At 57.2% G+C, this 547,031-nt stretch overlaps 3 protein-coding genes across 7 annotated transcripts; 1 reads left to right on the forward strand and 2 right to left on the reverse strand.

Moving 5' to 3' along the window:
- The first annotated feature begins 17,026 nt into the window (after positions 1 to 17,026).
- AGAP1 (ArfGAP with GTPase domain, ankyrin repeat and PH domain 1) lies at positions 17,027 to 435,865 on the forward strand. Of its 5 annotated transcripts, XM_040972350.1 has the most exons (24): positions 17,027 to 17,226; positions 164,389 to 164,447; positions 169,263 to 169,350; positions 182,667 to 182,752; positions 184,710 to 184,851; positions 187,547 to 187,681; positions 217,874 to 218,001; positions 218,919 to 219,074; positions 225,543 to 225,635; positions 276,618 to 276,722; positions 291,224 to 291,361; positions 300,603 to 300,649; positions 305,260 to 305,267; positions 305,586 to 305,630; positions 307,630 to 307,633; positions 310,252 to 310,318; positions 318,860 to 318,879; positions 325,807 to 325,839; positions 334,093 to 334,208; positions 381,728 to 381,882; positions 384,813 to 384,903; positions 391,018 to 391,240; positions 434,426 to 434,681; positions 435,617 to 435,865. In XM_040972350.1, exons 1-24 carry the CDS (start codon positions 17,064 to 17,066, stop codon positions 435,815 to 435,817), a joined length of 2,559 nt encoding a protein of 852 aa, XP_040828284.1. In that variant the 5' UTR covers positions 17,027 to 17,063; the 3' UTR covers positions 435,818 to 435,865. The 5 variants fall into 5 exon arrangements, with proteins under 5 accessions (XP_040828284.1, XP_040828282.1, XP_040828280.1 ...); XM_040972348.1 differs by lacking the exons at positions 300,603 to 300,649; positions 305,260 to 305,267; positions 305,586 to 305,630; ... (1 more) ...; positions 318,860 to 318,879; positions 325,807 to 325,839 and adding exons at positions 291,891 to 291,914; positions 297,327 to 297,356; positions 325,875 to 325,909 and having other exon boundaries at positions 291,224 to 291,411; positions 334,078 to 334,208; XM_040972346.1 differs by lacking the exons at positions 300,603 to 300,649; positions 305,260 to 305,267; positions 305,586 to 305,630; ... (1 more) ...; positions 318,860 to 318,879; positions 325,807 to 325,839 and having other exon boundaries at positions 291,224 to 291,392; positions 310,188 to 310,346; positions 334,047 to 334,208.
- Positions 435,866 to 459,154: 23,289 nt separating this feature from the next.
- On the reverse strand, positions 459,155 to 461,066 carry GBX2 (gastrulation brain homeobox 2). The gene is made up of 2 exons (XM_040972479.1): positions 460,504 to 461,066; positions 459,155 to 459,696 (listed from the first exon to the last, which is right to left on the reverse strand). The coding sequence occupies exons 1-2, from the start codon at positions 461,024 to 461,026 to the stop codon at positions 459,158 to 459,160; spliced, it is 1,062 nt and encodes a 353-aa protein (XP_040828413.1). The 5' UTR covers positions 461,027 to 461,066; the 3' UTR covers positions 459,155 to 459,157.
- A 19,521-nt stretch (positions 461,067 to 480,587) lies between these two features.
- Positions 480,588 to 524,988, reverse strand: ASB18 (ankyrin repeat and SOCS box containing 18). The gene is given in 10 exon segments (XM_040972429.1): positions 480,588 to 480,773; positions 481,563 to 481,676; positions 490,350 to 490,759; positions 490,762 to 490,823; positions 503,335 to 503,445; positions 503,447 to 503,600; positions 507,346 to 507,468; positions 522,101 to 522,162; positions 522,164 to 522,288; positions 524,974 to 524,988. Coding segments are annotated over 10 exon segments (1,362 nt in total).
- Between the last annotated feature and the right edge of the window lie 22,043 nt (positions 524,989 to 547,031).

Consider the following 547,031-nt stretch of genomic DNA (forward strand, 5'->3'; position numbering starts at 1 on the left):
ATCACATTATCCCAGAGGATTTGGGGTTCCCCACCCGGGGCTGACACAGCCCCAACACCAGATAGCAGAGGCAGGGCTCAGTGGAGTCACCCAGGCCAGGGGAAGGGCCAGGAACAGGTGTGGAGAGGCTAAGAACGCAGCCCGCTCCCCATCGCCTGGATAAAGCTCCCCATCCAGCAACTCCAAGAACTCCAAAGTGGGCGGAGGCCGGCCAGAGGCTTCCCGGCCCCAGCTGTTCCGTCTCGTTCCCAGGGGTACCAGGAGGTCCACAGTAGTGGGCTGCATCATCTCCCAGCGCAAGGCCAGTGAGGAAGGACGCCTGAGGCTCTCCAGCGAGGCCCCAGGGCACGGGTGGGAGGCTCGGGACAGGCCACGAAGGTGCACTGTTGGTGCTGGGGGCCCAGAATGTGCAGCGAAGGGTGCATTCCGACACTGGCAGCTGGGTCTCCAGATGACCTGCAGAAAATCTGGGTGTGTGTGATGGGTATGGTGTGTGTGTTGTGTATATATGTGTGTGGTGTATGCTGTGTGTATGTATGTGGTATGCATGTGGTGTGTATATATGTGTGTGCGGTGTGTGTGTGGCGTGTGGTGTGCGGTGTGTGTGCGGTGTGTGTGTGGCGTGTGGTGTGCGGTGTGTGTGTGGCGTGTGGTGTGCGGTGTGTGTGCGGCGTGTATGGTGTGTTCATATGCGGTTGTGTGTGGTAGGGGTTATGTATGGTGTGTGTAGTATGTGGAGTTATGTTACGGTACACATGTGGTATCTATGTGGTATGGTAGTGTGTGTTGTATGTAAATGGTGTGTGGTTTGGTGTGTGTCTTCGGTTAGCTCTTAATCACGCATGCGGATCCTTCAATTGTTCTTCCACGTTCGCTGCCACCCCTGTTAGTTAAACATTAAAGTCAAAAATAGAAGGCACAGCGAGCAGAACGAAAGCCGCCCTCCTGCTCAGGCGAGCACGCAGCTGCCTGGGCGCGGGAGGCGGGTCTCCCAGCCGGGTGCCCAGCGCAGCTCTCTGCTCTTCGCGGCTTCCCGTAATCAGCCGGGCTGAGCAGGGTGTCCAAACAGACCGGACACACAGGGATCGAGCGTGTGCAATGGTGACATTTCCCGTCCAGTGGAGACATGGACGCCGTGGGCGGTGGGCACGATCGTAGGGTTGTCTGCGGGACAAAGAGCGGATCCGGCCCTAGCTGTCTGCAGGGATGGGCATGCCGGACCGTGCCCACTAGTCCGTTAAGCTCATTAAAGTCTCGGGTGCTCCAGAGCCATCTGTGCCCAGCGGCTGCCCCCTTGGTGGTGCAGGCTTTCCCACATCCCAGGAATCTCAGAGGAACGAGCCGTTCTAGGTGACCGAGCGTTTAAATATGGAAACTGACTTGACTGAAGCACTGATGGAAAAATGAAAACAAGCCCCCACATCCTGCCAGGGAAAAGCAAAAGCCTCAACAAACACTGCGGCCGGGTGGGGGCCGGGAGGGGCGGGTCGTGACGCGCCCATATGCCAGTGCCCACCTGGGAGGCAGGCAACGGACCCAGTACTTGGTACCTACCACCACCTACTGGTCCAGCCCTGGCCACGGAGGGCCCTTGAGGAGTGGACAGACGCACTGGCTTTCGAGTACAGGGAAAATAAGAAACATTTTTAAATAACTGAAGACAGCATAGAACATGTGCTTATTATTGGCAAGTAAAACTGTCGGGTATTCTCCGTTACACAATCAAATAAGGTCCAAACAGGAAAAAAAAAAAAAAAAAAAAGAGGAAGATGTTACAACCTATAGCAGATACAGCTAATTGCCTTCCTGAAAATACTAGGAGACCAAAAAACTCATGTGTCAAAGGATAAACACCTCAGAGAATCAAATACATAGCCAAGAGACGCAGCAAAAAGTGCAGGATCGCATACTCTTGGTGAAGGGATACATTGCAGCAGACTTTTCCCGGGCAGCCTGTCAGCAGACATCAAACTTTAAAATGCATGCTACCTTTAACCCAGTATTTGTGTTGTTAAGAATTAATCCTACAAATATATACTTTCTGGTCTCGACCTGCAGTGCCAGCATCCCACAAGGGCACCGGTTAGGGCAAGCCAACTCAGCTGCTCTACTTCGAATCCAGCTTCCTGCTCATGTGCCTGGGAAAGCAGCAGAAAGTAGCTCAAGTCCTTGGGCCCCTGCATCCACACAGGAGACCCAGGAGAAGCTCCTGGTTCCTGGCTTCAGATCGGGTCAGCTCCCGCCCTAGTGGCCATCTGGGGAGTGAGCTAGTGAATGGAAGACCTTTCTCTCTCTCCATTTTTCTCTGTAAAAATCTGCCTTTTGAAGAAAAATCAGTAAGTCTTTAAAAAAAGATGATATGAGTATACTGTGAAAGTCCATGGGAATGAACAGTGGGCTCATTTCGGGAAGAAAAATGCTGAAATCCACACATAGTTTTCATAGTCAGCATTTGTCGTGAACTAAAAAAAAAAGACATTTATTTTTATTGGAAAGGCAGATCAGATTTACAGAGAGAAGGAGAGACAGAGAGAGAGATCTTCTATCTGCTGGTTCACTCTCTAAATGGCCTCAGTGGCTGGAGCTGAGCCAATCTGAGGTCAGGAGCCAGGAGCTTCTTCTGGGTCTCCCACACAGGTGCAGGATCCCAAAGCTTTGGGCCGTCCCCTGCTGCTTTCCCAGGCCACAGGCAGGGAGCTGGATGGGAAGTGGAGCATCCGGGACATGAACTGGCTTCCATATGGGATCCTGGCACTTGCAAGATGAGGAGTTAGCCACTGAGTCATCATGCTAGGCCCTTGTTATGAACTTTTCAAAAACACCTCATTGCATGGATTTCAAAATGTTTTGCACCAAAATAGACTCATGCTTTAACTGCCTTTCCCATGAGCTTTTTGAAGCACCTTCCTTTGTGTAAATAAATAAGATTCCCAAGATACAAAAATGAAGAACATGAGGCTGCAATGGTGCATCACGAGGTCCTAACTTGAGGCTGTTTCATTTTCAAGTCAAACGGAATGTTAATGTAGATTCTCAGAACGTGCTAGATCCAAGGCGCCCAGCGGTCCCTCCCGGCCAGGAGGAGTGAAGCTTCGGGTTTCCCTCCAGATCTCCGTGGTGCATACCGTGTGCTTTCCTTTGTTTACATAAGGAGGAGAGTGCAGAACTGAATAAAAGCACAGTGTACACGGAACAGGTACCACTTCTATATAGACTTAGTTGCCAAAAGACAGTGTACACAGAGAAAAGGGGCTGGGACTGCGAGTTTGGGGGCTGGGGGCCAGAATGTGTCCTTGCAAACACAGAGCAGGGGCTGCTGCTCCCAGCCACCAGGGGGTGTCACCCCGCTCCCAGCCTCCGGGTGGGTGTCACCCTGCTCCCATCCACTGGAGACTCTTTCAGAGGCTTCACCTCTGGCTCAAAGGAAGCTCTGCTTGCAGAGGATGCTACCTGAAGAGAAACCGTGTGACCCTCCAGTGTGGGAAGCAGCTGCCTGCTGCCCGCTGCCATGCTGAAGAGGATTGACCTTGGTCTTCTGTCAGGCAAGCTCAGGTGTGAGTTTAATGGAAAGGTGCAGAAGGCTGCTGGGGTCTGCTGTGGCTGTGTTCCCGGCTGCTGAGGATGCAACATCCAGGGCAGGCGGCTACTCCATTAGAAAGCAGGGTCCCTGGGACCACCACGTCCAGGTCTCTTGCATGTCTGCAAACTCAGCCCTTGGGGGCGGGAGGTGGGGAGGGACGAGCGAGATACCAGCTGGCAAGTGGAAAATTTGCTTTGCTCGCTGTACAAACTTGTTTCATTTTGGCATATTCTCTTCCCATCTGCCTTTCTATGAGGACATAATGCTCACATTTCTGATGAAAACAATCTCCAAAGGTGGCACTTTTTAACCTACATACAATCCATTTTCCACGTCTCCATGGAACCCTTCTCCCATGGTCTCATCACACCATTTGTCACCAAGTGGATATGTTGCACGTGGTTGGACATATTTGATCTGGTAACCAGACAAGCACAGCTCCGGTGAGCACCCTCAACACATCAGGTTTCCCTTCCGGCACACTCATTCTCAAGGCCAAAGTCACAAACAACGTTGCCGCACGTTGGAAGGTGGCACTCCACCCGGGTTGCAGCAGTCAGTGTCTGTCTTCTAGGAAGTGCTGGAAGAAACAGCTCAGAGCAGGATGCAGCCGGCGGTCAGCCGACAAGACTACGGCCGTCTGAGTCCCCAGGGCCTGGTGATGGCAGTCGTGCCATCAGAGCACACGTGCACCATCCACAGCCTGGACGCCAGGAGCCAGGGCGGCAGCATGGCCCCCAGCCCCATCCCCGATACAGCAGTCCACCCACCGGCCCCTCTTCTGCAGGAAACTCAGCAAGAGGAGGCGTGCCAGTTGGCCTGCTAGCAGTGACAGTTCCTGAGATCCTGGTGTGGCGTCATGAAGGCGGGTTGTTGCTTCAGCGAGAGTCTGGCACCTCCACCCGGAGCCTCTGTGTCTCTGAGGCAGCTGATGCAATGGCTGCTGCTGAGCTCAGAGAAGCCAGCTTCCCCAGGCTTGTTCATGTTGCATCACCTGTCTCAAACTGCCTGCAAGGGAGTCCCTGTACCCGCCCACTGCCACCACCAGAAAGGGGCTCTTGGTTCCCAGGCCAGGCACCTCCTCAGGTGGCCCCACCACTGACTCTAGCGCTGAATGGTCCCTCGGGTCAACACTTTCCTCCCGAGACCCCACGTGGTGCTCCTGAGACCAGAGACACTGTTTCTAGCTGCTCCAAGGAGGGTGGCAAGGCTACCTGGGCATGGCTGGGACCCCTCACATCCACTATCCACAGACGCTGGAACTGTGGGGAATTGAGCTCGCTTGCTCAGCCCCAGCTCTCCTTCCCACATGGAAACACCTACACCCAGTTCCAACACATGGGCAAGCAAAGCGGGTTTCAACGATTTTCAAGAGAAAGAACCCCATACAATGAAAAAGACTGAAAGAAGCATGCTGCGATCGGATCAAGATGTGACTCCTCAACTGATTAAGACTGTTCAGACTTTGACTGTCGAGGCCCAGAGTCACGGATGCATGGCTAGGTCCAGGAGGGGGCCCGGGGTCGCGGGGGGCACAGGCTCAGTGATTCGTGTGAGTGGAGTCCAGTGGTTCTCTCTGCTTCAGGACCACACCTGTGACAGCCACAACCTCTGCACACAGAGGCTTCAGCAGTGGGACTGCTTGTGGACCATGAACCTCCAGAAGGGTCAGCAGAAGTCAACCTCCTTCACAAGTCCCTTCCTGGGCATCTCCTTATGGTGATGAAGTAAAAGACCACGTGCCACACGTTAATGAAACTTGCTCTTAGCCACACTGTTTCTAAGCTTTATTTTTTAAAATTATTTATTATTTGAAAACCAGAGTTGCAGAGGGAGAGAGAAAGAAACCTTTGGAGGGTCCCACCTGCAGCCTGTCGAAGGGCAGGCTCTCAGATGCCCATGACCTTATCAAGAAGACCAGAGGTGGGCTGGCATTTGGCACGGAGATTAAAATGCCACTCAGACCTGGATCCTGGGTTTGAGTCTACTCTCTGCTTGCAGTTGCAGTTCCCTAGTCCCGTACAGCCTGGGAGGCAACAGGAGAGGGCTCAGGCAGCTGGTGTCTGGCCCATACGGAGGGCTCGATGGAGTCCTCACGTTCTTGGCTTTGTCCTGGCCCAAACCTCCACGGCTGTAGGCATTTAGGGAGTGAACCTGTGAACAGAAACGCTTTGTTTTTGAAATTTAATAACTGGGGAGGACCAATTACAGATGAATTTGTGTGTACATTAAAGTTCAAAAACACAACCCAGAGGACATAGGAAGTCGGTGGCTGTGCCAGACTAGTCCCAGCCTGGCTATGCCCTGGCTGCCAAGACCAGCTCCTCTATGGCTTCTGCACCCTGCTTCTCGCCTGTGAGACTTGCGGCAGTTGGGAAGCCTCCTCCACAGCAGCCCCAGGGGCCGTGCACCTGCTGCCAGAGAACAAAGGGCAGGGCCTGACCGGGCTGGAGGCCTCAGGGTGCAGGGAGCTTGTGGGGGAGGGAGAGGAGGAGCAGAACTAGGCAGGTGTCAGGAATCTTCCTCTGCCTTTCCTTGGCTCCAACTCCTCATGGCTGTAGGGCAGCTGGAGAAAGCCCCTGCCAACCAGGAAGACGTGCGAGGGACAATCAATACCAAAATGTCACTGTTCCTCCTGTCTGTCGGTTCAAAAATATTTTTAAAGTATAGAAGTTAGGGGTTGGCTCCTTAGTGTAGCAAGCTAATCCTCTGCTTGCAACACCTGCATCCCACATGGGTAGCAGTTCTAGTCCCAGCCTCTCTCCCTCTGATCCAGCCCCCTGCTAACTGCCTGGGAAAGCAGCAGAGCATGGCCTAAGTGCTTAGGCACCTGCACCATGTGGGAAACATGGAAGAAGCTCCTGGCTTCAGCCCCACTCAACCTCAGCCTTTGCAGCCATTTGAGGAGTGAACCAGCCAATGAAAGAGTTCTTTCTCTGCCTCTTCCTCTTTCTGTAACTCTTTCAAGTAAAATATATATAGATTTTTTAGAAAATACAGAAGTTTCCAAGAGGAAAATGTTCAGTTTGCTACACTCGGAGTGTGCCACTGAATCCAAAGAATGATGGGATATGTGATTCTCCCTCCCCAGGCCCGCTCTTGCCGTCTCCCCAGCGTCCCAGGTAGATTCCTGTGGCTTCATGCGCCTGGTCCTCGTGGCTTCAGCATTGTTTGCCTCCTGTCTGGTTTGTATGCTCTGTGACTAAACCTATGATAGCTGCATCTGTACTGAAGATGTGTAGACCCTTCGTGTCACAATCCCCGAAATAGCACAGCATAGCAACTGTTTACCTCGTATCAGACACCGTAACCTAGAGGTGACTTGCAGTTACAGCAGGGTGTGTGTACAATCGCGGTGCCATTGGTTTTGGATACAAGGGGATGACTGCGTCTAGGGGGGACTTTGACATCCAGTACTGTCCTCGTTAACTTCCCCTTTAAAAGAACCAAATTAGAGTTGGAGCTTTCATCGGGGACATGAGGGATGTAGGGTACCCCATGAAACCAGCCTGACCACCTCTATTCTAGGAGAAGGAGGAACCACTTGCAAACGGCTGGCTGCTGCTCCCTTCTCAGGCACCCGTGGGTTCCTGGGGTGTGTGCAAAGTGTCAGAACTGTGCTGGATGAGCAGGGTGCGAGGAGCCCTGAGGCTCATGCGGGTGGCTTCTCCACTGTGCACAGAGCCAATGCAAGCAGACTGTCAGCTTGCCTGGATCTGGCTGGGTCACAAGGCTCGGTCACTCCTGCCGAGTGGGAAGATGAGTGAGCGTGGAAGGTGAGGGCGGGAGGAGTGCAGTCAGGAAGCACGCATGCTGGTGTGGTCTGCAATGGCTTCTTCCGTGTGGATGGTCTATACTATAGAATAGCACTTTGCCATAAAAAAAGAGGGCAATTTGAACAACGGAGTAAAAATGGGTGAACTAGAGGACGTTGTGTTAAGTGAAATAAAGCAGAAGCAGATAAGTATTGGATGCTCTCAGTTGCATGTGGCAGCTGAAACAGCAGATCCAAGCCTGGCGCAGTGATGGTTAGAGGCGTGGCAGGGGTGAGGCAGAGGATGAAGGGGGGTTGTAGCAGCACCACCAAAACACAGCGAGAAGGCATGAGTCGTTCCCCTCGGCACAGTGGGGAACACGGGATCGCAAGGCGTGTGCAATGTACCACAAGCAAATGGACGATGGGAGCCATGGGAGCCCCTGGCTTCCCAACCAGAGACCTGACCAGTGAAACCAGTGAAAAGATATGCTCAGTGAAACCAGCCAATCCCAAAAGGACAAATGTCATATGCTGTGTGGATATAAGGCAGCCTTCATGTAAAACCTAAGATACATAAAGGTGTCTGTATTCATCCAGAGGAATTGTATAATAGAGACTAGCATACCTAGAAGTGAAGACACGTTGCAGAATGCATCTCTGCTTCCACATGAAAGATGCACTTCCAATGAAACTGTGAAAAATATCCTGACTATAGGATGCTGGACTTACTATCATTGTCTAGACCTATGATGACAGGATAGACTTAAATTGCAGAATCATGGACTTGTAACTGTTGTTGAAGAACTACCTTGTTGTAATAATATAGGGGAGATCAGCCTATGCAACTGTATCATTAAAACTTTAAAAATTAACACATAAATTTAAAGAACTAAAAGACACACTCTCATAGCACAGTGACACACAGAAGGAGGCATCAGTCACATGGGTTTGGTCAGGTCTCCGGGCATGTGCTTGCTGTACCCCAGAAGCAGGTTCAGATGCTGAAGGAACCAAACATTTTAAAAACGCTTAAGGAGATGGAGATAGTGTCTCTGTGGCCCTGTGGACGCCATAGCCCCTGGTGTGGCTAGAATGAGTTGGGAGGGAGCACAAGGGACCATACCCAGGAAACTGCGCTGTTCTGAGGGCCACCCTGAGTGAGGCATTGCCAGGGAGGACAGAATCTGTGGGCAGAGTAAGCTCCCTGCAAGGTCGCAGAAAGCTACACGAGGTTCTGCTGGCAGGTGCCTAGCGCAGTCCTCGGGGGCAGTTCCATAAATATTTAAGCTGAGTCTATATTTGGAAACCAAGTGAAAAGTGAAGAGTGGAAGAGCAGCCCCCTCGCGGGGCAGCTCTGGGCATGCTCCGAGTGGAGAATGTGTCCAAAGAAGCCATCTGCCAGGTGTGTCCAGCCCTAACATTTCACAGTGACCCCACAGGTCACGGAGCAAACCAACCCAAGCTGAAGTACAAAGACGGCTTCAAGAGCCAACGCCAAGCTGGTGAACATTACAGAAGCTGCCATTCAGCTGCTTCCACACACCCCTTCCCAATCCACTTCTTGGATTTCACAGGGGCCGGGAGACAATTAGGCAATTTCAGATGCGTCTGTAAACTACTCATTTGCATCTGATTTCTCAGTGTCGACTTTATCAGCCAAAGCAGTGTGTGTGAAACCAGCTTTTAATCAGCTCGCGGAATGTGTGTCAGCAAATTAATCTCCCTTTTAGGAGAGGAAGAATTCAGACGCTGAAAAGGATCAGGTGCTTGGCACTTGGTACATGGAGGAGACTGTGTACACAGTCGCGTCAGTCTGTGTCTATGTGCAAACCCACACGAGACACTGCCTGGAACCCAGGGTGGAGGTACAAATCCTGGCCTTAGCCCCCATCCCCCACCCCAGGCTGACACAGCTGCACACCTGTGTGTCCCTGGCACAGAAGCAAGGTGGTTGGAAGAGCTATTGAGAGGCTAAGCTGTCTTGCTCCCTGTCTGCATTTGGACGAGGAAGGGGACTGTTGGAGAGGGCAGCAGATGAGGCTGCGTTCCCATCAGACATTGGGTGGGCTGCTAAGCCCAGGGATCAGCACTGTGGTGGTCCTGCTTGGAGTGCCACCTCCTTGGGGGCCTGTGGGTGCTGATTTCCACTGCTGTCAGATTGCTTCAGCTTTTGGTAGCTTCACGGGCTGGGCTCCATTCTGCCCCGGAACCCACGTCCAAAGGCATGGTGCCCTGCTGGAAGAATCTTGTCACCTGTGCAGCCTCAGCTTCCTCCTCCTCAAGGAGTGGAGGTGGCGGTGAGGTCCCTTACATTCTGTGGCATCCTTTAGCTCAGAACATGCAACTTCTTATCTCAGGCGAAATCCCAGGAGCTGGGTCTGGTGCAATGGCTCAATTGGCTAAATCTTCACCTTGTAAGTGCTGCCATCCTATATGGGCACCTGTTCCGGTCCTGGCCACTCCATCTCCTATCCAGCTCCCTGCTTGTGACCTGGCAAAGCAGTCGAGGACGGCCCACAGCCTTGGGATTCTGAACCCACATGGGGGACTTGGAAGAAGCTCGTGCCTTTTGACCTCGGATTAAGTCAGATCTGACTGTTGCTGCCATTTGGAGAGTGAGCCAGTGGATGGAAGATCTTTCTGTAAATCTGCCTTTCCAATAAAAAAAATGAATCTTAACAAAAACAAAACAAAAACAAAAACAAACAGTTCAGGGAACTTCCCTAAGTTTTGTACACAGGACAAACTCGGGGAAGTCTTTCTGAAGCAATATTCACTTGCCTTTCCCAGCAACATCAATTCTTTTGGAAAGACAAGAAGTTCGTGCAAGACATCCATGATGAGAAAATGAAGTACAAATTTCAAAATTGTTCACTCCCAAATAAACATGCCACCTCTCCACGGACTTTGTGAGGCGCTCCGCTATATTCCAAAACTCCAGGGCAGTTCTTGGGAGAAGTTTTTATATTCATGCACACAGGGCACAGTTCCTGCTTGTGGTATAGGTATCCCCCATGGCTACTGGCTTGACTCCTGGCTGCTCCCCTTCTGATCCAGCCTCCTGCTAATGCCCCTTTGGAGATGGCCCAGTGCTTGGGTCCCCGCACCCATGTGGGAGACCCGGATGGACTTCTCGGCCCTTGACTTCAGCTGGGGAGGCCTCTACGGACTGAACGAGTAGATAAGAGATATCTTTCTTTCTGTCTCTGTGTAGCTCTGCCTTTAAGTAAATAAATATATCTTCTTCTTCTTCTTTTTAATAACACCTGTTTTCGAAGACCCAACTCTGCATGGGTCAGGTACTTTTCACTGGGTGCAGGCCTCACACCAGGTATTCTGTGAATTTGATGGGAAAGTGTTCGCATTTCTACTGTCACTCACTGAAATGTCACATTTAATGGAGGTGACCGACCATAGCTGGGTCAGCAGGGTGGGGCTGCTCTCACATCTGGATCTCGTAAATACCTTAAAATATCGTTGAGGCTTATTACTAGTTCAAAGTTACCGTGGTGAGTGGGTGATCTGTTACATCTGGTTAATTAATCTGTTAATAAAGAAGCATGTATATTCCCATTCTACAGCGTTAAGTGTCTTGAAAATTACATTTTAATGCAGTTGGTTTCCTTACTAATCCCATGTATTTCATTGACTGAATTCTAAAGCCCCAAATTAAATTTCCTGCTTTAAATGAAAACGAGGAAAGCCCAGGGTGCTTGGATTTTCCATAGACGGGCTGGTTTCTGATAAGTCTGTCACTAAGAGTCTGTTGGTGCAAATGTAACCAGGGGCAAACTGGAACGCACTTCAGTGAAATATGCAAAGTGCATGCCTGTCTCTGCTGCAGGGAGCACAGGTCCCTAGAGAGGCCCACATGCCAATGCCCAGGACCTGCATGCAAAAGGGACTGAGCAGATCCCCTTAGGATCTCCAGGGAGGCTGGGTTGCCACGAGCGCTCCGGGTCCAGGCCATCACAGCCCTCCTTGTTCGTACATGAGGGAGGCAGGAAGGACATGGGTTGGAAGATGCTTTGAAAAGAGGTAGGGCCACGAGCCCAGTGATACAGATGGCCTCTAGGAGCTGCCCACATCCAGGAAACAGGGTGGTTCCTCCAGCCGCCGGAGAGGAAACCAGTATTGCCTGCATCTTCATTTTATTCCAGGGAAGACTGTTCACAGGTGTGTACAGTGTGAGACTCCGTTGCCCAGTTTACCGCATTCTGCTAGAGCGGCCTTGGGAAACTGTTACGATGTGGGAACCCTGGAAGGAGGCTCAAGAGCCTTCTCTCTGCTCACTGAAAACAGGCTGCTTGGAACCATAGTGGGCCCTGGACAGTGCTGGCGCCCCTGACCATGACGCCCCGGGGTGCTCCCCGCGCTGACTTAGCTACTGATAAGGATGATCTCCCACCTGTGAGAGCATCGTCAGTGTGCACATCCTCTCCAGGAAACACTCCTTCAGTTAGCGAAAGTGTGGCAACTGACTAGCTTTTTACTTTGCACCATTGCCAAAGTGGAAAACTATGCATCATAAAGTATGATGCTTTGGGGTGAATTCTTTCCAGGAAATTCAAGAAGGTAGGCATCGTGCAATGGGGGACATCTGTCCTAAGGAAAGAGGAGGGTGAGGGGAAAATGAGGAGCTGGCTATGAAGAAAAAACACCAGGCAGCAACAGTCACACCAATCAGAGACCAGGAACGACTGACCACAACCAGGGACCCAGCACGAGCTGGCCACACAGGAGGCCAGGCACGACACGGCCACGACCAGGGACCCAGCACGAGCCAGCCACACCGGAGGCCAGGCACGAGCCGGCCACACCGGAGGCCAGGCACGACACGGCCATGACCAGGGACCCAGCATGAGCCGGCCACACCAGAGGCCAGGCACGACACGGCCACAAGCAGGGACCCAGCACAAGCCAGCTACACAGGAGGCCAGGCACGACTTGGCCACGGCCAGGGACCCAGCACGAGCTGGCCACACCGGAGGCCAGGCACGACACGGCCACGACCAGGGACCCAGCACAAGCTGGCCACACAGGAGGCCAGGCACGACTTGGCCACGAGCAGGGACCCAGCACAAGCCAGCCACACCGGAGGCCAGGCACGACATGGCCATGAGCAGAGACCCAGCAGGGGCCGGCCACACCAGAGGCCAGGCACGACATGGCCACGACCAGGGACCCAGCACGAGCCGGCCACACAGGAGGCCAGGCACGACAAGGCCACGAGCAGGGACCCAGCATGAGCCGGCCACACAGGTGGCCAGGCATAATGCGCCATGACCAGTGAACTTCTCAGAGAAAGTGTGCAGTGTCCAGGTTTTGTTTACCCCACCCCACCCTCTGCACCCTGAAGCCTTCTGAATGCCCTAAAGACTCCAATTCAATGTAGAGATTGCTGTAAGATTATAATTTGGATTTTGTAGCAGGCATTCAAGATGCCCAACCTCCACACTGGACTGCTGGGGTTCTTGACCCAGATCCAGAACCCTGGAGGTAGCAGGTGTTGGCTCATGCTCCCACAGTGGAAACCTGGACCAGGATCCTGGCTCCCCGGCGGTTAGAGGTATTTAAGGACGAGCCAGCAGATGCGCATGCTCTGCCTTCCCCTCTCTTTATCCCTCACCCTGTGCTTCTCAAACAGAACGTTCAAGAACCTAGATTTTCACCAAGGGTTATTTGCAGTTTCAGTGAGATTTCAGAAATCTTGCAAAAAGCCACAGAGTCAAGTGCCTTCATTCTTAAGGCTATGCAATAAACATGACACTCCTTTATAAACTAATTTAAAGATACATAGTACAGTTGCTCACTTAGTTTATATATTAGGAATAATTTTTTTTTTAAAAAAAGCTTATTCATTTATTTGAAAGAGTTGCACAAAGGGAGATACAGTCTTCCATCTGCTGGTTCATAACCCCAGACGGTTGGAATGGCCAGGCCTGGGTCAGGCCAAAGATAGAAGCCAGCAGCTTCTTCCAGGTCTCCCACATGGGTCAGAAGCCCAAGCCTGTGGGTCGTCTTCTGCTGCTTTCCCATGCACAGTAGCAGTGAGATGGATTGGAAATGGAGCAAGCGGGACCCAAACCAGTGCCCATTTGGGATATTGGTGTTTTAGGTGGCAGCTCTATCTACAAGCCAGTGCCAGCCACAGGAAGATTGACTTTTTAATCCTACAAGCAAACCCTGACCTAAAAATGTCAGTGCAGAGAGATGAAGGCAGAAAACCTTTAAACACTGCATCTGCCTCTGTCCCTGCTTCACGTGACTGGGGAGCAGGGGCATGGGGACTCAGATGGTAGAAGTTGGTAGAAGGTGACCCACCAGGTCACACAACACTCATGAGTTCCAAGGGACATGAGTGGGTGCAAGGCTGATTCTGGCTATTCAGTGTTTCCTTTAAATAGTCAGCCAGTTATCGTAGATGTGGATTTAAATGTAGCTGTGACGTCACTGGATAAAACAGAGGCAAGACCTCATGACTGTGTCACAGGCACAAAGTGTCCTTGCCACCAAAGATGTCCACTTCTGTATCCCTTAAACCTCTGGCAAGGGGAAGGAAGGCCACAGGAGGAACAGACAACCTGGAAGCTGAGATAACCCTCAATGATTCATGCGGGCTCCATAGCATCCCAGGGGCTCTGAATGGAGGAGCAGTGGGCACAGAGGGGTCCCACGTGATATGAAAATGACTGAACTCATTTGCTGGTTTTGAAAAGCGTGGAGGAAGGACCACAAGTCAAGACACACAGGCCAGAGGCTGGGAAAGCCCAGGGAATAAATCCTGCCAGAGCTGACTGAACAGCATGGCACCTTGTTGATAGTTTGGCGTTGGTCTGCGGGGGCCAGAGTCAGACCTCTGGCCTTCACAACTGCAGGGCAATGCATCTGTGTTGAAGCCACCAAATTTGTGCAGCAATGGAAAAGCTAATGTACTGAGCCAGCATTGTGGTATTATAATCTATCAATAACAAATAAGGAAACTGGAGGTCTTAAAAGCTCCCAGCTTTGCAATACTGTAATAAGACTTGTTGCTGACAGGGTGTCAGCCCACCTGTTCACTGTGGGCCAAGTGACAGCGAACGTGACCTTCAGCCTACCAGCTTCCTTGCACGGTCAGTGGTGATGACACAGGCTGGACCAGTAGCCCATTCTGCACTGCCTCCCAGAGAGGGGAGTGTCCAGTTACCCATCGTGGAGCGCTCTCCTGGGTGCAGGGTACACTTCCCTGACCCTGCTCTGGGCTCAGTCTCGTGACTGGAAGGTACCGCCCACTGGCTGTTCTGCACGTCTGCCACCAGGGAGGGATGGACATGCCTGGTCTAGCCCAACAGTGCGAGCAGGAGAACGTGAGCTCCATGGGCTCGAGCTGAGCGTCCTAGCGGAACCCACTGGACTCTTGGCTGCCCCAGAAAGGTGAGCCAAATGCTGCTGAGAGTGTGACTGTTCAGTGGTCGGAGTGAACTGCTGCTGCTGGCATAGATGCCAGTCCATAGCTGATGGCCCAAAGTCTAAGACTGCAAAACACACCTGGGGACTCCAGTCTTCCTCATTGCCCCAGAGAAGAGACAAAGGTGGAAGAGGATGTTTATCTGCGGCACTTTCTGCATTTTTCCTCCTTCCTCCTTTCTTCTCTCTTGCCCCCATAGGACGCTGCCCATCTCCTGGCTACCTGGAGCCCACACCTTCGTCACTCCTCCTTCCCTGCCCCTGCTGGGAGAATGAAGACAGGTGGAAGGTTCCACACTAGGAGTCAAGCTTGGCCACCTTCCAGTCCATGCACCGTCCTTGGCCAAGCGTGGAAGGGATCCTTGCAGCCCAGGCAGCTGTGTCAAGCACACAGAAATCCAGGGACAGACACGCTTTTATCCCTTTCTTAGAAAGGTGGCATTGTGCCATAGCTGGTTAGGTCACTGGTTGGGACATCGGCCTCAGAACGCTTGGTCTGAGTCCCAGCCACTCCAATCCAGCGTCTTTCGAATGCACCTGGGAGACAGTCACTCAAACGGAGGACCAGGATGTAGTTCCTGCCTTCTGGCTTCAGGCCAGCTCGGCATGGGCTGGCTACTGTGGGTATTTCAGAAGTGGGCTAGTTGATGAAAGATTTCATTCTACCTTTCAAAAAAATAAATCTTTACAAATTAAACATGATGTTGCTAAGAGACATTGGGGTGGGACGGCTAGGGGTAGTGTGGGAGGCAGTGCTGCAGCTCTGGGGGCTGGGGAACATTCTGATGATGGCCTGACGATGGGAGAGCATGCTTCACTCCACCGGCTTTTAGGAGATCATGCAAAGGTCAGCAGAGGGTGAGGCTGTGGCTGGTGGTCGGGGCCCTGGACTCTGCCCAGGCGTCAGGGCCCAGGCAGGTGAGCACGAAGGCCCACGAACCTCTGGGAATCTGGCAGGGCCCAGACTCACCAGGGTGCTCAGGTCTCAGTCATGCTGCCTGGAAACAAGGGCAAGCCGTGGCCCAGCGTCCAGCAGGAACACCCATGGGCCGAGGGGGTTTTCCCAAGTTCCACTAGAGGCTGGGGTGGGAACTGGCCCAGCACCAGCAACCAGGGCCCCAGGGGGGCAGTGGCCGCAGTGTGGCTCCGCTGCGCGGGGGTCTCGGGGATGGGGCGTCCCCTACAGTGCTGCAGTCGGAAGCCCGCAGCACAAACCCAGAGTGTGGCCCGAACGCGCCAGCCCCGCTCCCCTCCCGCGGGAAGAATTCTACAGCCACTTTCCAGAGAAGCAGGCAGAAAGTTTACCCAGGGGGCAGGGAGACGCCAGCGCAACGGGCCAGCCCTGGGGAAAGCAGGCGATGCGCGCGGCCGGCCGGGCAGGAGCGGAGCGCGCACCGGAGCGCCGGCTGCACCGCTCCCCAGCCCCACACCCCGGATCGCCGGCCGCGCACCGGACAGCGAGCGCCCGGCGCGCCTCCCCTCCGCCGCCCGGCTCGGACGCCGACGCGGCGCGGACTACAAGTCCCAGGAAGCCCAGAGGCGGCGCGGGGCGGGGCCTGGCGCAATTCCCCGGGATCCGGCGCGCTGGGAAGCGCCGAGGAGGACGCAGCTGCGGCCGGAGGGCGGCGAGCGCGCGGGCGGGCGGGCGGCCGGGGGCGGGGCCGACGTGGGCCGGGGCCCTGCGTGCCGGGGAGGGGGCAGGCCGGCCGGGCAGGCGGCGGGCGGCGCTCGGAGCGGGCTCGGCGGCTTGCACGGCGCCTGCGGCTCGGTCCCTGCTCGGCGGACGGCGCGCAGCGGACTCGGCGCGCAGGGAGGCGCAGCACGCAGCGCGCAGACCCACGCCGCGGCCGGGCGCTCGGAGCGGCGCGGCCACTGCCCGGGGGCGGCCCTGGGCCCCGGCGCTCGGTGCGCGGCGCCTGCCTGGGCTTTAATGGCTGCTCGGCCGGGCAGCGCCTAGGGCTGGAAGGCGGCTGCGGCGCAGGAAGGCGCCCGAGCGAACCTCCTGCCGGGGCCGGCCGCGCCCGCCGTGGCGCGCTCCATGGGGGCCCGCTGACCCGGGGCGCCGGGGCCCGCTCGCTCGCCGGCTGCGCGTCCCGGCCATGAACTGAGCCCCGCGGGCCGGCCCCGCGCCTCTTCTCCGCCTGCGCCTTTCTTCTCGCGTCTCCTCCGCGCGCCGCCGGCGGGCCCGGCTCCCCGGGGGCTGCGGCGCCCCGGGCTCGGAGGCCCGCGGGCCCCCGGGGCGCGGGGCGGCGGCGGCGGGGGGCGCGCGCCTGCACCATGAACTACCAGCAGCAGCTGGCCAACTCGGCTGCCATCCGGGCCGAGATCCAGCGCTTCGAGTCGGTCCACCCCAACATCTACTCCATCTACGAGCTGCTGGAGCGCGTGGAGGAGCCGGTGCTGCAGAATCAGATCCGGGAGCACGTCATTGCCATCGAAGGTGAGAGCCCGAACGGCGCGGCGGAGAGCGCGCGGGTGCCCGCCGGTGGCCACTCGCGTGTCCCCCTGCCTCCCTTCCCTGTCTACGCGCGCACGGCCCGGGTAGCTGGCCGGGAAGACAGGTCGTCAGCGTTAATTTGGTAATGGACAATGGAGTCTCCCCGGTGAGAAAGTGGCTCCGTGCTAGCGCCTCTTGGGCAGCGCGAGTGGCGGGGCCCAGCTCATTCCTGGGCTGGACGCAGCTGGAGGGGTTGGCACTAGCCCACGAGTGACAGGCAGGTTACCGGGCTGGGGTCTGAGCATCTTGCTGGACGTGGAGAAACGCGTTCAGACAAATGGGTTTCAGCTGCTGGAGATAAGGGTCCGGCCGGCGAGTTTGGGCAGAGCGGAGCTGTCCCTCTGATGTGTCAGCCAGTTTTAGGGGTGCGGTGGGAGCTGTTGAACTTTGGTGCTGCAGGCAGCTAGCTGAGAGGCAGCGATGTGGCCAGGGCCCCTGTCTGCAGCGTGTTCTGGGGTCAACCAAGAATGCTGCCAGGCTTCCGGGTGACCCCATTGAGGGGCTCGTTTCTCTGAGCCTGGTGTGAAGGATGTTGGCTTGGGAGCCCGGCTCCAGGGCCCCTGGCTGGAGCCTGGCAGGGGAGATGCAGCAGCAGAGCCCAGCCTCTGGTGTCTCCTGGCTCTGCTGCCGGGCACCTATCCGTTCCTTGCTTTGTCCTCGAGACTCAGCTGGGGAGAGCAGGTGACCCGTCACTGTAGGACGTGGGGCCAGCCCCAGCCCACCGGCAGTCCAGTGCTGGGAGCAAGCCAGCAGGGGAACTGGTTGGACAACCGTGGGGGGTGGTCTGAGGCTGGCAGCAGTGACTGGAAAGGGTGCTCCCGGCCCGCCCCCTACTTAGGCTTCGCTTTACCCTGATGCAGTTTGAACTATTGACCCCAAAGTGTTTTGGTTTGAAACTCAGCCAGAAGGTGGGGAAGGTGAACGTTGGTGTTTGGCAGCCCCGTTGGACTTGAACCAGGTCCTGGGCAGCCCGGCTGTGGCTGGAACGTCCCAGCAAGCTCTGAGGGCCCGGCTCCCAGGGTGCCCCCTCCCCCCCCCCCAATACACCTGCTGCCCTCTGAGACTTGAGAGGAATCCAGATCTGGGCAGAAGCAGGGGCTCCGGTGATGTGGCTGCTGCACGCCTCTGTCCAGCCCTTCCTGCGTCGAGGTCTGGCGAGGCATCCAGAAGGCCGATGCCCGGCTGGAGCCCACCTGGAGCCCGCCTGGAGCCCGCCTGGAGCCCGCCCGGCCGAGGGCACCTGGTGGCTGCGCAGAGAGCCCTAGCTGAGTTCTTACTGTCTCGGGTTCGTGTCCTGTTCCCGGAGCCTCACTCTGGGGCTGCTGCACTTCCAGCAAGGCAGTTGGATTTTTCTGGCAGAAGGATGTGGTTACATTTTTTTCTTATTCTTTAAGAAAAAAAAAAATGTTGTGTTTCTTCAGTGCTGCCTGCTGTTTCTGATAGCTTGATGCCTTCAGTTTATGAGCAGTGGGCTATGAGGCTCTTCTTGCCGGAATCCTGGTTGTGATGGACAGAGCCCGCTGGGCGGTTCGGTGATGCTGTTTATGTGGTGTCAGGGCTGCAGTGACTTCAGACAGGCTTCGGGCTTGCACACAGCCCTGGCAGTCTTTGCGGTGGCGCCCACGGCGATGCTGTCGCCGGTGTTGAACATGACTGAGGGTGTTGTGTGCAGCTCTCGCTCTGGTGGCTCGAGCGCTGTGGGGAGAGGGTAGGCCGGCTTCTTAGTCCTCTGATTAGATAGTGGAGGTGTCGGGGGCTTGGAGGGACAGTGACCTCCTCAACATGTGACACCAGTGCTCAGGGTCTGGTTTAAACACTGGGATCACTGGAATGGCTCCTAGGCCTTCTGACCCCCCCCACCCCAGGCAGGAGCCCCTGTCTTCCACCCCGCACCCTGGCTGTGCCAGCTTTAGGATGTGATGGCAGCTTCGTCTGTGCAGGTGTGGCCAGGATGTGGCAAGCTGAGCAGAAAGTTAATGCAGTGGGAATTTCGGGGAGTGAGTGGTTGGAGGGCAGGGCCGTGGGGGAGGGGGCGTGCACTCCGGACCCCCAGTGGGCGTCACCCCGCTGCTCCTGCCTGCCAGTGAACCCGGTGAGGTGTACCAGCAGGATGCCCATGTTTCTGGACCGTTTCCACTGTACATCTTCTGGGTACAGGTGCAGGCTTGGTCCCCCTGCCAGGCTGCAAGTCCTGTGCATGACGAAGCTCTCGTGCAGATGTAATTTCCCTTGCCGGCCTAGCACCCTGACCTTGGGCTGAGCCATGGTTTGGTGGGGCCTGCTGTGTTTCCTGGGGTCCCCTGGAGGTTCTGCTGCTGGAGGCTGGCATGTCCTTGTCTGAGGGAAGGGTACCTGGGCTGGAGATCATTTCTGAGTGAATCAGAGTGGGCCTGGGTTGGACAAGTTTGCCTTGAAGAGCCCGCCCAGATTGCCAAGTGAAAATGCGCTGGTCACCTGGTGTAGACAGAAAAGATGTGGCGTCTGGCTATCAGTCTTTCAAACATGAGCTTCTCAAAAAGAGAAAGCTGTGTTTCAGTCTTCATTTTATACTGCGAGAGAATAAATTTCCCTCCAGATCTCTGGAGTTTGAGGAAGCTGTGGGTGCCCTTGAGATTTCTGCGGTGTGCCTGTGAAGGAGTGTGCCGTGCCTTGTCACTGGAGCCCTCACTGCCACCCTGCCCTGGACCGAACCTGGGACTCGCTCTGTAGCTTAGCTGGGCTGGCTGCCCTCAATTCCCCTCTGTAAGTCTGTCTGGGGAGAATGGAGTCTAGGTAAATGAGTCGACTGCCCTTGCTGTTGAGTAGAACTTGCTGTGTTGAGCTAAGGCCTCTGTTGGCAAGTGCACGTTGCCTTTCAAAGTGCCAGCAAGGGTTCATGCTGCTGTGAGAGCCCAGCCAGCTTGCTCAGGCCAGCTGGGGCAGTCTCGGTTCCTAGGTACCACCAGCGACCGTGAGCGCCCCATCCTGCCGGGCCAGCTTCGCTGCCTTCACCGCCTTCCTCCTTTTGATGGCCACGGAAGCCCAAACTTCCCCCTGGACTGGTCCGACCCATGGTGGGACCACGATGCCTTTTAACTGCCGTAGTTTGTGCAGGGTGAATCTAAGATGTCAACCATGGCATCTTCGGGATCTGAGAAAGCAGTGCGGAAGCCCGCTTAGTCCCTTGGTGGCCAGTACTGGGCTGTTGAACCTATGAATCTTATTTCATTCTATGTCCATCCAGCAACCCCGAGGCCCAGAAAGTATAGGGAGCTTGTCCATCGGTGCTGGGCTGGGCCAGCCTGAGCGCTGGCTCTGTGGCCTCTCGGGAGGTGGACAGGGAGTGCTGTGAGCCATGGTGGCTCGTGCAGGCCTTGCCAAGCCGCCCAGGTCCATGGCAAGGGGGGTTTCCACATGTGCCCAGTAGCAGGCTGTTACCGTGCTGGTGGAGTTGCTCACTGCAGCCAGCTTGCTGTGAGCGTGTCTTAACGGTTAGCCTGGTCGTCCTGCGTGCATGCGGGGGGCACAGGTGTCTGCTTCCTGCCGCCAGGGGCTTTTCTGTCACTGTTTGGCATGTTGGTATTACTCCGTGTTTTAATCGAAGGCTGCAGATGTGTGATCTTAGTGCTAGCGTTCATCGTGGTGACGCGCGCTAGCAGCTTGTGTCGCTCACACGGCCTCTTGGCTGAGGCAGGCGCATCCCTTCTGAAATCCCTCCTTTTCTGCCTGCTGCTTGTCCATTGAGGCCCAGCCTGTGGCTTGATCCCTCACGCCTGCCCCTTCATGGCTGGCCTCCTCATGGCCAGCCCCCTCACGGCCTCCTCCCTCTCACGCTGACCCCCTCATGGCCAGCCCCATCACGGCCTGCCCCCTCACGGCCTCCTCCCCCTCACAGCTGACCCCCTCATGGCCAGCCCCATCACGGCCTCCTCCCCCTCACGGCTGGCCCTGTGTCTGCATTCTCAGCTCTCTTTGGCTCACATCAGCTCCTCTCACTTGCAAATCCTGCATGGTTTGAGCATCATGACTGGTCCTTGCAGCAGAGCTGGGAGTTGTGTGTTGACCGGTGGAGTTGCCCCTCATTGGCCAGATGGAAGGGTATTTTGAAACTTGTTGAAGGTGCACACAAGTAAAGGATCGGGGTGCCTTTTGGGTTGGTGGGTTGCTTGGAGGGGAGCTAAACAGTTACCACATGCTATTTGGGCGGAAATGAAATTTCTTTAGTGGAAGAAAAAGAATCCATGTGCTAAATACTGGTGATTATTTCAGGTTGACCATCTTGGCCTGTTTGATGCCCATTATAGAATCGGAATCTTTGAGAGGGCGCAGTGAGTGGGAGGCTGTCAGATGGAGAGCAGCGGTTCCTAAAGAGTGTGCCGGCACAGAACGTTGAGGGGTGCTGTTGACAGTGGTGGGGTGCCCCAGCCCTCGCCACAGTTAAGACTTGTCTAGGTCTGGCGTGGAGCCTAGGAATGTGCATTTCTGGCAGGTGTTGCATGGATGCAGGTGCTCTGGGCACTGACTGTAAAGGAAGTGCTGCTATAGAGAGAGAGAGAGAGAGAGAGAGTTCTCTGGCCATTGCTGAGGCTCAGGGGTTTGTGATTGAGAGAGAGGGAGAGAGAGAGAGAGAGAGATACACACACAAACACACACACACACCTGCTGGTTCACTCCCTGTTTGCCAAATGGCCGTAATGGTCATGATTGGGCCTGGCTGAAATCGGGAGCTAGGGGCTTGTCCAGATGGGTAAGCCTTGTACTTGGGCCACTGTCTGCTGCTTTTCCAAGGGGAATCTGTAGAGAGCTGGCTTGAAAGTGGAGCTGCTAGGACACGAATTGGGTTCCCATATTGGATGTCCATGTGGCAACTTTAGCTGCTGTGCAGCAAACCCGAGTGGAAGTTGATGCTGTCTTCACGTCCCTGTTGGAGATGGAGCATGTGGGGCCCGAGTTCCTGGCAGGGGACAGGGCAGGGGTGGACATGGCTGAGGTGGTCCAGCGGGGAGGTGGAGCGTGCCGCTCTCCCTGTCCTTGGAGGCACGGGCTGCAGTTCCGTGGGTTTTCCCATGTCTGTTGGAGAGCGTGGTTGCCTGTGCACCTCCGTGTGTTAGCTGGGGAGGTTGTCACTCAGGAGGATTTGCCAGATGTGTTTTGTTCTTGTGTCTGCAGGCTGGAGGGGTTTCTATGAGAGAGGAGCAGCAAGTTATTAGTGGCTTCAAAGAGCTCTTGCAGGAAGTGACTCAGAGGGCCACGGGACCGCTCCAGCAGCTGCAGGGGCCTTCTGCACAAAGCTTGTGGCCCCAGGACCGCCACCTCTGCTTTCTATCCCGAGCAGACCTTGTATGCAGTGTAGCCAGAATACCTCCCTCCCTGCTGCCCCGCCGCGCCGCGTGCCCCACAGGTGTTCACAGTGTATCCCACTCTGGCATCTTATGTTTCTGAACACTCCAGCAAGTCTCTGTCCCCAACCCCCCATCTTCCCCCCAAAAAACTCCAGAACCTCCCGGTCCTTTGGCTGACGCGATTGAGTATGGCAAAGCCGGATGAGGCTTTGGTTATTTTTAAAATCCAGGGTTTGGGGTTCTGATCTGGTGCTTAGCGACATAATTCCTTCCCTTTGTTAAGCACCTTTCTCAGGGGAGCGGAATGCGCCGCACAGATGTTAATCTCTACTCGCTGCAGCATCTGTTATTTCTGTCCGGGCCGGGGGTGGGGAGGTGGGATTGAGTGCAGGGCTTTGTGCACGCTGCCTGGGCCCTACTGCCCTGCCTCGGAGGAAGTTCTGCTTCCTGGTTTGTGGAGTGGGAAGAAGCCAGCACTGGGCTGCTCCTTTCCCAAGAGGCAGGCCTGGCCTGGGCCTGGCACTGTCCTTTGGGGCCACTCCCTCTGTGGTCTGGTGTTCCTCTGACCGAGGCTGGGGAAGGGGCGTGTGTGGGCATCTTGGTTGTGTCTGGGGACTGCTGGTGGGGGAGGGGAGGAGAGCAAATGCCTACCTCCCCCTCCCCACCGAGGCAGAAGAAGCCGTTTAATGGATCCTTTGAAAACCCAGCCACATAGCTTGTTTGTGTGCAAGGTCGGGACATTTTCCACAAAGAACACACTAAATATAGGCATGCGGGTGGGGACCTAACCCCCCGAGGGGGCTGTGGCCGTTCCAGCGTTGCTTCTCCCTTGGGTCGTCCCTGTTCTTCCCCCAGCCGGAACAGGTGGCCACCCCGAGCTCTCCGGGAACAGATTGGTGTTTTTGTTTAACCAGGGGCTCATTTGCAAATTTTCACACTTCTCCTGCTGTGTGGCGGGGATTGTCTTTTTTTGGGCTGCCGTGTTGGAGTGTTTGCACGGTGTTTCTCCACAAGCAACTGCCTAATCCTTGGAGCTGCTCTTTCCGTGGGGTGTCAGCATCCTGCTTAGACGCTCTCGCTCTTTCTTTTCTTATTTAGGGGTAGGAAACACTTTTCATGGACTGGCAGAAGAATTGCAAACAATTAGCGGCCGTTGCTGGCGGTTTGCGCCTGGCTTTGGGGATGCCCGCACGCAGCACGCAGCGCGTGGATTTGCAGCTGCTGCTGCGTCCTGTAGTGGAGGGTCGCGGAGTCTTAGTGAGCCAGCTGTGCCTGCGGGACGGGCCATCCTTGGTTGGAGGATGCCAGAATCTTTCTGTGTCTCGGCCTCTTCCTCCCGATGACCCCCAGCGAGACTCACGTGGCTTGGGAGCTTTTGCACGTGCTGTGGAGGAGCCCACCCGGAGCCCTGTGCTGTTGACTTTCCAGGGAGGGGACTTCCAGGAAGCCTCCTGCCGCTAGCCTGCTGTTGTTTTCCAGGGCTGGGTACCACTGGGAGCTGAGATCCTGTCTGCTCCCTTGGGTGCTCTAGTCTGAAAAAGGCGGGGGTGGGGGGAGAAAGGTTGCATTAATTTTAGTGGAGACAGTGGAGACAGAGTGTGTGTGTGACTTGGGATTGGGGTTGAAGCTGCCTTGAAGGCCTTCACCTTGGGAACTCTTTTTGACATAAAATATCAAGGAAGAAATCCAGAGTTTGTTGTTGTTCTTTTAAGATTTTTTTATTTGAAAGTCAGAAAAAGCGAGGCAGAGAGGTCTTCCATCTGGTTCACTTCCCAGATGGCAGCATGGGCTGCTCCAGGGCAGGCTGGCAGGAGCGTCTTCCTGGTCACCCTCATGGGTGCAGGAATCCATGCCCTTGGGGCGTCCTCTGCTGCTTTCCCAGATGCTTAGTAGGGAGCTGGGTGGAAGTGGAGCAGCCAGGACTTTCATCAGCACCACAGTCAGTAGCTTAACCCGCTGTGACACAGTGCTGCCCCGCCCTACCCCCCATCAGAAAGTTCTGGACTGCTCACATGCATCGGCAGCATGCAGATCCAGCGAGAGAAGCTGGCGTGGGTTTTGGGCACTGCTTGGGAGGCCCGCATCCCCTACTGGAGAGTCTGGGTTCAAGGCCCAGGGCTGCCCCCAAACTCCGGCTTCCTGCCAGCGTGCAGTCTGGTTGCTGCTCCACTGGGAAGCCTGTATGGAGGTCCTGGCTGTTGTGTTTGGGGAAGTGAACCAGCAGATGGGCCAGCGCTCTCTCACAGATTGAGAGAAATGACAGCCCGTAAGCGGTTCACCCTGTTGCTGTGGCCTTGCTGTCTTACTGGCAGCCTGCTCTGCCCTGGCAGCTGTGTGCTTGCCTGGGTCTGGCTGCTCTGGTGCCCATTGGGGTTCTGTGACTCTTGGCGTGGCAGCGTCAGTGTTGCCTCCTGGGCTTTATGTTCTTCAGTCTGTTCAGGAACCACGGTGCTGACCGGGGGGTCAGTGCGTTTAGCCGCCGTGGCTGCTCCTGGCCCTTCTCTAGCAGCAGCAGGTCCTCTTTCCCTAGGACGAGGGTGGACCCGTCCATCCAGGACTGAGATGGTGCCCTTCCTGTCCCTGGCAGGGACCAGCCCCACTCGGCCTCTGCTCTGCCCCCGTTTCCGGGTATGGGTCTTGGCAATTGCATATCAACACCCTCTGGTTACTGTTGGCTTATGGCAGCGATGCCCAGGACACAGGAGGAGAATAAAGCCCATGTTACCAGCTGCCGGGGCCTCTCCCGGGGTTATTTCCTTTGTTCCTGGGCTGCCCTGGGAGTGCCCATCCCCCTCAGCAGAGGCCAGCGCTCAGCAGGGACAGGCCGGGAAGGACGTGGCCTGCCGTGGGCCATGGGTTGTATGCTGTGTTGGCGTGTGGGAACTTCCCCAGTGGCTGTGCAGAAGACAAATATTTATTTTGAGGGCTGGTGATGGGAGGGCTGCGTTTATACCCACTTTGGTATGGGAAGTGGCTCATGTGAGGAGTCCAGGGGTGAGATTTTTAAGCAGCCTCTGCTGTGGGCAGAGATGGGGCAGAGATGTGGGGGCGGCATAGATGTTTACCCCTCCTTCAGACCCCTTCGCATCTCACCCAGCGGCCACAGGAGTGACAGGGAAGTGTGGAGGGAGGCGGGGTTAGGCAGGTATGGTGTGGAGGGGGCTGGGTGCCTTGCAGGTCAGCCGGGACAGTGGTGGAGCACACCTGGGACAGGTCTTTGCCTGGAGACAGCTGGGGTCAGGAGGTCACCGTGATGGGGCAAGAGTCCTACAGGCCACTGCAGGCCAGGATGGACTGGGTGGTGGCCATAGCGACAGTGTCAGGCTGTCGGCTGGGAGGGTCAGGAAGCAGAGCGTACCCCAGGGGATGTCCACTCAGGTTAGGTTGAGGCTGCCTATGAGCCTGGGGGTGGAGGGAGGGGGAGGAGGAGCCTGGGGACACCAGGAGAGGAGATCCCACCCTGAGATTGGCAGAAGGCAGGGAGGGTGTGGAAATGGCTCTGTGAGAGGTGGGCGCTGGCTGGAGGGACCTGTCACCCTTGGCTGTGGAGCGTGAGCGGTGGGCGCTGGCTGGAGGGGCCAGTCACCCTTGGTTGTGGAGCAGGCCTAGCCTGGCTGGAGGGACCTGTCACCCTTGGCTGTGGAGCGTGAGCGGTGGGCGCTGGCTGGAGGGGCCGGTCACCCTTGGTTGTGGAGCAGGCCTAGCCTAGCTGGAGGGGCCGGTCACCCTTGGCCTGTGGAGCAGGCCAGGAGGCAGGCAGGTGCATCCTGGCTGATACCCCTGCTTCCAGCACGGGCACCTGCGCCAGCGTTAGCATCCCGCAAGTGGGCTCCTTCTCTGCCTCCTGAGCCCTGGGATTGTAAGGCTCTGTCCTGGAACACACAGGTGTGTCCTGAGAGCCCAGGGGGCAGGGAGGGCCTAGAGTTCCCACTTCAGCATGCTCCAGGCTTGTGACCCAGGGTCCCTGGAGGCGTCTCAGCTGAGCTCATCCAGGCACAGGCCAATTCTATTTCTTGGTTTAGAAAATTGGCAGTTCTACCCAGGCTTCTCAATCACTATTTACCTTTCTGGGTAAATGCTGGGACTTTAAAAAAAAATAGTATTTCTTTCTGCTGGTCATCTACCCTGCACAGATTCCTAGGCCCCAGGCCGTCTCCCCCGAGAATGCAGCGTTCTGGCCTGGGCCTCTTGGATGCTCAGGGTGTCAGGGACCACACTCCATGCGGGCTCCCCAAGGTGCTGTTCTTGCTCCCAATAGAGCCGTTGTGTCTCTGAACTCCTGGCCTGCACCCCTTAACATCCAGTGTGGGCCACGGGGTTTGTGGGGATCCTGATGAGCTCAAAGGTGGGGGCGAGGGCAGGAATCCTGTCTCCTGAGGTTTATTAAGAAGCTCAGGGAAGAATCGGCAGAGGCCCGGAGTGGTCCTTGCTCGTGCGGTCAGCTTGCCCCGTAGTACGAGGTTTCCCTGGGATGGGTCCCGTTTGGGCTTGGAACCCCTCGGGGTCTGCAGCCCCAGCACAGGTTGGGGTTCATGAGTGCTGTGCAGGCAAGGCAGGGTGTTGTGTGCGCGAGGGTGGATGGGGGTTGGTCCTTGTCTCGTTGCCGTGATGTGGCTGGAGTTGGAGGCCAAGGCAGGAGTCTGTCAGGCAGTTGGAGCTCTGCTTCTGCGTGCAGCCCCTCACTCGGGCCTTGGCGGTTGTGGGGTGGAGTGAGCGCAAAGTCCAAGGTCCCTGAGCTTTGCTTTTAGGATTAGCTGATGGGGTGATAAGGAGACAGATGTCTTTTTGTTTCACTGTGACTGAGTTCTTGCAGTAGTGATGTTGTGGCGGCTCCCAGCGTGCGTGTGTGCGGGGTCTCTATGTGACCAGGGTCTGTATTCTGTGTCTGTGTGTGCACATGCACGGGGGTGACCGGGGTCTGTATCCTGTGCCTTCCCAGGGCATGTTTGGCATTGTTGTCTTGGTCACAGCTCTCTCCTGTTGTGCTGTGAGCCTCTGTCTAGGTCCTGGTCCTTGCAGGCCGCCAGCCCACGTTCTGTTCTGGTTCCCAGCTGATCCCCCGTTCCTGGCAGCCACTTCCCATTCATAAAGCAGGTCCCCAAGTGTCCCTGCTCTGTCGTCATCCCCTCACTCACTGCCACGTGTCCCTCCCAGTGTGCCTGCTCTTCTGCTCCTGAATGAGCCACCTGCGCCCAGCACCTGGCTTCTTCCTAGAAGGGTGCGCTGGCCTGGCTCTGGGGGTGTCGTGCTGGGAGCGGTGGAGGGACCCTCCGACCCTGCCCTGGCTGACCTCCACAGCACAGGGGCAGGATTCTCCTCTCCCTGCTCTCAAGCCTCTGCTTCCCAAGGGGGGGTGGTCCCTGTTCTTTCCCACCCAGATGCCCTCGTGACTGCTTCTCACACGGGGAAGCTCAGCATGGAGACAGAGAGAGAGAGAATGTGTGTGTGTGCTGCGTGCAGCCTGGCGCAGCAGCAGCGGCACATGCTTGTCCCTGGATGTGGGGAGGAGGAACACAGGAAGGAGCTTCTTGGCTGGGGTCTGCACCTTCCAGGGTCAGAGGTCAGAATCCCCGTGTTGCCACAGCCACCGGTGGGTTCCTGCTGGGATCCCTGCCCTGTGCGCACAGGTGCGAGGGCCCCACACGAGGCTGACTGAGGTGGCGTCGGGGAGAATTGGTGGAGACCTGTTTTCCATGGTTACGGTTACCTTGACTCCTGTTACACAATTCTCTGTCGGGTTTTACGCCTGGCTTCTAATATTAAAAAAAAAAATAGCCATTGTCATGTCAAATGTGGTACCTTCAGGGGACTTTCTGGATACAGCTAAACGTGGGAGGACATGGGGCTTGTCTTTGGTTAGGAACCCACAGACCCTGGTTCCAGGGTACTGGGTACGTTTTTCCTTGCCGTCTGTCTGCTCACCACACAGTAAGGTGCCTGGCTGGCTGGTGCTCAGCACCATTCCCTGAACTTGACCTGGCTCTCTCTTCTGGAATTCCTGAGGGCAGCCCCTGCTGGGCAGCCCCTCCAGGAGGCTCCGTGCCCCTGGTCTTTCCCTTTGCAATTCCCAGAGATCCTTCTGCACATGAGCTGTGTGTCCCGACTTGGCCCAGAGCCCGGCAGCTGCTCCGAGGCTGTTGTGTCCAGAGGGGCTGCTGGCAAGGGCCCTGTATGCCACACCCAGCACCCTGTGCCTCCTTGGGTGACCCTGCCAACGGCTCCCTTCAGAGGACGTGGCTGGGGAAGAGAAGTGGCAGCCAGAGGGCAGGGGCCACTGGGCAGGGAGCCTGGGACCTGTGTGGACAGAGCCACAGCCTGCTGCAACACCAAGAGTGGCGGTGCGTGGCCAAGGACGCTGTGGCCTCCGGGCATCGCCAACAGCTGCGCCAGCTCCGGATTCCGGAGATTTCTTTGAAGCCTTCAGGACACACCCTCTCAGCTTTGGCCATTCCCCTTGTTCAAGAAGACGCCTGGTAGCACCTGCTGTGCCTGTGTGGAGGGAGGGGCATGCCTGCGTCGTGTTGCCACCCAGGTCGCAGGGGCAGAGCCCCGTCTTGCGGGTGGGGGCCTCAGGCCTTGCCGACACCCCCATCTACAGCTCTGATACACGGTGGAACCTGACTTGTTTCAGCCCGGCCCCAGGGTCTGCAGAAGACCTGTGGCGTGTTTGCTGTCCACTCCTGCTGTCCGGTGTTGTGGTTCAGAACTCAGGGCCACCCGGAGGCTTGTACTCACTAAGGAAGTAAGGCAACTAACAGCTGTGGGTTCCCTTTTATTCCCGTGCATCTGGTGGCTGTGGGGACACAGGGTGGAGGATTCCGTTGCAGGGGAGGCGGTGTGAGGGCATGCCTGATGCCTGGGAGGGCAGGCTCCTTGGTGGGGGGGATGGGTTTCTGAGCAGCAGTGTGCCCTTGGCTATTCACCTGAGTGTAGAAAATCAGGCAACGCCTTTTGTCCACTCAGGTTGCAAACCCGACTCTTAAAGCCACACACACGCGGTGACGTTTTAATCACAGAAAGGCTAGTGGGAGGTTAATTTGTTACACCTGTTAATAGAAGTTCCTTTTCCCCCTGAGCTGCAGTTAGCACAGTGGGCACATGGGGACCCTGAGAACCAGGCCCTTTGCCTATGGCCACGGAGCTGGGGCTGGGCATCCAGTGTTGGGACTTGCTCCTGGACTCTGTGCTGCTTTGCTGGGCAGCGTGCGGTGGTCCTGCTCTCTCATCCTTACTTGCAGGTTTCCTGGTGGCACAGGGAGCCCTCACCTGCCAGGGCAGCCCTCACCCGGAGGCTGAGCTCAGGTGGCCAGCAGGGCCCATCACAATTGCTGGTAAATTTTATAGCTGCCCTCGGGTGATTTTTTTCTCCTACAGCTTTTTTGTTTGTTTTGTTTTTAAAAGCTTTTAAAAATTTTTATTTGGAAGAGTTACACAGAGGGAGACACAAACCTTCCATCTGCTGGTTCACTGTCTAGGTGGCTGTAGTGGTTGGAGCTGGGCCAGGCTGAAGCCGGGAGGCGGGAGCTTGATCCAGGCCTCCATGGGCTCTGGAACCCAGCGCGTGGGCTTTCCCCAGGCCGGTAGCCGGGAGCTGGCTCCCAAGTGGAGCAGCGGGGGCACGGAGGGGATTCTGGCCCCGGGGGTGGCGGCTGTGCCAGCCACGCCCGCAGTGCCTGCCCCAGCTACGGCTTTATAGGTTTGATTTCCGTAAGGTAACGGCAGCTCTCGGAAGCTTAGGCTTGATGTGCTTGACAGGTCCCAGCTGTGGCCTGTAGCTCACCCTGCTGACCTTTCACGAGTCACCTTCTGCCCCGCTCGGCCTGCACAGATCTGCTTTCTGTCTCTGAGTGTTCCTTTGCGTTTTCCAGAATTTAGAGGGAGTGACCCCTTACTTGACCGGCTGCGTTCCCTCGGCGTCGTGACTTTTTTTTTTTTAAAGATTTATTTTTATTATTTTTTCATTGGAAAGGCAGATATACAGAGAGGAGAGACAGAGAGGAAGATCTTCCGTCCGATGATTCACTCCCCAAGTGAGCGCAACGGGCCGATACTATGCCGATCCGAAGCCAGGAGCCTCTTCCGGGTCTCCCACGCAGGTGCAGGTTCCCAAAGCTTTGGGCCGTCCTCTGCTGCTTTCCCAGGCCACAGGCAGGGAGCTGGAAGGGAAGCGGGGCTGCCGGGATTAGAACCGGCGCCCATATGGGATCCCGGGCGGCAAGGTGAGGACCTTTAACCACTTGCGCCACCGCGCCGGGCCGGCGTCGTGACTTTGAGACCGAGCCAAGCTGCTGAGTGCGTCAGTTGCTTCCTCTTTTTTTACTGCTGAGTAGTAGTCCACGGTCGGTCAGCATTTCCCAGTTCCGCTTGTCCTGTTGGTGGCTCTCGTTAATGGATATTGGTTAAGTTCTTTCCAGCTCCCGACTTTTACACGTGAGGCTGCTGTGAGCATCCGTGTGCCAGTCACCGAGTGGGCACCTGCTTGTGGGGGAATTCCTGGGCACAGGATGGCTGGGTCAGGTGGCACATGGCAGGTGGCCTGGGTTACTTGCTTAGAAGTTGTACCTGCAGAGGAACCTCTGTCGCAGGTCTCAGCAGGCTCCTGGCGGTGCTGCCTGCGGGTTGCCCCTGGAAGTTGCTTGGCAGTGTCTGGGGTAGGTTGGCTTTGCCACAGTTTTGCAGGGGTGGTGGAGAGCAGGGGTGCTGCCCGGCGTCTGCCGAGGTGGTGGAGAGCAGGGGTGCTGCCCGGCGTCCGCCGAGGTGGTGCAGACTCCAAGCGGTGCCAAAGCAGAGAGCACAGGCCCCCTTGGCCTGGGCTCTCAGAGCTCAGCGCTGCTGCAGCTGGGGCCTGCAGGCTTCCTAGACAGGCCTGCGTCTGCATGTCCAGATGAGGCCAACCCTGCCTGCTAGTCCCAGGCCTGCCTCAGGCCTTGGCGAGGGAGTGCTGGGCACTGCCAGGGGCCCCGCTGACCCCTGCGGTCTGTTTCCTAAGGGCCTGACTCTTGCGTGGGGGGTCGGACTTTTCACTCCCTTTGGCTTCAGGAGGCAAATTCCACCTCGCTCTGCGTGACCAGCCACCCAGCAGCCCTTCGTGAACTTCTTTGATTATTAACCTTTGTGTGGCTCAGGGCGGTTACTCACCCGTTCTCTGGCTGAGAGGGAACCTTCTGGAAACTTCTACCTGTGGAGCTTGATACAGAGCTTATATTCAGGCGATTCCCTGGCAGGTCTTTTCCTAACTGGGTAGGGACAACACCCTTTCTGCTTTCCCCAGTTTGCGTTCTGTTTCTGTAAAGCTGTTCGTGGGAAAGCGGTCCTCTGTCCGCTGACTCCCTCCCTTAATGACAGCAGCAGCCCGAGCCAGGGAGCCGGGAGCATCTGCTGGACCTCCCAGGAACTTGGACTGTCCTCCACCGCCTTTCCGGGCACACTAGCAGGGAGCCGGACGAGAAGTGGATTGGCAGCCGTATGGAATGCTGATGTTGAAGGCAGGGCCACAGTACCAGCCCCCATTGCCTTCTTGGGGGAGGCTGTCAGGACAGGAAGTGGTCCTTGCTCCCTCCCGTGCGCTCCCTGGTCCTGGTCTCGGCTGAGTCTGGGGCAGTGTGAAGTTTGTGTGCCTACTGTAGAGCTTAGCTTGGGCTCCCTCCCAGGAACCTGTGGGACGCACTAGCGAGCGTGGCCTATTAAGTGCTTTGCATGTTACACAATGCCAGCTTGTGGCTGGCCAAAGACCCCCTTGCTGATGGTTCTAGTCAGGGTCCCTCTGGGTTTAGGACTGCTGGTTCTGGCCAGCTCTGGTCTGGTCACTTTCTAAGCAGTCTAGTTGATAGTAGCTTGCGTGATTCAGTTTTGTTTTCTTTTTCTTTTCTCATCTCTCTCCTTCTTTCTTTTTCTTCTTTTCATTCCTTTTCTCCTTCCTTTCATTCAGTAGGAAAGGCAGAGAGAGTGAGGGAGTGAGGAAGCATGCGTGGTTTATTGTCCACTGATTCCTTCTCTAAATGCCCACGCACGGGACACCAGCCTGGAGCTCGTGGTCGGTCTCTGGTGTGAGAGGCAGGGATCCGGTGGCTCCTCCAGCCACCCCTGCTGCCTTCTGGAGTGGGTGTCAGCAGGGAGCTGGGGTGTTCGGGAGCAGAGTGGAGATGGAACTCAGGCATTCCCAAGGAGGGTGCACGCTTCCTAGGCACTTTGGCTGCGGTGCCTGTCCCCGGCTCACGGCTTCCTCAGACTTGTCTTGCCTTTTATTCAGATATGTTTCTCAGTCCCAGAGGATCTGCATGGTGTGAGTTCAGGATGTTGCAAAGACGTCATGCGTCGTTTTCTTCCTTCTTCAACAGTGCCCTGAGGAAGGCTGCTGCTGTAACTGTGTGCCGTGTTGCCGTGTGTTACGGTTGCCCTGGCTACAGGTGCCTGTGCTGATGTTGCCCTGTGGTGCTGCTGCCATGTCTGGCGTTTTACCTGGTGCTGGTGTTGCCACGTGCTACAGCTGCACTGTGCTGCAGGGCTACATGCCCACGGGCATGTCTAGGCTCCCCTTGCCAGTGTGTTCACATGTGGGCACCCTGGGGCTTTTGCAGCCACAGTTGGAAACACAGTAGGTATACTGAGCACGTAACAGCCATTTTCCCATGCTGTGTCTAAAGAATACGGCTGCACGACCGTGTGACAGCCACCTAGCATGTGCGTGGATTCTGAGCCACCCGGAACGATCCCCAGTGAACGGGAGGACTGCCGAGGCTTCTCTGCCCTGGGTGAGGGCTCGGTCATTGGCAGGTTTAGGTGCCTGAGGGGGCCCTGTGCCCCTCCCCTGTGGGGAACATGGGTTGACGCCTGTGCCCGTCCAGTCCCCAGCACCCACCTCCAAACCAGGAGGTCCAGGTGGGGGCTGGGAACTTCCCTCACGTAGATGCTGCTGCTTGTGTTGGTTGGGGTACCACACTCAGGACCGCATGTCATGGGGGGGATCTGTGGGTGAGTCCTGGGCTGGGGACAGTGCCTATGGCCACTTTCCTGCTTGGTGGACAGAGGATCCCCCCCTGCCCTGTGTCCAGCAAGGAGACCTCAGTCCCCCAGGTGGCCGGGCAGGGGGCTTCTTTTTCTTTTTGAGCCTGTTCTGAGTGAGGACCTGAAGCCCACCCTCGCCCAGCTCCACTTCCAGCTTGCTGAGCTCTGCCAAGAGGTGGACGCTGTTGGTCGTTGCCTGGAGAGCCATGCCCCTCTGTATGTGATCCCTGCACTGGGCTTGTTCACGCTCCTCCCACCTTGGTGGCCAGCTGCGGTCCTGCCCTCGGGGGACCCACAAGCAGATCCTGGAGCACATGCCAGCCAGACCATGTGCTGCTTGGGCATCCTGAAGGGCACACTATGGCTTTCGGGATGGGCTTTGCGTTCCTTGGCTCACCCTGGATCTCTGTGGGATGGGTCTCTGGGAGAATAATGATGTGGTGATGGGTTTCATCCCAGGGCCCCCTGGGCCAGGCTCCCTGTTTGCCAACCCAACCTTGCCTGTTGCATGCCGGCGCTGTGGCTGCTCCTGGCCAGTCGCCTCAGCTGCCGTGGGCCTGGGGCTCTTGGTCATCCAAGCGCAGTCTCCTGTTGGCCTCTTTCTGCCCCAGCCTGCTGTTTGCTAGTAGTCTTGCTGTAGAGTGTCCGTGCTTGTGGCCATGGAGGCAGCCATGCTGCCCCTGGGGTGAAAGGAGAGTGTGGCGCGTGTGTGGGACAGGATGGGCATCAGCTGATCTCCGAGACATATGCTGGCGTCCCAGACCAGGCTGTGTGATTACAAAGCATGGGGCTCCACTGCACAGAGAACTGCAGGACGTGTTCTCTTCAGAGGCTTCACAGAAACTGCATGCTTTGCAGCCTGGGGGTGGTGGCTCAGGCAGAGCTCAACCGAGGGTGGCAGGGGCTGCTCTGTGGGGGTTGCCCCGTGCTCTGTGCCTTCCAAGGGGGTGTTGAGGGCTGGAGGACTGCCACATGCTCAGCCGGGCCTCTCATCCCTGCCATGAGCGTGCTGTGGCGGCTCCCTCTCACCTGTGAGTCCTTGCTCCTCCCTGACATCTTTGTCACCGTGTGTGCGTGTTCCCGTGTGTACACAGGGCCCTCCTGCCGTGTGTGCCTGGCTGCAGGAGATGCCCGTGCCATGGCTGTTTCCCCCTGCACACCGAGGGGCCTGTGGTCTGGGCTCGGCTCGTGGCCTGCGTGTCCTGCCCACTGCGTCCTTGCTTCCGTTGGGCAGTTGCTGGCTGAGAGCAGGCACCTGGTAAGTCATGGTGCAGAGGAGTTAGAGCGGAGTCTAGAGCTGTGGCTCTTGGCAGGGTTCTGTGGACAGTTCTCTTGTCCAGCGCAGACGGGGAGAGCTCCCCGGCCCAATCCTGTCCACCCCTGTGGCCCATCGTCTTGCGCATACAGGCTCCCATCATACCTGGAGGCACCTGTGCACGGCAGGTGCTTGCTGAGTGGGTGTGATTTGACTCAGTTCTCTTGGAAGGCTTGGGGTCCTCCCAGTCTTCCTGCTCCCGGTGCTGTAGTCGCCCATATGAGATTGCAGCGTGGGGTGGGGGCCCTAGCTGGGCCCTCCATCTGTATAGCTTGTGCTGTGGTTACAGGTGTGGAGGCTGCAGCCCAGGGTCGAGGTGTTGGCAGGTGTTGGTTGGTGTCCTGAGCCTCCTTGGCTTGAAGGTGGTGTGTTCTTATAGGGTCTTTCCCCACAGGAACTTAATGTGGTCTCTCCCTTCTCCTGGGACAGAAGTCCTGTGCAATCACAGCCCACTCTTACAAGCTGGTGTTTCCCTGGTGACTCCTATACCCTCACTCTGAGGAATGTCAAGGCTTTGCACAAGACTGGGGGCACGCGGGCACGGGACCATGACCCGCTCCCCACAGCATGTGGGATTTCCTGGGACCTGCGGCTGTGGCTGTTCCACTATTGAATTGCTTTGCAGCTTGGAGGCGTGGCTGGGTCAGGGGCTGCCAGCAGGGCATGGGAGGAAGCAGCTGGTGAGGCTTCTGACCCTGAGCTGAACTCCATGTTTCCTGTCTTCATTGTAGCTTGTTCCTATTTCTTTATAATGTTTTAATATCCTTTATTTCTGCTTTGATTGAGGTTACAGAGGTGGGAAAAGTGTAAAAAAATTTCAAAATTCACATTCAGATCAAGGCATTTTTTTTTAAAGTTTGAAATACTGCAGAAGCAGAGAATTGGTTGAAGCAGAAGGCTAGGGAAAGGCGGGAGTCGTGTTCACATTGAGGCTTGCCTCCTCCGTGACTCGCGCTTGGGGTCCTTGTCCCCATATGCAGAGCAGGAAGTTCGAGTTTGGCTTGGCCAGGTCGTGGCAGGCACAGGTGCTGGCCTGGGAATCGGGGAAGAGGTGACCTGTGCCTCACGGAGCCTGGCCTGGGGCTCTCCTTTCTCTGCCCTCCCTCAGGCTCATTCAGACAAGCCCCTGTCACCGCTGGATGCAGGAGTCCCCGACAGCTCTGCTTCCGACAAGGTTTCCTGTGTACAGACACAAAGTTACCAGCCGTCACACCTGCTCCTCTTCCGACCTCTCTCAGAACCTTTCCTGGTGATGCCATTCTTGCCCCCAGCCCGGGTTTCCTGGGATTCCCTCTGATGCCAGGGCCAGGTGGTACCTGCAGGCCGCTGTGTCAGCTGCTGCCCAGTTGGCCTTACGCGTGGCTGTGGGGAGCTCTTGTCAGCTGATGTTTTTGGCTCTAGGTCAAGGGACAGGAGAGACTGAGGCCTCCCGTCTGCTGATTGCAGTTCCCAGATGCCACAGTCAGGGTGGGGTTGGGGCCAGAGCCAGGATCCTGGAGCAGTATGCTGCCTCCATGGTCAGCCTTAGCAGGAGGCCGGAGCCAGGAAGCCAGCATGTGCTCTGCTGTGGCCCAGTCGTGTCCCTGCTGATGTCTCAGCTGCCAGCCCAAAGCCCTGTCCCTGGGATCACCTTTTAAATCGTCCTGCCACCATGTCGTAGAGCAGCTGAGGGTGGTGTGAGTGGCTGGTCACTCCGGTGGGTGAGACTGCCCTGCCCTGAGGTGCCCTGACAGTGGGCGACTCGGGGCCAGCTGGTCCTCCTGTGTCCCATGGTGGCGGGCGACTCGGGGCCACCTGTCCCTCCTGTGCTCCTGAGAGCAGCACTGGGCAGGCAGGTGGGGCCAGCTGGTCCTCCTGTGCCCCTGAGAGCAGCACTGGGCAGGCAGGTGGGGCTACCTGTCCCTCCTGTGCCCCTGAGAGCAGCACTGGGCAGGCGGGGCCAGCTGGTCCTCTTGTGCCCCTGAGAGCAGCACTGGGCAGGCGGGGCCAGCTGGTCCTCCTGTGCCCCTGAGAGCAGCACTGGGCAGGCGGGGCCAGGTATTAGTGACTGCAAGTTGTGTGCTAGGAGTCACATCGATTAGTTGATTGATTGGCTTAATCCTTGCAGCCATTCGGAGGGATAGTTTTCCCTTTCTAGGTGTCAGAATTTGAGGCTGAACGTGCTGTTGGTAATTATTTCATTCTTCATCCCCTAGAAGTACTGGGTGCTTGGATGTGTGTGTTCAAGGGGCTTCACAGAGTATATGGCAGATTTGCATTATTTTGTAATTCCATTTTTTATCCCTGTTTTGAAGCCCACTGCGTAGAAAGCTATTTCAACAAGTTTGTGGAAAAATGGAGTTAAAATAAGTTGATTTTGGTATGTGGTTGCAAGGGGTGTAAAGGCTTGGGCCGTCTTCCACTGATTTCCGGACCGTCAGCAGGAAACTGGATTGTAACTGGAGCAGCTGGGACACAGACTGTCACAGCAGTGGTCCCTTGGGGAACTTTTGGAAAATCTCTCACAGCCACGGATTTCAGAATGTTTTTGCATCAGAATGAATGTCCTGTTAACTGCGGTTCCCGTGCGCCTGCCTAAGTGTGATATGGCAGAAGAAACATTGAAGTTTGGATTTTGAAGCACATGTGAGTGTGCGGGTCAGCATGGCAGCCTCCCACGTGCCCGGCAGTCTTGTTAGCTGGTTGTCAGGTCGTGGTGGTCTCCTGCTCCTTGTAGGGTCTGCCATCTCTTCATGTTACTCTGAAAAGGTCACCCCAGAGAGAAGCGACACCAGCTGTCTGCCTCGCGTCCTGGTTTCTGGTCTGCCCGCGCTGCCCTCATTGCTTGTCTCTGACTCGGGGACCCAAGAGGTGCCTGCCTGGCGTCTGTCCGGGGCCCCTTCACCTCTTCTTCATGTCGTGTGTTGGTTGCGTTGTGGTTTCTGAGGTCTGGACTGGGTTGGACCATGTCCCATTTGGGGGAACCCTGAGAGCGGGTGGTGAATTGGAGGTTTGCTCAGGGCTCCTGGCTGCGCCTGGTTCGACGGCTTCCACAGCGCATGACTCATCGGGCGAAGCACACCTGAGTTTTTCTTTTCTGCGGATGTTAGCAGCACACGGTGACTGCGTCAGCGTGCTGGAGGTTGCCACATGATGCTTTTCCAGCGGTAGCATTTGTTGTTCTTGGCTGCTGCTTGTGCCATGAACTCCTTCTGCAGCAAACACCTTTGGGCGCCTGAAGAACGTCGCGCTCACCCTGTGCACCCACCGATCGTGGGCAGGGCCGGCTCTGGTTTGCCGGAGTCTCGCCCTAGGTGACCACGTTGTGCGGCATCCCTGTAAGCTTAGGGAGTTAAGCGGCCCGATGTTTTCCTGGAGTCACTGTCCTTCCTGGCGGTCGCTGCAGGAAGGTTCAAGAGTTCTGCCGTGGCACTGACTGCTTCCTGCTTGCTGATGAAACGGGCGAGGAGGCCCCAGGCGCCCTGGGCGTGTCGGCTGCCTCTCTGCACGTGCAGGCTTTTCAAGGTCGCTCACAGTCACCAGATTGTTTTGTCCTTGCCTATAGCAGGAACACCGACGTGTGACAGCCAGAAATAGTGTAAGAGTTTTCTCCCCCTCTCTTTTAAATCTTTTAACATTTGGACTATAAACTCCAATTATTTAGGGATTATTTTAAAAATAGGCACATAATTAGGTGAGTTTAAATTGTATCAGTGTCAGATCATCCAAACTAGTTGTAAGAATCCTGGCATTGATCCTTTAAATTCCAAGCATCTTTGTTTTTCTTCACCTTGTTTCCCTCAGAACTGTTACCTACAAGGGGACGTAAAGAACTTCTTGGAAAGTTAACTTTGGTGCAAAAAAGTTTTGAAATCTGAGTCTCATTTGTTCATATGTGTTTCCTGGGAACTTTTACAGACCTCTTACAGGTATAGATTTCGGTTGTTTTTTTTTTTTTTTCCACCAAAGAGAACTTAACCTTTCAATTTGATCTTCCCTGAACTTTCTAGAATCAGCTTGTATAAGTAAACGCGATGGCTCAGTTGGTTCATCCTCCCCCTGCAAGTGCCAGCATCCCATATGGGCACTGATTTGTGTCCCAGATGCTCCACTTCCCATCCAGCTCCCTGCTTGTGGCCTGGGAAAGCAGTGGAGGACGGCCCAAAGCCTTGGGACCCTGCACCCATGTGGGAGACCTGGAAGAAGCTCCTGGCTCCTGACTTTGATCAGCCCAGCTCTGACCTTTGAGGCCACTTAGCGAGTGAACCAGCGGATGGAAGGTCTTTCCCTCTGTCTTTCCTCTCTGTGGAAAAAATAGATAAATATGTAAAAAAAAAAAGCATTTTTTTTTTGGAAAAATACGATGTAGCTGTCGTTTAAAAAGCTCAGTGTGTACGTGGGTGTCCGTGTGATAGCTTTTCTGGATCTAACACATCTTCAGTTTTCCTGTCTGCCCGCCCCCCGTGCTGCCCCAGCTTAAGTCCCGAGGTAGAAGATAGTTGGACTGAGCTGGGTCGGAGATGGAGCAGCTGGGACACGAACCGGTAGCCGTATAGCATGCTGCCAGCGCAGGCAGCAGCTTCTCTGGCTACTTGCAACATCAGCTCTTCTTTCTCCTGTCACTGGCATATCGGCCTGAGAGTGGCATGCCAGCGTCAGACGGGTGGCGTGCGTGTGGGGGTGCCAGCGGGTGCTGCATTCCCATCTCCAGCAGGTGCATCACCAGCACTAGTCCTCGGGGCCTGCTTCCCCACCGACGGCTGCTGGGGTACTGGCCACATGGTGCTGGGCATAGTGGGAGGCTGCTGGGCTCTTTAGGCCCTAAACCGTGTCCTCAGGAAGCTTGCAGTGGGGCAGCTGCCCTTCAGTGCCCTGCGGACAGCGGAAGCCTGCAGCCACTCGAGGCTCTTGTGTGACACGGCGTGGGCCTGCTGTTAAAGCACACAGATGAGCTCTAGCTGATGCAGCATCAGAGCTGTGTGGACGGTCGTCACGCTGTGTTGTTGAGGACGAGCAGGAAGAAGCCTGCCCATGTGCAAACGTGGGTTAAAGCAGGTGTTCTGGGTCCTCTGGTTGAGAGCTAGGGAGGAGAGGAGCCGTTCTGACGACTCAGCCAGCATCATCAGCAGACACCGTTTGTACGCAGTGGGCATCGCTGGGAGGCCTGCCTCGTGCCTGCTCCAGCAGATGGAGTGGTGGGGCCAGCAGGTCGGATGGCATGGAGAGGCTCCTGGGCTTGACGGGATGGTGGTCCCAGGGCAGCAGTGTTTCCGTTGCTGTCACGGTGGTGGGTCGTGCGAGCTTGGATGCTTGGCTGGGAGGGGGCAGATCTCTGTGGATTTGCTTGTGGTTGGCTGTGGGCAGGGTGGCTGAGGTGTGCATGGGGTCTCAGAGTGGACACCCTGAACCACAGGTGTTTATGTGTGGACTGCAGGAGGCCAGTGCTCATGGTGCCCGCTGAGGGCTCTCCTGCTGGTGTGGAGATGGTGGGAGGCGGCGGCTGGGCAGCTGCTTCTGATTGCGGCTGCAGACAGGCTGCTGGGCCTGGAAGCACCACCCTGAGGCCTCTGTAAGCAAGAGGGAGCGAAGGAGTGGGTTGACACTGGCTGTTACTCGCCGTCTGGGCATTGTGTTCCAAACGCTCTTTCATACCGAGTCCAAGTCTCCGTGCTCGTGTAGGACTTTTCCTGAGGAGCTTTCAAGTGTTGTCTGCTCCTCCTTAGTCCGCAGTACGTGCGTGTTGCCCGGGTTGCAGTTCTTCATATTTCGCAGGTGCGACAGGTGTGAAAATTAGTGAAGAAAATTGAAATTGCTTGCCTTGTTACCTTCCCCTTCTGGGGGTGGTGACTGTTGAATGCTAGCTTGTGTTCGATGCCAGCGCAGTCTCCGGACGTTGAGGTGTGGGTGTGATTTCCGAGAGCTTGTTTTCAGTGGGGCCACTCAGTCAGGGGGCTCCTGAGGCTCCTTGGGGACCGGCCGTCTGCTCTCTGTCCTGTGACCACCTATCCTGGCCGTTATCCCCATGCGTGCCTGGGGCGTGCCCGTGTGCCTGGCTTGTAACTGAGCTTTGCTGACTGGGAGGCTATGAGCTAGGTTTTATAGCTTTGCAGCAAGAAAATTATTTGAAAGTGCAAACTATCCCTTCCCCCTTGCAATCCTGGGTCTTAAAAAGATGCAGCCAGTCTCCCATGCATAAGTTAGGTGACCAGGAATGAAGGAAGACGGTTTAAAACTTGGGCAAACCCTCTTGACCAGTGAGCATAGCAAAAAGACTGTGTGGATGCGTGTCAGGCAGGGACGGAGTGACGTGGTTGATGTGTCACAGGCGGGGACCTTGCTAGGCAGGGGATTTGGGGCACCTGTGGCCTCTTTAGAAGCAGGTAGGATTTGTAAAGCTCCGTAAGGCTCCAGCAGCCCTGTTCTTCGATCGTCTGTGTGTGGGTCACTTGTGAATCTCATGGATGCAATGAAGCCACAGCACAGGTGTCACCATGGCGCTTGGTGGCACCTCCACCGTTCGCCTCCCGGCAGTGACACACTGCGCTTGGTTTTCTAACTTTATGGAAACCGATTGGAGCTTTCCATAAAACGCAGCTGGGCAGAAATGAAGTGGGGGCTGCTATAGGCCACGTTCATGTCTTGTTCTGGGCACACAGAGTTCATCAGGAGAGGATGGCTAAGGGGTATTGCCAAGTCCCTGGGATGGGAAAAGGGGGACATGTGGTTGGGGGGTGGTGGCCGGGGGCAGCCTCTCCGTGTGGGGCGTAACCTGCACTGGGGAGTGGTCAGTGAGCAGGGCTGTGGCCCCCCAGGCAGCACCCCAGGATAGAGGGCTTGCTGCTTGTGCATGTCACGGCTTCAGCACTTGCTCTGGCATTCGCATCTTGGGGCAGGGGGCCTCACAGCCGTGGGGGTCCCCTCACCCGGCCACAGAGTGCTAACCGGAATTACAGCTGGGCTGCATCGGAGTGACCGGAGCTGCCCGCTGAGCCCTCTCTGTTGGATGTTGGAGCTGCTTCCAAGTTTCTGCTCTTGCAAACTGCACAGGCAGGGACATCTTGGTAGTGACCCTTTGTGGTGTCCTGTGGGGTGATGGATTGTTCTGGCACAGTTTCTTTAAAAACAAAGACGGTGTTGTTGTAGCAGCTGCAGGCAGTTAGCCCCCGTTAGTCACCCTTGAAGGAGAGTAGACCCCTCTCTCCTGTACTTGGAAGCTGTGTGATTTGGAGGAGAGCTGGGGGGATGGCAGGATGGCATTCCCAGCTTTCAGGCAGGGCGGGAGCAGACAGAGTGGGGGCACATCCCCAGTGCCCTGCCCTGCCTGGCTGTGGGCTGCCCACTGTCATGGGCCCACGAGCCCAGGCTCCTCTGTCCTCTGCACTCTCAGACTCCTATTCCAGCCATGGAAGGATGTTTTCCATAGATCTCATAAGGACATTGGTGCTGCGTGTGGCTGAGCTCTGACAGAAAGCTAGGGGGATTGGGGTCCTGTGTGGATGTGGCGTCTGAGGCGTGGCCTCTCACCTTCACGTCACGACAGGTCAGCGGTTTGGTAGAGATGTTCAGTCCATCTTAGGCGCTGGCTTTGGGGGAACTCGGCTTTCTGGGCTTTTCCTGAGAGCCTGAGGGTGTGTGACCTACGGGGGGGTGCCGGTGGGCTCTTGGTTATGTGACCTATCTGAGCGGGCACCGGTGGGCACTTGGTTGATGTGTGACCCACCTGAGCAGGCACTGGTGGATTCTTGGTTGATGCGTGACCCACCTGAGCGGGCACCGGTGGGCTCTTGGTTATGTGACCTATCTGAGCGGGCACCGGTGGGCACTTGGTTGATGTGTGACCCACCTGAGCGGGCACTGGTGGATTCTTGGTTGATGTGTGACCCACCTGAGCGGGCACCGGTGGGCATTTGGTTGATGTGTGACCTATCTGAACAGGCACCGGTGGGCTCTTGGTTGATGTGTGACCCACCTGAGCGGGCACCAGTGGATTCTTGGTTGATGTGTGACCCACCTGAGCGGGCACTGGTGGATTCTTGGTTGATGCGTGACCCACCTGAATGGGCACTGGTGGGCTCTTGGTTGATGTGTGACCCACCTGAGCGGGCACTGGTGGATTCTTGGTTGATGCGTGACCCACCTGAATGGGCACTGGTGGGCTCTTGGTTGATGTGTGACCCACCTGAGCGGGCACCGGTGGGCTCTTGATGGGTGACACACCTGAGCGGGCACTGGTAGATTCTTGGTTCATGTGTGACCCACCTGAGCGGGCACTGGTGGGCTCTTGGTTAATCTTGATGCTCCTGCTGAAGTTACCGTTTGTCCTTGTCGATCCTGCTGGTTGTTTTAGAAGGTTTCTTGCCCAGGCTCTGGCTCTGTGCTGGGTGGGACTCCCAAGCCACACCTCTGCTGCCTGGGGACCCCTCTGGCTTCTTGGTGCCCCGTGGCTGTGCAGGTGGCCCACTGCCACTCCTTGGCAGGTGAGGGTGCAGAGGCTGTTGAATGATGGTAAGGGCTGTTCTGTGCCCATGTGCCAAGAGCTTGTGTGCCTAGTCTGCCTCCTGGAAGGAGCTGCAGAAACCATGCTGTCATCATTGTACGGATGGAGACGCCCCGTGGTGGCAGCTGGTGTACCCAGCTGTGGACAGGGAGGGGGCTGGCAGAGCTGCCCCTCACATGAGTGTGTCAGGTGAGTGTGGGGCAGCACCCACAGCACCCGGGAGGGGCCCACGAGCATCTGCCCCCCGCTGTGTGGTCCCTGCTGTGCAATGCGCACATGCTTGCCTCTGACTCCTCCCGGGTGGAAGGAAATGGTGGGTGCTGGGACTGTGCAGGGCTCTGGTTGCAAGCCCCTGGCTGGGGGGTGGCAGTGGGCTACAGGAAGGTGAGGAAAGGAAGGCTCACGGCCCCAAAGTGTTACCCTCACCCATGTGGTTTTGGGTTGGTATGCAGTGGGGAAGGGAGGAATGAACCCTGTGGTCCTAAGATGAGCAGGCCCAGGGACACCGACACGGTGCTGCGCAGGGCAGGGCCTGGGGTCCCGGGAACTGCTTGTTGTGCCCGCCTCTGGCCCCGTGCCGCAGGGCTTTTCCTGCCGATCCCTGCAATGCATCGTGAGTGAGTCCGTTTCCCGTTGTTCCTATGACGGTGTCCTCGGCTTCTGAACTACACACTTCCTGATTCTGGAAGTCAGAGGTTCCAAGAGGGGTTCACTCCCTTCTGGAAGCCCTGAGGCAGAACCTCATGCCAGGGGCTGCCCACCTTCCTCTCTGTCGCCTCTTGTTCACAGCCAGTTGGGTGGCGTCTTCCACTCTCCTCCTGTTCCTCCTCTGCTTCTGTCTGGATGGTCTGTCCTTGTTCACCACGGTAGCCGTGGGTGACATTGTGGGCGAGCCCTGGCTCTGCTCTTTGCCCCTTTTCTTGCAGATGCTCCTTGCCTCCTCTGCATGCCCTTGTTGGTGCCAGGTGGGCCACACGGCAGGGCCAGCTGTTGCAGTCCTGACTGGCTGAGGAGGTGTGGTTCATAAGCTTGTAGCTGAATGGTGGTTTGGGGGCGTCTGACACAGCTTGCTGATGCACCAGGCACCCAGCCCACGCAGGCAGGTCTGTGGTCACGGCTGCCCTGGCAGCGCAGTGGTGAGCCTGGGGTTCCGTCCTTCATCGGCATGAGCGCCTGTGTTCCTGGAGAGGCAGCCGCCCCGCACCCAGTCTCACCTGCTCTGTCCAGTGCTCTGTCCTGGGACTCCCATGGGGCTTCCTAGCCAGGCTGGCACTTGCCTCCTCAGCCCAGGGGGCCCTGTGTCCTCATTGATGTGGCAGCCACATGGTAGGTAGTGTGCCAGCTCCGTGGGCTTGTGCTGGCTTCTCGTTGAAGCCACGGACAGGTGCTCCCCTCTCCCCCCGCCCCGAGAAGCGGCCCTCTCTGTCAGTAGGACCCCCTGACAGACATGTGCCTGAGCTTCAGATCCCAAGGCAGACCCAAGAGGAAAGAAGTAGGATTTGCCCGGCGAGTGCACCTGTCGGTGGAGGCGTGAGCATGTCTGGAAGGCGGGCCTGTGGTCCTCCCACCTGCAGAGATGCTGTTGCTTCTGGAGCCTTCTGCTTTTCTGCCTCTGTTCCACCAGGGTGGGGTGTTTTGCCGGTGCTGTGTGACAGCCTGGTTTCTTCCGACTTAATCTTCGATATATTTCCTGAGTCCCTGTGTGTTCACTAGCAGTCCTGCTTGGAATGGATGCGTGGCTGTTAATCGCACCGGAGGCAATGAGGTTGACTCATCCCAAATCAGATCTGTTTGAACTTTAGCTTTAAGTAAAGTGACGCAAGTTTAATGTGTGTGTATGTGTTTTAATTTGAAAGGCAGAGTTACAGAGGAGATACACACACACCCCTTCCGTCTGCTGGCTCATTCCCCAGATGGCCGCAGCCACCACAGATTGACCGGTCCAAAGCAAGGGCCGGGAGCTTCATCTGTGCCTCGCCTGTAGGCACAGGGAGCTGGATTGTAAGTGGAGCAGTGGGGGGACTTGATTCAGCACCCGTATGGGATGCCTTTACAGAGGGAGAGATGTGTTCTGTCCGTTGCTAATCACCCACAAGCCTACAGCGGCCGAAGGCCTTCCTCCCGGGTCTTGGGTGTAGGTGTCAGGAACCCGAGCCCAGGAGCCATCCTTGCCACCTCCCCGGGTCTGTGGAAGCCAGAGCTGGCTGGGACCTGAGCCAAGGCACTTCCTGGTAGACGTGGGGTCCTCACGATGCGGCCAAACCCCACTCCTGATGCCGGCTTTGTGGGCCGGCCGATACTGGTTTTACTTTCCTTGGTTTGCGCCTGTCATTAATGTGTCTAGCTAGTTAGGGCCTTGTTGAAAGGAAAAGAAGTAGACATCTGTGAATTGCTAGTCAAGGAGGACTACCCTCGCCCACGAACCTGCACTGGGGGTGAGCTGTGGCGGAGCAGACTGGCCGAGTCTGCGCGTGCTTAGACACACCTGCCCACAGTGCATGCTTCGTTGTAACGGGTAAGTTCCTTTCTCCATGTGAACTAGCCCAGTAGAGCTCAGAAACAGGCTCTCGAAGCACCCCTGTCAGCCACACTCTGATAGAAGAGGTTCCAACTTTCCTTTGAGAACCAATGAAGATCCAAATGTTTGTGGCAGGCAGGAAATCAAGCAGGTTTTATTAGATTATGTAAGGAGGCTTACTGCCTAGTTTCTCTGGCTTAAGGAAGAGTGGGCTCGGGGAGGTGTGTACCTGCGTTGCTTGTGGGTTGAGGAAGCCCATGCGATCATTGGAAGGCGGGTGGCGCTTGGCCCAGTGCATCTGAAGGAAGGCGAGGGTGCTGCTGGAAACGGTGGGCGGAAGACACACCGGACGAGATGAAACGTGTGGCAGGCGGCCCACTTGGCTTTTGAACAGCCTCGGCCAGGCATCGTTGTTATTTATTTGTGCTTCTGTCTTTTGCTCTAATGACAAGGAGTGCTTAGGAGGTGCCTCTGGGAGGCCAGCTAGAAATCAGAATTTTCTTAAGGCCAGGCAGCTGTTCTTGGTCCCCTCCCTGTGGGTCACCCCGCAGCCCTGCTCAGGGGACTGGCCCTCTGCCCTGGCCCGTGTGTGTCAGGGGTGTGGAGACAGTGGAGGGGCTGTGGACTTGGCAGCTGCAGGTTGCTTCATGCCTTGGGCTTCCAGCCTTGGAAACCAAACCAGTGTTTCATAGACCGAGCTTTCCCTGGGGACAGGGATGGGAGTGGAGGAGCTGGGCAGGGCTGCAAGGGGAGCCCCCCAGCCGACGCTCCTGCAGCTCTCGGTTGCTGCAGCCTGTTCTTGCTCTTGGTGTTGTGTGGACTGCAGGACAAGTCCCTCGTCAGGACCTCCCTCCCGCTCGTGAGCAGCTGGGCGTTGTGTTCCGGTTCCGCTCTGCTGCCGCGGCCTGGGCGGAGCGTCCCGCGTGGGCTCAGTGTTCCTGCACAGTGAGACAGGTCAGTGCTGGTGTGGGGGTGTGGTGAAGGCGAGGGGAGTCACAGGTGACACATTGTTGGCACCTAACAGGGGCTTCCCCGATGGGCGCTGCTTAGATGTTGGCAAAGCCGGAAGGACAGTCCCACCATTCTATTGTTGCTTATTTTTAAAGGTTGATTTGTTTGAAAGGCAGAGAGAGAGGGAGAGACACAGAGAGATCTTCGGTCTGCTGGGTCGCTCTTCAGGTGGCTGTGGCAGAAGCCAGGAGTGACGGGGCCCATGTACCTGAGCCACGTGCTGCCGCTTTTCCAGGCCTGTGAAGGGGGCAGGGGAGGCTGGAGCACGCGTGAAGCAGCTGGAATTCCAGCCAGCACTCCTGCACCTGGCTGGCTTTCCGAGTGGTCTGACTTGCCATGCTGCAGCGCTGGCCTCACCTGCAGTTTCTGGCCAGCTTTCATGGAGGGCCCTGTGAGTCATGCGATGCCTGCTTCGTCCACAGGCCCCCGTGCCGCCCCGTGCCACAGCGCCCCATGCCGCAGCGCCCTGTGTCACAGCACTGGCCTCACCTGCAGTTTCTGGCCAGCTTTCATGGAGGGCCCTGTGAGTCATGCGATGCCTGCTTCGTCCACAGGCCCCCGTGCCACAGCGCCCCATGCCGCAGCGCCCCATGTCACAGCACTGGCCTCACCTGCAGTTTCTGGCCAGCTTTCATGGAGGGCCCTGTGAGTGATGCAATGCCTGCTTCGTCCACAGGCCCCCGTGCCGCCCTGTGCCACAGCGCCCCATGCCGCAGCGCCCCATGCCACAGCGCCCTGTGCCACAGCGCTGGCCTCACCTGCAGTTTCTGGCCAGCTTTCATGGAGGGCCCTGTGCTGGCCGGCCTGATGCTTTCTGGAAGTGGACACTGGGCTGTGTTTGTAACCAAAATCCATTTCTGCTTCATGAACCACTTTATTTGATGGATGTCTTCATCTGAGTGAAGTTTATATTTCCTGTATAAATTATTTCATTGTTTGATTACGTATATATATATTAAAATACATTTATTTGAAAGCAAGAGTGATAGGGCGAGAGATCTTCCATGCCCTGGTTTAATCCCTGGATGACTACAGTGTCTGGGGCTGGTCCAGATGAAGCGGGCAGCCTGGAACTCCACCCGGGTCTCCCCTGTGGGTGTCGGGGGCCAAGCACGTGGGCCGTCCTCCGCTGCCTCTCCAGTTGCATTAGCAGGGGGCTGGATGGGAAGTAGAGCAGCTGGGACTTGAACCCAGCTACAGCACTTCAGACAGAGGATTCGTGTGCTATACCAGCACGCCAGCCTCATAGCAAATGCATTTTAAAGATCCGGGAGCTACCTTGCGGTTGGCAGAGTCGGGCGTGAAGCTCATCTACTGGGTGCCCCTTGCTCTCAGTGCTGTTGAGTGTGAACCCTGTCCAGCAGCTGTCCCCACGGGGTACCCTGGGGTGGGGTGCACAGCTTGGATGTCAGGGCAGGGGGCTCCTATCGGGGGGCTCGCTGCTGGCAGCACTCGACTGTGTGTTTTTCTCTTCACTGCTCTGTGTTCTGTCCACGCAGACAGCTGCTCTGTCATTAGAAAAGGCGGCAGGATTTCCTCGTAACAGCGCCGTGAGGAGAAGAGGCCGTGTATCTTAGTGACTAGTGTTGTTGGGTCAAGAACCCACTAACCCGCTGATGTACAGCCGGTCTGAAGACGGGCACGCTGCCCTCCCGGGCTGTGCAGGAAGGGCCTCCACCATGACAGGGGTGTGTGCATGCTTGCATGACTGAGCTGAGCGGCCGGGCGATGCACCTAAGCCAGGGGTCCCCTGACTTGCAGAGTCCCTGCTCGGGGCGTGGGGCCCAGCGTTGCCCGCTCTGCGGGAGCCGTCCTCCGCCCGTTGGGTCCAGCCTCAGGCATCCTCTTCCCCTCCTCCTCACGTGGAGTTTGCTCCTGTCTGCGGGTTTTCCTGGCGGAGGGCACTTTGCCAGGTGTGTTTTTGTCTTCCCGAGCAGGGCCTGGGTCCCAGGGCGGAAGCAAAGTTGTCGTGTCTCCTTACGATGACTTTATTACGGCCGCTTTTTAAAGCGAGTGGAAGGATGTTTTCTGAACCTGTTATTACTTTATTGTAGAGTTTTGAAGCCGTTCCCCGCCCTGCTGGTAGGAAGCAGAAATAAAAACTGTCACGTCTCGTTTGGCGCTCTTTACAGTGTGAGTTCCCGTCACACCGGGTGCTTCTGGGTCGAGCGGCAGCTGCCTTGCCTCGCACGGACCTCAGAGAATGAGCCGGCACCTGCAGGTGTCCAGGGTGAGCGATGCAGCTCCGAGGCCTCAGTAGCAGGGGCGGGGGCGGGCAGGGGTCGGTGGGCAGGGACAGCTTCTCCTCCATGAGGAGGCTGTGTGTTGGCATCGTGTCCACCGTGGCTGGACCTTGAGGACTCCTGGGAGTCTCTGCGCAGAGAGGGAAGTACTGCCTGCGGCTGTTCTCTGGGGCATGGAGACCTGGAGGAGGCTCTGGCTCTTGGCTTCAGATCGACTCAGCTCTGCCCATTGCAGCCACTTGGGGAGTGAGTCATCGGACAAAAGATCTTCCTCTCTGTCTCTTCTCCTCACTGTGTATCTGACTTTCCAGTAAAAATAAATAAATCTTTCTTAAAAAGAAAGAAAATAGGGCATCAAGACTTGAACCAGTGCTCCAGTACAGGATGCCAGCCTTGCAGTGGCAGCCGATGCAGTGTGGGAAGGCGACCTTGGGCGTGGCAGGCGAAGCTATGGTGTGGCATGGCGGCCTTGGGCGTGGCAAGTGGAGCTGTGGTGTGGCACGGTGGCCTTGGGGGTGACAGGCAGTGTTGTGTGGCACGGGCGACCTTGGGTGTGGCAGGCGGAGCTGTGGTGTGGCACAGCAGCCTTGGGCGTGGCAGGTGGTGCTGTGGTGTGGCATGGCAGCCTTGGGCGTGGCAGGTGGAGCTGTGGTGTGGCATGGCGGCCTTGGGTGTGGCAGGCAGAGCTGTGGTGTGGCATGGCAGCCTTGGGCGTGGCAGGCGGTGCTGTAGTGTGGAATAGCGGCCTTGGGGGTGGCGGCCTAACCCTGCTGTGTGAGCGTACTCCTATGGTGGTTCTGTTTAAGAGTAGCCACTGTACCTGGCGGGCAGGAGCGGGCAGCAGTCTGCACAGACCAGGGGAGCAGCTGGTGCCTGCATGGGCCCTTCCAGCAGCAGGGGCATATCATGAGGGCCTCTGGGGGTTGCCCTCCCCCCAGCATTGCACTTGCCTCCTCCCCTTCTACAACCCAGCCACCACCAGCTTCCTGAGTATTTGCTTGCTTTTTTTTGTTATTTGAAGACTGATTGATTTACTCATTTGATATTGGAAATGCAGGTTTACAGAAAGAAGGAGAGACAAGGAGATCTTCTGCTGTTGTCCGTTGGTTCGCTCGGCAGGTGGTCACAGTAGCTGGAGCTGAGCTGATCTAAAGCCGGGAACCAGGAGCTTCCTCTGGGTCTCCCACACAGGTGCAGGGTCCCAAGGCTTTGGGCCGTCCTCTGCTGTTTTCCCAGGCCACAAGCACGGACTGGATGGAAGTGGAGCAGCAGGGATGCAAACTGGTGTCCATATGGGATCCTAGTCGATGCAAGGTGAAGATTTAGCTGCTAGGCTACTGCCCTGGGCTCTGTCTTGATTTCCGCCATGTGACATGTGGTTCTGTGAAACATGTATCATTTACTTGGTGTCACCGACATCTCCTGAACGGAACATCCCCATGTGTGGAATGTCCCTGTGTGTGGCTGTGTGGGTCGTACGTCCCCTGATCAGGCAGCTTTCCCGCTTGGGAACTCCGTGGTGTGTGTGCCTTTGTGGTCTGTTGTAGCTTCCCCACGGCTCGGGGTGTTTTAATGAGTGCCGGATGTTGTGGGACGTTTTGCGCAGGCAGGGCCAGTTGGGAGTGACCAAGAATGGAGCTGGGCCTGGAGTGGAGACGGGGCGGCTGCTGTCTGTGTGGGACCTGGGGTGTGCGTCAAGTGCGCACCCCGACTTCTGGAGGGGCCCCGGGAGCAGTGGGTGGAGACTCCAGCTTAGCAGAGAGGCCGGAGCTGCTGTTGCGTCCACTTCCCAGCACCCTCCGTGGTGCTGCCCGGCGGGTAGGACCCTCTCTCCTCCTGCAGCCTCGGGCCATGCCACCTGCAGCGCCCAGTCCCTCACCAAAGGGCAAGCCCCGGTTTGCTTTCTGCTGATTCCCCGCACTGCTTTAAGTGCACGCCAGAAAAAGTCTTCCTTGCCTGGTGCTGGCACATTCATTTGTTCATAAAGCTGTATCCTGTCCATTTAAAATAGTTTGTAAAAATGCACCACTCTGACCGCTGTTTGCAGCGCGCTCTGAGGGTGTTCGTCTTGGAGACGGCTAGCAATTTGCAGTGTTTTCCTCTGTGCGTGTGTGTGCATACGTGTGCATGTGTGTTGTTTGTTGAAGAGGCAGGGTTGAGAGGCACACAGAGCTCTTCGAACCACTGGTTCATTCCTCGATAGCCATGATGGTTGGGGCTGGGCCAGGGCACAATGCCAGCATCCCAGAACTCCGTCTCCCCCATGGGAGGTAGGAAGCCAAGTATTAGAGCCTGCCCTCTGCTCCCAGGGTCTGTTAGGAGGACGCTGGAGCCAGGTGTGGGGACCCGGAGGTCCTGAGTGCTGTGTGTGCCTGTCTGCTGAGCGTGTGGATGTGGCCTCCAGTGCTGTGCCGGCCTGCCGAGCGTGGACCTTCCCGCAGCCCCACTCCAGAGCCCTGTGTCCGCTGGGTCAGCTTGGCCCCGGGAGCTTGCCCTTTGCTTTCTGGGTTGCTTGAGGGAACCTGTGGCTAGGGAGCACTTCCTGTTTACGGAGGGCAGGGACCTGTTGGGCCAGTTGGACCGGAGTTGGTGCCTGGGCCTGGCCTGTTCAGGAGTCTCCTGGGCCTGCAGGGGCTGTCTCCAGGCCCAGGGAACTCAGTGTCCCCTGCAGATCCTGGGCGGGGCCTGGGTTGAGCTGGACAGCTGTGTGCCGAGGCATTCATGGGAAACACCCGCCCCGGGCAGGTGTAGCCATTGCTGGGGACGGAGGTCGCCTGCTCCATTGCGGTTAAGTTTCAGGCCCCGTGGAGCTTAGCCAGTAGGACGGGTCTGCAGTAGAGTCTGAACCCAGGTGGTCCACATCACCACCTCTTCAGGGAGGAGTTTCTGCCTTGGAGTCTTAAGTGGGAGAGAGAAGATGCCTGGGCACCTGATGAGCAGCTGGGGCTTGGCCTGGACACGTGGAAGGCAGGCCGCTGGGCTGGTCTCTGGGCCTTGTGGCTGGGGAGCTGCTCCCAGCCTGGTAACAGGGGAGGTTAGAGCAGGCTAGTAGCTCTCCTGGGGCCGTGGTGTGGGGAGGCAGCCCTTCGGAGCCCACCCCTGTCGTGGCAGGTGTCCTCTGAGGCAGGGGTGTCCAGCACCTTTGCCCGTGGCACCCTGGGGCCCTGCATGGGGCTGGGTGGGCAGGTGACATTTCCATGAGGCTCTTTGGGAAGGAGCTGTGCTGCCTTTCCTTTGTGAATGGCCATGATTTGGAAGTGACCCTGGTTTTCAGGAGGGGTCTGCTCTTGCCCCGCCAGGCGGTGCAGGCCAGGTACGCCCCCCCTTCCCTGTGAGCCGTGTCTGTGGTTTCTCTTGTGTGAGTGTTAGAAGGTGGTATCTTACCTGGAGCTGGAGCTGCAGCAGCCCCCTGGGGTGGGCAGGTGGTCCGCCCCGGGCCCTCCCCCGCCCAGGGGCCGGCAGAGGACTGCAGCACCCCTCCTCTGCTCCTGACTGGTGATGCTTCCTGGGCGTGCTCAGGGTGTCCAGGGCAGCGTGGAGATGGAGCTGCATGCTGGTCGCCATCCTGGATGGTGGGTGCCCTGCCTGCATGGCGCAGAAGACCCTGGTGGGAGTCCTCCTACACACTGCCACAGAGTTCCAGTTGATTGAGGGGGCAGTGTCCTCCTCCTGGGAGGCTGGTGTATTGGAGCCAGAGGTGCTGCTGGCTCGTGGTGGTCCAGTGTCCTCGGGGTCGCTGGCTGCATCTTTAAATGCCAGCAGTACTCTGGCAGTGTGAGCGGTCGCTTTGGCCCGTGGAGAACCTCCCAGGGTTGCTGGCCTCTCCCCTTCGGCTGCCGCCGTGTGCCCGAGTAACTCAGCCTGGATGAGAGGCAGGGTCCATGCCGTCCTCACAGGGGACTCCCGGGCTGTTCTGTAGGCAGGGCTGGTGAGCCGGCGACCTTTGTCCTCGCCCTCACTCCTTGCTGACCATGGTGTCAGTGCTGTCCCGTGCTGTCCGTGTGACAGTTCCTCCTGTGTCAGCTGTGCCCCGGGTGTGGCCGTGTTGACTGTTCTCACCGCCGTCCTGCAGGGCCAGGCTGGAACCTGTCTGAGTCTTGGAGCTGTGAGGCGGAGAGGGGCAGCTTGTATCTGCTGGCCACTTGGCCGTCTCAGGGCACCGTCCAGGCCATTCCCGGGGGCCTCTCTGCAGGTACCATGTCTGTCCATCACAGCGTATCAGCTCCATTCTCCTGCAGGTAGCTGCTGCTTGCTCAGCCATAGGGCATTTTTCTCCTGTCTGCCGGGAGGTGTCGCTGCCCTTGGCCCTGTCCAGTATTGTACCTGATCGACGGAGCTGGGCAATACCCAGAATCCTGCCATGGGGCCCTAGCTTGTTCCCAGCTAGGACTGGGACCCCTTGGCAGCAGGGGTGTTGCTAGCGCTGTGAGGGTGGGGGTCTTCAAATGACCCCCTTATGGGGAGGACCAGGAGCCATTATTGTGAGACGTCTCAGTGTGCTCGCCTGCTTGCCTTCAGTTTATTTACTTAATTTGAAATAGTTACAGAAAGAGGGACACCATACACGCAGACACACAGAGAAAGCCACCTGTCATTCATCGGTTCACTCCTCAGATGGCGGAAACGGCCAGCCGTAGGCCAGGTTGCAGCCAGGAGCTTCACCAGGGTCTCCTGCACAGATGCGAGAGCTGCCAAGGAGTTGGTCATCTTCTGCAGCTTTTCTAGGCTGGTAGCAGGGAGCTGGCTGGGAGGCGGAGCATCCAGGACCCGCAAAGGAAGGCGGCATCATTTAACCTGCATCGCAGCTTTTCCTGCGTCATGGCAGCCTGTTCCCCAAGCGCTCCTTGGCCAGCGGGTCCCTCCACCGCAGTGGTCCTCACTTCCTTGGACGACATGAACAGGTCTTGTCTGGATGCCACTGTGTGTTAAAGAAAGCCAGGTTGTCTGCCAGGAGTGGGAATGTGCCGGCCTGGTGCCGCTGGGCACACGTCACAGGAGGGGCAGCTTGCCAACGACACCCTGCCCTGAGACCTTGGTGCCTCTGGGGTTTTTATACCTCGTCAGGGAGGCGCCGTGAGGCCCCGCTCTGGGGAGCTGCTCTCCGCCCCACGACAGAGTGTAGGGGACAGAAGCTGTAGGTGGGGGCGTCACCAACCCGAGAGGCAGCCCCCGTCTCCAGGTCCTTCGGACATATTTTGGTGAGTCTGTGCCTCGTGACGTGATCCGAGCAGAGCTCCAGGCTGCGTCCATGTACCTCCCTGCATCCGGGCTCTCTGAACGTGGCGCCGCTTTGAGCAGCCATGTAACAATGAGAGGAGCTGCAGTCCCTGGCGGTTCCACCGCAGTCCTGGGGTTCCTGAAGGAAGATCAGCGAGACCACAGGGCCCTCATCCAGCCCAGCAGAGGCACAGAACCCAGTGTGGTCTCGGCTGCCGGACTGAGGCGGGCGGGTCTGGCACATCCTGAGTGTGCCTGAAGTTGTGCGTGGGCTGAAAGCAATGTTGCAGTGACCATGAATCACGTTCTCCCTCGTGAGAAATCTGTCCCCGCTGGGAATCGCCCTGCACCCAAGGGTGTGGGGCTGGTGTGGTAGCACAGCAGGCGAAGTGCTGCTTGAGGCGCCCAGTCCTGCTTGCTCTGCTTCGCACTCAGCTCCCTGCCGAGGTGCCTGGGAGGGTCCCTGCCACTTAGCTGACCCCTTTGGTCGTGCTCTCACTACTGCCCGGGCCAGCTCTCCTCTCCGCTCGTGTGGAAATGCACCTGTCCATCGCTGTACTCTGCCCAGTCCCCCCATCCTCCCCTTCCTGGGCTGTGATTAATGCTTGAAAGTCCTTGGGAGCTGCTGCCGAACTGGCTCTCCTTCCCCTGTCTGCCCTTTGTCCACGTTCAGGTCTCTCTTACTGCTCTGCAGCTTACGTGAGGACCACCGGGGTCAGGGAAGCCCCGGGTTGCAACAGGCTCCCCTCTGTGTCCACATGTGTGCACAAAGGGCGTCCCTGAGCAGGGGCCTGCCGCTGTGTGGGAGCCTGCACGTGTCCCCTGTGCACAGGAGCCCAAGCCAACGGCTGCAGGCATTTCCAGGCTCCTTCCCCCCCACGCTGTCCCCGGGTGCTTGTTTTCCTCACCCTGACCCTGCTTAGACAGGCTCCCGAGGCCCACTCCCACAGCCGTGTGCGTTACTGGGGTTCACCAGAGGTTAGGAAAAAGGGTTTGAACTCAGGTGGATGCCTGGTGTGTCCAAGGCAGGCCGGGTGACCTGCTCAAGTGCCCCTGTGGACGGTACAGGCATTCCTTCATCAGCCTCTCCCTCGTGCTGCCTCGGGCACGGTGCTTGGCTAACCACAGTGTCACAGGTGCTGCTGGGTGGTGGGCAGGAGCACCCCCAGCTGCTGTGGGTGCTGACGCTTAGCCCCTTGTTGTGCAGGGGGGTGAGCCCACCTGGGGCCTCCCGTGTGTGTGCCCCAGTGCTGAGTGCAGAGGCAGCCAGGTCGCAGTTCTCACCAGCACCCTGGCTGTGTAGCTTCTCTGAGCCATAGGGAGCATTTAGACCTGTCTGCCCAGCTGGTAGGATGAGCTCAGAGCTCATGTAAGCTGTCAGCCTGTGGACAGTGCTTAGGAAGCTGCCGCTGCCCTCTTGGCCTTGGTGGTGTGAGAAAGGCAGGTGGCATCCCGGCATTTTGGTGCTTCCCTCTGGAGGCAAGCAGACGCTTTCTGTGTAAGGTGGGTGGGGGCTGGTCACTGCAGGCATCAGTTGGAAGGTGACCTCTCATGTTTGGAGAGCTGAGGACAGGGCTCTGCATCCACAGGTGTGGGCGGGACTGCAGAGCAAGCAGCTCTCCCAGCCCCTGGGAGCACAGGTGCCCTCTCGTGCTGACCAGGGGAAGCAGAATTTCCTCTTGATAGCTTGGGGATCTGAAGCTGCCGCTTTGGCCTGCTGGCCACGGTCAAGGGCAGCCCCTGGGGGCTCCCTCGTGGGCGGACCCCTGCTCTTGTGTGAGTCAGCTCAGCGGATGGTCAGGAGTGTCACTGGCCACTGTGCAGCCCAGCCACAGAGGACACGCTGGGGGTAGTGCTGGTCAGGAAGCCTGGCCTTCTGGGAGAGGGCCGCGTGCTAAGTGGCCAGGTAATCAGGAGCCCCAGCTTGGGCCATCCCGTTGATTAGCAGGTGTGGCCAGCCCGCAGTATTTAGACTCAGGTCGATTGGGGGTGCCTGCCTACCTTGTCCTCACCCGGCTTCATTGAGGTTTCCTAACCTGAGTTTACCAGAGCCTGGGTGCACATTCCAGGGGCCATCCTCAGGGAGCCCAGAGCTACCCTGATAACAGCCCCAAGGGGGTGGGCACCATCTCCAGGGAATGCTTCGTGTTTTACACACCTGGACCAGCTGCCCCTCAGCCAGCGGCCCCTCCCCGCCTGCACCTCTGAGGCTCTGCTCCCAGGCGGCGTCTGCACCAGGCCTGTGGTTGGAGGCTCCAGGGCTTCCTACAACCCTGGTGCCAACTGGAACTCCCACATAGCACCTCTGTCTGCCAGCGGAGCTGTAGATGGAGCCTGGCTGGCTGGCGCCGAAGAAAGGGTTCGTCTTCTAGGAAGGAGCAGTTGGCGTCCCAGCACTGTGAGCCTTGGCCAGGTCACGGGTGCTGGGTGGGGCAGGACGCTGGTGCAGTGACCCTGGGTGCTCTGGTGGGGCTCTGGCAGGGCCTGAGTCTTCTCCAGGTGGGTGTCTGTAGGACTGTAGGCTGCTGAGAAGAGCACTTGTGGGCCAGCAGCTGGCCTGCTGTGCAGGGCCACCTCTCCTGCTGCCCCCACCTGCGCTGCTGGAGGCCTGCTGCTCCACCCGCTCTTTATGTAGTTGGGCTCTCTCTCTCACTTTTATTTATTTGTTTTAAAGTCAGTTACAGAGAAAGAAGAGACAGAGATAGATTTTTGTCCGCTGGTTTACTTTCTAAACGGCTGCAGTGGCAGGGGCTGAGCCAGGCTGGACACTGGAGGCAGGTGCTTCTTTCAGGAAGCTTGGTGTGGGGGCAGGGCCATCTTCCACTGCTTTTTCCAGGCCGTTTGCAGGGAGATGGTGGGTCTGCTGGGACACAAACCGGTGCCCACATGGGATGCAGCACTGCATGTGTTGCTTCAACCCCCGTACCGTAGTGCCAGCCTCCAGGCTGTAAGTGTCTGAAGGTGGTTCGCAGCTGCCTCTGCTGCCCGTTTGAGCTGCTCCTGTGGCTGTGGCCCCTGCCACTGGCATACCTGGGCTGAAAGCAGGTGGGTGGGCACGTCACATGGTCCACAGTGCTCCAAGGCTGGACCCCAGCTAGAAGGCTCTGTGACCGTGCACCAGGGGGCTGTGCCTTGTGCTCCCCACCCCCGGCCGAGTGTGTGCAAGCAGAGCACGTGGCTGTGTTCTGTCAGGGTCGTGTGTGAGCGCATCGGAACTTGTGTCTTTTCATTACACTGTATATTTTAAATCAGATTTTCTATTCCAGTGTTTTTCATTTTAAACAAGATTTATTTGAAAATGAGAATTACACATACAGAGAGACGCGGGAGGGGAGGATTTTAATCTTCATTCACTGGTTCATTCTCGAGATGGCCGGAAGCTTCCTTTGTGTCTCACGCATGAGTGCAGGGACCCAAGCATTGGCTGTCTTTCACTGCCTTCCTGGGCTTTAGCAGGAAGCTGCTGGGAAGTGGAGCAGCAGGGACTCAAACTGGCATCCGTATGGGATGTCAGCACTTTCGGAGGAAGTATTAGCCGCTTGAGTCATTGTGCAGGCCCCTATGACAACTTTTTAAACACTTTTATATATTTGAAAGGCAGAGAGACAGAGATCTCTCCTCTGCTGTTTCCCTCAAATGCAGACAGAAACTGGACTGAGCCCAAAGCCCAAAGGAAGGACCTCTGAGGTCCGGGGCTTGGACGGCCAGGTGCAGGGACCTCTGAGGTCCAGGACTTGGGCAGTCAGATGCAGGGACCTCTGAGGTCCAGGGCTTGGGCGGTCAGATGCAGTGACCTCTGAGGTCCAGGGCTTGGGCGGCCAGGTGCAGGGACCTCTGAGGTCCAGGGCTTGGGCAGTCAGATGCAGTGACCTCTGAGGTCCAGGGCTTGGGCGGCCAGGTGCAGGGACCTCTGAGGTCCGGGGCTTGGGCGGTCAGATGCAGGGACCTCTGAGGTCCCGGGCTTAGGCGGGGGCTCAAGCTGCGGCCAGATGCAGGGACCTCTGAGGTCCGGGGCTCGGGCAGGGGCTCAGGCCGCGGCCAGGTGCAGTGACCTCAGCCTACAGGCCGGGGCTCAGCCCCAAGACTTGAGCTTGTGGCTGACTTCTAAGGATTTGTCCTAGCAGGAAGCTTGAATCAGGAGCGGGGCTGAAACCTTTGCACTGTGAGAAGAGATATAGGTGTCTTAACCACTGCCCCCAGGACTTACCCCCCATGCAACTGCTCCTGAACAAAAGCAGGTTGCTCTCACCTGTATGTGTGCTGGCACGTGCATGTCTGTGTTGTATCTACACGCGTGTTTGCATGCTTGTGTGTCTGTATGCATGTGTGTGCTTGTGACTGTCTACATGTGTGTATCTGTGTATATGTGTGTGCCTACATGTCTGTGTGTGTCTTGCTTGTATGTGCATGTCTGTATGCGCCCCCTCCTCCAGTCCTGGTGGCTCCCCGCTGTGTCCCTCGGTGAAGTCACCGTTGGCTGCAGTGCTCAGAGGAGGACTTGGGAGCGTCCTGTGCATCCGTGAGCTGCTGACGTTAACCCCTTGGCCAGGTGCTGCCCAGGTATCTGAGGGCCATGCTGGCCACTGTGGGCCATGGGTGGATTGGCGGGCCATGCTGTGGTGCATGTGGGCACGGGCCTGGGAAGCCGCATCTTAGATTTGTGTCTGAGCGGGAGCTGCCTGCTGAGGGAACTATGTGTGTGTGTTGGGAAAAACGGCTTTGCACAAGAGCCCGTGCAAACCCAGGTGAGCTTTCAGACACTTTGGGAGGAGGCACAGGTTCAGTAAGATCTGGAGAGGGATGTGTCCAGCTGTGGGCTGCACCTGCTCACTGGCTGCTGGCCAGCTCCTCAGAGCTACTTCTTCGTGGAGGCCTTGGTCCTCACAGACCCCAGCTTCTGCGCAGACCCCTGGCCAGAGTCCAGGTCCAAGTACAACCCTGGGAGCCCCAGGGCCCCTGGGCCGTGCAGGAGGGGAGTGTGGCTGTCTCGGACCCTTCTTCCTCATGTGTCTTGTAAGAGTCTGGGGTGACCCAGAACAGAGAAGGGCTGCAGACACAGCCAGCCGGGAGAGCCAGAAGCCCCTGCACCTTGCAGAGACGGGCTCCAGGGTGAGTGCAGAGTGTGGCCTGGGCAGGGCTGGCTGGTGGATCAGGAGGCGTGCTGCGCTCCTGTGTTTGCATCCCTTCCCCACCCATGCTGGAGAAGCTTCTGCTGCCCAGCTTGGCAGGCGGTCTGCCGAGCAGTCGCTTCTTTCCTGTCAGGGCCCTAGTCCAGAGGTTCCTGCCTGTGGCTCTGAACTGATGTGGCGTGAGGGTCACACATCCTCTTTTGAGCTCTCTCTAGGCTGCTGTGTGTGCTGTGAGCCTCTCAGTACAGGGCCAGCACAGGTCCCTGTCAGCCTTGTGGTCACGGGGCTAGCCACAGGTCAGGATTTGATGTATTGTAAAAAAAAAGTTTGAAAGAGATGGGGAGAGAGATCTTCTGTTTGTTGGTTTACTCCCCAAATGGTTACAAAACCAGGTCTGTCAGGTCAGAGCTGGGATCTCAGCGTTTAATCTGGGGTCTCCTGTGTGGGCACTCGGTCCATCTTCCACTGCCTTCCCAGGAGCCTTGGCAGGGTCCGGTGTGGGCACTCGGTCCATCTTCCACTGCCTTCCCAGGAGCCTTGGCAGGGAGCTGGAGTGGAAATGGAACAGCTGGGACTTGATGCAGTCACTGGGAGAGGTTTACCCTGCGTGTCCCAGTGCCTGTTCCTCTGTGTGTCTAACTTGGGCTGCTGCGATGGGCCTGTGTGTGTGGAGGTCTGACCTGCTCTTAGAGCCCGCTGCACACACCTGCTGTGAGTATCCTTCTGGGAACGCTGCATTGGTGAAGCCGCTGGCACAGCTTGTGTGGGCTGCTGCTCTTGCCCACGGAAGATGTGGATGCAGAGTGTAAGCGGAGGGCTGTGTGAGTGTGGACGCTGCCTCGGTCATGTTCCTGAGTGCTTCCTAGAAACAGGGTCCTTGGTGAGGGTGTGGGGTGAAGGCAGCAGGGGCAGGGCTGGGGGCCTCGGGAGGGTGGGGGTGAAGGCAGCAGGGGCAGGATGGGGCCTGGAGTCTGCTCCCTCCTTGCCTGCAGAGCAGAGCCAGGGGTTGTGACACCCCTGGGTTCTGATCCTGGAACTGCAGGCCTGTGAGGTTTGGGGAAAGCCAGGCCCTGCTCAGGCCGCAGTTCCTGCCTGGGGTCCTCTGGGACACCGTGCTAGTTTTCTTTAGGAAGGGAAAGCATTGCTTGTTGACCACAGTGGTAGTAACATTAACACAATGATGGGAGCTAGGACACATTTCTGAAGACGGTGGTGGCGGATAAGGGTTGGGTGATTTTGAACTGGTGGAAGTCATGGAATCTGAATTCACTCTGAGGCCCTGGCACCTGCGGGTGTGTGCGCTGTGCAGCGTCCGGCTTGGGGTGCCTGGGCCCTGGCACCTGCGGGGGTGTGCGCTGTGCAGCCTGTGGCTTGGGGTGCCTGGGCCCTGGCACCTGCGGGGGTGTGTGCGCTGTGCAGTGTCCGGCTTGGGGTGCCTGGGCCCTGGCACCTACGGGGGTGTGCGCTGTGCAGCGTCCGGCTTGGGGTGCCTGGGCCCTGGCACCTGCGGGTGTGTGCGCTGTGCAGCGTCCGGCTTGGGGTGCCTGGGCCCTGGCACCTGCGGGGGTGTGCGCTGTGCAGCCTGTGGCTTGGGGTGCCTGGGCCCTGGCACCTGCGGGGGTGTGTGCGCTGTGCAGCGTCCGGCTTGGGGTGCCTGGGCCCTGGCACCTGCGGGTGTGTGCGCTGTGCGGCGTCCGGCTTGGGGTGCCTGGGCCCTGGCACCTACGGGGGTGTGCGCTGTGCGGCGTCCGGCTTGGGGTGCCTGGGCCCTGGCACCTGCGGGGGTGTGTGCGCTGTGCAGCGTCCGGCTTGGGGTGCCTGGGCCCTGGCACCTGCGGGGGTGTGCGCTGTGCAGCGTCCGGCTTGGGGTGCCTGGGCCCTGGCACCTGCGGGGGTGTGCGCTGTGCAGCGTCCGGCTTGGGGTGCCTGGGCCCAGTGAACCAGAGGACGTATGGAGTATGGAAAGGGTGTGACAGTGGACATTTATTGGCCTTTTCCTTGTGCTGAGAAACTTGGCTCAGCCGGCACCCCGTGACCGTTCTGCTTGGCCTGCTGTCTCTCTGGCTGGGGGAGCAGAGACCCAGAAAGTTCGTTCATAGGCTTCTTGTGGTCAGCAGTAAAGTTGGATCCACTTGGACAGGGTCCAGGATCCACTCAGCTGGACCCTGGAGCGGGTGCCTTAGGCTCTGCCCACCACCCGTACACCTGTTGCAATGCCTGATGAAAATGAGCCGTGCTGGGCCCAGCGCAGTAGCATAGTGGTTAAATTCCGTGCCTTGAAAGCGCTGGGATCCCATATGGGCGCCGGTTCTAATCCCGGCAGTCCTGTTTCCCATCCATCTCCCTGCCTGTGGCCTGGGAAAGCAGTCGAGGACAGCCCAAAGCCTTGGGACCCTGTACCCGTGTGGGAGACCCAGAAGAAGCCCGGGCTCCTGGCTTCGCATTGGCTCAGCTCCAGCTTTTGTGGCCGTTTGGGGAATGAACAGTGGATGGAAGATCTTCCTTTCTGTCTCTCCTTCCCAGTAAAAATAAATAAATCTTAAAAAAGAAAAACAATTTGGGAAAAAACAGGTGCTCGGGCTCCGTGTTCCTTTCGGTTAACTGGGTTGAGCGTCCAGTTCTTGGCTTTGGTCTGACCCCACCCAGTGGCTGAGGGCACATGGGCCAGTGAATTAGAGCATGGGGGCTCCCTCTGTGACTGAGCAGCATGATAGATAGCTTTGGACCAAGGACGGAGTTGTCAGAGCCAGTTGCGCTTGCCCAGCAGCGTCCCCGCCTCGCACTGGGCACTGGGCTGCCCCGTCCCTGATCTGTAGGAGGGAGCAGTGTGGTTCCCCTGACCAAGAGGCTGGGGTTCCTGTGGCAGGGCCTGGCTGTGCCCCGCCAGTAGAAGGCCTGTGCTACATACAAACGGCTTCTGGGAAGCCATGGGGCTGCTGCGTGCTGGTGCGGTAGGGGTGATGGCCCTGGCCCTGAGCTGTGTGGCACCCGCGCCCTTCAGGGGCTGCCCCCTCCCCTGGCTGGCTTGCTGTTCCCTCTGGAAGGGCTTTGCTTGTTGTTGGCACCAGCTGGCTGGCTTTTGTCTCCTTCCTTCTCCGTGCAGCCCCCAGGCTGCTGTTCCTGTGCGCTGCTCGGCGTCTTTCACGTGGTCCTGGTTTCTCTCTCTCCTGGTACCTCTCATGCACATGATTGAGTCTAAGAATAGAGCGTGACCCAGAAAGCCATATGTTTTGGAATCTGACCCCTGGAGCCCTCGGCTAGCCTCGGAGCCCTTCCAGGGGGCTTCTGAGGTCCCCTTCCTCAGCCTTTCCCCGTCTGCTGTGACCCAGCGACCCTCGCCCCAGCCTGGGCCTTCTGCAGAAATAAGAGGGCCCTGGAGGGCTCAGGCCCCTCTCCCCCACGCCTGGCTTTCCCGCAGGAGCCGGGGATGGAGGGGGTGGGGGCACCGGTGTGACAGCAGATGCTGCCGCAGTGCGGAACCTGTGCTGTGACATCATCGCCAGAGACGCCAGAGTCTGTTTTTAATAAGGAAAAATGCAAGTCCACAGCGTGTCTCATCTCACTGAAGCTTGTTTTTTCTTTACTCTGTCAGTTTGGGCTTGACCAACCTGTGCCACTCGGGTGGTGGGGCAGTGGGCCCGCCGTGGGGCAGGAATCAGGTCCCGCCTCGTGCTGGGCCTCGGTTCTCTGTGTGTGGCTCAGTCCCCGAGATGCCAGGTCTGCATCTTGCCATGAGCAGGAGGGCTGCTGCCCGAAGCAGTTAACGTCCAGACCATGCTCCTTTGTGATCCCTGGTAACCGTTGTTAGGCCACATGATGTGCCGGATCCTTCTGGAAATTTCTGTGCCCGTGACATCAGCATATGATGTCGTATTTGAAAAGCCTGCCATCACCGTCCCTGTCTGGTTTCTGCCACCCCTGTGCCCTAGGAGACATTGCCGATCCACCCTCCCCTGAGCCCCGGGTCATTGCCTGCTCCGGCTGCGCTCATGCTGGCTGTCCCCTGCAGGTGCAGTGGTCTGAAGGGAGACGGGCACCCCCAGGCCCACCCTTCCTATAGCTCGTGTTGGGTTCCACTTTTCCTCGAGGCCCAGGAGTGTCTTCCAAGGCGTGTGCTCCCCGTGAGCTTTGTCGTGAGCACTGCTGGGCCGCCATTGCTGCCGGTCCTTTGGGTTGTAGCCGCCCTCGTGGGAGTGGGCGTGGTTTGCATTCCCCGTGATGGGGGTGCTGGGTGCTGAGGACACCTCCTGGCTGTGCTGGCCATTTACCTGTCCCTGGGACATCTCCCGCTGAGCTTGGCTGGCTTGCTCTGGCGTTGTGTGGGAAGCCTTCCCTGTGCTGTGTTGGTGTGTGATTTGCAGCAGCTGCTTCCTGCTCTCCAAGGTGCGGATCTCACTGAGGCCGCTTGGCCTGTTTGTCTTGGGCTCTTGGTCTCCTACGTAAGAAACCACCGCTTAGGGACTGGAGCTGTGGCATAGTAAGTCAGGCTCCTGCCTACTGTGCTATCCTCCCATTTGGGCTCCATGTTGATTCCCAACTTTACCTCCGCTTCCTACCCAGCTTCCTGCAGAAGCACCTGGGGAAGCAATAGAGGATGGGTCCCAGTGCCCACGTGGGGACCCAAGGGAAGCCCCGGGCTCCTGGCTCTGGCCTGGCTCAGCTCTCGTTACAGTCATTTGAAAAAGTGAACCAACAGATAAAAATCTCTCTCTCTCTCTCTCTCTCTCTCTCTACTCTTTCAAATAAACCTTTCAAAAAAAAAAAAAAAAACCCTGTAAACCGTGCAGTGGAAAAGATACAGGCTTGTTGTGTGAGCTGCACGGCTTTCTCGAACACTCAGGTCCTTGCTGTGCTGGTACGTGGGTAGGTGGGGTGAAGGCAGGGGGCCGGTGTCGGGGTGCCTTCGGGTGGTGGTTCTGCCCCCCACGGTGTGTCACCGTCTCCCGTGGGGGTGTGCCTGCATGTCTGTGTGTCTTATGGAAACACTGCTATTCTGCTGTCCGCTCAGCCAGAGCCCAGCTGGGGCTGCCTGGCCTGCCCCCAATGTCCCCACCCTCCAGCCTGTGCCGTGGGGCCATTGTAGGTGTCAGGTGCAGCCCTCTCTGCCCCGTTTCTCTGTAAGGTGGCGGGAGGCCCTCTCTGCTCTGCCCCGTTCCTCCTGTAAGGTGGTGGGCAGCCCTCTCTGCCCCGTTCCTCCTGTAAGGTGGCAGGAGGCCCTCTCTGCTCTGCCCCGTTCCTCCTGTAAGATGGTGGACGGCCCTTTCTGCTCTGCCCCGTTCCTCCTGTAAGGTGGTGGGCAGCCCTCTCTGCCCCGTTCTTCCTGTAAGGTGGCAGGAGGCCCTCTCTGCTCTGCCCCGTTCCTCTGTAAGTTATGCTTGTATTCATCCTCAGACCCAGTGAATTTTTTTCTTTATAAAGATTACTGTATTATTATTTTTTTAATTGGAAAAAAAGAAGGAGAAGGAGAGATAGAAAGGTCTTCTACCTGCTGGTTCACTTCCCAACTAGCCACAATGGCTGGAGCTGAGCCGATCCAAAGCCAGGAGCCAGGCGTTTCCTCCCCGTCTCCCATGTAGGTGCAGGGTCCCAAGGCTTTGGACCATCCTCCACTGCTTTCCCAGGTCATTAGTAGGGAGCTGGATGGGAAGTGGAGGAACCGGGACACAGTGCCCATATGCGATCCCTGCAGCAGATGCAAGGCGAGGATTTAGCCACTAGGCTAGTGCGGTGGGCCCAGAGCCTGTGATTTTATGGCAGAAGAACTTGAGACGTGATTCAGGTTAAGAACTTTGATGTTGCTGATCCTTTGGACCTGGTGGGACCCCAGGGGTTCTCAGATACAGAAGACAGATGGGGAGAGGGAGGGGAGATGTGGACTCTGGCGTTGATGGTGGAGAAGGGGCCAGAGAGCACAGGGGGTGGTGGCCCAAGCTGCTGTTAGCATGGGATCCTTGTGGAGGAACTCCGCCCACGTGTGCGGCCTCCGGGGCGGGAAGGCAGGGACTCCACGTGTCCAGTGGCCGTGCTTGTGGCGCGCGGTGGAGGCTGCACGGGGCACAGAGCCTGGCGCTTTCAGCTTCAGGTGGTGTCTCCTGCGCCAGGCCGCCTGGTGCTCCTGGTACCCCCGTCAGGAACCCGGGCACTGCTTGCAAAGCCACCGTAAGTACAGGCCAGACCTGCTCCCTGCAGAGGCCTGGGGAGCTCCCGGAAGGAAGAGGTGGCAGTGTCAGACCCCCTGCTCCTGGCAGCCCACAGCCCAGGCAGGTTGGAGGCCTTGCTGTGGAGCCCCCAAACCGGGTCCGCTCGCCTCAGTGTGTAGAAAGGAGAGATGGATTGCAAGGTGCAGAGCAACGAGCCGGGCAGCCATTGCTTAGTTCCTGGGCTCCTCAGGAGTTAGGGGAGGGGTCAAGAGGTGCGTGATCAGCTCATATCCCAAGTTTCTGGTTGGTCAGTGGAGTGGGTGACCCTTCTCTGATTGGTCAGTGATGCCATGCTCCTTAAGGCGTTTATGATGGACGGGGTGGGGGCTCCAGGCAGTGCAGGGGCTATGTGGAGGGGACAGTGACACTGCCCAGACCTGGAAATCCCTTACACGGGTCATCCCAGGTCAGCACTGACCTGTGGGAGAAGCAAGTGATGACTTGAGTCCAGTGATGAGAACCTGCGGGGCCTGCTGTGTCCCTCCTAGCAGGGGCCACAGGCAAGGACGCCCTGGGAAGGGAGGGACACGAGAGGCTGGCTCCTCCTTTTACCTGGAGGTTCAGTCCCCCTGAGGGCCTCACCTGCGCTCGCGGGTCCCTGCGGCCTTGGCACTATCTCCTCGTGGTTCTTACATTGTGCACACTGCTGATGAATGGTCTGCCGAGCGAGAGAGAGGCCTTGCTGGGCTGGTGCGAGTCCTGGCTGCCGCTTCCAGGGCCCCGAGTGTCCAGGTGGCCTTGGGTGCCCTGTAGGCATTTCCATTCCTGCTGGTTGATTCAGGTGTGAGGCCAGGGGAGGAGGGAGGTAGAGCAGAGGGGCGGGGGCTTGGAAGGAGTGTGCCCCAAGCCTGGCTGCGCCCGCCCCCCAGCACCACCCTGGCTGTCTGCCTACCTGGTGAGGCTGTGGCTAGGGATCCGTGTTCCGAGAAAGTAGCTGGAGCCCATGAAATGCCCTTTTCAGATCAGAGCTGTAATTGATTAGCTTATTAAAGCCCGAGGCCTTTGGTTCAAGAATCGACAGGTTTGAGGCCGCTGAGTGGCTTCTGTCTGCAGGGAGAAGCCCTTGGCTCCTGGTCAAGCTGGACCGTAACTTCCCGGGACCCTCCTGAGGTCGACTTGGGTGGTGTTCAGCAAAGGTGGAGGCATTTTATGTTGATTTAACTGCCCTAGCTTTTGTCCAGGGCAGACCGGCCAGTCTTGAGCAAGGCCTGGGGTCTCAGTGGACGTTGAGGGAGGAAGAGCTGCGTGGACGTTGGGGTGGCTCCTCCAGTGGAGTCAACGTTGACTCAGCTGCTCGCCGCCAGCGACAGCGGCTCCTTGGCTCGTCTGTCACACCGCGGGTAACTGGGGCTGTCCTTGTGCTTTGTCATGCCGCAGGAAGCGAGTGACAGGCTGTAATCCTGACATACATGTCCTTAAATCAGGCGATTGGGGGTTCTACCAGGGCTCGGCCATGGCCAGCTGTAGCCGCAGGAGACCATCCCTGGCTTGCTCGCTCGCTCTTCCTCTCTCTCTGTCCCTCTCTCTTCCTTCTTTCTCTCTCCCTGTCTCTGTAGAAGGTGTTACCAAGGCTGCCCTGGGCCCCAGCCTTGGTTTGGGGGAGGGCTTGTTCTCTTCCACCAGCCCCTGCCCCATGTCTTCATGTCCACCTGTCATCTCCCTGCCTTCCAGTCCTCACTGCCCTCCCCGCCTCCCAGTCCTCGCTGCCCTCCCCGCCCTCCTCCGCCCTCCGCTGCCCTCCCCCGCCCTCCCCACCCTCCCCCGCTCTCCCCTGCCCTCCTCTGCCCTCCTCTGCCCTCCTCTGCCCTCCCCTGCCCTCCCCTGCCCTTCCCTGCCCTCCCCCGCCCTCCCCCGCCCTCCCCCGCCCTCCCCTGCCCTCCCCTGCCCTGGGCTTCCTGTGTGGAAATCCTCTGGCCCTCTAGGCCCCTGCTTCTTGTTGCCTGTGATCTTGTGCAGGTATGGGTGCCCCTGTGCTCCCAGCTTTGAGGATCAGAGCGCATTTGCATGCACCCCTTGGGGTTCTACCCAGGGGTCTGCACACAGAACTCAGCCCGTGCTCCTCCCAGACCGGGGCTTGCCAGCTCAGGCCCACGCAGCATCCCCAGCATCTCACTTCTTTCTGACCTGCCCCACGTTTTCCCCTTGTCTTTGTTCAGCTCCTGGCATCTGCCCACGGGCCCTCTACTCATCAGGGGTGGCCTTGGCACACCCCCACTCGGCCCTGTGCCGGCAAACTTTCTGAACCCCTGTAATCAGCCCCATCCCCCACGCCAGCTGACTGAGATGCAAGGCGGAAATGAAGCATTAATTGGATCCAGGGTCTTCATCAAAACAGGGCTCTATTTTTATCACTGGACAGGAAGTTGTAGTTTTGTAACTTTCTCGCGTAAATTAGAGCACTGCCCTGGGCATGGGTCAGGCAGACTTGGGTTGCTCCTCAGCCCCGACCTTGTTTTGATTGCTGGGTAAATTCTGGGAGTTGGGTATGTTCTCTGGATGCTGAGGCTTGGGAAGGGGCCCGTGGATGGAGAGGGGGAGGCGGAGGAGGAGGAAGGAAACGCGTATTCCTAGAGTGTCTGGTATGTGTTAGGCACTGTGCCAGCTGCTTAATTAGGCAATTATCCTTCATCCCGGCCGTGGCCCCTGGGAAGTGGGCATTGCTTCTCCCTCAAAGACAGGGAAGCCGAGGCCCCTGGGCGAGGGGGTCAGCCACGCCTGCTCCAGCTGCCTTGGCAATGGCTGTGGAGGGAGTGGGGCGATAGTGTGGGTCTCTCTGGGTGCCCTCATGGGCTGGTGGCTCAGGGTCTCTGCTTAGAAGTGCTGTCCTGGTGGGTCAGTGTGTGTTCCCGTTAGCCACCATCTTGCCACATGCACGCGGTTCCCCCGCCCACATCTATTTAGGATCACGACCCTGGCCCACATCCATGGGTTCTTAAAGTGGGCCAGCGTCTAATGACCAAGATGTGACATCATAGCAGGCTGGCCTGGCCCGGAAAACTGGATTTAAATGACAGTGGCTCATGAGCAGGCAGCCTCCCCAGGGGCGCTGCTACTATTACCAAGTGTACTTTTCTACGGAAATTGGTTTTGCTTGACATGCGTAGGCAGAGGAGGCCTCGGGGGTGTGCAGGGCTGGGGAAGGTTTCGGTAGGGTTGGTTGGCCAGCTATTGGAGAGTGGCAAGTTCTAGGTCAGTATTGCTGGTGTACTCCTCAGGGGAAGGTCCCTGCACCGTGGGAAGGCTGGGAAAGCTGACAGCATCTGTAGGGTGGGGGTGGGGTGTGGCTTCTGAGTAGGCGGGGCATGCTCATTCTTTATTACTCCAAAGGAGGCATTGGGCCCTAGTTGAGAATTTTCTGGAAGGTGGCTTTGGAGCCAGCCAGGGCTGTTATTCCAGAAGTGTTGGGGCAGGGGGGCTGTGGCACAAGGGACAGGGCTGGGTGATGGCCTTGCTAGTGCCTCTGTCCGCAGTGCAGTGGCTCAGCAGGAATGTCCACGTGAGCCTTGTGATGACCGCCATGGCCCGAGGGTCGTGGAGAGCTTCCTGAGCAGGGCCCTGCACCAGAGGCTGGTGTTACCCAGCAGCTGGCCGGAGGGCGGAGGTGCAGATCCCAGCCGGCGGGGTGTGGACCACAGGCATGGTGCACTTGGAATCTGCCGCCCACCCCGCCTCCTGCCCTGCCATGATTGGCCTAACCACCCGTCTTGGTGGAGTTTTCCTTAAGTGTGTGACTGCTGGGAGGAGGGGACATGACCCATATCAGCCGGGTCCCATCACTGGGCGCTGCGGCCCTGTCCCAGCCACTGCTTCAGATCCTCTTCCCCTCGAAGGGTCCCTTCCTCCCAGCTCGGTGGGATGTGGAGTACAGAGGTGCACTGAGGATCTGCCCTCACGTTCCTGGCTCCTGTGCCTTCTCCAGCCTGTCCTTTTGCCCCAGTTCAGGCCTCACCTGTATGGGAAGAAGCCACTGACTTGCCCCCAAGTCCCATCCTTGCTTTGGCCGCACAACCAACAGTTGCGCCTGGAGCCTGCAAGAGACCTGCAGTGTCCCGGTGGGCGCCAGGCTCAAGGTGTGCATTGAACTGGGCTGAAGCAGCCAGGGACATGATGGGCAGCCTGAGGCTCCACGTTGGAGTGTGCGTGCGTATCAGACGCCGGCCCTGGGTAGAGACCGCCCCATCTGTAAACCCGCCTGGCCTGACTGCTTTCAGGGGCCATTAGGTTCCTACACTCTTCTCAGAGCATCCTGTTTTATTTTCATATGAAAACAGTGCTGTTGAAATTGTCTAAGCAGTGTGTGTCATTGTTTAACCAAATGATGCAAGTATCATCATCTCGTTGAAACTCCCGTTTAATTGGTGAGTGTGATGTTTGGTGGTGTAATGCAGTTAGTGTTGGGAGTAGGCAGCTGGGGGAAGGTTTGCCTACAGCACTGAGCTCCGTGTGGCAGGTGTGTTCAGGAGGAAGGGAGAGAGCCGTTTAACCTGGAGAATCAGGTGGGGGTGTTTGGGCAGATACTAGTTAGCATATGCAATGGGCATTCTGTTTTATTTACTTAAATTTGAAAGACAGAGCAAAATATATAGAGAGGGAGCAAAAGATTTACATATATATATGTATATATGTGTGTGTATATGTGTATATATATATATATTTTTTTTTTTCCGTGTCTTTGCTTGCTGGAGGTGGGCCAGGCTGAAATCAGGGGCCTAGGGGCCTGGAACTCACACGGGTCTCCCACTTGGAACTCACACGGGGTCTCCCTCATGAATGGCTGGCAGAGACTCAAGCACTGGAGCTGTCGCTGCTGGCTCCCAGCTAGGGTCAGACACAGAGATGGGACTTGAACTCTGGTACTTTGATATGGGAGTTGGGTATCTCAAGTCAGTCTCAGTCTCTCTGTCTCTCAGTCTCTCAGTCTCTCTCTTGCGCTCTCAAAATATTTATTTATTTTTATTGGAAACTCAGATTCACAGAGAAAAGGAGACAAAGATCTGCTGATCACTCCCAAGTGGCCCCAGCGGCCGGAGCTGAGCTGATCTGAAGCCAGGAGCCTCTTCCGGGTCTCCCACATGGGTCCCAAGGCTTCGGGCTGTCCTCTGCTGCTTTCCCAGGCCACAGCAGGGAGCTGGATGGGAAGTGAAGCAGCCAGGACATGAACTGGCACCCATATGGGATTCCAGTGTGTGCAAGGCGAGGACTTTAGCCACTGGGCTACCGTACCGAGTCCCCAAGCCAGTCTTAACTGCAGCCCCAGATCCCTGCCCCTGGAAAGTGTGTCCCTTCCCTGTTGAGGCTGCTTCCCTCTCTGTGCCAGAGCTCTTGCAACTGAAGCAGGTTCAGAGCGGGATGTTCCAGCCCGCTGGCGTTGTGTCTAGCTTTCCCCAATGGCTGGCACAGCTCGGCACAGCGTGTGCTGGCCCGGAGCCCTCTGGCTTCCCTGGGGCCTGTTGGTTGACTTCTCAGGAGAGCAGGGTCAGGGCTCCTGGGGCATGGGTTCGTGGAGCCGCTGGGCCGGGCTGGCAGAGGGCAGAGGCCGGGGCATTGCCTCGTGTTCTGCTGAAGTTGGTGCTTCCAGGTGCTGGGACTGTGAAGACAGTCTGAAACCAGCAGTGCCTTGAGCTGCGTGATTGCATTGCTGAATTCACCTTGGGAGGCTCATCCGATGCCCACTCGTGCCACGGCCGTACATCTCAGCAGAAAGTCTCCCTTCCGTGGAGGAGACATGGCCCGGGCTCAGTTCCTCTGTGTCTGCGTTGGGCTTTTCGAAGGGCTCAGCAGGGTGTTGGTGAAGCTGTATACCGACGACTGAGCGTTGCTGGCCACCAGGCCCACTGTCCCTCTCGGTAGGACAGTGCTCGTCCACACCGTGACCTCTGCTCACCCCTGCAGCCTATGGCTTCCTTGGAGTCAGCTCATGTCCCTTCAGGTGTGACCGGGAGTGCAGGGCACAGTGGAGCGTTCGTAAGCAGTGGAGTTGCAAAAGGCCCAGTGTGTTCTTGAAGTCCTTGCAGACACACACTGATGGAAAATGTGCCGTGAACAACTGTGTGTGTGTGTATTTCCATGTATCCAAATAAGCGTATCCCTTAGTTCCCATCATCCCACAGGGCTCTGGATGTGTCCCTTGTAGCCGAGTACCTGGTGCTTAGAAGGCTATGCGGCCTCTGGGAGGGAGCAGGTGCAGAGAACAGGCCGGTGAGGCCAGGAGGAGGACCCACAGGAAGAGGGGAAGTGAAGCCGGGGACCGCTCTGCGTGTTTTGTGAGACCTTTGGTTTGGGGTTGAGGGTTTTGCACGGGTGACTTAGAGGAGGAGGAAGTGGCTGGGTTCTGTAGCTCAGCAGTACAATGCTATTCCCTAAGCTGATGTCGCATACAGCGTTTGTCACTTGTTTATATTTTACTGTGCGTTGGAAGGCGTTGAGGGTTGGAAAGTGTTATTGCTTAGAATAAGCTTCAGGACTTAAAGTTGGGTTAGAGCCTGGGCGCGTGATGGTATAGGTGGGTCAGAGGAATGGTGCCCTCCGGGAAGTGTGGTTCGGGCTTCACCCTTTTGGAGGTCGCCTTGGTTCTCTGCTATCATGGAAGAGTCCATCCACCCTGCGTTGCTTCTCTGGTTTTGGGTCAGAGAGCTGTGCTGGCCGGCAGCCCAGGTGTGTGACACTGGTTGTCTCTCTCCCTCCCTCTCTGTCACTCTCTCTCTGCCCCTGGGGAAAAGGGACTCCCAGAGACCCATGCCTGAAAGAGGACAGAAGGGACTGTGGCTTTTTTCTGCTTGCGTGCTGTTCCAGTGTCTCCTTCCTTGAGCAGGTAGCCAGCCTTCCCTGGGAAGGAAGCTGGTCTGCTGTGAAGAGCTGTGCCTAGCAGAGAAGCGCCTGTCTCTCTTCCTTCAGGAGAGAGGACCTGTGGAAGGCGGTGCACTGACGGGACACCCTGGCTCACAGCGGTCTCTTGGGGAGCATGAGGGGTCCGCAGTGCTCTGGCGGTCACTGCCCAGGCTGTGTAGGCTCACAGCAGCAACTGGCCCTGCGGCAGCAGGTGAAGCATCGGGCTTGCGGGACCCCAGGACTCAGTTTCCCCACTGGCAGAGGTGCGGTTGGGGCTTTGGTCCCTTCCGTGCTGTAGGTCGTCTTTCCAGCCCGTTGACCGCCTGTAGTCTCCTTGTGCCGTGAATCTGCTGGGTGGGGGCCGGGTGGGTGTCAGAGTGTGCACGTGGCGTTTAGCGCCAGCCCTGCAAGCTTGGAACTTCCCAGGAATGGAGCCGGCCCGTGCCCGGAGGACTCCAGCTCTCTGCATGGCCCGGAAGAGTCGGCGTCACGTGGGGTCTAAGGCCTGTGGCGAGTGTATGCATGAGAGTGTTCCTCAGCCGGCATGCTCTGCACCACAGGTTGTGGGTGGGCTTGAGGGCCCATCTCGGGCAGCGCCCTGGCTGCAGCCCCTTCAGGGAGAGACCAGTGCAAGCCTTGGCCTCCCAGGCCCTAGACCAGGGACTCGACCCTGCCAGGGTGGGGAGGGCTTGAACGTGGCACTGTCATCGCCCTCTGTGGGACAGCCTCCCTCCCCGGACCGTGAATGCCAGGCCCCGCCTGTGCGTCCTCCCAGGGGGAGGGATTGAGGCTGTCATGATATAGTGGTTTTCTCTGCAGCGTCTCTGTCGGTGGAGATCAGATGCAGGCTGTGTGGGTCACGCACAAAGGTACCGAGAGAGAGGCAGGCTTGACTTCAGTCACTGTTGATTCCAACTCGTCCCCAGTTGTTGGCAAGTTGTGGCCTCTTCCTGGCTCCCAGCAGGTGGAGTCCACTCTCAGCACATCCCAGGTAGGACGGGCCTGTCTCCAGTGCTCGGTAGTCCCCCGGGTAGGACAGCCTGTCTCCAGTGCTCGGTGGTCCCCCGGGTAGGACGGCCTGTCTCCAGTGCTCGGTAGTCCCCCGGGTAGGACGGCCTGTCTCCAGTGCTCGGTGGTCCCCCGGGTAGGACGGCCTGTCTCCAGTGCTCGGTAGTCCCCCGGGTAGGATGGGCCTGTCTCCAGTGCTTGGTAGCCCCCTGGCTAGGACGGGCCCGTCTCCAGTGCTCGGTAGTCCCCCGGGTAGGACGGCCTGTCTCCAGTGCTCGGTAGTCCCCCGGGTAGGATGGGCCTGTCTCCAGTGCTTGGTAGCCCCCTGGTTAGGACGGGCCCGTCTCCAGTGCTCGGTAGTCCCCCAGGTAGGATGGCCTGTCTCCAGTGCTCGGTAGCCCCCCGGGTAGGACAGGCCCATCTCCAGTGCTTGGTGGCCCCCCGGGTAGGACGGGCCCATCTCCAGTGCTCGGTAGCCCCCCTAGGTCAGCGCTCAGCATACAGGACGCTGCAGCCTTGGGGATTGGGCTCACACCTGACCCTTTGCTCGGAGCCTTGCCATGGGCACTGTTTCTCGCTCAGCACCTGCTCAGTGCGACCCCTAGGGTGGCTTCGGAAGTCCTCTGGCCCTTTGCTTGGCATTGGGGGGTGGGCAGTTTGGGTTCACACCTGACCCCGACCTGACCCAAGGTCTTGCCGTGAGCGCTGCTGCTTCTGGCAGTCCTCTGGCCCCTTGCCTGTCGGGGGGGCGGTGGACAGTTTGTTGTCTCTCTTCCCAGTCGTCTGCCCGGCCAGTTCACTGGGAGCATTGTGAACCCGGGACCCAGCGCGGAGCTGGTGTCGTCATCCCCTCGGTGGCTCCGCTCACGGAGCCCGCAAACAAAAAGTGCATTCAGCCTGGCCGAGTCCGGCTGCTGGCCGCTCCAGGAGCGAGTGGGTTTGCTATTCCTGAAATTTAATCCCTCTTTCAGTACCACACAAAAGGCCCATGTCTACGGCGGGGACCTGATAGATTGCCTTTGTGCCCTGGGAGAAAAACAGCAGCGAGAGAGGCTGGTCTCCGTGGGGCCGCCGGGGGCTCTTGGCGGGAGCGGCGCCCGAGTCTGCACCTGAGACCCTCCAGACACCTGCTTGTCCCGACGCTTCAGCCAGGCCTGGCTCTCCCGAGGAGCAGGTGACCACCGCTGGAATGAGAAGTTGAGGGGACCAGCGTGAGAGCAGCTTCAGTCCTGGCTGCCGTTGGCTCGGGAGAGGAGTAAGAGACAGGTCTAGCTCTCCCTGTTCTTTGTTTGTTTGGGAGTCAGAAGGACACACACACAGAGGCCCCACATGCTGACAGCATCAGGGGTTGGCCACGTCAAGTGAGGAACTGCTAACTCAGTCCTGCTGTCACAGGCCGTGGGGTCCCAGTCACTGGAGCCAGCACCGCTCCCCCAGGGCCTGCGTTAGCAGAAACCGCAGTGAGGAGTCAGAGCTGGACGTTGAGCCCGGACACTGACGTGGGATGTGGCTGTGAACCAGTGCCCTAGTTGCCAGGCTGGGATGTTGGTGCTGATGAAACTGCTACTGCCAGGGGTGAACAGTGCCACATGGCGCCCATGGCCTGCTGCCCGCCGCGGCGGGAGGTGAGGAATGTCCTGTGGCCCGTGAGATGTCAGTGAGAGGAGTCCCTCTAAGCACACGTGGGATGTGTGCGACACTGCTGGCTGGTACACATGAATGGAGCGGATGGCACATCTTGCCACAGTTAGAGTAGGCTGCTTGTCTGTTTTGGGTCACCGCTGGCCGCCGACCCCCGTAGGTACAGTGGCAGGTTCCTGCTTTGCTGCCAGTCAGCCCTTCCGGGTGAGGAACGTCCTGTGAGCCACCTGACCGCATCTGCTGAGCATCAGCAGAAATGCAGTGCGATGGCTGCTCCTCCATTCCCTCTGACGGTCCATGCGTTGGCAGGGCAAGGGCTGCAGTGCTGCTGGCTGCAGCTCAGAGGCACCCTGGCACCCCGGCCTTGCCCGCTCCATCACTGTGCCTGGGGCACCGATGTGCGTGGCCCCTCTGTCCTAAAGCTCTTGCTGGAGCCTGCCTGGGACGCCCTCACACACAGACTTTGCGTGCTTGCCACCGGCCACTTCTGTGCTCCGTCACAGAGTCCAGGGGTCCCCTCTGTGCTGCAGGACACCCAGGCCACTGCCCTGAAACCCCCTTGATGGCCCTTGCATGTGATGCCTTCTGTGTCCCACGGCTTCTAGCCACTTCCTTCCTCAGATTTTATTTGGGCACCGCAAGCCTTTGTGGGCCAGCCACTGCGGGTTGGGGTTCCAGGAGATGAAGTCACTATTCTGTTGTTGTTAAAAAAAAAACGACGTAGGGTGGCGTCCATGCAACATGAAGCATGAAAGCCGCTGTTTCCGAGGTGGCACTTCATTGTATTGTGGGTCACCATCACTGCTGTTCCCAGAACGAAGGCATCGCCCCAAAAGGCAACCCGCAGTTCCTGCTCCATCTCCTTGGAACGTGCGCTGGCGGCGGGATCGGAGCCCTAGTCTGTGTCCCGTTCTGACTGGTGGTGGATGTTTGGAGATGGCTCTGTGTTTGCTGAAAAAAAGCGTGTGCATAAATTTGGAGAAGAGGTTATTTGGGAAGCAGAGAGAGGGAGAGACACCGCGCCTGCCTGCTGATTAACTCCCTGAACGCCTGAGACAGCTGGGACTGGACTAGGCTGAAGCCGGGAGGAGCCTGGCTCTCCCATGGGCGTGCTAAGTGCACGCGTGTCCACCGTGGACAGCACTGCCATGAACGTTGGTTGCAATTACTAGTTGTTCTGTGCTCGTCCTTAGGCACTTGGCAGGTCCATGTTGGACTCCTGGGCCACCTTGCCGCACAGGCCAGTGGTGCTCCATGCGGCAACATGGGCTGTGTCTTTTGCCATTGCCACAGCTCCTGATGCTGGCAGTGCCCTCTGAGGTCAGGTCATGGGGTTGGCCCTGTGGTCAGGTTTCAGTTGGCAGCCCTGAGATAAAAAAGGCGCCAGGTTTGGAAGTTCTCGGAGATAAGGATCCTTCAGGGAGACAGAGATGGTTTTCAGATGTGATTGACAGCGAAGCTTGCAGTGTCTGGGGGCGGTGAGCTGCCTGAGCACTGACCTGAGGAGCCCGGGAGGGGCCAGGACAGAGTGGCTGGTGATGCTGGGCCCGCCTGTCCCGTCCTGGCAGCAGCATCTGTCTCACTCCCCCGCATCACACTTGTCCCTCCTGACTGCGTCTTGTGGGCCTGCTTTCTGGGTGCCCAGGTCGGAGGCCGTTCTGGCCAGGACTCGGGTAACACTCTGATGGGAGCATGTTTCTGGCATCTGACTCCTCCCGCAGACCTCTCTCTGCTCCAATAGGCTCTGAACCTGCTCGTGTGTGTCGGAGTGGAAATAGCTCCCTGGTTAATAGTCAGTTCGCCATCCATTTGTGCCTTTTTCAGGATGACCTGGAGCCGTGAAGGTGCAAGGTCAAAGCCAGAGGGCAAGATGAGACCAGTGGGCTGAGGTCCGGTGGCCTCTGGCCAGGCTGTCCCAGGCGTTTGTCCTGGGTGTCGCTATCTGGCCACTGGAGAGCTGAGGAGGTGTCCTCCCGCTCTGTGGGCAGGGTCACGTGTCCCCAGCTGCCCTGCCAGTGGGGCTGAGAGTCTGAGGATTTGGCTGAACCCCTTGGCGTCCCTTCCTCCATCTCGGTTGTCTGGTGTGGGGCTTCAGGCAGGGGCCCGGTGGCATGAGCGGCAGCCGAATTTCTATACTGCCACTAAGTGAGGCCATTCCGAGGGACGCTGGGCAAGCCCCCTGCGCTGTGTGACTGTCCCTGAAGAGATGGCCTTGTGCAGGCCTGGCCTAGAGGCCAGGAACCAGCCGTACATGCCCCGTGACTCATTTTGTGTCTGGTTTCTTTGGGCCTGTGGGAACAGCCAGGGGAGACTGAGGCAGGGACTGCCTGCAGCCCATACCCCCGGTGCAGCTGTGCCCCTCCGTGCAGCTGTAAGGAGCTAAGATGAGGTCCTTTCTCCTTGGAGGCCTGGCTAGCCCTCTGTCTGCTGGCCTTTTAACAAGAGCGGGGTTTGAACTGGGACACAGGGAAGGGCCAAGGGACACTGGAGGGCAGAGCTCGGAGTCCAGGAGTTCCAGCCAGGAAGAGAGCCGGTGGGCCACTCACCCAGCCAGCAGATGCCTTGAGCTGGCACTTCTGACTTCCAGGATGGCTAAGGTGCAAGTCCTCTTCTCACAGCCCACCTGGGCTGCCTCCTGGGGCTTTGTCACAGTGACCCTCGAAGGCCGTGCTGTCCTCCACCCCAGCCCTGCCTTGCCCCCTTTTCCTTCGTGGCCCATGGTCCCTCTTGGTGGCCACCAAGTCCGTGTGGCCAGGCTCTTTTTTACTGGACTTGTAGTGGACAGTGTTCGCCTGTGCTCTCTCCAGGTTCTCCTGTGGGCGCGAAGTCTAAGAGCCACATGGCTGGTTTTGTTTTTGTTTTTGTTTTCTCATGCTGTGCATTTTTCACAAACTTTGAAAGACCCCCTCATAAGCATGTTTGTTGGCTTATTTCTTGTGCAACAAAATAGACATACCTTTTCATTTTTCCACGAGTTTTTGCAAGCCCCCACTTGCTCCCTCTGGCTTCTCAAAGCCCTCTCTCTGGTCGGCTGGTGGTCTCTGGATTTCTTGCACCCGGGCGTTTATTTTTTCTTTAGTTCTGGTCTTGCCTTTTTCCTTGGCTTCCTGATTCTGACATAACCAGTCACTACGGACTTAGCCACAGTGCGACTTTGTTATCTGGAAGTTCAGGGGCTTGGAGCCGCCGCTCCTGGGGCCTCGAGGTGCAGCCGGGGAGCCTGTTCCTTGCCCCTCCTGGCATCCAGGAGCTGCCCGTGACCCCTGGCTCCCAGCCCTGCTCGCTCCGACCCTTCACCAGTGAGGTCACCTTCTCTGGCCGTAGCCTTCCTGTCCTCTCCTGGCAGGAGGAGGCCTTGTGGCCATATTGGCCAACCTGTGCAGTCCCATCTCATGTGCTGTGGGCTTTTTTTTTTTTTCTTTAATTTTCTTAAGGTTGATTTTATATGTTTGAAAAGGCAGGGTTCCAGAGAGAGATGCTCACACAGGGACAGGTCTTCCATCTGCTGGCTCCTCATAAATGAACATAGTGACCTGTACTGGGCAGGCCAGCAGCCTGGGGCTGGGAACTCCTTCCGGGTCTTTCACGTGCATGGCAGAGGCCTAAGGGGTCATCTTCCGCTGCTCTCCCAGGCCCCTGATAGCAGGGAGCTGACCAGAAGTGGAACAACCAGAGCTTAAACTGGCACCCACAGGGGATGCTGGCATCCTAGGCAGTGGCCCAGCATGCTGTGCCCTCTCTAATTCTGCGTTCATTTTTACTCTTAGATGTTTAGCTGGAGATTTGAGGTGGGTGCTTTTCAGCTTGGAAAAACAGCACAGAAATTTACATCCACTGTGAGTTAGACCCACCCTTGCCTTTCTCAAACACACGGAGGTGGAAGGCAGCAGGTGGCTTGCCACGTGTCCCTGCCGTCTTGGGGTGCCTGCCAGGGTCGTGCTTCTGATCTGGTGTGGACTGGCAGTGAAGCTCATCTGGGGGCTTGCTGTGCATGGAGCGGTGTGGGGAGTGGGCACACCGAACCATGTGGGGACGACATGGCATTCTCGGATGTAGCCCCGCCCAGGGGTGCCACAGGAGACAGGGCCCGGGGGCAAGCAGGAAGGGGCTGTGGCACTCTCCGCCAGAGGGGCTGGGGAGTGGTGGTGTAAGAAACATCTCCTGGTAAACATAGTAGGCATAAGGATTTTAGGCAGCTTTTAGCTAATGGTGAGTCTACTACCTCGGCATGCACAGGCAGACACAGACACACACACACAGGCACACACGCACACACACACACACACACACACACACACACACACACAGAGGCAGACACAGACACATACACACACACAGGCACACACGAGTTGAGAAAGACCCGAGGCTGCCCTCCCATTGAATTGGGTAAATAGAGAGTGGCCCCTTGCCTGGCCGCAACCACCTTGCTGACCTGGGAAGTGCAGTGGTGACCTCTGGTGGCTGGCTCAGCTGGCAGGGCCCCATGGGTCTGGAATGGTGGAGGAGGTGGGACGGTGAGTCTGGGGGACAGGCCTGACTTCTCCCGATACTCAGGATCTCCAGGAGCCGGGTGGACGACACCGTCCCTCTGAGGGCCAGCCTGGAGTCCTGGGCGTGGGGCTGTCCGATGTGGCCGTGGGGGAGCCTCCTGCCCCCATGTGTCCCTGGGAGCTGTGCCTGAGGCTGCCTAGCCCACTCTGCCAGGCAGGGGTTTCTTGTCAACCAGCTGCTGCCCCCCTGTGTCCTGTCCTCGTGAGTGTGTGCCATAGGCTGTGCCGGACTCCTCGTGCCAGTGCTGGGCATGTGACCGACATGGCCCAGTGCAGAGAATGTGTCTTGGGGGGCACGTCCTCTTGGCTCTGACAGGAGGTGGGGGCAGTGGCTCGGGGTGGCTCGAGACTGGCTGGGGAGGAGGAGCAGCATTTGCAGGGTCCTTCATGTACCGTCCCTGGCCTGTTAGTGGACTGTGTGCGCGAAGGCGTGCCAGTGACCAGTGCCAGCCAGGGTGCAGTGACCAGGGGGCGGATTGCAGTTCTGTGAAGGCTGACACGCGGGCCGTGCAGCTGTGTCTGACAGCCGATTCTTCCACTTGGCTATGGAGAAATGCTCGTTTGGCCCTTCCTGGGGCACGTGAATTGGGGCCTCAGTTGGAGCATTTTCGAGCTGTTTGTTGGGAAATGGCATTATCCAGATATAAACATGATGGTCAGAATAGCACTGAAAGTTTTTTTTTTTTTTTAATTTTTATTTGATGGTGATTGGCATGGTGACACTATAGGACAGTTCTCTGCCTGCCAGCACCAGCATTCCGTATGGGCTGTGGACCATGTCCAGGCTCTTTCATCTCCGATCCAGTTCTTTGTTTACGGCCTGGGAAAGCAGCAGAGGATGGACCAAGTCCTTGCCCATGGGGGAGACCCGGAGGAGACTCCTGGCTCCTGGCTTCGGATCAGCTCAGTTCTGATTGTTGCAGTTATTTGGGGAGTGAACCAGCAGGTGGAAAACCTCTCTCTGTCGCTCCTTCTTTCTCTGTAAAAGCTGCTTTTCAATCAATCAATCAATCAATCAATCAATACATCTTTAGAAATGCTGGAGCATGCGGGTGAAAGTGCTGCCATGCACTGGCCTGCTGCGTAGATAACTGCGTGCTGTGAGCTCGGTGCACGGCACCCTTGGGGGACAGGGACCCGAGCAGTTGGGCCAGCACTGCTGCCATCCAGGGCGTGGCTCAGGAGTCAGATCCAGGCCCTCCAGGTGCCCTCCCCGGAGTGCCCTTTTCTTTACTGGTCAGCTGAGCAGAGGCCTGAATGCCCTCATCACCCCCAGTGCGCACTGGGTGGGAGAGCGGGGCAGCAGGCCCGATGGGCCACCAGGAAGCCTTTGTTTTCTGGCTGTGGAGTGACCAGAGCTGTGTGTCTGCCTGGCTGCAGGGTGGGGTCAGGGTCTCCAGGGTGACGAAGAGGGGGCCGTGCTTTGGCTTGGTGGGGGGCGGTTGGCTGAGTGAACCTGCCGGCGGCCGCTGTGGCAGATGGCACAGTCCAGGCTCAGCCCAGAGGGTCCTGTGGGCCTGCTGCTCGCAGGCATCGGACGCGCTATTTTCGGCATCAGAGGTTTTGGTCTCCATTGTTAAATGGAAATTGTGATGGGGGAAGGCAGTTCTCAGAGTTCCCCATGGGAAGAACATTAGTGAGTGGAAGGGAAGTGGGGCTTTGTCCGCCCCAGGCCTCCTGCTCACCACACGTCATGCCCCTCGCTCGCACCACGCAGCCCTCCTGGCCGAGATGCCGCTTTAGACGGCCAGCTGCGCTCGGTCACATCTGGCCTTTGAGGAGAGCAAAATCTGGACGGACATGGCTGTGGTACGGAGCGCAGCAGTTAGCGGCCCCCGCTGCCAGGTCCGTGGGAGGGCATGCTGCCCTCGGGGGTCGTGAGGGTCCTTCCACTATGGACAGTTGTGCCTTGTCCGTTGTCCCTCCCCACACCCCCTAAGGGGGTCCTGGCACCGTCAGACCAAGATCCGCAGAGGGGTCCCCACAAGCTTGTATTTTGGCTGATTCTGGAATCTTCATTGGCCCCGTGCTCACTGGTGGCTGGGATTCCTGCTGTTTTGTATGTCTGGGCTTGTTCCACGCTGCTGGGTCGACCGGGGAGTGTGGCCTCCCCAGGCGGTGGCACGGTGGGCGAGGACAGGCCCTGCTGTTGGAAGGCTGGCCTGGCCAAGAAGCTACATGCGATTTTATTTTTAAAGCTTTATTTGGAAGGTGGAGTTAGGAAAGGAGAGAGAGCAAGAGCTGAGGCTGGGCCGGGCTGAACGCAGGAGCCAGCAGCTTCCTCTGGGTTTCTCAGGCGGGTGCAGCGGCCCGGCACTTGGGCCGCCTTGCGCTGCGTTAGCCAGGTGCACCAGCTGCCCTGCGTTAGCCGGGTGCACCAGCAGGGAGCCAGGTTGTAAGTGGAGCAGCTGGGACTTGATCTAGTGCTCCTGTGGAATGCTGGTGTTCCATGCTGAAGCATGGTAGTGGGCTGGAAACAGGAGTGTGTCTGAGGCTTGGGGTGGCGCCCCTGCGTGGGGTTGGGCCAGGGCTGGGTCTACAGCCCTGCAGCCCATGGCTTGGCTGGAGTGGGCGTCTGTAGTTTCCGGGAGCAGAGGTGTCCCAGGAGACTTACTCTGTGTAGCAGCTCCAGGGGTGTTCCCGTGGGCAGGGAGCGCCTGGCAGGGCGGCCCTGTGTACCTGGCCTGGTGTGAGAGGGCTGGAATGGCTGGGCTCCAGCTGTCACTGCAGGCCTGTGGTGTCACCACCGCGACCTACGGCACTGCAGCTGGCCTCTACGTTGGCTGCTTTCTTGATGGGGGAGGAAGGACCACCCGGGTACAGGTGAGCTCTCTGTGTGCTGGGGTGGGTGGTGGGCTTCAGAGACACAGGCCACCCAAGGGAATCACACAGAGCAGGGTGCTTTCAAAACTTAATGTAATGGCCCCAGTGCGGTAGCTTAGCAGCTGAAGTCCTCACCTTGCATGCATCAGGATCCCATATGAGCAGTGGTTCTAATCCAGGCGGCCCCACTTCCCATCCAACTCCCTTGATGCACCTGGAAAAGCAGTTGAAGACTTGGGATCCTGTGCCCATGTGGGAGAAGAGGCTTCTGGTTCCTGGCTTCGGATCAGTGCAGCTCCGGCTATTGTGGTCTCTTGGGGAATGAATCAGTGGATGGAAGATCTTCTCTGTCTCTCCTCCTCTCTGTATATCTGACTTTCCATAAAAAATAAAATAAATTAAAAAAAAACTTTAATGTCGTTTTAAGACGATTTTCGGTGTGTTACAATCTCTGTTGTAATTCTTTGGTTCAGTTTTACCTGCCTGATTTACATGTTATATTTCTGAAAAGCTTTAAAAGAGAAAAGCCTCCACGACTTTTGGTTTTATGGAAGCAGGTGTGTGACGTAGACTATGTGCGTGTGTGTAACGTAGACTGCGTGCGTGTGTGTGTAACGTAGACTGCGTGCGTGTGTGTGTGTAACCTAGACTGCGTGCGTGCGTGTGTGTGTGTAATGTAGACTGTGTGTGTGTAACGTAGACTGCGTGCGTGTGTGTGTGTAACCTAGACTGCGTGCGTGTGTGTGTGTAATGTAGACTGTGTGTGTGTAACGTAGACTGCGTGCATGTGTGTGCGTGCGTGTGTGTGTAACGTAGACTGCGTGCGTGTGTGCGTGTGTGTAATGTAGACTGTGTGTGTGTAACCTAGACTGCGTGCGTGTGTGTGTGTAACCTAGACTGCGTGCGTGTGTGTGTGTAACGTAGACTGCGTGCGTGTGTGCGTGTGTGTAATGTAGACTGTGTGTGTGTAACGTAGACTGTGTGCGTGTGTGCGTGTGTGTAATGTAGACTGTGTGTGTGTAACGTAGACTGCGTGCGTGTGTGCGTGTGTGTAATGTAGACTGTGTGTGTGTAACGTAGACTGCGTGCGTGTGTGTGTGTAACCTAGACTGCGTGCGTGTGTGTGTAACCTAGACTGCGTGCGTGTGTGCGTGTGTGTAATGTAGACTGTGTGTGTGTAATGTAGACTGCGTGCGTGTGTGTGTGTAACCTAGACTGCGTGCATGCGTGTGTGTGTGTGTAATGTAGACTCTGTGTGTGTGTGTGTAACGTAGACTCTGTGTGTGTGTGTGTAACGTAGACTGCGTGCGTGTGTGTGTGTAACCTAGACTGCGTGCGTGCGTGTGTGTGTGTGTAATGTAGACTGTGTGTGTGTGTGTGTGTGTAATGTAGACTGTGTGCGTGTGACGTAGACTGCGTGTGTGTGTGCGTGTGTGTAATGTAGACTGTGTGCGTGTGACGTAGACTGCGTGTGTGTGCGTGTGTGTAATGTAGACTGTGTGTAACCTAGACTGCGTGCATGCGTGTGTGTGTGTAATGTAGACTGTGTGTGTGTAACGTAGACTGCGTGCGTGTGTGCGTGTGTGTAATGTAGACTGTGTGTGTGTAACGTAGACTGCGTGCGTGTGTGTGTGTGTAATGTAGACTGTGTGTGTGTAACCTAGACTGCGTGCGTGTGTGTGTGTGTAATGTAGACTGTGTGTGTGTAACGTAGACTGCGTGCGTGTGTGTGTGTAACGTAGACTGCGTGCGTGTGTGTGTGTGTAATGTAGACTGTGTGTGTGTAACGTAGACTGCGTGCGTGTGTGTGTGTGTGTAATGTAGACTGTGTGTGTGTAACCTAGACTGCGTGCGTGTGTGCGTGTGTGTAATGTAGACTGTGTGTGTGTAACGTAGACTGCGTGCGTGTGTGCGTGTGTGTAATGTAGACTGTGTGTGTGTAACGTAGACTGCGTGCGTGTGTGTGTGTGTAATGTAGACTGTGTGTGTGTAACGTAGACTGCGTGCGTGTGTGCGTGTGTGTAATGTAGACTGTGTGTGTGTAACGTAGACTGCGTGCGTGTGTGTGTGTAACCTAGACTGCGTGCGTGCGTGTGTGTGTGTAATGTAGACTGTGTGTGTGTAACGTAGACTGCGTGCGTGTGTGCGTGTGTGTAATGTAGACTGTGTGTGTGTAACGTAGACTGCGTGCGTGTGTGTGTAATGTAGACTGTGTGTGTGTAACGTAGACTGCGTGCGTGTGTGTGTGTGTAATGTAGACTGTGTGTGTGTAACGTAGACTGCGTGCGTGTGTGTGTGTAACCTAGACTGCGTGCGTGTGTGTGTGTGTAATGTAGACTGTGTGTGTGTGTGTGTAACCTAGACTGCGTGCGTGTGTGCATGTGTGTAATGTAGACTGTGCGTGTGACGTAGACTATGTGCGTGTGTGCGTGTGTGTAATGTAGACTGTGTGTGTGTAACGTAGACTGCGTGCGTGTGTGTGTGTAACGTAGACTGCGTGCGTGTGTGTGTGTGTAATGTAGACTGTGTGTGTGTGTGTGTAACCTAGACTGTGTGCGTGTGTGCATGTGTGTAATGTAGACTGTGCGTGTGACGTAGACTATGTGCGTGTGTGCGTGTGTGTAATGTAGACTGTGTGTGTGTAACGTAGACTGCGTGCGTGTGTGTGTGTAACCTAGACTGCGTGCGTGCGTGTGTGTGTGTGTAATGTAGACTGTGTGTGTGTGTGTGTGTAACGTAGACTGCGTGCGTGTGCATGTGTGTAATGTAGACTGCGTGCGTGTGTGTGCGTGGTACAGGTCAGCACCTCACGGTGTTTTTTGGCTTTGAGGGTTTTTCCAAAAATGTGTATTCCAATGACATCAGTATGACAGATGAATCAAAAGGTGGATTGGATTCTCAGGTTAAGGACACTCGGAGTTTGGATCTTGCCGCAGTCGTAGGGTCCTGTGCCATCGACGGAATATTCCTGAGGCGGTGAGAGCGAGTCAGAGCACAGGGAGCCCAGCTTGGTGCACCGTGCGGCCAGGAGTGCGGCCAGGAGTGGGGGACAGTGCTGCTGCTGCCACCTGCACGTCCTCCCTGGTCTTTAGGATGCTGCCCCCTGCTGGTGCGTGGGAAGACCCTGACCGGCCTGTCTCTGTCCTTACACTAAGTAGCTATCCTCATCTCTCCCCTCCCCCAGTTTAAGCATCTTCTTATTTCACCTAAAGAAGCCAACCAGAGTCAGAGATGACCTCCGCCTCTGTCTCTCCTGGGCAGAGGAGCAGGTCTGAAGCGGCTGCCGAAGAATCATAAACACGAAGAATATTTTAGATTCTTAGTTCATGAGGAAAAAAAAAAGTATTAAGAAAAACAAAATACCTGTGAGTGTCAGGACTTTTATGTCCCCAAATTTCTCTTTAGCTGCATTTTGTTCTTGAATTTCTTGTATTCCTCTTGATCTGTATAGCTTTTCGGGTTGAGTTTATATTTTTAAAGTTTATTTATTTGAAAGGCAACATTAATAGAGAAAGACAAAGGTGTTTCATCTGCTGGTTCACGTCCCAGATGGTGGCAGTGGCCGAGGCTGCGCCAGGCAGAAGCCGGGAGCTGGACCCGGGTCTCCCGTGTGGGTTGCAGGGGTCAGACACTCGGCCTGTCTTCTCTGCTTTGTCAGGCTGTTAACAGTCTGCCGGGTTGCCAGTGGAAAAGCCGGGACTTGAACCAGTGCCCATGCAAAATATCTGTGTCAGCCGCTGTGGCTCTACTCGCTGTTGCACAATGCTGGCCCTGGGTTGCAGTTTAAATCACAGAAATGTTAGTGTGAGAGAATCTGCACGTTTCTAAAAAGGATGTGACCTCACCCCACCTTGAGGAGGTAGCTGGACTCAGAACTGTGTCCATGGTGATGGGAGGGGTTGGGCAGCTCAGGACTATGGGAGGCAGGTGCGGAGCCTTGGAGCCCAGGGCAGTTCAGGCGCAGGGTACACCCCAGGAGCTCAGGGCACCCCAGGAGCCCAGGACTGCTCAGGTGCAGGGTATCCCAGGAGCCCAGGGCAGCTCAGACGCAGGGTACACCCCAGGAGCCCAGGGCAGCTCAGGCGCAGGGCATCTCAGGAGCCCAGGGCAGCTCAGGCGCAGGGTACACCCCAGGAGCCCAGGGCAGCTCAGGCGCAGGGCATCTCAGGAGCCCAGGGCAGCTCAGGCGCAGGGTACACCCCAGGAGCCCAGGGCAGCTCAGGCGCAGGGCATCTCAAGAGCCCAGGGCACCTCAGAACTCACAGTGATGCCCTGATAAATTCCTCCACCTACTCAGGTTAGAAGTTTGCTTCGGAAAGAGAGTGGGGAGGCTCCAGGAAACCGAGGGTGCCTGAGGAAGCTGGTGAGGTTTTGCTCCTGGCAAACACTGCTCCACTCCCCATGCAGCCCTCAGAGTGGGTGTTCGGGAAAGCTGGGCTCTGGGGAGCAAGCGCCCTGCCCAGCCAGATGTGAGGTTAGCTCACAGTTTGTTACACGGCTTGCAAGGATAGATGCTCTTGGAGGATGCCCTTTCTGAAGTTGGGCGGCACCTCACTATCACACACATTTCCTGTTGCCCACATACCTGCTCAGGTTTCTGCTGTGACAAATACGCCTGGCACAGGAATCCTGCTGTTTGTAATTTACAAAAGCATTATAGTGTGTGGATTTGGCTGTGCCAGCTATGCATTTCTTGGGGATGCATTTTCAGCAGGCACCAGTAGATGGCGGGAGTGAGATGTGCAGATGCTGGGGACATGCACTAAATCCGCCACCAAGGTGGACTCACTCTAGGAGATTGTTGGCTGGGCCCGCCCGGAATCAACAGCTGATGCTTTGTGAGAAATTGACAAAAGCTAACTCCGGAAAGCAGGTGAAGTGGCAAAGGCTTTTCCTGAACATTTCGTAATTAAAGGATAGTAAGTTACAGTTGGATGTAGAGGAAGTTACAGTGTTGCCTGAGAGTGACTGATAATAGCAGTGCCCTGTGTCTGTACTTTTAAAGATTTATTTTTGGACCAGGGGGCGTGACCTAGCAGCTAAAGTCCTTGCCTTGAATGTCCCAGGATCACATTATGGGCCCCGGTTCTAATCCCAGCGGCTCCACTTCCCATCCAGCTCCCTCCCTCCCAGCATCCATCCACTTCCCATTAGGCCTGGGAAGGAAGTCGAGGATGGCCTAATGCTTTGAGTTCCTGCACCCGGGTGGGAGACCTGGAGGAAGTTCCTGGCTCCTGGCTCCTGAACAGCACAGCACTGGCCATTGCGCTCACTTAGGGAGTGATTCATGAGACGAAAGATCTTCCTCTCTGTCTCTCCTCCTCTCTGTATATCTGACTTTGTAGTAAAAAAATAAGTAAATCTTTAAAAAATAAAGATTTATTTTTATTTTTATGGCTGGAACTGTACTGATCTGAATCCAGGAGCCAGAAGCCTTTTCTGGGTCTCCCACGCGGGTGCAGGTTCCCAAGACTTTGGGTTGTCCTCGACTGCTTTCCCAGGCCTCAAGCAGGGAGCTGGATGGGAAGTGAGGCTGCTGGGATTAGAACCGCCTCGCATATGGGATCCTGGCATGTTTAAGGCAAGGAAGGACTTTAGCTGCTAAGCCGCTGTGCCGGGCCCTGTGTCTATACTTTTAAATGCTCACCTTGTTATAGCCATGATTACAGACACTGCATGTGACACCTTGACCCCATTGCTACTGTAATCACACACCCCATGCATATGCTCTGCTCACGCACAGCCATGTGCACACCCTCCAGCTCGGGCCTTGGCATCCTGGGTGCTTGCACCTCGACTGTTTTCTAGCCTGCCTCCTGGGCTGCGAGTCCTGAGCTGAGCCCATGCCGTCGGGGTCCTGGGTGCTGAGCCCGTGCCGTCGGGGTGCAGGGTGCTGAGCCCATGCCGTCGGGGTCCCGGGTGCTGAGCCCATGCCGTCGGGGTCCCGGGTGCTGAGCCCATGCCGTCGGGGTGCAGGGTGCTGCAGCTCTTATTAGGCTGCAGTGCTCTGGGCTCACAGGTTCCTGGGTGAAGTGTTCCACATGAAGCTTGTCTCCACTTCCCTTTTGGGTTACTCAGCTCTGGGATGGCCGAGAAAGTGTAAGGGCTGGGCAGGAGCTGCTTCGCTTTAGCTGTGTCTGATGCCCTGTCCCTCCGGGTGTGTGGTGCCGTAGCTGTAGTGGCCCAGGCCTGAAGGATGCTGAGGCCTGTTTGCCAAGCACCTCCTGGGAAGGCCCATTTAGGGCACTTCCTAGAGTGTCCATTTGCTGTCCTCACTATGTGTCACTGCGGAAGGACAGGCTCTGAGTGAAAAAGATCCAGGACCCCTGTGTTTCTGCAGAAAGTTCCCAGGGGCTGGTGCATATAGGGGGACGTGGGGGGGACAGGCGTTGAGGAGTGGTGTGACCATGTGCTCTTGGCAGTCCGACCGCCTGCACAGTGACCGACAAGGCAGGCTCCTGGTCAGTAGGTGTGGCTCTGACCCAGCTGCCCCACAGGTGGTGCAGGAGGTGGGGGTCTCCTGGGGGAGGCAGGAGCCGCTCACCGTCCTGAGGCTGGAGCCACTGCGTCGTGTGATGCTGCTGCAAGCTGGGGAGCCCGTGGGCCTGGGCGGGTGGCCGGACGCAGCAGAGGCCTCCCCTCCTCCTTTCTGGGTTGCTGCTGCCCCCTGGGGAGCTTCGGGTCCCAGAGGGAGGCCTGGCTGAGTGTTGTCTCATTTATGGGTGGGGAGTAATCCTGGACTTGCTCTGTTTGCTAGACCAGTGGCTTCGTCCAGAAAGCACCTCCATGTTGAGCTCTTCAGTGCATGCTATAAATATTTAACCCTGGGGCTGCGGTTCAGGCCCGGGAGCCTGTGGCCGCCCTGGTTGGTGTCTGTAGGGCTGGGTCCTGGGCCTGGGAGCCTGGGAGCCTGTGGCCGCCCTGGTCGGTGTCCGTAGGGCTGGGTCCTGGGCCTGGGAGCCTGTGGCTGCCCTGGTTGGTGTCCGTAGGGCTGGGCCTGGGAGCCTGTGGCCGCCCTGGTTGGTGTCCGTAGGGCTGGGTCCTGGGCCTGGGAGCCTGTGGCCGCCCTGGTTGGTGTCCGTAGGGCTGGGGCCTGGGAGCCTGTGGCTGCCCTGGTTGGTGTCTGTAGGGCTGGGACCCGGAAACCTGAGGCCACGCTGGTTGGTGTCCGTAGGGCTGGGCCTGGGAGCCTGTGGCCGCCCTGATCGGTGTCCGTAGGGCTGGGCCTGGGAGCCTGGGAGCCTGTGGCCGCCCTCGTTGTTGCCTGTGGGGCAGGTACAGTTCTGATGCCTTCTGATCCTTGGCCGGATTCCACTTGCTATACCACTGCTTGTGTTTGTACCCATGCTAGGCTGACTTGATGCTGCCATGAAAGCTTCCAGCTGCCGGGCAGAGGGCCACCCAAGGTCACCACAGCCAGAGGGACATGTGGGCTTCCGGGCTGGGGGAGGCGCTCTTTCTTCTCCCTCAGCTTTACACAGCAGGAATCAGATCATAGAGAAGATGGGGTGCTAAGGAGACTGGGAGAGGGGTCCCCGACTCTGCTGTGTTGCCCTCTTCCCAGGAGGCTGAGCTGCGGAGGACCCCGGGGGGTATGTGTGCCACATGTGCTTGGATTGGCTAACCAGGTATGTGGGCAGTGACATGTGACACGGGGCCTGACTGCAAGGTAGATTACAAAAAGCTTCATGGTCTTTACCTGGGTTTCTGCATCCCCTGCTGTTGCTCATGTGCTTCTAGAACCTTCCACAGATGGCCGTGAGATAGGCTTATGGGGGTGGGTGACTGGTTCCACTTGGGCCTGTCCTCTCAAGGTGGGGGCTGGCTTCTTGAGGCCATGCTGCGAGGGCACTTGATGAGTACCTGTTGCCATCTGGGCAGCCCTGTGCCGTGGACGTGGGACCAGGAAGAGGCTCAGGACAGCAGCTGTATCCAGGGTGAAGGAGGTCAGAGAAGCCCATGGTGCAGCCACAGTCACCTCCTGGATGCCAGCTTCAGAGATGGTGAGGGGAGCCCCCGATTACTGTCATCCACTTCCTTGTTTGTCCCCACGAAAGCCCTGATCTTCATTGGTCATCTACTCCTTCTGCAGGTGCAGGTTCAGTCCCTTACCCAAAACCCAAAGGGCTGCTCCAAGCCTTGGCCACCACACACGGCTCTGCCAGCTCTCACCCTCAGCTGGGCAGCGCCAGCACCACTGTGGGGGCTGCCCGCTGGCTGCGATAATGGCAAGGCTTTGTTTTCTCAGAGTCCGGGACCAAGGTGTCATTTCTGGGGATGCGTCCCAGCTGCCTCCCCGTGTCCTCGCATGACCTTTGTGTGCTGGGGGAGAGGAGGCGGGAGCTGCGGTCCCGTTGTCTTCCCGTAGGAGCAGGGTCCCTGGAGCTTCCTGTAGTCACACTGGGGGCAGGGCTGTGGCATCACAGCAGATCCCGGGTTTCTGCCCACGCCTCTTGGCTGCTTGCCATCTGTCACATCCATCCCTGAGGCCCAGGTGCCATCACCTTGGGCTCTCTGTCAGCACCCTCCTGGCAGGGCCGCCCTAGTCGGTGCCTTGCGTGGTCCCTCTTGGGCACTGTTTTCTGTTTTCCACAGTAGTCCTGTGTTTGCTCACTGCTGCCTGCTTGAGGCTGCTGCCCTGCCAGCTCCCCAAGGGCACTGAGGTATACCAGGTGGCACGTGCCCTGTAGGAGTTTACCGAGTGACTCAGTGCAGGACAGGTCAGTAGCTGTCCCAGCTGGGAAGCCACAGAGGCCAGTGTGGAGTGTGGCGAGCGCCCTGCGGTGTAGTTGCGATGCCTTCTCTCCTGTTCCAAAGTCATATTGGATCCTGTAGGTGTGGCTCATTTTGGTGGTGGTTTATGTAAAGAAGCGGCTCTTTATCCTTCCCGCTGAGTGTGTCTCTCTGTGTTAGTGTGGCCTGCTGTCTTCTCTTTTACTTCACAGCGCGATGGTCAGTGTTGGGGCCGTGGAATGCTCGCTGTGGTTGGTGCCAGCGTCCCCACGGTTCACCAAGTCCAGGTTAAGCTCGCGTGTCAGGAAGAGGCACGCGACATCCTGGTTCTCCCCTATACGAGACCCTCATGGCGTGGACCACTCACTGGTCCTTCTAAAGTTCATGGGTGACGGCCTCGTCTCAGGGTCCCTCCTTCTGTTCCTCCCTCCCTCCCTTCTTTCATTCCTTCATTCATTCCCAGCAACCTGCTAGAAAAATTGGACAACAAAAGCTGTGTTCCTGGCAGGTGGGTCTCAGTTCTTTCACTTGTTTTCATCCTGTGGGTTTTTGTTTGTTTGTTTTTTCCTTTTAAGGTAACTGGACTCCCCGGCCCTCACTATCTAGGCAGTTTGCGGAACTTGAGTCAGGAATGTCATTTCAAATGCCGAGTTTATTTACACTGACCATTCCTTGTGCAGTTGGTCTATGCCAGCAAACGTCGGGAACCATGTGAGCAAGTGGAACTGAAGGAAAAAAAATGGGTTACGAAAAAAAAAAAAATCAGTCTGCACATAGTTTTCTAAAACCCGCATTTTCTGTCAACTTCTTAAAGGGCCCTTCACTCCTGATCGCTTCCTGGGTGAGAGGCCCCTCAATCCTGGGTCATTTCCCGGGTGTTAGGGCACAGGCTCCTGTTTGGGCCGGTGGTGGAACTTCCTCTGGGTCTCCTATGTTACGGCAGGGGCCCAAGGCCTTGGGTTGTCCGCTGCTGCTTTCCCAGGCCACGAGCGGGGAGCTGCATGGGCAGTGGAGCAGCCGGGCCTGGAACCAGTGCCTGTATGGGACGCCGGCTCTGCAGGTGGAGGGTGTGTCAGCCGCTACTTCTAGGGATTTTCTAGACTTTAGTAAGTGCTTGTTTTATCACAACGTTTTGTGAGATGAACTCTTGGGCTTTCTGTAGAGGCTTCCCGAACCCTTGGGTTGGTGTCATCCCCGCCTCCGGCCCTTGCAGTGTCAGTGTGGCCCTTATGGGTCTTGGGCTTATGTCAGTGTCGTCCCTTGTGAATGCAAAGTCGGTGTCATCCTGCGTCCGGCCATTGTGCAGTGTGGCTTGTGTTTGGCCCCTGGGCGCCCAGGTGTTTCCGTGTGGGTGTGAGTCCCGCTCTCCCCTTCTCCAGCCCCTGGAGGGTTAGGCAGGAGACAGGGAAGTGAACTGCTTTTCGCTGACGCGTACTAGGCATCTGGGAACTGGTAATGTGTCAGTTTTGTGTTTGTTTTTCCCCAAAGATTTATTTATTTTTATTGGAAAGGCAGATTTACAAAGAGAAGGAGAGACAGAAAGATCTTCCACCCACCGGTTCACTCCCCAAATGGTCACCAACAGCTGAACATGAGCTGATCTGAAGCCAGGAGCCAGGAGCTTCTTCTAGGTCTCCCACACTGGTGCAGGGTCGCAAGGCTTTGGGCTGTCCTCTGCTGCTTTTTCAGGAAACAAGCAGCCGTGTGGTATCTGGCAGCCATGCGGGATCCCGGCAGTTGCAAGGCGAGGATTTAGCCACGGAGCATCACGCTGGGCCCTGTGTCTGTTCTTGAAATACAAGTCAGGGTCACAGAGATCAGGAGCTGATGCTACAGCGGCCCGGCTGTGCAGGCCAAAGCCACGGGCCTCCTCCACATCTCACGTGGGCCCACACACCTGTGCCGTCCTCTGTTGGCTTTCCCGGAACACCAGCAGGAGCTGCACTGGGAATGGAGCAGCTGGGAGTTGAACCTGGGGTGTTGAGTTCCCTGCACGGGAGCCCATGTGACCCCATGTGCACATGCCCCAGTTTTACTGTTTTCGTGACAAGAATCTTACAAAGATTTAATAAAGTGTACACACTTATATTTCCTGCTGCACTCTGCATGCCTGCATGGCAGGGGCTAAAGTGGGGAGCGGGGAAACCAGGCCAGATCTTCCCCTGTGGGTGTCAGAACCCAGGGACGTGAGCCAGCCGTGCCTGCCTCGCAGGGAGTCCGTTAGCAGGAAGCTGGCATCGGGAGTGGAACTCAGTACCCACGGGTGGACTGGGAGTGTTGTAAGTACTAGGCTAACGTGAACCTGTGTGATGTGTGCCTGCCCCTGGGCCCTGCAGAGCCTCTTCTTGTGAGGTGAGACAGCACTGCAGGCTGTCCCCCGAAGGATTTGGGGAGGGGACAGTGACTGGTGACCACGCTGCTGGGCAGACAGGGATCACGTGCCAAGGGCAGCTTCCACCTAAGCAGCCCTTGGGCTCTGTCTCTGAACGTCCAGCGCCACAGCCGGGCAGGCCTCTTTTCTAAGATCACCGGCCACTAGGATGCGTCCTGCGCTTGTGTACCTGATTCTAAACCCAGCTCTGAAGCGTTGAGGCCCAGACCGCTCCTGAGCCAGTGGCAGTACTTCCGTTTCTTACACCTGCTCACACACCTGCTTCCCACACGTGGCCTCGCCTGGCCACGGAGACAGACTGGTGAGACGCTCGTTTCCTTCCCGGCAGACCAGCAGCAGGCTCTGGTGGGTCAAGGAGCAGAGCTGACCATGCAGCGGGGGCTCCAGGGTGGGACGGGGACGTGATGGAGGCCTGTGTGTGACATAACCAGTCCGTGCTAGTGTCCTGCTCTGGTCCGTGGGGTCACAATTGTCACCCTTAGTGCTCCCCCGGGAGTAGTGACCCCCCGCCCCAGCCCAGGGCAGGGACGTGGTCTCACAGGAAGCTTCACGCTGCTGTCTGTGGCCCACCGGTGGCGTTACAGACTGGAGGTTGGCTCAGCTCCCCGGCCGAGGTTGGGCGGTTGGGCAGTGGCATTAGCTTGGCTTCTGATGAGTTCTGATGAGGGTTCAGGCAGTAGAGAGGATGAGCCGGCCCCCTCCTTTCAGCTTAGGACTTCAGGGTTTGACATCCTGTATCAGTTCAGAAGCCAAGCGATGCCCACAGGGTTGCAGCCCCCAAGCCTTGCACAGCCCCCTCCAGCTGGCATGCCTCCCCAGGGCGGTGAGGACCCCCGCTGTGTGCTCAGGGGGGTTGTGCATTCCCGAGCCTTGAGATGCCATGAAGGCAACATTCTTGCAGGTTTTGTTGCTGTTCTGGAATGTCTTGGACATAGATAAGATCTAGGTGCAGTGTTCCACCAAAACAAACATTGCTGGTCGGAATGGGACCGAAAGATGCACCTTGGCCTTTTCATTCCCACTCAGAACTGCCTGGCCGGAGTGCCAGCCGCTTCGTGGACATGAGGGGGCTGTGGCGCGCTGACCCCGGAGGGGCTGTTGCTGGCCATGGAGTGGCGCCTTGGGCACTCTCCCGCCTGCACCTGGACTGGAGCGTTTGCCTTTGCTCACCTTTAGATTTTGGCTTGTGTTTTGCCTCCTCCGGATGGCCCCGAGCCTCTGGGCTCCTCTGGGTCTAAAAGGAGGCTGTGCCTTTTGGCTGCTCAGCCAGGTTCAAGAGACACCCACGGGGTCTCCCCTCACCTGCCCCAAACTCTGATCGCAGTCACCGGCTCGGTGGGCTTGGCAGGGAGGGGTTCTGTGGGTCCAGGGGTACAAGTGCAGAGCTGTCACCACACTGGGAAGTAGGAGTGGCTCAGGAAGGGGGCAGCCAGGTCCTGCGGCCACTGTGGCAGTGACTCCTGCCCCCTGGAGGCTTCAGGGGCCAGAGGGTTGGAGCAAATATGCCAGAGGGCCTACCTGTTTCAGGGACCCCTCCCACATCACAGACCCAGAGTACTGCAGGGCACAGGGCTCCTGCTGGCTGCAGCCCACCTGCTCTGGGGAGAAAAGAGTAGTTTTTCCATGCTGTGTGACTGGTGGGGAGTTGGGGGATCTTGAGGTCAATATGCAGGCCGTGAGAAGGGCAGGTGACCACTGAGTTTGTGCTGGCTCTGGCACTGAGACCCCGTGATGGGGGTGGCAGGACTGATGGAGGAGGTGGGAGGGAGGCAAGGGCTGACCACAGGGCCCAGAGATCTTGTTGTTCCGAAGGGTGCTTGCTGCAGAAGTCTTGGTGGTCCTCTGTCCTTTTTAAAGATTATTTGAAGGCCAGGAGCGACAGACCCTCCATACATGGGCCCGCTGCCTGAACAGCTGGGGCAGGCCAGGCAGCTGCTAGGATCCCAGAGCTTCATCTGGGCCTCTTGCATGTGGGTGGCACTTGGACCATTTTCTCTGCTTCCCCAGGCGCGTTAGCAGGAAGCTGGATCAGCAGGGGAGGTGATCCAGGAGGTGCTGCAGGAGGTGCTGGCGTTGCAGGCAGCTGGCACCACAGCGCCTGTCCGCCCAGAGTCAGTGGAGGCTGGTGGTGGCTGGTGGTCGTGCCAGGCAGGGAACATGATTGGGTCCCCTGTAAGGCAGTTGGCAGAGGTGTTCACTTTGATGAATTGCCATCTGGGAGCTGCGGGAAGGTCGGGGAGTATGAGAACAGTGCAGCTACAGATGCCAGGACTGGAAGACTTGCAGTGAGGCTGTGTCCCCTCCCTACACCCAGGGACCTGGGAGCCCCAGCAGCAGGCCCAAGAAGCGGCCAGGGATGACTGGACTCGGGCATTTTAGATTTAGAAAAGTAGAGGGGCTGACGCAGTGGTTCAACAGGTTAATCCTCTGCCTGTAGTAGTGGCATCCTGTATGGGTGCTGGTTCTAGTCCCGACTGCTCTCTTCCAATCCAGCTCGCTGCTGCGGATAGCTCAACACCACGTCCGCGCTGCAGCAGCTTTATACATAGGTCAACCCCTAGTCTTCCACCATCACGAAATGTTGCTAAGTGGACAGAGCCGGGGGAAGGCACGAGGTGCAGGGCCAGCCCCTGGGCCCGAGTGAGGCAGGCTGCAGGCACACAGGACACAGCCTGCTGAGCTCATCTCCCCACCTCCTGGTCCACGTTGCTGCCCCCTCCCTTTGGTGCCATTTCCCTGCTCGCCCAGGATGTAACACAGGCAGCTCCAGCCAGCCAGTGGCCAGTGGGAGGTGCCAGGCTCTGGTGGCCAGTAGGCGACCTTGAGTGCACTGCATTCCTGTCAGCTGGGACTTTTGCAAGACAGTACTTCAGGCTGGGGGTATTTTCTCTAGAAGCTGGAGGTGCAGGATTTCTGGGGGCGCTGGCATGGCTGGCTCCTGGGGTCCCCTTGTGTGTGTGTGTGGACATCTGTGTACCTTCCTTTAGTGGCACTCGTCTAACCATGAAGATCTCACCTTCATGCGGTGACTTCTCCCACACCACCACAGCGGCAGGATCGTAGGAGCCGTGGTCCAGCCCACGGTGCAGCTTCCCGCCTCAGAGGCCCCCTGGGCTGTCCGCTCCAAGGGGGCCGAGGGAGCCGATGTCCTGTCCTGTTTCCAGCTGCCTCCTGCTGCTGGCCTCCTCTTTGCTGGCCCTTGGAGGAGCTGTGCAGGAGTGTCATGGCCCAAAGTCTGCTGTGTCTCTTCCCACTGCCGAGTCTGCTGGTGGCCCGCTGCCCTGTGGACACTGTGCCTCCCTGGGCCTGTTGGCATTGGCCTCTGCCAGGGGACGGCTGCATATCATGGCATACTGCCAGTCGCTGTGCTCCCATGCCCACCTCAGCCCCTTGCCCCTCCTCCAGCATCCTGGGTTTAGCTCGCTTGTGGCCCAGGGAGAGAGGAAGATTGCCCCCTTGAGACAGCAAGCCCTTCAAGTTGGGACACTGCATGAGTGTAAGACCCAGCTGGGGCTGCTACTTTAGGGTCAGTCCCTTCTCAAGTTCACAGCGTGATCAGTGGTCTCTAGGTGGCAGTCTTGGCAGTGGCACGCCTGGGGGTAGCTGTACTGCACCCTGTGAGGGGCTGGGCTTGCCCACACCTGCCCACCCTTGGGGCTGCCCTGGGGTCTGGGTGTGGTGGGAGGAGTCCTCTCCGGGTGTGGTTTGTGACCTGGGTGGGTGTCCAGGGGCGCTCTGGTCTCCTGTCTTTGCACAGTAGCTGACGGAGCCTGTGGTGAGTGCACGTGTCAGCCTTGAGCATCTGCTCCGGCAGGATCGGGCGTGTCTGCTTTGCTTCAGAGCGCCCTCAGCTGTGAATGTAACCTTAACTAAATCGGAGATGGCGAAACCCTTTCCCTTCTGTAACACTGCACATTTTTTAAAGCATTGTTTTCCCATTTTATTTGAAAGAGAGAGAACTTCATCTGCTGCTTCACTTCCCGAACGTCTGGGCTGGGCAGGGGCTCCCGCGCAGGTGGCAGGGGACCCAAGCACTAGTCGCTCGTCAGGGGTGGGAAGCTGGGTCAGCAAGGGAGCCGGACACTTCCCTGTGGACAGGCCTGTCCCGAGCAGCAGCCAGTCTGTCCCCTGTGTTTGTCACGTCTCGTGCTGCTGTCGGAAGCCAGGCCCGGTGGCCTCCTGCCTGCCCAGTCCTCCGGGGAACGCTGGTGTCAAGAAGAAGGTAGAATTTCTGCGGTCTCACTTGAGCACAGAGCGGCTTTGTTTGGCATTTGAGCGCAATTTCATGACTTTGTTTCCCAAGTTGCCTATTGTTCCTTGGATTCTTGGCCTCGGGATGGCGGTGGTTTGGGGATGCAATGTTTATTTCTGCTCCTCTCTGCAAGGTGCCCGTGAATTGATCACACCTCTCACTAGCCGGGGAAGGGAGTCCTGAATCTGAGCCTGATGAGAGTGGGGCCCAGGTGCGCTTGCTTAGCGGGAGGGCCAGCACGGCAGTCAGTAATTCACGCCAGCTGGGGCTCCTGACGCTGGTAATGAGCTCTCAAGGGGCAGTGCCTCCAGTGCGTGGGCCCTTCCGGGTCATCTATGAATTGGTCTTTGCCTTTGCGCTTATTCAAAGTGACAACACGCACCCCACGGCGACTCGCAGCCCGGTGCTGGGGCACAGGAGCAGACTCCGTGGGCCTTTGCCTGTGCAGATACGGGAAAGCATTGCAGCGGGGAGCCCTGGGCCTGGCAGGTAGAACGCAGGTGCCTCGGTCATCGTCCTTATTGTCACGGTGTTCGTGCTCACCTGGGGTGGTGTGGTCGCTGTGCAGGGCGTGAGGGGACCACCGCGGTGGTGAGGCCCCCTAGGGTGTGCGCTGCCCACGCACACACACATTCTTGGAACCTCACATCCGCCTCCAGGGAACCTCCCAGCGAAGGGCGTCATCGTGGGCTGCTCGTGCGTACTGGACACTGGGTCTCTGGGGGAGGAGCACAGCTTGTAGAGGTCCAGCAGCGAGTTCTCCCAGGGTTTGGGACACGCGGCCCCAGAGGTGTAAGTACCTAACACTTGGCAGCTGCTTCTCTGTCTCCCGGAAGCCTCGCACCTGCTCTAGCACGGACTGTGGACTTCAGAGCAAACAAGACACCTGCCTCCCCTGAGGATTTGAAGAGTGAGGGGGAATTAGCCCGCCCCCCTGTATTCTCACCTCTGCCCATCCACCCTGGAAATTGGAAGGAAAAGCAAAGGGGCCACAGGTTTCCTTGCTGTATGGTTTCAGGTGATCTACTGATAGGTTTAAAAAGGGAGGGGGGGTTTGGAACAAACTGGTAATTACTTTAAAATATTCCTTTGTGAGTGTACCTAATTGGCGGAGCCCTCCCTATAGAACGGGCTCGCCTCCCGGGCTCCCAGCCGAGGCCGTAATTAACAGGGAATTAGCATGGAGCAGTGCTGTGGCCCCAGCAGGGTGGCCGTGTCCATCTGGTGGGCAGGCAGCTCTGCCGACACCTGGCTAGCAGTGGCCCTCAAGCGTCTGGTGTCAGCTGCGGATGTTACGGGTGAGTCAGAGCCGCTGGTGGTAGTCTTCCACACGTATGTGTTTGCACGTGCACCAGATAGTCACAGAATCCATTTCCCCCTTCTGTTCTTTGTGTTGAGGTCTGTCCGTTCATTCATTCGTGAGAAGTTCAGAGACATCTGCAGAAGCGCTGGGCATCCTGCTGGCGAGCAAATGCCGCTGAGGTGATGATCCGTGGCTCCAGGACAGTGGGAGCTTAGGAGGGAGCGACAGTGTGCGGTCCACAACCACGGAAGCCACGTAGTCGGTATCACTTAGAGGGGAAGTGGCTGGCACTGGGGTGAGGAAAGAGCTGTGAGGGGCTGGCGGTGACCTCAGAAGCCACTGCGCCTCCCTCCAGTCTCAGCGGGGACAGGGAAGGCTGTGTCCTCACGGAGGCCAGCGGCCATCAGGTGCTGGGATCCTGTGCAGGGAGCCGCCAGAGGGGCTGTAGCAGCACAGGGCGAGAAGGCAAGAACTTGGGACTCTTGGTCCCTGTGCAGCGGTGTTACTGGGTTCCCAGGGTGACTTCAGAACACCCAGCTCCCTGCGGGGGCGTGTGTCAGCACCTCTCCTGCCAGGGTCACGGGTCTGGGGAAGGGGGAGGTTTGGTCTGACTCACTGCCCAGCGTAACTCCCTCCCTGGGGGAGAGGCCGAGGGTGTTGTCCCAGCCCTGCTAGTTCTTGCTCCTGGGGAGTGGATTGCATGCAGTGGCTGCAAGTTGTTGAGCTCAGATAGCGCTGTGTGTGATGACTTGGCGACAGATCGGGATCCCTTGGCCTCGGCCACCCTCCAGGCGCTGTATGTCTGCGTGTGTGCGTGTGTTGTGGCTGAAGCAAGCCCTTGGAGGCTCCTCTGTGTCATCAGAGCCAGTGCCCACTGCCCCTCCTGGCGGGCACTCTGCACGGGGACATCAGATCATCACAGCAGCCCACAGAGGTGAGCCTTGACCTTGATTGGGGATTGTCCAAGGTCAGAGGACCCTACTGCCTGGTCTCACTGGGCAGCTGGCCGGCCTGGCTCATGAGAGGCTGATCTGAGATGACCACAGGCTGGAGTGGGCCCGTGTCCCTCGCGCAGCCCGAGATGTTTTCCTGAAGCCATCTCTTGGCTTCCAGCAGGGAGTCACGTTTGCCTGAGTGTATCGGTGGACATGGACCATGAGTGTGTTCTTATTATCTCTGTTTCCATGTTGGGAGAAAGCATTTTAAGGTAACGAGGGCGGCCGTTTCCTGCCTGCCTGACCTCACAGGATTGCTATGTGTCCTGTCCCTTGGCGAGCTGGCTTGTTGTGAAACTGGGTCAAGCGATTGTTTTCTTTTTTCCTTATAGCCATTCCAAAGATAGGATCTTTCCCTCCAAAAATGAATCTTCTGAAATGTTTGTGTGTTCTCAGAATGGATGTGAAATTCAGGAAACACAGAGGCTGGCTGTGGACCCGTCTCGGAGCCCGTTGAACCTGGGCACTCGAAGCAGAGGAGAGAGGCTCAGGAGAGAGCTGGTGATGTGTATTAGCCGTCATCTTTTCTATATAAAGAGTTCTTATGAAGCAATAAGAAAAACTCCACCAACCATTCAGATGAATAGGTGGCCTTTTCTTTCTTAAGCCTCCTGGTTTAGAACAGTAAATGTCTGGTCTTGGAGATGGTTCCCCTATTACATTAGTGGAAGGCACAGAAATTACCTCCCCCCTCCCAGCTTGCCTTGGAAAAAGTTTGTAACCTTTGACCTAGCTGTCCTGCGTCCACCTGCTCCCCCTTTACGCCTGCAGATGTGGGAACACCCCGAGGGTGACAGCTGCCAGCCCCAGTTTGGGTCCCACCTCGCCTCTCTGTGTTCCATCCGAAACTTGTCCTTGCTTCTGTACGGCTCCAGGTCAGTGTTCCAACAGCTTTTTACAAATCAGAGTCAGCGAGACTGGCAGCTGTCACAGCGTCTCTCCAGGGGCTGGGCAGGGCTCGCGGCTTGAGTTTGCAGAAATGAGGGGAAAGTCTACTTTCATTTTTGGCTGAAGTAGCCTTCCCAGGGCAATCTTATAATACACAACAGATACATGTGAGTTGGTGAGGAACAGCCATGAAAATAAGTTTCAACAACTAGGTTACACTGTGAGAGACTCGGGTTTGTCCTGTCCTGAACACAGAAGGTTCCCATTGTACAAGCAGTTTGGAAGAACATCTTGGGTCGTGGTGGAAGTGGGAAGTCTCGAGTGGACACTGCGCTGCCCACTGGGTGGTCGGCTCCACTGCTGTGAGCTGCCCCGAGCCGGAGTGGAAGGGCGTCTTTGCCTTCAGGAACTTTCTGCTCTCCTCGACACGCTGACATCTGATTTCCTGTGTTAAGTGAATGCGGTGGGTGGCTGCAGGATATGCAAGTGGCTCTTCTGAGCTCCAACACGAGCCGTTGATTTGGGAACCAAGCTTGCTTTTGTGGTGGGGAGAGTTGGGAGGGGCTGCAGAGGGGTCCTCCACCTGGAGTGTGTGACATGCCTGATTTGGAGTAAACTACGCACGGGCCAGTTCAGGTGGACGCCGTCGTGGGCCTTGGAGACGTGCAGGTGCTCAGCCTTTGGTGTTCATGGCGTTCTCAACTGTGATTCTGTGTCAGTGGCTGGGTTCTGCTTGGTGCCCCTGGCTCCAGTGTGGCTGTCCTGGAGTGGTGGGTGGTGTCCCGGGCTCCAGTGTGGCCGTCCTGGGGGTGGTGTCCCGGGCTCCAGTGTGGCCGTCCTGGGGGTGGTGTCCCGGGCTCCAGTGTGGTCGTCCTGGTGGTGGTGTCCCATGTCAGATTCTGCATCACAGCATGTGCAAGTAGCAGACGCACATCCTCCCACCTGCTGTAAGTGCTCGACTCTGAGTTACTTCTGTCCGATCTGGCAGTTACTGTGAAATGGTTTTTCCTTGGTAACACCTAGGAGATGATGGCAAGACCAGAGTCTGCTTGTTTGGCACAGACACAGCGTTGCTTGACAGGTATTTGCTGATTGTGCCCTTGGTAGAGTCCAGCACAGAGCCTGTGGAGGGCAAGCAGCGACTGTCCAGGGCACTGAGGGTTGGCTCAGTGGCTGCACCACAGTTCCTGATGGACTGCAGCAGGCAGGTGTGGGCAGTTTGGGGGGCAGTCAGCACTTGTGGCCCCACACCTGGCCGGCTGAGTAGATGTAAACTGCTTCGGTCGTCTGGTCTGCTCTTGTGGTTTTTAACTTTTTGAAGTTTTGATTATTTGAGAAGCCAAGTTACAGAATGAGGGAGAGTGAGCGAGATCTTGTTCACTCCCCATATGGCCAGCAGAGGGCTGTGCGAGAGCCAGGGGCTTCATCTGGGTCCTCCACAGGGGTGCAGGGGTGCGAGGGCTTGAGCCTTCTTCCACTTCATTCCCAGGCCGTTGTCAGGGAGCTTGGATCCCTGCAGGTGGAAGCTTATCTTAGCATGTCACAATGCAGGTCCCTCTCTTGCTCACATTTTACGAAGAATTTCAGACCTGAAGCTCTGCAAATTAAGATAAAATACTGGTCTGACATAACACAAAAGCTTCAGTCTTTAAAGGTTTAAGAGTGGCTGGGATGGCTACTACTAGTAAGTTGTTGATGGTACTGTTTCAAGTGTTGAGCCCTGGGTTTGTGGTGTGTGTAATCATTTAATCCTCACGGTGGAAAGGAGAGCCAGGGAGGGTTGACCTGAGTGCTTGGCAGCCCCGGGGAACGTCCATGTGGGAATCCTGGTGGCCGTCCAGTCTCGCGTGGGACTCTGCATGGAGGAGTCGATGAGATTTCGATTCTGGGGCCCAGGGCGGGGAGCAGTGTGGAGGTGTCTCCCGTGGAGCTCCCGGGAGCAGCACAGCCCTGGGGAGGTGTGTGTTGTTTCAAGCTGCCCGGTTTTCAGTCATTTGCTAGAGCAGATAAGACAGGAATGCGTCAGGTGGAGCTGTCACCTCCTTGTACAGGGAGAGGAACAAGGTGTGCCACTGGGGAGGCAGGGGAGCTGCTGTGAGAAGGGGCTCCGTGGGGTGCCCATCCCGTACCAGCCTTGTTCATGGCCTGGGCTTCCTGTTGGCCGCAGGCTGCACCACGCAGCAGTGGCCTCAGGCCTGCAGCGCTGTCCACGGCCCTGGGACACTGCAGGTCTGCAGGTGGTTCACCCTGAAACACAGCAAGGGGCCTCCTATCTAGAGTCTTTTCTGTTTGTGTGTTGCTTTATTAAAGGTTTATTTATTTATGGGCTCAGCGTGATAACTGAGCTGGCGAATCCTTCCCTTGCAAGCACTGAGATCCCTTGAGTTGATGTCTGGGCTGCTCTGCTTCCCATCCAGCTCCCTGCTCATGGCCTGGGGGAAACAGCAGAGGATGGCCCAAGCCCCTGGGACCCTGTACCAGCGTGGAAGAGGCTGAAGAAACTCTTGGCTTCAGATCAGCTCAGCTCTGGCCTCTGGGGAGTGAGCAAGCAGATGGAAGATCTTTCTCTCTGACTTTGCTTCTCTCTGTAAATCTACCTTTCCAATACACATTTTAAAAATCTAAAAAAAAAAAGTTATTTGTGTGAATGTCAGGCAGAGCTGGAGAGAGCGCTTGAGGGAGAGAGGGAGTGAGCTTCCATCCTTGTATTCAGGCTGCACTGCCCGGATGACTGCAGCCGTGGGCCAGGCTGACGGCAGAAGCCAGAGCTTTCCTGGGTCTCCTGTGAGGGTGCAAGGCCCCAAGGGCTTCGGTCACCCTCCACTGCCTTTGCAGGCACATTGGCAGGGACCTGGGTCTGAAATGGAATAGCCTGGACTCAAACTGGCACCTGTATAGAATGCCAGTGTCCCAGGCAGAGGTTTTCCCCACAGTGCCACAGCGCCAGCCCCTTCTGTGGGAGTTGGTCCAGGATGCGTGTGTGTGTGCTGGGTGGGCGCTGAGCCTGGCCTGGGGGCCCTGGGCAGTCTGTCTCCGGCAGAGCTGCCTCATGTTCTCATGATTGCCTCTGTCCCCAGGTGTGGCATGGCCTCCCTGGGCTCTGTAGCTCCTGTCCCTAACTCCCAGGACCTGCCGTGTCCCATGTGAAGGAAGCATGTCACAGTTCTTCACCTGCAGGGAGGGAGGCGTGCGACTCCGTCCGCTCCATCCCCTCCGTTCCCTTCTGGGAATCAGTGGGTCCTGGGCCCTGGCTTTCGGTTGGTTGTGTGCTGAGCTTCGCCTCCTGCCCTCCTGGATGGGCACTTGGCACAGCAGCCAGAGGCTCCCCGAGTCCCAAAGCAGGGCTTGAGCTCTGCTGAGAAGGCTCCTGGCTGTCAGGGTGCCAGGCTGGCCCTGGCTCCCTAGCGCTTGGGCACCAGCCTTCATCACTTGCTGCCATGGCTCAGGTGGCATCAGGCCTCGCTGACACCAGGACCTGCTCCCTGGCCACTGCCTCTGCCCCTTGCCTGCCTCTTCCTGGGAGGAGCTTCCAGGCCGGGCGAGTCCTGCTTGCTTCTTTTTCCTCGCTGGATGGAGCCTGGGGTCTGGGTGGGCTGCTCCTGGCTGTGTCCCCAGCACCTGCCCTGCTCCTAGTGGTTGTGCAAGGGATGACCGAGTGACTCTAAGTCTGCTCTGGCTTCCTTCAAGGAGTGGTTCACAGCTCCAGGACCTCCTCTGTTACTGCTGTGACAGCTGACGGTTCATCCAGTCTGAGAGTCGGGTACGAGTGCCGGCGCCAGCGTGACTGTGGACAGTTCATCTCAGTGCTTCCGTTTCTTCTGTGTCAATAAAACGGGCCTGCTGGGCATCCCTGGCTCCCAGGGTGTTGGAGAGGATGAGTGAATGTGAGTGTCTAGGACCTTGCCAGACTGCAAGGTGATACTTGAGTTAGTAAAAGCCACTGATGCTGGCCCTGGCCATCCCAGGCTCCTTGGGTGCCTGGCTCTTCCAAGTCTGTAGGGATCCCGTTGTGGTTTCTCCTGATGCTGATAACTGTTGTGCACTCAGCAGACCTTCCAGACCCACTCTGGTGCCCCCTCTTCTGGGGCTGGCCATTCCCGGTGCCCATCATCTGCTCATACGCTGGAAATCGGGGGTGCCTGCGCTCTGTGCTGGGCTCATACCCCAAGGGTTTGCAGATGGAAGGGCCACAGCTGTCACATCGCAGGTGCACACAATCCAATGAGAGGAGCTGGCAGGCAGGCACTCGCCCCGGAAGCAGCTGTTGGCTTCCTGGCTCTTGGCAGCAGTGGGGGTGGAAGCTGTGAGCTCAGGTGCCGCTTACTGCAACAGTGGTACCAGGGGATTGAAGGGACACTGCGAGTTCCCATGGCTCCCGTGGCCGAGTGGAGATTCGGTCCTTTTTCTTAAACTGGGTGGGTGGAGGAGGATTCAAATCAACAGGCCCCTGAGGTCTGCCTGGTGCCACCGAACCCTGACTGGTTTATTCAGGTTAGCCTAGGTCTCCCAGCCACCTCCCCCAGCCCAGCATGGCTGGGCGGGGGAGGGGCAGCCGCAGCCGAGGCTGCAAGGATCCACAAGGAGGACAAAAGAAGCGCGAGCCAGAAGAGCCAAGGGAAGGGGCCCAGAGCCCAAGCCCCTCAGTTCTTGTACATTTCAGGCTATTAATTATACAGTCATGACTTAGCAGGCTTCTATTGGTGGGTTTGAAACAAGCAACTTTTTTTAAAAATTTTTTTTTAAAGATTTATTTTTATTATTTTCTATTGGAAAGGCGGATATACAGAGAGGAGAGACAGAGAGGAAGATCACTGAGGATGATTCACTCCCCAAGTGAGCCGCAATGGCCGATGCTATGCCGGTCTGAACCAGGAGTCTCTTCCGGGTCTCCCACACGGGTGCAGGGTCCCAAAGCTTTGGGCCGTCCTCGACTGCCTTCCCGGGCCACAGGCAGGGAGCTGGAAGGGAAGCGGGACTGCCGGTATTAGAACCGGCGCCCACATGGGATCCTGGGCGTGCAAGGCGAGGACTTAACCACTTGCGCCACTGCGCCGGGCCCAACAAGCAACTTTTAAAAAGTACAAATTGATAAGCTATTGGTTCGTGAATCTTATCAAACACCAGGTACCTCCTTCCTGAGGAGTGGTCTGCCTACGTGACCTGCCAGGTGTCCTGCCGGGTATCAGGTAGACTATCAGGCCTGAGGTTCACACAGCCCCCAGCCAAGCCATTAAGGCAGAATCACAAAAGGCAGAAAACGCCTAGCTTAACTAATCAAATCTTTGATTTAGTAACATACTTAGTAATATAAGTAACAATGTACAAGCATCGTTGAAAATATTAACATTCAAGAATCTCTCAGTGCCAAGGGGTTACATGTATACAATTTCACCAGGAACCGGAGACCCTAACTGCCTGTCATCCCATCTGGCTCCTATATGTCCAAACAGAGGACTGAACCCAGCTGCTTTTAAGGAAAGGGGCCGTAGTTGTCCGATCTTGGCTGCTTCCTGCTGAGAGGGGACGCAGTTGAGTAACAGCAGCAGTGGGGGGGGGTCCATCTAACGGTTCCCGATAGAAGGTAGACATCATCAGGTGTTCGATGTACAGCCTGGCACTTGAAAGGCTTCTCTTTGTTGAAGTCTAGATGACAAAACATAACATGGTTATAATCCTTCCCAACCTAGTAGGTCGTGTGCTCAGTTAGAAACTTTAGTTTGAATACTTGAGCTCAACATACTCATGAACTCCTTGGAACAGGCAAAACTCCTTTTGAGCTGCATAAATTGCTGGTCTAGATCAACCAGAAGGCATAGCAACTATGCAAGGATTAGCATATAGCATCAGAATATAAGCCCATTCATTACAGGACAGGTAAATGCAAGCTGACTCCTTGGCAATTATTGCATTTGACATTTGAAAATACAGTTTTACATCTAGGTAGATGATGTCTATCGCAGGAGGGCAGAGTTTGCCTCCAACCAAACCAGGAATGGATGGCAGAACTCTGGCAGGCCTCTCAGGGTGTTGAACCACTGTTGCCCCAATGAGGGGGACAAACACATATCACTCCACCAAGTAAGGGCCTAGGTGACCCTCATTTCAGCCTCTTTGTCAAGCAGAGTCCAAAAAGGTCCTTTCCTCATCACCTCCATGCCCTTCTTCCTCCACAGCATTCAACTTCAGGTCTGTCTGCTGCCTGGGGACTGGAGGCCCATCTAAATTCTTTTACATCCATTTTGCAGTTATTCTTTCCCTCGAAATCGGTGAATTTAACAGTGAGGAACTGGCAAGTGTTAGATTTTTCAAAACAATTATACTTTACCAATTGTTGTAAGCCCTAAGAGTTTCAGGATGACACAGATAGCCTAGAACATAAAGCACAGCACTGAAAACATTTTGTTGCAAGACCTACTAGTCACACTGTAGATGGCAAAAGATTTAAACAGGATTTCATTTACAACAACTCAGCAGTTTGTAGTATTCTGATGAGAATTTGCAGAACTTCATACACTTTAAGGCAGAGGCAAGCAATCTGCTAGTTATAGCCCAATAAGCCATGTACTCCCAATTGAAGGATACAAGAATCTTCCCAAGCAGGCGCGAGCTCTGCTTTTGAGCATTCAGGGTGTCCTACCCCAGTAAAGCTTAGTCGTGGTACTGGTTGAGCAGTCATAGGCCAATTAACTTACAGGCCACTGGTAGCCACTGTATTCCAAGCTCTTCTTACTAATAAGGCTTTTTAGATCCACAAGACACTACTTGGAAACATCTATGGATATTAATAACATCTTTTTAGTATAACTCTGAAGCTATAGGTCCTGCATGGGAAGTCAGTACACAGTTACTCTAGTGAATTTAACAAATTAGCACTCTTATGTGTGACGTCAATAATCACCTGCGGCTCTTGACACACAATGCTTAGGCTGTGGAAGCCTCTTGAATCCACAACACCCCCAGAATTCCTTAGACAAGGCCATACACGAAGTGGAAGTTCTCTCCTCCATTGAGAGAAGAGCACAACCATCTTTGATGGCGACTTCTTTGCACTGGGGCATGGACCGCTGAGGTCCTTCACAGAGGACACTCTTCGCAGCAGTGTCCTGGCTTTCCACACCTGATATGCTTGCTTTCTTGTTGGCTCTCCTGTCAGACCAGAATGCCTTTGGGCTGATTCTGAGGCCACTGAGTGCTACTCAAGATCGTCAGTCTATGAGTCTGCTTTAAGAACCGTTTCCCATGTAGGAGCATTTTAACATTACCTGACATCTGACTCTTCATTGAACACTTTCATACATATAGCCATACATTTTACCACCTAGTTCACAGGGATTTGGTGTCCCATGGAGTCTTGAAACTGTGCCCTCAGCACTAAGTCCATTTGAATACATTCAGAACTATTCAGCTGAACAGACTTGTAGGTCCTGAGAAAACAGACACAGACATGACTCTCCAAGAGCTTAATTGTGCATCTAAACATTTTCAAATGGATTTGGCTTAGCAATTCTCATTCATGAGCATTTTCATCTATAAGTGAATCAAAACAGACTACATAGCTTGCCACATTCAGATAGCACTGTGAAACCACCTGTAGGATTTTGCACACTCTTACCACAACCAGATGGTCACTTAGATATCAGGAAGAAAGGTTTGAGGAATTTACATAACAACAACAAGAGGGAGTATACTAGTAAACAATTTGTTCCTCTGGCAGGTGCCTTTTCCTAGTGTTAGTTTCCATTCCCCTACTTGGGGAAAAAAATCACCTCTTTTTGATCTGCTATCTAAACTGGGGACCAAGGAGTTTCTCTCACTGATGTGTATATCTTTACCATTCCTGGAGCCTTTCTGGTGGCAGGATTGCAATTAATCCTGGCTCTTCACTTACAGGGCTTCCAAAAGTCATTTCTATAACCAAATTTTTCTGCGCAATTATCTTTACCAACCAAAAGATGCAATCTTTGACGAATGTTGTTCTGAATTTGAGACTCCTAGGGGCCCATCTAGGAATTCCAAAAATCAAAAGAGTCAGGTTGATTCAAACAGTAACAGATCAGATTTTTTGTCACTTATAAAATGACCACACAAATATTTCTTGAAAAATGCAGCTCTTTTAAACCATGAGAATTTAACAAAGATAATTAAGTTACCTTACTGAGACACAAAATGTGTATTTCTTTGGCCAGTCACCAACATTGAGATATAACCTTAAACACAGGAATTAGTGCATAAAATCATCACATGACTTTTTAAGAATTTAACAAATTCAAGGGTTGGAATAACAGCTTACTGAAAATAGGCTGGATAGACAGTTGACAAAGTTACCAATTTGTTTCCATTAACAGTCCTCAGAACTTGAAACTTCCATTGTCAGATACTCAGGAGCACTTCCATAGATATATACTTCAAAGGCATTTTGCAAACACATATCAGTTCAAATGTCATCATACGTTAGATATTAGTGTCAAATACTTAAACAATGTTATAACAATATCTTAAAAATTATAGCCAGATTCATTTCTGAAATTTCATGACTTTTATCTTTTTCTTAACATGCTTGAACCTTTAAGTATTTTGCATTACCTTTCCCTTTGCATCTTATGATAGCCATACTCCTGTAGGACAAAATATTTTCACAGCAATGTTCTTTCAGTAACTCCTTTATAACCTTCTCACCAAGAACATTCTCAGGCTTGCAACCATCCTTTATCTGCCAATTCTCTGGATCTCCATTCTGAAACAAACAAAACTGCAATCCAATCCATTTTTTAAAATAAAAGCAGGTTAAATTTTTAAACACAGTTGCTTCAGGCAATCTTCAATTATCTTTTATATATATAGCCAATCCATGAAAACATTTTAAAATGCAAACCCATTTCAGAACCAGAAGCCGTTACTTCCTCCTTGCTGACTTGGGAACATCCCCCTTCTTAAGAATCACAATGGCAGGGACAAAGTCAAGGTTCCAAGCTCTTCAAAGGCCAGGCTCCAAGCATGCCCCTCCCTTTCTCAGGGCCTGGAGCATCTTCTGTTTTATTGAAGTCAAGGGCATGGAAGAACTTCAGTTTGGCTGTTGTCTTAGGAGGCTGCCCAAGAGTTTACTGAACTTAGTTAGCAGGTTAGTCATCAATAAGATGAAAATAACTTAAAAGGAAATGTTATGACACTGCTGTTCTCTGACAAGGAATCAAACTTCAATTTTAATTTGTTCCTTTAAAGGTTAAATACTTAGCAAATGCACACAATATAAACAATTTTACCACACATCCTTTAAGAATGCGTTGTCTTCCTGTAAGACAAAATCTCAGAAATAATACTTTGTAAATAAGAACACAGATAACTTATAACCTGAATCAATTTCGTGATTAAAAAGGTATTTTGACCAAGACATAAACATCAGTATCCATTCTCTGTAATCATGTAAATATTAAACATATGCAGCAACCAACTTGGCAGTTTCATAACATTGTGCAATTATAATCCAAAATATTTCAAATAACAGTTGAATTATCCAAATGTTGTCTCTGTTTTTGAGAGTTCCATGGATCCTATGGAATTCCCAAAGTCAGGAGATTGGTTCAGACTTTTGAGCAATTTAGAGATTCAAATAAGTTGGTTAAATGTACATTTAACTGAGCATGCTAGCAAGTAGGCTGGATTTGATGGCAAAGGCAAGAAAATCTCTCAGGCCAGATGGAGTTAAAGCAAGTCAAACCTCTCCCCAGCAGGGGGGTGAAGAGTTCCCTCTCAGCCAGGCCCTCCTAAATATGCATATCAATGCCCAGAAGCTAAACTGAGGCTGACTGGCAACACCAGGAAGTAGAGGGAGCTTTCACAGAGTTCAAGCCCAAGATGAGAGCAGGGCTACAGAACAAAGACACGCAACACACATCCGATCCAGGACAAAGACATCACAGCCCCTCGAACCCGGAACCTAGGTGGAAAGGGCACCTCTCGGGATTCGGATCCTGGGCAAAACAGGTGGTCCCTCTGACCTGGCACTTGGACACTGGCTTTCCCCCTCGAGCTTAGAACTTATAGTGTTGTGCCGGTTTTTTTGAAACCCCCAGATAATCATCAAGTCTGAAGTCGGTGCTGAGGCAAAAAGGTGGTTTATTCAGGTTAGCCTAGGTCTCCCAGCCACCTCTCCCAGCCCAGCATGGCTGGGCGGGGGAGGGGCAGCCGCAGCCGAGGCTGCAAGGATCCACAAGGAGGACAAAAGAAGTGCGAGCCAGAAGAGCCAAGGGAAGGGGCCCAGAGCCCAAGCCCCCCAGTTCTTATACATTTCAGGCTATTAATTATACAGTCATGATTTAGTAGGCTTCTATTGGCGGGTTTTAAACAAGCAATTTGCAAAAAGTACAAACTGATAAGCTATTGGGCTGTGAATCTTATCAAACACCAGGTACCTCCTTCCTGAGGAGTGGTCTGCCTACGTGACCTGCCAGGTGTCCTGCCGGGTGTCAGGTAGACTATCAGGCCTGAGGTTCACACAGTCCCCAGCCAAGCCATTAAGGCAGAATCACAAAAGGCAGAAAATGCCTAGGTTCTTCATTAGCCCCTTCGAATCCGGAACCCAGCTGGGAGGTCGCCTTCACTATACATCCCTTCGAATCCGGAACACAGCTAGAAGGTCGCCTTCACCATCAGACTCGGAACCCAGGCAGAAGCCCCATCGAATCTGACGCCCAATTAGAAGGTTGCCCCCAACCCATCAGACTCGGAACCCAGGCAAGCAAGTTCGTCTAGCTCGGAACCGGGGAGAGCACGCAGTCCCTCAGGTCAGGCACCTGGACCCAGGGACGTCGGCCTTGGGGACCCCAGTGTCACCCAGAGATCCCAGCCGACAGAGCCGAATTACGCGTCCGCCCAGACTCTGTAATGTCAGCTGCTGACTCCCAAACTCTCCGGAGACTTTCGGCCATCCTGCTAGCTCAGAAAATTAATTTAGAGAAACTTTCTCGCTGTATTCAAATTAGAATTTAGGCGCGTCACTCATAGGTCCAATTCAATCTAGGTAAGAGGCCTTCTTACAAAGTTGTCACAGTTCAAGATTTTGCAGCCAATTTAACTATCCTAGCAAGCGTTTAACTTATAGCCGGCAGACACAAAAACATACAACAGTTTCAAGACAAGACAGACACACGGTTAACAACGTAGGCCTACTAAAAGAAAAATCATTCGGAGGGAACGCACCTACTCCTCCTTAGCAAAACGGTGCCTTACCTGGAGAGGCCTTTCAGCCTGCTCACCAGGCAAACGCTTAACCCATTCAGGGCTTTCTGACCCCATACTGGGCGCAAAGGCAAAATTCAGCTGAAAAAGGCAACTGATCAAATAAAACTGGCTGGTAAAGAAAAGTTAGGTGACACTCACCACACACGCCATTAGTCTTGATGACCTGGGGGTCCCGGGCGAGCCCCCAAATGTTGTGCCGGTTTTTGAAACCCCCAGATAATCATCAAGTCTGAAGTCGGTGCTGAGGCAAAAAGGTGGTTTATTCAGGTTAGCCTAGGTCTCCCAGCCACCTCTCCCAGCCCAGCATGGCTGGGCGGGGGAGGGGCAGCCGCAGCCGAGGCTGCAAGGATCCACAAGGAGGACAAAAGAAGTGCGAGCCAGAAGAGCCAAGGGAAGGGGGCCCAGAGCCCAAGCCCCCCAGTTCTTATACATTTCAGGCTATTAATTATACAGTCATGACTTAGCAGGCTTCTATTGGTGGGTTTGAAACAAGCAACTTTTAAAAAGTACAAATTGATAAGCTATTGGGCTGTGAATCTTATCAAACACCAGGTACCTCCTTCCTGAGGAGTGGTCTGCCTACGTGACCTGCCAGGTGTCCTGCCGGGTGTCAGGTAGACTATCAGGCCTGAGGTTCACACAGCCCCCAGCCAAGCCATTAAGGCAGAATCACAAAAGGCAGAAAACGCCTAGCTTCTTCACTCCGGTCTTGGGGTGCTCTACTCTCAAGGTTGGGTGTCTGTTGAGCACTCACCTGTGCCGGCCGTTTCCAGCCGGCATCACTGCTTCGCTGGTGGTGGCGACACAGGACCAGGACAGGCCTAACCTCTCAGTGAGCTGGGATCCCCACCCCTGCGCTGGGAGAGCTCAGAGGCCACCGTGGACTCTCTCCCTGTTGATGGACACTCTGTGGGGCCCAGCGTGTCTGCGGAAGCAGTGTCTCTGAACTGGAACCTTCTGCATGCTGACCCCTGCCTGTGGATGCAGAGGGACAAAGGGACCCGGGGGTGTTAGCCTAGAAATCCTGGCCAGCTGTGCCTCGCTGTGTAAACACGTGTGCAGCCCGTTTGGGGAATGGAAACTTAGTTAATGTGGAAAGGGCAGGCCGCTGGATCGTCACTCTGCAAGGCACAGAGCAGCAGCTCTGAGCTTGGCTGCTCTGTGCCTTGGGTCGCCAGGAGCCAGTGTTGGGTCCCCTTGGCTGGGTTCCTGTGCATGGGCCCACCCTGGCCCCGCTGGGAGCGGGAGGTCCTGGCTTGGAGAAATCTTGCCAAGTCCTTTGTGTTTCGGGTGACACGTCTCTGCCTTCAGACTCCATGGGTCGGAGTTCTTGGGGTGTTGCTGTAAGGACTTATTCCAATATCCCACCCTGAACCCTGCGCCATTCCTTCTTCCTCACTGCTCATGGAATTCGCGCCAGTCCAGCCATCCACCAATCAGATGTAACCTGGCATTCCACCTGAGAATCCCACCCCCAATCTCCCAGTCCCTTCCCCAAACCCGCCCACTCGCCAATCATCCTCAGGCATTCACCTGCAGGCACCAATCCCCTGGGGCCTTGACCTCAATCCCTCCGAATCCCCGCCCCCCCACACCTGGCAGACAAAAAAGGCCCCCAGGTGCGGTTCGCCCCTTCTTGCTCTCTTGCTCTCTCTTGCTCTTGCTCTCCTTGGTTCCTCTCCCCTGCTCTTCCTCTCTCTCTCTCTCCTTCTTACCCCCGTTCCCTCCCCTTCCCTGTTCCTGCCCCACTCAGTTCTCTCTCTCTCTCTCTCTCTTCTTCCTTGCTCCCCCCCTCCCCCTTCCCCCCTTCCCCCCTTCCCCTATTCCTGCCCCGCTGGAATAAACTTCCTAAGATATGTCGTTGCGTCTGGTGTTTTCAGCTCACGGCAAAGAACCAGGTTGCAGGAATTAGCTGTGCGTAAAGTATCTTAATATCCTATAACCTAGAACTAGAACACTTCAATTCTTTTAAATAACTAACAGTTGCAGTGTTTGCTGTGTTGGCCCATCATGGGTGTTTTGCTGCAGCAGGAGGTCCTGCTCAATGAGATTGTAGTGCCCAAGGGGAATAGCTGCCTCTTCTTCCCCAGCTGGGCTTTCCCCTGGATATGTGAATCACGCTGAGGGTGGCTGGGAGCCATGCTGGTCACTGAGCAGAGCGCCCGCCTCCAGCCGGCCAGCCGGTTGGCCTGCTCCTGCTGGCGGAGCTGAAGGCCTTCCGACAGCTTTGTAGTTTCTGTTGCGGGGCCTTTGTGGGCTGTTGGTGGCGTCTGCACCCTTTGCTTCCCTGTGCCTCCCTCTCTCTGGATATGGAGCGACGTCATAGAGGTGCAGTGAAGTCCCCTTCTACTCCGATGAGGCTGGTGTCTGGCATTGGCCCACATCTGCGTGGGGCTGTAGTGTGTGTCCCTGGACTTTGGGTCATGTTCTGTGTGTGACCTAAGGGACAACGGGCTCAGTTGTCTGCTGTTTTGCCATCTGTTCCTCTTGGCCTTTCTGTTTTCCTGTCTAGAATATTCCATTTCGAGCTTTGTTTCTGCCCTGCGTCTGTATGAGCTGTGGAGTGTGTACTCGTCCAGGAGCGAGGGAGAGTTGTGCTGTTGGTGTGTGTGGATTAAGGGAGGGTGGAAGAGGGCGTCTGGGTCCTGCCCAGGGGGCTGGCCTAGCCCCTGTGTCGTAGCGGGGCCCAGCGCCTTGCTGCAGCTCCCAGCCCAAAGCCCTTCTCTGTGACCTTGAAGTATCTCAAGGTCAGCTCGTGTGGGCTGCTCCAGGATGCCCAGCTCTGGAGGGAGGGGATGACGCTCAGGTGACGGCACGCCTTGGGCCGTGGTGCAGCAGGTGGGAAAGGTGGTGTGGCTGAGGTTGGAGCGGCCCTGGGTGTATGGGAGAAAGGCCCCTTCCTGTGAAACGGGTGTCATCCTGACGCTCGCCCACGCTGTAGAAGCCTGGTTCACTCCAAAGCGGCTCAGGAGTGGTTTGTGCTGCCCACAGGCGGGCCCCCGGTTGAGCTCCTGGCTCCTGGCATCCGCCTGGTCTGGGACCGACCCTGTGGGTCCGTGGAGAGAGGGCAAATGGATGGGAGCTCTATTTCAGGCTCTTGCCTCGCAAGTCAGCAAGAATAAGTGAGAACTTAGAGCGCAGTGACAATGTGAGTGAAGACAGGTGTGCCTTCAGGAGGCCTTGGTGCTAGTGTGGTGGGGGGAGTGGGCAGACTGTGCCAGCGTCTGCTCGGCACCCAACAGGGGCCATGTGACCTGTGCAGCTCGGCCACGCCTCAGCCACAGGTCACTGGTGTGGCCTGCTCATGCTGGCCTGGCGGACACGCGGGAGAGGCCCCTAGAGTGGAGCCAGGGTTACTGTAAGTCAGTGTTACCGTGCACAGACATGTGGAAGGACATGCAGCAGGGTGATAATGATGACGTGTTTCAGCTATGTTTGGTTTATTTATGGTTGTTTATATAAAAGGCATGCAGCTGGGGCTGAACCAGGCTGAAGCCAGGAGCCATGAACTCTACCCCGTATCCCACGTGGGTGTCGGGTCTCGTCCACGTGAGCCGTCACTAGCTGCCTGTCCAGGAAGTGGAGACTGTGGGATGTGAGTGTCCCTAGGGTGGCTTAACCCACTCTACTCCCACACCTGCCCCACTGGAAAGAGTGATCTCACTGATACAGAAACATCCATTGTGGAGGGAAAGTACATTCCCAGTGATGGTTCCAGTGCGTTAGCGCGTGCCTCTGGCAGGGAGCCTGAGAGGAAGTACGTTCCACACAACAGCACGACCTTGGTGGACAGGGCCGTATTCCAATAAAACTTTATTTACAAAAGCAGGCCGTCGGTGAGTGCGTTGGCCTGGTCCAGCGGTTGCACTGTGGGCGTGAATACTGGCGTTCCTGCAGGATTTCTGTGTCGGGCCGCTGGGGTGGTGCGTTGGGTATGTGTCCCGTGTTCAAGCCAGACTTCATCTGAGAGCAAATTCTGTGGGCTGCCGTTGTCACTGACTCCGCGGATTCTCGTCCAGCAGAGACAGGTGGGGCGGGGGCTTCATTCTCGGGATTGGTGCACGGGCCGGGGTGGGGGTCTTCTCAGCCTGGTGTGCCCGTCGTGGTCCTGAGCCCACTGCTCCTTGGACGACGTGACGGGGAAGCCGCAGCACACAGGGAGCTGGGCTCCCTGCACCCCAAGGCCCTGCCTGCAGCACGTCCTGTCCCCAGCCTGAGCCAGCCTCCTCCTCCCACCACGAGAGCCTCATCGCGGCCCCATATTAGAGCTCACGTTCTTGGCTGAAAAAAGGAAGTTGTTCTTCCTGGAGGTTTTGTCTCAGTGGTTTGTGTTATTTTTGAGTTCAGGCCAGAGGGAGATGAGGACGAGGTCAGAGCTTCAAATAGAAAAGAAATGGGTCCCCAGATCTTCTAGACGGGGAGGAGAAAGACTTGTCTCTCATGAGGAGGGAAGAGGTGTCCAGGGCCGTGACTGTCCCAGCTCCCTGCTGACGAGTGGGGCGTGTCCGCTGCCCACGTGGCCTGTGTGCGCGGCAGATGGGAGCTGGCTGAACCTGGCTGGGTCGGTGGTGAGTGCCCCCTGCCCCCAGGATGCGCACACATGAGCACTGGGCCAGAGCCCACCACTTGCTGGCAGTGTAGCTATGCTGCAGGAGCAAGGGCTCACACCTCCCCCACTGCCCTGTGCTGGTGCCCTGGGGCAGCAGAGAACAAACAGGTGGAGGGACCCTTGGATCGGAAGGCCCAGGGGTATCTCGGGGGGACATGACGGCACGATCGGGTAGGGCCTCAATTGACGGCACAACCGGGTAGGGCCTCAAACGCTTTTGACAGGTGCAAAGTGTGAGACAGTGAGACTGACAGGAGCGTGTGGAGGACGATGAGCCCAGCACAAGGCAGCAGGTGGCATGGGGATCACGCATCCTGTGTGTGGGCATCTGCTGTGAGGGAGTGAGCACCGAGGCACTGCAGTCCTGGCTGCCCGGCTTCTCATCTGGCGCCCTGCTAGTGTGCTCAGGAGAGCAGCAGAAGATGACTGAAGTGCTCAGGCCGCTGCACCATGTGGGAGCCTGGGAGAAGCTCCTGGCTCCTGGCTCCTGGCTCCTGGCTCCTGGCTCCTGGCTCCTGGCTTTGGTCTGGCCCAGTCCTGGCCATTATGACTATTTGGGGAGTGAACCAGTGGATAGAAGATCTAGCTCTCTCTCTGTCTGCAGCTTTGCTTTTCAAATAAAAGATTTCTAATGCAAAAACAATCAGAATCACTCAGATGTCGCGTTTGAATGTGGATCTGGTACCCAGCATGGATCTATGTGGGGATTTTGTAATAAATAAATAAATTAATTAATTAATTAAAAATATGGCTGTGTTTTCAGTGGAGATGTGCTTTCATTGTCCATTTTTTTTAAAGATTTATTTTTATTGGTAAGTTAGATATGCAGAGAGGAGGAAAGACAGAGAGGAAGATCTTCTCTCCAATGATTCACTCCCCAAGTGGCTGCAACGGCTGGAGCTGAGCTGAGCCAAAGCCAGGAGCCAGCCAGGAGCTTCTTTCGGGTCTCCCATGTGGGTGCAGAGTCCCAAGGCATTGGGCAGTCCTCAACTGCTTTTCCAGGCCACAGGCAGGGAGCTGGATGGGAAACAGGGCTGCTGGGATTAGAATGAGCACCCATATGGGATCCTGGGCATGCAAGGTGAGGACTTTAGCCACTATGCTACCTCACCGGTCCCATCGTCCCTTTTTGCGGGTACACAGTGGACTGTGTCAGTGCACCATCTGTACAGTGTGTTAGGAGCAGATCATCCACAGGTGGTGAGAACTGTCGGGCGTCAAAGTCATCACCCGTGTTGGGGTGTGGCTACACTTCGCACAAGATGGAGGAGACAGCTGTTCCTCAGGGGGACCTTCCCTGTGTGTTGTTTTTTTCCAAGTCATATTGCCGGCAGCGGCAGCCTGTACCGGATGGAGGCGTGGGAGCCAGCTTGAGGGAGCCGTAACGAGTGATGCTTCCGTGTAGCTCCCGGAGGAGTGGTTCTCGTATCCACCCCACTCCAGCCAGTGCCAGCATGGGCACGGCGCACGCGTCCTTGGTAGAATGTGACCGTGGGTTCCCGAGCACCATGGCAACGCCAGCCTCGTGCTTGGCCTTGTTATTGGCAGTGAGGCCTGCGCGCTGGCCCAGCCCCTTGCAGACAGGGGGGAGGCGGGGTGTGTAATGTGTGAGCCCGTGTGGCAGCAGCCACAGCCCCGTCACAACAAAGCCGCCACTGCGAGGTGGGCCGGCTGCGGGAAGGTCCTCACCGCCAGCTGGGCTGTCGGGAAGTGACAGGCCCCTCAGCCTCCTTCCTTCCTGTGCAGATGCAGTGCCTGAAAGCCCGGCACCAAGCTCCAGGGAACTCTGCAGAACCTGGCCCCGGCTGTTGGCATCAGCGTTCATTGCTCTCACAGACAACACGTCCGAAATGCTGAGTGTTTTCCTTGCAGTGTGCGGAGAGCAAACCTGAAGATTCCAGTGCTGTCCGTCCGGGGGGGCTGGGCGCCTCTCATGGTGTCCCCCAGGACTCAGGAGGGTTGTCAGGAGAGGGTCGAGCAAAATTCTTTGCATTGAGAGCCTGGTGCCAAGAGAGGAGGACAGGCTGGCTGACTGATTGGCCAGCTCGTGAGAAACAGACGAGGAGAGGTCGGGCGAAGGAAGGGCCAGCAGGTGGTCTGGGCTGGCCATGCCTGGAGGACCACACCTGGTGGTGCCCACCTCACTGGCTGCTCATGGAGGGTCAGTCTGTCACGACCCCTTGTTACGAGGGGGAATGTACCAGCTCATAGTCGTCCCCATCCCGCCATGGTCCCTGGACTCACTGTGCAACCTCTGCAGCTGGGCTTCCTGGGCTAGCCTGCTGTCTTAGCAGGCCACGATCCTCTCGGTGCTTTGGTGTCCTAGGCTGGCAAGAGGGAAGGGGAGAGAGCAGTAGCTACTTTGCACTTAGGCATGGAAAATCCAGTAGATGGTGTGTGGATGTGCCTCAACAAAGCCTGTGGCAGGTGCACAGAGCTGATTCAGTGAGGGCGGTGGTTCGCACAGGTCCTCAGCCAGCTGCCCTGGCTGCCAGGTGTGGTCACTCCTGTGGACTGGGCCTCGAGCCTTCATGTGGCAGCTTTGGGAAGATCTCATTAGAGTCAAAGTCCCTTTGCCCCTGCATCCCTGCTTCTCCATCTGTCACCTGCAGGCCTGTGTGGTAGCTGGCTGGTCACGTGGGAGGGTCCAGACACTGGGGCTCCAGTCCAGGCTCCTAGGATGGGTGTTCCAGATGCTGGGGTTCCAGGCTCCTGGGATGGGTGGTCCAGACGCTGGGGCTCCATTCGAGGCTCCTAGGATGGGTGGTCCAGACACTGGGGCTCCAGTCCAGGCTCCTGGGATGGGTGGTCCAGACGCTGGGGTTCCAGGCTCCTGGGATGGGTGGTCCAGACACTGGGGCTCCAGTCCAGGCTCCTGGGATGGGTGGTCCAGACGCTGGGGTTCCAGGCTCCTGGGATGGGGTTACCTGTGGGAGACGGACAGCCTTTTTTGTCTCATTGATGCTGCTGGCGTTTGGGACCCACATGATCCGGGCTGGGACACAGCTGAGAATGTCATCTCAAAAACGAAAGAACACAGCTTGCAAGGAGTTCATCTTCGGACTCCTGGGCGGCTCCGGTCAGGCCCCTGGCACCTTGCAGTCACCTGACCGGCCCCCACTGGAGGACCTGGCACTCCCCTAGTCTTTGCTCTCTGCACCTGCTCTTTCCTTGCCGTCTCTGACATTTGTTGCAGTGGCCTCAGCATACATCCTGAGCTGGTGACCGTGAAATACTTCTGGGATCCCCTAGTGCTGTGCAGTATGGCCCAATGTGGTGGGGTTTGCCTTCTGAGCTGACGTCGGGCAGAGGGTCTGCAGGTGGTGGCTGTGGCTGGGGACATGGTGGCTTCTGTCTTTTCACATTTTTAAGAAAGTTTTATTTTATTGGAAAGTCAGATATACAGAGAGGAAGATTTTCTGTCTGATGATTTGCTCCCCAAGCGGCCACAACGGCCAGAGTTGTACCGATTTGGAGCCAGGAGCCAAGAGTTTCTTCCGGGTCTCCCACCCAGGTACAGGGCCGTCCTCGACTGCTTTTCCAGGCCACAGGCAGGGAGCTGGATGGGAAGTGAAGCGGCCAGGACCAGAACTGGCGCTCTGGGTGTGGATGCCAGTGCCCCTTCCCTGTGATTTTGGGGATGATAGTGTAGGCAGTGGGCATACCCCCTGAGATTTGGGGAGGGCACTCACTGGACTCCAGGAAGCTAAGCTGAAAGGGGAAATCCTGCACTGGCTGCAGGAAGTGGGCTTGGGGTCCCTTCCTGGGCTCCTGTGTCAAAGTTGTGGATGTTGGAGCTCTCTTCCACAGGAGAGGTCACGGGGCCATGCCTGCAGGTGGCCTCCGACACCTCTTCCCTGATGTCCCTCAGCCTTGGGACCCCCTCTCGCGCGGCTTTGGGGCCGCCACCGACTTTCCCGGGACTATGCTGCCTGGCTGACTTGACTGCCGGTGGGTGGAGCTGTGGCCCGCACAGGCCCACTGGGCAGTCCTGCGTCCCTGGGAGCATGACCTTGCAGTGGGGTCCCGGCAAAAGTGATGGTTGGGGGAGGGACTACACTAGGCTGGGCCCGCAGCCCAGCAAGGCTGGTGTCCTCCTCAGAAGGGGAGGTGTGGACGCCGCCTGGCCAGCATCAGGTGGTCCTCAGGCTCCGAAATGTTGCCAGCCAGTCACCAGCTCTACTGTTCACAGCCCTTGGTGAGCCAGCCCTGCCAACACCTGTGCTTCCGGATTCTGGCAGGAGTCTGGGAGGGCCAGTGGGGCTGCCTCACCTCTGTCTGCATGCCATTGGGGCCTCAGTGGATCAGGTGCTGCCCAGCCAAGGCTGTGGCTTTGCCCACTGGGCTGATTGCAAGTGGGCTCTCTGGGGACATTCCAGACACACCCAGGGATGACGCTGTCCGGGCAGTCTGGGCATCTCTGAGCCCGGTCTGGCGGGCACCTTCCGGTCAGCACATGGTGATGCTGGTTACTGCTGTCACACATCAGCTCTGGGCCTGCCCAAGCCGGTCCGACCTTCTAGTGCTGCAACATCCTGGGCCGTGAGGTGGAGTTAGGCCTGGTGCCTGCGATCAGCCACTCCCAGGTGCCTCTGCTGAGAAGCGGGCGTGCAGTTCCTCAGCAGCAGCTGTCGGCAGGGAAGCCCCTGGAGGCCCCATCCTCAGTGAGGTGTGGTGCCCTCCATGCAGACAGCATCATGGGAAGAGAGCCAGAGAATGCCAGGGAAAGACGAGGACAGAGGCGCCAGCAGTTAGCATCGGCACTGTAGTGGAAGCAGTTAGTTCCCGTCATCCCCCACGAGCTTGGCTGTGATCTCAGCTATGGAAAAAACCCCAAAGAACTCAGGCCACGCCCGGAAGAACAGGCCAGCGTGGGGCTAGTGGGGGCGTTGGGAGCTGTGGCTTTATTCCCAGGGGAGGTGGGAGAAAGAAGAGATAGGCCCTGAGACTGGAGGGAGCTGCGTGCGGGCTTCGGGCAGGACTTTTCCACTTGGATTTGGTCCGAGAGGGTGGCAGCCTGTGCCCTGCCCACTGAGGTCTTAGGCATTTTCCAGGACCAAGCGTCTCTCCAGGGCAGAGCCACCTGCTGAGGGAAGAGCAGGGATAGAGAGCTGCCTCTCAGAAGGGTTTCCCTGGGACTTGGTGGAGGCCAGGCTAGGCGGGGGGAGGGCCAGGAGGATTTCAGCTGGGGTTCCTGTGTGAGATCGAAGCCATGACTGGGAGACCGTGGCGTGGAGGGTTCCCAGTTTGCAGGCTGAGCAGTGATGTCCTTGAAGGTTATCTGGAGAGAGGAAGCCAGGCTGTGGGGGTGGAATGGGACTCTGCAGTGGGAAGTTGGCCCAGCACAGAGCCCTGGGGAATCCATGTTTCCAGGGTGGGCAGAGGAAGAGGAGGCACGGAGGGAGTTTGTTTCTCAGGCCAGAGCTGTTACTCAGCAACTGCTGGCCAAGTAGCAGGAGGCTCAGGAGCAGATGTGGAAACATGGGCGATGAGCTCATGCCGGGTGGGGCTTGTCCATGCTGGGCTTGAGCAGGGGGCATGGGCCCTGCTGCTGGCGGTGCGAGTGAGGTGCCTGCTGTGGGGGCTGTCTCGCCGCCCCCATAGCACCTGGTGGGAGTGTGGCTGGCTGCAAGCACCCCCGTACCCCAACTCCCAAGCCTGCTTCTGGTACTGCTCCCAGCACTTGATGCTATCTTTTGGAGAAACTCTGTCTTGTTGTTTTGTTTTTTGTTTTTTCTTTCAAAAAGATTTGTTTGAAAGGCAGAGTGACACCAAGAGAGATGGCCTCCACCTGCTGTTTCCTTCCTCCGATGGTCACAGCGGCCACTGCTGGGCCAGGTCCAAAGCCAGGAGCCCTAAACCCCATCCAGGCCTTTCCAGTGCTGCCCCAGACACATTCGCAAGGAACTGGGTCAGAAGTGGAGCAGCCAGGACCAGAACTGGCGCCCTGGGTGTGGGATGCCAGTGACTCGGGCGTGGCCTGGAGACACTTGAATCGTGGGTCCAGTGCAGTTCCTGCTTGCCTGGAGAAGTCGCCTGGGTTTTTGGTGTCCCTTCCCTAGTATGTGACTCTTGGCCTTTAGCACATCCTGGCTGTGTCTCCTCCCTTCCTCTCTCCTTTTCTTTTTAACTTATTTATTTTTACTGGAAAGGCAGATTTACAGAAAAAAGGAGACATAGATGTTTTCCATCTGCTGGTTCATTCCTCCAGCTTTCCACAATGACTGGAACTGAGCTGATCTGAAGCCAGGAACCAGGAGCTTCTTTCTGGTCTCCCACATGGGTGCAGGGTCCCAAGGCTCTAGGCCGTCCTGGACTGCTTTCCCAAGCCACAAGCAGGGAGCTGGATGGGAAGAGGATCAGCTGGTATTAGAACTGATAGCAGTATGGGATCCTGGCAGCTGCAAGATAAGGATTTACCTGGCTGTGTTTCTTTGTGTACAAGCACCTGACCGCTCGGAGTGGCACAGCAGCAGCTGTGCTTCAGTCCCCCTCTGAGGTCCCTGTGGAGGGTCAGTGTCAGAGCCGGGGGGGTGTGGAGGGCTCACCCTGCCGTTTAGGACCAGGGTTATGCAGGTTTGAGCTGCTGTACATCCTGCCCCCTCTCTCCATGGCTGCTGTCCTGCAGTTAAAGAAAAGTGGTTGCTGATGGCGGCAGCGACCGCAGGCCAGGCGGGAAGGTGCTGTGCCTTGGGAAGTTCAAGGGTTGAGCGGAGTCTGGCCCAGCTCGGGGCTAAAGGATTGCCTTCCAGAAAAGGAATCCCCAGTGTACTACCTCCCTCCCAAGTCTCCAACCCCGTCTCCCAGCTGGGAACAAGGAAATCCTGCAGCTCCACGCTGTGCCATTCACTCTGGCCTAATTAGAGACCGGGAAGGTTTGCATTTCCTGGTTGTTTACTGACGGATGGCGTCCGTGAGCAGCATAGTCTGTAATTAAGCTGTCTGATTGGGAATGGCTGCAGTGGAAACCCTGAATGGGCTGGCCAGCCCCTTTAACTCACACGTCTGCGCTGCCTTTCTCGTCATCCTTGAAGAATGGTGGGAGGGCTGATGCTGAAGAATGCCAGGCAGGCAGACCCCTGCGGCGTGGGAAGGAGCTGTGTGGGAGGCTCAGTGGGTTGGGAAGGACTAGAGAGAATGGTCCAGTGGCCCTGGCCCGCATGCAGCCCTGCCGAGTCTGCTGCCCAGTAGCTGTGGCCTTACTTGCCCAGTGGGTGGCACCCATTCTTAAGCCTTTGCCACCAGAGCTTTTTTCTCCTTAGAGTGTAGTTCAGGGTATATTGGAGGGTATTTCCTAGAAGTTATCAGAGCACCTGCCCTGGCTCACAGTGGGGTAGGAGGACACACCACCTGCTCCAGGAAGTGTCCCAGGACATGCCCACCTGCTCCAGGAAGTGTGCCCAGGATACGGCCACCTGCTCCAGGAAGTGTGTCCAGGACACGCCCACCTGCTCCAGGAAGTGTGTCCCAGGAATGGAGACACGCCCACTTGCTCCAGGAAGTATCCCAGGACACGCCCACCTGCTTCAGGAAGTGTGCCCCAGGAGTTGGGCACTGTGCCACTCAGCCATCTTTCAAGTGCCAAGCAGGTGGATCGAGCCACATGTAGTGTGTGCAGGTCCCCACGTGCAGAGCTGCTCTGGTTCTTCATGGGTCCTGGTTTGTGTTCTCAGAAGCTTGTGGTGAGCCAGGCAGCACAGCGGGCCTCTCCCATGCCCTCTTCTGGGTAGCATGCCTGTGTGCATCCCAAGGCAGTAACTCGAGCATATTCTGGTAAATGTCACAAAGTTGGAGCTGCGGGGTTGAGTCACCCGCCGTCTGAGCTGTGGGCTCCTCTTGCTGCCAGCGTGGCCTCCCTGCAATCCGCTCTTCCTCGTCCTGAGCCCTAACGGGTGTTCCCAAGTACGTGCAGAGTCTGCAGTTTATAACTGTATGCTCTGTTTGCCAGCACTGGGACGCAGTTGCCCCATGGTCCTGCCGTTGGGGCACAGCCACTTGAGTCACTGCCTGCAATGATGGCATCACCTTTGAGCCACCATTCTCATCTGGGCTACTCTGCTTCTGGCCAGCTCCTGGGAATATGGTGGACGTCCTTGGGTCCCTGCTCCCATGGGGACTCCTAGGCTCCTTGGGCCTTGGTCCTGCTCAGCCCCAGTGGTTTACTTCCAAGAAAGGATTTTTCATATCTAACTCTGCCACTCTAAGATACTTGTATTTGGGTCTCTGCGTCGGCTTCCTAACTCTGGCTGTGCACAGGTGTCCTTCTAAGAGCTTGCTTATGCTGTGTTGATAGTGATGTGAGTTTCCCAGGCCATGTTTTGCCTTCCCCTTGGGCACACATTCCTCGTGAGCCCTAGCTACTATCCAGAGGGTCAGCCACGGAGGGTCCCCTGTGGTGTGTGGCGCCGGCTCCATGTGTCTTGCCCAGCCCTGGGGATCTGTTCAGCCTGTCTCCTTGGCTTGCTGCACACACACTGGGGTCTGCCTCCTCGGAGTGCCCGTGAAACTTGAGGCTCAGCGTCTGCTGTGCTCGCTGCTCTGGGTCCTCAGACTGACCGCCGGTGCTAATGGAAAGAGGGGTTAGTGGCTGAGGCCAGCCTGCCCTGCGGGGGCCTCTGAGCTCCCGTGCATTTATCTGGAGGGGCTGACCACAGCAAGTTTGTGTGTGTGAGTGCTTGGGTCTTAGTTTTGCTGAGATCCCAGGTGGGCAGTGATGCCTGAACATGTACTTCTTGCCTCTTTTCCTCCCCACAGCTGCTGAGAGGTGTCCACGGGGCTAGGTGACCAAAGGCAGCCCCGTTGAAGGCAGGCTGCTCCCACTTCCCTGCCACCTGTGTGTGTCGGCAGGTGTTGGGACACTGCTTTCCCAGGCCCTGGTGTCTCCAGAAGTTAGCCCTGAGTTGAAGCCTCTGTGGGAGGAATGCAGGCACGGTTTTTGATTCTAGAGAGAACCACTTGGGGCGCCTCTGAGGAGGGTGTTAGCTCACTGGAGCAAAATCACTTTGCTTGGTGAAGATGAAGTGAGTGGCCGTTTGTGGCATCTGGGCTTGAAACCGCTTTGGGAGGCACAGGCGTGCGGGGATGACAGCGGGCCCGGAGGGGTGCTCCCCTAGAGGTGCCGCCCTCGAACGTGCCACCGCGATTTGACTCTTCTGAGAGTTTCCAGAAGGGCCAAGGGTGCAGCCGACTTCAGACATCAGCTGGCCGCATGCACAGGGCAGAGCAGGCATCGGGGGGTGACCGAGGCACTGTGGAGTCCCGGAGAATGTGGAGGGTGTAGACGAGGTGTCCTCGTCTCGTGTGTGGTGACAGGAAGCACTGGGAGAGTTCCCGTTCCCCCACGTCTCCCCTGGGCGTCCTCGGGAGTCCATTGGCAGGTGCACATCCCTCCCGCTTCGCCACATCCCTGCCTTTGAAAGAGAGGGAAGCTGGAAGCGAGCCTCTCGCTGCTGCAGCATGGCTTTGCAGACACGCCCTGCAGAAAACGACTTAGCTCGCTCATGATAACATCTCTCAATGGGGGCCTGGTATCTGTGCCAGCACGCTCATTTGACTCTTCGTGGTACTCCCCCCAACCGCTTCCATCTTCCTCCGAGAGAAAGCTGATTATCTAATCAAAGGAAGCAGATGACACAGCCTGTTCTGCCTTTGTGTGGTGCTTCCGTCATGGAGGAGGTCTGAGAGGAGCAGAAGGAGGGCTCTCCCCAGCTTCTGCACGCCACCCCTGTCCCCCTCCGGCTGCGGAGCAGTGTGGCTGCTGCTGGAGCAGGGGGAGTTTGGAGCCAGGGAAGGTCAGCCTTACAAACTTGCAGCTGTCATGGAGTGCCTGGAGCTGCTTCCGCTGCAGGTGGCTGGGTGTTGCTGGTGGACTCCTGGGAGGACGATGAGAGGCTTGGGAGAAGAACCTTCCGGAGGAACAGTTAGATTTCTTCATGATTAGATAATACGGAGAGAGTGGAGCCAGCACTGTCTCCTTCTGCCTCGCCACGGCGTGGTGTGTTCACAGATGTGTGCCTGTCGTGGGATTTCTCCCTGAGTCCCTCGTTGATGCTAACCCTTCATGGCTGGTGCCTCACCAAGTGTATTCCCAAGGATCTGAGCAGGGATGCACCTGTCCATCTGGGAGGAGCTCGTTGGAGTTCTCTGTGCTGGACTGCACAGCCCCTTTGCCAAGTTTTCATCTCTAGAGCCCCTAGGGTCCCTCCACCTGCAGGGAGTGGCTGCAGCGTGCGCGTGCAGTGAGCAGAGGGGAGGCTGGTGCACTGGACATGGGGCTTTACCAACGTGGTCTGAGGCTTTGTCACGTGGTGGCACATCCCTTGATGCAGACAGCTGTTCTAGGCAGCTGACTTGGGCAGAAATCTCCCGTGCATGCGTGTCAAGGACGGCCTGCCTAGGACGTATCTAAGGTGACGGGACTATGCCGATCAAGCTGTAAAAGGAAGATTGCAAGAGCGGTTGTAGGATTGCTCAGATGCTGGCCTTAGCCGTGGACAGAAGGGGTGGTGAAGGAAGCTGCAAGTGAAGTCTCCGGCTGGCCGGCCATTTGAGCTCCACTCTCAGTAGATAAATTCTCCAAGCTCAGTGACTTCAGATGTCTGCTGCCCTTCTCATGAAGTTCCCAAGAGATGGGGCTGGAGTTGTGGTATAGTGGGCAAAGCCTTACCTGAGACACGGGGTGCCCCCATGGGCATTGTTTGTGTCCCCGCTGCTCTGCTTTCCATCCAGTTCCCTGCTACTGACCTGGGAAGACAAGTGGAAGAAAACCCAGGTGTTTGGCCCCTGCCACCCATGTGGGAGACCCAGAAGAGGCTGCTGGCTCCTGGCATGACCTGGTTCAGTCTTGCAGCCACTTGGGCAGTAAACCAATGGATGGAGAATTTGTGTCTCTCCCTCTTCTCCCCCTAGCTCCAACTTTCAAATAAATCAGTCATTTGAAAAGTTCCAAAGAGATGTTTCTGCTTTGTGGGGTACCCCTTCTGTAATGGTTTCAAACATCTTTGGTCACTTGCCTGAAAAGGGAAAGCGCTCTGGGGTGATGCCAGGTTAGAAGGGGGCGCAGTGTGCACATCCCCCACCCCCAGCTTCCAGGGGTCAGGGCTGGGTGACCACCCCTTCTGTGCAGAGGGAGTCTGCCTGAGCACCTGCCGGGAGAGGACTGGGTGCAGGGGTGGGGGCCGGTCTGCTGAGGATCCCTTCTGTCGGGTCTCATTGTCTAGCAAGGCATTTTCCACTTCTCTGGGGCTTTAGTGACTTCTCGGGGGTTTGTCCAGGATCCCGGGCAACAAGTCAAGCAGATCCCTGCGTCAGTGCTGCACATGGGAAAGCCAGCGTCGCAAGCGTTGGGTGGGACTGACCTCAGCAAGCGTGTAGGGGCCAGATGATGGGTCCTGGGGAGACACTCACGAGCAGCAGTTCTGGCTCCCAGGGTGATGTGTTGCAAGAAGTACAAGTGTCTGCTGTCCCAGTCTTGTTAGCAGAACCCGAAGTACACGTGGTTGGCATGCCTCTGGGAATGATTTGGTTGCCTGAAATCAGATCTTGGCTTGCCCACTGGCCTATTCTGCCTGTCCGTGTTGGAATGGCAGGCAGTTCTGTAGCTGAGCTGTGCTGTACTGGATAGGTAATGGGATTCACTTGAGTCTCCCGCCCTTGGGTCTTGCTTTCCTACTCTCTTCCTCACTTCTCCAGCCTCCGCAGCCTGGAATAGCCACAAGATGCCTGCCTGAGGTGTGTGCTGAAGCCGTGGCCTGGTTGTTCTCACTCAAGCTCTCTGTGGGCCTCAGGAGCTGAAGGCCAAGGGCCCCACGCACAGCCGAGGCGGGTCTGGAATGCCAGGTTGTCCAGCGGGCCTGGCGAGAGCAGGGTCATTCGCTGCTTGTGGGAAGTGGCTGTGGGGTTTGAGTTTGGAGGTGACACACAGGACAGCACCATGGATGGGCTGGCCAGGCACTGTCAGGCCGAGCAGCTTGGGTCTGTGTGGCCTGAAGAGCCCTCTGGATGTGCTTTGCAGTGTCCTGTAGCTGGGAGGCGCCTTACGTCTTAGTTGTTTGAACAAAACCTGTTTTGAGTTCCCAGGCAATGCTGGGGACACAGCACAAAAGGGAGACCCCAATCCGGTCACTCTCTTACTGGAGCTGCTTTGCCTTACGGGTGCCTGGGCATCGTTGCACACGAACTTACCTTCCGCCCTGTTCCTCTGCAGAGTCCTCGGCCATCAGAGGCCAGCTCAGCCTGAGAAGCACAGAGTAGGAAGTACGGTTTTTATGAATTACCGAGCTGTGCCGGTACCTGAGTCGGGAGCCTAGCAACGCTTAGCAAAGGAATGCTGTGTGGAAAGTGCTTGCATGTGCCCTGGAAGAAGCAGGCTACCTAAGAGACATCTGTGGGGGTGGTGACCACAGGCTGGGGGAGTGTGGTGGCAAGCTGGGGAGTGACTTGTTGGATAGCACCAGGTTGGCAGGAGTGCTGGGGCCATTGAGAAAACTGTGCCCCAGCCAGCGCTGTCAGCAGCGTCCACGCTGACCACGCTGGAAGGACACGGGGCTCCTGGGCGGTGACCACGCTGGAGGGACACGGGGCTCCTGGGCGGTGACCACGCTGGAGGGACACGGGGCTCCTGGGCGGTGACCACGCTGGAGGGACACGGGGCTCCTGGGCGGTGACCACGCTGGAGGGACACGGGGCTCCTGGGCGGTGACCACGCTGGAAGGACACGGGGTTCCTGGGCGGTGACCACGCTGGAGGGTGGGGTAGTGGGCTCCCACCTCAGTTCAACGATGTTCACTCCTTTCTAAGGGGCAGTGCAAAATGTGAGTGAGAAGATACCGTGCTGAAGTCAGGTATCTCACTTCTAGAAAGGTGAAGAGATTTCCACAGTGGGTGACCAATTAACCAGTTTTGGGCAGTTAGGTCTCTTCATGTGGAATTTCTAGTGTTGGAGCATCCTTTTTATGTTTGGAAGAATTAATTATTTAGTGGTTATTTAATTGGCTGGCCGTGGTGAAGGGGGCTGACACGCCTTCCTTTGAACATAACCTACTTCTGGCAGGCTGGCCAGCTTTGGGGTGACATGGTGGGGTGTCTGGAGTGAGGTTCCTGAGATTGACATGCTGCTCCAAGGTCCTGTGCCCCGTGGGAGTGAGCAACTCAGAGGGCCCAGGGGACACCACCCTGGCCGTGCGCTGGGCTCTCGCCTTCTGTCCAGCCAGCTCGACTCTGTCTTCTGGAACACCGTTTTCTGGGCTCCTTGTCCTGGGTGGTCCATGAACCTCAAGAAACCGCCCCACGCTGAACTGATTGCCCCTCTGTGCGTGACTCTTCTGCGTTAGAACTGTGATGGCCGCTGACTTTGGGCCTCTGCACGTGATGGGAGAGCTGGAAGAAGCTCCTGGCTGCAGCATGGCCCAGCTCCGGCGTCTGCGCCGTTTGAGGAGTAAGCCAACATATGGAGAATCTTTCACTCGCGCACTCTCTGTAGCTGTTTCAACAAAAATAAGTAAATCTTCAAATACGTTTGTATTTTCCTCCAAGTTGGAGAGCCAGCCTACATCTGCATTTAAAAATCGGCATTAGCCTTTCATATCAAAATGGTAAGTAACTTTAACAAATGCAGGTAGAATGCACAGAGGAGCCAGGCAGGTCCCTAGCGGGGAGTCTGGTCCTCTGGGTTTGTTTGCTGGTTGTGTCAGCCTGCGTGGTGATGAGAGGTTGGAAGGCCACGAGGGCGTTTATCTGTAACCACGTACCTTAGATGACAGGGGTGTCTCCGCCTTCCCTCTGCCTGTTGTAGCCTGGGGAGTCTGGACCGGAGCCCCGTGGATTCTGTGAGCGATGGTGCCTTCACTGCCATGGCATTTCCTGGGCTTCAGCAGGGGTTGCTGGACTGAGTGACTTCAGTAACAAGGAGAAGGTAGCGTGTGTCTGAGTTGCATATTTTAGTGCAGGGTAGATTGGAACAGCAATGTTTGCAGTTGATGGAGTGATGACAGGGAAAAGCAGAGTCGCTGCCTCCGTGCCCTAGCATGGAGCCCAAAAGCAACAGAAGGGTTTGGTCTGGCTGAAGGTTGTCCCGTGTGCCTGCGTGTGCATGTTTGGGTTCATGGAGCTTAAATGCTCTCAAGCCTGTGACGCTGTGGCAGTGACGGGCGCGCCGTCTCTGTAGTTATTAGCAGTCAGCTGTCCCCCTGGCCAGTGCTGCCGTGGGCGTTCTCCAATCACGTCCACGGGAGTGTTGCAAGGTCTTTGTGTTCTAGAATGACAGTGCTTGATGCAGATTTCATCTGAAAGGCCCGCTGTCTCGGGTCTGCTTTCGTGCAGGCACATGGTCTCAGGAAAACTAGAATAAAGATATTGAATATGCATGGCTTGGAATGTGTTCCCCACACGAGTCTGGACCGACATGGAACTGGAGGAGTAGGCGCCCGTTTTTGGTTGCTTTGTCTGTGGTGGTCACATGATTTGCATTCATGTAGGAAACCCAGTGAACTTGAAAGGAAGCTGACTTTCTGATTGAATCACACCGTTTCAAAGCTCTTCCACGGAGAAGGAATATTAATTACTCTAACCGCCTTTTTTTTTTTTTTTTTTGCTTCTGAGTTGTGCGTTAACAGAAACAGTTGTGCTTTTGGTACAAGGTCAAGTTGGATTTGAAAGCAGGCCTAGGCTATGAGAATTGATTCATGCTGGAATCGAGAACATGGAATTAATTAAGTGTACAGAAGCTGGGAACCGGAAGCGTCGCTGGCTCCGTGTTTGTTCTCCATGAGGCTCTGTTCCCTGGGCAGATCACAACCTGGTGCCTGACAAGTGCATCCTTCCTGGCACACATGAGTGAGTGGAGTGGGTGAGAACAGAGGTGTGGTCGGGAGAGATGTGTTCTGAATTTGTTCCTGGGTGACTAAGGCGGCCAGTGTCCGGGGACGGCTCTGGGAGTTGCAGACTCAACGCCTGCGTGACCGGTCTGGCTCCTTAATGCACGGTGCTGTCCCTGATCTGTTGCTTTGATCTTCTCCCTGTATTTCACCAGTGTTCTTCCTGTCCACAACTTCCAGAGCCAGCGTGCTCACGGGGCCAGCAGAGCAGCATCAAATGCTTTTATCTGATCAATTAAGAGCAATTAGAATACCTCTCTGGCTGAGCTGGGCTGCGGGCAAGCGGAGCAGTGGCAGTGGAGAGAGCAGGGGCTTTTGTGCCTCTGCTGGTGGTCCTGGAGCAGGGGTCCTGGTCTCCTGAGCCCCCTCCCCTGCCACATTCCCAGAAGTCTGAGATTGCTCCTGCTAGAATTACCTAGTACGCATTTCCAGGGCTTCCCTGGTCTCTGTGCAGTGAAGGTGCTGGCCTGGGTGCTATAGGGGTAAGGAGAGACTAATAGCAACCCTGAGACGGACTCTACTATCCTGGACTCAGGCCACCTTGAGTGCCTGGAATGCCGCCTTACCCGGTACTGCCTTAAACCCCCTAGGTCTTGGCCCCTTGAATACCTGTTTACCCAGCACTATTACCGTAAATCCCCTATGTCTAGGCCCCCTTACGGCCACTTGTCTAAGTAAGCCTAGAGACCTTGGGTTTAAACCAGGTGCTCCACCAATCCCCTGAGGCGTTTATCCCTGGTGCCCGCCTGCAGCCGCACCTGCCAGTCCCTGACCTGCACTCTCCCTGCCGCCTTGAGGCTGTAGGGAACTCTCCCCTTCTCTCCTGTGTGCTCTCTGCTCATCTGCCTATCTCTGCTCTCACTTTCTCTCTGCCCACTGCTACCTCCCCTGCTGGAATAAAGCCTTTCTCGTGGCTCATTTGCTGCCTCTTTCGTCTTGGGTTTGTGGAAAAAAGCTAACGAATGGGACAATATGTGCTCTGGTGAGATGCTGGGTTTTGATCTAGAGAGTTATGGAAAAGGAGGATGGGCCCGTGAGGGGCTGGGCAAGGCAGTCCTTGGAGGGGTCATGTGGGTTTTGATGCAGTGTTTGAGGAAGACACATGTAGCTTTAAATGGAAAGTGGAAGCCACAGTCAAGAGTGGCTTCCACCCCAGCCCTGTCCTGTGCAGTTGCTGTGAGCTAGGTTGGGCCCAATAGGCTTTTTCTAGGTTCTTGCCTTTTGTTTAAGAAGCATTCTAAATCCAGGCACAAATACAGCTGCTGAAGTGATAAGGTTTGTTTAAAAGGTAAAGAAGTTACTGACTTTGTGGGCGGAGTTCACGGACAGAGCGAGCTGAGAAGGGGGAGGTGGCAACCTCTGTGTCTGCAGGAAGAGTGAGAGTGAGCTGCCCTGCTCGATTCGATGCCAGGCTTGGGTGGGAATGGTCCCTTTACGCGCTGAGGAAGGAGTCTTGTGACTGCCGTGGGGTGTGACTTCCAGTCTGTGACCCTAAGGTGTCCCACACCAGACCTGTCTGTCCCATAGCACAGTGAATTTCCTTGAGAAGGACCTGGTGGGATTGGTTCTGCTCAGCTGGTTGGAGAAGATGCTGAGCACCTGCTGCAGGTGTAGGCAGTGTGGTACTGCAGCCTTAGGCTTGCTGTGTTGGCGTGCTAGCTGAGGGAAGGGAATCCAGATGCTCTCGTCAGATGTAGGGGAGGGAGATGGGAATGGCTGTGCCCTGAATCATACCCTCAGGATGCGTTCTAACCCTCCAGTGGCCCCCTAGGTGACTCATGGTGGAGATAAGGTCTGAAAAGCAGGGGTGGAGTCCACTGGAGTGACACTGGGGCCTGTCATCCAGTACAGTGGTGACCTTGTGAAAGGAGGGGGGTCAGAGTCCAGACCCATGCAGGGGGAAGACCAGGAGAGGACATAGCACAAGGGCAGCCTCAGCAGAAGCCAGCTTGCTGGGGCCGCTGGGGCCTGGAACACACACACCCAGAGAGAGAGAGAGAGAGAGAGAGAGTTGCTGTGTGTGGCTGTGTCCCCATAGCTGTAGCTTGCTGGGGCCTGGACCACAGAGAGGGGTGTGTGGCTGTGTGTGTGTGTGTGTGTGTGTGTGTGTGTGTGTGTGTGCGCGCGCGCGCGTGTGTGGCTGTGTCCTCACAGCTGTACCCAGCCAACCCTCACCCTTTCCAGTAGGATCCGAAGCATCACAGTGAAGGTCATTAACATGAGAACCTTCCTGTTGACACCCGGGATCACCAGAACCTTAGTGGCCAGTATTTGCAGAGCCTGTCCTGCGGCCTTCTCTCCATCTGTGAGCCTTGTCCCCTAGGACCTGTGGCTTGTCCCCACAAGGGCAGCATCCTGCCTTAGAGATTTCTCAGGATCTCGGTATCTTCTGAGCCAGTTCATGAAGCACCCTCCCTTACCTTTGCATTGAGCTAATTGTGTCTGGAATGCTTCTGGTGGTGGCAACCCATGGCTTTGTCAGTGGGAGTTTCCACCGTAGGGCAGGGCAGTCCCTGGCTGCTGCTTTCCGGAATTGAGGTCAAGAGGTCAGGAGCAGGTGCGGAGGCAGCAGGGGTGTGGGGGGCGGGCGCACGTGCACACGGACTCGCACATGGGAGAGGAGGAGCCCTCTCCAGGGCGGTGCTGCCCGCTTCACCCCCGCGGGGCCTGCAGGTGCCCAGATGCTCCTCACCTTGGTTTCCTTCCTTCCCTTCTTCCTCCTCCTCCTCCTCCTTGCCCAGGCACAGAATACAGTGATTTACACTCTGTCTTCTCATCCTTGGGTTCCACTCAACCCACAGTTGAACTTTTTTGGGAAAAAAAAAGTCGCTTCTACCCCACACACATCCACGTGTTCCCCCTGCTTTTGCTGACCCCTGACAGCAGCAGCCCGGCTGCCTGCTCAGCAGTGACATCGGCCACCTTTGGAGGTCACGTGGAGTGACTGTGTGGGAATAGGTGCAGAATCCATGCCGTGTGCTCTCCTCTGGCCTTCCGTTGAGCATCCACAGGGGGCTTCTCCTCCGTGGGGAAGGCCCTTTTGGGGCCACCCTCGATCAGAGCCGACTTTTCTCCCTGACTCTGGTGAGGGGAGTGAGGGCTGCTGGGCTCAGTACACAGTGCATACTGAGGTCTGGGGCCTCTCCACCCTGTGGCTGACTTTCTGCCCACACAGGTCATGGGCAATAATAGTGCCTACCTGGGGCCCAGGGAGCGGCAGAAGGAGGCACCAAATCTACAGCTGGGCCTCCCAGGGCGCCTGCGTGGAGCTTTGGCCATCTCAGAGTGGGTGCTGAGCTCTGGGGAGTCCTGGGCTGTGGAGGGCTGGCTCCTTGGAGTCTGAGCTGAAATGCCAGGAAAGGGACCGCTTGTCCCTGCTCGATGATGACCTCAGGGTTCAGGCCTTTCTTGTTGATGGGCTCCATGTTTGTAACTGGAAGCATTTTGCTATAAAATGCACTGTGTGACCATTCAGCTCCTGCAGATTAAGACCCCTCCTTGTGTCTTGTTTGCAAGGGAACAAGGGAGTCCATCTCGGCCAAGTCCTGGCCAGCTGGGGACCTTGAGCAGGCAGTGCCAGCAGTCAGGCTGCCTGGCTGCAGGTACAGGAGAGTTCCTGAGCAGTTCTTGGGAGCTTGCCTGTCTGGGAACTCCTCAGCCATCCAGGGTGTGGTGGTAGGTGATGGGCATGTGCTTGGGGGAGCTCCTTGGACCGCCCCAGCACTTTGCACAAGGTCCCCCCCGCTGCTCCCTAGAATGTTCTGGAGATACACTGGCCGCTGCCCTGGGAACCTCTGCAGTGGTAGGTGCCAAGAACTGAGGGGTTCTTCCTCAGCTCCGGGCACTGCTCCTTCCACAACGCTCCACTCACCCGACACACTCGTGCATCATTAAGTCTCGCCTGTGGCCTAGGCATTTGTCAACCAAGGCCGGGTCCTCTGCAGAGGATGTGAGCTCAGGGTCAGCCATGGTCAACCAGGGACCACCACATCAGGGATCCTGAGGACTCACAGGTGAGTCAGCCCTCTGTCCCTCAGAGCTCTGTACCCTCTCCCTCCTAAGCAGTGGCCCGCTCAGGGCCAGCTGTCTCCCACCTCAACCTGTACCCCCAGTGCACACAGGGAGCATGTGTGTGCTTCCCAGTGCTGGGGGAGGAGGGGCAGGCCAGGCTGTCGCAGAGGGCGGCCACCCAGGATCAGCTGCAGCTGAGGATTTTTGTGGTCGGGGGAAGAAATGAGTCACCCTGTCTTTTTTGTGTCTTTCTCTGACTTCTGGAGACTTCATGGGTTAAGTGTATGTGTATATGTGTGTAGGGGTGGGGTTAGTGTGAGCCAGCTGACCTTGTGTGTGCAATGACAGGTATGCCTGAGGGCTTCCAGAATGGGTCAAGCATCAGCTACTGGGCGAAGTCCGCCACTAGTCAGAATGGTGCCAGGGCTGGAGCTGTTGTTAGCTGCCACTTGCGAGGGGAGGCGGTAGAGCAGCGAGAAGTGTCAGGGCAGGGTGATGGACGCCCAGGAGGGGCACCTAGGTGTGCACAGGTGTGAGGCAGGAGGACCGGCTGAGGCCAGGAGCTCCTGTGTCCTGTCCCCTGCGGGGTGCCCGATGCACCTGCTGGGCCTTGGGCGTGGTGAGCTGATGCGGAGTCATTACTTATCAGGTATGATGGGGGACCCAGTGCCCTTCTTTCCCAAGCGCCCTGGTCTTAGTCCTTTTGGGGTTTGCTGCTCCAGTCTCTGTAAGGCTTGTCCCCTGAGCCTGGGGTGCACACGCAGGTGTCCAATCCCCTGGCACTCTCTGCAGAGCCACCTGGGAGGATGGTAGGTTTCTGAACAGGCATCCCTGGTGCCTTTTTTTCAACATTTAGAGAGAAACAAAAATACCTTAAATCTTCAGATCCCCTGGGCACAGATCAAAGATTTCCAGATGTGTCTGCATCCAGATCCCGACTGGGATGCAGACGTGGTAATCCCATGAAAAGAGGCTGGGTGAGGCAATGGTGCTGATCTCAGTTCCCAGGGGCATCATCGGTGACCTTCTCTAAATCTGTTGGATCTGAGTGGATCCTGATAAAAGCTCGGTGTGTCTTTGAACCAACTCCCAGCACTTATTCCTGCTCTAGGAGATAATTAGGGCTCTTCCCAGAGTTCTCTGGAGACTAGGCTGTGCGTGGGCAGCTGTACAGATGCACTAGTGGGAGAGTCCCCTGCCGCGGCTGTCACAGCGGACCATGTGACCTGCACGGGCTTGGACCCCTGTGCTCTCAGACCAAGAAGCTCAGAAAACCCATAGGAATCGCTGCTTTTGTTTTCCATATGCAGGCGCTGCCTCGTTGCAGCCGCTTGGGGACTAGTGGGTGGCATCCTCTGGTCACGCTAGCATGTGACCATCAACAGGAGCCACTTGTGGTGTTAGGAGCAAGAGTGGTTTGTGTTTGTTTCCATCAAGTGCTGGTTCACTTCTGAGATGGTAATCAGCTTTGCCTGATACCGAGAAAAGCCACCAAGACCTTTCCAACATTCTCTCTTGCTGAGGAGCGGGAATTGAGGAGTGAGGCTGACCTGTTTGAAAACCAAGCCTGACTTCTCATTGGCCATTTGCTTTTTGGTGGAAGTCACAAGACGGGGCCTGGTCTGCCTCCCCGCTCCCCTCCCCTCTCCCCTCCCTGCTCTCCTCCCTGCTCTCCCCTCCCCGTTCCCCATGCAGCAGGAGAACTTAGATCTTTCCTCCTGTCACTTTGCCGGTCCCTGTGCACAGTGAAGCTGCAGGTACAGGGAGGAGTAGTGGAGAGACAGGCCGCCTGGCTCAGTGCCCTGCGCCTTGTAGCTGCCCTTCACCCGCCACTGAGCGGGGGTCACTGGTGTAGAGGGAGCCTTTATGCACCCCTCCTAGGATGCTTCCTACTGAAAACCAACACGGCGTGCCCTTAGACTTTACTGTTGTTGCTTTGTTTTCATCAATGCCTGACCTGTCACAGGAGGACAACGCTGCACCGAAGCCACCTGCTGTCCCTTCTGTCCAGGGAGAGTCCTCACAGTGACCGCTGCTCTAACAGGGACACTGGGTGTCACGGGAGTGTGTGCAGAGGGGAGGAAGAGGTAGGGTCAGAACAATAGCAGGGAAAGATTGGAAAACGTGGTCTGACTGTGGCGGTGGAGTGGAGCCTCTGCCCCCCTTCCAGGGACGTCCTTCTAGAGCTGTCCTGTCGGCTGCTGGCCCCTAGTGAGCCATGGCCAGGGATGCTGCCGCGCATCTGACTGTGACTGGGGACAGAGGGCTGTGCAGCCCTAAGGGAGCTCCCTGCTCTGGGTGGAGGCCACACGTAACCCTCTCAGGAGGCTTTTTTCAGTGCTTCCACCGGAAGTGGTCATTTTCTGCCTTCTCTTAACCACACACGTAACCCTCTCTTCTGACACCTGCATGATGGAGGGGCCTCGTGGAGACACTCAAGTCCAGTGGCCGCCAGGGCTGATGACCTTGCCCTGCCTGCAGAGTCACTGTCATCAAGGAGTCCTTGGGAAGGCTGCTCAGGAAAGCCCACGTTTGGACCCGGGTAACCCCGGGACGGGGAGGCCTGGGGGGCTGGTCACCCACACCCAGCTCTGCCCGTCCCCCTCCTCCATGGCTCTCAGTTGACTGCAGGTCCTTCCTGGGGAGGTGGATGGATGAGCCCTTTGTTAAGTTAGGACTTTCTTGGGTTCTGCTGAGTCGCCCCTGACCTGTCCTCATCCCTGTCCTGTGCTCACTGAGGGGCTGCTGTGGAGCGCCCAGGAGAAGCAGGGCACAGGTGCAGCCAGCCCTGCCCTGGCATGGTCTTGGGAGGTGGCTTCAGTCTCAGGCTCTTGAGGAGCTAGCGGGGAAGCATGCGGGTCTCTGGGGGTCTCCCCATGAGTCTGCCTAAGGAGGGAGCGTCCTGGTCCTTCCTGGGCAGACCCTGCGAGGGTCACCCAGCAAGCTGGGGATCAGCAAACTCTGCCCCGGAAGTGGCCTTCACTGTACAGCAGTGCATCATGGGAAACCACGCTGGCCTCAAGGCCAAACACAAAATGGTCAGTGAAAGGTGAAATGTGCATCTCTTTGCTTCTCCAGGGCAACTTTGGGGCAGGTGGCTGCCAGAAGAGCTTTAAGTGACTCCTTGGAGGGGGTTTTGTTGGCTGCTGCCAGGCTGGGCGTGCGGAAGCCAGGGCAGGACTGCCAGCAGTCGGGGGTCTGTGATTCCTGGCTGGCAGGGTGTGCGATGTGGAAGCAGTGTGTAGCAGATGGCGCTGCTGCGGAGAGCAGGGTCTCTGGCGGAGGTGTGATGTGCAGGGCTGCTGTCCGGTGGGTGCCCTGTACGACTGCTGGGACCCTTCTCTGCAGCCCTCGTGGGATTCGGTCATGGGCACGGGTTTGGATGCGGAGACTGACTCCAAGTTCATTTTTTTAGGCCAAAAATAGGTGATAGATTCTGCAATATGGGAAATATTCGAGCAATAACAGTCCTGGTGGGGTCCATTGAAAGAGCTCTGGCCAAATCAAAGCGCCACAGCATAATGGACTGGAGGGAGCGGCCCTCGGACGCTGTCTTTTTGAGAAGGCCAGGTCTGGCTTTGTGGAGGGGGATTTAGGTCAGCAGTGACAGGAGCTCCTGGGCCTCCTTGGCATCGGACGAGCCCATGTCGGGGTGGTGGGGATCCTGGCTCTTCAGGCAGCTGCACCCCCCGTGATGATCAGACCCCATGCAGCACCCTCACGCTGCCGTGGAAAATCAAGGCCTTCTACTGGGGCAGGATGCATGCTGGAACCCTGAACGCACACTGGCCAGGGCTGAAAGAAATTCCCTGGAAGATTCCCATCTATGGCTCCAGTGGGTTCTTCTGCTCTGCAGCCCTGGTCCTGGCACGGCTTGGCACAAAACCTGGGGCGGATCGCAGAGCAAGGTGTACTGACTGGGAGCCGGGGCCGGGCAGCCCGCTTGCCACTCAGAGCCTAGGCTGCGTGCTCTGCAGGCCGTACAGGGTGGCGGACCCGAGTGTGTGCCTGGCTCTGCAGACCTGCCAGGCGAGCCAGGCGCAGGGAGGCAGATCGGAGTGCAGAGCAGTGCTTGCAGGTTACCACGGTCCCGTGCAGTAAGATGGGCCCACGTCCAGGAGTCTGGAGCCCTAGGGGCTAGTCCCTCTGTGGCTCCCAGCAGAGGCCAGGCTGTCCAGGCCCACAGCCTTCAGTGATGTAGCTGGTCTACCCGCTGAGGTCCACGTGGCTGGTGCCAAATCCTTACAGAACTCACTGACTAGACACAACGTGGGGCCCCCGGCTGTCTCTGGGTTGTTTGCCCCACCTTTTTCTCTAGCTCTGTAGTGGGCTCTCCTCTCCCCCATGGCAAGGTCACCTGGCCGTAGGGGTTCTCGTGGGTTTGGGAATCTAGAGGCACCTGTTGGGCAGGCACCAAGTACACCATTAGGAAAGAGCTAAGTGGGACTTTGCTGGAGATGCCGGCTGGCCAGAGTACCAGGTGGCTGTGCGCTTCCCACTGCTCTGCCTCGTCATCCAGCACGATTCCTGCCCACAAAGAAGGCACAGCCCTGGAGCCAGGGGTGGGCACACAGGTGCCGGGAGTGCACCCTGGGGAGGGGCCGCCCTCTCTGAGCCTTAGCATCTCTCAATTATCTTTCCATCCTGTTTAGTGCCGGATCATAGCAGGTACCCCCAGTGTTGAACCATTTTTGCCTTTATGGCATCAACCCTGCAGGGCGGGGCTTTGGCCTCACCACGCCTCCCTTGGTCTGGTGTTCCTGTGCCTGGAGGAGGTGCTGGAAGCACGTGGCTCCATGTGTCGCATTTCCGACCATCCAGAACAGTCTGGGTGGCACGCAGCATGGGTGGCTGTGTTGACCAGACCTGCTGTCACCGAGTCCCCCATGTTTAGAGTCTCGGAGCCCCGAGGCAGCAGGTCGAGGAGTTGGACAGCAGTCATCATCTTTGCGGGGCGGGGTTCGCTGTGTGGCATCCCCAGACTGTCCTTTCAATCCCAGCTCCTTGCTTCCCATCCAGCTCCCTTGCCAGGGCACAGTGCCCATGGTCCTGCCGTCTCCAGCTCCAGGTTTTGGCCTGCTCCATCCTGGGGAATGAACCTGCAGTTGGAATCTCTCCCCATCTCCGTCCTCTGCTCCTTCCCTCCTGCCCTATTTCTGTTACTACCCTTCAGATCAGAGTAGATTAATGCCCACACAGTGCTCAGAGTTCAGCCCAGCTTTACAGGTGGAGTACCTAGGCTGGCTGCTTCAGTGCCCACACCTGGCTCCCGCAGGCAGGTCGAATCTCCTGCGCCTTACCACAATGGCTGCAGCTGGCCTGTAAGTGACCTTCTCCCCCCCAGTACTGGGTGGTCTCCTGGATCTTTCTGGGAGTTCAGGGTGACAGGCAGCAGATAACATTTCTTTACGGAGTCATTTGTTGTCACAGCGCCCTCTGCGAAGCTGTGTGTTAAAAGCCAGTGGCAAAGATGCACCCGCACCGTGTTTCTGGTCAGCCCTGGGCTGCCTGACCAGTTGGAATGCTGCCTGCACCCCAAGGCTCCCGTCCGCGCCTCCGCAATCCAGGCCTGCGCTTGGGCGCGCCGCGCTCGCCACCGCCGCGCTCCCGCACTCCGGCAGCTCAGGCTGGGCGCGCGCGGCTCTGCTGTCCCTGCTCCTCGGCCCCCTCCCGCCCGCCCCGCCCCGGCGCGCATTTCCATTTTAAACCACCTCCTGCCCGCCCCTGCACCGAGAGGCCGGTGCAGCTGCCCGCGCCTCCCGGAGCCCGGGGAGTGGCGGAGGCTGCCGGAAAAAAAGGCCCGGGAGATGCGAGCCGGCCCCGCTCAGTAGACAATGAAGCCGCGGGCGCTGCCACCCGCCCCAGGCCGTGTGCGTCGCGGCCGCACCTGCCAGCGAGGCTGTCCCTGCATCTGACCGCTTGCCAGACCTCGCCGTCCCATGGCTCGGCGACCCAGGCCCGCACCCCCACGCACGGGTCGTGCCGCGCACGGGCCGGCGGGCAGCAGGGGCGCCGTACCCGCAGCCTGAGCTCGGCCGTCACTGCGCGGGGGGCGTGGGCCCCGCTCCGGCCCGCCCGCCGGCGCTGCCGGCTTCTCAGCGCCTCGCCCGGGAAGCCACCACTCTCGCCTCCGGGTCCTTGGGCGCGCTGGCTGAGGCCGGGGCCCCGGCGGGCTGCGTGGTGGCTGCGGCAGGGGCACCATGTACCTGCTGGACAGCAGCAGCGAGCCCACGTCGCCGCCTGCAGACGCGATGCCCCGCCGGCCGGCCCCCAGGAAGACTGTATACCGCATCTCCGTGACCATGGTCAGGAAGGAGCATCTGGCTGCTTCAGGCCCCGGAGGCCCCGACCAGCGCCCGGCTCGGCGACCTCGGCAACCGCGCTCCCCGGGCACGCATGGGCGGCTTTTGGAGGAGGAGGCCGAGGAGGAGGAGGAGGAGGAGGAAGAGGAGGCAGCCTTGGAGGACGCTGAAGATTCGGAGGCCTGTGAGCCACCAGCATGGGACTTCCGCACTTTCCGGACCCGCAGCACTGGGCAGCTGGAGCTGGGACGGCTCCGGCCCTGCGCTCGCAGCCCGGAGCCGGTGGACCTGGCCAGCGACCCTCCGGAAGCAGAGGAGCGTCCTAGCAGCCCGGAACTGGAGGGGGCCCGGGCCGCACCCCTGCGGAGGAGCCTCAGCTTCAGGCACTGGAGCGAGACTGAGGAAAGCCCTGCCCTGGACGTTGGGAGGAGGCACAGCAGCTCCGGGAGCCTGACCTGGGATCCGGGCGATGAGGCCCTGGACCGGACCGCGCTGGAACCTGCGGCCATGGCACAGCCGGCTCAGGAGAAGCGCAACACCCTGGACGTGGGCGAGGTGCTCAGCAAGAACGAGGTGCTGTCGGACACTGAGCGCTGGGAGCGCAGCAAGAGCAAGAACCGCACGCTGGACAACAGCGACCTGCAGCGGCTGGAGCGCGCGCGGGCTGCGGCCGGCTCCAGCGCTGGCCCGGAGCACCGGCTGCTGCGCTTTTTCAGCGGCATCTTTGCCCGCAGGGACGGCGCACCCGGCTGGGGGCCCAGTGTCCGGAGCAGCCGCACGGCCCGCCAGCGGGGCTACTTCAGCAGCCTGCGGCGGGCCCGGGCCGAGGCACACTCTTCCAGCACAGAGAGCATCGATGGTTCCCCACGCAGAGGTGGGCAGCGTGGGCCGCTGGTCCCTGGGCGCGGTGAGATCTGGTCTGGTTCCCCGGCTTAGCCCGCGGTGGGGGAGAAGGGGACTCAGGAGCAGCTGCGGGGCTCTGCCCTCCCAGGTCAGGAGCGAGCAAACGGCCAGGCCCCTGCGGGCTTGCACATGCGGTTTTCTGCAGCAATCCTGCAGCATCCTAGAAACCAGCGTGTGCCGCTGCCCTTTGCTCTGTGTGCGTGTCTGTGTGTGGTGTTCTTTGAGGTGACCGGCTGGGCCAGGGGGAGGATCGCTTTGTCAACCCAGCCACTAGCCAGCAGGTGCCGGCTCAGCCTTTTCCTTGAGCAGGCAGTGAGCATGCTCCGTTGCAGCCCCTCTGGTACCTGTAGGTTGCTCCGGCTTGCCATGCTTGGTCTGGGCGGCTGCAGCACAGGTGCGTGCTGGGAGAAGCCGACCTTGGCCTTGGCGGATCCTGCCTCCTCCCAGCCCTGAGCCTGGTCTCTCTGTGGGTGCTACCAGCTGTGAGTGCTGTGGGGTGGGCTCAGCTGAGCTTATTAGGCAGTTCACACCTGCTGGCTGAGGCCGCTATGCGCTGGGCGGGTCTCTGGTCTCTCAGCTTCTCTGCTGGCAGGGGTTTTCAACTGGCCAGATTCTGGTCCTCAATGAAAGTGTCCTTGGCAAGAAGGCATGATTGACTCAGGTCTGAGGGTCGTTTGCAGGGAGCCTTGAGGGGGTAGGGGTGGAGCAGCAGCCTCCAGGAGCCCTGAACCATGGCCTGGCCTCCACATTGCTCCAGGGAAGAGGCCACTGTGGGGGTGTGGCTGGGCGTGCTGTGAATGGGGACATTTGCGTAAAGATTCGTAAAAGGCCTTCCTGTGTGCCAACCGCTGGTGATATCCTCTCTGCTCACGCCAGTGCTGGTAGAGAAAAGACAGTGGAAACACTGGAGTGTGGGTTTGGATTTTATTCCCCCTGGGTCACCATCCAGATGCCAGGAGCCTCTGGGCCTGCGCCAGCTGAATCCCAGCCAGAGCCGAGTGCCTACTCTGGATTTCCTGTGTGGTGGCAGGAGCTCAGGTGCTTCCAGGGAAGCACAGCAACTCTGGGGGCCTGACCTGGTCCCCAGTTCTGTGGGACTGACCTCGCAACCCCTGGGGTGTGGCATTGGTCATAGCACCTTGCTCACTCCTGGACACAGTGTTTCTCCGAAGTGGACGTTGTGGGTTAGCTGCCTGCTGCCCTAGGGTGTGTATTAAGCCAATGCAAGCGAGTCACCGCTGTTCCCCGATGCATTAATGGTGGACTGAAGCTGGGATGACCCTGGTCTGTTAGCTTCTCGAGAGCACCCTCGAGGGCCGGTCGAGGATGGTGGACACCCAGCAGCCGGATGGATGGGTGGCAGGTGTTGTCCCGGGCTGAGAGGGTGATGCCCAGGTCCCCTGTTGCTGGGCTTGCTTTTGCCGCCATCCTCGTGTTGTTTTAACCTGCCTGGGAGCAAGCACGTTCTCAGGAGGCACTGTTGGTTTGACTCCAACTGTTACCCATCCCCCTGCATCCTCTTCTAGCATTGGAAGTGGGCGGGAGTGGTTTTGTGAAAGGCTGGTTTGCACTGCGCTGTTTGTGCCCTCCTGGGTCTGTGGAAGCTCACTCAGAGGTGCCACTTCCCCCTAATAGCAGGCTTGCCGCTCTGTTCTTGCGGACTTCACAGCACGCAGTAATTAGCTGCCTGGGTTCCAGACAGTCTCCCCTTTCCTGGAGCTGTGGGGCGGGGGTGGAGAGTGGGGGTGCACAGACGGGATTGAGAGCCAATGACACAACTGAGGCTGAGCTGGGTCCTTCCTCCGTGGCCCAGGTTGAGAGCAGCAAAGCTGTCACGCCTGTTGGAGTGGTTGTCCCTGAAGGGCAGTTGATGTTGGCTCGGGCTTGTCTGTCCCTTGCAGCGATGCTGCTAGCACTGTGGGTTGTGTAGAAAGCTGAAGCACACGGGGGGGGGGGGGGGAACCCTGGGGCCACACTGTGTCCTCAAGTTCTAGGTAATTGTCTTCTGTCTTGAAAAGCTGCACCTGTCATCTGGGTAAATTTTACGCATGTGGCTACAATGCGCAGAGCACCAGTGTCCGCCCCATTTTTGCACGGGTAAGTTGGAAATGCCCTCTGCTTCTCAGGGCTTCTCATATTTGCTTCTTCAGTTTTGATGTATTACATGCTTCAGAAAGCAGGTGGTCTGTAAAACTTTCCGTCCTAAGGCAGCATGGACCACAGTGGGGTCCATGCCGTGCCTCCCTGTGGATGTCCAAGCCAGGTGGGTCTGAGGGTCACAGCAGGGTTGAGGTTGTCACAGGTGAAATAGTATGTATTTCAGGCCCTGTGTGTGAGGTCCGGCTGAACCCTGCACTCTCACACACCGTGTGTTCCCAGGGAAGCCCAAGCTAACACACTCAACGTGCTACGTGATGATTATAAAAGCAGCCAGGTGCTGGTTCAAGTCTGGCTCTGCCACTTGCGTAGTTTGCCATACCTCTATGAGTAAAGTTCTGTTCTCAGAGCTCTGGGTTCCGGACATAGAGCTCAGGCCCTGGAACCTGCTAGCTTGGGGCACGATGCAAGGTGCACCACTGGCATTCCCTGTGGCTTGGCCAAGAGCATGGAGAATGTGAGGTTGTCACAGCAGGCAGGAAAGCGATGGTGGCATCGGGCAGAGTTGGTTTTCCTTTTGCGAGAGTCTTTGTGTCTTTCTTCACAGACAGCTGGTGAAGTGTTGTATTGGCTGGAGTTAAAGTACCTTCCCAAGACGAAGTAGTTATCAAGCAGTCTGCCTGACTCCTTAGACTAGACTGCTTAGCTTCAAGTCTTGCTTGGAAACCAGTGTTCCTGTCTGTGTGGTCTCACTGGGGATGGCGGGACGATGGTAGCGCTTCGTTTGTAACGCTCTTCGGAGCCTGTCTGCCGTCGCTCTTCTCGCACGGGGCTGTTGCCTCCGCACAGCTCCGGCCCGGCTGAACCCAAGGCACTTGTCTGCAGCACACACCCGTCAGGAAGACCTGCAGAGCAGGGGCCGAGGTAGGTTCCCTGGGACTGTGTTTGGATGGGGCTGACGAGACACAGCGTGCTTTAGTGCAAGCACAGATCGACTTGTCAGTCATCAATGCATGTAGGCTGTCATGCCCATGGGTGCAGCAGAGGCCGGCGCACCCTCACTTCTGGGAGCCAGCCTTGGCCTCCCTCCGTCATACTTGAGGGCTCCCTTGCTGTCTGCGAGGATTGATTATAACAATAAAGTGATTCATTGATAGCTCTGGCTGGGGGTAGCTCTTTTAGATGAGTAATTTACAGCCCATTTCTGACAGCGCACAGTTATCAAGTGGCTGTGTTCTTAGGGTTGGCTTTCCCTGATTTGTAGTGCTCGGATCAGTGTAGGCTGATAGACAAGACCAATCAAAGACGACCTTCAGCCTAGAAAGCCAGGAGGCAGCAAGGAAATGAAATGTGGTGATTTAAATAAACTTTGATACATTCTTATTTTTAAACTTGGCTTCTAACCACCGTCAGAAGCACTGAGTAAAGAAACCATGTCATTTGAAGCATTTTGAAGTGATTTCATCAGCAGGCCAGTGTTACTAACAATGCTGCTAGAGTTCCTTTGCTTTCTGTCACCAGTCACTAAGCCGCCCTTGTTACAGGGCCCGGGCACTCGGGGTGCGGGCAAGGGGCTTGGGTCGGGTCGTGTGTCAAAATGGAGCTCATGTTTGAGGTCTTCCATTAGCATCTTCCTTTGTGACTGCCTGCGCTGGAAAGCCTTGCCATCACAGGGGTGGAGGGTGCTTTGGGAAAATGGACTGGAAGCATATTTTTATTCCTGTGCAGGAAACAAAGAAGTCCATGTGTGGGGTTGTCATGATGATGTGGTTTTCTGCACTCACTTGCAGAAGGCACCTGCCACCCAGGTCCACCCGGTCCTCCGTTGCTGACAGAGGCTCCTTTGCAGAGATGCTTACACAGCTCACGGGTGTTTTGTGTTTGCAAACATGAGCCCCAGCATTATAGCGTGTGCGTGTGTGTGTGTGTGTGTGTGTGTGTGTAAGTCCTCTTGGTGTTTTCTAGTGCATGAAGCAGCACTTGCTGGTGGTGCAAGCTGCATTTTCCAGGCAGCACAGAGCCAGAGCTAACTAAAGCACAGATTCTGTCCTCTGAGGCCGTGAGCCTGCCGAGGTGCCGGCAGATTGAGAAGCTCTGATGATTTCCCAACTGTGTAGGGCGCTTGAGGGCAGATGGGACTCCGACGGAGGAGCGATGGTCCCAGTGTGTGGTCAGGAAGCTCGTTTGCTCCAACAGCAAGCTGAAGTGTGTGTGCTTTTCCCTGTGGACTGGAGCTGAGATGGCTCTCGGTATAACCAGGCAGAGACAGAAGAGGGAGCAGGTGCCCCTGAACCCCCCGAGCAGGGGCCCGCAGGCCTGCAGGGCCCAGCGGCTGGAACCGTGCCCAGGCTCCTGCACCTTCGCCCTGAGCTCAGAACTCTTGCTCTCCCCAGATCCCCGTGACTCCGACACGGAGCGAACCAAGGATGCTGCTGTGCCCTCGATGAACATTTTCTTGGAGAAGGAAAAAGAAATTTTTGTGTGTGTGTGACGGAGTTGTTTTTGACGGGACCTCTCCTTTAGGCCTTGGTTGGTCATGTGTGAGCCAGTTGTGTTAACTTTGAGTGATGTCATTGTCAGTGGCGAGTGGGGCAGCCTCAGGTTGGAGCTCTAGGGCGCACAGCTGCAGCCGTGCCTCGAGGTGATTAAGGGCAGAACCCGTATTAAGGCCACCAGCTTAGCAAAAACGGGACAGATTATTGTCTTTTCATTATTTTGCAGGAAGTGCCATCTGCCCCCGTCCTTCAGGCCGGTCCCGGCTCTGTTCATCCCGAAGGAGAATCCCAGCTGTGGGCCTCGAGGCGTGGGCCTTGGGGGTTCTGTGGTCTCAGCATGCTGCCTCTCCGTTGTCTCCTGGGAGTTCGCCCCACGTGGCACTGCTCAGAGCTCAGAGCTGCATCCCGGCTTGGTTTGCTTGCCATCCTTCGGTATTTCTGTCTTGGTGCCTGGTCTCCAGCTTCAGAGGGGTATGCAGGGGGTCAGCCCCTCGTTAGGGATCCCACTGAGCAGCTCAGGCTGGTTTTGGGAGGTGCTGGTGGTCGAATGGGCGGGCCAGAGAGAGGCCCACAGTGCTGTTAACTGTGCTGGGTGTGTCTCTGCTGTGGCCCCGAGGTCGGAGGTCTTCGGGGCCCTGTGCGTGGCTTTTGAGGGCCAGCAGGATGCTGACTTGTCCCCAGAGTGGGCGCTCTGGCTTGTTGAAGGGCCTGTTCCCAGGGAACCTTGTGTTTGTCTTATCCTCTGAGCCTGTGGTTGCAAGGGCCCCTAGGAGCACGGCCCTCTCACCGTCGCCTGCTTAAGAATCCGTTCAGTAAACGGTGGCCCAGCCATCCTCCGAGGCAGCCGTGTCCCCCGCTGCTTGCACCACATCTGGATGACTCAGAGGCCACTCAGATGGCGGTGCGAGAGGGCCGTGGGTGGCCCTTTAAAGGACAAACCAGGCAGAGTTGGGTCCGATGTGTGTTCACCACTTGCAACTCTTGTGACTTCACTTCTGCATCCTTTAGAAACGGGCCCCTTCTGCCCAGGGAGCTGTTGGCATTTCCTGACATTGCAATATGCTGGTGCTATGCTGCCATGCAGTGCCCTTCTCCAGGATTCAGGTGCCCAGGGCACCTTCCCCAGGCTGTCACCACTCCTGAATGAGAGCTTGGGGTACTGGGCTTACCAGCTGCTGCCTGTTCCTGCTTTTCCTGATCTAGCTCATAGAGGCCAAAGCTTTAGTGGGGGAAAAGGGGCACCTGTAAAAGAGGAGACTGGGGGCAGGGAGGCATCCCCCGCTTGTCTGCCCCCGCCGTATTTGAGAAGCAGGAGTGCAGTGGACACAGGTGGATAGTGGTGACCTGCTACTGAGCAGGAAGGGCTGGCCCTGAAGGAGGAGGCCGTTTCTGGCCAGGCTGCCCCACTTTGGGGTGCGGATGGGAAGGTCAGCGTGGGGCTCTGGCCATGCTTTCCTTCCTCCAAGGGCTGCAGTTCTTTCAGGATCTCAGATTTTCAAACCTTTCCGCCTGGAGTGGGCTTCTTCCAGACATGAACAAAGAGAGAAATTCCTGGGCTCCCCCTTGCGCTTCCCCAGGCTGACGTGAGACTTTAGCCAGTGGTCCCCCCGCCGGCTGCCAGGTGCTGGTGGGCAGCATCTGCTGCGACCCCCTGACTGCTGTCCCCGGGGTGCTTCCTGCATCAGCGGGACCCCAGCCCCTCAGGGAGTGCTAGGGGTGGGCTTTGCCTGGCCTTGCCCTGGCCTTGCCCTGCTTCTCTCCCAGCCCCCCCTGACCCTGGTGTTGATTTCAGCAACGGCCACGGTGGCAGGAAAGGAGGTGTCTCCTCCTGGAGTCGCAGCGCCCTGGCCAGTGGGTGTCCCTACACCCTGCTCATTGTGCACCTGTCTGAATGGATGCTGCACCGTCCAGCCGGGCGTCTGCTGTCTGCTGCCTTTTACTTGCACCTTTCACAGCAGATCTGAAAGGGAGCTCTGGTTGGTGAACCTGCTTGGCTCTGCTGGGAACCTGGGGACACACTGCTGCCCAGGTGTGTGTCCTTTGCCTGGGAGCCGCTAGAATAAGTGAACTTGCTCTGCTGGACTCCCTCCTCACTTTCAAGGTCACCCATCTGCCTCCTCTTCTCCCTCTGCCAGAGGACTAACAGGTCATCTCCTTCCTGGCCCTGTTAAGCAGGTGTTTATGTCTCTGAGCCAGCCTGCCCGCCGCGTCCCCACCTGTCCGCCGCGTCCCCACCTGCCCGCCGCGTCCCCACCTGCCCACCATGTCCCCACCTGCCTGCCATGTCCCCACCTGCCCTCGGTTTCCTGCTGTGGGAAGGGCGGCCATAGGGAAGCCCTGGGCAGATTGCAGCGACTGGTATTGGACAACTGTCATTGCAGGGAGCGAGTGGGCATTGTGGAGAGTGAGCCGGGCCCCAGCACAGCGCCTCCATCGTCTGAGAAGTGGCGTGCACTGAGGTCGTCTTCAGATGGTCGCGTTTTCCATCATGACGACGCGGGCAGTGGTCTCAGTGGGAGCTAGCGGGGAGCTGGCGTGGTCACTGCATGGCCGACAGCTCTGTGGCCTGCCCATGTAGACAGTTGTCTGTCCCCAGTGCCAGCTAGGAACCCCTGGCGAGGGGCGCGATAGGGTCACTGTCAGAGCTACAGTGCACGGCCCTGAGGCTGGGCTGAGGGGACCCACTCCCCGATGCGGTCATGGGCTGCTGACACGTGCAGAACCTGGTTGATGGACAAGGGATTCGGGTGTGAGGAAATCAGGTGCCCATGGGCATTGGGCTTTGATCTGGCAACAGGAGAAGTGCTGGTCCTGAGCCCACTGGTTGGGCAGTCCCAGGGACTCAGCGGGGGCCCCAGGGCCACCTATGCAAGCCGCGTTTTGGGCAGGGTAAAGGAGCCAGGTGGCCTCTGGAAAGTTGTGCCGGGTAGCGCTGCAGGCCGAGGGCTGACTCCCTCCACCCCACCCTGCCTTCATCTTTGGAGGGGAATGGGCGTTGTTCCTTGTGGTGAATGCCACCGGGCATGGCGTGGGCTGGTGACTGCTTGGGCTCTGCTCACTTAGCATTGTCCCCCCGGGGCACCTTGGAGACCGTGAGAGCTCCAGGGTGGAGTCTTGGAACAGTGAGGAGCAGTGTCTGCCTTGGGGAGGACCTGGCCATGAGCGCCCACAGCTGCCTTCCCCTTCTCCTGGGTCACACCGGGACTGAGCCCAGGAGGCGTGACCCGTTCTGCCTGTGGCCAGCTGAGGGCCCTGACGCTCAGCATGCCCCTTCTGCGTGCCGTATGGGGTCACAGTTACTGCAGCCCTGGTGCCTGTGGCCTGCAGTCATTTGCTCTGGCTCGGCACCTTCTGCAAACACAGCCATCTGCAGGAGTGCATAGGGAGGAGTCTGCGTTTCCACGAACTTTGCTGACATTGGAAGATGTAGGTGGCCAACACCGACCGTTCTGCAAAGGTCTCAAGTTCACTAGATAAGAAAAACATCCCATAGGACAGGAGCTGGGCGTTGTAATGGCCTCACACGGACGCTGCCATCGCACGGAGCAGGGCGCGTCCTCAGCCACTCCCCAGAGTGCAGCCTCCGTGAGCCAGTGGAGAAGGGCGTGTCGGTGGCACCTGTTTCCCATTGCACAGGTGGCGGAGCAGCAGGCACCTGGGGCCGGCATCCTGCCTGTGCCACAAGGGGGTGTCGGGCCCCTCTCCTTGCTTCAGTTCCCTCACCTGAAACACCAGGGTCCATAATAGCCCCTGGCCTCCAGGGCAGGTGGTGTGAGCACGCTGTGTGTGTGTGTTGAGTATGGAGCTGTACAAGACTTAAGGTTGCACCATGCGAGAATCCAAGGCTCTGTGTCCTCCCTGACAACTCCATTCCACGTTTCTGCTACTGCTACTTTTTAATATTTTGTTGTTGTTTGTTGGAAAGGCAGAATTAGAGAGAAAGGAAGAGAGATCTTCCATCCACTGATTCACTCCCCAAATAGCCACCACAGCCAGAGCTGAGCCAATCCAAAGCCAGGAGCCAGGGGCTTCCTCTGGGTCTCCCACACAGGTGCAGGGTCCCAAGACTTTGGGCCGTCCTTGACTGCTTTCCCAAGTCACAAACAGGGAGCTGGATGGGAAGTAGAACAGCCAGGATGTGAACCGGCACCACAAGTGGAGGCTTAAGCTACTGTGCCACGGTGCTGGCTTCTTAGTGTTGTCCACCTCTGTCCCACCCAGCAAGTGGCAATGCTTGCTCTGGAAGGACTTCCAACTGCCCTGGCCGGCTCTGGACAGAGGGGCAAACTTGCTCGGAAATAGCTTCTTCCTCTTTAAGGTGGAATGGGTAAAAATAATGACACCTGAGAAAGAAGGGCTGTTTTGGAGTTTGCTGATCATCCGTATTTTCCAAAGCGTCCTGGCCACTTCCTGCTCTCTCCCAAAAGTTGTTGCCATGTCATGTGCTTTCTGGGAGTTCTTACCCATGCGGGTCACTCTGAGCCCTGAGCGCCCTCCGGGGTGGCCACTCTTCAGATCCTGAGTGCTCAGTGTAAAGACTCCAGCTTCCTCCTGCTTTCCGGGGGCTCCTGTGCCTGCCCTGGGGAGGGGAGCGCCCTGCCAAGGCCAGGCCAGCTGGGGGCCGGGCCCAGCCCTCACCACCCCCGCTGAGATAGGGAGCTCAGGTTGGGACAGCCAAAGGCCTGACCAGCACCTGGACCTCTCTACTCCAGGCCTCCGAGTTTGGCTGATGTGGCCAGACCCGCTGTCAGCAGGGGCTGTGTCTGAGTTGGCTAGGCAGCTATGGAGGGCGCTGATGGGCACGTGGTAGGTGTCACTGGGTCACTCATTTTCTTGTTGGGAGCTCGTTGCTTCCAGAGTTGGTGTTCCAGTGTTACCTGCCACACGTTCTGGAGGTTAAAGCTGTGCCTCTTTTGTGAGACCCTATTCAGGGACCACTACTGATGGACTCAGTCCACAGCCACGCTCCAGTGTGGGAGTGGAGCAGCCCGAGAGGCCGCTGTCCATCCTGGGCTTCCAGCGGGCTGGCTGACTCAAGACCTCTGGTGTGCCGGCTGAAGGTCAGGCATGGCTGGGGGTGGGGACAGTCTGTCCTCAGCCACTGCCGCCTCCTCTGTCTGACGCAGAGCTGAGCCCCAGCCCAGGGCCGTCCTGTTGGGCCTCAGTGGGTGATGGCTGCCAGCCAGATTGGCGTTCTTAAGGTTGTTAATTTGGCACACTGCAGAGGACCGGTGTGGCCATGCTCCTCTCTCCAACAGCTGGGACCGACAGGCATCATGGGCAAGGGGTTGACGCCTCCCAGCTCCCAGCAGGGCAGCAGGCTCCGTTCCTCCGTTCCTAGGTGGCTAACGTCTGCCAGACCTCTCCCCGGGCCCTTGAGCTCAGCTTTTCATTGGTGGAGGACAAATCTCCGGGGTGTGATGTTTATAGAAAATATCAAGTCAGTTATGAAACAGCCATTCTTCTTAGGTACCGGCTTAGTCTTTGTCAGCTGAATTTGCAAGCCAATTTATTGAAATGTCTGTCAGTTTGATAAAACCCCATAGGTAGAACTGGATCCCATGAAAGTGGCTGAATTGCCTTGGAGACCAGTGCTGGGAACCAAGATTGGTTTACGTGACCTGCCGGCAGTTTGGTTTCATCTGTTCACAGAAAATCAACAGCAAGGCTGCCTTCATTCAGATCAGATGGAGCTCTAGGAGCAGGACAGGGCCAGAGCTGTCAGTGGACGGGGGACAGTGGCTTCAGTCATTCATTAGGTGTCTCTCCCGTGGAGGAGGCTGATAAGTACCCACTCCCAGGGCAGCTGGGTGCAGTCCTTTCCCTCCTGCTGGGTATAGGCTGTGGCGCCCTCTGGCTGGTCTGTTCCTACAGTCCCTGTCCCCATACCATCCCTGCTCTTCCGTGACAGAGGCCTCCTTGCCAGCCACTCTACACTGAACACATTTTCTGGAACTTTCTGCTTCTTTCAGTTCCTTGTCCTGTGGATCCGAGCTGCTTTCAAGGAAGAGCAGGGGTCCTGCCTTGTGGAACGCTGGCCGGCTCTGGGAACTCCACGTTCCATATTCCTGATTTGAGCTGTGGCGCTGGGTGTTGGACCTTGTCCCATGCCCTGCTGTTTGCAGAGCTAAGCCAGTGCTCTGGTGTTGAGGCTGTGGTTTTGTGGCTGTGCCATGACCTACAGGTGCAGTAGTAGCAGCTGCAGCCGTGTTCGTGGGGGCCGGAGCAGGCTGGATGCGCAGGAGTGCATGGTAAGTGTCCACACACTGCCATGTGCTAGATGGCTGTGCTGTGGGGGCCACTGGGGTGCTTGTGCGTGGAGAGCTGTTCCGTGGTGTGTAGGTAATGCAGGTATGTGCGGGGTTGAAGAAGGAAGCTGCCCTGTGGGCCAGGAGCTCCCTGGCCCCTGCCCTTAGTTGCCTCCTGCACTATTGTCGGGAGTACTGCCTGCCTACCTTCCAGCCCTGCCCCTGCTGTTCTCTGCCATGGTGCCTGGCATGGGCACCAGGATGTCAGACACAGCAGGGGAGGAAAGGAGAGGCCTTGGGGAGGTGAGGTGCCAGTGAGCCATGCTTCCCACACTCCAGCACATCCCTCAGCACCTTCACTGAGCAGCCAGCAGGAGTTAATTTGTGAATTTTCTGTGGGACCTCTAGAGTATCCCACTCTGGGATGGCAGAGAGAGAGGCAAGGCCGAGTGGGTTGTACCTGAAAGTGGCTGTGTGCTTGGAAGCCAGAGGGAGTAGGTGGCGAGGCAGCTGGGGTCTCATCCTGACCCCCACTTGTGTCACTTCTATCACTCTGCGCCCCGGGCCTATTGGGCATTGGCTTTGGGGAGTTGGTGTGCTGTTTGGAGTACGTGTGGACCTCGACTGGCATTTACAGCAGTTTCTTTTAAAATGCTTCTGTTATTTCCTCTGGACTGCATCTTCTCCCAGTGATTCGTTCATCCACTTGTGCACGCTTCGTGAAAGTGCTGTTATAGGGAGTTCAGGGGTGCCTGGAGTGGGGTGCCACGAGTCTCACTGCCTGCACTCCCTTCTCCCCAGCTACTGCAGTGTCTGCTTTGTACTACGTCCCCTCCGTGTCCACCTTGAACTAGGACAGCTGTTGTGACCATGTGCTTGGGCTAGGCCAGTGGCTTCACTTTTACTGCTCAGAGGACCTGACCCTCCCCTCTGCTTTGAAACCCCTCTTGAAGGGGGAGACAAGCTGCCTGGGGGCTAGCCCCACACGGGGTGCTGGACACAGGCAGGTGCAGAGGGAACCTGGTCCAGCTACCCTGGATCACACCACTTGACCTGTGCATTGTGAATGGACGCAGCTGGGAGCCCAAGAGCCTCCGCTGCCCTGTGGGAGGCTGGTGATTCAGCACCAGAGCTGGCCGGTAGGTCAGGCCCTGTCTGGTGGGCTGTGCGCACCAGGCCTTAGGACACCCTGGCTACTCGCCGTGCCTGGCTCGGCCCTGGGCGGTGGTGCAGGCCTTTCCAGCCTCCCGCAGGTTGGGACAGGTGTCCATGGCCTGAGTCTTGTGGTTCTCTCCGTGTTTTTGTATGAAGTTAACGTGTTTCTGTTTATATGATTTCTTTTTCTCTCTGGCCTGGTCATGGTATTGGTTTTGAGAAGTGGAAATCAATGATTTTATTTTCAGGAGTTCTAAAACCAGCTGAGTAAACACTCAGGGTCTGGCACAGATTACATGCTGCCAGAACCTTTATGAAGTTGCTTGCCACCCAGTTCTCTGCAATATAGGCGGGTGCGTGGGGTCCCGTGCTACTCCCGTGGGAGCGACAGAAGCGCTAAAGGGAGAGGGGCCTTCTTCGGGACCCTCCGGGGCCCAGGTCCACACCTGACCCCCTTCTGTTGGACAGGAGGGGGGCCTTCACACCACCAGCACATGTGACCCATGTCCAGTGTCAGAGCCAGTGCCACTGTGGTGCCAACCCGGATGCTCCGTTCCTCCTGGCACCCTTGATGATGACCACTCTGTCCACCCCTTCCCAGGCTGGCCCTCAGCCTCCAGAGCCCAGATTTTCCATGTCCACTCCTTGGAGCCACCTCTCCTTCCTGCCCCTGTCCCCTGTCTTTCCTGTGTAGCTCAGATCACACCATAGGGTTACAAGGCACTCCGTGCACCTGTCGGGACTGGTGCTTCCTGGAGGCGGGACTCTTAAGTGGGGTGGTTTGTGGGCGTCTCCATGGTATGTGGCCCAGTGCCTAGCCATAAACCACAGGGCGAATCATCAGGTCTGGGAGCTAGCAGCGTCCACTGTTGTGGGCTATGGCACCCGTGGAGCTGGCCAGGTGTTCGGGCTGGGAAAGACACTGGCACCCCAGTCTCATGGCTCCCACCCAGCACCACTTCCGATTCCCCCCATCCGCTGCCATTGCACGACCGTCTGCTCTTCTGGCCACGGTTCCGGCACACCAGGGAATGAGTTAATTGTAGCCACTCTTTCTTGCAGAAATCTTCCGGACTCATTTGCTCCTGTTATCAAGCCTTTCCTTGTTGTGTAGCTGTGTGAATTGCCCCCCACCCCACCGCTGCCAAATTTAGAAACGAGGCTGCCTTTACCCTTCTTTACGGAGGACTGGCAGGTGCAGCTGTAGATTGCAAGTATCCTCTCTCGTGACTTTCCCACTGTTTCTTTTGGCCCGGGGAGGTTTCTGGATATATCTCAGCCTTGTGCAGAGCCCATTGTTGGAGCAGCCTTCCAATGCGTGGCTTCATCCCTGCTCTCCCGCCCCCTCTCCCCCCAGCTCCCCAACCCCCACGCCTGGTGGAGCCCAGCGGCCGGCTGCTCTTGCATCTTGCAAAAACAGATTTCGTTTTCTCTCACAGCGTCTGACTCATACCTTTCTGTGATGTCCTTGTTTCCATATTTTCACTTCCAAGAATGCTGCGGTGTTGGCGTAGGTGATAAAATGTTGGAAAGCATCCCCATGAAAGAATGCTACGAGGCCAAAGACTGGTAAATGCCAGCTGGGCCTCGGTGGTGGTGTGAGATGACCTGTCCCTGGCTTCCCGGAGGGAGCTGAGTCCCTGTGAGAGGCAGGCTGTGCCCCCTTAGCCTCTGCTGGTGCCCTAGGGGTGGGGCCCGGGGCAGCTGAGTCCCTGTGAGAGGCAGGCTGTGCCCCCTTAGCCTTCGCTGGTGCCCTAGGGGTGGAGCCCGGGGCAGCCGAGTCCCTGTGAGAGGCAGGCTGTGCCCCCTTAGCCTCCGCTGGTGCCCTAGGGGTGGAGCCCGGGGCAGCCGAGTCCCTGTGAGAGTCAGGCTGTGCCCCCTTCCCCTCCGCTGGTGCCCTAGGGGTGGGGCCTGGGGCATTCTTGCAAGTGTTTCCAAGCACCTGTCACTGTTCGCATACCTGGTGATTCTTCCAAATCCTTTTCTCTATCCCAGTCACTCAGGCTGAACAGACACTCCTCCTGGGATGCAGGCCCAGAGCAGGCAGGATTCTAACCAGCTCCCTTAAGGCTGCTCTCTGGGGAGCAGAGGAGAGATAGAGACCCCTCCCCTGGCCGCTGTGTGGGCCTGAAGGCACCAGGCAGGCCCTGACCCCTGCCTGGCTCACTCAAGAGGGACAGGGCATCTGGGAAGTGAAGGGCTGTGGTCAGGCAGCTAGTCTGACCGCTGCAACCTGCAGCCTGCCCGCCCTGCCCCTCGGGTGGCCATGGGTTACTGCCCTGATGTAGGAGCGGGGATGAGCTGAGGCTTGTGGGTTGTAGGCCCCTGGAGTCCAGGGCGGCGTCCTGCGGGCCCCGGCCATGTCTGGCAGGGGCTGCCCTGGTGCCCAAGGCTGCACAGCGCAGGTTGTGCGTGGCAGCGGTCAGGCGGTTAGTGGTCTGAACTGGGGCCGATTTTTTCTAGCATTTGTAACTCTTACCATCCTTACCCATGAGGGTGCTTGGAAAAGTTTGTGGATAATGGAATTAAAAGAGATTCATTTTAGGTGTGAGGAAGAAAACTAAAGCCTGCATGTGTTTTTTTGTTTGTTTGTTTGTGTTTTTTTTTTTTTTTTTTGCATCATGCTCAGCTTCCTGAAGATGTGTGTCTCCGTGGACATTGAGGCTCTGAGAAGGCCAGTTCCGCACCACCTCCCCTCTGCAGGCAGTCTCAGCGCTTCCTGCTTCTCCCTGGGGTGGGGGTGCTTCTGTGTGGAGCTGGGAGACCTGCCCCAGCTTGAACACCAGGATGGAAGTTGCATGGAATTAGGGCGCAGGCTCTGGGGCCCGAGGCCAGAGGTGTCTAAGGGAAATAAAGGGCCCGGGGTGCCTGGGGTTGTTGCTCGATGTCTTCCATTCCCACATGTTAGGATTCCATCTCCAAACCTCACACCCTCTCTTGTTCACACGCTCACATGGTCTGCACTCGCCCTCAGCTGTGGCTGTCGTCAGAGAAGGGGTGTCTTGAAGGACTTGGGAATAGCTTTTGGGGGGATGGGAGAAGAGTATTTAAGAAGGTAACATACGCAGCCCCTCCCCTAGGACTCCCCAGCTGGCCGCATTTTAGCTGGAAGGGAAGTGGGGTAACTGGGACACAAACCAGCACCCATAGGAGGATCCTGGTGCATGCATGGTGAGGATTTAGCCACTGAGCCACCGTGCCGGGCCCTAGGAGGATTCTGGGTCTCTGGGACTGAGGGACGAGCCAGGAGGGACAGCCTGCCTGGTGTCCCCCTGCCCTGCAGGTGCCCTGGGCAGAGGAGAGAGCAGGCAGTTGGTTTATCCTTGAGGCTGCTGAGAAGCAGCCCACCTGACTGCTGTGCGACTGGCTGGTCTTCTGCCCTTCCTTGTGGGTCTGTCCGAAGCAGCCTGCCTGGTCCCTGAGTGTACCTGCTTGCTTTTTTTTTTTTTTTAGATATATTTTATTTTACTTGGAAGTCAGGGTTACAGAGAGAAAAGGAAGCAGAGAAACAGATATTCCATCTGCTGGTTCATTCCCCAGATGACTGTAACATCCAGAGCTGGGGCAGCCGGAAGCTGGGAGCCAGGTACCTCTTCCGGGTCTCCCACGTGGGCGCAGGGCCCCAAGGACTTGTGGCATCCTCTGCTGCTTTCCCAGGCCACAAGCAGGAAGCTGGGTCGGAAGGGGAGCAGCGGGGACACGTGGAAGTGCCCCGGGGCCTGGACACCCGGGGCAGGTTAGGGTGATACACCAGAGGTGGGCCCTTCTGCTTGCTTTTGTCCATTTTCTCTCTGTTTTCTCTCTGCGGGCTTCACAAAGGCTTTAAACTAAAAATAAATGTTCCTGCATTGTTTCTGTTACTAAAAAGGTTAGTCTTAAAAGTTACAGTGAAATTTTAAGGTTTTCTGTAAAAAGGTACCAGGTCCTGTCATTTTCCCATGCCTTCCTTAACCCTCAGGCGTAACATCACAAGTTTTGTCTGGAACACGCCTTTGTGGTCACAGCAGTGGGGTAGGGGGGTGAATTGCACCACTCGGGACTGTGACATGGTTCTAACTGCTGCCCTACATTGTGCTAGAAGTCCCCGCAGCTCTGTGGGGACCGAGCCCCCTGGCCAGGGCTGTGGAGTGGGGTGTAAGGCCACCCTCATCGCAAAGGCCATAAAGCCGGAGTCCTGATAGGAGCAGAGGCGGACCTTCTTGGACCTTGTGTAGCCAGGGTCTTGCAGCTTGGATGCTGGGACCAGGGAGGCCCAGGCCTTGGCAGCACTCACTGTTCCCCATACTGGCCTTGCCCTGTTGTTTGGATAGGTGGAGAGGCTCAGGTGTGCTGTTGGAGGAGTTGTGGAGTTCCAGAACTCTCTATGGAGTTTAAGTGACCAGATCCCACGCCTGCCTTTTCTCTCTCTCTCTCTCTCCTCCCAACCCCCATGCTGTGATGTTTGCTATAAATGGCAATTTAGCAAGTTGCCATTCTTCCTCAGTACTGACGAGCCTGTGGCCGTACCGTGTCACCCGATGTGCTTGCTTGTGGCTGGGGCGACGACCCCCTGCACCGTATGTCTGCCCCGCTGTGGAGTTGGGGGCCACATGAGCTCTCGGGGCTATTCCTGTGTGCGTTTCAGGCTGTCTGCCCAAGTCTCTATCCTCACCTTGGCCCCAGCATTGCCGTGAGAGAGCAGGAAGCGCAGGTCAGGTCCCCAGGAAGCACCGCATCAGAAGCCATGCTCTTGACAACATCAGGTCCAGAAACTCCCAGAAGGAAGGAGGCCTTCCACTGTGAAGAGTGGGCCTCTTCCACGGATGCCGGGGTTCAGGGCTAGATGCAAGGCCGCCATGTTGGGGTCAGGGCCTGTCCCGTCCAGCAGGACAGTCAACGGGGGTCGCAACCACCTAGGAGAGATTGGGGGACAAGAGACACGAAGAATGGACAGCAAGACAGGATGTCTGATGCCTCAGACATTCATTCACTGAGACATGCGCCTCAGTGAATGAAGGCCCCACTCTCCCTTCTCATGATATTTGCAAAGTTTTGGAAGTCCTGTAGCTGCGGAGTCAGAATGTGGGCTGAGAAGTTTTGTGTGTGTGTGTGTGTGTGTGTGTGTGTGTGTGTGTGTGTGTGTGTGTGTATGTGTGCACATTCACTCTGGAGGGAAGTTAGGTCTAATACAGATTCCGGCACCCGAGCCCGGCAGCTCACCCTTATGACCTGTGATGGAAGGAGTGCACGGCCCTGCTTCTGTTACAGGGAGCCCTGAATCTGTGGTATGCTCGTCCTCCCTGTGGGAAGCCTTCCAGGCCCTTTTGTGGGATGCCCGGGCTGGCCAGAGGGGCGGAGACGGCGAAGGGCAGCGTTTGGACAGGAGCTAGCCGTTAAGATGGCTGCCTCGCACACCCCAGTGTCCTGGGTCTGAGGCCTGGCTCCACTTCCGGCCGGTGCTCCCTGTCTCCAGCATGGGTTGAAGTTTTTAAAAACAGAACATGTTCCCTTTGTAAGTGTTCCAGCCCCGCTGAGAAGTTACCCATAATATGTTTGTGAAGTTGGAAGTTCTGTCTGCAGGATACAGGGTTCAACCTGGAATGAGAAAGGAGGGGCCAGCCTGCGGCCCTGGGGCTGGAGGAACTGCCAGCTCCAGCCCCCGCTCCCCATGAAAAGTAAGGGGTCAGGAACAGGCGATTTCACCATGACCTTGGTCCCTGGAACCTCAAGCAGCTCTGAGCATGCCCCGTTCTCGCACACACCTCAGCTGTGAGTGCGAGAGGCTGGACCAGTGCAGGCTGGTTTTCACCTACTTTGCCTAAAGCCCAGTCTCAAGACTTGAGTCCTTGGGTTCTGAGAGATGGCAAGCAGAGGGCATGGAGCACACAGTGCTGTAATGACAGAGCAGCCCCAGGGCAAAACACACAGAGCTGCTGGGATTTGCCACGCTGGGCCAGTGCTGGGCCGCCTGTGCACCTGCGGGCCAGCGCTGGGCTGCCTCTCCACCTGCAGGCCTGGTGCCTGAGAGTGGCAGGCCAGCGGACAGGCCGTCCTGAAGCAGGAGGGCAGTGAGCATGTGTGCCCACTCACTCTCCCACCCAGGCGCTGTTCCCTAGGTGAAGGGTTCTGGTGTTGAAATCCAAGCACATCTTCTGTGCAGAGTGTAGTGATGGCCTCGGTTCAGCCGTAAGAATGGGGGATTGAACACACAGCTAGGATAGGGCTGGTCCCTGTGGAATCCGCAGGCTGGAACCCTTCGCAAGCAGAGGGCGGAGGGGGCATGTCGGCGTGGTGAACTTAAAGGAACTCTGGGCAGTGACACCAGAGTTCTGCCAAGAAGTAAAAATAAGCCACTGACGAGCCTGGTGGTTTTGTTCTTTACTTGTGTCTTCCTGCAGCTCCTTGCTCCACCCTGTCTTTCATGTTTGACCTGACAGGTGGAGAGCCAGCACTGGAGGTGGCCCTGGGAGGGCAGATGCCCAAGGCAGTGGCTGCTGGCCCCGCTTTGCCTTCTCTGCTTGCCTGGTGCAGAGGGGGCAGAGCGTGGCTCTGAGCTGAGCCTGAGTCCCTGGCAGCTGTGTGCTAAGCTCAGGGCAAAGATGCTTTCTGAGGACTGCCTGGGATTGTTCAGCGCAGGATGCAGCCACCGTCCTGCGAGTGTGCGTGTGACTCTGACCGCTGCTCTGGGCCCCGCTGGCTGTGCTCCTGAACAGCCCTCTGCTTGTCTGCTCATGTCTAGCCTGCGGGGTCTCTGTCCCTTAGTCGGAGGGACGCTTGGGGCACTTGCCTTCCATACACATCTTACAAGGTGCGATGCAGCATGAACGGGGTTCGTGTCTGCCTGGTGGAGCTGGCTGCACCAAGGTCCTGTTAGGAAGGCAGCTGCTGTGGGTGCCCCGTAGGTGTCCGCTTGCAGCTGAGCCACAACCTTTCTCGTCTGCTCCGGTAATTGCCACTGGCTCTGCCGTTGGTGGGGCAGTGCTGTCTCCGGGGTGTCCAGGTGCTCACCACCCATAGGACATTGTGCCCTGTGTACCTGCAACACCTGCATTCCTGGAGCTGAGCCGGAGTCTGAGGCCAGGTCACTGCAAGATGAGGTCTCTGCACATGGGCATGTGCTCATGTCCACACTGGGCCTTGGGCTTGCTGCCCTGCGACTCCTGCTATCTCAGCTGTCCCAGGAGCACAACCAGGGCTTCGTGTTCCAAAACATGGCGTCAGTCATAGATTTCACGTCTCTCCTTGTAACACCATCCCTCTCCCACCCGTGACCCCTGCTGTGTCCTCATTCCTGTCCCTGCTGGGCCATGTCTGTACGGCCACCCCTAGAGCTGCCTGTTCTGACTACTGTCTGATTTCTCTTCCAGAGGAGCGGAGAGCTTGGCATCTTACTTCATCTCCCCTGTTGGATTTAGGATTTCCATGTAAACAGTGAGGTGCAGTTTGGATTTCTGCTGTGTTGTGACCCATCAGGATTGACTAGCATCTTGGCACTGTGTGCGGGACAGCCAGGCACAGCCTGTGGCCACAGCCCCAGTGCATTGAGTTGTATTGGATGTTCAGAAGCCGCTTATGGGTGGCTGCTGGCCCTGCCTTAATCACAGGGCTGCACGCTGACAGCCTGGCCCCTGACAGAGGCCCCGCCTCCCAGCTCAATGCCCATCGACTTAGGGGAGCAGACCTCTGGTGGGCAGGCCTCAGTGCGGGCACTGTGCCTTCTGACTCCGCATGGGCATGGTGGCCCGGCCATAGCAGGCTGTTGGGAATTGGGGTGATAGAACCTTCTAAGATAAATGCTTGTGATTTTTTAAAAATGTGAGATGAGAATTTATCCTTGCCTGATTATGCCAGGCACAGATGCGATGTTTGCAGGTCCAGAGAAGTGTACAGGCCTGCGTGTGTGTTTACTGGCAACCCTTCTTTGTTTACGATTGAAAATGTTGCATTGTGATGATTCTTGGGTTGTTTCTGTGCAATCAACCAGGAGTGCTTTCTGGATTGTTCTAATGTTTGTTTTTTTTTTTTACCATTAAGGCCCATTTGAAGACCTGGTGGCTTTACCTTGTAGGTGTCAGCTGGTTTGAAATCTAAAAAGACCCAAAGATGGCAGTGAGAAGGCCTCACTGTCCCGCAGCCATGCTAAGCCCGCAGCGGTGAAATGTCGGTCCCACAGGTGCTTGTTAGGGTCCTGCGCGTCTGTGTGGTGCCCTGGCATCTTCACCACACGTGGCTGGAGGGTGCAGGGCACAGTGGGGCATCCATGTGCGGAGCCCTTGTGGCTTCTCTTCTGCTCTCTGCTCCCTGGCACGTGACGGATGCACCATCACTCCCTCTCCAACGTGCTTCCGTTAACAGAGCAGCAGAGGGTGTGTTCCCAAGCAGCCAGCATCTTGTGGCTCTCAGGGTCCGGGGAGTCTTGTCACTCACCCCTCACCTTCATCCCATCATCCTGAACCATTGAGATGACCCCAACACCTGCATCCTGTGAGACCATGCGCATGTGTTCCTGCGGAAGCCATTGATGGTCAGAAAGGAGATTTTTAGTCCTGGGGCAGAACCACTGGGCTGGGAAAGGATGGTTTTTCTTGGGCTTTAGACAATCTGTAACTCTCTTCACCTCTTCTTGTCTTAGACCTTGGGCTGGATGTGTCTGGGTATGGGATGGACCCTACCTCGGTTGGGCGAGAGCAGGCACCGCTCTTCTGTAGCTGCCCCTGCCTGGGTGACAGCCCCAGGAGCTGGTACATCTGCTGCCCTCACTGATGACAAGACATGGCACTCATGGGCACAGGAAGGCTGGTTGCAAGCACACTCATCTATGTGGAGTGGGTTAGTGAGGCTGTCACCAGGGTGCTGCCTAGGGAGGTGGCCAGCCATCGTGCCCTGTTGGCCCCTGGTCTTCCTGGCACTGTCTGACCCGTCTCGTTTTGGTCTTAGAAGGATGGAGACTCCAGCACAAGGTTTCAACCCTGGGGTGTGGTTCAACCTAGTGTCGTGACTGTGTGGGCACAGTCTAGTCGCCTGCTTTCCTTTCTCTATGGGAGTTCAGAGAAGTGGTCCTTTCCAGAGCGGCCTGGAGGACCGGTTCCAGCAGTCCGGGCAGCGCTGTAACAGCACTGGCCGTGGCTCTCTGGTTAGACTCTGGGCATTGGGAATGCCTGTGGCTTGTGCTGGAGGAAGTTGCCAACTTGCAGAGCGTGTTGCTGACCCCAGGTTTGCAGTCTGACTTTGCCCAGCTGGCGTCAGGGCAGCTCCTGAGCTCTCTGGGGTCATCTGTGGGCCCGGGTGTTGGGGCTTGTCCTTCTGGGTGCTGTGCTGTCTCACCCATCCCTGCTCTTCTCTCTGCAGATGCCTTCGTGAACAGCCAGGAGTGGACGTTGAGCCGGTCGGTGCCAGAGCTGAAAGTGGTGAGTGTCCCTCTTCTGGCCTCAGCATTTTGGTCCCTCTCCTAAAGGGGCCCAGAGGTGGAGCAGGCTGAGTTGACTGTGGGCTGGGCTGGATGTGGTCTGAGCTTAGCAATGATGGCCCGGGCAGCCACCCAGCTAAACTGGGGAGGACCACACACCCGCACTGCTGCCTCCCCCACCCAGCTAGAGTGGGGAAGGCCACACACCCCGCTACCCCCATCCCTCCCTCCTCTACCCGTCCTCATGCGCACGTGGGTGCAGGTGCTTAGGAGTTCTCAATGCTGAGTGTTCACCTTTTGGCTTATGCAATATCACTGTGGGCCCTATTACACAATGTTGGCATAAAATTTAAAGTTTTGTTCTTTATTAGAACTTTTCCCCTTTGTGGAAGTTTTGTAAACACTTGAAATCGGGTCGTGTGTAGGGTGATCTGTTGCAGCAACCCCTGGGAGGTCCTGTCCCCCGCCCACCACACCCACCTTGCCCTGTATCCCTACTTTCTTATCAAGGGGGGAGACAGATTTTACTCTTCCCACATTGCACACTTGGCCCTGTGAGGGTGTGTGTGTGTGTGTGTGTGTGTGTAGCCCACAGACCACTCCGTCCTGCAGTGCTTCAAGGACAGGGCTGGGGACGCTCGGGTGTCAGCAATGAGTGTTGAGATCATTGGTGAGAGCCGGTCTGACTTTTGCCACCAGGAAGGACACCTGGTTTTTAGCACCACAACTCAAGGACCTTGTGTGGGCGGTGCCTGATCTGGGAGACTGGGCGCTGGGCCTTGCTGTCCCCTGCAGGTGTGAGCCGTGGTCACCTGTGTGCGCTCCTTCCCCTGTGCTCTTGTCGCTCTCCCCACAACACGTGCCTCCTGTGCAGCGCTGGGTTTCTCTCTGGGTGGGAAAGAGAGCACCCCTTATCCTGGCACCCCACTAGGAAGCCCGGCATTCCATGAGACTGCGCTGGCAGCCACGTGTGTACATTCTGCAACCGCTGCACCGGACACACGGTGTTCTGGTCCAGTGAGTGGTGCGGGCTGTGCTTGGGGAGACTTTCCTGGTTCAGGTGCACCTCCTGAGGCAGCCCAGGGCACGAGGCTCTGCCAGGAACCTAACACCACAGGCCTGGGGTTTTCCGACATTGCCCACCTCTGTGGGCAGGGCATCCTGGCGGGTGGGGCTGGGGCTCCCCAGGCCGGGTGAGAGCCAAGGCCCACAGACCTTGCCCAAGGAGAGCTGGCGTTTGACCTCAAGTCAGTATTTCTGCCTTCTGTGAGCCCCGCCTCCTCTCCGGTGATTGCTGTATGCCCTGGGCCGCTGCGGGACTTGGGTTCACCTAGGCCCTCACCCCGCTGATCTGCAAGCTCATGTGAGTCCTGGGTGGTTCTACAGTTCTCTCAGGGACGTGGGGATGGAGAGCCCCGTGGGCAGCTCCGGGCCTGCACGGAGCAGAAAGCGCCCCCTTTGTTCTTTGTTCTAGACTCAGCTTCCCCGTGCCCACAGGGCTGCCGTTGTTCCCCAGCCCCGGACAGGTGGCCTGGAAGTCCTCATGCTGGGTCCCCCGCCCCTGCCTCCTGAGCGATGAGGTCACAGCGAGCCTGTGCTGGAGTCTCTGGAGCCTTCCGCGACCAGGCTCCTGGGCTGCTTGAGAGAAACACATTCAGTACCCGTGCTGCCCACGGGCGGTGGTGCCAGGGTTGGGCTTGCTCAGACGGTGGTGGTGTTGCGTCATCAGGTGCTTTGGTGTCCGGCCATGCAGGCTCTCTGCCGGCGACAGCAGCCTCCTGCCCCCACAGAGGGGTCCTGCCAGCCGCTTGTCATCCCTCCTGTCTCTCTGTCCGTCAGCGTTAAGTTTCCACCTGCCATTTTCACTTAGAGGCTTGGTTTTCCTTCCAGCCAGCCTCATGTGTAACAGGTGAGTGGCCGAGTGCAGGGCACTGGAGAAAGCTGATCTAAAACCCCCACGCTCCTGTCTCTGTGATGCACAAATGGAAAGTTCACAGCCTGCTGCCCCGGTGATGGTAGTGACAGCCACGTCCACCCAGCAGGTGTGGGTCCCTAGCACACCTAGCCACGCCCCCCAGCCTGTTGGCCCATGCTGGCGCTTCCTCCCGGTGGCGTCCAGTGCAGGGCATCTGACCTGTCCATCCTCTGCCCTCTTCCTTTGTCCATGGTCAGCTCTTACCTGCCTCCACTGCTGCCCGTGACTCAGTGGTGGCCCCAGTGGTGTAGGGCAGGGAAACCTTTTTCTTGTTAAGGCAATTGAGATGTTTATGCTGTTACAGCATTTTGAGTCTGGGCCATGATTGGATAGGTCTCAGGCAGCCTGTGGGCCTGGACGGGCCCCAGCCCTGGCTGACCGTTCGAGCTGAACAGAATGCTCTCCCACCTGCCCCCACGCCTGCACAGCAATGGCCTCCCCCAGGGGAACGCAGTACCCTGGTCACACAGGGAGGGAGGAGGCCGTTTCCAGGCCAGCAAGGCACAGGCTGGCCAGGGATTTGACCTCACACCACTTTCTTCCCGGGAAGGAGAAACTCAAATCTTAATTAAAAATTTGATTCAGTGGCATATTTTTTCTGGATTCTTTGCATGAAGCTGACAACAGCAGGTGCCCTCAAGCCAGAAGAATAATTAGCGGGTTAGACATCCTCGGATTATAGAGGCCCCGAGGCCGGAGAGGCAAGAGGATGATGGCAGTCCATCCGGGTGGGGGACGGCTTCATTAGGGTTTGGTCCCCAGGCTCTGGCTCTGCATCTGGCCATGGGCTGCAGCCACAAAGTGCCCCACGTCTCCTCCGCGGTGCTGGCATCTGTCGGTCACTCGTTCATACAGTGACTCAGGCACAGCCGTGACCGTCCACCTTGGGCTGCGGAGGACAGCCAGGCCCTGTCCTGGGATGTTGTCACAGCTAGGTACCCAGTCATGTGTCCTGCCGAGCAGGGATGCCTCATGTCACTGTGTCCCATGTGTCTCTTTTCTCCCTGTGTCCTCGTGGGTCTGTCTGCCCTCTCTGCAAGCGCACTAGTCCCCTGCGAGACGCTGCACTCTTGTGACCATATGAGCTCCCCAGGGCCCTGGACCCACACTCAGACCACACCTGCAGGCTTCTGGGGAGTGACGAGAGGGCCAGGCGGGGAGTTGTGAGGCTGAAGGGTGGCAGCTGTGGTGGCAGAGGGCCAGGGCAGGGCGACTTCAGAGAGGTCACCCTCACCAAAGAGTGGACCCTGAACCATGGGGACTGGACAGGAGGAGGACCTGGGAGCTATCAGCCCACTTCACCACATCCCGTACCAGTCTGTCCTCTAGCTGTTCTGCCAGTGACTGGCACCCGCCAACCTGCCTCTGCCCTCCACTTCTCCATCCTTACTTCCACCTGCCCACCTACCTGTCCCTCCATGTGTCCGTTTGTCCGTCCATCCATCCATCCACTATTCCCAGAGGTGGAGAGGAAGTACCCCTGGGGGGATGGCTCCAGGGTGGTGTGGTGGCCACAGTGTTGGTGAGGTTTCCATCACGCCTGGCTGCGTAGACTCAGGGGTGGCTTCTGCATGGGGCGTCCCTGGTTGAAAGGCTGGGCAGGATGTACTCATACAGGGTGAGGGGCAGCCTGGGGAGAGAAGGGTGAAGTTTGGCCACATTGAGGTCGGAGCGTGGGCCTAGTCAGTACACAGGTATTTGTGGCAGACATGTATGCTTCCCGCAGGGAGCTGCAGAATCGCCGTGGGTTGGGGTGGGCTCAGTGGAGAGCGAGGGTGCCTGGTAGTGGGGAATGGCGTGTGGCTGGCTGAACATGGGAGAATCAAAGTCGGGGATCAGCGGCAGGTCTGGGGCGTAGGCCCTGCACAGCACGTGGGCCACAGGATGGTGGTTGTCGCGAAGAAAGTTGCAGAGCACTTGTGGATAGCTCCTTGTAGTCTTGGAGTTGAACTAGCGGGAAGTGGACAAGGGACAAGGGACAGCGCAGACCGAGTGTGAGGTCTGGCTGTGCTAGGAGAAGTAGCAGGTGGCTGGGGGGTGACCTGTGCCTACGGCTGCATTTCTGGTTCATGTTTTCCAAGGTGTGGTGTAGTTGTGGGGAGGAAAGCAGTGGAGGGGTTGAGATTGCCAGGTGTCGGCCGTGCTGACATGGCCACCCTTCCTGAAGAAGCCCCTGGCACTCAGCTTGCCTGCCCAGGAGCTGGTAGTGCAGCAAGCCCTGCTGTTGCCTGACCCTTGAGTGCTAGCTTCTCTTTCCTGGAAACATTTACTTACATGTTGGAAAATCAAAGTCATGCAGAGACGGAGCAATCTTCCATGCGCTCATTCACTGCCCCGCTGGGGAATGGAGCAGCTGGGACCTGAACGAGCACCCACAGGGATGCCAGCTGCACCACTACGCCAGCCCTGAGGATTAACTTCTAACCCATCACCAGCACCCATGGGCTTGCTGTCCTCATCCCGAGGGGCCCGTGCCTCCCCCACCCACTCTGCTGCCCTCTTCCCCCTCCAGCCCTGCATCGGGACTTTACCCCAGGGTCGTCTTGCTGGGCTGCACCCCACCACACTGGCTCACCTGGCACCCTCCCAAGTGTGTGCCGGGCGTGAGACCTGTGTAGGCAGCGGGTGAACCTTGGGTACCGGCATGCAGAGCCCGGATGTGTCCCAGCGGCACAGGCGCTCTTACCTCGCCCCCCACCCCAGGAGGCCTCCAGATCCTGTGAGCACTTTCGGTGGCAGCTGCCGACATTGGGCTTGATTGCATTCGGAGAGCCATGTCTTACCGTCTGCTGAGCTGCGTGTGTTAACGATCTCTAACTGTTGTCCCGTTCTTTGTTGCAGGGCATTGTGGGTAACTTGGCCAGCGGCAAGTCTGCCCTGGTGCACCGGTACCTGACTGGCACGTACGTGCAGGAGGAGTCCCCCGAAGGTATGCTGTCTGTGCGCCAGCCTCCTTGTAGGCGCGTAGGGTTGCACATGTCTCTAAATCATCCCATGAATGGATGCCATGCGAAGAGAGTTGTAAGACGCACGGGGCAGGAGACGTGCCGTGGGTACCAGTGGTGCTCCGTAGGACCATTAGCTGTGGTGCTTAGAGGCAGCAGTGAGGAACCACAAGTGCTCTTGAATTGAGGTCTCACCTGTGAATCCGCTCCTTCCACACGCTAATCCCATAGTTCTCCTCTAAGTATCGGGTGGATGTTTCTCTGATATGGGGAACTGAAGCTATTCCTAGATCCTATGCAGCATTCCTTAGCTGTAGGTAGGAACTTTTTTTTATGGTAAGACCACCAACGTGCGTTTGAGTATGTTGCCCCCCACCCCGCCTGCCCCTTATATCGTATTCTAAGCACGTAGAAATCATTTTGCATGCAAGAAAGACATTTGCTTTTTGCCATTAGGCGTTTGCTTCTTTAGTTAACACATCCATGTTTTGTTTCTTGCCTGAAGTAAGGCTGACGAGGAGATGGCAGGCCACGCCGTGGCTGCCGTGTCCCCGTCCGGGTGTAGCTTCTGGAAATGCTGTGTTTCTCTCCGTGTAACTGTTGTCAATGCGACTGAGACGCTGAATCTCTGGTTCCTTCCTTCTCTCACTGGCTGTTCCCTTCTTTGCAGACTCGGACGCAGGTAACTACACCTCCCGTCACGGCAGTGCGTGTCTTGTTCCGAGAGCGCGAGCAGAGGCACCCTGTGCTGTCGCGTCCCCTCCCCCTCGTTCCGTGTGCCATCCTGTTTTCCTTTTCATTTTTACCCTTTTCTTTGCTTTTGTTTTTTTAATTTTTCAGTTCAGCATCTCACCCTGTTTTGTCCCTTAGCTGTCTCTTTAGCCGTAGCTGGTCCCGAGTAGTCCCCACATTCCCTGTAACACGTGTTCTGTGCTCACCTCTCGTCCTGGAGCCACGGGGCCGCTCAGGAATGCGCGGAGTCCTGCGGCGGGCTCCGCGGGGTGCTGGCACTGCGGGCACACTTGGTGCTGGGGCAGGCCTGCTTCTGCTGTTCACGCCCGTCTGTGGGGTGGTGACTTAGGGGCATGAAGACAGGAACCCCGCCTACGCGTGGGCGTGGGGCAGAGGCGTGGCGGTCTGCTCAAGGCCAGTAGAGGAGCTGGGGCCGGGAGGAGAGGTCCACGCAGCTCCTCTCTGGGATCTGGGCTCGTTGCTGTGTGTGATTGTGTGTGATTGTGTGTGTGTGTGTGTGCGCGTGCGCAGGTGTTTGCCTCTGCCACTGCAGTCATACCGAACATCATGGAGCTGTTTTCTAGAGTTTTCCAGTCCCTAATAAAGGCAGCTGGTGAGCGTCTGTCTGCAGATTCCTCAGCTCCAGGCAAAAGGGTGCCCTTGGTCGAGTGACTGGGCCTTCGGTATTCCCTGGGATGCTGTCTGGGGTCACAGAGTGCTCTAGCCAGCACCTCTCTGATCTTTCCAGGAAAGGCGTGTGTCCCTTGGTGCTGCCGGGGGACCTGGCCACCCATGCGGATGCACCTGCCCTCATGTCTGGACTCACTGGGTCCAGTTCCATCAGCACACGCCTGAAGCACACGAGGGACTGGCTCTTCCCACATGGGTACCGATCCCCCTGTGGACCCTGACGTCCTTGTCGGCTGATGTGTCCAGCCAGGAGGTGATGGTGTCCACGGCGTTCCTCACGTGCCAGGAATGGCTGATTGCGTGCCTGTGGACAAGGAAGCAGGCTGCGGGATTTGGGGTCATTCTGAAGGTTGAGTTCAAGCACGGGGGACGGTTAAGTATGTATTTTTTTGAGTCATGACTTCACGGTGCCAAAAGCAGGCAGCTCAGTGATGGCCCTGTGAGTCCGTGGGAGTCGTCCCCAGTGGCCTCCTGTGTGTGTGTGTGTGGAGTCATCCCCAGTGGCCTCCTGTGAGTCCGTGGGAGTCGTCCCCAGTGGCCTCCTGTGTATGTGTGTAGATGGTGGCGGGCCTGTGAGTCCGTGGGAGTCGTCCCCAGTGGCCTCCTGTGAGTCCGTGTGGAGTTGTCCCCAGTGGCCTCCTGTGAGTCCGTGGGAGTCATCCCCAGTGGCCTCCTGTGAGTCCGTGGGAGTCGTCCCCAAGTGGCCTCCTGTGTATGTGTGTAGATGGTGGCAGGCCTGTGAGTCCGTGGGAGTCGTCCCCAGTGGCCTCCTGTGTGTGTGTGTGGAGTCATCCGCAGTGGCCTCCTGTGAGTCCGTGGGAGTCGTCCCCAAGTGGCCTCCTGTGTATGTGTGTAGATGGTGGCGGGCCTGTGAGTCCGTGGGAGTCGTCCCCAGTGGCCTCCTGTGTGTGTGTTTAGATGGTGGCAGGCCTGTGAGTCCATGGGAGCCGTCCCCAGTGGCCTCCTGTGTGTGTGTAGTCTGATGCAGCACTGTACAGTGAGAGCTTCCAACAGACGTTCTATCTGTCCAGAGGCCACCCCCTCTGCAGGCGCTGGGCACAGGGCTGTCCACGACCCCTGAAGCTTCGCAGTGGCCAGCAGCCCTGGGTTGTGGCTGCCTCCCTGCCACGTCCACCTCTGTCATCGTGGACATTGTCCTGTGTTAGTGTCCCCTCTTCCTACAGGGTGTGGGAGCTGCAGGGAGCCACTTTTCTTCCATGATGACCTCATCTGGACTCCATCCCATCGGCAGAGGCCTTTCTCCTTCCTTTTTCTTTCTTCTTCCTCCTATTTATTATTTTTTAAGAGAGTTTCTTTATTTCAAAGGGAGAGTGAGAGAAAGAGACCTTGCATCTACTGATGTACCTACCTATTGGCTATAACAGGCAGAGCTGGGCCAGTCTGTAGCCAGGATCCAGGAGCCAGGGCTGGGCCAGTTTGCAGGCAAGAGCCAGGAGCCAGGGCTGGGCCAGTCTGCAGCCAGAAGCCAGGAGCCAGGAGCCAGGGCTGGGCCAGTCTGCAGCCAGGAGCCAGGAGCCAGTCTGCAGCCAAGAGCCAGGGGCCAGGGCTGGGCCAGTCTGCAGCCAGGAGCCAGGAGCTTTGTCCTGGTCTGCAACACAAGTGGCAGGGGCCCAAGTACTCGGGCTGTGTGCTGCTGCTGTCCCAGGCACGTCAGCAGGGAGCTGGATCAAAGTGGGTCAGTCGGAACTCAGACCTGCCCTCAGGAGGTCGCTTTACTGGCCCCACCACAATGCCGGCTCTGCAGTCCCTCACAGAGCCCCAGGATTGGGGCCTCTGCATTCCCTTTGTGGGGCAGGCACAGCCACGGCCCCAGCAGAGCAGAGTTGGGGCACATCGTGGTTCTCCTGTGAGGTGCTTACAAGCCCTGCTGGGTGTCATGGGACCCCACGGGACAGATCGGCCTGCACTGACCTTCCCGCCCCGGGGAACGTTTCGTAACAGACATTGCCTTCCAAGAGAGGAGCAGCTGAAAGCTGCCCCCCCACCCCCCCTTTGCCGCCAGGCCCTGTTCACGCTGCTAATTAGGAGCACAAACCACACTGGCCGTGTGATCTCCTATCCCCGTTTAGGCGTCAGGACACGTGATACGTGCGGGGCACACCACCTCCGGTGACCCCACACAGCTCGGGACACTCTCCTTGGGGTGATGAGCTGGGCTGCGCGGGGGTGAGCGCGCATTTCCGGGCCCTTGCAGGGCTGCCGAAGTCACAGCACACAGTCCTTTCATGGCCATCTGTCCCTGTCTTGGTCCTAGAGGGCCACACACCCCACTGGGCTGGGCTTGGCTGAGTTGCCCTGTGGCGGGAGTTGGGAGCGTGGATGGCTCCAGGTGGGCAGCTGCGCCAAGCGAGTGGACAGTGCCTCCTGGGTTTCTCTGGAGACTCTGGGCAGCCTGGTGGATAGAGGAAAGTTGGACAATGCAGATGGAAGGATGTGGGTAAGGCCTCCTTCCCTGGCATCCTGTGCTTAGCTGCTCTCAGCTGATTCTTCGCCGTGAGCTGTTAGGCGGGCTGACAGTCTGGGCATCACAGCTCTCTCTGGCCGCTTCCACACGCAGTAGGGCGGAGGCGGGCAGTGGGCCAGGCCTGGAAGCCGTGACCCTGCCATGGCAGGTCGACAGGAGCTTCCTTCCCTGGGGGTGTGTTCCTCGGGGGTGCAGAATCTTTGATTGCTCCTTGCCTCTTTAGCACCTCTGCTCTGGGGTGCGGACAGCCAGCAGGTACTTGGCCCAGAGCCTGTGCTGGGGATGGACGCCTGGGAGGCTGGGCACGCCCTCTCCCTGCCCTCCCTGAGGCCTGTCTCCCCGTCAGCTGCATCTTGCCTGTGGTGCCCACGCATGGTGACCAGACAAGTGTTGCAGGAACCTGAAGTCCCAGCAGTAGCCCCACTCAACTCTGGTCCGGCCTGGTGTTTTTTAAAGATTTATTTTTATTATGTTTTGATTGGAAAGGCGGATATACAGAGAGGAGAGACAGAGAGGAAGATCTTCCGTCCGATGATTCACTCCCCAAGTGAGCGCAACGGGCCGATGCTATGCCGATCCGAAGCCAGGAGCCTCTTCCGGGTCTCCCACGCGGGTGCAGGGTCCCAAAGCTTTGGGCCGTCCTCGACTACTTTCCCGGGCCACAAGCAGGGAGCTGGAAGGGAAGCGGGGCTGCCGGGATTAGAACCGGCGCCCATATGGGCTCCCGGGCGTGCAAGGCGAGGACCTTTAACCACTTGCGCCACCGCGCCGGGCCCCGGCCTGGTGTTTTGACAGTGGAGGAGACTAAGGCAGTTGGCAGAACAGCCCCTGCGTGGAAGGCGAGTTTGCCACTAGTGAGTTTGCTCACTGGAGGTTCTCCCGGTGCCTAGAGAAGAGAGCCCGAGGAAGCCAGCCAGGCGGCAAAGGCCCTGGGTGCTTGGTGCAGGAGTGGAACAGGGCGAGCTGAGAGGGAAGGTCCACACAGCTCCAGATCGGGATGTGGCTGCGTTGTGTGGCAGTCCCAGGGAATCCTGCAGCTCTTCTCTCCTCTGCGGAGTCAGCAGTGCGGGGCAGGGACGGCTCAGTTCTCGGGTCCAGTTGGAACGTGGCCCGACTCCCTGGGTCCCGCTGTCACATGGGAGACATGGCCGAAGCTCCTCACTTTTGGCTCTGCCCTGGCCATTGTGGCGTTTGGGGAATGAATTGGTAGATGCAAGATTCTCTCTGTCTGCCTTTCACATAAATGAAATCTTAAAAAGGGCCCGGCACCGTGGCCTAGTGGCTAAAGTCCTCGCCTTGAACGCGCCAGGACCCCATATGGGTTCTAGTTCTAATCCCGGCAGCTCCACTTCCCATCCAGCTCCCTGCTTGTAGCTTGGGAAAGCAGTCGAGGACGGCTCAAAGCCTTGGAACCCTGCATGCACGTGGGAGACCTGGAAGAAGCTCCTGGCTCCTGGCTTTGGATCGGCATAGCACTGGCTGTTGCAGTCACTTGGGGAGTGAATCATCAGGCGAAAGATCTCTCCTCTCTGTATATCTGACTTTCCAATAAAAATAAATAAATCTTTAAAAAATAATAATAAAATTAAAAATAAATAAAATTTTTAAAACGTAGGTGAGGTTCAGCCCTCCTGCCTGGACTGGGCCCCTCTCACGCTTGTCCACAGCTCTCAGCCCGTCTCGGCAGCTTGATAGGCAGCTTGGTAGTCAGCTGTCCGCAGTTCCAGCCTGCCCATCTGCCTCATGGCTGCAGCAGGACCCTGTGAAGAGAAGGCAGGCAGCTGGGTTCAAGGCCCTGGCAGTGCCATTGGTGCAGGGAGGATGGCCCCGTGGCACACGGGGCTGCCCCTGGCAGTGTGGCTCCGGCAGGGTGGCCCGTGGCCCCTCTGCTGCTGTCTGCTCTGCCCTGATCAGCCCCAGTCTGCAGTGGCTCTCGAGGTGTGGCCTTCACTGGCCTGTGCTCCAGGGCTCTTTCCAGCTGTGCAGAGCAGGGCTCCCAGCAGGATCGTTGGGCTCTGTGCTTTGGCAGCCGCCTGGAACCTCTCTGGAAACTGGAAGAAAAGGGACATAACTCTGCCAGGACTCCTGGAGGTGGCAAGGTCTTAATCCCCAAGGTCTGACTGCTCCGCAGAGGAAACAGCCCTGGGGTTTTCCAGGGCAACTTCAAGTCCTGTTTGTTCTGAATGCGCTGGCCACTCGCTGCGGCTCTGAGGACCTGCAGGCCACAGGACTCGGCCAGCCTCACGAGGGCCTGCTCCCGGCTTCCTGCCAGCGTGCTGGCCGCAGGCTCAGGAGCACACGCGTCTCCAGGATTTTGTTAATGCGTGTTTACTGTGTTCCCTGGAAACATCCCGCGTGGTAAACACGCAGCCCAGTTCCTGAGACGCCACAGTGCGCTTAAGCCGTCAGCTCGGAAAACCCTTTCCAAGTCCAATAAACTCTGCAGAAGTTATGTCAGCTACCACAGCTGCACAGATGTGAGGTTGTTTCTGAAACCATTCTTGGGTCCTGTTTAATGTTCTGCTGCGGGGGCAGGGAGCAGGAGCCACAGACCCAAATAAAACTTAAGTTTTTCAGCATACATTTTATCTCCTTTATGACCAGGAGGTGGTAAGCATGGGACAATTTTCTTTGGAATTTTTTTCCCCTAAGCCTTCAGATTATGCAGCTGTTTACTGGCAGGCAGCAGTTGTGTGATTGTTCCTGTGCTAACCTGCCCGGTCTCGTAACCGTGAAAACGTCCCTTTTCTCCTTGCGGTCTGCATGCCGCTGCCCAGGGACTGCACCTGGTAACCTGTGGGCTGGGCTCAGGATCCGGGGGTATCAGGTCTGTAAAGCAGGTGGAACAGATGGAACCGGTCCCGCCACGCTCAGGAGTCGTGGAGGAGAAGCAGGTTCCACTTTGTGCGGGACGAGCTCCAGGAGCCGCAGGCAGACCCAGAATCAGGAGGCCGCCCTCATGTTCTTGGCTTTGGCGGGATTGGCAGAACAGTGTGTGTTTCTGACTTGGTCGTTTGGAACTCGGAACACACCGTCCCAATTTTTTTTATCATTAATCCAACAAGAAATCCAGGGCTTACTGAGCCGGGTACTGGGCCTGCAGTTGGCCTGCATGCCCGAGGGAGGAAGTTTCTGGATAAGTCTCCATGATTCACACCTGGCCAGATGAGGAAGATGACAGGGCCCTCGCTGCAGTGTGGAGTATGGGGCACATCAGGAGGGCCCTGGGCACAGGGACCCACCCGAGGACCCCTGGGTGCCTGTGTCCTGAGAGGGAGGGGCTGATTGGTTCTGGTGGAAAAGGAAGGTTTGGAGCTACCTGAGGGGCCAGGACACCCAGGTGTGACGCACCTGCGTCGTTTGGAAGTGGGCAGGCGGCGGGAGCATGATCCTCCGCATAGCCAGGGTGGTGAAGACCCAGGACAAGTAGGAGGCTGGAAAAAAGGAGCCAGGGACCCGTCCTCTCCCCCTCCCCAGGCAGGTGCTTGGCTGGTGCACCTGCTCTGGGGATGGACCAATCAGAGGCGTCACCGACGGCCTCTGGACCTGGGAGCAGGTGCAGGCCTTCGCAGGGATTGCTGCGCAAGCCGTCCTGGCTCTCGTGCCTGTCAGGTCACCGGCTGCCTCTTCCAGCGGAGGGAGCCTTTTCTGGGGTGTGTTTGGCCATTCCAAGGCCACATGCTGGCACCGTGTGGGCACGAGTCTTAGCTGGGGAGCCCTGAGGAGCCCACTGATACGAGAGGTGTCTGTAGGAATGACCAGCCTTGTAAGATGCGGTTCAGCCTGGTGGTCCCAGACCCCACACCCCTTACCTTGTGAGGAGGGCTCAGGAGTATTATCCTCCTGGGCAGTTCCACCGGGGTGGCTGGGGCAGGTCCTAGGTGCTCCCCAGCTGGGGCCTTTATCAGAGCAGTGGCTGGTGGGTGCGTGGAAGCACCCAGCAGAAACACATTTACATGGGTCTTGGCTGTTGAGATCAGCTCCTCCCGCAGCTGCTACTCGCCCCATTCAGTCGCCTGACCCAGCACCTGTTGGCCCTCGGGAGATGTGAACAGACAACCACGAGCCAGCACATCAACAGATTTGATGCCAGAACCCCATGTTTAAAATCAGAGTTTGTGCAAACACAAGTCGTGTGTGTGTGTGTGTCTCGTGTGACACTCTTTGCATGGGTAAACTGCCAGCTGGAATGGTGCGTTCCAGGGACTAGGACCTGTTTGGTGTTGGCAGCCGAGTGCCTGGCTGGGAGTTCGCTGGTGGCATTGTACACAGCCCCCATCCCCAATGTCTGTTCACTCTGTGGGCTCTGGGGTCGTGCTCGGGGACATGTGTCCCATGGAGATGGCTCCTGGAGGCCTGGGTGTGACCACATGAAGTCGGGAGCTGGGGCTGTTTGCCTTTTTATGTTGTTGGCGGAGCTTAAAATAAATGTGTGCCATATTAAAAATAAAGCACATCACCTTAAGTGCCTTTTCTCAATGTGCCCAGCTCAATGTGCTTGGTTTACCCAGCCAGCCACTGCCGGCCTCGTGTGTGCTGGAAAACTCAATTATAGCCCACAGTGACGGGCACTGGGGGATTCTGGACAAGAGCTTAGCTTATTTATTTCTATTTTTAAAAAATTTATGTTGTGTTTATTTGAAAGGCAGAGTTACCAAGGGGGAGAGAGAGCTTCCATCTCTGATTCACTCCCCAGAGGGCCTGTAGAGCTGGGGGTGGACCACACTGAAGCTGGGAGCCTGGAATTCCATGTCTGTCCTACGGCCTTGGGCTTTCCCAGGTGGGAAGTGAGCAGCCAGGACACAGCCTGCACGCATGTGGGAGGGGGCATCCCAGATGGAGACTTCACCCACTACACCCCCACCGGCCCCCAGGACTTCACTTTCCCAGCCCTCATCAACCTGGCTGTCCTGGCCCTGTCTCAGTTCCCATCGGGCGTGCTGTGCCCAGCAGAGCTCCATGAGCCCAGACTGTCTTCCCGACACCTGCCTGGGCCTGGCACACGTCGGGGCTGCCTGGTGGTTCATGGAATGGCAGTGCCGATACCTGGCTTGGGATCCAGTGCAGGCCAGAGCAAAGAGGGGCCAGCCGAAGTGGAGGTGCTCTTGAGGGCCCGCCCCTGCCACACCCCCTCGCGGGAGCCAGGCTGTGGAGCTGACTGCGTGCAGAGCACAGTTCGTGTTGCCGTTTTCTCACTGCCTTCGCCGGAAGCTCTGGTCTGAGGCTGGAAGTGTGCCACAGGCTTGGCTAAACACTCCATTGCTGGAGACTTCCGGAACTTTCCCCATGGACCCATCTGAGAAGCGCTTGTCACAGACTCACTATTTCAAAAGAACAAGGATCCCGGATCTTCCGGAAAGCCTGGGTTGGGGATTAAGTTTTGGGAGCAGGCCTAGTCTTGCCATGGGAACGCCCCGGCCAGCAGCGTGGATGCTTGTGTCACATTCTGCTTGGAGCGCCCCGTGCTCTGTGCTCCCACTGGGGAGAGGCCGAGTCCTTGCTGCAGTTCTGTCCTCGGCTGAAGGGCAGTGAGGAGCGGACGGTGCGGATGAATGCTGCTGCACCCCCGCCGTGGCAGCCCACGTGTGGGGGCTCACCATGTGGGCTTGACTCCTTGCTGTGAGGGTGCTGCAGCTGCTCTGAGAGCCCGCGTGCCGTGACAGGGCTTGCGTGCTGTGGCTTCAGGTGGCGTCCGTCCACAGGGAGAACTCCACGCCGTCTTATGGCAGTGTGGTTGCTGCTACGGCCAGCTGCTGTGGGCGACACCCACCACAGCACCTAACCCCACACCAGTGCGGGCCTCCTGGCCGGAACTTTGGTATTTTATTGTTAAAAAGGCATCGTTTGGGCCAAGCACAATGGCTCAATGGCTAAATCCTTGCCTTGCATGCGCCAGGAACTCACATGGGTGCCAGGTTGTGTCCTGGCTGCTCTGCTTGTGGCCTGGGAAAGCAGCAAAGGGTGGCCTAAAGCCTTGGGACCCTGCACCCATGTTTGAGACCTGGAGGAGGCTCCCGGCTCCTAGCTATGCATTAGCTCAGCTCTGGTCATTGCAGCCGTTTGGGAAGTGAACCAGTGAGTGGGAGATTTTTGTCTCTCCTCTCCATTCATCTGATCTGCCTTTCCAATAAAAATAAATAAATCTTTAAAAAGTAGGCCTTGTTTGCAGGTTTGAGAGTGAGCTCTTAGGGCTTCGTGTTGAACTGTCAGTGTACATTTTCTTCAAAGCTGTCCGAAGTTCAGAAGTCAGGAAATTGGATTGAACTCTTGGGCCAGACGTCGTCTTCAAACACCACTTTCCCAGCAGGATCCGGTTTTTCAAAACCATGTGAAGTGGCTCTCCAGGTCCCACCGGCATTTCCTAAGGAAGCCTCCAGGTTCCTGTGGAAGCTTCTGCGTTAGGCTCCTCCTGGCTGCATTCCCTCCCATTTTTGTCGCGTTCTGGTCCTCTGTCTGAGCCATCCCATAGACATCTCCTCCCTCCGCCGCAGCTTGTCACCTGCTGGCATGTTAGGACCCCCTTCAGTGAGACAGAGAAGCCCCAAACAAGGTTGAGCAGTGCTGCTTCTGAAAGCAAGTTGAAGCAGCCCAGGCCGCCACCTCGCCCGGAGCCGCAGGGATCCCGCGGGCCAAGCTGAGAGAGGCCTGCGCCGAGCAGCAGCTTCCCATCACTCCGGCGCAGGTCAGGACCAGTGGGAAGCGCTGCTTGGGGTGCTGCATCCCCACGGCCTCCTCGCCAAGGCCCCATCCCGGCTTTGGTCTGGTCGCTCTCAGCGCGGTCAGTGTCTGCCTGTGTGTGCCGAGCCCGCGTTGTTGTGGCTCTGAGTGCATTTGAGGCGAGTTCCTCCTCTCCTTGTCTTGGCGTCATGTCCTCAGGGTTACATGGTCAGGGCCTCTGTCCATCCTTCTGGGGGCCTCTTGCTCATTCTTCAGGCCCCTTCTTTTGAGGACCCTCCTTGTCCTTGTGTCCAAGTCAGCTCAGCGCCCTGCCCCGTATCCTCCAGGTCAGTTCAGTGCCCTGCCCATGGCCCCCGGGTCAGCTCAGCGCCCTGCCCAGTGGCCCCTGCTCGGCTCTGTGTGTTACCTCACTGTCCAGGCCTCTGCCCTGTTGCTTTGGCCCCCTTTACTGGAGGCTCAGTTCCGCCCAGCGCTGTTCCAGGCCTGCCCTGCGGGGTCCCGTCTGCTGCAGGAGCGGTCCTGGGGAGGGCCTGGGGCTGGAGTTTGCTACCGCTCTGTGCTGTGGAATCTGTGTTTCTGTCTGCCCCCGCCCTGTCTTCCCTTCTCTGCTGGGAGCCTCCCATTCTTGCTCAAGCTTCTGTCCCATGCACCTTGGGGCAATCCCCTGAGCCCTCTTTCTGCACCCCGTGATGGGCAGACATTCTAGAAGGAAACTGCATATGGGGTTCAGTGGTGTCCTGGTCGGTGTCTTTGGTGGCGCAAAGATGCTACGACTGGGATGAGGTCACAAAGGTGACATCATGTGTGATGAGTGTGTGTGATGTTAGTGCTGCTTGTGGCCCAGGCAGTGTCCATGCTTGCTGGACAGTTGGGCACCTGTGGACGGCCAGCGATTCCCAAATACCACCCACAGGGCACTTGGGGGCTCAGTCTGTACCGCCCACCGGGGGCTCTACCCTCCTGTTTCTCCTGGCTGTGGGCAACAGGTCACAGCTGAAGGCACGTTGGCCAAGGGCGCTGGCGGCCAGCTCTGCCCTGCCAGTGGGGGGGAAGGGCTAGTTCTGTTCTGAAAGTCTGTGAACTGCCTTGAATGTACTGGTAACTCCTGGCACAGGTGTGCTCTGGCAGTTGGGGCTTTCACAAAGCAGCACGGGAGCTGCCCTTCAGCGGGGCTGGCTGGAAGTGGCCGCTCCTCCACACGGGCGTGAGAGCTGGGCGCCTGCGCCCTGAAAGGGTCGGAATCATCTCATCTCCCCACGAACGGCAGCATCATGGCTTGACGCTCAGAAGGCGCTGCTCTCTGGGAGGTGCTGGAGGCGTGACTGTCACCTCTGGGCATGCCAGCCATGTGTTAGATGTCTCCTGGCTTGTCACCCGTTGGGAAGGTGGTGTCCTTCCGTTTTACCTCCCCTCCCCCAACTGCACCCAGGCACCTGCACCTGGGGGAGCAGCTCTGGCCCGTCGTCCCGGGCCGTGTCCAGCAGCCCCAGTCGTCCCGGGCCGTGTCCAGCGGCCCCAATCGTCCCGGGCCGTGTCCAGCGGCCCCTGTCATCTTGGGCTATCCTACTCACCTGCCCACCTCAGGTGGCTCCAGGTGACTGATCCCCAGGCGCTCTGTCCTGCCTGTTTGGGGACTCGGGGATAGCAACATCCAGTTGCGAGTTTTCTCTGCTTCATTGAAAAGTTTTCCTGGTTATTTGTTATTGAACAAACTGCCCCTGCCCCGCCGTGTACACTGTGTGTGTGGTGTGTGTACACACGCGTGCGTGTGCGTTTATGTGTGTGTGCACGTGTGGTGTGTGTATGCGTGCGTGTGTGTGGTGTGTGTGCACGCGTGTGTGGTGTGTGTGTGTGTGTGCAGCTTGCATGGGAAGTCAGCTCCCCTGAGTAGGGTGGTGAGCTTTTCTGGCCTCCGTGGTTGCTGTGTCATCTTTGGGGTGGGTTGGGGTGAGGTGACACGGTCTCTGTTGGCCAGACACAGGCAGTGGTTGCAGGAGAGAGCCAGATGTGGCTCTGGTGCCCACCCCCCCCACCCCGCCCACAGCGTTGTAGTGTGGGACTTAGGTGGTGTTTCCGGGTGCCATCTTCACAAAGGAGCAGAAAGTGAGAACCAGGGGCTGGTATGTTCTGGGAATCCATGAGGGTCAGCTGAGGGTGGGCCAGGACCAGGCTCCTGAGAGGCCCTTTGGGGTCCTGCCGGCCGTGCCCGTGTCTGCACCCCGTGCCAGTGGTCCGTTCCCGCCGCTAACCCTGCGTGCTGCCGCGTGTCCGTGCGTGCTGTGTGCGCGGGCACCCCTCGTAGTTGCTGTCTAACCCACGTGTAGTAGCCCAGCACCCCTCCCTTACTTGTGACCTGTGACTCCGGAAACACCATCCTTGTGCTGTTGTGTGTTTTCCCGCCAGAACTGGGTTTCTCTTGAGGAGAATACGGGGCCTCAAGCCCAGCTCCTGCCCCAATGCCGCGGCCAGCTCACCTCCGACGAGGCACACTGAGTGACGATGGCCGGGTCCTGTGTCCCCAGCCAGCGAGTGGCCTGCAGGACCAAACTGGCACGGCTCTTAGAGGTCCCCATTGGGACTGTCACCATTGCCACTGCTAAGTTGCAGGGAGGGGCCGTGTTTTTCCACAAGCGAAGCCCACGTCTTTGCCTGGCCTGAGCCTGGTTGGCCCCTGCGTAACCAGCCCTTCTGTGTGTGTGTGTGTGTGCGTGGCAGGTGGCAGGTTTAAGAAGGAGATCGTGGTGGACGGACAGAGCTACCTGCTGCTGATTCGCGATGAGGGAGGGCCCCCGGAGGCGCAGGTGAGTACTGCCACGCAGCCCCTGGCGTTTTAGGGTCCTGCTTGGAGGGGGCGGGGGCCCTGCCTGGTGTCCTCCCAGGAGGGGGCGCAGAGAACCCACAACGCCTGGGCCTTGATGTGCCATCTCGCTTCAACAGCATCCATCTGCAGGTGGCTGCCGTTTTCCTTTCCCTTTCCGCTGGAGCAGCGTGGTGTGGCCAGCTGCCGGGCGGGGCGTAGAATCCGCTTCTGCTCCTGGTGGCTGACTCCAGGCCACTCCCCCAGCTCATCTGCTGCCCGTTATGGCCGACTGTCAGGATTCCTTGAAAGATGAGCAGCCTTGCAGACTAAGAAGGCATGCATGTGATGGACTGCTGGCTTGGCCTGCTAAACCAGCTTACCAGCCTCCTCCCGGCATAACCGGCTGCCTGTGAACAGGGAGGCGCCAAACCCCACTTACGGCCGTGGTAGACTCAGTCTTACGCACGTCCTTGGCACTGCTTCTGGAACTTTCCTTGTGAGAACGAGAGCTGGGGTGAGAGAATGATGTCCAGAGAGCTGTTGGAAATGGGGCTGGTGTGGGTGTGGTGGGTTCAGCTGCTGCCATGTCATCTGGGTGCCGGCTGCAGCTCCTGCTTTTAAACCATGGGAATGATGGCTTACATGTGCCTGGGAAAACGGCGGTAAATGAGCCGAATATGTGTGCCCTGCCACCTGCAAGGGAGGCGTGGCTGGAGCTCCAGGCTTCTGCATTTGGCCCGGCCTAACTCAGGCCATGACCGTCATTTCAGGAGTAAAACAGCAGGTGTGAGATCTCACTGTCTCTTGCACCACCTGTGCTCCACCTGTGCCTTTCAAATAAATAGTCTTTTTTCCTGAAAAACTTTATTTTTATTTGAAAGGCAGAGTTACAGAGAGAGAGAGAGAGCGATGAGTTGTGTACCTGTTGCTTCACTTCCCCAGTGGCTGCATCAGCCAGAGCGGAGATGATCCGAAGCCAGGAGCTTCTCCTGGTTTTCCCCTGTGGCTGCGGGGACCCAGGCACTTGAGGCATCCTCCGCTGCTATCCCAGGCTTGGGCGGGGAGTGGGGCAGCTGGGACACAGGACAACGTAGCTATGGGATGCCTAACATTGCACTGGCCCCAGCAGATAAACAGAGATGGTTGGTGCTGGAGTCAGGTGACTCACGCGTGGGAAGGCTGCACAGCTGTTCAGAGTGTGTCAGGGTTTCACATGGCCCCGCTGGGATGAATGAAACACCACCGAGTGTAAGACGTACCAGGACTGAAACGCCAGCACCGAGCAAGTATGTTCTGCTGCCAGAGGTGTGGTGTTGTGGCTACGGCAGTGCCGCCCACTCAGGACAGGGAACGTGTGTGCAGACACGGCACGAGCGTAGAGTGTGGCTGATGGCGTGGATGTGTCCGTGCTGGGTGGACATCAGCGAGGCAGGATGTGGGCCCCGGAAGGGCCAGAACACCGTGTCCTTGTCTCAGTGGCACCCAGTCACTGTGTGACCCACCACAGCAAGGGGCTCTCGCACCCACACTCCCATGCGGCCAGCTGGGCAGCAGGACAATGCGGTGGGCAAAGTGTGGGTCCCAGGGTTCCTTCCTGTCCACAGGGTGACCAGGCATGCACCGCCCCCTCGCATTTGAGCACAAGCCTTGGTAGAGTGGAAGAACCTGCAACAGCTGAGTTGGTGGTTTCTGGAAGTGCTGGGCCCCCGGTGGGGCTGGCAGAGGCCTGTGGCTGACCCCAGTGGACACAAGGCGCTAGGGATGCCCAATCTTTGTTAATTTGCCTAAGGAAAGAAAATGGCAGTGTGCTCTCCAGGCGTCGGTGGGAGTCCAGTGACCACGCAAGGGGAGCAGCCAGCACCCGGGGTTCCTGCAGGCGCCCCCCACTCCCGGCCGGCGCCCAGATTCTGTGCAGCCCAAGCCCCTCTCTCAGCCCTTGTCCACTCCTCTCTCCCCAGTTCGCTATGTGGGTGGACGCGGTCATCTTTGTCTTCAGCCTGGAGGACGAGATCAGCTTCCAGACAGTTTACCACTACTACAGCCGAATGGCCAACTACCGCAGCACGAGCGAGGTGCCGCTGGTGCTGGTGGGCACCCAGGGTGAGTGGGCACCTGCTGGCTGGGGCTGCGCGTGCAGGAGGGCTGTGCGGAGCTGTCTCCAAAGGCATGGTTCCCCGCCGGCGGCTTGCACGGCGAGCACCCGTGACACTGTGCTGTCCTGTCCGAGTGGCCCCGCCCCCAGCGCCCCCGCTCCCCAGCGCCCCGCTCCCCAGCGCCCCCGGCCCCCCAGCGCCCCCGGCCCCCCAGCGCCCCCGCTCCCCAGCGCCCCCGCTCCCCAGCGCCCCGCTCCCCAGCGCCCCCGGCCCCCAGCGCCCCGCTCCCCAGCGCTTCTGCTCCCGGGCCTTAGGCAGAGCGAGGTGTGTGTCGCTTCCCTGCAGCAGCCGCCGTGCCGTTAAACTCTCCCTCGGACACAGAGCGTGGGTTTGCTTGCTTCCTTCCTGTGTGCCGTCTTATTTTTAATCCAGCAGAGCTCAAAGGAGCGTTTAACACCGGGTGCGTGTCTTGTTCCAGGTCCCTTTTTTAGAACTTGGCCTCGTGCCCCAGTGACCCTCGCGCAACGGAGTGGGACACCAGCTCTGTGCGTTGCGTCCGTAGGGAGCTGGCGAGGCAGAGGCAAGGCCGTCTTGACAGCAGCGTCGCTGGCCGTGATGCCTCGTGACACGCTCACCGCCCGGGGGAGCTGCGTTATGCTTTCATTCTTTGTGTTTTTTGCGGGGTGGGGCGTCATTTCTTCACATCTGGTCTGTGCTGTGTGCGCCTCTCCCTGGGGAAGGAGTCAGCTGTGTGGAACAGACAGGAAGGGTTTTTTAAATGCCTCTGCTTCCCCCTGGTGGCGACAGTGCACCAGCCACAGCCCGAAAACCAGGTCCTTGTTTGCCTTGTGCAGACTTTGCATGTTAGATGGGGGCGCTTCAGAATTCTTCCAGAGCTGCGACATGGGACTTCCCTCTAGGGGGCCCTGCCTGAAGCTGCCGGGAGCGTTCGGAGATCCGTTCCTGCAAGCAGGAATTATTGAGACCCGCTAGGCAGGTCCCACCCACTCCTTGTCTAGGAGAGGAGGAGGCCAGGTTGTAGGGGCAGGGCCTGGCATTGCCCACCCCGCCAGCTTGGACTAGAAAGAACTGCACAAGCAGTTTCTGTTCCTGAGGGTGCCGTGCCAGGGGGCTGCGTGGATATGCTGTAGGACAGGAAGGGGCGAGGGGCGGGACAGGGAGACTTCATGGCCAGGAATGGCAGCGCCTGTGTGCTGCGATGGGCAGGTGTGCTCCCGTGAGGTCCAGCGCCAGGCACAGACACGACACGAGTGGAGTGGGCTTCCTACCGACGGTGGTGGGGGTGTGGCAGCCCGGGGTCAGGATGACAGGGGGCCGAAGGGAGCAGGGGGCCTTGCTCCCACTTCCCATGAAAGCTCTGGAGAGAGAGGTTGGTAACATTGTCCCGCTGCCGCCTCAACAAGCGCCCCCACCTGCTGTCCATGCTCAGAGGTGCCTTGGTTAGCACAGCAAGCCGGGAACAGCTGCCCGCTGGCTTGCAGGCCTGGCTCTGCAGCAGGTACAGCAGAGACCTGGATCGCTCCCAGTCAGTGAGGAAACACTGGCGTAGGCTCCCGTGGGAGTTCCCAGAGACACCTGGGCTCAGGAAGGCGCCTCCGGCAATAGGCTAGTGGCTAAATGCTTGCCTTACATGCCCAGGATCCCGTATGGGCGCCGGTTCATGTCCCATCCAGCTCCCTGCTTGTGACCTGGGAAAGCAGTCAAGGACGGCCCAAAGCTTTGGGACCCTGCACCCACGTCGGAGACCCAGAAGAGGCTCCTGACTCCTGGCTTCGGCTCTGGTCGTTGCAGCCACTTGGTGAATGAACCAGTGGGTGGAAGATGTTTCTGTCTCTCTGTTCCAATAAAAATAAATAAATTTTTTTTAAAAGGTGTGGAGTCTTTGGGAGACGCTGCCCCTGTCACTCCTGAGCGTGACAGTGTCCGTCAGTGCCGGAGCTCACCCCTCTGCTACTCAGATGCCAGTATGGGGCACGAGTGGGGTTCCCTCCTGTCCAAGTCACCCGGGACCAGTGGGCCATCTGGAGCCCTGGTGGCCTGCATGGCCCTCCTGCAAGTCCTGGACCCTCCAGGTGGTCTGCTGCTCGCACAGCCTCACTCCCACGATCCAGTCCCTGCCCCTTCAGGCGCCCACTCTGCCCACAGCCCCTGCAGGTGTGGCTGCCCGCCCGGGGCCTGCTGGTGTTCCTGGTTGGTCAGGCCTCAGATCCGTCCTCCTGGGTCCCGCCCTCTCCCTGGCCAGCCAGACCACCTGCCTCCATGCAGGAGCCAGCCTTCCTGTGTTGATAGCCTGGGTGCACGGAACAGGCAGGAGGCAGGCGGTGGCATGAGAACCCGTGTGACATCGTGCAGGGCAGTTAGCCGGCTGCACGGTGCCTCCTGTCCGCAGGAACAGGGCTTCTCTCTCCCTTCAGCCTTGTCTTCTGGCCCAGTGTACCCCAGCCACCTCCCCACCCCTGCCATTCCTTGCCTCCATGCTCCCAGGTCATCCCTGCCCGACCCCGTGGCCACCCGGCTCTGAGGTGGGTGGGGTGTGGGTGCAGAGCGGAAAAGCTGCTTACACGGTGACGACCCCCACCCCTGCGACCCTTCCAGACTCCCTCATGGGCGTGGGGACGTGGTGGTGTCGTCTGCACGGGCCGCCCCCCGCACTGAGCTGTCCCGGGTGTCCTCTGTTGCAGACGCCATCAGTTCCAGCAACCCACGGGTGATTGACGACGCGCGTGCGCGGAAGCTGTCCAATGACCTGAAGCGCTGCACCTACTACGAGACGTGCGCCACGTACGGGCTCAACGTGGAGAGGGTCTTCCAGGACGGTAAATGGCGGGTGGGCGGGCTGCGGCCCCGGGGTGGGGCTTCCGCCGGGTTAGAGAAGGGAGGGTGAGGGGCAAGATCGGAGGAACTAGTTGGGGAAGCCCCCCCCATCCCTGTGCAGAGGCACGGGGCCTGGCAGGGGCGTCCCCGTCCCACCCGTGAGGGGGTCCTGTGGTGCGAAGGGACCTGAGGGGGGCAAGGGGTCATCTACAGCCCCAGGGCAGAGCCACCCACGCTGTGCAGGCCACGTGGGGCCCAGCCCTGGTCACACCGGGCCACTCAACTGGGGTCTGCCAGCTCACTCTGGCCAGCTGCCTCTCCTGTTAAGAACTTTCTGGAAGCCCCGCTAGGTCCGTTAGGACGTTCATGGGCTGCTGCCCGGCTGCCACAGACGTGGGAGCCTGGAGGACCCCGTGTGGACCCCCTGGCCTCTGAATAGGGTGTTTCCACCCCCCTGGGGCTGGCAGAGCTGAGCCTGGGGGCACGTTTGTCCTCCATGGCTGCCTCGTAATGACATTTGTGATGGCTCTGCATAAATAAATGAACTCCTGAGTGAATTAATTTGTACCAGAGGCTGGCAAGGTCACATTGTTCTACTTGCTGGCACCCCAGCTCTGTGAGATGAACTAACGTGGGCTGACAAGTGGGCTGGGAAGGCCGCGGTGAGCCCGCTGTTGAGCCAGGGCCTCTGGCTGCAGCGTGCCGTCGGGGCAGGGGCCACCGCCTCCGGTCTCTGCCCGTGCGGACACTGGACGTGCTGGTGGTGGCCCCACCCCGTGACGTGGTCACCCCTGAGAAGCCCCACCCCAGGAGTGCCACACCTGAGAGTTAGCAATGTGGTGCAGTAATTGGGTCACCTGCTGAGGATGTCCCAGGCGGTGGGGGGCAGGAGCACCCCGGACGCCTTCCGGTCGGGGCGCTGGTGGGAGGGTATGGCTCCAGCCTGCCGTTTGTAGTATCCGGACATCAGCTGGCACCCACAGGTGCCCGTGGGGCTGTGTGCCCTCCCTGCCTGTTCTCAGCCCTCCCTTTCTTTACATGAGGTATTTGGGTTTCATGGATTCTGACAAGGACGGGACATCCATGGCAAGTTGGTAGCTGCGATTGTTGTAAGTTGCTTTGAGTGAATATGGGTCCTTCAGATAGTTGCATGAAAATGTCCTTGCAAAGGAGGCCGCTCTGCGGAGGCTGGGTGTCACTCTGCCACGCACACTGCCTTGGTTTCACTAAGTCACAGGTGCTTCTGCCATCCGCACTGAGAGCTACCGCCGGCCGAGCAGGTGTGCTCTCGGGGCTTTGTCAGTCTTGGAGCACGGCCAAGCAGGTGTGCATTCGTGGCTTTGTGGGTCTTGGAGCACGGCCGAGCAGGTGTGCGCTCGCGGCTTTGTCGGTCTTGTAGCACAGCCGAGCAGGTGTGCTCTCGCGGCTTTCTCGGTCTTGGAGCACCGAGCCTGAGCCGCGCCTGGGCGCTGGAGGCTCAGGGGTGACAACGTGGCTGCTTGTGACAGCTCTCGTCAGAGCACCTTCCCTGTCCTTCCAGATCATTTGTCATGTGAGTGACAACGGGCCAGGCACGTGCCCCGGCACGCCGGGTTGGGATGTCCCGGTGAGCTCTGTGGTCTGTACTCCAGGGGCCCCCTTGGCCTTATTCCTCTCTCATGCCTCTGCATCGTAGAAAGGGAGACCTCCACACCGTGTGTGAGTGGCAGAGGGAAGCGGAGAGCGGTTGCTGCAGGGGCACCTCTGCCCGCCCCCCACCCCCCATGCGGCCCAGGCTCCTTGCTGGCTGTCTGCCCCACTGCTTCTCCAGGAACCAGGAGCCCCTGTGTTTGCCTCTTGGGTTTCTCAGGGTCTCCATGCCAAGGATGGGCTGTGATGCTGGGGAGGAACGCCCCCTGGTGTCTGGTTGGCTCCCAGCAGGTGGCTGACAGGGCACATCTGACCATGAAGCAGGCTGGCTTGCCTGTCCGCTCACCTGTCCCTCTGAGCGTCAGCCTGGGATGCAGAGGCACGGAGGGCCCATCCTTCGTGAACTTGGGGTCCACCAAGGGTGCTATGAAGGATAAACCGTGTCTTGTCCCCTCTAGGGAAGTGTGGCCAACCAGCTTGGTCCCTGGGCCTCCTTCCTGGCCGGCCCAGGCAGACAGGTCATGCTGTAAGGTGACACGGGGAGGTGGGTGTGCAAGGGCCACGTGAAATGGTACGAGTCGAGCATCGGGCACAAATGTGAGTTCTCCCTGTGGGAGATGAAGCAGGTTAGAGGTGGGAAACAGGCCCCGGGAGGCACCCGCTTTAGGAGGGGAGTACATGGCTCTCCATGCCTCCAGGATCTGTGTTCCTTGCAGTAAGGTTACCGTGTGACCCTAACCCCAGGAGCATCCAGGACCCAGGTAGCCGTGTCAGTGAGCACGTGTGGCACCTGACGGGGGCGCAGGAGCACCACTCTGGGTTCTCTGCCAGGCGTACAGCGCCTGGCACCCTCAGGCATCGCGTGTGCCGCCCGTCGAAGGGCATCTGGGTTGGGCTTTGGCTGTTGCGTCCCCGTGCCAGCCTAGTTGGTCTTGTTGGGGTGGCTGACTGCGTTACTTGCTGTTTCGCTCCTGTCCTTGTTCTCTTGGGAATTAGGTTGCAGTTCATACTGCACGCGCACACGCCTGCTGGCTGGCAGAGGAATGCTTTCACAGGAAGTTTCTGATATTTAAGCGCACGTCACGGGAATGTGTCTGTTCCCCAGGTAATACTGCGTCTGTGGGACAGGTGAACCGGTGGGCTCTTCATGGCTAATTTTAAAAAATGGAATGGTGTTCTCATAATATTTAGTCAGTTCGAGTCTGTGCCAAAGCAGGGTGGATGTGACCAGGCTCAGCTTCAAGCTGGGACCATGTTGTCTCTAAGGTATTGTTCCCCAGGGTGGCGTGAGCCAGCGTGGGCTCGGGGCAGCTGTCCTCTTTGGCTGCTGCCCCTGGTGGGTGCTCCTCTGCCGCTTACTGCCGCTGCTGCCCGCCACCACTGCAGCCCTCCCCGTCGCGTGCCTGCTCTGCCCTGGAAAACTCATTTCCCACGTTTCCTGGGCTACAGGCCGGTGGCTTTGGTTTGGGACGTGGTGAGAAGGTGCAGTTTAACGTGTCTTAGAATGCTCAGGGAACAGCTGATGTGAAAGAGTTGCTCGGGCCCAGCACAACGCTTCAGTTGCCTAGTCCTCCCCCTGCAACTTCCGGCATCCCGTATCAGTGCCAATTTGAGTCCCGGCAGCCCCGCTTCCCACCCAGCTCCCTGCCTGTGGCCTGGGAAAGCAGGCGAGTACGGCCCAAGGCCTTGGGACCCTGCATGCCTGTGGGAGACCCGGAAGAAGTTCCTGGCTCTGGATCGACTCAGCACCAGCTGTTGCACTCACTTGAGGAGTGAACCAACAGATGGAAGAGCTTTCTTTCCATCCGTCTGCCTTTCTAATAAAGATAAATAAATCTTTTTTAAAAAAAAGACGCCTCGCCTCTGCCGGGTTCCTGTAGTGCTGTGTGGCGCAGTGGAGGAGGGGAGAGAACGGGCATTCTTCAGGTTCCTGCAGAAGGACTGGCTGAGTCCCGGGTGGCCTTGGGCCTGCTTTGGTGGCTGCCCCACTGCCACCTCCTGTGAGCCTCCGAGGCCCAGGCTGTCTGATTAGGGACTGCAGGTGCCCCAGGTGAGAGGCCCCCTTGGCGGTGTGGGCCTTGAGCAGACTCGGGTGGCCTGTGGGGTGTTCGGGCGTGTGCGTGAAGAAGGCTTTGCAGTTTCTGTGTGCCTGTCCACCTTGGACTGACTCATTTGAGAAGCACGGGGGCCAAACGGGGCTCCATCCGCTAGCTCACTCCGGCAGAGGCCTGGCAGCTGGAGCTGAGCTGGGTGAAAACCGGAAGCTCACAGCTCCATCCAGGCCTCCCACGTGGGTGTCAGCAGCCCAGGCACTGGAGCTGTCGGCCAGGGCAGGCAGCTGGACGCCCCGGTGGAGCCAGGGCTGCAGCCTGGCACTGTGGGAGGCAGCTGCCCCGACTGGGGCTCTGACTGCTGCGTCTGGTGTCCACTCCTTCGTCAGGGCTGGGGCCCTGGTGCTGTGCCTGGGAGAGTGCCTGACGTGTTGGAGCCATTGCTGGAATGATCCCACGCAGCAGGGTGTAATCAGACACACACGGGGGCCTGCGATGCAGAACTCACACCAAAACTAAGATACGAGGTCTTTGTGTGGGCTGCATCGTGTGCAAGGGCACTTGTAAATATTGATGGGGAAATGCTATTTAAAATAATTATATATTGGTGCAGAAACAATTGAAATCCACACATTTTGAAGGTCTTCAGAAAGTCCATGGAAATCTGTATTATGAGAAAGTATCGATGCCTTTTGAAAGTTCTTAGGGCAAACCCACTCTATTAATCATTTTTTTAGAAAATTACTTATTTTTATTTGAAAGGCAGATTTACAGAAGGAAGGAGAGACAGCGAGAGGTCTCCTGTTTGCTGATTCACTCCCCAAGTCGCTGCAGTGGACAGAGCTGAGCTGAGCTGAAGCCCAGAGCCAGGAGCTTCTTCCAGGTCTCCCACACGGGTGCAGGATCCCAAGGCTTTGGGCTGTCCTCGCCTGCTTTCCCAGGCCATAGCAGGGAGCTGGGTGGGACGTGGAGCAGCCAGGCCATGAACTGGCGACCACATGGGATGCCAGCGCCTGCAGGCAGAAGATTGGCCAGGTGAGCCATCACACCTGCTCCTAATCTTTCCTTCCATCAACTTTCTGAACCATGTGCGTATTCCGAGGTTGCGGTAAGGCAGCAACGAAGGTGGAGGCTTTGGGCGCTACGTTTGTGACAGCTAGAGTCCCCAGCTGTGCGGGCAGTGAGCTTCTGATGAGCTGAACCGTCCTTCCAGCCTGCAGCCTGCTCCGACAGCCTGCACTGCGTTCAGAGGCCCCCGACCCCGGGCTGTTCCTAGGCTCTGTTGGGGTAACCTTTCCTGACCATCACCCCTTCAGATGCTACAAGGGGGGATTCAATTTGTCAGTGCCCATTGCTGGTGCCTTTCCAGGAGCTGCGCTCTGTTCTGTTGAAGCGTTGAGCAGTTCCAGAGGCCGGCCCTGGGGTTGGTTCTCTTTCCCATTCCAGAAGGACATAGGGAGGAATGGGGTGGGGGAAGGGCTTCAGTGTCACCATGATCCCTGCCTGGCCAGAGGGGGCTGCAGGTCCTGCCTGCCCGGCCAGAGGGGGCTGCAGGTCCCGCCTGCCCGGCCAGAGGGGGCTGCAGGTCCCGGCCGCAGTCAGAATTGAAGCTTGTAAGTGCTTAAAATCGTCTTGCAGACAGAAGGAGCCCTCATGCACAGAGGTGTCTTGGTTTCTTCTTGAAACAACAGGAGGTAGTCATCTTCAAATCCTCCCTGGGATGGGCACTGGGCATGGGGATGCCCTGGGATGGGCACTGGGTGCTGGGATGCTCTGGGGTGGGCACTGGGCGCAGCACCCCTGGGGCAGGCACTGGGCACAGGGACCTAGATGCTGCAATTTCACGTTGTGAGGGCTTGGGTTCCAGTCCTGGCCCAGTTCGCCAGGGCAGCTTCCCGCTGGCCAACAGCAGAGAGCTCATGGCCAAGTCCTGCTCCTGTGGGAGGCCTGCAGTGACGTCCCCAAGCCAGTCCTGGCCACTGCAGGCAGTTGGGAGAATCCCTCCCTCTCTCCCTCTCTCTCCCTCCCTCCCTATCTTTCCTCCTCATCCCCTCTCTCAGCCTCATTGTCTCTCAAAAATGAAACAGGAACAGAAGCAGAAGCAGAAGCAGTCCTTGGTGAAGGTTGCTGTTCCCGTGGTAGCAGGAGACAGGCAGGTGGCGGTGGCTGTAGGTGGCTGTAGGTGGCGGTGGCTGTAGATGGTGGTGGCTGTAGGTGGCTGTAGGTGGTAGTGGCTGTAGGTGGCTGTAGGTGGCTGTAGGTGGCTGTAGATGGTGGTGGCTGTAGGTGGCGGTGGCTGTAGGTGGCGGTAGCTGTAGGTGGCTGTAGGTGGTAGTGGCTGTAGGTGGCGGTGGCTGTAGGTGGCTGTAGGTGGTGGTGGCTGTAGGTGGCTGTAGGTGGCAGTGGCTGTAGGTGGCGGTGGCTGTAGGTGGCTGTAGGTGGCGGTGGCTGTAGATGGTGGTGGCTGTAGGTGGCGGTGGCTGTAGGTGGCTGTAGGTGGCGGTAGCTGTAAGTGGCGGTGGCTGTAGGTGGCTGTAGGTGGCGGTAGCTGTAGGTGGCTGTAGGTGGCAGTGGCTGTAGGTGGCTGTAGGTGGTAGTGGCTGTAGGTGGCTGTAGGTGGCAGTGGCTGTAGGTGGCTGTAGGTGGTAGTGGCTGTAGGTGGCGGTGGCTGTAGGTGGCTGTGGGTGGCGGTAGCTGTAGGTGGCTGTAGGTGGTAGTGGCTGTAGATGGCGGTGGCTGTAGGTGGCTGTAGGTGGCGGTGGCTGTAGGTGGCGGTAGCTGTAGGTGGCGGTGGCTGTAGGTGGTGGTGGCTGTAGGTGGCGGTAGCTGTAGGTGGTGGTGGCTGTAGGTGGCTGTAGGTGGCAGTGGCTGTAGGTGGCTGTAGGTGGCTGTAGGTGGCAGTGGCTGTAGGTGGCTGTAGGTGGTAGTGGCTGTAGGTGGCTGTAGGTGGCGGTGGCTGTAGGTGGCTGTAGGTGGCGGTGGCTGTAGGTGGCTGTAGGTGGCGGTGGCTGTAGGTGGCGGTGGCTGTAGGTGGCTGTAGGTGGTAGTGGCTGTAGGTGACGGTGGCTGTAGGTGGCTGTAGGTGGCAGTGGCTGTAGGTGCCTTTCTTCTGCCCCGCGTCTGGGACTTTGTGCACGCGGCACCAAAGCACTTGTTGCGTTGAGAAAGTCGGATAGAAGCGCGTGGAAGAATCCGAGTTCACTCTCCTGCTGCCCAAACCAGATCATTAAACACACTCTTGGCAAATGCTTTGTTTTGATTGCCATGTTAGGACCCATCTCTTTGGCTTGTAGAATTAATTTTTATCAATGACACAGAAAATGGCTATGCTAATGCTGTGGTGCCCCGCGGCCTCGAGGCTGCGTGCTGCCCCAGGACTCCTCTCTCGGTGGCGGCAGCCAGCTTGAGTTAGCGTGATGTGTCATTAATGCGTACAAATGGCTTTTATTTTTGCTCATAATGTGTTCATAATGCACAGCACGCTGCTCTTGCTAATGTTTTTAGAATGATTAAGCGGCGCTGTACTTTTTGACCTATTTAGCGTTCCTCAGAAGTCTCTTCGGATCACAAGAGTGAGAAAATCCCTCGGAGGGTCAGATGCTGCTGCGGTCCTGGTTCGCCATGTCCCGTTTGTCGCATCGTAGGCTCCGACAGAACAACCCCACTCCTCGCGGGCACCGCTCGGTCAGGTCAGCAGAGAGCGACACTGTCGCCCGGAGCTGCTGCACCCCGTGGTGCCCACCCTGTGCCCGGGGTCTGACCTGGCACCTGCGGGACGAGCCCGTTTGGGGTGGGCACCAGGAGTGGGGTGTCTGTGTGAGGAGGAGCACTGGCAGCTTAATCAGAGGAAAGCTGGGGAGAGGGGATCACCAGAGGGTTCGCAGAGCATAGGATGCCAGCCTAAGAGTCGGGGACGTTTCCAAAGAGAACGGAGAGATGGCTGTCACAGGATATGAAATGCGAAAACAAAAAGATAAACCAAAACTATGCCTAACCAGACAGAAGCAGACAGTGGCAGCGGCTGTGTGTGTGTGTGGCCCCCCTGAGGATTGGCTCTGTTTGGCTTGTTCTGTAGGACCCAAGCGTGGTCATCTAATGCCACAGCTCTGTCCCTGGCCAGCACCTACAGCAGCAACGTGGGAGGCTTGGGCCGCGCGGCATCCGGCCTGGGAGTCACTCAGGTCCCAGCCAGGCCTCCACCAACCAACGTCTTTGTGCCTGACCACGCTGGAATGTTGTGTTTTATAAACCGTGTTGGTCTACAGATAGAGAAGAAAATGGAAATGGTTCTCAATAGGTCTTCGCTGCAAGAGGCAGCGTGTTGCCCTTCTTGGGATGTCTGTGCTGGTTCCTGCTCTTGTGCATTTGAGTCTGGCTCCCGGAGGGAGGGCCAGTGGCCTGGAGTCTCCCCGAGGGTGGCAGCACCAAGGGGTGTCTGGAGGTTGCTCTGTGCGCACCATGCCAGCGCCTGAGTGGCCGGCAGGTGTCTGAAGGCCACAGTGGCCAGAGCTAGGTTAGGGGCAGCAGCATGCTTGCAGGGCTGTGGAAATTCAGCAAGCGGCCACCGGGGGGCACTCAAAGCACACGTAAGGATTACTCTGTCTTTCTCTCCCACCACCTTTTTCCCCTTGTCACTATGGAGATACAGACATAGTGGAGCTAACATCCTGGTTTAAGAGACCGTTTAGACCCGTAATAAGATACACTCCATAAAGTGTGGGAAGTACGGGATCAGCACTGTGGGCCGCAGAAGTGACAGGAGAATTCAGAGCCGTCCCAGGGTCCCGACCCCTTCTGCACTTCCCTGTTTGTCCTGCCTTGTAACTGCGGGAGGATCCGAGGAAGTTCGGTAAAGGGCCATTCCCTTGTGAGGAGTGAGGGATGGGTTGATTACTCAGCCGTCCAGGAGGCTTGCTGGCCGCCCAGGCCTCTCCGGGACACCAGCGAGCAGGTGGGGTGACCTGCTGAGCCCCGTCTCTGCCCAGCCCCTGGTCCCCGGGTCCCCCTGGGCTATGTGTTAGCTGGGCGGCATGCACGGAGAGCAGAGGTGGGAATCAAGGTAGGCTGCTTATTTGGCAGAGTAGAAGGAGCAAAAGTTAGGAGGTGGTGGGCGTAACACTGGGGGCTGTGGGCCGGGGGCCGGAGGGCTGTAGGCTGTGGGCTGTGGGCCATGAGCTGTGGGCTGTGGGCTGTAGGCTGGGGGTGGGGGGCTGTGGGCTGTGGGCCGTGGGCAGGGGGCCGGGAGCCGGAGGGCTGTAGGCTGTGGGCCATGAGCTGTGGGCCGTGGGCTAGGGGCTGGGGGCTGTGGGTTGGGGACCGTGGGTTGTAGGCTGTGGGTGGGGGCCGTGGGGGGGCGTGGGGGGAGGTGTGGGTTGCAGGCTGTGGGGTGGGGTCCGTGGGTAAGGGCTGTGGACACACCCGGCTCAGGCTGCCCCAGGAGAGCCTTCCAACTTTGTTTCTCCCCAACTTGCCTGTAAGGGGGTGCTGGCTTCCACTTTGCTTTTCAATCACTTTTTGTTTTTAACTTTTTACCATTTATTGTCTCCCACATAAGTCCATCAGAATTGCAGAAATCGTAGCATCTTAGAGCAGAACTTACTTGTAAACTAGGACCCATGGCACTTTCAGTGCCTCAAAGAGGAGACTCAAGGGGGTACTCCTCAGAAAGCAGGCGTGCCAGCGGAGATGGGCAGAGGCTCGAGAGGGTCAGTGTGGCAGGTGCTGTCCCCTGGGAGGGCCCCTCTCGCGGCAGCCAGGCCTGGAGCTGGGGCTGGCCTTGCAGCCCAGCAAAGCCGGGCACTTCCCAGGCTGGGAATGTGGCTGCCTGCTTGTCCCGCCTCCTGCTCCCTCGTGCTGCCTGGCACAAGAGCTTGCGGCCATGGTCCCCTCAGAGTGAGCTGTTTGTGTCCAGCCACTGGCTGGTGCATCTGACGACACGTTGGAAGGCCGGGGCAGGGCAAGGGAGCTGTCCTCACGCCCGGGCTTCCTGCTCGAGTGTGAAGCACAGCTGGTGCGTTGGTCCGCTTGTGGTGGTGCGGAGTGTAGTCCATGGGAGCCCTCCTGAGGAAGTTAGGCCATCGGGGAACCGCTCCGCAGAAGACGCAGTCCGAGCTCTGAACGGCCACGGTCAAGTTGGCGTGCGCACCTGCAGAGCCGGCCTGCTGCGCAGCATCCCCGGTGCCGCCCTGGCCGCTTGGCCCATGCTGGGAGCCTCTTCTTGCCCTGGAGCAGTTGTGGAGGTCACTGGGTCTGCACTTGAATGTGTCCTGCGCCGGAGGCCACGGGAAATGCCGTCCACTGCTTTCTAGGGGAAGGGGAGAGGAAGGTCGTCATTCCTGCCGTGGCTGCCCGTCCGGGAGGGCCAGGCTGGGCCACGTGGTCAGGAGCCCAGTCCGCCGCTGCCTTCGCAGGTGTGTTAGCAGGGAGCCGCGTGGAAGCAGAGCGGCCAGGGCCCACACAGTGCCCCAGTGCTCGCTGGGGCATCACAGCGAGCCACCGGCCCTGCCTTTCTCTAAGTCTCGCATGCCACGCCTCCATGCCCAGCCCCTCCGTGATGGACCCCGCCGAGACTTGTTCCCAGCACCCTTGGTAATCTCAGACAAAAGCCAGATGGGTCCCGTCTCACTTATTTCCATGAGCCCAGCTCATTGTATGCTCTGCCCAGAGCCCTGGCCAGCAGGTGTTTGCTGGGTGCGGTGTGGGCCCAGCGTCACCGCTCCTGTGGTCTGTGGCCGCTGGAGCAGTCAGGGTGTAACCTCAGGCCCCCGGTGCTGGCCAGTGAGGGTGGCCTTGAGTCCAGCCTGAACCTCACACACAGGAACTCATTCATTGGAATGTTGTGGGCAGTCCCTTCGCTCCTCCCTGTTCTCTGAAGAATAGTAAAAATGTGAGGTTTTAGAGAAAAAGAAGGCAGAGGGGAGGCCATGCCTGGCGTGGTCAGGTATGGTGGGGAGCTGCCTGGGCAGGACCTCCTGGGACACCACACTGCTGTCGGCTGAGTGGCACACTCGTTCTTTCCTTTCTTAGCATCACGCCTTAACAGAGGTTAACGGACCCGTGTCCCACCCGTGGCTCAGTGCGTGGGTTCAGGTGGTTAACGGACCCGCGTCCCACCTGTGGCTCGGTGCATGGGTTCAGGTGGTTAACGGACCCGTGTCCCACCCGTGGCTCGGTGCGTGGGTTCAGGTGGTTAACGGACCCGTGTCCCACCCGTGGCTCAGTGCGTGGTCGTGCTAGGACGTGTCCCACCCGTGGCTCGGTGCGTGGGTTCAGGTGGTTAACGGACCCGTGTCCCACCTGTGGCTCAGTGCGTGGGTTCAGGTGGTTAACGGACCCGTGTCCCACCCGTGGCTCGGTGCGTGGGTTCAGGTGGTTAAAAGACCCGCGTCCCACCTGTGGCTCGGTGCATGGGTTCAGGTGGTTAACAGACCCATATCCCACCCAAGGCTCAGTGCCTGCGTCCTTACACCATGGGGCAGTGGGCTCCCTGCCCTTGAAGCAAGCTTGGCATCTTCAGCACTGTGCTGGGTGCGTCGCCATGGAAACCTCCTAGGACCGCAGGGCCTGCCACGCTCAGCCCCCATCTCGCCCTGCCTGCCCAGTGTGCAGGCCGTCATCTCTCCCACAGGTGGCTCAGCTCCCCCTCGCTCACTCCGGCCTCCCGCTTGCTCTGCCTCAGTCAGATGGGTCCCTTTGCTCAGAAGCCTTTGTCCCTGTAGTGCTACTTGGCTGTGACGTGGGCCCCTCGTCCGGGGTTCCTGAGGCGGACAAGGGGACACATGCAGATGCATTACCTCTGACCGCAGTGCGTCCCCTGACTCGCGCCCAGCCCATGCCCCCTCCACGGAGCCTGCGTGTTCCCCTCTCCCCTCTGCCAAGCAGCGGTGCTGGGCTGTGCTTGCTCCCCCGCTCGGTCCCCTCCGGGCCCTGTCCCCGGCACGTTTCACTCCGTGTGCTTGCCCCTGGGGAGGGACGCTCTGAAGCCGCAGAGAATGGAGACAGAAGGGGTCCAGACTGCAGAGACGGGCTCGACTGCCCTTCCCCGGGCCAGCTCCTGCGCACAGCCACCTCTCCAGCCTGGGCAAGGGCTCCTCTGTGTCTCCTGGACTCCTCCCTGCTGAGACGGTCACGGACCGGCCTCACGGGGCCTCGGGCAGCAGCCCTGCAGCCTCGGGGTCCAGGGCCGACCACAGGCTGCTCCAAGCCTCTTCTCTGATGTACCTTGCACCTCACGTGACCCCTGCGCCCTGGCCCGAGACACTCCCCTCTGCTGGCTTGTTATAACTTTGGGCCCGCTCAGCCCAGCCAGGGGCTTTCCGACGACTCAGTGCTAGTCGGTCCCTCGGTCCAGTGCCCGACTCCGCGTCTCCATCATAGCCCACCTCCTCTGATGTCCTGGCCTCCTCCCGGCTGGCCTGTGCTCCATCCCTCCCCAAACTCCTGCTCTCTTTTTACTTTTTTTTGTTTAGATTTATTTATTTTTATTGAAAAGGCAGATATACACAGAGGAGGAGAGACAGAGAGGAAGATCTTCCGTCCATTGATTCATTCCCCAAGTGAGCGCAACAGCCAGAGCTGAGCCAATCTGAAGCCAGGAGCCTCGAGCCTCTTCTGAGTCTCCCACGTGGGTACAGGGTCCCAGGGCTTTGAGCTGTCCATGTCTGCTTTCCCTGGCCACAAGCAGGGAGCTGGAAGCAGGGCCACTGGGATTGGAACTGGTGCCCATATTGGATCTTGGCACGTGCAAGGCGAGGACTTGAGCAACTAGGCTACTGCGCTGGACACAAACGCCTGCTCTGCCTTCACGCTGAGGCTCCAGCTCCAGCTGGGATGCTATTTATCCGCCCATGCGTCCTACTTGCACCTACACCTTCCCTGCCCTGCCTCTCTCTGACATGGCCAAGGAGCTGGCATTGTCACCTGGGAAGCAGGAAGGAGCAGCCCATTTGTGCCACCTGCTGATGCCAGCTGCCAGGTTGGAGTCAGGCACAGGGGTAAGCATGGCTGGCCATGGTGATGTCACTGCGTGGGCTGCAAGCTCTCAGTCATTGTCCCTGCCATGGTGCCACATCCCCTTCCAGGGCAGGTGGCCATCACCCCGCGGGGCTGGCACGTTCTCTGGGCTGTGTGAAAGTCATTTGGCTGAGTTGGTCCTCACCATGCAGGCAGGGAAACTGAGACACTGGACAACATCCCCAAGATCCCGCAGGCCCTGGATCGCAGAACCTGGGCTGGGTGCCAGGGCACCCCAAGATCCCGCAGGCCCTGGATCGCAGAGCCTGGGCTGGGTACCAGGACACTCTGTCTCTAGGTTCCATGCCCGCCCCTGAGGGGAATGGTACATACTCCCTGGAGATCCACAGGGAGCGGCCAGCGTTGCTGAGACTCACTGAGGGGAATGGTACATACTCCTTGCAGATGCACTGGCGGTTTTTGTTGGCGGGAGTGACATCTTTGCTGAGATGTGGTTCATGTGCTGCTCGAGTTAGCTGTGTGCTTTCCAAGTACAGTGTGTGTGTGTGTGTGTGTGTGTGTGAGCCCAAAAGGCAGACACAAAGACCTTCCCTCTGCTGAGTCACTCCCTAGATGACGACAGTGGCAGGTGCGCCCCGTGGGGGCAGCGACCCTGGGCCATCCGCCACTGCTTTCCCAGGCCATTGGCAGGGAGCTGGGTGGGACCCGTGGGGCCGGCCCGCCCCTGCTCACTCTTGAGGTTTGCCATTGGCTAGGCCTTTTCCTCCCTCCACCTCTCTCAGGAGGCGTTTCTTGGTCTGAATGCTGTTTGAATGTGGGATACTCATCATGACAGCAGGCTCCCTGCAGGCCCTGCCCTGTAGCACCTGCTGGCCGCCCTGCAATTCCCTCAAAACCTGCAAAATGTTCCCCTGGCGCAGGTCCCAGCGGAGCCCACTAGATGGCAGCGCTGCCCCGCCTGGAGCCGGCGGGCCGGCATGCCAGCCTGCAGGTGGGCTGCGCTCGGTGGGCTATGCCTGGTGGGCTGCACTCGGTGGGCTGTGCTCTGTGGCCGCGAGGGGCGGCCAGTTAGTGGTGCCCATCAGCCTCGATCTGAAAGATGCCAGAAGTGGAGGGAGAAGCCGGAAGACCACAGCTGCAACGGAGTCTGCCCAGCCCTGCCTCGTGGCAGTTTCTTGGGCAACCTGCCTTTGCCACCTACTCCCCTAAGGTGCAGTCAGCTCCACCTGCTCCTATAAAATAAAAGGGGGGCCTCGAACAGCCAGTCTCCTCGGAACTCGGGGGAGCTGCTCCTGCGACATGCAGTGATAAACGGCCCCAGTGTGTTAGTGTAACATTCCCGGGGGCCTCCCAACCCCCACCCCTGCTGCTTCTTAATGGCTGTGCCCAATTTTCTTCCAAGAAGGAAACAGCTTTTTTTTTTTTTTTTTAAGAAAGCGTTTACAAACTATGTTGAGGAATTCCAGTGCTTTAAAAAGAGATTTTTTTAAAAAAATGTAATAGCTACAGGTAACTGCAAAAGATGTTATTGGCAGATGCAGCAAAAAAAAAATTTATTTCTGCAGAAAATTAGATTTTGCACATAAAACTTAGTAATACTAATAAAGACAGGTCATTACGAGTTTTAAGTCAAATAAGCCCGGCTCAAAGAGACCAGCTGTCAGTGGGATCCTCGGTGGATTTTTATTTTTTTGAGCCACGTAAATCAGCTACAAGTGCAGCGGGCGCTTGGTGAGTCCGCTGCAATCACGCCCGCTGCTTCCGACATGGGCTGAGCTGCCAGGTCGGTAATTTACAGTCCCACGGCAAGGTGTGTTTCTGTTGAAGCCGCCCGCGCCGCCGTGGCTAATGAGAAAGAGGAGACTTACAGCTCCGTGTGATTGATGCGATTACTTTCTGGGCATTAATTGAAATCGGAGAGCTCGCTGCTCCAAACTTTGGGTCTGCACCGTTCCCACGGGCAGCCCGTCCTCCTGGCTGGGGACACGGGCCGTGGCCAGCTGCTCAGGGATAATGATGGACCTTGCGCTGAACTCCGCCCTGTGAGTGGTTTATAAGTGTTGGGGGGGATTAAATACTGTGGGGTTTCTAAACAGCTTAAAAATTTCACTCCTGTGATATTCAGACTGTGGCTACTCTCCAGTAAATACGGTCTGTTATTTAAGACATCGAGAAAGGAACGGAAGCCGTGCGGCGGGGGCGAGCCGGGACCCCCGGCGTGGCCTCGGTCCAGCCATCCGCCTGTGGCTCCCGCTGAGCGCCCAGACCCTCTCCACCTGTGCGTTTTCTCCATTCTTGTTGAAGCTGAGTCTTATGAAAATGTCTAAATTTTCCCATTAAGCGCTTAAAAAGTAATAAAACTGAAGCCATTAGGCCTCACTCATCAGAGCCCCATCAGGAGAGAGACTCTTCGGTGTAATAAATCTAGCCAGGGGTGCGACATTCATATCCGTTGGATTCGTTCCCTGGCAATGGACGTGGGGAGGTAAATTGCTTAAGTAGGGCCGTTTAAATTTTTAATACAATCTTATTGTAACCGTTAGCGAATGATTAAAGCGCCGAGGAGCCTTCTGTGTTTGGCGAGATTGATGGCAAGGGGCTGGTGATGGCACGGGTGCCATTCTTGGACACCGGCCCCTCCTCCATGCCCCGCAGTCTCCTGGGGCCTCACGGCGTTGCTGCCACGTCGGAGGGCCTGCCCAAGGTCACGGGACGTGGACTTGAAGATCCATTGAGTCACAAGCAAAACTAGAAACCAGGAGGGAGCAAAGGTCATGCCAAGCTAGGCTCTTGTACCTACTGGTCTGCAGGAGCCAGGGACACAAAGCCACAGTGTCTAAGGCAGAGGTCGGGACAGGTGAGGAGCTGTGCTAAGCTGAGTCAGAGCAACCACTGGCATGCGAGTGATCTATCGCTGGGAACAGACCCGGTTGGGGTGCAAAGGGGACAACCCTAGCTGGGCTGAGGTTCCCACAAAGAGGCGCGTGGCCTGGAAGGGGGCTGCGTTCTGATCTGGATACAGTTGTAGTCTCCCTTGGCACAAGTGTGGACTGGGATTGGATGCACCGAACCGGGCTGGACCCCGACTCCCCCTGGTGTTCTGGAGGACCAGGGCAGATGTGTGATAGACTAGGTAAGGTCTCAAACCCCTACTGAGCCATGTGTGAGCCATACGTAGGTATGGACAAGCCATGGCTGGGCTGGAACATCCAACAGCAAGAACCAGATTGGGTGGAAGGCCAGTCAGGAAAAGCCACAGTTCCTGCTATGACAGGAGGTGGACTGAGTAGGATTGGCTCATGGACCCACTGGTAAGCGTGTAACCTGGCATTGGGAGAGGTTCTGATGGAGGAGCCTGGGCAACTCCTCTGGCAGGACACAGACCCGGCAGGTCAGCGCAAGAAACATGATAGGAAACAGCCCAGAACAGGCCATGGAAAGCTACCCACAGGCATACACTTGGCAGACGTAGGGGCAAGACCAGGCTGAATCTGTCCACGTCATCCACTGGCAAATCCAGGCACCAGTGTGGGTCGACCTAGGTTCGGTTGCAACAAAGACTAGTGCACAATATGGAATGCCGAGGTGAGGTTGCCTGTACCGGAGGGGACCGCAGCGCCCAACCAGCCTGAGAACAAGAAAGGAAGTAGGCAGAGCCAGCAGGGGAATAAGGGAGGGTTCCTTTGCTGGACAGCTACTCCCGCAGGAGAGCATAGGCTGGGATGGAGGCAGACCAGACTAGGCAGAGCTACCACACCTGTGCGCCTCATGTGGACTAGATTAGGGAAAAGCCAGGCTGGGCAGATTATCCCTACTGGTGCAAACAGAATTAAAGTGGGCGAGATTTGTTTTGGGCAGCTGGAATCTGGGAGTGGGAGAGGCCTGGGAGGGTAATAGTGGGCTCATCCCTCTGGGGTTACCACTTCCACGGGAGGACATAAAACTAAACAGTGGCTGGGGTGGAATGGGGTGTGGGGCAGACTGGATTACTGCTACACTTACTGGCAAACCAGGGAAGGGGCGGTCCTGGTGGGGGTTATTGTGGGTCGCTCCAACTAGGCTGCAGCTCCCACTGGTTTATGTGAGGGCCAAATATGTGCGGGGCAGAACCAGGCTGGACTGCAACACCCATTGGTTCCAGTGGAAGTCGGGAGTGAAAACAGAACCAACCCAGCAATTACAACCACCAGCTGATTGGAGCGATGGACGGTGCCTGGCCCTGTACTTGCTAGCACATACAAGAAGTTTCTTTGGAGATCTTCCTAATCTAAATGCTGGACTCAGAACCCTAACGAAGAAAAGAGAGAGATCCATTTAGAGGTCCTCGTGACCCAGTGGCTTGTCACTGCGTGCCGATCCTGGCCCCAGCCGCTCCGTTTCTCATCCAGCTTCCCGCTCATGCTCCTGGGAAGGTGGCAGAGAAAGGCTTGGGCGCCGGGCCCCTGCTGCCGGGGTGGGGCACCAGCCGGGCGGGACCGTTTGGAAATGAACCAGCAGAGTGCCTCTCTTCCTCTCTCGCTTTCTCTGTCACACTTCCTTTCAAATAAATAGAAAAGGATATTTCTTAAAAGATAAGCATATTTTGGTACCCTCAATTTTGAAATCCATACTTTTTTTAATGTGTTTTCCACGGGCGTTTTGAAGAGCCTGTGTATGTGTGTGGGCCCCACCGTGGACTTTTGCTTGCACAGCCCCCGGCTGTCTGAGGTGCCGCCCGTGTCCATTGCCACCTGCTGCCGTGCAGTGGACTCTGGGAAGGGGGCCGCCTGTGATCAAGGGAAGTTCTTTTCAGAACTACCTCAGTGGCATACCCGCACTGCTGCCTGCTGTGTGCCCTGTGGGGTGTGGGCGCCGACGGCTGAAGCCGTGGGTCCCTCCGTGCCGAGGGAAGGCCCGGATGCAGCCATGTAGCCTGGCTTTCCCTCTGCACGGGGACCCACAGCCATGACTGCCTTCTGCCGGCTGCTCTGTCGCCCACTTTGGTGCCCTGGAGAACAGCCTGGCGCCAGACTGCAGGGGTGGCTCAATGCTGTTAAAGGGGCCTGGCTCCCTTGAGGGCACAGGTGCAGCTGGCGGGCACTGCCCTCTGCGTGGCATGGCAGTGTCTCCTTCCAGCTGCCGTGCAGTGGACGCCGAGCCGCAGTAGTGCATTCTGTCCCATTGCTGTCGGCTCCGCCCTGCTGTCACGTCTCTCATGTCGGTGACGTAGTGCCCATTGGAAACGCCCTGCGCTGCCCCGGCCCTGCCTTGTCACCGCGGCCCTGCCCAGTCACCCGGCCCTGCCCAGTCACCCGGCCCTGCCCAGTCACCACGGCCCTGCCCAGTCACCGCGGCCCTGCCCAGTCACCCGGCCCTGCCCAGTCACCGCAGCCCTGCACTGCCCCGGCCCTGCCCAGTCACCGCGGCCCCCAGCCGTGCCCAGTCACCGCAGCCCTGCACTGCCCCGGCCCTGCCCAGTCACTGCGGGCCCTGCCCAGTCACCCGGCCCTGCCCAGTCACCGCGGCCTCCCCGTGGGCGCTGAACTCCCACAAGGTCACTTTGTCCTGTTCCCAGGCGGAATGAGGCCCTGTGTTGTCCGGTTTCTGTCTCCACTGTGCGGCGGCCGTGGGGCCTCGGCCTGTGTGTGCCCACATCTCCCGTTGCTTGTTCCTGCACGCGGGCGTTGGACGGCTCTGAAGAACGGGGCTGCTGTGGGCCTTGGCATGCTTCCAGCAGGTGCACCTTGTAGATAAGCTGGGCGTGGCTCTCACCCCCCACCTAGCAGAAATGTGTTGTAAAAAACAAAAGCAGTGTGTTTATCAACTTTTCTTTATGATTTATTGATTTTTGTTGGAAAGGCAGATATACAGAAAAAAGAAGACAGAGAAAAATCTTCCGTTCTCTGATTCACTCCTTAAGTGGCTGGAGCTGAGCCGATCCAAAGTCAGGAGCCTCTTTCAGGTCTCCCACACAGGTGCAGGGGCCCGGGGCTTTGGGCTGTTCTTGACTGCTTTCCCAGACCACAAGCAGGGAGCTGCCAGGACACGAATCAGTGCCCATATGGGATCATGGCACATGCAAAGTGAGGATTTAGCCACTAGGCTATTGCTCTGGACCCCTATTTATTAATTAAGGAGGTAAATGCCAGTCTTATAGACTCTGTGCTGCGATGCCCTCTGTGGCCACGTGGGAGTCTGCTGGCTGAGGCTTGCTTATACTGTATCAGTCTTAATCTAGAGGCATCAGAAGTGACTGTGATGATTTGGCTCAGTTCTCAGCTGCACGGGAGTTGGGGTGTCCCTTTTGCTCTCTCAGAATGTTCTAAGGGAGTGGGCAGGTGGCTGTGTGGCTCAGTGGGAAAGCTGCGTCTCACGTCAGGGTGTGTGGGTTCAAGCCCAGCCCACTCCTGACTCCAGCTTCCCATCATTGTGCACCTCACGGTGCCGAGTCCCCGGGTCCCTGCCCGCCACACGGGAAGCTGGCCGGGTTTCCACCTGCTGGCTTTGGCCTGGCCCTCGTGCTGTCACAGGCTGTTGGAAAGTGCTCCAATAGCTAAGAAGTGCCTGTGACTTTCCCTCTGTGCTTTTCAGATAAATAGATTCAGAAAACATGTGTGCAGGCGTGGCTGTGAAACCTGCACCAGTGGAATAGACACGGCCCGGGGAAGGGCTGTCCTTTGCTGCTCAGACAGTAGTTATGGGTTTGTTGTTTTTGTTTTTAAAGCTTTATGTGAATGAAATCTTGCAGCCTGTTCTGTGTGTGCGTGTGTGTGTGTGTTGCCGTTGAGGATCTAGTTTGATTCTGTGGATTTCTTTCTGATTCATATGTATTTTTTTTAAGCACTGAATATTGTCGATGAGTGTGACATTGCACAGCTGTTATATAAGTGTGTGTATGTAGTATGTCTTCCACCACAGGTTTACTCTCCAGCTCACCCCAACAGCCAGGTCTCAGCCAGGAGCCAGGAGCTGCAGCAGGGTCTCCCACACAGGTGCAGGTGCCCACACATTGGGGCTGTCTGCTGCTGCTTTTCCCCGAATGAGGAGCTGAACAGCCAGGGTGTGAACCCATATCCCAGCACCGACCCCAGTCGGGGCAGCTTAGAGCAGGGGTGAAGAAGAAAGGGTTTCTGGTTCATGGCCTCTGATCACTCCAGCCTGTTGCCTGCAGCGTCGCCTACCACAGGCCAAATGCATTTGGATATGGACGAGGGTTCAGGGACATGAACTCCCTCCCTGGTCATTGGAGGACCAGAGGAAGCAGGCTGTCACTGACTGGGAGAACAGTGCATGGCCCAGAGTTCCCTGCAGGGGAGGTGACGGGCCACTCGGGGGCCTGAGCTGCTTTGAGTCCTGGTTGAGGCTCTGTGTGCACAACACCCCGCTGTGCGGGAAGAGGCATGCTCAGGGACCAGTTCCCTCGGGAGTAGGGTGCAGGGGGCTCTACAGCCTGCCAGGCTGGTGCAGGGCATAAAACTCTTGAGGAGTGATGGGGTGGAGCACTGGGCTGGGTGGGCTTTCCCATCCCCTGATGGCATGGCGCAGCTGAGGTCGTGGTGTGGCGGTCAGGGGGCGGAGACAGGCCACCTGGACCACATGTGAGCAGCACTGCAGTACGTGGAAGGGACGTGCGGCACCCCGGGCCCAGGAAGGTGACAGCAGATGCAGCTCGGGCCAAGTCCAGACAGACAGGCATTCGGAACGTCCCATGGCTGCTTCTGTGCGGATGGCTGTAGAGGGGCGTTCGTCTGGCACACCCGGGGTCCTGTGGTGCTGCCGTCACTGGGAAAGGAGACTTGGCCGTGCCCAGAGGCGTCTGGGATTCCCGGCAGGGGCGGCTGTAGGGGGCACGGCGACACCCTTTGCTTTGTAGCCCCCGGTCCCGATCCAGGATCAGTGTGTTCTCTGCTGGGCTCTGATTACAACATTTGAACAAATCCCTCACAGATGGGAAGTTTTCATCAGAGATGACCTCAGGTATCGTAAATAGATTTAGACCCTTTAATTACCTGAGCTGCTCAAGTAATTACGGCGAGCGATTTGATAAAACGCAATTTCTTAGTAAGAGCAGAGGAAAAAAAGTTTCCCTCCATTGCAGTTAACCCCCCCGGCAGCCACGGTCAGCGCGGAGGACAGGTGGCGAGCTCTGATGCTTACACGGAGCAGTGCGTCATTGCTTGCTGGGATCCGGCGTGCCGTGTGTGGCATCCCCACGTGGCTGATGCTGCCTTGATGTCAGAGAAGCCAGCACCGCCCTCCGAGGAGGGGAGCCAGGCTTTTTGCCCCGGGGACGGGCGGCAGGGGCGTCACACACAGGGCCCTGCAGAGGGCTACTAGGAGTCTGTTTTGTCATCTCGTCCTTCTTCATAATTGCGTCACGACCCGTTGCATGGTTCCACCTGAGTGTCACTGTCCCTGCCTCCTGAGGCGGCCTCATGTTGGGGGGCCACTGCGCCTGGCTCCTCATCAGGGGCCTCATTTTCTTGTTTCCCAACCGAGGCCCCTCGTCCCCCACCTTAGGGAGACAGTGTCTTCGTGGAGGCTGTGGTCCGGGTAAGGAATCTCCGGAACCAGGAAAAGTGAGAAGGACCCTGCTGGAGGATGTGCTTGGGACAGGTGGGGAAGGGGATGCTTCAGGGAACCTCCCCCCCCCATATATCATAAATCTGAAAATAGGCAGCTACTGAGACCACCTCTGCGTGCTTGCGCCCGGTCCTCTAAGTTATTGTAAGTTACCGCGCTGAACTGTGTCTGCCTCAAGGTTCCGGATTTCAGAATCTCCTGTGTGCCCTGCACGTTTCCAGTTGGGACATTTTCCATCTCCATTTCCTTACCAGTCCTTGCTCTCCTCATCTATGTTTTGTAAACATTTTGTGCCGTTTCTTTGGCTTGAGCGATGGGACATGATTGCCTGGGCAGCGTGTCGCGGGCGTGCGCACGCGACGTGGGCTTGGGTTCACAGCCCTTGCTGCAGTCGCGTTGTCTCTGTGCCCATCGCGGTGTTGGGATGGCACTCCGTTTGTCGCTGTCAGTGTCAGGTCCTTCCACCAATCGGCCACATTCACCTGTAATTTAGCCTTTCCACCAAACGGGGGATGGAAAATACAAGCCCTGAGCCCACAGAATGACGGCTGTGCCAGGCGGCGAGAGCACGCCCTCCGGGTGTCAGCCGCCTGCCTGCTCCACAGCCATCAGCTCCATCTGCCAGGCCCTGCGAGCATTGAGGAGAAGTGACAGGTTCATTTTTCCCCTCTTTGTTTAAGCCATTTATCTTTCGGATCCTCGCCTGCCACCTAAATTGTATTGCCAATTTATCGGGATATTCACTTGCCTCGTCTCGGAAGGCACTGATTTGCATCCAATTTGAGAAGGAGAGAGAGAGGAGCTTGTGTTCCCGCAGTCCCCTGGACGGAGTTGGCCGGCTTAATTGCAGTGTTTGCGGGGCCCAGGTGTCCCACTCCGCTTGCCGGGGTTGGCTCTGTGCTCGTCTGTTACAGGGTGTTAAATTGCCCTGTTTCGTGAAGCACTCTCTCTCTCTCTACAAAAAAGAAGTCATTAGGCTTTTTTGCATACCTTCCTGCACTTAAGGCTGACTTGGCTAATGTAGCTCATTCGTGAGAGTCAATGTTTTACTTTTGTAAATTTTCCTTTACATCTGCTCACGTGGCTCGGACTCGTGTGTTCCTTGGTCACTCTCTACTCCTCCAGGCTGTGGCGTGTCTGACACTGGGTAGGGAAGCAGCCGGGACCCTGCAGAAGGCGTGGGGCTCTAGGGCAGGTGCAGAGGAGCTGGACACTGTCGCTTCTGGAACCTCAGTGCAGCCACGGAGGACAGGCCATGTGGAGTGGAGGGTTCAGCCACCACTGTCCTTCAGTGTCGCATGTTGCGGTGTCGATTTGAGTCCCAAGGCCTCTGCTTCTGATGCGGCTTCCTGCTAACGTGCCTGTGAAAGCAGAAGGTGGCCCAGTCACGTGGGAGCCAGGATGGCGTGCCTTGTCCCTGGTTTCAAGCCTGGCCCCTCACTGACCATTTCAGCCATTTGCAGAGTGAATCAACAGATGGAGGATCTCTCTCTCTCGCTCTCTCTCACTCTCGCTCCCTCGCTCTTCCTCCCTCGCTCTGTCTTTCAGGTGAATGAAAGTGACTGGTGTTCAGACTCAGTGGTTAAGCTGCTGCTTGCAATGCCAGCAACACATTTAGAGTCTGAGTTCACGTTCCAGGTACTCCCCTCATGATCCAGCTCCTTGCTGATCTGCCTGGGAAGGAAGTAGAGGATGGCCCAAGTCCTTTGGCCGCTGTCTGCCATGTGGAGATCAAGATGGAGTACTTAGCTCCTCCTGGCTTCCACCTGGCGTAGACCTGGCTGTTAGAGCCATTGGGGGCGTGAACCAGCAGATGGAAGATTCTTTCTCTCCTCCCTGTCAGCCTTTCTCTTTATTCATTCAGAAAAATCAACAAATCTTCACAATAGAAAATGAAATGAAGGAAGTTATGGGCCGTTAGGAGGAATGTTCGTCTCCCACAGTGTGCCAGCAGTGAGGGTGCGAGGGGCCCCCGCCTTCCGCGTGGAAGGTGGCTGTTCTCTGTGACAGAGCTGAGAGAGGTCTCCCAGGCACTCTCCCTGCCCAGCAAGCTGCCTGGTGCAGAGCAGGGCTCGCTGGTGTCCTGACGGAGCGTGTGGACGAGGAAGAGAGAGCAGCCAGCCGCACGCACTGGACGTGGGGAAGGTGGCAGCTTGCTCTGTTCCCTTTGGGTTGTTGGCCAAGAGCGTCTGGGACCAGGAAGGCGAACAGGTGCGTTCTGAAATGAAGAACAAGATGGAGAGCGTGGCCACATGCGTACCCAGACGAGGGCCTTGGGCGAGGGTGGTGGTTGGACTTGAAGATGGAAGATGGGCGTGAGGCTGGAGCCGATGAGAGAGCCAGGGAGGGTTGTGGAAGGCCCCGTCAGGGTCCTCGGTTCCCGTCAGGCTGTCTGGGACAGCACACCAGAGAGTCCACACTGGCGGAGACTTCAGGCCATGTCCCTCGTGCCCCAGGAATTGGGGCAGAAGTTTGGAATGAAGTAAGACTGAACCCACATACGGAAGGCCCACGTTCAGACTGGTGGCAGACACAGCTGGAGGGCAGTGCCACCTTGGGAGGGCGGGCTTGTCGCTTATAGGGGCACGTGTGTGCAGGCCTCTGGGTGTGCGTGTGAGGGTCAGGAGCCCTTGGAGCCTGAATCCCAAGCAGGCAGTCGGCATCATAGTCTCTGATATCTGGCAGCCAGACATCCTGGCTGCGGTACCCAACTCTTGAGTAGAAGGTTGGGGACCCGCCGTGCTGCGAAGGGGTGCCCAGGAGGGGCGTGCATTTGGGCAGCATGATTGGTGTCCCCTTGCCACAAAGGGAAGTGTCCAGGAGGAGAAGGGTTTGAAGAAGCATTTTGTGCTCTCCCACCGGTTCTCCTGGAAGGGAAGTGCATTTCTCTCTAGACACCGTGGCAACTTCCCCTGGTTCTGGGATTCCTCCACGGCTGTCGGCCCCTTGACTTTGCTGCGTCCTGAAGGTAACTGTTTATTACGGTCGGCATTTAAATCCCCGATTAATAGGAGCAATTAAACAATAGCTTCATTTCCAGCAAATTAACAACCCTAATAGGTAATTGCGACATAAATGAAGATAAATTTGTTTTAATACACCGAGATAAAAAGAATACAGACAAGAACTGAATCTCAGATGAAGAATTCAGACTTACTTCAGAAGAAAGTTGAACGCTTCCGTTGGAGAAGTTAAAGGAGGTTTGTCCTCTGAGCCAGCCTGTCATAGATTATGGATTACTTAAAAAAAAAAAGATTCCTGCTGTGACACAACAAGCTAATACCTACAAAAACTGGCATTCCATGTGCGTGCCAGCTCCTGTCCCAGCTGCTCCACTTCCCATCCAGCTCCCTGCCTGTGGCCCAGGTCCTCGGGACCCTGCATCCACGTGGGAGACCCAGATGAAGCTCCTGGCTCCACCCTGGCCCAGACAATCCTGTGGTGCCCATGAGGGAAGCAGTGGCAGGAATGCCTCCCACAGCCTTGCTCTTCATCGCTTGCTTAGAGCAGAGCGACCATGGGAGTTGATTCTTGACCCTGGGCCTCGTTAGGTTTTTGCTGCCGGGGAGCCGTACGGTGGGCAGGTGGAAGAGCATTTCCGTCCACACATCCCAGGATGTTTTATGACCTGCTGATGTGCTGGACGCCTGACCTTTCTCACTGGGAAATGATGCAGATGGTTCCTAGGCTTGTGGTTGAAATGTGGGCGTGGTGAGGACGTGGAGGCGACGCCTGAGAGATAGGTGGTGGCAGGGGTGGGGGGTAAGACAAGAGACGGGCGAAGAGCTGGCCAGGGCATTGGGTCAAGGTCAACACCTGCTCCCGATCAGACCCTACCGCTTTCCCTGGGGGGTCACAGTGCCCTGGGGTCAGCGCTCTGTGAGGGTCTGTGAGTGTCACCATGCTAGGGCTCTGCAGCCTGCCCCGATGTTAACCAGCAGTGCTACACGTGGGGGTGTCAAAACAGAACCTGTTGGAGCCCCTCAGAGGCCTGGGAGCATGGCACTGCATCGCAGCCCCATGTAGCCCCGCTGCGCATGGCCGAGCATCACCCATGGGCATGGTTCTCCCACCTGTCCTGGGCAGTTGGACAGCCCCCTGCAGCCTTAAAGAGAACACCCACTTTTTTTAATGTTTGATCAGGAGCTTTGCAAACCAGGTACTTAAAAATGTGTCTCGAGGTCCCTGTTTTAACTGCGCTCCCCCGCCGCCCCGTAACCACCTCCCCTCCGCCCCATCGCTGGGTGCTCCTCCGTCATGCGCTGCCACAGCTGCAGCTGTGCCTTTGAGCATGGCAGGCCCTGAGTAGATCATGGCATTTGGAGTTTCCCAGGGAGTTCTGAGCTTGGGAGACGGCCCCCTGTCTCGAGGCGTGAGCTGGCCATGTTGATGTGGCAGGCTCTCCTCGGGTAGTTAGGTGTCCGGCTGTGTGTCCCAGGGTTTACTGGTTGTCAGGAAGCAGGCTGTTGTAGTCGGGCAGCTGTGCACATGTCTCCTCCATCCACGTCTACATCTGAAAGGCAAGTCTCGGAGAGAGAAGTCGGTCTTCCTTCCCCAGTGGCTGTGACCGTCAGCACTGGGCTGGTCTGACACCAGGAGCATCCTCCGGGTGTCCCACGTGGTACAGGGACCCCAGCACCTGGGCTGTTTCCTGCTGTGTTACAGGTGCACTGGCAGGAGCTGGACCGGAGGTGGAGCAGCGGGGACTTGAGTCAGAGCCCACGTGGGGTGCTGGCGCTGCAGGCATGCCTGGCCCGTGACATCCTTGTACTTAGTTCTGCAGCACGGATCCTCTGCACTCACAGTGTGGCTGGGGCGCAGCCCATCCAGGAGCCTGGGCTGTGCTCGCCGAGACTACCAGGCTCACCTCCTTTAAAACGTTTACTAGCTTGGAGGTGAGCATGGCGGGAAAAACCCCACTTCAGATTCCTTTACACTCCTGAGTCCCACATTCAGAAAGATCACAGGTAATTTGGTAATTAATTTCTTCTTAATTAATAAGCCGGCTTAATGACCAGTCTACTATAATTTACAGTGCTTGAAGGTTCCTGTTATTTATGGGCTTTTTCCAGGTGAGCCCTGCCCGCTCTCTCCCGCACCGTGGTTCTCCTGGGAGAGTCTTCCAGCGCCAAACATGCTAGATGGCGCCTTTGGGTGCCAGCACCCAGGGTGGGCTAGTGTAGTCTTGTTGGGCCAGGCGATGTTTACAAGCGTATCCGTTCCACACATTGCAGGTACTGTTTCGGATCTTCATCAGACGGTAAGTCCCAGTGTTGCCTCCATGGAACTTTCTCCCCTCCTGCATCCCGATGCTGCTTTATCCAGGGGCGGACGACTCGTCTCCCTCAGCCCTAACTCAGTGTAAACCAGGCCACACGGGGCATCAGCAGCCGTGGCTCTTCCCTGTCGGTCAGACCTGGGCACTGCACAGCACCATCCTGAGCTTGCTGCCCCCTCTTCCTCGTCCCCCTGGTGCCACCCAGCCATCTCCCACTAAGCTTGGGGCATATGGGGCTCCTTCCAGGTCTAGTCTGCTGGGGGTGGGGCCCACAGTGGTGCTGACGCACAGCAGTAGCAAGAGTCCAAGGAGCCGCCCACTGCGCATGGGCAGAGCCTGGCTTTGAGGGCGACCAGAGCTACCGTCTAGGAGTTGTCACACAGCTGGTGCGTGTCTGGGGCTCCAGGGTGCTCAGGATCAGCTGGGGCAGGCCTGGCAGTGCTGTGTGGGTGCTCTGCAGAGGTGGTGGGGGATGGGGAGGCATGGATCTGGGGTGCAGGTGGCATGGAAGGTGGAGCTGTTTATTGTGTTGGGAACTAAGGGCAGGTATAGGGCCTGGCAGTGTGAGGAGTCAGCAGGGGTGGGGACTGGGGAGCAGCAGTGCCCAGCTCTGCTCAGGACGCTGCTGGTGACCGCCATGACTACGCCGGGGTGCACAAGTGGACAGGTGTGGCCAAGGGCTGGCCTTCCCAGAGGGCACCAAGTGAAATGCAGGTCCCCAGGCCCAGCCCACAGTCACTGTCCAGCTGGGGATGTCCAGTGGGGATGCCGCCCGATGCCAGCACGAGGCATCACGGGGCCAGGCTCGCCACGTCCGAACCCTGGCCTCTGGTGACGTCCCCGTGACGGGTGCCGAGAGTCTCCGTTTGGTTGTGTGTTTAAACGGGGATGTGTCTCTCCCTCGTGACGTGAAATGTTGGAGAAAGTAGGTGTAGCGCTGTTTGTGTGTGCTTGCTTATTTTCACGTCTTGGTAGTGGAGACGTGGAATTCCGCACAGGAGTGAAGAGATACTTAGAAAGTGGGGCTGCCTCTCCCAGCCCAGCCCTCCCCCTTGGACCTGCCGTTCCGTCCTCAGCTTGCCCTGCCTCCGCTCAGGGTGTAGCTGCGTGTGTAGGACCTAGGAGCTCACTGATCTGTGAGGGTACTTGAAAAGTTCTGGGAAAAGTGGGGTGAAAAGGCATGCGTGGGGTTGGCATCGTGATGCCGCAGTTGAAACCATCCCCTGTGTTTTGGGTTGTTCAGGGGTGCCTTTCAGGGAGGCACCCCCGATACCATCCCTCCTAAGCCGTCAAGCAAGCAGCAGTGACCCCCCACTGGTGGCTGTTGGGGTGCAGGGCCGGGAGGAGTGGCCACGGCACTGGGGTGGCCCCTGCCCACGGCAGCCTCTCGCCCCTTCCTTTCCACCCGAGACCCCTAGTTCTCCTTAGCGTTTCTCCTCCACGTAAGGTTGCCCTGGGCTTCCGGGCTGTCCCATAGTTCTGAAGTAGTCGGTGTGTTTAAGGGGCAGAGCACTTGTCAATTGTAATGGGTAGTTTAGGGAAACACGGACAGAAAAAACAAATAAAATTTTAAAAACACAGATATTTCCAATTACTACTAGCAGTGGGTGTATTTTTGTCTTAAAAAAATTATTGGTTTACTTATTTGGAGAGCAAAGTGTGAGTGAGAGAGGGGGAGATAGCTTACAGGTGCTGGTTCACTGCCCAAGTGACCGCAGTGGTCAGGGCTGGGCCTGCCTGGAGCCTGGAGCTGCTTCTGGACCCCCGTGAGGAGGGCAGAAGGCCGTGGCTTGGGCCATCTTCCATTGCCTTTCCCAGGCCATCAGCAGGGAGCAGTCTGGGGGCAACAGCCTTGTCCCAGCACCACCACGGCGGCCCGTGTTGTGACATGAGAGTGATGGAACGCCCACCGGGTGGACAGAGCAGTGGCACACCCAAGCCATGCCTTGCTCTGCGCCTCGCCGCGGGGAGGGTGGGTCACTCCCACGCCTGTGCGGGGCCGCAGAGAGGGTCCCACTCTGGACTCATCTGTGGAGGCCTCTCAGCCTGTCCAAGGAGCGCGTGCCAGGGCTTGCAGCACCCTTGCTGTCCCGTTGAATTCTGACCCCTGTGCATTTGCCAAGAGAGTTTAAAGATCCTTGCCCATGTGGGCATCCCACCAGATGGTCACGCCTGGTGCCCAGGTGAAGCTGCCATGTGGCAGAGCGGTCATCAAGACCTTGTGGCTAACCTGGCCACTTGGGCAGCAGTTGGGGCTTCAGGCCAGTCCCTCCTGGCTGCTCACATGTCGCACCTCATAGGTTTGGGGTTTGAGTCCCTCGCCCCACGTTTGTTTTTGAGAGGCCTCTGGCTTCGAGATGAGTGGGTGCTGCGGTGTTCCTCTAATTCCAACGTGATTAGCTGATGAAGACGTTAATACAGGGGAGATGAGTTAACGGGTGAGATGCGGCTGTCGAGCCCACCCCTCATTCTAGGGAGCCATTTGTCACACGCCGCCCCTTCACGCCCTCTTCTTGGTGGGGTCGTTCATCAGAACCATGAGCTGTGGACAGCAGTTCCTTATTAAAATTATGTTTGGAGAAGAAATTAACCAGGATCCCAGTACATGCCCCTCGTGCGTCACAAACCTATGCCCCAGGGAGCAGGAGGAGCTCCTTGTGGCCCTGGAGTCCGGAAACTGACCTCCTGCTGTGGGCAGAGCTGGGATCTGAGTATACTTGAAGGTCCCCACAGCCAGGCCCACCCTAAGCACATGTCCCTTCAAATGAGAGCCACAGGCCCCCTCCTGCCCTGGGCCCCTCCCGCCCCAGCCCCTCCTGCCCCAGGCCCCTCCCATCCTGAGCCCCTCCTGCCCTGGGCTCCTCCCGCCCCCGACCCCTCCTGCCCCTGGCCCCTCCTGCCCCGGGCCCCTCCTGCCCCGGGCCCCTCCTGCCCCGGACCCCTCCTGCCCTGGACATTGTTGGTGTAGGAGGAGATTTTTCATTGTTAATTTGCTTTCCAATTAAATCCAGTATGTTTTATCAGTGAACCTATTTGCCAGGAGAAGTTATGGCTGGTTGAATTTGAATCTGCATTGATTAAGATAAACTTCTAATGTGTTTCATGTCCTTAAACATTCAAAAAAGAGAAGGTCTTGGGTACAGTTGCACATTGCTGGAGGAGTTAACGGACAATTCTTTAAGTTGTGCAAGAAAGGTTATTGGCTTTCAGAAGGGTTAGTTAAATTACTCTGACTTAGTTAGGACTGTTCTTGCTCGGAGCAGCTGGGAGGAACAACCATTCTTTAGAATGACTGGCTGAGATAAGTGTGTGTTCTTGGTTCAAGTTCCAGTCCTCTGCAGTGGTCTGGGTAGGGCTGTGTGAGATCAGAGGACCGGCTCCTCTCTCATCTCCTGGGTCACCAAGTGTAGCTTCCATTCCAACATTGGGGAGCTGTGGGGGCTGTGGGGGCAGCTGTGCGTTGCCGGCAACAAGCAGGCAAAAGCAGGGGAAAATGGGTGGGGGGCGGTTCTCGTTGCCCTCACCTGGCTCCTATGCTGTGCGCGTGCATGGCCGTGGGGGGCAGGGGCGATGCGAAGTCGGGCGGCCCTGTCCCCACTGAGGAGAAGGACTCGCAGAGCTTCGGGGCTCGCCCGCGTCCGGTCACGTTGACTGCGCTTCAGAGCGGCTTCACGTTGCTTTCCTCTGTCCTGTGTCCCCAGTTGCCCAGAAGATCGTAGCCACGAGGAAGAAGCAACAGCTGTCCATAGGACCCTGCAAGTCCCTGCCCAACTCCCCCAGCCACTCCTCTGTGTGTTCGGCACAGGTGTCGGCCGTGCACATAAGCCAGGTACGTCAGGGCGCACGCGAAGGCAGGACGCGGGGCTGCGGGAGGATGCGCCAGCACGCGGGCACTCCACGGCTTGCTGGCAGGTGTAGTTGAAACGCAAAACTGTTGTTACTGCAAAAAAAAAAAAGTGGAAAACGTGCACATGGAGCCTTCGGAAAGTTCATGAAAAACTCCTGTTAGGACCAAACCCTGAAATGCTTGGTACCAAGGTCTCTTAGGTCTTGGTTCCACTCTCCCCCCGAAAGCTTGGGTGTGCCCTCACAGTCTCCCCAGGCCACAGAGCACTGATTGGGTTTCTTTAAATGTTTCTTTTCAGCTTTGTAAATAGCTGTGTGTTGTGATTGCTTTGACATTCCCTCTGGAAACTACTGTGGCCCTGTGCTTTCGACGGGACACATTCCATGATGGATGTCCCTGCCCTCCGCCGCGTGGCTTAGGAGGCCTGACTGCTCCGGGGCCGGGCAGGATGCCTGCCAGCCTCTCTGCTCTCAGTTTAGACCCAAAGCTAAGGGCCTGGTCTAGTCCATGTGTAGGTTAAAGGCTAATCGCACTCCAGGCCTAAAGTCGGTGGTGGCCTTTGGGTGTAATTACCGTCTCCCTTGGGCACCCATAGAAACTGCCATCTTTCCCTGGCAATGTTTTCGCTGTTACTCAGAAGCAAACGAGATCGTTGTCATGCTGAAGAGCTGAGCTCAGAGCCGTGAAGGCGGCCACTGGCCTGCTCTTGCCTGGCTTTGGCTGCTGGGCAGGAGTGGGGAGGTGCTGCTTTTCTCCTGTGGTTGGAATACTCTAGAAGGATACGCCGTGTTAGCCTGTCTCCCAGTTCTCTCTGCTGTGTGAGGCCCCCACGCGTGGGCTTGGTGCCTCAGATTCCCCGAGTGTGACCTTCATAGATCCCTGGTCTTCCCTCATTGCAGACCAGCAACGGAGGCGGGAGCTTGAGCGACTACTCCTCCTCCGTGCCGTCGACGCCGAGCACCAGCCAGAAGGAGCTGCGCATCGACGTGCCCCCGACGGCCAACACGCCCACGCCCGTCCGCAAGCAGTCCAAGCGCCGTTCCAACCTCTTCACCGTGAGTGTCCACCCAGGCAGCCCAGGGTGTCTGCTGCCCCGAGCCCGGCCGCCAGGCGGCTCAGCCGTGGCAGAGGCCCCAGAGCGGACGCGTTTCTGAGAAGGGCACTGAGCCCGGACAGCTGGGAAAGCGAGCAGGAGCGGAGGTTCGGGTGCTGAGTGGCATGGGCAGGTGCCGAGGGCGTGTGTGAGAACGGAGGAGCAGGGAGGCTTGGGCGAAGATCATTCCTGGCGCGTGACGAAACACGTTGCGTTCCCAGAGTCCTGTGAGGGGTGAGAGCCTCGGAAGCCGGCACAGTCCCTGCCCCCCAGCTTCTGCTGAGGGTGGGCAGGGCTCTAGGGAATGATGCTAGGCCGGCAGCACCCCCAGCAGCCCCCCTGTGTCGGCGGGGCCCCACCTTCAGCTGGTTGACTTCCCTTTGGGGTTGATTCCTGGTGATTAGATCTGAGGGACTTGGGCACTTTGTATGTTTGGTATCTGGCCCACTGCCCTCACTGATGCGGGTGTCTGCTGTGCCAGTGGGCACCTTTCCTGCCCTCTGGGTGGCCCTCTCTCATGGGACGGTCATGACCCTCTCCTCGACCAGAGCCTGTGGGAGCCAGTGGCTCTCCCCTTCCGTCGGCTGGTTGCCCCCAGCCACAGCACTGTGGGACAGATTCCAGGCTGCCCCTGGCCTCCGGTGAGTAGCTGCACCTCTCTGAACCAGGACGGGTGGCACTGACACAGGGCCTTGCTCATTGCTGCCGGTGGAAGCACTGTGATTTCTGAAAGCAGAAAGGACAAGTGGCTCTGGCCTGTGACTGGGGAGGGAGGCGTGCAGGTCACTGCACGTGGGTCAGCCACAGCGGTCAGCCGCCCGGCTCCCCGTCTCACCCATGTCCTAGGGCTGGGGCGGGGTGACACTCCCACAATGGCTCTGTGCTCCTCATGCCTCGTTGAGCTCTGCCAGCCCAGGGTGTCGCAGGGTGGCAGGGGCCGCAGCTGCCACTTGCCGGCCTGGGTTTAGGTTCTGAGGGAAGGAGCTGACAGTGTCTTCTCCCACCCTCAGATGGGCGGCTCTGCACTCTGCCCGTGCTGGTGACTGACCGCCCCGGGCACCCACAGAGCAGTGCTTCTGTGCCAGGTGGCCGGGATCTCAGGGATTGAGTGCCTGGCTGGGGACCTGCCGCTTGCCGTGAGCTCATGCTGTGGACATGTCACCAGCCGTCCCCAGGAGCCTGGCCTGGCCGTGCGTCTGGGAGGGGCACTTGACCAGAGTCAGGAGAGCATGGAGTAGAGGGAGAGAGGACAGCAGAGAGGGAGCTGAGACAGGCCGATGGCTTCTGGTCCAGCCGCACAGGCCAGTGTGTGTGCACACCTCCCATGCAACACACACCTGCCCAGGTGCACATACTGCTCATAGTCACACAGACAAACACCTGTCCAGGTGCACACACACTGCTCATGGTCACACATACCTGCCCGGGTGCACACACACCTCCCATGCAACACACACCTGCCCAGGTGCACACACACTCTCATGGTCACACACACACATGTCCAGGTACACACACACTCTCATGGTCACACACACACACCTGCCTAAGTGCACACGCACTGCTCTCATGGTCACACACACAAACACCTGCCCAGGTGCACACACACTGCTCATGGTCACACACACCTGCCCAGGTGCACACGCACTGCTCATGGTCACACACACAAACACCTGTCCAGGTGCACACACACTGCTCATGGTCACACACACACACCTGCCCAGGTGCACACACACTGCTCATGGTCACACACACACACCTGCCCAGGTGCACACACACTGCTCATGGTCACACACACACACCTGCCCAGGTGCACACACACCTCCCATGCAACACACACCTGCCCAGGTGCACACACACTCATGGTCACACACACAAACACCTGCCTAAGTGCACACGCACTGCTCTCATGGTCACACACACCTGCCCAGGTGCACACACACACTGCTCATGGTCACACACACAAACACCTGCCCAGGTACACACACACTGCTCATGGTCACACATACCTGCCCAGGTGCACACACACCTCCCATGCAACACACACCTGCCCAGGTGCACACACACTCATGGTCACACACACAAACACCTGCCTAAGTGCACACGCACTGCTCTCATGGTCACACACACCTGCCCAGGTGCACACGCACTGCTCATGGTCACACACACAAACACCTGTCCAGGTGCACACACACTGCTCATGGTCACACACACCTGACCAGGTGCACACACACTGCTCATGGTCACACACACACACACCTGCCCAGGTGCACACACACTGCTCATGGTCACACACACACCTGCCCAGGTACACACACTGCTCATGGTCACACACACCTGACCAGGTGCACACACACTGCTCATGGTCTCACTCACACACACACACCTGCCCAGGTGCACACACACAGCTCATGGTCACACACACACACACACACACACACACACACACACACACACACCTGCCCAGGTGCACACACACACTGCTCATGGTCGCACACACACACACCTGCCTAGGTACACACACACACAGCTCATGGTCACATGTGACTGTGTGTGTGCACCGCCTGCTCAGGTATGCACATGCGCACACACACACACACACACACACACACACACTGCGCACATAGCTTTGTGCCTTTGTTCGTACATTTGCCTTCTCTCAAATGTCCTGTCGTCCAGGGGAGGGCCAGGGTCTGTAGTTGCCTGGGGCAGGTGTAAGAGCCCTTCTTGTGGCTGGGGACACTGCTGTGGGAGACACGGCCCTGTGTGAGTGCCCAGGGTGAATCGTGGCTGCTCCTGTTTGTTCCAGCTCTGGGAGGCAGGAGTGCTGACCCTGGGACTTGGTCGCTGCCATCCATATGGGCGACTCGTACAGTTCCAGGCTCCTGGCTCCAGTCCTGCACCATGCTGGGTTCTGTGAGGCAGCAGTTGGGAGCTCTGCCTCCCTCCCTCTGCCTTTCAAGTAAGGTGAATGTAAATAAAGGGATTGGAAGCCTCTTGTTTGTGGTGATGGAGAATTGCCGTTGACCGTGTGCTAGTTGGTACCAACAGCCTGTGTGTCTTTATGTCTGAACATCATCTGATAGGGGACCGTTTGGGGCAGCTGAGTCCAGCGGTCATTAGGGGGACAGGCATGAGGGGACGTGAGAGAGAAGCTTGTGCTGGCTGCAGAACTAGGCAGTCCCTCCCGTTAGGCAGGGTGTCTGTGAGGTGAGGGTGATGCTGGGGTTGCCCCGTTCAGTGGAGAGAAACCTTGGAATGGCAACTCCACTAGAGGTCAGTGTCACCCAAGGAATGAACTGAAGGCAGCTTAGTTTTTGAAGTGGTCACCATCAAGTAGTTAAATTGGTATTGTTATCATTTGTTCCTCTTCTGAAACCTGTGACATGTCCCAGCCGTCTCATCCCTGGCCATCGTGGTGGTTACCGGCTGACGCTGTCAAGGTGTGTGTTTGTCTAGGAGAACAGCTCTGCCCCCATGGAACAGTCTTGGTTAGGGAGAAGGCGTGCCCGGCCACAGGCTAGGCTAGCCCACCCCGCGGAGCCCAGAGTCAGGTGACACAGCATAAAGCGGGCCTGCAGGGCATCACTCGGGGCCCATACCTCATGCCCCCAGGTGTGGGCTCTTGCCACACAACGCAGTATTGTTATCTCTGCCATATGGATTCGGCCTCGCTGATCCAAGGCCAGATTAGCACATGGCATCACCTTACCTGTTGGCAGTGATGGCGTCATCCACATGAGAGGTCAGATGCCACCATCACCAGATGGCCAGGCATGCCCGGTGCCCGGTGCCTGTGGGGGTGGCACTGCCCAGCTCGTCACAGCTGGCAGTGGGGTCGCCACTGGGGGGAGCAGGTCTCCGGGTGCCTCGCTGTGCTGCTCTCTGCAGCCTCGTGCGAGCTGGTGGGAAGAGAAGCCAGTCTCCACTTAGATGCTGCCAGTCCTGTTTGCAGGTGCTGCTTGACAGACGTGTCTCTGTGGCCACTTCCAACACAGGTGTTGGACTTTTCTCTAGGAGAACAGATATCAGGCTGTCTTAACCTTGCTTTCCCTCGTGGAAGCGACACGGTCCCAGGGCTGGCTTTCAGTGTCCAGACCTTACATGAGAGTGTAGGCCGCTCCGTTCATGTCCCCAAGCAGCAGGTAGCCACCGCGATGCTGCCAACATGTGCAGCAGCTCCCGAGGGCTGCTCGCATCTGACGGCTTCTCAGAGCCATCAGCAGCTGGGGAGGGTGCGGCAGTGGCAGGGGGCCGTTCCCCGGGGGGCGGGGGAAGGAAGAGACCTTCCTGGAAATCGTATGTGTTGCAGCGTCTTTAGGCGCAGTGCGTTGGTGGTGGTTGAGTTGCTGTGTTGCAGTTTGGAGATGGAATAGGGAGAGAGGGCCCACAGGAAGTCCTGTGCCACCATGGCACTGCAGCTGGCTGCCCCCGGGCTGGAGTGTCAGAGCTGCCGGGAATTCTGTGGCTCCATTTGTGCGTGACAGTCTGCCCTCTGCACGCACTCCTGTCCCTTCGAGACTCAGTGTGTCGCATGGTCCCTGCTCCGAGGGTTTGCCGCCGCGCCTTGGGCCGTCCCCTCTCGTCCCCCGGAAGCTGGGGCCCTGTTCCCGGAGCACAGTGACTGTGGGGACAGATGTGCTGCCTGGAGGAAGACAGGAATTTTTTTTAACGTTTGTTTTGTTAATTGTTCTGGTTAATAGAGAATAATGAAGATGGATTTCCAAATTTGGAATGTTAGTATTCATAAAATCCCCGAACTGCTGTTCATGGCTTTGCCAGTTGAGGCTATTTTTAAAACCCCGCCACACTGAGCTTTGACGTGTATTTGACAACTGGAAAGCTCGAGTGCCAGCTTCCCACGAATTGGAGTGTGGGGAAGAACGGGAGATCCTCCCTGGGTGGCTCCAGCTCAGCGTTCCTGGTGCAGGATTGCTCAGTTGGAGAGGAGCATGCCCTCCCCTCCTGGGTGTGTGCCTGCTGCTTCCTCCGCAGCCCTGCCTGCCCTCCCTAGCGGGGAAGCCTTGTGTGTTTTCTGCTGCACCTGTTAGTTCGTTGCTTGCTGGCTTCACTTCCTGGCTTTCTACCCTCCGAAGGAAAGAAGGCCCTGAGCGCCTGGCACACAGTAGGGCAAACCTCACCTCCTGAGGCCACATACATGGCTCGTTGCTGGTGGGCACCGTGCCGCTTGCGCCCCAGCCGTGCGGCCGCCCCACGGGCGCTGTCCTCCTGTTACGGCCGCATCGTGGACCCCGCGTGCCACCACCTCCTTTCTGTTCGATCCCTGGAACTGCCGCTTTTCGCACTTAACCACACGCACGCGGCTGCAGCTGACGTCCTCTGAAGGCTGGCTTCCCGTTCGCTTGCTGCCACAGCAGTGGACACGCGGCTGCAGCTGACGTCCTCTGAAGGCTGGCTTCCCGTTCGCGTGCTGCCACAGCAGTGGACACCACCACATCACTCCATTTCATATATCATCTCAGATTTGAAAAGCACATGAAAGTGTTTCTCCATTTTCAATATTGCGTGAGTAATGTTCCCATTGAAAAGTAATGGAGTGAAGTTGTCACTTGTCAGCACAGTTATTAAGGAGGACGAGTCTCTGATCTTTTTCTCTTATAATCAAATAAATCTGTCAGAAAGCCATTGTGCTCACACTGCCTCATGCCATCAGAAACGGAGACTTGTGACGCCGGAGCCCGTCGGCCCCCGTTGCTGGCCGCCCCGGCCGAGGCAGCGCCACCGCCTGCGTGCCACCGCCTGCCCGCCACCGCCTGCCCGCCACCTGTACGGGTAGTTGGCATTGCGTCACGGGGCGGCCAGGCTAACCGGCTGAGGGAGGTGGCAGGCAGAGCTGCTCCTGACCCCCCAGCCTGCCGTTCGTCAGGGTCGTGTGCAGTGTTCCTGCCTTCATCGCTGTGTGTGTGCGTGCTGGCATCATCCACTGGGGTAACTTTGGGCTGTTTGGTAAGCGGGAAAGCAGGCATTCGCTGCCTTGTGGCAATAATCGGTGTGCAATGACACAGCTGACTAGCTAATAGGAGTTTTAATATCATCAAGACATTAATGAAGAATATATAGGTGGGCAGTAGATTTCCTGAACAGCCAGAGGCCCCTGCTTGACGGCGTCCGCGCAACCTTGGAAAGGCTTTCCTGTGTGATCCGTCGCTTTCTATTCATCGGATTTTGAGCTCTAAAAAAATAGTAATTTAAAAATATTTTACAGAATAGAAATCGGGCAAGTTTAAAAAATTCTCCTTAAAATGATGAGTCATTGGAGAACTCCTCTCCCAATCCGCCTGGAGTGTGGGGTTTGTGTGTGTGTGTGTGTGTGTGTGAGATCAGACAGTATGCACAGCACCTGTGTGTGTAAGGCAGGGCCCCCACCCCACCCCCCATCACCCAATTGCGAACTTTCCCTTTGCTTTTGCAGTCTCGGAAAGGGAGCGACCCAGACAAAGAGAAGAAAGGGCTGGAGAGCCGGGCGGACAGCATCGGGAGCGGGCGAGCCATCCCAATTAAACAGGTACGCCGCATCCCTCCTCCCGTCCCCGCGCCGGAGCCGCACCTCGGGTCGGCCAGCGCCGCTGCCGGCCCGGCCGCCGGGGTTTGTTTGATGTGCCCTGTTGATGAATGTAGGAGTCTCTCACTTGACATCAATTAGGAGAGGTTCCTGTGTGTATTAAAATGGGATCATTAGAATAAGAAGAGGGAAATGCGACAACACGTCTAATGAAGTGCAGTCTGCCCGGCCTGCATATGGAGTGCGCTTGCAGGCCGGGCCGGCTTCAAAGGCCGCCTTTGTGGCGTCTTTGATTGGGCTGCTGGCCGCCAGGCGACAGGGCTAAATCAGATCGCCGTACAAGAGCCCCTTGTGATCACAGGACTGGCCCGACGTGGCCCTAATTTGCTCTAGCAGACGGACATCTGAACACTGTTCCGGGCCGCTCTGCGACAAGGAGGCAATTAGTCGCCATAATCATGGCCGGTGTGTCAGCTGCGCGTGCTTGTTTGTAATTTGCTAATGAAGGAATTGTAACTTTGATTAGGTTCAGTTTCATTTAGACCTTATTATAGAAAGGAACATTTACAGCTGTAATGTGGGGGGGGACCTTAATTAAACTTCCTCATTACACAACAGGACTGGAATTCAAGCATTTGCTTTGGCCTGCGTGGCTAGACTGGAATAGGTTTTCATTAGCCAGAAACCAGATCCTATATTACTTTGTGTCCTGAGCAAAAAAAAAAAAACAAACAAAAAACTATGGTTCATGCGTGACGCGTCTGTGGCTGTTTGTGCTTCCCAAACAGAAAAAAGACGCCCCGCTCCGGGACTGGCTTCCGGAGGCGTCAGCCTTCGATGTGTGGATGTGCTGGGTTGGAGGTGCCTTTGGCTGGCATGGGGGTGCAGTGTCAGCACCAAGCCATCACGGTCTGTCCCCTGGCTCGTCACGCCACTCTTCTGTAGGGGACCTCCACAGCTTTTTCAGGAGCCCGGACTGGCCCTGGGTGCCCCTCGGAAGGGGCAGGCTCTTCCTGCGTCCGATCAGCTCTGGGCTGCAGGTTTGCCTGCCTGACTCCTGTGGGAGTGCAGCCCGCAGGACAGGCCCGGCGATTGCAGTCCGAAGATGCTGCTGGAAGGGCATAGGTTGCGTGAGGCCGCGGGGGTCTGGCTGGGATGGGAAGGGGACACTGAGGCTTTCCTGCGAGACCCCGGAGTGGCTGAGAACACCCTTCCTGCCTCACACTGGTCCCTGGCCACTGTGGGCGATGGTGCCTTTGGCAGTAGAGGAGAGCCCAAGGCCTGTGCTTTAGCACCTGCTCAGATACGAGGGGGCAGTGGGTCCGTTGGCATGAAGTACCCTTGAGAGTCTGTCCTCTGCCCGTATGAGACATCTTCAAAGTTGTGTGTGAAAATAGAGTTAAAAAGATAACTATTTTGGTTCCAAAAGAAAGCCCATGCATCTTTTTTTTTTTTAACAATATGTGTTTTTTTTTTTTATTAGCTTTTCTAAGACACTTTGTACGCCTGCATTCTGCAACCAAATACAGTTGTCTTTGAATTCCGTTTCCAGCAACTTTCTGAAGGTGCCTGTAAGACAACGAAACAACCTCCTCTGTGCGGCGGGCGGCACTTTCTTTCCCCTGCTCAGCTAGGCCAGGGGCGGCCGGCCGCAAGTGGGCCTCTCTCAGAACATAGCTCTGCGCGTGTCACAGGTGTGACAGAGCCTGGACGTGGAAAAGTCATTGAGGCAGGGTTTTATTGATTCTCCCGCGGAAAGCCTAGTGTCTGGGCGCCTGGTGCTGAGGGACAGGCCTGCCCAGCCCTAGGCGGCGGTCACCTCCGTGCTCACAGACCCAGGAGCCCCCCGCCTGGAGCCTTCCTCGGTTTGCGGCTTGCTCACAGGGCATGGGGGCGGGCGGCAGGCTCAGTGTGCGTGGACTGAAGTTGATGGCCAAGTGTAGAATGAGTGTGATCCATCTTGCATTGGAAATGCTCCGGATCACCTTGAAATCTAAATCTTGGTCCTGCGTTTCTGTCACCCCTGATCAGAGGGGTTCCTTCTTTAGTGCCCTGTGCACACAGAGCAGCCCCTTCCCGGGGTCCTCCCCCACCCCTCCGCCCCTCGGCCTGCTCTCGTGGCCCTGGCGTCCTTGCCTGTGATGGGACCTCGGGGTTTGGCAGCGTTGAATTCCTGAGACGTGGTGTTTCCACTGGGAGCCTTCCAGCTCATGCGGGATGGGACTCGAGGCTCAGTTGTGTCCGGGCGCGTGCTGCAGCCTTGGGGTGCGTCCTGCAGATGGACATGGGCACGCGTGCTGCAGCCTTGGGGCACGTCCTGCAGATGGACATGGGCACGTGTGCTGCAGCCTTGGGGCGCGTCCTGCAGATGGACACGGGCGCACATGCTGCAGCCTTGGGGCGCGTCCTGCAGATGGACACGGGCACGCATGCTGCAGCCTTGGGGTGCATCCTGCAGATGGACATGGGCACGTGTGCTGCAGCCTTGGGGCGCGTCCTGCAGATGGACACGGGCACGCATGCTGCAGCCTTGGGGCGCGTCCTGCAGATGGACACGGGTGCACATGCTGCAGCCTTGGGGCGCGTCCTGCAGATGGACATGGGCACGTGTGCTGCAGCCTTGGGGCGCGTCCTGCAGATGGACACGGGCACGCATGCTGCAGCCTTGGGGTGCATCCTGCAGATGGACATGGGCCTGGAGCCTTCGCCTCCGTCACTCCTGTGTTTCTAACGGGACATGGATGGTTCCAGATCATCTCCTGTGGGGCGTGAGAAGATTGTGAGGGGTCGCGGCATATTCCTTAAACTCACCAGAATGGTTTGTTCAGCACGGGAACAGCTCAACGAGTGCTTTTCTACCAATGCCCCATTTTATTCGCGGCCTTGCTGTGATGGTGGGTGCCGGCTTGATGTCAAGCCCAGGACGGCGGATGCTCTGCAGTCTGCCCCGGAGAGCTGGCTTAGCCCGAGTTCCCATCTCCAACACCAGCACCCATCACTGCCAGTGGGAGACATACCCTCGGCATGCTCAGGGAGGCACTACAAGGGGTTCGGAATTATGTGGGTGTACGGGGATGGCTCAGACCCTTATAGGAGCAACTTCTCACACTTTGTGCCTCCCAGCTTCTCCCTCCTGTCGGCTCCCAGGTGGAGGGGCCGTCCCTCTCTCTCCCCAGCACCCACGGCTTACACTCTGAATCTAACTCGGTCCCTGCCTAAGACCAGTCTGCGTGATTGCGGACCCCATGCCTGGTGCAGGGCCCCGCACCTGGAGGAGGAGGGAATTTGGCACCCCTTGTGGCTTGGTAATGGCCAGAGTTTCCCAACCCACTCTGTCTTGGACACAGCAGACCTCCTGGGATTCTTCCAAGCCGTGTCCAGGATCGCCCAGCCTATGTTCCTGACACTCCTGGGTGCCCCGGAGGGGGATTTCAGCCAGTGTCACGGGTGTCTGTGACGTAAGCCCTTGTTGGGAGCGGGAAACAGCTCCACTTCTGGCAGCCCTGGCTTCCCCTTTCCCGTCCTGGTCCTTTCAGTGGTCTTGGAGGGGATTGGTCAGAGAACCGGCTCTCCTTGCTAACAAGACGAGGCCCATTCAAATCCAAGTGCAAAAGCAAAGCCAGGAAAATAAAAGCCAGTGGCCCGGCGCTGCGACGAGTGGGCTTGTCCTGTATTAATTTTTCATTGCTGCGCAGAGTTGTACATACATAATCGCTTGATTGCAGTGGGAGTTGGGGAGCTCCTGTGGTGTCATTTGCATAAATCTTGTTAAGTCAATGGCAGTTAATGAAGTACAAATGAGCCCGGAGAAGGTGACATGCAAATCGTGGGTGGCAGATGGGAGGTCTGTCGGGGACGGCAGCTGTGTGCCCTCCTTTCTTGCTTTCTCTTTAGCGTGTTTTAATCTCTATATTTGAGTTCAGACGCACAGCCTTGAGCGCTGGCCTCCTCTCCCTCCGCAGACTCGCAGCCAGGCAAGGCCATGTCCTTTCCACTCCTGACGGACATTCGGGGCCACACCTGCCACTGGGGGGACTCTAGAATGGATGTGCGTTGTTTGCACAACTTGATCAGTTCATGGTGTCACACGACTGAGAAAAGATGCGTAGTTATTTCAGTTTTACATCTTCTGAGATGGCGTGTTGCCTGTTGAGGCTTCCAAGGATTTTAAAGGCATGAGCATTTTTGCTGTGATACCTTCTGTTTGGGGTCACTTCTGGCCTCTCCAGACCACGTGTGTTGAGCCCACCTGGGGCCGAGTCAAGCGCTGGATCACCACTCGTCGGGTTAGTTAGGGACACAGGACGCAGACGGCAGGGCCTGGCCGCGGCAGGTGCCGTCCGCCTCCGAGAGCTTTGGCCACGGCGTCTCGTGTGGGTGGACTTGTTGGTGAGGGTTGGTGCTGTGTCATGTACGTCGCGCTGGTTGAAATGCAGGGACAGAATTTGCACTTTGAAGCTTTTGAGATTGTCTTTGTCGTCCTGTGGTTGATTCTGGGAGAGCCCCGGGTCTGATGGTATTGAGGACTGGTAGAGTGAGGGAGCACTCCCCCAAAGCAGCTCGTGGCGGCCTGGGCGTTGGGTACAGGGGTGAAGCGGCTGTTCGGGGTGTCTGCACCCTCCGTCGAAGTGTGTGGCTCGGTGCTCTGACTCTGTTCCCGAGGTGACCCTCCTGTCACAGCACAGCCGGAGAGGCAGTACCGGAGGCAGCAGTCTCGTGTCGCTGTCACCCTTGTGGGAGATGCTCACGGAGCTTCGGGCACCGGGCTTCAGCGAGGCCCAGCCCCAGGCGTTGCTGGCATTTTGGCAGTGAGCAAGCGGATAGAAGTACTCTGGGAGTTTGTGTTTGTGTCTGCCTTTGAAGTTTTAAAAGTTCACGAGAAGTGTATTACATGACTGGCTCATTCGCCAGAATGGACCCCTCTCTTAATTCCATTTTCCTTGAACCTCCGGAAGTCCTTTCCTAAGCAGGGAGCCGTCGGCCCTGCTGCTGCTTTGGCCACTCACAGAGCTGCCCCCTCTCAGGACCCTCCCACCCCTGGTTCTTGTCCTTTGGGTTCTGACCAAGGCATCGTTTCTCAAATCATGGCCCGTGAGGTCCAGTTGAACGCCTCGGATCACATGAGCTCATGTTGTGACACTTGGTAGACACCCCAGAGCATGGAGGTCTTCACACAGATTTTTTTTAAGTCTTATTTTGACCTTGAACCCACACATGGGCAAGTGCCAGGGTCACGGGTTAGCTAACATGTGTAGCCACTGGAGATCTTGGCAAACCCTTGGCCAAGCCTTGGAAGAGCGGCCTGGCTGGGCGATCCTGTCAGCCCGCGTGGGGCTGTGAGCCGTGCATCAGCCATATACGGTTCTGAGAGGGGCCCACAGGGTTGACCCCCTCCCCTGGGCTGCCAGCCTGTGCTGTGTGCTCCATGGGGTCATTGCAAAGGTCGTCGTGTGTGGTGTGGTGTTGGGGACCCCGCTTCCTGAGTACTTGTGGCCCTCACTCAGGTGAACGGCCCCGCCAAGATGTCACAGCCAACCACAATGCCACATGGGCGAGGGGCGCCACATGCTTTTACCACTCCCCAGATGTTGAAATGTCGCTGGTAGAGCAGCCCAGAACTCCTGGACACCCACATGTGAATGCGGATGCCCCCTCCCTGGCTCCCTGCCCTTGTGGCAGAGTAGGTGGGTGGCAGAGTGGTCCCACTCATGCCCAGAGTGTATAACCTGGCTGTCTGACACCTTGCGGGGCCACCAGCAGAGCCACCTGAGGCCGCATGGGGTGACATGGGGTGGCAGTTTACGCTGAGGCGCCACGCACCTGTCGGTCGTGGTGTTACTGTCATGTACATTTCAAAGTAGAAGGCAGGTTTATGACTGAGCGATCTCCGTCCGAGGACTGGAATTGTATCTGATGTTGCGTTTCTGTGTGTTTTGTTTTCTTGTAGGGCTGGCACTGTGTTGTAGAGGGTAAAAGCATTGCCCGCAGCGCTGGCATTTCATATGGGCAATGGTTCGAATCCTGGCTGTTCCACCACCACTTCTTTTTATAAAGGATTTGTTTTTTATTGAAAAGACAGATCTATAGAGAGAATGAGACATGGAGAGAAAGATCTTCCGTCTACTGGTTCACTCCCCCAAATAGCTGCAATGCCCAGAGCTGAGCCAATCCAGAGCCAGGAGCCTCTTCTGGGTCTCCTGTGTGGGTGCAGCGTCCCAAGGCTTTGGGCCGTCCTCGACTGCTCTCCCAGGCCACAGGCAGGGAGCTGGATGGGAAGTGAGCAGACAGGATGCAAACTGGTGTCCATACGGAGTCCTGGCACTTGCAGGGCAAAGATTTAGCCATAAGCCATGGTGCTGGGCCTGGCTGCTCCCTTCTAATCCAGTTTCCTGCAAAAATGCACCTGAACAAAGTGGCAGACCTGGCCCGGGTGCTTGGACCCCTGCTGCCCACATGGAAGACCCAGAAGGAGCTCCTGGTTCCTGGCTTCAGTCTGGCCTCACTCCAGCTGTTCAAGCATCCAGAGGGGTGAACCAGCAGATGAAAGAGCTTCTGGTTACTCCCTCGTTTCTTTTTTTTGTCTGACTTTCTGATATATTAACTCTTTGGGGGAGAAGCAGAGTTCAGTAGTGCCTGTGAAGCCTGCCTCCCCACAGCTTGGACATGGGCGCTCAGGAGCAGGCCGAGGGTGACAGCTCAGAGCTTATGCCGGCGCCTGCATCACGGCTGTGCAGAGCCTGGCGCGCTGGCTCCCCCGGGCAGGACGGCCACGGGCCCAGCAGCTCCTTCCTCCCAGAGCTGCGTCAGATCTCATCACCTCCAATCCCCCTGCCCTTGGGTGTGGCAGGAATGTATGTACATAATGGTGGTCACCAGGGCTTGCTGACCACTGCCCTCACCCAGCACCAGGATCCGTGCTGTGAGGCTGCCACTCCTCGCCCCTGCAGTACATAGGTCGCCGTTTGCAGAGATCAGCAAGGCCCGGGAGGGTGTGGTCACCCGACCAGCAGCATCGCACGGTCCGCCCACGCAGAGAGGGCAGCCGACACAGCAGCCTCGCTGGACATGGTGGCTTCTCCGTGTGTCCTCATGTGGCTCTCCCTTGGGTGTGCACTGTGGGCACGTCTGCCTCTTCTTGCCAGGACACCTGTCCCATTGGATCAAGGTCCTGTCCTCACGGCCTCGTTTAACCTTGAGTGCTCTGAGTATAGTTGCACTGGGGTGAAGACTTCAGCGTGCAGGATTTAGGGCACGTGACTTGCCTCTCAGGCACAGCTGCTGCGAGCAGATGCAGCAGGTGCCCCCATGTGGTCCCAAGGCCATCTGTAATGATTTCCATCTTGGGCCTTCCTGGGATTGCCAGTGAGGCCAGCGGCTTCCCGGGCAACGTGTGTGTGAATGGAAAGAACCTATTCTAAGAGGCTCCATGTAGGGGCAGGCAAGCGGACTGAGCGCTCTGACAAGCCAGGCTTCAGCTGCAACCCTGCTGGGCTGAGTGAGCTGCAGCCACACACCCAGGGCACCGTCCGCTCAGCACTGGGCTGCATGACCCGTGGTGTCCCAGGCATCTGCACGCACCCCATGATGGTTGCACAGCAACATGTGTCATGCCTGTGTTGTTCTGTGGAGTGCCTGCTATAATGGTCCTGCTCGGTGGAACCCTCCTGCACGTTGCTTTTGAGAAGAAAAAACAAATCTCTTTTCCCTGCAGAGGTGGTGCCCAGCCGATGGCCTGTCCGCAGATGGGGCTGTCCCAGAGGAGCCTGTGTGTGTCCTGCAGGTGGCCACAGTCCCAGGGTTTATCTCCAGCGGGCCTTCCCACTGCCCCCCAAACACAGAGTGTCCCATTTGAAGTTCCCCAGAGCGCAGGACAAGCCGCTGGTCGGTCCTTCCCAGAGGCTGCACATCTGTAGGAACTCTGCATGCAGTGGCCAGGCTTCCAGGTCCCCGTCGTGCCCGAACCGGCAGTCCTGAGGATGTCTGACCTCACAGTTGAGCCATCCAGGCTGGGAACAGTAGCAGTCAATATCGTTACTGATACAATATTGACTTCCTTGCCTCAAGTAAAAGTGTCATTTTGGGGGAAAATAGCCTTCGCCATGAACTTCTGTTTTCAGATTCAGTGTGATTTTCCTCACCTCGTCAGTTCAGCGCAGTGCACACGCTGCATCAGGCTCCACACACGGGAGGGCTTTCCACAGACGCCAGCGACGCTCGCCTGTTTTTGTACTTGAACTAACTTGCGTGCCGCTCTTCTGCCTGCATCAGCTGCAGTCCCCGCACTATAACTGGTGTGCAGACCAAACTCCTGCTGGCTTGAGGTGATGTTCTGTAGAATTCCTCGTAGCAGTGTGAGCAGGAAGTCGGCAGGGACCAGCACAGGTGGCGGAGAGAGGGCAGAGGCGTGCAGAGGAACGGGGCTCGCGGATCTGCTCAGGAGAAACGACAAGCGACGAGAGCTCGTGTCCTGCTAGGCGTGGTCACTTGGCACGAGCCTGCCCTGGGAATTCGCCCAACTCCTGCGCTCGCCCCAGAGGCCATGCCATCGCCTCAACTGGACTTCCTGAGGGACCCAAAAATAGGGCTGCCTCTGACCCAGCACTCTGTGCTCCAAGTGTGGCCACAGGAGAGCGGAGGAAACCCCGGGGACAGAATCAGTCGGTGTAGAGTTGCTTGTAATAGTGTCAGCAATAGACTCATGATAGCCCCGAGAGCTGGGCCGGGCCAGCGACCGGGCGCCTAGCAGGCCTGGGTGCTCGGCCGTCGGAGTGGCCGAGGAGACCAGATTGCAGACAGAGCTTGGGCCTTTGGCGATGTTTGCTTTGAACTGGTTTTGCAGTGTGTGTTTCCTTCCCCCGGCTTCCTCCGATGTCAGTACTTTCGCATGGCCTTGGCTCAGCTCTCAGGAGCAGGAAATCAGACCTCGGTGGACGTGATCACGCGTCCACCGGACCCACGCAGGTGTCACCGGTGTCCCTCAGTCAGACCAGTTACCTTCTCATGTCATCCCTTCACTCCCAGACCCCCATCCACAAGCCCCTCTCGCCCGCCTGACCGCGCGTGCGGGCCAGTTACTTCACAGAAGGACCCGGGGGCAAGCATCTCCGGCGGATATAGCTCGGTCAGAATGGAGGCAGCGTGCCCTTGCTGGCGCGCTCAGCTGCTGGCCCAGGCCGGTGCCTCTCTGATTTCTGCAGAGTGAGGTGAGGCTCGCTGACCATCGCCCCTCAACTCCTGATACTGGAGCTAGACTTGGGCTGGAGGGAGGACCCCATGTTCCCGTGTCAGAGTGCCTCTTATGCCCGACACTGGCTGCCAAGTGCAGCTTCCTGCCATGCAGGCCCTGGCAGCCAGTGTGGTAGCTCGAAGAACGGGGTTCCTGCCCCCACGTGGAAGGCCTCGTGCATTGATTTTCTGCTGCCGGTTTGAGCCCGAGCCTCGCCTGCTGGTGCCTGTTCCGTGCAGCTGAGCGGTGAGCCGTGATCTGGGCACTCTCTACCTCTCAGATTAAATATACATATAATAAAGTTGCAAAGGAAATAATTTTTGCCCTTTTTAAAAATAAATAAATAAAGATTGATTTGTATTAAATAGTTACAGAGAGATCCAAGGCGTTCTGCTGGCTCACACCCCGAGGGCCACGGCAGCTGGGCCCGGCCAGGAGTTTTGTCCAGGTCTGCCATGTGTGTGCAGCAGCCCAAGAGCCTTGGTGCTTTCCCAGCGCCTCAGCAGGGAGCTGTATGAGGTGGGGTGGCCAGGACTCAGCCCAGCACTCCCGTGGTGCACCGAGACCGCAGGCCCTGTATGAGGTGGGGTGGCCAGGACTCAGCCCAGCACTCCCGCGGTACACCGAGACCGCAGGCCCTGTATGAGGTGGGGTGGCCAGGACTCAGCCCAACACTCCCGCGGTGTACTGAGACCGCAGGCCCTGTATGAGGTGTGGTGGCCAGGACTCAGCCCAGCACTCACGCGGTGTACTGAGACCGCAGGCCCTGTATGAGGTGGGGTGGCCAGGACTCAGCCCAGCACTCACGCGGTGTACTGAGACCGCAGGCCCTGTATGAGGTGGGGTGGCCAGGACTCAGCCCAGCACTCCCGCGGTGTACTGAGACCGCAGGCCCTGTATGAGGTGGGGTGGCCAGGATTCAGCTCAGCACTCCCGCGGTGTACTGAGACCGCAGGCCCTGTATGAGGTGGGGTGGCCAGGACTCAGCCCAGCACTCGCGCGGTGCACCGAGACCGCAGGCCCTGTATGAGGTGGGGTGGCCAGGACTCAGCCCAGCACTCGCGCGGTGCACCGAGACCGCAGGCCCTGTATGAGGTGGGGTGGCCAGGACTCAGCCCAGCACTCCCGTGGTGCACCGAGACCGCAGGCCCTGTATGAGGTGTGGTGGCCAGGACTCAGCCCAACACTCCTGCGGTGCACCGAGACCGCAGGCCACGGCTTAACGTGGCGCACAGTGCTAGCCCCAAGTTATTTTTCTTTTTACGAAGGTAGTAATGAATGCATTTTGGAAAGATGCTTTGGGACTGTGTTGGTAATTCTGTGAATTGTTTTTTAAGAACATAAATTGTTTCTGTAATTCTTTTAAGGTGAGGTAAAGATTTCTTTTTTCTTTTTTTAATTGTTTTTGGTATGCATACATCAAGTTAAATGAGAAGCCCTGGACACCCTGTGTGTGTACGTGAACAGGCCAGCTGATTTTCCCCGGAAGGTCCCGAGGGACAAACGGAACTCCCAGGAAAGGCCCCTCTGATCGAGGCGACTTGGGGGGGAGGTGTTAACCCTGCCCCCCGCCCCCCACCCCCGGCCTTAGAGGAGCCTTTGGCTAGCAAAGTCCTCGAACCCCGTGGGGACTATTTCACAGCCTGATTGGCCAACACTGACATAACTTTTTTTTTCCAATTTTCTTTGCTGTCCTGTTGATTCACTGTCAGAGGACATGGAGCTGACTGCTTGTTGAGAAAAGGGGTGAGCAAGGACCCTGGCCCCCCAGAGCAGCTGGGGCACGGGAGTGTGTGGGTGAGAGACTGGGACCACAGGCAGGTGCCCAACACATCCCTAGGGAGGACCGGAGCCGTCCAGCCAGCCGTGTCGGTGTGGAGTGCTGCTGGGCCCCGCTGCGGACTCCCGACGACAGAAGGAGCCAGTGCTTCTGACGGGCACATCGCACCCCAGGCCACCACGTCTTGTGAGATTTCCTGTGTGAGAATTGAGAAAAAGCTGCTACTTTGGATGTACAAATTTTTGTTTAGAAAATAGATTACATCAGTATGGAGCCACTTCCGCTAGATCATGGGAACTAGGATTCAATGAGAAGTTGACTTTGGTGCAAAGAAAAGTTGAGATCTGTGTGTGTGAGTCTTTGCAGAACTCATGGAAAACACACGTTGTGATAAAACATGGCGTGGACTGCAAGATGCTTCATAGTGACTTACCTTTTAAAATGACTATCTTTACTGGAAAGGCAGATTTACAAAAAAAGAAGGAACGATCTTCCATCCACTGGTTCATTCCCCAAGTGTCCGCAGCAGCCAGAGCTGAGCCGATCCGGAGCCAGGAGTTTTCTTCAAGTCTCCCACGTGGGTGCAACCAGTGGACGTAGGATCTTGGCACTAGCAGGTGGAGGATTAGCCAGTTGAGCCATTGTGCCAGGCTTTTAACTTGCCTCTTAAGCGTTTTGTTTGTTGTTTATTTTTTATTTCATTCGGAAAGCAGAGACACAGACGTATTCCAGTCTGCTGCTTCACAGCCCCAGTGCCTGGCTGACTCAAGCTGAAGCCAGGAGACCTCCACGTGGGTGGCAGCGACCCAGGGATCAGAGCCGTGGCTGCTGCTTTGCTGGGAGCACACTAGCAGGAAGCTGGACCCCAAGAGACTCAAATGGGGACTCTGATGGGGCGAGGGGCTCCTGGCTGCCCCAAGTAAACCTCCTGTTTTCTGCCCTTCTCCATGAACTGTGTGAAGCCCCCTGATGCGCCTGTGTGGACTCCCAGTCACGTGTGTTTCTGACATGTTAACACAGGCAGTACCTGGTGTGATAGTGACAGATATGCATTGATTTTTCCTTGCAGTCCTTCCATTGTTGCGCAAAGATCTAACTCCTTCCCCGTGTGCATGCCAGAACTGCGGCGTCCCTCGCACACCACGCCTGTTCTTTTACAAGCTGGGGAGGAGGGATTTCGCTTCGCGTATGGCGAACACACATCCCAGGAAGCCACAGTGATGTGGGATGGGATCCAGGTCCCTTGCCTGTGCGAGCTGGCTCCCATGCCCCATCCATCACACACGCTGACCTCTTCTCTGTCTGTCCTTCTCGGGCATTTTTCGGACGTGGCAGTTCGTGGTGGTTTACCCATGTAGTTGGCAGTGCTTTAGGAGGCAAACCCTCAGATGTCGTTCTGTTTGTTGATGAAGCTCGGAGAGCCAGTGGACAGCGCTGTGTTTGCAGCAGGCGTTAGCCTCCCGGGCCGGAAGTCAGCATCCCGCAGACCTGCTTCTCCCGTCCTCCCATCCTCCAGCTACCAGGCCAGGGCCTGCCGCAGCCACGCTGGAGAGCGCTGGTGCCCGGGGCCCTCAGTTGGTGGCGTCCGCGTTCCATGGCAGAGCCAGCCCGCAAGCCCTCTCCTCCTTAATGCAGGAATCCACTCAGTGTATCCGGCAGCCGTTGTTTGTAATTGGAGTATGCGGAATTCACTGTGGTTTTAATTAGTTGATTACTAGTTCTTTAAAATGTACTGTACTCACTGTGGGTCTTGCAAATTGGTAACTGGTAGCTACCGGTATAATTAAATATTTCAGAGCACTTGGCTACGGTAGCACTGAACTGTGAAGAAATAATGGCGTAGAGCCAATCAAAAAGAGATACTTGTAAACTCATTTACAGCGTCAGGGTGTGTGAGGGCTATCAGAGAGATGCTTAGTGCAGGAGAAATTAAAGATACAATTTTGTGCTAAGAGGCAATATAGAAATTAGTTCCTGAATTACTTGTTAATTGATTTGGTAATTCCCTCGGGTCTGCGTGCTCTTCTCTCCCCTTTTTGTTGTTGCGTTCAGTTAACAACGACTATTCCCGGAGCAATAAAAACATGTCTACGCTTAGGTTAGAGATGCCCTTACTGCGTACGGCCCATGCTCCTGTTCGCAACCCACGGGATACCTGCCGTGCCAGCTGCTGTGTTCTCCCCAGCTGTGGCACTGTCGTGGGCACACCCAGTACAAGCCCCTGCGGCCCTGGGTCCAGTGCGCACGGGCGCCTTGCCTGGTACTGGTCTGCTGGGAGTGGTGCTTGGGGGACACTCCATCAGCCATGGAGAAGACCCAGGAGACATGATTGATGGAAGTCTTGTCTTATTGTTTGCAATTCAGCAAGAATAACCACTCAAAAGACCATTTGCAGGAAAGTGCAAATTGCTACTGGAAATGATATTGGCAGAAAATGGGACCTGTTTCCCATCGCAGAAACGGCGTGTGGATGAGAGAAGCAAAGGGCGCACGCTGGCTGGGCAGGGCTCCCTGCCTCCTGTGAGGAGGCCGGGGGTGGCCGTGGGACAGGGGCAGACACTGCTGGCCTCCAGCGGCTGCCCTCCAGCGGCTGCCCCCGCTTCATCTGCAGGAGTCATTTGCTAGACCTTGGCGGCTGCGCAGAGCCTGCAAAGCAGCGGAAAAGGGTTCTTGAGAAATGGCATTGCATTAATTTGAGGCCAGCCTACTAATTTTTTTCCCAGAGTTTGCCACACAGTCTCTTACATGTATATCATTATGAATTTTGGTTTAATTAGGGCAATTAGTGTGCTTTATTTCAGTGTCTGCTTTTAAAAATATGTGCTCATATTTTATTTGCAGTTGGGAAAAGCAGAAAGCCTTTGCATTGAGCAATGCCTCTAACAGAACTAACTCATCATAAATTTGGCAAGTAATAGGAGGTTTATTTCCCCCCAAAAATCATAGAAAATGGCAGTAACCCTATGCAGGTTTCTCAGCGCTGTTTTTTAAAGGAGCATATGGAAACAAGCAACATGGGAAGATCGTGCCTAGATTTCAAAACTGTTTGTACCACCAGAGCAAACTCATGCTTTTCAACTCTACTTTTCCACTAACTTTTTGAAGTTTCTCTGTAAATGTTTGCCGCCTGGTCTATATATGCAAATAAGAAATAATGGTTTCTTCTAAAATCTAGCTGTGTCAGTTCCAGTGAGGTCCAGCTGAGCCCGAGGAGCTGGAAGCTGGCGATTCCTCAGCATGAGAGGAAGGCGCCTCAGGTCCCAGGGCTGCAGCTGAGGGCTGCGGCCACCTCCCTTCCTGCCAGGGCTCATGAAGCGCCCATGGGTTCTGGCCGCTGCCCAGCCCGGTTGCTGCGCAGGCAGGTGAGAGGAAAGCTCCACTCCCCCGTCTTCACTGAAAACATCTTTGCTCGCAGCCAGCCACTCCTTACGTCATACAGTTACCATGGCAGCAGCGCTCTGCATCCCTGTTTAGCCAGACGACCCCAGAATGGCGGCTTTATGCTCCTTCGTAACCCACTGTCCTGAATAGGTTCACGTTCAGCTGGCTGGGCACCCGAGTGTCGGCTCCCTGGTGGAATATTCCAGATTCCGTCACTGACCCTGAGGGTGCGGCCCCGGCAGCTCTCTGCTTCTCCCCGCATCACAGAGGAGAGGAGGTGCCTTCCTTTTTGAGAATATGACCCGGATCTATGCTTTATATTTTAAAAATATTCTCTCGGGGCCGGCACTGAAGCATGGTGGGTTAAACCACCGTCTGTCAATGCCAGCCTCCCGCAGGAACGCAAACTGAAGGCCCAGCTGCTCCACTTCCGATCCAGCTCCCTGCTTGCACTCCTGGAAGGCAGCGGAAGCAGGACCCAGTGTTTGAACCCCTGCCACCACATGGAAGACCAGGTCCCTGAACTGGCACCTGTTTGGGCTTGGCTCGACCGAGGCCACGGTGGCTCGCTCAGGAGTGAGTCAGCTGATGGCAGGAGTACCCGTCTCTACTCCTGCCTGTAAGATCAGTAGACCTTGAAAAGCGTGTCCAATCGGATGTGTGCACACCCTCTTGGGTTCAGTACGTAGATGGGAAGATGGGCTTGGAGGTGCGCTTGGGCATCAGTGTGTGGCGCTCTTCCCTCTGCAAGGTTTTTGAAGACGTCCTCGGCCATGTCTCTCGCTGCTTCTCTGCTCCCGTGCGATGGTTCTTCCCCAGGTGGCCACAGGACATTGGCGCTCCGCCCGGATTCCCCTTCCCGCGGGCTTTGGGCTCCAGTCTGAGGGTCAGAGCAGAGGACTCCTCTCCTGCCCACCTTGCCCAGGGCTCGGAGCACAGGGCGCAAGCCCCCAGGGACACCCCAAGGTGATGCCCAGTGCGCCCCGTGATACTTCTGTGTGGTGAGGACAGTTTCTGCCAATATTGTACTAATAATTTTTAATGATTCACAGGGAGTAGATGACATTTCGATGCTTCAATGAGTCTTAGCAGTGACTTCTAAAAGTTCTTCTGTGTGCAGGATACCTTGCTGTGACCCCCCCGCCACGCCACCAGTGAAGGCGGAGGGAACATGGCTGTGGCCTTGCCGTCCCCCATCCCCAGGAGGTCCTGGGAGTCAGGCCAGCAGTGACCTCCCTCGCTGAAGCCCTGCGTGGTGCCGGAACCTGCTCCCCGGGACGATTCTCCTGAGAACCGTCTGCCTGACAACTGGAGAGCTGCTTGCCAGCCCTGGCCACTGCCCTGTGGGTGACCACTGAGCCCTGCCAGCACACCAGGAGGGAGGCTGTGGAGCGAGGTTGACCAGGTGGCTGGGGACGCTGGACTTGCGTGTGGACTTGCTATGGGTGAGACTGTGCAGTCACGTCTGTGCCTTTAAGGGTGACGCTCTGGCGGGGCTGCAGGGCCAGGGAGGGCTCAGGCACAGGTGTCCTTCCGGAACCCGCTGCCTGTCTGAGAGGAGCTCAGGGAGAGAATTCTAGAAGTTTCTGCTTGCTTTGCATTTACCCGAGCACTTTCCAGGACTGTGAGATCATCTCGTTAACTTAGGTGGGCTCATGCTTGAGTCGAGGGGGTGCCGACCGCACAAAGATGCGGGTGTCTGGGCCTTGGCCGCTCTGTGCAGCCAGCACTCCACCGGCTGTCCACTTTGGGGGTGTCAGTCCCCAGGAGTGGTTGATCCGCACCGATTTTTACCTCTGGGCTCCCGAAGGGCAGGGAGGGCAGCATGCATGCTGTATGCCACCCGCGTTTCCTTGACCGCCTTCCCTCAGGCTTGGCACAGAGCTGAGCCGCCTTCAGCTGACCGCGTCCCTGGGAGCTGCAGCGGCCCCCATTCTGCGCTGCAGCCGTGGCCTCACTGCTGGCCAGGGCGCAGTCATTTCCCAAGCAGGCCGGTGGCCAGAGTCCTGTTTTATTGAGTGCACGTGTGTTTTCTTTGTTTCTGGTGGGAGCAGCGTGGGCCCTCTGTCCCCTTGGTTTCTGAGGGATGGGGGTACCGTGGTCCATCACCCTTGTTTTCGCAGTAGCAGCCCTGAGAGCGCCGTGGGCGGGGACAGGCGGCTTCTTGGCGTTTGATCAGTGAGCCAGACGCTGCGGCCCGGACGGTTCCTGGGTCACAGCGTTGGCTTGTTGTGGGTCAGGAAGATTGACTTTCCATGCGGACGAGAGGCGCGCCTTCTGCTTGGGGCCTCTCCATTTCTGCCTCTTCCTGTGGGAAGCCCACCACGCTCTCCGTGACGAGGCTCGCCCTTGCATTGCCGGCAAGCTGCTGTGCCCTCGCTGGTGCTGTGTGGCCAACACAGGGGTGTAGGAAGCTCCCTTGTCCCCAAGGAGTGAGAGGGTGGGGAACAGACACAAACTACAGGAGAGGCAGAGACAGGTGACCGGGGAGAGGCAGGTGTGCGACCTGCCCCTGTGGGGATGGGAAGGGCTGCAGCGCCAGGAGCTGACCCTTAGCCAAGGAGGCACCTGTGTGAGGAATCGTTTTCTGGAAACAGCTGGGAGAGGTGTGGGGCCTGGCCCTAGGATGATGGGTGCAGGGCCTCCATGGCAGCTCAAAGAGTGGTTGAGTTGTGGGGTTGCATACCCTAAACCTTCCCGAAGGTGTTAGCACCCTGAGCCAAGGCCCCTCCCCACCTGCGGCACCTGCCGCCACCCCCGCGACCCGCAGCACTCGCCCTGGAGAGACCCAGACTCAGTGGAGGGTTCCCCGTGCAGGTGCCGTTCTTACCGTTGCAACGTCCCAAACCCACCAGTGAATCCCACATTAGGTAGGCCCGTCCACGCTGGGCCACAAGAGGCATTTGACCTCAGCTAGGAGAAGCTCTAGGGACGGAACCGGGTTACACACTGGGAATTCTCGTTGACACCTGGTGGCCTAGACAGTCACTGGTTGGATACTAGCATTGGGCTGTGTAGAAAATGGCTTGCAACGTAAGACGTGGCTTGGTGATCTCAGAGGTTGGCATTTTCTTGGCACATGGGTGACCCCGGGGAGGAAGGCTGTGCCTCAGCTGCCTGTGAGCGTCAGCCTCCTGTCAGGTCAGTCCCTCCCTCCTTCGGGTCGCACTTGGGAGCAGCCCTCTCCGTTCCTGCCTTTTCTTCCAGAACATTCATTCACTCACCCAAGCTGGAGCTCTTGGTGGGACACCAATGGGGACCTGGAGGAGGCAACTTGGAATTGGCTGAGAAAAGCCGTGTTGGGAGGGCTAAGGAGGAGGGACCCTCCGAGGTGTCCAGGCAGCTGTGGAGGTCTGCTGACCCCAGCTGTGTGCTGCCTTGGTCCTGGCGGGGCGCTCCCAGCTGTGCCTCACGGCAGGTGTTCAAACTGCTGCAGGATCACAGCATGGAGAGGGACGGCCAGGATGTTCGCCACCTCGCCACGGGGGATGCGCCCACGGGCCTGCCACGCACAGCCCCCTGTTGATGACACTCTTGGTGTTGCACATTCTGCAGATGTGAGGGTATATACAGGGACCAGGGTCCGCCGTCGTGGAGTCCTTCGGTCGGCTTGCTGCTGGGAAAAGCCCGCTGTGCTGTGCCTGGTCACCCCTCCCCTGCACCCCAGCTGTGCTCTGCCTGGTCACCTCTCCCTCCCCCTGCACCCCTCTGCCTGCTCACCCCTCCCCCTGCACCCCAGCTGTACCCGGGGCTCCACCTTTTGCAGCGTGTGGCAAAGTTGAAAGGGCTCCATACACAGCCGTTTCCCACCGGCTGCTTTCATTCGCTGACCTGTGTTCAGGGTTGCCCTTCGCACGGTTTGGCAGCCTGAGTGTTTTTAGTTTTAGTGCTGAAATGCCACCGTGCGGAAGTGCCTCCGGCTTGGTTAGTTTTCTCACTGGAAGAGCGTCTCGGTGCCCCCATGTTTGGGCCCTTGATGTTAGTTGGCGGGCAGGAGTGCACAGGCGGTTAGAACGTGCCTTAAGGTAAGAGTTAACAGCAGCATTGCCGCTGGGAGTGCCCGTGGCCGCACGGTGTGGCACGCATTTGGTGTTGTCAGCGTCAGATCTGGGCCGTCCTCCCCACCCCCATCTCCCGGTGTTTGTGGTGTGGCATTTCCTTGTTTGGTGCGAGTCTCCTTCATGGCTGGAGATGCTGAGCACCCCACGTGGGATGGGGCCGCCTGGGGGAGGCTTCAGCCGTGTGTGCTCTCCTGTTGTATTTGGGTTGTTCATTTCCTCGTTGTTGACCTCGGGGTCCCTCTTGGTGGTGAAGGTTCAGGGGGCTTTGGAGAGCTGTCCTGGGCAGGTGTCCCCACTGGCCGGCCCAGTCTTAGTCTCATCAGCCATAGTAGCTGGTGTCTCCACAGCGCCCCCTCCGTCCTGCGGGAGTGCACCACTTCGTTCTGATCTTGGATTTGTCTCATTTTTGTCTGCTTTTCTTTACCGGTTGGTAGCATTCGTTTCAACCAGTTGCACATCCTCTAGAAGCCTTTGAATACATTCTGAAAATCGTTAGCCCACTTGATGAAATAACTGCTCTGGTGTATTTACAGTTATTTAAAAGCACTGTCATGTGTTGTGTTGCACTTGGAATGGGCGATGCATTTTGCAAGTCACATATCGTAGAGATTCTGAGCTTCATTAGTGGGACTTTGTTCATGAGTGTTCTGGGGTGTGTGAAGTTCTTAGGAATGACAGTTCTGCACGTCCATTGTCGGTACCGGCGTCTCTAAGCCCGGGAGCTCTGGGCATCTGGCATCGTGGTTATTGGCCGCTGTGGCCAGGTGCACACCCAGCCCCCCACTTTGAGCCTTGGGTGTGGCGTCACTCCGCTCGGGTTCACCTGCTCTGGGTTCCGTGGGGAAGGAAATTTGGACCCCCGGATACAGTCAGTAAGAAGGGTGCTGAGTTTTCGTGAAAGGGTGAGCAAACAGGGCAGCGACTCGTGTGTGATGGTGCTGGTGTCCTCTTGTGCCCGGTGTGTGTGCGTGTGCCCGTATGTCACTGTGCCCCTGTGCAGCCGTGCCTGGCTCCTGTCTCGGCTTTGCTGTGCGTGAGAAAACCCCCCCCCCCACGCTGCCACCATCCTCCCTCTCGGGCCTGTTGGAACTCTAGGTGCCTGGCACACAGCCCTGGACTGGGCACCCTGAAACAGCCACATGTCTGCCCTGCAGGAAGTTGTGCTTTGCGTGAAAGAGCGTCACGGGGCTTGCTCGTCAACATGTGTGGCCCGATTAGCGCAACGATAGGGCTGCAGAGGCCAGGCTGTCGCCGCGCTTATTAATACATTGCACAGACATTTTGGGGACTCCGCCATATTTTGTATGGTTGCCAACACAACGCTGACAGTTGTATTGTGGTTAATAAATCCATTTAGATTTATAAGCATTGTTTACAGAACCTGTTCGCCTGCCGAAACTCCAGCGGCATCTGTTCCTTCTTACTAATTAACTGCTAATTACGAATGAGCTTTGTGTGTTTGTCAGTATAACTGGCTCATGCATTTTGTAAGGAACATTAACAAATTGATTTACATAGCGACAAAGCAATCAAAAGAGTCAGCCAGACAGCGAGATTCCGAAGCCCCAGAGCTGGAGTCTGAGGAAGAAACAAACTTCAGATGTCGTAACAAATCACCTGAATTCCCGTCACCTTTGCTCTTCGGGAAAGGTGCAGTGATGGGACCCACGGGAGCGCTGCTACCAGTGGCCAGGAGTGCCGGCCAGGAGTGCCGGCCAGGTGACCCTGAGGCCAGGGGCGGTCCCCAGGAGCCTGTGCCCCAGAGGGACATGCTGTCCCTTGGGAGGATGCCAAAGGAGTTGTGACACTTGTGACTGGGGTGGCTTCAAGGCCATTGTCTGAATGCTGGTTCCCAGGCCCTGCAGTAAGCCACAAGGTGCTTGGGCAAAAACATGGAGCCCGGGGTGGGCTGAGGCTTCCCCAGTCATTTGTCCTCACAGACGGGCACACTCGCTGCCTGTGCCACGGACGGGCATCTGTCTGGCTTGTAGGGGCAGCTGTTCAGAATGGAGCCTTTGTCTATCACCCCCAAGTGCAGGCCTCGTGCACCCTCCCCTGCTCCTGAGTGGCAGGAGGAAGCGAGGGCAGCCCTACCCTGTGGGCCTACCCAGCAGTCCCCAGGAAGCAAGCCCCGGGGTGGGGGCGGTTTGTAAAGCTGAGAAACAGAGAAAGCGGGCGAGAGAGGCCGAGCACCAGAAACGAAAGGAGCCAGCTGCAGTGGGGAGTGTGTCCTGGCCTCGAGCTTCTCGCAGCCGCACCCAGAGCTGAATATTCCGACGTGACACTGGCTGGCGTGTGGCCGATGGTTTGGGCCCTTGAGACGGGCTCAGGTTAAATAAGATCCACAGCAGTGACGGGTCACGGAGTGCTGCGGAGTCTTCACTGGGAAGGGTCCAGCGCGTGGTGCAGGGCTGGAGGAGCTGGGGTGGACACTCATGTGCCGTTCACAGGGCACGAACCCGAACTTTGAGGTGAGTTCCCAGAGCACAGCCCACTGCCCTGCACCTTGGTTAACTCACCTGGAGGAAAAGTTCGACCGAGCAGGGTCTTGTCCAGGGTTGCTGGGCGAACGTGGCAGTGACACAGCTACCCGTGTGACATGGCTGTGGGTGCAGCAGTTCCCTAAAGCGCCAGCAGCACCGTCCCCGACTCTGGGCTGTGCGAGGGACTGCACGTGAGCCCGAGCACGCCCCTTTATCCTGGGTGGTGGTGATGTTGAGGGACCCAGTGAGCTCACTGCTGCCCATTCCAGGTAAATAAATTAAGTTTTTAACAAAGGGCAGCAGCCGTGAAAGTGGCGTAGCAGGAGTGGAGGCCTCACCGGCAGTCGGGAGGAAATGCTGTTTTATGAAGCCATGGTGCTTGTCCAGCTCGTTTCGCTGGCGGAGAATGCTGCTTAAATGTCACTGTGAGGAATGGGCGTGGCCAAAGATCCACCTCCCTGGGTCATTTTGTCCGAAGTGCCACGTTTCGTGTGTGTGGGGAAAAGGTTGAGAGCTGGGCTCCCTGGCGTGGCCATGGGTTTGTTTTCCCTTCCTGGGAGTTTTTCCCTCAGAAGTGAGTGTCCGGACGATCCAGTGAATTCAAACTAGTTGGTGCAGAGTATCATGGTCAGATCAAGGGTGGACCTCCCCAGCCAGCCTTTGCTGGCCCTACGGGGCTCAGCTGCCACCACTACGGGCCCAGTCTGCTCCAGCCCAGCCCGGAAGCCAGGCTTGTGTCTGTCCCCAGGGTCTTCACCCGCAGCAGGAATCCCTGATCCACAGTGCCTGCTCCTCCCCCAGAAGCCCTCACTCCGCTCTGTAGGTCCTGCGCCATCGCCCACCTTCAGGTGTGTTCCGCAGGGAACGTTTACTGGAACCCTAATGTCATCTAAGACATTAAAACGAATGAAAAACATAAGTGAACACATTTTTTTTCTGATTGCTTGTGGCGATCCAGTTTCCATGACTTTTTCCAGGTTTAGCTTTGACTACTCAGGAATTTGAGTTTGGAGCGAGAAGCCGCTCTCTGAATGAGCTCAGCAGACACGTCATTGGTGTCTGCTGTTCAGACCCGTGTTGCTTCCCACGATGGGGCACCAGGTGTCAGGTGTGCCCTGGCCTCTCTCCTTCCAGGACCTGAGCCTACACTAAGGACAGAAAAGGCTTAAACCAAGCGTTGAAGGAAGCAGGGCTCAGGGCTGTCCGTGTGCACTGCGCGTGTGTGTGCACTCAGGACCACGTGTTTTCTCTCCGTCCTGGGTGGGTTGGACTCGGTCACTTGGCCCCAGGTGGAATGGGGTAGCTGTTTTCTGGATCTCTCACAGCAAAAAGATGTCCAACAGAAACACCTGGAGAATTAAGAACCCATCACGGCGCTGGGGGAAGGGAGGCAGATGCAGGCGGAGCCTCCTGGCCGGGGTGGCCGAGCGAGCGGGCAGGTGAGGCGAGAGTGTCTGCCTCTCCACCTGTGAACTGCCTCCTGGCTTGCAGGTTATTATCACCAGAGGACACTTGTGTAGCTTGAGTCCCACTCAGAAATAGATGTCACCGACACAGGATGAGAGAAACTTAGAAAGAATTATGAAGTTCTTGTAAAATGAGAAAGTCAATGAAGGGAGGCAGCATAACCAGAAAAGGGGAAAATTAAAATCTGAAATAATTTATGAGCAAAATAATTTTCCCGCTAAGAGTGTATTAGCTGTGTACTCAGAGCACTTGAGAGGGGCATTTGTAATCAGGTTGTGTGATGATGCTGGAGGCGCGTCCCTTCCTGGGCTTGGGGAGCAGCGGGCAGGTCGCCCACCGGGGGTCTACACCTGCCGGCAGCCAGTGTCACGTGGCAGCAGGCCTCCCACGCCAAGCAGGCCACCGCTGTCTGAGGAAAGGTGAGGCCTGGAGTCCTCCCCACTGCCCTCCTGCCCTGCCGCCAGCCTCTACGCGCTCCTGTCGGACCCACACTGTGCTCTGTAATCCTTGGCTCATGCGCAGGGGCCAAGCGGGAAGTCCTCAGGATTGTCCTGTGGTCGCACACCCGAGGCTGGGTCCCAGGGTGGGGCCCCCAAGGAGGGAGGCAGTGGGCAGAGGGGTCTCCCAGTGAGACAACCTGCAGAGCTCAGGTGGGTGAGGGTGGGCATGGAGACGGGCAGACAGGGGGCGCTTGGGGAGTGACTGTGGGCGGACTGAATGCCTAGATGAGGAGGACCAGGGAGAGAGGAAGACCCCATGTTGGGGTTGCTGAGAGAGGAAGGGACCCGGCAGGATGGGAGGATATGGAGCTGCTCCCCACTTGGGGCGCCCGTGCAGTTCCCAAAGCACACGTGTACACACAGGGGAGACCTCAGCCCGGGATTCTGCCTCCGGGTCTCACGATGTGGAGATGGCAGCAGGAGAGCCGAGGTGAGGCACACCCGGGTAAGGGCACTGATGCTGAGAGTTGGGCAAAGGCAGAAGTGCCAGGGAACTGGGGCGGGGGGAGCCAGAGGGGCAGGAGGGAACCCAGAGCCTGCTGGCAGTGCCACAGGGCAAAACCAAAGCTGAAATGGCCCTTTGTTTATTTTCATTTTATTTGAAAAGCAGAAAGAGGGCACGCGAGCAAACACACACTTCCATCTGCTGGTTCACTCCCCAGATGGCCACAGTAGCTGGGGCTGAACCGGGCCAAAGCCAGGAGCCCAGAACTCTGTCCGGGTGTCCCACATGGGTGTCGGGGACCCCAGTCCCTGAGCCGTTGTCTGCAGGACTGGATCCCAAGGCTTAATCCCGGAAGCCCTGAGATGGGGGTGTGGGTATATCCCAGTGCCTGAACCAGCCGTGCCATGGCTGACACGTCCCTGCACAGCAGTAGCTGGCTGACCCGTTTGTCCGTTAGCGTTGGCATTAGTCATGCCCCGGTCAGCCTTGCAGTGCAGGTCACTTTCGCCAGTGGCCAGCTGAGACTCTGTCCTCTTCCCGACACTGCATGTTTTCAGGCGCATGCGCAGGATATCCTGTCTCCTCACCCACACCCCACCCCCAGCACTCTCTCCCTTCCCCACGCAGCCGTGGGCAGCGGAGCGGCCTTGAGCTGCCACGTGGAGCAGGTCCTTCTGGGCTAGCCCAGGCTGGCTTGCTCGCTCGCCCTTCCCTGCCCTGCTGCTCCTGAGTGTGGCTTCAGAATGCAGCCAGTGTGTTCTAGAACACAGCACGCCAGCTCTGCGGGTGGCTGTGAGCAGAGGGCTTACCTGGTTCTGTAGTGTGGTTGAACAAGAGCTCCTTACACGGAACGTGCAGCCAGGGTTGAGGCACAAGCCTGTGTCTTTCCGCTCAGCTCCCCTAAAGTGTGCTTCCCGTTCCCTTCACCGAGCGTTGGCGACAGCCCGCGGCCTTGCTGACCAGGCCTGGGGCCTTGCACCACACTGACAGTTCCCTGGGAGCCCAGGAATGCACTGTGGCTACTCTTGGGGTGCCCCACTGTGCGCCAGGGCCTTTCACACCACAAGGGCACCAGAAGGATGTGGGGGCAGCTGGGCAGCCCTAGGCCTGGGCTTCCCGAGGGCGACTCTGCTGGGCCATCCACAGCAGGCCCCTACTTCTACTGCTCATTTCCTGATGCCCCCAGATGGGCCTGGAGCTGCCTCTTAGCAGGAGCCTGGCACAGTCTCAGGACTCCAGGCTCGCTCTTCCCCACCCACAGTCCAGTCTGTCCTTACTGCCCAGTACAGCACCAGGTGCCGGAACTGTGCCAGTGCAGTGTTCCTGGGCACACCTGAAGTACAGTGCTCACCCTGCACCTTGCCTAGCCTCCCCCGATGGGAGCATACTTGTCCGCCCCCTGGCTCCACCTGCCTCCCCCTGGCCAGCCCGTGCGGGAGAAGCAGCACCAAGGACCTGTGTCCACTGTCTTTGGAGGGGCTGCCTCCTTCAAGGTCACCTAGGTGGGTTTCTGTGACCCACGGAGCCTCAGCTTGCTGTGCAAACAGTGTGGTGGTTTGAACAGGATGCCTGCTCTCTTTTAGAGAGTTGTAAACTTGGCATCTGCCAGGCTGAGGGCGCTGCCCAACCAGCCCAATGAAAGACTGGGGAAATGAAGGTTGCCCCTAGGGGATGGCCCCCGGCCCTGCTGCCCCTAGCCCTCACCCTGTGCACCCGCTTCCTCTGCTCACTGCTTGGCAGCCTTCAGCGGGTCCATCACAGGTGTGAATCCAACCGTGTGCTGAACCCCAGGAATTCTTCCAGGCCACCATTCAGCTGGGGAGATGTTGCAAGAACCCCCAGGGGAGACCTGGCTGTGGAGTCCGTTGGCCCTCCTGTGCTGAACGTACCAGACTTGGCAGCATTGTGAAATACAGTTTACTGGGAATTCACAGTAATCCGGTCGTTGAGACCGCTACCAAGTGACTGGCAGGCTGACTGTGTACTGCATGGAAACATTGGATTAAAGTGATTTAGCACACAGATTGTATATGCGGTGCAGACTGGGCAGTAGTAACTGGCACACTTGGGCAGTGCATACAATGTAGATACATCAGACGGAGGTGAAATGTGAACCCCAGGCAGGATGGAGAATGGCCCGAGGTTTGACTCTGCTCAGAAGGTTGTGTGGTTTAAAAGTTACGAATTGTTTGTTTATGGGAAATTGCACTCCATGGCTTGGGATCAGTTCAAACGTACCAGAAAGGAGACCACAGATAAAGTGGGGTGCTGAGCAGGTGTCTTTGTGTAAGCCAGGGAGTTTGAAAGAGGCATCCTATGAAATACTTTCCTGGGCAGTCAGAAATGTGGATCTGGGACTCAGGAGGAGAGATTTTCAGGAAAACCAGGGGGAGCTTGTAGGCCCTGCTGCTGGAAGCCGACATGGAGTGTTAGGGCTCTTGTGGGTGTCGGTTCTCAGAGGAGGGTCCACAGCTTGGGCAGGGGCTTGCATCCCCCCCACCAGCAGATGGTAAGCACCAGTGCTCCGAGCACGTGGGTGGCAGCAGGTGGAGCAGCACCCTAGGATGCAGCTGGGGGTCTAAAGGCAGCGCAGCGGGCGAGGCTTTGGCCTCAGGTGGGGGCTCTGTTAACCGGACCCTGGAGAAGAAAAGCCAGTTTGATGGAGCGGGGCGGGGGGCTCTCTAGGAAGTAGACGGAGCAGCAGAGCCGTTGCTGTCCTTGTCCCCCGTGGTGTGGCCCTGCTGGCCAGACAGGGAGGGCCCCTTCCGTTCCCCACGACTCCCACGTTCGCTTTTTGCCCAAAAGAAAAAAAAACGGTTTACGATGAAAATGATGTTGTTGTACCCTGTTACATCCGCCGTATTAAATTCATAAGTGACGTGAACCACTTCGTACGTTATTTAGCCCGAAGTTCATTTTATACAGAAAATTACATTTCTGAAAAGAGATGACAGGGTTAAAATGAGTCAAGTTTATCTCATAAAACTGTTCCAGCCGTGGCAGTTCAGTCTGTGTCATTTCATCAAACAAGAAAATTCTCAATATTTGGAGCACTCATCGCTCAGCACAGCCAGTACTCCAGCTGAGCCCACTGCCCCTGTCCCTGGTACACCCACTGCCACCGTCCCATGGAGGCCATGGAGGCACAGCCAGTGCTCCGACCTGGCCCTCTGCCCCCGTCCCGTGGAGGCCATGGAGGCCATGGAGGCACAGCTGGTGCTCCGACCTGGCCCGCTGCCCCCGTCCCGTGGAGGCTTGTGGCAGCTTGCACACTCATGCACTCTGCCCACCCTGTTGGACAGGTGCTCCTGGAGCTGGTGCATCAGAGTACCCAGGAATGGCAAACCCCCTCCCCCAGCTCCAAGTCATTCCTGTGCTGCGTAGCAGCCTCTCCTGGGTGGCCTTGAGTGTCCCTTCCCGGTCAAGGGCTCCGAAGTCCTGTTCTCACTGCAGGGCTAATACAGAGGGCAGTGGCTGGTCAGACCTGGGAGCGGGGGCTGCCTCCCAATGCCCTTGACAAGTCACCAGTTCCGTGTCCACTAGCCCTGCCTCCCATTAGTCGTACGTGTGATGGGTGCAAAGGCCCCCTGCTGGGGCAGCATGCTCGACCCTGGCTTGGCCTTGGCTGAGCTGTGGGTGCCTGCTCACCCAGCAGAGTCATGCCCAAACCTCTTCAGGGAATGATCCAGCCATGGCAACCGCACCCGCTCCCCACCCAGCACCTGGCACAGAATGAAGTCACCCTTGGGCAGATGCCTCTGTCTGGTGTGGGGAGCTCTCCAGGTGCCTTGGCTGGGACGTAGGTGTAGCAAAATGAAAACTAGCGGAACTTGCAAGCCGTGGATTGCATGCGCAGTGAGGTGGTTACTCTTGCGCGTGATGCCATGGTTTCCTGGCATTCACTTGCCGGACCGTTGTCTGTTATCTTCCAAGTCCTGCTGTGTGTTTGTCAGAATGAACCCCTTCCCCTCGCACCCAGCACGCAGCACCCAGCACGCAGCACCCAGCACGCAGCACCCAGCACGCAGGCAGCATCTTTCCCCTGGGAACAGGCAGAGTGTGTGAGGTCCCCTCCCTGCCTGGGCCTTGCCCCAGCCCGGCTGTGAGTGCCTTTCCAGCACTGAGGGAAGGTTTCGGGGGCTGTGTCCACACTTGCTTCCTCCTTGCCCCTTGTCCGCACACCACACACTGGTCCTGCCTGCGTGGGTTACAGGTATGCTGGCCATGCTGTTCCTCAAAGCCCTGAGTAAAAATGACTTTGTGCCACGGTGCTGTGTTAAATTGGCTGCTTAATTCTGGTGTTATTTACCCTGTAATTCATTAGTTTCACCCCACCATTGGCAGCTGACAGCCTGTAATTTCACGCCTTGCAATAAAAGATGTCTCATAATCTGCTTCATTTAGCAGCAAGAGAATTTAATGAAATTAACTGCAGTCCTAATTATGCCAGTGAATACTAAAGACCGCCATCCGGTTTTCTCCGAAAAGGACGAGGTCCATCTCATGGAGGATTTAGAATATAATTTCCTGGGAAAAGTTGCAAATGTCTTCTGCGTATTGGCCGACAAGGGCCAATTAGGACTACGCATCCTCCTGTCATTAACTGGTGGGGGTTTTTTGCCGGGGTGGGGGGGGGAGGTTGGTTTTTTGTTTTGTTTTGTTTTTTTCCCCAGGATGCCTCTCTAAGAACTCATTGTTTCAGATCAGATTTAAAGTGGACACCTCTGAGCGGTGATGAGGATATAGGGAGACCGAGTCGTGCGTGCCGTCAGGGCGACTGGGCGTAGCTTTGCCTGACTCGACGCCCCGTGTGGACTTCTTCCGCCTGCTCTCACAGCTGGGCCTGTGTGCCCTGGCTTGTCCCTGCTCTGTACCCCCGTGTACCCTACCTGTCGCTGCTGGGCCAAGGTCGCCCCGAATTTCACCTTCCTCACTTGTCCCCGCCACCCTCTCTCCCCAGTGGGGGAAGCGGGGCTGGATGTTGGCACCCAGCACACCTGTCACATAGGCCCTTTGACCCCCTGAGCTGCTCTGCTCACTCTCCAGCCCTCGCTCTAGGTCCCCCCTCTCCCTTGCCTGCTCCTGCCTATGTTCCCAACAGGGAAGGGACGCCAAAGTGAGAAGTCCCACTGCCCCAGTGCCTGCCTGGACTGCACCAGCACACACAGACACACACAGCACTGCTCTCACGTATCGTACACACATACATACATCCTGCTGTCCTCTCACGTCTCCTGCCTGTCCCCTGCCTCCCCTCATGGGGGTACCCACGTCCGCTCCACTGCCGTGCACAGCAGCCCCTCACACAGGTTGCCCTGTGTCAGCCAGAGGCATGCAGAGCTCAAGACGGAGAAGCGTACGTCACAGCCTGTAGGGACATACACAGAGAGACCTCCGTGGCCCCAAATCGTCATCTCTTCCTGATCTTGCTTTACATCCAAGAGAGGAGTGTACCCCATTTCCTGCAGGGCTGCTGTGGGTCTGTGTGCCTGACAGAGCATCAGCTGTCAGCTGTCTTAGCAGAGGCAGCGTGGTAAGCAGCTGCCCTGCGTGTCTCCCTTTGGGAGACTGGCCTGGAACTTGCTGCTGGTGCCTGTGGGTAGGAAAGCAGTGTAGGTGGGGTGAGGTTCAGTCACGTGCACCACTCCTGGAAGTCGGGGGAGGGCACTGTGGCCCACCTTGGGCAGGGCTTGGCAAGAGAAAACAGCCAGGGTGTTCCCTGGGTTGGCGTTCACCGGTGTCTCCTGGGAAGGGATGCTGGACAGGGAGGAGCCGCTCAGCATCCTCCCCCCTGCTTAGGCTGGGGCACTGGTGCCCGGGGCTGGTGGCCGCTCAGCATCCTCCCCACTGCTTAGGCTGGGGCACTGGTGCCCGGGGCCGCTCAGCATCCTCCCCACTGCTTAGGCTGGGGCACTGGTGCCCAGGGCCGGTGGCCCTCCAGAGTCCCCAGCTGGGTGGGTGGGAGAGAAGCAGCTGCCTGTCGCCCCAGGTTTGGCTTGGGGGTGGCCTGTTCCACTGCCTCACCCCTGCTCCCTGCCCTTAAACTTCATCCCGTTACCCTGCCGAGGTGCTCCAGGCAGTCGGGGGTTTCTGAAGGCAGGATGTGGGGTCTCTCCTTGCTGCTACTTTGCCCCAGTCTCTGTCCGTCACCCCCCTTGGAGCCAGGGCTGCAATATCTAGGTCTTGGCAGCCGCAGTGTCCAGAACAAGACCAGGAGACGACCCCTTCCCCCTTCAAAACACCACAGGGAAGGTCCCGTGCGCAGCAGCACAGCATGGGGAGACGCATCCCAGCCCTGGCTGTGGAGATCGTGGCGTGGTGTTCGGAGTGGGGGTGCGGGCGGCCCCTGGTGGGGAACGGATCAGAGTATTTTGGTGCACAGCTTGTTCCTGTGCACCGCCAGCCACCGGAGGTAATGCCGGCAAGGAACAGCAAGGAAACCTCAAGTATTGCTCTCCCGGACCCTCCCAGCTTATTAAAAGAACTTATAGACATGAAAATACATTAAAGTGGGCAAAGCGGAGGAAGGTGAAAGAGATTAACAACCTCCCCGGAGCAGAGCCTGATGAAGCGGGCGCTGCGACGCCAGGAGCCTCACGGGCAGGACAGGCCCCACCACGGTGCAGGGGGAGGGGAGCCACGCGGAGAAACACCGGTGCCTGTGTGCCTGCCGTACCCTTTCCCGCTGGGAAGAGGGAGAAGGGCCGATACCCTGCTTGCAGTACCCAGAGGGGGAAGATTCCTGGGAGATGGCACCACGTGTGTGGCCAAGGGGCAGGTGCAGTCCTGTGCTGGCTGCTGTCCTGTGGCCCAGCTGGCAGGCTGGGCAGTGCCAGGGCATGGCGGGGCTCCAGTGTGCGGGACCAGGGAGCACCCCGTGAAAGCTTGTCCCAGACGAGCTCTGGGTGCCTTTGGAGGTGTTTAAGGGAAGTGGGTGTTGGTGGGTGGCAATGAAAGGCAGGCTGCTATTGCTGTGTGTGTGCACACTCACACACACACACTCATGTAGGGGCGTGTGCATGTGTGTGCAAGAGAAAGCTAGCCGTCAGTCAAGTTTTATCTCTTAATGAATAGAGACTGCTGAAGTAAGGGTTAGGTAATTGAGTTTATAATTAATTAGCCATAACCCTCATCAGATAAAGCAGTTGTGGGGGATTTTTTTTTATCTCCTTTCTCTCCCCAGGGCCTGCCCTTCTTTGTCCTTGCACTGACAGCCAGCACTTATCTCAGGCACCGGAGTCCCTGCCCGTCAGCCCTCCCCCTGGCTGCGGCCGAGGGCTGGTCAGCGGGCCGCATTGTGCTGGAAGGCCGGTCATCAGCCCAGCTGTCCGGGCCGTGATGAATTAGCGGTGGGAGTGGACGCCGCGCAGGCATGACTCGTGGCTGCCACGTCTGTCCCAATGCCAGCGCCTTGCTGACAGACCCCTGACACCATGCAACAAAGAGGTTAGCGCAGGAGCGTCCCAGGAGTGGGGGCAGCTCACAAAAGAATTTCTATAGCAGCTAGCTCAGGTGATGAAGGAGGGATCATTGGGGTTACATTGAGGCACCTTTTCCTTAGTAAGAACAACAACAACAATAAAAGTCCTGCACCCTGGAGGGCAGCCTGTCTGGGGTGCAGGCAGCATTAGGGCGTTAGATGCTATGGTTGCGGCCACATACATGTACGCGCTGACCCCCTTCCTGCTCTCGGAGGCCGGGACGACAGCTGGGCCAGTGTGTGATCTCTTCAGGAAGGAGGCTGGGGACCGCCTTTATCCCTGGCCGTCAGGCTGGTCAGCTGCCGTGGGATTCTCCCAGGATCCGCTATGGCCAGGCCCAGGCAGGTCAGGAGGCGGCCCCCGGGGAGGGTCCCGTGTTGGTCCCTGTGACCTGCAGCTGCCGTCATTCCAGGTGGGCAGAACAGCCGTCTTGGTTCATCCTTCAGGAGCAGGAGTCCCGCGTCCTGAGACCCCGGAGCCGTGATGTGGGAACTCAGAAGGCACAATGTCTCGTCAGACACTGTGACTGAACAAAGATCCAGAATGTGAATGAAAATTTAATCAGATGAATCCATTACTCAGCCTCATTTAGGGATGATAAGTGCATTTTCAAGTGCTGAGATTTACAGAACAAGCCGGTTCGCTTGGGCCAGGGGTGTGGTTAGGGACTGGCAGATCAGGGTGTTGTGATGGGGTGGGTGGCTCTGAGCCTGATTGTGGGGCAGGTTGGAAGTTGGCACACTGTGCCCAGAGTTCCTTTGGGGAGTACCGGGACAAACGGCGACTCTCGGTGAGCCCACTCTAAGATAGAGCTGCGCCTGATGACTCTGAGTCTGTAATGAAGCAGAGTTGGCCAGTGTGTCCCTCCCAGGTTCCCTTACATGTAGGAAAGAGAGCTGGGGGCACCGGCTCGCCGAGCACTGGCCCTTTAGCTGTGGGATCCTGCGCCCCGACCACCGGGGAAAGGCGGAGCTGCTCCATGCAGGCAGGTGCACCATCCGCTCGGCCTCTCCTTCCAGGGCTCATGGCATCAGCTCCAGCATGCTGCACACCAAAGCCAGCCAGCCAGCTCCATTGGCTACGGTCACAGCTGGGGACACAGAGCCCCTGAGCTGGAGATGGGCGTCTGTCCTCTACAGCAAGGGGTATCAAATGGGCCTCGCCATACTGAGACTCTGCCCCTGTTGAAGAGGCGATGGGCTGATCTGTGGTCTGGCTTCCAGCAGCCCATCCCAAGTCTGTCCACTTCAGGTACTGCTTCTCCTAGGCGCACAACAGTTGGCATTCATGCCTATGAGCATTGAGAAGCTCTGGGCACTGGCTGGAGGGGCACAGGGTTGCCAGTCTTCCATGAGCCTCGCTCGCCTCCAGCATAGCAATGGTAGTGCCCTTTCAGACCCATGGGCCCAGGTGCCAATTCCTGTGGAGGTCTCTCCACCCAGAAGAGAGCTCCCCCAGCAGGTGACGGCTGTGTCAGGCTGTGCCTCAGAGGCCACGCTCCGGATCAGGACGCGACAGGCGGCAGGGATGGATCTGCCAGGTGACAATAGCTAACCAAAGCCACAGGCAGACCTCCGGGGGGTGGTGCAGGGTCCAGAGATTGGAGTGGGATGAGGCCGGAGGCTTTGAGCACAGCCAGCCTCCTGGCCCTCGCTGGGCTGAGCCAGGTGCCTTGCCCTCTCCAGGCCCCGCCTGCTTGATGTGGCCAGCTGTGGGCTGATCCTTGCCCTCTCCAGGCCCTGCCTGCCTGATGTGCCCAGCTGTGGGCTGCGTCCCTTGGGGCAGCAGCGGAAGCTAGGCCTTGTCTCGCGGGGCAGAGAGGGACGGTCAGCCAGGAAATGGCCGTGGGAGCCTGTCAGGCACTTCAGGACCCCTCATTAGTGGAGTTCCACAAATTAATACGCTGAGTAGAAATCTGAGTTCTCTTTGCTTTGTATGTTCACCAGTAAATTTTTTTAGGATGCGCTTATTGAATCCATTACAGAGGTGTCTTTCTTTATAGCCAGGCACTAAATAAATTCATTAGACTTTGGGCATACTTTTAAAGTCATAATTTACAAGGGATGATTCTTGGTTGGAACCTGGTTAGGGATCAGCATTTCCTTTGAACACGTGAGTTGGTGTGTTGCATGCATGTCGGCTGGCATCTCATCCTCTGGCTTACGAGGAGGCAGAGTGGCTCCGTGCAGCTCACACAGACACAGCAGCCATGTTTGTGTTCGAGGCCGGGTAATGACGCACCTGTGTGGGGAGAAGACACCCCTTGCGTTCGGTCTCCCCCACCCCTCTCCTGCCTTGGGGGACATGTCTTACGGTCCTTTGGGGTCTCTGGATGGATAGGCCTTGCCACCTTCTCTAAGGGCCAGCCTGGCGCAAGAAGATGGAGAATAGTTGTTTAAAATTCCACTGTGTTTTATCCCCGGGGTTATAGCTTCTTGTTCTGTGGCTCAGTGGTTTGCGTTACGTTGTCTGGGTTTTGTGTGCAAGCGAAGGGGACCCTGTGGTTCCTGGAGCCCCAAAGAGCACGTTGGGCACCTCCTCCATTCCTTGGGCCGGAGCCGCTGCGGGACGAACACGCCAGGCCCTGCCCTCTCCAGTGTCCTGCTGTGGGCCAGTGTGCACAGCCTGTCCGACACGCCCCAGACCAGGCCCCATGACGCGGGTGAAGTGGGTCAGTTGCCTTGGCTAAGGCCATGTGTCCTCTGCCCTCCTGAGATCACTCTCCATACAGCATCAGAGACCTGTGCTGTGAGCACACGGGTCTGAGGCAGGGCAGCCACCAATGTCCCCTGCACAGAGCTGCGATGCCATGAAGCGGGGCCGCTTGTCTGGTGCATCCCGCAGGCCTCCCAGCAGCACTGGGCCCATGCTGGTGGTCACTGCGAGCTTAGGTGTCCTGGAGCATTCATGGTTCCTGCAGTGCAGTCTAGGAGGTTGTGCTCAGTGCGCGAGCACAACACATGGCCACTCTCCCTTTAGTGGGAGCCAGACTTGGACGGTGGGGTGGCCCATGTCCCCATGGGAGCTCAGCAGGCTCCCGCATGTCACTGGCTCAGGAGGTACCAAGTGAAGGAGGGTGGGTTCCCTGCAGGCTGTACTCTGGAGCCTCGTGGAGAGCCACGTGGAGGCGCCTCTGCATGGAGGCCTTAAGGGACAGCTGGTCCTCATCACTGTCCCTTGTGAAGTGGAGTGGCAGGTGTCGACATGCCCAAAGACACAGATGTGCTGTATCCCGCTCCCGTGTGCCCACCAGGTAACGGTGACATATGTGGGCCTCCTGGGCCAGGCTGAGTTAGTGGTCGGGAGCAGGGGCCCGGCGTTTTCCGTGCACCCCTGTAACAGATCCCAAGAGTGCCAGCCTCGACTTTTGGGAGTTGGTGAGCTACCGAGAGAGCAGCTTTCCGGTAGACAGCATTTGGAGAAGCCCACGTCTGTTGAAATAGGCCTTTTGCTGTGTGCCCTGTTTTTTCTGCACTGTTTTTCTGGTTGTCTTGGCTGCCTTCAGGGCAGTCTCCTTGTTCTCGTACAGACTACAAACTTCACAAAATGCCACAATTGTCCAGCATTTAATTTTAGTATGCCACACTTTGGGGAAATGTGCGTGTTAATGGCTAAAACCTCCCATTCTGTACAAATTCCAATTGAGAACGTAATCCAGGCTCTGTAGCAATTGAGCCAATTCCATCATCAGCATTACTACAGAAGGAGAAGTTAAGCTGGGCATGTAAAATTGTTGCCCATTAAAATTTTCTTGAGTTGTTAAGCAGTTTGCGGCTTATTGTTAAAATGGATCCAGGATTTTGGTGGCTTTAAAAAAAAATACGGATTAGGCCACAGAACGTGAGCTCGACACTCTTAAAGTTGTCCATCAAACTTTGTAGTTTCCAAATTCTACAGGATAGTTCGCATAATCCAAGCGTTTTCCTTCTTTGTTTCTTAGTTTGTGGGGCAAGGCCATCGCCTTTAAGACGAGGCATTGATCTTGTCCGCAGATTGCTGGGCATGCACACAAATACACACACATTCCTGATGCCTGCTCATAGCACACCATGCATTCCCACTGCAAAATATGATCCTTTATCAGGAAATGATTTTGCAGCTGTATAAAGTTTAGGCGACGGACCTCTTAGGCGCTTACTGTGTCTGTTAGCCAAAAAAGGAGAGGAAGGGAAAATGGAATGAGCCCGAGGGCTTGGGCAGTGTGGGGCTTGTCTGTAGTCAGAGCTTGCTCCTGCATTGTCACTCAGTTACGATGTATCCATCTACTGGGCAAGGTGGCTTCCCCCCGAGCCTGTGAAATTGATGAGCTGATGAGCCGGGAGAGACTCACTCATATTTTAATGCCAGCATTAGTGGTGTTCTCACATGACAACGGGGGCCTCAAAGTTGGTGGTAGTGAGGAGCATTTGCCACTGTAATTGACAAATAATACCCCTCATAAATACTGCCAGTCTCTTCAATTAGTTTTCATCTAGAATTCAGTCTACAAAATGATGGCCTGTCAACTGACAATGAATGGCAAAAATTAATAAATTGTCTTCTAAATAGAATGGACACTTAAGAAAAATTGGGCAGCCAATTTAGCACAGCGTGAAGCGGAGGGACCTTTAGTACTGGTGCCGGGCACTAATGTTGTCTCGGATCTTTATTAATGGTGCGCCCCGGCTGCTGACAGTTTTGTTGCTACTGGCAACTTTCTTCATTAAAATTAAAGTCAGCATCAGATTCCATCAGCCCTACTCTGGGCACCTCACTTTTTTTTTTCTTTTTTAATACATATTGCTTCTTAGATTAACTCCCTCTCCTCCCATAAGAAGTTTTTTAAGAGAAGTTAAATGGGAGGGGTAGTCTGCCAAGGGCCATGCTCTGTCACCAGGCAGGGTGGCTGGTCCTGACCCAGGTGGTGATGAGGGGCTGCGTCCTGCCATCTGCATGCCCCCGTCCCCTCCCGCTCCAGCGGGTTTGCCTGAAGGGAGTGCCCGTTTGGGGTTGGCTTTGGAATGGAGGGGTGATTGGCACCAGGCTTCTCGGTCCACTGTTTCCTCCGAGCGGTGTTCTAGAAAAGGCCGTGGTGTGTGTGCAGCCCTAGGGCTGGCCGTACTGCAGTGCTGTCGCTGGATGCTCTCAGACTGCGTCCTGCAGCGTGGCCTCACTTTCCACCACAGAGCAGATCGCCACCTTCCAACTTAAGCCCAAGCTAGCTTTACTGAGTGAGCGTCAAGCTGTTAGCAGCAAAGCTGATGCCTGCTCTGGGCAGCGCAGCCTGGGAGCAGGGCCTCCGTGGGCAGCACCTGGCAACGCCGGCTCAGGCGCCAGGGCAGCTGGGGCCTTGGCCCGCTCCGCTGCCACCCCACAGTGAGGCTTGTGTGGCTAGAATGCCAACCCCACGGCTAACTTACCCTCCCTGCCCATGTCTGCTGCTTCCTGAAGCCCTCGTCGCCTTGTTGTGAGCTGATGTCCTCAGGGAGAGACACCCCAGTGCCCGTTAGGACAGGCAGCTGAGGGTTTTACCCCAGATGGTGGGCCAGCAGGGATCTCCCATGTGTTGTATCTCCTAGCACCCTGGCACCCAGGGCAAAGAGGGTGTGCCTGCCCAGATCTGAGCGCTGACTTTTTGTCTGGCGGCTCAGGGAGCTGATTTCCCACTCGGTGTGTGGGGTCACCCTCTTCTCCTTGCATGGGCTCCTGACTCCGCAGCCCCTGGTGCCTCCGGAGCTCACGCCCCAGACGCACAGTGTCATGGACGCTGTCCAGGATGGGCGGCCTGTGATGGAGGCCATGCAGGCCAACAAGTGGGCTGTTCTTGTCTGTGTCGTTCGTGGTTTGGCAATTCCCTGGAACTACAGCAAGCAACTGAGATCCCAGTGCGAATTTTGTTTTGTTTTTTAAGTTTGACTTATTTTTATCTGAAAGGCAGAGTTAGGGAGAGAGAGAGAGATCTTCCGTCTGCTGGTTCAGAGCTGTGAGGAGTGATTCGAACATCCCATCTTGGAGCCAGCATCACTTCCTGCTTTCCCCTTCCCACAGCTTGGAAAGTCAGAAATATAGAGAGGAAGATCTTCTGTCTGTTGATTCACCGCCCCCTCCCCTGAAAGCAGCTGCAATGGCTGGAGCTGCGCTGATCCAAAGCTAGGAGCCAGGAGCTACCTGCACGCAGGCTCAGGGTCCCAAGGCTTTGAGCCGTGCTTGACTGCTTTCCCAGGCCACAAGAAGGGAGCTGGATGGGAAGCAAGGCTGCCAGGATACGAACCGGTGCCCATACGGGAGTCTGGCACGTGCAAGCCGAGGACTTTAGCCTGTAGGCTACTGCACCAGGCCCAAGAACTTTAAGAACTAACTGCATTTTAAAACCTAAATATAACCCTCCACCCAAAGGGCTTCGGTGGCTGGGGCTGGGCCAGACTGAAGCCAGGAGCCCGAAACTGCATGTGGGTCTGCCATGCTGGTGCGGTGCCTCCAGCACCTAGACCGGCCTCTGCTTTCCCAGGCTTTTAGCAAGGAGCCGGCTGGGGAGTGGGGCAGCCAGGACTTGAGTCAGTGTCCATCTGGGCTCCTGGTGTCAGAGGTCATGGCCTAACTGCCACAGCTTGCCGCCCATCCCCACACAGTTCCCGGCGGCGGGGTGGTCCGTTGGGCAGGGAGTGGTGGTCCTACTTCTGTCTTCTCTGGCCGTCTAGCTGTGGGTTGAGTCAGTCGGATAAATGCCGGCAGGCTCTCATACGGAGTCGCCTTTTTCAGTGATCTTAAGTAATTAAATGAAGAAAAATGCACCAAATGATGCCTCAATTAGTTGTGTAAACAGTAAGTGTTTACTGCAGACTGCATTGTTTGCTACAGTGTAGAGGAGCCATTATGTGCACTTGCTGACAGCCCCATGACTCTCCCTGCACGTGTGCGTGTATGCACATACGTGTGCTCAGCCCTCCTCTCCCCGCGTCCCCCACCCTGCAGCACGTCAGCCGGGGGAGGGGGGACCGTTGTTAATTGGTGGCTGAAGCCGCTAATATGCAGCAGTCAGCGAGGCGTGAAATGCAGTACTCTGTGTACAGTGTCCGCTGCGCCGTTCCGCCAGCGCTGCATGGCGACAGCAAGGCTGTTTTTAACTTGCTGACACAATATTTGCAGTGTTTCCATCATTAGACTGTGCTGATCAACAGTCACCTTCTCCAGCGTGTGACCGTTCAAGTAATTATTTTAAATGTGATGAATCCAGGGATTGGTGCAGCACCCCTCGAGGGCCCATCCCCAGTGGCCGGGGGTCTCTGAGGGCTTTGGGGTAGCGTGAGGTGTGTGTGGCCTGCTCCCTGGGTCACGCCCTGGCACGGGGGTGCACCAGCACAGGCCTCCAGAGGAAGTGGGGAGAAGTGGAGTCCTCTAAAGCTGCCGCCTCTGTCACTCACTGCGCTGAGCTCCTGAGCCCCAGGATCCGCAGGACGTGTGAGCCTGCAGCTGTCCCCTCCCCAGCGACAGGCCCGTCACTGTGAAAGTGGGGAGGGGCCCGTGTTGGGCAGCTGGGACCTCGGCCTTCCTGCCCTCATCCGGGGGTAACTCGGGCTGACCCCAGAGTGCTGTTTCCCTCGGATCAGCCTCCCGAGCTTGGCGTACACACCCGTGTAGACACAGCAATCTACACAAAGGACTTCACTGGCACTTGAGGTGCAGCATGGTTTTCAAAGCTCGGGCGCAGGAGCTGCCAGGGCCCCTACCCTGCGGCCGCTGAGCTTGTACACACCTCTGCTCCAGGGCCGTCCATGCGGCAGGCCGAGAGCACGGGTCCTCAGCCTGGCAGGGGACACCTGAGGAGGCCCGATCAGTGGGACCCTGCTTCCTGGGCACACATGAGATTCCCTACACTTGATCCACTGGCTAATCCTCCACCTCCAAGCCCGGCATCCCAGCTCCTCCACTTCCCACCCAGCTCCCTCCTGTGGCCTGGGAAGCAGTGGAGGACAGCCCAGAGCCTTGGGCCCCTGCACCCGCGTGGGAGACCCGGAAGAAGCTCCTGGCTCCTGGCTTCGGATCAGCTCAGCTCCGGCTGTTGTGGCCACTTGGGGGTGAGTCAGAATGCCCTCTCTCTGGAACTCTGCCTTTCCAATAGAAATTAAACTTATTTTAAAAAACAAGCATTTTTATTGGAAAGGGAGAGTTCCAGAGAGAGGGAGAGACAGAGAATTTCCATTTCTGTGAGTGTGGATCCTAGAAAAAGAAGCAGGTAAGATTAATTTTAGTAATATATCCTCTGTAGCCCAGTATTCAGCAATGAATCATCTCAGCATGCCTTCTGCCCAGAAAGAGACCGTTTCTCTTACTGAGCTCTTAAAACCGGCTGTGTGGTTTAGATGTACAGCACGCCTCTGGACCGGCACGCATCAGGTGGCTTGTGGTGGCCTCCCTGGACACATCCGGGGGCAGCTTCCTCTTCAGGATGTCAGTGAGCTCCAGGGCTCAGCCTTCCCAAGTGCAGCTGCACAAGCGCCTTGCCACCTGCCTGACCTGAACAAGGGCCTCTACTGTCCCAGCACGAGACCTCTGTCACCCAGCACGAGGTCTTCAGGCAGAAGGGGAGGCGTCCGAGAACAGTGCCTGACAGGCGGCACACGTGGAAATGAGAAGCTCCCCAGAGGAGTGCCAGAGGCGTGTGCCAGGACGTTCTGTGGTTAATAAGGACGTGCTCCAGACCTCCTGAGTGACTGTGTCATTTCAGCTCCTGTGGGGGACAGTGTAGTGACTGTGGTGTGACTGCTGGGGGACAGTGTAGTGACTGTGGTGTGACTGCTGGGGGACAGTGTAGTGACTGTGGTGTGACTCCCTGGGGACAGTGTAGTGACTGTGGTGTGACTCCCTGGGGACAGTGTAGTGACTGTGGTATGACTGCTGGGGGACAGTGTAGTCACTGTGGTGTGTCTCCTTTGGCTCAAAGAGCGTCTCTAGAAGGTTCTGCAGCACAGAACCCCAGCAGCATGGGAACAGGCTGCCTGCCTGATGAGTCAGCGCCGGCCTTTCTCTGGCCCCTGTCTGCGTGCACTGCATGGCCGCGGCCTAGCTTCTCCACATGCCTGGGCTGTGGTGTGCTGTGCTGCGCTGTCTGAGTAAGGAAGCAAGGACAGGTTTGTATTGTACCACAGACCGCCATGCAGCCACGATGGCCTCACTCTGGGCAGCGCAGACGCCCAGTGTGCCTCCCAGCCATGCCCTCCACTGCTGGGCAGGTTATGGCCGTCACCTCCACCTCCACTGGCTGCAGCAGCAGTCGCAGCGCGAGCCTGTGGACTGGGTGCGGGAAGGGAAGGGGCGGTCCAGCTGGCCAGCAGGCAGGGACTGAAAATCATGTGACAGGGTGACGGGGAAGAAAAATGAGGCGGTCATGAGATAATATTAACTGGAACCAGCAAGAAGGGGTCTGCCAGGCCTGGCAGGCGGGGCGAAGTGTTTGTTTTGCTGAGTTTTGCTTTCCTTTGGATAGGGAAGGTTAGCCCTGCCGTGCATGGCGCTGCTCCGTCATCCCTCCTGCGCGCATTGAACATCTCTGCTTAAGGCTTGGCTGTCTCCTGGACCTCATCATGCGGAGCATACCTACCCTGAAGTGCCCCATCTCTTTGACCTCACACACTGCCAACGAGATTTTTAAACGCGGGGAGGGGGTGCAGGGGGAGGCCACAAACTTTGTTTGCCTACCCTGTCCTTGTTCTCCGTCTTGTCACTCGGTTGACGCTGCATTAAATTGGATTCGGTGTCCATCATTATTAAAATATGAAGTGTGCCAGCCACAAGGCATACATTTCAGGGCAGTTAGCTGAATAATTCTTTTCTTTATCATCCCAAATTACTGCTGAGCTCTGGAGAGGGGACCAGTTTAGCCAATTATTGCCATTTGAGCTGGATTTGTGGGTGATTAGCTCCTGGTCGAATCCAGTGCCGGCCGGCCCTTTGAAGCCGGGGCCGTGTGATTTTCTCAGCAGTGAGGTAGGAATAGACGCGGCTAATGACAGCAAGGTCGCACGGGTGAGCTGACCTGTGTGTGGCGCAGGTTTGGCTTGCGCAAACAGGGCGGCCACAATAACAAGGGTGTCACTAACCCCGCCGTGCATAATCGCGCCTTTATAGGATTGTTGGAGATGCTGACAGCTCAATTAAAGTGTAACCCTTTTGTACCCTGCAACCTGGCAGAATGACAGAAATATTACGAAGCGGAGAGCAGCGGGGTCACCGGGGAGCTGGTTAAAGATTCAGATCCCGGCCGTCCGCCTTTGCCCCTCCCCCAAGCCCGTGGCACAGGAGCGTCCAGCAGCAGGCGCTCCGGAGGGGTGCCTGCTGCGTGCAGACGCACTTCGGCCAGGACACGGAGTTAAATGACCAGGAGCGGGGCTGAGTCCAGAAGGCTGGGGCCTGGGCACCTCCTGTACAGAACTTCCTTCGTGGTTGCGAGTTTGCCGGCAAGTCTCCTGTTGGAGGTGGCTCTATCAAGTCACTTCGTTGGGGCTGTTTTCTGGCCAGGGACAAGTGACTTCTGTGCTACGTGGCTCACCTCTTCCACTCAGAAGTGTCTTCTCCACCATGAGTGGCCTGTCACTCTTGCTTGTTCCTGATCAACCTGCAGGTGTCACCCTGTTCTCAGTGCCATGGGGACGGTGTGGCAGCTCTGACGCCCGCCCCCTCGGCTTTTGGCTGCAGGTTTGGTGGTGAGCCGCTTGCTTTCCCTTGCTTCAGCATGACAACTGTCCTGCTTACTGAGAGATTGGGCAGTCCTGGCCCCCCAGACGCCCTCTGTCTGTCGCAAGGGCTGCTGGGATTGAGGTCCCTCCAAGACCCTCGACATTGAAGGACACTGAGGGTGGTGGTAGTGTGACAGTGGGGACCCATAGGGCAAAGCTGGGGTGAGTCCGCAGTGGCCTCTCCCGGGGCAGCCGCACAACCCCTCCACATGACGGGTGTAGCATCCTCAGGCAACAGCGATGATGTGGGCAGGCCAGCTCCCCCTGAGGCCTCGGCCCCCAGATCTGTGGCCGTGCTGCCCCATGGGTGGGGGTGTCCCCATGTTCTCTCCAAAGGATGCCGGCACTGCAAGCTGGAGGCTCACCTGACCACTTTATCCTGAGGTTGTGGGCTTGGGGCGGGCGTTCAGCCCGGAGCTGAGGAAGCCAGTAAGCATGCCCACGTCCCACATTGCAGCACCTGACAGCCATGCCTGGCTCAGTTCCTGACCCTGGTGCCCCTGGCGGGCAGTGGCGATCACTCAGGTGCTGGGGCATCTGCATGGAGCAGGCTGCGTTCCTGGCTCCCAGCTGCAGCTGCTCCTGGGAAGTGGAGGGCATCTGGGGAGCGACAGTAGATGGGACCTCTCTCTCTCTCTCAAATATGTAATAGACATTTACAAAATTACAGTTAGCTCTATGCAGGTCCTGTCTCCACAGGCTGGCTTCTGAATGGGGTGAGGCGCAGTCAGCCCTCCTTAGCCATTATGAGGTTCTGATTTAAAAGCAAAGTGTGCAAAAGGAGGCAGACAGCGAGCTCCACACCCCAGGTGAGAGGCTCCCTGCCCAGAGCACCTGCTCTGCAGGGGCCAGCGGGTCGTGGGCCTCTCCGCACAGGGAGCTTGGTGGGACAGTACCGAGGAGTGCCCATGCACAGTGAGGACCTGGAGATGGCGGGCAATGCCACAAGCAAGGCCGTGCCCACCAGCCCCCACAGCGGCGGGGGCAGCATGGAGGACTATAGACCCCAGCTTTCCTTGTGGCTGCTTATGGAGGAAATCCCACCCATCCAGATGCACTTGCTGGGTCTCAGTCGGACATGAGCCAGCCACAGCTGTAACGTCTGCTGCAGGGAACACCTCAACTAGAATGAAGCCATGAGCAGGAGGCATGGGAGGTGCCTGATTGAGGGGTCAGCACTCACAGTGCCATGTTTGGGTTTTCTTCTCTGTCAGTGGAGGAAATCCTAGGAGCCTTCCAGAAGGGTTATAAACGCATGTCACAGGACGTAGGGGGAGTGGTTGACATGGGGAGCCACACAAGCCCACAGATGTCTCGAAGCTTTTATTCCTGCATTTTACTCTCAAGGCAGTGAGCTCCTGTTGCCTGGCCATTGCTCGGTAGCCAGGTCCAGATGGACCCAGGAGGCAGGAGCCCCTTCCAGGGCTTTCCTGTGCAGGCGGCAGGGACGCTGCTGCTTGAGCCATCAGCACTGACCACAGGTGTGTGTCAGGGAGAGAATGCCCTCTCCCCGTCGGAACGCACTGTTGACTGGAGCTACAACGCTGAACATCTGAGCTTGCACGGGTGGGTGCTTTTGTTTTATTTAAGAGGTTTTTTTTAAGGATTTATTTACTTATTTTGGTGGAGGTGAGGGACGAAGACAGAGGACAGAGATTCCAGGAGCCAGCAGCTTCCTCAGGTCTCTCACTTGGGGTCAAGCGTCCAAGCATGTGGGCCATCCTCTGCTGCTTTTCCCAGGCACGTTAGCAGGGAGCTGGATAGGAAGTGTGGCAGCCAGGACAAGACTTGGCACCCACATGGGATGCCATCAGCCTTACCCACCATGCCCGTGCGTGGGTGTTCTTTAGTTGTGGCCAAAACCATGGTCTTTTTGAACTTGGCAGTTAGGAGACTGCTATCCTGAGCCTCCAGGGCAGGCTGGCTGGAGTCGGGTCAAAAGCAGAGATGTGGGCACACAGGCACGGCCTCCAGGACTGTGAAGGCGGCCAGCAGCCCTGCATGCAGAGGGCAGCTGTGTGCCTTGGCCGAGCCGGCGGATGCTGCGCGGTGGGGGAGCCTGGCTGCTTGGCGTCACCGCTGTGTAGGCGTGTAGCCCTCAGACCCCCAAGACCGAGCTGCCTGCGTAAAGACCCCCAGTCTCTCACGCAGTCAATATATCTTTGTTGGTAAGTAATTGCTATTGAGCCGAGTTTTAATATAAATTTATGAGTGGTGTTTTATCACAGCTCGGGGCTGCGGCGAGCACTGAGTGATGGGTTCCAGAGCACAGTTGCATTCGTTACATTAACTTTGTAAGTTATTTAAAGCTTGTACACTTCACATTGCTTTTGGCTCCCAGTGACCTCCTGGGATTGAGACAGAGACTACGCATGACGAATATAGAAACAGCAGCCACGGGACGCCCTGGCTGGCGCCTGGCACTGCAGCAAGGGCACCTCTGGTGAGGTGTGAGACACGCCTGGTGGGATTCCTGATGTCATAGCTGTACGTCATCCAGGTCCCAGTTTGGGAGAAGCATCACGAAGTTAGCCAAATGTTAGCAGCGAGATCGGCGTTTGCCACGTGAGGTGCCACAAGGCCCCGCACTGCTCACTACCAACAGGGGCACGGTGGGTGTGGTGTGTGGCAGTCCGCACCACCAGCTCCGCTGTGGGCTGCGTGTGGACTGTCAGTCGCCGAGTCATGAGCCCAAGTTGTGGCGGCTTAGAGTGCTATACTGGCCATGTTTTTGGTTACTCTGTGGGCCAGGTCTCCGAGGACTGCTTGTCACTGCCACCCAGGTGCTGGGTAAGGTCGAGTGTCTCAGGTCTCTTTCCATATGCATCTGGTGACCTGGCCAGGGGAGGCGTGCCAAGGCTGATGGACTTGTGTGTGACAGCTCGGTCTGTCCGCCCCTGTGGTCACAGGGTTTCCCCCAGCACAGTCAGACTGCTCAGGGTGTGAGGGCGGGACCTGCTGTGCACACCTGCTTCCAGCTGCGGTCAGAACTGGCCTCATGGTATCACCTCCTCCACATTCTTTCCATGCAGTTAGAGTTTACAGGCACACACGGGGTGTCAATGCCAGTGGGGGAGCATGGGTCGCTGGAGATGAACAACCTCCTCCAACCCCTGCCAGCAGAGAGCCCAGGGCCCGCAGGCTTAAGCCTCGAGTCCACCATCCACTGTCCCTGTGGGCGGCACGCGTGGAAGGGGCCAGGGTGACCAGGTCCACCATACTTGGACCTGCACACCACAGAATGGTGACAGCCACCCCGACATCCAGCGAGACACTGCCAGTCAGCCTGCCCTGTGTGGGGGCAGCGTCTGCTCCTGCTGGACGGCCTGTGCCGTAGAGCTCCTTGCTTTGCTGTAGACTCGGGGACCAGACCCCTCTTTCCTTTTGAGCATGCTCGTGAAGCCCAGGGCAGTGTCACGGCTGTCATGCCAGCCTGCAGCTGTCCAGTCCTGATGGCACTACCTGGGCCCTCCACGTTCCCAGGGAAAACATCCCACTTGTTACTCGGGCTTCCTGCTGGGAGCGGAAGTCAGGAGTGTGAACAGTTCTGGGATGGATCCAGCAGGGCTCTCAGCAGGAGGTGTCTGCTCAGAGTCTCCCTGCAGTGGATGTGTGCCGGGGCAGGCGGAGGGGGTGTGCATGGAGGGCAACCTTGCCATGCAGTGTGCTCATTCCCACAGGCTGTGATGTGCCCCGTGCCCCAGGGAGCATGCTGGGGTCCCCTTCTGTGGCAGTTAGCCGCGTCATCCTCCCGGCGCCCACTGAGGACCCCAGGCTCCTGAGGCATTGGCCAGCTGCCCCTTCCAGAGCCGGAGTTTGGGGGCTGGGGCTTGTGCCACCCACATCCCGCACCGCAGTCCCTGGGTAGCCTGGCTGCTCTGCACTTTCAGTGTAGCTCGCTGGAAGACGGCCCGTGTACGTGGGAGACCCAGCTGGAATTGGGCCAGTGCTGACTGTCGTTGGCATTGGTGGAATGAACCCCTAGATGAAAATTCTCCCCCAAAATCTGCCCCCATCTTCAAATAAGTCAATCCCTTTTTCCGACAGTTTTTAGAGCGGCACAGGTGGCCTGTTTTCTCTCAGCTACTCCTGGATATGAACCCACCCCGAGACGGCAGTGTGAGCGGACAGCGCTTCGTTACTGCTGGTCATGCCTCGGTCGAAGGGTCTGCCAGAGCTCCCTGGAGCTGCAGCTGCCAGCTGGGGACACTTCCCTCTGTGCCATTTCTTAGGTGATACCTCAGGCAGTACAAACTGTGGGAGATGACCGATTTCTGCTGAGGGCTGTGGGGGTGGGTGCTGGAGAGCAGCCCTCACACTGGTGGGCAGCATGGAGGCCCCATTCGCTGGTGGTTCCCATGGGCAAGGTGAGGAAGAGTGTGGTTCCTTCTGCCTAGCCTGTGGGCCGCTTAGAGAGGCACCTGCCTGTGACGGAGCCAGTATTGCCCTGGGACTTAAGAGGGTGTTCAATAAGCATTTCGGTCCACAGAGTCGGGTACAATGACTGCCCCATAGCTGGTCCTCCAGGAGCCCTCTGGGGCTGGGATTGGCTTGCCCTGTGCAGACAGGGCCCTCGACGCTGGAGCTGGGTACCCCTTTGCCCTGAGGACCCTGGCACCCCTGGATGGGAGCCAGCCCCCGTATGTCCAGATGGGAGAGGGTCTCCTTTATCCCCACGCTCCGTGCTTCCGAGGGAGAAGTGGGGCTTTCGTAAGGAGAGGGTATGCTCATTGTGAGTGGGCATAACGCGTGTGTGAGGTGGCTGCCGTCTCCGAGTGTCCCCTGGGCCCGAGTAGGCTTGCTCTGCTCGTCTTCCTCCTGGTTGGTTCCCAGGATTCCGAGTGCTCTTCATCTTGGGTTGTCCTGAGCGAGCAGACCAGAACATCCTCCGAAATACTTTTTGATGGTGACCAACACTTGTAAATATTTTAGGCAGTTGGTAAATGTCCTCATTTCACTTCAAAAGTGCAGTGTGGGGTCGGTGTACAAGTGGCAGGGATCTGTCCAGTGAGAATTAAGTTTTGCCACGTGTGGAACGGGTGCTGGGGAAGTCACTGCTGCGCCTGAGCCCTGGCCCAGTGAGGCCCCGGCACAGGACACTCCCGCCCACTCCTGGGAGTGTAGAGTGTGTCTCTGTTTTGGACACCGTGTGCAGTTCTGTAGTTTGCTTTCTTAAATCTGCTTTGTATGTATGCATCTGTTTCTGCAGTTCTCGGAGCTGTTGAAGACATTCTTGTGCATTCCTTCAAGGAGGAGCTTTCAAAAGCCGCCACTGTGCTGGGAGGGGCTTGCCGGGGGAGGCCGCTGTCCGTAGTTTTCAGGGATTCAGGTCCTGAGGACAGTGGACAGACCAGGCCAGGCTGGCCCTGGGGGTGGGCAGAGCAGCTTGCCATGGGTGTGACCCTTCCACCTCGCACCTGGCTCTGCCAACCCTCGTGCTGGCACCTGCCGTGCTGCACGCAGATGCTGGTGTGAGAGAGAGAGAGAGAGAGAGAGAGAGAGAGAGACCTCCCTTCCTGGTCATCTGTGCTCTAGTTCAGGTGATGTCATTGACCACCACAGCGACTGCCTGGCTCACTCGTGTCTTCCCGTGCCTTGTCCCCACGTCACCTCCACCTGTCCGTCCTCTCCCAACCCCTCTTTCCCCTAGGGACGCTCCACATCAAATCTTTGCTGGAATAGCCATGGCCAGCGGTGCGCCCTTGAGAGAACAGAAGCCTCAGCTGAGGGTTCCTCTGTGTGCCTTTGGTCCACAGTGGTCCACCCATGGTCACTCTTACTGCTCTCGCGCAAATGGAGTGCCAAGCATTACAAGTAACTGCAGCTAAGTGCTCCCCCTCCCTTTTGGAAAGATGAAGACATGAGTGCCAGACTGGTTCGGGTGGGGAGCGTTGCTGTGTGCAGGCTTCAGTGTGGGAGTTCGGAGTCGTTTGCCCATGACTTACCCGTGGTGACCAACGCTCTCTGCTCCGCTCATGTTGAGCAGCCACTTGGTCATCTGTGGCGTGCCATACATCTGGCCGTGCTGGGTCATTTGTGCCCCAACTGTCCCCATGCGCTTTGCTCGGCAGCCCCTGTGGTGACCCATGCAGTCCTAAGCACCCAGGTCGGGGGTCAGTTCTTGAATCACTTTGCAGGTGGTCATAAAGTTGAGAACGGCCTTGAGAGAAGTTGGGGTGCCTGAGGAAGCGTACTTAGACCTCCTGTGGGTTTTGTTCTGGTCGCTTTGGTCCCTCTCCTCTTACTCGGGTCCCTGACAGTAGGTGGTTTGCTGGAGTTTGAGCATCAGACCTGGAGTCCTGCTGGGAGTGGGAGAGCTTGCTGGGGCCTCGATGTTGTAGCCGAATCTCCTCACCATGGTCTCCAGAGAAACTTAACCCAGCTCACATCCCCTGCACCCTCTCTCAGTCCCCTCACCATGTCTCCTGTGGCACGGCCAGCCAGGAAGTGGGTATGTAGATTAGAAAAGCCAGGTTGGGGCCCCCCGGGCAGTGTGCCTCCCAGCACACCAGGCTGCCTCCCTGTGTGACCTGGTGCTGCACCTGCTACCACCATCTTATCCAGAACACACTAACAGGGCCAGGCTGGCACCACCAACACCCGTGACACAGCCAGACCCCTCTGCGGCTGCCCTCACACATGTCCAGTTTGACCCGTGCTGCATAGAACACACAACCTGTTGGCAGTAATACATGCAGGCAGCCGTGCTGGCATGTGAATTCGGCTCTTCTCCCTGGGAGAGTGTGAAGCGGATGGCAAGGACCTTCCTGCAGTGGTCAGCAGGTTGCCTGCCTCTGGCAGCCCATGGCCAGCCCAGGGACTCCTCCCACCGACTCAGGCGGCCTTGCCCCCTTCCCAGTAGCTGGGGTCAACCGTTCCTGGAATTTATTGGGCTGAGGTTTGCTTCCAGAAATCCTTCCCTGTGTTTTCCATTCCCCAGGCCCGCATAGCTCAGGCTTCCCTGAGCGCACTCGACGTAGCACACGGGAAACTGTACTGGAGCCACGTGCATTTGCTTGAGCGTGGCCTCCGCAGGTCCTCTCAAGACAGAACCCCTGTCCGTCCCTGTCCCTTGGCGGAATGTACCTTTTGGGAGTTGGGGAGAGTTGGGCACCTGCTCTGTAAAGCTCACGGTGCCACGTGGGCATGCTTCCTGCACATCAGGCACTCGCTTGCTCTCTCTGCAACCATGCCTTCCCACTGCCCGTTTTGGTGATGTTTTGGGCTGGTAGGAGTCCTGGCAACCTCCCCTAGGGATGGTTGAGGTGATGCCGGCACATTTGGTGCTGCCCAAAGCCGTAAGCCCCAAGCAGGGAACTGTAGAACATGGCAGTCCAGCATGGCAGGAGGGCTGCCCAGCTGCTTCCTGCCCTTTCTCTGAGGCTCACTGTCCTGTTTGTCGCGAGGAGCAAGGCAGAGAGGGGACACGACAGTGCCCGTGGGGCTGAGATGATGCCTCTGGCCACTTTACACAGGCCTGCCCTATCTTGCAGCTCCACAGCCAGCTCTGGGGTGTCTGATAGCAGGCCCTTAGGTAGTGGGGCTCCCAGGTCCTGGGGAGCTCTGAAAGGGTACATCCCCCCACGCACACCCCACTTGGGCAGCACGTGGCGCTCATGTCCGCTGCATTCCAAGATCTGTTACAGATCCTCGGCGTGGGATTCTCCCCTCCCCAAGACAGGGAGTTTCCCAAGCATCAAATACATCAGCCTGAGTTAGTCCCTTGGCCAGCTACGAAAGCTGGTCCTTCCCACACCTCCTAACTGGACTGGTTCCCTTTTCTCCCCCTTATGGGCTTCCTCAAAGGAGGGGTAATTACCAGGCTAGGATTTGCTCATGAAAGTAGCCACGCACCGGCCGGCCCGAGTTGTTGCATTGAGTCCATCTGTGCGGAGCCCCGGGGGTGAGGCATGGTTTGCCAGCGCTGGTCAGAGCTGAGCGGGACAAAGCCTTCTGAAGCTCCCAGCAGCGCTCCTGCACCAGGGACACCAGGGCGACCCTGGCCCTAGTATTGTCGGAATTCTGTCTGAAATGGCCTGTGGAGAACCCTGAGCCCTGGAGGACTTGTATGAGGTTTTGTTATGTTAATTATAAAAACCGTAGGAATCCCTGCTGCGGGGGAGGGTGGGGAGGGATTAATTTACACTATTGCTTCTGTAGTATTGCATCACCAGGAGCAACTGTCCGCTGCTTGGGACTTATCAGGCGGAGCAGCGGCCCTGGTCCTCAGCCTGCAGCTGGGCGATGCTTTGCTCCGGCTTGTTCTCTAGATTGATTGATCTCAGTGCTTCCGTTCCAAGCGATGGGGCATGGTGGATGTGTGCATGTTGCCACATTTGTCCTGAAATCGTGAGGACTTACAGAGAAACCAGCGTCCCACAGGTCTGCAGAATGCCGCTGGCTTCTTTCAGACCTAAAGTGCTTCCCCGAGCTAGTTCTTGGTCCCCTCGGTGTTGGTGAAATCAGCCACGCGTTGAGAATACTACAGAGCTGCACTGTTACAGTATGGGTAGTTGAATTTGAACTTGGTCACCTCACACACAAGTGGTTAGTGAACTGTGCCTCCCATTGTGGTTCTCAAAGGAGACAGGCCCTGATGGGGGTGGGTCAGGATGCCCGTGGCCTTAGGACCCAGGGATCAGCCGGAGCCACATGGTCTCTTGGACACGGTCAGCGTTGGGTCGGCTCCCGGAGGGAACACCAGGAGCCAAGGGAAATCTCCCATTTTCCTTACACCGTGTGAGAAGGGGTTGGAAGATGGCAGGAAGGGAAGGCGACCAAGAAGCATGGAGTGGAGAGCCGAGTGCAGGTGCCCTGCGCAAGGCAAGGCCGGAAGGTCCCGAGGCTGGGCTAAGCCAGGCCAGGCCGGTGGTCGGTGTTCTGCACGAGAGGGGGCGCCCATTCGCCCTCCCGGGATTGCAGCACTCCCCTGACTTCCGCTTCTCCATGGTTCTCGCCACATCCGAACGTGAGCTCATTACAAAACGGTAGAAAGTACGTTGCATGCAATTCATGGCACGCACACGGTTACTGAACTTGGCAAATGGAATTTGTGTTATAGCACATTAAAATCTGAAACTGAAAGAAAATGGTTCTGACTTACAAGTGTGGCACGAGAACATGGAGGGGAACGTAGGTTTTCTTCTGGAGGGCGTCCGCCCTCGGTGTTCCTAGAGGTGCGGTGTGTGGAGCGCGGTGTGTCCCCCAGGCCTCGGATGACCGCTCATCTCCTCGCGGCCACTCCTGTTACACGTGTGAGTTCACGTGCACGCTCCAGGGAGAAGCTTGTTGAATCTGTGCGGTGTATACAGAGGTGGTGAGAGAGGCCTGAATTCACCCAAAACAAATGTCTTCTGTTGGAGACGGCCGAGGCATGAGGGAGGCTGGAAGGGGCCCTGTGCCTGCTGTCTGCCTTCGCGGGGCTCACCCTGGCTCCCCTCTGTCTGCAGGGCATGCTGCTGAAGCGGAGTGGCAAGTCGCTGAACAAGGAGTGGAAAAAGAAGTATGTCACCCTGTGCGACAACGGTGTGCTGACCTACCACCCCAGCTTACACGTGAGTCCAGTCCCCTGGGGCAGCCAGCAGGCACTGGGTCGGGTGCCAGGGGCAGGCTTGGTAGAGGATTTGGGCTTCTGCTCGGTGGAGAGAGGTCACATTGTCCCCCACCTTCCTCTGAAAGGTGTGTCACTCCACCGCCGCTGCCCCCCATTCCCTTCGCTTACTGCTGACTCCTGAATCCCACAGAGAAGTGCAGGAACACACACAGACCAGGCAGGGTGTGAACAGAAAGCAGAGTGACCCGGGCGGGCGGAGGTGGCGCCGCAATCAGGCTGCCCTCTGGGTGCCAGCATGCCCTAAGGGCCCACCTGCTGCAGGTCCTGGCTGCTCCCTGCAGGTGCCCCGGGAGCTAGCAGGTGATGGCCAAAGGAGGAGAGCTCCTGCCTCTGTCTTGGGAGACCCAGAGGGAGTTTGGGCTCCTTGCTTCAGCCTATCGTGTCCTCTGCTGTTGTGGGCAACTGGGGAGTAAGAGTGGGGGAAGAGAGAGAGAGAGAGAGAATATGAGAATCTGTCTGTCTTTGCCTGTGCCTTCCAAATAAGTAAGTGAACCTTTTCGAGAGAAGAGTGTGTGTATCAGCAGGCCCTCTGTGGAGGAGGAAATTGCATCTGAGCCCAGGGTTCAGCTCTGTGTGGTTGAAAGCCAACAGGGGAAATTCTGTGCAGACTGGACTTGGTTTCTCTGCCAGTTCGCGAGGCAAGATAATAAAACATGTTACGCTCATGAGTTCTGTAGGATGGAGTTATAGAGATTAGTCGTCATCTTGCGGAGGCCGCGTGCCCGCATCCGCCCTGCACGCCATTCCCCTTACAGCGGAGGCGCGGCGCTCGCTCCCACAGCAGCACATCCCAGGATCTCTTGTCTGACGTGCAGAAATAGTAGATTAGGCCTTACATGTGAGTTGACCATTTGATGTTACCACCGTGTCCAGCAATATGTTTTAAAAGTTTTTTCAAGTACTTTTTGAAATTGCACGGTTAACATTAAGACGTTGGAAATATGCACCTGGAAGGAGACCAGGAGTCACTCCTGGAGTCGCACCTGAGGGCGTGACTGTTCCCGCCAGCTGTGCCCTGCTGTCCTCGCTGCCCGTGTAGCTTGCCCTGCCCACAGACATGTGCCCACCTCCGGCCCCAGTGTGCCCTGGTGTGCCCCGGTGGCTCCGAGAGTATCCCAGAAGCAATTAAATCTGCTGTGTGGATTCTGCCACTGACAAAAGTAGCTGGAACCCAGGCCTCTCTCCTGGTGACAGTGGGTCCTGTCCAGCTGCCTGGAGCAAGTTCCCCTGATCAGCTGCCTGGGGTGAAGGGGGCGCCGTCTTTTCTGGCCCTGGGTGCATGTTGTCCAATTCACAGAACATGTGTACCCGTTTTTGTCTGGCTGTATTCAAAGCAGCCTTTATCTCAAGAACGATTCATTTGAGAGATGGGAATGTGGACTCCCATCTCCTGGAGCCCACTTCGTCTGCACTGGACCAAAGCCGGAAGCCAGGAGGTCCCTGCAGGTCTCCCGTGTGGGTGGCGGGCACCCAGACTACAGCATCCCCGCCTGCCAGATTGCTTGTTAGTGTGAAGCTAGAATCAGAAATAAGACTCAACTGGGCCCTCCCCTCACTGCCGGCATCTGTAACTGCTGGGCCAAATGCTCACCCTGCCTGTTTTAGGATGGGGGAGGGACCCTTTCCATTATTGCAGGTAGCAAATGGTTCCTTTGTTGTCTGATTCACTTGTGAGTGGGAATTAACCTCTCCCTTTTATCTGACAAAGGTAGCCAGAGATTTTTAAGAACCACATCCCCAAAACTCCCCCATCATTTCCTGAGGCGTCTGACTTGTTTCTGATGCCCTGTGGGATGCCCCTGCTTGGGAGGCGTGTACACAGGTGAGCCCCGAGTCACAGTGGTTGAACATCACAACAGCACAAAAGCAGACCCGCACAGGCAGTCTGTCCTCCCTCAGTGCGGCGTGGCACGGATGGAGGAGAGCTGTCCTACAGGGTGTTACAGGAGTGTGTGACACGGCCTCTCTCCATCCTAGGCGAGGGCAGGGGCTCTGGGCCAGGCTAGGATCATGGGCTTCTACAGGGTGAAGGACACGGAATGAGCTCGCAGCCTGTGATGAGCTTGTCAGGAAACAGGCCTGACAGGTCGCAGTGCGTCCCTAGAGTAGATTTGAAATTACAGAGCTCCGTGTTTCCCTGTGAGACACACAGAGACACATACTCCTTATTACAGGAAGGAAATCCCTCCAGGCTGATTTCCTGGTCGTTGGTTTAAGGACAGCATGTTGCCTTGCCCGGTGTCCTCCAAATCAGGGAGGCAGCTCGGTCCCGGAGACCCCCAAGAGCCAGCCTGCAGCTTTCCCAGGCCTGTCCCATGCCGGTCACTCTGGGTGCACAGTCCCTTCCATACCAAGTGTCCTGCTTCCGTGTTGGGAGAGGACATCCCTGTTGGGGGTTTAGTCCCTCCTGAGCCCCTACCAGAGGGCAGAGCCCTGACTGTTGACCCCGTGGCTCTCTGTGACCCAGAAGAGCACTCGGAGTGGCCTCCCTGGCTAAGCTCACTGGCCAGGGCTGGATCTGTGCTAGAAAGTTCCTGTTGGGGTGATGTCCCTGCCTGCTTGTCACCCCGCCTCTCGATTCCCCATGTCAGTGTTGCAGAAATCTCCATCTGTAGCTGTAGGCATGCCTGGTCCTCCCCTGGTTGCCCATCCCAACCTATGCAGTCTAGAAAATTCCAGAAGCTGCTAGAACCCAATGATCCCAGTCTACACAGTCCCCTCTGTGGTTCCCGCTGCCGCTTGTGTCCGAGCTGCATGTCAGCCGGAAGTCAACTGAGATGATCCCTGCGGCGACGATGGCACCGGTGGTTTGGGGGGCGGGAGCTCTGGGGGTCAGAACCCCCATGTGGATCCTATCACACAGAACCCCCTATCACAGGCCCCATTGTCAGGGTGCCGAGGGCCCTGCTGCTGCAGGGGGGCGTGAGCCTGTGTCCACCTCTCTGGGTGGATGTGGGTGTTTGTCAAGAGTGCACCAGCCTATCCCACTACACAGTGAAGTCCACTGACTTCTTACAAAAGATATAGCTCTCTTTTTTTGAACAGCAGAGGCGTTATACAGAATAGGGGACAGATGTTTCACCTGCTGGTTCACTCCCCCAGATGGCTGCAACAGCCGTGACTTCCTGCAGATCTCCACACGGGAGATCCAGACCCCTGGGCCGTGCTCTGCTGTTTGCCCAGGTGCATTTGCAGGGAGCTGGATCAGAAATGGGATAGCCAGGACTCAGAACAGCACCTATATGAGATGCCGGGATCCAGGCCATGGCTTTAGCCACAACGCCAAATGACAGCTGCTGTCAACTGATTTTCCAAAAAGAACTAATTGGTTGACCAAGAACAGAACAAAACAGAACCAAAGGCTAGTGTGCTACTCCAGTTACAGATGCTTACTGTGTCACTGCATCCCTGTGTTCATAGCAGGGGAACTGCAGGATCCACTCACAGGGCATCGGGGCAGGTGCCCAAGTCGTGCAAAACAGCGGTGTGCTTGCCTGGAGCCCAGACACTCCTGTGTGTGTGCAGTCATGCGCTTCCTTACAGCTCACACGCTGAGTACACTGTGTGAGCAGGTGTCAGGGCACATTGTTGAGGCAACGCTGCATGTGTTGGGCACAGAGCCGGGGGCTTGGGGAGCGTGGGCAGTCCTCCCTTGGTTGGCTGTACACATGTGTAACTAGCAGGTAGGGGAGCCGAGGGGATTCTGCCGTGGGATTGGATGGAGAGGTGGGAGTGCCACACCCAAGGATGTAGCGCTGAGTAGGATCCGGGCAGCAGCCCCGGCCGGGCAGCAGCCCCGGCAGTCCATCACGGCACCCTTAGGCCACCTTGGTCCTTGGCCCTCTTGGGGAGCTAAGGAGCCCAACCTCTGTTCTGAACAAGGTGGTGTCGGGGGACTTCAACTCTGGGCTGCTTCAGCAGGTGGCTCGGCCCTCCCCTGTCCCCTGATGAGGCCATGCCACACCTGTCACCTCCCCACCCACAGGTAGGAGACAGTGTTCCCAGAAGGGGCACCTCTGTGTGTAAGAGCTGCCCATGAGTGGCCACACCTCAAGGGGATGCTGGCACACCGCTGAGCCCATTGGGCAAGGCAAGTTTGGGGTCTGCCCTGGCAGTACCTCATGTTGACCTGATGGCTTGCCTGCTGTTGAGGTGACGCTGCCCCTCTGCCTCCTACCTTTGTGGACATGGTTGTGATGTTCGTTTTTAACCGTGTTGGAGTTCCCAAACTGGGTGCCCGTCTTAGCCACAGGAGGGACTGGGAGCAGGGCAGTGGCCAGCAGCTGGGTCACTGTGGGCCTGGGCTGCCCCGCCTGTGTGAACAGCTTGCAGTCCCCGTGCAGGTGCCCACCACTTGCAGTCAGGCCACAGCGGGTTCCTAGTAGGCACCCAGAGGGAGATGCTGAGATCCGGGCCATGGAGAACGTTGAGTGCCAGGTGAAGGGCCTGCTGCTGTCTCCTGGGTCGCTTCAAGCCAAAGCAGTGGCACCGAAACTCCAGCCCAGTCTGGTGTACGAAACGGACTCATGCGGGGAAGTATCCGAGGCTGACGTCACTGAGCATGGTCAGTTTCTTGGTAAGCCGGGCACCGTGCCATGCCAAGCCAAGCCATGCCCAGCTCAGCTCATCCAGCTTTCCTCTTCTGGAGGCAATAATGGAATAAAACCAGCCCAGCCTAGAGTGAAAAACTCGTATGCTTTTGTCTACACTGCTGGGAGGTGGCAGCTGCCCTGGTTTGTCTGGGACTCACGGCTTCTCTAGATTCACCTTGCTAAAACCACGTGGGGCCCGGCGACCTGGGACCCAGGACCGAGCAGTGTGGTTGGCTCTCATTGCCTCGTGCCATCTTGCCGAGAGGACCCCAGCATTCAGAGAGAGCTGGAAGGATAGGGGACACGCAGGGCAGCGTCTGCAGCTGCTCCGTGACCTGCCTCTTGGTTACCCTGAAAAATTATCCATCTGCAAAACCCATCCCAAAGCCGTGAACGCTTGGCCTTCCCGGGAGAGGTAATGGATGGGTGTCGCTTGGTCTCGGGACACATGGCAGAACCCCAGTTGGGGTGGATGGGCAGCCTTAGGTCCTGGGGTCCTTAGCTGCCCTTCTGTAGCTGCAGACGGCAAGCCGTAGGGAGCGCACTGATAGAAAAATGGAGGGGATAATGAGAAAGAGCCCCGACCCCCGGGCGTCAGAGCTGAGCGCGGCCACCTATCCATCTTGTGTGTCGAGGGCAGGGCAGAATGCCGCCCAGGGTGTCCGCACCAGGATTCCTAAGTGGACCTGTGAGCAGAAGCTGTGAAGCCACACGGATGGGCCAAGGATGTTCTGGGCCCTGTCCAGGAAGCACGTGCTGCCCTCTGGCCTCGCCCTCAGCCGTCCTCAGGAGGCCGTGGGCACCTGTGAGCAGCCCTCCCCATGAGCACCCCTCACGGGAGTGTGTGAGTTGCTTGGACCTTGAAAGCGTCCTAGATTTGTTCCCATTCTGTTGCTGAAGACAAGGACAGCTGTGTGTCCTTGTCTCTTATGTACAGACCTGGAGCCTCCTCCACAGAGGTCCTCGCCCCCAGGCAGGTGCACAGGTCAGGAGCTGACCGGCCCGCCCCAAGCTGCGGCATCTGTGTGAGGGTACTGTGGTCCAGAGGGTACTGTGGTCCAGCACTGTCCCACTCAGCGCTCCCTCGGCTGCCTCTTCGGAATGCAGATGTCCGACTTTCACGTTTCTATGTCAAGAACTGCACCTCTTTACTGATATGATTCCCGCCAAGGTCTCCCCTAAAGAAGTCGTTCTAAAAAGTAGTGCTGGAGTCAGGCGGCCCAGCCCCCACTGGGCTCTGTGTGGACACCGTCCTGAGCGTGCCCTGTCCGCCTGTGGCTGCGACACCGCGCTGCAGGGCAAGGCACAGGCATGGCATGGGCACGTCAGGGCAAGGCACGGGCCTGGCACTGGCATGGCCGCTGCTTCCTCCCAGCTCCGTGTGTCTGCCACAGGGGCCTTGCATTTTCACTAAGGTAAGCACCCTTAGTGTTTCCACCCGTTTAAACACGCGGTGCTATGGTGCTGAGCGCGGTCACCTGTGCTGCAGTCAGTCTCCAAAGCTCTCGGCTTGAGGCACTTCAGGAAGCAGCAGAAGCAGCAGAATCCCGAGTTTGGCATGATGGTGGCCGGCTCGGGTGGCTTGCCTTTCCCGAGGCTGAGAGCTCTCCTTGCTGTCTGCCGTGTTCCATTCGCCCGCGGTGACGCCCCACTGCTCCCGCCTCTTGGCTAGTATGCTGCAAGCAGACACCTCTGGAGCGCGTGGGTTTACACTGTAGGACTGACGTGGGAGAACTCTGGACGGCTGGGTCTGAAAGCCATCTGCCCAGCCTCACCAGAGCAGACTGAGAGAAGTGCCCCAAGTGGCCACGACTCCACAGCACTGGGCTTCCGCTGCCCTGCTGCCACGGTGCAGTGACCGTACACAAACAGCACGTCCGTCTTGACCTTTCTGGCAAAAGCAAAACACCAGCGACAGTCCACATCCTGCCCAGCCTGTCTCAAAAATAAAGAATTCTGCCTCACGTTTTTTAAGAAAAAGAGTTATTTATGTACAAAGAGGAGAGACGGAGATCTCCCACGCTCTGGTTCACTCCCTCATTGGCCCCAGCGGATGGAGTGAATCTTTCTGAAGCCAGGAGCCAGGAGCTTCCTCCAGGTGTCCCACACAGGTGCAGGGTCCCAGGCTTTGGGCCGTCCTCGACTGCTTTCCCAGGCCACAAGCAGGGAGCTGGATTGGACATGGAGTAGCAGGAACATGAACTGGCCCCCCATGGCCTGCAGCGTTGGAGGTGGAGGATTAGCCGATTGAGCCAGTACACTGGCCCCACTTCTAAATAAAATGGAAATACAGAGCATTTGTGTGCAAGTGCACTTCGGTAAGTCTATGGAGAAATAAGATGTGAGTTTATTTTCAGTGCAAAAAAGCAGTTTTTTCTTTTAAATTCATGCAGATGAAGGATCTTCCAGGATTCATAAAAAATGCATAATAAAAAATAAGAATTTTTAAAAATTCCACATTGACATAAAATTTATCCTTCTATTCCGTTCTCCACTTTTTTTTTTTTTTGAAGTCTTTTTGCGTGTGCATTTCTGGAAGGATACGCTTGAGCCACGGAGCTTATAGGTCTGCTGTGTGTGCTGTTTGCGCACGGCGCGGCGTCTAGGATGGCCCCAGCCATCCTTTGTGCCCAATTTGTCTCATTTTGTTTTCCATTTGGGGCCCTTGTAGGGTTACAAATCGCGGCCAGGAATTCTGGAGCGAGGTGTGAATGAATCACAGCCTCTCTCCTCCGCCGAGACGGCCCCTCGCAGCTGAGGACTCTGGGAGAGGAGCCCGTGGGGGTGGGAAGGAAACGCTCGCTCTCCTGCAAAGACATTGAATTTCATTATTGTATTTTATAAATATTTTCCTGTATGGCTCATAGCCTGATTGCAGGCTTGTTGCTGAGGTCTCGCGAGGCCAGGAGAGGCGGAGCCGCGGCAGACTCGGCCTCCTCAGGTGTGTGGCTCCTGGGCCCCCCCCCCAAGCAATCAAGGTGCGATTTATGTTCATTAAGTGCTTGTCAAAACTGAAAAATCTTGTAATCAAGGCGATCTCGCCGCGGCCCCCTCGATGGCTGGGAGGGCCGCCTGGCGCAGCGGCCATTTGCCTGTTACAACTCTAGGCGAAAACTCCTCCGATGATTGCATTAGAGCCTAAGCTGCCGAGTAAATGAACCGTGTCTTATTTAGGTGCCACGAGCCTCAGAGTAGTCCTGCCCCGCAGGGCACTTGATAGCATTTTATGGCTTTAAAATTAGTGTAGCTTCCCATTTGCTGCAGGGTGCTGCCTGTTCTGCCTTTGAACTCCATAAGCAAAGGGAAGGGGGCTTTTGTTTTTCACCCCCTTAGTTTTTCTTTTTTCTCCGCCCTCCTTTGCATTTTAGCGATTTTGTTTTGCATCTTTTCCAGACGGCATTTTGCAATAAAAATGTCTGACTAGTGTAGGCATGCCTCCCATAACCAGAGACGCAGGCGGACAAAAAAGAAAAATTAGGAAATGCCATGCATTTACAAAGAAGAGTTTCCTGCCACCCCCCACCCCTGTGCTACAAAGTGAAAAATGCCTTTGTGGGTCACTTCTGATGAGTCGTTGCGTCAGAGCCGCCACCTCGAGTGGCAGCAAGAGCCGGGGAGGAGCACCAGTGTTTTTGTGGGACAGCGACAGCTCCCATTCACCCAGGACCCCAGTGCTCCGGAAAACACTTCATCTGTTATCCCTATGGGCGCTGGAGTCGGCCCCACAGCGCAGCTGCAGCCAGGCGGCATCCCGATTTGTAAAGATGTGCAGACAGCACCGCCCCGCCCCGAATGACGGGATAGCCTGGCCCCACCTAAGGCTGGAGTGGAGAATGGATCCCAGAGCCCCCTGACCGGCTGCTGTGTGTGTTAGTCACGGGGGAACTGGCCGCCGAGGCTGAGTGCTGTGGGCTGCCGTGGCAGGCAGTAGAATGGACCTAAGGAAACAGGTGTGGTAGAGCGATGTGTCGGGGAGCTGCTCCCCAGGCCCACCCTCTGCTGGGCCTGTGCTCTGTGCTGCCTTGGGTCCGAGCGCCCAGGACCAGGGGCCCTGGCGGCAGCTTCCTGAGAACAGGTACGTGTGCGCTGCTGCTGCCTCCCGTGGCCCCTCCTCCATGCAGGTAGGTCTCGGGTCATGACGGAGTGCTTCCCCGTCAGCCGAGCGTCCCAGGTCCTAAACCGCGATCCTGTTATGCCAGACCACATGCAAGTGGGATTTTTTTTTTTTTCTCATAAATACTAGGACAGCAGAGGCATGGTGCTGGCTCTGGAAAGCTGGCCGAGGCACAGTGTCCCTTAGAGCGGCCTGGAGAGGCAGAGACCTGGCCGTTTCCCTGTCCTGGGCATCCATTAGGTGCAGGGCTAGGGTTGAGCACAGCACAGGAACCCTAAGATGGGAAAAATCCTTGCCGTGTTGAAGCTCAGTAATAGTTGGTCAGTGAAGACGATACAGTCAGGAAGCAAAAGGTGGATCCATAATTCAATTTGGAGTTCTCTGCTATTTTGATTTATACCGTAATAACCTGTCCCCTGGGGCCAACATTGGACACCAGCCCACTGATGCTGGCTGCCAGCCGCTGCTGCCTGGGGGCCAAAGAGCCGCTCTCACTGCTGTGAAGGCCTCCCTTCCACACGCGGCTGTCACCAACAGGCCCCAGACCTCTCCACGCTGCTCTCAGCACGCGTCAGAGTGGCTGGGGCTCCGTGAGCACAGCTTTCGTGAGGAGCAAAGTCTGGGCATCACTGCCTTTGGCGAGCCCTGGCTCCTGGCATGGCCACAGGTCAACACCCATGGGACCCGAGGCGTTGCCCGGCTGACCTTCAGAGGCAGCTCTGAGGGAGGAACTGCGTTTCCGGTGGCTGCCTTGGGAAACAGCATCGTTTTCAGAGAAAGCTCCGCTTTGGAGCTCCCGCCCACCTGGCTGTTGAGCCTGGGCGCCTTTGGAGAGACGAGGCCGTCGTCTCAGCTAAGTGACCTGAAAGGACGGAAGCCAGAAGATGTCTCGTAGATTCTGGATGTTTCCACGGTGTGTCTCAGAGGCGTGACTCCCTCCGCACCTGTCTTGTTTACGCATGAGTGTCAGGCCTGCACCTCCCCGACGCCTTTGGACTGGCTTCTTGTATCTGTGTAGGTTAGTGTCCTTTGAAAATAACATTAAAGAGTTTGGGAATAGCGGTACATCCAACAATGGCTTCTTCTACAAACTTTTTTATTTTTCTCCTCCCCCACTGCCTTTGGCTCACAGAAGTGAAACTTTTTTAAAAAGATCCTTCTTGCTGAAAGTGCTGGCCCCTCTGTCCCTGGGCACATGACGAGTCTAGGAAGGGAATAAAGAGGAGAAAACAAACCGATGTGTGTTCACAAGGTGCCCCCTCGTGCCGAGCCCGCCCCCCATGTGCAGAACCGCGCACGGAGCCAAACGTGGAGTTCGCTCCGTGACCCCCCAACCTTACATCTTCAGAATCACCCAGGACCCCCCCAAAAGCCTAGTTCATGTCGATTTTGGCTGTTTATGTTTAGCCATGTTAGAAGTTAAGTGTAGGGCTCCCTGAGCAGGAAGTGACGTGTGGAGAACAGTTGTAAGGCTGGCCACATGCTCCTCTGTGTCCCACACCCGGCTGACTGGGTCATGCGTGTTCTGTCTCCACGTGCCATCCACACATCCGTGTGCCATCATTGTACCCAGATTTTGAGCTTCCCAGAAATCCCCAGGAGCTGAAGTCGATGAAAGGCCAAGGGCAGCTTGGTTGAGACCAGGCAGCTGACCGGCCGGCTGGGACCAACGCCCCTCGCCGGAGTGGCGTCTGAGCGGCACATTCACAGGGTTTTCACACACTGCAGGCCAACTTCATGTAATTATACAGTCATGATTGGTCAGTCTGTTAACTTTTAAAAAGAGCAAGTTGGCAGGTTTCTCAGAACAGCAGACAGATTTCAAACAGGTAAATTTAGCGGGGTGTGCCAACTGGCAGGGAGCCGCGGGGCTGTGGCTGTGTGGGCACACAGTGAGTGCCCAGTCTTACCTAAGAGGCACACCAGGAGTCTGCCTGCAGGAATGCTTTGTCCCGATGTCTGACTTGTAGGCTTCTCGGCTGCGCAAGCGCATCAGAAGTGACGCAAGCCCAAGTGTTGCCTGGCAGTGAGCAGTAGGCGGGTGGCTAGAATTCTGGTCCTCGGGTTTCTCAGCATCGCCAGCGTCACGGAAGCACTTAGCATCAGGCAGCGTCCTGAAATGACACTCGTTCATGTCACCAGTCTTGTAGGGCTTGTTGCTAAGGACTGGGGATGGGCCAAGGTCAAGGTGAGACACGCGCGTTTGTCAATGTTTCATTTGCAACAGTAAACTCAGATTTCATCATCAGACGCCAGCACTCGGCCGTTTCTCTTCAAGTGCCCAGTGCGTGCCATCGTGTGTCTACACCGCACAGCGTCATTCTTTCAAGGAAAACTGGGCCCGCCAAGCAAGCGGCTAGTTCACCTTGCCCCTCGGACAGCCGCGGCCAGTGTCCCCACCTCAGTGCCCAGCCAGCATTCTGACACTCAGCGGTGTCAACTTAGGGGCTGAGGTTGTGGCAGGAGTAGCTGTGTGTGTGTCTCATGAAGAACATTCGGTTTTCTTAGAAATGACGGTGGTGGAGCGCCCAGCGAGCGCCAGCTCACACTCAGGTGCCAGCATTTTGCACACGGTGCCTCTGGCACCATCAAAGCCGCGTTCATCGTGGAGATGGACAGATCACGTGTGAGGCCTGTCTTACCAGGTGAGTCCCAGGATAGAGTGCCGAGGAACTCGCTTTGTACAAGGCCGTGCCAGAGTGTCGGAGGCATGGCTGGCCCACTTCGGCCAGGCAGGGATCTTTGACAGGAAATAGTAAATGGAGCCGCAGGCGTGTTCTGTTGGGATCCAGGACTCGCTGGACAAGCCCGTACAGAACAGCGACATCCTGCCGTCCCTTGGTCATGGAGATCAGGTCCCTTGGTCCTGTTAAAGGGCTGTGTAGACATGGGTCCCAGCTCCATCTCTGGTTCTGGAGGTCGGCAGCGCGCATGTGCTGGGACTGACGTGGTCCGAGGTGCCCTCACATGGTTGATGTGTTCCAGTTTAGCTTCAAGATCTTGCTCACTGCTTTTGGTATTCCTGTGAAGGGATCCGCAAGCCGCCTGGCACCAGACAGCCCCAGTTAACCTGCAGATGCGGCTGTAAGAATCAGTGGGCTCGCTGGGTGTGTTTAGGAACTTGTGATGGATGAGTGTGTCTGCTGAGCCTCCCTCTGGGAGCCACGCGCCCCGGAGCAGATGGAGATGAACTCACCATTTACCAAGGGCCGCAGGAAGGAGGGGGATGGCAGAGCGCGGTTTGGGACTTGTCGATGGTGGGGCAGTACTCGGGACCACGCTCCTGGCTGGAGCCAAGGACCACCACCCAGCCTCTGACCTCCCAGTCCAGGGAACTTGTAACTGTGAAATGGTAGGACCAGGAAGCTGTGGAGCAGGTCAGTTAGCTCCCGTCAGCGGGAGCGAGCGCTCTGGTGCAGCTGATTACTCGGCTGAGGCCTCCTTGCTCCCTCAAGGCAGCCCAGAGAAGGTGGGAGCTGGGAAGCTGTGCTGTCAGCAAGCCGGGCAGCTCTGGGCCTGACACCCGCGCAACTGCAAGCAGCTTTCTCTCATTGCACCTCATTTGCATCTGGGACATCAATTAGCATGTTTGTTGAGGCTAATTGAATGAAACTCAATCATAGCTCTTAATTGCTTGACTATGTGAAAAGAAATCACATTAATGCAGCTAATTAAGTGTACGGCAATAGATGCAACATAATTAGGAGCGAAATGTGAAAAACAAGGTCTGGCAAAGGTACCGGAGCTGCGTTGTGGGGGACAGCGCGGCGCGGTTACCGGGCTGCCGGCGCTCGCCCACGGGGCCCTTCGCCCGGGCGCCTGCTGGAGAAAAGAATCCACATGATGAACACGGACAACTTGAGAAGAAAAATGCAAATAGGTTTGCAATTACTACTTTTTCAAGCTGTTGAGGGGCAGGAGCTGGGCACCTCTAGGGGGCTTGGCTCTGGAGTAGGCCCCAGGGACTTGTTAAATGCTGTTTAAAAGCGCTCGGCTTTGAATTACCCTCATGCCTTGTTAAAGGGATTTTCCCCCTTTTTATCTGAGATCAGCATTTTCTAGGACCAGTGCAGAGAAGGAGTAGGCTCTGGGATATTTGCATATCAAAATCAGGCTTGCTGCCTGTCTTTCAAGGCCTCCTCCTAAGGGGAGGAGCTTTGTTTAGTGGCCAGGGATGAAAAGGCGGAAGTTCTCCCCTCTGGAAGCCGCAGGAGCTTTCCCTTCCCGCCTCTGGCAGAGCCCACAGGTGGGAGCGCTGTGGCTGAGAAGCACACACGTCTTGGAAGGGCCTAAGGATTCTTAGTGGCGGAAAGCCAGGCAGTGCCCCTTTCTCTCTGATGGCTTTCTCTGAAGTTGTAGTGAGTGACAGATCCACACGGGGCTGAGCTGCAGGGGCCGGGGCCTTGGGACGTTGCTGTCCTCGCTCCAGATAAAACATCCTGATACTGTGTGCCTGGTGGAAGAGCCCACGCTGAGCCTTACTCATTCTCTGATTAGCCTCATTCTAGAGCCCATAAGCAATAAATGCTCAATTACACTCCTGTTATTGTATTTTAATTTGTCGAGAATTGGTATTAAAAAAGAAAGTTCTAGCAAGTTGATATTTTTAAAGGAGTAACTGTGCAAGGAGAAGTGGCCTCCCTTGCAAGTGTTAACTTGGGTTCTGAAAGAAGCTTGCATAGGCTCCATTGCGCATGGCCGGCAGTTGGTCAGAGGCCCGTTATAAAGGCCATCTTTATGTCACCCACAGCACCCCAAGTTTGTGCCCTTGTCCAGCGTGCGTCCCCCTTGTTCTGCTCAGCACACTGAGTCCTGGCAGATGAGTGCCCCTGCCTCCGTCTCATCCACGGATGAGAACTTTCTCTCCATCTGGGTTCCACGCCTTTCAAAAGCACAGCCTTTTATCTTAGCTGGTGACATTTTGGGTCGTCCAACATCTTTAGCTTGGAAAGATTTATTTATTTACTTGAAAGTCAGAGAGGGAGAGACACAGAGATCCTCCCCAAAATGGAGCCTTCTGTCAGATAAGGTCGAGTTTGCTGTCCCAGTCTGGATGCAGCCTTCCTCTTCCTAAAGTCCACAGCAACTCTCTCAGAGGCAGCCGTGGCAGACCACAGCCAGCCTGCCCTGTGGCCATGAGGGGTCCCTCTCTGCAGCTGCTCTTAGGCAAAAGGCGATGGCGGAGTCCCTCCCCGAGACACACCTGGGCACTCCAGGCCTGACGGGCAGCCCAGGCTGGCAGGCTCCTCCCCTTCAGGGCCCCCTGGCTGATGGCAGGTGCATTTGTGCCGCCCTTTTCTCTTTGGTGGCTCTTCTTCGGGCTAGCTGGGAGTGTTGGCACCCTGGGGTGCTATGCACTTTCAGTAGCTTTACCTTCCTGGACCTTGATGAAACCTCTGACCTTCACTTCCTGAGTTCCCAGCAGGCAACGCGGCCCTATGTAGATGTCTAACAGCAGTTGCAGGGTGAGACGGGGAGCTGATGGCAGGGTGACCTCTGCCCGAAGGGTGTGCAGGCTCACCCCAGCCCCCTGCTGTGCCAGCTGTAAGCAGGCAAGAGTTCCGTGTGTACATTGCACAGCTGCCTCCCTTCTCCCCATTGCCCCTGAGTCGGCCCAGGACACAGGTAGAATGACAGAGGCGCCAGCTTTGAAGTGCTTCCCCTTGCGGGTGGGCTGTAGGCTGGCCCGAGGTCTCCTGACTGACCCCTCCTCGCTGGTCTTGACGTTTCCTGCAGGATTACATGCAGAATGTCCACGGCAAGGAGATCGATCTTCTGAGAACCACTGTGAAAGTCCCCGGGAAGAGGCCACCGCGGGCCACGTCGGCCTGTGTGCCCCTCTCCAGTCCCAAGACCAACGGCCTGGCCAAGGACGTGAGCAGCTTGCACATCTCGGCCAATTCAGGTAAGCCGCCTGTAGCCACGCTGCCGGAGGCCAGCGCCCCAGCGGCAGGCACGGAGGACGGGGCTGAGTGGGCTGCTTGTTGGTTCTGTTCTGCGTCCCTCCGCACCTCTGGGCTCCGTGAATGCCTGCGAGCAGGGGAGGCGTGCCTGAGCTGAGTCTCTGGGTTCCTTCCTCGCTCCATGGTTAAGAGGAGCGTTTTCTACACACCAGCTTGAGTGTTTGAGCATCTTTGGGAACACACGAGTTCCGGGTTAAAGGCATCAAAGGTGAGCTGATTTCTGGCATCCAAAGTGTGTGAAAATGGAGAAGCTATTTGGGGCAAGCCAAAGGGAAATATTTCACTTAGGTGAAAATCAGATTGTCCCAGCTGTTTATGCATTCGCTATCATTTGTCACCCTTCAGTGCAAACTGAGCATCCTTTATTGTCTTTTAAAGGGTTGTTTGTCTTTCATTCAGGCTTAGAAGGTGTGAGCATTTTCTCGAAACGCCCCATTCAGTTCAGTTGAGATCCATGAACGGCCGTGGTTGGCTTCTGTTGAAGGCTCCGTGCTGAGGGCTGTGCCGTGGCCTTAGCCATCCCCTCATTGCTTGTCTGAGAACAGGTGTTCAGATCCACCTGGGTCCCCCAGTGGCCACACATGGGGGTCTGCTCTGTCATCAAGCCCCTTTCTGCTCTCCCAGCCACATCTGTCTTCATGAAGTAGCTCTCTGTAGAAGGTCTCCCACCCATCTCCGCGTCTCACAGGTGCACCCCTCAAGTGTCAGGTGCTTCCCCAGAGGGCTCACGGCTCCTGCACAGCTCTGTGGCCTTGGTGGGAAAAGCAGGTTGATGAAAAGTGAGTGCAGAGTTTGGGGTGCCCCAGCCCGGGCTCTGTCATGTTAGAGGGCTGATCACTGCTGGCCTGTTCAGAGGGCAGAGGTGCAGTGCGCACAGCAGAGAGCCAGGCAGAGGTGCGGTGTGCGGAGTGCAGTGTGCACAGCAGAGGGCCAGGGCAGGGGTGCGGTGTGTACAGCAGAGGGCCGGGGCAGGGGTGCAGTGTGCACAGCAGAGGGCTGGGGCAGGTGTGCTGGGGCAGAGGTGCAGTGTGCGGTGTGCACAGCAGAGGGCCGGGGCAGGGGTGCGTTGTGCACAGCAGAGGGCCGGTCAGAGGTGCGGTGTGCGGTGTGCACAGCAGAGGGCCAGTCAGAGGTGCAGTGTGCACAGCAGAGGGCCGGGGCAGGTGTGCGGTGTGCACAGCAGAGGGCCGGGGCAGGTGTGCGGTGTGCACAGCAGAGGGCCGGGGCAGGTGTGCGGTGTGCACAGCAGAGGGCCGGGGCAGGTGTGCAGTGTGCACAGCAGAGGGCCGGTCAGAGGTGCAGTGTGCACAGCAGAGGGCCGGGGCAGGTGTGCGGTGTGCACAGCAGAGGGCCGGGGCAGGTGTGCAGTGTGCACAGCAGAGGGCCGGGGCAGAGGTGCAGTGTGCACAGCAGAGGGCCGGGGCAGGTGTGCGGTGTGCACAGCAGAGGGCCGGGGCAGGTGTGTGGTGTGCACAGCAGAGGGCCGGGGCAGGGGTGCGGTGTGCACAGCAGAAGGCTGGGGCAGGTGTGCATTGTGCACAGCAGAGGGCCGGTCAGAGGTGCAATGTGCACAGCAGAGGGCCGGGCAGGGGGGCGGTGTGCGGTGTGCACAGCAGAGGGCCGGGCAAGGGTGCGGTGTGCGGTGTGCACAGTAGAGGGCCGGGGCAGGGGTGCGGTGTGCACAGCAGAGGGCCGGGCAGGGGTACAGTGATACACACACACAGTGGTGACCTACCAACAGAATCATGGGCTTTCAGCTAAAGCAGGCCTCAGCTGCTTCTGGAAAGAGGGAGGTGGCTCCCTGGGCTGTCCCGTGACCCGCTGCCCGGGGGACCACCTTGTCCGGGACAGGGACTAACCGAGGGTGGGAAGAGAGACACCAGAATGTCTGCAGGCGGTAGAAAGCCAAGATTTTGGCTGTTGGTGCCAGAGTCTGGCACCTGTTCATGCTACAGGTGTGTGCCCTGTGGGTTTGACAGTGTAGAGTGCATGTGCCGAGGGCACTGCCCAGTTCCCTCCCTGCCCCTCCTAACCGATCCGTCACCTCCTGATATCTACCTGTTTGTCTACTAATACCAGCATCCATTGGGCCTTTTGCAGAATTTATTTCCTCATTGACAAAAGCCGTGTCTTTATCGCTGCAACGTGGTCCTCTGAAACACACACGTGTTTGCTGTGGGCCTCATGTGTGCTTGCCACAGCCCTCAATCCTGACACCCGGCCCTGGCATCTCAGGGCTGGACAGGCAACTGGGGCCACTGCAGGGCGGCACATACGTGGGGAGAAGGAATGTGGCTGGCCTGGGTCCGAGGCTTCAGGATGCAAGGGCGCCCATGCAGAGTGTGGTGAATGGATCCAGGTGCCGGGCACCCAGCTGGGCACAGCAGCAGTGGTGTTTGGGAGGCAGCGTGGACTGTGTGAGCCTAGGCGCTCAGCACCCTGCTGTGCGGACTCGGGTTCTTGGGGGTTCCTGTCCTCCCAGGACAGACGGTGTCTGATGCCAGCGGCAGAGCCTGGCGACTATGGCAAGTTTCTCCAGAAGGTGCCCCCAGTTCCCTTCTCTTTTAGACCCTTGCTGTTGGGTGAGTGGGGGGCTTCAAACATGGGAATCCCTTTCTGTGGTTACACAGTGGCTAATAGCCACTGCTCAGTCACATTAATCCCATGTAGGGAGCCTGGGTGATTTTCCTTCTTAGGCAGGAGTGTGACATGAATGTGACATGGAGGTTGGAGTATGACCTGAGTAGGGTGTGGGAGGGGGGTGTGACATGGGCAGGGTGTGTGAGTGGGGGTGTGACATGGTTATGGTGTGGGGACAGGGCTGTGACATGGTTATGGTGTGGGGACAGGGCTGTGACATGGTTATGGTGTGGGGACAGGGCTGTGACATGGTTATGGTGTGGGGACAGGGCTGTGACATGGTTATGGTGTGGGGACAGGGCTGTGACATGGTTATGGTGTGGGGACAGGGCTGTGACATGGGCAGGAGTCGGAGGATGGAGGTGAGACATGGCCAGAAGCATGGGACCATTTGACAGGAGAATATACCACATGGTAACCTCGGCTCTCGGGTTGATGTCTGCTTGCCATGGGACCCTCAGACCCCAGCCCCCTGTGCACCTGTCAGCTCTGACCTCAAGGCTGCTGCTTCTGTGCCAGGCAGCTTTCAGTAAGGACAGGGAGAGTTGACGTCACGGTGCCAGCCTTTGCACCGACAGATTGCTCTGCGGGTAACAGCTGCTTCTTGCTTAACGGGAGGACACTAGGGGCTTGCATTCCCATGGTTCGGATTGTTCTAGAAACTGAGCGTCCAGTATTTTCCAATGATTGTTCATAAAGGATTTGTGTGTCTAAGGAATTCCAACATGGCCCAATTCAACCAGAAGCATGGTAAGTGGTAGACTTTGTGCCAAAAATACAAATTGGTCATTTCAGTGTTGTTTGCATGAATGCTTCATAAGCTCCTTCCCTTGTTTTTCACACTCAACTCACTCAAGTTCTAGGTTAGTTGGAGGTATTTGCTTTTTCTTAATGCTTCCAGAAGGGTTCCCCCCACCCATGTGTTTTCTAAGCTTGGTGTTAAGGAAGTAGCCATTGGCAAGGACCTTGATAAACACCTGAATTTTCCAGTCAGCTTCTAGGAAGATGCTCTGTGACAGCCTGTGGTCCCGTGAAGCGGTCCTGGGGCACACCCTGGCTGGCACACCGCCCAGTCTGCTTTCCTGCGGTTGGTCGTGAGGTTGAGCGTGCTGTGTGGGACGGCCTTGCCCACGCGTGTTCACTGGGGCCTGCCTGTTCCTGGCAGCCTGCAGATCTTTCTGTAGCCTTATCGTTTCTCTCCAGACATCCTCGGCTGCTTGTTGTTTGTTAGTTTTGTTTTGTTTTAGGTTCTTACAAGTATTTTCCCCTTTCATTCGCATAATCAAGTCTTCAGTCTGAGTTTCATGTTCAGTTAGCGAGTACAATGTTGACAGTCTGATCACAATTCATGAATAGAAGATACTTCTTTCTTTTCTTATGAAGACTCTTCTGTCCACTTTTTCGCTCCCCAAATGAGCACCACAGCCGGACTGGTGCTGGCCACAGCCAGGAGTTTCATCCAGGTTTCCACGTGGGCACGGGAGCCTAAACACTTGGGCCATATTCCATCTGCTGTGTTAGCATGAGCTAGGCACAAGTGCAGTGGCCAGGAGTTCAACCTGTGCCCTGTGGGAGATGTCAGCCATGCAGATGAGGGCTTAACCCACTGCACCACATGGCCGGCCCAGAATGTATATTCCTTATAGTTTTACCATTATTATTACTTTACTTTTGGCTTTCTATATATATTCCTGGAGTGAGAGCCTACTGGCTAAATCCTCACCTTGCATTCGCTGGCATCCCATATGGGCGCTGGTTTGCAGTCGAGGATGGCCCAAAACCTTGAGACCCTGCACCCTCATGGGAGACCCAGAGAAAGCTCTTGGCTCCTGGCTTCGGGATCGGCTCAGCTCCGGCCGTTGCAGCCACTTAAGGACAGAAGTTTTTTTTTTTTTTTTTCTTTCTCTGCTTCTCTCTGTTTATCTGCCTTTACAGTAAGAATAAGTAAATCTTAAAAAATACGTATGTGTATATATATTATGTACTATGCATATACCTGTATCAGTGTATTGAACCCTTTGTCCTCTTTAACTTGTTTGAGTCTGCTCTGTGTGGCAGGAAGCCTGTGGTTGCTTCATCATGCAGTTCTGTGGTGTCGTCAGAGAGGCTGTGTGCCTGGGCCCGTGGTGCCACCCCTCGCCCTGCGCCGGCCGCCCTGTGCATTCCCCACGCTCTCTGAGGCTAAGACACAGCTGGCAGCTGGCTGTGGGACACCGCACAGAACACTTCTTGACATTTCTCTTTGACTCTGCAATGTCTCGTTGCTTATGCTGTTTGTGTTTTTCAAGTGAACTTGGAAACACCTGGGTTGTCCCTCCCTTCCTCTCACCTCACCCTGTGTGGCCCTAGCTGGCGTGCTCCCTTCGGAGCGGGGGACTTGGGCCCCTCTCCTTGCATGCCTCTCAGGTTCTGCAGCCTCGTTTGGTTAGATCCTGGGGGGCTTTGTTTTGTTTAGCGACCTGTTCCATTAATTGATCATTTTCCAGTACCTTCTGAAGGTCACTTTTAAAAAAATTAAGATTTATTTTTATTGGAAAGACAGGTTTGCATTACCGAAAGAAAGAGAAACAGAATGATCCTCCATCTGCTGGTTCACTCCCCAAATAGCCGCAGTGGCCAGAGCTGTGTCAATCGGAAGCCAGGAGCCAGGAGCCTCCTCCAGGTCTCCCACATGGGTGCAGGGTCCCGTAGGCTTTGGGACGTCCTTGACTGCTTTCCCGGGCTATGAGCAGGGAGCTGGATGGGAAGTGCGCATCTGGGATATGAACCGGTGCCTATATAGGATCCTGGCACAAACAAGGCAAGTATTTAGCCACTGAGCCATTGGGTCAGACCCCTGAAGCTCATCTTTTTGGGTTGGGTAGAGGGTCTAACTCACAAGAGTTTGTACTTTGTGGAGGCAGCCGTCCTCCTGAACTTTATTTGAAGTTTCTCTTGCCTTTTCTAGAACATCCCATGTCCGGTGTCATTATAATGTCTAACTGTGTGTCACTGTCAGCTTGTGACTTCTACCAACTGGTGGCGTGATTTGGATCCCTCAGTGCCGTTCCTCCTTGCCATTCGTTTGCAGTTTGCACTGAGTCAGCCGTGGGCCCAGCCATGATGAACGCCACACTGCAGAGACCGGGCTATGGGGAACGCTGCAGGACAACGCTGCAGGACGTTCCTACCTGGGAGGAAGTGCCCGAGGCCGAGCATACAGCAGAGGCCACGGTCAGGGGTACATCCTGGCCAAGGCACACGGGGGTGTGGGGCGGAAACCGCAGGTAGGCAGCGTGTTCAGCTGCTCCTGTTGCTGCAAGGTCATAGGTCGTTGACCAGGGTGGAAATACTCCATCCCACACCTCAGAATGCTGGGAATCATGGTGGCCTGCATGCCGTGGATGTGGGGCAGAGGAGCGAAGGCATGTTGTTGGAGGAGCTGCCTCCTGCTCTGGTCCAGCCCACGGCAAAAGCAGCCAGCGTGGCACACAGGTCAGAAGGCTGAGGGACTAGACCAGGGCTGGCCGTTGTCCTCCCTGCCACTGTCTTACCGCTACACCCCCTAGCAAGTGCACCTGCAAGGGATAAGTGGGCAGTGTGCCCAGGAGAGCAGGGAACAGGACTAGCAGTGCCCACACAGTCCCTCGGGCAGTGTGACTAACCCCTGGTGACACTCAGGGCCCAGGAACGCTGTGCAGGACCAGGTGAGCAGGAGGGCAGCAGGCACAAGGGAAGGGAAATCTTAAGCCCTAAGAGACGTGTGTTCCTATAACAGAGTGAACAGAAAGGGATGGATCAGAGCAAGCGTTTCTGGAAATTAAAAGGGAAAAGATAACAAAACCAATGTTTAAAAAAAAATAATAAAGCAATGGGTCAGGAACTTGGAGAGGGAAACACCCATGGTTAAAGACACCACAGAGGCGGAAGTGCTGGGGGTGAACGTTGACATCCGTAGAGCCAGGAATCCCGGGGCTGGGAAAGAAGGCTCTGTAAGGGGAGCATCGGAGTGGAGCGGGAAATCGGACAGGCTGTGGACGGCCGGGGCAGTGCCGCGCGTGGGCAGGCCACGTAAGCGGCCCCTTCCGAGGACAGGATGAGCCACGCTCAGCCCAGAAGCCTGGCTGTCACCAGGCAGGCAGGTGGAAGTCCTCTAGGCAGCTGACAGCTTTCCCTGTGAGAGAGTTTTTGAAAAAGTTACTTCAGGATGTACTCCAAAAGGATCAATTTAGGAAGCTACAGAAAAGATACATAGTATGTCAGGGCTGGAGGAGGACTCCCACTGACCCCTTCCATGAGACCGCTCGCTCATTCAAGGTGCTGCCGCTCCTCAGAATGTGCGTGGTGGTACCCACCCCCAGCCTCAAGCGGCCATCCTAGCGGGGGGCCATCCTGGAGCTCCAGCCTAGAGAATCCTCCAGGAGCAGGAGCCAGTGGAGCGTTCACAAGTGTTTTCTGATGCTGTTTTGGGGACCAGGACAACGTGGTCATAGTGCCTGCGTGCACCAAGCAGCGAAGGCGGAACTTTCTGGAGTCTGACATTTACATGAAGCCAGGAAACATGCTGGCCATCAGTGCATGAAGGCTTGGGACTCAGCGACAATTCATCGTTGCACCCTGCGCTCGCCATCGAAGGGAGGACCTTGTGCAGTGGTCTCAAAGCTCAGTCTCATTGCCCTTAAAGTGGGGAGGTGATGACTCCCGTGTTCTTGGAAACACACTCCACAGTGTGTCTGAGAAATGTGGCCCAGGATTGTTTATTCCCTAGAATTCTGTTGTTAGTGCCTTGTGGCATTTAGTCTGCAAGGAGAGGAGAGGGCCTCAGTACTCACTGAAGTTCATCTTTCAGATGCTTCAGGGTGCTCCTGGAGGGCGTGCGGGTGCCCAGCACGCAGCGCCATGCCGCGTGGCACAGTGAGGGCAGGCGGATCTCGGCACTGTAGCTGTGTGAGTGTGGGTGCCAGCACGCAGCCCCATGCTTGGGGGCACAGTGAGGGCAGGCGGATCTCACCCCTGCAGCTGTGTGAGTGTGGATGCCAGCACGCAGCCCCATGCTTGGGGGCACAGTGAGGGCAGGCAGATCTCACCCCTGCAGCTGTGTGGGTGCCAGCACGCAGCCCCATGCTGGGTGGCACAGTGAGGGCAGGCAGATCTCACCCCTGCAGCTGTGTGGGTGCCAGCACGCAGCCCCATGCTGGGTGGCACAGTGAGGGCAGGCGGATCTCACCCCTGCAGCTGTGTGGGTGCCAGCACGCAGCCCCAGTGCCGCGTGGCACAGTGAGGGCAGGCGGATCTCACCCCTGCAGCTGTGTGGGTGCCAGCATGCAGCCCCATGCTGGGTGGCACAGTGAGGGCAGGCCGATCTCGCTGCTGCAGCTGTGTGAGTGTGGGTGCCAGCACGCAGCCCCATGCTTGGGGGCACAGTGAGGGCAGGCGGATCTCACCCCTGCAGCTGTGTGGGTGCCAGCACGCAGCCCCATGCCGCGTGGCACAGTGAGGGCAGGCGACTCGCTGCTGCAGCTGTGTGAGTGCGGGTGCCCAGCACGCAGCCCATGCCTGGTGGCACAGTGAGGGCAGGCAGATCTCACCCCTGCAGCTGTGGGTGCCAGCACGCAGCGCCATGCCGCGTGGCACAGTGAAGGCAGGTGGATCTCACCCCTGCAGCTGTGTGGGTGCCAGCACGCAGCCCCATGCTTGGGGGCACAGTGAGGGCAGGCGGATCTCGGCACTGTAGCTGTGTGAGTGTGGGTGCCAGCACGCAGCCCCATGCTTGGGGGCACAGTGAGGGCAGGCGGATCTCACCCCTGCAGCTGTGTGGGTGCCAGCACGCAGCCCCATGCTTGGGGGCACAGTGAGGGCAGGCGGATCTCACCCCTGCAGCTGTGTGGGTGCCAGCACGCAGGCCCGTGGTGGGTCTTGCTGTGATGCCGTCACGCTGCCCCGAGCTGTCTGTCGTGACGTGACTGTGCAGGAGTGACAGGCACCTTCTTGCCTTCATAGCATCTTTGTTGGCATCTCTGCACCGGGTACAGGTTTCCATTCGACGCAGATTGGCGCCTGCACCTCTGTGAAAGCCAACCTTGCCCGACTCCTTGCCCAGCTCCTCCCTCCCCACCCCCAGGACCCCACGGGGTGGTGGGAGCTGATTTCCCCCCGGGAGCGGGGAGGGAGGGAGGGGAACGGTTCCGAGGACTGAGCCGCGTTGACATCTAAAGCCTCCACCATGCTGCTTCCTCCACACTCCAGCAATCAGGACATCCAGCAAACCCATAAAAAACCAAACTAATAGCATGAATATTCAGTGACCTAGAATACTAATTATTGTCATGAATATTAATGCGATCGGACTTCCTCTTTCTCTCCCGTCCTCTTCCTCCCTCTCTCCTTCTCTCTCTCCCTCTTTTTTTTCCACTTAGCCGGCTCTAAAGATGGGTCATAATGAGAGCATTTAAGAGGGAGCGCTCTCCGCCGTGACAGGGACCCGGGTAATAAGGAGAGCTTGATTAACGCGGTGCACTTGGGGGAGAGATGAGAGGCCTCACGTGGCCGTCGGGGGTGGCAACGAGGCACCGGCGGCTCTGTTGCTGCTCGTGGAGATTAATGAGGCCTAAGAGTGCATTAGGAACAGTGACAAAGGTTTGATCTAATGGGCTCAGTCATTTTTCCTTTGAGTGACAGACGCACAGAAGTAATTGGCTGTGCAGAATGGCAGCTCATTGGCGGTACTTAAGGATACATTATCCCCGTTGTGTGGCCCGCAGAGGCTGTTTATCAAAACTGCTCACACTGCAGACGCTGAGTGGCTACGCTGCTGTTACAGTGGTAATAGCTATTAAAAAAAAAAAACAAGGCTGCATCAGGCAAGATCATCTGCTTTCTCATGGAAACAAAGTTTTTCTTTGTTTAGTTTCAAATGGACTAGAAAACATTGTCACAACTCTGGGGTGCCTTGGGGAGCTAGCTGATCCTGGGTCCTGCGTTATAGTTGGGGAGCCGGTCCTGGGTCCTGTGTTATAGGGGATCCTCGCAGGGGAGCCGGTCCTGGGTCCTGGGTCCTGTGTTATAGGGGATCCTCGCAGGGGAGCCGGTCCTGGGTCCTGGGTCCTGTGTTATAGGGGATCCTCGCAGGGGAGCCCCATGTCTGGTAGGAGCTGTGTGCAGGGCAGCCCCAGGACCGGTAATGACATCACAGCCTCCGTGCGCCCTCCCCTTCTCCCGACCCCAGCCTGAGGCTGCGGAGTCTAGTCCTCTGCCGCAGACATGGGCACACCGTGTGGGGAGGCCCTGGTAGAGGGGCCCCCGGAACTGGGTATGTATTCAGCCATTCTTCAATTCTAGAACAAGATGGGTGCTTCGTGGAGAGTCCTCTGTGACCAGCGTGCCAGGAAGTGAAGACACACACTATGCGAGCATCTTAACTGCATGGATCTCAAAACCAAAAACACTGCACCAAAATGAGCTTGCCTGTCGACGCCTTCTTTCCACAGAGCTTCCAGCTCTCCACCCCCCGCCCCTGGTTTTTTGCAAGACTTGCAGCTTCCCCAGTTTTAGGGGCACCGTTGTCCTGCAGGTGGCGTGTGGCTTTGATTGTCCCACTTGGGTATCCTGTGCGTTTGTGCTGCGGTTTTCCATCACCAACTTCCCTCTTTCTTCCTTTTTGGGCCTTGTGGCCCAGCAGCTGCTGCTTGCTCGAGTTTAGCCCTGCCCAGAGTTTCCCAGCCCAGGAGCCGTGAGTGCCGCCCCCCAGGGATGGGCACTGCCTGGCGTCTCTGCTCTAGCGTCTCCTCCTTGGTGGCAGGCTCGGGGTGGCTGAGAAGGAAATGAGACGCCTACCTCCAGCCTAAGCCAGCCTCCTTCCATCCTTTGAACTCTAAGCAGAGTTGCCCTTTAAGAACTGACAGAAGAAACTCGATTCATGATTTCAGCTAAAGACACGGAAGAAGGATGTGGGAGCACTGGGCCATGCGTCTCCATGGTAACAGATGTGCCTGGAAGTAAATAAAAGTTGCGTTAGGAGCTTTCCTCCTCTGGCAAACGTGTCGGGTGAGGAACAGAGCTTTCCTAGACCAGGGGAGGAGAGGAGGAGCTGCAGGGAGCATTCCAGCGAGTGGTGCCAGCGGCCTTCCCTGGGGGGCTGGCCCTGACCTTGAGCCCTGGGCAGTGTCTTCCCCTTAGTCCCACATGGTCCTGAGCCCCCAGTGGATACGTATCCTGTATTTCTTCATGTGTGTGCTTGTGTCACAATGAAAGGCAGCAGTCGTCGGGGCTCACTGCAGAAATGGAAACTTAGCTAAACCTTCCGAATTATTTATTTCAGGAACTTTCTCCAAAATATCTTTAGTGACTAACCCCAGAAAACGGAAGCTGCCGAAAGCAAACCTCACCTGGGGGATTGGGTTGTAGCTGTCATGTCTTCCGTGAGCCTTGAAGCCCATTACCGTGTAGCTAGCCCTCACATAGGTGCTGACTTTTCTCCCTGGGATCTTCCTGGCAAATGATAAAACCCAGAATCACCCGGGCCGACACACAGCAGACTCCTCTGTGTCCTCAGGAGCCTGAGCGTGGCTCCACCGTGGTCCTGCCTTGCTCAGTTGGGAAAGTTGTGTGAGAGCTGGACGGGACAGCAAGAACATGTGAACACCTCATGGGCAGAGCCGTCTAACTCCCCTCCAAGCAGATCAACATGAAATGTGTGCTGTCTGCCATGTCACAGGGTGTGTCCCGTCTACATGGAACCGTGTGTGTGGCCAACGAAGGAGAGAACGGACATCTGTGCTCGCTTCCTGGCAGTGCGGCCAGAGCAGACCTCGGAGGCAGAGCCTGCCCGCACACTCTGGGTTTGCTTGCTTTAACACACAGCCCAAGTCTCCGTGCTGCCATTCCGTCACCACCGTATCGCGTGCATCCTTGTTCGCCCCGCACACACCGTCAGGTGCGTCATGGAGGGGAAGTGTGGAACCCACAGCCCTGAGTGTTCCCGACCCAGACACCGAGGGCAGGAAGAAAAGGCTTTGTTGGCACTGAGAGGGTTGGAGCGGCAGCCCTGAGCAGGGCAACTCCCTCTCAAAGCTGTCGCTTAGAGGAGGACACGCGCCCTGGTGGCCCGCATGTCTTGCCAGGTCCATCTGCCAGGTAGAGCGACGCCTGCCCCCTCCCCGTCAGCGTCTCTGTCCACTGGCTCGCTTGACCTGTCATTGCCCGTGTCGTGCCCCGAGCACGTGGGCTCTCTTCTTTTTCTGCACCTCCCCCTCGGCGCTGGCCACGCCGGGTCACAACAGGTGTTGAATAAATGAGAAGCGGTGCCAGGCAGTTGGCACACGGAGACGCCACACCGCCAGACAGACACGGGGAGGATGCCCGGCCCCTTGGGATCATCAAGGCAAACAAAATTAGCAGTGTCACATTCTAAGCTTTTGCTGAAAAAAAAGAAATATACTGAGAAGAGACTCACTGTTGGTGAGATGAACAGCATCCGAGATGCGCAGAGGCTGGTCGCTCCCAGACTGCACTACATGATCCCGTCATTATATTAACCACATGAGGCCCATTATTATCATCATCATCATTATCAACATTTATTATTATATCCCTGTTACAAATTATGGGCTGAGTTGTTTTAAAGATACGCAGGTTCCACCACTCCTAGGCGAGGAGGGAAGCAGGTCAGCCCCTGGGTAAGGAGCCGCCATCTTTCCCTGGCCATCTGAGATCAGCTCAGACAACACACTGATACACTCAGACATCAGTGCAGTTTTTGCTTTGAAATGCAAATCGCGTTAGGAAAAACAGCATACAGTATTGGTGAGTAGCTTCTCAAATCAACCCTCCACACTTGGGGACGTAAGTACGGCGGAAATGATTCTCCAGACAGAATCCGGTGCTCACAGCAAATGGCAGTGTGTGCTCATCAAGGTGGCCGGGAGCTCTCCTGCATCCACATCAGAGAAGGGCCTGCGGCACAGATTGGAGGGGGTGCCCCCCTCCGTCGCAGCCCATCCGGAAGGAGCTCATCCAGGGTCGGGATCCCCAGGAAACGCCTCTTAGTTCAGGAAGACACCAGGTCCTCGGCCCTGCTTTCATTTCATGGCATCGGGCGGAACGTACCTGGTACATCCTTTGTGCCCGCCCCCTGTGGTGTGGAAGTCGGCCTCCTGGCTGCCTGGGGCAGACCGCTCTCTGCCTTTGCCACTGGCCACACCGGCCTCTGCCCTGACACTTGGCAGTCTGATGTCGGCTTTCACAGTTCCCTTTCTAGTTCTCTGCTCTGTTTTCGCTGAAACAGCCAGTAGGGGAACTTGGAAAAGTTCTGTGGAAAGCAGAGTGAAAATATGTTTATTTTGGTGCCAAAAAAAAAAAAAATCAGAAACCCATTCCAGCCACGGGAGAAGTCCAAGTTTAAGGGGAATGGTTTGTATAGTTTTCAAATGCTCTACCCCCAAATAAACTTCTTTTTAAAACTTGTGCTTGGCACAAATGTTTTGAAGTTCCCTGGCACAGGTGTAGAGGGCAGACTGCTGAGTCCTACCTAAGTCACCGGTGAGCAGCGCTCCAGCAGCCACACCCTGGGGCCCTGTGCCTGCCGCCTGCCCCCTGCCAGATGTGGCCACCAGCCGATGTCCTGTCCATGCAGAGTCGCACGTCACCTGGTTCACGTGTCGTCGGAGCCGCATGGCATCCACGGCACACAGTGCCCATCTCTGAGGCCGTTGGGAGTGGCGCCGCTAGTGGTCAGTCTCACACCTGCGCTGGGTGTGCGTGCTTACACACCTGCTCTGGGTGTGCGTGTTTACACACCTGCTCTGGGTGCGCGTGTTTACACACCTGCGCTGGGTGTGCGTGTTTACACACCTGCTCTGGGTGTGCGTGTTTACACACCTGCTCTGGGTGCGCGTGTTTACACACCTGCGCTGGGTGTGCGTGTTTACACACCTGTGCTCTGGGTGCGCATGTTTACACACCTGCTCTGGGTGCGCGTGTTTACACACCTGCGCTGGGTGTGCGTGTTTACACACCTGCGCTCTGGGTGTGCGTGTTTACACACCTGCGCTGGGTGTGCGTGTTTACACACCTGCGCTCTGGGTGCACGTGTTTACACACCTGCGACTTAGAACTTGACAAGAAGAGGGCCCTCGAGGGACGAGGAGCCCCACCGAGGTTACAGTGTTTTATGAAAGCGCTTCATCCGGCGAGCTCTTCGGGTGTCCTAGTGTGGCGGAAGGTGGGGTCTGTCCCGTCTTCCAGCTCCACTCCTGCAGACCACACTCTGGACAGGTCGGCAGCATTGCGCGGCCCCTTGCCATACCTTCCAGCAGCTTCTGCTACCTCATGTTGGCCCATGTGCTACCCTGCCTCGCATTGTGGCCCTTTGTGGGTCCTTCTCATCCCGCCTGCACTGCCTCGTAGGTTCCGTAAGGAAAGCAAAGCCAGGCTCGCTGCCATGGTGCCGAGGACTCTGCATGGCAGCAGGCGTGGTGCATGCCCTGCTTGGGCTGGTTCTCTCGCTGCCATGGCGCCAGGGACTCTGCATGGCAGCAGGCACAGTGCTTGGCCTGCTTGGGCTGGTTCTCTCACTGCCATGGTGCCGAGGACTCTGCATGGCAGCAGGCACGGTACGTGGCCTGCTTGGGCTGGTTCTAAGTTAGCAGGCCAGTCTGGGAGAGACTCCTGGGTCAGGACAGCCACACCCAGTGACACAGCACTGCAGGGATGCTAGTGTGCCTCGGTGTGCCAGGAGGGCAGGGTGCCCCAGCGCACAGCATGGCTTACGTCACAGGCGGGGAACCCGAGCTGCAGGATCCCCAGCCCTTGAGGCCAGGGTGCAGGCAAGCTCGGGGCTGAGCCATGGAGCAGGAGGACTCTGTAGCCTTGTTGTCCCCGGAGGGTGGATAGAGCCGTCCCCTGTCAGAAGGCACAGCTCCCTGGTGCATATCCCCGTAGACATGGCATGCTAGAGAGTGCCCGTGCCTGTGTCCCCGAGACTGAAGGAAACCCCAGAGGCTAACGTGCCAGCAGCGGGGTGCAGGCTTACGCCCAAAGCTGTAGGAAGGGAAGGAGGGAAAGTGTGCAAATCCTGTCCCCTTGGCCATAGTCTGAACACATCCCTTAGAGAAGCAGGGCCTTCCTTCTGGGCCTCTTATCAGGTGGCACTGATGTGAGGGTGGGGCCATTCCTTAGGAACCTACCCTGGTCCCAGGAAGAGAGCGTTCTAATTCAGCCAAAAGATTCATTTGTTTATTAAAAAGGCACAGTAACGTCTACCGGTTACTCTCAAAATGATCACAGTAGCCCAGGTCAGAGCCAGGCAGGGACCAGGACCCTGGACCTCCATCCAGGTCGCACACATGGGCAGCAGGGCCTGGGCACTTGGCTCAGATTCTGTTGCCGTCCCAGATGCGTTGGTAAGGAGCTGGACTGCAGGTGGAGGAACCAGGGCTTGAGCTGGCACACTGATGTGAATGGCAGCGTCACAAGCAGTGGCCACAGTGCCAGCTTGCCGTCAGCCCATCTTGTGGCTAGGTAGCAGAAGGTCAGTGTCAGCTTTAACACACCTGAGTCCCCCAGCTTTAGACGTTAAGAACTTATCTAACTACTCAGTACAGCAGTGCCAGCACTAGAAGTCCCACGGACCCTATGCGGGGTCAGAGACCTGAGCCCTCCCAGGCAGGCAGCTGGGAGCCCGAGATTCCAAGACCCTCATGTCTCAGATGGTCAGCTAAAGCCATGTGCTCATTGGATGAGTGAGGACCTCAGACCATTGGCATTCACTAGCAGCTCGGTCACCTGCCAGTGGAGCACAGGCCTCGCCCGCACTCAGAGTGAGAGCAGGGCCACAGGAGACACGGCATCCGGGTATTCTCAAAAGTGTCAGCACCTCCCATGTGGCCGGCCACAGAACAGGTGCCACCAAACACCTGCTTACCAGACTTCCGGCATGGTTGCGGAGTCTACAGCCATTCAGTGGCCCTCATCCAGGAGCAGCAAGCATCTCTGAGGTCCAGGAGGGATGCGTGTGAGTGAAGCTGCAAGGACTCTTGGCCCAAGACTGGCACCATTCATGACATCGGACCACGTTTGTTCCACCTCTGAATGTGGGGAGTGACTGTTGGCCTCAGAGGCTGCCCAGGCATGAGGAGCTTCCGTGGCCACTCCCTGGGGCTTTCTTGTGTGTGTGTGTGTGTGTGTGTGTGTGTGTGTGTGTGTGTGTGTACACCACGGGTTTGCCGCCCTTGTGGCTTCCCATGAGAAGCATGAGTTGGGAAAGCCTGAAGTTAAAGACGTGGCGGTCCAGTGTTTCTGGGCTGTCAAAAAGTTCGTGAAAAATGTCTTTTTTTCCCCTTGAATTTTTTTTTTTAAATTTGTGGAGTACAAGAAGGACAGACAAAGCTCCCACCTGCTGGCTTGCACCCCCAAGCACCTACAAGGCTGAGGTGGAATGGGGCTCCAGTGAGGAGCTCGGGACTCAGCCCTAGGACCCCACAGGTAGCAGGGACCCGAGTACCATGCCATGGTGTGCCTCGGCAGGAAGCTGGAGTCTGGAGTGGGACTGGGACTTAAACCCAGGTCCGTTTGTGGTCTCCTAGCCTGCTTTACTTTTTACTTCTGTTGTTGTTATTGTTGTTGGATGTATTTATTTAAGTTATTTTTAATTGGAAAGGCAGATCAGGTTTACAGAGAAAAGGAGAGACAGAGGAAGATCTTCCATCCACTGGTTCACTTCCCGAATAGCCACAGTGCCCACAGCTGAGCTGATCTGAGACCAGGAGCTTCTTCCCAGTCTCATGTGGATGCAGGGACCCAAGGCTTCTGGGCATCTTCTGCTGCTTTCCCAGGCCAAAAGCTGGGAGCTGGATGGGAAGTAGAGCAGCCAAAACATTAACTGGCACCGTATGGAATCCCAGTGCTTGCAGAGTGAGGATTTAGCCATTGAGCTATCATGCTAGGCCTGTACAGAGTTATGGAGAGAGAGAGAGAGGGAGGGAGAGAGAGAGACCGACCGCTGCTGTTGTATCTGCTGGTTCACTCCCCAAATGGCTGCAATTCCTGGGGCTGGGCCAGGCGAAAGCCGGGAACTTGTGTGTCACGCTCCTGGGTACAGGAGACCATGGACTCAGGCCATGCTCTGCTGCCGTCCTTAGGAGATTGCAGGGAGCTGGGCTGGAGGCAGAGCAGCTGGGATCCAACTGGCGCCATATGGAATGCTGGCATCACAGGCTCTGGTTTTATCCGCTGTGCCGCAGTGCCAATCTCTTAACTCCATTCACTGTGGGCTTTTTGAAGGATCCTTGTATATGAAAAAAGATCAGAATGGCACTTGGGGGGGAAAGGCCCACATGAGCTCGCTCATTGGTTGAGCCAGCAAAAATCTAGAAGATAAGGGAGCCACCCACACAGCCAGAGGGCTGCAGGGACAGGGACATGGTGGGCATAGGATGCTTGGCAGCAGGTGGGTGTCCCTCCGTCCCTCGGGTCTGTGTGCCCTGGTGCAGAGCTCAGCCCGCCACGGCCTCGGTGGTAGCACGTGCAGAATTTCAGGAGCAGACGCAGTGCTGTGCTCGCCGCCCTGGGCTGCTAGTCCAGTCCTCGTGGCTCAGGCGGCAGGTCTGCTCCCCCGACCCCCAGGCTGCCCTGCAGGGTTGGCGCGCAGGCTGAGTGGGGAGCACCCCCTTGATGGGACTTGGACACGGTGCAGTGTTGGGGCTCAAAACGCCCCTGTGTATCTGCAGGCCCTGAAGCTGAGTTCCTGGATTGGGGGGCAGGCCCGTGAACCCCGACAGCCATGGTTCTAGGCTCAGGAGTTTGGGTTCCAGTTCAGTTTTGTGCTCAAGGCTGTGTTCCTGTGTGCAGGCACTGGTTTCCCACCCACCTCTGAATGTCCAGGTCTGTGCCAGGCACCTGCTAGGGTGCTGCATTTCTGTTCTCCCTGGCAGTGGGTCTGAGCGCAATCCCTAGCCATCCGCTCTTCCCTTTGCTGGGTGTCACTCTGGGCCTTCCCTACAGACCTGCCTCTACCTGGATTCCATGTGACATTTAGAGCATCCCCCATTAAAAGAAGCGTCTGCCCTGTGCAGGGTCTGTGCTGCGGTGCTTGTGGCTGCCCTTCGCAGATTTCACAGCTTCTGTGTGCTGCCCGGGGTTACGCCAAGCTCGCTCCTGTTCTAAACCCTGACTGCTGGTCCGGTCAGCCAAGTGCTTTCCCAGCCTCGATGAATCAAAATTTTCCTTGTTTCTGTATTTTGATGTTTCAATTCCTCAAGAACTCCCTGGGCAGTTGTGATAATTGGCCAGGTCTAGCGACCACTAACATAGGCGGCGTGTTTAGAACCTTGTACCGTTAAAGCTTGCTGTCTGAGAGAGTGGAGACTTAATTGGTTTGGAAGTAAAGCAATCAGCGGCCAGCCTTAATGCCCCCGAGGACCTGCCTGCGCACCCAGCGGACTGGTGCGGTAGCAGCAAGGGGCACTGTCCGAGCCTCTGAGAAAGGCACTGCACTGTTTCAGAGTCAGAATTTGGTGTGGCCAGATAATAATTCATGGTGATACCAAACAACCGACTCAAATCATCAAGTAACAGTGGACTCGTATGTCATCACATACAGGGAGGTCGTAACCGCCACCAAGTCTGTTCAAGGTTACGGGTAAGCTGATCTGGTCCACGGGCCTGCGTTTTCTACCCGTCTCCTTGATTTGTGCAGATCGTAAAGTACGGCCGCCCCGTGAGACATCCCCCGTCGGCCCCACCGCGTTGGCGCTGGGGCAGCGAGCATGGCCAGCTCCAGGCTCTCCCACAGCCTGACTGACGCGAGCACGCTCCCTGGCCCTGACCCCATCCGTCGGTCCGTTTGTCTTCACCTCTGCCAGGCCCAGAGGTCACAGTAGAGCCGCAAGTCTTCGTAGCATCATTTTGCCAAGTACAGTCGTCTGTGGCCTTGGCTTCCTTCCCGCGGCTCAGCCAAGGTGGATGTCAGCCTTTGTCTGAGATATCTGCCCCGGGCTGGCCTTGCTCGGCATGAGGGGACATCGCGGGCCGCACGCGGCGTGCTGCGATCGTCTTGGCGCTGTCGTCTTGCGGCCCGCGGCCCGCGGCCCGGCGTGGTGTTCACCCGACTTGTTTGTTTCTAGGGAATGTCTGTAGCGCGCCGGGGTCCCAGCTGGCGAGCGGCATCAGCCTGGTCTCCTTCAACAGCCGGCCCGACGGCATGCACCAGCGTTCCTACTCTGTCTCCAGTGCCGACCAGTGGAGCGAGGCTACTGTCGTTGCCAACTCGGCCATCAGCAGTGGTAAGAAGGGCACAGCCCCATGGACTGCGGCCACCGCCAGGGCCATGGGAGGCGCCAGCCCAGCTGTCCATACTGCACTTGAGCGCGGCGCCCCGGGGGACCTGTCTTACGTCAGTGACGGCCTCGCCCGTTGTCCCAGGAGTGTTCTGTCCTTGACAGGCTGTCCCGTGACAATGCTTTATCAATTCCTCTTTGGTGTCAGGAGTCCACATTCATCCGCTTGATGGGCTGGGCACCTGAGCCCACAGCCTGGGCAGGTGGTTTCCGCAGGGTCACTTGAAGGGGAAGGGAAGTGTCAGAGCTGAGAGACAGAGTCCGGGTCACAGCCCTGCCTGGCATGGGTTCTTCCAGGTTCCCCAGCGTTGGGCTTGCTTCAGCATTTTTCTTTTTTCCAACAATGGAGACCCACTGTCTTGAGGAGGACAGCTGTGCCCCCTGGGGACCTCTCCTGGCGGCTGTGTGAGAATATACATGGCGTGGTGTGGAGGGCACACTGGCTGCCTGTGTGGGTTTTGCCCATGGGTGGTGCCCACAGGTACCCATGTTTAGAGGAGTTCCCAGCGTGACGTGTAGCCTCACAGACAGGGTTTTGGAATGCTCTCAGCAGGATTTGTCCTCATGAACACATCGCACGTCAGGTCTTCCCCGTGGACCCTGCCACTGCCACTGCTCTAGTGGGCACAGTAGCTCGGGCAACTCCCACCCTCGTTGCCAGTTTCGCAGCACCCCCGGCACTAGCCGTCACCTACAGACCCACAGGTACCCACCTCCCAGCCATGCGAGGAGGAAGGCGGTGAGGCCAGGCTAGGCAGACTCTGAGGGTACCTTGACCCTGGAGTGTTGGCAGCATGGAGCCTCGCCCACCCATGCTCACTTCCCGCCCCAGGGGCCTGCTTCACTTGGCAAGTGGGAGAGGTTTGCCGTGGACCCCTTTCGGGTTCCTCTGGAATCGAGACCCTCCCACGCCCCACTTTGGGACCTGCTGGAGGAGCTTCGGGGTGCAAGCCCACCAGGCAACCTCCAGCAAGTCCCGTGTTCCCTCGGTGGGTAGGTGTGCTGTTCCCACGTGATCCTCCAGGGCAGCCTGGCTTTGTGGCCTGGGTGACCCAGGAGCTGTGTTTTCTTTGTCATGGTGACTTGCTGGGCGGAACAGGCTTTTCACATGCCTCATCCTGTGACTCTCGGGTGCCGCGGAGCACTGCTCGTCCGTGAGCGCCGCTGTCGGATGTCCTCACTCGGGCACCGCACTGCGGTGTGGGAGGGAGCCGAGCCAGGTCCTCTGGGAGCGTGTTGTGTAGACATGGCTGGTACCTTGTCTTGTCGCACAGCTCCTCGTTGCGCAATGGTGCCACACAGTGACACCCCTTGGTGTGACTGAGGCACGGGGCTCCCAGTGACAGCGGGGAGCTACTTCTGCTCCGTGTCTGCCACAAGAATGCCGTTTGGGGGAGCACTGGGGATCCAGAGAGAACTGGGGACTTAGTCACCACACACACAGAGGTGAGGTGAGCAGGTGGATTTGGATAGCTGTGTGTTTATTTGAGACAAGAGCAAGGAACAAGTAGAGCTCTCCCGTCCGCTGGTTCTCTCTCCCGGTGTCACACCCCTGTGCTTCAGGGGCTGCCGTTGGAAGCTGGCAACTCAGTCTGTGTCTCCGACGTCGGGGACAGGGAACCGGCTACCTTCCGGGCTCTGCATCAGCAGAAACCCGAAGCAGGAGCTGGGAGTGGAGCCCAGCGTGCCCCCGTGGACCCCAGGCATCCCAGCATGCCCCGCTGCAGACGAGTTGCACAGAGAAGGCCTTAGGAGTTGCATGTCCGTCCTTCTGACGTGGACCCTGTGTGTTCCCGCCTGCCCGGCTCTCTGCCTTGGCCGCCACTGGATGTGCGGCACATACTGTCATGCCTCCAGGCCCAGCGGCTCTCTGGTTACACTCGTCTGCACTGCCAGGCCCTCAGCCACCCTCCTCTCCATGGCCCGGATGTGCCTGTTTCTGCAGGACCCAGGCCGCTAGTGCGTGCTTGCTTTCCAACTGACAATGCAATTTCACATATGTGAGCCACACATGGGTGTCCAGCAAACCTCCCAAGGCTTGAGCCTGGACACACAGGAGAGGAGAAACACAAGGAAGTGGGGTCCCGAGCGCCAGCTGCTGCGGGCTGGAGCCAGACCCCGGGCTGCGGCTCTGCGGGTGGTTGGAGCAATGATAGAGTTAGTCGAGGAAATCTTCCTGAAGAGACTCAGACTTGAGCAACGCTTTCAGAGCAAGATGGAGTGTGTGTGTGTGTGTGTGTGTGTGTGTGTGTGTGTGTGTGTGTGTGTGTATGCGCGCATGCGCACACACCAAACAGCAGGAACAAGTTATTATAAGCATCAGGAGCAACTTGGACAAAGACTTGGTGAGGAAGAGATGGGGAAGCCAGGCAGCCAAGGAGCCAGTGCGAAGGGCAAGGTCTTAGCGGGCGCAGCACCGTGAGGAGAGCCGAGGGAGAGGGGTGCGGCGAGGCCCAGCTGCCAGCTGATGGGCAGCCAGTGCTGAGGAAGCCCCGTTCGGAAGGGCGGCAGGATGGCACAGGAGGGCCCCCCGCCTTGGCAGGGCCTGCACCGTGCCTTGCTTTCTGGGCGGAAGGCAGGCATTTGTCAGGGGAGTCCTGTGGGAGCTCGCTCTGACGCTCGCCCAGCCGCTGCAGGCACCGCTTGGCAGGTGGGAGGCTGTCCCACTCCACATCCTGCGAAAGGCCACATTGCCCACCCAGAACAAGCTGAAGCTGGAAGACCCCTGTGCTGGAGCTTTGCTTCCGGTGGCTGTTGACTGCTCCTGGGAACCAGCTGGACCCCCGCCCCAGGGTTGGCCAGGCCTGCAAGACACGCCCTCAGCCTGTGGCAGGAGGGGTTGGGGGTGCTGCCTAAGTGGCCAGGCCCCAGGGCACACCCAGGAGTGGTACATCTGTGAACGGGTTTCATGATGTCACCTGATGAGACCCGCCTTTTTCTCACGGAGTGACAGCTGCCGAAAGCCCCTCCCCAGTCTCCAGTTTGGATTTTAGACCCAGGACAGCTGGATTTGGGACCAGCAGCCGGGTGGGGCAGGGACAGCTCTGCCGCCTCCGAGTGCGTGGGCCCAGTGCTGGGGACCGAACAGCCCATAGCACCCTGGGACTCGACGCTGTCCACTCTGAGCAAGACTGGCTCCAGAGAGCTTGGTGACACCGTCCCCTTCGGCACGCCTCAGTGTTTCCGTTTCTGCCCCTTAGCAGCCGTGGGCAGCTGCGCATCCCACAGAAGATTCTGAAATTGGGGGAAAAACTGTAAAACAGGAGGTGAGGGTCGATTCTGGGAGAGGCAGCACAGAGTCTGGGCAGTGGATCCCCTCCCCCACCCGCCCCGATTCTGGCTGTGCCCCTGGGAAGGGCTCACGTCGGTACCCGAGGTTTAAAATTAAATGTCTAATATGATTTGGCATTGCTAACACGAGCCCCACATCTGCCCTTAGAGGAAATGCAGACAGCTCCGTCCAGGGTTTCAAATTGCCGTCTGCTGGCCGCTGAGCCGCTCCGGGGACCAGATCCCCCCTGGACCCGCCACCACGTGCTGCACGGCGTCATTTTTTAAACACAGGGACATATTCATCTTGAACGTCAGCACTGGGAAAGGCTGTTTCAGGACTACATGAAAAATTAATTTTTTTACATCTTTTCTCACTCCCCTAAGTGTTTGACAGAGTAATTTTTGCAGCAAGAGAGAATAAAAAGTGGCGGCTGTAAATCCGCACCCTGGGATCTCTGTGTGTGGATTCTTTCCGCACCCGGAATTGATCTCCGTGTCAGATCCTGTTGTGGCTTAAACTGTTTGTCACCGTAACGACCGCGCTGAGCCTGGGAGCTCCGACTTATAACCCTGGCTGAAAGAAATTGCTGTTTGCAGTCAATGGAGGGACAGCTCGGCCGTATTGACAGAGTCAGAACAATTATCCCCGCAACAACTGTTGGCTGAGGGTTTTTCTCAAGTCTTATTGGAAGTCTGTAAATTCTTGTTTATAATGACTGCGGGTGAACTTCCCCCCCCAACTCCCGAGGTGTCAGCCGTGAGTTAGCGTTCCTGGGGGGCCAAGCGCAAGATGGGGTGAGGTGGTGATTGGAGCACACGCGGTCATCAGCTCTCACCTTGGGGGGTGCGTTTCTAGCTGCCTCGCACCTTTGCCAGGGACCCCATACGTTCATCTGCCCCTGCCTTGCCTGAGTAATGGGGCAATCCCAGCCATCCCTCCGGACCCGCCGTCTGCCACGGCAGGTGCTGGAGTGCCGCCCGCTGCCTCCCTGCTGTCCAGCAGGTTACCTTTGCAGTCAGTGCCATGTGCTGTAGTGACCGCCTTGCATGGCTGAGGATGCCTGCGTGTCTGAGTGCGTGTGTGTGTGCACGTGCGCTCACACTTATGTGTGTGATCTCGATCCCTCTGCCTTTCTCATGTTGCATTGCCTCCCTGACTTAAGTTTTCGTTTTGTTTTCTGACCTTGAAGTATTCTCGGTGGCTCAGAACTTGTCTGCACAACTCCTTTAATGGTGGTGGCTGGACATGTGAGGTGTAGGTTTGGTCTGCTATGCTCCCCTCCCAGAGCAGTTTTGCTACATGCTGGCCATTTGCACCCATTTTCCAGCTCACCCATTTTCATTTCCACAGTTGGAGCATCTTCTCTGGGATGTTGTACTGACAATTTCAGCACGTGACCAGCAGGTGGTGATAATGGGCCATCACCACCTGTCTGGCCCCAGGTGCTGGGAGCGGAGGGTGTTAGAGGGCGGTGGGCCGGGAGGAAGGAGAGCGCAGCCATCTGTCCTCGGCATGAGCGTCAGACACAATGCTCATTTCCCCACTGACAAGTGAGGCTAGAAGAGACCCAGCCCGGCCCGCGCTGTGGACAGCCGGCCAAGGTTCTGATTTGGCTCTTTCTGGTTCTAAAAAGTTCACCATCTCTAATCCCCGTCGCCTGCTGTCTCCTCAAAGGGATACTTAGCATTAAATAGTGTGTCATTAAAATTATTTGTCTTTTTTTTTCTGACAGGGTGTGCTTTTTTTAGGGAAGCGCATTATAGTCCGGATGCAGGCACCCCAGTTGCCTTTACCAAGGGCTCTCATCTCCCCGCCCCAGCCACCGGGGGTCCCAGTGCTCCCCCAGGCTGGCCGGCCTAATTAAAAGGACGACCCCGGGTCCCTGCTCCACTCGGAGCCTGCCTTCCTCGCGCTGCATGTGGCCAGGGAAAGCAGAAGCTTCCCGGGGTAGCTGGCCACAGGGGAGGAAAGGTGTGCTGGGTTTTTTTCTTTTTCCTTGGGATCAGAACGCTGTAACTTTGTACTTTGGCTCCTTGGCTCCTTGCTGTCAGCTATTTCCAGCCGTGGCTGCTGACCTGGGCCAGGCAGAGGCGGCTCTGATGATGAGAGCTGGAAGCAGTGGGTTTCCTGCTTGAGGCCACTGATGCTCCCGGCGCTGCCAGGCGGAAATCTGGAAATGATTTGAAACCCGTGGTAGATGCGGGTGCTGCTGCTGGCCGCAGTGGTCCCTGTGCCGAGGCACTCAGCAGCTCAGGGCCGCAGGGACTTTGGGTTCCAACCAGGGACAGTTTTTTCATCTGCTGGCTCGCTGGCCCAACACTTGAGGATGCCTGGAGACGCCTTTTGCTGTCACACAGGAAGGAGTCCTGTGGGCGGGAATGGGGCTGGGCCGGGAGGCTGCTGAGTACCGTCCAGTGTGGCCCTGCACATGTGCACTCTGCCTCTGTGCCCCCTCCCAGGTGTGGGTGGGAGTCCCGCTGAGGCAGAGTAGGTCCATGTGGTCAGGCTCAGGCAGCCCCTGCCTCCCACGTCAGCACACACACACACACACACGCGCTGGTGCTTCTGGGAGAAGCCCACTTGTCCCCACTCCACAGTGGCACTCTTCCAGGACTTCCCCCGCTGCATGCGTGAAAGGGGCAGCTCTGTGTGTGCAAGGTCAGATGCCCGCGCTGTGCCACGTCTCCCCTAACCCCACCCTTTCCTCATGACCTTTCTGTCCTGGGCTCCATGGCTCCCTTCTCACAGACTGCCAGGCCTGCTCTGCGACCCATTCCTGTGGTCCCCGTGCCTGCCATCCGCTGGCTTGGCTGTCACCCCCATCACTCCCCGTGGCACCTGCCATCTCCCTCAGCCACTCCTTTTCAGAGGCAGGAAGCCATGCCAATTGCCTGGAGAGCAGGTGGCAGTTCGCACTGAATCTGTTCAGAGTGGCTCTGCCAATTCTGATGCTGGAAGCCAGATGAGCCACCTGCCTTTTCCTTCCTGGCCACTGCAGACAGAAGCACAGCCTCACCTACCAGCTCCCTTCACAGTGAGTTCCTGGGGCACATTTGCTTGCAGGTGACTCCTGGGAACAGGAGTGCCTGCTGCCCCCAGTGTCCCTTGCCTCCTTCCGGCCCCCTGTCCTGCCTCCGGGGTGCCCCTGCCCCGTCCTGCCTCCTGGGTACCCCCGCCCCGTCCTGCCTCCTGGGTGCCCCCGCCCCGTCCTGCCTCCTGGGTGCCCCCGCCCCGTCCTGGGTGTCTGCTGCATCTCCTTGCTCCTGTTTTTACTCCTCCCCTGCACCTTCTCGCAGCTCCCAGTCCCATCCAGAAAAACCAGCCAGGAACCAATTGCCCATCTCCTTCCCCAGTTCCCCAGGCTGCCCACCACATAAGGGCATTTTCCTGGTACTGTTTCTGTCCGACAAGGCCCTGGCTGGTCTGGCCCCACAGCTGCTCCACCGGCCCTGCCATGAGTCACCTAAGTCAGGGCTCCAGTCTGTCCCTTCCCCCCGACATTGTCCCCTGCTCCAGCTCACTCTGCCTGCCTTGCCCCCACACTGCCCTGCAGGGTTGCTATCCCAGCATTACACTGTCTTGGACAGTCCTGGCTCCCACGTTTGATTCTTGTGCTGTAAGGCCGGAACCTTGAGGCTGGCATTTCTCCATCTTCTTGACCACCAGGCCCACGGCTCAGCCCCTTGAGGTCACACCAAGCACCCGTCGGAGACACTGGAGCATCCCCACAAAAGGCCGGGCCTTGCGGTCCTGGGGGCTGGATTGCCTAGAGCTGCTTCCGGTTCTTTGGTTCTTCATATTCGGGGCCTTGGTGTCGACTCTCCATGTCTTATTGGAGGACTGTCCCAAAGCACAGCTTGTGCCCCTCTAGCTACAGAAAGCTCAATGACCACTGTGCCAGCAGTTAACATTTGCAGCGACCGTCAAGGCCATGATCACTCAGACTTAGCTCGGATGCTCCGTAGCCACTGGGCAAGACTCATGTGTTAAGGTTAGGCGGGTGTTGTCTGCCACCAGAGACTGAGGTGCCCCTTGTCCGTGTACAGGGCTTGCTGTGCCTGGCCCTGGGAGCAGAGCTGTGTCTCAGACGGGCAGAAGGAGATGAGGCAGTCGATAGGTAAGCAGATTGGGTTGCACTTTGTCAGGTGGCGGGAGTGCGCAGTCGGTGCTGCGGGGGCAAGCAGCATTGCTGCGTGTGTGGGTCACTGCATGGGTTCTGTCGTGCCGCTCGCCTGTTTGCTTGTGACACACCAGGCAAGCGCTGTGTCGCAAGCAGTGGGGCTCTAGGCCAGGTGACGGACGTGGACCGTGGGTGGGAAGAAGGTAGGGACGCGTGCGGTGGCTGAGCCTTGCAGGGGGCTGGGGGCCTGTGGAGCTTTGAGGGTGGGCAGCAAGGCACATGTGCAGGGACACCCGAGGGGAGAGAGGGGCTTAACCCTGAGGAGGCTACATGAGAGGGGCTGGGAGGGGACGGGCCAGTGGCCGATCTGTGCAGCTGTCAAGTCTGGCAGGCCCCGCGGATTCCCTTCGTGGCCACGTGGCTCCCATCTTGGTCACTTCCGCTTGGTCTCAGTGCGACAGTCCGGCATTAACAGTCTTAAAACTTCCTCCAGTGCAGACATCACAGCCTACTGAGGGCTTGTATTCTGCTCGTTTCCTAACCTGTTTAGCTGCGGAAGACCCACGTCAGGGTGCTGATGTTTTTAAAGGTGGATCACGTGCAGGCCGTACCGTGGAAAGGGGCTGGTCAGTGTGTGCAGTGTGTCTAACAGGAAAGGCGCTTTGGGGAGACCTTATGTCGGTGCAACTTGAGAGCCTCCAGTTTGGGGCTGTTTTTCAGCACCGACGGCCTTTTGTCGAGGTTCCGTGCCACTTTGCCATCGAGAGGACAGTCTGGCCTGTATGGTTCTTCCCTGGGAGATCCTGCAGTTCAAGCAGCTTTCATCAGGCCCTGCATTGTGGCATAGTGGGTAAAGCCTTCGACACTGGCATCCCACATGGGTGCCCTTTCAAGTCCTTCTTGCTCTGATCCAGGTCTGTGCTGATGACCTGGGAAAGGTGGCAAAAAACTGGGCCACGTGTTTGGACCCCTGCCAGCCATGTGGGAGACCCAGAAAAAGCTCCTGGCTTCATCGTGGCCCAGTTCTAGCCATTGCAGCCATCTGGGGACTGAAGCAGCACGGAGACCTCTTCCTCTCCACCTCTGTCACTCTGACTTCCAAATAAATATGGAAATCCTTAAAACAAAAAAACGGAAGAGGCTTCAGTCAGACTTTCTCGTCACAGACTTTGCCGTCAGTCACAGTGAAACTGACCAGATGCTTTCCAGTCCTTACTTTCCTCCCAGTGTAGAATCTTACAATGCACAGAGAATGGGAAAGTAAAAAGTTTTAAGAAAAAAGTATCTTGGGGCTGGCGCTGTGGCATAGTCCATGAAGCCCCCACTTGCAGTGCCAGCATCCCATATGGATGCCAGTTCAAGTCTCAGCTACTCCACCTCCGACACAGCTCCTTGCTGATGTCCCTGGATCCCTGCACCCGTGCGAGACCCAGAGGAAGCTACAAGGCTTCCGGCTTCAGCCATTTAGGGAGTGAACCAGCAGATGGAAAATCTCTCTTCTATACCTCTGCCTTTCAAATAAAAACCTTGAAGGACGGAAGGGAAGCGTGTCAAGAACGGAACCCAGTGTGACTTCTGGGCGGGGGTGCTGCTCCGACGTGGCCAGAGGCAGGCGGACACCTGCTGGCCCGCGGCTGTCTGTGCAGCCGGGACTGCCCAGAACCGTCCACAGCACTTCCCGTCCGTGCTGTGCGGAACCTGGGCTCTGCATTCCGGAGCCACTTCCCATTGACACGTTCTGCGTTACGTCTGTGCTTTATTATCCGACAGATTTAACAGAAAGTGATATTAATATTAATTACACAATGATACTAAAAATTTTATATCACGAGGAAGCAGATGGTTATTCTAAATGGCTTAAAATTTTACTCTTTCTATGAGGAAGCATTTTAAACATATTTAGTTATAAATGCAATTTTAATTGCTACATTATTTCTGCAGTGGGATCTTAAAACTCTTACTACGTTTCTGGGACGACACGCCTGCGTCCGCTTCGCTGTCTGTGAAATCCAACACGGGTTGGTGGGTGGGATGGTGACCCCACGGCTGCCCAGAGGGGCTGCCTTGCAGCTAGATGCCCACGGTTCTCGCCCTGCTCAGGAGTCCCGCTCCCCGCCGGGCGGTGGCTGTCCATTAGCGTCAGAACTCTCAAGGCACCTGCGGCCCTGTGCATTACTCCGGTGTCTGTTCTCTAGCCACTTCAACGTGAGAGGCGGGGGCCACATCAGGCCCTAGGGACAGACGGCATGCCAGGCGGGCCAGGCCCCGGGAGAGACCGCCAGGGCCCTGTAGGTGTCACCCCGGCCACATGATCCAAAGTGATTCTGCTGAGGCCCTGCCACGTGGAACAGTCCAGGTCTGGGTTCATGCCTGGCCCACCCCCGGTTTCTCTGCACACCTTCCTCTGGGGGTTCTGGCAGCCTTGCCAGCCCCCCGATGCTAACCCGCACATCCTGCCCACGCAGGTGCCAGAACAATGAACCTTGTTTAACAAAAGGAGGAGTTATGCTTCCAGATAATCTTGCCTAAGAATGTCTGTGTCCTGCTGATTGCCGTGGTGGAAATGCCTCCACTTGAAGCATGGCTAGCACATGTGCTGTGTAGACGCTTTCTGGGTCAGTGCTGAGAAACAGGAAGGTTAAACCTCTTTCTGCTGCGTTGGCATCCCATACAGGCACTGGTTCATATCTCAGCCTCTCTGCTTCTGATAGTGCCTCTGCCTGTGGCCTGGGAAAGCAGTGGAGGATGGCCCTGGGAGCCTGCGGAGCCCCACGGCTGTGCAGGTTACATTGTCTGTGTGTGGTAGCCACAGCTGTCTGCTGGCTCTCAGCAAGCAGGGCAACTAACTACTGAATGCCAGCTTTTACTTTCCTCCCTGCTGATGAGACTTTACCTTTCATGAAAGTGAAATGTGTGCATAAACATTGTGCTTTAAAAAAACTTAGTTCCTAGTCAGCATTTTTGTTAAAGATTTATTTGTTGGAAAGTCAGATATACAGAGAGAAGGAGAGACAGAGAGGAAGACCTTCCGTCCGATGATTCACTCCCCAAGCGTCTGCAATGGCCGATGCTGTGCTGATCCAAAGCCAGAATACAAGAACCTCTTCCGGGTATCCCACATGGGTGCAGGGTCCCAGGGCTTTGGACTGTGCTTGATGTTTTCCAGGCCACAAGCAGGGAGCTGGATGGGAAGTGGAGCTGTTGGGATTTGAACCGGCACCCATATGGGATCCCGGTGCATTCAAGGCGAGGAACTTTAGCTGGCCACGCTGCCGGGCCCCCCTAGTCAACATTTTTTAAAAGATGCATTTATTCATTTGCTGATGAATCTTCCATCTGCTGATACATGGCAGTCAAGGCTGCAGCCAGGTGAGAGTTGGGGTGCAGTTCTCACAGTCCCTGCCTGGCAGAGCAGACCAGGTTAGGGGGGCCGGTGATGACAAAAGGAAGTTTCTGGAACAGGCTGAGTGTGGACTTGGAGTTTGTTGCGATTGGGCACGTGATCCTCCAGGGGAGTGGGCGTTGTGGGTGGCGGAGCCTGGGAGCACGGGCCGAGCTTCTCCCCTCTCTAAAGCCATCTCCACCCCCGCACACACCCTGAGATGAACCACGGTATGTGGCTGGCTTCACGCACCGGCTGCTCCGTTGCAGGGTCTCCACACACCCTCATTTCCTCTCTAATTTGCGAAGAGCTTTTTGCCCCAACTCCGGGGCAGGGACGGAGATCAACACACAAGCCTGCGGCCGTGGTTGCAGTCGGCTCCGGGACCGCTGCTGAATTATTCACTGCTCTTTGCCAGGAGTAACTTTTAACCCTGGATTTGAAACATCATCATCACTTCTAGAGCCTTTCACGCGCTGTGCGATTTCTCTTTTTGGTGGAAAAAAAAAAAACCCAAATCAGGAAGACACATGTAGCCAGTACTCCTGGGTTATTTTTAAAGGCTTTGCCTTCAGCAGAGCGCTGCAGAGATGAGGTCCTCTTTGATCTCGGCTTCAGAATGGCTCCGTGCTCCCGAGGGCCCGGCGGGGCAGCTCTCCCTCAGCACCGCACCGGCCGGCTTCCCGGCAAGCAGAAGCCGCTTGTGGCATTGCGGACTTGGCCCGAGCGTGGCTGCTGACAGCTGTGTCATCCTGGGCTCCGGGAGCCTAGGGCACAGAGGCCAAAGGGCTCCTCCTTGCTCAGAATCTAAGCATCGCTTTGCACTCTGGTCATCAGGGAAATGAGATCAGGACGGGGTTAAGGTTGCAGTCAGTACGTGTTAATCACCTCCCCGCAAGACAGGCCGAAGCTAGAGTGTCTCAGGCAAGATTGACTGTCCCCTCTTCAGCTGGGACGGTCCTGGGAATGCTTCAGAACAGACTGTGCAGGCTCCCTTCCACAGGAACCATGTTCACTGCACCTGTTACAGAATGGACCATTGCCCATCTCCCAAGTGCCTGGCTTCAGACACATCCCAGCCCTTCATGCCCTGGGCAGCTTCTGTGCCCACAGGACCCAAAGCTGGACAAACACAGCTATCTGAAGTTCCTTGGTGAGAGAAAGTCATGGCTGTGGAATTTTGGCAAAAATAAGGGGTCTGTTCTCGTCTCCTGCAGTGTGGCTCCAGGAGCCCTCTGCTGCGCCACCTGCCAGGGTTTTGCAAATGCACTCATTCCACAGCATCCTTTGAATGAGTGGTCATTGGTCTCAGCTTCTCATTCACATGTCCGCCAGGTGATTCCTGTGGTCAGCTCTGGGTGGGGAGAGGGCAGAATATCCGCACCCCCCCCCCGCCCGCTTCTGTATCCCAAGGAAGAGGCCACAGCAGTGCTCTGCAGTGCCTGAGCCCCGAGCGGGCTCTGGGCAGAGGATATTCGACACCCTCCCCAGCCATCCCAGCCTTGGAGCCTGCATAGGATGAGCTGTGTGCTCACTGGTTAGTCAGGGGCAGATGAGCGCAATTCTGGAACATCCAGAGTGGCTGTTGCAGAAGTGGTCTCACGCTTTAGAAAGAGAAGAAAGAAAAAAAAGGTGTGTGTGTGTGTGTGTGTGTGTGTGTGTGAAGCAGCGTTACAGAGAACGCACACTCTTCCATTTGGTCTTTTTCCCTGAATGACCACACCAACCAGAGCTGGGCTAGGCAGAGCATGGAGTACCAGCCAGGTCTCCCATGTGGATAACAGGTGCTCAGGTATTCAGGCCATCCTCACTGCTTTCCCAGGCACATGAGCAGGAAGCTAGATGGGAAGCGGAGCAGCTGGGACTTAAGCCAGTGTTCACATGGCATGCTGGTGCCACAGGCGACAGCCTTAACCTCCTGCGCACTATAACATCAGGCCTGTGTTCTTTTAAACATGGGGACTGTCACCCAAGCCCCTGCAGGTATAAAGCAGGTGCAGGTTCAGGCGAATGTCCTCAAGTCCCTGTGTTTACACGTGCATCTGCAGCGTCCAGTCGGGCCTGGGTCTGTGCCTTAGGTCTCCACGGAGTACGCTTGGTTTTCTAAATTCGTGGCCCTGCTGTCTTTTGTCTTGCCCCAGGGATGGGGCCTGAACCAGAGGGACTTACCCTAGTCACTGAGTGTGTGCTTAAGCACTTGACCTTGGACATGTCGTCAAGGTCGTGACTGAACACCCGGCTTCACCTTCCTGGTGCCTTGCAGTCCACTGCGGGGTCCTCTCCCTAGGCTTACAAGGGGTGCATTACCCACGGACCGCCAGCCCGTCACAGCCTCCCTGCGCCCTGGCCCCAGCCGAGGCATACGCCCACGAGCCTCCTTTTGCGGTTTCCATCCAAGGCACCTGGCTCTGAGCCGCAGGCCTAGTGGGCTGTGGTGGGGCCACAGCCAGGAGGGAGTCCGAAGTCACTGCAGATGCTCACAGGGTCAGGGAAGGGCAGAGAAGGGAGCACAGAGCTGGCAAACCAGCATCCAGTTCCATCCCGAGGGACCCTCGGGTCTGCCAGCTGGGCTTCAGAGAAAGCAAGGTGAAGTGTGATGCCCTGGGGCAAAGAGGAAGCATTTGCTCCTGAGTGTGGTTCTCGCATGCCAGCACAGCTCAGGTGGGTTTCCAGCTCGTCTTGAAATGATATTTAAACCCCTAGGACTTAGGTGTGCAGCTCAGCCTCAACAGATTTGTTGTCTCGCCTGGGATCGCATGCGTCCTTCTCGCTGCTTTGGTCTTGCCTGACACGGCCTGTGTGGGCAAGCTCTTGTTCTGTGCCAGCTTGTGACTGCCCACCAGACATGCACGGATGGTCGGAGGGACAGTGCCACACACAGAACTGAACCATGGCACACACGAGTGCATGGGCGGGCTGGGTGGGAGATCAAGAAGGATTCCACATCCCAGGCTCAGGGCCCTGCCTGGCACTGTCTGGGAAAACTCAGGATTTAGTGCCTAGAATCTTCTCTGACAGTGTGTGAAACTTTCTGTTGTGGTGCCTGTGTGTGTGTTGCAGTTGCTATGCACAGTCATTGTTTGAAGGATGCAGCTTGCAGCCAGCGGGCGTGTGCGTTCTTGCCCAGAGGTCCTGGTAGGCCCTTGAAGAGGGCACTGATGGGTGCTGGCAGCCACAGCTACTGTGATGGAGGCACTGCGCTGCTGGCCTCGTGGTCTCTGTCCACCCAGCCATGACTCTGGTTGTCTTGCACCCCCGCCCTGAGCATGTACCCAAAGGCCAGGCGCATGCAGTATCCTCAGATGGCTCTGCAGGGTGGGGCTGCCCAGCCCAGGTGTTCACAGGGTGGTCTGTGTCGCTTGTACAGGAACTGACGGTTCAGTGAGAGGCAGTGCTCAGAGCCGGGCTGGGGGTCGGCCGAGGATCTGAGCCCCACGTCTGTGCTCACTGGGCTGGCCCCGGCCACAGGGTGCTTGGCCTGCTCCTCCCGACCCTGTTTTCTGCTTCCTCCTTGCCCCAGTGCGGTCAGCTCCTGCGGACAGTGGAGTCCTCACCGGGGTGCAGGTGGGGAGGAGCTGGGATGCAGAGTGGCCAGGAGTGATGTCCCCAGGCCGTGGTGGTCACCAGGAGTCCTGGCATGGCACAGTCAGGGAAGTGTGGACTGAGCTGTTGCAGAGCAGCCACACATATCTACAAGCCCCAAACACCGTGACTTCTTGAGTCTGCATCTAAAGACTGAACACACACAACAGTGTTGACTCTGTGGTCAGACACCTGAAATGCATCTCTGGGTGTCGGTGGGGGGTGGGTGATTAAACAAACCACGACACATTGCTCTTTATGGTTGTTTAAAATAATAATTTTTGGCATGTTTACCCGCAGATCCAGGAGTGACACCCATAACCAAACTCCTCCCTGTGAGTGGGAGCCTGTGAAGGCCACTCTCTGGCCCCCCTGCAGGGACACGGACCAGGCTGCAGAGCCTGCACAGGGCCCCTGGGGTGGCTTCCCAAGCCCGCCTCCCATAGGTGCCGCCCCCATGTGGGACCTGCTTTTCTCGAGGTCAGCAGTTTCCGCTCTCAGGAAGCAGGGCCTGTCCAGCCGTCCCTTGGCTGCTCTCCTGGCGTCCCCCTGGTGAGGGGCTCAGCCCTCCATGGGCAGAGCGAACCTGCCGTTCCCCGGCTGCTCTCCTGGCATCCCTCTGGCAAGGGGCTCAGCCCTCCATGGGCAGAGGGAACCTCTGGGTGATTTAGCAGCTGCAAGCGCCAAACTCAGGAAATGGTTGTAGCTGATTATGTGAGAAGAGATGAGACCGGAGAGAAAGCGGGGTCTCGAAATGATTTCATTTCGGCCTCGCAGGGCTGCTCTGCACGCCTAAGTACTGCTCAGAGTGCACTGGATTAATTTAAACTCGGTGCCGCTTGCGTTCGCCTGGAAATCAACTAGAGAACAATTTGATTTCTGACTCTGAGCATCGGGTCCTGCCTTGCATTCCCAAGCACATTCCTTCTCCACGGCGCGTCCCACACCAGGCCTGCCGGGACCCTCTCCCTCCGGCTGTGACCGCTGCCCGGGCCCTGGGGTCCACAAAAAGAGGCACCAAGGCACTGATGGGTGCAGAGACACCAAGCAGATGCCCTGCTTCTGGGAAAGCAAGGCTGCTGTGCCAGGGGCTGGGCCGGGCAGCGTCTCCGGGAGGGGATACCACTGACATTAGAGCCTCATCCTGCCGGGTTTCTGGAGTCCGGCCCCCCATGTCAGTGCCCCCTGTCTCAGGTCAGCTTCATGGCCTTTAGCTGCTGTTTCTTTTTAAAATATTTTAGCATTTAAAATAATAAATATTTGAAACGTAGAGGCAGAGAGATGTTCCATGTACTGTTCGCTGCTTGAGTATCTTGCAAGAGCCACAATTGTCTCCAGCTCCCCAGGGTGATGGCAGCCTGAGCGCCGGGCCCATCCCCTGCTTCCCCCAGGGTGTCTGTCGGCAGGGAGCTGGCAGGGAACTGGCAGGGTGAGTAAGAGCTTAAACCGAGGCACGGTGAGAGGAGATGCGGCACCCCAAGCCACGTCTTGACCACCGTGCCGAACACTCAGGCCCTGACTTGAGGTTCTGAGTGTCCCCGGCCCGGCCCCATCTCAGCATCCACCCCGACCAGAGGAGACCGTCCTGGCGGACAGCTTTTTTTCTTTCTTTCTTTTTTTTTCTTCCTCACCTAATCACTTTGTAGCATTTAACGGAGTGACCTCTTATGCCTGCTTTTTATTTTTTTGAAAGCAGCTTCGTTAACATACAATTCCCGCAAGGTCCGCTTGGCCCACATGAGGCGTGTGTAACTCACTGCAGTATTTAACATTTATCACCAGTCAATTGGGGGACACTTTCATCCCCCAAAAAGAGAAACTCTAACTCATGCTCAGAGTTTGAGGATTTCTAAACATATTTCAGCAGTCCACAGCTTCATCTAAGCGGAGATGAAATTTGCTGCCTTCCAGCCCGCTGGCCTTCATTTACAGAGATCTCGGCGTGATTGAACTCGGCCCGAGGGGGGGCGCCCCTTGTTTTCTCCCATTGTGTCTCTTTCCTCCCCGCGTGGGTAACTCAGTCCCACACCTTGCTGCCTTTTCCTTCCCCCAGCACCTGTCATCTTGCGCGGCCCCCCGCCGTGTCCCCGCGGCCCCTCTGACATTGTGTACCTCTGTGCGCTCTGCAAAGGGAAGCACACAATAATGCCAGCCTCTGAAACATCTTCAGAGCTCGGGATTCAAGTCGGCTTCCTCCCGCTGCACACTGCCGTCAAAAGGGCCGCGAGGAGGGACGAGGTTTTGAACTTCACTTCACACTCACCTTTCAACAGAAGCCTGGGATGTTGTGATTTCCTTGGGTGGCAGAGGTGGCCTGCTCTTTATTTACGGCGAGCGCACACATCTCCCCGAGCTTCAGAAAGAGCAGGGCCTCATTAGAGATCCAAATGAGCTTGGTCTTACTGGCCTGGCATCAAAGGAAGTGTGTGTTGGTTTCTACTTCGTGCAATGACTGCGTCTTGACGTTCTAGCAGGTCTCGGAATTCAGCTGGGTTTGTTGCCCCAGGCAGCAACAAATACACCTGCCTTTGATAATTTTGAGTTCCTTTAATAAGTTCCTTTTTTTAAGTCACCCCATTGTACCTAACACGGCCAAAGGGGTCAGTTAAGGTGTGTGTCAGTGTCATTCCTTCTCTTTGTTTTCTTCCCGTGGATACTGGATGCTTCTTGTGTGTGCACATTTTAGACCATATTATATGTCGTATAAACCCAGAAAACTAGCCCTTGGTTAACCACCAGAGGATCTCCATCTCCAGCAGTTCCTGCAGAGTGCAGGCCGTTCCTGGTCGCACGTCCTCACTGTTGCCCAGTAGAAGAGTCTACAGTGTCCTTTGTCGTGGAGGGACCACCGCTCCCTAAGACACACCCCCTGCCTGCCTGGGGAGGGGGCAATAGGTGGCAGGCACTGCCACTACAGTGACATCAGTGGAGGTCAGGGTTCCTCCCCACGCAAAGGCCCTGGGGGACGACAAGGACACAGGACCCCCAGCCGTGTGTGTGTGTGTGTGTGTGTGTGTGTGTGTGTGTGTCAGAATCAGCCCAGATATCAAAAACCCATCAGACATACCTGCCACCCACACCCCCAGCCCCGCGTCCCCACGACAGTTCATCAGAAGCAGCCTGGGTAATGATCGTCTGGGCAGATCATCGGACGGGAGTTAATTGTGAGGTTCGATGTGGCATCTTGTCAGCAGAGATAAGTTGTCACGTTTTCCACTTGAGCTGAAACTAAATGATTGTAAAATAAGTTATGAGTGTCCTTGGGCCCGTCTGCCGGAGTGATGGCTCCGAGTACGTTCCTGGCCATCCGTCTCAGGCAGGCGGCTTGATATTTATGCGGATGGAATGTTATTTTATTCCCCTGTAGTCATGCTTGTCAGCTCGCCAAGTGAAAAGTGGAGCGGTTCCCGAGCTCGGAGGGGCCGCCGACTAGGGTCGTTACTGCTCACGTTGTGTGGTTCTTGGGAGGGCTGTGTGTATCAGACATCGATGCCCGATTGGAAAGAGCAGATGGCTGGCACTGACCACGTGGGCCGGTGGCCAGCCAGCTCGTCTGGCTCCATGCCACGTGCCTCACACCCCAGGGGCCTGTGCCAGAGCTGGTTTAGGGGAACAACAGTGTGTGCCCAGTGTTTAAATCTGACTTACCCATTTCCTCTTTGCTTTTCCCTCCCCTGTTGAACATGGTCATTTGTCAGTCCCCAGTAAGTTGATACCAGCTGAAACACATTCCATGTTGGACGGGGCTGTCTGGACCTGGGAGGAGGGCTGGGGCAGGGGTCATCAATAGTGTCTCTCGTGGGGTTTTTGGCAGGGCCGGGGGTGTGGAGCTCCTGAGTTTGATTCCTTGTCAGGCCAGAGCAGTAGTCAGGAATGGAAAGGCACAGTGTGGTAGCCAGGGACATCCTCATTGCTCGTATTTTAAGCCAAGCAAATGTGTGCGAGAGAGAAGTGGTAAGATGGAGCAGCCAGGGGCACCGGTGCCCCCAATCCAGGGCTCACAGCCAGTGAGCCAGATTTGGTTTGCAGTCTCCCAAGACCAACCAGACAACACCTCCCACTCCTGTGTGCAGGCCAGGCCTCCCTTGATCCCATGTCCTAAGGTGCCTAAGCCACGGCACAGGTCCCTGAGTGTGTGTGTACATTCAGTGCACCTGCTGACACAGCGCCGCCTCTCCTGCAAGCACTGCTTCCTCACTGGCAGCACTCCACCTCCACCGGCCTATCCACTCCTCCAAGGCTTGTGTACCCCACCTCCGGGAGCCCCCATGGATCTCCCCAGCCTCTGTGTAGTTCCAGGGCCACTCCTTGTCCCCCTCCAGCAAGACGGGGTGGGGTGGGGGATGATGTTGACAGATGCAGCTCCCAGAGTGTTGGGGCTCAGACAGGTGCAGAGGTGGGATGGGCAGCAGCAGGGCCAACCCAGCCTCCCCTGCAGCACAAGCCACAGAGTCCCTCCGTGCTCTGACCTGTCCTCTCTCAGCTGGACTAAGAGCGGTCCTCCTCAGCCCTGTGGACGGCAGATCCAAGGCTGAGTGGACGGTTCCCCCTTATGTCCCACGGGTGCAGCGTGGTCTCTGGGTCCCTGCGCCTCCTCATCTGGGAGATGTGTGAGAGCACACAGGTGCTGGTCACAGTTCTGCTGTTTTTGCCTTTGCGTGGTGCCCCGTGGCCCCTAGGGTGGCCCTGCTCCTATGCCACCTTCTGGCACCTTCGTCTCTCTTGAGTCCTGAGGGCCCCAGCAGAGTGGCAGATCCCCAGCAGGCTGCAGGCCGCCCTGGTGGATGTACCAGTGGTCTCTCAGGCTCTCCCTCTGGCTGATCTCGGGCAGTCAGGACACCTGCCATGACAGGATGTCTCTCGTCCCTCTTTGACGCAGTGGCAGGGCCCAGGAGAGTTTTCTGTTGAAGACATCAGCGAGAGATGAGAAAGGTTCTTTCCCCTCCTCAGGAGTCGGTACTCCCAGTGATGGGTGGTTAGGTATGTGGGATGGCGCTTCGACCCAAAGCATGCTCAGGATTAGTCTTAAAAACTTAGATTGTGACATGGGCGCTATTTGTCACACCACACAGCAGCTCGCCTGCGCCCTCCACGCACACGCACGCACACGCACGCACTCACACACACACAGGAGGTCACGGCGAAGGGTTTGGGGTGCTCAGTCTTGCCGGGAAGAGCTCCAGTCAGCAGGGAATAGACATGGCGAGTACCTAGGGAGCAGCTGGCACCATGGCCTGATTGCTGGAGACGTCTCTTGGACTTCCAGGACCCGAATGTTCTGGTTTCCCTTTCCACCAGCCTAATGCAGACCTTCTCATGGTTTACTGTCCCAGGTGGCTACTGAGAGTGCATGGGAGACCCCCAAAACGCCCCCTGCACCGCCACTCTGGGAAGGCCAGAGGGCCTTGGCAAGGCCCCGCCAGCAGCCAGGGTGCTGTGGCAAGTCAGGCTGAAGGGAGTGGGCACAGCAGTGAGAGTGGGCAGCAAGGACAGAAGTCACAGTGGTAGAGGGACAGGGACATGGGGTCGAGGACAGTTGTGTTAGAAGTGAGAGCTAAGGGAACGCGCAGGACATGGTGAGGACCGTGGGGAGCACGTGCTGCAGGACTGTGTGGTGCAGCAGGCGTGCAGGCTGGGTGGGGCGTGGAGCACTGAGCCAAGGCCACCGGAAGCAAGTACAGGAATCTGGTTCCCTGGAGGGGGTCCCAGAGGGTGTGGGCACTGGGGACAGGCCTGCTGGGGTGCTCTTCTGACCGGCAGAGTTTAGTCTTTGTTCTTGTTTTGGTTTTTTGCTGGCGCAGCACTGGACACATAGTTGGAGTTGGGGTGTCGGGGGGAAGGTAGGGGAGAGGAGGGAGCAGAGTGGGATTCGCAGGGGTGGCAGCGTCTCCCGCACCTGCATTGTGCGCCAACGCCGGATGCCGAGGAGCCGAGGGGAGCACTGGTCCCTGGGGCCGGGGTGGAGCATCCCGCCGCTGGCAGCCTGACCAGGCCCCTGAGGAAGGGCGACTGAGTGACAGGGAGCTGTGCAGGCCTGGCCAGGACGCTGAGGCCACCCAGGGGATTGGCGTGGCCACTGCCGGTGCAGGCGACAAGCAGGCGGACGAGGCCAAGCATGGAAGCTTTTGGAGGCTAGAGCTAAAAGGGAGCCAGGACTGCATGGGCAATCAGGACAGCGACAGCACCAAGCCATGTGATGTGTTGAGTGGGGGTCTGTGGCACCGTCACCTGAGACACATCCCCAGGGGAAGCCAGGTCGCAGCTGTCCCTCGGGTGGCACAGATCAGCGAGAACAGGCTCCAGTGTGCTCTCCAACCGGATTTCCCTCTGGGGCTCAGGGGCACAACGCAAGGACAGGCTTCGGCAGGGTCTCTCACAGGTGGCCATCCCAGGCTGGACAGGTCTCTGTTGTGGGGCTGCACCATGTGTTCTGGGATGTTACCCAGCATCTCTGGCTCCCAGCACTGGACACTCACAGGGGTGCCACTCTGCTGTCCTGACACAGTCTGCCTCACTGAGAACCTGTGGAGCCCTGAGTCCAGCCCCGCCCGCAGCACGGTGGCATTCATGTGGAAGGCTCAGGAAGTGCTGGTGGCTCTGGCTCTGATGGTGCCATGACAGTGGGGGTGAGGCGGCGGGCACTGCTTCCTCCAAGAGTCTCGGGGCTCTTCCCGAAGGACAGGTGTTCCCAGATGAGACTGCCATGTCCCTCTCAGTCATGGGTGATGGTCAGCAGTTGGAAGGGACGGAAGGCAGGAACCGACAGGTGTCGTTTTGGTCCCAGGATACAAGGTCAGTGCCAGTTGAAGTTCCAGACCCAGCTGTGATGATTGCTCTGTGCGCGTGCAGGGAAGGTGGACGCAGACACAGTGATTGCCTTCGTGTGGGCTAGTTCCTTCAAAAATGGCCTATCTATGTCTCTTTACTAGTAGAAGTTAGTGTTGGACAAGATTGGTACGTGGTTTCTTTTTGGGTGGCTGAGAGATAAGTGAGCTGGACACGCACACACAGCGTGATTTCCCGGGCTCCGTGGTCGGTCTTGCTGTGGCAAAGGTGGAAAACAGGCGTGAGCAGGCATGGCTTCAACCCTGCCCCGCTTTGCTCACTGTTTCTCATGGATGTGGATGGTTCTGCAGAGGGGCACACTTGGAACATCTCAGAAAGCCACAAGAGGTGTGAAGAACAGCAATGGCTGCAACATTTAGGAGCTGGGAGAGCACAGGCAGTGAGGACCACGTGGACCACACGCTGTAGGACACATGCAATGGTGACAGGTGGACCACGTGCCATGGGACATACACAGTGAGGTCCATGTGGACCGCGTGCTGCGAGAATAGACCACATGTGTTTTGGGCACTAATAGCCTCCAAAAACCACACACACACACACAGCTGCTGTGTCCACGATATCCCTCATTAGGACCACAGGACTTGTTGGTGTGTCCTCGATGTGTTTATAAAGGCTCTGTCGTGTCCAGAAACACTGGCTAACAGAGGGAGTGGATGGCTGGCTTTGACCTCTGTGTGCCCAGCACACCCTGCTCCCAGGAGGGAAGATGAGCCCAGCCAGCTGCTTGCAGACATAGGCAGCTGAGCCTTGACAGCTGCAACTGTGGGGTCAGTAGTTGCGAGATGAGACGTGTCGGTGTGTGGGGACAGAAGGAGGACACACATGTGGGTGGCAGTGGACATGCTGAGCTGAGTGGGAGCATGCCTGAGAGAGGGAGAGATAAAACCCAATGACAGCCCCTCCTAGCAGAGGGCAGAGGTGCCTGCCTGGGAGAAAAGGGCCTTTGCAAAATCAGACTGAACCAAGAGGCTCCTCAAGGCGGGACCACTGAGCTGAAATCTGTGTACCCTTGCCTGGGCACTGCAGCCGCGGAGCAAGGCCCAGGGCTGACCAGATGTAGGGCCCAGAGCCAAGCAGAAAGGGGAGAAAGCTGCCCGTGAGTTCAAAGGTCACAGTGAGAGATGCCCCCTTGCCCACCCTCTGCTGACTTTGCCTCACTTGAGTGACGGGGGTTGGCATGTTCTCCCGTAGCCGTGCCATGGTGCTCTCTGGGGCTTCCCCCGAGCCTGTCCTGTCCCAACCACTTCTGTGCTGGTCATGCTATCTTAGCACCAGCCCCTGTCCCGTCCTAACCATTTCTGTGCTGGTCCTGCTATCTTAGCACCAGTCCTTTGGTCTTCACTTTGGTCAAGATTGAAATGGATGTAACGGAGTTTGGCCTGCAGTGAATAGCATGTGGGCAGTGCCCCCTTCTCTGCGCCTCCAATTGCTGCTCCTGTATGCTGGCAAGACCCAGAAATACTGCACTGACCCTCAGCCAAGAGTGCTGTCCCAGGGGTCAGCCTGCGCAGCAAGGCACTTTGTGTGTCCCTGGTGACCCCACTTCTTTTATTTATTTTTTTTGACCCTACTTCTTAAATGACACAAGTGGGGGTGCTTCAAAAAGTCTGTGGAAATGGGATGGAAAGCCAAGTCTACTTTGATGCAAAAAATTTTTTAAATCCAAAGAGTTTATTCTTAATACGCTTTTTTAAATTTCGTGTTCTATTAACTACCTTTTAATTCCACGTTCCATGAACTTGTTGAAGTGCCCCCCCCCATACATGAAGGTAATTTTGGCAAGAGAAAGTCGCAGAAGTCTGAGGCATAAACACCACATCCCCCAGATGCCAAGTCACACAGGACAGGAAGCGCTGGGCTCTCAGTAGCTTCAGGGAGATGTACAAATGAGAACTGTGACGGGGCTGGTGGCGCATGGGAACAGCTCACGGCACATGTGGTAGTGGGGCCCTGCTGTGTGGCGTTGACAGCATGTGGCACTCACGGCCCAGGTGATGATATGGGAGTGTGTGGCACGCACAGCCCTGGTGGTGATATGGGGGCAGAGGGCCTGTGGCGCACAGCCCAGCAGGTGGTGACGTAGGGCGCTATGACATGCACAGCCCATGTGGTGACAGGACTGTGGCACATACAGCCCGGGTAGTAACAGCAGGGGCCTGTGGCACGCACAGCCAGTGGTAACATGGGGGGCCTGTGGCACGCACAGCCAGTGGTAACATGGGGGGCCTGTGGCACGCACAGCCAGTGGTAACATGGGGGCTGTGGCACGCACAGCTGGTGGTAACATGGGGCCTGTGGCACGCACAGCCGGTGGTAACATGGGGGCTGTGGCACGCACAGCCGGTGGTAACATGGGGGGCTGTGGCTTGGGCGCCCTGCAGCCTCCTCATCCTCCAGGCACTCACCTGGTGTTCCTTTGCTTTTCCGGTGCGGTAACAGACACGGGGCTGGGCGATTCGGTGTGTTCCAGCCCAGGCATCTCCAGCAGCACCAGCCCCAAGCTCGACCCGCCCCCCTCCCCTCACGCCAACAGAAAGAAGCACCGCAGAAAGAAAAGCACCAGCAACTTCAAGGCCGATGGCCTCTCCGGCACCGCAGAAGGTAAGGCCCCGGGCGCCCCCAGCAGCCCCTGGGCTCCTACAGACCCATGGATGGGGTGCAGCCCACTTGCCCCTGGGATGAGTAGGCCCTGCTGTGGTGTGTGTGTAGGGGCTGTCCTGGGATGGCTCTCTGGTCCCTCGGCCCAGTCCTTGGTCCTTCCCCAAAGCCTGGCTCTTGTCTGAGTTCTGTAGTCCTGCCACACCTGGGCAGGCTGGGGTGCCACGTCCTCCCCACCAGGCAAGCCACGCTGTCACCTGGGCAGGCTGGGGTGCCACGTCCTCCCCGCCAGGCGAGCCACGCTGTCACCTGGGCAGGCTGGGGTGCCACGTCCTCCCCACCAGGCAAGCCACGCTGTGTCACCTGGGCAGGCTAGGGTGCCACGTCCTCCCCACCAGGCAAGCCACGCTGTCACCTGCGCAGGCTGGGGTGCCACGTCCTCCCCACCAGGCAAGCCACGCTGTGTCACCTGCGCAGGCTAGGGTGCCATGTCCTCCCCGCCAGGCGAGCCACGCTGTCACCTGGGCAGGCTGGGGTGCCACGTCCTCCCCGCCAGGCGAGCCACGCTGTGTCACTCTGATAAGGATGACCCTCTTTCCTAACCCAGGGTCTCGGGCCTTGGTTCCCTAAGACAGCAGCGCCTCGGCTGTCGCAGTCAGCAGCGCCCCCAGGAGACTGGCTCCTCTGGCAAGCGGCCTCTCAGCACATTTTTGCTGCATGGGTCTCCGTTCCCCTTGACCTTGTCAAGTTCTGGTTCTCAGGGATGTCTGACAGGACCTGTGTGAGCGTCCCTCCCAGCATATTTGTGTTTGGTATTGCACAGGTGGAACTGGGCACACACCATGGTGAGAGGTAGAGTTAACACCTTGTGGTAAGGATGTTGAGGACAGCATTGCACAGGGCACGAGGACTCCGGAGTGCAGCCGGGGCCGCGCGTCTCAGAGCCACGGGGCTGGCACAGTCTGTCTGCAGCTTGCTGCCCTGGGAGCTCCATTCCCACCTCCCCCACTTCCCAGCTCCATTCCCACCACGCATGGTGCTTGAAGGAGCATTCAGAACGGTGGGTTGCCAGGCGGTGGCCATGGCCATGGCAGCTGGGGACGCAGTGCCTCCCCTCCTGACACCCTGCACCGAGGCTGTACTCCCACTGTCCGAGTCAGTAGGGAAGGGTGGGGCCGAGCACGCGACAGTCTGGGTTGTGGTCTGTCACTCTGTGAGCCAGTGAGACCTAGGGTGTCAGGGCTCCCCAGCTCCCCAGAAGGGGCCAGAGACACCCCTCCTTCACAGACACCCAGACCTTCCTGTCTTGCCTCTATTCAGCTTCTTGTCTAGTTAACCAGTAAAAACCGGTGTTCTTGCGTGGCAGTCTGCAGGACAGTTCTAGGGAGCAGAGTGCCATGCATGCCCCTTGACCATGGAGTCTCAGTGAGGCCCTTCAGATGGGTGTTCGGCCGGAGGCACCTGCCGCGTGGGCGCATCCCACCCCCTGCTCCTCCCCGACAGATGCTTGGCATACATGTCTGGGCTGCGGGGCTCCCGGCCAGGGTCTTCTCAGCTGACGCAAATGACACAGCCAGCCTGTCTGCTTGTCCCCCTGCCCATGGGCTGCTCAGGAGACCGTGTGAGACACAGGGCCTGGCAGTGACCCAGGAGCCTGTGCCTGTTTATACGGACAGCCGTCAAGTCTAGTGTCGCCTTCTGCCTACAGCATGTCGGGAGGGAGTTGGAGAAGTGACCATGAATACACTAGAAGCCTGCGGCCGCGTGTCCCAAACCAAGACAAAGGGGCTCCTGGCAGCACAGCCAGGGGCCCCTTAATCACAGGTCTTCACGCTGGGGCGGTGACACAGCTGGGCGACAGGCTCTGGGCACCCTGAAAGCGAACACCCTGTCCAAAAATCACAAGAGAGTTGTGTAGTCCAAGCCTGAGTGTCAGCTTCAGGCTGCTCCCTGTCAGCCTGTGAACGCTGCCGAGGCCACGACCTCTCCCTGCGTGATGGACAGTCATGTGTGACATTGACACAGACGTGCCTTGCTGGCCCGGCACCCGAGACCCCAGGCGGCTGACATTGGGCAGCTACAGGGAGCTGCGTTCCAGGCAGCACCGCCGGGAATCCTCCCACATGCTCTGCGCCCAGCTTTCCCGCGGCTGTCCGCCACCCAGGTGGCCCCTGTCGGCCTTGGGCCTGCCCTGGCCTTCTGTCTGGCCTGGGTGGCTCTGTGAGTGTCCCAGAGGCCACGGCTGTTGTTCTGGCATCACCCGGTCATGTTTCCATCCCAAAGGAAGCAGCAGGTTGGCTGCCAGAATCCCCGGGAGAAACTGAGACTCACGTCCAGCTTGCTCGTGTGTAGCCAGGATGGAGAGAGCTGGCCTGGCCTTTCCACACAGAGCTCCACGCCCACACGCCACTCCCTCTCGTAGTTCCGTTTCCTGGACTGCCGGGAGCGCTGGGCATTGATGCACCACAGGTGCTGTCGCTCCTGAGGTATTCCGAGTAAGAAGCCTGCAGCGTTCGCGTCCAGGTGCTGTGCTTTGTGGTAGCTGCGGATCAACGAATGGAAGCTCGGATGAGTGGGGAGCTGTGGTGGTGCCAGTGGAGACCAGGATGTGTCAGGCCCAAGGGTGGCCTTGGGTGGTGCTCAGTGGCACCCACAGGTGGGAGCTTGAAGGAAGTGGATCTTGACGCAGATGTAAACTGGGCCATCACAGAGGAGTGGGCTCGAGCAGGGCCACAGCCGTCGTGCTGTTCCTGGCGGACCAGGTTTAGGCTGCGTGCAGGGAGAGCTCTGGGGTGCTAAGGATTCCAGGCCCTCTGGAATCCCACGATGAAGTTGCAGCCTGGGGCCCACAGCCCCGTTCAGCGGTGCCGGGGCGGACGGGCCCCGTCAGCCGGCAACACATTCATGCAAGTTTGCATCCAGCGCTAATTTCCCGGCTCTCCTGGCGAAAAGGCTGACGTCGAGAGGTTAAGTGGCTTTCTTGTCCAGGGTCAGGTTGCTGGTAGGTGACCGAAGCGTCTCTTCATTTTCTGCCTCCAACCCTTTCCGCCAGGCGAGAAGCGAGCCTTTGAGGTGTGCGGGGCAGCCTTTGAATCTCCGAGTGGGGCTGATACTCCTCAGGTGCCAGGGAAAGATGCCGTCTTTTATGCACGGTTGCCAATACCTGGACGTTGTGTAGCAAAGATTTGCCTTTAAAAATTCAGAGCAGGTTGTGCAGCAAGCCGGGGCCCTCCGCGCCCCAGGGGAGCTCACGCAGCTTTGTTGTAAAGGTCTCAGGAGGCATTCGTTTCATCCTGGTCCCCTGGCTCCCACCGCTTGTTCTGCGGCAGCAGCGAGCGAGCTGTTCCTCGCAGCCGCATTTGCTGGGCCCACAGCTGCATTTGCTGGGCCCGTAGCAGATCCCCCAGATGCTGGGCCGTTTCATCTGGAGCAGAGGAGGTCACAAACCTGGCTTTCGCTTCCTTTCACTCTCTCAAGGGGAGCCAGGCGTCCCGGGTCCCAGCTTCTTGGCTGGCAGGAGGCCCGAGGAGGCAGAGCCCAGGTCCTCACTCCCTGTACCCTGGGGGCCGGAGGTCCATGTTCCGAAAGAAAAACGCGTATTCGGTTGCACACGTTCGGGTAGCAGAGCTGTCCTCTAGCGTAATCCTGCCTGCTGCGGACCTGGCGTGAAGTGTTCTTACCTAACAACCCTGGGTCGCATTGTCTCTAGTTGGAGTGCTGTGTGATTGTAGCTTAAAAACTCTCGTTTGGCGACCAGACGGGATGGCGTCCAAGCACCTCCCGCCTCGGAGGTTGTGTCTGAGGAGTCGGTGTTCCGGAAAGCAGTTTGGAGTGGAATTAAGAATGGCACATAAACCCCGCAGGTTCCTTCTCCCTAAGCCCGAGGCTAGGTGGGAGCTGCCCCTCCGTGAGCCTGGAGCTGGGTAAGGATGAAGTGGGCTCCCTGCCCATTGCAATTGGCAAAGCAGCTTTTTTACGGCCACGCAACATGAACGAAGCCGTAGAAGTCTGAGTGCTGGGTTTTTTCTCCCGTCACGCCCCAGGCACAGCTCACACGGGCGTGCTGAGTCAGGGCCCGCCCCTGTGGCCGTCACAGCGTCTCCATCTCGGCAGCTCTCCCGGCTGTGGTCGTGGAAGGCTCCTGAGAGCTGACTGCGCAAGTGTCACCGTCACTTGTCACTCTTGGGTCTCCAAGCACCCCACCAGTGCCCTGGCATCGTCTTTGTTTAAATGTGGCAGCTCCTGGGAAAGGAAAGGGAAGCAGAGACCCCCTGTCGCCAGCGACGTGAAAACTTTGTAACCAACAGTCGTTTTGATGCAGCAGGGATTTCTTAATTAACTCCCTTATTAAGGAGCAGTTGGCTGTTGCATCCGAATAGCTGAGCCCTTAATTACGGCACATATGAGAAGAGGGACAAAGTCAAATAAAACCGGACTCAGAGCCCGTGCCTAGGAAGCAGACCCAGAGTAGTCATCCGGTCAGGGTACCGCGAGGCCGGCTGCGTCTCACCGCCTCTGGCTCCGTGGACTGGGGGAGACCCATGCGTCCCGGTGGAACCAGCTGAGCTTTGCAGAGGGGACTTCCCAAGCCGTAACTGCAGCTTCCCAGAGAACGAACTCGCCGTAACTGAGTAGATCTGGGTTTACAGTTCTACACTGACAGCGTAGATTGGGCACAGCTGCCTCAAAAGCCGTCCCGCCGGGTACAGTCCGGCCGCCACAAACACATGCAAGCTGTCAGCGCTCTCAGATCCTTTGTGCAAGTCCGCAGGTCGGAAATAAACAAAGATGAGTTGGTCCCAGCGGGGGCAGCCGGAACAGAGGGTTCCCCATCATGATGAACCGGTGGACCAGATAAGGATTTGGGGCACTTTCTTTCTTTCTTTTTTTTTTTTTTTAAAGCCCATGTGAGCAACAAGGGTTAGTGTTGGTGGCTCTGAAATTCAGTAAGCTGGAGCACCCCCGCACGCTGAACGCCGTGCTCGGGGCTCGGGGCAGGTGAGGAGAGGGCTTGGCCTTCAGGTCGCACGCAGCGCCCGGGGGGGAGCAGATGGGACAGGCTGGTGCTGGGAGCACTGTGCACCTGCACCACCTGGGGACCCTCTCAGGAATCTCCTTACATGGAGAAGGAGCGGAGGAAGTGAAGGTAAGATGGGGTTTGTTCCGGGGCGTCCTGGGCTCTGCACACTACGGGGTGGCCTGTGACCTGTGCTACTGCCCCCCCTTGCACACCGGTGGCGGGGCCCTGCGCCTTCACTTTTGTCAGGTCTTGGAGGGGCCAGGGCAACGCCACAGAGCCCTGGGGACTGCACACTGCCCTCTAGGTGCCCTGCGTCTGGAATCAGGCTTACTAGGGAACTGGTTCAGAGGACATGCCCAAGGTCACCGTGTTGAAGGATTCCAGAGGTTTGTCTTTTCGGGGTCGTTCAGTGTTGCTACTCACAGCCATGGACTCATGGCCCCTCAGACCAGTGTCCCTCAGCCTGAAGCCGTGGAGCTGGGACTGGAAACCAGTGCCATTCGGCTTGTGCCTCCCTCGCTCTGCTAACTCCCCTAAAACTCATTCTGATTTTCAAAGGGCACAGAGACAAAGACCTTCTATCTGCTGACTCACTCCCCAGGTGGCTGTGATAGCCAGGGTCACAGCCCTGGGACTCCATCCAGGTGGCCGTGATAGCCAGGGTCAGAGCCCTGGGGCTCCATCCAGGTCTCCTGTGTGGGTGTCAAGAACACAGGCCCTTGTGTCACCATCTGGTGCGTCCAGGGAGCCACGGTAGCCAGGACTTGGTTCAGGCACTCCAGTTTGTGATAGGGACATCCCAGGCACTAGTTTAACCACTGTCCCAAGTGTCTGCCTCTCTGCCATCTGCTTTATTCACTTACTTTGAGATTTATTTATTTGTAAGGCAGAGTTCCAGAAAGAGGGAGATGTGTGGCGAACTGAGAACATTGTGAAACCAGCTGCCACAGGGACAGATGAGAACACAGCATGCCATTCCTGAGCTGGGCAGTCAGTGACCCCCAAGCCAGCTCCATGCCTCGTGCAGCCACGCCCTCTTCAACACATCCCCACGTCCGTCCACTGTGTGTGCACATCCACAAGGAAACAAACCAAGCCGTCCTCCTCTTCACCTCCCGCGGGCACTCCCCATCACTCACTGGGGGTTTGGGGGAGAAGCAGAGTCCATCCCTGAAACCCCTGTGTGGAGGGTGAAGGTCAGTGCCCACCGTCCTGCTCTGGGCCTCTTAGGGCAGCGTGCCCCGAGCTCAGTACTCCATCGCTCCAGTCAGAATCCACAAGTTGCTTCAATGCCCAGAGCTTCAGCCACTGCTTCATGTGGGACATGGAGGAAGGGACACACCTGTCATCTTGCATTTGAGACCCATGTCTGCACCTGGAAGTCTGTGCTTTGCTCTGCCCCACCTACCCACCTCCCAGCCAACAACACGTCCCAGGGGGCTGCACCCATGGCACACACCGCCCCCCATTGTCCTGAAGAACTTGGACCAGTGGTTTCTCGGCTGGCTTGAGCTGGCCGTTGAGGATCACAGGATGGCAGTGTTGTCACCTGTCGCAGGTGTGAGCAGCACAAGCCGTAGGCCTACAGAGCAGGAGCCGGGCTGCCCCACGGGCGCCCCTTTAAAGTGGTTTTGGACCCTCAGTTGCCTTGAAGGCACTTTCTGCTTCCATCAAATGATGACATTTTTTCCTTTACCTCTTTTTTTTTTTTAACATTTATTTATTTCTATTTGAAAGGCAGATTGTACAAAGAGGAGAAACACAGAAAGATCTCCCACCTGCTGGTTCACTCCCAAAATGGCGACAAGGGCCGGAACGCAGCTGATGCAAAGGAGCCAGGAGCTTCCAGGTCTCCCACGCAGGTGCAGGGTCCCAAGGCTTCGGGCCGTCCTCCACTGCTTTCCCAGGCCACAGCAGGGAGCTGGATGGGAAGTAGAGCAGCTGAGACACAGTGGCGCCCATGTGGGATGTCACCACGCTGCCCTTGGCTTTATTTTCTTTTGGTAAGAAGGGCAAGCTTTTTTAAGGTCCGTTTGTAGTGGGTGGGAGGAGACGGTGGTGAAGCCCCTCCCCTGGCCCCTGTCACTCATTAAATCCTGAGGTGTGGATTGGAGTGCTCATCAGATGACCGCCTCCCCCAGCTGTCCCTCCCAGCAGGCTCCTGGCTGGGTCCGCTTTTATTGAGATGCAGTATTTGTGCTGAGAAGGCATGGTCTGGGATCAACCCTGTGTTTACTTAGTAATCTTGGGTAAGACCGTCCAGCCTTTCAAGTCTACCCCTTTCTCATCCCAGATGCGTTTTGGGGCCTCAGTATTAAGTCCAGAGCGAAAGAAGCAGGTGCGTGCCAACTTTAGCAGGCGTTGCCAGGCATACTGGTCCCGGGCTGTCTTTGTAGCAGAAACATGGAAGAAATTGGCCATGTGTCAGTGGGGTAATGCAGTTTGCTGCAATATGAGAATCCATCCAGTGGTTACATTCAATGACAGTGTATCAGAGTTCATGGAAAGCCCCTACTGGATGGCCAGCCGCTTAATTCTAGGTAATTTTTTTAAGGGAAAGGGGGGGGGAAGGCGAAGGGGGGAAAGATGTGTGTTACTTTCTCTGAGCTGATTCCTCTGTGCTTCTTGTTGAAAGTGCCTTTCTAGTCGCCACGCGGGGACGGGATCGTTAGCCGCCACCTCGGCCGCCCAGCCGCCTCTGCGTGCAGTAAAACAGGGGAAGAAAAGAGAGCGCACGCAGGACGGGGGGGGCCTGTGAAGTATGACTCCCCAGCCCGAGACCCATTGCCGGCGATTCGTAGCGCTTGACAGTAATGATCTTATTACAGTACTGTGGACCTTGAAGAGATTTCATGAGGAGACTGAAAGGACGAACCCCCGTGTAATCAAGTGGCGCTGAATATTCCACGCGTTTTTGATCACACGCTGATTGGGCACAGTTTTAGCCCATCTTCTAGTCAATTATGCATGGCCCCCGTGCTCCTCGGCTAGGCGGCAACATTGATGGCTGGCGTCCGGGCCCTGGCGGGCTGCCAGGGGTTTGAAGTGCCTCGCGCTCCGTCCTCGCGGGATAAGTGCTTTTTAGTTGGAATTGATTACCTTTCTTTGGGTTTTGCTTAATAGCCAAACCGCATTTGGAGAGGGCTCCAGGTGAAAAATGGACATTATTAGCCGTTCAGAGCAGCCCAACTCCTAGTCGATTTTTAGGCTTCCCTCATTTCCATCTAGTTTCTTCTACTTAACGATACGATGTTTGATAATATTGGAGAGCCCCCTGCCCCCCGCCCGTCGAGCACGCGTGTGGAGCGCCGAGGACAGGCCGAGAACGCAGCCACCGCACGCAGGTTCCCGATTAATCCACGGGAGGCCCGGCCTTTGAAGACGGATCTGTCGGCCCGTTTTCTGACTTGGTGGAAAAGCGTTAATTATCTAAAGAGATCTCCATGGCAGGGAAATGGGTGATGAGCGGCTTGTCCTCGGGAGGGTGAGGCAGACAGCCCTGCAGCTGGGGTATGGTGCACTCGGGGCGCTTGGGCCCAGAAAGGGTCAGTGCTGCCCCTGGCCGGCTCGGTCGGGGGGCGTTGGAAAGGGTGGCGTTTTGGGATTTTCGTCCTTCTCGGCGGTCAGCACATTGGCCCGTGCGTGATTATGCACTTCAACAGCTAAGCGTATGCGGGGGCAAAGCCTGTACCTAAGCCAAGATTTTGTTTTTTCTGCCCCCTTACACTGCACCCTTCACCTTCGTGGCTGCCAGATGGTCTCCGAATCGTGAAATAGGAAAAGTTCAAGTTCTTTTTGCGTGTATGTGTGAGTGATTGGCCACCCAGAGACGTGCCTGGCCGGCAGCTCGGCCCGCCAAGCGTGCGTGGAGTGGGGCTGTGCGGGAGCCACAGCCTGGCCTTCCCAGTGGGCGTCCACCAGCTTAACCCGAGCTTTCCTAATGAAGCAGACACCAGCTCTGCTCCTCCGCTCGGTTTTCGTGTGGGTCTTTGCTAGCTTTCCGTGGCTGGAGGTCATGTTTTCCATTCAGCTGGCTGCCGTGTGGCCCTGGGAGACCGCTCTGGAATCTTGGTGTGCCGTGTGTGTGCGTGCGCCCACAGACCTAGTTTCTTCTTTTCCCAATTTTATGAAAATATTTTCTACCAAAATTCAGGCCGAGGTACGTCTCTTGGAAAGAGAATCACCGGCCTGTCACAAACAAGGAGAGTGGCAGGTGTCTCGGCTCCTGGCCCCGTGCGGTCGTGCGTCAGGGATGGGCCGGCACACATGCTCGCTGTCCCAGGGGCCTGGCTGGCCGGGTGCCCTGACGGAGGACGCGTGGTGCGGTGTGGTCCAGCTCGCTCGAGGCCACAGGCAGGAGCCGGCAGCCCCCACGCAGCTGCTCCTGGCCATCCGTGTGCCCGTCACCCTGGGAAGGTGACGTCTGCCTCTGCCCCGGCCTTCCCCCTCGTGTCGCGTCGTGCCTGACCTGGGGCTTTGCCACGTTCACGTGGAACAGTGGGCTTGATGTCAGGCCATCGAAGCCATTGGGAAAGGTGTGTGTTGGCGCTGAGTGCATATCCAGGCCCCGGGGGGCGGCGGGGAGCTTCTGCTGTGGTACCGGTAGCCGTGCTCTGCCCTGGCAGTGCTTGGACAGGACCAGGTGCCCTGTTAGCAGGGGTGAAGGGCTGCAGCGGCAGGAAGCAGGTGCCTAGGAATCCAGTCCCCATCCCAGACTTGGGATGGCTGGGACCATCTCACCGGTGGGTACAGAGTAGCTCTTAATGATTAGCATATAATTACCCCCAAGCAGGCCAATTAATTAAGCAGTCTGAAGTCTGTAAGCATTTTCGCAGTTTCCCATCCCCCTGTGGTGTTGCTGAATTCTCTGCTCCACAGGGGCCTCAGCAGGCAGTGACAGGACCCTTGGGCCTGCTGGAATCCTGCTGGCAAGGGCCGGCTCTCAGGGGCCACTGTGCTGTGCTGTGCTGTGCTGTGGGCCAGCTTGTTCAAGCACGTTATAAACCACAAATAGTCTTGGCCCCAGGGGAAGCTGACCCAGGGCCCTCCTGCATCGCTGCGGGCAGGGCTGCCCCTCTGGCCCTGGAGCAGCCGCCACGCTCTCCCTAGCTTACACCTCGCACCTCTGTGCAGGTGCCATGCCTGCTGTCAGAGAGGGGCTCCTGAACAGCCACAAAAATGTGTCACCTCGTGGTTTAAAAATACGTGCACGGTACCCTTTTTTGTTCCAAAGACGGAAGCAGGACAAGCACTCACATGTGCCACCAGCACTCCATCCCGTGGCACGCACGTTGGACTCGGTTGCCGTGTCTGCTCAGTGGGGGGGGGGGCTTCCGAGCCGTGGGGGTCAGCACACCCTGGAGACCCCGCTCTGCTTCCCAGCCCTGGCCAGTCCAGCTCAGGCATCCTGTCTCGGGAACCTGGCCTTCCCGCCGTTAACTGTCTGCTGACCTGTGGCCCCCGTGGGTCCGTGGAGTCTTGAGGACACGCAATCATGACTTCTTTTTGCTGTAGCCAAAATGAGCACTCAAATTTCACCTCAAAATCCATGGGGTGTGGCATCCATCCCTGCCTGTGGCACCTGGGCCACTGCGTATTTCTCAGGTCAGGGTTTGTAGTGACTGTGGTCTCTGCGGGAGCGTCCCGCTGGCTGGCTGTCCCCAGCGCCAGGTCTCCTGGGGACGTGGACACCTGCCAGTCCTGTGCATCTAGGCCTCCTGCTGGCTGCAGGTTTGAGCCCAGGGCTCCTGTGGGTGCAGGTCTCAGCTGTGGACTGTGCTAGGTCACATTTTCTTGGGCTCACGCACCCATCTGGTTGCCCCATTGACCAAGGCCAACGTCCAGAAGGGTGCCCCGTGGAACCTCATCTGTAAAAGGCACTGGCCTGGAGACTGGCAGGGCCAGGTCTATACACCTTGCTGCCTCCAGCGCCCTCCTCAGGCCTTCTGTGGAGTGGAAGATTTATCTCACCTGCTGTTGCCAGGCATTCTTGCTGTGGGAGCCTGTGGATTCACCGCGCCCACACCCCCAGCCTGCCCAGCGCTGTGTGGGATGGCCACGTGCTGAACACAGCCTGCGTTCCTGGAACAGCACCCCAGCTGCTGCCGGGAGGGTAGCGACGGGCGGACGGAGGCCCCAGAAGGACAGTGAGGCTTTCGGGCCAGGCCAGCCTCGCTGCAGGAGTCAGCTCCAGGGAGCAGGTCCCAGGCAGACAGCTCCAGGCAACATGGCTTTAGAAATAATCCCGTCTGGGGAGATGCGAGGCCTGCCTGCAGGAAACCAAGAGGGCCAGCAGTGTGAGTGGCCGCCAGGAGCACAGGACAGCACCTGAGGGGTTGGAAGGCACTGCCAGCCCAACGGGCCCATTGGAGAAGTGTGGGTGATGGAAGATCATGGAGGGGGCTGCCACAGACAAGGAACCCAAGGCCATCCTGGGGTCTGGACGAGGTGGGGGGAGCGAGGACAAAACGGGCAGAACGAGCCTGCTGCTCCTGGGACACCTGCGTATAAGTGTACATCCTAGTGGTGTCTGTGACACTAACGAGCTGTCACAGTTACTGTCGGGCTAGTGGCTGTTGTGTTCAGCAGCCAGCCTCCCCAACAAGTGCCTGTCCCCCTGCAGTGACCAGCCGTGGCCAGCCTCTTCGAGCATGCGTGTATGTATCGGCCTCAGAGCAAATCCCTCTGCAGCAGCCTCCCACGACATGCGTGGGTCAGGAGCCGGGACAACGTCTGCCACGCAGTGGCCAGGCCTGCCCAAGTGACCTAGAAGCTGACAGTTGGTGGCCTCACGAGTCTGGCCTTTGGCACAGTCTCTTGGGCAGGAGGAACCTCAAGACAATCAGGCAGACACCTCCATGAGGCCCAAGCTTCCTCCTAACACGGAGAAGGGTGGCTGTATCCGAGAGGCACAGCGGGGTGGGAGCTGTGTCGAAGAGCACCGTTCACAGGGACCCCCGGGGGAGCAGAAGCAGCCCCTGCCTTCTGATGGTAGCTGGCAGGTCCGTGGAAGAGAGGCCACGGTGGCTGGTGCTGGCAAGAAGGCTCTGGCTCAGACAGACCAATGGGAAAGAGGCCAGGTGACAGCTGTTCTCTGCCTCACTGGGGTACCTGGGCACAGGGGGAGCCCCCTGGGATGGCTCCCACAGCACCTTATAGCTTGGGAGAGTCAGGGTGAAACGACTTAGGGTGTCTTTTTCCCCACGCACTGTCATCTTCCGGGTGCTTCTGGAACCTGTTGTGTCTGGCACTCCTGGTCACTCCTGGTACACTAGGCTGCTGCTGAACCTGTGGCAGGTTAGCCTGCTGCCTACAGCACTGGCATCCTATATGGGTACCAGTTCAGGCCCCAGCCACTACCCTACCTCTGATTCAGTTCCCCACTAGTGCCCCTGGGAAGGCAGCAGAAGACGGCCCAAGCCCTTGGGTCCCTGTACCCACGTGGGAGACACAGAGGGAGCTCCTGGCTTGAGCCTGACCTGCCCTGGCTGTTACAGCCATGTGGGGAGTGAACCAGCAAACAGAAGCCCACAGTCATTCATTCACCCCGATTCTCTTCTCTCTGTCTCTCTGCCTCTTCAAATAAATAAGCGAATCTTTGCTGCACCCTCAGCGCTGTAGGACATGCAGGTTAGGTTCTGCGTGGGATGAGTTTTGGAGGTTGGTCGGTGGCGTTGGAGTTTCCCAACAAGCAGCTGACCACATCAGCACTCCAGGCTGGATTTTCTCGTGCCCAGCGCTCTGAGAATGAAGGCAATCACATGTGGTTATCTGGCTTCATGGGTAATTAAGGCATTTCATTCTGCAGTTCCTTATTCTAATGAAGAAGAAGAAATTTCTCTTTTGCTGAAATTCTTTTAGTCAGGCTTTTATTTCTCCTCATTGCTCCGACTTTGGGAAATGTTCTTTTTTCCTCTGATTGTCTCTGATAATGTCTTCTTAAATTGAGAGTGAGGAGCATTAAAAAAAAAAAGTAAGGACTTTCCACGGATTGAAACTTTATAATATTACTCAGATTCTCTGTCTACGACAGGGCAGCGGCTTCGTGCAGGTGTCGGGGTTGGGATTGTCTCAGCTGCCTGTGACACTGCTGCCCTGCTGTGGTCACCTGGGGCATGGCTGTGGCCAGTCCGGAGCCTTGGGCTCTGTGTGGGCTGGGCTGCCATGGCGGTGGGGATGGCCCCTGCAGACCCTGGGGCTGGGAACACCCCTGGGCCTCGGTGTGGGAAGGCAGGTGTGTGGGCAGCTCTGCCTACTCCAGCTTCTTTCCTAGGATGGGGCTGGCGCTCAGCAGCACTGGCCTTGTGGCAGGTTCCTCTGCTGGGATCCCACACATCAGGAAGCAGTGTGGAGACTGTTTTCACAGCCCGCCTCCCCATGCCAATTTCAGGTGTACGGTGCCCAGTTGAAGTTTCTGAGAAACGCCTCCCACAAGGTGACCCTCGGGGCATCCTTCCTCCTCCGCCCACTCTGCCTATGCCCTGTGTACGACGCCCCGTGCCTGGGAACGCTTGCCATGTCCCTAGGCACGCTTGGCACCTTGGAACGTAGTTGCCAACCCTCAGGCGTGGTGATCTCATTTCTCGTAGCAGCGTCGCAGAGCCTGGGTGCTCCCCACCTCTAACCCGGGAGAGAGCCGCTGCCTGGGGGGTGGTACAGAAATAACAAATCCCAGGGGACCAGCATGGTGGTTAGCAGGGCAATCTGCCTGTGGCGATGTATGTGGGTGTCAGTTCGAGTCCCAGCTGCTCCACTTCCTACCCAGCTCCCTGCTGATGTGCCTGGAAAGGCAATGGAAGACGACCCAAGTCCTTGAGCCCCTGTACCCTCATGGGAGACCTGGGAGAAGCGTGGCTCCCAGCTTCGGCCCGGCCCAATTTGGGCCATTTGGGGAATGAAGCAACAAGTGGAAGATCTGCCTCTGTCTCTCTTTCTCTCTTGCCCTGACATACTTTCCTTGAGCCAGGGAGGAGTCCCAGGGTACTCCCAGGGGCCTGCAGGCCCAGGGCATCTCAGCCCTGCAGAGTTCCACAAGCTTTCCACTGCCCCATGGGACCGCTACACTCAGTGCACATGGCCAGCTCCCGTGGGCCCCTCAGCCACTGCCTCAGTCACACAGCACACCTGCATGTGTGTCCTGAAACCATCAGCAAATAATTTCACACTCCGATTTCAGCAAGCTGTTGTGACCTGAGAAGGTTCCTAAACCCTCGTCTAGGTCTTCCCCACGCCTGTTAGGCATTCCCATCAGTGCCTGCCCTGTCCCTCTCACTCAGAGCTGATGGAGAAAGCGTGGTTGGCGCACAGCCCAGACTCCGTTCCTCTTGGGCGCCGAAGCCTGCGTGAACACACTCACGGATGTCCTGGACTTACCTGCTTGGGTGACAGTGGTGTAAGCAGAGGCGTGTTCATCTGTGTTTGGAAAGCTGAGCTGTAGCTCGGGTTTCCTCTCGCCTTGCTTCCTGTCAGACCACGCCCTGCGGGACACAGGAGCCGAGCAGGGGCCGAGCGAGCCCAGGACGCCGTGACTGTGGACTGCTCCGGGAGAGCAGCTGATGCGTTTCATGAGGGTGTGTGTGCGCGTGCGTGCGGGACACGCACGAAAGGTGGCAGATGATGCCATAGAAGTAAGTGTATCGTTTGGAATATTGCTTGGAAATGCAACCTGTATTACCCTCCGCCCTCCCCGAGACAGAGTAAGAGAGAGGCAGCTGGCTTTCTTGTTATTGTGTGCAGCCATCGCATAGCTAGGTAGAATGTGGTTATGTGTAATATGCATAAAGATGTCCTTGTTTGTAAGCGAAGAGGAAGGTGGCTTGCTTCTTGCTGCCCGGGCCTGTGGGGGACGTGCGAGATGCTGTCGAGAGCCAGTCAGAAGACCAGAGTAGAGGAGTTTTGAACATGTCGGTGCCCTGCCTCCTGTGAGCGTGGCCCTGGTGACTTGAGCACCCTGGCAGAGGCGCGGCTTCCCCTGGCTGCCGCATCCTCTCCCTCGGCCGTCACTGCAAGCATCCATTGTGCAAATTGATGTGGAGCTGAGCCCTGATGGACTGTGGGTCCTCGGCCCTCGCCGTGACACACGTCGTGTCATTAGCGACTCCTGATTATGTGGATGTGCGTGTCCCACCCCCATCACCGCAGCAGGCTCAGCGCCGTGCGGAGATGAGCAGGCGCGGCGACCGTTTGTCACTCAGATAGCAGTGCCAGTATGCTGAGGAATGATCCATCATTTTTTTCCTCAAGATTGAAGCCTTTTATCAGTTGTGTCAGTTTCATTATTCAATAAACGATTAGTAGCAGCTATTGTCATTTAGTTACCTGTGGTTAACAGCTCGGGGCTCCTGCCGACAGAGCAGCCACTCGCCATGTGCACCTGCTATAGGACCGGCAGGTACCCCCAGTGGTCGCTCGCTGAGGTGGCGGGGCAGTAGCCAGGCTGGACCCCACCACTGCTGCTTGACAGAGTCCCGGGCAGCACTGCACGGGCTCCGCTGCCGCCGCCAAGTCTTGCCTCGACACTTTTCTCTTTTCAAAGATTTATTAGTGCGAAAGACAGTTGGTGGTGATAGTGGCAGCGGCAGAGGGACAAGTGTGTCTTGTCTCCGTCTGCTGGTTCTTTCCAAATGATTGCTGGCCAGGGCTGAGCCAGGCTGGACCGGGAGGCTGGAGCTCCATCTGGATCTTGCACAGGAGTGCCAGGGACCCAGACCTCTGGGCCATCCTCTGCAGCGTGCCTGGACGCTGGATTGGAAGTGGAGCAGCACAGACGTGAACTGCGGGACACAGGTGGTGCCGTCAGCCACTGCACCATGCCAGCCCCCTTTGGCGCACCGTCACTTTACACTGGCTGTGAGTACCCGGAGTGCCCCAGGTGTGCACAGTATCTTGGTACAGATGGACAGCAGCAAGTGCCTGGGCGAGGGTGCCTGGGCGTGGCCGTGCCTCGCCCAGCCTGGGAGCGCCAGGCAGCGTTTTCAGCATCGCTGGGGGCGGGGCCTTGCAGGAGCACAGGGCCAGGAGTGCACACGGAAGGACGTGTGTGTCAGGAAATGTCGCCGAATCCTGCCTGTCAAAAGACAACTGCGTGGTCTTTAACAAATGGGGCTGGCTGCTCAAGGTTGATCTTTGCCCACTTTCACTTTTTTCCCCTTGAGTTGGCTAAAAAATAATAAGAAGAATTCTGCCACTAACTAATCTAGGAGAGGAAAAGGTCAATGATTCGTGTGTCATCAAGAACTTGCTCGATTACCCTAGCGGTGCTCTGAGTTGGCTGGTAATGGAGAAGGCTGTTGTGTGCACGGACACGTGTGTCTGTGTATGCATTGTGGGTGGGAGTCCCCTCTTGTCCGGGGCTGCACTTGACTTCAGTGACCTGTGCTCGGAAAATGTCAGGTGGAAAATCCCAGAAATACGCAATTCGTACATTTTCAACTGCGTCCTGTTGTTGCCCTTGACTGTACCTCATCTGTGAATTAAAGTGTAGCATAGATCCATGCAAGCTTTGACAGTATCGCAAGTTTCTGGCCTCCACTTGGTGTCTTAGGACAGGTCCCGGTGCGTGAGGGAGGGGTGTTATCATCCATCACGTTACCTTAAGGAAGTCCTTTGGAAGCAGAACAGCTTTAGAAGGCACCCGTAGGGTGGTGACTGCTTGGTCTGCCATCGTCCCTGGCTCCTGCCTGCGGGTAATACCGACCCGGATGGCTGCAGTAACGGCTCCAGAGGCCGGCTTCCTGCCCCGACGGCCGCAGTAACGGCTCCAGAGGCCGGCTTCCTGCCCCGGACGGCCGCAGTAACGGCTCCAGAGGCCGGCTTCCTGCATCTTACGTAGGAAGCAAATGGAAGGTTCTGGTCTGTTCAGTGCCTTCTGAGGGTTTGCCATTGAGGAACCCCAGAGTGCACTGTTTCTGGGGCTCTCCGTTTCAGCCGGGCTTGGGCGGTGTTCTGTTGTCTTTGACTAGCTGAGGGTGTGTGAGGTCAGCGTTGGCTGATGAGCCCATGCTGTGGGAGCGGTGGGCTCAGCGTCACCCACCCCATGCTCTGCAGGTAGACTGCAGTCATTTTTCTCTTCAGGAATGCACAGGATGATGTTAACAAAGTGAGACCCGGAAATTCCTCCCCCTTTGAGTTCTGCCGAGCAAGGGGTAGTTAGAGCAGTGCTGCCACATTTCATGGAAGAAAGACCACGTGCAGAGCAGAGCGGGCGGGCAGACGAGGCTGGCCAATGTCCGTGAACCTGAGCAGCCGCACACACAGTCCCACAACCTGCCTGTCTCTGTGTCCTGAGGCTCTGCTGTGGCTGTCTCCTGGAGAACTCTAGGGGGCGCTGGCGGTGACGGGAGGCTCAGCAGGCTGGACTCCAGCTGTGCAGGACCGCAGGGCAGCGGGTCCCACCTCCACCATGTGGGAGCTGGGGGCCTTTAGCCCTGTTCTGGCCCCTGTACAGTGGAGGCAGGCTTTGCTCCCGCTGGGAGTGAGGGACTGGGGCTGTGAGTACCAGATGTGGAGGAGCCTGGCATGGGGTAGGGAGGTGTGGGTGCTGCCGAGTCTGTGAAGGTGGCGGGGCTGGGAGGTGATGGTGGTGTCAGTGTGACGTTGAGGTGGGCATCCCTGGATGTTGCAGTCGGGTCTGAGCTGTGTCGAGAAAGGCGGTGTTGCCATTCATTTCAACTTGTATGTCACAGTTTTGGAACCCTTTGGGGCAGCGCACACCCAGAGTAAGCCTTCCATACTAACAGTGGTTGCACAGTCAGGAATCCCGGGTGCTCTGACAGCCGAACCTGCTGCGGTTACTGTGGAAACCAGGCCTGAAGGCCGCCTGCCCGAGCAGCTTGACCAGCCAGCCTCCGGAAGGACGCACCTCCCGGCAGGCCAGCTTTGTCTCTCGATTGTGGGAGAGCTGCATATTCCTGTTTTTACCTTTCTACTTTAAAAACAATACTGACTACCTGTGACAACTCCAGGAGCAGACCTGCGGGAGGAAGGAGTGCTACTCCCAGCCCACGCTCGGTGCTGCACCCGACTGTCCCGACGGGCCTCCCTCTGAGCTTGTCCTGAAGGGGCCACGGAGTGCCTGTGGCATCTTGAGCCAGATGAGCAAGGCCCAGGCACTCTAGGCTCCCCACGGGAAGTCTGGCGTGAGCACAAACCCACGAGACGTGCCGAGGGCTCTGGAACCCAGGCCGGCTAGCATGAGGTCACTTTGAACTTGCAGTATGAATGATAAGCCAAGCTTCCCAACCCGCAGGAGCTGGGGCCAAGTGAACGAAGCAAACAGTAGGGGAGGGGTCGATGCAGGCTCCATGGGGGTCTCCTTCCAGCTGGCCATCAGGTTCACGTGCACATCCTGGGGTCTCAGGTAAGCCTTGAGTGTGAGCAAGAGGAGGGTCCATGTGAGAAAGGGTGGTCATTGTCTGTGTTATGAGCTGGGACGTGTCTCCACCCACACACACACAGACTCACATACATTCACATACACACTCACACCCCACTACTGCATATCAGGATTGTATTAAGAACCGGGGTCCTGGCGGTTGAATTGGTCCTGTTGGAGTGGGACGCCAGTATGTCCCTGTGACACTGCAGGGAGTGTTCTTGCAAGTATCCTCCAGCACCTGTCGCATAGAATGACATCTATGAGAGTGACCCTTAGTCCAGGGCTGTCGCTGGACCTGGAGTGGGCCTGTGTGCAGCCCATGCGTCTCACACGTGTACGAAGCGTGTGAGACAGGGTGACCCTTAGTCCAGGGCTGTCCCTGGTCCTGGAGTGAGGTGGGCCTGTGTGCAGCCCATGTGTCTCACACGTGTACAGAGCGTGTGAGACAGGGTGACCCTTAGTCCAGGGCTGTCCCTGGTCCTGGAGTGAGGTGGGCCTGTGTGCAGCCCATGTGTCTCACACGTGTACGAAGCGTGTGAGACAGGCTTAGGCTACACTCATGAGCTAGATGATGCCCAGCGCGACCAACACACACGGCCTGAGAGCAGCCCCGTCCTGGGAGGCCCAGGGTCTGCCAGAGCCTCGAGTCACCAGCAGCAGGCAGATCCGTGCCAACGCTTGCTCTCCACTGCGCAGCCCCCGTGCCACTCCTCGCCTCATCCTCGGGAGTGTGTAGGGGAAGACAAGGACGTGAACAACACAGGACGTCAGCCCTCGCAGCAGGGGTCGCTGGCCGCCCTCCTTGGCCCTTGCACGCTGCCACGCCCTGGCCAGTGCTGGAGCCAGCTTCAGCAGCCCGATCGCATGAAGCCGTTGACCCGGACCACGTTACAGAAACCTAGTTCACAACATCCTTTGACTCCGCTTATGGTATTTCTTCCATGGAATTCACTAGTTTTGGTTTTGTTTGTTACAAACTAAATGTGTTTTCAGGAACGTCTCAGCTTTTTCGCAGGAATGGGATCTGCGAGGGTCTGGCGTGGTTGGACTGGTGGCAGAGCCGGGAGGTGCCCGCTGGACTTCAAGGGCTAAGGTCCCCCACTGACAGCCAGGAGCCGAGGGCGGGGTGGGGGCCCACACAGGTGTTACTCCTGCAAGCCGCCTGCTAGCTGCCCTCTGTCTGTGCGGCCTTTTGTTCTCTGAAAGGCCTTGATCTCGCACTGTCAGGGCAGGGCGCCGGCGTGCCCCGAGGTGTGGGCCGTGTGCCCTCTCTGGGTGTTGTCTCCTCAAGTCCTCACAGCTGGATGACACCGTTCCTGCCTGAGTCCCCAGCAGTCCCCAGTGCCACCGGCAGGCTGGGCACCCAAGTCCTGAGTCCCGGCTCTGCCCACCTGGCACTCGCCCTTTGCTCCGCTCCCCCCAACACGTATGCGTCCTCTCTGTCTCTCTCTCGCTCTTCTCTCCCCACCTCTCCCCTTGCCTTGCACCTGGCCCTGCAGGGACCGTGCTTTGTAGCTGCTCACCACATGGATCAGATTCCGTCATTAACCCTGGCTGAAATCAGGCGCCCTGACACCCAGCTTCCCAGGTGCGGCTTCTGGCCCCTGCTCCTTGATTCTGGGTGGTTCGGGGAAGCCAGCACTCTCGGCCAAGGAGAACTTTTTTTTCTTTTTCAATAAACATTAGAGAACAGGAAGGCGCCCAGTGGGACAGATGTGACAGACTTGCTCAGCAGTGCTCTGGCCCCAGGCAGGTCAGCGTTACTGTTCTCGCAGCTGACGGCCTGTTGGTGGGTCACACAGCCTTTAGCTGTGCCGTTGAGCACCTGGTCCCTGCGCTCACTCACGTGGGGCCCTGCCACGTCGGGTCACGCTTTCTGGACACATCGTGGCCACAGACGGCACGCACTTCTTCCAGAAGTCCATTGCCATTACTCTCCCTGCACTTAAGGAAAACTGCTGATTCTGCCCCCAACTGCAGCAAAGCGTGGGGTCGTGGGGCCATTCCTGAGTTCCGACCTTCCCAGCCAGCTCGGCTGCACATGTGTTGTCTCAGTGAGTTCTTGAGGCGACCTGAGCGTGACCTGCGTTTTCATGTTTATCAAACCCTGTCACAGTGATTGGACAAGTAGCTTCCTTGTGCTGACTGGAGGCTGGGGTCTCAAGTCAGCCGGAGCAAAGCCTGTATCTTCATTGCTAACCATGAAAAAACCAATGCCAGTGGATGGCTGGAGCATTGCTCCAACACAGTGCATGTTGGTCCAAATGCACGGTGTCATCAGGCACAGAAGTAAGTGCTGGCATGCCCGGGGGGACTCCGAGGGGACGGCACAGCATCCGCAAGGACCGGAACTGGTCAGGCACAGACCCCGAAGAAAGTTCAGTAGTTCTGAATCCCATCTTCATGCTCCTAAATCAAATAGTGCTTGTGCCGGTCACGTGTGCCAGGCAGGGCGCTCAGGTGGTCACACGGGTGGGCAGCACGTGGAACCCGTTCTGTGTGTGCCACAGTAACTCCACACGCTGTCTTCTCTGTAAGATGCAGTGACCGTGACAGTGATTCTGTTGTGCCGGTTTTTGAAACCCCCAGATAATCATCAAGTCTGAAGTCGGTGCTGAGGCAAAAAGGTGGTTTATTCAGGTTAGCCTAGGTCTCCCAGCCACCTCCCCCAGCCCAGCATGGCTGGGCGGGGGAGGGGCAGCTGCAGCAGAGGCTGCAAGGATCCACAAGGAGGACAAAAGAGCCAGCCGAGCCAAGGGAAGCCCCCCAGTTCTTATACATTTCAGGCTATTAATTATACAGTCATGACTTAGCAGGCTTCTATTGGTGGGTTTGAAACAAGCAATTTTCAAAAAGTACAAATCAATGAGCTATTGGGCTGTGAATCTTATCAAACACCAGGTACCTCCTTCCTGAGGAGTGGTCTGCCTACGTGACCTGCCAGGTGTCCTGCCGGGTGTCACGTAGACTATCAGGCCTGAGGTTCACACAGCCCCTAGCCAAGCCATTAAGGCAGAATCACAAAAGGCAGAAAACGCCTAGGTTCTTCAATTCCGACCGTGGGATCCCCTGCTCCAGCATCTGTTCTGTGGAAACAGTTGGAGTGAATGAATTACAAACAGGCGTGTGCTGCTCGATTTCGCCGTGGCGCTTAGTGCTGTGCATTTGGTGGGTCTTAGTGTCTGGGAAGATCGTAGAATTGAGGCAAGCATACAGATAACAGTTTCCTCCGTTGTTTGTGTCTGTCCTTAGTGTGGTGGGCTCCTCGCCATGAGAGAACAGCGGCAGTGCGTGGTGGGTCAGGAACCCATGTCACCCACAGGTCCTTGGTATGGTGGGCTCCTCACCATCAGGACCCCAACAGCAGTGCATGGTGGGTAAGGTCCCCATGTCACCCACAGGTCCTTGGTGTGGTGGGCTTCTCACCATCAGGACCCCAACAGCAATGTGTGGTGGGTAAGGTCCCCCAACAGGTCCTCGGTCTTGGCCTAATGGCCTGGTGGTGTTTCTGAATCGGCTCAGCTGCAGCATCTTCTCTGGCCTTGACAGTTTTAAGGCATACTAGCCAGGTTCCAGTCAGGTACTAGTCAGGTGTGTTGTACTAGTTAGGTACCAGTCAGGTACTAGTCAGGCCCTAGTCAGGCACTAGTCAGGTGTGTCTTTGGATTGCCTCCCTCAGAGTTTGTCTGCTGTTCTTGGGGTGCATCTTGGGTTGTGTGAGAGGGGGCGGTCACAGAGGTAGAGCATCTGTGTTCCCATCACTCCACATCCAGGATGCGCCCTGTCCCGCTGATTGGGGACGGCCCACATCTGTGTTTCCTACCTCACCTGCCAGGGGTGGCAACAGCTGGACTTCCCATGGAGAAGTAACGCTGTCCTGGCTGCTGTGCATGACACCTGTTACCAAGGACTAAGCCTCTGCACACACACCCTGGCATTCAGCCATGGGGACTGTCCTTCCCCGTTGCTCACTTCCGCCTGTCACTCGTCCACATCTGTGTGGATGGCTGGGCTTGCACCCTACGCTTTAGTTGGTATGCACTTTAGCAGCTCTTTACTGCTCCCGGGGTCCCAGCTCAACTGTGGGGGTTCCCGTAAGGTGGTCCCTGCACCCTTTTCGCAGGTGCCCCTCCGTGTTTCCTTTAGCTTGTTGTGGCCTGCCCTCCCTTCCTCCCTCCCTCCACCCCCCCTTTCTTCCACCCTCCCTTCTTCCTTCCCCCACTCCCTCCAAGATGCTCCAGGTTCATCTAGTGTCTTGCCTGCCCTAGTCCTGAGTCCAGCCATTCCCTCCAAGGAGCCGTGGCTCCATCCACTGGCCGGTGGTCTGGAGGCCGGGTGTGCCTGCTGTCCACCAGCAGAGAACAAAGTGCACATGCGTGTGTTTGGGGTGGCCCACCTGTGTGCACTCAGCCACTTGTTGTACAAGCCCGTCTAGCTGCCACAGCTGATCAGACGCTCCCAGTTTGGCTAGCATAATAATACTGGTTAGCATCTGCCCCTGGCCCCGGCTACAGGTACCCCCTCCACAGTGGGACAGGGACGGTCCCCCCCCCCACAGTGCCGCCGTGGACAAGGACGGTCCCACCCCCACCATGCCGCCATGGGCAGGGACGGTCCCCTCCATAGTGCTGCCATGGACAGGGATGGTCCCCTCCACTGTGCCACCATGGACAGGGACGGTCCCCCCATACACAGTGCCGCCGTGGACAGGGACGGCCCCCCATACACAGTGCCGCCGTGGACAGGGACGGCCCCCCATACACAGTGCCGCCGTGGACAGGGACGGCCCCCCATACACAGTGCCGCCGTGGACAGGGACGGCCCCCCATACACAGTGCCGCCGTGGACAGGGACGGCCCCCCATACACAGTGCCGCCGTGGACAGGGACGGCCCCCCATACACAGTGCCGCCGTGGACAGGGACGGCCCCCCATACACAGTGCCGCCGTGGACAGGGACGGCCCCCCATACACAGTGCCGCCGTGGACAGGGACGGCCCCCCATACACAGTGCCGCCGTGGACAGGGACGGTCTGGAGGAGGATGGGAACACCGACTTGGCCAGTATGGCTGGTCCACTTCATTGCGCCCACACCCACTGTGGATGCCTGTGTGGGTATGGCTGTGACCTGAGAAGAAAGGCCACAGGCCGGTGTACTCAGCCAGGCCTAACCCCGAGCAGTGAGAGCAGGGACCGCGTGCATTTCCCAGCTTGTTCTTGAGTGTGAAGCTGGATACAGTTCCCATCCTCCATTTTACCTGGGAAAAACTACATAGGGAAAGCAAGCGAGACTTGATTTTGTGCCGGTACTAGGAGACTTCTCGGGGGCCTCCGGGGGCCGACCTGGCCTTGCCACATGATCACCGTGTCCCCAGAGCCAGCCCGAGGTGCTGTGGTGTTAGAGTCGGCAGCCACACTCGGGGAAGGCCTTCTGTGGGCGTGCCAAGTGCTGTGCTTGTCCAGTGGCGGGAAGTGCCGAGGACCCTCCTGGCCCTCCTCACTGAGGGAGACCCCATCATCCCGGCTTCTGGGGTCCCCTCAGGTGTGGGGACCACCTCCACACAGTGCAGATCATTCACCTGCTGTCCTCTGCCGGGCCTTGGGGCTCCAGTGATCACAGCTGCTCCAGGCCGCCCAGCAGCCCTCACCACATAATGACCCCTTTGATGTGTCGGCTTCGGCCAGTCACTGCCTTTGAAATCCAATAGTGCAATTTGGAGTTTTATTAAGACACAATTGCTATCTTTTCTTTTTTTCTTTTTTTTTTTTTTTTGAGAATTGTTGGGGGATAGTTTGTAGGGAGGAAGAAGTCTGAGAAAGATCTGTACTGTGTTCTGCCGAGGAGGCTGGGGACACGGGAAGAAAGGAGCTGGTCTCCTGGCCTGTCAGCTGAAGGTGAAGGTGGCCCCTGGCAGGCCGTGACACCGGCCGCACGGAGCCGGAAGTCCGGGCTGGGCAGGGGGCGAGCGGTGGCCCTGGGACGGACGGGGCAGGCAGCCTGGGCCACTCCTGCAGTGCCACCATGGCCACTTGCCTTCACATTCCTCTCTGAATGGCACTTGTGGCTCCAGGGAGATTTGGGCTGGCCCCGGGCGTGGGTATCTCGTTTGGAATGACAAGCGCTGGGTCTCCTGATAGGATACGGTCAGAACCTGAGGGGCATTGAACGGCTCCCTGCAGACGGGCACTCTGGTGATGCCAGGGACCCAGCAGACCCCTGGCACACACGCCGAGGAGGGCAGCGCCCAAGGCCGCGAGCCCCAGTTCAGTGTCCCGCAGAGCCGCCCCACAAAACCCCATCCTCGGGAGGTGAGCGGCCGTCCTGCGAGAGCATGGAGAGAGGCAAGTGTCCCTGCCCGCTGCTTCTGAGGGCACGCCACACTGAAGAGCCATGAGGGGTGCCGCACTCCGCGGCTAACGCTGCGGACCCCCAACCCTGAGACTGATGGCTATGGCTGGGTTCATGGCGGGTCCCCCGTCTTGGCTTGGTCATTTCCGGCGACATTAATGGCGTTTCCTGTGCGCATCTGCCTTGGCCCACCTCTGTCGATGCCCCTGGTGATTTTCTGAGCAGACAAGCTCTAACAAAGCCACCAGGGTAGACATTGTATTTTGCTGTAAAGAAAGCCATTACAAGTTCTTGGAAATTAAATTAGAATAATGAAGGGCTGATTGCCTGTGTTTTGAGTTTTACTCAGGGTATCTTACCTTCTACCTTCCACAACTTCAAATAATGGAAAAGGATGTTGCTTCCAGAAGCTGCTGATGGCAAGCTTACTGTGCTTCTGGGTGAGGCCTTGCTCATTTGCTTGTGCTTCCAGGTCAGGCCTTGCTCATTAGCTTGTACTTCCGGGTCAGGCCTTGCTCATTAGCTTGTGCTTCCGGGTGAGGCCTTGCTCATTTGCTTGGCATTGACTTCTGTTGACTGCCACATCCCTTGCCACAGAGCGTCCCCTAGATGCGCCCACCATGCCCAGCTCCTTCTCTTCATCAGAGAACTGCATTTCTGCTGTGTGGGTGTCCAGCACAAGGAGCCCATCTCTCTTCTCACAAAGACTAACGGGAAACCAAGGCACACTCCCTGGAAGTGAGAGCCCAGAGCCCTGTGAGGCTCCCAGGACCACGGTCAGCCTGAAGCAGCAGCAGCTGCACAGGTGGCGTCAGCCCACGCAGGAGGCCACACTGCCTTTCCTTGCAGGTGCAGGGTTGGAGTCCCTGTTGTCACCCTGCTGCATGGTTAGAATATGAGTGACACACCTCCTCGCCGAGCCCCTGCTCGGTGCAGGTAGCAGGATCCTATTAGTCCTCATAATTGATTCTGAGCGCTGCAGCGTGCCTCACTTAGCCAGCCCCGCTCCTGCATGTAATTCATGCACACTTGAACATCCAGCATGGCTGACGACGCTTGGACGAGGCTGCATCGTTTTTTAATCAGCTATCTGAGGAATATTTGTCTAATCAACAGAGTGCTGTCAGAAGAGCAGAGGTGACATTAGTAAGTGCGCGGTCTCCCGGCGCAGTGATGGAGGAAGAGTCTGGAATAAAGCCTCGCTGCTGTGAGCATGGCAGCAGACTCAGAGTCTGTATTGTTTGTATGGAGCCAGGCCAGGGATGCTTGGGCTGCGAGCTGCTCTCTGGAGCAGTTTCCAGGCACACTCTAGTGAAATTTAAATTGTTTGATTGTCTAGAGAAAAAAATTAACAGGAATCTTCCTGTCTTTATTTGCTTTTTTTTCTAAGTCTGAGAGAGGGAGAAGAGAGAGGCACTGTCATCCGCTGGCTCTCACTCCAGATGCCTCCAGCAGCCGGAGCCGAGCCAAGCCTGAGGCAGGAACTGTACCTCCATCTCCCGTGTGGGTGGCAGGGACCCAAGGACTTAGTCCATCACCACTGGCTCCCTGCTGCCTTTGCAGGAAGCTGGAACAGAAACCTAGGCAAGACTCAGCCCCAGTCACTCCAGTACAGGTTGCAGCCAACCCAACTGACCAAAACACCTTCCCTGGACTGTCCCCCTGGGAATTGTAGCTGGGGAGGCCTCAGAAAGGGCACAGCGTCCTCCCTTCCCAGGCCTGTTCTCAGCCCTGTGGCAACAGGACATCTGCTGTCAGAATCAAAGACCTAATAATGAACTACTTTAGCATAAGAAAACAAAAATGGCATTGTGAATAAAGCCACCACCTGCGATGCTAGCATCCATTGTGTTTGCCAGCTCAAATCCCAGCCGCTCCACTTCCAGTCTGGCTCCCCGGGGAAGCGGCGGAGGATGGTCCACCTGCTTGGAGCCCTGTGCCCAGGGAAGACACAAGACACGGGGGCAGCTCGTAGTCCCTGGCCGCTGCCTCGCCAGCCCTGCTGTGGCAGCTGTCCAGGGCGTGAACCAGTGGTGGAAGATCTTTCTCTCTCTCCGATTCTGCCTTTCAAGTAAAAAAAAAAAAAAAAATTACAGTGGAAGTCCTTGATGCAGGAGAGGACCCACGTGGAAAGCCGAGACCTCCACCAGTGTGGAGCTGTGGCGTGGCAGGGAGTCACTCTGTGTCATTCCTGCCACTCTGACGCGGCAGGAAGCTGCACTGCACACATTCTCCTTTGCGTCTCTGCGAGGTGCCTGGGTGACTAATGGGAGCTGAGGGGACGATGCCTCGAGCAGCTGTCACACCCCGGGGCATGTTCTGCCAGGAAAGTCTGTGCACAACTCAGGCTGTCCAGCGACCATGACTGTTCGTGGTCCGTCTGCAACCTAGCGGCTGACCCACTAGTGCAAAGGAACCGGGGCAGGTATGCAGCGCCGTGGTTCAGACCCTGCGGCTGGGACGCCTGCATCCTGTGTCAGCATGTGAGACCACAGTGCCTGGGTTCAGCTCCCGGCTCTGTGATTTCACCCCCGGGGCCGGCAGTTGGCAGTCGCCTTGGTGCCTCTGCCTCTCAGAGAAGAGGCAGCGGAACGGGGCTGTCCACATTAGCGTTCTGGGACCCAGGGCTCTGTAATGTTCTGTGGGCTCTGTAATGCAAGAATCGCTACCTAGGTTCAGTTTATCAACAACTGGAGTGCACATTGCAGGAAAGCTCTTGTTCATCTTGAAGAAAACTGGCATCGCTGTGATTCCATCAGATGACGTTCAACTTTATGTCTTAGAGTTGGGGGCGGGGGCCTGTATCTCTTAACCCAAGCTGTTGAGAGCTTTAATCTTTACGGGCCTAGCATAGAAGCCTAGTGGCTAAAGTCCTCACCTTGCACACACCGGGATCCCATATGGGTGCCAGTTCATGTCCCGGTGGCCTCACTTCCCATCCAGTTACCTGTTTGTGGCCTGGGAAAGCAGTCTAGGATGGCCCAAAGCCTTGGGACCGTGTACCCACATGGGAGACCTGGAAGAAGCTCCTGACTTCAAATGGTTTAGCTCTGGCCATTGCGGCTGCTTGGGGAATGAACCAGCAGACCCAGAAGGAAATGCCCACTAGCCAGAGTAATGCTGAGACCCGCATCTCAGCCTCTCAGCCATCGTCTGCCTCTCCCTGCCCTGCCTCCCCCTGCCCTGCCTCCCCTGCCTCCCCACTGCCCTGCCTCCCCCTGCCCTGCCTCCCCACTGCACTGCCTCCCCCTGCACTGCCTCCCCACTGCACTGCCTCCCCCTGCACTGCCTCCCCCTGCACTGCCTCCCCACTGCACTGCCTCCCCCTGCACTGCCTCCCACTGCCCTGCCTCCCCCTGCACTGCCTCCCCCTGCACTGCCTCCCCACTGCACTGCCTCTCCCTCCACTGCCTCCCCCTCCACTGCCTCCCCACTCATGGGGCAGCCTTGGGCTAGACCTGAGCCCTCCATTCATTCTTTGGCCCTGTTAAGGGCAGGCAGTACTGTCCTGCCAAGGGCTGATGTGTCTGCCGGTTCAGAGCAGAGCTCAGGAAGTCCCATCTAGCTTGCAGGACCCAGAGAGAAGAAGGCGAGCTCGCTGTCGCACAGCAGACAGCCTGCGTGTTGTGGGGCTCTGCATGCACTGAGCTCAGCTCTGTGTGCCAGGGCGGTGCTGACATGCCATGCCACGCACACAGCTCCCAGAAGCGGGCAGCAGGATGGCCACGCACCAAGTCGTTCATGGGAGGCTCACCACCTGCTGCCTTGTGGTCCAGTCGTGGTGATCTCCACATGAAAGTCATAGTTCTGGTAGAAAATCCCATTTGTAACCAACGCCCCAACGCCGAGCTATCAGCCCATGTTTGAAACCAGGCAAATGTGGTCCTGGAAGTTTCAAGAAGAAGCTGAAATTTTATAGCTGAGGTCAAGGTTACCCAGGGAACAGACTAGTGAGCTGCTCGGCAGCATCCTATTACTGAAGGCAGGGGCCACCCGACAGGCCCCTGGAACAGCACCCAGGCCACGTCCTGCTCAGGTGAGGGGCAGGGAGCAGTGGGTTCCAGTGCACGGCTTCCATGTCCCCAGGACGGGCGTCCAGGCAGACTGCGATTTTATTGGCAATAACCTGTATTTTCTCATGCAGGGGCTTCTAAACAAGAGGACCTGAGCAATCAATGCCCCGAGAGACAAATGCACGAATCAGGAGCCTGGCATTCGCCAGGAAAGAGTCATTTGTTCAAAGGAAGAAAAAGGCATGACATTTCACACATTAAAATTGATTATTTCATCAATAGGTTAATAGAAAACCAGGCTGCAAGTTCACTTCCTGCTTATCCATCCCGGTGATAATGGGGAGCACAGTGTGAAAAATGCAGGGCTGGGGAGCTGGGAAAAGAGCTTTCCTGCACTGGAACGTGCCTCCCTTAGGAGGGGCGTAGCCTGGATCTGCCTATTTATATGTAAATGCTTTGGGGATGGTAAGTTTCACTCAGGGCTCCCACCTGCCCCTGGCTGGCTGCTCCTCTCTGGCCAGGATGCCTGCCAGCCCGGCTGGGGGCTGCAGCAGCACTGACCTGCAGGAGTCCCTTGTGCCCCTCAGAGCCACATATACCCTCACACATGAGAGCCTCTACGTGCGGCCTCTTGGGCGACAGATATTCAGGTCCAGGACCTGAGGGGAGGCATCCCCACTTGGAGGAAGAGACCCACACTAACCATAGATACCATGGAGCTTGGAAATGCCAATTCCTTAAAAAAAAAAAAAAGGGCAGATTTCCAGAGAAAGAGACAGAGCGATCGCCCATCCCCTGGTTCACTCCCAAAATAGCCATAACGGACAGAGCTGAGAGCCAGGAGCTTCTTCCGGGTCTCCCACGCGGGTGCAGGAGCCCAAGGACTTGGGCTGTCCACTGCTTTCCCAGGCCACAAACAGGGAGCTGGGTGGGAAGTGGAAGCCAGAACTAGAGCCCATGCCCATATGGAACGCTGGCCCTGCGGGTAGAGGATTGGCGTGCTGCATCACAGCACCAGCCCTAAGGTGACATCTCTTTTACTGCTGGTTGCTTTTTCAGACCTTAGATGGCTCTTAGGTTTTCAACTTTTGAGCTCATCCTCTTGTGTGTGTGAGATTTGCAAATATACAAAAGCACTTCAGAAAATTGCCTAGAAGACAAAGAGCTCATCTTGGCATCCCCTAAGAAGGGTGACATGAACCCACAGTTTACAGCACGCCGTCCCCCTGGGCATCCTGCAGGCCTTTGCTGCAAGGCTGGCTTTCAGAAATCACAGTCGCACTTCCAGACGTCGCGTCTCTGCAGAGCGATCCGGCCAGGGCGGAGCGAGCTTGCCTCGGGAGCAGCCCTGCCCAGGGTCACTTTGCTGCCAGGACCCTGTGTACACACAGAGCCTCCTGGCAGCGTGCAGTCAGCCCAGGGCGGCTGGGCGGGGAGTGCTGACCCTCTGCTGTGGGAAGCCCCCCTCCTGTGCTGCCTGGCAGACCGAGCGCTGTTCGTCTACACGCAGAGCCCCGTGGGAGCTTTGTCAAGGTTGTCTTCCCCAGCTCTGCAAGCATAGCGTGTGTGACGGTGACATTGCCAGGCTGGGGGTGTGGCAGGCCTGTCCGTCTAGCCCCTGCAGTGCTGGCTCTGTGTGCGCCGTTTCCGCCCCCATGATGTCGGATGGTCCTGCAGAGAGGGCCGGGAGCTGTCCTCAGGCAGCCTCTGTGCCACTGGTTGTGGGCATCCCCGAGCTGTTGCCCGGGAGGGTGAGGATGTGTCCGTGGGCCAGGGGTAATGCTTGGAGGCCAAGGGTCCCATTTACACAGCCTGTCGCCTGTGCCTGCGCTTGGTGGGCTCTGCCATTCCACCCTCACTCTTGGTGACCTGGTGCCTGTCCTTCATGGCCAAGGGCTTCATCTCTGCTGGCAGGTGCCCAGCTCCCATGGGGAACTGTCCCGTGGGGAACTGTCCCGTGGGGAACTGTCCAGACCAGAACCTGCCTGGGGGAAAAAAAAAACACCCAGTTCCATACTAGCTCAGGGTGTCAGACCCCAGGGCCGTGGCATGATACCTTGCAGGTTCTCTGCCAAGCCCAAGGCCTCACCCAAGCCCCTGGCCAGGATGCCACCAGCCCCCAAGGGAGGGGCCGTCTCAGCCCCGTCTTGAGGTGATGCATGGCCAGCTGGCCCTGGCACATCTTTGATTTTGTGCAACCCTGACAGCCCTGGCGCCCGCGTGGAGGTGCGGGGCTGGGGGACCCCGGGCGCCCCCTCCTGCACGCGCGTCCCGCCCCCTGGGGCTGAAGTGTTGTCACTTGCTGCGTGACCTTTCTTTTCTCCCCTTTTCATTGTTTTTTTTTTCTTTTCCTTTTTGTTTTCTCTCTTTCTCCTCCCTCTCCCCTCTCTGCTCTCGGACGCAGCCAGGCGCAAAGCGTGGAAACTAAACCGTGTTGGTAGCCTACGAAACATACACAGCAGCGGCGCCAACACCGAAGGTAACGCGCACGCGCGGCCCCGGTGCGCGGCCCCCACCGTGCATGCGCCCTGCTTGTGTTTGCAGCCGTCTGTTTCTTTCCGTTCTTGTTGTTGTTGTTGTTTGTGTGTTTTATTTTCCCCATTCATGTCCCTTTCAGCTTACTTAAAATTTGACCTTTCTCTTCAATCGTAGAGTCGTGATGTTTAAATTACTTGGGAAACCCATTTTCTCCTCTTTTTCCTTTTCCTTTATACATGTGGGCACTCAGTGTAATATTTCCCAAGTTATTACAGTTTTTAAAAGTGTTGGTATCAGGTGTAATGATCTGTAGCCAAATACAATCGTGTGCCGTGACATTTAAGTAACAGTCTTAATTTGTTTTGCCGAGGCACTCTCCATAATGCTCCCGAGGTAGCCGGCCGGGCCATTTGCATGGGCCGCCGTTGCTTGTAAATTCCGTATATTGTTGTGTTTCTAAAGGTCGTCTGGTGCCAAAGTTCACAAATTGACTTGCCTTGCTTTTTTCACACAAGACAGCCGTCATTGCTTTTGTATAATAGCAGATTGAATTTTTCCCCCACCTTCATTTGAACAACACAATTATAAATTGCCTCTTTTTTTATGATTACAAATGTCAAGGGTCAGAATTATTTTGATGCCAGGCGAGGGAGAACCACCCCGTCGGCCCAGGCACACGGAAGGGAGGCTGGCGTGTAATGTATGCGATGCAAAGCAGGTCACAATCCAGCAAGCGCCGTGTAATAAGGGGACATTTTTTTTTCACTTAAGTGTAAGCCAAATGGGTCAAGTAATGGCAAGCCCGTGCCCTAGCACTAATTGACTTATTTGGGGATGATTATAACTGTAATATTTTTCTTAATGTCACTGTTTTCTGGGCTGTTGATTTTAGCGATTGCCAAGCAGTGGCATTAAATCTCTTGTAAATTTTAAATTGCACGCCATTTCTGTAAATAAGTCCCTCTCTCCACATCCCGGTCGTTAACCTTTGCTGATTTATAGCGCCGTCCTCCAGCTCGCTCGCTCTCTGCCCCCTCGCAGCTCCTCCCTGTCTCAGAGAAGACCGAACCCGGAAGGCCGAGCTGCGCCTGCCCGGCGGGCTGCTAAAGAGCCATCTTTGCAGTCATCATTTCCTCCTCCTGCCTCAGCAGGGGACTCGTGTCCATCCGGGTAGTGGGGTCCATGAAGTGAGGGGCAGTCCCCTCCAGCGTCCGGCACGGCGTCTCCTGCGCCGGCCTCCATTTCTCTTCCTGGTGTCCCGGGGATGTTGTTCTTTGTTTCTGCGTGGGTTTGTCACAACCGATTTGTTGACCGCCTGCCAGGCTTGACAGTCAGTACAGTGGCGGCACGTGGTGGTGTACCAGTCCCCAGCAGGGTGGGGGACAGGCGAGGGGCCGCGCACCTCGCGCCTGCCTGGGCTCCTCCCTGCGTCTCACCGGCCTGCCCTCCCCAGACAGCTCACGCAGGGGGCGGTGGTCAGGCTGCTCGGCCCATCAGCTAACACACACACTTGTGCATGCAGAGCACTGTGGAGTGGCAAGGGACGTGGGCTTCCACGAGTGGCCTGGCAGGCTTGGGGTCCCCAGGTCAGCAGTGGGCAGCTGAGAAGGCAGCCCCTGAGCTGTCGGAGCAGGTGACTGCACGGTGGACTCCCCGGCATTGCTGCGGGCTGTCCTTGCTCAGCGAGGCTTCCGCTCGGCGCTGGGCGGCCTGGGTGGAATGCCTTCCTCACCCACCCCGGCTTTCCTTGAAGCAGTCCCACTGCGCAGGCCTCCCGATGGTGTGTTGTAGGATCCGTGTAGTTCCGTAACATTGTCCACAGTGCCTTTGCAGTTGCTGTTCCCCTGCTGGGAGAGGATGCTGCTCCCCCTGTGTGCAGCACGACCCTGGCTGAAGGCTGCCGCCTGGTGTCGGTGCTCCTGTGGCCCCACCTGAGCCGCGTGCTCCGAGACCCTCAGGATGGCGCCAAGTAAGCCTGGCACCACCATTCCCTGGGAACAGGGTGGGAATGTGGGCCACTCCCCAGGGAGGCAGGTCTGCAAGTCCAGCAGAGCCACCACGCAGTCTCGTGACCTCTCTGGGGCCATCTGTGCCGCGGCATCCCCATGCACAGTCTCCCCCTGCCCGCCAAGGGACACATAGAGGGTGGTGTTCCAGGCACAAGCTCCCACGCTTCCGCAGGGATGCCTGTGCCCAGGCCCCTTGAAGCTCCGCGTCCGTGTGGGAAAGCCCAGTAGGTGAATGTCGGGAATGGACAGACCCGGACTGAACGAAGGCCCTGGGCTAAGACAGCAGGAGACACAGCCAGTCACATCACTCCTTCCCTCTCCTTTTGCCTGCCCGTCAGTGACTCATTCTGAAACACAAAGAGAACCCGACTTTATATTAATATTGCTGTCATCTTTTAAAGATGTATTTATTTATTTTAAAGGCAGAGTTCCAGAGAGAAAAGGAATGGTCAGGGATTTTTCCGTCCACTAGTTCGCTCCCAGGTGGCTGCAGTGGCCAGAGCTGGGCCAGGCTGGAGCCAGGAGCTGCATCCAGGTCTCCCACATGGGTGGCAAGGGCTCAAACCCTTGTGCCATCTCCTGCTTTCTGCAGGCCATTTGCAGGGAACTGGATTGGAAGGGGAGCAGCTGGGACTTGAACCAGCGCCCATGAGGGACACTGACTTTGCATGCGGCAGCTTTACCTACTGGGCCACTATGCTGACCCATGCAATATTTTTTAAATCTTTGCTGCATATCAGTAGACTCTGAAGATGGGCGAAATCACGTGTCCCCCAACGAGAAGGCACTGTTTCACCGTCCGACCTCAGAAACCTGTGAGGTGGGAAGGCACATTGCATCGTGGCAGGGCTCTCCAGGGAGCCGCTGCCTCAGGCTTGCCAGGAGTGGTTTCCCAAGAAAGACTCTGGGCAGGCTGGGCAGCAGTGGCAGGGAGAACACTGGAAAAGACAGCAGGGCAGGAGAGAGGCACCTGGAGCTTGCCTCAACTGCAAGCAGGTGCAGCGTCAGGCACTGAGTGTGGACTGCACAGGTGCACCGTCCCCAGGGTGTCTAGGCAGCTCTGACTTCAGAAAGGGGTGGCCAGTGCATGTGGCAGAGAAGGGAGGTGCTGGGGGTGGAAGGGGCCATTTCTGGGGGCACCAAGCACATCCACACCTGTGGGCTGCACTGCCCACACCTAGACAGGGAAGTAAAAAGTCACGGACAGGCTACCTGACACCACAGGTGACATATGACCTACATGTCGGCCAGAGTCTCCTTGCCTTCGTCACCCTGCTGTATTTATAAAGAGCCCAGGGACAAGATTGGAGACCTGTGTGTTGGGTCCGTTGGTGGAGCTGGGTCTCCCGGACACCACGGGTCCTCGCCAGGGAACAGCAGGTATAGAGAAGGTAAAGCCAGAAGGCATGGTTCCAGGCCCCAAGGACACAGGAAGGAGGACGGGCATGGACCTGCTGCCCACCGGGAGCTTGGTCAGCTAAGAGGGTGCTGTGCCAAAGACCCCGTTGTGTGGGGAATGGAACTCAGTCTGACTTGGGGCTCAGGACAGGTGGCGTGGTCTGAAAGAACTACAGCTGATGCCAGTGCCCGGTGCTGACCAGCTGACTGCCTGGTGACCCTTGGGAAAGGAAGACTGGGTGGCATACACATTTTTAAAACGGGGGGCAGTGACACAGAGAGAGAGATGTTCCATCTGCTGATTCTCTCCCCAGATGGCCACGATGGCCAGGACAGGGCCAGGCTGAAGCCATGAGCCAGGAACTTCTGGGTCTCCTGTGTGGGTGGAAGGGGCCCAAGCGTTTGGGTCATCCTCCACTGCTTTTCCCAGGCATGTCAGCAGGTAGCCAGATCATGGTGGAGCAACTGGGACTCTAACTGGAGCCCATATGGAGAGGGCCTCACCCACTGAAACAGTGCTGACCCCTGCCTCCAGCTGGAACCAAGGTCAGGTGAAGGGCGGGCATTGGTCCTGGGGACACAAGTTGGTGCAGACTGGAGCGGCATGGAGTTTTGCACAGTCCAGAGCAGGTGCTGTGTGGGGCTGGAGGACAAGGTTGCTGATGCCCGTTTGGTCTTACTTGGACCAAACCATCCACTAATGTTGTCATGGAAGCAGAAGAGGAAGGCCGCCCTGCCTCAGCACATGTGCAGGGTCAGGTCTGCCCAGTGTTGGACCTCTGAGAGAGGCCATATCCACCTGCCTGTTTCTGGGCAGCAGCCTGCGGTGTGTGAAGCAAGCCCCTGCCACATCCCGGTGTGGCCTCTCAGGAATCCTAGCCCTGCCCCACCCACCCACCCACCCCGTTGAAGACTGCCTCCCGGAACCTGCAGTTCTTCAGGGACGCTTCTCTAGGCACAGACCAATGATTCCAGAATCTTCTAGAACCTGAGTGGTCTTGGGTGGGCTCTGTATCACTACCTTCTGACCTTAACATTGAGTCAGAAGTTGCCATCAGCATGCCTGCTTGTGAGAGAGCCAGCGAGGAGAGCAGCATCTACACCTGCTCACCCCTGCTGGCACCTGCCTGGCACCAGGGGTACCCGTGATTTCTTCCAAGTGAGAGCAGCTATGGGACAAGTATGAGAGAGGGTTTCAAATTCTTGCACCTCCTCCCCCTGTTGCCCCTCCCTCGTCCATCGACTGGCTCGGCTGTAGGACTTTATCCCATAGCTAGCCCTGGAGAGCAGAACACGCCTGTGCCCAGCCCTAGCTCTGCCGCTTCCTGCCTGTGGTGACCTTGATGAGTCCTGGGGTCCACCTGTGCCTCCTGCTTCGCTTTCTGCAACGTGCAGACCCAGAAACTCACCCCGGAGGGCAACCACAAGAAGGTAGGAAGTGAGCCCTGGGCCCCCTCCTGGTCGCCCCCGCCCCCGGGCACCTGGTGTGACACTGGTCATTACAATTACAGAAGGATATGTTAGGAGAAGGACTCAAAGACACCCTCTGTCCACCCCCTCCTCCAAAGGAGCTGCCTGGCAGGCCTGCTTAGCGCATCAGTACATGCCTGCGTCAGCCCAAGCCAGGGCTGGACCTCAGAGAAGCAATGTCCATTCGAGGGCCTGATGGAAAGCCCTCAGGGCACTAGCAACAGCCACGTCACAGCCACGGCCTCTGGTGGCTCTTGCCAAGGCCAAAACCGGGCCTGGAGCTTCCAGCAGGCCCTGGGACAGGAACCAGTGAGAGGAAGGTGTCGCCTCATGCCTCACGCTGTCACTTCGGCAGGAGCTTCCCAGGAAGACTCCACCTTAGTTTAGGAAATGGTTCTGGAAGCTTCTCTGGGTTTGGTCCACTAGCAGGTTTGTCTCCCTCTGCTTCCTGAGGACCGTTCTGCAGCAAGAGTCCCTGGGATCTGTCTCTTCCCAGAGCTCATTCCTGGTGAGCTCTGCGGTGTGCCGAGGAGAGGGCCCCACGCCCCCTGGGACTCACACTGCGGCCCTGCTTCCCTTTCACGTGTTCCCACAGAGATCCAAGGAAAGTTGGAATCCACTCTGGCTGCAGTGTCTGGCTTGATGTGTTAGTCCTTTTCATTTCCTCACGCTGGACCCTCTGCGAGACTGGCCGGAGAGCCGGGGTGGTGGGTGGTGTGGCCCCTCGTGATCTCGGAGGACACGGCGGGTGGGGGCACGGCCGTGGGCTCCTCCCACCCTGGCCTCGCCGAGCCCCTGCTCTCACGGGGGACACGCCTCTGCCGGCTCCGTGCTGCGTGCTCTGGAGCTGGGTGCTCACGCCTTCTGCAGGTGTCCCCGGCCAGAATTCCTGCCCTGCCCTGTCCTGCCCCCCAGAGCCCTGCACCTCCCGGAGGCCAGACCCCGGCAGCTTCTAGTCCTTTAACCCTTTGCCTGCCAGGACTCCGCCAAAAGTAATTGATGACTGATTGGCCCATTAACCTTTAAGGGGAAAAAAAAGTTTGACAGCCGGGCCCTGTGTAATGAGGAGGAATTCTTTGCAAAATCGTCTGATGGCCGAGTTGCTGGCCCCTGAGGAGGCCAAATGAGCCCCACGGGGCCTCGTCTGCATGGAAACTGGACGCAATTAGTGTAATATCCGGTGTTATTAATGTCGTTGGGAATAATTGGGCAGGTCGGTTTCGACAGCTTCATGGTGCTAAAATACTATTACAGTGGACCTTTCCACAGCTAACCGTTAAATACGGAAAACTGTTTAAATCCCTGTGAGCCCAATCACAAAACTTCATTAAACAGCTCCGCCCCGGAATGTGGCACCGCGAAAAAACATGTCCCTGCCTGCTCCAGCCCCACAGGCCTGCAGACATCTCGGGCTGGGCCACTGGTGTGGGGCTGTTCGTGCCTGGTCCCTCGGACGGTCACACCAAGAGCGTGACCTGGCTGCGGCCCTGCTGCCAGGAACTCCTAATTCCCACAGGTGGAATCTCGCCTCGTGGCGGGTTCACTGCCGTGGCATGACACAGCTTGCCACGTGGCGTAGACAGCCACGTGTCCCCCACTGTCCTCTCACGTTTGCAGCCAAGCTGACAGATGAGGAAGGCTCGGCTGGCATGCTGACCGCCGGGCCTCACGCTGCCAGGGCAGCGCTATCCATTGCCTGTCACTTTAAGAGGTGGAGCTTCTCCCGGCCCTGGTGCCCTGGGTTAAGGCGGCTGCACTGGCAGAAACTCAGAGGAGTGAATTCCTCTTGGGTCCCTCCAAGGGAAGGGCAAAGTATTGGGGTCCCCAAATCAATTCTCTGTCCAATGGCAAGGTGAAACGAGGTTGCCAGGAAGTGAGGCCCAGGAGCTGATTGGGGCGACACCTGGGGTGCCACCAGAACACACGGGGCTCCATCAGGACTGTCCCACCCAGCAGGTTCCTCACAGAGCCAGCTGGTCCTTCCCGGTGCTGGCAGCGGTCAAGCTAAACACAGTCGCCCTATGACCTCGGTTTTCTCAGAGAAGCCGCTGCCGAAGCAGCTCTGTCCGGAGCACCCGAGGCGCCCATGCCTCTCTTGAGAACACCGCCACGTGAAGCCGAGCCCCTGGGGAGCATGGGCCCTGTGGCCTAGCATGCTCCCTGGGACATGGGGCAGCCCAGCCACCCGGGTCATTGGCAGAGCTGCCAGAACCCAAAGTCAAAAGGAGACCCGGATAGCTCCCAGGGCCCCAGTCCCCACCTCCCTGTCTCCCCGCCTTGGACTGGGCAGCGTTGGCATCGCAGGTCAGCGCCATCCGCGTGGCCCTCCTGGGACAGGCCAGCCCCGCAGTCAGCATGCCCACTGCCTCTCACAGCCACAGCTGGGCCTGCACACAGGGCCTCGGATATCGTCTTTCCTTGCTCCTCCAAGGCCAGCCCGAGCTGTTTGGTTGAAACAAACCAAAATCGCAGGAGAGGTATTCACCCAGGTGTCCCTGTGTCGTGAGCTCCCGCTCAGACTGAGACACGGGGTGCTCGGACCCGTGAGCACAGGGCCTTGGGGGTGCGGCGCGCAGCACGGAGCACCGTGATGGTCGTGGCCATCGTCCAGGGCCGCTCTTGTCCGGAGGTGTGCAGATGGCGGTTGTGGACTCTGTCAGTACCCACTGCTTCATGGTTCCTGCAGTTCCATGCTCTTCCAAGTGCACAGTCGTCATGGAACCCTGAGGCCCCTGGACCAGGCAAGTCCTGCTGAGGCAACTGCAGGCGCAAGTTCAAATTCAGTTCATTTGGAGCAAGCTGATTTTTTTAAAAAGATTTATTTTTATTGGAAAGGCAGATATACAGAGAGGAGAAGACACAGAGAGGAGATCTTCCGTCCACTGATTCACTCCCCAAGTGGCCGCAATGGCCGGAGCTGAGCCAGTCTGAAGCCAGGAGCCTGGAGCTCTTCCAGGTTTCCCACGCGGGTGCAGGGTCCCAAGGCTTTGGGCCGTCCTGTGCTACTTTCCCAGGCCACAAACAGGGAGCTGGAGGAGAAGTGGGCCCACTGGGATTAGAATTGGTGCCCATTTGGGATCCCAGCGTGTGCAAGGTGAGGACTTTCAGCTGCTAGACTATTGCGCTGGACCCAGAGCAAGCTGATTTTTTAAGTGGATGCTTTTGTATGGCCCATAAATGATGTGATAAAAATCCAGGCAGCCTTTAGCAGAAAAATAGTCTCCCTCCCCCGCTTTAAAAGGAGGCGGCCTCGGTGCTCTGGGTCCGTGCCACTGATCTTCCCTGGACCTGGACACTCCGTGGTGCCGGCCAGGATTACTGAGGGTTTGTTTTGAGCTTAGCTCTCCAGCCTGTGTCCTGCCCTGGCAGCCGCTGGCCTCAGCCTGGGCTGCCGGGTGTCCTGCCTTGGCACTGGCCTCTGCTGCGCCTTCCTCGAGTCTTGTCGGCCAGCCACGGCTTCTCTTCTCTGAAGTGCGTGGGACCAGAGGGGTTTCCCATCGTGGAATATTCACACGCACTGCTGATTGCAATCCCCTTCTCCACAAACGTGACATCAGAAGTGCAAAGCTTAGCGTCACAGGAGATGCTATAGCATTCTGCTTCCGAGATGCCCGGCTGTGGCCAGTGCAGCCAGGGCCTCGGGGCCGGGGACAAGGTCTTACACTCTGGGTGTCCCCGGCCCCGAGACTGCAGGTGCTGAGGGGTCCTGTTCGTTGTTAGGGAGTTACTTAGCTACATACAGGCTTCTGTAGCTCTCCTCCGCTTCTCAACAGATGGAAGAGACACAGGTTTCATGTCAAAGTTTTACCACCAATATAAGCTTGTCTTCATAGAAAGCCCAAAATGAATCACTAGAAATATTAAGAGCAAGGGTGGGATTGGTCACGATAGTTGAGTTACTGTTTAGAAGACCTGTATTCCCAAGTGCCTGGTTCGAGTCCCAGCTGCTCCACTTCTGCTCCAATTTCGTGCTGACATGCAACTTGGTGGGCAGCAGGTAGAGGTTTCAAACCCTTGGATCCCATGGGAGCCGCTGGTGACTCTGGGCTCCTGCCTGCAGCTCTGCCAGCCCTGGCACCTTGGATGCCATGGGAGCCGCTGGTGACTCCGGGCTCCTGCCTGCAGCTCTGCCAGCCCTGGCACCTTGGATGCCATGGGAGCCGCTGGTGACTCCGGGCTCCTGCCTGCAGCTCTGCCCAGCCCTGGCCCTGGCAGACATTGGGGGAATGAACTCAAGGATAGATTTCACTCTGTCTTTTTGCCCTTCAAAGAAAATGAAAATAAAGAATTACAGTTTTAAAAGAAATAATTATAGCAGTAAATAGGTAAGATGTAAGATTAATGTAGAAATTTATTTGTATGACTGCATATTAGCATCAAACAGAAAAGATTTCAGCATAGCTTTACCTTTAATAGGCACGTCACAAGAATACTTCTTAGGAAAATGTAGTAGAGATGACCTTATCGACCTATCCTCTGCCGACAGGTGCCAGCATCCCATACGGGTGCTGTTTGGTGTTCTGGCTGCTCCACTTCCCATTCAGCACCCTATTCATGGCCTAGGAAAGCAGTGGAGGATGGCCCAAGTTCTTGGGCCCCTGCACCCATGTGAGAAACCAGCAGGAAGCTCCTGGCTCCAGGCTTCAGATCAGCCCAGCCCCAGCCAGTGTGGCCATCTGGGGAGTGAACTAGCAGATGGAAAATATTTCTCTGTGTCTTCTGTTTGAATCTGCCTCTCCAATAAAAAATAAATTTTTAAATTACTTTTTTGTGCAAAATATTGAAACACGCAAGTAGTTCTCTGATAATACATGTTGCCTTGAGCTGTTGGAAGCCTCCTTGTATGCATGGATTTCAGTTTTTGGTTGGTTGGTTTGTACCAGAATATACTCATCCTTTAAGTGCTTGTTGCAGGAACTTGTCAAGTCCCCTCGTGTAACGTGAGGGGTCGATTTGTGTGACTCTTCTTTTGTTCTGGTTGTTAGAGCTCTCAACCCTGGTTTTGTGTCAGTGCACCGGCTGGCATGGTTGAGCAAGTCCATCACAGTGCATGCCCTTGCCTTCAGGATCCGGTAGCGTGTGTTCTAAGAGACACCTCTGCCAGTCTGTCTTGAAGAACACTTGATGGCCTGGGGTTGGGGGTGGCTTGGCTTTGTGCTGTGCCAACACAAGGAGTCACCCGAGTCCCGACTCGCCAAGAAGCTAGAGTCACGTTCTCTGGTGAGGACGTTGCACAGGCTGGCTTCTGTTCTAGCAGAGGTTTCCTACATGGCTGTCCCTTACTCAGAGAGTGCTCCAGTCACTGCTGCGCTCTTCAGATGGCCTTGCTAGCCAGGGCTGGGCACAAGCCAAGGCAGGAGCTCTGACCTCAACCCGGCTCTCCCTTGGGGGCGGCAAGAACCCAGTTACTTGCATTGTCATTGATGCTCCCCAAGAGTCCACGTTAGCTGGAGGCTGGGGTCAGGAGCTGCGGCCAGGTACTGGGCTACAGCACCCCCTCCTGCATGGGGCACAGACAGCCCGATGCCTGCCCCAATTGTTACTCTTAAGAAGTTTGTTATGGGCTGGCACTATGGTGCAGTGAACTAAACCAACATTGGCATCTCCTATGGATGCTATTCGAGTCCCGGCTGCACTTCCAATTCACCACCTGCTAATGAACTTGGGAAAGCAGTGAAAGATGGCCCAAATCCCTGGGTCGTTGCCACCCATGGGGGAGACTCAGAAGCCACCCCTGGCTTTAGCCTGGCCCGGCCCCAGCCATTCCACTGTGCCATTGTGGGAGTGAACCAGCACACAGAAAAGCCTCTCTCTCTCTATCTATCTTCCTCTCTCTCTCTCTCTCTCTCTCTCTCTCTCTCTCTCTCTCACACACACACAGAGATTTTTACATAGATAAATCATGAAAATAAGTCTACTGACACTTGCAATGAGTGCCGTATGCCATAGAGACTGCCCGCTCAGGGCTGTCCTTTTCCCTGAGTGTGTCTCTGGTTGTGGATTCATGACCTCCGTCCATGGACTTTCCAGGAGCCAGCAGAGTTCGGCAGCCCCACACCAGCCCCGACCTGTGTTCTTGGAGGCTTCCTGGGGTACAGCCTTTCCCATGGCCTTACTTGTTGGGTCCCCAAAGGTGTTTGGCCTGGGGCAGCCCTCACATCTGCAAGTGTTCAGTAAATCTAAAGGCGCACATTCGGCTTTTGCTATTGGGAAGAGGTGTGGGCTTGGGGAGTACAGCTTGTGGTGGGCTGCCGTTATAGCAAGGCTGGAGGGGGCACCAAGCCCTGAACACAAATGGAGACGTGCTAAAGGGGCCAACACACAAATGTGTGACACGGGGGTCCCTGGGGAAGTGTTCGGGCTTGGACTGTAGCCAATGAAATAGGCATTGGGAGTAAATGGAAACCCAGAGGAACGCGGGGGCTCGGGGTGCTGCCAGGCAGAGCTGTGGCCCGTCAGTGCCAGCAGGGCACGGAAGGGCAGGAATCCAGGCAGCTGTGAGATGGTTAGACAGGACTGATGCACCGAGAGAGAGACCCGAACAGGAGCATTTGAACGTGCAAGGAAGTCCCTGCCACATAGACGTGGAGACTCCCATCAGCACCTGACAATCCAAATATACTTGGATTTCAGTACTAGAGGTAAAGACTTAAGAATCGCCGTCTGTTGTCTGAACTTTGGAAGCAGGTGAATTCCCTAAGAAGGGGTTGGGAGAGCCGACCCATTAGCTAAACTTGGAGTTAAAGTCTTCACTAAGGACTGCATGAAGAGGAGCCATGGAGAGAAGGGGTGATGAGAAGGAAAGCCAGTGGAGCTTAGAGCGGAGATGGCCCTTCTGTGCTGAGCCCTGAGGTGGACATTGCTGGGAGAGGGGGTGAAGCCCTAGTTTATCCCATGTCTCCCCCAGCTCCTCTCTCACAAAATTGTGATAGGTAGGCCACATGCGTCTTCCTCTAAGTCACTGGTGAAAATATCAAACAAGGCAGGCCTGGCAGATGACTCAGTGGCTGAATACCAGCCTCGCACATGCGAGGATCCCACATTGGTGCCAGTTCGTGTCCCGGCCACTCCACTCCCCATCGAGCTCCTTTTGGCCTGGGAAAGCAGTGGAAGATGGCCCAAATCCTTGGGACCCATGTTGTAGGCCCAGAACAAATTCCTGTCTCCTGGCTCCAGCTCAGCTCAGCTCAGCTCAGCTCAGCTCAGCTCAACTCTGGCCATTGAAGCCACTTGAGGAGTGAACCAGCGGACAGATCTTTTCCCTCTGTCTCTCCTTCTCTCAGTAAATCTGCCTTTCCAATAAAAATAAATATTTTAAATACATTTTTTTTAAAAAAGAACTCATTGCTAAAGTGACAGGAGCAAATTATCACATACTCATTACCTCTGATTGTAAATGACTTAAACTCATCAACAAAATGTCATAATTAGTAGACTGGATTAAAAAACAAAACCCATCTATTTGTTGCTTATAAAAGACATCTCACCAACAAAGATCAGTGGGAACTATCTCATGGATTTTGATGGTTTTTGATTTAATTTTTTCATAACTCATTAAATTCTTCACTGACTCATTGAGCATATAAGTAGCATCATTTTCTTCAAGAAGGTTCTTGGTTTTCTTTTTCGTTTCTTCAGCGGCACATTAAGCATTCAGTGGCATGCTATTTAACTTCATGACATTGTAAATTTTTCTTTTTCTTCCTGTTGTTGATTTTGTGTTGTGGCTCTTCATTTAAGGGGATGTATGGTAACTGTGTAATGGAGACTGTCATATCCAGATGTGAGGCTACGATGCAGTGTGCATCTCTACTTCCAGATCAAAGATGGACTCGCAATGAAACTGTTGGATATATCTGGACAGCAGGATGCTGGACTCTGCCATTGTCCATGCCCGCAATGATGGACATGTGACTGTGTATGAAGAACTATACTGTTCTAATAATATAGGAGAAATTAGTGCGGAAGGGAGGGGACTTGGAGAGGGGATAAGGAAATCCCAGAGCATGTGGAAATATAAAGTGATAGTAATAAAAAATGAAAAAAAGGTTAGAAAATATCTAACAAGGCAAGACGGAAGGCAAGCAGTCCCGTGGTTTGCCCTTCACCCGTGCCTCCGGGTTGGAGCGGGGAGTGACTGTGAGTGGGCAGTAAGCTTTGTCTGTCTGCTCACGTCTGCCTCCCTTACTAACTCCCTGTTGAGGTCCAGCTGAGCCCCCAGAAGCCAAGGAGGAAAGGGTGGCAGGTGGTAGCTGGCATTAGCAGTAGCACATGCCCCCAGAGAGGCCATGGTGGATGGGGTCAGTGAAGACGGAGACTCATGGTGGCTGTCAAGCCATTGTAACCCATCTGCCCTTGACCTTAGCCCATCAGCTGTTAACACAAGACGGTGGAACTTCACCTCGTATGTGAGTTTGGGGTGCCACATCCTGTCCCAGTCCACAACGGAGGATGTTATGGCTGTCACCCGGTCCCCAGAAAAGGAAGTAAAGATGTGGGGGGAAGGAAAGGACCAGGAGATGGGAGGAGAGGCCAAGGTGTTGCCTCAAGCTCTTCTCTGCCTGCCTTCCTTCCCGTCCACCATGATGGGCTTCCCCAACTCTGAGGCTGCCCCGTCCTCCTGTGGTCCCCAGACTTCGGCCAAAATACAGCTCGTCTTTTCCAAGAAGCTTTCCTCCCAGGCGCGGGTGGATAGTCCTTGTGCATTGGAGAGCGGCCTGGCTGCACAGAAACAACTGGAACACTCACAGCTGTCAATTTTATTTCTCTAGAAGATTCTGTAAGTCCCGACTAGAGGGTGCTTTTACCGTGTGCAGTCAAGTGGATTGTGCCCACCTGAAAGAATCAGCTTTGCCCAGATCTCCCAGTGACCCCAGTCACTTCCCACCAGGAAATGTGGCCGCGGGTTCTGGTGTGTGCACACGGACAGCGCTCCCCTTTCTGCCTCGGCTGCCAGTTCACCAGGACCATTTGGCACAGAATCCATGCACTGGGGCACCGCCTTGCGAGAATCCTCAGGGAAAGGGTTACGGTTCCGAGCGTTAGGACTTGAAAGGCCAGGGATCAAGGAGCCAGGCCCTTTAAAATTGGCAGGTGCAGTGGCTCAGCCCGTAATTGCAAGGTGTAATTGCAAGTCAGTCATGGGGAAACCTATTTAAAAGTCACGGGGATTTTTTTTTTTTTAATGAAAAGCCCAACCAGTACGGAGTGTCCAGGTCTTCCTGGAGGTGGAGGTGGGGGAGAGGGCCCTGCAGACACCCCAGGATTCCTTGGAACCCCATCTCCCTGGGGCAGGCGAGGCAAGTGCGGCTTCTGCCTTGACACGGCAGTTGCCTTCTGTGCCCAGAGGTCTTGGTGCACAGAGCAAAAGTCCTCGACGATCCTTGCTACACTTGTCACCCTTGGTTCCTGTCACAAAACACTCAAGGCAGACCCACGTACAGAACAAGAGGCATCCTTGCGGCGCACAGCCTGGCCCTCAGCTGACCAGGGTCTCCTTGCTGGCAGAGTCCCGAAGGGGCACATGGACGGCCTCCTGTTGAAATGCCACAGTCACATTTCTACCCTGTCCCTGCTGAGACTCAAACTCCTGCTCATGCCAAGCCCACCATCTGCAGAGCGTCCCCTTCAGGCAAGCCGGGGACTTTGCCCAGAGGAGGAGCCCCGAATCCATGTTGAGCTCTGGCTTCTCTCTCACCGTGTGGAGCATCCCTGCCCCTGCCACTGGCCCTCACAGGAGTCAGTCCACATCGGCACAAACACGTACTCCTGGGAGGCCCGACCAGCTAGAGGCCGCAGGCCTTACCCGGGAGGCCCAGCCAGCCAGAGCCAAGGGCCGCAGGCCTTACCCGGGAGGCCCTGCCAGCCAGAGCCAGGGGCCCAGGCCTTACCCAGGAGGCCCTGCCAGCCAGAGCCAAGGGCCTAGGCCTTACCCTGGCGCTCACAGCCAGGGTAAGCACAGTACAGCCAGGACAAGTGTCATTGGCCCAGGGACCTGCCACAGCCAGGGGTAGACACAGACCTTGAGGAGGCCACTGGCCCTCGGGGCAGGGACAGTCCCGTGTCCCAAGTCCAGGTGCTCTCAGGAGAAGCCAGCGGTTTGGGTGAATTTACCCTGAAAGAGCTGATGGTGTGCACCTGCAGCCCCATTGATTGTACGCACCTGCAGCCGCATTGGTTGTACGCACTTGCAGCCCCATTTGTTCCAGGACATGCAGAGTGGCCTTGCCTTTCTCCTGCGGAAACCAGGAGTGTCACAAACAGCATGCTGAGGAGGACAAGTGTCCTGTTCCTGGGTGCTGCTCTTGGCCCCAGCACGAGGGAGGGCTCTGCTAGCTGTAGAGGGTGGGGGCCTGAGCATGCCGCCAGGCCAAGGGGTGGCTGGAGATGGGCGGGGCGGGCGCCCTGCAGCCTGGAGGGAAGGGCTGTCGGGGAGCTGGCCTAGGCCCCCGGGCAGCGGGCGCTGAGCTGAGAGTGGAAGGTCAGAGGGTGTGAGGTGTGAGCTAGCCAGAGGAAGGACTATTGCCACTGGTTCTTTTTTTTTTCCCCCAAGATTTATTTATTTTTATTGGAAATGCAGATATACAGGGAGGAGGGACAGAGGAAGATCTTCCGTCCGATGGTTCACTCCCCAGGTGCCGCAGCTGCTGGAGCTGAGCCAATCTGAAGCCCGGAGCTCTTCCAGGTTTCCCACACGGGTGCAGGGTCCCAAGGCTTTGGGCCATCCTCAACTGCTTTCCCAGGTCACAGGCAGGGAGCTGAGTGGGAAGCGGGGCCACCGGGATTAGAACCAGCGGCCATATAGGATCCCGGCGCATGCAAGGCAAGAACTTTAACCACTACACTATTGCGCCGGGCCCGCCACTGGTTCTGAAGGTTTATTTATTTATATATTCGAAAGGCAAAGTGACAAAGAGAAAGCAAGTCTTCCATCTGCTGCCTTATTTCCCCAATGACCATGACGTTCAGACTGGTCCAGCTCGACAGCAGAAGCTACGAAGGAACTGGGTCTCCCACACAGGTGGCATGGGCTCCAGCACTTGGGCCATCTTCCGCTGTTTTCCCAGGCACATAAACAGTGAGCTGGCTCAGAAGTGGAGCTGTCGGGACTTGAACCAGCATTCTGATTTGTGATCCAGTGTGGCAGGTGGCACACTGCTCCAACAGAGCATCTGCATCCCTGGGTCTCTTGATCCAGGCCCAGCACTGACACTCCGCCATCACAGGCTTGTTTCCGTGTCCCCACGTCCTCACCACGCTGATTACACCTGTAGAGCCTGGAGTGGATGCAGGTGGCCGCGCCCGTACCTGCACCCGCGCCCTCCGGCCCTTGCTGGCAGGGCACTCCCCGAGGAGCTATCTCCTGCCTCGCGAATGTTCAACTCTTGCTCTCCTCTCTCCTCTGTTTCAGAGCAAGAAGAAAACTTTGAGTTCATCATTGTGTCGCTCACGGGCCAGACGTGGCACTTTGAGGCCACCACATATGAGGAGCGAGACGCGTGGGTGCAAGCCATTGAGGGCCAGATCCTAGCCAGCCTGCAGTCCTGTGAAAGCAGCAAGAATAAGGTAAGGCGGCATGGTGGGCTGGCTGGGCCAGGCACAGAGAGGGCCAGGTAAGGCGGCGTGGTGGGCTGGCCGGGCCAGGCACAGGGAGGGCCAGGTAAGGCGGCGTGGTGGGCTGGCCGGGCAGGCCACTGCTCTTGGAGGGGAGTGAGCATGAGACCCAGGAGAGAAAAGCATCAATACGCCAAGTGAGGTTGACCAGCTGGCCGGTGGGAGTGTTCTGTGTTGTTGTGGCTGCCCTGAGCTCTGCCAGGTTGTGCAACAGCATCTTGACTCTCCCAGCTAATCCCAGAGCGGTGGAACTCTTGTGTCGTGGGAGGGGCAGGGGGAGTCTTTGGGGCTCAGAGTGTTTGTGCCAGCACATTTATTTCATTTGAAAGAGAATATACCCAGATGAAGAGTCCCGCATCCCCACGATGGCCCAGATGCAAACCCACCTCCAGCTGGGAACCGCCTCTTGCCAGGAGTGTACGCGGAAAAGAGGGGCAGGATACATCTGTCTCCTAACCGCGCACGAGGACCAGCGTGTGTTTTCTTCAATAATTACAGAAAATCCTTCTTGCAGTTGTTTAGCAAGGGGGTCAAAAAAAAAAAGAGAGGGGGATTTTAAACTGTATTTTCTAGGCTGCTACCCAGCAGTATTCCTGATTCAGAACTCATTTTTCTGTCAAGTGGCTTTATTGTAATGACGGGTGTTTCTAGGCCCTTTGCTGGGATTTGAGGTGCTGAGAGAATCCTCCAGTATTTTCAGATTAGGATCAGCTGGAGCAGGAGAGAGAGGGATGGTGCCCAGCAGCCTGCAACAGCAGCGTTTGTAACCAGTTGGGGAAGTCTGAGCTACTGCTCGCTGCTCAGCCGCATCGTTAAGAAGGGAGTCTGTCTCGGAAAAGGCAGTATCTCACTCTGTTACCCTCCTTAGCCGGGTAAACTGGACAACACTCGTTGTGACTGTAATGTAATTTGCTCCCTTTTTCAAGCATGGCAGAGAGCCCCCTTGCCTGCCTTCCAAGGGTCCTGGCTCACTGGGCCACGGGCACCTGCAGCCAGACGTGGCTCCCCAGGCGATGCTCCTTCGGGTGCCATTGTCCACGGGCAGCAAGGCCATCCCCACACCTACGGGTCTGCTCCCTGAGCAGGTGAGGGCGGGCATCGCTTAGCAGACAGGTGCAGTTTGGTGCAATGGAAATAAAACGCTCCGTCTCCTGTCAGAATGGACGGCTTCCCACCTCAGGCCACTGCCACTTCCGGCCTCCCTCTGCGTGTGGCCCTGCGGCTCAGGAGCATGCTTGCTGTCCTGGGTGGCTGCTGCAGAGGCGCACCCCGGGCCCTGGGAGCGAGCTCGGCAGCGACCCAGCTGCCTGTGGGTGATCAGGAGTGGACGCAGACAAGGGAGCCAGCAGACTAGCGGCCAGCAAAGCACGGAAGTGCACGGGGGAGAGTGAGAGGTGTCCCTCTGCATGTGCACACGTGCACTCCGCACAGCAGCCTGAATGGTTACACCTGCTCGGAATACTTGCTTGGCAGTCCAATGGGGATTGAAATCTCAGTAATTCCATGGTGCTAATTGGCAACAGTCATTAGTTATAATTTATCTTTAGATAATAAGTAGTAAATTGTTTCTCATCAAGGAATTTGACAAGGCCTGGCTCAGCTTATGAAGAATTCTTACAGAGATATCAAGCGTCTTATAACCATCCTCAGAGTTTGGTGTGCACCTGACCCGATATTAGATCTGTGTTTGCTAAATGGAAAACGTCAAAACTCGGCCTCCCTTTTACCCAGCGCCTCCAGCCCAGGGACTCCTCCTCAGTAAGGGATGTGTGCAGGTCTAACGGGAGAGTTCCTTCCAGTGCTGTTTATGAAAGACAAAGATTTATGTTTATGCAGACAAAGATGTCTGCAGCCCAAAGGGCCCCCAGGGAGAACCGGGTAGCTGAACCACCAGCCGGCAGGGTAGTCTGCACCCCCTTAAACTGCGGGGGTGGTATGCAGTGACGGGCAGGTGTCACCGGGCTCCCAGGGACTGGTCTCGAGGCAGTGACGGGCAGGTGTCACCGGGCTCCCAGGGACTGGTCTCGAGGCAGTGACGGGCAGGTGTCACCGGGCTCCCAGGGACTGGTGTCGAGGCAGTGACGGGCAGGTGTCACCGGGCTCCCAGGGACTGGTGTCGAGGCAGTGACGGGCAGGTGTCACCGGGCTCCCAGGGACTGGTGTCGAGGCAGTGACGGGCAGGTGTCACCGGGCTCCCAGGGACTGGTCTCAAGGCGCAGTGCAGACCCAGCTTTCCGAGAGCTCCTGTGCGAGGACAGCAGGTACACCTTGGACCAAGGCTACCGTGTGGCCATCAGTGTTGTCTGCGCTCGGCACGGATGGCCTGCCCTAGTTCAAACTTACTGGGGTCTGCTTCCCTCTGCGCCCTTTCTGAACTGCCTACAATAAGCGCACATTCCTTTCATCTTGTCTGAAGAGGACCTTGAAGTAGCAGCGTCCAGTTCCACTCCCACTCCGCGAGCCCCCTCCAGCACCGGCGACTTGGTTGCTGAGTCAGCCAAGCTCTGCTGTGCTGGCAAGCGGCCCTCCTGGTTGGGACGTGCCAGGAGCCTGGGCTTGACCCCAGCTCACTTCCTTCCTATCCTTTCATCTTCATCTATGACAAAAAATTCCTGCAGGTGCCAGTTGTTCCCCTGTCCATCCACACAGCTGATCCAGAACTCTGCCGCTGGCCGTGCCTGCCAAAGCCCCCTCATCCAACACCCCTGGCTGGGTCCTCCCTTGGGGACAGGGGCCCCGAGGTGAACATAGCAGCACCTCCTTGACTGTTGGAAGCAGCCTTCCTCTGCGTGTGCCAGCCCCCATGCAGCCTCTGGCTGCGGTCACTGGCGCCAGGCCTCGTCACTCAGCTCTCTCGTTTCTCCCTCTCTCCTGGTGCCCAGTCACGACTCACAAGCCAGAGCGAGGCCATGGCGCTGCAGTCGATCCGGAACATCCGGGGGAACTCCCACTGCGTAGACTGCGATACGCAGAGTAAGTGTGGGCGGGGCGTGGGGTGAGGAGGGTGTGAACTGCTCTGTGGGACCCACCACTCGCCACCGGGGCCTTGCCGCCGCCCGTGTGCTCCTCTGCTTCGAGGCTGGCAGGTGCACGAATGTGCCGAGAGCAGCCGTCATGGCGGCAGCACAGGGCTCAGCTGCAGCTCACGCCCATGTACCCAACTGCCATTGGTTCATTCCTGCCCTGTGCTTTCTGTGGGTTTTGGTTTTTTATTTCAGAATCGTGTGTTGTGTTTTTGCCTTCGACTGATGTATGTCTTTCCCCCTTTTAATTAATCGTGAGTTTGTGACGCCTTTGCTTGAGCTGTTGCATTTACTTCATCACCCCACTCGATGCTCTCGTCCCAGAAGGCTTGCGTCCCCTAGCCTTCTGTCCCTTCATAGATGAGCGAGCTGCCCTCTGCTGGCCCAATCCGCAGACACCTGAATCACCTGCAGCTGCGCCAGGCTGAAACCAGGAGCCCGGAGCTCCACCCTGGTCTCCCCAGGGCCGCCTGGCCCCCGGTGCTGCAGCCACTCCGTCGCCTCCTGGGACGCAGTGACAGGACGCAGAGGGAACCCGGCACGGGATGGAAGTGTCCTGCGCAGGCTGTCACTGCTGAGCTGCCCACCCACCTCATTCATGTGTGGTGGCATTTGAAGAAAAGGAAATCCAGTTCAGGCCAGACGAGTGGCGTGGGAACCAGGCAGGGTGCTGCTTAGGAATGACATGTGTGCCACTTGGCTGGTCATGGCCATGCTGGGCCTGAATCTCAGGGACCAGGACACACAAGCAATGATCGTCCGGCACGTTGGGGGGTGGCAGCCCCCCCAGGCCCCCCGGCAGCGGGTGGGGCTGAGTAGCTGCAGGTGGCGAAGCGCTTTCGGATGCTAGAGGAATAGCGGGTGCTGCGGCTCACGGAGGCGCCGGGCCCCGCTGATGAGCGGAGAGGGTGTCAGCGGGGAGTGTTCTCTGGCAGGGAACAGGTGGGCGCTGCCCTGGGGGTGTCGGCGCCGTTCTGTTTTAGATGGATTAAGAGAGAGACAGCCTGCCGGGTGGGCGTGAGCCCTCACCCAAGGGGAAGAGGAAGGGAGCGGCAGAAAGGCTCCTGTCCAGACAGGAGTTTGTTCCCTAAGTTCCTTAGGCACCTTTTTGAAAAAAAGGCTGATTGATTGATTGATTGATTGATTGATTGATTGATTTGAAATGCAGAGTGATGGGAGGTCCAGCTTTCACCTGCTGGTCTGGTCTACAAAAGACTGTAGTGCTTGGAGCTGGGCCAGGCTGCCCTCCATCCAGGACTCCTAGCTGGGCAGTGGGACCCAAGTCCTTGAGCTGTCAGTCACCCCCTGGGGGCTGCCCCAGCAGGCGTTGGGACTGCAGCAGGAACGCGGACGTGGCTGTGGGCATCCCAGGCAGTTCTCAAACACTGTGCCCAATACCCATGCCTGGCACTTATTTTTTAAAGTAAGATGCTCAGTTTGGGTGAAGGTGCTGGCACAGGCCAGGCTTCCCACACTGATGGGGAAATGGAACCCTCTATGGGGCAGTTGGCAGTGTCTTCAAAAGGTCTCGGTGCAGTGGGCACCTTGGCTCCAGCTGTATGCTCCAGGAACCGCACCCCTCCACCTGCAGCTCCCTGTGTAGGGCTCCTGCTGACCACAGACAAATCGCCGTCTCAGGACCCCCGCCGTCTCAGGACCCCCGCCGTCTCAGGACCCCCAGCTCTGTCCACGTCTCCTGTCAGATTGGTCGCACACTGGCCAGCCTAGGACGCCGGCTCCTGCAGCCTCATGCTGTACCATGCAGTTTTCTTCTGTCATCCCTGTTGGCCTTCTGCCACAGGAAGCTGTGCTCGGCTGGCAGGTGCAGCCCGGGAGCTAGCCCAGCCACCCTGGTGGAATCTATCACAGAGCCCCTGTAACCCAAGCCAGCAGGTGGCACAGCGTAATAGCCACTGCTCTGAGGACCTTGCAGCTTGGCAGCCTCAGGGGTGGGAGCTGAGGCCAGGCGAGGAGGACAGCCTTGCAAGGGAGAGACCAGAGGAAGAAAAAAGGCACAGGAGTGGGGGTCCTGGCAGTGCTGGCCGGGGTCAGGGTCACAGCACAGGAAAGGAGAAGCCAGGCACTGGCAATAGGATGCAGCAGGTCAAGTTAGCCACCTGTGGTGCCAGTATCCCATACTGGTACTGATTGGAGTCCCAGCTGCTGCGCTTCCAATCCAGCTACCTGCTGTTGTACCTGGGAAAGCAGCAGGGGGATGGCCCCAACGTGGGACACCTGGAGGAAGGGCTTGGTGCCTGGTTCTGGCCTGGGCCAATGCTGCCTGTCGTGGCCATGGGTCTCTGGGTCGCCATCTATCTCTAACCCCATGGATGAGTGTGTCCCCATGGCAGGGGTCATGCCTGGCCATGGGATTGCAGATGGAGAAGCCTGGGTCTCAGAGTCTTCGAAGCTAGCACATGATCTGAGCACTGTGGAGGGATGTGAGGCAGGTGGCACGGGGGCCATATGCCAAGCCTCACCCTCGGGCCCCGGGCTGGGATGAAGCGGGAGGGACCCAGTGGCTCTGGAACTGAGGGAATGATGCACAGCTCGGTGGGGGCAGCACGTGGAGAGCGGGAGGGGCGGGACGTCCAGCCTTGAGTCAGCTGGGAACAGGAAGGACCAGGTCCCTGGGAGGGCACTCAGTGCTTGTCGTGTGACACGCAAGGCCTGCCTGCGCCTCGTCCCGGTGCACACCACACAACCTCCCCCTGCTGAGGTCGGATGCCCCTTGTACCCCTGAGCATTTTTAGCAGGTCCCCGATGGCACGCAGAACAGCTGGCTTTGTGGTGGTTGCCGTCGCAGGCACACCATCAAATGTGACCCTCAGTTGTTCCCTGGTCAGGTTTTTTTTTTAAGATTTATTTATTTTTATTATATAAAGTCAGATATACAGAGAGGAGGAGGGACAGAGGAAGATCTTCCGTCCAATGGTTCACTCCCCAAGTGACCGCAATGGCCAGTGCTGCACCAATTCGAAGCCGGGAACCAGGAACCTCTTCCGGGTCTCCCACGTGGGTGCAGGGTCCCAAGATTTGGGGCCGTCCTCGGCTGCTTTCCCAGGTCACAAGCAGGGAGGTGGATGGGAAGTGGAGTGGCCAGGATTAGAACCAGCGGCCATATAGGATCCCTGTGCATTCAAGGCAAGGACCCTAGCCACGAGGCCATGGTGCCGGGCCCTTCCCTGGTAAGTTTTGCCCTCTACTAAATTGCCCCCAGTTCCCACCAGCCCCAGGCCAAACCAGGCTGCTGTGTGTCCTCACACTTGATGCGGGGTTGCTAGGGAAGTGGGTTCAGGCAGGGAGTGTAGCTGAAGCTGGAGGGTAAGCAGCAGGTGCACCAGGCGGAGGGCACGGCTCAGTGCTCGGGCAAGACAGGTGAGAAAGGAAAGCTGCCTTTTCGTGTTAGTGGAAGAGGACTGGCCTTGATCGGAACAGGTTCTGATTTGTGACTTGACGCAGTCAGTACTGCCTATGCAGCGGGTCCCAGGGCTTCCTGTGGGCAGTACTCTATGTAGTCAGTACTGCATGCAGGCATCCTGTGGTCAGTACTGCGTGTGGTCAGTACTGCGTGTGGTCAGCACTGCGTGTGGCCTTCCTGCAGTCAGCACTGCGTGTGCTTCCTGTGGGGACAGATGTACAGGCAGGAGCCCACAGCACCCCCACTGTGCCAGTGGTAAGGAGGAGGGCCAGAGCAGTGGGTGTGAGAGGAAAGGGCCAAGACTGGCATGGCACAGTTAAGCTGCCACTTGCAATGCCAGCATTCCATATGGGACCAGTTCGTGTCCTGGCTGCTCCACTTCTGATCCAGTTCCTTGCTAATACGCGTGGGAAAGCAGGAGAAGGTGGCCCGAGTGCTTAGGGCCCTGCACCCACGTGGCAGACCCCGGAGAAGCCACTGTGACCATTTGGAGAATAAGCCTACAGGTCAAAGACTTTGTTTCTGTCTGTCTGACTCTGTCTTTCAAATAAATAAATAATTGAAAAGTTTGGGTTTGAGAGCGAGCGGTGACTCTGGCTGGTGCTCAGGGTCCTGCCTTGAGGACCTGGCCGGCGCTGTGCCGTCCACTGAGGGGAGCGCATGTGCAGAGAGTCGGGGAGATTGGTCTAGGACGCCTGCATGGCCCGGAGCGGCTGCCTGTGCCACTCGGAAACCAGACGTGGTGCTGTGTGTGGCTCTCAGCACTGGCATTGCCACGGAGCCCGCGGGGCGGGCTGAGCTCAACCTGAGTGGACTCAGAAGAGAGGAAGCCGGCTGGGGTTTGGAGGTGAGGGGCGAGTCAGGAGGAGATGCCGGCAAGACGCAGCCACCAGGAAGTCAGGCGAATGCGCAGAGGCTGTTGACCATGGTGCTAGGGGCGGCAGCCTTGGGAGGAGCCAGTCTGCTGGAAGGGCTCCCACGGCTCCAGCCCGCCCCGTCCAGTGGGCAGGGGACGTTGGGTTGCAAGGCAGTTGTGCAGAAGTTGGGCAGTAAAATACAAACCCCCTGGTGAGAGCCACAGGGGAGCAGGGTGGAGAGGCAGACTGCTCGCCCGTCTCCCCTTCGTCTCCCCTTCCCTAAACACCCGCCACAAGGCTGGGCCTCAGCCCTGCGTTCCCGTGCCGCCTTGCCCTGCCTTGACTGGCACCTTCAGGTCTCTCCTCCCTGTGCCGGGGAGGGGATTATGTAGGAGGCCCACGTTTCCTGTTCCCAAACAGGGACCATCTCAGAGGTCCCAGCCGTTTTCCTCTTGTGTCTCCATCTTGAGATTCTTCCAGGACATGTTGCCAAGTTCAAGGGAAAGAGAGCTTCGGGGGCGGGGAAATCCACAGTGGTTTGGGTTTTTTTGTTTGTAGTTTTTTTTTTTTTTTTCATCATACACCTTTCCCATGAACTTGAAAATAAAGGGCTCTGGCTTCTGACCAACGAGTCCAAGGCCATGCATGGAATAAAGGACAATTGCTGAACGAGTTAGGTGTGACAGTGGCCACTCTGGTGTACCTGGCATAGATCGTCGGGTACTCGTGGCTGAGCTCCAGGCCTCTCGGCAGAGGTGATGGTCACCCCACCTTGGCCCTCTGAGTGCTCCAGCAGTGAGGGTGTGTCCATTGTCTCAGCTGACTCGGCATCCTGCACAACTGCGTCCTTGGTTTCGTAGTACAAAGCATATCGCATCCTTCCTGTGAGGAGTGGCTCCTGGAGCTGGGTGGCGGCATAGCCAGGGGACCAGACCCTGCTGAGACCCGAGAGTGCCCCGTGGTGACCCACCAGAAGGACCACTGAAATCCCCACGTGTGCCTCCCCGGCTCAGCCACTCGCAGACATGTGCGTCACGTACCTAAGCAAGACTTCCACTGACGCTGATGGTCAGGGCCTGGGGACTGAGCAGAGTCGTGCTCTCGGCTTCCCCTCTGGTGCCCCTGCTGTGGGGATGCCCTCGGCGGATGCCAGCCCCCACATGGCCCAGCCCTCTCTCTAGGATGTGGAAGCTTTGGGAAGTTCACCCTTCTCTCCAGGTCAATACTTGGAATTGTCCATTATATGAAAAATGTCAAGGCCTTGGCTAGAGCCAGGTTTTTCAGTGTTGCTACAACATGCCGAGTCCTTTGAGATCCTGAAATGGGCAGTGAGCGCTCACTCGTCATGTGACTGGGGAGGAATATAGCTGCTGGAGGCGGAGTTTGGCAGCTCATTTTGCTGTAAGAGTCTGAAGTCTGGGGCCGGTGCATTGGCTCAACTGGCCAATCCTCTAGCATGGCACCCCATATGGGCACCAGCTCGTGTCACAGCTGCTTCACTTCCCTTCAAGCTGCCTGCTCATTGGCCTGGGAAAGCAGGGGAGGATGGCCCAGACCCTGTGCCCACAGGGGAGACCCGGAAGTTCCTGGCTGCTGTCTTCAGATCAGCTCAGCTCCAGCCATTGAGGCCGTTTGGGGAACGAACCAGTGGACAGAGGATCTCTCTCTTCGTCTCTCCTTTCCATCAGTCTACCTTTCCAATAAAAACAAAGAATCTTTAAAAAACAACTCTAAAGTGTCCTGGCAGTGGTGGTGTTCTCACTGTTGGCTCTTGTTCTTCCTGTAGACCCCAACTGGGCCAGTTTGAACTTGGGAGCCCTCATGTGCATCGAGTGCTCAGGGATCCACCGCAACCTCGGCACGCACTTGTCGCGGGTACGTTCCCTGGACCTGGACGACTGGCCGGTCGAGCTCATCAAGGTCATGTCGTCCATCGGCAACGAGCTGGCCAACAGCGTCTGGGAGGAGAACTGCCAGGGCCGGACGAAGCCCTCCCTGGACTCCACCAGGTAGGACTGTGGGAGGGCGGTGGCCGCGGTGCTTTGGCCAGTGGTGACCCCCCGGAAGAGACCTCGGCGGGCCACGTAGGAATGCCACCGAGCGAGCCGGGCGACCTCCGCTTGCCAGGCTGCTCTAAAGCGCGTGCGGGGAGCTGCAGCTCCTTCGTCCCTCGTGTTGGTTTTACACCTTGCAGATCTCCCCAGGAATGGATGATGCTTCTAGCGTTATGAATGATTGCATTTCTAGTGGGCATGACTGTAAACTCTAATTATGAAGTTTGGATTCTTTAATTTGGTTATTCTTATATGTTTGATAAGCATCTGCTCTGTTGCTTCCCCCCACCACACACGTAATTTTATGATGACAAAATATATTTTATTTTCTAAAACACATATCCAGCATGTTTAATCAGCTGAGTTTGGCATAACATGTGCAGACACCTCGTTAATGTTAATTGTTACCCTGTGTAACAAACGCATTTGTTTTGAAGCCATTTAGCTTCTCATTTTTCATTGACAGCTATTATAAGCCACTTTGGAGAACACATGCATATTTCATGTTCCTGAGCAGTGGCAGGGCAGTGCGGAGCACTGAGCACCTGAGGAGGCCTGGGTGCTGTAGGCACAGTAGACTTGAGCTGCTCCCAGCGCTAGATGAGCCATTGGCTTGCAGGCTTGCTCGGGGGCGGGGGGTATTGGGAGTGCTGGTGGTGATGCGGGTGGGGGGGTGTACATGTGTGCTGGCGCTCCCTGTGAGGTCAGGGGGTGGGTCTGCTGCGTCAGCGTAGAGGCAGAGGCTGGGAGAGGCTGGGAGAGGCTGGCGCTCCCTGTGAGGTCAGGGGGTGGGTCTGCTGCGTCAGCGTACAGGCAGAGGCTGGGAGAGGCCAGAAGAGGCCGGGAGAGGCTGGCGCTCCCTGTGAGGTCAGGGGGTGGGTCTGCTGCGTCAGCATAGAGGCAGAGGCTGGGAGAGGCTGGCGCTCACTGTGAGGTCAGGGGGTGGGTCTGCTGCGTCAGCGTAGAGGCAGAGGCTGGGAGAGGCCGGGAGAGGCCTCTGGTCGAGGCTGTCTTGGCGGTTTTCTCAGCTTTTTTTGCTGATGACCCTGTGAGCGTCCGAGCGTAAGAGCACATCAACCACTCAAAACTGGTTTCTGCAAGGGAGCGTGGTCACGCGGCGTGGCCTTGGTCCGTTGCCACTGCAGAGAGCTCTGTGGCGCCGCCTCTGGCCCACTGTGTGACTGACCCTGCTGTCTGCATTGGCCCTCTGGGAGTTTGGGGGGTGCCTTGGTTTCCACTGCGTCGGGCTAAGAGCCCAGCTCCTTCGCGTGACTGCTCTGTGCCATCCAAGTGTGCATGACTTTGCTGTTCAGGGAGAGATGGCGTGCTCTGACGAGCTACTCTGGCTTATTGCACGCAAACGTAGAAACCAGCCGGGCATCCACTGTGCGTATTCTCAGAAGATGGAGTCGTGTTAACAGGTGCAGTGTCTCTATGAAGTTCATCCAATCTGTTCTGTGTTTTAATAAATAAAAGTCCAAAAACTACAGGTGATGGAAGGGTGTGGTTTGAACCTAAAAAGAAATAATTTTAAAAGTAGATTGACATGCAGGAAACATTGAAATAAGTTTGAAAAAATTTAACTCCATGCGTCTCACTGTGAGTAAAAGTAGCACTTTATTTTTAATATCATAAGTTTGAAAAGTTTGCTCTGCTACCCAGTAAAATCAGGAACCTTTTAGAATGACTGGAAGCAAAGCTGTGGGTTGCTTTTTGAACTAACTGCTTTATATTTATTTCAACCTGGTTCACAAGTGAAATCTCTGGAGTGCGGGTCCTCAGGTTGTAATTTACAAGTTTGAGTCCAGCTCTTTGGTAATTAAGCCTGCTGTGTGTTCTGTGCCCCCGTGCAGGTGTGGTGGAGATGGTTCAGGGGTCTCCTCTCACATGGAGGGGGCATGGCCACCCCACGCACCACAGGGGTCTCCTCACATGGAGGGGCGTGGCAGTGCCCACCCCTCACTCCTCACGTGGTTTTGTTGTGTTCCTGTCGGGCCCTGGTGGTGGGGTCGCTCAAGGTAACTGCAGATGTCCACATGTTCTCTCTGGCGAGATGAACACACGTGAGGATGGACCAGGTCTTTGTGCCTCTGGGCGTCGACCCCTGGGGTTGGTGGTGTTTGAATCGGGCAGGTATCCCAGAGCCCCTCTGGAGAAGGTACGGATGGCGGCACCTGCCATGTCATTGAGCATTTGCGGGCTGACTCAGGGATTCAGAGCAGGTGCTTTCTCCAGGTGGTGCGCTCCGTGGAACTTTCTGGTGAAATGGCAGCTGAGCCGGGATCTGAGTTAGGGGCTGGTTTCCAGGGCTGTGGGGCCGGGCCCTCCCCAGAGCCTGGGACGGCCTTGGGAGCCGGAGGCCAGCCGAGGGGCTTGCTTGGTGTGTTGATTCTGTTCCCGGGAGGACTGAAGGCAGCCAGAGGTGGCTGAAGGCCGGAGGTGACGTAGGAGAGTAGCTGGACTCCATGTGGTAGAGTATAAAGGATCCCCCGAAACACGGGCTGCCAGTGTCGCCACCTCCCCGCCACCTCCCCGCCACCTCCCCGCCACCTCCCCGCCACCTCCCCACCTGCAGCCTCGGAGCGAAGCAACATGAAAACCGCAAGCCTGGAGTGTTGGCATGCTGGGAGCGTTGGGCCTCCCCAGTCTGGCCGCTCCGCTTTCCCTGGCATGGTGGGTAGAAGCAGGCGCAGGCTCTCTCAGCGTGACCCCGGGGTAGCACCGAGCAGCCCTACTTCAGGAAATAGGTCTGTGGACATGGCAGAGCCAAGTGTCAGCCATCCAGGCTAGCTCTTCTGACAAGGAGTCCTGGTCCTTTACATCGCATGCACAAGATGCATTCTGACAGTGAGATAAAAGCAGACGTGTGCCTACCATGCACCCCGAGCATGCGCACATGCACACACGGACTCAGCACCATGGGGACGGTGCAGGAGGTCATTGTCCAGAGCAGCAGCCCTCCCCGGGGCCAGCAGGCGTGGGGACCCCCAGAGCATGGGTGCCTTTGAGCAGCTGGCTGGCCTTCCGCCCCCTGTCCCTGCGCCCCTGATTAGAGCTGCTCGGACAGCCCGTAATTGGTTCCGGGGTTCGCAGCCGCCCCGAGAGCGGCGTGCTGCTGACTCGGAGCGGCGTCGTGATCAATGGGATCTGACGGCAGCTGAAGCGATATTGACTTACCATTCCTAAACAGGGGAATCATTAGTCAAGAAAAGCATCTTTTAATTACTCTCAGGAAGAGGGGGAAAAAAATCTTTTTGGATGGATTCCTCAACAACTGACATTTTTCCCCCAGTACATTCAATATTAAATTTATTGTCGCGCAAGGGAGAGGTGCCCTCGGTCCCCCCCTGTAACGGGGGTTTCATTTGGAGAAGGAATCATGTTAGAAGGAGCGATCAATGCTCCGACAATTAACTAGATCTGGGGTGGAATCACAGTGCCCTCTCTAATTGCTGTTGATGGCATTCGGCTCACACTGAAAGCGCTGAGTGTCAGTGGGGCTGCGGAGGTGGCGCAGGGCAGGCCGGATCAGCCAGAGGCACGGCTCTCCGTCAGCCGACCCTCTGCTGGTGACTGAGTGCTCTGGCAGGGAGTGGAGCCTCCGGCCCCAGAGCCACCAGGTGGCATCAGGACCTGCGGTGTCACTAAAGGCCAACATGTTGAAACAACAGCCCAGTGAATGTTGTGTGAGTGGGAACAAGGGACCGCTGGTTGCCTGGCACCTGCTCCAGCAGGGCCCCGGGCTTCGCCGTGTGGTCAGACCTGCACTCGGCACTGTGTGTGTGCAGGGTGTGCAAGCAAAGCCAGCTTGCTGACCCCCTCTGACACCCTGCTACGTCCTGGCATGCTCAGAGCCCCCATCTCCCACCCCGCAGGGTCTCCCTAATACTCAGGACAGCCGGGGCTGTTTTGTGTCTCATTGTTACCCCCGGTTCACTTGGTCATCTCGGGGCAGGATGGAGCCCTCTGCTGCATCCGCACGGCCGTTGGTCCTCACCTCCCGTCTCCCATCAGGGCTTTCGGGTCCAGGACAGGCAGGACTGCAGCTTGCATTTGCGCACCAGGAGCCTGTCCACCTGCTGGCTCTGGTGCCCACTGACTCGGGAGCTGGGAGTGGAGACCTGTGCTTGCAGCAGTAGAAGTGAAGGCGCTCTTGAGAAAGGCTCTGAGCCCAGGCAAATCCCCCATCACCTTCCCGAGGCTCCTGGGAGGGGCCGCCGAGCTGTGGCCACCGTCGTGGCCCTCTTCGGCTTCTGGCTGCTGCTTTTGTTTTTTTCACTTCTCTTCATCGCCCCTCCTGATCCCCGCCCCCGCCCTATTATTTGTCACTTCCCCTCCCTGCCTCAACTCCCTCCTTGTCTCTAACCTGTGGAAAGATGCGCTGCCTTGGCTGGGAAGGTGTGGAGACTGACATCAGACGTGTATGGCAGACTGGCCGCGCACTTCCAGATGGAGCAAGTCTGCCCAGAGATGCGAGTTCCGCTTCTGTCTGATCCCGGAGCGCCACTTTGATTGTATTTATGCACATGGAGATATTGATAAAGGGGAAATGTATCCAAACTGAAAATAATTGGATCCCTACAGCTAACTCGGAGATATTCAAAGCAGCACCACTTGGCCGCGCCTTTGTCCTGTTAGGTTTGATCAGGAGATTACAATGTAGTAATCTCGGGGCTCAAAGTCCCGTTGTAAAGATGCCACATTCGCAGCGTGGCCTCGGGGAACGCGCCTGCCCGCGCAGCCCCGCCACTGTCTCATCTTATTATTTTTCAACAGTTCTTGGCCTGCTGAGGTCAATGTTTTGTCTTTTCCTTTTTTTTTTTTGGAGTGTTCTTCGGTGCTTGCCACCTTTTCCTATTTTCTTTCTTTAAAAAGGAAGCACAGCGGAGCGGACGGGGTGGGGACGGACTGTGCCGCCATGACCAGAGCCCATCTGCGGTTGGGTCTGCTCCCCACATGTCACTTCCCTCATTAACAAGCAATTGAATTAATTAAATGCTACTCAGAACACGCATAACAAGCTACCGGCAGTGTCCAAATTAGCAGTGATAATCAAGGGTGATTTCCTTTATTAGCCCGCTAAGTGGTGTGCACGCTCTGATCTCCCGGTCTGCCCTCATCTATTTACATACCCCCGGCTCCTGCCTTTGGAAAGCCGGGGTCTTCTTACCTAGTTAATTTGCCACGATCACCGAGCATGGCGGATCGAGGCCCTGCCCCCGCTGCCCCCGCTGTGCTCGGCGTCCCCCCCCACCCGCCACTCCCCGCCTGCTCTCCCCCGCTCGCCCCCAACCACCACCGCCCCAGCCCCAGCCTTTGTATGGCAGGCTCCCTGATAAATTAAAGGCCACCCCTGTGGTCTCTCAAGTGAGTAATAGAGGCAGAAATTTCATTTTGCAACTGGCTGATTTAATGATCCAAAGGGTAATTAATGGCCTGATTATCTTAATGTTAAATATGTCCGGCAGCAATTACGGTGACCTCGCGCTTGTCAAGGTCCGGGCTGTGCTCTTCTTTCAATTAAGTTCTCTGGGGCTTAATGGCATGAATAAACTCCTGATTCCATCATCCCGGACACGGAGGGCTCCGGGAGCCGGGGCTGCCTGAGAGCTTCAATCAGCCTGCCTCTGACCACAGGGAACAGTTACAGCAAGGACGGCTCCCCACTCCTCCCCCCACAAACACCCATGGGTGCATGCGCCTTTCCAGGCGGCCCTGTGCCGTTTACTCGTGGGGCTCTGCAGGTGAACTGGGTCCGTGGAGGGCGGCCACCGCACCGGCGTGACCAGTCTCCTCCGATACAAATTACCGTGTGAGTGCCACGGTTTTCCGTTCGACAGGCTTAATTAATTGGCAGGAGCCCCCCGAAAATGACAATCCCATACTAATTGCAACTCACAGCGTATTTCTGTCACCATGGCATGCCCGTGGGCGGCCGTGCCCCAGCCGGGCCCCAGAGCCGGCTCACCCTCCCACTGCCTCCATCCAGGAAGGGACAATGTCCCGAGGAGCTGTGGGTATGCAGGCTGGTCGCCTGCTCCTACCAGTGATGTTTGCTGCCAGGAAACTTTGTATCTCTACCACCCTGCAAAGCAGCCGCCCCAGGGGGCTCGGCTCTGACTTCAGTTTGAGCAACTTGTGTTAGCAAGGCGGGTTGGCATCAGAGAGAGCCGTGACTCACTCTGCCTGGATGGTCCTCATTAGCAGCATTTACCAGCACTCGGAGCCCAGATCTGAACTGCTCTCCTATAAATATTACACCGGTTAGGAAGAGGTGCAAATGAGAAATGCATTAGTGCTGCCTTAAGAACAGTGCTGTCAGTTACAGTGCCAGCGTGTTACCGCTATCCCTCCAGCCAGCCACGGCCTGGGAGCCAGTGTCGTGGTCCCAGTTGAAGCTTGCTGCCCGGACGCTCGCCAATTACAAGGAGGCGCCTTGATAGGAAGTCTCCGTAAGCTTAGGGAGAATGGCGTCCACTTTGTTACAAGGCTCACCCAGCCTGCATTTGCCCTTGGCCCGGAGGGCAGGAGGGTGCCATCGGTTGGCTACACCACCTGCCACAGGCAAGCCCTGCAGGAAGCCCAGCGCCGTGGAAGGCAGCCTCGCCACCAGAGAGCTGTCTCTCAGTGCACATCTGTACTGTCTGTCCCCAGATGTGGCCGCAGCCCTGCCCGTGGCCTCCTGTGTCAGACCTAGCTACCGGGCAGCCTTCTTCACTTGTTTATGGAGTGCAGCCAGGCCTGGCACACCCAGGGTGGCATCCCAGCAGGTGGTAGAGCATCCGTACCTCTGGGCACTGAGAGACAGGGCGGCACGTTGTGGCCCTGTGCCCCTTTCCCCAGGAATGCAAGGCTGGTTCAGCACACAGAAGCCATTAGTGGAGTTTCCCATAGTGCAGTGAAAGAGACGCTGCATAATAATCCTGAGAGATGCAGACAAAACATTCAACAAAGTCCACAAACTGTCCACTGTACAAACTCTCGTTAGTTTGTGAAAGGGGATTTCCTGAGCCTGATAAATGAGATGCACCAAAAAAATAGTGTCATCTTTTAAAAAAAAAAGTTAATTTGTTTTTATTTCAAAGATTTACAGAAAAACAAAGCGAGACAAAAAGAGATCTTCCATTTGCTGGTTTACTCTTCAAATGACCGGATGGCTGGAGCCAGGCCGGTCTGAAGCCAGGAGCCAGGGGTTTCTTCCAACACGAGCGCAAGGGCCCGAGGCCTCGGGCCATCTCCAGCTGCTTCCCCAGCTCATTCGTAGGGGGCTCGATTGGAAGTAGAGCAGTCAGTACTGGAGCTGGCACCAGTCTAGATCGTCAGCATGGCCAGAGGCTTAACCTGCGCCACGGCGCTGTCCCCGCCAACATCACCCTTTGTCCGTAACACCAGCAGAAAGACTGCCGCCACTTGTAACGGTGCTGGAGGAGCAGCCTAGGGAATTAAGCAGAAATAGAGAGGGGAGAGAGAGCGTGCGGGGAGGGAAGGAAGGAGGAAAGAAAGAAGCAGTTCAAATTAGAAAAATACTGAAATGATGTGTTTACAGTGACATAATCCTATATGTAGAAAATCTTAAGGAACCACAGAAACAATTTGAGATTTAAAAAAAAAAAAAGCAGAAATCCATTTATAGGTTTTCATAATCTGATTTTCCATGAATTTTCTGAAGATCTTTAATATGCCTGGATTTCAAAATCATGCCAAAATAAACTTTTCATTCCATTTGCCAAGAAGTTTTTGAAGTAACCTGGTTGTCAGAAGTAAATTTAAACCACACACTGAAAACGTCGCTATCATGGTAAGGCCTTGTAAAAGACCCAGACGGTGGGGGACGGCACGTCTCCTGGTCAAGGTGGGCAAACACCCCTGAGGCTGAGGAGTGGCACAGCCCTTCGCACTCACAGCTGCCCGGCTGTGTGTGTGTGTGTGGCTTTTTTTTTTCCTTTTTTACCAAAAAAAAAAGGGGGGGACAAACTATGCTAAAGTTCATATGGAAACGTGGCATGGCAAGATGCTCTTTAAGAATTACAAAGTCAGCTGACTTCCTGTTTTCAAAACCTAACCCCTAAACTGTAAGTCTAAGAACAAAATCCACGGATCTTGGAATGCTTGGTGGGAAGATGAGTTCTGAACCGCGTCGGCGTGGATTGCACGTGTCCCTGCGCCAGGCCAGCCTGACCTTTCCCCCTTGCTGTGAGCTCCGGGGAGGACCATCGTGCAACAGACAAGATCAGCGGGAGAGAGCTGAGAGCGCGTCTGCCATCAGTGCGTCTCTAACAAGGGGGCCACGGCACCCTGCCAGAGAAGCCAATGGCGTGGGGGCCAGCGGCTGTCCACGGATGGTGGGCTACGGTCACTCACTCACACAGACGGCTGTCCACGGATGGTGGGCTACAGTCACTCACTCACACAGATGGCTGTCCACAGATGGTGGGATGCAGTCACACACACACACACACACACACACACACACACACACACAGCTGTCCACAGATGGTGGGATGCAGTCACACACACACACACACAAACACATGCATTTGCAAAAACAGGACTCGTGATGGCCCAAAGCCCCAAACACAAAACTCTGAGAACAGAAGAGTAAATCTGCATGACCCTGAATTCAGCAGTGGTCTCGCTCTGATACCTAAAGACACAAAACTAGAGAGATTTCACTTCAAAGTTTAAAATTTTAGTGATTCAGGACTGTGGTAGCCTAGCGGTTAAAGTCCCCGCCTCGCATGGGCCAAGATCCCACATGGGCGCTGGTTCTAATCCCAGCAGCCCCGCTCTCCATCCAGCTCCCTGCTTGTGGCCTGGGAAAGCAGTCGAGGACGGCCCAAAGCCTTGGGACCCTGCACCCGCATGGGAGACCCAGAAGAGGCTCTGTACTCCTGGCTTCGGATTGGCTTAGCCCCGACCATTGTGGCTGCTTGGGGAGTGAACCATTGGACGGAAGATCTTCCAATCTGTCTCTCCTCCTCTCTGTATATCTGACTGACCAATAAAAAGAAATCTTTAAAAAATATTTTTAGTGATTCAAAAAAACAATAAAACAAAGGCAATACACAGAGTGAACAGAAATACTGGCGTGTGACACATCGCTCAGGGTCTCGTATCCAGGGCACTTAGGACTCAAAGGAGAGAGGCAACTTACCAGTGGCCAAGAAGTACCCAAAAAGATGCCAGCCAGCATGACTTCCTGGGTGAGGGTCGTGCAGAAGCACTCTGAGATACCCGCCAACCTTCCAGCAGGTGTAGGCTGATCCTGGTGAGGTTATGAAGAAATCGGAACCCTCAGAGCTGCTGGAAATTGTGTTTGGAACACAGATGCTTTGCCAAAAAGTTCAACAGAAATACTGTCTGACCCAGCAACACCCCTCTAAAGCAGAGTTAAGAAAGAAGGAGGCAGCCCGGCAGCGTGGCCTAGCGGCTAGAGTCCTCGCCTAGAACGCACCGGGACCCCATATGAGCGCCGGTTCTAATCCTGGTAGCTCCATTTTCCATCCAGCTCCCTGCTTGTGGCCTGGGAAAGCAGTCGAGGATGGCCCAAAGCCTTGGAACTCTGCACCCATGTGGGAGACCTGGAGAAAGTTCCTGGATCCAGGCTTCAGATCGGCATAGCATTGGCCGTTGCACTCACTTGAGGAGTGAATCATCGGACGGAAGATTTTCCCCTCTGTCTCTCCTCCTCTCTGACTTTGCAATGAAAATAAATCTTAAAAAAAGAGAGAGAGAAGGAGGCGTGACTCCACACAGCAATGAGATCATCATGTGGTGTTTGTAATAGCTGAGAGTGGAGGCAGTGCCAATCGGCTGACGGATGGAGGGACCGCGCAGTGTCCAGGCCGTGCAGTGGTACCCAGCCACGAGGAGGGATGCAGGGAACCACAGAAATCCACGTGGCATGTGGTCTCCTGTGTGTCACGCCAGGCTAGGCACATCCAAGGAGAAAGGGAGGCAGTGGCTGCCAGGGACCCAAGCAGTGGCTGCGTGGCGGGCACGAGCCTTCGCAGTCACACTGATCCGACATGGCATCATGGTGATAATTGCTTGAACCCCAAATGCACCGACAAGCAGGGAACTTTAACTCTTACAGTGTACACTTTCTGACACATGTATTATGCATGTCCATTTAAAAAAATAAAGGGAAGAAATTCTGAAGGAGAGCAAATGAGTCAGGGCAGTCTACCAAGGAGCTGGCAACCTGGGCACACGCACAGGTGCACCTGCTGAGCGGGATGCTGCGGAGCTGGCGACCCCAGATGGCGCAGCTGCCTTGCTCTGGCAGGACATGCAGGGGAGCGCAGGGACGGGGAGAGGGTGGTGCCTGTGACCAGTAATTGTGGCCACCTGCTGGCCAAAGCCTCTAGGGGTCCTGTGGGAAGCCAAGGCTGTGCCCCAAGGCATCCCGCAAAGAGCAGATGCCATTGTCCCCTGGAATGCCTCCAGGACCATGGCACAAGCCACTCTGCCTACACATGCAGGGGCCAGATCTGTCCCCGCCCTGATGCAGACCCCCGCCCTGCTGCAGACTTTGCCCTAGGAGCCATGTCGGAGGGGAGGCCTGGACCTGATAGGACTCTAGGCGTGGACTTGGCACTGCTCACCAAATGGCACATGGTTGAGCGGACAGACCCACAGGCAATGCTGATACTTAAGTATTTTTTCCCCTGCGCCACCAGGCAGATTACAAGGCCTTTAAAGGACAACTGGCAAGGAATTCCACTCCACAAGTCCGGGGAGTGTGTCCTTCACGCTCACAAAGGTGGATGTAAGCGAAGCAGTGCCCATGACAGTGACTCTGTCCTTGTACTGAGTGCCATCGCTCACAGCCCAGGCCCAGCTGAGCTCACCAGTGGCAGCGCAGTGAGGTCACCTGTCCACAGCCAGCCCTGCCTTAGAGAATGGGAGGAGGTGGCGCCCGAGCAGGGGGGATGGCATGCTGTAATCGCGCCCAGGACTTGCACCAGGCTTAGCCCATGGACCCGCTGCACAGAGCATGTACTTGCCACTGCAGGTGCTGGCCTTCTCGTGCCTCCAAGGGTTCTAGCCAGAGACGCGATGCCCGCCTGATGCCCAGGGCAGCTCCACACAGCACACACAGTGTGGTTGCTGCAGTCCCAGGAGCACCCACATACAGGAGCATGGGAAGAGACCAAGCCCTGAGTGACCCCTGGTCAGCTGGCTTGGGCACGTGTTTGGCACAGTGAGACCCCCTTTTGTTCTGTAACGTTCCCAAACAACCATAGTAAATGCTCAACAGATATTTGATGAGAAATTGTGTTCCTTTTTCAGTGCTGTGTTTTATTTTTGTTCCTTTTTCCAAAACTAAAGTTGGGGCCAGGAAACACAATGGACCAAGAGTGTGGAGGCAGGTGGCCGTCACAGCCTCGCTGGGATCCAGGGCAGTGCAGGAGCCACCACGCCCCGGCTCTCGCTTGCCTGAGGGTAGACCAGGGCTCCTGTGCCGGGCCCTGGAGGGCTGCGAGGACTCGGAGACAGAGGGGCGGGGGACCCTCAGACGATTCTTGTCCTTCCAGGGCCTCTGTCCCAGTGGACCCCGTGAGCCGCCCTCTCCATGCCTGGATGGCCCAGGACTGACGCGGATGCTGTGACACTAGAAACGCAGACAGGTGTTCACAGAGCTCACGTGCTTGGTGAAAAGCAGGCTTTGCATCAGGAAAAATGAGGGTGCGAGGTCGTGTGCTTTGCTGTCCAGGTTGCTTTATCATTGTTTCACAATTAGAAATCCAGGCCTATTCCCAGCCGGTTCGCGTGGAAACGACGGGGTCGAGAGTGTGTCCTCCAGGCTGTGGGAAGAATCATACGTGGACATGGAGGGCCTGAGTGCTGGATCAAGTTGTGGAGTGGTCCACTGGTGGAGGAAGCTAGAATGCCCCGGGGAGGCCCCTGAAGGCCACAGCCCCTGACCTGGGCAGCAGGCTGAGTGCCACCTGCACAGTGCCATTCCGGCCAAGTGCCTGTCTGTGCCTGCGGGGCTGGGTGCTGGCCAGGCAGGGCCGCTGCAGCAGCTGAGGCTGAGTCCAGAGTCCAGGCGGCCACCTCAGTCCTGGGGGAGGCCCCTTTCTGGTCTCTCACCGTGACCACATGTGGCTGGGCGTGGGCTCCGGGGTCTCCCCTTGTCCTAAGGGCACCAGCCCAGCTGGATCCAGGCCAACCCCAACCTCATTCGACCCTTTTCACCTCTTGACATCCAGATGCAGGGATGAGGGGTGGGGGGAGGGACACAAGTTCTGAGCTCGTAGCACCCCTCCTTCCACCGTGGCATCTTTGACGGTCACCCAAGTATCCCACACCCTGAGGCTTAAAGGTCAGAGCAGTCCTGGACCCCGAGGCTGTAGGCACGCTCCCAAGGCCACCAGCAGAGCTGTGCCCCGCCAGCGCTGGGCGACAGCCCAGAGACACGGGACCAGCAGGCACATGGTCCGGGGAAGGGCACACTGGGACCCTCTGTGGGGGACAGCTCTGGCCATGTCTGTGGACACCTGGGTTCTCACCTGGTGGGAGCAGGCAGTGTCCAACAGCTCTGGGACAGGTCCCGGCGTCAGCAAGGCCAAGGGGCAGAGGCCAGTCCCTGGAGAGCCGGGAGCTTGCAGGCCACAGGGTTGGGGTCTCAGGGGAGGCAGACCCCTGCAGCCCAGCGTCTGCTTCTCCAGGCTGACTCTGGGCTCATCGGTAGGTTCCAGTCTGATTTTGCTGCCCTCCTTGCAGAGCCTTCTTGAACTTGCACCTCACTGTAACATGAACCCCCAGCCACCTGTGTCCTGGCCAGCACCAGCAGCTGGCCCTGGCAGAGCCCCAGTGGCCCCCACCCCCTCACCCCTGCAGACTGTAGGTGAGTGGTTGCTGGGGTGAAGGGCTCAGACCCCAGCCGCTGGGTTGGCTCTAGGGCCCTCTGCTCAGACATCACCTGCCCAGGAAGGGCTTCAGGGAACCTGCACACACACCTGTGGCTCCCACGTGACCAGAGATCCTGACCCGGTGAGCAGAACACGTCCCCCGGGGCCCCCTCAAAGCTCAGGCCTTCCATCTCACGATTTTCTACCCATCTGGAGCGAAGGTAAGGGGCAGGCAGCCTGACCCCATGGTGTCCTGAACAGCTCTCACCCGTTCTCCTCAGAGGTCCCCGCAGAAGTGAGGAGTGGCTGTGGGGAGGGGTACTTTGCAAGTCCACTTGCGGAGAGCTCGGGCCCTGTGTGGCTCGGGCCCTGTGCTGCTGCAGTGCAGGCAGGGGCGTGGCCGGAACAGAGCTTGTTGCTGACTGCTGGCGGGGCAGCGCTGTCAGGCCGGAGCAGCCGCATTGCAGACTCAACAATCACAGCATTGCCCGGCTGGGGCGGGTGGGCGAGCGTGGCTTTCAGGATGTTTTCAGATGATATGAGGTGCAATTTACATGCTGCAGTGAACACAATCTGGAGCGTGCAATCAGTTCCGGCGGTTTTGAGGACTCGAAGGCTGTCAGTGATACCCCAGCACCCTGCTCCCCTTCCTCCTCCTCATCCTCCCTGCCCAGAAGCAGCCGCTGGCCTGGCGTTGTGTTCGGACAACTTGGCTTTGTCCCTTGTAAAGATCCCCAGTGATGATGTCGCTGGGTACCTGTGTTTACGAAGGTGCAGAGTCTCCACCAGCTGTGGGGTTTTGTCATCTGTTGTTTCTGGCAGTCACAGGGAAAGAAACTGTGCAGCCTCTTGTTTACTTGCCCAGCACCCCCTGCAGCTGGGGCTCTGTCCCAGCCCCCCGTGTGGGGCCGTCCCCTGGGCCTCCTGGGGTCTGCGTTGGCGAGCAGTGGGAGTCAGGACCCAGAGCAGGGCATCCCACCCTCCAGGAGTCGGGACCCAGAGCGGGGCGTCCCACCCTCCAAGTCAGGACCCAGAGCAGGGCGTCCCACCCTCCAGGAGTCGGGACCCAGAGCGGGGCGTCCCACCCTCCAAGTCAGGACCCAGAGCGGGGCGTCCCACCCTCCAAGTCAGGACCCAGAGCGGGGCGTCCCACCCTCCAAGTCAGGACCCAGAGCAGGGCGTCCCACCCTCCAGGAGTCGGGACCCAGAGCGGGGCGTCCCACCCTCCAGGAGTCGGGACCCAGAGCAGGGCGTCCCACCCTCCAGGAGTCGGGACCCAGAGCAGGGCGTCCCACCCTCCAAGTCAGGACCCAGAGCAGGGCGTCCCACCCTCCAGGAGTCGGGACCCAGAGCAGGGCGTCCCACCCTCCAAGTCAGGACCCAGAGCAGGGCGTCCCACCCTCCAAGTCAGGACCCAGAGCAGGGCACACACACACACACACACAGAACGCCCCATGCCGGTAAGACTAACCATTCTGCTGCCTCAGTGTGTGCCCTGCACAGGCCTCCTGGTCCTTCTGGACTTAGTGCCCATCTGCAAGGTCAGCAGGAAATACCGTACCCATCTTGTCAGGAGGTCTTCCAGACTTCGACCAGTGGTCTCTATTGCCAGCCCCTGCGAGAGGATTAAGTCCTCAGCAGCACAGCAGAGAGCAATAGCCACAGCGCTACCCCTGAGCCCCTCTGAGTTAGGTTGTGTTCCCAAGTGCTGCAGTGTTCCTGGGTTGAGGTTCTGCCTGACCAGCGTGGACTTATTTTCCTGGGAATGTTAGGAGACCAGAGGCCTCCCATCCAGATGCCCTCAGAGCCATGCCAAAGACAGGAGCTGGCTCCCCAGGGCTGGCTCCCCAGGGCTGGCTCCTCAGGGCAGACTCCCCAGGGCAGGCTCCCCAGGGCTGGCTCCCCAGGGCAGGCTCCCCAGGGCTGGCTCCCCAGGGCAGGCTCCCCAGGGCTGGCTCCCCAGGGCGTCCAGGAGGCCCAGTGATGGAGCTCTTCCCTGAGGCCTCCGAGTTTGCTGTAGCAGGAAGCTTCAGCCACAAGCAAGAATGCCCACCTGAGCCCTGTGGCCAGCAAGGACTGTCCCCCTACAACCCCGCCTCCTCGGGCCTCCTGGCATTTGCAAGAGGACCCTAGGGTTCTCCTTTGTGGAGTGAGCAAGGCTGGGTGGTCGGGGCCAGAATAGAAGGTGAATGAGCTCTGTGGACCTGGCAGACCAATGCTGAGCAGCTCCTGGCAGGCAGAGCACAGCTGGAAATGTGTGGGTTCCTCGGAAGGTCAAGTGGAACCTCGGGCTCACGGTGCTACCTCCAGGCGCAGGCAGGGAGACACGGGCACGCAGTTCCACACAGGGCCGAGCTGAGACACAGGCGCAAACCAGCACGTGCCTCAGCTGACGAATGGGTCAGCAAAATGTTTTCTAGCAGTGAAGAGAACTGAGAGATGACGTGACATAGACCCACCTTGAACATTCAGTTCAGTGGGAACAGCCAGTGCCCCTCAGGCCCTCGCGATGTCAGATCCCGCTTTCCTGGAGCAGCCAGAGTGGGCTGTGATGGCTGGGGATGGCGGCAGTGCGTGTAGAGGTGGGCAGCCACGAGGAATGGGTAGTGGGCGCTTGCTAGGGCTTTCATGTACTTGGCCCCCAAGGCTGCAGGTGCCAGAAGTGTGGTGCCCAGTGAGGAGGTAGGAGGGCTGGGGTCCGTGGTGCCCAGTGAGGAGGTGGGAGGGCTGGGGTCCTTATGTGCTGGGGTCCAGTGGGAGGTGAGCAGGTCACTGGTGGGAGAGCGGCTGCTGCCGTCTCACAGCGTGAAAGCTGCAGGCGGGGCCCACCCCTGTGCACCTGTCACGATGCCATCGCCCGTCACGGTGCGGCCCAGGGGGCCGGGGAGCACAGTGAGGGGGCTGCCTCCAGACCTGTGAGCCAGGTGCCAGCCCCAGGCCTCCCATTTCAGCAACAATGGCAGGGCTCATGGGGCGGGCTTTCTTGCAGGGGAGGGTTGATGAAAATGTACTCCAATTGATTGTCACGGTGGTCACGTGACGATCTCTACAAGTGACTCAGACGTTCAGCTTGTACCGTTGGAGTGAATTACATTGTATATGGATGATTGCTGCACCAAGTGCTCAGGGAAAAGAATAATAAATACAGGCACACATCTTAAGCACGAAGAAAAATCCGAGGGCGGGCGCCGAGTGTCCGCTGAAGCCGGGGACGGAGCTGTCGCGGAGCCCCGGCTTGCCACCACAGGGAGGCCTGGAGACTGCTGTCTGCCTTAGGCCCAGAGCAGTCGGCTTCATTTCCTTTCTTTTTTTTTTTTTTTAAGACTTATTTTTATTTGAAAAGCAGATTTTTAGAGAGGAAGAGATACAGAGAAATCTTCCACCTGCTGGTTCACTCCCCAATTGGCACAATGGCCAGAACCGAGCCAATCCTAAGCCAGGAAGCAGGAGCTTCTGCTGGGTCTCCCCATGGGTGCAGGGTTCCGAGGTTTTAAGCCATCCTCTACTGTTTCCCCAGGCTACCAGCAGGGAGTTGGATGGGGAGTGGAGCAGCTGGGACACAAACCAGCGCCCATATGGGATCCTGCACTGCAGGGGGAGGATTAGCTTACTACGCCATGGCGCCAGCCCCAGTCTACTCTCTTTGTTATCAGCATCCTTAACCTGCACAATCCTTTCTAGAAAATCGGAGCCCCACCTGACCTAAACATGCGGGACTGGTGCGGTGTACAACAGTTGGAGACATGGGAGGGATGGGGCCCGGCTGGGACCCATGCTTGCATACGGGGGTGGCTTTGAGCTGAGGGCTCTGTGGCCTCCATCGCTCCAGGGGGTTGTAGGTCCCAGCACCTAAGAGGCTGCTGGCCCAGCTGGGGGGGAGGCATGGCAAGTCCTGATATATCTGAACTTTAGCATTATTGTATCCTGGAGCATTCTGAATAGCAAGCTTCAAAACCACACTGTGCCACGCTGTGCAGAGCCTCTTGGCTTGTGATGTCCACAGAGGGGACACACAGTTCCCCAGGTCAACCACCACTTGGGAATCGGCCATGGTGGGGTGGGGTGGGCTGGGAAGGGTGAGCATGGGGAGGAGGAAACTCAAAGTGGAGGGACACCCAAGAGTTTGGGGAACCCAGTGGGCATCTTTGGGCACGCTGAGGGCGAGGGCTTTACGAACAGAAAAAAGAACAGGTTTCCAGGGATGTGACCGGGCCTGCCAAGGCCTCCTGCAGGCCTCCGAGGACAGAGCCACTGGGACGCTGGTGGTACACCGCTGGCGCTCAGAGCCAACCGTGGTTTCAGTTTTATTTTATGTTCAAGATTTGCTTATATTTTTTTGGAAAGGCAAGTCTACAGAGAGAGATAGACAGAAAGATCTCCCATCTGCTGGCTCACTCCCAAAATGGGCTCAACAACTGGAGCTGAGCTAATCCAGAGCCAGGAGCTTCTTCCAGGTCTTCCAGGTGAGGGCAGGGGCCCAAGGTTTTGAGCTATCCTCCATTGCTTTCCCAGGGCATAAGCAGGGAGCTGTATTGGAAGTAGAGCAGACAGGACTAAAACTGGCTCTGTAGGAGATGCCAGCACTGCAACGCTCAGGATTAGCTTTTTGAGTCATTGCACTAGCCCCATGTTCCATTTTAAAAGTCACGTCTGACACCAGACTCATCAGCCAGGTCTGCCGAGAGCTTTGAGCTGCAGGTGCCCAGTGTCTGCACATTGGCAGTGTCCCCGGCTGTCCCCAGGGCAGCAGAGTGTTGCCAAACACAAGACGCCGTGACCATTCACCTGTCGGAAAGAAGCATTTTTCTTCCAAGTCCTCTCTTGGGTTTTTCGTTCCACTGTCACATTTGCCATTAGCACAGCACAGGAACTTTCCTGGGAGGCATGCATGATTTTCATAACAGCCCATGAGCCCAAGCTACAGTTACAATGCTGCTCCAGTAGTCGTCAGCATGAAAGGGGTGCCGATGGAGTACCTGCACTGCTCCTTTACGCTGAGCTTTGGGGATGTTCTTGCCCCTATTTCCAGCACATCCTGGTTGCAGGGCTCTGACAGGCACGGGGTCCATTCCAACCTGCAGGGCTGGCTGGCTGCTCAGGGCAGGGAGTGTTGGAAGCCAGCCGCAGTCCCCAACGAGCATCCTGCAGAGTGTGTCTCTCCCCGGTCTGCACTTCTCGTCCCAGCAGGCTGTGCAGGGAGCCCAAGGAAGGCGCTGGCCCCCTGGCCCCCTGGCCCCCTGGCCCCCTGGCCCCCTGGGGCCGCAGACTCAGCCCGAGCCTTCTTCTGTCTCTGCAGAGCTGCCAAGGGGTCCCCTCGGGTGGGAAGACCCGTGACTGCCTCTGCTGCCCCCACCCCCTGTGCGTGCACACACACACACGTGCTCGGGCAAGCAGGCATGCATGTACACATGAACCTGTACACATACACTCACAGACGGACATAGTCCATGCGCTCTGCACCCTCTCCTCTGCACTTGTCAGCAACTTTGGGCCGCTCGTTTGTCTAGCCATGGTCGTTTCTCTGGTGGGCGCCAGCCTCAGCGTGGACTGCCGTGGAGTGCCCTCCCCGAGCCCCTCTCTGCTGGGCACCGGGTGGGGTCACCAGGCCAACAGCTAGGCAACCGTGACATTATTGTGCATCACGCACTCCAGGAAGTTAATGATGAGTTTGTTATCTGGCATGGCACAGGCTGTTGTTAATTTTCGTTAACCTTAAATTCAGCAATTTCAAGTTCATTTAAAACATCCAAGGAACCCATTTGCTTTCACTCAGTAATAGTTCCCATAAAACCCGGCACCTGGATAAGGAAGGCGCCATGAGCGGGACCGAAGCGGAGTGGATGCTGCTGTGAGGTTAGGAGCCCTCGAGTGGGCAGCCACCTGAGCTCGTTTCAGAGCAGGGCACCCTGAGATCCGATTCCATTTTCTCTTACTTGGCAGGCTGCAGGATACACAGAGAGACCAGGTTCTGTGGGGACAAAGCCCCGAGACACCCAGGGGACCCCTGTGGCAGGTATGAAATCTGCAGAAAGTTTGCAGACTGGCCTGCTCCCTAACCCCCATGTGCAGTCCTTGCATTGTTCTGGCCCTGGCCATTGTTCCAGGAGCTTCTTGGAATTTGCATGGCCCTGTTTCCGTGAAGCACTCAGGGAAAGGACACCTTTCCCAGCCAGTGGGCTCTCTCCCTGAGCGTGGGGGTCTAAGGGTGCTAGGACGTACCCACCCCAGGCTCTGGTGACGTCTGCTCAGCTCTGTGCTTCGGGGAATCCCTGCATTGTACACAGGTGAATCCATGCCAGAGGAGTGGGGGAACTTAGTGCGGCCTGCCCCCATGGAGTGCCCAGAGACCCTGGCACAGTGGGCCAAACCGCCACTTAGGGCACCCATATTTCCTATCAGGATGCCAGTTCGTGTCCAGGATCCTCGGTTTCAGGCTCAGGGTGACAGCAGGGGTGACCCGAGTCCTTGGCCCTGGCTGCCATGGACCTTTGGGGAGTGAAGTACAGCTGGCAGGGTTTTCCCTCTCTTCTCTGCTGCTCACTGTCTCTCTGTCTTTAAAGTGAATGAAAAGCAAGAAATACTTCCAAAAAGAGAAGATGGGAGCTGAGCCCTGGTGTGGACAGAGTGGGCCCCGCTTTGTCCCAAGGGGTGCCTGGGCGGCGTCAGGGCTCCTTTAGCCCTGGAATCAGCCTGGTCGCCCCTCCAGGGCCTCTAGGTAAGCCCCCCACTCCTGCCCAGCCTCACAGAGCTATGCCCACAGCCCTGCCAGGACCCCCAGGGCACTTCTGGGAGTTGCCCAGTGTTGGCCAGATGCCACTTTGAGCCCGCAGCCAGCGAGTGGCCTGGAGCCTGAGGTTATCCACAGGGAGATGTCTGGGCCGGTGGTGGCAGCCCTGTCAGAGCGGCCTCCTTAGGGATGGCACAGCGGGGGCCACCAACACAGAGGACCTGCGTCCACAGGGTGGTCTACCCGCAGTGGATCCCTAGCAGGATCCTCCCTGGGAACTGGTGCCCAGTCCAGAAAATACTGTGGCCGTTTGGGGCATCTTTTCCATGGTTCAACTGGACTACCCGTCTGGTGACCCTCAGTGGTGTTTGTTGTTGTTGTTTTGTTTTGTTTTTACCAGGGTGCTAGGCATCAAAGCCAAACTTTCCAAACCAGTGGACCAAGATTTTTTTTTTTAATGTCATTTTGGTTCTGTTTGAAAAGCAGGGAGATGGAGTCAGACACCTCCCATGCTCTGGTTCACTCCCCAGGCCCCCACAGCAGCTAAGGTGGGGCCAGCCCGAAGCCCAGCAGTCCAGAATTAATCCACAAGACGAGCAGAGACCCTGGTTCTGCATCACCTGCCACCTCCCAGGACGCACACTGGCGGGAAGCCAGAGCCGGAAGCAGTGCTGGACTGTGGGATGCCGGAATTCCAGCAGCTTACTGCCAGAGACAGAGAAACTGTGAGGAGTCTGCAACCATACCAGCAGAGCCTGCGGCCTCTGTACCCACTGTGGGGCCTCCCTTGGAAGAAGGGGTGCTCTGAGCTCAGGGACCCCAGGTCTTCTTGCCATCTCTGTGTGCGTTCTTGAAACTGAGCAGGGAGAATGAATGCTGGAAGACCTGGGGAAGGGGAGAGACCCCCTTGAGAGTCCCACTGCCACTATAACAGGTGAGCAGACTTGCTCCCTCCCAGGCCTGCTGTCCGCAGCCCCCAATAGGTGGACATGGCCCTTGGGCTTCCACTGACCTTGGCTCCTGGCCCTGTACTTCTCTGTCCTCTGCCTTGGTCATCCTCTGCCCCTAGCCTTCCTTGCTGGCTCCTCCCACGTGGGACCCAGCTGGGGCACCCAGACACCTGTCCCTCTCAAGGCTCCCCATCACATCTGCATTTAGATGGCCTAGATGGTCTGCTGGTCACAGGCCCTGAGAGAGGGTGTGGATGCCATCACTGGGGCAAGACCCCGAGCTGCCCACCCCATCTGCACACATGGCACTTACAGCCCTGCTTGTTCGTCCTCTTGCGTCGCGATAGGTGATCGTTAGGTGCAGGTGGCCCCGTCGGTTGGAAAGAAATCCACATATAGCTAAGAAGAGGAGGTCCTGGGCTAGAGCGAGGCCCTTGGCACAAGGGCTGGGGCCTGCCCCTGATGGGCCTCCCTTGAGGCACTGTCCACACTCAGAACCAACACGGGCTTGCCTCGTCCAGTATGGGTGTGTGGTGGGCACTCCTTCCATTGCTGTCACATGTGCACACAGCCATTTCATGCAGAAGCACCCCTCCTGGCACCTTACCACCAGGGGAGCCGTGGTTTCCCCAAGGCTGGCCAGAGAGGCCGGACTCTTGCCTGCAATGCCGTGCACGTGGGAAATGTGTGTGGATGGTAGAAAAAGCCACGTTTCCGTCTGCTGAATAAAGTTCTGCGGATTTTTTTTTGTAGGGCAATTATCCATACGAAATACATTTTCTTTTTCTTCTTTTAAGTAGGATATCCTATTGCTAATGAAACCATATTTTGAACTTAAAATTGTGACAAAGAAGAAAAAAAAAAAGTCATGATCCAGAGAGGCAGCGGCAGTGCGCATGTTGGCCGGTCTAAATAGAACACTCTTCTCGGGGAGATGAAAGCGGTCCACTCCTATTAGCCTGGGAAATTATTTTAGACTTGGATTTTAATCTCTGAAATGAGACAAGGGCTGGAACCCCAACGCAGGTTCCACGCGTAGGAAGTCAAATCTGAACCACAGAGACAGGCTGCGTGAAGATAGCACAGCTCGCCACTAATCCAAAAGAAACGTGCTGGGGGCGGGGGCAGTTGGAATGCTGGCACGAGGCCGCATGGAAGGTAACGCTTCCTCCTTGCCGCTCCCGCTGCTGCCCTTTCCCCGATCCCATTTGCTGGATGTCCATCTCGCTAAGTTTTCCCTCTAGAACAAACCTATCATTTTTCACCCCGGGATATTTACAGCTTCAATCAGTGCCAAATTCAATTGGCTTCTGATCTCATCGCTGGAAGTTATAGATGCAGATATTATTTGCACTGCGGTTAATTATGGAGCAATCAAACTGTGGCTTTTCCACTGTAATTTCCTCTGCCAGCTAATTTAATTAATCACCCCCAGCTCAGCTCTTCCAGCTGCGACCAGCAGGGTCATTAATTAGGCATGTGGCGGGAGCTCACCGACCAGGTCCTGCCTCCGCCTCTGCCCATTTGGCCTCCTGGGGAGGGAAAGCTTTTTCCTGCCCCTGGTCCCTTTGCTAAAGGCAGCAGGGTTCCCCAGAGCCCCGTCAAGGACAGACAGCTCCTCTGCAACAGTTTGGGGACCCCACCTGGTGGAAGGAGAGAACTCTTGCCGGCGTGGGGCACAGGGCTCCAGGTCAGGCTGAGTGTCCCCCACAAGGCAGCCTCGGGGTGCGGCGGAGTTGGGTTTGTGGTCTGGGAGCATCCGCTGCTCCTCACACCGCCCACTATGGGACTTTGCCCGTTTCCTTCCTGGGCAAAACAGAAGCAGTCTCCATCTTGTCCCAAGGAAGAGGGGGCTTGTTATTTTGATTTTTTTTGTTGTTTGCTTGTTTCTTTTTTTCCTCAGACCCTGTCTGACCCTGGGCTCCGTGCTGCGCCCCGGGGCGGTGTTCCGAGAAGCAGCCTGGGTTGTTGAGGTGGTTTTTCCCCAGGCTGCTTCCTCTTTGGAGAATGCGCACTGCTAAGAGATGGTCCCTGACAATCCTCAGAAGTGTGTGCACTATGCACACGCATGTGTGTGTGCACGCGTGTGTGTATGTGTGTGTGTGCGCGGGCGTGCACACCTGCCTGCGGGGGTGTGTGTGTGTGTGTGTGTGCGGGTGTGTGTGCGCGCGGGTGTGTTTGTGTGTGTGTGTGGGGGCGTGCGCACCTGCCTGCGGGGGGTTTGTGTGTGTGTGTGTGCACGCGCGCGCGCGGGTGTGTGTATGTGTGTGTGCGGGCGTGCGCACCTGCCTGCGGGTGTGTGTGTGTGTGTGTGTGTGCGCGCGGGGGGGTGTGTGTGTATGTGTGTGTGTGTGCGGGCATGCGCACCTGCCTGCGGGTGTGTGTGTGTGTGTGTGTGTGTGTGTGTGTGCGCGGGTGTGTTTGTGTGTGTGTGTGCGCGCGGGGGGTGTGCATGTGTGTGTGCGTGTGCGCGGGCGTGCGCACCTGCCTGCGGGTGTGTGTGTGTGTGTGCGCGCAGGGGGGGTGTGCATGTGTGTGTGCGTGTGCGCGGGCGTGCGCACCTGCCTGCGGGTGTGTGTGTGTGTGTGTGCGCGCGGGTGTGTGTGTGTATGTGTGTGTGTGTGCGGGCCTGCGCACCTGCCTGCTGCGTGCCAGAGTACAGTCAGCCCAAACTTGGAGGCTTCCTAACAAGGCCTAAGGGGAATTGTTTTCCTTAATGTTTCTTATGGGAAGAGTTTTGGTTTTTTTCTCAATGTTTTAAGAAAGCTAGATGTTAAGTATGATTTTTTTGTTTGTTTTTTGTGTTGGTGCTGCTTCGGGCTGGCTACACCAAAGGATGAGTTGATGGACAGGTGTGTTTAAGCACTTCCATAAATCACCCAGGAACAAGGAATGCCTCTCCCGAGATCCTGGCCAGTGCCTGCCCTCAGTGAAAGGAATCAAACAGATAAATGTGGACATGGGAAAACACAGGCGCACAAAGCTCTGGGTGGGAAGTTGCGGCGAGCGCCGCGCACGGCCATCCGGGGCTCCAAAGGAAGAGCGTGCCGGAGCACCCGCTGGGGTCACCGTGTGCGCCGGGCAGGAAACACCCCTCATAAACCCCCAGGGCTTTGCGGAATGCAGGTGGCCCCGGCCGAGAGGGGGCTGCCTGGGAGGGGTCCCTGCAGCGCCCCGCGTTTGCACTCTCAGGGACCCCTGACGGCCTGGCTTGGTGCCGTGCCTCTTTTCCTTTGACACTGAAGAGTCTTTCTGGGGTGAATTTCAAACGGGGACGTTGCCCTGTTGCCCGCCCCCCAACATCCCGCTTCAGTCACAGGCAGTGTGGGAGGTGGCAGGACAGCCTGACCCCAAAGGGCCTCTGCGTGTGTCCACACCCTGGGGAAAAGGCACTGCAAACATTTTTTTTTAAATACCTGAAAACAGATGTAGCTGTGTATTTGTAACTCAGATCTGTTATTCTAGAATTTATCGTGTACTCAGGCACATCAGTCCTGAACCCCGGCCCACGTGTGAGTCCCCTACAGCCTGCAGTGCGGGAGGCGGGGGCGCGGGGTCCCTCGGCAGTGGCCCCTCTGCCAGGCCTTTGCTCCTGCTGCCGCGGCCTCCGCTTCACCTCTGCTGCTCTCAGGAAGCCCCGGGGTGGGGAGGATGGAGGCCGGGGTCTCCTGGGCCAGGGTCCTGCCCAGCCTCAGCCTTTGCAGGTGTCTGAGGAGTGAACCAATGGAAGTCAATATTCTCTTTTTCCTTCTCAATGTTTTTAATAATAATTTTTAAAATTTAAGAAACACAGGTCCCAAGAAAAGGGGCAGTGGGGTCCAGCTGCCCTTGTGCGGCCAGGGCCTGTGGTGGGCCCCAGGACACCCGCCGTTCTTAGGGCTTTGGAATAGCTTTGCTGCTGCAGTTTCCCCCGGCTCACAGCTTTCTTTGTGAGCAGCTGCCAGCCCTGCACCCACCCCTTGCCCCCAGAAAGAGGGCTCCTGGCAGGGACAATGGCTGTCCATCAGGGATGACACCTTAGGGCAACCCAAGCAGCCAGGTAACATAGGGCCCTGTGGTGGCAAAACCAGGACCAGACCATCCTCGTCATTGCTCTGACGCTAGCACAGCTGTGCAGCGTTTTAGGCCCTACCTAAAACGCCTGTAATGGCCCCTGCCCTGCCCCTGCCCCCCCACCGCCACCTTTTCCCCCCTCTCCTCCTGCTTAGAAACAGGCTCTGACAGTCCGAATGTTGGAAATAATTGGATTCTAAATCCTAATTCATCTGTAAAGTATTCTGTGATTAAATTAGCCTAATAGATATTATTTCTTCCATGGCTGCATAATTTGGTCCTGATTGGATCCCAGTGGCACTAACTCCAGTGCCCCCCTAATCCCCCCACCCCCTGATTTGTTATTGACTGGAAGTCCTGGGAAGGCGAGCCATCACTGCCTGCTCCGGCCTGCTCCCGGGTCCGGAGTCGCCCTGGCTGAGGCCACTCTCGCCTCCCCCCACAGCGCCTGGCACGCCTGGCATGCCTGGCACGGCGTGTGTGACCGTGAGAACAGCACAGCAGGACAGTGCTGCTTCACAGAATCCCAGCTCCTCTGTTCAGAAATGGAAACATTAAACTGACTTTCCGAGCCCCTCGGTTAGCAGGTGGATTGTGAATTACCGGGGTGGGTGCTTAAAGACTTGATGATTTTATCAGAGCAAAACTTTAGCTCCACTCATCACAGATCACCCTAGCGTTGCAAACACAGGAAAATGAGAATGAGCACAGGACTGGTGTGGGGGCGAAGGTCCCTGCGGCTGATTCGGGTCTTGGTTGGCAGCGGGAGGCTTGGGTATCTGACACTAGTCCCTCCGCTCTATTTTTTTGCCCTTTTTCTTTGCATTAGTTTAATTTCATCAAATATGTGCCTGCCCCCTCCCCCAGACCTGCCCGCCCCCCAGCCGAAAATCTACAAATAAAACTCAGGGCTGCCTCCCAGCTCGTCTTTCGCGAGAAACAGCTGGCGCACAAGAGCTGGGGGAGAAGTTTTGGCAAACACTGGGGAAACCCAGGATGGGAGGGCTGTAGGTAAACTCAGGAAACCGTTTTCATGAGTAAATGAAGGAGACAAAGGCCTCCCGGTGGGAACGGAGGGCCACACGCTCCCCCTGAATAGCTCCCTAAAAACAGAGCTGAAAAGGAGGAAGGCCCATTTGCTTCTGGGAATCCAATAAATTGTTTCAGGAAGTGAAAGTCTGTCCAGGCTAATGGAGCTGTGATTGACAGCGCTTCTCATTATGGAGCCCATCAGGGGACAGGGCATTCCAGTGTCGTTTAGGGGGCGAGGTGGGAAGGAGAGGAAGCCAGGGCCCGGTGGGGGTGGGGGCAGCATGGGGGTGGGGGCGGGGGATGGCATCCAAAGGCCAGTCTCCTGACTCAGGCACAGTTGGCTGTCCTGTGGGGTCCTGCCCCCGTCAGGTGTCCACAGCCTTGGCTTCCCTCTCCACACACAAGCCTGTCCCTGCCCTGTGGCTGCTGCAGCTGCAGTGGAGGCCAGCAATGCACCTGCACTTCCTCTGCCCAGGACCAGTCACCCACGTGGTTCCTGTGCCCCTGAGCCCTCCCCGGGGCTCCACAGAGGAACCCTCTCACCATGTGGTTACGGGCCCTTCTGGCCTTTAAACAGCCCTTTCTTTTTTTTAAAAAAAAAAAAAAAAAAAGACTTATTTCTTTTTTATTGGAAGGTCAGATCTACAGAGAGAAGGAGAGACAGAGAGGAAACACTTCTGTCTGTTGATTCACTCCCCAAGTGGCCACAACAGCAGAGCTGAGGCTATCCAAAACCAAGAGCCAGGAGCCTCTTCCGGGTCTCCCACGCAGGTGCAGGTCCCAAGGCTTTGGGCCGTCCTCTGCTGCTTCCCCAGGCCAAAGCAGGGAGCTGGATGGGAAGCGGAGCTGCCGGGACTAGAACCGGCGCCCATATGAGATCCCAGTGCATGCAAGGCGAGGAATTTAGCCACTAGGCTATCATGCCAGGCCCAAGCCCTTTCATTTTCACATGGCACTGTGAACAGTGGCACAGCCTGGTGGGTGACAGGATGTAATCCTACCTGCTTGGACCCTGAGGGCCAGAGAAGAGGAAGTGGAATTCGTGGAAGCTGGACTGCTGGGCACGTGCGTGAGCTGCAGCAGGAAGCCAGAGACCCCTGAAAGAAGGGGGCATCTGATTGTGCCCCGTGGCCGCCGACTGTGGGCCAGCATCCAGGGGCAAGCTGGTCAAAATACCCACGTGCTACATGGGAGAGCCAGGTCTATGGCCTGACTCCAGCTTCTTGCTGGTGCAGACCCTGGGAGGGACGACCGACCTCTCAAGGTGCATGTGGTTCCCGGGCATGAAGTTATAAGTTCCCTGCTCTCGGCGTTGACCGTAGGCTCTGGTAGTTAAGGTCCTTGCCTTGAACACACCAGGATCCCAGATGGGTGCCAGTGTTAATCCCGGCAGCTCCACTTCCCATCCAGCTCCTGTCTGTGGCCTGGGAAAGCAGTCAAGGACAGCCCAAAGTGTTAGGACCCAGAAAGAAGTTCCTGGCGCAGCACCGGTTGTTGCGGCCACCTGGGGAGTGAATCATCAGATGGAAGATCTTCCTCTCTGTCTCTCCTCTTCCCTGTACATCTGCCTTTCCAATAAGAATAAATAAATCTTAAAAAAAAATCAGTATCCTGAAGGTCAGGGACAGAAAACGCATAGACCACAGTTTTCACTGACTCTCGCTTGGGCCAGGTCGTCCGGCTTGTTGGTGGGCAGATCTGGCAAGGCTGCCTTCTGGGGCAAGAAAGACCCATCCTTTCCTGGCCTTCCCCTGTGCCTTTGCTTTTGAGTGGCACCCAGACATGGGCTCCATGCCCCCCGGCATGCCCTTTCTGCCAGTCCCGAGTCTTCCTGGCTAAGTGCCAGTGGACAATGTTGTGTCCACTCTGCCTCACCGAGAGAGGCCATCGATGTTTTCCCTTGGAACCTGGCGGAAGGTTCGGTCTCGGGGCACTGGAGGCTGCACCAAGGAGAACTGCAAGAGAGAGTCCAGCTCTGCCCAGGGAGCACACAGTGTCTGGAGCCAGGGCCCAGGGCTGCCTAGGGCATTCTGCTAGCCAGGCACGGTCAGCGGGTGGTGAGACACTGTGGGGTGATACCCCATGAACTGACACACGTCTGCAGCCTCCTAGATGTGTTGATGTTTGCTCACACATGCGTGGTGCTCTAATCAGTTGCAGGTAACAGTGTGGATTTTTTCAAGTTTTATTGACTAAATCTCAGACTGTCCGCCCACAGATTCTGTTGTATTCCTGTAAATGGATGACTTGCCCCATCCACATAGCTCTTTTCTTGTTGTCTCAAATGTCTTTGTCTGTCAGCCTGTCTTCACCTGTTCTATCAGAACCTCATATAGCGGGGAGCAGGACCGGGCTCCTGCAAGTGATCGACAGATAATTCCTCCAAAGAACGAATGCTCAACGGGTTATCACTGTGCAGACAGACACACAGAGCTGGGATTCAAAGAACTCGCTCCAGCAAAGATAAAGGGGCTTTGGGAACCAGAGGTGGAAGGGCCAGAGCCAGCCATTGTGCGGGGTGCAAGGAGAAAGGGAGGGTCCCCGATCAGGCAGCAGACGTCCACCAGACAGGGGTGCAAGCTGGGCTGGCCCACCTTGCATACCCCCTGCATGGGTAACTTCCAAGGGACACACACTTCTTTTTGTGGTTGTTTTTTTTCACCAGAGGGGAGAAATAATTTTTAACAGATCAGTCTAACCCATTGCCTCAATGCAAAGAGCATTGCAGTTCAGTTGCAATGAATTTGAGATCTCTACTCTGTTCCTTAAAGGGCCGGTTCCCCTGTAGGTCTCCTGGTTGCTCAGTTGCTCCTGCAGCTTTGTTTTCTAGGAATCCTGTCCTAAGGCCAGAGCACCCGCTGGGCTCCCAGCAGACTGTGTGTGCTGTGGGAGTAAACTCAGAGGTTCCCCCAGGAACCTGTGCCCATGGGTGACACACACAAGTCTGGGGTGAACCTGGATCTTGCAGGTTTCACATTCATTTCCGTGTCAAGTCCTGTTTCCGCCCCGAGAACAAAGAGGGCTTGGCACAGGAGAAAAGGGAGGGGCTGACCAGGAAGGCACCCCCTGCACATTGCAGGTTCCTGTGCTGTCAGCATGAATATGCTGCCTTTCCAGCATGCACATGGGAGGGAGCTGAGCTGGGCAAGTGCAGGCAACGAAGACCACGGCTGTGGGATAATCGTCCGCCTGACCAGGTCTAATGGGCATATAACGCCCTATAAATTTATTAGCAAGTCTCGCTTGGCACTAGCAGAGCTTCTCCTGTTAACCACCAAGAAATTACCAATTTCCAGGAGTTAGTCACTCAAGTCGCACTCTTACTGGGCTTTTTTTTTTTTTTAAGAGAGAGAGATCCACACACCACTCCTGGTATAAATCAGCCTTCCGCCTGGCCAGGCACTGGGATAGAGAGTTGAGGGGCAAGGGTGCCCACACCCTCTTCCTGCCTTCCACTCCTCTCATCACCTCAGCAAGACCAGGTGGGCAGCAGGCTGGCCTGCACGTGCAGGAATCCCTTGTCCTTGCTGATGTAGTCCACCCTCGGGCACACCGTCCGAGAGGATGCAGCCACACTCTGGTTTCGAGAACACAGAATCGGAATATTCAGGGTATATGCATAATTATTCCAATTATTCCTCTCTGGCTTTTTTGAGATGCGCACGCGAGTCACAAATTAGAACATAATATTCACGTGTTTCTTCTAATTGGTAACAGATTAGAGGCATTTTGTCACTTAAATAGCTTCCGCATGTGCCCCCAAAGAGACTGCAGCGGGCGGGGAGAAGCAAACAGCGCTGGCGCCAGCACAGGAGCTCGGCGGCGCAGGTGCCGGGAGGCCCTGGGTCCCAGTGTGCAGGTGCTCAGATTTCTGTGGTATTTGCCTTGCTTTGGTTTGTTTTCACAGAAAGCTAGCAGAAATGGAGCTTCACACGTTTTCAACCCACCGGCTTGTAAGCACAATCGCTCCTTGTGAGCTTGTTTATGGATACGTAGGTTTGGTGCCTGTGTGTCGCCTCCCAGGCACATGTGTTACACACACACGAGTGGATCTGTACTCATGTTCACATCCTGTCTACTTCCAGAAACAGCCTGGAAGTGCCACTCTGCTTAGTCCTTGCCCTCTGGAGGAGCAGAGACGCAGGTGCCGTCTGCGTGCTGGCCCTCTGTTCCCCTCACTCTCCCACCCCCAAATCGGTCCTTTTTCATACCAGATCAAATATTGTTTAAAAGTTGGTGTCTTCTATAAAACAGTGGCAATCTTTTTTTTTTTTTTGAAAAAAAAAAAGTATTCAAAAGGGAGAGAAAGCCCTTCCACCCACTGATTCACTCCCCACGTGGCTGCAGCCCCAGTCATGAGCCAAGCGGAGGTCAGGCACCAGAAACTCCATCCTGCCGTCTTGCTTGAGTGGCAGAGGCCCAAGCACCTGTCCGTTATATGGTCTGTAGCTCTTAGAGAACTAGATCTACAGCTCCCGTGTAGTCCCGACGACCTTGCTCTGAAGTATTTAGCCCAGAAAAGGGACAGTAGGCACACACAGAAGTCTGCACGCGGGCATTCGGGACAGCGCCATTCATTGTAATCAAAAGGTGAAAAGCCCGCTGATGTCCTTCCTGGGAGAATGGTTAAGCCAGCTGCCATAATCGCCACACAGGAAAGCCACTCAGCAAGCTGGGGGGAGCAGGTGGCTGATGCACACAGCACCCAGGCCAAGCTGCAGGTGGTCACCCCGAGGGCTGAGTGCCTGTGACTCAGCACGGGAAGAAACTAGAGAGAAGAGCAGCGGTTCCCCAGGGCTGTCAGGAGCCAGAGATTCAGAGTGTGGCTGCAAAGGTGATGAGTGTGGTTTCAAACGGGCTTTAAACAGAGGGACCCTGGTGTTGGGAACATTCTAGAAGCTCACTGTGGTGTAGGCACAGGAACTCACATGTGTTAAAATAGCACAGGGTCTAACACACGGACGCATACAGCTGACCACAGGTCAGCCTGGGGACCTCTGCACAGGCTTGGTGGACGGGCTGTGAGCATACACTGTCATTCCCCAAGATGTTCCCATAAAGGATAAAGAACATGGGTGGAAGGTCTCACTGTGTGCTTTCTTCGAATGACATGTAAATCTGCAGTGGATTTACAGAAAATTGCAGTGAAAAAGCAGAGTGACTGCAGTAAGAAGACTCAGGCCCCTCTGGGGAGATGACTCCTTCCAACATGGCCAGAGAGGGTATAGGATGGCCACAGAGCATCCGCTGGCCAAGGACAACAGCAGCATGTCAGGTCCAAACACGAGCGGCTCAGAGGAGCCTCCAACTGCCAAGCCTGCAGGAGGATCGGCATCAGAGAACAGGCTGTGGTGCATGTGGCACGTGTGCAGCTCGGAGTTAGCCATGATGGCTGTGATACTTGTGTGTTCAGATGCTGGCCACAGGTCACATGACACGTGTATTCAATGTTGGTCCTGGCTCTCATGACATATGCGTATTCAAAGTGTTGGCTGCAGTTTGCATGACACACATGGATGTAAATGTCGGCCACAGGTTGCATGACACGTGTGTTGAAATGCCCGTGTCTCCAAAGGGGCACTTGAGAAAGGAGAGGAGCTCTTCCCGGTGGGGAATGCCAGCTGCTGAGTAGAAGGGAGGAATCGTGCAGTCTGCATCTTGCAGCCCAGGCCATGATCTTGGTTGACACTGAGATCCTCACTAATGCTGTAGGCCAGGGCTAGGGAGGGGGATAGACAGGATATGGCAGTCTCAAGGTTACCAGCCCGTGGGTCACCTGGTGGTGATAAAGAGCTCATGGTACCTGGCCAGGGGTCTGGCTGGGGCCCACTGCTACAAACTCATGCACAGAAAAAGGGATGAGACTGCCCGGCCTGCAAGCCCTGGCATATGGAGCCAGACAGTCGGGGTACTCAGTACAGGGCCCGTGGGACCAGCCCCCAACAGAGGAACAAAACCATGCTGTAGAATCTTCGGGTTGGTCGCTCCATTCTGCTTGCTACGTGCTGGAACTCGACTTCCACCCCTTGGTTTGAGTGGAATCCAAGAGGATTCTTCTATGTCTAAAAAAAATCAGCAAATGGAAGATCTCTCTCTCTCCCTTTCTCTGTAACTCTGCCTTTCTAATACAATCTTTTATAAAACTAGAAAATAAATAAGATTTGCATATCTTCCCCACAATGCCCTTCCTCTTTTCAATTAATTATTGAGAGGCCTGGAGAAGACAGCTTCCACCCACTGACTCAATCCCTAGATGCCCACAGTGGCCAGGCCAGGAGCTGGGAGCTCACGCCTGGGTGGCAGGTACCATCTGCTCAAGCCATCGCCTGTGCCAGGAGCAGAGACAAGACCAGAACCCAGGCAGTGGGACATGGGCGGCCCAGGCATCGGCTACCGTACCAGGGTCTGAAAAAAAATCTCTGAAAAAAATCTCCCAGGGTCACTGCTGCTTGGTGCGCTGGACCTCTGTGGCTGTGCTAGTGCCTGGCCACTGCCAGGGGAAAGAAAAACTGCACCAAGACGGGGCAGGTGGTTCGGAACCAGCAATTGCATGTCCCAAGCCCAACCTCTTGGTGGGTTTGCAGTTTGCCTCCCTGGAGTGGCCCCTCAGCAGGGCTCAGAGAAGCCAGCAAGCTGGGAGGGGTGTCTGTGTGAGACGGTGGGTGTGCCTCTCCCTGCACTCTCAGGGCCCCGGGGTGGCCTGTGCCAGCATCCGTCCACAGGGCCCTGCCATTGCTCTGCCCTCCTCCATGTACGACGCGGTATGTTCCAAAGCCCACCGCCCCGGCCACTGCCGTGGTGAACTCCCTTCTCCGTGATGGGGGCCACGCCACCAGGATGGCCTCTTCCAGAACCAGCCGGGTGTGTTGCCTTGCTCTAATGGCCTCACATTTCGGCAACCATCCTCGGCCGAGCCAGGCTGCTTTCCGCTGACTCCCCAACCCCTGTCCCCACTGTCCCTTCTGGATTTGTGATCCACTTGTCATGGAGGATACTCCCCTTTCCTCTGCCTTCTCTGCCCCCATTCTGCTCACCGCCTTATGGGAAAAGGAATCTCACTGCAGCCTGGACTGCAGACCCTTCCCCTCCTCACCCCACATCAGGGGCCTCACAGAGCTGCCCCTACACCTGTGCCATCTCTAACCCCTCCAGAAGCTGTCAGGGTGGGGAGGATGCCCATGATCCTGTGTTGAGTGTCTGGGTGGCGTGGGGGACCACCTGGTAGTATGGGGGTCTGGCTGGGCCATTGGGGGCACGCACATCCCACATTGAATGCCTGGATGACAAGGGGGAGCAGCAGGGCCCTTACGGATGCCCATGATCCTGTGTTGAGTGTCTGGGTGGCGTGGGCAATCAGCTGGACCATTAGGGACTATGTTGAATGCTAGGGTGGTGTGGGGGACTGGCTGGGCCATTAGGGGTACACACGTCCCGTGTTGCATGCTGTGCTAGGGTGGTGTGGGGGACGGGCTGGGCCGTTAGGGGTACCCACGTCCCGTGTTGCATGCTGTGCTAGGGTGGTGTGGGGGATGGGCTGGGCCGTTAGGGGTACCCACGTCCCGTGTTGCATGCTGGGTTCTAAATGTTGCAGCCTCTGCCGCTGCAAGGCTGCAGGTCCTGGCGTAGGTTGTTGGATCTCTCCCCCATGGGAGACCTGCTTGAGTTGCAGCTCCCAGCCTTGGCCTTGGTCCAAACCCAGCTGTCCTAGACGTTTGACAAGTGAACCAGCAGGTGGGTGCCAGTTCTTTAAAAAGCAAATATGGCCTGGCATGGTAGCCTGGCAGCTAAAGTCCTTGTCTTGCACTCGCCAAGATACCATATGGGCACCAGTTCTAATCTCTGGTGGCCCCGCTTCCCAAACAACTCCCTGCTTGTGGCCTGGGAAAGCAATCAAGGATGGCCCAAAGCCTTGGCACCTTGCACCCAGGTAGGAAACCTGAAAGAAGCTCCTGGGTTCTGGCTTCAGTTCGGTTCAGCAGCAGCCATTGCAGCCACTTAGGAAGTGAAATGGCAGATGGAAGAGCTTCCTCTCTGTCTCTCCTCCTCTCTGTATATCTGACTGTCCAATAAAAATAAATTCTAAAAAAAGGAAAAAAAAAGGTCAGGGTTACAGAGAGAAGAAAGAGAGATCGTCCAGCAGCTGGTTCACTCCCCAAATGGCAACAATGGCGAGAGCTGAGCCAATCTAAAGTCAGGGCCCAGGAGCTTCTTCCAGGTCTCCCACCTGGGTGCAAGGTGCCAAGGCTCTGAGCCGTCCTCCACTGCTTTCCCAGGTGCATTAGCAGGAGCCAGATGGGAAGTGGAGCAGGTGGGACACAAAGTGGCACCGGTGTGGGATGCTGGCATCAGAGGCAGAAGAGGTTTACCCTGCCATGCCATGGTGCTGGCCCGGAAGGGTCATCCTTAATCCACCTGCTCAGCATCATGCCTTCAGATGTATGTCTATACACACGCCTGCATATACATAGTTACACAAATATATATGTACTTCTGATTTGTGAGAGAAAAATTCCATTTGAAGAGGATAGTAGCGCTAAGGTTCCAGGGTAGCACAGCTCTGGGGTGGACAGAGCAGGAACAGGGTACAGCCATCACTCCCCACTGCACCCCAGGAGACCCCACCCTGGCGGCTTAGCGTCAAGAAGGGCTGGCCAGATGCCTGGGACTGGCTCTCAGCAGGACGCTGGGCTCCCTCCCTCTGTCCGGCTCAGGGTGACATGGCTGTCACCCAAGGGAGCCACCATGCCAGCCCCTGGGCCATGGGGGAACAGGGGAACAGCTGCTGCTGTGCGGGGTGGCAGATGGGCCTGCTTGGGGAAACACAGCATCCCACTTACCTGCTTGTAAGTGAAGAACAGCTTCGGTTTTCACATTCCAGGCTACAAGAGGGCAGTAAGGAGGAGGCGAGGAGGAGAGCTAGGGTGGCCACACTCAGAGTACAGCCAGGTTGTTTCCAGCCGGGACCTTCCTCCTGCCTGGCAGTCAGGTGGTTTGCTGCTGTGTCCTCACATGGCAGACTAATGTCACCTCTTTGGGGTGTTCCCAGGTGTCTTCTAAAGGCACGAATCCCACAGTGAGGACGCACCCCTCCTGACATGGGCCCCTCGCCATCCCCCACAGTGCCATAGAATTGGGGGTCAGGGCTTTAGCACATGTGTTTAAGGAGGCACTGTCCTTGGGTCCGTGCCCTCTCCGCCTCCTGCTCCCCAAACCAGAACTGTGGTCTGCTGGAGGACTGGGGATCAGGATGTTTGTCCCATTTGGCCTCTGATTTTAAAATGCATCCTGAACACCCCCCAGGGAGCTAGGGTCTAGGTGTTTCCATGACAACCCTGGGGACACCATAGGCTTGGATCCTGTGTGTGTCCAGTACAAAGAGGGTGCCACTCGTAGTTCTTCCACCCAGTCTGCAGGGCCAAAGGGCACCAGGCTCTGACTCACTCTCTCCCAGTGCTTTGGTGTCATGGGTACCCCCCCCACACCTGCTCAGGTGGGCAGTTCAGAGGTGTGGCAGGGATGGGCTCAAGGAGCCAGGCACCGGAGGACCAGGCAAGCAGATGCCCTCGTGCTGAGTCTACTCCCCAGGACCAGAGTAGGAGAATGTAATTCGAGTCTCAGGGATGCCAGTGGAAGAGGCTCCCCAGGGCCCCATGCCGGGCATCTGGTCTAGCATCATCGGTCCTGATGCCGGCAGCAGCATGGAGAGGTGACAGAGCCTGCAGGACCAACCAAGCCAGCAAGCGTTGGCTTGAAGCCTGAGCCCAGGATGGAGGACTGTGGGGATGGAGGACAGCAGTGACTCCTTGGCTTGACACCTGAGCCAAGGTGTCAAGGTGTGATGGAGGACGGCTGGGATGGAGGACGGCAGGGATGGAGGATGGCTGGGATGGAGCACAGCAGGGATGGAGCACGGCTGGGATGGAGCACAACTGGGATGGAGGACAGTTGGGATGGAGCACAGCTGGGATGGAGGACAGTTGGGATGGAGGACGGCTGGGATGGAGCACAGCAGGGATGGAGCACGGCTGGGATGGAGCACAGTGGGGATGGAGGACAGCAGTGGGCTCCTTGGCTTGACTCCTGAGGCTAGGATGGAGCACGGCTGGGATAGAGCACAGCGGGGATGGAGGACAGTTGGGATGGAGCACAGCGGGGATGGAGGATGGCTGGGATGGAGAATGGGTGGGATGGAGCACGGCGGGGATGGAGGATGGCTGGGATGGAGAATGGCTGGGATGGAGGACGGCTGGGATGGATGACTGTGGGGATGCAGGACAGCAGTGGCCTCCTTGGCTCATCTGTGCTTGCATCCAGGTGGCTGCCCCACAGTGGATGACAGCTGTGCCCACTCCCTGACCAGTGCGGGCCGCTGACCCTGTCCAATATCTCCTTTCACACCCGTCCTGGGAGTGCCAGGGGAGGCCCCCAAGGTTGCCTCACAGCTCAGAAGGTCCACTCTGCACCTGCCTTGGCCCTGGGTGGGGTGGTATCTTTATCGGCTCAGCCCCCTCAGAATCTCAGCTGACAGGTGTAAGACCATCCGGGCCGGTCCCCTTTCTCTTGCCAGGAACTCCTGTGAGGGCACAGCTGGGGACACAGGTGGAGGGCAGAGCGAGCAGCATGGCAAGGCAGCACCTGTGCTCACCAGCCTTGCTCTACGTCACCTGCCCACATTGCTGCCTGCTCCCCTCACCTGTGCACGGCATGTGTGGCTCACACAAGTAATAAGCCCAATACAGTTGACTTTACTTAATTAATACTGCTCGTGTTCTGCTCCTCTGTGCTCGTAAAACACCCTGCAGGTTGGCAAAAACACTCATAATATTGATCCGCAGTCGAGCGGGATATTTATTTTGTCTTTGCCCCCACAAGCATAAATCCTCGTCGGCTGCCTCCTGCTCTCTGCAGCGTGGGATTTACAGTGACCGGTCCCTTAAAAGCTTCCAGTAATTAAGGAAGGAATATCCATCGGTCTTTGTTGGCCCTCCGCGTCCGTGCCCCGACCCCCTAGCAACGCGGCTCAGGGAGAAGGCATGCATGCATGCGGGGGGCCGGCCGCCGGGGCCTGCCCCTCTCCCATCCCACACATTGTTCCCGCCCCGTCTTCCGTGCCTGCCCTCCCAGTTCCGGTTTGGCTGGAGGCAGGAAGCACTTTGGAAATTCCTTGCTGCTAGCCCTTTCTTCGCTCCCTCTGGCCTTCCTCTCCTTCTCGGTCACCTGGTCACCTTTCAAAACACCAGACTGGGTCTCCATTCTCCTCCCCACCCCGAGGCGCTTCCCCCGTACCACCCTCTCCAATCCCCTGCCCCAACACGTGCGGGGTTGTAGGCCCTGCCGTCCAGTCAGGTGGACAGGTCCTCTCCTACCCGGGGGGGAGGTGAGCGATGATGTTTCCAGAAGGATCGGTGTGACAAGTGGCGGGCAACCCCCTCCCAAAATAATAAAACACCTCCGTGATCTCTTCCCGTATGAGGAGTGGGCTTCTGGTGAACATGAGTCTTGACAGCGAGTAGGCTTTCTGGACAGGCTGCCAGCGTCTTCTAGAAGTGTCCAGAGGCCCCTCTATGGGGGTCTGAAGGGCGAGCAGCCCAGAGTACTCCCACCCTGCCACGGACCCAGCCCCTGACAGCCGAGCTATCTTTGGCTCCAGCACCAGCATTGCCAGACGGCATCGCAAGCCAATCAGAAGCTTCATGCGTGTTCATTAAAAACATCCTTTTCTGGGAATCCAACCCATTAACCTTCCTACTCCTTGGCAGCATGCTGGGCCCTCCGGGCCAGGCCCGGCCTGCAGCTGATGGCAGCCGGGTGGGGCTGAGCGTTTGCAGCTCTGAGTGCCTGGGGGACAGAGAGGGACACTACGTGGAGACATTGCTCTAGGGGGTCCCCACGATCCAGGTCACCCAGGTCTTAATGTGCCCACCTGTGTCCTCAGGGATGGAGGATGTGGCCAAGTGGGGACACTGACCGAGGGCTCCCAGGGAACCTGCGGCCTGGCCAGTGACCCTCGTGCTAAAGCGTTTCTCTCTCATTCTGCTATGTTGCTTTGCTGGCCCTGCTGTTTCTCTCCCATACTTGTTCTATAAACTAACAACTATTTATGATTGTTATACACGTAATCTTGGTAAGGAAGAAAAGCTAAACAGAAAAACATGCAGATTATCCAAAGTGTGGCTTCTGCAGGGATGAGCATGTACTAGGTCCATGGTGGAAGAATGTTCTGGGTTTGCCACACAGTGGTGGATTTGTTCTGGGTCTGCAGTGGTAGAATGTTCTGGAGCTGCAATGGTGGAGTGTTCTATCTCTATAGTGGTGGGATGTTCTAGACCTGCAGCCATGGGGTGTTCTAGATCCACTGTGAACTTGTTCTGGGTCTGCCGTGGGCTCCGTGTTCTGGATCGGTGCTGGTGAGCTTGGTCTAGAGCCACAGCAGTGCGGGTGTTCTCGGCGCTGCCCGCGTTGGTGACCGCCAGCCACACATGCCTGTCAAGCACCTGCAAAGTGGAGGTGCGCCTGAAGAAATTGGATTATTGCATTGTTCTGTTCTCATTGACGGCAGCATGAAGTACCCCGTGCAGTGGCCAGCACCCGCAGTGACGGCACAGCTCTGGGTTGCCTCTGGATCTGCTCACAACAGACACACCAGCCGGGCTCTGGGCTGGCCAGGGGGAAGGGTGAGCAGGACGGTGCTGTGCGCTGGGGTCCCACAGCTATGCCAGGCACAGCTGTGAAGACAGTCTCAGAGGCGCTAAGGTGGCAGGCCGCCGGAGCCCCTTGCCAGCCCAGCCACTCACCTCCTCCACGCGGGGGTCTGTCAGGATGGAGCCGCGATGCCCTGGGCAGCTTCCCTCATCTGCAGCTGATACACGGGTGCACGGGACCACCCGAAGCCCAGCAGGTGGAGAGGCACAAGCAGACTGGAGAAATGCCGTAGAACATAGCCTCTTGGACTGGGTAGACTTGGCTGTTTCTAAACAACAGACATCCGTAGCTGCAGATAGGGAAGTCCCGAGTCGGGCACCAGTGGCCACATGTGCAGGGAGGGTCACGCTGGTCCATGTCCAGGAGGGCCACGCTGGACCACATCCTGGGGAGGGCCGCACTGGTCCAAGTCCAGGGAGGGCCGTGCTGGACCACATCCTGGGAAGGGCCGTGCTCTTCAGAGGGACACACTGGTCCGCATCCTAGGGATGGCTGTGTTGGTCCACGTCCTGCTTTTCAGTGGGCCTCGCTGCTGTACTTCCATGCAGTGGAAGAAGTAGGGACAGGCAGGCCTCTTTAGTGTGTATGTGTGGTGGGGTCATTTGCTTGACAGGCAGCAGGAGACCCGTACCTGCTGACCCATTCCCCACGTGCCACAGCAGCCAGGCCAGGGCCAGGGGAGCCGGCATTAAAAGGTAAAATTAGCCGTATGAGCGGGGCCATGAAGAAAGGGGGCTCCCCAGAACTCCAGCCATGTCTCCCCGTCAGTGGCAGGAGCCCAAGCACTGGAGCCATCCGCTGCTGCCCCACAGGCACCTCAGCAGGGAGCTGGAGCAGAGCTGGACCCAGGTACTCCGATGGAGGACTGCAGAGTCCCAGGCGGCAGCCTAGCCCACTGTGCTGCATGCTCACTTCTGCCTTGAGTCTCTGAGGACAGAGCCTTCCGATCTAACCATCGCCCAAAGCCCCTTCCCCCTTGTGGTGCTAACAGGTGGGCTCTTGGGGGACACACACACTTGGATGGCTAAGACGCCACTTAGGGTGCCTGCATCCACTGTCAGTGCTGAGTCGAGCCCCAGCCAACCCACTGATGCTAGCCCCGCTCCAAGGGAGCAGCAGGAACTTGTGTCACTCACACAGGGGACATGGACTAGGTTGGAATAGGGTAGAATAGGTTCCAGGCTCCTGGCCCATCCTGGTCCGCAGTGAGCACTTGAGGAGTGAACCAAGACATGTTTTGAATACAGGACCACAAACTTCACTGAAAGCCAAAGGTTCTAACACATGCCAGTAGGGGTGGCATACCCACGGTCAGGGGTCCGGCCCCAGAGGGGGCAGCATGCTGGAGTGCGGGAGGTACTCAGCCCTCCCTGGGGCAGCTCAGTCACTGCTCTTGCCAGCAGCCTCCATGGTGCTGGCCCCATCACTAGTCGGGCCCTGCTGTGTCCTCCAAGCACGGCCATGAGCGTCCCCTTCCAGCTGTGTGTGAGGGGGCAGTCGCGCTGGGGTGCCCGTCTGTGTCCCCAGGGTAGAGTCACGGGCCCTGCACAGTGGTGTTGAGGTGGCAGCTGGCCAGGGTGGGGTCAGCATCAGGTCACCAGCACTCGCCTGAAGTCAGCGCTGTTCACACCCAGGGTATGCTCCCCCGGGCCGCTCTCTGACCTAGACCCGGCCAGGCTCTACATGTCCACTCCCAGAGAGGACGACTCAGCTCTGGGCCAGCCACATCTCAGCCCTACCCTGACCGGACCGGGAACCTCACGGAAGCTCCAGGGCTCACCCCCTGGTTCCAAGTTGCAATGATTTATTTGTTTGAAAGGCAAGAGTTAAAGAGAGAAGATACATCTTGCATCCACTGGTTCACTCCCCAAATGACTGCAGTGGCCAGGGCTGGGCCAGGCCATAGCAGGAAATGCTTCTGGGTGTCCCACATGGGTGGCAGGGGCCCAAGCACTTGGCCCATTTCTGCCTCCTTCCCAGGGGCATTACAAGAAGGAGCTGGACCAGAGGCGGAGCAGCTTTTGAACTGACACCCACATGAGATGCTGTCATTTCAGGCAGTGGGCAAACCCACAACATCACAGCTCCAGCCCCCAGATCCCAGATCCTGTATTTAGCCCTTTGCTGGTCCCAGGGAGATGGTGGAAACCCACCTACAAAAGGGGTTTTTATTTTAGACAAGAAAATACATACTGCAGTGCCCTGGGGGTACCTCCTCTTGTTACTTTGGGGGGATCGGGTCAGCGCATCCCCCACCTGCTTGCCGCTCTCCGCCCTCACTGTGCACTTGATTGATTTGAAGGTGCCTCAGCTCGGGGACCAAGGGAGCGACAGCCCCTCCTCCCTGCTGCCGACCGGCTGCACCAATAACTCATTTTTTAGCTCATTAGCCAACAGAGGCCATGAGCAGTGGCCCCCCAGGGGATTGGCGCAGAGTGAGCTGATCTACTGCCGTCTCCACTGCTCTTGAAGTGGCCTTCCGTGGGGAGAGGGAAGGTGTGGCCGAGACATGCCCTGGGAACCCCGGAAGTGAAGCTGGACACCGGGCAGTGGCGTGTGGCCCCCTCGTGCCAGGCCTCCAGGCCCTTGAAGGTGCTGGGCCTAGACAGAGTGTTCCTTGTCGAGAAGACACCATTGTTGGGCCTTCATCCCTTGTAGATGAGGATGGAGGAAGGGGTGGCTTGGCCACTCTGACCGAGTACCGGGTGTTCCTTGCCACTCGGGGACCACGAGTCGCAGACAAGGCCACCGGAAGACATGGTTCCCTGCCACACTGCCATCATGACCTCACTTAACCCAGATTGCCTCCCGACGAGCTTGTCTCCAGATGGTCACGGTAGAGGTCAGGACCTGATGGTGCAAAGCGGGCCGTGCCATCCCAGAGGCCTCCTGCCTGCCTGATCGCCACATGGTCCTCGGAGCAGGCCAACACCCCTTGCCTGCTGCCTTTGAGCGTGGGGAACCTGGGTCCTCAGGGTGTCCCACGATGCCAAGGTGCCCCCTGCAGCATCTTGTCAGGCCCGGCTGCTAGCAGACGCGAGTTTTAGCCCCGTGGGACCTCCACACGGCCACGTGGTGCAGGTGAGGGGCAGCAGCCTCTGGAAGCCAAGAGCAGTCTGCCCACGCTGAGCTCACCTGTGCTGTAACCACATCAGGGCAGAGCTTGAATGCCACTCTGCGGCTGGAGTGTTGGAATAGTACACAGACAGCAGGCCGCCGAGGAGGCAGCAGGACCCCGTGTCACCCACACAGGTGTATGGCATGGAGGGTAGGAGCCGCATCCCAGATGGATACAGGTTCAAGTCCCAGCTGCTCCACTTCCAGCTCCCTGCTAATGACCTGGGAAAGCAGCAGAGGAGGTCCCAAGTGCTTGGGACCCTGCACCCACGTGGGAGACCCGGAAGAGGCTCCTGCTATGGCCTGGCCCAGCCCTTTGGGAGTGAACCAGTGGAGGGAAGAGCTCTCCGTCTTATCCCTTTCTTGGTAACTGACTTTCAAAGAAATAAATACAGTCATCGCACTGAAGCCTGGAGTTCCTGTGCCACATCCTTCAGTTTATCCCCGGGTGATTGGCGATAATTATTAAAATCAGTCGGAGCAGAATTAAATGGTTGTGATTTTAATGCCTGTGAAATGGGGGAGCCAGCAGACGGAGGAGCCCGTGCCATTGTCCCTTCCGCCCCGCTCCTGTCTCGCGTTGTCTGTGATTCGGGAAATGCACCCACAGCTGCTTAATAGATATTAAATACCTTCTTAAAGGTAACACCGAACCCCTGAGGATTTTGTCTTTCCTAAGCCCCATTTCCTCAGCGCCGCTGGCACTTCCGCCCCTGGCCGGGCCGTAGGTTGAGGGCTCCTCGCACCATCTGGGGGTGCCCGTGGGCTCTCGGCCATGCCAAGTGTTTGTCCTAGAAACCCCCTGATAAAAGGAGTTGGGGGTCATGCTGGGGTCGCCCGCATGTACCAGGAAGTGAAGCAAAACTAATCCAGATTTACTCCTGGAGGAATCTGTTTGCCTAAGTCTTTAGGAACAGATTAGGGCTAACCCGACACGATCCCCGGGCGCAGTGTAAACACAGAAAAGGTGGCAACAAGCCCTTTTCTTCTGCCTTGGGAAGCAGAGGTGTTCCCGGTGTTTCCGCTGCAGAGCGTGGCAGGAGCCCCTGAGCCGCTGCCCTGCATGGCTGGGGCTGTGTGCCCTGGAGGGAGTGGTGGTTCAGGGGAGGGCAGCCGAGCGTGCACCCCACCTCTTCATCCTCCCCCCGCAGTGCTGCCCAGGCCTGGTGGCGTGCACTGCTTCCAGAGCCACCTGGGAACCCACATGGTTCTGTTGAGGTTTTTGCTGCCTACCCCAAAGTTTGTTTACTTAACTGCACAGCCTGCCTTCTCGGCTCCTGTCCCTTCCTTCTCCCTCTTCTGTCCCCTCTGTCAGACATCCTGGGGCAGCAGGCAGGCCCCCCACCCCTGTAGGAACCTGGGCTCCCCAGGCCCCCAAGCTCCACGTGCCGAATCCCATCCAGATTGTGCAGACCCGTGGTTAAAGGGGTCGGGGGAGGCAGCCATCACAGCCCACTTCCGCCCCCCACCAAGCGTCACTCCATCCTCTGCACCCCTGCCTCACTTTTGGCCTCTGCTACCCAAGGGCTGGTGGCCTCCTTCGGCCTCCTTCGAGTAAGTTCCCGGCTAGGGGGCGAGGCCACCACGTGCTGAAGCACGGAGAAGCTGTTCCCCAGTCGGCCAGAGGCGCGCCCTGCGCCGGCAAGGCAACACCCGCTGCTGTGCCCGGTGGTGACCACCCGTCCGGGGGCTCTTACAGGGAGGAGAAGGAGCGCTGGATCCGGGCCAAGTACGAGCAGAAGCTGTTCCTGGCCCCGCTGCCCTGCGCGGAGCTGTCCCTGGGCCAGCACCTGCTGCGGGCCACGGCCGACGAGGACCTGCGCACGGTCATCCTGCTCCTGGCGCACGGCTCGCGGGAGGAGGTGAACGAGACCTGTGGCGAAGGCGACGGCCGCACGGCACTGCACCTGGCCTGCCGCAAGGGGAGCGTGGTGCTGGTGCAGCTCCTGATCTGGGTAGGTGTGGACGCCTGTGCCCGCCGCGTGTGCCCGCCGCCTGTGCCCGCCGCGTGTGCCCGCCGCCTGTGCCCGCTGCGTGTGCCCATGGGAGGGCCGAGAATCAGGGAGGGGAGCCCAGGGCCCAGCAGAAAGTGCAACCAGTGGGTGCTTGCTGCTTAGGCGACACAGCTGCCACCCCAGCCCCATGTAGCGTCTGCCAGTTTCTGAAAATCCGTCTTCGGGCCTGGTGTGGCAGCGATGGTCCTCTCGCTCCCGCGTTCACCTACATGAATTCCCGTCAGCACAGCTTAGCGATCTTCATTCTCCCGTCAACACAGCCGTGTCCCAGACCTGGAGGTGGGCTGTGGGGGAGCTGGTCAGAGGGGTCGTATGTGACAGTCCCTGCCCAATGACTGTGCCTGTTGCTACTGGGACACCTGTCGGGAAGCCAGACCCGCTGCGGGAAGCTGGTGGCCCGCAGCAGCCCCAGCAGAACCCGTCGTCGTAGGCACAGAGAAGAGTGGGCACAGTGCCCAGGGTGCTCACCCTGCCCAGGGTGCTCACCCTGCCCAGGCTGCTCCACTGCACTCAGCTGCAGCCGGGGGCCAGGGCTGCCCAGTGCCCGTAGGGCATGACAAGGACACTTTGTGAGCCGTGGACAGGGCCAACCCGCAAACACCAGGGTCTCTAAGGCCGAGGCCTCCCCTGGCACCTTGGGTCGACGCCTGTGAGGGCACCAGGAGGGGCCCCAGCAGGCCTGCCCTCCACCCACCACCCGTCCCCATCCCGCTTGGAGCAGGCAGCCTTTGGAGGGCAGATGCTGCACCAGCCATGCTCCCCATGCAGGTCACTGGGAGGGGGCCCTGCCCAGCAGCAGCTCGGGGGTGGGAGCCTCTCCATCCCCTGGCGGTGGGCTAACGTGGCCGTGTCTCTCCCCGTGCCCCCCTGCACAGTACGGCGTGGACGTCATGGCCCGGGACGCACACGGGAACACGGCGCTGGCCTATGCCCGGCAGGCCTCCTGCCAGGAGTGCGTGGATGTCCTGCTGCAATACGGCTGCCCAGACGAGCGCTTCGTGCTCATGGCCACGCCCAACCTGTCCCGCAAGAACAACCGCAACAACAGTGGCGGGAGGGTGCCTGCCATCATCTGAGGAGCCAGCGCCCACCAAGCCCCAGGCACGTGAGTCGGGCGAGCCCCCTCCCTCCTCCCAGCGGTCGCCTGCAAACCGCTCACTCGCGCCCCCCACAAGGAGAACCCGGCACCTGGACCCCATCAAGGGGCAAGCGGGAGGCTGCGGAAGCCACTCCCCGCTCCACCAACTTCCCCCGCACCCCGACCCCACCCCATCGATCCACAGGACACGCGGAGTGAGGGGGGACCCGGGCGGTGGCACGCACGGAGGCGGCAGCGCCAGGTCCGGTGCCCCCAGCGACCTGCAGAGCCGGGCGCCGAGGACTGGGGGCCCGAGATGGGAGGGCAGGCGAGGAGCGAGCAGGGGCAGCTCCCCTGAACTGGCAGTTAAGCACACCAGAACGTTTCACCTCGACTGAGCCAGCAGCCGGGACTCGCCTCCTCTCCGATGAGCCTGACGCCATGAATCAGGAGCAAGCACAGAGTTTGTCAGGTCTGAAGCCCCTATGATGGTATGTGTCAAATCAGTTGGAGCTAATCTGTCCGCGGAGAATAGCGGCTTCATTACACTTGTATAGTTGAGTTCTTCCAGCATTACTGCTGTTTAATAGGACATGATTAGTCATCACCGGGAAGAAAGCATATTCGCCGAGGAGGTAGCTCCCGGCACGCTCCACTGGGCGCTGGCAGCGTCGCGGGCCCAGCCATGTTCTCCCCGAGCCCTCGGAGCCCTCTTTTTCTAAATCCGCTGTCATCATTTAGTGTCTGTTTAATTTTTCAGTCCAAAGAGAGGAAGTCAGTCGCTTGAGTATTATTTCGACTGTGGTCTCCTTGGTGCAAAAAAAGAAAAAAAAAAAAGAAAAGAAAAGAAAGCAAATGGGGGTGGGGGGGATAAATAAATAAATTAATAAATAACTCAGAAATCCACGAGGAAGTCAGGAATTGCACGGCCGCGCGCAGCTGGGGCGCGTGGGGTTCACGCGGGAGATGCGGAGGGGCCGGTCCACACCCCCCCACACACGTCAGAATCGGTGTCTGTCCTTCAGCCAAGGTGGATGTGTTGGGTTTCCGGGGTTCCCTCGGGGCCGGCTTAGCCGCGCCCCCACACGCTTCTTCTGTATTCCGTCTTTAGAGGAGATGTGTGAAAATCCGTCTGAATAAAAGCAGTTCATGAATATGCATTGGCCTCTGTGCACGTGGCACCCGGTTAATTTATAAACTGCACTGGATGTGCAGTAAGAATGTGCAACCACTCTTTGTAGCAAATACTCCCGGGAGGCCACACTCCCATTAAAACAAAACAAGAGCGTGCAGGACTCCGTGCAGGTGGTTCCATCTGCCTGTGGGGAACAGAAAAGCAGGAGGAGCGGGGCAGGGACAGTGACCCTGCAGCGGATGGAGGGAGACGGGGAGACGGTGTGACTGCCCGCTGAGGCCCTGGTGCCAGGAGCTCCAGCACGCTGCCATGCCGGCCCACAAGGGCGGACCTCGGGCGTGCCCCTTGCCCACGTCTGCTAAACCTTATATTTTGTGAGAGTTTTCTCCTCCTCTTTCACTTATTGAAAAAAAAAAAAACATAGGTTGGGGGTAGGGAATGAGACTTCACACAGAGCACGTGTTTCCTGGGCACTCCGGAAGCGGGGTGCCCAGGTGCACACGCCTCACCGCTGTGCTGTTAGCCCCGATGGGAACAGAGAAGAAAGCCGTGCCTGGCTTTGCAGCCCCAACCCGGTGCGCCCACCTTCGGCCAGCCCCAGCTGCAGACTCCGGGAGTGCGCACGGACAGCGCCCTCATGCACGCCGCCCTCATGCACGCCGCCCCTGGGTTTGTGGTAGTGGCTGCCCAACCTGGAGCTGCCTTCCGCAGTGAGCTGCAGTCTGAACAGGTCCCGGGTACCCACAGGCCTTGTCCCAGTTGTGCAGCGGGCTGTGCGGCGGGCTGTGCGGCGGCTGAGCCTCTGCGCCTCCAATGCAGGCTGCTCGCCAGTGATTTCCGTCTCCCTCCACGCCCACGTCCCGTGAGGTTGTGTGGGTGTCTGCCCCTCCCATAAACCACAGCCCTTCCCTGCCGTGGTCAGCCCTGCCGGCCGGCTCCCCAACCCCATGCCAGCCTCTGTCGGGCTCACATTCTGGCCATGGAAAGAAAGATGTGTGAGCTTGGGGGGGCTGCTACCGTGTGTGTGTGTGTGTGTGTGTCAGTGTCAAATCAGAAACCCCTTCTTTGTGGGTGCTGCCCTCGCTCCCAGGAACACCTGTGAGGTTGGGAGCTGGCCGGGGGTGAGGTCAGTGTGGGGCCAGGCCACGGACACCAAACTCATGGCCAGGGTCACGGTGACTAGGGAGGCCACCTCCACCAAGCCTGATGACTTCCCGCTAAGAACTGCCATTCTCCCTAGACAAGACAACTGTGGGGCAGGTACAGTCAGGTGACCGTGTGCGTGACCTGGCCGCAGCCACACTCCCTCCCAAACCTGCTGCTTGGGCCTGCTGGTTATGGGGCCCAGGGCTGTGCGAGGGACAGAGCTCACTGGGCTTCCATGGGGACAGGCCACTGTCATTGTGTCTCTTTGGATGGCCACGAGGTTCTCCATGCCTCACAGTCTACCTGTCAGCCCAGGAGGTGACCATCACAAGGGTCAGTGGTACCCAACCTGCACGCATCGTTCAGGCAGTTCCTGTGCTGGCGTGGGGGTGCTCGCTGTCCCTCTAGGGACAGGCATGGTCAGTGCCAGCCGCATGCCTGCCCAGGGACCCTGCCCGCCCTGCCAGTGCCTGCTGCCCAGAAGCTGCCCCTCCCTCCACCCAGGTCCAGCCTGAGTCTGTTGCCCCAGAGGCACAGAAAAAAGTCAAACCTTAGCCATAAGCTATTTGTTTTAAGATATATTTGTTTTTACTGCAAAGTCAGATATACAGAGAGGAGGAGAGACAGAGAGGAAGATCTTCCTTCTGATGGTTCACTCCCCAAGTGACCACAATGGCCGATGCTATGCCGATCCGAAGCCAGGAGCTTCCTCCAGGTCTCCCACATGGGTGCAGGGTCCCAAGGCTTTGGGCCGTTCTTGACTGCTTTCCCAGGACACAAGCAGGGAGCTGGATGGGAAGTGGAGTAGCCGGGACATGAACCAGCACCCATATGGGGTCCTGGTGCATTCAAGGTGAGGACTTTAGGTGCTAGGCCATCGCGCCTGGCCTTCAAATCATTTTTTTTCAGACCCAAAATGACCCTCCCTCTGGGAACCCTTAGTATCATAGCGTTGGCCCAGCTAGGGACACACACATTGTCCCTGGACTTACCAACTCCATCCATGCCAAGCTGGGTGGATGGACAATGGAGAGCGAGCCTCTGCCTTCCCTGACAAGGCCCCTGCCCGACGTTTGCCCCTGTCTGGGCCTTGATGGACTGTCTCGCCTGCCCACCGGCTGGAGTAGTTGGGGGAGCAGCAGGAGACAGGGAGCCTGGCCACCGCGCATGATGCGTCCCAGGCAAGATCTGGAGGGACCCAGGACCCGGCTGTTCATGCGCCCCTCAGTGGGCGCACGCGCTGGGGCTACCTGGGCTGGATTTGCGACTTTTGAAGCCAACACGGGGGGACTCCAGGAATGCCCTTCTTTCCTTCTCCCAGCACGCTGGCCAGTCCAGCCCTGACTTCCCACGTGGAACATTCCCTCCCTGGAACCTCCCTGGACTCTGCAGGAAGCCCCATGGCCCTGGGCTTTCTGGGGGTCCCGCTCCCAGCTGGGTCACACAAGCGTTCAACGTGGGACATGCCTTCCTCTTGGTTATGACCGAGAGCCAAGAGAGGGAGCCCTCACTCCCAACTCTGGGAAATGCTTCCTTCGCTGCTGGGAAGCTAGCCCAGTTGCTGGGAATTGAGGGCAGAGACCCAGACACGGGTGGGCAGGGCCTGCACCAGTGCCCTCCTGCTGGAAGGGACTGGTGGCACATGGGCGGAGCTCTAGCTCTGCTTCCTAGCCGTGGGCTTGTATCCCACAGGCAGGGGTCAGCAGGCACTTCGTCACGTGACAATTCCAGAAAAATCTGCACGTAGTGTTGTTTTTTAATGCCCGCCGTGGGTGAGTCACACCAGACCCCCCAGTGCCTGCAGCCATGCCACCTGCCCAGGGCAAGGGCCAGCTCTGGGTATTTTTTTTCCTTATTGCGGCCGCACCGCATACCCACCAAGGAAGCAGGTGAGGTGCCCTGGCATCACTGAATCCTTGTGGTGCAGCAAACCCCGTAAGACGCCAGATGCTAGAAGAGCTGCCCCTAGTCCAAAGGTGCCCTGACCCAACCAACCAACACCCTCACCCCGGCTCAGGAAGGGACCCACCCACACAGCCCCAGAAGGCTCCTGTCCAAAAGCCTGGACACCCCACTGGTTGCCTACATGACCAGGGGCTGGTGATGCCAAGCCTAGGGGAGCTTGAGGCCAGCAAGAGAGGGTGACCTGTGGGAAGATGCTGACCTCCTCGCTGCACCTGCTGTCCTATAGCAGCCCAGCTCTGTGTGCATCCTGCTCCTAAAGTGAGGGGACGGAGAAGGGACTGAGGGAGCCAGAAGCCAGGACACCTTCCGGCTGTGGGCTTCTCACCGAGACCTTCCATGATGAGAGGATGCAAGCCTGCGCTTAGAAACTGCTTTGTGGTGAGAGGGAGGGGGCCATGCACCCAGGCCCGCTTGCCCACTCTGTGTGTGTGCTGGAAAGTGCCTCGTTCCCCAGCTCTGCCCTTTGCTGACCTGCCCCTAGGGAGGGAGCTCCCCGCTCCTTCCCAGAAGGGAGCCGGGCGCAGGTGGGGGGCGCAGGTGGGGGGCGAAGGTGGAGGGGTGCCCGTGGAGGGGGTGCAGGTGGAGGGGCGCAGGTGGAGGGGGCGCAGGTGGAGGGGGTGCAGGTGGAGGGGCGCAGGTGGAGGGGGCGCAGGTGGAGGGGGTGCAGGTGGAGGGGCGCAGGTGGAGGGGGTGCAGGTGGAGGGGCGCAGGTGGAAGGCCACGTGTGTGTGTCTGTAAATGGCCGTGTACAGAAGACGGAAGAGCAGCACGGGCTGTCCTGACCCGGGTGGGTTTTGTTTTGCTTTCCCATTTTCTTTCTTTTCTTGGAGGGGGCTTGCTTTTGATATTACCTCATCCGGCAACTTCTGTGTTTCTCTGCGGCTCGGCCATGCTTTGTTTATGTTGTTTGTGCTGTAATTAAAACCACTGACAGACATCGCGCCTTGCTTGTTATTTCCAACATTCTTGTTTTGATTAAACATGCCAGTTTGTGTTTTCCTGCCTGGGGATCTTTTTGTGTCAGCTGTACAGTATTCTACGGGGAAAAGGGGAAAAAGAAACGTGTAAAGGAGCAGAGAGGCAGCTGCAGTGGAGGGCCTCTGTCTAATAAAGAAATGGAAATATGGCTGTGCCGCCTCCGAGAGTGGGTGCTTGCGATTGGTGAGTTGTTTTGTTCTCCCCCTTGGTGGTGGGGGGGTGTGTGTGTGTGTGTGTCGGTCATTTGTCACAACTAATTGGGTTTCTGTTTCCACGCAAAGGTAAATCAGAAAAGAGGCAAGTGCCTGAGGGAGGGATCAGGGCATCCCAGGCCGGGGAGGTCCCCCTCTCCACGGCTGCCCCGGCGGGGAGCAGGATTCCCCAGCCCAGTGTTGGCAGGACCCAGCAGCTGACCAGGGACCATTCCAGGACAGACACACAGCAGCACTGGAAAGTGCTGGCACACTGATGTGATGTTCCCATGGGAACGCGGGCCTCCACTTACTCCCCCATCAGAACAATACAGAGAGGATAAAACTCGCCCACATGCTGACCGTGCCGCCACTGGCTGCTGCCCTGCTCTGCCCACCACGCATGACCTGTGCCCTGCTCTTGCGTGCTCGCACATGCATGGCCACATGCTCTGCTGGGCACTGGGAGCCCACAGCGCCGCAACACCCTGAGGAGACGCAGCAGAAAGCACCACGCTTGCTACCCCTGCATGCGCCCTTGGCCACACCTGGGGCCACAGGCCACGTGTCTCCCACGGTCAGTCCAAGGTCAGAGAAAGGAGCTTCTAGGAGGAACCCATGCCACCTGCCAGCGTGTTGGTGACCTGGCTGTTTCAAATCACATTTTCAAAACAGCTGCTTCACCAAACCACGGGCAGATTCTGTTTTCCTCCCACGAGAAGCAGCCGTGGCTCTTGGATGCCTGCGAGCTCCGAGCTGTTCCCAGACATGCCCTGCACACATGCAGCCTCCTGCAGTTTGCTGCAAAGGGAGACGGGGCCGGAAGAGGCGGCTGAGTCGGCCCTGCAGCTGCTGCTCTTCCTCCAGCTGCGCTGGGTAGAGCTGTGTTAGGGAATGGGGGGAGCAGGTGTGGCAGCAGCTCTCAGTCTCCACCTGCTTTTGTTGTTGGGGTCCATGCACAGGGCACCGCGCCCTGGGCTTGAGCAAGCTGCTCTACAGCGCCTCCCACAAACCGAGCTGCCCTCTACAGTGCCCAGCTTTTCCAGGCCACAGGGATGGGTGCTGAATCACCTTCCACACTGAGGCACTTTAGCCTTCTGCACTGAGGAGCACTCTTGGGCCAGCCAGACAAGCAGGAGTTCGCACCCAAGACCACGCACCTGCTCACGCACAACACCAAGTGGAAGGGCCAAACCCCAGGCATCTGCGCCTGACTTGGGCAGGGTCCAGAGCCAGAAAAAACCATCATGGGGCAGGGCCACAGCCAACACTTGCCGACAACCTGAGCATGTTCAGGGCCTAGGAATCTAACTGGGGAATAAAGTGAAGGCTTTGGTAGCAGCCCCGGTGTGCATAGCATGGAGACAGCGGGAAACCCCACAGTAGGGAGCAGGTGCGTGAGCACAGCGGCTGAACCAGCAGATCAGGCCTGCAAGTGCACGGCCTCCCACGGGAGGAAACACCACGCCACAGAGCGACTCCACTCTCACGGCCGAAGCGGTGGGTGGCCCCATTTCCCCCCATGGAGTGCACCGCCCACATGTTGCTTCTTAGGCACGTGTTCGAAACAGCTGTGTTAAGGCGCTCAAGTCCCACCCTGTGGTGTCTGGGTTCAGTTCCTGGCGCCAGCTCCCGACGCCTCCTCCCTGCTGACGTGGAGACCCGGATGGATCGCGCAGCTTCTGGCTTTGGCCCATCCTGCTTCCGACCTTGCAGACATTTGGGAAGTCAGCTAGCAAACAGGAGCTCTCTCACTCATTTTCTCTCTCCTTCTCATCTCCCAAATATATGTTTCAAATTCTGCATGGAGGGGGTTGGCATTGTGGTGTTGCCAGTCAACCTTGCCATCTGTGACGCCGGGATCCAGTACGGGCATCAGTTTGAGTCCCAGCTGCTCCACCTCTGATCCAACTCCCCTCTGACAGCCTAAGGAAACAGTGGAGGGCGGCCCGAGTCCTTGGGCCCCGCACCCACGTGGGAGTTCTAGGCTAAGATTCTGGCTTTGGATCAGCCGGCTTTGGCTGTTGTGGCCGTCTGGGGAGTGAACCCACCAAAAATGGCTCCCTCTCTCTCTTCCTGTGTGTGTCTGTGTGTGTCTCCCTTCCTCGCTGTAACTGACTTTCGGTAAGTAAACCTGCAAAACAAAACAAGGTTGGCAGCCACGTTCTGCCGCTGACTGCAGAGTGGGGTCGGAGTCGGTGTTGATCGTCACTCAGCTGCCACGGAGGCAAATGGCGCCTGAGTCAGGAGGCCATCCCTAAAGACACACGGCCACTCAGGGCCTGCAGCGCGCGAGGGGCGGCCCTCATGCCTACGCCTGTGACTAGAACACTGGCCAGCTGCGTGCCTCAGACTCCTTTCCTGCCTGAGACGGCGGCTGGCCCCCGGGTGTCCTCCCCCATAGCCTTGTGTCCACAGATCCCTTCCTGGGATCTGGTCCCTGCCTGGAGCTCCCGCTGGCTCCCTGGGACCTGAAAGGACAGCCACATCTCACCCAGACACTGCAGCAGCCCAGCCTCTGTCCCACACATCTGCCACATGTCCCCCTGCGCACACGCCTGTTGCTTCTCTTTGGGGGCTCAGGCAAAGCATGCTTTCCCAAGACACCCTCCCCACCTCACAGCGGTTCCATCGGGGCTGCCTGCTTGTGCACCTGCTGCCCCTCTGCCTGAGCTCCATGGCACAGACACCCCCGCGGAGCCTGTGCGTGAGCCAAGGATGAGCGCGGGCGTGTCCCAGCTTTCCGGCAGCGCTTGGGGCCAGTGCTGCAGCCATCTCCTGTACGTGATTCAACTTTTCAGGTCGCCTGGCCTCATCATCGTGGTCGCTGTGAGAGGCTGGGGAGGGGAGTGCATGGGGAGCTTGCAGGGTCTTCCCCGCCCCTCTGAGCACAAGGTGACAGCACAGAGGACAGCCAGGGGACATGGGTGGAGCAAGCAACACACAGCCCGGCATTCTGCACGTCCCGAGAAGCGGCCAAGCCACAATCTATCAGCACGAAGGGCTGGGAAGGCGCCTAATTGGCCCATAAATGTGGTCCAGTAACTGCACCTGACACCCGAAGACACTGCAGGCAATTAGCGCTTATTTATTTGCATATGGTATTGACCAATCTCAGGCCACACTCACTTCCAAGATCTGTTTATTTTTGAAACTGGAGGGGCAAAAAAGGCCTCATTTACTGCAGTCCAAGGCAAGTACCAGAGCACGCAACACGCAAGCATGCACACACATGTGCGATGCACACTTAAGCATATGTGCACACACACGTGTGCAACAGGGGTGATGGGAACTTGGCACTGCACAGGAACACGTGTGTTCCTCACTGTCTTGCCAAACACTCGGTGGACACAGCCCAACAGGTGACCGTGACAGTGCCATTGGGAGTTGGGGGTGGAGCGGCATGCCATGGGCTGGGGACAAAGCCGAGCGGCCCAGTACAACGTCCGGTTGTGTGGGCTTTGCGAACGGACCTCCCAGAAAAGAGGTCCTTCCCTGGAGGGCAAAGGCAGGCCGCTCCCGCTCCTGAGCTGCTCAGGGTGGAAAGAGTACGTACCACCTTTGAGGAAGCAAACACACGCTCGCTCACTGTTGGACACACACTCGCTCAGTGCTGGACACACTGCTCGCTCACTGCTGGACACACTGCTCGCTCACTGCTGGGTTGTACGAGGCGGGACTGTGCCCCTGCTAGGGCTATCTCAGTCTTCTGAATGCAGGTCCTTAAAATGGGTATGAGGTGGGAAGGGCTAATACCCAGAGAGACTTGGCACAGCGAGAACTCACTGCCAGCATCCCAGCAAAGTCGGTAAACATCACCTAACACACCAGTGTGCTCTCCCAAATCCACGTGAGAGGTACAGGTGGTTTTTTTTTTTCTAAAGATTTATTTTTATTATTATTTTGTTTATTGGAAAGGCGGATATACAGAGAGGAGAGACAGAAAGGAAGATCTTCCGTCCGATGAGTCACTCCCCAAGTGAGCGCAACGGCCGATGCTATGCCGATCTGAAGCCAGGAGCCTCTTCCGGGTCTCCCACGTGGGTGCAGGGTCCCAAAGCTTTGGGCCATCCTCGACTGCTGTCCCGGGCCACAGGCAGGGAGCTGGAAGGGAAGAGGGGCTGCCGGGATAGAACCGGCACCCATATGGGATCCCAGGCGTGCAAGGCAAGGACCTTAACCACTTGCGCCACAGCGCCGGTCCCGGTACAGGTGTTTTAAAGAACAAAAAAAAGACTTATTTGTGTGTCCATTTAAAAAAGCTACAAAAAGACAGAGAGAAACAGCTCCCGTCCACTACTTCACTGATGACTGGGCCAAAGTGCAACCAGGAGCCAGGAGTTTCATCCCTGTCTCCCACATGGATGCAGGGGCCCAGGTACTTAAACGAGACGGGGCTGGTGCTGTGAGAGCCAGCAGTGCACGCTCCCAGGAGTCCTTCCTCTGAGTCTTCGCTTCCATCCATTCTTACGCATCTTTGAATGTTCCAACTCACCAGGGATTTCTGTTTTCAAACATATCAGAGAAGCAGAGACGGGGAGAAGGAGAGCTGCCACCGGCTGGTTCGGTCCCCGAATGTCCACAACAACCAGGGCAGCCGGTGCTGGAGCCAGAGTCGGAACTCAGTCCAAGTCTGTCAAGTTGGAGGGTGAGGGCAGGGCCCCTGAGGCTGGGCCCTTCACCATCACCTGCAGGGGCGGTCCTCGCAGGAAGCCGCAGGCGGGAGTGGAGCAGGTTATGGAACCCAATGCGGCTCACGCCTGTCTACCAGCAGCTGCACTGCCTGCAGAGCAACTGTGAAGGATAGAAGCAAAGATGAAATGAACAATCACCAACTGTGTCCCCCACCCAGGACAGATGTGTATGCACAGCTTTAAAAAACATACTTATGCACTTTTATTAAACACTAACAATACCATTCTTTAAGCTATCTTACAGTCTGTACTTCCTTTCAAACTTTCTTTTCAAATGTTCAATCCTAAGCCAGCATTGCAGCATAGTGTGTAAAATGCTCCATCGACAATGCCAGCAGCCCGTGTGGCTACCAGTTCAAATCCCAGCTGCTCTACTTCCCATCCAGCTCCCTGCTTGTGGCCTGGGAAAACAGCAGGGGACAGCCCAAAGCCTTGGGACCCTGCATCCATGTGGGAGACCCGGAAGAAGCTCCTGGAGCCTGGCTTTGAATTGCCTCAGCTCTGGCTGTTGCAGCCACTCGGGAAGTAAATCAGCGGATGGAAGACTTTTATCTGTTTCTCCTTCTCTGCCTTTCAAATAAAAGTGAAAATAATATACATATGTATATATGCACACGCATGTATATGTGTGTGTTTATTTATGTATGTATTGATTAAGAGAAGAATAGGAAGGGGGAAAGAAAGCGCTGGAGAACAGGATCTGCCCAGCCCCAGAGCGGAGCCGCCCGCCCGGGGCCTCCAGGACGGAGCTCGTGGGACTTTTCCAGTTTCAAAGGCAGGAGACGTTAGGCGTCTTAGCTCCCTCACAGGTGTGCTGCCTGCGTTTAACCGCAATCTGGAGTTGGTTATTGTAGCCAGAGCTTGTTTGTGTGTTTTTTTACTCAGTTTTCATTTGGATTGCTTATCTTCTTTAGTTTTTGTAGTTCTTTATTCAAAGGGCAGAATTACAGAGCAAAATCTTTCATCTTCTGGTTCTCTCTTCAAATGGCCCCAACAGCTGGAGCTGGGCCAAATTCCACCTGGGCCTCCCACCTGGGCGCAGAGGCGCTGGGCACCTGGCGGGGTTCTGCAACTTTCCCAGACACATTAGCAGGGAGCTAGATCCCAAGCGGGGCAGCAGGACTCCGACTGGCACCCGGGGCGCATCGTGTAAACTTCGAGCCCGCTAACCCTCGCTGTATCATGATACGGTTTCTCATGGTTTCATTCCTGTTTTTCATCTTAAGGATTTTTTATCGACTTTTTAAATGCAGCTTATTTGAGAGGTAGAGAGACACAGTCCCTCTTGGCTGGTGCGCTCCTTCAATGAGCACCCACAGTGCCAGGCGGCTGGGCCAGGACAAGGCCAGGAGACAGCAGTCCAGGCCTCCCGGTGGACAGCAGGGACTCAGTGCTGCCACTGGCCACCGCCTGTTGGGGTGCACGGCACAGACACGAGGCCCCAGGCCAGGTCTCGCCCAGGAGGCCAAATGCCTGCCCCGCATTTTGTGGTTTGGTATTTAACGCTCAGAATTCCGCACATCGGTTGGTCTTTGTCTTTGGCAGTTGCCTCCATGCCACGCCCAGCAATGCCCTCTGCACCTGCCAGCCAGCGGAGCTGCACGCCTCTCCTGCACACCCGGCACGGGATGGGACTTCAGCGCGTTCAGTCTCATCAGCTGTCTATTTGTGAACATTGTCTTTTTTTCCAATGCTTGGCTAATTGTCCCGGTTAGACAACAGGATGGAATTTGTCTCTAACGCATGACGCCTAAGTGAAAGGATCGCCGTGGAACAGGCTGCTCTGAGCCACTGGGAAGACGCACAGAGCGTGCAGGGACACCCAGGTCACAGTGACAGAGTTCCCAGCAGAGAGAGAGTGCACAGGCAACACAGGCTCTGGGGAAAGCCTGGAATCCGCACAGCCCCCCGCTGCCCGTCAGCTGCCCAGTCGCCCCTCTGCTCTGACCTCCAAGTACTGGAGCCCCAGCTCCCAGTCCTGGCTCCGCAAGGCTTCCTGCACACAAGACTTGGCTCCCTGGTTTTCAGGGTCTGCTTTTGTCACCAACACTCGCTCTGCAGCCCAGCCCTTTCCCTGGCTGCTGGTCTCAGTCATGAGAAGAGCAAGCATGGGACATTGTAGGGTCAGAAGGGCTGCTGGGGGCCAGTGCAGTGGCTCAACTGGCTAATCCTCTACTTTCCAGTGCTAGCATCTCATGGGCGCTGGTTCTAATCCCAGCTGCTCCACTTCCCACCCACTCCCTGCTTGTGGCCTGGGAAAGCAGTGGAGAACAAAGCCTTGGGACCCTGTGTCCACCTGGGAGACCCAGAAGAGCCTCCTGACTCAGCGCTGGCTATTGTGGTCATTTGGAGAGTGAGCCAGTGGAGGGAAGATCTTTCTATGTCTTTCCTTCTGTCAATCTGTCCTTCCAAGAAAAATTAAAAATTTGTTAATGATTTTAAAATTTTTATTGCAAAGTCAGATTGTACAGAAAGGAGGAGAGAACGGGAGGAAGATCTTCCGTCTGATGGTTCACTCCCCAAGCAGCTGCAATGGCCGGAGCTGAGCCGATTCAAAATCAGGAGCCAGGAGCTTCTTCTGGGTCTCCCATGCAAGTGCAGGGTCCCAAGGCTTTGAGCCGTCCTCGACTGCTTTCCCAGGCCACAAGCAGGGAGCTGGATGGAAAGCAGTGCTTTGGGATCAGAACTGGCATTCATATGGGATCCCAGTGTGTTCAAGGCGAGGACTTTAGCTGCTAGGCCACTGCACCGGGCCCAAAAATAAATACCATTTTCAATGAAAATTAAAAAGAAAAAGAAAGAAATGCTATTGTCTGCAAAGCCCCAGCTAAGACATAGTCAGTGATATCACAGCATTAATGACATCATAGTTGTTAATTACATCACACGAGGCATTAATGACATCATAGAGAAGCTGTGTGTAATCACAGACATTAGTGACATCACACAGTTAATGACATCGCATAGCATCACGTTTGAGGCAGACAGCCCCCAGCTGATGCACTGCCTCTGTAATGGCCTCTTATACAAGTATCCTTCACCTAGCTCCAGTGCCATTGACAAGCCAGGTCATGCAGCGATGGCTGGCTAGCACGCCACCAGCCTAGGCAGGCAACATGAGACAGGAGAGAGAGGCAGCCGTGGCTGCCCGTCTCAGGCAAGCAGAGCATTCCTGGGTGCTTTTCCAGCCTCTAGTGGACCTTCTGCTGCCACTGCCTCCTTGGTCAGAACGTGGTCCCACAGCCATGCCTAGCTGCAGGAGAGTCTGGAAGCACCAGCATCCATGCTTCTGGCCTCAGCTCCAAGGGTGCAGGGGATGGAGAGAAGGTTGGGCAGAGTATTGGGGCAGCCAAGAAATGGTGCCTTCTCTACCTGGAGACCATCTTAGGGGTCTCTAACCCCAACCCCAAAAGAATGTCATGTGCAATTATCTACTCCTTCTGAACACATCCCATCTCACCTCATCCCTCGTGGAGGTGGTCCAGTCACCTCTCTCCCTTCTCCACCATCTGTGGACCAGCCTGCTCTGTCATCCCAAAGAACCATGCCAAGGATGTGCAGGCCTCCATGCTGGATGACTGGGGCCCAGCTGACCGTTCTGCTGCCCCCTTCGCTCAAGGGTGACACCCTGCAGCATGAGTCGGTTGTGGATGGCCTGTGTCCTGCAAGGCCAGGGGCTGTGACTGCCTGTGGATATTACACATGGCCTCATCCACCCCTCTTCAAGCAATGGCTGGAGCTGAGCCAATCTGAAGCCTGGAGCCAGGAGCTTCCTCTGGTCTCCCACACAGGTACAGGGTCCCAAGGCCTTGAGCCATCCTCGACTGCTTTCCCAGGCCATAAGCAGGGAGCTGGATGGGAAGTAGAGCAGTCAGGACATGAATCGGTGCCCATATGGGATTCTGTTGCTTGGAGGCAGAGGATTAGCCAATGGAGCCATTGCCCTGGGCACTAAGTGCTTCTTTTGAAAACAGCACTCTCACTTTCCCTTCTGCGTCCTTCTTGCTGTGGTGGGACCTGGAACTGCAGTGCTGAATAAACACGGTAAGCCTGGGTTCCTGTTCCTGTATTTTAAAGATTGTTTATTTGTAAGGAGGGCGAGAAGAGGGAGGGAGAGAGAGAGACAGAGACTCTTCCATCCACTGGTTGACTCCCTAATGATTGGAACAGGTGCTTGGACGGGGCTAGAGCTAGGAATCCCTGTCACAGCCAACAACCCCTGACTTCGCAGGAGCGATAGCTGGGAACTGGATCAGAGTGGAGTCCCGTGTGGGGTGCTGGTGAGGCAAGCAGTGGCTGAACCCGCTGTGCCACAGCTGCTCTGGCTTCTGCTTCTGCTGAGCCTAGATCCCTGCTGGCCTTGGCCACACTCTGTCTCAATCAGCATGGCTCCCACCCTCAGAGAAAGAATGTCTACCCGCCTGCAGTGGGTTCAGGGCCAGAGCTGTGGGGCCAGGAAGGCTATGCACTATTAGGTGCCAGCTGCCCGGGGAACCCACAACCCCAGCACCTCCTGCCTGCCAGCATCGCTTCAGTGCCCTGGGGCCCTGCCCTGCCTGGGGCCTTCAACGCTCCCCCCCCCAGGTTGGTGTCTGCTCACTGCCTTCCTTCAGAGAGGTGCCCAGCAGTCACCTCAACCCCAAGGTGGTCCCAGCGCCTCCCACCGCTTCCCCCAGCTCTGCCTCACCCTTGTCCCAGGATGTGTGGCACAGAAGGCAAACTGTGTCCCGAAGATGAGGATGGAGTCTGGTGAGCACATGTGTCCGGGACTCCCTGCCGACTTGGGACCCCCCCCACATTGCTTATCAAAACCTGGGACTGAGTGCTGCTGTCACTGATGCATGGAAGGCAGCAGTGGGCCCTCTGCCCGTTGGAGCTCTGGCTTCCCCTTAGGGCACCCAGCTGGAGTTCGTGGTCCAGCCCTGATGACTGGGAGCCATTTGGGAAGTGAACCAGCACATGGAAGATTTCTCTCTCTCTTTTTTTCTCTCTCTCTTTGAAACTCCTGCTCTTGCTTTCACTGTTGCTCTGCCTTTCAAAGAAATAAACTTTTAGAAAAGATGTATTTGTGTTTGCAATGCGGACTTTACAGAATGGGGAGGAGAAACAGAGAAAGAGAGATTGCTTTTCCCTTCCAATCGCTCCCCTCCCTCCTGACTTTCCCTTCTGCCCTGGCTGCTCATGGGCAGATTAAGGCTGTCCAGCCACTGCTTGGCCCACGTGCTCACCTGTCTTTAATTGTTCCATAGTCTTTGAGCGAGCAGAAGCTCTGGTTTCCACTCGGGCAGCTCTGCCATTGTCCCTTCATGTTCTCCCGACGTGGCGGGTAATTATCCGCTAATCCTCTTGTGTGGGCCAGGGAGGCTTCCTGGGATACGCTGCACACTTTAATCCGTCCGTAATTGATCCGGCCGGGGCAGGAGTGAGGTCCTGTCGGTCCCCCAATTAGCCGCTTTCCCCACACACCCCATTTGCAATGACGCCTTTCCCTTCCATAAGCGTGTGGAGCTCTCCCCAGCAGAGGCTAATTCTTCCCAGGGTCTAGCTCTGAGTCCTGTTGTCTGTTCTCCTCCCCTCCAGCCCACAAGGGCCTCAATGCAGGATGGGCTAGTGGCCAGCTGGGTGACCTGGGGCCACTGCCTAGGGGCTGACCTTCCCTGGGCCTTGGCTGTGTCACCTGCAAAACACAGGTGGCAATCACACGTGCCTACCTGTTCCCGTGGACACATGCAGCGCCTGCCCCCTGCAGGGGTGTGTGAGGGGGTGCCCTTTCTTGCCAGTGGCAGGAGCTCAGCAGGCTCCTGGGGCTGGGCTTTGCAGCCCCTCAGAATGTTGCACCCTTTTGTAGAGTCCCCAGCCACATGCTCCTGCTCACAGGGAGGTTGGCCCTGCTCCTCCTCCCCTCCACCCCCACAGCCTGCTGGCTCCCACCAGCCCCCCATCCCTGGGCTCTGGGGCCATCCGAGGTCCTCACAGCCCTGGGCTGCTCTGCTCTTGATGGGGGAAGGGCAGAGAGCGGGTGCACACAGCCATGGCTGCCAGAGTCTGACGCAGGGCTACCTGCGGAAAGTCTGTCTAAACCCAGATGGTAATGGTATTTCCTAGGGAAAAACAAACAGCTGGTGAGCAAAGTTCCTGGAAGCACAGTGATGCTCCAGCCAAAGCCAGGCAGGAGCCGGACAGTGGCACGCCGGCCATGCCGACTCACTCGGAAGCAGGGGGTTCATCAAGGACTCGGCGTTAGACCCCCAAGCCTCTCTCGGCCCCATTGACGTCTGGTGGCTGCAGCTGGGTAACATGGAGTGGAAGGAGTGTTATTAATTATCGTGATGAGCTGCCGCCCTTTCATGCCCACATCCCCAAACCCAGGTGGAGACAGGGCCAGGCCCTACAACGTGCAGAGCTCTGGGCTGCCAGAGTGGGCCGCCAGAAAGGCCCCCGACCCTTGGCACTGCAGGAACTGGAACTTCTGAGCAAGCAAGTGCTGTCCCTACCTGTGCCTGAGGCGGGCCCTGGGCCGCTGGCCATCGCTGATGACCCAGCAGCACGAGTGTCTTCTGAGGCCCACTGCCCCGCGCTGGCTGGAGGTAGTGGTTCTCCAGGGATGAGAAAGGGGGCAGGAGGACCTGGAAGAGGAGAACTTTGACCACAGCTGGAATGGGAAAATGATCAGGGTCGGGTGGGGAGGCTGTGGAATTGCAAGTATGGTCACAGGAAACGGAAACTCATTTCCAAGTTATCGATAAACAGCTTTAAAATAATTACTAGGGCCTGGCATGGTAGCCTAGTGGCTAAATTCCCCACCTTGCATGTACGGGGATTGCAGACCGTTGCGGCCACTTGAGGAATGAACCAGCAGACAGAGTTAGGGTTATCTTTCTCTGTCTCTCCATCTCTCTGTAAATCTAACTTTCCAATAACAAAAATAAACCTTAAAAAGTAAATGACCAAGGTCGTGCATGAACCACACACCCACGTCTCTGATGTTTGCAAGGTCACATCCCAAACCCGGGTGGCACAGAGCCGCCCCACCGTGTGTTCCTGGAAAAGCAATTGATTCGTCTTGGCTGCTTTGGATCCAGCTTGACGAGGCTGGACTAGGAGGGTGACAAGCCCTGGGACCGCCATGCTTGTCTCTACTTCTGTGACACTCGAGTGCCAGCCAACAGCCTAAATGACCCCCCTGCCTCGCTCCAGGCACCTCAGCAGTGAAATAAGCAGTGTGCAGGGTGAGGCCCTTCTAAGTATCAGGCATGCCAAGGCTTTCCAGAAACTTCTGTGGGCTGTAGTGACTCAGAAACCTCCCTGCCAGGTACTGTGCCAAGACGCAATCCTGCTGCCCCCAATGCCCTGACTGCGTGTGGAGAACCTGCAGCAGGTGTCTGAAGACGGGGCAGGTGGAGAGCCAGGCGCATGGGCTGAGCTGACATGGTGCCGTGCACCGAGGAGATGCGGGCATCCGCCAAGTGAGGCCTCTCTGCACACTGGTCCACCTCTCCCTGCCCCCGGAGCCTTGGTCCCCGCGTTGGACCTGCAAGCTGCTTGCCAACAGGACTCAGAGGTGCTGATTCTGGACCACCTCCAGGAAGGAGGGCCCTGAAATGCGTGGCTCCTGAAGGTGACCAACCCTGGTGGAGATGGTGGTAGGCAGCTTCACACACAGACCTGAGAGGGAAAAGGCTCGTGCGGGGACTTCTCCCCGGGGACCAACCGTCTGTGACCCAGGGTAGGAACAGTGAGCAGGGGGCAGGCCCTGGCTGTGTGCCCAGCTGTGCGCCCGGCTGTGTGCCTGGGGAGGACGGGGCTCAGGCCAGCGTGCAGGTGGTCGGAGTACAAAGCTGTGTCCTCAACACTTCAGCAGCGGCCCTGCTAGCTGCCTGGCATGGAAGGTTGGGTCCCTGAATGGGTTCACCTAGGGAGAGAAGCCCCTGAGATCTGACCTAGCCAAGGGGCCCCCTATTCCAGCAGGGGGGCTCAGTATGCACAAGACATCCTCTCCCTACTGGGGGGGGGTGGAGGGGGGAGACAACACCTGTGCTAGGAAGAAGAGGAAGAGAACAGACGCAAGGGTCCCTGGCCCCTTCCAGGCCCGATTGCACATCACCCACCCAGGGCTACAAGCATCGCCCTCTTAAGTGGAGGCATCTCACCCTTCAGCTCCTGCTGCTGGCTGTGAGGTGCCGGGTAAAGGCATGCTGCTGGCTGGGCCTGGGTATCCCAGCTCGGGAGTGGAGGCGGAACCAATCCAGAAACCCTGGTCGGCACCCACACCGGCCCCCGCGCAGGGGTGGGTCTGCCCCTCCCGCTCTTCATTCCACACCCCCCCCCCCCCGCCTGGCTTTTGTTATTCAGAGCCCAGATCCCTGCGCTTCCTCCCCGGGGTCAAGCGGCCACTTGGAGACCCCCACGGAGCTCCCAGGCCGGGCCAGGTGCTGCGGCGGAAGTCGGGTCAGAGGGGGCTGGGGAGGGTCGGGGCGGGTTGTCCGCGCGGGGGTGCTCGGTCCGAGCCCTGGGGGCTGGGCGCGGGCGGGTTTAATAGGATCAGGTTGGTGTAATCCCATTGCAGGCATTGTCATTCAGGCAGCCCGGGAGCCCGAGGGGTGGTGGGGAGGGGAAGGGCCACGGGCTTTAAGAGGCCACACCAGGGTGGGCGGGCATGACAAAGGCCGCTGGGGCTCGGGCGGGGGGCGCCGCTTGGGCACCCGGGGCAGGTGGCCCTGCGGCCCGGGCGCTCGCTCGAGCTCGAGTTCCGGCCCGGGAGTGACCCGGGCAAGGTCACCAGAGTTGGGCCACCAGCGCCCTCGACGGCCGAGGCGCACTGGGCTCTGGACAGCCCGGGGAGGGCCAAGCTTCGTGAGGCCGCAGCGCCTGGTGTGGGGACCTCGTAGGGAATGGCTGGCGGAGGAGGCGGAGCACCCCAGAGACCAGACCCTTCACCTGCCTAAGCAGAGCTTGGGGACCCCGAGGAGAGGGGTTGGCGCATGTTAGGCGAGATCACTTTGAGATCAGACCGGATGTTCCCCTACGCAGTGCGGGCCCTTGGGGGCAGCTCGGAGGGGCCGGGCTGGCAAAGGAGAGGGCTTCCGTTGGTGGGAGTCGCACTGCTGGGGTCGCCAGGGGAGGCGACAGAGGACGCGGCGGGCGCTGGCGGGAGAGGTGGACGCAGGCCGCACGCCTCCGCTACTGCTGGCCGCAGCGCCAGCTCCCCGGAACACGGAGCAGGGCGTCCGAGCGGCGATGCGGGTCGGGGGCGCGCAGCAGCAGGTGCGGGTCTTCGGCGGCTTCCGCACTTGCGGGCCTGCCAGCTGCGAGCGCTCGGCCCCGGAGCCGGCGGAGCGCTGCCCAAAGACGCGGCCCGGGTCGCTGACTAGTACCAGTGTCCCCAGATCAGAGATGGGGGAGTCGGCTCAGGTCTCTCACTTCGGAGCGGTCCAGACAATCCATTTTTATGATGTAATTTATAATTTATGCAGGTTGTCTTCATACATATGGTGTTGCTTTTGTATGTCGGGGTTTCCAGAGCTTTATTACTCTGAAGGTGCGATTTGCATTCACGTTTAGTTACCGGGATCATATTTCTCCTGTTTATACCATAAGGGCCCGAAATGAAGATTGATGTCGCCTCCCTCTGTCCTGACCATCCCTGTAGCCCCGGAGCCCAGGCCCAGACAGGCGCTGCAGCTTGGAGGTGGGGCGCGATGGAGGGCGGGGCAGGAGCAGGTGGCCTGCTCTGGCTGTGCCCTAGGCCAGGTCTCCAGGGGCAGCAGAGGGCACGGTGCACAGCAGGCAGTCTTGCCTTATGGGAAGCCCAGCCCGGCGGGCAGAGTGGGCACAGAGGTTCACCCCACGCAGTGGCCCCAGCCCCTGGGAGCTCGGAAGGCCGAGCGGGCAGCTCACTGCCAAGGCAGCCAGTGCACAGCTCTGCTGCGGACAGGCCCCAGGCTGGAGGGAGCCAGGGCAGACACTGCGAGAGGTTTAAGCCAATTAAGTCACAACAAACAGAAACAAGAATGCCAGCAGCTGACATCCCCCCCTCCAAGAAAGGGTGGCCTACAAGGCAGGCACTTGGGAACCCCCAGGGTGGAGGCCCCACGTGCGGGCACCCTCACAGTCAGGATGGGTCTGTCTGTCCAGTCTCCATGGCAATGCGGGCACCCTCGCAGTCAGGATGGGTCTGTCTGTCCAGTCTCCATGGCAATGCGGCTGTAAGGTGTCCACCTACAAGCCCACCTAAGGCTGCAAAGGTCCTCTACAAAGATGGCCCCCTCTCTGGGCCCTGGAGGCTGTGTTGTCGGCTGGTGTCAGAACAGGTGCCCCCTGAGGCTGGGCTGGGGAGGCCCCTGCGCTAGCCCGTTTCTGCCTGGAGCTGGAAGCGGAGACTCCTTGGACCCAGGACAAACGGAAAGGATGTCCTGCCCTGTGGCCACAATGGAGGCGTGGCCTGTGGTTTCCAAAGTGCCCTCACACATCCCAAGGGGGAGCCCAGTTTTCCCTCTCAAATCTGCAGCTGGTGGGAGAGTCCCTGAGCCTGCTGGCTGTTCCTCTGTGTCCAGCGCCCCAGCCATGGACCTCAGCCTGGTCAGCAGGGGCAGGACAACGCCGGCAGACCCCCCAGCATCCTGGCAGCACAGCCGGGGCACAGGTCCGTGGCACTCTCAAGCCATAATTATTTGATCTGCAGATGTAAGTGGAATTTATTGTAACAACAAATATAGTGATGTCAAAACCCAACCTTGGATTAAAGCCGGCAGCCGGAGGGGAAGTGTATTAATTTCCAACAGCCTCTCAGGCCAGAGCCTATTAGAACAAGCTATTCTTCAGGCCCCCCCATCAGAATTAATCATTGGGAGTTAATTTGAAGCTCAGACAAGTTGCTGTTAATTTAGTGCGGGGAGGACGGGATGGAATAAGAAGCCGAGGTGCTGGCCGAGCCTCGTGGGTCTCATTAATCAGCCAGCTGAGACGGCCTGGCTTGATTACAATTTGCAAAAAAATTCATTAGGGCCCGGGCGATTGACAATTTTTCTCTCTGCCTCTGATGTGACTCATTAGGCAGCCAAATGAAGGCCGTGATGACGGCCGTGATGACAGCGGCCATCAAGTCCTGCTTGTTTATCTTCCACCCCTGGCTGTCTCCCCAGCCCCAGGCCTGCGCGGCGGGGCGCCTGGGCGCTCGGGGACCAGGCAGGGCGGGGCCCGCGCCCCCAGGGCAGGAGCAGGACTAGGGGAAGCGGTGTCTTCCTTTGGGGGCTTCCATAAAGGTCGGGGACGGCCCTGTGGCTGCACGGAGCCGGGGAGCTGGGGCGACAGGCTGCCCTTCCCCGGGAGCCTCGCTTTCGGGGGTGAGGGGAAGCGGGCAGCTGAGGTTTGGGGTCCCCCCTCCCCGTCCTGCACCTGTTAGGAAGTCCCCTCGACCCCAGCTGCTGCCGGTGCCAGGCCCCCCAGGCCCAGCGTCCACACCAGGGGCACCTGGGGAGGCCTCACTGGGCGATGAGCCCCCACATCCCACGGGAGGCGGGGAGGGCGCGCTGGTCTGAGCTCCAACCGGGCCAGGTGTGTGTGTTGGGGGCGGACAAACGGCCACAGCCACCACGTGTGGCCGGTGGGGACCTGCCCAGGGCAGATGGCAAGGGCCAGGCCTGGGGTGCCCTGGGGGATTGGGGGCAACCTCGGGCAGGGAGCGGGGCCAGGCCTCGCTCCTCCGGCGGCCAGCTTGTGTATTTTTTCCGGCCTCTCGGCAAGGCGTCCGCCGAAATCCCCCGAGCAGCCACTGCTCCATTTTGTGTGCTCAGACCCAGCCCAGCTGGGCCATTTTCCGGCCCTGGACGTCTTCGGCTCGCGGAGGAAAGTGTCGACGCGGTCGCTCCGGGCCTCAGCGCCGGCTTGGAGGAGGAGGTGGCCGGCTCCGAGCTGCGACCACCCGGCGGTGGCCGGCGTGGAGGAGCGCGGCGGGGGAGCGCCGGGCGCGGGGCAGACCTGCTGCTTCTTCCCCGCGCCTCCCGGCCTGCAGCCCCCAGCCGTGCTGGCAAAGCCGCCGGCTCCCCGTGCTGCTGGCTCTGCTGGGCGCCAGCGTCCCCGCTGCTGGTGGTGCCCGGAAAGGAGCGGCAGGCCTCGGGAGGCACGGGGCCGGGGTCGGGCAGGAGTGGGGGGTCCCAGCATGTGCTGCGGCCAGCCTCGGGCAGGGAGGCCCGGTCGCCCGCGGTCCTCTCCTTCCCTCCTGGTGGCGCTGGCCGCCCCTGCCCCGCGCGCCCTCCGACCCTGCCAGCCAGGAGCCCGCAGGCTGCGTGTCTGCTCCCGCAGCAGGCCTGGGGACGCGCTCTCGCCCTGAGAAAAAGCTCTGGCTCTTCCGGCCGGAGCTGTCGGTGCGGGGGCGGTGCTGCCAGCCTGGCTGCCGCCGGTCTAGGACCCCCGGAACCCGGGCTGGACCTGCCTGCCCGCTGTGGGCAGGATCCCCAAGGTGCAAGGACGCCTTCCCTGATGCCTGACCCCACGCCCCGGCTCGGGCCCCCGCAACTCAAACCCTGACCCGAGGATGCGTGGTCCAGGGGACAGTCCCAGCGCACACCCTGCCAGTGTCCCCACCCCAGCCCCCCAGACTCAGGAGGCCTAGGGACGGTCTGAGTTTCGTTCAGTTTTGTTTCTGTTTGTTTTCGTCTTTTTATTATTCACAAGACTGAGATGGTCTCAATGTCATAACTTAACGGAAAATAAGCGGCATGGAAATAAATTAAACACAAGGCGGGGGAGGGGGCGAGACACCAACCCTGAGGGAGGAGGCCAGGCAAAAGCAAAAAAAAAAAAAAAAATCAAAACCAAACTTCCGGGCTGCCCAACAGTGTCCCCGTTCAGGCAACTCAAACCACTTCCAAACAGAAACAAAAACACGGCTAAACACCAGCGTGTGCGCCTGCGTGGCACATTTACCTCAGAAAAGTGGCAGACCCGGCGGACAGGACAGTGGTCTTCTGGGATGTGAGTGGAGATGCGCGTGCATGCGCGCGCACCCGGGTCACGGAGGGGGCGCATCTGAGATCTGGTCCATATAGACATCTATGTACAAAGTCGGGCCGTATAATAAATATTTACTGTATCTTCAGGGACGTGGGGATGGGGGCAGGCGCCACAGCCTCTGTCTCGCAAGCCTGGGTCGTGCAGGTGCGCTCGCTCCGTGGGGTCCATGCCGCAGGGGACCCCGAGGAAGCCGTGGGGTGGCGGGAGGGTGCCCTCCCTCAGGGCCGGGCCTGCTCCAGCTGCTGATGCTGACTTCTGATGGCGAACCTGCTGACGTGGACCGGGATGGGCACGACAATCTTGGGGTTCCGCGAAGGCTCCCCGGTCTTGGAGTTGGCATTGCCCGCCTTCACCCGTTTCCATTTGGCGCGGCGGTTCTGGAACCAGATTTTCACCTGCACCTCGCTGAGTTTGAGGGCGTGCGCGATCTGCGAGCGCTCGGTCAGGGACAGGTACTTCTTGCAATGGAACTCCTTCTCCAGCTCCAGCAGCTGCTCGCTGGTGAAGGCAGTCCGTCGCCGCCGGTTCTTGCCCGTGGAGGTGGTGCTGCCCGCGCCTCCGCCGCCTCCGCCACCGCCGCTCGGCGGGGGCTCCTCCAGCCCGTGGCCCGCCTCTTCCTCCTTGTGGGCCGCCTGGCCGGTCAGATTGTCATCCGAGCTGTAGTCCACATCGCTCTCCAGCGAGAAGCTCTCCTCCTTGCCCTTCGGGTCATCTTCCGTCTTGGACTCGTCTTTCGCCTGTCCTCGGAGGGCCCCGACTGAAAGCAAAACCCAACAGCGTTTAGTGCCGGCCTTCCTGCACGCCGGGTCTCTCGCCCCAACCGCCGCTGCCAGAGCCGGGGGGACCCTGCGGCCTGGGCCATCACACCAGCTGATTACTGGGCCTTTGAGAGGTGGGGAGGGGGCAGGGAGGGGAGCTTGGGGGACCCTCAAGGCCTGCCCCGCTGCCAGCGCGCGCTCCCGGCTCCCGCAGCTGAACAAGTAGGAGGCGGGAGGCAGGCCCTGGAGGGCGGCCCCTTTGTCCCCGGGCGGCTGCTGGCAAGGGGACGCGGCGGCGGGGGAAAATCCCCCATTCGACACAGTGAAAATTCAGGCTCATCGCAGCCACGGCGGTGGAGACGTGGAGGTGCCAGATCCTAAGGCCCAGGAGACCCGTCAAAGGGACCTTTTGCAGCCGTGGGAGAAGTTTGTAGTAGGCAGCCCCCTGGGCGCGCGCAGACGCACGGCCTCGCGGACCTTCGGCTCTGCCCGGGAAGGGTCAGCAGCACTGTGGGCTCCTGGGTGCTGCAGAGAAGCACGGCCACAAACCCACCCCCGTCTGAGGCTGCAAGGTCCCTCCCGAGCGGTTACGGAGCCGGGTGGTGGATTCCGCCGGAAGCGCCCCAGCGGGGAGATGCTGCGTCCAGCGCAGCAGCAGGCTGGAGGCGCCGAGGGTTCCCACAGCCGCCTGCGGGGACCCCCTGTACGGCGGGCCTCCAGCTCCTCCGGCGGGGGCGCCCCACACCCCAGCCCCGGGACCCCCGCCCCTCCCGCCGGCGCCCGGGCTGCGCGCGCCGCAGACTCACCCAGAGACGCCTGCACCGCCTCGGCAGCGGAGAAGGCGAGCAGCGAGCCCTCCTTGGACAGAAAGCTTTTGCCATCCTCCGCGTCGGCTTGCAGCGCCTCCGCCTTGTCGAAGTTGCCGCCGCCGGGCAGCGGCTGCGGCGCGAACTTGCGGGCGGCGGCCGCCTCCTGGTGCTGGGGCGACGCGGAGAAGCCGCCGGGCAGCGTGGCCATGAGCGTGGAGGTGAGCGCCATGCCCTGCGCCAGGCTGGAGCAGAAGCCGGTGGGCAGGCTGGGGATCTGGTGGTGCGGGTGCGCCGGCGGCAGCGCGGGCTGCAGCGCGGCCTGAGGCAGCGCGGGCGGCGGCGGCGGCGGCGGCAGCACCACCGGCCGGTAGGGCATGAACATGGGGTAGCCGGTGTAGACGAAGTGGCCGGGGCTGGGCTGCGGCGGGCTGCCGATCAGCGAGTCTATGCTGAAGGCGGTGCTACTCCCGAGCGGGCGCTGCATCATCATCAGCGAGGGCGGCGGGAACGCTGCGCTCATAGACGCGCTCGGGAGAGGCCGGCCAGAGGCGCAAAGTCCCCGCGTCGGCCGCCGCCGCCGCCACCGAGGAGCCTGCCGGGCGCCGGGAGCGCCGGGCCGGGATCAGAGGGCGGACGCCGCCGCCGCCGCTCAGTCCTGGGGCCGCCGCATGCCCGGCGGGCGCCGGGGGAGGCCGTGCGCCCCGGAGCGGAGAGCGCGCCCGGGCCCCGCGGGCTCGCCGCCGGCCGCTGCCGCTGGCCCCTCGGCCCGGGTCCGCTGCCGGCCGGCCGTGCGCCCGGGCCGCCGTCCGCCGCCTGCCGCGCGCGGGCCGCCGGGGAGCGCGCGAAGCCGGCGCACTCGTGTCGGGCGGCCGCCGCCAGCGCCTTTAAATCGCGCTCCTCGTTCTCATGCCCGTTTTGCCTCCTGCCCGGCCGGGCTCGCCGCACGTGGGGCCGCGCGCCGCCGCTCATTGGCTGCTGCGGGAGGAGGCGGGGCGCGGCCGGGGCGGCTCCGCCCCCGCCACCCGGGCTGGCCGCGCGCGCGGGCTGCGGGCGCCGCCGTCCGAGCGCGGGGGGCTCGGGGAGCCCCGGAGCCCCGAGCCGGGCCGCTGGACGGGGGCCGTCGGCACCTCCGAGGCCCGGAGCAGCCTCGCCCAGCCTCCCGGAAAGGCAGCTGCTGCCCGGGCGCTCTGGCGCTTCGGGCGCCGGCGGGGAGAGCGTTGCGCATCTCCCGCGTTCGCGCTGGCACAATCCCGCCTGCGGCTCCTCTTCCCGGGGCGCTGGGCGAAGCTTCCTGCTGCGCCAGGGGTCCCGGCCGGGTGCCTGGAGTTGAGGGCAGCTTCGCCCCCCAGCCCCGCCGGCTCGCAGTCGGCTGATCCTGCTGCTGGCTCGCGGCGCGCCCGCACTCCGGGTGGAGGCGGGCTGGCTGGTGGCTCCCGCGTCCCCTAGCCGGGCCCTCCCGCGAGCGATCCCTCCTCTCATTTTTCATGACATTCTTAATCATCGCACCTATTTACACACTTTGCCAGCGCACACCAAAATAACAGCCAAGATAATTATGATAATAAAGCGAGTCCTTTCTCGGCTCCATCCTCGGGCTCGAAGGGGGAGTCGCTGCGCCTGCAGCCTGTTTAGCGTGAGATTATCCTGATGAAAGCTTTATGATGTTTGCTCAAATAAAAGCTGCGTTTTGTAAATAGGCGCTAATTAAGCACGTTGGGCGCGGAGGGAGCGCTCGCCCCGGCGCCGCCGCTGCCACCCGCTTCTCAGCGCGAGGACTGGAGGGCGCGCGGCTTCCTCTGTCGACCGCGGGACGGACGCCTCGCTCGTTCCCGACACTGGTAAAGACGCCGGACTTGGGGAATGAGGGGACGTGGGGGTGGGGGGAGGAGGGGAGGGAAAAAGGATGCTCGCCCTCCCACTCGTGTTATAAACTTCCAGCTCGTGGGTTCCTTTGAAGCAAGGAACCATTTGGTAACCAGGACCTGACTGTGCCAAGCGCGCCAGCGCGCGGGACCTCCACGCGCTGCTGCCAGGTTCCCGACCGCAGGTTGCTGGGTCCGCGCGTCCAGCTGGGTTCACGGGCAGCCCCCGGCCGGGCGCATTGTTACCCGGTTCATTGAAAGTCAGCTCACGCCCAGGAGTCAGTGGTTGGGGATTTGGCCCGTGTTGGACGTGCGTGTCACCAATAAGCACATTTAATAGGGAGATAAAGATAAATCGATCTTTATGAATTTATTGATCCGATTCTTTGAAGCAGTTTCTGGTTCTAACTCGTTCTCTCGCTGTAACTCCAAGACCCTCTCCACCCCCTACTCCCGGGTCGGGGTGGCGGGGACGTCTTAATTGCAGACCCCCCCTCTGCCGGGGGACCCTGGAGGGGAGGGACGGGGAGCCATCCTGGACTCCCTAGGGCTGAGCGAACCCGCCGGGCCTCGTCGCCAGCAGCCCTCCTCCTCCTCGCCGACTCTCCCTCCCCACCCCACCATCATTGGGACAAAGACGTCTCGGGCGCGTTTCCCCACTCCGAGCCGCAGTAATAGATGGCTGGCGGGCGGCAGGCGCTTTGAAAGGAATTCATTAGGACGAGGCCTGCGCCGCCTCCACGGACTGCGCTCCCAGATCCCGGGGTGGCTCGCGCTGCACAGGGGGCCCTGAATTCCTGCTGGGGTCCCGGTCGAAGGTGGTGTTTTTCAGGGTGTCTACTCCCGCAAAGAAAACAAAAACAAAAAGCAAGCCCAGGGCCAAAGGCTGACGTCCTTCTGAGCGTCCTGAGAAACACTCGCTCTTCCTCCAGGATGGGTTCGCTCACTACCAGAGCGCCATTGCTTTGGGGTTTGAACGCTCCACTCTGCTTCCACCCTGGACCCGTCCTCGGGTCCCCTGGCCTCTAGTGAGTCATTTGCCAGCCGCAAATGATTATTTTCTAGGAAGAGAACCTTGTGGTAGGGACTTGCGTGGCCCGGAGACCTCGGATTCATTGGCCTGTTTGGGTGGAAACTCCACATTGAAAGTTCAGCGAGGAGGCGCAAGTTGGCGGAGTCGCAGCCGCACTTGAAATAATTGGATGACACGCGCATAAATTGCTGCGGGAGAGTATTGACGGCAGGGGTTACAGGCCCATCTTTTATTAGCGAGTTGAGATAATCCCCATCAATAGGAGTGTTATTTACTGGAGTGCTTCCCGTCCCCTCCCCCGGCTTCAATGCAGGGTAGTCATATTTCCTCGGCCAAGGCTCCACTGTCCTAACGAGATTCCCGTGGTTCTCTGCACCAGCCGAGCTTGAGCGCCGCCGAGCGAGAAAAAGCCTCCACGATTTTCCCCTCGGCCCTCCGAGGCGGTGGATGCACAGCGAGCGACAGGTGCAAGGATTATCCGTCCTTGGAGTTCCACCTGCTTTGCTGGCGACTAACTGCCACTGCGGAGTCCTGTGCGACCAAGCTCGGCTCACGATGCGCGGGAAAATCCCGGGTCGCGGAGCTCCGCACGTTGTGTTGAAGACCCCGCCCCTCTCCAATTAGGAAATGGCCAGGCGCGCGGAAAGTCGGCCTGGGCTGTCCATCTCCAGCTAACGTGGTCAACTCTTCTCAACTTTTTTTCTCTCCCTCGTCCTCCCTTCCCACACGAGTAGCCTCCCTCCCAGATGGACACAGTCATCCCTCGGCAGGCACTGGACTCCACTGGTGCTCAGTAAAGTGGCAGGATCATATGGAACCCAGGAAAACGTGGCTCAGACGTGCGGGAACAGCGGGCTCCCTCCATGCGTCCGGCGTTCCCGTGCAGGTGTGTGCAGGCCAAGGATACAGGAGAACACGCACAGCAGATGAATATTCAGCCAGCAAGCCCGCACCGGTCTGCTAGGCCAGGACCCGCGGAGCAAGAGCCGAGAGCCGCGCGCGCTTGCATCCCGCCCCGGGGTTGAGGTCGCGGGTGGTCGTGGAGAGAGGGGGCAGCCTATGTCCCCGGACCTAGGCGGACGCGGGCCCAACGCCAGCAACGGTGCAGGCAAAGGCCCGGTTTCTCCAGCAACCGCGTGGTTTTTATTCATGGGGGTTTTGAGGGGCCTGCTCCTTGGGTCCCTGCCGCAGCTCTTGGCCCTGGCAAGTACTTGGGAAACAACCCGGGTTGGGTTTTATTTATGGAAGGGCAATCGGGACTAGCACCCAGCTAACCCAGAACAGTTCTTCCCCGGGCCCAAGGCTGCTCACAAAGGGGCGCTTGTGTAAAATGCTCCATCAGACACACCAATTTGCAAGTAGCAGAAAGCATTGAAGCCTCATCCTTTTTTAAAAACTATTTTATTCAGCTTTTTTCCCCCTTAAATCTGAAAGCTCAAAATAGACTCCATGTGGTCCTAAGTGAAGTGAGCCCTTGGCTGGCTTTGAAACAGCTCCTGCAATTATGTAAAAGAGCCATTCAGCAACAGGACCGAATTAAAAGGACTCTCGCCTGCTTGCCTTTCACTGCCGGCTTCTCATGTTTGGCCTTTCAAAGCACCTCCAACACGATGTCTTTCTCCGGGACAAAAGGCGGAACAAAAAAAGTCCCCAAACTTGTAAATTGAACGTCAAGGGAACTTTAAACAATTTAAAGCCCATAAATAATGATAAAGGGGCCGGGCAAAAAAAGGCAAACCCATTCAATTAATAGAGTTTCCCAAGCAAAGATCAAGTGGTGGATAAAATAAAAGTCCCCGGGCTCTTTATTCTGCTCCTTGGCCACGCAGAAAGCGGGACAGGGGGTCATTCTAAAGCGCTCCGAAGAACTAACACTTGGCAGAGCTGCGGGCGCCGCGACATTCTTATGGAGAAAGTTTGCTTTTTGTCCCCACCCTCAAAGTGGCAGAAACAAAACCGCTAGCTCGGAACGCAGAAGGGAGGGGCCTCTTCCTTTTTCTTTTTTCTTTTTCTTTTTTGCATTTCATCGGGGGTGTTGGAACGTGTTCTCTGCCGGCCCCAGGCCCGGAAACCTGACACCTCACGCCCGCGCCTCCCTCCCCACGGAGGCGCAGAGGAGCCCGGAGCCACAGCCGCGTGGTTCTCGAGCCAAGCCCTCGCTGAACGTGGGGGCAGAGTGGTGTGTGATTCCGCACGTCCCGGAAGCCGGCAAGGTGGCGGGCGCGCGCGGCGCACCCAGGTGCGCTCAGAGAGCGCGTGGAGTCGGGCGCTCCACGGCATCTACTGCCAGGCTGGGGTCTCTCGTGACTGTCCAGGGTAGGGGGCTGAGTTCCTGTTCCGAACAGCCTTATCGGTAGAGCCTGTTGGAAGTTCATGACCGCCGCGGCTAACGTAGCGTCCAGAGCCTTCGCCCTGGAAGCCGCGCGTTTGCGCTCCTGGCTGGTCTCTGCAGCGCACGCAGCCGGGCGAGGAGCATCATCCGCGGGTTCTGGCCCGCGTTCACTCACGCTGGCGCGCCTGGACAGAGGTCGGAGTGGGGGGTTCCGGCCCTAGGGGTGTAGGGAGGAGGCCGGGCTGGAGCGACACGGGACACCGTCGGCGCCGGCCGGGGGTGGTGCGGGTGCTGTCCATTTCCGCAGGCAGCGTCGTGCGCCAAGCCCAGATCCCAGGGCCTCGTGGAAGGAGATGCAGGCCGCAGGGCACTTCTCACCTGACTTGGTTCTCCTCTTCCCCACCCAGAGTTTGTTCCCTCAGATTCCTGCGGCCCCACCTTTTGGAGACTTCAAACGCACCCCACTATCCGGCGCCCGCCTTTCATCTCCCGCACAGCAGGCATTGTTTGCGGGACTTCACAGAGATGCTAATCCCAGGGGCCGCGTGAAGAGCAGCTGGGAGGCACGCAGAGGGCACGCAGCGGTGAGGGAGGGGCGCTGGCCTGGGCTAGCGCCATGGGGTCCCCCGCAGGGAGCCCTCCCAGGGACCCAGGGCTACCACGATGTGGGCGCAGCTCCCTTCCTGCCTCACCCTGGAAGCCAAGGGCGCAACAGATACAACCGGAGGCCAAGCATGACGGAGGGTGGGGTCGTGCTGGGGCCAGCGGCCCATCCCAGGGCTCAGCTAGGGGCCAGAGGAATTTCCAAGCCTCCCCTGGAGACCCTTTGCCCCTGCGGAAGGCCACAGAAACTCGGATTCGCCCCCCTTCCCCGGCTGCCCCTAATCTCCACTCCACCCCTCACCTCTGCCAGGACCTCCATTTAACCCGTTAGAAACCTGGCTGGAAGAAACAGGAAGTGACCCCATCAGGTCCCCCACTCTCTTCGGGTTACTGTCCTCTTGATGGAGCAGTCATGACCTCCAGCCAAGGCAGGGCACCCCACATGTGCACACCAGGAGAGGAGATGGCCAAAGGGGAGAGAGAATTGGGAAAGCAGAGATGCCCAGGCAGGCAGGGGGTGGGGTGGGCACTCCCAGGGAACCTGGCACCAAAAAGAGCACTCCTGGGAGCCAAGGGGGGTGTGTGTGTGTGCCTGGCCCTGGTGGAGGACGGCTGTGATGGACAGCTGTGACCGAGGAGGAAAGCCCCCTGGGGAGGCCCCTCCCTGCTGGGCGTTTCCTAGGGAGAGGGCAGGAGGCACCTGGTGCTGCTGCTGCTGCTGCTGTGTGTGTGTGTGTGTGTGTGTGTGTGTGTGTGTGTGTGTGTGTGACAGAGAGAGAGAGAGAGAGAGAGAGAGAGAAATGTGTGTTTTTCACTGAATGATGAACACAGTTAACGAAAATGTGATCAGAATTTGCTGTCTAATATGGGTAATGCCCCACTACCTGATGCCCCCTAGGCTCCAGGAGGAAGTTGCTCAAAGGACCTAGGCCATTTTTGCAAATCTCCTTCACACCTGGGGCATACATTCACTGACACTGGACCAGGCCCCTGCCCTCCTATGGCAGTGACCTTGGCAGCTCAGGGGCCTGGGAATAAGTTGATTCCTCCCCCACCTCCCCCGGTGGGCAAGAGAGACAACCCAGAGGCTGCTGGGAAATACCCCAAAGCGGAAGCCATGGGCTTGTCCTGAACACACTGGTGCTCCCTGGAGTTGACCTGGAGGGCCAGTGGCTAGCAGGTGAGCAGCCTGGATTCAGCTCCAGAAGCAGGCGGCTCTTGTTCTCCTGAGCGAGCCCAGCCAGCTGCACCAGTCCCTTTGAGAAGCTGAACTTAGGTTTTAATTATTTTACAGAAAGAGATAAGGAGTGAGCTAGCTTCCACCCACTGGTTCACACCCCAAATGGGCAGAACAACCCGGTCCTGAGCCGATGAAAGCTGAGAGCCAGGAAGTTTTTCCAGGTCTCCCGTGTGGGTTCAGGAGCCCAAGACCTTGGGCGGTCCTCCTCTGCTTTCCCAGCTGCATTGCAGGGAGCTGGATTAGAAGTGGAGCAGCTGGGACCCAAAGTAGAACTCATATGGCATGCTGGTGCCGCAGGTGTGACTTGCCCCTCTATGCCACAGCAAGTCCCTCTTTAGTCTATGAATTGTATAGAAATGTGCTGGAAAATGCTACCGGGGACAGTGGGAGGGACCGTCCTCCACTGCTTCCACAGGCCACAAGCAGGGAGCTGGATGGGAGGTGGAGCAGCTGGGACAGGGACGGCATCCGCATGGGATGTGGGAACCGTAGAGAGAATCAGCCTTCCGCGCTGCCTGGCCCTCCTAAGCTGTCTTACCATCTGTGACTGTGATATTTCTAATACACGTTGGGTCTACAGCAATGCCCTCCCGACCCCATTCTTAAGTTTCTGATACACCATCTAAAAACCACAGACAGAACACTTCAGACACCCGAGAGGAGCAATTTCTCAAAGTTCAATTTCATTCAAACAACAACACGACAAAAAGGAAAAAAAAAATCCCACCGCATTTCAAAGTCGGTTCATTGAGCATATTTTAAGTGAGCTAGAAAGGCATGCCGGATCCCACTAGTGATCCACGGCCGGCCGAGCCTCGTTTTATTCTGTAACCGGAATTCCAATGCGAATTGGACATTTTAGCGAATTGATGACTCTTCGCCATTTCTGAACCATTTCTCCCGAGACGCGCCCCCTACGGGCCACGTTCGTGATGGCGTCGGCTCTGGAGCGGGGATGGCTTTCCCAGGGCGCGCAGGGGCAGCTCAGCTCGGAGTGGGCAGCTGCGGTCACACTTTCACATCTACTCGGGCAGTTTCTCTTCGCTTTCAGCGGCCAGGCCACAAGAGACGCCCTAGTCATCCGCAACGGGAGGGGTGGGGGGAGATGCCAGACCATCACAATTGCGTACTTGGATGGAATCCTGGACAGCCATCTCCGCTCTTTCTAGAAACCCACGGAACACCTCCTGGATCCGACTCGCCGCCAACTGGGTCTCCCCAACCCCCGCCTCTCTGGGACAGCCGAGGGCTCTGGGCGCGCAGCAGAGCCATCTGTGCAATGGGCTGGAATCCTCTGGTCTCTAGGACAGGGACCATGGCCACCGCCCTCGTCCTGGCGGCTGGACCCGAGGGCTTAGCGCCCTGCCACAGTGGGTACCTGGGAGGGCAGCCAGGAGCACGGCAGAGCATTAGGGTTGGGGGTGGAGGGTGCGGCTCTCGGGGTGCGCTCCCATCCAGCTGAGGGCAGCTCCGAGCACAGACAGTAGGTGCGGGTGGAGCTCCCGGTAGCTCGGCTTCACCCACCCAAGACGCCTCGGTTCCCGGAGCGCGGCCCCGGACCGGCCTGGTGTCACCACACGGCACCCGCCATGCTAGGGGATCCCGGCCTGGGAACGTCCTCCAAGGTGCGCGCACCGCCAAGGACGGCCTCACAGGGGCGCATGGCGTTGCCGCTATGTCACTTTGAAGGATTTTGACTTGAAATTAAGACTCCTGCCTCTTCTCGGGAAACCCCGCTCTTTTGGCCATGGGGGAGGGGTGAGCGGGGGGGCGACGTCTCCTCAGCCAGGGCGAGTTTAAAAGGAGCGCCGGGCTGGGAAGGGGACGCAGGGCGGGGTCGGAGCACCGGCTGGGGGAAAGGCCCACCCCTCCCGGGCTCCTACAGAGGCTGGCCTCTCGACGCCCAGGAGCCCGGCTGCGGCGCGTCCTCTCTCTGCGGGCCGGGGACGGTAGCGAGCCCGCCGGGTCGAGGGCCCCCCATCCCGACCCCGGGAGCGGGTCCCGCCGCATCGCGGTCCCCGCCGCATCGCGGTCCCTCGAGGATTGTCTGCACCACCTCGCGCGCTCCCCATCTGCGCCTCTCCTTCCGCTTGTTCCCGAAATGGGCTAACACCCCATTTTCTCGCGGCCCAACTATCTCGTGGGCTCAACTTAAAATGTTTCTCTCGCACTCATTTCTGCCTAGCAACCCCATTGCAGTCAGGAGCTAGTTTCTCAGGGTTGGTGTCGCCTCGCCATTTGCATGTAAAGCGAGTCGCGGGCCGCGGGGCCTTCTCCGGGGAGCACGCTTGGGTATGGCTTGGGGAGGCTCCCTAGGGTCTGCCTCACGAGCACGGGGAGTGTGGTGGGAGGGGCGCGTGGGGGTGCCCCTGGGCCGAAGCCCTACCCGCGCCTCTCCTCCCTGCGCGCCAGGTGCGGGCCTGCGCGGTACCCCGGGTGGGCGCGCGAGGCCGCGGGCAGGCGTCTCCTGGAGCGCATTGTCAAACTGTGTCTGGAGATGGATGGACGAGGGAACCGCAGGCCTCAGCCGAGCAATCTTCTGGCTTTAAATTCCGAATAAAAGTCTCGAATATTCCCGGGTCAGGGGGGCACCGTCTCATTAAAAGCGCTCGGGTTCTGAAACTGCAATGCAGACATTAAAGTGCAGTATTTTTCAATTAGAGCTGACGAATTCAATCAAAATTCCATAGATTAGGATGAAATGAGGCATGGGTCATTTACAGGCGAATTTAATTGCCGAGCCATTAGACAAATAGTATATTTGCCATTGCCGCGTTATCCATCATTTTCGACATCAATACAGGGCCGCGTCTCCGCGTCCCGCGGCCGCCGGTAAACACTCGCTTCCTGGGATCCTCTGATTATATCTGATTTCATTTAGGACCACGGGGGATTATAAATGTTCACGCAATCAACTTCATTAGGACTCTGAGTCGTATTTCTGATTGGGATCGCTCTGCCGCGGTCCCCGCAGCGTCCCCGCCACCAGGCGCGCGCGCGCCCTCCCACAAACGCCCCCCACCCCCCAGCAGTGCCGCGCGCTGGCCTCCTTTTGTCTGCCCGCGACCCCCGCTGCTCAGCGCCCCTCCCAGCTCCCTAGGGGCGCCTCACAGGGGGTGGGGAGAGCCGGGAGGGTTCCCACTCAGAGTCACCCGCAGGCCCGGAGGGGCAGCGTGCATAGGGCGGGGGACGCTCCGCAGGCTGTCTGGGGGACGGGGTGGAGGTCCGCTCCCCCCCCCCCGTGTTCTTGCGTCGCGAGTGGGTGTGGGCGGGCTCCCCGTCTGCCCCCAGGGTTGGGGGAAGCGCGCGGAGTCCCAGGGCCTCGGATACTCGGTCCCTCTTCCTCCCCCACGCCAGGGCACTGACACGCAGGTCCCCTGCGGAGAGCTCGGTGGGGGCTGTGTCGTTAGCAAAGCCGGGAAACAAAGGAGGAGCCGGGCGGGGAGCGCGGCTGAGCCATCCCTTGCAGCACCGTTGAAAATAATAGCGTAATATTAACTGCGTCTCATAAAAATATACTTCCAGAGATAGAGTCTCAGGAAGAGAAACCCTCATTTTATCCCTGGCCCGTGCTCGTCGCCGTTAGCTGCCTCAGTAATTTAATTGGAATGGAACGTGAGAAATGTGTCATTTTTGAAGAATTTATGCATCACTTCCTGGAAATCTCATTGTGTTAACTAGGGGCCTACTGCGTTCTGTTTAGAACCCGTAATCACATTTTTATGTGTCTGTATTACGAGTTAATGTGACCTCCTGTCTTTAGTAGATAAAAGAGGGAGAGTTCTTTGCCACCGCTTCCAGCTCCCATCAGACGCGCCGCAGCCCTGTCTCCATCCCACCCTGGTCCTGCAAGCTTCCCACAAGTCTCGAGCGGGTGGGGACGGGCGGGGGGGTTCGCCAAGGTGCCACAACAGTGAATAATTACACACCGAATTAAAACCCTGCGTTAGGCACTGCCGACAGCAAGGACCGCGTTCTCAATCATGTTTATTGCTTACAAATTGCATTACAAAGAAATCTCCTCTATTTTATTGGAGTGATTAAGCCGACAGAGTGAAATGCCATTCTGCAGGACGAGGTGGACACGCAGCGCCCAGCTAGCCGCAGGCCGGCCGAGAGGCGTGATTCCCCTCCCGCCGCGGGCCTGAGCAGGGCTGCCACCAAGGCCGCCCCAAGTCAGCTGACAATGACAGTTCTTCATAAACACGCTGCCTGCAGAATGCGTGGGTTTGCTGCCAAGAGACAAGTCCATAGTTCTAACGACCGGATTAAAAAAATATATGTATATTATGGCTGCACAGTTCTAACCAATACTTTGTAAATCTATAGTTTTCCCAAGCTCCACCCTTCGCCCCATCTGGGACTCAAACCTCTCACCGCTTTTCTTCTCTTAAACCCGGGAGAGGGGCTGCCGCCCGGGTGAGACCGCTTGCTTAGGGCGCCACCTGCAGACCCTGAAATCAGTTTCAGGTTTTCTCCAGTCCTTCCGCAGGGCCCCAGGTCATGCATTTCAGCCATTTGGGCACGCAAATACTTTTCCACTTAACTTAGAACGATGTTAACAGTTTCAAGACAAATTCTGGATCCAGAAATAAGCTGCAGATTCTGGGGCGGGCTGAGACCGGGGCTTGTCCTTGTATGTCTCCCAGCAGCTGCACAGGGAGGGTAGTACTGAAGAGTTTACTCTTGAAAGGGTGGGATAAAAGAGACAGTACTCCTGGCTGCTCACTGGGCCCTGGGGCAGCCCTGAAGAGGCAAACGACCTGACTGCTCACGGACTGTGGGTCACATGGAAGCATCTGGATGGCAACTACTTGTCCTATTTGGGGCACACTGGGTGCCCAGAGGCCAGCCCCTTGCCCTCCAGATCTGAGCTCAGAGACAAACCTTACTTGTAGCTCTTCAGTTCTCCACAGTAAGAAGAGGAAAAATATCAAAGCAGAAGGGAGGTGAGCAAATGGATTCCCTGCTGTCTTTCATGAAAACAGGCAGAACATTATTTGCTCTTGTTCTGTGAAGGCATCATTGAAAACTGAATTTGGAATTGAAAAAGGTAAGGGCCTGGTGCTATGGCGCAGCAGCCTGCAGCACTGCATCCTAAATGGTCGCCAGTTCGTGTCCTGTCTGCTCCACTTCCAATCCAGCTCCCTGGCAGTGAGCCTGTGAAAGCAGCTGAGGACGGAGGCGCGAGTGCTTGGGCTCCCGAAGCCAAGTGGGAGATGCGGATGAAGCTGCTGGCTTTCGCTTGGCCACTTCCGGCTGTTGTGGCCATGTGGGGCGTGAACCAGCAGATGGAATCTCTCTGCCTCTCCCTGTCGCTCTGTAATGCTGCCTTTTCGTCAATAAATCATCTTTAAAGATAATCATCATCCATGTGGATTGTATTAAGCAAGGAAAACATTTCCAGATTATTTTTTTAAGGTTTATTTATTTTATTGGAAGGGCAGATGTACAGAGAGGAAGAGAGACAGAGAAGAAGATCTTCCGTCTGATGGTTCACTCCCCAAGTGACCGCAATGGCCGGTGCTGCACCGATCCGAAGCCGGGAGGCAGGAATTTCTTTCTGGGTTTCCCATGTGGATGCAGGGTCCCAAGGCTCTGGGCCGTCCTCGACTGCTTTCCCAGGCCGCAAGCAGGGAGCTGGATGGGAAGTGGAGCTGTTTAGAACTGACGCCCATATGGGATCCCGGCATGTTCAAGGCGAGGACCTTAACCATTACGCTATCGTACCAGGCCCACATTTCTGGATTCTTTCCTAGTTTCATAGTCCTCCCCTGAGTCCCCTCTTCCCCCTCCTTCTCCGGGGTCCCCTCCTCTTCCCCTCCCTCCCTCCGGCCTCCCTCCCTCCCTCTTTCCCTTCTAGATTCCCTCCCTCCTGGATCTCCTGTGACCTGCACAGAGAGCATAACCAGAACTCATCAGAGCAACACTTTCCTTTTTAAAAAATGTCTTTAGTAAAATTCTATTTGTGATGATGTTCACATAGTTGAGAAGGATGCATGGCCATGTAGACATTGATGAGGATGGGAAAGGTCGAGCAAGGAGGGAAAGTGGATGAAACCACTCTTTCTAATTTTCTTTTCCTTTTTCCTGTATCTGAGGGAAGTGGGGAGGGAAGGGGAGAAGCCGCACCCCGCATCCCAGCTACATCAGTATCCGAGGGTGTGGGGTGGCTGCCGGCGTCACCCCAGGGTCCCCGATATGGACCTTGCTCTCAGGGTACTGCTCAAGTGGCTTCCATAGTGCTGAGATACTGCTCATCTCATTAGAGCAGCTCTTTCCTTGCTACTTTGACAACGCAACCTGCTGGCTGTCACCAAAGTCTCCGGAACTGGGGATGGGTTCCATCCTGTCTCATGGGCACAAGCCACTGTCGCAGCTCAGGGACAGCAGATGGCCACCAGCAAGCGGCTCACTCAGAACTAGCTTCCAGTCACACTTCATTTCTCCCATGCTCTCTGGCAGGCATGGCATTGTTTCCGATGAATGGGATGCAGGCTCCTGGCTCCTGCCATCTCATGCCACTGGTCTGCACGGGCTGGTGCTGGCTGGGAGGCACCGCATGTTGGAGGTGTTGGACAGTGGAGGCAGGAGGGCTTGACTGGATGGGATGAGGCAAAGGACATGCTCCTCTAGAAGTGACATGATCACACGTTGAGGCCATGATGACGGTTAGGGCCCAGGTCTCAGGGGGCTTCTGTCCAGCAGGCCCTGAGACCACCAAGGGGTGAGGCGACAGTGCTCCCCTGCAGCCGGAGACAAACTGGTATGAGGGTGAGGGATGTCCGTTTATTTGAAAGAAGTTACAAGCTTATATAGGATAGGAAACCGGGGCAGGAAAAAGGCAGGTCCCAACAAGGAGGCTGTGACAGGCTAGTAGATGTATCTATCTCTGACACAGGTTATGAAGCACAGGAACAGGAAGCTGTGTATCAGGGCAAACTTGTTACATACTGAAAAACAGGGTGAATGTAACATTTGACTCCCTGTAGCTGTTTACCAAGGAAGTCCTAGCACAGCTAGTTAAACAGAGAAGAGACTGGGGAGCAGTCCACTGCTCTCGCTGCGCGCCCAGTGGACAGGCCAGGTTGGGGTCTTGGTTAGCCGAGACTTCGGTCAGGAGTTCCCCAGGGACACGGTGTGGCCTCCTACGTGGGCTGGGCAGGAGAGATCCAGGGTGATCCCCCACACCAGGAGGTCACACTGTGTACCAGATGACATCTTCCTTGGGAATACAGCAGCCCTTGCTCAGCACAGAGAAGGGGCAGCAGAGAACATGACCTTGACACTAGCCCTTCCTTCCCGAGCCTCCGTGCTAAGGTGTCACAGCAGACGCCTGGCCATTGCCTGTTCTTCTGTCCTTTGACACAGTTACAGAGGAGAGAGAGAGAGCTTTTCATTGGCTGGTTCACCCCCCAAATGGCCACAATGGCCAGCTCTGGGCTAGACCAAAGCCAGCTTTCACTGCTTCCCCAAGTACCTTGGTAGGGAGCTGGATCCGAAATGGAGCAGCTGGAGACACAGACAGGCTCCCGCAGAGGCTCACAGCTGTTGACCTGACCTGACACGCCGTGGCTCGGCTCCCCGGGAGCGCCCTTGGGAAAGAGGCTGCCAGAGCTCCACTGCTCTCGGGAAGGACGAGGTAAGACAATGCGCCACATCAGCAAAAGCTCAGAACTTATCGAGAGCTGGTGAGGACATGCAGAAACTGACGGCCCTGGGCCCTGCTGGTGGGGTCACGGCAGCACGTGGCCCCAGTCCCAGCCACGGGTGCGACGCCAGGTGCTGAAGGCGGGCACAGGCAGCCCACCACCCCCACCGTGGAGCCATCCCACCATGGAAATGAGGTTTTAGGCAGCTGCAGGGAGTCTGTGGGGACCCTCCATGAGAATCATACTGCACTTTGCAAGCTGTAATTTGGGGAAAGAACATGCTTTTGGGGGAGCCTGGCCATTGATTAATATTTATTGTGCTTTAGGAAGCATTAAATCAGGATGTTTGAATAAAGTTTTGCTCTCTCCCACTGCTGCTTCCAAGCGGTGGCATTTGACACAATTTATTAAAAAAGCCAGAGCGTTTTCCCAGGTGGGGGCGGGGCGGCTGAAGGACTGGGCCAGGAAGACGGGCTGCTGTACAACTGTCCCCGCGCTCAAGGAAGACGAGCCCCTGGTGGCCGCTCTGCGACTACGTTTTCTGCCATTGTCACTCTTGATTGTTTGCTCGTTTATTATTTTTTAAAGATTTATTTTTATTGCAAAGTCAGATCTATACAGAGTAAGATCACCTGTTGATCCACTCCCCAAATAACTGCAACGGCTGGAGCTGAGCTTAGCCAAAGCCAGGAGCCAGGAGCCAGGAGCCCCTTCCGGGTCTCCCACGCGGGTGCAGGGTCCCAAGGCTTTGGGCCGTCCTGACTGCTTTCTCAGGCCACAAGCAGGGAGCTGGATGGGAAGGGGGGCTGCTGGGACATAAACTGGTATCCACATGGGATCCCAGCATGTGCAAGATGAGGACTTTAGCTGCTAGGCTACTGTGCTGAACCCAGCCTTTTAACTTTTTTAGAAAATATTTATTTGGAAGGCAAAGTTGCGGAGCTGAGGGGCAGAGAAAGATTCTTCCACCCACTTCCCAAATGGCTCCAGCCGCCAGGGGTGGGCCAGGCTGAAGGCATGAGCCTGGAGCCTCTCTGGGTGCATGCAGGGATCCCAGTAGTTGAACTGTCTTGAGCCGCCTTCCCAGGCACACGAGCAGGGAGCTGGGGCAGAAGTGGAGCAGCTGGGACTCATCCCTATGCCATGCCGGTGCCATCGATGATGCCTTCACTCGCTGTGCCTCAGGTCTGGCCCCAGTTTGTTTTTTCTGCATGACAGGTCATGTGATTCTTCCCCGCAGTTTAGTCTTTATCCCAATGCTAGGTGGCTTTGTGCTCCCAGTGGAAGGATGCATTACTAGACCCCATTATTATTATTTTTAAAGATATGTATGGGTCAGACTCATGCATCAGCCTGAGTTGGGCTTGTTAGCATGGAACATTGCTGACCACCACACGCCAGTCCATACAAAAGCTAGGCCTGGGGCCTGTCTAGCAGGACTAGATCCCAGTACCTGACTGAATGTTGGAACAGGGGACAGGTCACATTAGGCAGGGCCATGACACTAACCAGCACGCAAGAAAACCAGGCCCAGGGGTAGATTTTGTGGGAGATTTGTGGGTCAAACCCTGTAGAAATGCAAATCTCATTGGTTAGCTCGAGAGTTGGGATGGTGATGGGCTGAGCTAGGTGTGGTCACGGAGCCCACTGACACTCAAGGATACGAGGACCGGGAATAGTCTGGACAGGTCCAGGCTGCAGCACCCACATACGCATCCTAAACAGGGTGTGGGGTGGGATGGGCCACAACATTCACCAGCTCCTACTAGGCCAAGAAAGAGGAACAGAGCATGCCGGGCAAGGGCCTAGCACTTGCTGGCATGATTGAGATCTGGGTCTGGGGGTGGCCCAAGCGAGTGGAGGAACTTGGGAAGTTCCCCTAGTGGGTCATAGCTCCCACTGCTGAGCACATGGTTCAGGCCTGGTGTTGGACAGGCTGGGCAAGTTAGCTCCAACTGTTGACAAATGTGTGGGTTGATTTTGGAAGGGAGTGGACTAGGCAGGGCCAAGCAAATCTTAGCTCACTGGCAAGTGCAGAAACCAGGCTGGAGCACAGGTCATGCTGGGTTAGGCTGTCACACCTACCGGTTTGCATGAGCCAGAGATGGGAGCAGACTGAGTAGGGCCAGGTTGCATCACCTGCCAGTGAGAGCTGGGCCTGGGACAGGCCGGGCCAGGCCAGGCTACAGCATCCAAGGCAAAGGCCAAGACAGGTGAGGGTCTATGCCAAGCTGGGTCAGAGCAACTGGCACATGCAAGGTCTGTGGCTCAGAACAGGCCTGGTTGGGGAGCAAAGGGAGCACCCTGGCTGGGTTGTTGTTCCCACTGTGAGTGTGAGGGCCAGAGTGGGGGCTGCTGTCTGGTCTGGACATGGCTGCAGTGTGTGAGGGCCAGAGTGGGGGCTGCTGTCTGGTCTGGACATGGCTGCAGTGTTGCTCGGCACAAGCGTGGACTGGGACTGGGAGCACTGGACTGGGCTAGATACCAGCACCCACTAGTGCTTGTGAGAACCAGGGTAGGTGTAAGACGGGCTAGGCTACGTCTCTGCTCCTGCTGAGCCATGTGTGAGCTGTGTCTGGGTGTGGATCAGCCTTGGCTGGCTGTAACACCAAACAGCAAAAACTGGAATGGGTGAAGGCCAGTCAGAAAAGACCACTATTCCTGCTACAACAGGGGGTGAACTAAGTAAGGCTGGCCCATGGGCCTAGCGGTGTGCGTGAGATATGGCATTGAGAGAGGTTCTGATGGAGGAGCTTGGGGGACTCCTCTGTCAGGACACAGTCCCTGCAGGTGAGTATAAGAACCGTGATAGGGAGCAGCCTGGGCCAAGCCAGGCAATGGTACCCACCGACATACATTCGGCACAGGTTGCGAGTGAATCAGGCTAGGCTAGTTAATATCATCTGCTGGCGAATCTGAGCACCAGAATGGAGTATGGGTTAGGCTGGGTTGGATCACAACATAAGCCAGTTCACATGAGGCCAGAACTGGGGCTAGCTGGACTGGGCTAGGTTAGCCTCCACCAGCATGAGTTGGAATTTGGGGTGGTCTGGGCCCAGCCAGGCTACAGCACCCACTGACAAATGTTGAGGAGAAGCGGGACATGCCAGACTGAGCCATAGCACCCAACCAGCACACATGAGACCCGGGGGAGGGAGGGGAAAAGCTGGTAGGGGACTGTGGAGGACTCCCCTGCTGGACCACCACTCCCACTGGAGACTATAAGTTGGGATGGGAGCAGACTAGGCCAGGCAGGGCTACAACACCTGCTGGCCTCATGTGGACTGGATCAGGGGAAACTCAGGCTGGGTTGCAAGCATAAGTCAGAGTGGGTGTGGGTTGCTTGGGCTTTGCTGCAGCATCAGCTGGCAGATGCTGGCATGGGGGCCAATTCTGTCAAGTTAAACTGGAGTACCACCTGGAGAGTGCAAGATCCTGGAGTGGCAGTGGGCCCAGTAGGGAAAGAGTGGACACCTCTCTCTTGGGTTGCCACTCTGACTGGTGAGCATGGGAACCAGGACTGGGGTAGGCATGACTAGACAGAGAGTGGCAGCCACTGGCAGGTATGTGGCCTGGATGGGGGTGCTGGTTGGGTTGAACTAGGTTTCAATGCCCATCGACATGTATGAGAGCTGAATGGGATGTGGGATAGACTGGACCAGTCTGCTGTACATAATGGCAAGCATGGGAACCAGGGCACGGGACAGGACTGATAGGGGTTGTTGTAGGTTGCTCCAACTAGGCTGCAGCTCCCACTGCTGTCCGTGAAGACCGAGCGTGTGGTGGGCAGGATCGGGCTGGGCTGCAACACCCATTGGTTTGTGTAGAAGACAGGGCTGGAGACAGAATTGACCCAGCAATTGCAACCACCAGCATGTGCATAAGCCGATTGGGGTGATGGACTGTGTTGGACCCTGTGTTGGCAAGCACACACAAGAATCAGGTCTGGGATCACCTCAGATGAAGTTTCTATGAATTGCTGGACTCAGAACCCCAACCGTGAAGAGAATTGCAGGTTCTGCAGTGCATGTCAGAGCTGGGTCTCGTCAGTGGCCTAGACGGAGCAGTGGACAGCATATCCAGGTGCACATGGAGGACACAGCAGTCCACTGGAGTCTGCACAGGACACCTGGTGCCACGACAGAGGACGGAGGACAGAACAAATCAACCCACTACCCCAGCCAAGTGTCGGCAGTGAGTCTCCTGAGCAAACAGACTCTAAGGTGGACTATGTTGCTCAGTGGATTCTGGAGAGGTGTCATCGTGCTTGCAGTGGCGAGATTGACAGTAATTTGGAACTGCTGAACTATGGAAAGCTCATGAGCAGGACCCTCAGAGCATACTCCACACTGGGGACCCTGGGGTGGCGGGGGTGGCTGTCCTCCATCGCAGGGTGCAGAGGCGTTTGGGAGGCTGGGTGTGGCTTCTCCCCTCATCTCCTCCTTCCCCCAGATACAGGAAGGAAAAAAAGAGAATGCGGAAATGGTGACCCACCTCCTGTAGCCCTTGACCCTTATCGCCCTCATCAACTATGTAAATATCATCAACCATAAAAATAATAATTTAAAAAACATTTATTTTAATTCTATTTTTTTTATTGGAAAGTTAGATATACAGAGAGGAGGAGAGACAGAGAGGATTGTTGATTCACTCCCCAAGCAGCTGCAATGGCTGGAGCTGTGCTGATTCGATCTGAAGCCAGGAGCCAGGAGCCTCTTCTGGATGCCCCTTGCACTGGCTGCAGGTCACCTGTAGCCACTTTGTGTTTTTAATACAGAAGACTGACAGGTATCCTGAGGGGCTGAGGGCCTGAGTTGGGGGCAGCATGGCAGAGGGGGTCTAGGGCAGAAGAATGTAAACAAGGAAACTTCAAGTGTCTGGCGGAGTGACACAGAGGGAAGGAGGGAGAGGGAGAGAGAGCAGAGATCTTATACTTTGTGGGTTTATGCCCAACTGGCTGCTAGGGTCAGAGCTGAGCTGGGCTGCTCCAACGCTGGGAACCAGGAGCTTCTGGGGGTCCAAGCACTTGGCTCATTTTTCTGTGCTTTCCTAGGGACATGACCAGGGAGCTGGATTGGAAATGGAGCAGCTGGGATTTGAACTGGTGCTGTGATTCAGGGGTGCTGCAGCTGGTGGCCAACCAGAACCCTGGTCTCCTGGTGTGAAAACCAATCCTGAGAGGGGAGCTTGCAGTTCGGTGAGGTCTGTGCTTCCTTCAGCCTGGGGCAGAGTGGCAAGGGAGTGGGTCCAGGCCCAGCCCTCCTTGTTCAGGCCCCAGGGCGCTTATTCCACTCCCAGCCTCCCAGGAGGGCAGCCTGGGAACTGGGGCGAGGGCCCAGGGCTCTGGTTTTCTGGATCTTCAGCGCAAAACGCCCTCTGGCTCCAAGAGCAGGTAATCTTGCAGGAGTAGAGGCTGGGGGAGCAGGGGGATGAGGCAGCCGCACCTCCTGCCCAGCGTCTTGCGAATGGCACAGCGGCACAGGTGCTGCAGGCAGCACGGGCCCTGGGCCAGGGCCAAGAAGGACTGGTAGAAGGCGGGGTGCTTCTGGAAGGGAATGAGTGCAGCATCAGGGGTCGCTCATGGTCCTCTGCCTGCCGAGACCCCCTAGGGAATACACATGGCCTCACACAGTACCTCAACTAGCTCAGAGCATTTGCACTGGGGTTCTGTGCCCTCCATCCTGGCTCCACTCAACCCCTGTGCCCTACAGCCCCACAGCCGCATGGTTCCCTCCTGGGCTGCCTGTTGACCTCATCTGATCCAGTTGAGCCCTTCTGTTGGGCAAGTGCTGGCCCTAGGAGCCCGGGGTGCAAGCCAACTACCCTGGGGTTTAGAGACGTGACTTGGGCCAATGCGACAGGAGGGAACGTTTTCTAGTGGCTTCTGGCGACAGTTGATCTCACCCTATGCTCACTGATCCTGTGATCTCTGTGGTGGACGCGGATGAGGCCCATGGCTGCCTCGGGCAGATCCCAAACCATCAGAAGGTGGGGCACACGGGCACTCCAGCTTTGGAGCCAGAGCCATTCTGATGCCGCCTCTCTCGGGGCACCAGTCAAAGCGCTTTGGCATTCTGTAAGCCAGTTATCGCTGCTTCCCCTCTCCTCTTCCCAGGGTATCCGTCTCCAGGATTGCTCAAGACCTGCAAGCGCAGTGGCGTAGTGTTCACACAGCCCATGCGATCCTCCTGTACCGTCTCGTCATCATTGGATGACTTAGGATAGCAAGTATCTCTTCTGTTCTCTCGGGCAACAATGACTAGAGCACCGCTTGCTCAGCATGGACGCAGCGTTTTCCCCAATAGCTTGGGCCAAGGCTGAATGGTTCCCTCACCTGGAGCACCTCGTCTGGGATTGCCTCCTGCCAGGACTCGGCCACGCAGAGCTGAGAGAAGGCGTTGCAGAGCACTTCAATGACACTGGGGGTGGCCGCACAGCTCCTCAGCACCTGCTGGGGTGGACACAACCAGGATGACCAGGCCCGGGGACGGTGGACATGGTTGGGGGAGGCTTGGGGTTCATGTCTGCCACTCCCTTGCCACGTGACTACAGCATGTGTGGGTTCAGGGCCATACTCTGCCGCCCTCGGGGACATTAGCAGGGAGTTGAATGGGAAGTGGAGTAGCTGGGACGCGAACCGGTTCCGACATGGGATGCCAACATTGCAGACAGCATTTTTACTCACTAAGCCATAGCTCTGGTACCCCAGGACACACTTAAAAAATAAATAAATATACTTTTGGGGCAGGCATTTAGCCATGCCAGAGGGGCTGGTTCGAGCACGGGCTCCCCAGCCCCACTCCTAATCCCTGCATCATGCCGCTTGGGAAGCAGCAGTGAGGACACTAGTCCCTGGGCCCACATGGAGACATGGGCTGAGTTCCCAGCACTCAACTCTGGCCCCAGTTGTTGCTGACATCTGGGAGTGAACCAGTGGACTTGTGTGTGTACATTATACATAAATATACATAAAACACATAAGTAACAACCACAGCATATACCAATCTCATAATTGTTAAGCATAATGCCAAATTCAATAAGCCCAGGTTTTTGCATTTCTTTTAACAACTCAATTTGGCTCGTAGCTTTATTTGTAGAGCTATTTTGCTAGGTTTTCACATCTGTTTATTATATTAACTTAGTGAAGCTAACTGCCCGAGGACCGTCTGTTTCTAGGACAAGGGCTGGTGGGTCTTGCATTTCCGTATTATCACAGCCTGGCACTTGATGGCCATTGTCAGAGTCTTCCATGTATACTGGGCTATTTTGTTAATCTGCATTTTCCTAGAACATGTTGTTCATCTTAAAGACATTTCACACTGAATAGAGGCTCACGGGAGGCTGGGAAGTGCTCACTGGCGAGGTGGGGGATGCGGCGTGCAGGAGCAGAGTGGGAGAGGGCAGTGCACTGGGGCTCTGCCAGATCTGAAGGCGAGTCAAGGGGTGGGCTCTCCAGACTGCCGGCCTTTCGTGGGGGACCCTTGGCAGAAACGCCACACCCAGCTGGTGTGGGGAAGGATGGGAGTGTGCCGTGATGGCCTCGGGCAGGGAGAGCCAGGGACAGCTCCCCACACAGAGCAAGCACCATTTTTCTCAAATGAAACTCATTGCAATTGTATTTTCAATTTTTTTTTGTGGTTCAATTTTTTTAAAAAAGATTCATTTATTCCTTATTGGAAAGGCAGATATACAGAAAGGAGGAGACACAGAGAGCTCCCAAGGCTTTGGGCTGTCCTCTACTGCTTTCCCAGGCCACAAGCAGGGAGCTGGATGGGAAGTGGAGCTGCTGGGATTAGAACTGGTGCCCATATGGGACTCCGGCACGTTCAAGGTGAGGAGGACTTTAGCCACTACACTATCTCGTCGGGCCTTCTGGTTCAGTTTTTTTCTTGTATATTTGTCTTATTTTCCCCACAAGGAACCAGCTATTGGATTTGTTGATCAGTCCTCATTTAAAGATTTATTTTTATTATTTTTTCATTGGAAAGGCGGATATACAGAGAGGAGAGACAGAGAGGAAGATCTTCCGTCCGATGATTCACTCCCCAAGTGAGCGCAACGGGCCGATACTATGCCGATCCGAAGCCAGGAGCCTCTTCCGGGTCTCCCACGCGGGTGCAGGTTCCCAAAGCTTTGGGCCGTCCTCAACTGCTTTCCCAGGCCACAGGCAGGGAGCTGGAAGGGAAGCGGGGCTGCCGGGATTAGAACCGGCGCCCATATGGGATCCCGGGTGTGCAAGGCAAGGACCTTTAACCACTTGCGCCACCACGCCGGGCCCGATCAGTCCTCATTTAGACTCCTCTGACCTATACCCTTTGTCTTATCCTTATGTTCTAACTCCTCTCTCTCTCTCCTCCTTATCCCCTTTTCCTATCTCTCTTCTCTTTCATCTCTATCTCTGCCTTTCAAATAAATAAATGCAAATCTGAAGAAATAACAGGTGTTTGCTACAGACCTCCTGTGTCCTGAACCGTGGCTGGAGCAGGGGCTGCCGGAGCAGGGGCTGCTGCAGCAGGGGCTGCCGGAGCAGGGGCTGAACCGTGGCCGGAGCAGGGGCTGCCGTGGCTGTAGCAGGGGCTGGCTCAGGCACCAGACGCAGTCATGTTCTGCTCGGTTCAAGTTCCATCTGCATGGATCACATTTATGTGGTGGAACTTGGGTGTGAGACTGAGATCAGAGCCATCTGGAACCGTTCTACTGCTTCCTCACATCAGCATGATCTTTCTTGTCCCGCAAGGGTCAGGATCCTCAGCCTGACAGCAACAGGCGAGTCTTCATCCTTCCATCCCTCCCTGCGCACCCCGACAGGGGTGACCTGCTTCTCTCGACTCCAGCACTGAACACACGCTGCATGCCAGCTGCTCTTGGCTGTCTCACGCATTCCCCTGGTCCCCCCTGCAAAATCCGGGCTCTCCTTCACCTGCCCTGCCCCGCTGCCCTGTGTGACCTCCCCTGCCCAGGAAGTGACAAGCCCATCGCTCTGTGAGTTAGCTCTCAGTCATCCTGACTCCTCACTCATCCCACATCCACAGCATCCCTGCTGGCTGTGCTTGAAGATCCCCCGCCGTGTGCAGGCCACTCTTGTCCTGCACAGGGTCATGGCCACAGCCCCTGAACGCCTGTGTTTCTCTTCCCCTCCTTGAGTATTTTGTGGATCCACACAAGATGCTCGTCAGGCAGTGGCAATCCTCTGCTTGAAGCTCCAATGGCCAAGGTCATCATCGTGTCCCTCAGGACTCAGCCCGAACTCAGCTTCCTCCCCTCTCCCTCTCCGCTCTCTCCTCCCACTGGCCCTGTTCCCATCCTGGTCCCTGTTGTTGAAGGTTCAGGTCAGGCCCACCAGGGCTGTGTTGGGCTGCACACTGTCCACTTGCTGTTCAGCAGCCCCAGGCACAGATTCTCCCTTCTCTGAGCCCTTAGGCAAGAGCCTCCCACGCACCTGCCTCGACCTTGCTGGAGCTGTAACAGCCTCCAAACAAAGGCATGAGGAAGGCATCTTTTTGAGCCATCAAGACAAGATGAATCTAGGATTACAGTATCCAAAGTCTCCCTGATACTAATGTTGCTGTCGGGATCCATGGGGGAATGGGGGGTTTTTATGCCTTGAAGAATAAGCCGTTTTCTCCTTGAATGTTATGTGGCATTTCCCCATGTCTTCTTACAACTTTCTTTTCTAAAATGTACACAGCTACATGTCTCCTGCTTGCAGGGAGCACACTTTGTAACACTGAAGAGTTCGGACTTGTGGTGCAGTCTGGTTCTGTGACGTCCTTGGTTATTTCCTGTCGACCTGCGAGTTCCTGCAGTAGCATCACCCGTCTGCAGATTCTCACTCTACTTTCTATCCTTCGTGACTATTATTTCCTTCTTACACTTCTTTGCTCCATTCTTTTTGTTTTTTGATTTACCAAAACTTATTTGGAAGGCAGAGAGAGCTCTTCCATGCGCAGGTTCATTTCCCAAATACCCACAACAGCTGGGGCTGGGCTGCGGTGAAGCCAGGAGCCGGGAGGTCAAGCCAGGTCCCCACACTGAGGCATGACCTGGGCATCCCCACCCTCACCTGCTGCCTCCCGGCGGGCGTGTGCGTCTGCAGGAACCTGGAACTGGAAGCCGAGCCAAGACTGAAACCCAGGGAGCTGCTGTGTTAAGCTCTCTGCCAGATGCCAGCCCTGGAGAACTCCACACACCAGCCCTCCTCCTTCCTGTGTCTGCCTAAGCTGTTCAATTAGCAAATCAGTGGTGGCAATCCCACTTCCTTGTCAGTAAGCAAATGTGGGGAGACTTTCTCAGAACCTCTAGAAAAAATCAGCAAATGGTATGAATGAGGAGGCTGCTTGGGAAGAACCATTCTTAGGACAGAACTGATTTGCAAAGCACGGCGGGGCAGAACGCACCTGGTTCCTTGGTGACATTGATGAGGGCACTGCTGGGCAATCCTGGGCTTGCATCTGTACATGTCACCGTGGGCCACGCTGACTGGTGGCCGCTGGAGTCACGGAGCAGATGCGCCGGGCGAGACGGGAGGAGAAGCAGTGTAGCTTCTCTGTTTTTCCTCACTCCCGTTTCCCGGGGTGTCTGCCCTGGGGGCCAGAGCCGGTGGAAACAGGACTGTGAGTTCAGCTGAAAGGAACCCAGCGGACAGTACAGAACAGCACAGAGGGATGGGAGGGCAGCCAGGCAGACGGCCCGGCACCCTGACAGATGGGGGCTCCATCCAGGTCTCCCACATGGGTGCAGGGCTCCAGCCACTTGGACCATCTTTCCCAGATGTGTAAGCAAGGAACTGCATCAGAAGCGGACAAGTCGAGGCCCAAATTGACATCCATATGGGATGCCACTGTCACCAGTGGTGGCTTTGCCTGCACAACACAACACTGGCACCAACCATGCTTTAAAAAAAAGCAGGGCGGAGGTCTTCCACCTGCTGTGCCAGCATCCCACGTGGGTGCCCCTTTGAGTCCAGCTATTCCACTTCCGATCAAGCTCCCTGCTTCTGGCCTGGAAAAGCAGTGACTCGAGCCCTTGGGTCCCTGCGCCCACGTGGGAGACCTGGCGGGGCTTCTGGCTCCTGGCTTCGGATGGCTCCAGCTCTGCCTGTTGAGACCATCTGGGGAGTGAACAAGCAGATTCTTTCTCTATGACTTTCAAATAATCAAATTGTTTACAGAGAAAAAATAAAAAGAAACTGCTCATCCTGTTGACACTGGCAGGTTTATGACGGAGGTCTCCAACCTGCTTCTAACTTACTTCCCAGCCCAGCGCCATCCCCGCGTGAGGCGGAAAGACAATTTGTCACAGAGGGAGTGACCAGTGGCCCCAGGAGCCCAGCGTACCCAGCCCAGCCCAGCCTGGTGCCCATCACAATTTCTTGCCAGCCAGGCACTATTTGCAGCCAGTAAGGCGTCAATTCTGTGGGTCACCCCTGAGTTCTTGCCCCTTCCACATGGGAAGGGAGTCCGACTACTCTGGCCGCAACCCTCCACCCAGGCTGTCCTAGCTGTGGTGCCTCTGGTTGTTCTCACTTCCTGGGCCTCCCTGGCCTGGCCTACTAGCAGCTCCTGGCTGGCCCTGTCACTTCCCTGCAGGATGCTTAATGGCTCCCGGGGACGGCTCGCCCACCCTCCTCCTCCCCTGCCCCCACCCGCAGGGCACAGACTGTGACAAAGTCTTATTGCCTCGTCTGGGGCAATCATTTCCTGTCTGTCCTCCGTTCCACCTCTCGGGGCTCCCCGGCAGCGGGCTGCCCGTTCACCAGCCAGCTGGCTGCCTTCATTATTTTTACGCCAACACAGTTTAAACATCTCCGCCGCCTCCTTGTGTCTGCCGAGGGGCGCCTGCCACATTACTCTGACATGCTGATGTCATTAGTGTCCGCGCACACTCGCTCCGGCTAATGAGGCGGCAGAAAGAAAATTAAGGGGGGAATCACAGAGGCGCGTTGCTTTGTATGTAGATGGAGAAATAAAACAAGAGTGAAGAGGGTAGGTGCCCTGCTCTTCACGGCCTCTCGTCTGGGTCCCCCATGCCCCCGAGGGGGCCCGGGGATGCCCCACTTCCTCCGTGGGGCTCTGCTCTGGGTTCTGGCCTTTCACTACTGCCACCCAGCAGTCTCTCATTCAAGATTCCATGAAGTGGGGGCAAATTTGCCAAGTCGTTTCCCCCAGTTCTGCAATTCTGATTTCCCAGCATTGCCAGTGCCCACAAGAGGCAGGCAGGAAGCTGTGCAGATATTTCTAGAATCTGTCACTTTTGCCAACAACCTCTGCCTCCCATTCCAGCTCTCAGCATCTCTCACCTGACAGCCCGTGCTTGACTCTCAGTCCCCACCCCGGGCGCTGCCTTTACTCATTCTAGAATGTTCATTTGACGGGGTCCCCTCCTCTGCCGCTCCTGGGCCCAGGCCCAGCCCCTTCACAAGGCCCCATGCCCTCCCCTCTCCAACTCCTGGGTCATCTTCCAGGCCATTCGCTCGCACAGCTTCTCCTATTTCGCTGTCCTCTGTTCACAGAGGTGTTCCTGGCCTTCATGCTTCGCCTGGCAGAGCCCCTGATGCTCCAGGCAGGTGAAGCCTCTGTTGGGTACTTTGGAGGGGACATGGGCTTTGGGTGTGCAGCACGGCAACTTCACACTGGTGCAGGTTAGACCCACGGACACGCAGCTATGTGAGGTCCGTGTGCTTTCGGACCTCAGCGCCAAGCCAGGACCCAGTGCGGAGGCTCCCATGAAATGCGTGTTGAAGAAATGAACCTGCCGCACAGGAGCTGGTGTGACTTTGGGAAAGCAAGTAACACAAGGTGCTGGGGAGCTAGAACTCACCAGTCATAGGTGATGAATGCAAACGAGAAGCCAGGTGGCATGGAGGGACAGGGCAGCGGCTCCCATGGAGGTGGACAGGGAGGGTGGTGGATTGAGGATGCGCGGCCTCTGTGACTCTGGGCAGCTTGCGTCTGCAGCCTCGAGGGTGCTGGACCCAGTTGCTTTTGGGACTCTGGGGCTCCAACATTTTCTTAGCAGGTTGATCCAGAAATGCTCCCTCTCACATGAAGGATGGGCAGGGAGGGCTGTGCGGGAATGGACCAGGGCACTGAGATCGCCCTGTCAATTCTTCCTGCGGACAGCCAAGAAGAGAAACTCCTGGAGGGCTGGTTGCTCAGGCCAAGCACTCGCAGCAGGTGGCTGCACCTGCCCTTGCCTCACTGGATGCTCTCCCAGGCCTGGCCCCACCCTGACCTCTCACCCTCCAGAATACAGGCCTGGCTGCACCTGCTCTCGCATCTCTGTCCCTGTGCTGGGTCCTGACCATCAGGCAGTTGGCCTGGTCAACAGGGTGGTTCTCCAGGCAGCGACGCCTCTGGTTTGGTTTTCAGGGCTGAGCCCCACAAAGGACCCAGATGGCTGCTTGGTGTCCACCTGCTATGGCACTCAGCCCCAGGGCGTCTCTGTGCAAGTTCACTGCCATTAGTTTCTGGCAATCTGCATAGGGGCACCTGCTAGAGGTGCATCCTGAGTTCAACACAGGCTTGGAGTCTGGAGCTGTGGGCACCCCTTTCATTCATTCAACAAATATTGGCTGCAGGTGCTGGGGCCGGCATGCGCAGTGTCCGGGAGGTAACAGTGAACACTTTTCTTTGGGGGCGAGCCTCAGGATCCTGCTTGTCTCAGAGGCACCCCAATTATTTCCATAATGCTCTGGCATCGACTGGGGGTTGCTATCCTCCCAGGGAAAAGCACCCACCATGCTTTCCTGTCCTTCTCCCATACACACTGCCCACTTCTAAGCCGAATAGGAGCTGGACCACACCACCAACGGCAGCCCATTCTATGGAGCTGGCACAGGACGGGGGGACTCAGGAGAGGGCCGCTGAGGCTCAGAGATGAAAGATTGTGCCTTGTCTTCTGTTTCCTGGCCAGGGAGGGAGATTCATGCAGCACTGGAGATGGAGCAGGTGTTTGGGCTTTTGTCCCCAGGGGCAAGAATTGGGCAAACATCCCTCAAATGGAAATGCTTTCAAGGCAAACAAAAAACTTTTTATCACTCTTGAACTATGTTCCCACCCTAAGTATTTTCCACTAGTAACATATGCTTCTCCCTCTTTCTAAAGATGTATTTATTTATTTTAAAGGCACAGTTAGAGAGAGATCCATCTTACACATGCTGGTTCACTTCTCAGATGGCTGCAACAGCCAGGGCTGTGCCAGGCCGAACCCAAGAGCCGGGGACTCCATCGGGATCTCCTATGTGAGTGGCAGGGGACCAAGAACTTGGGCCATTTGGGGCTGCTTTCCCAGATGCCTTGTCAGGACTGGAGCCAGTGCACCAGTGGCACAGGTGGTGGCTCAACTAGCTGTACCACAGGGCTGACCCCTAAATGGGCTTCTCTCATCTTTTTAAAAAAGACTTATTTATTTTTATTGGAAAGGCAGATTTACAGAGAGGAGATCTTTCATCTACTGGTTTGCTCCCCAAGTGGCCACCACAGCCAGAGCTGCACTGATCCGAAGCCAGAAGCCAGGAGCCAGGAGCCAGGAATTTGTTTCAGGCGTCCCACACAGGTCCCGAGGCCATTCTCCACTGCTTTCCCAGGCCACAGGCAGAGAGCTGGATGGGAAGTGGAGCAGCTGGGACGTGAACCAGCACCCGTATGGGATCCCATCATATGCAAGGTGAAGGACTAGCCTGATGAGCCACCGAGCTTGCCCCAGGTTGTGTAATTTCCATTCAGATCAAAGGTCCATTGCCATAAGAGACTGATTTCCTTCGTTCTGAAAAATACACCGAAAAGTGAGCTGCTAAAATATTTTGTGCATCGCAGGCATTATGGAAATGTACCTGCTGTGCCCAAGTGCCAGCGTCCATGGCATCTGTCCTGGCTTGCTGGTGGACACCCTTAGTGCCAGGAAGGCTCCAAGGTCTTGCTCTTCAAAGACACAAGGGTGAGGGTGGGGGAGTCTCGGGACCAGTCGTTAGAAATACAGACTCCCACCCCAAGATCTGCATCTGAACAAAGCCCCAGGGTGGGCCTGGACTCAAGAGGAGGGTGCTGCATGTAACCCAGCTCGCACGGGGATGCCCCCTGGTTCTTGCGGCTCAGGCCAGTCTGGCAGGGTCGCTTCTTACCTTGGGGAAGGCGTCTGGCCACACGGTGGGCGAGCCGTGGTTGAGCAGTGCTTGCACGGTGCGCTGCGGCTCTGCCTCGGGCACGCAGGTGGCCGTCTGCAGCACGCGTGCCAGCGGCGAGGCACCGCCGTAGTCCAGCGCGCCCGCGTTGGCGCCAAGCCGCAGCAGCAGGCGCACCAAATCGTGGCGTGCGTGGCAACAGGCCTCGTGCAGCGGGCTGCGCTCGTCTTGGTCCCGTGCGTCCACCGCCGCCCCGTGCCCCAGTAGCAGAGCGCATAGGCGCAGGCAGCGCACCTGCTCGTCCGGCTGCCACACTGAGCCACACGCCGTACTCAGGGCAGTCTCCCCGCGACTCAGGTAGAGGCGCGCGTGCTCGTCCAGGCCATGCTGCGCCGCCACGTGCAATGGGTGTCCTGGGCTGGACCGCCCGCGTGCTGCACCGACGCTCCGTGCTCCAGCAGAGCCCGCGCGCACCTGCAAGGAGGTCAGATCCGGTCACCCCGGGAGTCAGCGGGAGCCGTCCAAGCTCTCCACACCACTGGCGAGCTGGCGCCTCACAATATGTGGGGTGACCCCGGGAAAAAGTGTGCCACTTGGGGTTTCCCGTGCCAAGAACTGGGGAGGACAACCTGAGCTGGGGGCAAGAAATTAAGGTGAACTGAGGGGCCAGGTCCCAGGTGGGAAACAGGAAGAGTTAGAGTTCAGGGCTTGGCAGGCGGGGTGCGCTTGGGCAGGCAGCAGGTGCAATGACTGCTCTGTGCACTGGGCCGGGTGCGCATGAAAGCAGGGGGCTGTGCCAGTCCCTTAGGAGGACTCTCTGGCCAGCCTTGCCTCAAGGGCAGCAACACACTGCACTGCAGGGTCCCAGTGTTGGGAACAGGAAGTGGAAACCAACCACACCCAACTGTGGGCTTGCCTTTGCTCCCACCAGACTCCCCCTCAACTGAGAGGGGCTTCCCCAGTGGTCTCTGGAAGGAAGCCGTGCAGCCTTGGGGTTCACCGGCCGTCCAGAAGTGGTCTCTGCCGCCAAGGCCTTTCCCAGGCTCTGTTCCTGCCGTCCTCCGGACCACTGGGGACCCCTCACCCTCAGCTCTGGTGGTGGCTACTGGCTGGCAGGCCCACAGAGGACCTCGTGGCCTCAGAGAGGTCCTCAGTCTGTGCCCCCTAAAGTGGAGGCCTGACACAGGGACACTCATCATTTCTACTGGGGAAACACCTGCTGTTGTTACCCGCTGGACACTGTCTTTGGCTGAGAGGTTCCAGAACCCACATTTGAGAGCACAGCCCCTGGTCCCTAGGTTCCCGCAGCCCCTGGCCCCTGGGTTCCCTCAGTCCCTGGCCCCTGGCTCCCTGGCCCCTGCTACCAAAGGTTTCTCCCTCTCTCCCCCACCTTGCCACACAACTCAGCCCCCTTGGGCGCCCTGGGGACTCACTTTGCTGTCACATGCTCCTTGTTTTCCCCCTGTCCTTGAATGCCTCCCCCCACCCTCACAGCTGCTTGTCATTCAGCCCTGTGGGAGCCATCTTTTAGTAAGCACTTGAACGGCACCCTTCCTCCACTTCCACCATCACTGTCTGCTTGAGGCCAGCTCATTCTTTGCTGGAATATTCCCCACTCTCCTCATTTGTCCCTGACACAGCCTAAGAAGCACAACACCCAAGAACAAACCTCTCTCCATGCTTCGGGTGACCAGCGCCTGTCTCAGTGTCAGCAGCTGCTGCCCCCACCCCACTGGGGGAAGCTCCCGCTGACTGCCCTGGGATGCTATATGCTCTAGCTCCTGTGGGTACCACGGTTTAAATGTATGTGCTGAGGTCATGTGCAAGCAGCAACAGTGGCCCTGGGAACGTGGCTGTCTGGGAAGGCATTAGTGGCAGTTAGATCCAGCTGGTTGCCCCTCTAGCCCTTGCAAGCACACTTCCCTGCCCTCTGCCCTGGCCCGTAGAATGGATCGGCACAAAGGCCTTGCCAGATGCCATGGTGGCCTGCTCTTTACTGTCACAACCTCCAGGACGGTGAGCCATGGGCCTGCGCCAGCTGGCCTTGCAACCCATGGCTGTAATCTCGCCTGGTTCTCACTGCGCACCCCACGGTGCAGGCTCTAGGTTTGCAGTGGGACGGGTGGTGCTCCTGCTCCCGGGACAGCTCCACACTCCTGTCTGTCCTTCCTTTTCCTCCAGAGCCGTGTGTGCTGGCCCAGGCATCGTGCGTGCTTCACCCAGTGTTTCAAGGCTGGCATGGCGAGTCAGGTCCCTCTTCTAGGACGCTGAGTTTCCTGGGAGTCCAAGAAGGGACTGTTTTTAATCTCTGTTCGATCCTGGTGCCCACGGCAGGGATTCCGGGACAGCAGGTTGGACGTCAGCTTTGGCTGGGTTGTGTCTTTGGGGTTCCCCACGCTGTTGCTGGGTGAGCTGGTATTCGCCTACGGGAAGGTCATTTGTAGCAGATACCCTAAAATCCTTACTCCCAGGGACTCTTGGTCATTCACATTTAGCCTCTCTGAAAGTAGCTAGGATGCCATGGGTGAGAGCTCGACAGGTGCCGTGCTGTCACACGCCCTTTGGCACCGTTACTGGCATGGCGGGGGTGCTAACGTTCAGTCAGGGCGCTGGCGTTGGCTTGCTCCCTTCTCGCCTCCCTGGCAGGGATTTTCAGCTGTGCAGCAGGAGGTTTCCGAATCACTTTGTGGGCAAGCCCACGTGTGCTGGCAAACCCTTACAAATGCCTTCCTCCTCTGTCCTTGCCTTGGAAGAGCTCAGCCTTTCCCAGGAAGCCCACAGGGAAAGAGTGGCGGCCCTGCTTTCCCCAGCCACAGCCTAGCTAGCGGCTGCCGGGTCTGCTGTTTGCCACATAGACGCCATGGAGGGGTTTGGGGGATACTGGCCCCCTCCACTGGGCAGCCTTTCCAGTGACAATAAGCATCTAATTGGCTAAACCTTGGCACTTTCCTACAGCAGGCAGTGGTTGAAGCCACAGAACCAGAGCACAGGAATGAGACCAGCCTACTGACAGAGGATGGAGCAGGTGTCGGTGCGAAGTGAGGTGTGGGAGCAGAGTGGCGGCCTGGAAGGTGCTCACGGTGCTGTGCAGGGATTCCAAACAGCACTGTGCAGAGCTGCTGTTATGTTAAGGATTCCTTTGCTATTTCACAGGCAGAGTCGCAGAGTGAGGGGCAACGGTACAGACAGATGATAGACAATAGATACTCGACGGCTAGAGGGTCTTTCACCTGCTGGTTCATTCCCCAAGACGCCACGCCAGCCGGATTAGGCATGAAACCAGAACCAGGAGCCTTTCCCTGGACTCCCGTGTGGGTGCAGGGACACAGGGCCTTGGGCTATCCTCTGCCTGGGTGCTCCCGAGTGGGTGCAGGGACACAGGGCCTGGACCACCCTCTGCTGGGTGCTAATGCACCCAGGTGCGTCAGCACAGAGCTGGATTGGAAGTGGGGCAGGCAGGACACGCTGCTGCTCATATGGGTGTCAGTACTCATACTCCATGACACTGGCCCATGGCCTATTTTCAAAAGTACCAACAGAGGGGGTATGTTGTGGCATGGTGGCTAAAGCCGCCAGCTGCTATGCTGGTATCCCACAGGAGCATCAATTTGTGTCCCAGCTGATCCAGCTCCTTACTAATGACCTGGTGGACGCAGTGGAGAACAGCCTAGGAGTGTGGGCCCCTGCCACTCAATGTGGGAGACCCGTAGGCAGCTCCTGGCCCCTGATTTTGGCATGGCCCAGCCCTGGTCATTGCCACCAATGCATGGAAGAGTTCTCTGACTTTCAAATAAATAAATAAGTCTTTGATAAAAAGGGGGAAAAAAAATAGAAGTTCTCTCTTTCTCTATGTATATGAAATATTCTTTGGAAAGTTTCTGAAAATGAGTATCATGAAAAAAACCTATGCCAATTTTTTTCCCCACCGAAATAAACTGACCTCTTCATTTCCTTTTCCGCAGGCATCCTCGGTGCCCCTGTGTCCGGGTGGAGAGACCCTCATGGTCTAACTCCAGGCGGTGGGATGGAGGGCTTCATGTCCCTTCACCTGCCTCTATTTCCAAGTTTTCCCGCAAGTCAGTGGAAGACACTTCCTGTCTCCCCACAGGGGCCCCTGGCTGCGGAGGGGCCGGGCCCGTGGAGACCTTGGCGTGTCTTTCTGTGCCCAGATGCTGGATCCCATCTGACAGAGAGAGCTCTAAACAGCGTTCAGCCCGACAGCTGACAGCGAGCTCCACCTGGGTTCCCCCATGGGTGGCAGGAATGGCAGGAAGCCGGGTAGTTGAGTCAGGTGAGGAGCTGGGACGCAAGCCCAGGTGCTCCACGGCTCCAGGGCTCCAGGGCTCCAGGGCTCCAAGGCTTCAGGGCTCCAGGGCGCCACAGCTCCAGGGCTCCACAGCTCCAGGGCTCCAGGGCTCCACAGCTCCAGGGCTCCAGGGCTCCAGGGCTGAGGCTGAATTAATTTGCACTTCAATGAGCACTCGGGGAACCCTTTCACTTACTTGCTAGTGTGCTTTCTGGGAAGTGTCTGGTCAAGACAGACACTCAAAGGGTAAAGTTTTAACTTGGCAATAAGATGGGACTTGACAAGTGACCAGAACACCGAGGCTTCTGTCTGGGGTGCCCCATGGGGGCAGGCTCCTCAAAGACCTCGTTTAAAAGGTGGTGGTGTGGGCCAGCGTGTTGACTCAACTGGTTAACCCTCCATCCCCAGGTGTACTTTGCTCAGTGCGAGGTTCAATGGCTAAATCTTCATCTTGCAAGTGCCGGGAGCCCATATGGGTGCTGGTTCTGTGTTTCGGCTGCTCCACTTCCCATCCAGCTCCTTGCTTATGGCCTGGGAAAGGAGCAGAGGATGTCCCAAAATCTTGGGACCCTGTACCCACATGGGAGGCTCAGAAGAAACTCCTGGCTCCTAGTTTCAGGTCAACTCAGCACTAGCTGTTAAAGCCATTTGGCGAGTGACTCAGTGGATAGATCTTTCTGTCTCTCCTCTTCATAAATCTGATCTGCCTTTCCAGTAAAAATAAACAAGTCTTAAAAAAAAAAAAAGAACAAAAGGCACCCCAGTCAACCCTCCATATCTGTGGGTTCCACACTCATGGATTCAGCCAAGCCTGAGTTAAAAAGCCATACACCTGTGCTGCACATCTTGTTATTCCCTAATCAGATGGGATCACAGCCGTCAACAGCACAACAGGTGTTACCCAGTCAACACACCTGGGAGCTCAGGTCCTGTTCTAGGCAAATGCCACACCATGTCACACAAGGCACTGGCTCCTGGACTCCCACGGGGCCCCAGACCATCCCTTACAAACCGTGTTTTGCTTATTTCTGCCCAGATTCTAGCCTGCTGGGCCAGAGCAAGACATCATGACTTCTGGCCATGCGATGACTTGTCCCTGCCTAGGAGGGTTAGCTGCTTTCTCAGGTCCAGCCCTATGGGGAGCGGGGTGCCGAAGCTGCTCTCTGGAAGAGGAAAGGACGTCGTCGCAAGATGGCGGCTGGCCCAGGGCCAGGAGGCGGAGTTGGCCTCGCAGCAGGTAAACAGGAAGTCACAGGGATAGGCTGATGCCCTTGCTGTGATTATGTCATAGCTACTGGCCTATCATGTAGCACCAAGCAGCCCCACGGGGAGAAGCGATTGGTGGAGAGCGGTATAAAAGCAGCCGGTAAACGCTAAGAGGGTGGGGTGGGAGACGACGGGGAGAAAGACTGGGAGAAGAACGACGGAACGGGAGGATAAAGCAGCAGAGGGGAAGAGGGGCTAAGATCTTCGGGCAGAGAAGCTGCAGAGAGGGATACAGAAGTGGTACAGAAGCAGTAAGACCTACATAGAGACAAGAACGGGGAAAAGTGGCGGAGAAGGGTACAAAAGCAATGCAGACCTACGAGGAGAGGAACGGAAAGAAGGGTGGCGGGGAGAGCGTTGGAGAAGCGGGGAGGAAAGCTAAGGCCAACGGGGAAAGGGGCAGCGGAGAGGAAGGTTTAAACCCGGCCGCTTTGGCTGTGAGGGGTCCGGTTGCGGTTCCGGCTTTTCCCAGACCCTCAGGAATGTGCCTCATAGGTAGTGTTGCGGCTGGTCGGCGACACAGCCCCTGGTCTGAATTATTTAGTTGATGCCACAACTGAGACAAAAAAAAACCCCAAACGTGCACACATAATGTGTGCTGTGAAGGAAGCAGGTCTCGTTGTTGTGTTTTAAATCAGGACAACCACGGATCTGAAAAAGACTCGGGACTCCACATACCCCTTCCTCAAGGTCATGAACGCGGCGTGAAAAGGGCCCCGGAGAGGCGCTGGGTACATCGGCCCAGGCCCACGCGCAGGCCGAGGATGCTGAAGACCCACGTTCGTGGAACTTCTCTTTCCGAGAAAATGGTTTCTAAAGGCTTGCCAATTAAAGCTCGCTTTCCTTTCTTGCTGTGCGGGGGTTCTCAACCCTGCAAGCCTGCCGTTGGTGGGAGGAGCTGGTGTTTAACAGGCTCAAAGGCTTGAAAGTCCTGCGGCCCCAGAGAACTGCGGGCACCTGGAAGTGGAGACCGTTGGTGGGAGAGCAGGGGGATGAGGCGATGCTCGGTGGAGTCCACAGCTCCTCTGCAAGGAGGTGCAGGTGTCACGGATGGCCCAGGCTGCCCTGTGGATGAGGAATGGCTGACAAGGTGGCTCTTAGGGGGGGCGATGTTTCTACCACTTGCAGCCAGACTTCCTGGGAGTCCCGGGCTGAGGAGCTCTGGCCACACCTAGGGTCCCAGCTGACTTCACTCTTTAAGGCATCCAGGGGAGTTTTCCCGTTGCAGATACAGAAGTGTTTCTAACTTTCAACTTGTGGTTGATTCCTCACTGCTTTTAAACTTTCCCCATAACCAAGACGAGTTCTGACAGTCTAATTAAACAGGCAAAAAGATTCACAGCGGAAGACACATGCGCATAGAATGAAGAAGATAGGAAAAAGTTTCTTTTTAAAATGCTCACTTTCATACAAAAGCATTTTTAGAAGTTCTTGTTCGGTGAGCTCCTGGTTGGAAACACCAAGCAAGGCCAGGAAATGAGCTTCTGTGTCCAATTAAAGACCTCCAGGGAGACAGGGGGATGGGCAGAAAAATGGGAAGAAATAATTGCCTCTGTTTCCACACCCCTGCTGGTGGGAGATTCCTCTGGGGTTGACCTTCAGTTGGGGGCCTTGTCCCTGTCACCTGAATGCTATGAGAGATGGCGAGCAGAAGGCTAGCTAACCCGTGGCCCGAGTCCACACCCATGGTACTGTGAGGCAGTGAATGGATTACACGGACATGGAGAACAGATAGTTAGGGAAGTGTGTCATGCTGCTGATGGACCAGCCCAGAGGAAGACCTGTTAGCATCGCATTAGCTATTGTAGTGTCCAACTAGATTTTTAGACCACAGGGCTTTATTATTACACACAAGGGTGGTTAGTTACCCAAGATGGCATAGTAATATTAAACATTCATGTCCCTAACAGAGCACCAAGACACTCAAAGCAAGAACGGAACTCCAGAATACACACACGCACAGTCCCAGTGTCACAGGAGGGGGCCTCGCAGATTCTACTGTTATGAGGGCCACAAGGAGCCGTTTTATGGCAGTAGATTCAATAAATTACACGATAAGTTTCCTTTAAAGATACAGACTGTTAAACTCGCTCCAAAAGCAGCAAATAGCGTGAGTAGCCCTGTATGCAATCATGGAGTAGAACTCCTGATTAAAGGGATGGCGGCTTGGCATAGCCGGCTAAGCCTCTGTCCGTAGTGCCAGCATCCCTTATGAGCTCTGGTTTGTGCTCTGGAAGCTCCACCTCCAATGCAGCTCCCTGCTAATGTCCTGAAGGACAGCAGAGGGCCCAAGTCCTTGGGCTCCTGCGCCCCTGTGGGAGGTCAGGAAGACCTCCACCCCTGGCTTCAGACTGGCCGAGCTCTGGTCATTCGGGACCCTGCGCAGTGAGTTAGTGGATGGACAATCTCTAACTGCCTTTCAAAAATAAACCAGTTATACAGGAAAAAAAAAAAAAAGAATTCCCAGTTTAAAAAAATCTTTCTTTGTAAGAGCTTTACTGAGGAATTTTACCAAACATTTAAGGAATAATGGTAACAGTTTTACAGGAAGCCTTCCAGAAAAGATGATACGCAAGCTAGACAAAGATAATACAGGAAAGTGGAACTACAGACCAATGTCTCCTATAAACACAGATGCAGCTGCTTCACACTCTTTCAGGATTAAATGTAAGAATATAGAAAAAGTATATTGCCTCGTGGTCAAGTGTGGTTTTATTCCAGACATGCAAGGTTGGTTTAATCGATGTAGATTATACTAACAGCTTAAGGAGATGCACCGTGCGATCACCTCCATATGTGTAGAAGCATTTGAGGAAAGTCAATATCTATTCGTATTACACACCATCAGTACACAGGGAAGAGGCAAACTTCATTTCTGAAAAAAAAATCTGCAGATCTCTGTATTTAATGCTACAGCTAACAGTGAGACGGACTGCTTTGCTACTCCTTCTCATTCGTTTTTTCTCCCCCTTTTTTTGGTGGCAGAAACCCCCCAAAATGTGAGCCATCCCAGCCGCCTCCAGGGTTTGAATGAAGAGGGAACTTGAGTCAAGAGCCGGGGTTGGGTATTGAACCCAGGTACTCCACTCTGGAGTCTCAGCCAGTGACCGCACTGGCTGGCTGAAGGGCTGCTCTGCGGCCTCTGCCGCTCCGGGCACTGCGGCAGGGAGGGCATCCAGCTGGCTGCGGAGGAAGTTGTGGCTGCTCTCAGCTGACCTGACTGCCCACACAGCTGTCCTATGGGATTCACCAAGAAGCCAGCAGAACAATTCGCTAGTCTAGCAAGATTCTAGTGCCCAAGATCCATATACAACACAGATTATATCAATTCTCTATACAGCTACACACAGCCAGCAGGTGAAATGTAAGAAGAAACAACCCACTTGCAACAGCCACAAAATATGAAGTAATTAGGAACATTTCCTATGCAATATATGCAAATTCTGTGTAATGAAGACTGTCAATGCAGCTGAGAGAAATTAAAGGTGACCTAAATAAATGGAGGGCATCTTGCTGTGCTCGTGGGTTGAAAGCTTCTAGGTTGCTTCGATGTCAACTCTCCCCAGTTGATTGTCTACCTTCATGAGACCCCCACCCCAATCAAAACCCCGCTGGCAGTCTTCTAGAAAGTGGCCAACTGAGAGGCCGGTGCTGTGGCTTGGTGGCTAATCTGCAAGTGCCAACATCCCATGTGGGCGCCAGTTTGTGTCTCGGCTGCCCCACTTCCCATCCAGCTCTCTCTGGCCTGGGGAAACAGTAGGGGATGGTCCAAGGCCTTGGGATGCTGCACTGATGTGGGCGACCTGGAGGACCCTCCTGGCTATGGATCAGCTCAGCTCCAGCTGTTGAGACCATTGGGAGAGCGAACCAGCGGTTGGAAGATCTATTTCTATTTCTCTCTGGTACCTGTGCAGATGGGCAGGAGTTTGAGCCGCTGCTACATCTCAGTCTTGGCAACACCCCCTGTTAGTTCCCTCCAAGGAAGGCTTACCAGGGCTTGCTTCAACACCGTGCTCACTGGCAGGTGAGCGTCCCCTGGGAGGCTTCTAGGTGCTGGTCAGCTCTGTGGCTTTGTGGTTCACTCCCTTCAGAACAGAAGCAAAGCCTGCCGCTGGCTTCACTGCAGCCGGTATGGCCCCAGCCAGGGGTGTCCTTCAGCTCCCAGTGCTGCTGCCAGCTCTGCTGATGCCTCCTCCTGCCTGGCTAGAGCCGTGTGGGGGGCTAGAGCCGTGTGCGAGGCTAGAGCTGTGTGGGGGGCTAGAGCCGTGTGGGGGGCTAGAGCCGTGGGGAGCTGGCAGCTAGGGCTTGTCCTCCTGTTCCTGTGCATGTCGTAAAGTGGCCCTTTGTGCCTTTTGATTCGGCCAGTATCCTGCCTTGTACGTTCTTACAAGTGTCCAGAAAGAAGTCCAAAGGATTTTTAATAATGGATTTCTTAAACTCGGATTTTGACAAAGCTGTGTGGGTGATTAAAATCGTTCCAGTCAACAGGGCTGGGAGAACTGGACATTGAGGAGCGAATCCAAAAGTGCTTCAGTCTGCACTTGACAGTACATCCGGAAATTAACTCCAATTGGGCCATAGACTCAAGCAGGAAACTTCCAGAATCACAAACGACAGAAAGAGAACCTAGCGATCCCGGGCTAGGCAGAGATTTTTTAAAAAATAAAGACACCATAATGGAATATAATCTATAAAAGAAAAACAGAGGGATATATTGGATTCCACAAAGCCTGAGGACGGGACAGCTGCTTGGCCTGGTGTTAGGAGCGCTGGTCGGGTGTGCCCCTGCTTGGCCTGGTGTTAGGAGCGCTGGTCGGGTGTGCCCCTGCTTGGCCTGGTGTTAGGAGCGCTGGTCGGGTGTGCCCCTGCTTGGCCTGGTGTTAGGAGCGCTGGCCGGGTGTGCCCCTGCTTGGCCTGGTGTTAGGAGCGCTGGTCGGGTGTGCCCCTGCTTGGCCTGGTGTTAGGAGCGCTGGTCGGGTGTGCCCCTGCTTGGCCTGGTGTTAGGAGCGCTGGTCGGGTGTGCCCCTGCTTGGCCTGGTGTTAGGAGCGCTGGTCGGGTGTGCCCCTGCTTGGCCTGGTGTTAGGAGCGCTGGTCGGGTGTGCCCCTGCTTGGCCTGGTGTTAGGAGCGCTGGCCGGGTGTGCCCCTGCTTGGCCTGGTGTTAGGAGCGCTGGTCGGGTGTGCCCCTGCTTGGCCTGGTGTTAGGAGCGCTGGTCGGGTGTGCCCCTGCTTGGCCTGGTGTTAGGAGCGCTGGCCGGGTGTGCCCCTGCTTGGCCTGGTGTTAGGAGCGCTGGCCGGGTGTGCCCCTGCTTGGCCTGGTGTTAGGAGCGCTGGCCGGGTGTGCCCCTGCTTGGCCTGGTGTTAGGAGTGCTGGTCGGGTCTGCCCCCGGCTGCAGCTCCAGATGCCGCAGCGGTGGGAATCCATCCCTGGCTCTAGCTTTCCTGCCATGCAGAGCCCGAGGGAGCTCTGACAACTGGAGCAGCAGGGTTCCTGTGCTCCCCGAGCTGGACCTGGGGTGGGCTGCTGCCTCTGCTCCGGTCCACTTGAACCCTGGCCATCCCTGGACACAGAGGGCACCGGATGAGAACATGTGTGCGCGCTCTCAAATATATTAATTTCATGTGATTGTCAAGACGCTAAGAGAAGAAAATACAAGGAAGAGATTGGGAGATAATTCTTGGAAATCGCATGTCTGACAAGAGGCTTGTATCTATAAAATACCAAGAAATCTCTTACAGGAAGACCATTAGCTTAATTTAAACAACGAGAAGAGCTGGCTAGACACTTCTCCAAAGATGTGGGTGGCTAACCAGCACACGGGCGGGGGTCCAGCGTCTCTTCTCAGAGGAAGCCATCCCCAGATTCCAAAATGGTGCTTCCACACACCCCGAGACAGTCCAAAGCTGACGGGTCCTGGTGCAGGTGGGGGCCAGGGAAGGCTCAGACATTGCCGGTGGGGTTATGGGGGGCCCACTAGAGTTCTAGCCGCTCAGCTTTTACTCCGCCTCCTGCGAAGGCAGCAGAGGCTGGCTCAAACACGGGAGCCCCTGCCACCCATGTGGGAACCAGGATGGAATTGGCTCCTGGACTGACCCACACATGGTCGGATGGAAGCATGCTCGCTCTCTCCTTCTTGCTAGTTTCTCTTCTTTCCTACCTTTCTAACAAATAGTGAACCCCCTTTTTTCTTTTTTTAGTGAGATCGCTTTGGCAATTTCTTCCAAGGTTATCTCCCCCTCCCCTTTAAAAAAATTTATTTGAAAGTGTTTTTTACACACACACACACACACACACACACACACACACACACAGAATCTTCTACCTTGTGGCTCACTCTCCACACGACAGGAACTGGGCTGGGCACAACCCAGAACTCGAACTCCCTCCAGTCTCCCGCGAGAGTGGCCACGGGCCCAGCTGTCTGCCGCCTGTCCTGGCGCTGCTGGGACTTCAACCTGCACTCATAGGATGCAGTCGGGGGGTTAACCCACAACTATGCCCAGCAAAAGTTTTCCTCATCTAACCACAAAGCTGAGAGCCCTGGCAACCCTCAGTATTTACCTGGGATGAACAGGTGCGCTGGCAAAGGCTGGTACCCCAGGTCCACTGCGCTTCCGTGAGTACCGTCCCCGATGGGGACCCAGACACAAACCCCTGGAGCATCCACACGGTGGGAAATGACCCCGTAGCCATCAGGAACTGGCTGGAGCTGGTGGTACAGCACAGCCCCATGTATGCTTCGGGGGAGGGAAACTGGACCCAAGCCAGCACCTTCAGCTCATAGGAAACCCCAGAACAAGCGGCGGCACTAGCGCGCAGGGGCATGAGCCAGCAGGGAGAGGCTGTGGGGTGGGAGGCAGCTTCGGGAAAATCCATCCCCCTACTTCCACTCTGGGGGCCTGGCTTTCCCCGCACTCTGCCCGTGACTTCGCTGGACGCCTATAGACGCAAGCCAGGGGCTAGGGTCTTCGGCTGAGAATGCATCTTAGGGCGCACTGGAAACCCTCCGCGCGCGCGGAATCTGCTGCCTCCCACCCCACCTCCTCAACTCTGACCCGCCCCCGCCCGAGGAGCCCACCGTTTATTTCCCACTGTGACAATTATTCTGCATAAAGTTGTCATTAAAACCCTAATTTTCCAGCCCTAGACCCGCCAGTGGCCTTTCAGCGTCTGCTGGCCTCCACTGCGCTCATTACCACGGCGTGGTGCCGCCTGCTCCCAGTGAGGGGCTGATGGCCCGCCCGGGAGGGTAGGGGGTGGTGGCGGCGGTGGGATGGCCCTGGCCTTGGCCGGGCAGAGGTACCAGGTCTGTCTCGGAGACTGAGACGGAGGTTGTGCCCAAGGCGAATCCGGGATCAGGGCTGATCTGGGGCCCGGTGTTCAGGACACTCCCAGGGGCCTGGAAGTCCTTACCCCAGCGAGGCTGCGGTGCGGCACAGGTGCAGGGGCGCCAGGCCCTCTGTGCTGGGCAGGTCCGGGTCTGCGCCATGCTGCAGCAGCATCTGGGCACAGGCTGTGTGCCCCAAGGCAGGCCTCGTGCAGTGCACCTCGTCCACCTGGGCTGGCACTGACGTGTGCACCGCGGCCCAGCAGGTGCTGAAGAGAGGCTGCGTGGCCGTGGGCCAACGCGATGCACAGGGGTGTGGTGAGCTCGCGCTTGTACTCCAGGGTCCAGAGTCCTAGGGGGAAGGGAGATGGAAGCTCAAAATTAAGTATGAGGTGAGTTGGGGCAGCCTGTGAGGCCAAAACTGCAGAGACAGGTGGCAGATGGGGACAGGAAGGGGGGCAGAGTGGGAGCCAGGCAGAGACCCTGAGCATCAGAGACCCTGGGGGCCGAGTGAGGGATGAGAGAGGCCGGAGAGAATGAAAAGGCTGAAGAGCAGTCCCATGCTGAGCTGCAGGAAAGCTGCACGATATGGGGGGACTGGGGGTCTCGGGAAGAGTCTGAGGTTAGGAGCTGACCGACAGGAGGCGCCGTGGGGCAGAGCGCACTTGTTCCAGGCTCAGCCAGCCAGATGGAAGAAGGAACCACAGATGTGATCTTGCCAGCATCCAACCCTCCCTGGGGGGGAGCCCCAGGAGACGGCAAAGCAGCCGCGTCCCCAGGCCAGCCAGGGGCTCTGTTCCCAGAAGCGCTCTTTGCTGTGGGTCGGCATTCAGCATGACCCTGGTTTGTTTCCTTTCCTGTGTGTGTGTGTGTGTGTGTGTGTGTGTGTGTGTGTGTGTGTGCAGCAATTGCTCTTTCTTGAGCGCTGAATGAAGCAGGTGCCATCCATTTCGCTTCTCTGAAAACTTTGGTGCTTTCAAAAAGCCCGGGGAAGGTTATTAGCGGCCGGGAGCACTGGTGGAGATGGGGGAAGCGGCCCTGGAGGCCGCACATCAAGGGGCAAGGTTTCACACGGCAGGAAGGCCTCCCGGTAATGCTGGGAGAATCGATCGGTGCTGTAATGAGCTGCACAGGATGCCTTTTCACAGGCCACCTCCTTCTCAGGACCCATGCTGCGCAGCTCTGAAAGACCACTCATTAATTACCGCCCTGCATGGGGTCCCCAAGGCCCAGCCTGGAGCTGCCTGCACTCCTCGTGGTGTGTGTGTGTGTGTGTGGGGGGTGGAATCTGGTGTCCCTGGTGAGGGGTGTCCTGGGGCTCTGGGAACGGGCTCTGCGGGATCTGGGTTGGATGTGGAGGAGGAGGGTGGCTGTGGTCGTGGATACATGTGCCTCCATGTGTGCCTTCTGTGTGTCTCCCTGGGATGTGTGTGCCTCTTCCAGGGCATGCCAAGTCCCCAGCGCCACCCCCCTGCTCCCATCCTGCGTACTGTTGGGAAGCACCCTGGGTGGGTGTGAGCTCGGCCACAGCGTGTGGCCTGCACTCTCCTCCAGGTCCTGGGAGATGCTGATGAGCAGCCAATGGGCTTTCCAGAGAACCTGCCGGGCTTCTGCTGTGGCTGCCCCAGTCGGAGAAGCCTGTAGCTGCTTCTGGTAACCCCTCTTTGACCCCCAGGAGGCCTCTGTGTGGTTGAGCCTCCTTGCCAGTGCCCTACTGGGACTCTGAGCTGGGTGAGCCAGCACCCACCATGGAGCTGACCCAGAGCTGGCTGCAGTGAGAGCTGAGTGAATGCCGTGTACCCTTGATCCCTGTCTTCCAACACAGCCTCACGAAGGCAGCTGGCATTGACCTCCAGGGAACGAGGGGTCATGGCATACAGACCTTGTTCTCCAACAGTGTCCATCCATTTCCATTGCTGGCCCCACGCAGCATGGACTGGAGTCCATGGAACTGAGTCACAGAATCAGCACCAGTCATCCCTTAGCGCTGCCTTCCCTCCATCCAGGCTGTGCCAGCCCAGCCGGGGACCCACTCTCCCAGCCGCTGCTTCCGCAGTATCAGCCCATGTCCTGCTCTGTGCGGCGCTGCCACTTTCTGACCTTGGGGTGTGGCACCGAGAAGCAGTGGAACCGAAGGGTTGGAGGGTGCAAGGAAGAACTAGGTGGTGTGCAGCAGCGGTCTTCACATTCAGATCTACCTGAGTGTGTCCTGGGTGGCCAACAGGTGCTTTGGTGCTGTGACGCAGCAAATTAAGCCAGCACCAGCAATGCTGGCATCCCATGTGTGCACCATGTGGAGTCTCAGCAGCTCCACTCCTGATCTAGCTCCGTGCTAATGCACCGAGGAAAGCAATGAAAGATGGGCTACCTGCTTGGGCCGCTGCGCTGTGTGACAGGCCTGGAGGAAGCTCCTGGCTCCTGGCTTCAGCCTGGTTGAGCCATGGTGTTGAGGTTGTCTGGGAAGTGAGACAGCAAACGGAAGATCTTTCTCTAACTCTGCCTTTGAAATATATTTTTTCTTTTAAATAATAAGCTAGAGTTTCATTGGGAGTCCATCTTTGATTTGGAAGTAGGGATGCCTGTTGCCTTGTTGCTTTCACATCTGGATATGGAAGTCTCCATTACTCCATCACTTTACATTCCAGTTTGCATGATGGATTCCTTATATTAGAGCGAACAAAGCATTTGTCTTCTTGGGATTGACTTATTTCACTGAGCATAAGGGTCTCTTGTTGGGGCCATCTAGTTGCAAATGGCATAATTTCATTTTCAGTGGCTGAGTAGTGTCCCATGGAATAGATGTAACAGTTTCTTTAGCTGCTCTTCAAATGGACATTCGGATTGTTCCCAATGAAACTGTTGGACAAATCTAGACAATGGGATGCTGGACTGTCTGACATTGTCTGTACCAGCAATGTCGGGGCACACTTACAACAGACTGATGGAATTATAACTCCTTATGGAGGACTACAGGGAGAGGAAGCTGGGTAGGCTTCCCAGACTCTACGGAATTGTATCATAAAATTCAAAATTAAGAATAGAAAAAATACATTATAGGCTAGAGTGTAGAGTGTCAAGTGGCTGGCTGGCATTCTTGGCGGGGGCAGGTGAAAGGGGAGCCCAGGACTCCAGGGGAGGTGGGCAACCCACTCGGAACTGACTCTTGCCCCCCCCACAGCTTCTGGGGCCACATGGGCTGCTGGGAACCACTGAGCCCTTTAATGGTGTGGGAGGCATAAGCAGAATAGTGGAAGCCTGCCCGAGCGTGCCAGCCAGGACCACTGGCTGCTGGCTGCAGATCCACTGACCACCCAAGCTCGCCAGTCAGGGACATGGCAGCAGGCCGTGCACCCACTGACCACTCGGGCTCACCAGTCAGGGACATGGCTGCGGGCCATAGACCCACTGACCACTCGGGCTCACTGGTTGGGCCATGGCCGCAGGCCACGGACCCACTGACCAGACTCTCTAACCCTTTTGGCCTGGTACAGCTGCTGTGGATTCCAGCACACGAGCCCTCTGGAGTCTGTCAGGTGTACCCACTGCAAACTGCCAGTCAAGAAAGTGCTGGAGTTGGCAGGTGTTTCTACACACCTACCCAGCCCACAGTGAGCACACCCTGGCAGCCAGGAAGCCTTCAGACATGTGACTTAAGGAACCCTGCTTTTCTCCCTCTCCTCCCCCTGATCCAGGCTCTCCCAGGCCCTGGTGAGGAGCAGTCTTCCCTCTGTGGATGCCAGCTGGGCACTGCTGTGCATTCATGGCAGGAAGGACCTTGTGCAGAGCTGTGCCCCAACCACCTGCCCAGGACGCAATCTCGAAGGAGCCACCTTCCTCTCCTCCTTGCTGGCTGCACAGACAAGTCTTCTAGCTTCTTCCTCAAGGCAGGAGCTGCCCTGGCCTCCGCAGACGTGTCTCAGCCGCTGCTTTGCCTGTCCCCCTGGACGGCTCATGTCCCGTGTACCCAGAGCCTGCCCCACCCAGCCTGGGCCCTCTCCTCGAGGCACGCAGCGCTATGCTCGGCACGTAGTCTGCATACGGGGGAGTTGTCAGTCACTGCAAAACTCCCAACAAGAGCTTTAGGCAGGCACAGGTACCTGAGAGGCCAAACATGGCCAGGGCCTTCACCTGCCACTCCAGCTCCTCTGCGTGGATCTCCAGCACCATGTTGGTGTCCTGGAAGTACTCGTCCATGAGGGCCCGGACACGGTGCAGGTCTCCTGTGACCAGCGCTGCGTGGTACTCAGACCCCGGGGACTCCGCTCTGAGCAGAAGCTCTTGGTCCAGCTTCCAAAAGATTCGAAGCCTGTCCCTGGCTGGCCCTGGCCTGCTGGCCATTGCCGAAGCAGTCCCTCTCAGCCAGAAAGCCCTTCAGGAAGGGGAAAGACGGATGCATGGAGCGGGAGCTATTTCCATTGTCATGACTCAATTGTCCTGCCGTTGGGGCTTGATGTTGGTGTATTTATAACTCCTGTGGGCTCCGGTGTAACATGGTTATTTGAGCTGGGTGGGGTCATGTGACCGCTGAGGATCACCCCCAGACGATGAGGATGCTGGCAGCTATCAGGGCAGAGACGTGCACACACAGCCAGTCGGGAGGGCTCGGCTCTGTATCCTGAGCGCTCGCTTCTTCAGCTGAAGCACACCCAAGTCCTCTGCCTGTTGTGGTTTGAGTGAGCAGCTTGTATACTGACCTCAGTGACCCAGGAGCCACTGAGCGGGTTTGCCGGTCTGAAAGCGAGTGCCTCGTTTAGGATGTGGGAAGGGCGTCTAAAGTCAGAGGGACGAGCACAGAGCTGGGGAAGTCGCAGGTGAGCCTGCATCTCTACCCCACGACAACCAGGAGCAGGAAGCAGTGTGGCTGAGCCTGCGTGGCTCACAGGATCTCAGTGTGATCGGGGCCATGGCCACAGCCTCTCGGAGCCGCTTCCTGCCTGCCAGGCCGTGCCATCCGCTTTCTGCTCGGCCCAGCTCCCTTCGAGGCAGACGCAGACATGACAGTTCTGACCCACCAGGCAGTGGGAACGGCGGTGAGGCTGTGCCGTGTGTGCAGGCCGTGGAGCTGTGTGACGCTGCCTGAAGCTGGGAGGAGGAGGCTCGGACTGGCCTGTGACCCATGCTGGAAGTCTGAGCTCCTAGCATCAGTGTGCTGCTGATTGCCCAAGGTCAGCAGGTCTCTCCCCAGAGGGGATCTAGGTTACTTCTAGGGGTGTGGAGTGCAGGGGTGAGGCTGGCCGGCCAGCTGGTGCTCTGCCATGCCATCATACACCCTGAGAGTGGAAGAATGCGGGGGCAGCTCCGGTGACTTGGTCACAGTCTGGGCTTTTCCCTGCCTCCTGCCTCAAGACTTTGCTCTGAGGCTGCGGGGCGTGTCCCAGGGCTGCCTCCCTTGTCTTTGGCATTGTCACCTGCATATGCGGCGCCTCAGCCCAGGACCAGGGTGTCGGGGATGCCTGCCCTGGTCCCCTGCATTCCCAGGCCTCTGCCTATGCAGTGCCCTCTCCTGCAGTTCTGTCTCCCCTCTCACTGCCTGCTCACCCTCGACGAACCTCTGGCACTCAGCACCCCCATGCCCTCCACCTGATCCCTGTGGGATGCTTCCTGAAGTCTGTCCTTGTCCCCTGATGGTGCCCTGCCCCTCTGCCCTGCTGGCCTCCAGCTGTGTCTCCTGGAGCATCCCTGCCGTGCCCAGGGCATCACACACAGAAGTGCTTGGTCTGTGACCCCATCACACTTTCTCAGCGCTCCCTCCTCTGAACTGCGGCCCTCTGCTGCCTTTTTCTGCCCGGAAGCACGGCACAGGAATGGCCAGGGGGCCTCTCGGAGGCTTGGTCGAGGGCTTTGTCCAGACATTCACTGCCCAGCCACCCTGTCAGAGTGCAGGGCTGCTTCCCGAGGCCTCCCGAGCCTGTGTTCATCTGACACTGCACGGGGACTCTTAAGATGTTGTTGCTGAATACTTGTTTTTGAAAGCAGAGCCACAGAGAGGAGCAGAGAGAGAAAGATTTCCTTCTCTGGCTTACTCCGCAAACAACTGCAGCCGGAGGTGGTTGCCAAGCAGCCAGGATCCTCCTTCCGGGTTGTCCTCGTGTGTGCAGCGTCCTAAGTGCTTGGACCTGCCTCTGCTGCCTTCCTCGGCGGTGAGCAGGGAGCTGGTTCAGGACTGGAGCAGCCGAAACACAAACCAGAGCTGCAACCGAAGCTTAGCCTACTATGCCACATGCCGGCCTCTTGTTTCTGCCTTTTAAAATATGCTTTCTTATTTATTTGCAAGTCAGACAGAAAGAGTGCCGGTACCCAGGTCCTTACAACAGCTGGCCAGCTAGCTCTCCCCTCTGAGTGGCAGGCACCCGATGGCCACTTGACCCATCGCCTGCTGCCTCCCGGCTTGGCATCAGCAGAAGCACGAGGCAGGAGTCAGAGCTGGTGACAGATCCACGCACTCCCCGTTCGGGGTGCAGGAGTCTGACTTGTCGGGCCAGACCTGCCTTGTCTCCACCCTCGGAAGAAAAGGCTGAGTCCAAGTGGACTGTGGAGGGCCTGGGTATTGATGGGTGACCGAGAAGGGGCAGGCCAGGGTTGTGGGAACTGGCGGTCTCCTCTGCCCATGCGCGGGAAGGTGCAAGGGCCTGCAGGCTGCGGGGGCTGGGGGGCCGCTGCCCCAGCAGGTGAGCCCTGGGCATGTCCTCCCTCCCTCCCTGCACTGAGCACTGCTCAGGGCCCTGCCTAGGGAACCCCTCTCTCCAAGTGCAGCCCTGCTGCTGGCTTTGTTCCCCCTCAGGCGGATTGTTTGTGATTACAAAGATTTCTGAAGGACTGGCTCTAGCAGGTCGGGACCAGGATCCAGCTGGAGCCTCCAGTGCCCCCTCGGCCGGAGGGGGCTCACAGTTACTGGTCACCGGTTATTTTTAGAGGGTGGGGGCTGGGAGGTACATCCAGAGATGAAAGCATTTCCTACTAAATTTAGCTGCCCAGGCGTGCTTGTCAACAGCTTCACGAATTACAACTGAGCTGGCGTCCAGTGTGAAGAGGGAGAGCTGGAACTGTCTCCTTGTAGCTTTGAACATCGTCCGGGGGCAGGACGGCCTCCTGAGTGGCGTCTCTGGGGTGACTGAGTGTGGCTGAGAGCTGCTGTTTTTTGTTTAAGGGACAAGAATAGCCACATTGTTGACCAGCACGGTGACCAGACAATGGAGCTAGACACCTACTCATCTGATACTTAGGGGACTTGGTGTCCTGGGTGTGTTGGAAGGTTGGAGTGACTCCGAGATAAAAACTCGCCATGCCTCTGCCTTCAAGGACTGTGCAGGGAGGACTCTGCCGCTGGAGGACGCCAGCAGGGGCGACGTTTTTTTCATCCTTCCTGCCAGCAGGGCGGCGGCACTGGGTTTCTCAGTGCTCTCAAGCTAGCTGCTCCTCCACCTGTGCTTGCTCCGTCCAGACAAGTTCATCTCCTGCTTGTCGGTTTTCTCCTTTCCCAGTGTGGCAAAGCCAACGTGCAGCCTCAAAGCGCAGCTCGCAGCTCCCCTTGCCTGGTGACTTCTGTCCACATGAGCTTGTGAGGGTGGAGTGCTTGTTCAGATCTTGGCAGGCGTGTGATGTAGACCAGAAGACTGGAGTTTCCCAAATGGAAAGATCAGGGTCCTTTAAAGGAACATCTGGCTAAGTTATTCCACCTGCAGAAATAACATGCATGTTACCATCACAGCTGTGTCAAAACTTTGGGTGTAAAGTATGGTCAGTTAAGCATTTTAAAAAAATACCACTGGCCGGACTCCAGCCCTAGCGACTCTGGGGGGCTGTGGTTGGAGCCTGGGCCCCAGGACTGCTCTCAGAGGCCCATGCAAGAGCCGCTAATGGGCTGCTGTGGCCGAGAGCCACTGCTTGCAAGGACAGTCGTTCTCCTCTTCAATGCCAGCCTCATCTTGCAGTGCCGTGTAGGAGCATGGGCGAAGAAGGGTGGGTGGCATGTGGTACAGAGCCCGACACGGTCAGGTGCCCCAGGCTCTCAGCTGAGCATGAACAGGCTTGGAAATGGAGCAGCCAGGACTCCGACTGGCATTCTGACAATGGGATGCTGGTGGCACCACAATGCCAGCCCCTCTTTCCCGGTCTTGAGGTGCCAAGGTTGAATTCGGGTGGCATGAATGTAGTGAATGAGCTGAGGGGCTCAGTCCCTGACTTTCTGGGCCCCCTCCGGGCTGAAGGAGGGCGTGTTCTGCAGCCAGTCATTCCCTTTGCTGAGTCACTTGTATTACACACAGCATGTTTCGGAATGTTCCAGGTTCTTCCTCTGTCTCTCCTCCTCTGTATATCTGTCTTTCCAGTAAAAATAAATAAATCTTAAAAAAAAGTTGCAGGAAATATGTAATGAAGAGTATGAGTTTATTTTGGTGCAAAAGTTTCAGTGTGGTGGTACGTGGAAAATGCATATCGTGAAAAAAACACGCAAGGATGAACATTTCCTGCGATGGGACTCACGCATGATCGCGGTCGTGTCCCAGCAGCCACGAGTCCCAGCTCATCCCAGGCTTTCTGCTCCCAGCCTTGCGCTGACAGGACAAGTGTCTCCCGGGGAATCACGCAGCCTGGCCTCGCATGGGGCCGGCAGGTTCAGAGCAGGGCCGGGGCTGTCCGCACAGCAGTGCTCGCCGCGCCTTCAGGCTGCGGTATCCCTGCCCCTTTCCCCCTCGGTTCTGGTGTAGGGCCGGGGCTTCTGTGCTTCCTCTGTCGGGCTTCTTTCTGGGGTCAGTCAGCATCCCAGGACGTTATCAGACCGGGTTGGACATGGCAGCACTCTGAGCATACTTCCTTATCCACGCCGTTGCCCTGTGTTAGCCCGAGCAAGTGTGCGCCTTCAAAACAAACTGTGAACCACCACAGACAAGGGGCCGCTAGATCCTGGAGTCACCACACTGTGAGGCCACCTGCTCTGCCTTCCTACGCCAGATCCAGTTCTTTCTTTCTGTTTTTCTTTTCTGAGTTTTTTCTCGTAAAGCAAGAAGCTGGGCAGGGGTGTCTGGCTCTGTTGTGCTAGCTCGCAAGACGCAAGGGACCCTCCCTGCCAGGAGTCCCACGGACGTGACCGTGGCAAACCGCCGAACAATGTCAGCATCACACCTCATTGAACAAAACATTAAAACACTTCCCTTCCTTGGATTAAGTGCGTCTATTAATAATGACCTAAATTGTCTGCGCTGATTTGTCATGATGGAGGAATCTCATTTGCATCATGTGGAGGACCCCAATGCGTCGGGGGAGGGCGGGGACCCCCACCTCCATCGCCGAGCCCTGTACAGGGAATGCCAGCAATGGTCACTCCAGTGGTCCACAGCTGCTTTCCTTGGTGGCCCAGGAGGACTCTGCGGAAACTCGGCTGCAGAGGTGACCTCGGAAGCCGCGTCTCCGCGTGGCTGGGTCCACGCCGGGGTGGGCAGGCGTGGTGCCGAAGCAGGGGCTTGTAGCCCTGGTGGGCCGTGTATTGATGTGCTGCAAGGCGTTATCACTGAAGCTTTTCCTGATAACAGCGACCAAGTTGCAACTGTCGTGGGGATTTAATCACATGATGAGATTGCAGCCGCGCCTCTTGAGACAAATTGCCCGCTCAGCCTGATTGTTTGTGCTCGGTCTCACACAGCGCACAGGCCTGCTCTCCGGAAGCCGGCTCACTGATTGTTCCGTTAAGAAGGAGGTGCTCGTGTAGCCGCCCTGGAGGACCGTCTCCAGCTTTGCAACTCGTCATTGCCAAGTGCGCCGAGTTTCTTCCGATGGATTCAAAGTTTTTATTTTCTTTTTCGGTTGGGGAAAGATTACAACCTTCAAATCGCCATTTTTACTAATTTTAAAATGTCAGATGGGACCAGCACCATGGCGTGGTGCACTGGGCCTTCACCTGTGGCACTGACATCCTGCATGCGGCCTGAGGTCCAGCCGCTCCACTTCCCGTCCAGCTCCCGTCCAGCTCCCTGCCTGTGGCCTGGGAAATCCACACTGTGGCGTAAGGCCTTGGGCCCTTGCGCCAATGTGGGAAACCCAGAAGAATCTCCTGGCTTCTGCCTGCAAACTGGCCCAGCTCTGGCCATTGTGGCCATTTGGAGAGAGAATCTCTCTCTCTCTTCTCCCCCTCCCCCCCCGCCCCAGTAACTCTGCCCTTCAAATAAAAATAAGGTAAATCTTTTTAAAAAGTTAGATTGGGACTGGGAGCAATGGCTTATTGGCTAAATTCTTACCTCTCAAGTGCCAGGATCCCATATGGTCACTGGTTCGTGTCCCACAGCTCCACTTTCCATCCAGCTCCCTGCTGTGGCCTGGGAAATAGAGCACGGCTCAAAGCCTTGGGACCCTGCACCCGTGTGGGAGACCTAAAAGAAGCTCCTGGCTCCTGGCTTCGGATCAGCGCAGCTCTGGCCATTGTGGCCACTTGGAGAGTGACCCAGAGTTGGAAGATCTTTCTCTCCTCACTGTAAAAATAAAATTTGTCTTTCCAATAAAAATAAATCTATCTTTTAAAAATGTTATTGTTTGTGTCTATCAATTTGTGACAGACTGTTTCAAAACTCAAGGTTTGGCAGAAGTCAGTGATATTGGTGTGTCCATCATTCGCAGGGCGAGATTGTGTTCACTGGGACATGCGTAGGACACGTGGCGTGGCCCAGGTGCTGGCAGCGGAGGGAGGAGGGCAGTGGGGAGCCTGGCTGCTGGCAGTGGCACATGCCATCGGGCAGCTGGAAATGGGGATCTGAGCACGGTCCCCGTGTGTGCACAGCCCTGCTGTCTAGGACATGGGAGAGCTGTGGGCAGGTCGGCACCTGGACTGACCCAAGCATGGCCGGGCAGTGTCACAGAACACCTGCTCCCTCCGGCAGTTTGACTTCCAGAAAGCACTCTGCCAGGTAGCCTTCACCTGGAGACCATCGGGGAGCCCCCTGCGAGGACGAGGGTCACGTCCGCTCACTGCGACCAGGAAGGGCCTGAGGGGGGACGGGGTGAGTGCTGCTGGTGGTGTGGACCAGCTTCTTGATCGCCTGTGATGGCAGGGGGTGATTGTGGAGTGCCATTCCTAATTTGGTATAGATTAATTTTCTTTCCAAATTCAATGGAAATTAATTACTGGGAAAAAAAAAAAAACAAAATGGGGAAAAGACCCAGATGACAGACCACGGACCATATTGCTGCCTGCTCTCGCACACACATGCTCCCTGCTCAGCAGCCACACCTGCCCTTCGTCCTCCAGGTAGGCTTGCCTCAGCAGGTGGCAGCAGGTAGCATGGCACACCCCAGAGGGAGGCACACACAGCCCCGTTCTTCCCAGTCTCCGAGCACTTGAACCTATGCATTCCTCAATTTCACCACTGTCTCCGGGAGATGCTGGGGAGGAATTTCTCCCTAACTTCCTGCTCTGTTCCTTCTCCCCCTCTTTCTTGGACTCCAGCTGTGTAAGCTCGGCCTTCTGTCTCAACCATCTTGCTTTCTGTGCTTGAACCTGGCATGCTGTCTCATGCCACCAATGTGCGGCTTGCTCTTCTATCATCTTGTCTGTAATTGCTGTTACCTGGAACAGGCCAGCCCTGTTTGCAGGCCTGTGGACAGCAGCCTCCTCGGGTGCCCGCGCCCCCCCTTCCCGCCCGCTACGGGGTGCGGGTGGTAGGGAAGGAGGGAGTGTGATGGAGCAGGCAGCTGGCAGCCTCTCCCCCCACCAGTGCCCTTTTTACCTATGTAGCAGGAGAATTTTCGGATGCTCCCTGCATTAGAAGGCCTTGCCCTTGGCCAGATGGTACAAACTCCTGTGTGCAGGATTCCTGGCCTCTCCCTTCATAGCCCGTTTTTGTCCCCTCCAGCTCGCACTCCTGTCTCTTCTCCCCCACTTCCCTATATACAGGGTACCCTGCCCTGCACATCCCACGTCAGCTGCTCTGCTCTGTCCCCCCACCCCCGGGCTCCCTTCCGTTCCAGTGTAACCCTCAAAAACACGCTCTTCCCCCCACGGCTTGTCCTAGGAGCTTTCCAAGCGACTTGGCCCATTTATGTGATTTTGTATACACATAAATGGAGAGTGAGAGTCCCCAGCCTGGCTCAGGAGGCAGGTGCTGAGGTGATGGGCTGGGGCAGGTGGAGCAAGGCTGGCCCGAGTGCAGGTGCTGTCGTCAACGGATTCCTTCCAAATATTTGCTTGTTTCTTTTAAGATTTGTTTATTTTTATTGAAAAGTAGATTTACAGAGGGAAAGGGAGACAAAGAGAAAGAACTTCCAACCGCTGGTTCACTCCCCAAACGGTCGGAGCGACTAGAACTGAGCGGATACGAGTCAGGAGCCAGGAGCTTCTTCCGGGTCTCCCACGCGGGTGCAGGGTCCCAAGGCTCTGGGCTGTCCTCTACTGCTTTCCCAGGCCACAAGCAGGGAGCTGGCTGGGAAGTGGAGCAGCCAGGATGCAAACAGGCTCCCATAAGGCGTCCCGGCGCTTGCAAGGTGGGGTTTGGCCGTGGAGCCATCGCTCTGGGCCTGAATGCTTGTTTCTGAAGCCGAGGGCCCTGTGGCAGGATGCTGGCCCGGCTGGGTCTCAGCGAGGGGGCAGCGGCCTCTCGGCCATTAACCTCATTTCTTTTTGTTCTCAGAACTCTCCAGCATGCCTGGGAGTGACGCTAATAGAAGTATGTCATCAGCATACATTATGTCTTTATTAGCCTGTTCCTCAATTTTGATTCTGGAAATATCCTGATTTGGTCTAATTGCAATTGCTCTGCGTTCCACAGGCAGTGGTGGTACAAGCCTGGGGCGGGCAGTGGCAGGAGCTGAGGGGCGACCCTGTACGGTTGTCCTTCCGATCCCTTTGCCTTGGAAACTGGACTGTTGGTTCTAAGCTAGGCAGCTCATCACGAAGTGACTCCAGCCGCTTCGGGGGAAAGGGCAGCTCGGGCGGGTGTTGTGTGGAGTGCTGTGCACTCGGTTCTGGGTGGTGCGAGAGATTTTCCCAAACGTAAAATGAGGGTGGTTGTTGTGGCCATTTTCTCCCTAAATAATTTAACTATATTCAAAGATAATCTGATGTTATTGTAGGAAAGTGTATTTCTAATAAATTCCACTTGATCTGGGTGAATCAATTCAGGCAGCGCATAATTGAGTCTGCTAGCAAGGACTTTAGCAAGAATTTTGCAATCAGTGTTAATTAAGAAGATGGGACAATAATTTGTGCATAATTCCGGATCTTTTCCTGGCTTGTGAATCAAAGTAATAAGAGCAATGCTTGGGCTGGTGGTGGGCTGGTGTCATTAGGTGCTGATTTATAAGTACTTAGAAAGGTTTAATTTCATTTCGCTTCGAGCAGGGTCTCCCTGGCAGGGAGGGCAGCCGCCCTGGCTGAGTGCGTGTCCTCGTGGCCCTCCCCCCCCGCCATCACGGCCCCCGGCTTCTCATTTCTGCCTTCATGTTCTCGTTGAGCACCCCACCCATTCATCCATTTCTTCCCCCCTGAATTGTTGGAAACCAGGGACTCCCGACTTTGGGTGCTGTGTGTGTGCACGTTTGTGTGTTCTATGAAGTCACGGGGCACACTCTCCACTGATCTGCCTGGGTCTCTGGGTGCCTAGGCGGCCCAAGCTCTTGAGCAGGAGTCAGCCATCTCACCACTCTCTTCCTACTGGCTACTGACCACTGGGCAAACCTCTGGGACTTTGTGAAGCTGCCTGTGGGATCAGCCATGGGCTGGAGTGTGGGTGCCCATGATATGGGGTGGGGGAAGGTTGGGTGTGTGCTGGCTGTGGGCTGTGGAAGCTGTGTGGCCCTCACCCCCTCTGAGCCCTGCGAGACTGGGGAGCAGGAAGGATAGAGGGCAGCGTGGCGCTCGGCCATGTCCAATCCTCCCCAACTGTCTCAGAGGAAGAGTGGACGCAGGGCTGACAATTCTGGCTGGAGGACTTTCTTCCCTACAGCCTCTGCCCACCTGATCTCATGCCCAGGAGCTCAGGACACAGTGGGGCCATACCTTCACTTCCCACTTTCCTGGACCTTGTATCTGAGGAGCCCCCTTCCGCTGCAGGAAGGCTAGGAGAAGGTCTGCCCAGGCTCTTAGGAGGCAGCCCTCCTGGGAGGACCAGGGGTTGTTGGCCTCATGACGCTCATGAGTCCCAAAAGATGGTTTGGATGATCCCATTGCTTAAAATGAGGAGATGGAGGTTCAGAAAGGGGGTCAGCAACTTCAAGGTTAGAGGCTTTTGGGAATCTTGCCCTTTCTGCTGCCCCAGAGGCCACTGTCAACGTGTTTGCTCTTGCCCTGGCAAAGGAAGAGGAGGAGCTGGCACTGGGTTGGCTTGTGCTTGGCGGGTGGGGGTCTTCCCGGGGGAGCAGTGGACACAGGGGAGAGCCCAGGGTCAAGGTCCCGGTGAGTGATCGGACTCCTCCCCAGGACCCCCGCTTCCACACGTGTGAACAGTTCACTCTGTATCTGCCCTTTCTCCACCTATACGTGCTGTGAAATCTCTTAATAAAAACCCAATTAGTCTTTCTTTAACTTTCCTTCAGATGCTTAAATACCATTACCCCAAACACAACACAATGCCTCTATTTTTCTATTTCAATCAAGCATTCAAGTAGCATCTTGACTTGTATATAATACATCACCAGCAGAATCCTAGAATGCTGACACCCTTAATAATAGCAATTAGTAATCAGTTGTTTCCTAAGTAGTCTGATTACGCCAGTTACCAAATTGTACAGTTGACGCATTTGGGGGGCAAGATGGGTCTCTGCACCCCTCCCCCAGCCACCCTTTCCCTCTTTCCGTTCTCTGGTCTGGTGAGCCAATTAGTATTGAAGAGAGGCAAGGACAAATAATGCAATTGTCGTGAATATTAAGCAGGAGATACTTGGCTCCAGCAGAAGGTAGAGTTGGAATCTTTGTGGAGGATATGTCTCAGGGGCACCCGTGGAGACACGCTTGTACCCACCCAGACCCCCGGGCCAGTCACTGCAGCTGGGGCCATGCCCCTGGGAAAACCAGCAATGCCCAGCCAGGGGCCTCGCCCTCAGCAGGTTCTGGTTGAGTTTGAAGTAGCCAGGCCATGGGGACTTGAAAGCCAGCCCCACACGGCTGCTGCGGGGCCTTGCGGTAGGTGGGTGTCCGCTGAGGCTCAGCCCTGTTCTGATGGATTATACACACACACACACACACACGGACACACGTGCACACACCGAGGGCGCATCCCTGCTCTGTGGGATTGCACACACAGTCTACTGTCCTCCAGCCATCCCTAGCCTCCACTTCCCCCACACCTGATGATGGAGAGAAGTTTAGTGTGGCAGTAGAAATTGCTGTGATGGCGACAGGGCAGGCCACGTCCATGCCCACCCCCCCCGCCTCCCAGCACTGTGCCAGGCTGCACCGGCTCATCTTTGGAGAACAGCAGGTCTCCCTGCAAAGGGGCAGCCCTACATGGTGCCCACTTCATGTGGGATATGACCTACGGTGCCTTATCTGGGTGGGCTGCTTTGACCACTTCTTGGACTCCAAGGGCCCATGTGCACCTGAACTCCTCCAGGCAAAGCCACTGCCTCTGTTTTCTAACCTGATCCGCCCTCTGCTGCTCACACCGCTTCTACCCCCACCACCCTGATGCTGCCATGGACACACGCCATCTGTTCCACTCAGTGGGAGCAGCAAGTGAAGCCAATGAGTTGGGTGCCAGGCCCTGCGGTGCCCACCCGGCCATTCAAAAAGGAGTCATTTTCTTCTTCTTATGCTCTCACAGCATCGTCTGTTGAACAACACCAGGACTCTGCTGCAGGCATCCTGAGGATGGAAACGCATCCCTCTTCCCCCACCCAATGCCTTTGCCAACAGCGTGGCTCTGGCTCTTCTCAGTGGATGTCCCCTGTCCAGCTCAGCACTGTCCCCTGCCTTCTCCCAGGATCCACCTTCTTGCAGAGCTGGGGTTCCTTGCTGATGCCAATGGCCGCTTGCTCACGGGATGTGCCACATCATCAACTTAGAAATCAATCTACTATTGGTTCATTGGATTCTGAATCTTGCCTGCAGATACTTTGGCACAGCCAGACCTGATGTTGCCCACCTCTGCCATCCACTCCTGATGTGGGCTGCTTCTCAAGGCCTTTGCCATGGATCCTGACCACCCTCTGAAAGCGCACACTAGCTTTCCCGGACCCCATCATGGTGCTCCACAGGCGTATACCTTCCCGTGAAAGCAACCGTGGGCTGCCATGCGCAGCGTGGGTGAATCGTGGTGCCAGTTTCAGGTAGCAATATGGCCCCTTTTAGATCGCAGCTGCACAGAGGCCTGGAGGGGAAGGACCCTGGGGAGCAGGGCAGTGAGAGACTCCTCAAGAGCATCAGCATCACCGACTCCCACCAGGAGGCCGAGCTCTGGGTTCAGAAAGCAAAGCGGGGGCAGGCATGGTTCCAGACTTCAAGTCCCTAGGGTTGGGTGTCATGGAGCCATTTCTGGTCCCTGTGTTCTCACTGCCAGGGGCCCCGCCTGATGCCAAGCATCGCACTGCAGGGTCTGTGCTTCTCTGGCACCTGGATGAAACCCCAGGGGGAGCTGCGTGTGTTCCCTGTGCCCCATTCCCACCCACCAGAGGCCCTGCCCTGGTACGATAATCTGATGTCTTAGCTTGGGGCTCTGCCATCCACTCCTTACCTGAGCCCCCTTTTCTAAGCCTCAACCTCAAGGGACGGGCACAAGGGCACAGCTGATCCGTACGCTCCTCAGACTCGACCTCCAGCTCGCCTTCTGCTCCCACCCCCGGGCGAGCTCCTACAGACATTCTGTTCTGGGGTTGCAGCTCCTGGACTTGGAAGAGCCAGGGCAGGAAGAAGCAGGAGCTGGGGCTGGCATGGTGGCATGTGACACCTGCACCCCACATCCCAGGCCCAGCTCCCTGCTGATGCATCTGGGAGGGCAGTGCCGGATGGTCCAGCCACCCTGTGAGAGGCTAGATAGAACTCCTGGCTCCTGGTTTCAGCATAGCACAGCCCGGGCCATTGTGGCCCTTTAGGGAATGAACCAGCAGATGGAAGATTTTTTTTTTCTCTCTCTCTGCCTGGGTCACTCTGCCTTTCAAATGTGTGTGTTAAACTGTTTTTCAGAGAAGCCAGAGCAGGAGCTATTCCTTCTCCAAGCACCTTTGCTGGAGTTCCCCAGGGAGGCTGCTCAGGAAGTCCCCTAAGCCTCAGGGAGCCCCAGCCAGCACAGAGAGCTCCATGTCCCTGCACCGATGTCCCCGCTTCCCCCATGTGTGCATGTGTGTTTGTGGGTGCGTACATATATGCACACTTCATGGGTGTTGGGAAGGGAGGAGCCTGCCACGTCCCCCGAGGGCCGAGGCTGACATTGCAGGTGCTTGTCCCATCAGGTGAGACAGCATCCTGTAACGCAGAGTAAATTACAGGACGGGAACGCACGTTGAGTGAATGTGTTACAAGAAGACGTTATATACACTGACAGAAAGGAGAGAGAGAGGGAGGACCCGGATGGATGCAATGCAGGCCAACAGGCAGAGAAACGCCAGACCCTCGGGATGGCTCCTGGTGCTGGCCAGTTAACAAGGGGCAATAGGGCCGTGAGAGATCTCTGTGTGCCAGGGAATGCTAGCACTGAGCCACAGCCCCTCCTGTTCCCGGGGGTCTCGGGTGGAACACAGCCCCTCGAGGGCAGAGGGACCCGAGGCCCTTTTGGCTGACAATACGGAACCGAACCTGCAAGTTCTGTGTCCTTGTTCTAGCGGCGCTGGCCCTGGTGGTCTGCCGACTCCAGGATCTCATCCTCAGCTAGATGCAGGGGAGTGAAGCTGCTGGAGACGCTCCTTGTGGCGTGGTCGCAGTAGTGGCACCGCACACCAGTGCCCTCCAGGGCGGGTGTTGCATCCAGTGAGAGATACCTCCAGCAGGCAGGGGAGGAAGGTGTCTGCAACAGACACCTCAGACTGTTTCAGAGATCAAGAGAGCGGAGCAGCAGCTCTTAGCTCTGGGAACAGGAGACATTTTCACAGGCGAAAGAAGCTTGGAACCAGCCAAGGCCGGGTGGGTAGGATGGTGCCAAGGGTTACTCCGTAACACCTATTCATGTTGTGATACATTGTTGCTTAGGTACATGAGGTGTCAAACACTAACAATGCGGATGAGCAAAGCCCTGTGGTCCTGAAGGAGCGATCTCACACAACATTGCCTGTGTGCTGGTTCATGTCCCGGCAGCTCCGCTGCGCATTCAGCTCCCTGCTTCTGCCCTGGGAAGGCAGCTGAGGACGGCCCAAAGCCTTGGGACCCTGCACCCGCGTGGGAGAACCAGAGGAAGCTCCTGGCTTCAGATCGGCTCAGCCCTAACCATTGTGGCCGCCTGGGGAGCGAATCATCAGATAGAAGATCTTCCTCTCTGTTTTTCCTCCTCTCTGTATATCTGACTTTCCAATTTAAAAAATCTCGGGAAAAAGAAAAAAAGAGAAAGAGCTAGCACGGAGACCCTGACAAGGTACAGCTTCGTGCTGCAGAAGCTCCTGCCGCTGCCTGGCCCACCCGTAGGACCGCCAAGTCCGTCTTACGCCTGTCGTCAGAGATTGTTCCTTCAAAGCCATTTAGGTAATCCCCACGTGTAGCGGTTAAACCTGCGCCTTGTCACACCGTGGGTACCCACAGTTACTGCGTACTTTCCCAAATAGATGCATCACTTTACAAGTCCTCGACTTGCTAATCAGATAGATGGGTAGATGATAAGTGACAAAAGATAGCTATAGGTGGGTGATGGATATGAAGCCGATATTGGAGGACCACTGCCTTTTCCTACCAATCAACCTTCTGTCTGCTGGCCTGCCCCCCACCCCAGATGCGACAGCCCCGTTTGGGATTACCTAACAGCACGCCGGTGGGCAGCCGAGCGGCCGGGTCCTTCATCCAGTCATCACTGGCCAATGATCACGGCGTCCACGGGCTTGATCTCCGAGCAGATCAGTTCCCCGACTCGCTGTTCGTCCTTGGCCTCCAGCGCGGCCTTCAACCTCCTCACTAAGGCGCAGCTGAGGGGGTAGTCGGGGAGGTTCTAGAAGCTCAACATTGTAGTGCTGGCTGCGTGGGGCCCAGCCTCCCTGCTCTCCTAAGCCAGGTCCAAGGTTAGCAGCCAGGTCCAAGGTTAGCAGCCAGGTCCAAGGTTAGCAGCCAGGTCCAAGGTTAACCGGGGAGGGCGGGGGAGGGCGGGGGAGGGCGGGGAGGGCACAGCGGCTTGCTGAGGACGAGGAGGGAGCCAGGGCTGTGGGTGGAGGAGGCAGGGGCACCGTGAGCTCCGGGGCTGTGGAGGAAAGGTGTGTTCTTGCGTGTTCTCTGCCAAAAGCTGGCCTGTCCTCAGACTTCCTACAGGATGCTGTGTGAGTGTGTATGTGTGTGTGTGTTGGGAGGTGTTGCTGGGAGCTAGTCCTGGAAGACAGAGATAACGCAACCTTGGGGAGGCGGGGAGCTGAGGCCTCTGGCTCCCCAAAGCTGCTGCACTTGGCCCGGAGTGCCCAGGCCCCTGAGCACGCAGGGTGAGGTCCCCAGGGATGCGGGTCCCTGGGCTTCTTCAAGGACCTCCCTGCCTCCCTTGGAGACGAGGCCTCCTGAGTGATGACTTGAGGGACACTCGGCAGACAGGCCCCGGCAGAGACATTCTTGGGACTGCTGGCCTCCAGGAAGAACATGGGCCTGGACAATTCTGCCCATGGTTGGCCAGTGTGACAAAATCATGTCACAGGCTTATCTGGGAGGCTTGCGGATTCTCTCTGGCTAAAGATGAGGGTTTTTGAAAGGGACCTGGAGCTTTGCACCTAGAAGCCTTACAGCTGCTGCTGTGGCATAGTGTGCTAGGCTGCTGAATGCAGCACCAAATCCCATATGGGTGCCGGTTCAAGTCCTGGCTGCTCTACTTCCAATTCAGCTCCCTGCTGACGTGTCTGGGAGAGCAGCAGGGGATCCAGGAGAGGCTTGGAAGCAATGCCTGACTTCAGGCTGGCCCAGCGCTGGCAGTTATGGTCATTTGAGGAGTGAGCCAGCAGATGGAAGATCTCTCTCTCCCGGTCTCCCTCCCCACCGTAACTCTTCCTCTCAAATAAGTAAAAGAAGATTCTTAAAAATGCCTTCCTCTTCTTCCTTTTGCATAGACGGGTTGAGGGGCAAGGAGTTAGCACAGGCCAGAACTGGGTAGACCAAAAGGTGAGGGCAGCGGCTGGCCAGCCAGCCTCACACCCAAGGGAGGCGAGGCGGAGCCCTTGCTGGGCAGATCATAAGACGCCGAAGCCACAGTGCGCTGTCTTCATTGTCGCGCTGTCTGCTGGGTGTTTAATCAGTGGCACATGCACTATGCTAATTACGCTGGCTAATTTTGTTATAATGTAATTCTTTATCAACCCTGTGATGTATAAATCAGGAATTGGGATGTAACTAACACAAATTATATTTAAGGCAACATGAATTTCTCTATTTCGGTATGAAATCATCTCTGTTCTTCGCCTGGCGTGGCCCAGCCTTGGCCTCTGTCTCCGCAGCCTGGACCGTCCCTGAGCAAGCCACCCTCTTCCCCCCACCCGCTCCCGAGAGCTGATGTTTCAACATTCTCCTTCAGAGACTGCCCTTGACCGGGGTCATCGGCGGTGGGCAGGGCCTGGCTGCCTCTAAAACAGGCAAAGGTGGCTGGGTGTAAGGGCTGGTTTGGGGATGTGGTGTGTGCCAAGCTTCTGCCCGCATGCTGCTGGCATCCCAGGTTGGAGTGCTGGTTTGAGTCCTGGCTGCTTCTTCTCCTAGCCAGCCTCCTGCCAGCGAGTCTGGGAGAGCAGTGGAGGTTGGCCCGGTTCCTGGACCAACTCCAGCCATTGCAGGCATTTGGGGAATGAAGGAGCGGTTGGAAGATCTCCTTCCTCTTTCTCTCACTTTCCCTTCAAATAAAGATATTTTTTGATCAGGTGGCTTCGGCCCTCCATCTCTGGAGGGCACTGAGAAGCTTGTGTTCCTGGGGTGTTACTCTGCACACGTGTTACTCGTGTGCAGAGCCCATGTTCCCATGGGAGCATGGATGTTACTCGTGTGCAGAGCCCATGTTCCCAGGGGCACATGTCTGTTACCACATGCAGTTGTTTTTACAGACCCTCACAGAGGCTCATGTGTCCTTTCTGGAACTTTCTCTGCCAGGCCAGTTTGCATCCTGAAGGGTGGGACTGGGACAAGGGCTCTGGGGCTTGTGCCCTGGGACTCTACCTCTGGCATGAGTTTCCCGGCAAAGTAGCAATGCCAGATGCACATGAGCTGCGGCTGGGGGCACACCTTGCCATGGTGCAGTGTCATGAGAGGAAGCAGGCAGCCGGGGGCGGGCTGAGTACTGGGCCTGACTGTGCATCTTGGAGGAACAGGCAGGACATGTCCTTGTCTGCAAACAGGAGGTGAGCTCCCTTACAGATCATGTTTATATGTGTGAAAGACTCAGAGAAAGAGAGAGATACTCTACCTGCTGATTCACTTCCCCAATGGCATTAGGCTGAATCTGGCCAAAGCCGGATCCCAAAGCCCAAGATCACCTGGGTTTCCTGCCTGGGTGCAGGGGCCTGAGCACTTGGCTCATCCTCCATTGCCTTCCCAGAGCCTGTATCAGCAGGGGGCTGGATCAGAAGTGGCACAGCCAGGATTCGAGCCTGTGCCCATATGGGATGCCAGGGTTGGGATGATGGTTACATCTGCTATCCCATGGTGCTGGCTCTGGACTCACTTCTGAGGCTGCCATGTCTCTGCTGTCCTCAGAGAGCTGCCTTGCACCCCAGGGGGTATACAAGTGCACCCCCGGAGGACTCTGGGGCCACCTGTCCCTCCCAGGCCAGCCTGGCAGTGCTGGGTCCTGATTCCCAGGCCGCAGACTCCCGCCGGGCCCTCACCACTCTCTTTTCTCTCCCTGGTCCCATGACTCTCCTCCCAGCCCCAGGGGCCCAGATGCTTCTCCCGGTGCTAGCAGCTTGGTGGCTTGTCTGCAGATCCCCAGGGATTCCATCTTTGTGCCTTTCTCATCCGTTTTCTGCTTTTGTGTGGGAAGGCATCTCCTGTTTGGTGGTAGACAGGCTTGGCAGCCCCTCCCCAGCCTGTAGGTGCTGGGCACAGCAATGTTGCCATGTCGTCGTCGGCCAGTCACTGCTTGCACGGCTCTGTTCCAGGCTGGAAGCAACACACTGGGATGTGGGGGTGCACTGCAGGGGTGGCATCCCCGACCACTCACCCGAGAGCTTTGTGTTTCTTTGGGGACATGTAGGATGGAGCTGGCCAAGCTGGGGTGCAGATACGTTCTGTGGATACGCCATCCAAGGTCAAATAGAACAGATGAGTCCCATCTGTCTACATGGGACATGCTCAGAGTGTGTTGTGCTGCCATAGTTGGGAGCACAGCGTGTACACACGGCACGCTGGGATCGTTGCTCATTGCGGGCGTCAGGAACCCTTTGCTTCTGTCCAGGATTTGTGAGTCTGCAGACTCTTAGGATTCTTGAATCTATGGGCTTGTTGATGGGAATTTTGAAACTCTTGGGACATCAACTCCTCAAGTAATCGGAACGTCCTCCCTTTTGTTCTGGGGCCCCGAGCCTTTCGGGCTGGTGCTCCTGCTCAGGTCAGGGTTGTTCTGCAAAGGTTCTTGGTTGTGATCTGTGTCTTTTTTTTCTCCCCCAAAACTGACAGAGAGGCAGAGACACAGAGGAAGGGAGAGGCAGAGATCTACCATTCTCTGGTTCTCTCCCTGAATACCCTCGATGGCCAGGATTGGGCCAAGACAGGGCCAAGGGCAAGCTGAGGTCTCCCTTGTGGGTGCTGGGAGGCGTTGCCTGTGTCATCATGGCTGCCTCCTGGGCTCTGCCTTAGTGGTGGAGCTGGAGTTGAACTCAAGGACTCCAGTGTGGGCTGCGAGTATCCCGGTCAGTGGGAACTGCCAGATGCCTGGTGCCTTTCTGCAGGTGTCATGGATGTAGGTATGTTTGTTCCTCTCAACAGCCCTGTGAGGCAGACACCTCTGCTGCTTCCACTGGCAGGTAGGGCAGCCCGGGGTGGAGTGGGGCAGGTCGCTGGCTGAGATTCCATTGTTGCTTGGTGGCCTTGCTTCTCGGTCACCAGTGGTGCCCGCTGTGCCCAGTTCTGCCCTCTCAGCCTCTTCTCCAGCCTTTCCTTCTGTCCTGTTGGTTTTTCTCGGGGGGCATTGTGAAGAAAGATGAGCTAGGGTGGGAGGAGAGAGAAGGGGCAGCGGAGGGCAGGACAGAGTATTGGTAGATTTGGGGAGAAAAGTTGGGATGAATTGTCACATGAGGATGTCAGATGCATTGTTGGGTAAGAGATCATGCCAGGTAGAGATGTTGGGGGGCAGCAGCTTAGTCTCCACTTGGGATGCCAGCACCACATACAACAGCACCTGGGGTACTGGGGGCGATGGGTGATGATGTGGGCACTGGGGTGATGGGTGATGGTGTGGGTACTGGGGGCATTGGGTGATGGTGTGGGTACTGGGGTTAATGGGTGGTGTGGGTACTGGGGGCATTGGGGGATGGTGTGGGTACTGGGATTCCTGCCACCATGTGGGAGACCGGAATTGAGTCCCGGCTTTCAGCTGGGTCTGTGGACGGCTATTGCGGGCCCTTGAGGAGTAAACCAGCAGATGGAAAAATCTCTGTCCATCTGCCTGTCTCTTTCTGACGTTCAAATAAAAACTGATCAATACAGATGAAGTGAGACTCCTGCCCGTGCTGACAAAGTCACTGCTGTGCTACAGGGCGGGGCCTCTAGGTGGCGATGAAGATGCTCCTCTCAGGTGTTCATAGGCACACGCTGCACGCATGTTCCCCTGCGCAGGGCTGAGGAGAGGCGGAGTGCACGCATGTTCCCCCGTGCAGGGCTGAGGAGAGGCGGAGTGCACGCATGTTCCCCCGTGCAGGGCTGAGGAGTGGCGGAGTGCACGCATGTTCCCCCGTGCAGGGCTGAGGAGGAGTGGCGGAGTGCACGCATGTTCCCCCGTGCAGGGCTGAGGAGTGGCGGAGTGCACGCATGTTCCCCCGTGCAGGGCTGAGGAGGAGTGGCGGAGTGCACGCATGTTCCCCCGTGCAGGGCTGAGGAGTGGCGGAGTGCACGCATGTTCCCCCGTGCAGGGCTGAGGAGGAGTGGCGGAGTGCACGCATGTTCCCCCGTGCAGGGCTGAGGAGGAGTGGCGGAGTGCACGCATGTTCCCCCGTGCAGGGCTGAGGAGTGGTGGAGTGCACGTATGTTCCCCCGTGCAGGGCTGAGGAGGAGAGGCGGAGTGCACGCATGTTCCCCTGTGCAGGGCTGAGGAGGAGTGGCGGAGTGCACGCATGTTCCCCCGTGCAGGGCTGAGGAGTGGCGGAGTGCACACATGTTCCCCCGTGCAGGGCTGAGGAGGAGAGGCGGAGTGGACGTTTGTTCCCCCGTGCAGGGCTGAGGAGAGGCGGAGTGCATGCATGTTCCCCCGTGCAGACACGGTCCAGATCAGCTGGACGGAGTCAGCGGCGCCCCCGGCTGGCAGCTGTGAAGTCGCATGGCCCACTGCCCCCGAGAACTTGTAGCCTGAGTGGGCGCCTGTGGCATGGCCTGCCCAAACACGCCCACTTTGTTTGCTGTTGTGCGAACATTTGTTTGCGTCTGGAGAAACATGTTTAGGCTTTGAGGTTGCAAGTAGCCAACATGCAAACATAAAGCATTCTTAGGAAGGGGCGAAACAAGGGCCTCCCAGCTGGGGGAGCGTTGAGAACAAAATGAAGTGAAAGCTGTCCGTGTGATTGAAAAATCCAGTGTCTTTTTGTAAAGAAAATGTGAGTGAACTCTAAGAAGATAAAAAGCAAACAAAGCAAGAAATGGCAGAAGAGCCTGTCCATGGACATGGAGTAGAATTTTAAATCTTTAAGAAGTATATTTTGGGCCCAGTGCAGTAGCCTAGTAGCTAGAGTCCTCAGCTTTAATGCACCTGAATCCCATAGGGGCCCTGGTTCGTGTCCTGGTGGCCCCACTTCCCATCAGCTCCCTGCTTGTGGCCTGGGAAAGCAGTCGAGGACGGCCCAAAGCCTTGGGACCCTGCACCCGTGTGGAAGACCTGGAAGTCTCCTGGATTCAGATTGGCCCAGCTGCGGCCGCTGTGGCTACCTGGGGAGTGGACCATCAGAAGGAAGATCTTCCTCTCTGTCTCTCCTCTGTTTATCTGGCTTTCCAATAAAAGAAGTATATTTTAATTCAATATGGATAAAATGTGTGGATTTTCTGGAAAACAACAAATGAAAACCCAGTAAGGAAAAGTTAGACAACCAAAGTGCCTCGATTTTTTTTCTTTTTTCAGAAACTGTAGCAATCTGTCAGAGGAATGTTGACAAAAAAGCCCAAAATGTCGCGATCGCGACAGCACAAGCAGGAGTCCCGCCCGCCGGAGCGCCGAGCTGCGGCAGTTCAGCACGAGCAGGTAAATCTGTTTTATCTGCAATCTGAAGCAAGTATGAAAGGAACTGACACAGCCTCGCGTCCGTTTCTTTTTCCGTCTTGAGCAGGTGGGACAAAGGGACTTTGTTTTTTTTTTTTAAATGATAGATTCTCTTTCTAAAAGCGGCAGCCAGCACCACGCCGGACACGTGCCCAGGCGGGAGCAAGAAGCAAGCCCGTGCGCTCAGGCCTGCTGCGTTCCCCCCAACTCGGCCTGGCGTCCTTCGACAGGCAGACCCCGGGTCAGAGGTCAGCTGCATCACCAGGAGGACACCGCTGACCGGAGGTGGCAGCGGGCCAACCTGAGGAGGCAGCACAGACGGCCACTGCCGGCGACAAGCCGTCCCCACCGTCTGCGGCTGCTCTGGGCCAGCCTTCCAGGAGCCGGCAAATCAGCTGAAACACGTCAGCATTCAGTCAGGGTGGGTGTGTGGCCTGGACAGCGAGGGCATCCGTGTCCCATCCCTAGCCCCCATCCCTAGCCCCACTCCTGAGTCCAGCTTCCTCTGCTGCAGATCCTGGGAGCCAGCAGCTGGGTTCCTGCCACGCGTGGGGGGCCACGCCGTATTCCTGGCTCCTGGCTTCCCGAGGCGCATGGAGAGGACCATGCTGTATGCTTGGCTCCTGGCTTTGACCCTCCCTGGCCTGTCGGTCATTTGGGGAAAGAACCAGTGAACGGGATCTTCCTCTCTCTGTCTCCCAAATACTGAAAACTTAAAAAAATACAAGTCAGAAAACCAATCTGTCACCCGTCAAAATGGCAAAGGGAATTCCACGAGGGAGCTTGCAAGTCAGACAACCGGGCGAGGTGCGGAAGGGAGAAGCCTGGAAAAAGTGAGAAATTCAACATGTGAGGAACATTGGGGAACTTGCCTCGCCAGGGGGCTAAGTATGTGTGGCACTATGATAATTGTTTTTTTAAAAAAAAATCCACTTGTTTGAAACGCAAAGTTAGAGACTGTCCACTGCTGGTTTACTCCCCAAATGGCCACAGTAGCTGCAGGTGGGCTGGTTGGAAACCAAGAGCCACGCCTTTCTCTGCGTCTCCCACACGCTTGCAGGAGTCTGAGGGCTTGGGCCGTCCTCTGCTCTCCCAGGCGGATTAGCGGGGAGCTGGATGGGAGCGGAGCAGCCGGGACGCCCCCTGGCGCCGGGAAGGGATGGCAAGCCCCCAGATGGAGACTCCTGCTGTCCTGAGGAAAGGCGTGTCAAACCAGCGTGCTTGGCGGATGAAGTAGATATGGGATTATGAAACGTGTAGAGTCTTCATCACTGAATGGTTCTAATTTTTGTCCATTTTCTTACTTCAAGAAAATGATCTTACTTTTATGATTCAGGCTTATTTTAAGATGATCTTAGAAGACATTTGGGGAGAAAAGTTTGGAAAAAGTCCCAAACGGTCCCAAACTGTCTTCAGCAAGTGTCCCTCCATCCAAGAAAGGGGCAGCTCTCAGTACAAGAAGAGAGGTGCAAGCCCCCTGGAAAGGCTCCTGCCCCGGGCCCTGCCCGTCTGGCCCCCTGGAGAGGCTCCTGCCCCGGGCCCTGCCCGTCTGGCCCCCTGGAGAGGCTCCTGCCCCGGGCCCTGCCCGTCTGGCCCCCTGGAGAGGCTCCTGCCCCCGACCCCTGCCCGTCTGGCCCCCTGGAAAGGCTCCTGCCCCCGGCCCCTGCCCGTCTGGCCCCCTGGAGAGGCTCCTGCCCCGGGCCCTGCCCGTCTGGCCCCCTGACTCACGGGGCTCCTGCCCCCGGCCCCTGCCCGTCTGGCCCCCTGGAAAGGCTCCTGCCCCGGCCCCTGCCCGTCTGGCCCCCTGGAGAGGCTCCTGCCCCGGGCCCTGCCCGTCTGGCCCCCTGGAGAGGCTCCTGCCCCGGGCCCTGCCCGTCTGGCCCCCTGGAAAGGCTCCTGCCCCCAGCCCCTGCCCGTCTGGCCCCCTGACTCCCGGGGCTCCTGCCGCCGGCCCCTGCCCGTCTGGCCCCCTGGAAAGGCTCCTGCCCCGGGCCCTGCCCGTCTGGCCCCCTGGAGAGGCTCCTGCCCCCGGCCCCTGCCCGTCTGGCCCCCTGGAGAGGCTCCTGCCCCGGGCCCTGCCCGTCTGGCCCCCTGACTCACGGGGCTCCTGCCCCCGGCCCCTGCCCGTCTGGCCCCCTGGAAAGGCTCCTGCCCCCGGCCCCTGCCCGTCTGGCCCCCTGGAGAGGCTCCTGCCCCGGGCCCTGCCCGTCTGGCCCCCTGACTCCCGGGGCTCCTGCCCCTGGCCCCTGCCCGTCTGGCCCCCTGGAAAGGCTCCTGCCCCCGGCCCCTGCCTGTCTGGCCCCCTGGAGAGGCTCCTGCCCCGGGCCCTGCCCGTCTGGCCCCCTGACTCCCGGGGCTCCTGCCCCCGGCCCCTGCCCGTCTGGCCCCCTGGAGAGGCTCCTGCCCCCGGCCCCTGCCCGTCTGGCCCCCTGACTCCCGGGGCTCCTGGCCCCCTGACTCCCGGGGCTCCTGGCCCCCTGACTCCCGGGGCCCCTAGCCCCCTGACTCCCGGGGCTCCTGCCCCCGGCCCTGCCCGTCTGGCCCCCTGGAAAGGCTCCTGCCCCCGGCCCCTGCCCGTCTGGCCCCCTGGAAAGGCTCCTGCCCGTCTGGCCCCCTGACTCCCGGGGCTCCTGCCCCCGGCCCCTGCCCGTCTGGCCCCCTGGCTCCCGGGGCTCCTGCCCCCGGCCCCTGCCCGTCTGGCCCCCTGGGCCCTGGCGCCCTGGCCCCTTGACTCCCGGGGCTCCTGGCCCCCTGACTCCCGGGGCTCCTGCCCCCCCGGCCCCTGCCCGTCTGGCCCCCTGGAAAGGCTCCTGCCCGTCTGGCTCCCTGGCTCCCGGGGCTCCTGCCCCCTGGCCCCTTGCCCCTGCCCTTCAAGTCCCCTGGCCCTCTGGCCCCCTCATCTCCTGGCCCCCTGGCCCCCTGGCTCCCTCTCTGGCTCCCAGGCCTCTGGCTCACTCATCCCCTGGTCCCCCGGGCCTCAGAGAAAGAGTCACAGGCAAAGCTGCCTGCTTTGTGACATGGACTCCTGAACTACCCTAGCTAGGACCACTGGACACTCGCATCTTCAGGCTAGCTCTTAGGTGCCAACTCTGTGCAGGCGGTCACTGCCAGGGGGTGTCCACCTCCCCTTAGCTGCAGGGACACTGGAGGGACCCAGTCTGTGACAGAGTGACGGTGGGAGAAGTAAGGGGGGGTGGTGATGGACTGTGTGGTACAGGGCAGGAGGAGCACCCAGAAAAGGGGGAGCTTCCAGGTGGGGTCTCCTATGGCCTCACTTCCACAGCTGGGCCAGCAGAAGAGACACGGACCAGACAGATGGGACAGCCACAGCTGGACAGCCCTCATCAGGCACAGAGAGGGGCAGGGGGTGGCAGCTGCACGGGACAGGCCTGCAGGAGGGTGACTGTGGTCCCTCGGGGAGAGGGTGCCTTAGCAGCAGGGTCCATGGGCAGGAAGGGCTGTGCATGGGCCTGGGTTCCCTCTGCGGAGGAAGCCTGCAAGACGGGCGCCGTCCACGGGAGGCAGGGCAGGGGCCACTCGGGCTCCAATTGTGGCAGGCGTCTAAAGGGCTAATGAGTGTCAGAACAATGAGCTTGAACGACCCATGTGATGGTGCATTTTAACTTCTAATTTTAAATCCAGCACTCTAATTAAGCATAAATTATTTTGTCATTCAAATGTATTCTGGTTTGCAAGCTCCCTCGCTGTTGGTGGCGAGAGGGGAGGAGGGCCAAGGGGAAGGAGCTGCGGGCGGGCGCAACTGTTGGTGGCTTCTGGAAGGATCTGAGCCGGGTCAGCCCCTCCCCAGGACGCTCATCTCCCCTTCCCCCCATCTGACCTGGTGCCCTCCTAGGAGGCTGTGGCCTTCACACTGACCTGAGCTCCCAGCCTCCCTTGAGGCCCTTGAGTGGGGGTCTCTGAATGGAGCCAGGAGGAAGGGCACAGTGAAGTTGTAGGTTGAACTCAGAGCTGCCCTGGGCCTGGCAGCCCTCGCTCCCCTCCACGAGGAAGGGGCCGTGGGTGGAGCTAAGAGCCCTAGCCCGGCAGCCCAGGGTAGTCCCTGCAGGAGAGGGGCTCTGTCTCCTGGCATCTGGCCAGTTGGCCTGGAAATTGGGGTCTGGCGCCATTTGTCACTGCAGCTAACCCCTGCCCCCAGCCTTCCTTGAGCCCTGAGTTTGGAAAGTTACCCCCGCCATGTGCATGTCGGGGCTAAGCAGAAAATTGCCCGTTGACCAGGTTCTTGCTCTGTGCCTCTCAATGCTGGCATGGTGGGCAGTGGAGACTATGCCCTCGCCAGCCTCTAGCCGGACAATCTGTGTTGCCGCTCATCACACACCTGGACACTGGTCTCACATCTAGGGGGCCTGACCGACATCCTGGGTCCAAGGCAAGGGCGGCTGGGCCGATGCTAGAGTGACGAAGGGGAAAGTAAGACAGGGCTAGTTCAGAGTTTATCCTGAAGGTTTTCTGGAAGAGGAAGTTTGGACTCGGCCCTGGAGCAGGGTGGGGGTGCAGAGAGACAGAGGGAGGGGAGAGCTTCCTGAGAAGGTACACCCCCAACAGAAGCAGGGCAAGTGGGGGTGGGGAGAGCTGAGGATGGAACAGCAGGCCTGGGCAGACTCTGGAAGCTGCGCTACAGCCCCGATCCCCAGGCCCTTGCATCCCTAGGCTCCTGGGCGTGGCCGACAGGCAGGGGGCTGTGCAGTCACACACACCCCACCTCGTGCCAGGAGACGGAGGGGTAAGCCAGAAGCTGACATTCAAGCAGACACCGAGGGGCAGGAGGCAAGTTGTGGGGCGAGAAAGCCGCCATGGGGAACAGTGAGCAGGAAGCGTGCACTGTCGCCCCAGTGACCGTTGGCAAAGGCTGCCATGTCGGGGTGGGGTCCCCGCGGTGGCATCTGTTAGCTCCGGGCACGTGGAAGGTTCACTGAGGACAGACGGCAAACCTGGGCTCTTGTCAAGGGAGATGGCACTTCCCACCTGCAGACTCCAGCATGGCGGCGCCTGGGAGACGGGGTTCACATGCAACAAGGCGAGACAAAGGAGGGTCCAGAACTGCTGGGGAACAGCGGATGTGGCCGCACTAGAAACGGGCAGGGACTTGCGTGGGGAAACGCGAGAGTGGGAGAAACCATGGCCTCAGGTGCACCAGCCCGAAAGGGTGATGTTGATACACCAGGAGTTACAGCAACACAGCAAGGAGCAGTGACAATCAGACAGGTCACAGCTCCTCGGAGATGTGTCCGGTGGAGGTGGACAGGAAGCACACTGACCCCTTAGCCCCGGCCACGGCACAGTGCACGCCTGCGTTGTGGGACCGGCACTGGGGCACATCAGCTTAAGCTGTGACCTGCAATGCCAGCGTCCCATGCAGGCACCGGTTTGAGTCCTGGTGGCTCCACTTTAGATCCAGGTCCTTGCTAATGTGCTTGGGCCCCTGTACCCATGTGGGAGACCCGGAAGAAGCTCCCGGTGCCTGGCTTCAGATTGGCTCGGGATTAGGGCAGTGAACTGGCAGAAGGGCGCTCTCTCTCTCTCTCTGCAACTCTACCTTTTGAATAAATAAACAAATATTTTAAAACAAAAAGCAATGTCATGTGTGTCCCAGAAATATGAGCCACTGTTCAGTAATGACTGTATTTTAAAAGTGTTTTGGGGAGCGGGAAGCACTGATTTCCTGAAACCCCATGAACACGGGTGATGATGATGAAAACGGGGGCACGTTAAGCAGAGCGCCTCTCTGAGCACGCAGAGGTGTTGAATTCCGTCATTCCAAAGACGAACGGCTGGACATGACAAATTCATGGTGTCTCACTTCAAAGTTACTTTAAAAAGTTGCTTGGAAAGTATTTTACTTAAGAATGAGAGAGAGAGCTCTTCCATCCGCCGGCTCACTGTAAAATGCCTGCGGTGACAGGCGCTGCTCTAGTCTGAAGGCAGCAGCCGGGAGCTCCACCCGGGGCTCCCACACATCTGGCAGGGATCCAGATGTTGCTGTCCTCCAGGGCGTGCATTCCTGGGCAGCTGGCTCGGGAACCGGAGCAGGGACTTGGATGTAGCTGCACCTCTGTGTTGCAAGCATGCCCTCACAGGCCAGCCCCACGGCTCATCGTTTAAGAGCCACGGGTGGAGTCAGGCGCGCTGCCTCGGCATGGGTGTGGCAGGCAAGACCTCTGACTGTGAAGTGGACACGGGGAGCCTCCCCACACCCAGGCTCCTCCGAGTCCAGCCAGCTGGGGAACAGGTTTTAAATGACTATTGAGCCTGGCAGAACATACTTCCCCTTGGCCGCATAGCCCGCTCTTGCCTCTGGCAAACGCCCGAGAGCCTCTGGCTGGCAGCCCCAGAGGTGGCTGAGCTAGGGGAGTGAGCACACACAGGCACCACCCTGTGGCTTCCCCACAGCGTGGGCAAGCCCAGGCACTGACGCACGCTGCTGTCTTGGTGCCCTGTGCGCCTGGCATGGGCAGTTTGCAGCCTGGTGGCTGGCAAGCCCAGGAAGAAGGCTCCGTGCTATGCAGCGTCTGGGATGGCCTATCCCATGGTGGACGCTGGGGGACAAAGGGGCGGAGCTCTGTCTGCTGGCTCTGCTGTGAGCACGTGGCGACCCCACATGGGCCCTTCTCCAAGGTCCCGCTTCTTGCTGTCACTGCACAGGTCGTTCCTGGGCTTTGGGGAAGCTAGCTGAAGCTGCAGCAGCTGTGGGCACGAATTTCAGCTGGCAGGGCACACGACACGGATGACGGCCCAGCCGCTGCCTGTTTATCTGGTGGCAGTCACGTCCATATAGTCTTCACCTCTTCCTCTTTATGGCTTCTGGTGTGTGACAGCTCTTGTGTGGGTTCGAACATCTGACACTGAGTGCAGCTGAGCAGCTGGGAGTGCAGTCCCCTGCATTTCCGCCACAGAGGGCTTGTGTGTCTCCAACCACGCCCACAGGGCCTAGCAGCACCAGTTGCACCCCAGAACTTGCTGGCAATGCAGAATCTGGGGTGCCCACCCCAACCCGCCGATGAGTCAGTGTGTGATGAGCTCCTGGCATGGTTCTGGTCCAGCTCCACGGGGGAGTGACCCAGCAGACAGAAGATTCTCTCTCTTTTCTAGTAGCTCTGCCCTTTGAATAAATAAAACACATTCTTTTTTTTTTAATAAAGTGTCTGTCCAACGGACGTGTTGTGAAGATGGCAGATAGCTCGCTAACTGTTCACACCTGCACGTCCCGGCCTCACGGAGCACTGACAGCCGCAGTGCCTGCGAGTGTCCACTTGAGGGCACTGTCATCCCAGGGCTGTTAGCGGCCCTTTGTGTGGGACCTTTGGTCAGCTGTCCAGCCACCCACTGCTTCTCCAAGCTCTCCAGTGCTCCTCAGGAAGCCAGGGTCATGGTCGTCCTCACCAGGGACAGGCCCTTTGGCTTAATTCTTAGCAGGGAGCGTGTTGGGTCCCAGCCTTGCCCACTGGAGTCCCAGAGCTGGGGACAGTTGGCATAAGCCCTCTTGTGCCGCCCTTGCATGGGCGCCTGTCCTCAGCTGGCTCTGGGGGCCGGGAAAATTGCCCATCCAGCCCCAGCAGCCACGATGGGCCCGGGGGAGAAAAGGCAGGAACTGGCTTTCCCAGGGCCACCGGCAGTGGGATTCTGGGTCCCCAGCCCATGCGGGCCAAGCACGGGCCAGGCCCCGGCGCTGCTAGCTGCACCCTGGAAGGCCTGACGGCCCTCCCAGCCCAGACACGGCTCCATCCCGGTTGCCGGGACAGATGCGGTGACCTGATGCTGCCCTTGTCCGCCAGCTCGTTATTGCAAACATTGTTTAATCCTGGCCGGGCCCTCAGCCTGTCCCTGGTGTTGAAGCGAGGCTGTATTGGCACGGGGAAAAGAAAAAGGCTGTGCCCAGGGCAGCAATAATTTGTAAGACCAACTTGGAGGAGCTTTGCAAATGAGGCCTGGGGTCCTGCGGCTTTCAGAGGGCCAGGCAGGCAGTGCGGCTGAAGGGCGTGTGACAAAGGGCCTGGCTGGGGGCATTATAATTTGCAGCTACTTCCAAAAGTCCAGAATTGTAATGCCACAGGACGTGGGCATTGTGCTTCCCATCAATACACACACAAAAGCCGGGCGAGGGTGTGGGCGACGTCTTGTTGGGGAGAACGTCATTAAATTTGCCTTCGAGGACGTTTGAAGTCCGGGGCTCAGTGTCGCACAGAGAGGCGGCAGTCCCCGTCCGCCGGGTGGGGTGTCTGGCCAGCCCGGGAAGTGGCTGCGGCTGAGCCGATTAGCTTCACTGGGGAAAAGTCTCCAGCCAGCTGGTTGGTCGTCTCTATTCAGGTGGCTCGAGCCATGTGCCGGTCACAGCCTCGTGGGACACAGTCCTGGACTTGAAGCACAAGCCCTGGGACGCGCCCTGGGGAAGCATTGGGTTGTGACGGCGCTGGCTTTGGCTCCAGCCTGGTTCTCACCCACCACTCTTGACCCACTTTGGCCAGCAGCAAGAAGCACCCATGGGTGGACAACCCTGGGAGGGACCGCCTGCAGCCCCACTGCCAGGGTGCGGGCCAGGGTCAGAGGCGGCAGCCGCTCTGCCAATGCACTGCGGGCGGGGGGGGGGGGGTGTCTCTGTTCTCAACCTCACCACCAGGGGAAGCCTTATCCTGCAGCTGACCTGAACTGGCCCTGCTCTGTGCTAGGATTCTAGAAGCCGCGAGGCTGGGTGGACGGGGAGAGGGAGAGAGAGGGACCGAGAGGGGCCAAGGGGCCCTCAGGGTCCCCAGCTCAGAGGACACAGGACGTGGCACAGGCTGGTGGCATTGGGGTGTGCATTTGGGGACCAGCTGGTCCTGGGGTGTGTGTGTGGGGGGGTGGGCTGCGGAGCTCTGTGACCTGGCTCTGGTGGAGCTTGGGTGAGTCTCCAGGGCCTCGCCTGTGAGCCCTGCCTGCCCCCGTCTCTTCCTCCTGCGCCTCTGCGTGGTGCGTGTTTCAGAGCCCTCGTGGCCGTCGGCTGTCCTCCTCAGCTCTCACCTCTTCCTCCGTCCGACAGGTCCTCCACTCTACAAAACACCATCAACTTCCAGGTGTGCGCCCCCTACAGGAACGGAGAGACAAGGTTTTAGCTCCAAATTTGAACGCTTTCTGGCAGCGGTGGAGGCGGCTGCGTCTTCTCTCCCACAGCCCCGGGACGTGGGGCACCGTGCCGGCTGTTCCTCACTCTGCCAGGCCACCGCCGATGCAGCGTGACGTCCCAGGCCTCCGTTTCTGCGCTCGTAAGCTTCAGTGCAGCAGCGGAAGTCTTCATCCACGTGTGTTGGATGCAAACGGCACATGTGACCTGGTTCAAGTCAGCGTGGCCACGGCTCTGTCGCTCAGAGGAGCCTGTGGGTTCTAGGCTCTGCTGACTGTACTGAACCCTAACGTGCATCGAGTGCGTTGCAGCTCAAAGCTTCCTCTTTATCAACAGACAATTTTAAAAGATACGAGCAGATAGTGCTAAAATTAAAAAGAAATTAAAGGATGGATATCAAATTCAAAAGCTGAATCTTTGCAACTTTCTTTGTGAAAAATATACGGTCCTAATGAAACTAATAAAAAAATTTTAAAATGTACAATTAGTTAGCATCAGAAACTCAAAATAGGATACTCTTCTAGGTCTTCAGCTCTTAAAAATAATAGACTATTGTAAAAAAAAAACCCTTTATGTTCTTTTTGGAAGTCTAAAGGAAATATACTTCTCAAAGCACCTGACTGACTTGCCAAATTGACACCAGAAGAAGTGGAAATTCTGACTTGCCAGACCGGATAGTAAGAAATGTGCATTTTTTTCTACCAGGAAAAACTCCAGGTTTGAATTCACCTGTGAATGTCATTAGACTGTTAAAAACAAAATAAAACAACAAACAAACGGAACCATGGTGCCAACCCCCACAAATCCTTGCACAGGACAGAAAGGAAACATTCCTACTGATCTGAGGAGGTCCTGATGGGACACACAGGCAAAATAAGCAAAATTAATAAATTAATAACTAACAAGCAGCTTTAGATGTAAACATTTAAGGACACCAGCAGTGACCTTCTGAAAGAGAACCAGGTGCCGTGGAAAGGCAAGGCCGTACACCATCGTAAACACGGCCTTGTGCTTGAGAGTGCCAGTTTGGTCTAACTTCCCCAAACTGTCTGGTTCTTACGAATCTGTCAGAGTGACGTCTTAACAAATGGTGACGGCTAACAGAGAGGGCAGTGGGCCGGTGTCCTGGGCAGAGGGCGGTGGCCTTCTGTGTGACGCGGCTTCCTGTGACGCTAAACACACACACATTCTGCTCTACCTGTCTGGGGCTTTCGCAAGATGCCGTTTCACTCAGAATCCTGCACCTGAACCAGCACGCGGACAGCAGCGTTACCTGGGATGGCTGGAAGGCCTTGGACAGGTGAAGGCTGAGACATGCTGTGGAGTCCCTACATGCGATCAAAAAAACACCCACAAATCAATAACCCCCCCCAAACTGGACAGCTGGGGAGCTATTCCCAGGGATTTAGGCTAGGTGAGGAAAGCCACTCCAGAAAGGTACTGTGGGGTGGGTCTCAGGACGGGGCGTCTCATGCCTGGATCCCAGACAACAGCTACCATGTGCACGTGGTGAGCTGTCCCCGGGTGGCCAGTGCACCATTTGGTGCCAGACTCTGCCTGCTGGTCGCCCAGCCGGGGAGCTCTAGGGTTTTGGTTCTTTGAATCTCTGTTTAGGTAGATCCAGGTTGAACTCACTGTGCTTCTAGGACGTGAAGCAATCGTAAAGATTCCCAATGACAGTAACTCTTCCTTTGAAAAACTTGTAATCACTGAATGCTGACCACCAAACACCAGTCCATGCAAAAGCTATGGCTCAGGGCTTGTCCAGCAGAATCATATCCTGTTACCTGACATGATGATGGATCAGGAGAAGGGTCACATTAAGCAGGACCACTACATTAACTAGCACTAGAACCATAACCGGGAGCAGATTCTGTGAGCGATGTGTGGGCCAAACCCTGTGGAAATTCTAGACCCACTGGTTTGTTCAAGAGATGGGGTGGGGATGGACTGGGCTGGGCGTGACCAAGGAGCCTGCCGTCAATCACAGGTAAAGGAACCCCCAACAGTCTGGACTGGTCAGGGCAGCAGCACCCGAATGTGCATCCTGACTAGGGTGTGGGTTGGGTCGGGCTGCAACGTTCACCAGCTCTTACAAGGCCAAATGGAAGGCCAGACTGCGCCGGGCACCTGCTTAAACCCAATGGCATGTATGAGAACTGGGTCTGGGAATGGATTAAGTGGAGGAACTTGGGAAACTCCCCTGGCGAGTCATAGCTCCCGCTGGTGAACATGTGGTCCAGACCTGGGGGTCGGACAAGCTGGGAAAAGTTGCTCCAACAGCTGGCTAATGTGTTAATTGGTAATGGAACAGGGTAGATCAGGCAGGACTGAGCAAACCTTAGCCCACAAGCAAAACTAGAGACCAGGAAGGAGCACAGGTCATGCCAAGCTAGGCTCTTGCACCTACTGGTCTGCGTGAGCCAGGAACGCTAAGCCATCGTGTCTAAGGCAGAGGTCGAGACAAGTGAGGGGCTGAGCCAAGCTGAGTCAGAGCAACCACTGGCATACGTGTGATCTATGGCTGGGAACAGGCCCAGTTGGGGAGCTAAGGGGACAACCCTAGCTGCGTTGAGGTTCCCACCAAAGGGCGTGTGACCTGGAATGGGGGCTGCGTTCTGAACCAGAAATGGTTGTAGTCACCCTTGGCACAAATGTGGACTGGGATTGGATGCACTGAGCCGGGCCAGACTCCAACATCCTCTGGTGTCCTGGAGGACCAGGGTAGATGTGGGACAGACTAGGCAATGTCTCAACCCCTACTGAGCCATATGTGAGCCATATGTGGGTATGGTCAAGCCATGGCTGGGCTGAAACATCCAACAGCAAAGACCATTTGGGTTGAAGGCCAGTCAGGAAAAGCCACTGTTCCTGCTAAAACAGAAGGTGAACTGAGTAGGGCTGGCTCATGGACCCCCTGGTATGTGCAAAAGCTGGCATTGGGAGAGGTTCTGATGGAGGAGTCTGGGCAACTCCTCTGGCAGGACACAGACCCGGCAGGTAAGCGCAAGAAACAGGATAGGAAACAGCCCAGAACAGGCCATAGAAAGTTACCCATGGGCATACATCTGGCATGGATTGGGGGAAGACCAGGCTGAATCTGTTCACATCATCCACTGGCAAATCCAAGCACCAGAGCAGTGTGTGTTGAGCCGGGTTTGGTCGCAACAAAAACTAGTGCACGATACGGAATGCCAAGGTGAGCTGCCTGTGACAGAAGTGACCGCAGCGCCCAACCAGCGTGAGAACCAGGAATGGAGGGGGTGGAGCCAGCAGGGGGATAAAGGGTGGTTCCTTTGCTGGACAGCTACTCCCACTGGAGAGCATGAGCTGGGATGGGGGAAGACCAGACTAAGCAGGGCTATAATACCTGTGCGCCTCATGTGGACTAGATCAGGGAAAAGCCAGGCCCGGCTGATTATTCCTACTGGTGCAAACAAAATTAGAGTGGGTGAGGGTTGTTTGGGCCTAGCCACAGCATCAGCTGGCAGAAGTTGGCACTGGGGGCTAGTTCTGTCAAGTCAAACCACAGAACTACCTGGAGAGTGCATAATCTGGGAGTGGGAGAGGCCTGGGAGGGAAATAGTAGGCTCCTCCCTCTTGGGTTACCACTTCTTTGGGAGGGCACGAAACCAGGACAGGGGCTGGGGTGGAATGGGGTGTGCACTACTGCTACACATACTGGCAAACCAGCGTAAGGGGCGGGCCTGGTTGGGGTTATAGCGGGTTGCTCCAACTAGGCTGCAGCTCCCACTTGTTTATGCGAGGGCCGAAAATGTGCTGGGCAGCACCAGGCTGGACTGCAACACCCATTGGTTCCAGTGGAAGTCGGGAGTGAAAACAGAACCAACCCAGTGATCGCAACCACCAGCTGATCAGGGTGATGGACTGTGCCAGGTCCTGTGCTTGCTAGTACATACAAGAATCTGGTCTGGGAACACCTCAGACAAAGTTTCTTTGGAGATTTCCCCAATCGAAATGCTGGACTCAGAACCCTAACCAAGAAAAGACAGAACAGGTCAATCAACCATCTCAGCTATTTTGGCAGCAAAATATAGGGCAAACAGAGACTCTATGATGGACTATGTCAATCAGTGGATTCTTCAAGGACCTCATAGTGCTTGGAGTGGAGAGATTGGCAGCAATTTATAACTGGTGAACTATCAAAACCACTTGAGCAAGAACCTCAGAGCACGCCCCACATGTGGCACCTGGGGAGGGTAGGAAATTGGGTGGGTCTTCTCCCTTAATACCCCCTGTAAACATGAAGGAAACAATATGGAAACAAAAGTTTTACCCACTTTCCTGTAGCCCTTGAACCTTTTTACCCCAATTAACTATGTAAAGATTGTCAAAAATATAATGATAAATAAATAAAAAGGTAAAAAAAAAAAGGTACTGTGTTGGGTTGCTCCATTCGCGAACTACTCTCCCTCTCTCTTTTTAAGATTTATCATTTTTCTTGGACAGCCAGAATTACGGAGAGTACAGAGAGAAGGAGATGGGGGAAGCAGAGAAGCAGGAAGACAGAAGTGCCTTGCACTAACACTCTTCCCAGATTCCTGTGTCTGTGGGGTTTGGACCTCGGCCCAAGCCAGGATCCAACACTATCCTATTAAGAATGGTTTGTGGGGCCCGGCGTGATAACCTAGTGGCTACATCCTTACCTTGCCTTGTCGGGATCCCACATAGGTACTGGTTCATATCCTGGCTGCTCCACTTCCCAACCAGCTCCCTGCTTGTGGCCTGGGAAAGCAGTTGAGGACAGCCTGAAGCCTTGGGACCCTGCACCCGCGTGGGAGACCTGGAAGAAGCTGCTGGCTCCTGGCTGTGGCCTGGGAAAGCAGACACCGTGCCTCCCTCCTGCCTTGGGCTAAGGGTTTCTTCAGCCTAGAGACTGAGTCTGCCGTCTGTTCCAACGCAGGGCGAGGGCTGTTGGCAACCCACGCTGGAACCACAGCCCAACCCTCGCTCTGGGCTCTGCCATGGACACCTACTTGGCCACCGCCTCCTGGGCTTCTGTGACATATGGGTGGCAGTCGGCACACTTCACCCTGCCAGGCACGAGGCAGGCTCCCCTCTGGCCCCCTGCCATCCCAGGTCAGGGTTGCCCCTCCCATAGGTGCAGGGAGGGGGTCTCTGCCTCGGTGAACTGCTAACGCAGCTCTGGAATGAAAGACCAGTGGGTGGAGGGAGACAGCTCTTGGCCTTCCACTCTGGACCAGGCCAGAGCCCTGGGAGACCTCCTGTACCCTGCAGACACTGGGCTTCTACACACCCCTGGCTCCACCTCCAAACCCTGGGGCCACCCCGTCACAATCCTTCGCAGGCCTCTCCCATGAGAAGGGCCATCTGTGGCATGCCGGGAAGGGGACCCTAGCATCCAGGAAACACACAGGGCTGCACTGAGTCATTTACAAACTACCTGGGTTCCCCAGAGCCAGCCCAGACACGAACACACAGGTGCATACACACCACCCCTACATGCTCACATAGGCACACGCGCACATCCCATGCACACAGGCTCACATGGGTGTGCACACACCACCCCTACATGCTCACACAGGCACATACATGTCATGCACACGTGGTCACATAGACGCCCATGCACATGCACACACATCACACACACACGCCCACAGATCTGCACCCACACAACCCATCCACGCATCTATGCACCGTAGGAAGGCTACACTGCACACACTCGTGCCCAGATCATAGATCTGTGTATATAAGGCATTCACACACACAGGCACACAAAGAAACTATCCAATTACACACGCAGGCATGTTTAAAATATACGAATACACATCACACATGGATACACAAATCACTACATCACACACACACACACAGTACACCCAGCACTGTGTGAGCAGTTCTAAGGGTTCAGATGCAGTTAGGACTGACCTCTGCAGGAACCGAGGACCAGATGTCAGCTGAAAGGACAGAAAACACTGATCCAACAAAACGAAAAGATTGTTAGGGAACCCGAGGGGTGCCGACCACAGAGGCCGTGCTACAAGCAAGCAGGCTGCAGCAGCACACCAGAGCACACCACACGCCAGCACGCTGCAGGTGCTTACAGATCACCTGGGCACCGCCTTACAGGTGCTTACAGATCACCTGGGCACCGCCTTACAGGTGCTTACAGATCACCTGGGCACCGCCTCACAGGTGCTTACAGATCACGTGGGCACCACCTCACAGGTGCTTACAGATCACCTGGGCACCGCCTTACAGGTGCTTACAGATCACGTGGGCACCGCCTGCCTTAATCAGGCAGGTCAGCAGTACTTCTCAGCCGTGTCACACCTCCCAAATGTCACTTCAACACGGTAACACTTGTTAACTGATTAGGAACCATGACTGCCAAGTGGGAGGCGTGGAAAGCACCAAACGCCGACATGTTGAAAAAGAATCAGCGATGGATAGGCAGTCCCTGAGCTTCCTGGAGCCCGACCTGGACAGACCCCTCCCTCGCAGAGCCTCTCTCTCTCACTTGCTCATTGCAGTGAGATGAATTGCAGTGAGATGAGAGTCCGATAACTCTCGGAACACATCCGGGCAGTCATGGTGTGCACCTCTACCCCTGGGGGACGATCCTTCAGGCTTGGATGGGCTGCAGCTGCTGCGTCCAGACAGGTGTGGGGGTAGGGTCCTCTGCACGTGGCAGTCAAGTCATTTTGGGAGTTACCAGTTTTGCCTCCATCCTGTTGTCTTTTGCTATGCCATCTTCTTGTTTGGATTCTCCCATGGAAAATCCTAGGGTTTTTATCGTCAGTGGCCTGGGTTCCACTGCTTCCATCATGTCCTTTGCGGTTACAGTGTCAGACTTGTGTATCAGCCCCATGTCCTGTGTCTCTTCCCACAACCATTGCCTGGGTACTGAGTGTAGCCGTGTGTGTGTGTGTGTGTGTGTGTGTGTGTGTGTGTGTGCGCGCGCAGGCAGTCTTGGCATTGGTTAGTTTCACGGCTGCTGCTTCAGGGCTGGGGTCTTTGTTCTGGCCTGGCTGCTCTCAGGAGCCTGGTACTGGGGGGACTGTGAAGTCAGGTGGTGGTTTGGGGATCTGGGACCCACTTCCTGTTAAGTGCAGGCAGACTGCATGGCCCCTAAGGGCTTTATTTCCACTCTAATCAGATTCCATCCCATGGAACGCTCCCTTAATGAGGGTTAATGACTCTAATTACTGTCCCCTTCACTTAAGAACATGCTTAAGAGCGGCTAATCACCACATAATGGCCCAGGAATGGCTGAGGTCCCAGCAGATCCCCGGCAGCCCGCCGTCCCCTCTGCACACACCCTGGCACCAGGGCTACTCTGTGATGGCCGTGGCGGGAGGGGCGGGAGGACCCCGAGTTTTCATCCTGTGAGCTGCGGTCAGGCTGGTAATCTGATGACTTGGTGGTTGCTGGAGCACAGCAAGAGTGACAGCCATGTGGGCAGGATGAAGCAGGCCCTGCCTGGCATGCCTGGTGTGCTGGGCACCTCCTTGGGGACAACCTAGAAACAGCTGCTTATAGGAAAATCACACAGGTAGCCTAGCCTAGCGGTTCCTTTTATAAAAATTTATCTAGCAGGTTTTTTGAGTGTGAAGGCTAAGGAATAGCAAAAGCATGAAAATGACTTAAAAGTGGGCCGATGAAGTCATTCGTCACACCTCCAAGCAGGGGAGCTGGGCAGGGAATAAGACACATGGTCAAACTGAGCAGGCTGAGCTGTATCAAATGGAAGGGACAAAGTGTCAAGTTGTGCGATGGCATGTGACTGTGTGAGACTGGGGCGCCCCCGTAAGTGCACAGCCCACACATCTGCTCTCGATGCACCGCAGGCAGCATTCCAGCGCATTTGCCGTGCTGTAGGCTCCAGCCGATGCTGGGCCGGTGTGCGGGGCTGGCGTGCGGGGCCCCTTGTGGACCATGCAGGACATAGATGTAGCCCTGTTGGTGAGCAGTCAGGGCCATGTGCACCTGCCAGCAGAGGCTGAGCCCTGTGAGAGGAAGGACATCTCCAGAAGGGCACCCGGAAAGCTGCAGGCCTGCCAAGCAGACAGCCTAGGAGGGACAGACAGCCTCGGAGGGCCAGACAGCCTCGGAGGGCCAGACAGCCTAGGAGGGCCAGACAGCCTAGGAGGGACAGACAGCCTAGGAGGGACAGACAGCCTAGGAGGGACAGACAGCCTCGGAGGGCCAGACAGCCTAGGAGGGACAGACAGCCTCGGAGGGCCAGACAGCCTAGGAGGGACAGACAGCCTCGGAGGGACAGACAGCCTAGGAGGGACAGACAGCCTAGGAGGGCCGCCTTCTGCGGAGTGGACAGGCGTCTGCACGATAATCTGGTATCCTAACATACCAGCCTAGTCCGTGACTGGTGGCCATGACACACACACGGACTCTGTTCGTCCTCCTGGGCATTGCTGATTCACCCTCCCAGGATGCCCGGAGCTCCAACCCGGCCTTTAGAGTGGGAGGCTTGATGGCTTTCCCTGCTGTGACCCTGCACTGTCAAACAGGATGTGCTTAAAATTCAAATTAAACTTAGCTCGTCTCAGTTTAATCTGATTCTACTTGTACTGCAAGCTAGTCATTGGAAAGACAGACAGCTAGGGAAAACCGACAGAGGGTTCTTTCACCCACTGGCTCACTCCTCAATTATGTGCAGTAGCTGGAGCCAGACCAGGACCAAGCCAGCAGCCAGGAATTCCACTGGCTCTGCCCATGGGCGGAGGGGACCCACGCCTGGGAGCCTTCACCTGCTGAGGTGTACACTGGCAGGAAGCTGCACCGGAACTGGGACCAAGACCTGAATGGAGGCACACTGACGCAGGATGGGGGTGTCCAGGCTGCAGCTTAACACCCAGCCCTCAGCACATCCTCTTACGACAGCGCAGAAGCGGGCTCCCTGGGGGCTGGCTATCACACAGCCTGGCCTGCACTCACAAAGGCAAAAATTCTCGCTTGGCCTTTACTATTTCGTATGCCTTTCCAGTCTCACTTTTTTCTATTCTGTGATCTTTGTCTTTGTCTCAGTGACCCCTTGTTTGTATGTCCTAGTTTTCATCCCGTCTTGGCCTCCCAAAGTCTGAGCGCTTCACTCCAGGCCCGATGCCCCAAGTATTCAGCTGCCACTCATCTTCCAAGTTAGGTGGCAGACTAGCGCACTGCTAAGATCTTGTCCCCAAAGGACCCAGTCACTTTAAAGCAACAG

The sequence above is a fragment of the Ochotona curzoniae genome, unplaced genomic scaffold (genome assembly GCF_017591425.1).
Source record: "Ochotona curzoniae isolate NIBS_2020 unplaced genomic scaffold, NIBS_Ocur_1.0 contig_2294, whole genome shotgun sequence".
NCBI classification, from domain to species: domain Eukaryota; kingdom Metazoa; phylum Chordata; class Mammalia; order Lagomorpha; family Ochotonidae; genus Ochotona; species Ochotona curzoniae.

Bases quoted from the DNA above. Each gene is read 5' to 3' on its own strand.
- AGAP1 (XM_040972346.1), top strand. From the start codon at position 17,064: ATGAACTACCAGCAGCAGCTGGCCAACTCGGCTGCCATCCGGGCCGAG. The intron at 219,075-225,542 runs GTGAGTGTCCAC...TTGCTTTTGCAG, and splicing joins GCCGTTCCAACCTCTTCACC to TCTCGGAAAGGGAGCGACCC. The intron at 225,636-276,617 runs GTACGCCGCATC...CTCTGTCTGCAG, and splicing joins GAGCCATCCCAATTAAACAG to GGCATGCTGCTGAAGCGGAG.
- GBX2 (XM_040972479.1), bottom strand. From the start codon at position 461,026: ATGAGCGCAGCGTTCCCGCCGCCCTCGCTGATGATGATGCAGCGCCCG. The intron at 459,697-460,503 runs GTGAGTCTGCGG...TTTTGCTTTCAG, and splicing joins GGCGGTGCAGGCGTCTCTGG to TCGGGGCCCTCCGAGGACAG.